At 36.6% G+C, this 500,236-nt stretch overlaps 4 protein-coding genes, 1 long non-coding RNA gene and 2 pseudogenes across 15 annotated transcripts in view; 3 read left to right on the plus strand and 4 right to left on the minus strand.

Moving 5' to 3' along the window:
* MAGI2 (membrane associated guanylate kinase, WW and PDZ domain containing 2) overlaps positions 1-110,542 on the plus strand; it is a 1,381,189-nt gene extending 1,270,647 nt beyond the window's left edge. For 2 of the 3 annotated variants that reach the window (XM_081288532.1, XM_081288533.1), the window contains 4 exons: positions 224-443; positions 1,757-1,900; positions 46,252-46,390; positions 107,661-110,542. In XM_081288532.1, the coding sequence (XP_081144658.1) occupies positions 224-443; positions 1,757-1,900; positions 46,252-46,390; positions 107,661-108,319 (1,162 nt within the window). In that variant the 3' untranslated portion in view covers positions 108,320-110,542. Of the gene's footprint in view, positions 1-223; positions 444-1,756; positions 1,901-46,251; positions 46,391-56,344; positions 56,434-107,660 lie in introns of all 3 variants that reach the window. The other variant, XM_081288534.1, reaches the window with a different exon arrangement.
* LOC308646029 lies at positions 73,303-96,896 on the minus strand. The gene is made up of 5 exons (XR_014021300.1): positions 96,321-96,896; positions 81,693-81,949; positions 77,147-77,212; positions 74,737-75,139; positions 73,303-73,474 (listed from the first exon to the last, which is right to left on the minus strand). It is a non-coding gene; the product is annotated as an uncharacterized lncRNA (long non-coding RNA).
* Positions 110,543-183,765: 73,223 nt separating the features above from the next.
* PHTF2 (putative homeodomain transcription factor 2) lies at positions 183,766-333,177 on the minus strand. Of its 5 annotated transcripts, none has more exons than XM_081283540.1 (19): positions 333,007-333,177; positions 292,409-292,488; positions 253,642-253,698; positions 253,306-253,317; positions 248,001-248,070; positions 247,294-247,452; positions 243,944-244,106; positions 242,587-242,751; positions 224,557-224,743; positions 216,933-217,088; positions 211,924-212,142; positions 200,369-200,497; positions 198,629-198,901; positions 198,288-198,419; positions 196,190-196,276; positions 190,817-190,972; positions 189,116-189,211; positions 186,819-186,944; positions 183,766-186,184 (listed from the first exon to the last, which is right to left on the minus strand). In XM_081283540.1, exons 2-19 carry the CDS (start codon positions 292,451-292,453, stop codon positions 186,164-186,166), a joined length of 2,253 nt encoding a protein of 750 aa, XP_081139666.1. In that variant the 5' UTR covers positions 292,454-292,488; positions 333,007-333,177; the 3' UTR covers positions 183,766-186,163. The 5 variants fall into 5 exon arrangements, with proteins under 5 accessions (XP_081139666.1, XP_081139667.1, XP_081139668.1 ...); XM_081283541.1 differs by lacking the exon at positions 333,007-333,177 and adding an exon at positions 332,818-332,999; XM_081283542.1 differs by lacking the exon at positions 253,306-253,317 and having other exon boundaries at positions 333,007-333,176.
* Positions 325,733-326,738, plus strand: LOC308645214 (E3 ubiquitin-protein ligase RING2-like; annotated as a pseudogene). Its single transcript has one exon. The product of its transcript is annotated as an E3 ubiquitin-protein ligase RING2-like (transcript).
* A 371-nt stretch (positions 333,178-333,548) lies between the features above and the next one.
* TMEM60 (transmembrane protein 60) lies at positions 333,549-337,875 on the plus strand. 2 transcript variants are annotated; one of them, XM_081283546.1, is made up of 3 exons: positions 333,549-333,737; positions 334,381-334,535; positions 337,186-337,875. In XM_081283546.1, the coding sequence occupies exon 3, from the start codon at positions 337,236-337,238 to the stop codon at positions 337,635-337,637; it is 402 nt and encodes a 133-aa protein (XP_081139672.1). In that variant the 5' UTR covers positions 333,549-333,737; positions 334,381-334,535; positions 337,186-337,235; the 3' UTR covers positions 337,638-337,875. The 2 variants fall into 2 exon arrangements, with proteins under 2 accessions (XP_081139672.1, XP_081139671.1); XM_081283545.1 differs by lacking the exon at positions 334,381-334,535 and having other exon boundaries at positions 333,558-333,737.
* Positions 337,876-339,088: 1,213 nt separating this feature from the next.
* Positions 339,089-427,894, minus strand: RSBN1L (round spermatid basic protein 1 like). Of its 2 annotated transcripts, XM_081282802.1 has the most exons (9): positions 426,376-427,894; positions 388,586-388,702; positions 387,418-387,453; positions 380,752-381,392; positions 370,178-370,315; positions 368,290-368,432; positions 357,869-358,036; positions 348,148-348,256; positions 339,089-348,065 (listed from the first exon to the last, which is right to left on the minus strand). In XM_081282802.1, exons 1-9 carry the CDS (start codon positions 426,938-426,940, stop codon positions 347,424-347,426), a joined length of 2,559 nt encoding a protein of 852 aa, XP_081138928.1. In that variant the 5' UTR covers positions 426,941-427,894; the 3' UTR covers positions 339,089-347,423. The 2 variants fall into 2 exon arrangements, with proteins under 2 accessions (XP_081138928.1, XP_081138929.1); XM_081282803.1 differs by lacking the exon at positions 387,418-387,453 and having other exon boundaries at positions 426,376-427,782.
* Positions 427,895-451,357: 23,463 nt separating this feature from the next.
* LOC308644821 (thioredoxin reductase-like selenoprotein T) lies at positions 451,358-452,647 on the minus strand (annotated as a pseudogene). Its single transcript has one exon. The product of its transcript is annotated as a thioredoxin reductase-like selenoprotein T (transcript).
* Positions 452,648-500,236: the final 47,589 nt, after the last annotated feature.

Below are 500,236 nucleotides of genomic sequence, written 5' to 3' on the forward strand. Positions count from 1 at the left end.
CTTCAAAACCTAAATGAAAAGTATATAATATGACACTTGTCACAAATTTTTCTACAATATTTATCATGTACTTAATCTCATAATCCTAAATGTATAAGACCACCACCATGAGGAGTGGCTCCCACAAGCTAGTGTGGCTTGGACACGCCTGGAAGTCATGTGATCGTTCTAGTCTCCTTAAAATGCTGAGATGCCAAAGCAAATCCCCTTTCCATTTATTTAGTTACAGGTCCGAAGTAAAGGCAAGGCAAGATGTGAAACCAGACATCCGACAGCCTCCATTCACAGACTACAGGCAGCCCCCGCTGGACTACAGGCAACCCCCAGGAGGGGACTACCAGCAACCCCCACCCTTGGACTACAGGCAGCCTCCCCTGCTGGACTACAGGCAGCACTCCCCCGACACCAGGCAGTACCCTCTGTCAGACTACAGGCAGCCCCAGGTACCATAGCCCAGAGATCATGGCAACCCAGACAAGACTTACTAAAGTGCAAGGAATAAAACAGAGAGGAGACAGAGAAAAGAGCACCCTCTGGGATAGAGAGTCAGAGTTCTATTCCTAATTATGACATCAGGGTTAACACCTGCACTCTAAAAATGCATTGGATCAATAAATCTATTTCAAAATAAATTAGGACAATCCATCCATCCATCAATCAATAGTGGGTGGGTAGTAATGGGATGAACTAATCCCTGCTGACGTAACTCCCAGTACATTGCCTTGTCAATGTTTTTTAAATGCTCTCAGGTCTGGTGGTGTTGCTCAGAGGCAGAATGCTTGCTTAGGGTGTGCAAAGTACTGGGTTCCATTCCCAGCACTGCCAAAAACGGGCTCTTATCTGGGCCCTCAGAGTGCTGCTAATGCAGACCGTTTCACATTTGCCAGCAGTGGAGGTATTTTAGGTGCACAGTTCTTTACATGGCCCCCTATTTCCCACTTTGTGATAAAGGGCCAAGCTCTGTGCAGAAGGTAAAACCATTCTCTCCAGCACAGTCTCTGAACACCTGTCTGTACAGCCAAGGGTGCAGTTGTAACTATTTGTTGAGGATACCTCATGGAGATTTTCTTAACCTCACTGAGCTTCAGTTTCCTAAATGGAGCATCTTCCTTACAGGTCAAAGTGAGGATTCAACATTTTTTTAAAGAAATCTAGACCAGAACTTAGTATCTAAAATATCCACTTCCTGGTAACTAGATAGCAAGGTACAAATTAAGTACAATTTCAACTCTGTCAGATTGCATTGTATTTTATTATGAATTAAAGTTAAAAGAGTTTAAGAACAGTGAAGATCAGGAAATCTTGGACATATTGCATTTTATGGAAAAGAGAAATTGATTTTGTACACTTCAACTTGATATTCAGTAGTCTGTACAACTGAAAAATGCAGTCAGAACTCATTAAATTTCACTTTTCTATTCTGCAAACTAATTTGCACACACACAATTGATATACTTATTTATGGTTCTCACAGAAGTGAATGAGAAAACTCAGAAGAGATGGTGTTAGGCAGGCCTATATGCAATAATTACATGTTTTTCAAGTAGGTTGACTATACCTGGTGGTTCTTTTTAAACAGTTCTAATCTGCTCAAACCTTTGGAATTGTGTCCTGCATTTTCATAGTTTGTGAAGTCAGATTACTTCTTCTCACATCATGTCATTAATTCTGAGAGGGAAGGAGAACGAGAAGCTAACCACAGAAGCTTCTTGAATACTAAAAATTATTTATTTCATTTTTCTGCCCAATCCCAAAGGATTTTGATTATTTCACTGTGGACATGGAGAAAGGAGCCAAAGGATTTGGATTCAGCATTCGAGGGGGAAGGGAATACAAAATGGATTTGTACGTGTTGAGATTGGCAGAAGATGGGCCAGCAATAAGGAATGGAAGGATGAGGGTAAGAAGAGTCTCTTTTTTAAAGAATTTCTTGGTTCTGAATGAAAACCTCATTGTGCTTAAGAAGAGTACTGAGCTGGGGCTGGGGCTCAGCAGTACCGAACTTGCCTAGCATGTGTGAGGCACTGGGTTCATTTCTCAGCACCACAGATATTTATTTTATAAATAAAATAAAGATATATCAACAACTAAAATATATACATATTTTTTTAAAAAGATGAGTGCTGAAGCCTGCTATCCAAAAGCAGACTCCATGCAGATTTCACCCTCTTTCCATTTCATAACTCACTTTTTTAAAGGTTTATGTAAGCACTAAGAATTGTAATTCTCATTTTTCTACTTATAACCTTCTAATTGATAAGCATCAAAATAATGTTATTTTTATAAAGAGAAAACTGAAGAAAATGGACAGAGTAAAGAACTGTAAGAAATAGCTTAAAACGGGGACATGGCTCCATAATTTTTTTCTATGGTTTGATGATTCCTTTTTCACTGAGATCAAATCCTTTAAATTTTATTTTTCATTTTATGCTCTATCTCCCTGTTTATTAATCATATGGTCCTGTGTTTCTTTGGAAATATTTCTTTTGTGCCAACTGTCTTTTGTTTTTCCATGGGCAGACAGAAGAAGTAGGAAAAAAAGGGGTTTGGGGTTGTTCTTAAAAATAGTAGCCGTCAGAAACTTTTCAATCAGAGTGTAAACTGAAGGTCGATTTTTTAATGTAATGATTGCTTTTAGGCATTAAATTGATGGAGTAATTGATTCTTCATCTGAAGGGACAAAACTTGACAATGTAGAACATTAAACAATCTCTCTCTCCATGGAAACTGGTTATGCACATAATAAAGGTTAGTTATCATTGCAAATAAAATCTAGAATTCGCTCTTGCCCTCCCTCCTTGCACTTTTTTTGCTGGGGAGGAGGGGTACTGGGGGTTAACTCAGGGTCACTCGACAACTGAGCCACATTCCTAGCCCTATTTTGCTATTTGGTATTTTATTTAGAGGCGGGTCTCACTGAGTTGCTTAGCACCTCAATCTTGCTGAGGTTGGCTTTGAATTTGTAATCCTCCTGTTTTGACCTCCTGAGCCGCTGGGATTACAGGTTTGCGCCAACATGCCTGGCCCCTCCTTGCACTTTAAGTTAATGCAGAAAAGCTGTGACTTTTGGGTTCTAGAACCTCAGATTCCTGTGCTAAGCCTCACCAGCCAATTGTTCCTGAATGATTGAACGTGTTATTTCTGCCATCGAGTCTTCCAGGTCAAGGATTCACCTACAGTACAAAAGCAGAAAGAATGCAAATCATGTCTGTTTCATTCCTTCCCCCTCCAATTCTTTGACAACTGGGGATGTGGGGTGTCAGAGTTGGAATTTGATTGCAATGCTGATTCCAGACTGCAGCTTTTGCCCTGATCCAGCAGGGGCCTCCTCTTACCCTGCCTGGATGTGGTTTCATGATAGGCCTCCACGTGGTTTGACTTCACAGCTTCCCTCTAAATCAGAAGGGCACTTTCCTAACAAGCTGCAAATCCAGCTCACAAGTGATTAAATAAAACAAAATTAATCTTTGCAGTACTGGTGAAGTCAGCATAGCACAAAGACCAGGAGTGAGAAGACCAGAGGCCTGTGAGGTCAGATAAGGACCCCCATCCTTAGTGGACCTCAGAGATGGCCTCTGTGGGTTCTAAACAGTGGCCACATCTTTTAACAAGAGGTCTAAATGGTCTGCAGCTGGATGTATACAGTACATACATACAGTATTCCCAAGGCAAAGAAGCCTAGTTAGGAAAGTGTCCTTACATAGAAAAGATTACTCTTTCCTATAGAATTTAAGCGAGAGCAGTGGTTCTTAGAATGGTCCCAGGCATAAGCATTCCCTGGGAACTTGGAAATGCAAATTCTCTAGCTCCACCAAGACCTGCTAAATCAGAAACTCTCACCAATTATACCAGGCTATGTTTTAAGAAGCCTTCCAGGTAAATTTGGTACAAACTAAAGTTGGAGGACCACTCAGCTAGAGGGAGCTGTCATAACACAGATGTGACAGGCAGGATACGTATGGCTTCGGCTTTGTTCTTCCTCCCTAGGCCCTTGTCTAAGGTTTCCATCCTGTTCCAATGGGCTATACCTGAGGACCTTAGGTCCAAGTAAACTCACTCAGATTTAGAATTCTGTAAGCAGGTGCTCAATTTTATGAGAGATGCTATTTCCTCTGGCAGGTGATAAAAATGAGTCCTCCACCTGGGTTTCAGAAAATAGATTTTCACTTCTGGTCAAAGATTATTAAAATAGCCAATATTTCATCATTTTTTGTGTCTTTCTCATAAAGCAATCTATTCTTCAAGTGTATAAGCTATCAAAAAGGAATTATTATGGCCAGTTTTAGATAATATGAGTTTACCTTGGGCCACTTTATAATTTTATATACATAAAGCTACTACACACACACACACACACACACACACACACACACACACACACAGGTATTGTATTAATCAGGAGTCACGGGTATTTTATTAATCAGATTTCACTGGCTGGTTTTTATCTCTAGTCTTTAAGCTAAGATTGGGAACTTGGCAGGGAAGGATGGGAGACTTATCTCTGCTATTTATGAAGCCTACTTGATATTCAAGTGTTTGGGGTTTTCTTACTTATGGATTTTTACGACCCCAGTGCAGAACTTGTCTAAGTCAATGGACTCCATGTGAAGGTAAGAGGCTACTTCATAATACTAATTCAACTATGCTCATATTACCTACTCTCAGAATTATACAGTATTTTGGATTTGCAAAGATTGTTCTTGATCACAACATATAATTAATTCAGATCTTATGTATATGCTTATAATCATATTTGATCATTTAAAGCTAATCTTTTCTATCCCATTAGTGCTTTTCAAAAACTAACAATAATTGACAGAATCATATAAGTATTTCAGCAAGAATAAGGATTGATCAATACTAAATGATTTAATGGTTTATTTAAACTAATGCATAAACTAAATAATATATATGTTACCAATTTAAAAAATTCACAATAAAATTAATCTGGGACCCATTTCTCCCCTTATTATAAAGTTCTACCTTGATACTACTAGTGTCCAGATACATATAGATCTGAAATACCAGTGCAAATGATGCTTTGTAAAGCAGCTGTTAACTGTATGGTTATTATGGCTTGGTTTGTAAATTTCCAAACTCCTGAGAAAACTCAGTGAACTAGAAATTCATGGAGTATCATTTAAAAATATCTCAAAAAAAAAACTAGCACAAAGTTCTTCCCAGCTTCTAAAAGATCTATGTTTCTCCTTGTTAATGTGATTCCTTTGTCTTTCGTCTCAATGCATTATTTCTTCTGTGTAAAAGCTAAACACACACATACTTCATTATCAAATATGTTTGAAGGATGCTGTATATTTTTTCTTCTTTTTATGATCAGGAACAGAAGGGAAAATTAAGGGAATGGTCTAATATTAAATCTCTAATTAATTACATCTCAAATATTAATATTAATTAATTAAATCTCCAATATTAAATCTGGCACAGTAAAATTGTGCAAATCAGAACTACTACCAAAGAGATGGGTGATTCTGAAAAATTATTTTGCGTAACAATAAATGGATTAATATGCCCTTTGGTTAGGGATACAAATAATACTACTTTTGAACACTTTGCTAATACACCAGATTTTATCCTCTGAACCTGAGACTTTTCCTGGTCTTATGTGTTAGTCTGGTTGTAGGAAAATGATGCCCCAGCACACTACTAAGAATACAGTGAAACCCAGGTACAGTGGGTGCCAGAGGAGATAGCTAATGTGGAAGTGAGGATACCCTTCTCCTTTGGTACAAAAAAAATTTTAAAGCTTGTCCTTAGCATTCAGGTGTCACTCAAGAAAAAATATCAATGGTCCTTCCACCCAGGGGCTCTTTCATGGATCAAGTGAGAGTCAGGTAGACAGACATACCCCCAAAGCAAATTCTAGCTGAATGATCTCATTTTGGTATTTCCAGGGACCTGAAGCCATGAAAATTATTCTAGCAGTGATCTTCAGCAAATTAGGCTGCTTGCCTTTCAAATTGATTAATAAATATTCCCACAGGACATAGTTGTTTTTATTTTTTCTCCTTCAAAAGCACTTTATGTTTGCTAAATTTTTTTGCAAATCAAATAAATACCATCTTTCCTCTTGATGGAAAATGTTAGAACAGGCAAGTAACCTAAGGAACAAGGTCTAATGGTTCTCTCAAAATATGAGAATGTATAAACAGCAAATCCCATGACTAAGTAGTAGGGACCACAGATAATGGCTCCTTCTGAGAGTCAGATTTACAAGCAAAATTCCAAATAGGAGGAGAATATGAAAAGCTCTTTTTCAGAAGATTGGTTAGATGCTTATTTAAGACCCTAGGACCCCCCTATATCAGAAACATAAGAACAACAAAATAAATAAATCCAAAGATTTACTAAAAATATTTTGAACCCTTCCAAACCCTTAGCTCTACCCTCAATCTCTAAAAGAGCAAACTAGATACATTTGCTTTTTTTCAGATTACAAATATCATTTCACTTTGTTGAGCCTCAGTTTCCTATAAAATTGGAAGAATAAAGTCTATTCATAGGGTTGCTGTAAGACTTTGAGAAATATATCAAGAGATATTATTGATTTTTTTCATTAAGATAAAAAAATGAGGCATTAGTTTGTGGGAGGAGAGCAAGGGACAGATAATAAGATAAATCATAGACTAGAATTAGAGTAACAAGAAAAAAACGTTACATTTAGAGAAAATAGTTACTTTGTCAAAACACAAATGGAAAGTAGCATGTTTTGAGCTTAATTACTAAATGGCTTTTCAACACTAATTAATACTGATGTGTTAAAAGTTGAGAGATGTAGCTGGGGTAGAGGGCTTGCCTACCACAACCACCAGCACCACATTCACACACACACACACACACACACACACACATACAAATTGAACAGACAAGCAAAACACAATCTAAACACAGAAAAGAAGAATGGGAAACAGAAACATAGAGTTGTCGTGTCTGATTGCTTTTCTTCAATCACCCAGGAAGGCTAATCTCAAGAAAGAAAGAGAAGTGACATTCAGTTTCTGAATTTCATTTTTAAGGGAAAGTAAAATTAATTATTAGAAAATATTACTGGATCAGTTTGTAAGAAGAAAACTGTTTTGCTAAATAGTCTATTGAAATTGAAAGGGACAAAAATTTTAATAGCTATTGAATAAATCTCTGGTTCTTAGAAATACAATCTAATTAAAACTGAGACTAAATGGAAAACACAGGCAAAGAAAAATGAACATACAAAATAACTTACTGGTAAAGCTCAGTGAAGCAGGGAATGTAAGAATTTAGAAACAAATTTCCATCTCAAATGTGAGACATTTTGGGGGGAAGGGATAGTTCTAAGTGCTTAAATAAAATCTGGGAGAAATGTCAAAAGAGAACCTGAAAGGAGAGCAGGTTTGTTCTTCAAAAGATAAAATATGTCTGGAGTTGGAGCTCAATGGTAAGGGGCATGCCTAGCATGTGAAGGGTTCTGGTTTTGACACACAACATTGAAAAAAAATAAGTTAAATATTTTTCTGTTTCCATAAAAGTATAATATAGTCCCTACCTCCATCATAAAAATGTATTTTCTAAAATTAAAAAAATATCATCTACAAGCTCATCATCTTACAGCTCTATAACTTTTGCATATGCCTCCTTAGCATTATATAATCTCATCACAAGAAGATTTACCTTCTTTCTGAAACTCCTGTGACATAAAAGCCTGCCCATAGTGGGATTCAGGGTGACTTAAAACATCTGTTAGACTGAAGAATCTGTGAAAAAGATAATATTTACCCATGTTTTGTTTTGTTTTGTTTTGTTAATAAAAAGCAAAATTCCCTGATATCAGCTTGTTTTAAAAAATTGCCACCTTTCCTTCTGTGGTCCAGCTATATCTAATTTGGGACTACAAAATAAGAATCTTAAAAACCGTTTTATTTTATGTTTTGTTTTTATTTAACATGAAACCATTTACAAGAATATTTCTAACACATGTGATAGGAACAAGTACTAACAAAGATTCTAGTACCCATGAACCATAACCCATCTTAAAAACCAGAACATGACCATGCACCTAGGATTCAGCTCCTACTCTCTAACCCTGGAAGGAAACACTATCCTAAACAAAGCAGCACTTCCCATCACTTCTAGTATTTCCAGATATGTGTGTCTCTCTCAACTAACTACATAGTTTTTCACACTTTATGAACTTTATATAAATAAATCACACTGTTCATCTTCTCTGTGATTTACTTCTTATACATTATGTTCATGAGATTCATCTAAGTTGCTACATGAAGCTTAAATTCATTTATTTTCAATACTGTAAGTTATTCCATTGGATTAATATGCTACAACTATAATAGTTATGTATTTTCCATTATTTGGATATTTGAGGTTTTTCCTGTCAATAGATATTGATATTGTTTCCAGTTTGCTTGTAATTCATACAATCCATATGTATCTTTCTGCCCCACTTTTCACAAGACTTACTCTAGACAAGACTAAACACCTAGGAGGGCACATATTTAACTATGTAACACAAAGATATTTTCCCAAGTGGTTGCTACAAAGTTGGGCCAGCAGTGTAAATTAGTTTTCCTAACATATCTTTGCAAAACTTGCATTTCAGACTTAATTTGTATTCTGGTAGGTAGAAACTGACATACCATTTAGGTTTGAGTTTGCATTTCTTGATTGCAAATGATGTTCATCATCTTTTCTTATGTTTATTGGACTTTCATGTTCCCTTTTCAACAAAAAGATATGTCTGTCTTTTCTCCATTTTCCATTGAATATTTCTTCTTTTCATATTGATTTTAGAAGTGCTTATTTATTCTCTGTGATAGTTTTTCATTGATAAATGTGATGCAAATATATCACCCCAGTTTTTGGCTTATAATTTCACCTTCTTTTTTGATACTCTTTGATAGAGAGATATTAATTATAGTGTGATAAAGAGATATTAATTGTAATGTAATGGATTTAATCTTTCCTTTATAGTTTCCATTTTCTTATCAAGCTTGAGAAATCATTTCCCAACACATAGTCTTAAACATCTCCTACATCTTCTAAAAGCTTCATAGTTTTACTTTGCAAATCTGTCTTTAATCACCCAATATTGATTTCTTGGTATAATATAAGGTAGAAATCCAATTTTCATTTTTCCATATGGATAACCCCATGTCACAGCATCATTTAATGAATGTCATCATTTCTCCCCAACTACAATGACATCTTTATAATAAATAAAATTTCTATAAATGTGCCGCAGTCTGGCTGGGCACAGAATCACGAGCCACTCAAGCAGGAACAAAACTTTATTTTTGAAAATGCCGCCAATACCACCTACACATCCGGCAAGCAAGCCGGTCCACCCACGCGGTCCAGTCTACCGGAACCGGGGCCCAGGACCTCCCCCGGAATTCCCTCCTACTATCCTTCCCCAACCAATGGGAACTCTCCAAGAGTCCCCTAGCAGGCCAAGGTGAACAGCAGGAGTCCAATTTCCATATGAATGTAAATCTTAACATAATCATATCATCTCAATGGCTAGCTGGCATCACCTTACAACCAAAAGTGCCATGCATCATATTATTTGGTTGTGGCTCCTAGCATAAATGCAGTGGTCTGTTTGGGGATTCTTTATATTATTATACTGGCCTACTTGTTCCTGCTTCAATTCCATGCCTACCTTTCAATAAGTGTTGAGTTTTCATTGGGAAACTGTCTTTCTTAATCCCAAGATACACATTCTAATTTTCAGGCGTTTTCTTGGGCTTTTGCATTTCTGTATAAATTTTAGGATTTGTTTATCAAGTTTCTCAAAAATCCTATTAGAGTATTTATTGGAATTGCTTGAGATCTATATATAAAATTTGGAAAACTTTCATTTTTATAATATTACTTTTTCTCTTTACAAACATATTGTAATCCATTTATGTAGGTTTTCTATGAAGTTCACAAATAAAATTTTACAGTTTTTTCTATACTATAAACATGGAATGCAAGTTTTTGTATGGACATAATTTTTCAACTCCTTTAGGTAAATACCAAGATGTGCAATTGCTTTGTCATATTGTAAGAGTATGTTTAATTTTGTAAGAAACTGTGAAACTCCCTTCCACAGTGACTATGCCATTTTTCATTCCCACCAGCAATAAATGAAAGTCCCTGTCACACCACAGCCTCATCAGTATTTGGTGTTTTTAGTGTTCTGGATTTTGGTCATTGTAATAGATGTATAATGGTATTTCTTTTTTTTTTAATTTCCATTTCCCTCATAACATCTGATATAAAGTATCTTTTTCTTTTCTTTTCTTTTTTAAATTCAGTACTGAAAATCAAACCCAGGACCTAATGCTTTTCTATTACTGAGCTACCTCCCTAGACTCCCATCTCTTCATATGCTAATTTCCATGTTTCTATCATCTTTGGTGAGAAGTTTGTTAAGGTCCTGGGGTTTTGTTGGTTTTTTTTAACTGAGTTGTTTTCTTATTGTTGAATTTTAAGAGTTCTTTGTATATTTTGAATAGCAGTCCTTTTTCAGATATATCTTTTACCAGTATTTTCTGCCTGTCTGTGACTTATCTGATTCTTTTGACACTGTCTTTTTGCAAAGCCAAAATTTTTAATTTTAATGAATTCTAGCTTATCCCTTCTTTCTTTCATGGATTGTACCTTTTAGTGTTATATCAAAAAAGTCACCACCAAATCCAAGAAAGACCATTGAGATTTTTTTCCCTATGTTATCTTCTAGTTTTGTCATTTTTCATTTTACATTTAAGTCTGTGATCATTTTTTGAGTTACTTTTTGTGAAGGGTATAAGGTCCTGGTCTGGATTCCTTTCTTTGCATGTGAATGTACAGCTGGTCCAGCACCATTTTGAAAAGACTATTTTTTTCTCTATTGTATTGCCTTTGTTCCTTTGTCAAAGATCAGTTGCCTATCTTTATGTAGGTCTATTTCTGAGCTATCTCTCTGTTCCATTGATCTAATTGTCTGTTCTTTCACCAGTACCACACTTCCTAATAATGTAGTATCAGTTTTCCAACTTTGTACTTCTCCTGGCAATAGTATTTTAGTGTAAAATTTTTAATTGATTTTATTATTTTTTTAAATACTCAACAGTGGAATGCATTACAATCCTCATTACACATATAGAGCACAATTTTTCGTATCTCTGTATATAAAGTATGTTATCTTAGTGTAATTTTTAAATTAATTGTTAATAAAAAGGCAGTTGCTTTTTACATATTGACTAATTGCTTCATGCAAAATTATTATTTTTTTAATTTTTTTTAATTTTTTTAGAGCAAGAGAATTTTTTTAATATTTATTTTTTAGTTTTCGGTGGACAAAACATCTTTATTTTTTTTTTAATGTGGTGCTGAGGATGAAACCAACACCCCATGCATGCCAGGCAAGCACGCTACTGCTTGAGCCACATCCCCAGCCTATGCAAAATTATTAATCTTTTTTTTAAATACTTTATATACAAACAGAGATATGAAAAATTGTGGTATATATGTGTATTAAGCATTGTAATGCAAAAAAAAGTACATGTATAAGGCATAAATTGGCATGAACATACTTTATATACAGTGATATGAAAAATTGTGCCCTATATGTGTAATAAGAATTGTAATGCTTTCTACTACTGTCATGTATTTAAAAAATAAAAAAATAAAAAATAAATAAGTATTTTTTAATGATGAACATAACATCTTTATTTAATTATTTTTATGTGGTGCTGAGGATCAAACCCAGTGCCTCACAGATGAGGCAAGCATGCCACCACTGAGCCACAACCCCAGCCCCTAAACTCTTTTATTAATTTGAATAATACATTTGTAGCTACTCTTGGATTTACTATATAATAATCACATTTTCTTTTTTTTTTTAGTTCTTTTTTTTTATTGGTTGTTCACAACATTACAAAGCTCTTGACATATCATATTTCATACATTAGATTGAAGTGGGTTATGAACCCCCAATTTTACCCCAAATGCAGATTGCAGAATCACGTCGGTTACACATCCACAATTTTACATAATGCCCTATTAGTAATTGTTGTATTCTGCTACCTTTCCTATCCCCTACTATCCCCCCTCCCCTCCCCTCCCATCTTCTCTCTCTACCCCATCTACTGTAATTCATTTCTCTCCTTGTTTATTTTCCCATTCCCCTCACAACCTCTTATATGTAATTTTGTATAGCAATGAGGGTCTCCCTTCATTTCCATGTAATTTCCCTTTTCTTTCCCTTTCCCTCCCATCTCATGTCTCTGTTTAATGTTAATCTTTTCTTCCTGCTCTTCCTCCCTGCTCTGTTCATAGTTGCTCTCATTATATCAAAGAAGACATTTGGTATTTGTTTTTTAGGGATTGGCTAGCTTCACTAAGCATAATCTGCTCTAGTGCCATCCATTTCCCTGCAAATTCTATGATTTTGTCATTTTTTATTGCTGCATAGTACTCCATTGTGTATAGATGCCACATTTTTTTTATCCATTCATCTATTGAAGGGCATCTGGGTTGGTTCCACAGTCTAGCTATTGTGAATTGTGCTGCTATGAACATCGATGTGGCAGTATCCCTGTAGCATGCTCTTTTAAGGTCTTCAGGGAATAGTCCGAGAAGGGCAATAGCAGGGTCAAATGGTGGTTCCATTCCCATCTTTCCCAGGAATCTCCAAACTGCTTTCCAAATTGGCCGCACCAATTTGCAGTCCCACCAGCAATATACAAGAGTACCCTTTTCTCCACATCCTCGCCAGCACTTGTTGTTTGACTTCATAATGGCTGCCAATCTTACTGGAGTGAGATGGTATCTTAGGGTGGTTTTGATTTGCATTTCTCTGACTGCTAGAGATGGTGAGCATTTTTTCATGTACTTGTTGATTGATTGTATATCCTCCTCTGAGAAGTGTGTGTTCAGGTCCTTGGCCCATTTGTTGATTGGGTGATTTGTTATCTTATTGTCTAATTTTTTGAGTTCTTTGTATACTCTGGATATTAGGGCTCTATCTGAAGTGTGAGGAGTAATAAAACTTTGGTTTTTTGCCTTTAAGTCCTTTTATTTCCTTTCTTTTTTTACTTCATTGGCCTGGCTTCCTGTTTGATGCTGAATGCAAGCAGTCAAAGTGGGCACTCTTATTTTATTTCTAATGTCAAGGGGAATAATTTCAACATTGTGCCATTAAGTATAAACATAATGTTTAATGGTTTTTTCTATAAAGATGATCTATATCTGATGAAGAATATTTCCTTCTATTACTAGTTTACTAGGAGAGTTTATTATAAATAGATGTTGAGTTTTATCTACCTTTTCTATATGTATAGAAAGTATCACATGATCTCTTTTCTTTAATGTTAACTAATATGATTAATCATAGTAATGGACTTTTATGTTAAATCATTCTTGATTTCCTAAGATAAACCCTGTGTATTCATGATGTTTTATTTTTATATATTAATCAATTTAACTTCCTGCTATTTCTTTAAGGAATTTTTAATGTATGCTCTTGAGTAAGATTGATCCATAATTTCATATTCTTGAGTGATTTTGATATTAACTTTTTACTAGCCTTATAAAATGAGGAATAGGATAATCCCTTCTGTTGCTGTTGTCTGGGAAAGTTTTTGTAAGTTGAGAATTATTCTTGAATTATTTAGTAGAATGCACCTGGTACCAATCCAGGTCTAATATGTTTTCTTCATGTGAAAATTTTAATCCACTAATTATGCTTCCTTAATAAGAAGGATATCTTCACATTTGGTATTTCTTCTTGATTTTATTCTGATAAATTGCCTTTGAAAAACAATTTACCTATTTTATGTAAGTTTTCAAATTTTAGGGGGTTTTGTTTTCTGGTTTGGTGGGTTTTCTTCTTGTTACTGTTTTTTTGTGGTGCTATAGATTGAACTCAGGACCTCATGCTGTCTTCCAAATGAGAACTCTAAGTTCCTGGGAACCAGCAGTTATTTTCTGGGCTAAAGCCATCTTTGGCATTTCTTTGCCTTGCAGGAGTCTTACTTTTACTTTGTTTTTGGCATTAGAGAATTCTCTACTTTCTTGCCTGTTTAGCAGTGGTGAGGTTGTTCAAAGTATCTAGTTCATCATATTGCTGGAAACAGAAATCAAAGCAGCTCTTACCTTTAGTGACCAAGTTATGACAGCTAAAACGACTTCCAGTCTTAGGGGTGGTAGTTAGCTCCTCACCACACTCCATGTGTCCATGTAGAAGGTTCAGACGATGCTTTACGTGTGCTGCTTTCAGTGATTCAAAGGCACACTTCCTTTCCTTCCTCTCCAACTCCAGTCCCACTTGTGTGGGTCCCCTGCCCACAATGCCCATCTGCAGCCCTGCCTGAGTGCTCCACAGCCCTGGGGCTGGCACTGAGTCATTCCAAGGCTTCACACATACTCCTGAGTCCTGGGGAAAGAGAAGCACAACCTTTTCCTCATCCCCTGTCACACTCAGCCACCTCAGCACCGTGGCTGAGGCCACAGTCTCACAAAGAGTAAAGGATAGTCATAATTGCACATGCCAGCAGAAGCACAGCAGGGAACATATACGTGTAAAGAGTAGAGAGCCCCTGCCCCTTCTAGCCCAGTCAACTGTTGACCTGTGGGAATGCTGGCTTCCTTCTTCTAAGGTCTGATTTTTCAAGACAAACCAAAAATTCATATATTTTTTTTTTAAATTAGCCTCCTGGCCCAGCTCATCTCACACCAGCCCCCCTTGCACTCAATAATCCCTCCACTAGTCTCTCAGTCCCTGATGCTTTAGCCCTCTCAGGGCTTTGCACACATTGCTACCATTTTCCAAAATGTTCTTTGCCCTTGTCTACACTTGTTTAACTCTTCCTTGTCCCTCTCAGCACAGCTCAAGCATTGCATCCTGGAGAAGGTTTCTCTCACCTTCCAGTCTGCTCATATCACCTGTCATGGGCTCTTGCTGCTCAAGCACAGCTCCGTGGTGGCACTGGTCACCGTGCTGACTTTATTCTTATGTGTGTGTGTGGTTATGTTGAGAAGTCTGTCTCTCCAGTACTGAAGCATCACAGGAGCAGGAGCCACGACATTGCTCTGTGTGCTCCCACTACCCCAACATCCAACATGGTGCACATAGTAGCCACTCAATAAATATTCACTACTGAACAAACATGTGAATGGAAGCTTTCAGAGTAAGATTACAGCAGGCTTGTTTCCTAGTCTGGAAATTAACTAGCTGTGCTCACTAAGCTCAAGGCCACAGAGACTCCTGATGAACCATGAGACGGGTTCCCATAGGTAACTGAGTATTTAGACTGGTGGAAATTCAACTAACTCAGAGCCATTTTTTAAAAATAAAGTGTCCTATAGTAAACATACCATCCTTTTGGGGGTACGTTAAATTATTACAGATATTTGCAGTATCGGGAGATCATGCCTGTAAAATCCTATTGCATCTTTAAAAAATAAAAATAAACTATGCAACATTTCAAGATTTGTTTTATTATTGTGTAAACTTCCTATCTCCAAACTTGGATGACAAAGTAAAAATCTTTTAAAAAGTAAGATAAGGTCAAGCTGGAAATAATGAAAAACTTCAAAAGCATAGGATATGCAGAACATGACAAGACAAAGATTACAAGACAGGTGTGCTGGAGCCATTAAGGACAGGCACAAAGGAGAACAGTGCTGCCGAAATAATGGGATAACCAGAGCTTAGCAGAATTTGCGAACTCTGCAGAGCTAAGCCCCACCAGGTCAATGCAGATAAATGAGCTGAGGAGGTTGATGAAATCGAAAGCATGAGAGAAGAGAGATAACAAGTACTTAAGAGGGGAATAAAGCAGTCTGACTGGAGAAATCAAGCAATTTATGGGCTCCGGTAGATCATTTTAGGAGCCCTACATTGCAGAGATCATCCACGCAGTGTTTCATCACCTCTGGGTGCTGCGACTCAGTCAACTAGAAGGTTCATGTCTGCATAAAGTGTGCACCTTTACATGTCATCACAGCCTGCCTCGCTCAGATGCCGTTGGCTCTCAGCCCCGGCTCTGAGTCATCCTTCACATCGTCTGCAAATGAGAGGATTTTCCTTTATTGTTTGGGCTCTCCTCCATGCCTTTTATGAAGGAAAAGAAAGACTTTGCACAAAGATCAAATCCATTACCTTTTTCTTTTCGGAATCTGACCTATGAACATTGTGTTAAATGAGTTACATGAGTTACTTTCAGGAATGAGGGAGAGCATGGTGCTGATTAGAGAAGAGTGCGGCAGGAGGCAGAGCTGGCTCGCCTGGCGTCGACTCCATTGTCAATTATTCAGGGGCTCATTATCCCATGCGGGGAGGGCTCCATTTCTCCGCTCTGTTTGTTCTTCTATTGGATGCCCAACCTTGAACCATTTCAAAGCAGCTTCCCATGAGGGCTAGTTAAAGGTTTGGGAAGGAATCAAAGGGTTAGCATTAGGATTGCATCTTGGCATGGCAAGACAGAGAAGAAATTGAATAAATTGGAAGTCAGGAGAGTCTTTGCATTTTAATTATTCACAGGGGTTTTTTTTTGCCTATGGAAAAGATTCAAAAGTTTACAAACCTCTGCTGTGATCTGAAAAATACATTCTACTTGCCTCTTCCATGAGGGGAAGTCTTAGGAGTGTAGTTTCCTCTTTTATGCTAAGCCATTCTTTGTTTGTCTTTTCCTGAGAATAATTTTAAAATGTCTTCCCTCTTCCTTTTCACAAGCAGTGTTCAACTGGCTTAGCCATCTGCTTGAGGCTCTGCCATTGCATCTCTTCCCCAGACCCAGAGCTCTTTTGCTGGTCACTCAGTTTGCCCAGTTCACCTCTGCACCTTGGTTCTAATCAGCAAATGGGTGTGAAGAGCACTTTGAACCTGATTCATCAGGATTTGGTTTGCACAATACAATAATTCACAAGATATCAAGAACTGGGTACTCTATTCTTTTTTTTAACTTTTTAATTCAAAACGACATGTACATTGTATGTATTTTTCTAGTACAGCATGATGTTCTAAAGTATATACATATTGTGGGATGGTTAAATCTAGCTAATTAACAAATACTACACATAGTTACCATTTTTATGGTGAGAACATTTGACACATTCAACAGGAATACAACATATTGTCATTAGCTATAGTGATCTTACTGTACAATTGATCTTTTTTTTTTTTTTAATGTGGTGCTGGGATTGAACCCACGGCCTTGTGCATGTGAAGCAAGCACTCTACCAACTGAGCTATATCTCCAGTCCCTATACAATAGATCTTTAGAATTTATTCCTAACTATAGTTCTGTGTCCTTCGACCAACATCTCCCCATCTTTCCTGCTCCCCCAGACTTTCCAGTCTCTGATTACCACAGTCTCCTCTCTATGAGATTGATATTTTTAGATTCTATAGGAAATCCCATCATTTGTAATCCCATGGACAAACTTAGATATTCTATTCTTTAGTCTTAGGCCATTCACGCTTTTTCTTTGGGGTACTCTAAAAGTCTTGCCCTTATTAGCAGTCACCATCTTCAGACTATGTCACTCCTCCTGTCACATGGCTGCTCTCCCCTACCTCCTGTAAGGGACACAGAAATGGCATTGTTACCTCTTTTTCCAGGGAAGTCATGACTCTGACTCTTGAACTGCTCAACTTGACAGGATACTTGTTTTTCAATATCTTCTATATATTGGGATCTTGCACCTCTGTTTGAGCCCATATAAAATGGCACAATCCCAGCAGCAGTCTAGTGTCTCGTTAATTGGTCAAGCTTGGAGGTGCATGGGCTGTGAACTGGCATTCCTCCTAAATGCCTAACGTGAATTTCCACCTGCCTGCTGATGTACAAGGCATTCATTTTCCATTTCCAATCAGCCACCAGTTCTTGTTATGCCATCTCAATGTCTTGTGTCTTTGTGTAATTATCTGCCAAAAGGATGAATAGACACCTCTAGTCTTGAGGATCACGTCAGCAATATCAGCCTCTTACAGAAGAAAAAGAGACTCTTCAACCTGTTTGTATCACTTTGTTTGTGTTTAAGGCCTTAGGAAAATGTCAGCCCAGAAAATTGTAAGCAAGCAGATATAAGTTAGCAGAAAGGCGGATTAATGAATATTGGAAAGAGGTCATTTTTAAATGTGATTTCCTAGCTCCAGAAAGAGAGGGCAAAGGAAGAACTGGCAGATGCTCCTAAAATATCAGAGGAATGGTGGGCAAGCTGCTGAATTAGTGCCCACAATTAACCAGTTAATGCAGAGTGTGCTCAGTGTTAAAGCGGAGCTGGTGTGCAGGAAGCCAGGACAGCTCGCTTCAGTCTGTGTCCCTCTGGAAAAGGACACAAGCATTTAGTAAGTGTAAGTCAAATCCCAAATTATGTATTCTCCCCTTTCATTCATTCCATTGTCACTGCCACAATACAGACCCTCATCTTTGTTATCCTGAACTATTCCTGCAGTCAAATAGATCCCATCTGCCTCTAATTTCTCCCATTCGTGCTTCATACAACCACCAAAATCATATTCCTAAATCACAGGTGTAATCAAATTACTTGTTTCCTCAAAAGTCTTCAACAACCTGCCTTTTTGCAGGTTGAGATCCAAATATATTCCCAAGTATTTTTTTTTAAAGAGAGAGAGAAGAAGATGATGATGATGATGAAGGAGGAAGAGGAGGAGGAGGAGGAGGAGGAGGAGGAGGAAGAGGACAGCCTTCCACAGTCTGGTCTAGTGCCATTCCCATCCTCATATGCTATTCTGGTCTCTCAGTGTACACTCCAGCCATTGCTGTTTTCAGGACACACAGTGCCAGTTCACATTCCCTGTATTTCCTCATCCTGTTCTTCCCAAATGAGGTTTTCTTTATCTTTTTTTTTTTTTTCAAATTTCTGCTAAAAAATCCTTAACATCTATCAAGGACCAATCCTAACTGCACCATGAAGCCTTCCCCAATTTCTGCCTTCCACCTCCAGTCCCCATGTCCCCCCATTCAGTCAAAGGGCTCCTTTATTGGCATTGCAGTAACATTATATTTTTTTGTACTGTAGATTGAACTCAGGGATGCTTAACCACGAGCCACATCCTCAGCTGTTTTTATACTTTATTTTGAGGTACAGTCTCACTAAGTTGCATAGAGCCTTGCTAAATTGCTCAGCCTGGCTTTGAACTCACAATCCTGCTGCCTCAACCTCCTGAGCCACTGGGATTACAGGTGTGCATCACCGTACCCAGTGGTAGCACATTTTGGGCTACATTAATATTATAAAATATATCAAAGTAGAAAAGAGATTATAGAATACCTATGAACAGCTTAAACAACAGTCATAAATTAACTTCCTCTGCAAATCCTTAAGAAACTGAGCAAAGCCAATATATTTGAGGCCTCTTTCACGTCCCCTCCCACCTATCCCATTACCCTCTAGAGGTAACTCCTCTTCTGAATTGTGCTTATCATTTATTTGCTTTTCTTTAAAGTTTATCACTTATAGCTATACCCTCAATAATGTTGCTTAGCTTCACTCTTTTAAATTTTATAGGCTTTTTTTTATTTTTTAGCACAACATTATAAAATTCATCACAATGTGTGTGTATTAAAGTACTCGTTTTCACTACTGCATAGTTTCCTATTACATAAATATTAATTTATCTGTTTTCTGTTAAGGGGCACTAGTGTAATTTCCAATTCTTTACTATTAAAAATGTTTCTGTCATAAACATTCTTCTAAAGATCTCCTGGTACACATGTGTAAGATTTTTTTTCTCAGGTATATTCCTAGGAGTAGATTTGATGGGTCCTAGGGTCTGAACAACTTCACATTTTACAAAATAATGCCAAAAAAGTTTTCTAAATTGTTTTTCCAATATATATATATTCCCACACACAGTAAATGAGTCCCTGTTGCTTTACATCTTGTCAACATTTGATATAAAATTGTTATTAAATTTCTATTATGATGGTAGATATGAAAAAGTATATCTTATGGTCTTAATTTTCTTCCTGATTGATAATAAACATATTTTCATGTTTAAGTCATTTTCTTCCTATCATATTTATGTTGATGCCTCTTGCCCAATTGTTATGGTAGTCTTTCCTTATTGTTGTTCTACTTGTTGAATAACAAATTTTTGTTAGTCTTATCAAAATTTTTGTTAGTTATAGTAAATATATTTTCCAAGTTTGTAACCATTCATTTTCCTTTAAGATCTCTTTCAATGAAGTGAAATTCTTAAATTTTTAGTAATCAGATATATCAATAATTCTGTGTTTGTTTTGCATTTTTGTGCTTGGTTTAAGAAATTATTTTCTATCTTAAAGTCATATTTTTTTTTCCTAGAAGTTTGAAGTTGTAATTTTTACATTTAAACCCACATTCCATGAGGAAATGGGTTTTGTGTATGGTTTAAGGTAGAGATCAATCCTAAAATGTTCAATCAAGTATAGTAAACTTTGAATGTGATATTATGTCTTAGTCATCTCTGGGTCCTCTACTCTCTAAGTATAGCACTTTCCACCTAGTAGATACTCAGAGGGGCTTTCTGAATGGACACAAACACTAGATCATCATGGCCACTGGACAATCACAATACCCCCTCCTTCACTGCACTTCTGACAGCCTGGGAATTTAGCACTGCAGCAGGTAGAAGAGTGGCCTCTTTCTGTCTTGTTGGACAGCTCCTCTCCCTCATCCTGTCCTCTGCAGACGTTCTTAGAAGGTGCTCCCCTGCTCCATTCTTCGTGAGCAGAGCCAGGGAACAGGACTCCTAGATACCAGAGAGCTCATCTAATGGCTAGTCAGTGAGGCTAATCGCCCAATACCATGGCTCTAGTGTAATAGGAAGCTAGAGATAGGCCTCCACAATGTACAACTGGTCTTATACTGTCTTCGTATAATTTAGTATGACTCAGGTGTCATAAATTATGGAAAAGTATCTCTCCAGTGGTTCTGTTATGGTTTTGGTTGCCAGTTTCTTTACCCACAGTCTGCCAGCAAACTGAAAATTTCAGTAGATTCACTTTGCTTTTCAACTACTAGTATGAGTTAAAATGGCTCTAAATCCAAGTATAAAGTTCTTTTCAGAATCATGCAAGCGTGAAAGAGAAATGTTTCAATTCACAGCCTAGATATATTCATGTACACTTTTTTTCATGCTTTCAACTCTAAGCAATTGAGCATGTATTTATTCATTATTTACCAGAGTAAACATTTCTAGAATATGCAGAGAAACACTAGAAAGCACTGTGGGTGGCAGAGTTGCAGAAGTGTTAAGAATCTGGATTTAGATACATCCTGACTTAGTTGCTTGAGTGCTGGGTGGCCACAAAAGGGAGATCAGTACATACCTATCTTGCTGAGTTTTTGTAATAATTAAATGCAATGGTTAATACTAGTACACAACACTCCCTTATGCATTCTAGGCCATCAATAAATGAAGAATAATGATGGTGAGCCAGGCACGGTGGTGCATGCCTATAATCCCAGTAGCTCAGGAGACTGAAGCAGGAGGATCATGACTTCAAAGCTAGCCTCAGCAATTTAGTGAGGTACTAAGCAACTCAGTGAGACCTTGTCTATAAATAAAATACAAAAAGAGCTAGGGATGTGGCTCAGTGGCTCAATCTCTGGGACCAAAAAAAAGAATAATGATGGTGAAAAAAAGAGAGAAGAGGAAAAATGATGATTGATTATGATAAAATCATCCAATCTTTATTCTTTGGAAATATATACTTTGTGATATTTATTATAGATCAATTTAAAAAATAAGGTCGACTGCAGTAAGAGCTATAATTATCATAAGCACATTTTCAAAGCCCATAATTGAAATGTGATATGACAAGAAAACAAGTCCTAGAGCATATTAATCTAAAGTCAAAAAGTGGGGTTGCCTTGGAGTACTGAGACACACAATCCCTATGGCTATAATAGAAGCACTAAATATCTATGATGGCAAAGATAAATGTGTACAGGGGAGATTCCTTAGAGGATGTGAGTTCTGAGTGGGGTCTTGGTGGGCCTTCAATTGGGAGATATTAGGAAAAAGAAGATGCATCTCTGATGGCAGGAGAAGTGTCATAGAATAGGGCAGAAGACATGGCCCTACTCCCCAGTTGTCTTTTTATCATATGCAAAAGATTATAGATAATTCTTAGGATTCCAGAGAATTCCAGGGTAAGAATGGAAGTAGGATCGTAAGATAGAGGTGAAGTTAGAGGGAATCTGAGTGCTACCTCACACCCCACACTCCAGTTTCAATCAAAGCAGCTCTGTGCTTATGTCTTACCTGTGGCCTTTCTCTAATAAGATTTCACTTGATAAGGACTTTGCACTGATGAGTGGGAGGTAAAAAAAAAAATCATATTGTTGGTAGTGTGCTTGACTCTTACCTTGTTTTCTGTAACCAATCGATGTGGTCCTTTTTGGTAACCCTGTAATGACTTTTGCTTTGGTTACTCATCTTGCAAGACTGTGACAGAGGTCAACAGTGTTATGGGATGTCACTTGAATCTAGAACCAAACTTTACCTCATTTATTTTAAGGGATAAGCTTAACTTAATTTTAATTTTTTAATTTCCAGCTTTATTGAGGTATGACTAGCAAATAAAACATTATATGTATGTGTATATATGTATATATGTGTGTGTGTGTGTGTATATATATATATATATATGTATATATATCAACATATATATACTTTATATGTAAGGATATATATAGATATAGATATAGATATAGATATCTATATATATATAGATATATATAGAGATATATATATATGGTTTAGCTATAAATATACCTTGTGAATGATTTCCACAGTCAGGTTATACCTGTTTCCTAATATTGTTACTTTTCGTGGGTATGTAGTAAGAACATTTAAGGTCTACTGTCTTAGCAAATTTCAAGTGTCCAATACATTATTAACTATAATCACCATGCTGTAAATTAGATCTCTAGAACTAACTCATCTTATAATGAAAGCTTGTACCCATTGACTAATAGTTTCCCATTTCTCCCACTCCTCAGCACCTGAAAATCACCATTTTACTGTCTTTCTGAGTTTTACCTTTTTGGGTTCTATATGAAACTGATACCATACAATATTTGTCAGTCTGTATCTGGCTTATTTTGCTTAGTATGATGTCTTCCAAGTTCACCCATTGTTTCACAAATGCCAGGATTTCCTTCTTTTTAAAAGATGAATAATATTCCATCATATATAATATATATGCATACATATGTAAATGTAAATTTATATATCTCTCTATCCACTCCTCTGTCAGTGCACACTTAAATTTTTTCCATATCTTCGCTATGATGAATAATGAACGATGCAGTGAAGAGATATCCAAATATCTCTTCTTAATATTTATTTCATTTCCTTCACATATATCTTTTGAATAGAAGTGAGATTGCTGAACCATATGATAATTGTATTTTAACTTTTGAGGGACCACCTTACTGTTTTCCATGATGAGTGTGCCAATTTACATTTCCACCAACAGTGTACAAGGATTTTCTTTTTTACACATCCTCACCAATACTTGTTATTTCGTGTCTTTTTGATAATATCCATCCTGACAGATGTGAGGTGACATCTTTTTGCATTTTTCTGATGATTAGTGATGTTGAGCAGCTTTTCATGTACCTTTTGACCATTTGGATGTCTTCTTCGGAGAACTACCTAATGAGGTCTTTTACCCACTTTTTAATTAGGCTATTTATTTTTTGCTATTGAGTTACATGAATTCCTTAGACATTTTGGATACTGACCCCTTATCAGATATATGCTCACAAATAGGCTCTCCCTTTCCATCAGTTAACTTTCATTTTGCTGATTGTTTTCTTTGCTGAGCAGAACCTTTACAGTTTGACATAGTCCCACTTCTCTATTTTTGCACTTGTTGCCTGTGGTTTTGATGTCATATGCAAAAAAAAAAAAAAAAAAGTATTGTCAAGACCAATGTCAGGCTTATTTCCTACATTTTCTTTGGGGTTTCATAGTTTCAGGTCTTATATTTAAGGCTTTAATGCATTTGGAGTTGATTTTTGTATATGGTATAAGAGTACAGTTTCATTCTTCTTCACAGAGATGTCCAGTTTTCTCACCTCCATTCATTGTGTAATCTGAGCACCCTTGTCAAAGATTACTTGACCATATATGTGTGGATTGGTTTCTGGGGCCTGTATTCTGTTCCATGTCCATGAGTCTATTTTTATGCTACTACGTATTGTTTCTGTTATTACAGATTTGTAATATAGTTTCAAATCAGGAAATTTGAAACCTCTAGCTTTGTTCTTTATTCTCAGTCTATTTAGGGTCTTTTATGGCTCTATGCAAATTCCAAAAGTGATGGGGTTTTTTTCTATTTTTGTGAAAAATGTCATTGGAATTATGTTAGGGATTTCACTGATTCTATAGATCTCTTTGGGTAGTATGGGCATTTTAACAGTATAATTTTTCCAATCCATGAGCCCAGGACATCTTTCCACTTTTTTGTGTCTTCTTCAACTTCTTTCATCAATGTATCATAAACTATCAAAAATCCTTCAATGTTATACCATCCACAGCCCAGTTGAACTGGAGCAGTGGTATAAGTTGCCAAGAGACCAAAGATACCTGGAGATGGGATGTGAGACATAGGGTTTAGAAAACTGCTTACAGGGAAGATCCAGTAGTGACTGGATAGACAGGTTCTTTGCAAAAAAGTCCAGTGGTGACAGGATACCCAAGGGATTTAGCCAGAAATTTCAGTGATGTTGAGCTGGGCTTGTTCACCTGATTCACATAGTGCATCCTGTGCTTTGCCAGAAAATAGCACCTCCAACCCTCATGAGGCTTTGACCAGTGGCAACAGTGCACTGTTCCACTCCAGTTACCATGGGGAGAGGGGGTTCTATAAGTTAGGCTACAGAAGCAATGATGTTACTAGCTTGGCTTGCTTTGTCCCTTTTTATGACCAGCATCCCAAAGATCTCATTGTACATGAAAGAAAGCAGATTCCTACAGATAACATTAACTTACCCTAATTCCCCAACATACATGGGAGAAAGCCAGTGTCCTTCAAGATAAGATTTATCTGGGCATTCTGGGCCAGAGTTACTCTCATTGTTCCCTTGACTTGGCTAAGTTCTTGGAAACAGAGAGGGCACTTCAGGGCCATGATGTCTTACTGTCCTCTTTTACTTCAAGGATGATAAAAGTATATAGCTCTTTAACCCCTTTGGTTAAATTTTTCCAAGTATTTTATTCTTTTTTGATGCTATTGTAAATGGGATTCTTCACTTCTTTTCTCTGATAATTCATTTTTAATGTATAAAAGCAAAGCTGACCCTTGTTGTATATCTGCACTTTACTAAATTATTAGTTCTAACCGTTTTTTGATGGGTTCTATTGTATTTGCTATTTTTAAAATTATATTATATGCTAACAGAATTTTACTTCTTCATTTCCAATTCAGATGCCTTATAGTGCTTATTCTTGCCTAATTGCTCTAGTTAGAATGTCCAGAACTCTGGTCATGAGAGAATACATCCTACTTTTGTTCCTGACCTAGAGGAAAACTTTAAGCTTTTTACCCTTTGTGAAGCTGTAAGAATACTAGTAGAATGAAAGTGAAAGGATTGAAGAAGATAATCCAGGCAAACAGAAAGAGAGTATATTCATATCAGACAAAATGGACTTTAAGTCAAAATTGTAAAAAGAGACAAAAAAAATCAATACATAGTGATATATATGGATGATTAGTAGTCAATTGTTTAAGGAGATATAACAATTGTAAACACATAGGCACCTAGCATGGCAGCACCTAAATATATATAAGGCAAATATTAAGAGAACTAAAGAAGAATAATCAATACATGTAAATCTTTCATTTATCTCCTAGGTATCTAAGTAGCAATAAATCCTAAACTGAGAACTGTTAACTAGAAAATGTTCAGGAGAACATGGCAAGAGGTAGACCAATGGGACAAAAAACATGCCATACCCATCTATGCTAACAAAGACATTGCTTCCTGATGCATTAAGCAGATTCATATAATAAGAGCTTGGGAAAGTTCATATTTTATACATATTCATATAGATCATTATAATAATATGTGGTATCATGTTCTTCTATCACAGAGGCAAAAGTCCTACCTTTTCAATGCATTATTGCTTTCAATAATATCTAAATTTGAATATCTAAATATTGTGAGAATATCTAAATTTGAAAAGGGAGAGAGTGGTTTTAAAAAGCTCGCTATATCTAATGTCTACTCCTGGATAAAACCCCCTCTTTTGAATAGGCAGAAATAGACAGTAGGGTATTAAATGGACCACTATGGCAAAATACACAATATAAGGCAAAAACAATCCTTTATAATTCATTTGTTTCCTAAATGTTCCACTAAAGAAAATGGTAGGGTAGTTAATATAACTCCACTTTAATTTATATGACTAATTTAATTCTTTGAGAAAAAAATACTTTCTAAAGATTTCTTAAGTGCCTCTGGATTAACTTCTAATAAAAACTTTGCAGATTATATTGAAATGTTTGCATTAATAATTGGTACTTAAAGCATTTTATGATTCTTCACAAATGAAGTGGAGAGGTCAAGTGTAGATATTGTTCTTAGACCTGAAATTCTGGTAATTATTCACTGCATGTACCTAAATACTTTGGAAATCATTTGTATGTGAAAATGGGGATAAAGACATGCTATCCAGAGTATATAAAGAATAAGGAACTTTTATGAATTAATAAGAAAAATGACAACCCAATGGGAATAACAATGAGCAAAGTGAATGGTGGAGAAATTTATGAAGAACCCCAAATGGCTAATAAACATCTGAAAAGATGCTTAGCATCAGGGAAATGCAAATTAAAAGAATAAGATGCATTTTACCCCCATAAGGTTGACGAAAGCTAGTAAAGTCAGGCAGTTCCAAACATTGGCAAGGATGTCAGCACTGGGAGCTCTCATTCCTATTACTAATAATAGTGTGAACTGGTGCAACCACTTTGGAGAGAACTTTGGTAATAATAAATAAATAAAAGTCACACATATACCCTACAAATCAGCTACTCCCCTACTTTGTATATACTCTGATTTTGTCCATATACACCAGGAGACATTTTCAGGAATGTTTATTGCAGCATGATTTTTAACTGCAAATACTGAGGGTAGGGGCAAGAATCTAAATGCTCCTCAATAGAATAGAAAACAAAAACTGTAGAGTATTTATATAATGGGGCATTATACACAGTTTAAATGAATGAATTATATCTTCTATTGGAGTATATTTCAACAACATGATATTGAGTGAAAAGAATGTTACAGAATCATATATAAGCCACTTATATAAAATGAAACTCTTCCTATATTTTCCAAAAATATAATAAGAAAATAAAAAACAAAAATTTAAAATTTACAGGACCAAATATTATATATGAATTTGTACATATGTAATAAAAGTCAAAAATAGGAAAAAGAAGCACACACACACACACACACACACACACACACACACACACACCCCAGCTACAGAATGTAGGTTACCTTTGTGAGGAGGGAAATAAATTCAGGAAGCATACAGGAGGTTCTAACTCTATCTTGAAGCTTTTCTTTTTTACACAAAACAGTTTAAAACAAACATCTCACAACATTAATCTTATTAAAATCTGGTTGATGAGTGCAAGGATGAGTGTCATTCTCAACTCTTCAAAAATTTTAAATATTGCATAATTTTAATAAAAAGAAATGAAATTATTGTCTTAATTTAATAATCTGAGAAGAGCTCCCAAAAAGTCAAATGTGAACTCTCCCCCACATCCTCAGATGTATTAGTGCACAAGTCATCCAAACAGCTGTCATTTCTAAATGTAAGGATCTAAGTCAGGGTTTGGCAAACTTTTTCTATAAAGGGCCAGATAATGATGTGGCCATACAGCCTCTGTCACCACTGTTCCATGCCACTGCAGCAGTCATGCAAAAGTAGCCATAAACAGCATGTAAATGAGTGAATGTGGCCGTGTTACAGTAAAACCCTTCTTAACAAATATAAGCAGTGGGCTAGATTTAGTCTATGAGCTATAGTTTACTGACCTCTACTGTGAACTCAGAGCCATAGATTCTGATAAAACAAATTAACTTTCAGTCACAAAGATGACCCCAATGATTAGTATTTCATATGGGCAAGTTTAAAGTGTGTTTAAAGTCTTCTATTAAATAAAATGTAACATAACTAACACTTATTAGTTGCTTGCCATGTGTCAGGCACTGCACTAAATTTACATGCAGATCTTACATGGTCCTCTCAACAACTTTATGGGACAGGCAACACCATTGTCCCCATTTTCAGAAATGAAAACTGAGACTTACAGAGGTTAAATGACTTGTCTCACATCTGTAAGTTAGTAAGAAATATTAGCCATAGGGCACAAACCTAGAGTTCCCAGTCACACCAAAGCCCATTGCTATATTTTATGCATGTTTTTATCAGTGACCTATTTTTTTTAAGTCTTGGTTAATAAGACTCAAGAAAGAAATGAAAATTAAGTCACTTGTTAATTATCCAGAGAGAGAATGAGTATAAGTAAAGATAACCCATAAATTTCATTCAGTTCTCTGTTTTTATTCTGTTCTTCCTCTTCATAAGTCCCCAGCCTGAGAATTTTCCAGTCATTTAGGAAATGGTAACAAGTCCCAGCTAAAGATAAAAGACCAAGTTTCTCACATTTCTTTTAGATAATCACCAGTAGTAAGGCCAGCAACTCACTTGTGGGACCTGCTGGGAGATGCCAGGTCACGGAGATGACCCCACTAATTCAACCTTCCCTATGATCTCCCAATGCAAGGTGGAAGCAAGAGTTTCTCCTTAATGGAAAATGGAGCTTGGGAAGCATTCACTACCTACCCCACTCTACTCCCCATGATAGAAGGAAATTTTATACTTGTCCTGTCCCCCCTTCAAGATTGAGGATGCCTACTCCATCCTTGCCTCCCATCCCATGGGAGACCAGTGATCATTTCTCACTAAAAGTAGCTAAGTCACTAAATCAGCAGAGACTCTGATGGGCTGGGGATTGGAGAGAAAGATTGGGAAAGTAAGAAGCAATGGAGCAATGTGTATTCTCACCACTTCCTGTAGTTGAAAGGACACTACAGAGGTGCAGGGCATAAGCCATCTTTATAACAGGATATTTGCCACAGCAGAGACCCCTACTAAAGAGGCAGAGGATGGATTGTCCATGGGAGAAAGAAGTGCTGAGTCAAAGAGGAGGAGGCAACCTCATGAGTATACCCAACTATGAAGGGCAAGTGACCCACAGCATCCTCAGGAGAGAAGCATATTTGCATGTCCACTGAATTTGAATTCCCTGAAGTGAGCAATCTTGTCTGCCTTGATTCCCACATTATCCCCTGGACCTAAAGCAATTCCTGGCACAGAGTGCTCAATTAAGAACCATCACACAGAGAATTCTAGCAAAAAGAGGAGGGCAGACTTGCCACCAACATCTCTTGGGTTCCCAAGGGGACATACCCACCATCAGAGCTCCTCTAGATGACTAGAGTAATGAGGAAGAAGAGAGAAGGGTGGGGTCAGGGGGAAAGACCCTTTATCCACGTATGTAGCTAAAGCCTATGGTATAGTCTGCAGTGAGAAGGGGAAGCCTTATTAAAGATTGCAACACTAACTGCACTGGACTTTTTAATAGCTGAAAATGTTGAAAACTAATGGGATTGGACTACTACCCAGCAGGAAAGGGGTAGGGGCTAACAGAGCACAGCTGGTGGCAGTTATTGGAAAAATAAATCAATTGCACATTTATACACCTCGGTGACTAGAGAATGTTCAATCAAATCAGTTACATTAATAATTTGAAATCTTGGAAAATAAAGGTGATTAAAAAACAAGGATTCTCCATCAAAACAAGCCTACATAATTGTTTTTCTAGAAAGGCTGATAATGAATTTGAGGATTTTCATTCACATATTTGTACCCAGTCCTTTCAGTGACAAGTGGCTCACATTTGTAAAATGACACTGCAGCATCACATCAAGAACAATGCCTGATTGTACAGAGACAATGAGAGAGGAATTGGCCTCCAAAAGTGATAATATAATGGTGAACTCGGGCAAGCTGGATAGACAGCCAAAGATCACAAGAAAGTTCAAGAGACAATGGAAGAGATGACCAAGGGAGGACCCTAGGATGGAAAATCAGACAATGCACTCAAGGAGGTGGAAAACAGGAACAGAGGAAGCACCACAAAGTAGATCAAAGTTATTCTTGAATTCTCTCCCACACAAAGTGTTAAAGGTGCCTGTCCAAACCAAATTAAGGGGCACAGCAAGTGGCAAGCAACAGTCAAGCTGCATAATCATGCAAATATTAACTTGTTATCTTGGTACCATTGGCACTCTGCATTATTCATTAATCAGCTCCCAATGGAAAGAAGTACATGAATTAGAATTTTCTTTTCTAGGGTTAATTTGATTTTTTCTTTGTTTCTTCTAGCCCATGGAGGGTTTGTTTGTTTGTTCATTTGGGAATTAAATGAGATAATGTTTCTAACATTCCTAGAAAGAATCTGGCATAAAACTATGTTCAGTAAGTGCTAATTATTGTAAAGGGTCAATATTTTCATGTGGGTAGTTCACAACTGCATAATAAGCTCTTGGGTAATTAATTGAGAACTTGGTAGAGTTAGAAATCTAGATGCATGTACCTAGTATCATAAGAATAAATCTTCAGATAGAGAACTGAAAGTAATTTTAATTTTAATCTAGTTGGGATGCATGAAAGGGTAATATCACTTTAGCTGCCATTTTCAAAATAAATAATTATGAAGCTCTTAAGTAGCAGCAAGTGGTACTCTGATACTCTGGGCTCTGAACACGGAGAGCACCTCTTGTATCAGATTCCATCTGCAATCAGCTCTCATGACTCCCATCACCTTGCCATGTCTTTTCTCCTCTCAATATTCTATGCAATTCATTAGATGCAGGAGTCGTTTCTTAAGAATTTGATAAAGGAGTAGAGGGAATGGTCACGTTACGTTGGGAGAGGCTCCTTTTGAAAACAATTGATTTGCCATGGGATGTATGTGGAATTCCAAGAGCAGCTCCTGTTATATTAATCAGGCAGTTATTAACCTAAACTGCAAAGTGGGAGAGTTCAAAAAGTTCATTGCAAGCTACAATAAACCAGAGGCTTTTTATTCTAGTGATTTAAGAAAGCTTTACATTTTTATTTCCAATTAACCTATCAATAGTGATGTCACTTAAATACTCCTAAGGAATATTATCTCCTCATTATTGCCAGAAAACATGCTGCCCAATTTCATAGCTCAGCTGTTCTCATGCATGGATGGACAATCTGAATTAACTTGAACAGAAACAAGATTTTTAGACACTCGGCTACATTCCTAGTTGTAAAATTTAAGTAATTAATGGGCAACTTTAAATAGTAAAGGAAAATAAAATGGATAATGTTTATTTTGTGCATCAAATTGATGGTGATACAATGCTACTCTAACTTATTATTTATTTAGTGTTAGCACTTCAGTAGAAAAATTATTGTAATCCACACAGTCCTTGCCAATACCATTGAATACTGTGGCGGTGAGTAAAGAGTCTCTGGAGAGCTGTCTTAAAATTAAACCATTAAAGAAAGACTTTATTTCCATTATGGCCAAACAAAGATAGCAGACGCCACTGAGCTCTATGGATGAGAGTTTTTCTGCTTTGTTGAGTGTTAAAATTTGGCATAAAGACATCCATGATCTTGTCGATCTGAAACTTCAGCACATGTAAGTTTTTGTTGTTTTGTTATGTTATTTACTCAGAATGGTCATTTTAATTGTGGCATATTTATATAGACATAATAATGTCATTTGATCCATTTCACTCCCCAATACCTCCCCCACCTTTTCCTCCTCTTGGTCTCCTGTCTCCCCTCCACTTCAAGAATCCCTTTTCTTTTCTTTTTTTGTTTGTTTTTGTTTTTGTTCTGACGCTACAAAACAAATATTTACTCGATTGATTTGAAAAGTTAAAGGGATCAGGGAAGTTCAGATTCAGCAAGTACTGACTACATAAGTATACCTCTCCTTCCACATTTAATCTGATCTTCCTTTTTCATCCTATTCATGCTCAAATGAACTGGATAGTAAAGCTACTGTGATACATGATTATGTTTATTTTTAAACAATGTCCCAAAGGCTAATAATAAGTCATAAACATCTCAAATACATCATGTTCATATAGGAAGGAAGCTCTAACTTTGAGCCAAGTAAAGAATCACTTTGCAATTCAGGTTAATAACTGATTAATGTAACTGGGGCTGCTCTAAGAATTACACACACACACCATGGCTCTCTCCCCTCCTCAGCAATGCTGATCAGCTTCATAAATAATAAGGAGCTATGAGTTATGGAATTAGAGAACCTACTTCTTGTCTTGTTACCTCCACATATAAGCCATGTAGTCTTTTCATAAATCCCCATTTTTTTCTCAAAAGCTCAGAACCCTTGCCTTAAGTAAAGGTAATAGAAACCAGAAATAAAAAGATTAATAAGATGGGGGGGTTTTGTCCTCAATGCCCTTGTGTGCAGTCTGTGAGTGTCTTATTCTGTTTGTGCTGCTATAACAGAATACCTGAGAACAGATTTATGAAGAACAGATATTTCTTGTAGTTCTGTGGTCCAGGAAGTCCAAGATCAAGGTGCCAGCATCCAGTGTGGACTTTCCTACTGTGTTCTCACTTAGCAGAAAGTAGAAGGACAAGAGAGAACCAGCCCACTCCCTCAAGCCCTTTTTCAGTGGTATTGATCCATTCGTAAGGGTGAAACCTTCATGACTTAACACTTCCCACCAGTGTGGCATTGGAAGCTGTTTCCCACACATGAACTTGCGGGGAACGTGTTTCAGACCATAGCAGCAGGTGTAGAGTGCTAATCACCAGCAACTACTTCCTTTGCTTCCTTGACCCCTAAATCAACTAGCAACTCATTTTGCTCATTCTCACTTCTCTCTCTCTCTCTCTCTCTCTCTCTCTCTCTCTCTCTCTCTCTCTCTCTCACACACACACACACACACACACACACACACACACACACCAATCAGTCAGTACTGTGATAAATGCTACAAAGGATATGGTGGAAGCACAAAAAAAATGATTGTGCTCTCAAGCTATATGCTGGAAGGTGTAATTATAAATCCTACAAGAATTTATTTCCCAGCATTTCTCACAGGATTCAGTAAATGCAAAAGAAAAGTACATCTGCCTTCAGCCAGTTCTGTGAGCAAAGACATGGTTATGGCATAAAGAAAAGAGATGCCTCCACCTTGTGGCTGCCTTCTTCAGCTCTGCACCAGCAAGGCATTGCTATTTGCAAGTTTACCTCCCACTGAGAGAACTGTGTTGTTTTTACTTTCATAACTTTCTTGCCTTCTTCGTGTGGTAGCAAGTGTTAGAGACTTTTGTTAAGACCTTGTTCTCACAAAATGCAAGTTTAGTTTTGGCCAAAATGAAGTAGGTAGTATGCATGCATGTGTTTGTTTATTTATTTATTTATTTATTATTTAAATATATTCATAGAGTTCTCATCCTGTACCAAGTGCCTTAGTCAACAGTGGGAAAAAAAATAGCAACCAAGGCAGAGTCTGCCTCAAAGTATTCTGCCCTCAAAGCCCCCTCTCCCTCCATCTCCCACATATCATCAACTCTCCCAAAGACTCCCCCATTTTCCACTAGTTATCAATGCCCTGCACAATAATAACTTTTGTCCCGGTACAAGTAAGTTTTATTATCTATTATTTTTAAGGCATTATAGTAGCTACTACTAGAAGGCACAGAGATACAGTCCCTCATTCCATATAATTTAGTAGATCGCCAAGTGGTGGTGAGCAGAATAAATACACAGATATTACCACTAGGAGGCAGTGATTCCATACATGCTCTAAGACAGACCCCTAAAATGCAATGGACCTGGAGCCAAGGGCAGATAAATCCCCCTGGCATGATGAGTAGTGGCTTCATGGAGGAGTTGAGCAGAGCCTTGAAGACTGGACATGTTCAAAAGATGAGGTTGAAGAATCCAGGGAGAATGGCAAGAATGATAAAGAGGGCTTAGGATCACAACAAAAAATGTACAAGTGGGAACACCTGAGAAGTGGTGGCATGAGAGTGGGCTGGACTAAACAGAGAAAGGGTGGGAATAAGCTAGAAGGTCAGAGGGACAAGTCCTGAAGGATTTGCACACCATGTTAAGGAGTCTGGATTCCGTTCAGGAATTTTGGGGGAGGAGGGCTGGTGTTTAGGAAGGAAAAAGCAAAATCAATGAAATTCAAAATATGACCGTGTTGGCCACGTGGACTGAAAGAAGAGAGGAAGAGGGAGAAGTGGGTGTAGAATGGTGGCCAGAGGAAAGGGAAATGAGAGGCAGCCGCTGGGGCAGGATGAGAATAGAACCAAGGAACGTGGAAAGTGACTGGATGCAAAGGCAACTCTGAAGTCTTAGGTAACTTCAAGAGACCATTTACTTTCCTGTAATGATAGCTTAATAGCTTATCCATATTAAAACAAATAAAGGTTTCTAGAACCTGTTTGTCCCCTATGATTTGGGGAAAGTAACAACCACCTCTTTTTGACGTCTTGTTCCTGAACTATTTCTTAAAGCCCTCATCTGTCACAGTATCTGCCATACTTACTCATTGTTTTAAAATCCATCCTATCCCATGCCCACCTCACCACAGTGCCAGTTCTTTTGTTAACTGTCTCCCCCAGAGCCCTTCCCTTTCTTTCACTGCTCTATTCTGTGTCCTGGGGGACTGGTCACTATGTCCGTATCACCCCAGCTCTCTTGCCCTATGGTTACCCATTGGATTTGGCCAATGAGAAACACCTGCAGGAAATGGGAGCAAAGAAACTGAGAATGTGTATTAGTTTTCTATCCTAATATAATAAATCATCTCAAACTTAGTGGTTTAAAATGACACAGATTTATTATCTTACAGTTCTAGAGGTCGGAAGTCCAAACTCAGTTTCACTGGGTTAAAATCGAGGCGTCAGGTTGGCGGGCCAATTCTTTCTGCCAGCTTTCAGGGAGTCTTTGCCTTTTTTCAGCTTTTAGAGACCCTTGCTTTCCTTGGCCTTTAGCTCCTCCTTCCATCTTCAAATCCAGCATCTTGGCATCTTCTCTCTGACCTTGGCTCTGTCCTCATGTCTTTCTCTTTCTCAGACTTTGACCCTTGGAATTATATTAGGCCCACCCCAATAATCCAGGATAATCTTCCCATTGCAAAATTGCTCAGGCAAGCACTTCTGAAAAGTCTTTTTGTGCCATGTAAGGTAACATATGCACAGATTCCAGGGATCAGGAAAGATTGCTATTTCTTACCCTGTTGCTCCGTGCCTTAGTGCTCGGGGCTTGGCAGTATTCCTTCCCTCCACAGCTCCAGCTGGGTAAGCAGCCTCTCTTTCATAATTCTAGCTCTCACATGGCCCTAGTAACTTTTTTTCCCTCCTCGGGTTCTTCCAGACTAAAGACCATAACAGCACCCACTATAGTTACCCAGCAGTGCTCAAGAACCCTTAATCCTGTCCACACTTCTAAAATAATTGCATCAGTAAATTATCTTCAAGATCCCAGCTGACTGATGTACCTGGCACCCGCCTTGATATTCCTTCTGCACTCTACTTCTATTTCTAAGTCAGGTCTAGAACTGGCTCTTACACAAAAGTCTAAATGTAAATCCGATACACAAGATAACCGGTTAGCTTCAGGAAAACAAGGAATCCTTAGCATGTAACCATACAGCAGTCATTGCACAAAGCCTAATGCTTACATCTGGAAAATAAATATATCTGATTAAATAAGTATGCAGAATAATATTCCCTTTTCTTCTCAATTACATGCAAGGAAGGGAAATGATAGTTTGCAGAGTCCACAATAAAAAGTTTTCTCTTTGATTTTCTTTTTGTTTATTTTCCAGTCAACTAGGGAAACTGACTTTATGACCTAACATAAGTGATTTCTGAGCAAGTTATAAGCTGCTAGCTGAGCTGCCAATGATAGCTTTCTATTCTTGCTCAGATGAATAGTTTTAATAAGTGGTCCCAGGCTCTGCTTCTTTCCTCCACAGTCAGACTAACATGTGAAAATGGAATGGCAGTGTTTATTTTTTCCCTTTGTAGAAACTATTTCCACTTCAGCCAGCTTGTCCTTAAAAGTCTCTTTCTCTGTATTCAGGTCTGAGTTGTGGATGTTTCTCTTGGAGAGCTGACAATATTATACAGGCAAAGGCCAGTGCTCTAAAGAAATGCACTGGAAAGGCACCCAGCTGAGATGAGTGGGGTCACAAGAGCCTCCCTGGGTGACATCATACCTAAAGTTGTTCCTAAGGGATGAGCAGGATTGAGCTGTTTGAAGGGGAGGATGAGGAGGAAGCTAGAAACATGCAAAGACACAGAAAAAGAAACACTCTAGAAACCTTAAAGTGGTAGGAAGAGATGACCTAGATAAGCTACCTAAAGCAAGAAAAAGGACTTCAAGAAGGGGGCAAAACTAAAAACTCTGGAAGATCAAGGAGATTTAGAAAGCAGCAAGTGATTTGATGAGGAAAAAGGGAAGATCTGGTGAGAAGGATACCAAATTGTCATTTAGAGTTCAACTATTTCTGCATTAGGGATGCGGCATCAACCTAAATTTCACAAATATTTCTATGTTGAAATTTAAAATTATGATGAGAGATGGAGGCTTCTGAATGGAGCCTCCAGAGCCAGTCCGTTAATCCCAATGTCCAACCAAGGCAGCAGTGGGGCAGTATACACATGTCAAAGACGGAACGATTTTTTGAGCTGTGACTAAATCTTTTTAAAAGATTTTTTGTATGTGTGTTCCACACACAAAAGCATGGAACCTTAAACTATATTACAAAGCTATAGTAACAAAAACATCATGGTATTGGCACCAAAATAGACATGTAGACCAATGGTACAGAATAGAAGACACAGAGACAAACCCACATTAATACAGTTATCTCATACTAGACAAAAGCATCAAAAACATACTTTGGAGAAAAGAAAGCCTCTTCAACAAATGGTGCTGGGAGAATTGGAAATCCATATGCAGCAAAATGAAAATAAACCCCTATCTCTCACCATGCAAAAAAACCCAACTCAAAGTGGATTAAGAACCTAGGAGTTAGACCAGAGCCCCTGCGCCTAACAGAGGAAAAAATAGGCCCAAGTCTTCATCATGTCAGATTAGGCCCTGACTTCCCTAACAAGGCTCCTAAAGCACAAGAAATAAAATCAAGAATTAATAAGTGGGATAGACTCAAACTAAAAAGCTTCTTCTCAGGAAAAGAAACAGTCAATGAAGTGAAGAAAGAACCTACATTTGGCAAGAAAATTTTTGCTACATGCACATCAGTCAAAGCACTAATCTCCAGGATATATAAAGAACTCAAAAAACTTAACACCAGAAAAACAAACAACCCAATCAATAAATAAGGAGATGAACAGAGACTTCTCAGAAGAAGCTATACATTCCACCAACAAATATATAAAAAAATGTTCAACATCTATAGTAATTAGAGAAGTGTAAATCAAAACTACTCTAAGATTTTATCTCATGCCAGTCAGAATGGCAGTCATCAAGAATACAGACAAAAATAAATGTTGGTGAGGATGTTGGGGGGAAATCACACTAATACAATGCTGGTGGGGCTGCAAATTGGTGCAACCACTCTGAAAAGCAGTATGGAGATTCCTTTAAAAACTTGGAATGGAACCACAATTTGACCCAGCTATCTTACTCCTCAGTCTATACCCAAAGGACTTAAAATCAGCATACTACAGTGACGCAGCCTCATCAATGTTTATAGCAACTCAATTCACAAAAGCTAATTCTGTGGAAGCAACCTAGATGCCCTTCAATAGATGAATGGATTAAGAAACTGTGGTCTATGTACGGAATGGAATATTACTCAGCATTAAAAGATAATAAAATTATTGCATTTGCAGGTAAATGGATGGAGTTGGAGAATATCATGCTAAGTAAAGTAAGCCACTCCCAAAAGACCAAAAGCCAAATGTTCTCTCTGATAAGTGGCTGCTGATCCAAAATGGGGGGGTAGGGGCATGGGGAAAATGGAGGAATTTTGATTGGGCAAAGGGGAGGGAGGGGAAGGTTGGGGACATGGGGGCAGCATAGATGTGGAATGTGATGGTCATTATTACCTTAGGTACATGTATGACTACACATGTGGTGCAACACTACATGTGTACAACCAAAGAAATGAAAAGTTGTGCTACAATTGTGTACAATGAATCAAAATGCATTCTGTTGTCGTATATACCTAACTATTTTTTTAAAGTGTGGAAGAAGGCACACCACCCACATTGAGGGTGATCCCTCAGATTTCTGCAACAGCCTTCACTCCCCACAGCCACCTGATGCCCTTACCTTCATGGTCCTTCTAGGCAGGCATATGCACAGACATAAACTTTATTAAGGTCTCTATACGTCCACAGGGTTATTTCATGCTTCTATTTGGATAAAGTTTGGCCATTTGAAGCTTCTATTTAGGTAAAGTTTCTTGAGATATATTGGGAAGTTGTCTAAAATAATTATTGCCTAGAACATCATATAAAGGATCTCAGATGGTTTTCATACATACAAATTAATTGAGACAAAATTCAGTTTTGGTGCTCTCAAACGTGTTTCAATTTCCAGTTGGGTTAAGAGTTTTCTCTGTGGAAAACCCCGCTGATCTGGTGAACTCCTACCCCTTGCTGCAGCAACTATGCACAATAGTTTAAGAAAGAGCCAGGCCCTATAATAGGTCATGCATCCCATCAAAGCAATTCTAACAGGAGAAATGAGAAGATTCACCAAAACACTCATTGTGGCCCCTTGGAAATTATGTTTATTATAATGATTATTAAATAATATCTAGCTGGGTTATGTTAAGGAAATCATTGAATTATGTTGAAAGATTTAGAAAGAAGCAAGTGATTTGAAAACTCTGGAGTAAGCTAAGATTTGGGGAGTGATAGCAATGGACACCAGAAAACAAACAAGCAATTAGCAAAGCCAGGCAGAACTCAGAGGGGCCCAAAACTAAACCAAATTCTGGAGTAGCCCAGGGATAAGGAGATGGTGAGGGAAGAGTAGGGGACAAAAGGAAGGTTAATTGTTGAAGTGTCAGACCAGAGTAAGGGTTAAGGGACCATGCTTTAATTAGGCTTCTTAGAGGAGAAATTATAAAGGCTATATACACAGTTAACTGGTTATCTAAGAACAAAAATAAATAAATAAATAAATTCTGAGATTATTTGCTCCTCACAGAAAAAGTTAACCATTGCTATCATGCCATCATAAGGAAACTGAAAAGGTTTCTCCAGCCAGGCTGAAGAAGGAGGATCTCAAGTTCAAGGCCAGCCTCAGCAACTTAGTGAGGCCCTAAGCAACTTAGGGAGACCCTATTTCAAGGCAAAAAAATAAATAAAAATAAAAAGGGGATGTGGCTCAATGGTAAAGTGCCTCTGAGTTCAATCCTCAGTACCAAAAATAATAATATCTAACAGGAGCTTGTGTTTGACCCACTAGTAGAACACCTGCCTAGCATGTATAAGACCCTGGGTTGAACCCTAGCACTGCAATAATAGTAACAACAATAAAATAATATCTAGAAAAGGTTAATCATGAAAACAGCCATTAAATATGAAAAGTCACTATGAAGTAAAAACTCAACCTGTCATTTGTTCCTACAAGGCCATTAGGACCTGGCATTTTGTTGTTTGAGTGCCCAGTGGCGATACCTGTAGCAATGAAGAAGCCCCTAATTCTGATTTATTTTCCCCTGGAACTTCATGATTTCAATCAGTTCAGCCTCCATTTCCTTTTTCTCTCAATTCTTTAGCATTTGTTTCTAGTACCTTTACCTACCTCTATGCAAGTCTCCACTATTGAAGCTTAATTTGTTCTGTAAGAACTATTAAATTGTTATGGTTTGGCTGGGAGTGCTTAACACAGTATTTCCAGAAAGCTTGAGGTAGGCTGAGGTGCCCTAAAGCTTAACTTTCTATGTCATGAGAATGAAGATGTTCATTGTATCTGAAAGGCAAACTGGATATTCTTTTACTCAGTTTTGGTTAAATCCTCCTTATCAGGAATTATGACAGGGATGGATAACACAAATACAGCTGTCATTTCCCTGACCATGAGGATCCAGATCAGTTGGAAAAATCAGCCTGTGAGGCATTATCATGACAATTAACCTGTGGCCTCAGAATCTATTTTGCATGTTCCACAGAAAGTCCTTCATGAAATAAGGGATAGAGATTATCCATTATTTATTAGTATAATATTCTGAAGATGTTCAATTCTTCATACCTAATTATAATCTAGGATCATTTCACTCATGTATCATCATGCAAAATAGGTTCTTATGGTACAATAGTAGTACAAGGGCAATTAACTAATAACAGCCAGCTAAGCACATTTATAAAGATGACCAAGCAACCTATTTAAGTCAGCTTTTCCTCACTGGCAAAAATACCAGCCAGGAACCATTTAGAGGAGGAAGTTTGTTTGGGACTAATGGTTTCAGAGGACTCAGTTTATTATAGATAGTCAATTCCATTGCTCTGGGCCTAATATGAGGCAGCACATCACCGGGGAAGGACCTAGCAGAGGAGAGCTACTCAGCTCATAGAAGGATCAGGAAACAGGAAGAGAGAAGGATAAAGGGACCACAGGGAAGATGAAGCCAACCAGGGCACACCCAGTGACCCACCTCCATCCACCCCATCTGCCTATAGTTACCACTCAGTCCATTCAATCTAGAATGGACTGATCAGATTACAGCTCTCACAGTCCAATTATTTCACTTCCAAACATGCCCACATTAACACAAGAGCTTTGGAGGACCACCTCATATACGAACCATAACACAACCCTTTGCCTGGGACTGCTATGCTGAAATAAATCCAGGACTTAATCAAATTCTTATAAAGTTTTCATTGAGCCAAACCAAATACTTTATCTATGACTTGGCACAAAAATGCATTCAGTGCAGAGTTAAAAAAAAATCTTTCTTACAACCTGAATTATTAATTACTAAAGAAATACTGAACATTCACTTTTACCTGTCTTGGCCTTCCAATAAGAAGAGAAAATGTTTTTTTAACTGCAGAGCCTCAAGCAAGTTCAAGGATTTGGTAATAGTTCTCTTAAAGAAAAATCCGCAGTGATGTATGAGCAGGAATTCAAGACTAGAAATGAGAACTTATTAGGCTGTGTCAAGGGATGGTAGTCATCCCCATCTGCCTTGCCCCAAGACATAACTGTACTTTCAGGTTTGTTAGCTGCCCGAGGGGGGCCATAGAAAAAAAAAAAGTATGTCTTCCACCGGGGAAAGAATCAATCAATGCATAGAATTCCTCTTAAATCCTTTGGTCAGTTTCCTAAATGTGATATCCCCTTGACGCACACAAAGCTATACACACCTGCTCCCAAACTACCTCTTTCTCATTTGAGTTTCTGTACATCTCCCTCCATCCCTCCCTCTCTCTCTCTTCCTCCCTCCTTCCCTTCCCTTCCCTTCCCTTCCCTTCTCTCTTCTCTCTCTCTCTCTCTCTCTCTCTCTCTCTCTCTCTCTCTCTCTCTCTATTCTAACTAGAATGTGGTATTTAAAATATTCTCCAAGAACAACTGGAGAACTTTAAACTTTCATATTAGCCACACAGCTCAGTGGAAGTTGGTGCTATAGTGCAAAGAGTATAGAAAGAGTGCGTCAGAGTCACAGCTGGTTGCTCTCTTCATCCTGAAAGGTCTATGGATTTTCCATTGATTTTATTAAATTAATTCCTCCAATGGTGATATGAGAAAGTGATGCTCTTAGGTCATGTACTGGCAGCTGCCGTGAAGTCAGAAGTAAAGAGAAAACTTCTTCTCCCCCTAAAAAATCCATCTCCTTGTACATCCACGTAATACAAGGATGGAATCACATCTAAAGTGTATTTTTAGAGTTTTGGTGAAAATGATTATACATAAAACTGATTTTGGAATGAAAATTAAACCTTTTTTATAATTTATACTGTCACAGGGAAAGACAGGAAATTTAAGCCTGGGCTTGAACTAAGATTGTTACCATTGAAACCAGCTCCAAACGAGTCAGCCCACTTTTTAAAAAAAATGCCCAGAACATCTTGTACGATTGAGTCTGTTAGTAGAAGTTGTTTCATCCTGTTACCTAACCACTTCCACCCCCCAACAAGAATTATTTTTTTTAGTTTGATGATATCTTGAATTATTCCCAAACTTCCATTGTTCCCAATGACATAGGAAATCAGCAGACAATCCCCCACAGGTACCCTGGCACGTGGGAGAAGGCTTAGAAGAGATTAAAAGCTCTTAGATGAAGGACTAAGGACCCTGGATTCAACTGGTATCAGAGTTGTTCTCTTCTCCTTGAGAGAAGATCCTGTATAGAAACCTAAAATTATGGAAATCTGCCAAGCAAAGAAGTCAGCCCAGGCCCTGGGGAACTCAATGAAAATAAGGGTAGGGCTCTTCTGAGAGCACCAATCCTGAGACACACAAAGGGCCGTCCACCCTACCCTTGTGCAGTTCTTGAACTCCTCTGCTGCTCCACCTCCCACACAGTCTTCCAAACCACCCCCTTCTTCCTTCCTTAATTTCCATAAGCTCTGTAGGAAAGAGGGGAACACAGAAGAGAATGAAGACATCAAATTTCTAAGTCTTGAAATGTTCAAGCATGGGATTAGAGGGCAGTTACTATTTCTGTCATAACACAAGATCCCTTCCAACCTCTTTCTTCTCAAACATGGTATTTTCTTCAAACATCAGTCTCAGGGTACAAGTGGTAGCTATCAAAGTCAATTTTGGGGTTAGGGGTGTTTATAACTTTTCTTCCCATACAACATACCTCAAACCCATTATTACACAGTTAAATGGGATGCAGCCTCTCACTCATTTGGAGTAATTTTGGAATCACATCCAAAATGTATTATGAAAGTCCTAGTGGAAATGATTATATAAAATGCAGATTTTGGAATGAAAATTAAACTTTTTATAATTTATAAATTATATACACAAAAAATTAAATTATTAAAAAACTCCCCAGAGCTTCTAATGCCTCACTTGTATAGACAGTGTGACAATCCCACCACTCATCTCTGTACTTCAGTCTCCCACCTTTCTCTCCACTCCTCTTTCCATGTTGGTATCTCAGGGAGGCTTTTAGACACCATCCTGCTTCCGTAGTTAAGTTACTCCGTATTTAAACTTCTCAATGAATTGCTGTTTCCTACAAAATAAAGCCCAAACTCCCAAGTAGCACAGTAAACTACCAAGAGTTCCCCAGATACACTGCACTCTGGAGTCTCAGGGTCTTTGCATTTGCTGCCCCCTGCCTAGAATGCTGTCTCCCACCTTCACCTGGGCAGCTCCTACTAGTATTTCAAAACTCAATTGCAGTGTTACCACTCCAAGCAACTCTCCTCGATTCTTCCCATTCTGGATTTTAGTCCCTCCATTCTGCTCCCTTAGTACTTTGTGAATTTATTTGTCATAAAAAGAGATACATTGAATATTAATTATCTTATTTATCCACTTTCTTTCCCAACTAGACTGAGAATTTATTGTAAATAGAAACTATACCATTTGCTTCTGTCCCCAGTAGGCTCTCTGGCACGTAGTAGGAGTGCATAAAGCATTTATTGAATTGAGACACTTGTGGTCTAGGAAGGAAGGCTGAGGGTAACAAATCTGTAATGAGGCATGATACTTAACAGAGTAAGGAGCAGGGACAATGAACAGAGACTGGACAACTCTACTTGGGAACAGGATAGATTTGAGGAAGGTGCTCTAGAGCAGAAGAATCTTGGGTTGGCCTTGAGAAATACCAGGAAATGAGGAGGAGAAGGCAAAGAAAACAGTGGCACTTGAGAGAGTCTGGATGCCTCAGTATGACCATTTGGGAAGACTTCCCTTAGAAGGTGATGATAAGAAGTAGAGATGGGAGCCTGGCAGGGTGGCACATGCCTGTAATCCCAGTGGTTCTGAAGACTGAGGTAGCAGGATTGCAGGTTCAAAGCCAGCCTCAGCAAGGGTGAGATGCTAAGCAACTCAGTGAAACCCTGTCTCTACATAAAATACAAAAAAGGGTCAGGGATGTGGCTCAGAACTTAGGTGCCCCTGAGCTCAATCCCCAGTACCCCGCCCCCGAAAAAAAAATAAGTAGAGATGGGGAAAGAGTGGCCACAGAATATTGGAATAATCCAAGTAAAAATCCAAATGGATCTAGTCAGTAGAGGACAGGACAGTTGCAGAGATGTTGTGGAAATAAGGAGTCCAGCATGACCCCCATGCTCTGGCTTTGATAAATGGTGGTACATTAACTAGGATTAGAACTTAGGAGGAAAAAAACTGCCTTGGGAGAAAGGCCTAAGCCCCAGTTGGTGTTGTTGAGGTTCAGTTACTGTTGGACATGCAGGAGATGTTTAGCAGTCAATTGGATGTAGTATGGGTCTGAGGCTCAGAAGAGAGCCAAGCCAGGAGGTAATACTATATGTAACCTCTTTGGAACTTTTGTTTCATTCTATAATTTAATACTGTGCCACGAAGTGTCAGTTGTAGGTGAGAATGGTGGGGAGCAGTTGGGACAGATAATTGGTCCCACTTCAGCCACTGATTTAGCTACATAGCCTTGGGCAAGCTATTCGACTCTAGGTTGTACCTGTTGTCTTGGAGGAAAGGAGAAAACTAAGGAAAGCTGAAGAAAGATCTTGGCCCTGAAACAAATTTAGTCTTGTCTTTATGGTTCTTCGGGGGAATATGGAAGTCATGCCAGGAAGGCTTTCCTCTTGCACTGCCCCAAAACTGTGCTTCCAAAGTCCACCAAGTGCACAAAGGGATGTCTTTACCTTCATTATACTGGGAAGGGTAAGGATCCCTGGTGGAGTCCTTCTGAAGTAGGTACATCACTTCCTCACTCAACAAAAATGTTTGTTTCCTCCCCAGACTTTGGGGGTCTTATCTCAATGCCTTCCTCCCTTTGTGTGGCAACTTTTTGTTCCTGTTCCTGCCCAACCTGGGTAATTGTTTTGGCAGTTCCGTCTCCATTACAGAGTTTAGGCTGAGAGCTGCTTTAAGGGCCCCAGCTAGAATAGCATTTTTGCAAAACAACTCATTGTGTTTTTCCTGGCTAATTTGTCTTGAATAACTTGCACTAGAATGAAACATATTTTCATTCAAAGGTTCCTGGCAGTAACAGTATTGTGGGAATTACATGATGTGCTCACGGTTGAACCTCTTTTATTTCAAATATTTATTCACACAGGCAAAATGGGAATTGCTTGTGGAACCCAGGCATTTTTGACAATTCAGGAGGGAATGCTACTTAACCAAACAGCTTCTGGCGACCAGGTGTGAGCGTGGCAAGGACTTAATGAGGGCATTAGTCATGTGTGAAGAATAAAGGATCTCATTTTTTAAATCAAGGGACTGTGATAGAAAACTCATCATCAAACTTGAATATCAACCAACCACTGGTTACAATGAGGGCAATATTGCAAGAACATCCAGGGAAATTTAAGTGATACATAATAAGAATCCTCAGAGAGGAACAAAAAAACATTCATTCTCTCCAAAATGCTGAATTAAATACTGCACCAAGCTGAAACCTGGCAGTATGTTCAATTATCATATTTGCTTCATTTGGGGAGAAGGGGTGGTACCAGGGATTGAACTCAGGGGCATTCAGCCACTGAGCCACATCCCCAGCCCTATTTTGTATTTTATTTAGAGACAGGGTCTCACTGAGTTGCTAAACACCTCATTTTGGCTGAGGCTGACTTTGAACTCTTGATCCTCCTGCCTCAGTCTCCCAAGATGCTGAGATTACAAATATGTGCCACAGTGCCCGGCAACATATTTACTTCTTGATTCAAAGATGCCACATTTTTTTAAATTGTATATCAGACATATTTTCTAATAAATAAGTTTAAGTACAGCATCTGCCATGTTGGCCAAGAGTAGGCGGGATAGCACCACAACCTCTGCCATCTAGTTAAGTTTAGGGAAATTCAGAATTCAGCCAGGGATTGGTCTCTTTTAAGAAGCAGCAGACGGCAACCAAACTACTCAGGGTCTCTTAGGAAACAGATTTTCTAGGGATGCTCTTTTAAACCTGTAAAATGCAACTTGAGTAAAAAAACATCTTTGACTGACTTAATGTTTCTTTAATTAACAGGTAGGAGATCAAATCATTGAAATCAATGGGGAAAGCACAAGGGACATGACGCACGCCAGAGCAATAGAACTCATCAAATCTGGAGGAAGAAGAGTGAGGCTGCTGCTAAAGAGAGGCACAGGACAGGTCCCAGAGTATGGTGCGTTTCATGTTTTCATTCACCTTTTTTCTGCTTCTGTGTACCGTAAATGCCTAAGCTTATTTACAAAATGACATCAATTCTTTATTTCTACCTAAATATATATTTGGCTTTAAATAGATATATATGCACATATGTATATTTAAGCCCAAGGTATATATGTGTGTGAGCTCTTTCTTTTGCTCCCTCAATTAGAGAATGTTTTAAATATCAAATGTATGACTTTCAGGGCATCTCTGAGCGTGCTGGGGGATCCCGAACCACTTACACATTAGAACATTTGCAATTTGGCTGATAGTCCTCTGTTCATTTGAGTCTACAGTAATTTGTGAGTCATTTCCTAAAATTGCTCATGATCAGACTGTCCCATAGGATTTTTAAGTGGGGCCAGGAGACAAGCAAGGATACATCTTCAGGTGTGAAGTTTAAAAGGTTAATTTTAGTTCATGCAAAGGTTGCGGGGCCTTTAGGGATTATCCGAAAAACTCACTCCTATGTTGTATTTCTATATGCTATTAAGAAAAAGCTTTAAAGTACATTTTAGTTCATAGATTTGTCTTTAAAGATTTTTAAATCTTTAAAGTTAAAAATTTCCAGCATCCCATGACAGATCTCACCAACAGTGTAACAGTAGTCCATCAGAAAGAACTGAGTGGTCAGGACACAAAAAGCCTTAAAACCTGAGCTGGTCCTCAAAACAATGCAGGGAGCCACAGAGAGACAGACAGACAGACCTGAGAGAAGAAGAGCAGCACAGATAATCCTATTCAGAGACAGACAGACAGACCTGAGAAAAGAGCAGCACAGATAATCCTATTCAGGGTGGGGAAACAGAATTTAACTGCTGACCTGAACAATGAGCTCAAATTGCTGATGTGCGCACAGTGACTCACTTTCACCCTTCCAACCTCTACCCAAAAGAATTTCCAAGAGTGTTTTTCCCTTTCAGTTTGTGCTTTTTTTCATACATTTTCTAAATAACTAACATCTCCATATTTAGCAGGAAAGATCATTAAGTTCAGTTGAAATAGCTGAATTCAACGGCCCTTAAGAAAGATATTGTGTTTCTGGTGAATTGTTTGTTCTCTACAAAAAGATGGCAAGCCCTCACATTGAATCAGAGAGCATTCAGGCATTTCTGTGGGGCTGGCTATAGTGCTGAGGAAATATTTTCTCCCAGGTTTCTACCTTTAATGCTTGAATCTAATGAAGTATTTTTGAATATTAATATTAGCAAAAAGCATAGGCCCAATTTCCTAAATAGCACCAGCATTAATCCCTTAGTAAAGAATCTGAACTCCTTGAATAAAATAACTTTGTGCACCCTAGAGCATTAACTAATTCAATAATATTGAAGTAACCTGTGAAATTCTATCACTTCGGAAAAATACCTCATTCTCAAGCAATGTTTCACTCCATGGCAATACTGGATAATTAACTATGCCAAGGAATTTTCAGAGGGCTACTCCCTTTCTTATTGTTCCAACAAGTTAATCTTTTAAAAATTAATCTGACTGACATAGTTTTCATTCTTTAGTTGAGCCACTATTTGGCCCATGCTTTCAGCATCCACCACACCAGATGTTTGTCTATAGTGCACTTAGGAAACTGACCACCCTGTGGCTTAACTCAAGCTGTAATGAGTAAGTATGAAGCCACTTTAAATTATCTTTAATAAAAGCACGTTTTGGAACAAGGCAAAAATCTAAGATCATATCAATATTATTTTATTAATTCCAACATCATCCAAAAATAGCTGGCTAAGTTAAGTTCTCAAATTAACCAACACAGAGAACATTTAAAATATCTGGGCATGCTTTTGAGAGGACAACTGCCAATATTATTACCTATAGCAGTATCATGAATTTTTTTCTAAATGTATTTTTCTAAAATGTAGCACTTAGTTGTACTGACTGGTAATGTCAGAGCTTATCATCTACTTTTGATGTTAAGTTGACATGGATTTTGACTATATAATTAGTTCAGAAATGATGCCACAAAACAAATTTCTTTCCACATTTTTTATTGGCACTTTATAGTAGTGCATATGGTGGGATTTATTGTTATATATTCATACAGGCACACAATATAACACACAAAAGAAAAATTTAACAGAATAGACCAATCTCCTTTAGGGCAGTAAAAGAATAGTCATAAACTAAGTAAACTTTATTTCCTCAGGAAAATCTTAAGTTGAAAGATGCATAGGATACATGAGAAAACAGAAAGATGAGGGATTACATCAGCATCTTTGAGGAAGATGCCATCAAACAATATTTCTGGAATTTCATAGCAACTAATGGGGAAAGAGGATGATCAGGAGTCCCAAGATCACCCCTTCATTCAGAGATTTGCCAGGAGGGATTCTGGGGCACAGAACACAGTTGTTCTCAAGGCTAAGATTTCTTACAGCAATGTAATAAGGATGCACAGTGGGATCTATGGGAAAAAGATTTAGGCAGGGTCCGGAAGCTTCCTTATGCTCTCTCCTCTCTTCTCTCCCTCTCTTCATTTCTAGTTCTCCCTCTCCCCTGTGAAAAATCACCCAGAGTGTACTTTGCCCCCCAGCAACAAAAATGCAGGGGTGGACCTGGGAATTCATTAGCAACTCAGCATGCCAGCTCTTTAGTGGGGCTTGTCAAGCAGGCAGCCTCTGCCTGGCACACACCAAAATTCCAGACTCCCAGAAGGAAGGCATGTGTTCGACACAAACTGCAACATTTTTACAAACAGTTGGAATACAATGAGACACCCCAATCATTTAGCGATAGGTTTACATCAGCATCGGGGACAATTTACCAGTCATGTTCCCAGACACCAGGCGTGGACCAAAGATTAAGCAGCCTTCCTAAGGAGAGCTGTCTCTGGCCTGTGATGTGAAGTCTTCTGCATCAGAAGCCAGACAAATATACATCCACATTCATGGCTCCACAAATGTCCCCCATTTACAAGGAGGGCCCACAACTAGAAACATAATTTCTCCACCTTCGGTTACATGGACTACATACTGAAACAGACTTTAATGTCCAAGATAAGCTAAAGTGTATTTTAATAAAATTCTGCAGAGGAAAGGATAACAAAACACAATAACAGAAAAATAACAACAAAAGAAAATGCTTGAGTTTGTCAATAGATAGAAACAAACACATAATCTACTTTGTCCAGACGGACCCTAATCACAGAAGAACTGAGTTTTCTGTCCAATATTAATCTAAACCTGTTTGTTTTCTTTTATTTGCCTTTTAAGTTTCTAAACTTGGCATAAAATCCATCCTTAAGAGATTGTTAAAGGGGGTTCTCAGAGTCCACAGGAAACATACTTGGCCTTCAGGCTAAGCCAGCCTGAATCGGAGTAGACACTGAGGATGAGGAGAGAACGAACAGTAGATGCCGGTTGCCAGCGCTCCCTCTGAGACCAGAATTCAGAACAGCTTGGAAGCAAGACCCTTATCTGGATTTACGAACTTGTCAAGGAAAAGCTGATCTCAGTCAAGAGAAATGCAAAACTCCAGCTCTGAGTTCTTAAGGTGATCTGTGACAGAGAGATAAGCACAGGTACAATTGAAAGGGAAAAAAAAAAAAAAAATACCAAGGGCAGTCTGTCAGATCACTGCTTAGCCAAAACCTGTGTGAAGCCAAATGAGGGAGCTGAGAACAGGAGTAAGTACACTGCTGCAAATAGGCCATCCATAATTACCATAAGACTCATCATCAGGTGACACCTTGGCCAATTCAGAGGTGTAAATCAACAAATGCAGCCACAAAGGCAGTGGCTGCACAGAGAGGCTGTCAACAGCTGAAGGGGAGTTGGAAAAGGATAAGGGCTTTGAAGGAGAAGTTGCTTTTATAGTTAAGTCCTTGAGAGAGAAGCTCAGGAGATAGGTACTTCAACTCTACTCTAGTCCTCAGGATAAGAATTTGTTGATTATAAACTCAGTGGCAAGTGTGAGTTCCTCTTCTCTGACATGCATCTCAGCAACTGGCAGGCATAATGAAACCTACCTACTGAGAAAAGAATCAAAAGAGGAGACATGAAAAGCAGTGCCCTCCTTGGCACTGGTTGTTGCTACTCAAATTAAATCTAAAAAGTTGAGAGAAAAGAAAGGGTGTATCATGGTTTTAAAACTGCAGAGGAATAAATTATACAAATTAGCTCCCGCCTTGAAATACAGGTGTCCTTCATTAGCATTCGGGGCACATGGCCACACAGCCAGGGCAAGGTAAATAGAGGTGCCACTGGATGAAAAAAAAATCCAACACAAGCAGTTCAGAACAAAGGGGAACATTTCCCTTGGTAACATTTGCTGTTAGGAGTTGATTGAAATAAAGCAAATATGCTTTTCGGTCTTGGTTGGTGCTCTGGCCTGCTTGTTCCCTTAAAAAGCAACAGAGCGGGTCTTTATGAATAGAATACTGAAGAGAGTCCAGTTGTCAGTGGGAGCCTCAGTGGTCTTTAGGAGGCCAGGCAGGGTTAAAAAGGATGAAGCCGAATTCTCACGATGTAAATGGCCCAGTGACAACGAACACCAAATGCCCACACAACGGTAAAGAAATAGCCAATCTGCAAATTATACTTCTGCCTACACTTCCATTTTCAAAGTTAATTGCATCTTTAATAGGTTTTGACTTGATTACAGGCTCTTGGTAAACGAAATTGTTTACATTTTATAAGTCTAATAAAAACGCACTAAGTAGAGAAAAGATCTATCTGAGCTAGTGACTATCACTGAAAAAATGAATTGGCCAAATACGTGAGTTAAAAGTCTTCATTTAATCAGTAAATTAAAATGACTTACAGCCATCATATCCAGGCACCAGTTTCAGCAGAACTGGTCCTTACTTAGATGGCAATAAGCAGTGCTTGTCTACATGTTCTTCTTAATAACGTATACTGACATATAGAAATAAGCATACCCTTATAATCTAATTTATAATTATTTGCTCAGCAATTCCTTTCTTCCTTCTGATCATTCAAACCTAAATTCCAGACACTATCCCCTTAACCAAATATTCTATATGGGACAAATACTGGGATGAATGTTGTTAATTAATATAATTAATATTTCCTCAACCAAACCAAGATATACTACATACCTACTGCCTGTACAACTCTTTGCAGGCACCGAAGTAAGGCACAGTCCCAGCCCTCAGTGAGCAGACAATCTAATAAAGAGGGCATGTGTAACACTTTCTAACAGAGTGACAATGGATGAGAAGGTCTCAAAGGATCTGCTGTGGTTAAAAAAAAAAATTGAAATGTTTTTTATTAATTATTCATAGAATTTAATAAGTACATCTAGAGTGTTAAGAGTTCTTGAAGAGCACTTGGCTTCTTCAGTTTGTTAAGCATTTCCTTTGTAATATTCAAACCAGTGATTCACACTGTTTCTGAGGAAGGGACTTGCTGAGTATGGATGAATCTCTGCTTAGATCTTATCTGAATTAAAAATTCCAAGTTAGTGAGCCAGAAGTCCATCCAACAAATTTGCTAATCATTCCTCTTTCCCTCGCGAGGCCATCAGCCAGGTAGGAAAGCCTGCAGCACTGTACTATCACCTAAGCCTCAGGCATGCTGATATGCCCCCTGGGAAGACAAAGGGAGATTGGCCATTGCTTCACCTCCTCCTCAGAGGCTGGTTTATGGGAGCAGTAAGTGGCTCTGTAGCCTTTGCACTAATTCACCTACATTTCCAGTAGGGCAAAAGGCGGCTTGCTTCAATAATAAATTCTGAAATTTAATTTCATCTTCTGACATTCATGGTTGAGCGTATCTTCCTTTTCCATGAGAGGTTCCACAAATCACTCAAGAACACCTTCTACTGAGTAAGAGGAAATGATAAAGCACCCAGGGAAGAGGACGGGCTGTCTGGCAGAACCCTGGGCTATATCACAGACAGCAGGGTTCCTCTTCCTGCCTAAAAGGCTCAACACTGCTCTCTGCAGCATTTAGACCACCCGAGGAATTCTCTACCTATTAAAAAACTCACAGTACGCTCTCCTGTTCCATGGAGCCTGAGGCAGGGACTTCCTTAAAGAACACATAACTTTGAAATTCTTTTCCTCAGTGCTCAGCCCAAACCTCAGGTACTATTTTATGTGTTCTTTGGGTGAAATCCAATTCCTTCACATTGTTTTATTGCAACTCACAGACTATAATGATATTCCTCCTTGTTATATATTCTTACATGTTTTCCAACGTGCATTTTTTTTCTCCTTAAGTATATATTAACTGACACACCACCAACACCTGCAAATCCTTGCTTGTTAGGCATTTAACACCCTAATAAAACGTATTTGACCACATAGTGACCAAAACTTCTCCCCAGGAGAATCCATTTCACTTTTAAGGTTCAATCAAAGTTGTGAAAGGAGATGAATGTATGAAGAGATATCTTTCCTAAATCCCACTGAGAAGAGTACCCAAGTGTATCTTGGAAAACCTAAATTCCTGCTCCCCCAGTAACCCAGGCTGGAACATCTTATTTTTAGGGTCTAATTGAGAAATTCTCTTCCTTGCCCTAACAAAAATGAAACTTTCCATAAGAGGCTACTTTCTACAAAAGTCCAGGAGGAAAGGCAGCTTTTTTTTAGCAGAAACACTGATAAATGGCAGTGATATCACTGATAATATCAGATGAACCTCGGAGAAATCACCAATTCAAGAAAATGTTTCTTAAGTGGTGGGGAAGTGAGAGGTGAGTAGCAGAGGTCAGGTAACATTATTAAATATGAAGATTCAGAAAACCCTATGAGGCTAAAAATGGGGGCGGGGACACTTCTTTGAGAAGAGTTGGAAGCATCTCTCTCTCCCTTTCATCCTGACTCCCTCCTCCTCCTCTCAGTCTTTGTCCCCACCCCACCCCCAACAAGCTTTAGAGCAATAATTCCGACTTTTAAATATACAAATACCCATACCTCCTCTCATACTCCACATACCCACAGGAGATTCTGATGGAGTCCAGTTGGGCCCAGGACTCTATTTTTTAAATGCTATCCCAGCAAATTCATAGAACTCCATGCCCTATAGGTTGCTGGATCTGTCTCTTCTCACTCTGTTGTAAAAGAGGACCTTGCCTCCTCCTTTGCCCACCTAGGGAAGCACTCTGCATTTCTATGACTTTCAGCCACAGCAACTTAGACAAAGAAAGAAGACTGAATTTTCCTCCCACTGTTATCCCATCTTCCATCTCCTGCCTTTTCCACAATCTGAGCGTGGTTTGCACTCTCCTCATTGAGGACAGTATGACCCTGTGCTTCACAGCATGATAGTGTTGATTCAAGAAGAGATTCTAACCCCTCAGCTAGACCCTTTACGTAGTTACTGCTACATGCCAGAGCTGCTTTTCCTACTGTCTGATTTTTACTTGTCTTGAAATGAAGACATTACAGAAAAGGTTTTAATCCTTCTGAAGGAGTTTGTCAACAATACCCTGGTGTCCAGCTGTTCAAAGCAAAGTCCCATACCTTAGGACCAATTTGGGGGTGGGTTCAGCCAATTGCCATACCAGCAAACATCAAGTCTCCAAAGCATCATTTCAGAGGTGCCTATGCCTACTGCCCTACCCTAGTTCTCCCAAGTCATGCAACACACCGGCCACAGCTTCTAAATTAAAGTACCCTAAACCCCTCTAGAGCCTCAATTTCTAATGCAAGAAATAGTCCCTACGCCAACTCTCTTTATTAAAGACTATTTCTCTATATTAGTTTTAGTTCACAGCAAATTTGAAAAAAAAAAAAAAGGTACAGGTATTTCCCATATATTTCCTGGCCCCACACATGCACATCATCCCCCATGATCACCATGCCCTATGACAGTAGTACAGTTGTTATGTATGCCGACCCTACATTAACATACCATTATTACCCAAGGTTCATAGATTACACTAGGGCTCACTCCCAGTGCAATACATTCTATGAATGTGAACAGATGTGTATACATGGGTCTACCGTCATAATATTTTACCTGCTCTAAAAATCCTCAGCGTTCTGTATATTCATCCCTTTGTTCCTTTTAACCTGTGGAAATCACTGATTTTTGTACTAACTCCATATTTTTGCCACTGACTAGATTTTTGTTTTTCACAAACAGCTTCCAACTCTCCTTCAATCCCCAGTGTCCTGTTCTGATAAGGACTTCCCAATAATTCTTTTTAAATGAATTCCCTCAGGACCAAAAATAAATTCATACAACGCCTTACTCTAGGCTTAAATTCTATGGTCTATTTGCAACAAAATCTCTAAACTTTGTGAATCACATATTCTTCAAGGTGGTATTTGGGCGCAAAATCATTTTAATAGAACAAAAAACACACAGTCACGACTAAACAGTTATTAGCTATAATATGGCTAATACATTTGCTTACAGAATAGCTTACCTTTACACTTCTTTATAAAGGTCTCTGGTCTTTTCAGGGTGACCTTGGCTTCATGAGGATGCTGTGTTTTAGGGCTAAACACATAACTCATAGCGTGAGCCCTGAATAGACCTTGCGCAGCGTGCAGCCCTCTGATTCTCACATTTACTAGAGTTTCTACTCCTGCCTTCACAACTATTTCTTTCCACCATGTTCTGAGCCCTTTTATTTGACCTTCTGGGTATAAGGTTTCCCAGCACTCTATCTTTCAAGCCCAGTAAATGCCATGTTTAAAACCAAATGAGAGACTTCTCTGTGTGACACTAAACAGCTTGATCATTTTCTCACAAAATTACTTGCATCTTGGCAGGGCTAAATGGTAAACTCAATTAATAAATCCTAAAATTTAATTTCCACGTGTGACATTCATTGTGAAGCATTCCCTCCCTTGCCACAGGGAGTTCTCCTCCCTTTTAACCAGAGGCATTAGGTCTCCCACTGTGTTCTTCCTTAACTCAAACATGCACCAGCACCATCAGAGGAAAAAGACCCCTGGGGAACCATCCAAAATCAGTGTGGAGTCCTAGTCCATTCTGCACCTTAAAGCCATATATACAGGACACATGTGGAACAAGTCGAGTCTAAGGGGGGGGCGGAGAGTTTCATTTGTGTACACTGGCAAAGAGGGAATCAGGCCTCCACATGTCTGAGCTGCTGGATCAAGTGTTCCTCACAATGAGCACATGCTCCCTGACCTCACACTGTGTGGCCCTGAGAGCAGGGTAGCAGGTGTAGCAGGACCAGTTATTGCCTATACTAGGGGTCTTGTCTCTTGGAGATTGTTGACCTAGATATTCCAGAATTTTTAGTGTCTATCTTTGTATAGGTAAAGGACAGTCGTCCATCAACTAAGCCAGACATAATCCAAGAGGTTTTAGTTAGTTCCAGCGATGCTAAGAGGTTGATTTCAAAGCACAGTTCAGATCAGGTAAGTACAGCAGAGTGGAACAGGCAAGACATGGCTGTCATTCTCTTTAGCTTTATTTTTTTTTCCTGGAAAGCAATTACACCCAGCTAGTCAACTGTGAACTTTGAATATAAGTAAGCAGAATGTTAGAGGTAAGGGGAACTATAAGAATTTATGAGATTATTAGACAAAACATGAATGTAAACATAGAGATACCATGTCATTATTTTAGAATTTTTTAAAATTTAGAAATGATTACTGATTCTCAAATGACAGCTGATAATGCTAAAACATCTCATTGTTACAAGAAATTCTTATAAGAATTCTGGCATTACCATTTCAAATTTTATTAATAGTTGTGCCTCCCTAAAAGCACCTCAGGATGCCCTCCGTGTTTTAAGAAAATTCTACTTTAGAAATACACATGTAGCTCAGTCTTTCACTAATTTCACTTGCTGCATGCTTGACAGGATTAGCTTTACTTAAAGTCTTTATTCTTACTACCTAGATAATTTTTATTCAACTTCTCTAAACATACTAAGCAATCTTGATTCTAACAGTAATAATATATCTTTGTCACTGGTTCTGTTAATTCTAATGATTGGTCCTAGGCTGTTCCTCCCCTTCCTTTAGGAATGGTACCTTCCAGTCTCTCCATGTGCATGAAAAGTGACAAGCATGGGTCCCCATATTTCTACTTATTGGGCCACCCTAAAGACACGGTTTGTAAAATCTGCATGAATATTATCTTTCTTCTAATGAGCTTTGGTTTTGCATATGTTTTTAACTGGTGTATGATGCTTTCTCTTTCATAGTAGCTTGTCTAATTACTGCTAGAGTTCTGGAAGATATTTATAACAGAGACCTTATAAGAGACAAGGATGGGATTTGTGAGATCATGAGAATTTGAGATGCACTGAATTCTAGAGGGACCAGCCCAGCCTGGACCCAGCAGGACCCAAGGCATGGGGAGAGAACAATGGGAGCTAAACTCTAAGTTCTTTTCCACATGGTTCAAAAAATGTCCCCTGGGCTTCAATGCAGATACCTCAGTTTAGTTCCTCTCAGCTCAAGTACAGACAGCTCCAACCTAAATCACCCTTTTTGCCCCAGACAAAAAGAACCACAGTCAGCATCCCTAAGAACACTGAACTCCAGGTGGCCTCATGGGTACTTCCCAGCCTGCTTTGTGTCAGTAATCCAGTCAGTACCGTCATCTCATCTTCCTTCCTCCATACTCAGTGATGTGCCAAGTTTAAGAGGAAAATTTTTTTTTGTTCTAAAAAGAGTCCATTTGTGACTATGTTTTCAAAGTTGTATATCCAAACAGTATTCCCCATTATTTCAAAGTAGATATTCCCAGGTATTGGCAATATTTCATTTTAATATGAGGTTAAAAAAATCTTAAGAAGAAATATCCCACATATATTAGAACAGAAGTTTGATGGTAGCCTTGAAACTATGATTCAAGCAACTTTTTACCCCAAATACATTAGCAAAGGAGCCCACTTTCCACTGCCCAGTCCTACAGTGGCATGCGGCTACTGCCATACTTTACCTGGAATGATATTCTTAAATGTCAGTTTGGCTTTTGAACAGAAACTGAAACTCATGCTCAGTCTCCACAGTTAGCCATGTAAATATGAATCAAACTGACACATTTCTCAATTCTGATTTGATTATCCCCTACTCACACTGTCACAACCACCGCTAAGCATCTCCCCACCAAATTCTTTTAAGCTAGCTCTATAAATTTTTTCTGAAACATATTTTGCAATTGTTAATGATCTTGCTAATTATCATTACCATTCAGGATTGACTTAAATTTTACACGAAAGACAATATTATTCACTCAGGGAATTATTTAATTGGTCTACTGCTAAACATTTCCTTATCGAATAGTTTTATGCTGATATAATTATCTATACACACACATACCCTGTCACAGTCATTCCTTGAAAATGTCTACAAAAACAAATTTTAATTGTATCAGTTCTCTAAAGTATCTCTCAAGGATAGCTTATTGATTGAGGTAAAGCTAACTTAGGGCCTAAAGGAAAATGTTGCAATGTGTTAGAAAAAGTATAAAGCCATGGAATGATTATTGTGAAAATCTAGTCCAGTGACAATAATTTAAAGGGGTATGTTTTTCTGCTTCTAACAAACAACAACAAAAAAAGACTGTTTTGCTGTATGATTGACTTTGTCTGTAATCCAATGAGGATGAAGAGGCCAGAATCAGCTCCCTGGAGTCTGAGAGAGAGAGAGAGAAAGAGAGAGAGAGAGAGAGAGAGAGAGAGAGAGAGAGAGAGAGAGAGAGAGAGAGAGAGAGAGAAATGACTCTTTGTGGTTTCAGTCCAGTTCTGCAAATCTATCAAGTGCCTCCTGTGTCCCCAGGCATGATCTCAGTACTAGGGATATAAAGATTAACAGGCAAGACTCTGCCATGTACACCCACAAGCTGGTAGGAGTGACAGGAAGAAAATCAGGCATTGGAACAAATATTAATAGTGTTGGCAAAAGGTGATAAGAACCCAAAGTAGGTGGTATACTAAATCTGCTTAGCAGAGTTAAAGAATGTTCTACCCAAGAGGGTAGTATGGACCTTGAGTGACAAGTCTGATTTCACCTGGCTGAACAAGACATAAGGCAGTTTCCAAGCAGAGGAAACGGCTAACACAAAGTCAGGGGAACGTGTTCAAAACAGCTGCAGCATAAGCTAGATGAGAAAGAGGAGCAGATAAAAGGAAAGAAGCTCTACTTGAAAATCCTTCTGGGGCTGGGTATTGCTCAGTGGTAGAACATGTGTTTAGCATGCACAAGGCTCTGGGTTCAATCCCCAGCCACAACAGTGGGGGTAAAAGTCTTCCTTCAATAAGCAAAGGAATTCAAAGTTTATATAATCAAATGTCATCAGAAAATGTTTTAAATGAGAAGGTACAAATATCTATATTTAGAAATCTACCTCAGTAATATTTAAGATAGGTTTATTAGGAAAATATAGTTAAAATGTTACAGCAAAAGTTGAGGCAAATGATGTGTAGGCCAGAATTAAGGAAGTGAGAGTGGAAACAACCCAGTGGGGTGGATTTGGGAACTATTTCAGACATTTCACTGATGGAAGCACTGAACTTGTAAGTAACGACAGTGAAGGAGAGAGAGAGTCAGAAAGGTAATGAGGTTAGTTTTGGACTTGTCAAGTTTCGGGTACCTGAAGGACACTTATGTGAGACAGCCCAGAAACAGGGCACTTGAGTGTAGCTCTCAGGAGGTGGAGCTAGAGCATCTGGGGATTCCAGAAAGGACAGCTGGATCTATGAGTGGGGATGAGCTCCTCCAGAGAGGTCACACAGTGTACAGAGAGCCCAGTGACAGTTACATTTAAATGGCAAGTAGGAGAAGATGGCAAAGATCAGGAGAGGGCTGTGTTCCTAAACAGTACCCATTTTTTTCCACCACACAGTATGCTGATAGCTGAGATCATGCATTTTGCAACAGAGAAAGAAAGTTTATTTTCAAGTCAGGTAGGAGGCCCAAGACTCAAATCCCCCTCCCAAGGGTAAGCTTTGGGCATATTTATGTGATAATTAATCAGGGTGATTTAAGGCATGGGAAAGGTGATCTGGGTGAGGTAGTCCATATACACATGTAATCAATCTTTATGGCTCTTCATGGGAAGCATATTCAGAAAATGGTGGAATTGGTATCATCTGAGGGTGGGGTTTTCAGCTTTTGATGTCAAAAGGTCACCAATCAGACACTTGTGGGGGACCAAGTGAAGAGTCAGTGGTTTCAATAAAAGTGCCCTTCAAGTCCCTGAAAAGTAACCTACAGAGAGCCATTATCATCACAACCCACACGTCAGAGGCGCTACCTACAGATAAAGTTAGTGAGAGGCTAATAATACATTGCTCGACTATGTGACCTCCAAAACTGACCATTTTTAAATAAGTCAATGAAAAGCAACTGAAGCTAGAGAGTTTATTCAGGTTTTTAATCAGCTTCAGCAGTCTGAGAGGTAGGAAGAGAAGGAGAATGTATGGAAGGCAGAGAGAAGGCTTCAGGGAGGCTGCAAGGAGAATTGCCCACTTACTTAATAAAATGTGGTTGTTCCACCCTGAGATGACTGGTGAAAGGGTTAGACTGGGAGAGGCTGGGAATAGAACCAAGCTTTCCTGCCTGTTTTGCCCAGTGCCAGGTATGTAGTCCTCAAGAAATGATGGCTAGGACTGTGAGTGGGAAATGGCCTTAGCTTTACCTGCCACTCCATGGACCTCACCATAGATCTTTCCCACACCATGCCTCATGTTCTGAGCCACTGAGGGAACCCAGCCCAGCGTGGATACCCACCTCAGATAACTAGGGCTCTTACTGAGCTCCTGTCATGGGAAGCCAGGCCCTGGTTTTTCTGGCTTGTTTTTTCAGAGGACTGGGGTGGTCACAGTACAAAGATGAATAAAACACCATTTCTATCCTAAAGTAACCCTCTGTGTGGAGAATGTTTAAGAAAAACAGAGTGCTCATTATTTATTTTAAAAAGTCTGCCAGGCACAGTGGCACATGCCTGTAATCTCAGTAATCTAGGAGACTGAGACAGGAGAATCACAAGTTCAAAACCAGGCTCAGCAACCTAGTGAGACCCTGTCTCAAAATAAAATATAAAATAGACTGGGAATGTGGCTCAGTGGTTAAGTGAATCCTGGGTTCAATTCCCAGATCCCAGGTAGAAAAATAAAAAGTCTTTGCTGGGTGTAATGGCACATACCTGTAATCCCAGTGATTTGGGATGGCAAGAAGGATTATAAATTCGAAGACACCTTGGCAATTTAGTGAGATCCTGTCTCAAAATTTAAAAACACAAATAAAAAGTACTAGGGATGTGACTCAGTAATTAAGCACCCCTGAGTGCAGTCCCCAGTACAAAAAAGAAACTCTAATCTGAAATCATGTCCTATGTGCTTAAAGTTTCAACATATTCTGAAAACAAGCATGCCTTGTTTTCCAATGATATATTGCATTTTAAAATCTGAATTTCATCAAGGATAAAAAAATGTGAAAATGTCCCCTTAAAGACCACCAGTCTCACCATGTAACAAAATCCAATAACTAATTCTGTTCTCCAGCCCCTTTGGACTCTCTGTGACCACCATCACTATTGGTGAGTGCATCAGCTGCATCCTCTTCCTCTCCAGTTGCTCCTGTAGGACCTCCAACTCTCTTCCCAGTGATATACCCCTTCCCATCCTCTCCTTCATGGATTCACCTGCTCTCATCATTCCACCTGTCACCACTGTGCCCATTACTCTGATATTTGTGATGTTATCTCTTCCTCCCTTCTCCAACTCCATCCCAAGATTTCCAAATCCTGCTGGACACTTTTACCCAGATAACCCCCATTTGTGTATTCAAAATTGTATCCGTGACCTTTCCTCATACAACTACCTATCAAGGGACCATTAGCCCTCATAGTTGCCTGTCTCAAAACCACCTTAACTGACTTCCCCACTCAGATATATACAATGAGTTCCCAAGTTTGAACACTATTTTCCTTTCACATCAACCCTCTCTTCCATTCCTCTGGTCATTCTACCCCAGTTCAGGTTCACTCTCCTGGAACAACTTTCTACCTGTTTTCCCTATGACAGTGGTCAGTCTTCTCTGCTTATTGAGCCACAACAATTGCACTAGAAGATTGCCCACTAAAGAAACATTTCCACAGGCTGGGGCTGTAGCTCAGTGGTAGAGCACTTGCCTCACATGTGTGAGGCACTGGGTTTGATCCTCAACACCACATTAAAAAAATAAATAAATACATAGAAAGATATTATGTCAATTTACAATTTAAAAAAAAAAACAATTTTTTTAAAATTCCACACGAAACAGAAACAAAACAAGACCTAATTAAATCCCCAAAGACATCCCTGATTTGGCCCCATTCTACTTTTCAGTTCCTTATCTCTCACATTATCCTATCAGATATCTGGGCTTCAACTACACTGGAACAACTTTCATTATTCTACATTCTGACTTTCAAGGCTGGGCATATGCTGATCTCCTGGCTTGGAAAACCCTTCCCCAAAGTTTTTCCTCTTTTATGACTGGTGTCAAAGGCTGCCTCTCCATGAATCTTTATTTCCCCAAGTCCATCAATCAGAAGTGGTCTATCTGGCATCTGAAATCTTATCACCCTTCAAAGATCTCTCCTGTTCTCTCCTCACTTCCTATTTTACAACATCCTTATCAATATTTGCATATTTCCTTTTTCTTAAGGAATTCAAACTCCTGGAGGACAAGGACTTTATGTTATTAGCCTAGGTTTGTTTGGTTTTTTAAATATTGTTTTAGCGATTGATGGACCTTTATTTTTATTCATTTATTTAATATGGTGCTGAGAATTGAACCCAATGCCTTACACATGCTAGGCAAGTGCTCTACCACTGAGTCACAAACCCCAGCCCAGCCTCTTAATACAAGGCTTTACAGGTTCAGAAAAACCAGAGTGAATAAAGAAGTGAATGAATAAACATCTTGCAGCATCACAAAGTAATCATTCTGATGGAAGTTTCAATATAGGTTTTAATTTTTTTTTTTTTTAGTTTTAGATGGACACAATACCTTTATTTTACTTAATTATTTGTATGTGGTACTGAGGATCGAACCCAGTGCTTCACACATCACACATGCTAGGCAAGCAATCTACCACTGAGCTACAACCCCCTCAATATAGGTCTTTCTTAAAATAGTTGAAGAAGATACAAGATTAATGATTCCAGTTTCTACTGACCCTCTCAACCTCAACCTAATCCAGAAGCATGTTTTTTTTTTCTTTTTCATTTTCAAATTTATTTGATCTTTTGGCTGGGGCTATAGCTCAGTTGGTACAGTGCTTGCCTCACATGCACAAAGCCCTGGGTTCAATCCACAGCACCATAAAAAAATTATTTTTGTTATAATTATTGACACATTAATTGTACAGATTAATAGAATTCACTGTGATATATTTATATGTGCATGCATGGTACACTTATCATGTCCATCCACCCTTCATTTACCCTTGTTTCTCTCCTCCTAGCATCCTTCCCAGTCCCTAGTAAATTCTTCTTCTATTTTCAGACACCATTATTTTTTATTTTCCAGTTCCCACATATGAGAGATAACAAGTGATACTTGTCTGTGTCTGGCTTATTTCATTTAACATGATATCCTCCAGGTCCATCCAATTTCCTACAAGTGTCAGGATTTTATTCTTTAGGCCTGAATAATAATCCAATGTGTATATATACCACACTTTCTTTAGCCATGCATCCATTCATTGTTGACAAGTACATAGGCTAATTTCATATCTTAGCTATTGTGAATAGTGATGCAAAAAAATGTGTATGCAAAAAATATATCATTTTTATGCTGACTTCATATACAATGTATGCCCATCGACAGGATAACTAGATCAGATGGAAGTTCTATCTTTAGATTTTTGAGGAACCTCTACATTGTTTTCATAGCTGAACTAATTTAAATTCCCAACAACATTGTATAAGGGTTCCTTTTTCTCCATATTCTCACCAGCATTTGGTTTGTTTTTTGTTTCCTTTTAGGTATTGCAATTGGGGTCAGATGAAATTTCAGCTTTAAATTGCATTTCCCTGATGGCTAATGATAGTAATCTAAATATAGTATTTCTCATGTATTTACTGGCCATTTGTATTTCTTTTGAGAAGTGTCTATTCAGATCACTTTCCTATTTTTTGATTGGAATACTTGTAATTTTTGTTAAGTTTTTTGAATACTTTATGTACTAACTCTCTGTTAGAGGAATAGTAGGCTAACATTTTCTCCTGTTTTGTGGTTGAGACAACCTATCACTCTATCAATTGTTCCCTTTACTGTGCAGAAGCTCTTGTTTGATGTAATCCCATTTGTCCATTTTGACTTTTGTTTTCTGTGCTATTGGAGTCCTATCCAGAAAATCATTGCCTGTACCAATACCTAGAAGTGTTTCACTTACATTGTCCTTCAGTAGTTTTAAAGTTTCAGATCTTACAGTAAGGTCATTGATTCATGTTGAGTTGAGTTTTGTATGGGGTTAGAGAGGTTACAAGCTTCGACTTCTGCATGTGGATATCCAGCTTTCCCAGCACCATCTGTTAAAGAGGCTGTCTTTTTTCCAATGTATATTTTGGCATCTTTGTTGGCGATCAGTTGACTACAGGTATGTGGGTTTATTTCTGGATTCTCTATTCTATTCCACTGGTCTATATGTCTTCTTATGCCAATACTATGCTGTTTTTGTCACTGTGGCTCTATAGTATATCTTGAAATCAGTATTCTGATGTCTCTGCCTTTGCTCTTTTTGCTCAAGATTGCTTTGACTATGCAAGGTCTTTGGTGCATGCTTACAAATTTTAAGATTGTTTTTTCTAATTCTGTGAAGAATGTCATTGATATTTTGCTGAGGATTACATTGAATCTAGAGATCACTTTCAGTAAGATGAACATCTTAACAATATTAATTCTTTCAATCCATGAACATGGGAGGTCTTTCCATCTTTTAGTGTCTTCTCAATTCCTTCTTCAGTGTTTGGTAATTTTTTTTGTAGACGTCTTTCACATGCTTAGTTGAGATTATTTTTAGATATTTTATATCTTTGGGGATTATCATGGATGGAACTGTTTTGATGATTTCTTTCTCAGCAAATTCATTATTAATGTGTAGAAAAGTCACTGATTTTTGTCCATTGATTTTATGTCCTGATTTTGTCCTGAATTCATTTATCAGTTCTAAAAGTTTTCAAATGGAGACTTTAGGTTTTTCCATATATAGAATCATATCATTTGTAAATAGGGATAATTTGATTTCCTCCTTTCCTACTTGTATGCTTTTTTTCTTACCTAATTGCTCCGGTTAAAATTTCTTACAGCATATTGAATAAGAATAGTGAGAGTGGACACCCTTTTCTTGTCTCCCATCTTAGAGGAAATGTTTTCAGTATTTCCCCAATCAGTACAATGCTGACTATGGGTTTGAGGTAAGATCCTTAACTTGGTTTAGAGCTTTTAACATGAAGGGATACTGAATTTTTACCAAATGTCTGTTCTGCATCTATTGAGCTAATCATGTGATGTTCATTCTTTTTGTGAGATGTATTATATTTATTGATTTGTTTATGTTGAACTGTTCTTATATTCCTGAAATAAAACCAATTGGATCATGGTGTCTGATCTTTTTGATGTGCTGCTGAATTTGATTTGCAAAGGTTTTGTTGAGTATTTTTGCATCTGTATTCACCAGGGATACTGGCCTACAGCTTCCTTTTCTGTTGTGCCCTTATCAAGTTTTGATAATAGGGTAATGCAGGTCTAATAAAATGAGTTTGGAAGGGTTGCCTCTCTTTCAAGTCTATGAAAAAATTTGAGATGAAATGAATTGGTGTTAATTCTTTAAAATTCAGCGGTGAAGCCTGGGCTTTTCTTTATTAGGTGGTTTTTTTGTTACTGATTCAATGACATTTCTTGTTCTTGGTTTAATCAGGTTTTTTACATCCTCTTGGTCTAATTTTGTAGGTCATATGTGTCAAGAAGTTTGATCATTTCTTCTAGATTTTCTAATTTAGTAGTATTATTTTCAAAATAATCCCTAACAATCCTTTGAGTTTCTACAATATACATTGTAATGTTTCCTTCTTCATCTCCCATTTTATTTATCTGGGTATATTTAATTTATTTCTGCTCTAATCTTTATTATTTCCTTGCTTTTACTAATTTCGGATATTGTTCTTTCTTGTTTTCTGAGACCTTGAGAGGCATCATTAGGTTATTTATTTTAAATCTAGTTTTTAAATGTATGCTATAAACTTTGCTCTTAATGCTGCTTTGCTGTATTCCACAGGTTTTGGTATGTTTTGTTCCCATTTTCACTTGTTTTAAGGAATTTATAAACTTCTTTCTGACTTCCTCTATGATCCACTGTTTGTTCAAAAGTGTGTTGATCAGTCTCCATCTATTTGTGTAATTAATGTAGCTTTTCTGTTTATTTCTAGTTGCATTCCCATGTGATCAGAAAAGATACAGGATATGATTTCAATTTTTTTAAATTTGTTAAGACTTGTTTTATGGACTTATATATGGTCTATTTTAGAAAAAGAATGTTGAGTTTATTTCCAGCTGGGCATGATAGTCAGAGTGGGAGAGAGACCACTGTCTCTGCAGATCATGCAAGAGTGGGGACACTGTAGCATTTAGGCAGGTGTGGTGTAGGTAGCAGAGGGTGGAATATGCAGCCTGTGTGTTACCTCCACTATGGGAATGGTGGTTCCTATCAGGTGATAGGAGTTTCCTCAGGCACTAACATTGGCTGTTACTTGAATGGCTCTCTGATATTGGCTGCTCCAGCAATGGTGAGGACTCCAAAGCATTTGTCATCTAATTAGACACAGGTCCAGGTCCAGGTATGGGTGCTTCATGGGCAAAGACAAGGGTAGGAATCATAGCACCCCACTTTGTGGCCCTCATACCCACTCTCATCAGCAGTGCATGATCAGAAAAGGTATGGGGACCACCAGTACAGGGAACCCCACCTATATGCAGATGCAGGAATAATTGTTAATTCCCTTGCTAGTACCATGGACATGTCCACCCAGAAGCAAGACGTCACCCCTCACCCCCCACACCTAGGTATGCATGCCTATGGGCAGGGACTTTTCCCCCACCCCCATTCTTCAGTTGTAGTGACCACGGGAATGGGTTGCATCTACAGCTGGGTAAAATTACTCTTGACTGAGGTATTGGCAGGAGGGAAATGAAACACAGCCATCACTAGACAAAGTTTCTCCCAGACCTTCTGAGGCTATGTGCCTCAGGTGGGCTGCAGCCAGGGCTGTAGTAATGATGTTCATGTCTGCTCCAGTACACCCTGTAGGCACCCTCTCCCAAACACAGTGCTGGGAGAAGGATTGAGAACAGGTAACCATCCTCAGTCCTGGCACCATGGGAAACCACACACAACTGGCCACACACTCAGTCTCAGAGGGCAGGCTTCCTGAACCCTCAGTTCTAGAGAGAGCGCACCCTCCACTCCCATCCTGTAGTGTGTAGCATTCTTTATGGTTTATATCAGTCACACCACTGAGGCTCAGGAGGTAGCCACCTGTCAAGCCAAAGCAGGGGATTATGCCTGGGGTCCTGGAGAGAGGAATAATGGGGGCTTCTGACCACTGAAGCAGTCTAAATTCAGACAGTAGGTCCCCTCTTTATAATGGCTCTGGGCCACAACACTGGGATTTGCTAGGAGATGAAGTGAATTCCTTTGACAAAGCCAGACACAATAGTGCAGATTTCAGGCCTCTGGTCTACTTAGGCTGTAAGCCTGTAAGGAATGCAAAACTTCCCCACAGCTAGGATTGCCAGTATCTGTACTGATCCACTTTGCTGAGACTATCTTTAACCTTTCCCCTGCAGAGAGGAGAATTCCCCTCTCCCTCCCCGCTGTGGAGCCCAGGTGGCTAGAGATGGACATTTTGTTTCTCTTGTTCTAATGCTGTCCCAGGTCTCTGTATTTCACAAGTCTTCTGTTTGTCTAGTATAGAATTCCAGTGTTCTCCCACAGTTGCTCACCTGTTGTTACACACCTGTTGCTTTGGTTCTTTGTGGAGAAGCAGTTGCCTCTATGCGGCCATCTTGCCTCTCAGCTTTATTCCTTAACAGATATCTTCCTGTCTGTCCACTTATTTCTTGTAAAGTATCTCTTTGTATTAAAAGTTAAGTGAAGGAAAACTGGCTAATTGAATGTTCCAGGTAACTGTTTCAGGATCATCTAAGTTATATTGTTTCTGTGAAGCGTTTCTCTCAAATTGTAGTTTGGGACGTATGTTGACAGCTCAGAATGTAATGCAATGTGCCAGGGCTACTTCTGGGCTACAGAAATGCTGTGTGTAGCTCAGTTTCCTGGAGACTTGGAGCAATAGGGACTTGCAAGAAGGAGCTAATGTTAGGTCTGTCTGAGCAGAATTCTGTGTCTGCCTTCCTGCTATGCCTTCTGGGTCTATAACAAGTTCAACCAAATGCACCTCTTGTCAGGACATGGTTTGTTGTTGTGGGACTTGCAGGAATAAAATGTGACAGTGTTCTTTCCCCCAAACGCGCCCCTCAGGGAGTTCTCCCTCTCACCAAAGAGTCAAAAAAAAAAAAAAAAAAAAAAAACTTGAAGCAAGACAGTACCAATCAGAATGATAAGTGATTTTGAGATTAGAGGAGGAAATCATGACTATAGTAGTCAAGGCTCCATGGAGGAAAGTGGTCTTGAGATACCCTTGAGAAACCACTGGGGTTGGGATTGTTAGAGAGAAGGGCAAAGGGTTCTGCAATTCAAAATGACTATAGAATGTTGTGAGAAATTATTTTGAACCAAGTAGTAAATGATATGGCCATAGGATTCCTACAGAAAAGCAAGGGGAAGAGAAATGCAAAAACTTGGAATGCTTAGAAGAGGCCAGTATCTGGGAAATAAGGGGTCAAGGAAGATTCTCACACATCATACCACAATGGCCAAGGAGAACCTTAGGGGTGACGGAAACATTTTTGGAAAGGGTTTTCAATCATAGCTACCCATTAGAATCACCTTACAAAATTTGAAATAGACCCATAAAGCTTCCTTCCCACACCAATTAAACTAGAATTTAGGGGTAGGAGGCTGCAGGCAGAGAAATACATCTCTTGTTGCTAATGTATCCCAGGTCAATAGAATGAGCAGACACAGTTGAGAACCATGGGACAACAATACATCAGACAAATATTACAATAACCTAGGAAATGCAGGAATGGGATATTGAGGCACTAGAAACAATAGAGTGATATTCAGGAGAATTTGCAATAGCAAGAGTCTGGAAAAAGTAAGATTTAGTGACTGGTGATATAAAGGAAATAAAAGAATTCCAAAAAATGTCCCCAGGTTGGGTCCTGAGTATTTTAGAAAGTGGCAGAACCATTGGCAGTTGGGAGGGAGGAAGAAGGAAAATTCAAAAGTGATGCTGTTAAATAACTTAGAGTTCTTTAAGAACTACTAGCTTCTTTGGGTATCAATTTTCTCAACTATATGATGCCTTAGTTCTTTTCAAATGCTAAAATTGAGATTACTATGAGTGATCTAATTTAGGAATATGAGAAAACATGGTATTTTCAGATGTCTATGGACATTCAAATGTAGTTCACTACAAGCAACTGCATCAATCTCCTATGTAAGCAGCAGGTGAAACAAAAGGTGAATGGGGTCCCCAGGAGAGAGGGCGGCTGGAAAAGGAGAGTAAGAACAGGAGTTACCTAGTTGCCTATTCCATGTTCTGTGTCACCTCCCTAATACCTGGGACAGGTCAGCAGTGATTTAGAAGGTACTTCCCATCATGCCTCGACTTTAATGTGTAGACCCAATCATTTTACTAGGAACACTTGGAGTTGCTTTCATACACTAAGTTTTTCTACTCATTCCTGAAAATCGATTTTAATGCATTTTAAGTGATATATCAAAACATAAAAGTGTACATATTAATGGAATATTATATAATATTTTAATATGTATATTATATAATGTTCATATCTGGTTACACATATCTCAAACATTTATCTTTTTTTAATTTATTTTTTATTTTTTTGTTTTGCTTACTGCTCTTTTCCATTTTTTTTCTTTTTTTTTATTGATTGTTCAAAACATTACAGAGCTCATGATATATCATCTTTCATACATTAGACTCATTTGGGTTTTGAACTCCCATTTTTACCCCAAATACAGATTGCAGAATCACAACTGTTACATACTCACATTATTACATAATGGCTTATTAGTGACTGTTGTATTCTGCTACCTTTCCTATCCCCTACTATCCCAAACATTTATCATTTTATCATGAAAACTTTGAAAATCTTTCTAGCATTTTGCCAAAGTACAGTACAGTATGTTATTAGTATCTAGAGTTAACCTATGGTTCAGTTGCACACCAGAACTTCCTGCCCCTACCTAACTGTATTCATTGATCCACCTTGCCCCATTCTTTGCCCCACCCCCAGACTCTAGTAACCACCATTCTACTCTCAGCTTTTATAAGATCAATAGTTTTTAGGTTTCATGTGAGTGACAGCATGTGATACTCTTTCTGTGCCTGGCTTATTTCACATAACATAATGACCTCCAGTTTCATCCATCTTGGCACAAGTGACAGGATTTCATATGTATCACCTTTACTTCATCACTCATCAGGTGAAAGGCCTTTAGGTTGTTCCTATTTCTTGGCTACTATGAATAGTGCTGGAGTGAACATAGGAGTGCAGATGTCTCTGAAATTCTGATTTCATTTCTTTGGATGCGCATCCAGTAGTGGGAGTGCTGAATCATATGGTAGTTCTATTTTTAATTTTTTTGAGGAACCTCTATACTGTTTTCCTTTACGGCTGTACTAATTTACATCCCCACCAAGGGTGTGCAAGGGTTCTCGTTCACTACATCCTCTCTAGCGCTTGTTATCTTTAGGCTTTTTGATAATATCCATTTTTACTGGGGTGAGGTGACACCTCATTATGATTGTGATTTGCATTCCCCTGATGATGAGGATGTTGAGCCTGTTTTCTTATATCATTGCCCATTTGTATGTCTTCTCTTGACAAATGTCTATTTAGATCTGTTACCCATTTTTTAATCAGGTCATTTGTGAGTTGGGGGGGTTGTTTTTGTTTTGTTTTATATTGTTGTTTTGCTTTATTCCTAGAGTTCCTTATATATTTTGGATATAAGCCCCTTGTCACATGTATTGTTTGCAAATATTTTCTCACATTCTTCACTCTGTTGACTGTTATCCTATGCTGTGCAGAAGCTTTTGAGTGCAATGTAATCTCAATTGTCTGTTTTTCATTTCCTGTGTTTTAAAGTTTTGTCCCAAAACATCCTTGCCCATCTCAATGTCCTGAAGCATTTCCCTGTTTTCTTATAGTAGTTTCATAGTCTGAGGTCTTATATTTAAATTCATTATTAGTTGATGTTTGTAACAGGTAAGAGATAGGCATTGAGTTTCATTCTTCTACCTGTAATATCTAATTTTCCCAGCACTGTTTATTAAAAGACGGTCCTTTTTCAGAGCATCTTTGTTGAAAATCAGTTGGTTGTAGATATGTGGCTTACTTCCAGGCTCTCTGTTGTTCTATTTGTCTGTGTGTCTGTTTTTATAACAATACTCTGCTGCTTTTACTACAGCTTTGCAGTATGTTTTTAAATTAGTAATTCTAATACCTCTCTTTCTTGGTTCTTTTTGCTCAAGATGGTTTTGACTATTTGAGGTTTTTTGTGGTTCCTACAAATTTTAGAATTATTTTTTTTCTAGTTCTGTGAGGAATGTCATGGTATTTTGATAGAGATTGCATTGAATCTGTAGATCACTTTGGTTAGGATGGACATTTTAACAATATTGATTCTTCTAACCCATGAACACAGGATATCTTTCCACTTTTTTGTGTCCTGTTCTAATTTCTTTTATCGATGTTTTATAATTTTCATTGTAGAGATCTTTCACCTTTTTTGTTAAATTTATTCTTAAGTATATTTTTTATAGTCCTTGTAAATGTGATTGCCTTCTTGAGCTCTTTTTTAGATAATTTGCTTTATATTGATTTTGTATCCTGCCACTTTGCTGAATTTATTACTTCTAAAGGTTTCTGTTGGCACCTTGGGGGATTTTCTATATAATATCGTGTCATCTGCAAACAGTAATAATTTGACTTCTTTTCCAAACAGGGTGCACTTTATTTCTCCTCTTGCCTGATTGCTCTGGCTGGTACTTCCAGTTTTACACCTTCTCATGTTTTCTCCTTAGTCATTAATGTCATTTTCTTTCAGTTTGAAAAACAGATCTGGTGGTGATAGATTCCCTTGGCTTTTGTTTGTCTGGCCATGTTTTTATCTCTTCTTCATTTCTGAAGGATAACCTTGTTGAGTACAATATTCTCAGTTGACAGTTTTTTTTCCTACAGTAATATGAAAATATCATATTATTCTCCCCTAGCCTGTAAGGTTTCTGCTGAGAAGTAAGCTGTCAGGTGAATTGGGACAATCCTGTGTTATTCTTTTTTTTCCTTGTCTTGATAGTCTTTTTCTTTGACCTTTGAAAGCTTGATTTTAAGATGTCTTGGGGTATACTTGTTGAGTTCAATTTAGTGATCTTAGACCTTCCTATACCCAGATAATTTGTATCCTTCTTTAGGTTTGATTTCTTTGAATAAGCTTTCTACCCATTTGGCATTTTCAAGCCCCTCTAAACCCCAGTAACCTGAATTTGCTCTTAGAATGCTATACCTAAGTTTCTGTACACTTTTATTCTTATTTCCCCTCTGGATATTTTCAAATTGCTGGTCTTTAAGTGCACTAATTCTTTTTTTCTGTTTGATCTGTCCTGCCACTGATCTATCACATTTTAAATTTTGCTAAGTATTCTTTTCAGCTCAAGAATTTGATTTTTTAATTGCTTCCATCTCTTTAATTTTCTCTGTTACATCATTAAAATGTTTGTCTGTATTTTCTGCAAGCTCATTGAGTAATCTCAAATTATCTGAGATTTTTTTTTTCCATTCTTACTACTACTTGTTCTGGCACCTTATTAGATCATGGTTTTGTGAAATCCCTTGATGCTTATTGGCATATGACATCATTTGTATTTTGAAGGATTCTGTATTTATTCCAGTCTTTCTGATCTGGCTTTGTTCCTAAGCTATCTTTCCAGAACTTCTAATCAGGCTGTTTAGTCCATAGTCATTTACTCTATTTCATCACTGGATGATATCCAGGTCCAGATTTGACTCCAGTCAGCTATTGGTTTGTTGTCACTATTTCAGAATTAGAGGGAAATTCAAGGCCTAATTTGTCACAAATACACTATTCGTGTCCTGTTTAGAAAGAACCAGGACAATACCTAGAAGAGTAGTCTGTCCCCTTAAGCCTGGGACTCGTAGGCCTAGATTCCTCCTCCACAGGTAACAGTCAGACACTGCGAGACCCTGCTCAACTCTAGGCAGAGTCACCATGAATGACCCTCCTAGACTGTGTCAAGCCTATGGCCACCAATGCCATCAAGCCATCAAATCTTTACCCCACCAAGACCAGCCCAGAACTGGGGTAGGATCAAGGGTTGGTATAGGTTGCCTAGTGCTGAAACAGACTCATGACTCAAGATTGCTGCAGACAGCCACAGGTGATGCTGGTTGGAATGGAAGTCCAATAGACTGGTGCCCCATGGCCTCCTCCTGGCACTGTGCAGAGCCTTCAGTTTCTGCTGGGTGCTGGGTTTCACTTACATAGCACTGGGCTCTAAGGCCACATCCTCTGCTAGCTTTCATGCCCTGCTCCCCAGCAGGTTGAGTTTGCTCTGCACCTGAGGTGGGAGGGATACTGGGGGCAGTCAGTTGCCTGTCTAGTGTAGTTCCAGAGGCTGAGCCCTTGGGTATTGGCCTTGCAGTCGTCAGACATGGCCCAGCACTGGATTTAACTGTGGCTGGCCTGGTACCAGGTTTCAAGTCAAAGGCCTGAACTTAATTCTCCCCACTGGCAAGCAGGAGGCACCTCTCTCCACATTGAGCTGGTTGGGGTCGGGGTGATATAGGCAACTCTTACCTTTCTGCCTTCTTCAGTGTGTATTTTTGTTTTGTTATGCTAAAAGCAGGCACTCTGGTCTCTCACCGGATTTCCTTAGCTCTTGTGGAAGTCATTTGGTGCATGAATAGCTCTTCAACTTGGCATGTCTGTGGGAAATCAATCACCAAGCATCTTACTCTCAGCCTCCTACACTAGGTTTTTCTGGTGAAAAATCTTCCCAAGTTAACATAATACCTTCCGAACTTGATCTGGGTTTGTCACATACTATGTTTCTCACTAGCATAGATAAAGCAAATGGCAAGAATTATTAATGTCTCTTTTGATATTCAAAATGTTCTTTTCTCATATAAAATGCCAGGAGGGAAAACAATTATAAAAGTAAGGAAAATCCGTGTGTTCAGTTGACTTTTCCTATTATAGCCATCAATAGCTTATTAAATGATCAATACCTTTAGCCTGTTTTCAAAGTGAAAACAGGCCAAAAAAAGAAAAAAGAAAAGACTTCAACGTGAAAAGTTGATTGCCTCTCAGTGGTCAAATACAGTGAAACAATGTGCTAGTGTTTCTGCATACAAAGCCCCAGGGCAACTTAAAGTTCTAGCTAGAAAACCCCCTTGTGCTGTGATTGTTCAAAAATACAAAGACACAGATGGCTAAGAAGCATAAGAAAAGATGTTCAGCAACATTAATCATTAGGAAAATAATTAAAACCACAATGTAGATGACCACCATCAAAGCAAAACAAAAAAAGTAACAAGTAACTCCTGTAACAATTATAAACGGTACCCTATAGAAACAATATCAAGGGTCCTCAAAAATTTTCAAATAGAGTTACCATGCAATATCGCAATCCTACTTCTGGGCTTATATCCAAAATACTTGAAAATAGGATCTCAAAAGCCATAGCTGCATACCTGCATTCGCTGCAGTTTTATTCACAGTAGCCAAGGGAACAACCTCAATGTCCATCAGTGGATAAACAGATTAAGAAAATGTGGCACATTCCTACCACCAAACATTATCTAGCCATAAGGAAATCCTGTCCTGCACTACAGCCTTGTGGAACCTTGAAGACATTGTGCCAAATGAAAAGAGCTAATTACAAAAAGACAAATCTTGCATGATTTCACTTCCATGAGGCATCTAAGGTAATCACACTCTTAGAAAGTATAATGTGGTTGCCAGGAGGTAGGGGTGAGGAGAAAGAGGAGTTGTTCAATGGATTAGCGTTTCCATTTTGCAAGATGAAAAAGTCATAGAGATCTGCTGCACAGAACACCGCTGTACCACATGCTTACAAAGGGGTAAGATGGTCAAATTTGTCACATGCCTTTTATCACACACACAAAAGCACTGCTACAGTGGCTCTGAGATGTTAGCAGAGGTTAATGCACAGATGATTTCCTACCTTGCAAGCTTTATTTTGAAAATTGTGCTGATGTTTGGAAGCCCTTGGGACAACTGGATGAGAGGTGATGTTCTTAAAGGAGCCATCGGTAGGAGAACGGCAGATGATGTAGGATGGGGGTCATTATCACTTTACTCTGGTTCCCAGGTTTTGTTGAGCTTCTGTTTCTACTGTTGTTTTGGTTCTTTGTTGTGATTGATTTTAGAATGAGGACTCTGCCAGGAGCAGCAAGGAAGTAGGACCACCTGTGTAGAGAAGGGGTCACTGAATCTGAAGTTCCAGTGGTTTGCTTGTCCTTGTTCCTTAATACACACCTCTTCTCACAAAGACTTCTTTGAGGCAGCAGCTCAGGTTCAGTGGGAAGAGGAGTATCAATTGTCCTGCCAGGGCTCTAAGTAGGAGCCTGCAAAATAGACAAATGCTAACAGAACACAATCCTGATTCCTACTGAGAAGCTCATAGACAAGGGAAAAGTGTTCCCATCTGTCTTCATTGGGAGCCTGGGTGGCCAACCTGGAAGCCTTCACCGCAGGGGTGGGAATGTGAATGTAAACACATCACCAGGTTATTAAGTAGTGCAAAGTGTGCCGTAGAGATGAAGGCATTCTGACTGTTTATCTGTCCTGTGAACGGGCTTAAAAAAATAGTTGTGGCATCAGAACACAGTACATACACAACCCCAAATGAAGGAGAACTCCAATTCAATTAGGTGAGCGGGGTAGGAGGGTTTGAAAGAAAGAATTCCCACCTCTCCAGTCTTCAGCCTGCTGGTATAAAAATGAAATCCCTTTATCTGCAGCATCTGTTGCTTAACAGCTACACTAAACTGCTCCACTTTTTTATATGACACATAAAGTCATTTCATTCTAAGAACTTCCGTATGTAACTGGTAGCACTGTTTTCCTCCACTTACGAAAAGCAGGTAAAAAATAAACTCAGTTCCTCAAAGAAAGTGGGGCTGGCTGCAGCTGATTCTGAGGTTGATCTCATGGGAGTGTGAGCATGCTTGAAAAAAAATCAAAAAGCTGGAACTAAGCCTTCAGTGCCTCCCAGCAAGCTACGAGTCCAGTTTGGACTGCAGAACCGAGTGTGGCACAACCCCCTTGATTGTCCGCACCTCTCTAGCCCAGCAAAGGGTAAACAGTTTTCAGCTGAAGTGTGTTCTCAGCCTTTCATCATCTTTCTCCCCCATTTGGTCTTTTCTCAATCCACCCACCTCAGAAAATAGGCACTTTGAAATAAGGAAAGAGCCACAAACTTCTGCCAGAGATTTCAGAGGAGAAAATACAAGAATGCATTTCTATTTTCTTGAATTCCTGGTTGATAGACTACTCTGGTGAGAAAAGATGTTTACAGACCTTGGCCTCACTTTTTGACCTACGAATATACACATATTCTGGTGGAAGAAACATAGTGGTCTGTCCTCACCTGCTTGGAGACTGTCAGACTAGAGCCAGAAGCAAGGCAGAGAAGGCCCCTGCACACCCCCAGTTGCCTGCACCCTTCCATGGAGGATGCCATGGTCCTGGGGCCCCTTCTGTTCAGAGTCTCTTTATCCACTGCTCTGATGGAGCTATTTGAAAACCAAACATTTTGGTTCTTTCTCTTCTCTCTCCCCTTTCTCCTCTTTCTCCATTAAAAAGAAAAGAAAAGCTAATATTCTGAAACTCCCAGGAGAGAAATTTTTAAAACATTTTTTACATATAAATTTTGAAAATGTCCCTTCTGTCATTCTGCAGTTGTATTAGTTCTCAAATGATATCATAACAGGCTTTTAAAATAACTTTTAAAATGCTATACATTAATCACAGAATGTCTCAAAAGTAGAAATAATCAAGAAGAACTCTCTTTCTACCATGTAAACATTTGTTTTGAAACCCATTTCTTTCATTTGACAATATGTTTAGACTCATCTTCTATATTATATAGCCTTCTACATGTCAGTTTTAATGGCAACTTCACATTATGTTGAATGTATTTATCATGTAGCCAATCTTCTATCAAACTATTTTTAATTTTTCTAATGTCACTATATAAAAAATTCAACCAAATAAATATGCTCTTGTGGCTATATATCTTCCCACCTGTTTTTTTATCCATTCCTTAATAACTGTGGAAGGCAAAACAGGTTAGAGAGCAGGCACATTCTCACAGGATGGGTGAGGTCAGGGAGTCAATCAAGTCCTGGTTGTTATGTGGGAGTTACTCTTGAGCGATGGAGTAAATTCTTTATTGAAGTATCTTTTCTAATAGCCAAGCCTTTGGGAGCTCTGGCAGAGGCTGTGTGCTCCAATAAAAAGTGCCGAGAATTGAGAGTAAGCACAGGGCCAAAATGTCAGGCTTCTCCACACACCTAGCACAGTAGCTAAGCCATGGCCTCCCTTCTGGGAGGCTCCTGAGCTTTACTTACAGCATGTGAGATGGACATCCAACAGGTTCACCCTCCGGCACTGACCCAAGAGGGCTGTCTTCAAAGCTGGGAAAGACAAAGGGGAGCAACCACTGTGTCATATTTATGTATATATACAGTTTACTTTATTTTTATTGTCCCTGCCATTTTCTTGAGTTTGTTTTTAAACAGCACTAACAATATTTCTCAGACAGAGGGCTATGTACAATCTCCTAACACACTTCTTTGACAGTTTAAAAAAAAATCATGGGCCTTCTCCAGTAGCTCAGAACTTGCCTGCATCTGTGTGTTTTATTTCTTAGGGGAAGGGCAATTAGTCAAAAGGAAACCTAAGCCCATGACACTTCTGACATTACTATGGCTTTCTTCTGAAGTGTTATGGGCCATAAGAGCTTTCCAGACATTTCTCTGAGAATAAATGCCAGGCAGCCTTCATTTGCCAATAGCAGAACTGACCTATGGCACACTCAACAGTGACTTATCTGCAGAATCAAAGCAGGCTGATGTTCAGGTGCGAATTCACCTTTGCCAGGAGACTGCTGGCTTCTGGTTCAGAGAAATTGCTGGGACAAGCAGAGTTTTGTGGTCTGTTCCTGTTAACTTGATGTGAAAGTGCTCCAATTTGGGAATGCAGAAAAGCCCATGTTAACTAAGCTATCACCCTAGTAACGGTGCCTGAGCCTGTAAACCTGTGCTGTTGCATTAAGGCCTTATTTTCAGGCAGAGTGAGAACTGGATGAGGCAGGTCTCTGAGAATCCTTTAAATCAGATTAAAACAGATCAGACCCATGGGAGGATGATCTCCTCCTCGAAGCTAAGAAATAACACAATACGAATTTCTGACCACCCTAACCTATAAATCTGATGAAGAACCAACTGCCTCCTTCTAATCATTCAACAATATTCCTGGCTGCACTGTATTTGCCTTTGGGAATCTTCCACTGTTGTGTGGTTGCTATCTAGAGCAGACATCCCCCAGCTGTGTCTTGTCTCTCCAAAGCACCTTGACTGAGCTGAAGGTATGCATTCATATTAACTTGCACTTAAACAGACATCCTCTCTTTTTAGTAATATTGACTTAATTTGAAGATCCTATGGTGTGGACAAAATGAGTCACATTGATGATCAGTAACATTGGTCTAAAACACATCAGGCAATTTAAGTGAGAGCCCTAAGGTTCCGAGCCCTAGTGTTTATAGCTAAGGGTAATAACTATTTGAGGGCAAAAATTGAAGATGAAAATGTGTTATACGAACACAGCTGTAGCACTTAATAAATATGTAATAGCTAGCAAAGGGAGTTGAGGAAATTTTCTTTAGTGGAGAAAAATAGAGGATTTGGACATCTTCTACCTGATGAATCCCCTCTGTTTTGAAAGATTTATGGACCTTTTACATAAGTATCATACAGCTTTCATTATCAGTCCCAATGTAGTAAATGGTATTTGAAAAGAGAAATAGTGACATACTTCATAGGCCAAGGGACCATAAGATCATAGAGTGAGCATTGTCATTGCCAAGAGCACAAATGTGTGGAAAATTACAGATATAAATTCTAAAGTACATCAGTGTTCAATGAGACCCTGAATACTTGGAGTTCTCATCTTCCCCTTCTGAACTAAATAGGAAAACATTGAGACCTCCTTGTACTATCTTAAAAGAAGCATTGCATTAATTTTTTTTTGCTCTGCCAGGTGTATTGTTAGAGGACATCATCTGGCAGACTGGCAAGTCTTATGCTTGGATATGATGGGTTTTGTTTATTAAGTTCAAATAGATCCTCCCCCCACCTACATCCACTCCCGGGGTAGAGAAAGGTTAAAAGTTGTCATGTGCTCTACCATAGCCACTAAAACATCATGGAATTGCAATTCTGTCTGTGACTATTTGTTATAGGCAGAGCAGATTACAGGAGGAAATACAGAGCCCTTGGCCATGATTTATGATAGAAGAACAGCTCAGAGAGGAATGTGGTCAAGATGGGCAGCTGAGCAGTGCAGCTGAAGTCAGCCCAGGCATGAGCACTAAGTGAAATATCTAGAAGGAAAAAAAATCTTCATTCATGGGCCTCAGCCCTCCATATCCTGAGCCAAGGAAGAATTAAGCTCCTCTCACCCCTCATCTGTGCACTTGTTTTCAATTTGCAAGGACCGTTTCCAGAGGAAGCACTTTATTGATCACACTAGTAATGGCAGTGGTAATTATGAGACTCCTTCTCTTTTTATCATGTCCTGTCCTTTAAATAAAGGCAGCACAAAAGTCTGAAGGTGAGAGGAAAGAATACATTTAAATTAAATTTGAAGTCTTTTTTTTTTAATTCCCCAGCTTTCCTTATGAATATAAGGAGTATTGGAGACTCCCCTAGAATGCCTTAGAGCCAAGATCAGAAATCAATACAACTATTTATGTTTCTGTTTCATCCACAATCGAATGGACACCCTGGGACAAACCACTCACAGCACTCAAAAACAATAGGAAGTAAAAACCCAGTTTACATAAATATGAGGTTAGAAAGGATAAATATTATAAGAAGAAAAAACTGGAGGAAATTAAGTTTTTAATAGTCTTTTTTTTCCTTCTGGGTGGTGAAAAATACTAGAAGATAATACACTTTTATATATTACCCAAATTATTAATATAATAATATATTAATATATATTACTTTATATATTATAAATATACTAATACAAGTCTCTAATAAATCACTTTAGTAAAAAATATTTTTAATGAAAACTGAGAATAAGGAAGAAGGTAAGAGAGTGACTCCAGCTGACAAGTCTCATCCTGATCATCATAGTAGAGTCGGGCATGTATGAAAATACTGAGTATGTGCACAGGGACTTTACCCCCAACCTAATATGCCCTGCCTATAGAAGATACTCAGTGAGGACCTTATAATATCCCTTTGGTTACCTGCTTCATTGCACCTGGGTGAAGTTCTCTCTTGAAGCAATTCTTTTCTCTAGTCAACAACATTTGGGTACAAGGCACGCACCTTGGCAGAGTGAAAAGAAAGACGAGCAAGCCACAGCTGTTATCTAGTAAACAAGACCAAGCCGATCCTAGATATCGGCAACTTGTGCTCAGAAGGCATGTGCAAATTTGGTCTCAGTGCAAGCTTACCAAGAAAGATTTCAGGAATGTCGAGGATTGGAGCTATGAACAACAGACAGAGTTTCAGGAGGCAGAGAGGGATGCAGCAATCCAGTCAAGTGAGGGTTTGGGGGTTAAGGCAAGAGAAATAATTTGACTTGAAGGTAAGATGTCTGCCAGAGAAACAGTGGGTGGGGTTCAATTGGGCCTGGGCCATATCATCAAGGCAGAGGTTGGAAGCAATCACAACAGCCAGATGAGAGAGGAGCATCTGGGCATGGAGGTAGCAATGACGACCATCTCAACCACTGCATGGCTGCAAGGGGGCAGAAACAAGGGCTTCCACTGGGTGGGAGTGGAAAGGCAGGCAGAGACACAAGGCACTGCCAGTTACCTGATTCAGGGGAAATGGAGGGAACAACCTTCAGGGTTAGTCCCTGAGTGAGTGACTAGAGGAGGAAAGAGATGAAGGAGTCAAGATGGCAGCAGGCATGAGGCAAATGACAAGGTCATCACCAGAAAATCCAAGAAGATGCAGCAGCCCTCAGAAAGGCAACATGCTGCTCTGCAGAATATAGACTGGTGCAATTCCAGACTGGCTGACCGGGATACAGTCCTGTTCATTTTCTCCTCCCTGGGCAGTTCCATGCCTGAGCTTCCCCAGACAGTGGAGCTAGGAAAGAAGATTACACTGTCCCTCCCATTTTAATATTATCCCCAACAGAATCTATTATATGTGGATAATTTAATCATCCTGCCCCATGTTGTTCCCAATACACACAGGACACATTACAGAGCCTGTGGCCCTCTGTAAAAAGTGCCTATTCTCTGACTGGTCAATATCAAAACCTTCCCATCCTGTTGATGTAAGTTTCTCCTGTATATTATATAGATCTTTAAACAATTGCCTAGTTACCTAGTGATGCAAAATGTCCTTAAGCTACTTTATATTGTCAATTAATATATTGAATATCATAAACCAACATGTAATATGTGACTTTTAAATTATTTACTCCACATATGTTTTCATTAAGGAAGAGCATTTTTATTAGCATATTTATGATACCATCTCAAAACTTAATATGGCTTAATTCTATTAATAAAAACTAATTTAAAAGTCATTATCTTTTTTAATTACAGCTTTTGATTTAGTTCTTTCCTGTTCTGCAAATAAGGTGGCAATAGCTGTTATTCTGTTGGTCCATAGCTAACTATATTCTTTTTACTGCTATCATAAATTACTTGGTGGGGAAGTTGTTTAAAACCAACAGCCACAGAGCTCCTGATGTGACCCCATACTTGGCCACAGCTCAGTTTGTCATCTGCTCTGTGCAGATATTTAGCTGCAGATATTTAGCCTCAAGTAAAGTAAAGCTATTAGGTAATTCTGTGTTGTGATCACAATCTTTAGCTCATGTTAAAAGCAATTCAAAGTAGAAAGTCAGCAGCCTCACCTACAGTGCCCCAGGTGATCTCAGCAGCCTCTTCCTTGGGCCTGATACTAGGCTCATTACTATTCCTGGTCCTTTTAGGTCCCAGAGAATATGAGATGCCTTCTGTTGATATGAAGTTCCTAGTTGCTCAGTTTCTCAACTGTGTGTTCATCATTCAGGTTCTGTAGATTCAAGGCTGCCAGGTCTGGAACACCAGAGGCCATCAGGTTCTTGACCTTGGCATTGATAGGAAGGCGAATATAACAGTAGAGGTTTGCCTGAAAAGAAAGCATAATAGGAAATACAGGAGGTCTGTGGCTCACCCCCAAAAGAGCATGCCCAGACCTTGGTGGTTAATCAGCATGTTGCCATAGTCACAAAATATTTTCCATTACAGGAAAAGGCAGCTTGTTTTAAGAGTTAAGCCAGAGTACGTCAATTATAGAAAAACTGAACTTTGATCCAGCTCTAGTTTCCAGCTAGGGAAGGTGTTGAGCCAGAAAAGAAAAGAAGAAACAAAACAAAATGCAGTGGCCAGAGGTGAGCCAATTATGCAGCTCCAAGGAAACAGCTGAGTATTTCCCTCACACTGTTGCATACGGAAAGTTCGAAGAAATCAGCTTGTGGCACTGCTACAGCTCCTTTCAAGAACAAACCTCAAACTGGTCTGTACCTTAAAGGAAGTTGGTCCAAGCAATGATAGAGCAGGAAGGGCGAGTGACCTTGAGCAGTCAAATCATTTCTAATTCATCATATGCTTATTCATTTTAAAATTAAGGTTCTTTTATTTGCTTCTATGCTCTTTGCTAAGAGAACTGCACATAGTTTAAATGATATTGGAGTTTGACTCTGACTTGGATGAGTGTTCAGGTAGCAGATGAAGGCAAAGAGGGCATATCACACGTACACATATAACCATAAAATTGTTGACTGGAACTGAGAAGGCTCATGAAAACACCACACTATTCAAATACATTCACTCAAAGGTACATTGCTAAAGAGCTTTTCTGTATCTTTATATCACTCACTATACAACTCCATAACGATTTGCATCATATTTATTTTCTTTGCCCTTCTCCCTTCCCTAGAATATGAGCTCTACCAGGTCAAAAAGAGAAGATTCCAAATTCATTTCCATATTCCCAATGGCTTGCACATTGCTCTGCATTGAGGATATGAATAGACCCCTCAGTGTTTGATTGAATGGAGAGATGAAAAAATGAAGAAATTAAAGAGGGAACACCAACCCAAGAGCATACAGTCGTTGCTGTCCTGTGTGCCTAGGTCTCTCGATTTAGATCTACCCTTCAGCATTTGAAAGAGACTTTCCAGGTGAAATCTCTTGAGTCCTAAATTTCCATTCACATCTGGCCTTTGTTCCTACTTTTAGCAAAAGATGACACCAAGGTCTTTTGAATGGTCACCTTGACTTTGCCATTGATTCATGATTATCTCTCAATGGGAGTCCCTGTGTGTCAACCGCTCTCCATACACAAAGTATGTTAGCTCTATAATGGCACTGACCTTGCCTTATTTACCACTGTAGCCCAAGGTCCCCCATATCATAGTCACCACCCAAAATATTTGTCAAGTGAGAAAAAGAATTAGAGATTTCCTCACCTACTGCCGTGCCATCCAGTCTTCCATACTGCTGTGATGAAAAGCTATACATTTACTGCATTAAGACTGAAAATGGTTCCCTAGTGCTCAGCAAAAGGAAACCCTGGAGTCTGAGAATATGTTAATAACATTGGGGGTGGTTCTCCCACCTCTGTCATTCTGTTCTTGGAATGCAGTGACAGCAATGGACCTGTCTTCTTCATGAGGATGTCCGAGGAAGAGAAGGCCTTTTCTCTAGTCCTGCACACACATCTGCTTGTGAACGTGCGCGAGCACACACGCACACAGACTATACCCACTTAAAGCAGCAATATTTCCACTTAGAAATAATTGATGACCAACTTACAAAGAGAAAGAATGCCCTTGGAACTCTGGATCCTGTAAAGGGAACATTAATAGTGCTGTAAATTTCGGGAAGAGAAATCACATTATTTTAATGAATGTTTCTCATAAAATAATGGAATAAAGATGTCCTCTTCATAATAGAAGTACAAGTTCTGACAAAAATTACCCCTTTTTTCCACTTACCTTTAATCAAGCTACCCTGGGAAGATGAAAGAATAAAGAGAATGAGCTTGAACTTGAAAACAGATAAGATTTATACCCAAGTAATTGGCCTGATCCATTCATCGTCGCTATTCCTTTTGCATTTGCTTTTAGTTAGGGTTTGGAAAAAGAAATTAAACTTAGTAAAACTATAATAATTATATCAAAAATGCATTCAGTCTCAGTTTTTAAGGTTTTGAGACTTAAATTTAAACCTCTTAAGATTTATAAATATTTCCTCTCGGCACAGAGTGGATTCCTGTGTCCTAGGGAAAGACATTGCCAAAAATAAAGAGCAAGGCTGATAGGTCTGCACTCATTACTAAGCAGACAACAATGTGAAAAGCTGACCGTGAAGATATTGGCCATGCAGCCGTTAAAATTCCTTTGACTTGCTTGATTCATTCAAGCTTAAATGCTAAAAAGAGGAAGACACTGACAGGCCATCCTCTGGGACACTCTGAATCCAGAATCCAGCTTTGTCAGTTATTTCAAGTGGATATAAATGCAGATTCTGACCAATCTTTTACACCCCCAGAGGTCAAGAGAGCAGCTGAACTTCTAAAAATTCATCTCTAAGTTCCCGGTGAAACTTTTTATTGACCTTTAAAGCTGATGTGAAACTCCAAAGAACAAATTTACCTCGTAGAGTTTTCCCACCCCACACTCCACCTGCCACACAGACACAATAGGACCACTTAGTTCACCTGGGATGTAATCAAAAGCCTTTGATATTCATTTCAGTTATTAAAATGTAGCTCCCAAAATAATATTTCTGAGTTAAGAATTTTCTTGTCAAGTGATATAGGTAATAAAAATAACATCTAACTCTACATTTGTATAATGCTTCTAAGTATTTCTTAAAAGAGAACTTTTTGAAGGCAAGGGCTGTAGTAAACATTAACAGTTACAAAAATTGAGTCCCAGAGAGATTAAGTGGTTTTCCCAAAGTCTCATACCTTAAGCAAGCAATAGACAATATACTTAAACCCATCTTCTGACCTCCCAGAGATGATGCTCTTTCCACAGCATTGTGCCCTGTTAGCCTGGTTGACAAGATTTATTCAGCTTGCTTAAAGGATGTCGGTACATCCCAGCACATTAAATATATTGATGTATTGGTAAATCCCTGAGTCTTGGGGATCTGGCATTTGTGTCAGATGGCTGCATTTGGCATCTCCAGATACCCTCAGTTCTGTTAATTCTGATCTGGCTAAAGCTGACTCTTCTGGACTTCAGGCAATTTCACTCAGTCCGAGGCCTTCAGAAGGCCTCCAGGGAACTGGGTCTTTTTTGGTCAACCAATAACAATAGCACTTATTTCATTTTCCATTTTATTTTGTTGACTATGTGCCAGATACTCGATCTAATTGATGCCTTAAGTTATTGGGCTCATTTATACCTCACAACTCATAGAGGTGGGCACTATAATCACTTCCATTTTACTAAGAAGAAAACCATCACTTAGGGAGTTTTGGGTGACCTGCTCCATTAGGGAACGTGATCAGGACAGGCATCTGTACAATTTGACTCCACAGCCCAAATTTTAAACCCTGTATGACAACAACCCAGGAATTCCACACCTTCCTGATCAGCCTGTAACTCCCCAGAAATGCCCCCAAATTCAACCACATTCTAAGCCATTACAGAGACTACTGTCCTACAAGCAGTAACCAACCCCCATTGGCTCAGGCCTGTAATGTTTGCCAGAATTGAAAAGAGCTGCCATTTCAGCATTTTAAAGCTACCACATTGTTTCTCTGTGGGTAATTGATTGAATATGTAAGGATAGCCAAAGAACATTCTCTTCCATCACTGGGAACTAGTACAAAGGCTTTATGATTCCGGTTCTTTGGGGTCAACAGCCAAACACTTCAAAGACCTTCTTATACTAACAGGGGAAGAAAGAAAGCAAATTACTGTCTGAGATCAGAAGAAGCAATTCAGGGCCCCTGTCTTCTATGCTCACAGATACTTTGAGTGTCCATTCTAATGAAATTATCCTTAGACCTTTGAAAATAGCTGTGTGGTAAAGGGAACAGACCCCTGCTTAGGCCTTCCTTTTCAATAGGCTTCAGTTGCAGGTGTGTGGTCTGGGAAGGCACCTCACAGCGGCTCCATTCCCTCCTCCTCTTCCCCCAGATAGCAACCTCACTTGTAGGTTAGGATTTTGTGGGTTTTGGAGTAGGGGGGGGAGCAGGAAAGCTTATTTAAATAAGACCCCTTAAATGAACTACTCAGAGGGAAAGCAAGCCATGGTAGGTTCTGACCTCCGCCATTCGCCATTTGCAGTGCTGACTTCCTAGGCAGTTAAGAGCCTTAATTAGCAAGCTGACTGGAGACTACAAAGCTCCCAGCCTCAAGAATTTCCTATTAAGTCTCTTAGTTAATGCCATCTATCTTGAAAGCATCCTTCCTATGTTGTGTGATCTAAGTCATCCTCCCCCAGGGAATCCTTCTGCTTCAGCAGAAGAAGCTTTCACCATTCTCCTGCCCTGAGACAATGTCCTGCGCCGATCTAGCGTCCCTGGGTGGATTTTTCTTTTCACGGTGGCTCACAAGGAGGCACACAGCTTCAAATGAGAAGCAGATGTGGACTATGATACTAAAATAGGAGTCAAGTTACATTTCTATTTTCCCCCACCAACACCACCTGATCATTCAAAAAGTGGCTAACAGAGCATCATGAAATGCTGCACAGGAGGACAATCATCTTTCGCCCAGAAGCTGTCCGTCCCCCACCTTGTGTACAATGGCAGCAACAGGCATACACTGACTGAGGCTCCTTGAGAACTGTCTAGTAGCCTTGGGTGGACAGGTTACTAAAAGACCTCTCAGAGGACTGACACTTCCCAAATCCACCTATCAGCAGTGGAGTCTCATTCTCTGCAAGTCACCAGTCATTCCTGAGTCTAATCATGAAGCAGAGAATAATGGAAAAGTAAGCCTAAAGAGCATTTAGACTTCTCAGGTGAGAAGGATGATTGACTCCTATTACCTGTTATTAAGTGCTGTGGCCTTCACCCTGCCTGCACATGGGAATGGCCTGCCATGCTCTATAAAGTAGGGACAAGGGCTCCACTGGATGGGTGAATGGGTCCTAGTGTAGCTCTAAGGGATTCCCCAATGCACCAGGGCTGAGACCCACAGCTCTGCGTCTACTACCAGTACAGGCTGAGAAGGATCCTCTTATTCCCACATCTAGAGCCACCTTTTTCTTTCTTCTTCTTCTTCTTCTTTTTTTTTTTTTTTTTTTTTTTGGATACCAAGGATTGAACTCAGGGACACTCAACCACTGAGCCACATTCCCAGCCCTAACAGGGGAAGAAAGAAAGCAAATTACTGTCTGAGATCAGAAGAAGCAATTCAGGGCCCCTGTCTGCTATACTCACAGATACTTTGAGTGTCCATTCTAATGAAATCCTCCATAGACCTTTGAAAATAGCGTGTGGTAAAGGGAACAGACCCCTGCTTAGGCCTTCCTTTTCAATAGGCTTCAGGTGCAGGTGTGTGGTCTGGGAAGGAGCCTCACAGGGTTTGTAAATTTTGTATTTTATTTAGAGAGAGGGAATCACTGAATTACTTACCACCTCACTTTTGCTGAGGCTGGCTTTGAACTCGCGATCCTCCTGCCTCAGCCTCCCCAGCCGCTGGGATTACAGGCATACACCACCATGCCTGGCGAGGAGCCACCCTTTGAACCCCTGTGGACTGACCTTGCTAAACCAGGAAAACGTGATGGGGGCGGGGGGGGGGGGGAGGCTGGGGGGGCTGGGGGGGGGCTGGAGGGGGGGGGCTGGAGAGCGAGAGGCTGTGATATGGCTGAAAGCCACCAGGGGCGCTCGACCTTCCTCTGGCCTCAGACTCCTCTCATTTCCTGCTCTAAGCAGATATGCCTTAAACGCCTGCTTAAGTAGTACAAGGTGATCCAAAGGACGTCCTTATCCTCTCAGCACTTTCCTTTGGAAAATACATATAAAAATAGTCCCCATCCACAAGCACCAGAGGGGTACCACAAGATGTTTCTACACTGCTCTGGCAAGAGCAGTCCATTTGCTCGAATTATTATTGCTGATAATGACTTTCCTGTTCAAGTCTAGCGGCTGTATGAGAACAGTTGCATGCGTGCTAGAAGCTGCCCTCTGAATGACTCTACCCACACATTAATGTGAGGATTAATCTCTCAACCTGCAGAATGCTATTAGCAGGTCGCTATGGGGTTCATCTCTCAAAACCACATACTTAGAAGGCGGGTTTCAGGTGGCAGCTATGCGGTCTGGCCCCACCGCTGAGGGTAAGGCAGAAGAATTAGCAGCTGCTTAATTACTCATGGGCTGGGGCCGACAGACCTCAAGACTGAGGCTGAAGGAAGGAAGTCTATTGCCCTGGAAGAACCCGCCCCATTTTTCAAGCAATTTCTCCAGTTCATTTGTTTGCAGCACCTTTAAATTCCTCTGGCATAATCACCTTACCCTTTGTCAACACAAAGTGATTGTTTAAACGACTCAGTCAGATCATGCCACAGGCTTCCATTTATTATGATTTATTGCCTGTTTAGCACCAAAGTGCCAGGCACATTCAACAGAAGACCAGAGTTGAAAATAGTTTTTCTTTCTGCTCTGGAGGCCCACAGAATAACAACCACCTGCTCAAAGTGAAGGAAAGATTATCCACACTGATGAGGATCAGTGACTAAGGACATCTTGGGAAGGAGGTTTAATTTTCCAGATGAGAAACAAGAAGACTTTTTCAATGCTATTGGTCCTCCTATTGATCTAGGGCCCTGGAAAAGTAAGTTGATTAAAGAGAGGGAATTCCTGGTTTTTTTTCACCAGGTCAGGAAGAGATTTGTCATGGATAAAGGAAAGATACCCAATCCCCTTGAAGGCAGGAATCTGGTACTATCTGTCTTTGGTCCCCTGCAGCAAGCCCACACTGGCATTTTTAAGCACTAAATGCTTATTTAATTGATAACTCAAGCTTGAGAGATCATATCTCTTACTTTTTCTATCACAAATCACATCTACAACTTATAAAATGGAGATTTTTGTTTGTTTCATTTTTTAACTCAGCTTTTCAGAAGAGACCACATCTTTCTAATCCTTCTGATTGTTGCTGCAAATGAGAGGAAGAGCTAGGGCCTTGCCCAAGTGTCAGAACCAGCTGAAAAACATCTCAGGAACATGTTCTAGACAAGGCTCCAAGTTGTTCTTTATGACAACAGTCAATTCACTAACCTACTTTTTAAAAAATTCTAAAATGAATATTAAATACCAAGTAGAATAATTTGTAAAAGTTAAGAAACACCAGACCTTCTTTCCAGTCACAACTGAGAGTCAAGAGATGGTTTCTGTCCATCCTGAGTGAGATTCTGAATGGCTTCATGGTTTTAACTCTGCCAGTTACACAGCAGGAGTTATGCTTAGTTAAATCCCACTAACTGAAGCAACAGACTCTCTTTTAAAAAATTTCGTTACAAAAATTGGCCAGTGACACACAGAATTTCTCATTCTTCGTGGAACTATCACTCACTTCATTACCCTTGACTCCCTGGCCAAAGCTATTCTGTCTTTCCTCAACTTCAGTTAAACTGCCTCCTACAGTTCACAAAAATGATTTCCAAGGCTACATTGTGAATCTTTTAAAATACAACTAGCTTCTCAAACTTTAGTAGCTATGTGAATTCCTGGGGAAGCTTGCTAAAATGGAGATTGACTCAGTGGGTCCAGATGAGGTTGGGGAGGCTGAAATTCTGCAGATCCATTGAGCTCCAGGTTAATGCCAGTCCAGGGGCGACCTTGAGAATTAAGATTTTAGAAATGCATATAAATTGTTGTTATAGCATGCATAGTAATCTTTAAATTATTTGCATTTAACAATACAGTACTATAATAAAATTTAACTAAAGAGTTTTTATAACATCAAGGTTATCTTATATGGGTAAGGATACAGATACATATCCTGAGATATACACACATATTCAGATAGGACAGGTCTTTCCGTATTTCTCTAAATTATTAAGCTTGGCTGTTGTTCCATTTTCAAGAAAGGAGAATAAGCACTCTCTGATTCATTTATTCTTGATTCAGTTAACATTTATTGAACACTTAGTAAGTGCCACCATGTTAGGGGCTGAAATTACAGCAGTGGGCAGGGACTAAAGTTCCAGCACTGAACAAGACACATTGTGGTCCCTTGAAGATAGAAATCTATATTCTAGTAAAGGGAGACACATTTACCAAAAAAAAAAAAAAAAAAAGTAAACACATAAATTATAACCAATGCTGTGAAAGAAACAAAGAGGGAAACAAAACAGGGGTGGAAATAAAGCCACTTTGGATAAAGTGGGAAGAGGGCTTCTCTGAGGAGCTGACACCAAAGGTCGAGACTCTATACTAAGAGTCCACACATGCAGTCAGGCGGTGTGTTTCCAAATGTGCACACAGCCCGGGAACCAATTCCTACTTCTTCAGAGAAGGCATTGAACACCAAAAGGGGACCTCTCCAACGGCAGGCCATCCACACAACCCCTGTGCCCTCAGCTACCATTGTCACTACCTGTCAGCTACTACTCAGCTACCTTTCCCAAGCCATCCCATGGCTGGCTCTGCCTGTCTGCAACCCTCATTTGAGGTGCTGATACATTAGGGTCTTGGTACATGTTCACACACAAATCGGTAAAAATTCAAGGCCCTTATAAATTATCGTCTGCAAAGACAGTCAGATAGTTTCTGATATTTCTTTCCAGTTCAATTTTATTGCTGAAGAAATGGCTCCATAAACAATCTTATCTTTGGCTAAAATGAGATTAAACCTGCTTGAAATAGGCCACTACATATGAGTCCTAAAATCTACAGAAAATGATGCCAGTCACTTTTTTTCTAGGAAGACCCGGGACTGTCTGCAGAAATAAAAATTCATAGGCAGGTTTTATTAGACCCTAGCCAAAAGTCTCCTTTTTAAGGTCAGGCAAACTCACCACTTCTCCCACCCCCACTGCCCTTGACCTACCTGGCTCCAGGCCATTTCTGTCTTCAGCTAGTCTCTAATGTAGTCCAACCCTGGATCCTGTCATTTCCCTCTCTTCCCACCTGTATTCATCCCGTCCCATAGACCCCAATCCCAACCTTGAGAACTGTGATCTGAACACAGATGCCGGCTCCAGATAGTGTTACCTTTTGTCCTTTGTTACCAAAGCAGGGAAGATACAGGGGCTTTCACAACCCCATGGGAAGGAGGTAAAGTTTTCCTATATCATCATCAGGAAAGGAAAGAGGCAAAAACCAGTAGCTTGCAGCTGGAATGAAGGACACAGCGGCCTCTGGGCCCTAAGTTTAGAATCCCCAGCTAGGCCATGCACAGCCAGGGCCTCCACCTGCCGAAGGGCTTGTTTGCAGCAGCCCCTGCTTTCCTTTATGATAGTACCTTGTGTGGATGCTGTGTTGGCCGTGGTTCCTGCACAGGTGGGTTATCAAGCTGGCAGATCTACCAGAATCTCCAACTGTTCATCTGTCCCTAGAGCCATTGCTGTGCTCATAGCATCTTCTGCAGGATATTGAGAAAAAAAAGTGACAGACTCACACCTCTCCTTTTGCTTTTTATGAAAACTTTAAACAAAAGTTACCCAATGACTACAGAGGGTCAAAGGGACAATCCCTGGACGAGCCACTCAACTTTTATGAGCCTCTGTTTCCTCCTCTGTGTAATGATGATAAAAAGACCTCATAGGTTTGCTGTGAAATTTAAATGACAGGATGCATGCAGAGCACTTGGCATGAAGAATAAATGCCCAGTGAATGTCAGTTGGTTTTTACCATGATCATTTGTTTTTACAAGTGCTTACTTTGTGCCAAAAATGTGTTAGATGCTCATTTAACTTTATAAAAGTGTGCATAATTTTAATTTTCATGAAAGATCTCTAAGGTAGATATTTTATCAGTCTCAGAGAAGTAATTTCCCCAAAACCACACAAGTGTTAATAATAATGCTAAGATCTAGATCTACACTGCCTCAACTCTAGATTTCAAGTCTCTTCTGTGTCTGTGGTATTCATGAATACTGATATTACAAAACAAGCTTTTAAGATGGAATCCACTCAGTAGCTGATCTACCTCAGGCTGCTATTAGCAAGAACTTGGATGACCTAACTTAAAACCCAAGCACGCACACAGCCCAATACCTGATTTTTTAAAAAATGCTTTGAGTTGTGAGACTTCATAGTCATATCTACTACAGTGAATTCTTACTGGTTTTAAAGCAAAATTTAATCAACACAGATATACTGGGCAATATTTTGGGTAGGCACTACTGACAATACAAGGAAGATTTAAAACACAGTTTCTATCTTCAATGAACTTATAATTTAATGGCAAAAGAAAGACATAAAAGGTGAATAAACACATGAATCAAGACAAAAACTGAAGTTTTAAAAAAAAAAGAACCCATGATGAGATGTCAAAAAAGAAGATGTATTTCAGGATTCAGAATGGGCTGAAGAGGGGAAGCTAGTGGCAAGACAGCGAACCAGGATGATGCCCTAATTATCTAAGGTTAAAGTAATGAGGGTCAAGGTCAGCCTTGGAACAGTGAGGTGAGTTCTTTGTATACTCTGGATATTAGGGCTCTATCTGAAGTGTGAGGAGTAAAAATTTGTTCCCATGATGTGGGCTCCCTATTTACCTCTCTTATTGTTTCTCTTGCTGAGAAAAAACTTTTCAGTTTAAGAAAGTCCCATTTGTTGATTCTTGTTATTAACTCTTGTGCTATGGGTGTCCTATTAAGGAATTTGGAGCCCGACCCCACAATCTGTAGATCGGAGCCAACTTTTTCTTCTATCAGACGGAGAGTCTCTGATTTGATATCAAGCTCCTTGATCCATTTTGAGTTAACTTTTGTGCATGGCGAGAGGAGGGGATTCAGTTTCATTTTGTTGCATATGGATTTCCAGTTTTCCCAACACCATTTGTTGAAGATGCTATCCTTTCTCCATTGCATGTTTTTAGCTCCTTTATCAAATATAAGATAGTTGTAGCTTTGTGGATTAGTCTCTGTGTCCTCTATTCTGTACCATTGGTCCACCCGCCTGTTCTGGTACCAGTACCATGCTGTTTTTATTACTATTGCTCTGTAATATAGTTTGAAATCTGGTATCGCTATACCACCTGATTCACACTTCCTGCTTAGAATTGTTTTTGTTATTCTGGGTCTTTTATTTTTCCATATGAATTTCATGATTGCTTTATCTATTTCTACAAGAAATGCCATTGGGATTTTGATTGGCATTGCATTGAACCTATAGAGAACTTTTGGTAATATCGCCATTTTGATGATGTTAGTTCTGCCTATCCATGAACAAGGTATATTTTTCCATCTTCTAAGATCCTCTTCTATTTCTTTCTTTAGGGTTCTGTAGTTTTCATTGTATAGGTCTTTCACCTCTTTTGTTAGGTTGATTCCCAAGTATTTTATTTTTTTTGAGGATATTGTGAATGGAGTGTTTTTCCTCATTTCCATTTCAGAAGTTTTGTCGCTGATATACAGAAATGCCTTTGATTTATGTGTGTTGATTTTATATCCTGCCACTTTGCTGAATTCATTTATTAGTTCTAGTAGTTTTTTTGTAGACCCTTTTGGGTCTTCTAGGTATAGAATCATGTCATCTGCAAATAGTGATAATTTAAGTTCTTCTTTTCCTATTTTTATGCCTTTAATTTCTTTCGTCTGTCTAATTGCTCTGGCCAGTGTTTCGAGAACTATATTGAATAGAAGTGGTGATAGGGGGCATCCCTGTCTTGTTCCAGATTTTAGAGGGAATGCCTTCAATTTTTCTCCATTCAGAATGACGCTAGCCTGAGGCTTAGCATAGATAGCTTTTACAATGTCGAGGTAAGTTCCTGTTATCCCTAGTTTTTCTAATGTTTTGAACATAAAGGGATGCTGTACTTTGTCAAATGCTTTTTCTGCATCTATCGAGATGATCATATGGTTCTTATCTTTAAGTCTATTAATGTGGTGAATAACATTTATTGATTTCCGTATATTGAACCATCCTTGCATCCCAGGGATGAATATACAAAGAACTCAAAAAATTAGACAATAAGAAAACAAACAACCCAATCAACAAATGGGCCAAGGACATGAACAAACACTTCACAGAGGAGGACATACAATCAATCAACAAGTACATGAAAAAATGCTCACCATCTCTAGCAGTCAAGGAAATGCAAATCAAAACCACCCTAAGATACCACCTCACCCCAGTAAGATTGGCAGCCATGACGAAGTCAAACAACAACGAGTGCTGGCGAGGATGTGGGGAAAAGGGTACTCTTGTACACTGCTGGTGGGACTGCAAACGGGTGCGGCCAATTTGGAAAGCAGTATGGAGATTCCTGGGAAAGCTGGGAATGGAACCACCATTTGACCCAGCTATTGCCCTTCTTGGACTATTTCCTGAAAACCTTAAAAGTGCACACTACAGGGATACTGCCACATCGATGTTCATAGCAGCACAATTCACAATTGCTAGACTGTGGAATCAACCCAGATGCCCTTCAATAGATGAATGGATAAAAAAAATGTGGCATTTATACACCATGGAGTATTACGCAGCACTAAAAAATGACAAAATCACGGAATTTGCAGGGAAATGGATGGCACTAGAGCAGATTATGCTTAGTGAAGCTAGCCAATCCCTAAAAAACAAATACCAAATGTCTTCTTTGATATAATGAGAGCAACTAAGAACAGAACAGGGAGGAAGAGCAGGAAGAAAAGTTTAACATTAAACAGAGACATGAGGCGGGAGGGAAAGGGAGGAAAAAAAGGAAATCACATGGAAATGGAGGGAGACCCTCATTGTTATACAAAATTATATATAAGAGGTTATGAGGGGAATGGGATAACAAACATGGAGGGAAATGAATTACAGTAGATGGGGTAGAGAGAGAAGATGGGAGGGGAGGGGAGGGGGGATAGTAGAGGATAGGTAAGGTAGCAGAATACAACAGTCACTAATATGGCAGTATGTAAAAATGTGATGTGTAACCGATGTGATTCTGCAATCTGTATTTGGGGTAAAAATGGGAGTTCATAACCCACTTGATTCTAATGTATGAAATATGATTTGTCAAGAGCTTTGTAATGTTGTGAACAACCAATAAAAAAAAAAAGAACAGTGAGGTGAAGCCCACAGACATTCTGAAATAAATGCAGAGGGAATTTAATGAAAGACTAAAGAGATTAATAGAAAGGAGGATGTTAACGAAGGTTTCAAAATGTCCTCACTGGGGAGATCTGAACCTGCTTGTCCTCCAATCTATATTCCCAGTCTCAGTCATAGATACCAACATCCTGTCACACAAGCTGAACTCCTGAGAGCCACTCGGGACCCCTCACTCACCCTCCCCCACCTTCACACATCTAGTCCTGTTGTTCTTCCTTCTGCACACCTTCTGTAACTGATCTTTCCTGCCTTGTCCCTGTTTCTTCTCATCTCTCCCCTGCACAGCAGAGCAGCCTGCAGCTGTGACTCCTGCCCCAGTGTCATATCCCCATCTTTGTCCCTCACTCTGTCCTCCATGCCAGTGACATAACACATGTCTTTGAAGACCAGGCTTCAAATCTTCCAGTGATTCTCCAACACCTGCACAATAGACCCACTAGTCCTGTGTGTGTCCTACAATCAAGAAAACTCTCTGTGGCTTCATTTCCTGTCACTCCACACCTCATCTTATCTGTCCATGACCCCCTATTCAGAGTCCCTTCATATTCTGTGCACAGAGATTGAACAAATGAATGAGTGAAGGTATGAATGTAGGCAAGTCAAGGCTGCATAGCTGTTGTGAAAAATAATAATACATTTCTTAAAATAATGAAAAGCTTAATTTGGGAATATAAAAATGAGATATTTGGTTTTATCTCTTTTGAAAGCAGGCAAGATCTGGACATGCTCCAAAATAGAAGAACCACTTGAAAGAAAGGCTAATTATTAAAGAAATAGGAGATGATTTTCCTGCTAATAATAAAATTATAATCAACCTAGTCCTCCCTTGAAGTTATTTCCTCAGTGAGACCTCCCTGAATTCCTAAATGAGATTAGCTCCCCAATAAATACTTCTGTGGCTACCTTTTTTTTATTTTATTTTTTGATAGATGAGATTTGATATCATTTGTTCTATGTCTCCCTCCTGGAGTAAGCTCCGTAAGAGCAAGGACTTCTCTTCTTTTATGCCGAATTCCCAACCCTTAATATAGTGCCTGGGACAGAGTAGATATTCAATATTAATTAACCACAAGATTAATAGTATTTCTCTACCCTAAGAGTTATTATCCTTCTGCTTGCCAACACCAATAAAGTAAAAGGAAATTCCATTTGTTGATAAAAGCATCTAAAACAAAACAAGGCTCTGATTGAAGCAACACACATTAAGTAAGTTCTAATTTAAGTATAATTTACTTGTCAATAACAGTAAATTAACTTACCTGTTTAGATAAAAAGGACGGATCACCCTTATCACTCTCCTGCTTGAAAGCCTCCTGGTGTCCCCATTGTCTTCAGAGAGAAGTTCTTACTCCTTAGTGACAACCTGCCTCCCAAGACTCCTTTGCCATCACTACCAAGTGCCCCTCCCCATTTCCACATCAACCCCCCCCCCCCAACGCCCTGGACCTCTGTACTTGCTGACTCCACTTTCTGGAATACTCTTCCCTACTCTGCATTAGTGGAACTATTAATCTCCCTCCAAACACAAACTAAAACTTTCCTGAAGTCCTATTCACAAAACAGTCTCTTCTCTTCCTGTCTACTCCGCAGGCACTCTGGCTGACCCCCATAAATCTAGAAATCCAAAGTAGCACAGTCTGATTTCCTTGAAGGCACTAATTGTGTCTTGTTCATCTTTACCTCTCTAGTGCCTTGCACAAGCCTGTGTAAAAACCAGTACACTTTCTAGTGAATGAGTATAAAAGAAATCCCTGGGCTCTCTTTCCTCGTACCCCACATGCAATCCATCAGTGGGTCAAATTCAGCCTGTCTTCAAAAACACCTCCTGCATCCAACCTCTTCTCACCACCCTGCTCCAAGTCCAAGCACTATCATTTCTTGCCCAAACTACCACAAAAGTCTCTTGACTGACTGGGCTTTGTGATTCCACCTACAGTCCATTCCATACACAGCAGCTTGTTGGTCTTTCTGCTAAGAACCATCTAGTGGTTTCTGTCACACTCAGAACACTATTCAAACTCCTTATAAAAGCCCCAGGTGGTCTCATGCTTCCCCTCTTCTGCCTTTGGTAGCCTCCCTCTGCCAACCCCTGTCTCGTTAAGGTCTTTCTGCCTAGAGTGTTCATGGTTAAAGTGACCAACCACCTGCTTCTCCTTCGGGTCCCTGCCAAGCACCCCATAGTTCATCTCCTAAATGTTATCTTTCCTCATTACACTGACTCACGTCACAGTTTCTCTTGTTACCTATTTCAGCCTCTTCCACTATGATAGTAAGGCCCATGAAGACAGAAATAGTGCTTGTTTCATAGTGCAAAGACAAAAAGTAGATGCTCAATTTGTTGAATATAAAAAAAGAAAATGAATAGAGCAGCTAGGTACTGGACCAATAGAGAGAGAGGGGGTCAGTAGAGGACAAAGAGAAGAAAGACAAAATATAAAGCAAGGTACAGAACATAATTGGGATATCACCTATTATACACCATGTGGGCTTTACCCTAGAAGTGAATTAATGTTATGTCTGAGTCCTGTCTGTGAATGATTTACAGAGGAGATGAGAGGCTCCTGAGGAAGACTGTGATTAAGTAACTCCAGAAGCTGGCGCCTAGAGCATCCTCTGAGGGCTGGAGTGTAGCTCAGTGGTGGAGTGCTTGTCCTGCATGCATGAGGTTCAATCCCAGCCCTGTGTGAATATCCTCTGAGTAACTGACTTTCATTTCTTCCATCTTTAGCAAGATGTGGCTATCATCAGTTTCCATCATTTTTCCCAGGAGATAGGTACCTCTGACTGATGATTCTCATCCCTTAGTTAGGCTCTCCGCCACATCAGACAAGGCTGTATTTCTGTGATGAAGAGCATGATTCTAGAAAAGCTTTAAGATTAAAGGTGCCCTCTATAGATTAAAGTAAAACCTCTTTAATTCAGATTATTCTAACTCTGTGAACTCAGAATTCATTATCGGTTTCATTGGGCTGAGGCTTATCTTGGTCCAATGGTGAGGGACGCAGAGGGAGGCTACCAAGCAAAGTAGTGATGGGAACATTATTTGCAAAAGGTGTAACCAATTTAAAAAGACTTCTGCGGCCATGCTTAAAAACACTTTATCAGCACCATTAATTTTCTCCCATTTTTTTAAATCAAGGTTTAATTTATATACAGTAAATTCAAAATATAGAACAGACCCTAACCTATTAGCATTCTCTCATTCTCTGTTGTGGTTAAACCCCCTCCCACACCCAGCTTCTGGAAACCACTAGTTAGTTTTCTGTTCCTTTCATTTGCCTACTTGAGACTGTCATATAGATGGAATCACTAGAACGTCACCTTTTGAATCAGGCTTCCTTCACTAGCATAATGTATCTGAGATTCATTGCCGTTGCTGAGTGCATGTCATTTGTTTCATTTCGGAGCAGAGTACTATTGTACTCAGAGTGTTTATCCACTTGGCAGTAGATTAGACATTTCAGGGGTTTCCAGTTAGGAGTGATAATAAAGTCACTATGAAACTTCACATACAGGTTTTTGTATGAGGATAAATTTTGGTCTTACTCAGGAAGGCAACTCAGAGTGGCATGGCTGGGTTGGTTGGAAACTAAATGTTTTAGCTTTTTAAGAAACTGCCAGACTGTTTTGTAAAGAAGCTGTTCGTTTCCAACAGCTACTGTGAGAGGTTTAGTTGCTCCATATTCTTGCCAGTTGTTTTCATTCGTGCTATTATTGCTGTTTAATTTAGCCATAATAGGAAGGCTGTAGTGACTTCACCCCATAGTTTTAATTTTCATTTTTCTACTAATGAAATTAATAAGAACATCTTTTTATGTGCTTATTCACCAGCAGTATATCATTTTGGTAAAGTATCCCTTCAAATCTTTTGCCCATTTAAACATTTGAACTGAAACAACTTCATAGCTGGTGCATGTATAAACGTATAAATATACACAATAAATATACCTTATTTTGTCTGACAAAGAAGTAGAGCAGGAGTTATTCCATGTTATGGATGAGAAATTGAGGCTGAAAATGTTTGTCCAACTTGCCTACATTCACACCAAGTGGGAGAATTAAATAGAAGCCTCCCAGTTCACACTCTCTCCACAAGAGACAAGTAGGACAGATCTCAACCCCATGGGGGCTGTGCACTGACAAGAAGGGGCTGCATGGAACTGAGTGGCCCCTCACCCAATGAAGCTTGTCATTGCTGGCTGTGGGAACACATTGTGTGAGCACATTTGCTACTGCCTGCACCCCCGCACCACCAGTCCAACTCCCAGCTACTAACACTTAGAAAATAATGTCTTAAGCAAATCTCCCCTGACTTCCTCCTTTTCTACCACCTAAGTAGAGATTTCTGCATTTGAACAAACTTTGAGAGATAACCCTTCTTCATGCAGTGGTTTTAAAACTGGGGCTGGCAAGGGATAGGGAGGGAGAATGAATGCAAGAAGCTTAGGTTCAAACCCCCACCACCACCACTACCACCACCAGTCAAAGCAGCATCATTTTTTATCTGATTTTACATATTGGCTTATCACTGACAAATTTATTTGAAAAAGAAGGTGTGTTGATTTCCGAAAGTTTGAAAACCACTACTTTGGAGCCTTTCTTTAATTTGAGGGTAAGAAGGCCTCCAAGCCCCCTTAAAACACTTAAATCATCCTTATAATAAATTAACCAGCAAATTTCTTATATATCCTACAATGCAAATATTTTACTAATTTGAACTGATCCCTAGACAACCCCATAACCCCAGACCAATTGAAATCACTAAGAGTTTCCTAACCTGTGCTAAGACACACCTCTGAGGTTGCTAAAACTTGCCACAGGATATTGATTCCCCTTAGCCCTGAGGGCACTGAGGAAGGGTTGTCTTCAGAACCTGCTCTTTTTAAGTGAATTCCAGTGTTTATCTATGAATTTTCCTTTCCTGTTCATGAACAGATGTTGAAAAAGTTGGAAAGCCTTGGATTAGAATCCTAGTGATCTGGGCATAGACTCTGGAATTAGATAATCAGTTATCCTGATTCACACTTACTGGTTAAATGGTCTTGTCAAATTGCCTTAGTTTCCTAATCTGTGAAATGAAGATAATAGCACCTTGGTTCTTAGAACTGTTGTGAGAAGTACAAGGTAATATTCATGATACTACACACAGCACAGTACTAGTACACTTGAAGCACTCAGGAAATAGTCCATTAATGGCCCAATCTAACTCTGAGACTGACCTCTTCAGCCACAGATGAGCTAAAACATGCCACATATTTCACAACACTCCTTAGATTATGCTTTTAGAATGAGGGTAAATGTGAAGCTTCAATAAGCAAATATGGTGACTATTTTTAAAGTTATTAATGTTTGTAACACCTCATTTACATCTCTCTGGTAATAAAGGTGAAACATTACATGTTTAAAGACCATTAACAATGTCTCCAGACTAGAAACAACACTTCAAAAAGAGCAGAAACATAGGAAAATAGTTTAATTTCCAAAATATTTTAGATGCACATTTTTCTTGTTTATATTTTATTACAAAAAGCAATCACTTTAGTGATGGTTGAACAGACCCAAAAGCCTCATTATGGTTTGGACACAATCCTTTAACAGGTTTTTCTATTGAATACCAAATGACTTCACATTACTTTCCTTTGATCTACCTTAATCATTTATGTATTTACTAATAATATTTCAAATTAGAAAAAATAGACTCCAATACATCCTTATAATTATTCACTAACCCCAGTCAACAGTAGGTTTCAGCAGGAAAAGTTTATATAGTAAGAAGTAACACCAAATTCACGGATCTCTTTGCAGAATAATTTTACTTATTTAGCAGGAAAAGTACATGTGTCTCAAACTGATTCCGTGTTTCCAATATCTAATAGGAGTATTTTCAACTCAATCCTGGTTCAAGGAGTGACTTTGAGAGAAATATTTTTAAAATATAAGGTATTATCCCTGCCCATAAAAATTTCTAATCTTAATGTTCTTTGATCCATGCTCAAATTTCCAGCTTTTTCACAAATCAGTACTTGACTATAGTGATGGTCCTTCTGTGTCTAAGGTTCAAACACAAATGGCTTTTCAGAGTCTCCATTAGAAATAACAATAGATCTGCTTCTGACCATCACCATAGATGGAAGGTTCTGTTGCATCACCCCAGAAGAAGATATGAGCCCCCATTTCTCAGTTGGAATAGCAAAAGCAAGGCTATTCTGGTGACAGTGCTCCCACTAAGTTTGCTGAGCATCATCCAATTCAGAAGGCCATTCAACGGCCCTGCCAGCTAAGTGGTCTGGAGCACATTACCGGAGCCCTGTGTCTCAGCAGTCTTCTCGGTAAAGCCTGTCAGTTTGCATGTTTTAATGTGAGTTAATACATTTCAAGGGCTTAGAAGAGTGTCAGGCCCTGGCAAGTGCCTCATTCATATTGGTATCACTATCGTAGTACTAATAGCAATGAATTATTATCTTCCTGAGCATCCCACTCCAAAATGCACGTATTTGGTTCGTCCTGGGTTCAAACCCTGTACCAAAAGGAGGAAAGCAATATAGGAATTTTTATTCAGGGATTGGAGGACAATCCAGCCAACTGGAAGCCCTGAGTCTATTGATGAAGTATAGGGCAGATAACAGGCCCTCTTTCCCCTGCCACAGTCTCTGGCTCTCTCTAAGGGTTTCTGCCTTATTCAGCACAGGATCAAAATAACTCTCCCTTGATTTGAGTTATGCTTTCCTCCTCTGTACATTTTTTTCCCCCAGAGATTACAGCCATCTGGAAAAACCAATAATATAGATACTTTTTTACTGCAACAAGCAGTATATTACTAGCAGGTCAGCTCTCTGGTTACTGTCACTTGGGTTATATTTTAAAAACTAAACAAGTTGTTGAATCATAGTTCCTGTATATCAGGATTTCTATCTCAGCATATGAAGTGAAAGGAGTACATTTTCCTTTTCAATATTTCTGGGCTCCTGCAAGATAATTTAAGAGATCATACATCTTTTAACTCAAAAATAATTGTGTGTGCATAATCTGTGTGTATTTATACCAAGAACATATACTTCTGTATTAATCAGTCTATGTTCTAGGACAGCCACAATCTTGGTAGAAATGGTATTAGGAAGGGCAAGAAGCTTGCTCCTCATTTAGGAGAAGGATTTGCTTCTCTCACAATGGAACATACAGTATTTAAGGTCCATCTTACCCATGAGGTGGTAAGAATATTCCTTAGCATTTTGGGTAAATAATCCTCAGGGATGAAGCTCCTTTAAGCAAAGCCATTACATCCTTACAGTTGATGAGACTAACAAGGGAAAAAAATCACCAGTGGAAATTCAGGGGATTCATTGGAAATAGAGGCTCTCTACATCTGGCTTCCTCCTTCCACACTTCCCCCAACATTCAGTCATCTCCCCTCCCATTTCAAATATGCATTACCATTTTACAACCATCCTCCCCTCTCAAGAATGATAAAAGTCACAGACACAACTCTGCTTTTGACACACTATAATTTAAATAAAAATTGTTTGCCCTGAAGTGTTTCCTCAAGTAGGCATTTGGTTTCAGGTCTGCCAATTCCATTTGGGGAGTAGATTTATTCACTCATCAAATATTCATCAAGCACTTATTTTTGTGTCAAGCACTATCCTGGTTATTAAGCACACCATGATAAACAAGACCAATGTGGTCATTGCCCTCAGGAAGTTTCTAACTGGCATTTGAAACTGATGTTAATCAAATAAACAAACAACTGCACAATTACGAGCTATGTTTAGGAGGAAATAAAGACAGGATGCCGTTGAGGAGGATAGCGTACCTTCCACAGATTGGAGTTCTCTAGGGTGACATTCAAGAGTCCAAAGATGAAAGGAACCCACCACACGAGTAGTTGGGAAGAGAGATTTCCATAGCAGAGGACACAACAGTGACATCCCTGAAAAGAACATAAAACAGTGTGGTGGAGAATAGGGCATGAATGGAGATGGAGGTGGGAAGGAGATACAAGCTAAATCATGTAGGTTTCTGTAGGCTATGTGAATAATTTTGGGTTTTAATCCAAGAGCAGTGGGAATCTACTGAAAGTCTTAAGCAAAGAATGTCATAATCTACCTTATGTCTCAGAGATTGTGTCAGATGCTATAGGGAAACTCACTGCAGAAGGACAAGGGTGGAAGGAAGGAAAAGAGGGGTTACTGTGGTAGCCCATGTGAGAAAGGACAGCTTGGCAGGCCAACCCCTGGAGTGGGTTAACTACACAGGTTGTCCTGTGGAGGACACGTGGTTCGTAGTACATTGCACTGCTCTTTTCTGAACAGTACTGAACTTCAGTTTTGAAATTTTTGTCTTTACCAATCTCCTCGAGGGTTTATAAAAGATATCCATAGTCTTCTTTTATGTGTGATAGTCTTGAGCATCCTACCCTCGTCTCATCCTTCCAGAGAATGCCCTGTAGCTTGAACTATAGTGGTGAAAATTTAGGCGAACATAAGTTAATAAAATCCACTATGTTTGAAGATAATACTAATAAGATTTGTAGGTATATTATACAGGTGAGGTAAAGGAGAGCAAGGAATTGAGGATAATGCCAAGTGGTGACTGTACCACTTACTGAGATGAGGAAATGAGGGAGAATGAAGAACAGGCTTGGAGAAGAAATATTTCTATTTTGGATTTGTCACAATAAAGATGTCAATCAGGTAGAGCCATCAGGAAGCTGGATGGAAACACCAGCATAGAGCTGGTAGCATAAAGCTCAACAGAAACATTTGGTAGTACCATTGTATAAAAGCTACACAAATAGATGAGAACTCTTCAGATGATCTGTGGAAGAAAAAAATTAGCCAAGATCAAATCCTAAGGAGGTCCGGGAAAAGAAGAAGAGACGGGAAAGTGAGAAAGAATTACCAGAAAGGTTGGATGAAGAGCAGGAGAATGGAGTCTCACGAAAGCAAAGGGTCTAGTTTGGTTCTAGAAGTATTGATTGTGTGAAAATGTGGCAAGTGAAAGGATGAATACAGAGAGGCATCTTTTGGGTTTGACAACAAGAAGTTTCACTGTTGTGGGTGGAAGAGGACAGGCTGAGTAGCCAGTTTGGAATGGAAAGCTTTTTCCTTCTGGTTTCAACCAGTGGACCTGAGGACATTGTTTGGATGAGGGAGCTGCAGAAATCCCAGCAGGCCAGATGTGTCAGTTGCTTTCTTTCTAGAATGCATCTCTGTGATTTCTAATTTTAATTAGGACATTTCAGACAGGAAAGACTATAGAGCACATCATGTTTGATCACTACTTTGTAAATGAGCATGATCACATGCTTTAGCCAGTTCCCAAGTTCAAGAAAGAAAGAAAAGAAGAAGGGAGCGGAGAAAGAAAGAAGGGAATAAAGAAAGCAAAAACATTGTGCAAAGGAATCAGAACTAAATGTAATTCTTCTGTCTATAGTGTGTCAAGATTTCATGAAAACTAGAATTTGAAATGTTAGAGAAGTCTCTTCCTATCCACACTTCATGTCACCTTGAGGTAGGGATAGGGCCAGTTGGGTAAAGAGGCTGCCTGCCTCTTGGTGCTTTATGGAGCTTTGCAGGTTCATGTCTGTAAGGACACCACATGTTTAGAGAGGAAATATTTAGAATTGAACTGGAGAGTTCCTTTGCACAAAAATGGAAAATATGAAACCATACATATATGTCCACTTTGAAATCATTTTTACTTTATGATAAAATGATAAAATGTTAATTTATGATTAATATTCTTAATAGGAATTTCTGATTAATATTCTTAACATTTAATGATCTATAAACAAACTCTAGGGAAATCTTTTTATAATAAGAGAAAGCCCTTTGTATTTGTAAATGGAGAATCACTTAAGGAAGGCAAGAATAGAAGGAAAGAGAAGAGAGCCTCCCTTTATCTCAGAAGTAATCTGAGGCCATCTGATGGCCATTTACATGTGTGGTTCAACATTTTTCATATTCCTGGACAACAACTCTCCAGTTCAATACCAGACACATGGTAGGTAAGATGTTCTGGAATAAAAGCTAAGTATTCTGTTCAGTGATGGTACTTAGCTACTGTTGGTTAGCAGTGGCCACTGAGCAAGTTCATTTCACAAGTTTGGATCCTATTTGCAAGGTAACAACTTGGGATAGTTTTCTCAGTAAGTGAAAAGAGTAAAGAAGCCCAAATTTTACTCCTGGGTGGCCTATTTTGTAATCTTGGTCAAGTTACTTAACCTCTCTCTCTGCTTCAATTCCTTCTTCAGGAAATGGTGTGAATAATGTCAGCCTTCTCCCTATGTCTCAGAAGTAATTTAAGGCCAGCTAATTGACTCTACCATATGTGATGTAATGGTGGGGGAAAAGAGCTATTACAATGTGAAATATCATTACTCTGGTTCAAGTCAGAGACTACCCTTGCACACACTATCCTATAGCTAGGCCTCTGAAGTCTACTTTTAACTACCCCACCCTTGGTACCAGGAATTGAACCTAGGGGTGCTTTACCATGAACCACAGCCCCATTCCATTTTATTTTTTGAGACAGGGTCTTGCTAAGTTGCTTATGTCCTCACTAAGTTGCTGAAGCTAGACTTGAATTTGTGCTGCTTCAGGCTCCTGAGCCACTTGGATTACAGGGATGTGCCACCATACCTGGCCCACTTTTAACTCTTTAAAGCAAAATCTTCCTATGTGGGTGAAGTTACCACTATCATTGATTTTGAACTCTACTGCAGCCCAAAGGACCTAGTCCCCTTTTCATTGAACATTTTTGCATTGGTTGCAGATTATTCTTTGAGATAACCAGGAATATCTGAAGTATAGCCAAACCACTTCTGGGAATCATAGCACATGGGAATAACTGACCTATTGCACTTATCCAAAACCTCACCTCCAAATCTGCTACCAAGGCAACTTCCACAGGAGCCCAAACCCTAAGTGGGCAGCCACTGTAGCACAGAGGAAAAATATGGCTCAACTATGTGAAAATAGTCATCATAACCCTCCAGTTGCAAGTATTTCTCATATCCATGAGGTTGGACATTTTAGCCCCATCTTATAAAGGAAGAAATTGAGGCTCAGAGAGATCCAGTGGTTGGCCCAAAATCACATTATTGGTAAATAAATGCCAGAGGTATGATTAGATTCCAGGTCTTCTGATGCTTTCTTAAGATTTTTTACTTAGCATGTGAAAATGATAATGGACATCAATCTATGGAAAGAAGGAAGATAACACTGTGCCTAAAATATTCAAATTGCACATCAAAAGAGAGAGGTTTTTTTAATAACTGATTTGATATTCTAAGGGTAGCCAGAATTATTGGAAAAATCAGCTCCACTGCCCTCCTCCTCTGCTCATCTCTTTATAGGTCAATATCAAAGGTACCATATAAGAAGCTTCAACTTAAACACTTGACTTTCACAGACTGTATATGCATGGAACTTGAATCATATACACTGAGACTGGTGTGTGGGGCTGAATCTTCCAGCCACCTAGAATTCAATTATGAATGTGGTTTGGTTTTTTTTTTTTTTTTTTTTTTTTTTTTGGTTCCCCACCCATGACCCTATATCAATTCCTCAGAGAAAAAATTACAGTTTAGAATGGTATTACAAAGTTTGAGGATTTCCAAAGTCAGGAGACATATTTGTCACAAATATCAAGGGTTCACTGCATTGAATTGTCCTGCTTCAATTTTGCTTTAGTGGGCAGAAATTCAAGGATAATGTTGTTGCTCATGGTAGTAACTAACTCATCTTGGATTTCTAACACATCTGTCCTTCTACTTGGCTTCTGACCAGTGGTTGCTTTAAAAAAAAAAAAGTCACTTTTCATTTTTATCATACTGCTTTATATGTGTCTTGATGTTGTAAATTGTCTTAAATCCTTTTTGGAAATGGTTTACATCCTAAATAAATGCTGAAACTAGGCTTTCTAGAAAGAACCATTTATTATTTAGTCTGGAGGCATTCCATGTTAGAACTACAAAAAGAATTAAGGACAATGGTGTTTTTTAAAGGCAAAATGACAGTGAGAGTTTTTAGGTGAATTTATTCAAATTCTGAGATTATCTGGCAGTAGCTAAGGATTATGCTTTGAGTGACACCTAATGGTTGAGAAAGTCACTCTCCCCAACCACTTCAAACTACCTAGAACATTTTTTCCTTAAACCTTGGCTGTCTTCTTCAGAACTGCCTTGGTAATAGTTAAAAATACAGAGAGATGTAGGCCTCTTACTGCTGGGATCTCCCAGCCTGGTCCCTGGGCAATCCATCCAGAGTGATTCCAATGTTTACTCGAGTTTGAGAACCATTGATTCAAGAGCTGCCAAGTCAATGTGCCCAAAGCACTGTCAGGCCTGATGGCACCTCAAGAAGTTAGAGGGCCCAGGAGAAGGGTAGACCTCCCTGGTCTACCAAAGAGCATGGGCAGAGTAAGAGAAAGCACAAAATCCCCCTGGGCGCGGGCACTGCCCTCCTGGCAGTAAGGGTGGGGGTAGCCTGGGGCCTTGAAAGCAGTCCCCCGGGGCTGCCTGCCTTTGTCCCCGGGTGGTCGCGGGAGTGTCGGACCTGCGCTGCGGACGGCCTAACGCCTGTTCTCCGTGTCCACAGACGAACCCCACTCCTGGAGTTCTCCCGCTGCCGCCTCCCCAGGTCTGCCGGAAGTAGGCGTCTCTCTCGAAGACATCCTCTCTCCATTCTCTTCATCGCATCCAGCCCCACCCTCCGACCCTTCCCACCAGATAAGCCCAGACCCGACTTGGGATATCAAAAGGGAACACGACGTTAGGAAACCAAAGGAGCTTTCAGCCGGCGGCCAGAAGAAGCAGCGCCTCGGGGAGCAGAGAGAGCGTTCGGCGAGTCCGCAGAGGGCCGCGCGGCCGAGGCTCGAGGAGGCGCCCGGCGGCCAGGGGCGGCCCGAGGCTGGCAGGCCCGCCTCGGAGGCCAGGGCGCCCGGGCTCGCGGCGGCGGACGCGGCGGACGCGGCGAGGGCCGGCGGGAAGGAGGGCCCCCGCGCCGGGCCGGGCCCCGAGCTCGGCCGGCGCGATGGCCTCGGGGCTGCGCTCACGGGCCGGGGCGGCGGGGAGCGGCCGGGCGCGCGGGAGGCTGAAGGCAGGGCGGGCGCGCGCGCGGGTCCCCGGCAAGGCCCGCGGCCCCCAGGGGGCGCCCCAGCGCGCAAGGCGGCCGTGGCGCCGGGGCCCTGGAAGGTGCCGGGCTCCGACAAGCTGCCCGGCGTGCTCAAGCCCGGCGCCTCGGCCGCCAGCAGATGAGGCCAATGCCCACCACGCGCCCTGGCACAGGCCGTTCTTCTTAGGTTCCGTTTCATGGCGTTTTAATTTATTTTCACTGTCACACGCATAGATCCGCGAGGCACCAAGGCCTGGGAGCATCGATGTGAGGTCCCACACGTCCAGCGAGCATGGGCTGCACGGCGTCCACACGCAGACCTAAACTGAACCTAAAGCCCCCGGTTCCACGGTGGGGGCTTTGGCAGCTATGGAAGAACCAAAATAAAGTGAAGAACATCATAGAGAGACGGTGCAGTGTAGCTTTAGTTTAAAAAAAAAATAAGAAAGAAAGAAAAAAAATTCCCCCCACTGCATGAAGGATTTGGATGTCATCCAAACTTTATATCAAGAAACCGGACAAGTTAAGAGCAATCACAAACTGGAATATCGCCTTAAAAATCAAACTGCACGGAGCAAGCTGAAACTGAGACAAGATTATATCTTTTAATTGATCTAAAGCGTTGTAAATAAATTGTTCTTGACATATCTAGTCAGGGGTTAAAGGGTTTCTTTTGAAACATTCGGAACTGTTCGCCCATGACATGTTTCCATGGCTCACCCTTGGCATCCATCACCAGTATTAGCGCTGTTCCCTGCATACAGCAGGATTTAGAAATATAGTGAATTCATTGGTGTGATGCCATTTTTACTGCCATTTCTGTGATCAAATCATATTTCTGTACATTTTCAATGGTAGGAAAAAAAAGGTTTAAAAATTGTATCCTAGGAAACAGTTTGCCATAAGTCAGAGTTTTGCTGTTTAGCTCATAGATCTTAATTGATTTTCCTCTAAAATATGACTTTTAGAATTGAAAGACCACAATTTGTTTAATCAAGATTGGCAACGCTGCAATTCCTTTATGAAAAGGCTTTCCTGTTGTCCCAGACTAGCAAAGATAGTTTCTTTGTCAACACAGTTGTATTTCTCTTATTTTATTGTCTTGTTTTAAACCCACTCCATTACTTCATTTTGACAGAACAAAGGCAAAGTATTTGTCCTATATTTCCCAGATTACAATGAGTCTCTAATATTAAAAAATCACTATTATAACTAATTTATTTTCATTAAAGAACACGAGTACTTTTAGCATTCACTTCGGTTTATCTTTCCTTATTCATTTTTGTTTCCATTCGGTTTGCTTTTTGCCCTATTTTTTTTTTTGCATTTTTGTTATTTCATTAGCAACCTCCAAATGTTTGTGTTTTATCTTCATGAATCTATGATTGATCCCCTAGTGAAATTCTAAGACTTGCCTTTCTTCCCTGCTGTTTTAGTATTTCTTTGTAATATGTTAGCTTCAATTAATTATCCATTGGTACTTATTGTAGCTACACATATTAAAAGGCAAAATGTTTCTGAAGGCAATTTGTCTTTAATATGCTTTATATAAATGAGGCTTCATCCTTTCCATATTCTGCCCCTTACAGGATTTGAATGCAAATAAGTCTCACCCCCCTGCACTTGTAGTCAAATAAGTAAAAGGGGAGATCAGGTCTATCACACAAGGTCACATATAATAGCCTCCCTCACTGACTCTTTCCCTCTCCATAATTGCAGTAACCTGAGCACTAGCAGTTTAATTTCCATTAGACAGAGGACTAGTTTAGTTATTTGACAAGGGAATGTGGTTGAAAGCCTCATATGAAGGGTCTTGCAGCTTGTAAAAGCAGTTTCCAAAAATGAAACCCATTCATCATAAACAAAAGCACAAACACATGTAGCAGTTATAATACTTTTGGTTTAATCTCAATTAGTCTTTCTCCCCTGGACTAGAAATCCAGTATAGTTTGCCATTAATTTATTGAATCTGGTTTTGGACAATGCTTCTGTAGTGTAGCTGCACGTCCTGGTACTGTATCCTCCAATCTTTATTTTCCATGTGTTACAAAAGGAAAAAAATGAGATTACGCTTGCATAAACTCTAATTTGCACAGTTCACAGCTACTACTTGTGCAGTAATTGCTTTATGCGGCTGTAATCCATAACATGTGAAGACAGCACATCATCTAAATCCCATTCCAAATAATATTTCTGTGTAGTGTTAGCTGTGAATTTACCCTGTACAGCTGTATCTCTATAAATATAATTCCATGTATTAATAGTCACAGAAAGACTGTAAGTGAGCAACTATTTTTATGAAACGCACCACTATGGATAAATTAACTTTTACAGAAATCTTGTTTACTGTATGATATTCTAAAACACTGTCAAATAAAATATATATCCAAGAATCTTTTCTTTTTTCAACTATATAAGTTGTGTGTTAATTTAAAGTAGAAAATTACTGGGGGTTTATTTGGTTTTTAAAAACTGCAATTTTCACATATTTACCCCAAATAGAACTTCTTTGAAACTTGATTCTTAATGTAGTGGCATTACATGGGAAAGACTGTTGACTTTTTGTCCCAAGTGAACTTAGAATTTTCTCAGAGACAGTCTAGCTGGTATTTGCCTGTCAGCTTACTACCTTATTTGCGAATTGGCAATATGTTTCCATAGCTTGCTATGTTGATTGATACTGGGCCTTTTTTTTTTCCAAAAAGGATTCAAAATATCAATCAACAATAAATTCCATCCCATCATCTCCTATTAATTCTGAAACTTTTTCATACAAATTCTCAAGGATGTAAAAGTCCAAAATGAATAGCCAAATATAGATTTTGCAACATATTGTAATACCTGGATCAGAGAGAAAAAGCATTCTACATGGCTATTAATGATAACAACTCTGTCATCAATGAGTTTATAATTCAAAGGAACTGTCCCCAGTCCTCATCCTGTCAGGACTTACTATTTAGGTTAGTAAGAGTCCTAAAATTCCCACACTGTCAATCTTTTACTCCAATACCAATTTTTAAAAATCAAATACAATAGTATCACTTTTAGAAAAGAGGTGACATAAAATATGAAATCAGACACAAAAGATAGTTGTAATAAATCCATGTAGTTCTTTATGAAATAATCTAAGAATGACCCAAGCTGAAAAACTAAAAATATCTAAAAACTAATGTAGTTAGCAAAATGGGATATAAATATTAATTATATATATATATATATATATATATATATATATATATAGTAATTACCATTAAAAAAATAAAAAGTATTAGGACATCAAAAAGATAAGAAATCAAAAGCCAAAGGACAAGGCAGAGACTAAATGAGACAAGCAAGGCCCCTGGCCTGAATAGGGTTCTTGTCATGAGTTCAAGGGTCTCCAAGGTCAGAAAGGAAAATCTGAAAAACTGAAGGGAGCCAGATGGCACTAGGCTGAAGGACAGGCATGCCTCTCTTCCAAAGCTGCTATTTTGCTAAGGCCAGTATGGAACAGTCTTCCAGTTTTTCAAGAGAAGGAAATGATTAGGTACTTGAAATTTTATGTCTTTTTAAAGTTTGACATATTTAATTTACATTTTTAAGAAACAGTGAACAAGAAGACAAAAACTCTACCATGACAAACCACCTGCAGGACAATTCTGGCTCCCAGCCAGCTGATCTGTGGCATTATCTTAGAACAATCCCCAGGCCTGCAGCCGAGAATACTTGGCTTGCATCAGTAACAGACAGTACAGACGGCAGAGAGAGGGTAAATAAACTCTGTGGCTCCAGAGGTACAGATGTGCCTGGAAAAGCTTCAGAAGTGCATGCTAAACATGAGGCTCTTGCCAGAAACCAGCCTGCTATTCAGGCAGTTGAGGTGGGTTTGCCCGATCTTATTTGGAACTTTATATTTTTAATTAATTTCCCCCAAATTGTACAAGCTTGGGTAACATCCCAAAATTGAATCTGCCCTGTCCTCTTGATATTGATCTTTTTCAAGCCAAACTCACAGCAAAATAATCAAATGACCTTACTGCTGCAAAAAAAATAAGGACTTAACAGAGATTTCTTTTTCAGACACCATAGCACCACACAGAAATCACAAGAGTAGAAATCACAAGAGTACTCTCCCAGTCTTAAAATAGTAAGGGTACTATGTCTAATGATAAGTTCTGCATCGTGTCTAGATCATGCAGAGCGCCAATTAAATGTGTAGACGTATGGTTATGATTATCAATGATAATAATAGTTGTGGTTGTAAACATTTGGGTATAAACAACAGAATAACACCCTAGAATTAAACAGAACACTTGCTGGGCATTTAGGAGTACATCACCCAGGCAACTCAGTGATCAGGGATTTACAGAAGCCTAAATCTGTCCCACCAACCTTGAGGGCAACTGGCAAGCGCAGATGGAAGCCAGTATCTGTTTTGAAGGGCTCTGGGAATTTGATGGGTTCTTTTTCCTGGGGAACTACAGTGACTTCACAAGGAAGAACCTGAGACTGTATGAAGCAACAAAATGACCTTCAACCTTGGATCATAAGTGGGAAGTAAATTTCCTAAAACCTTATAGAGATGTGTCCATCCGTGTGAAAGGATCTGAAATTTTTTTTGTGTGATTCTGTCCTAGCTAAGCTGCCTTCACACTGAGGAACAGCATCCTTGGGAATACACAGAATTTCTAGAGGGTACACAAGCAAGGAAAGATTTATAGAGTCCATTTCTAGAACTTCAGTTTTCATTTTTATTATTTTAAACTTGTGATCTGCCAATTCTCCCCTCGTACCTATACAAGGGCCCTTTACATTACAGAGAAAACCTAGATCTCCACCTATCCTGCATTTATACTTGTTCATTCATTATCTCAAGGTGGAGGAACTTCTGGGGAGTTGAACAAAGGGACAACTGGAGAAAGTGACCCACATGAGGGAGAATCAAGGGAACAGAGCAGAGAGCATCAATAAGAAATCCTTAGGTGGGCGATACCTGACTTTGTTCTTGAGCCCTGTAGGGTTTGTAACTATCTAAGAATAAGTACCCACACTTACTTAAATCTCAGACTTTTCCTAACTGAACACGTGATCTGGCTATTTGGCTATTTGTTCTCTGGTCAACAAGGACTGGCGTTGCCAATTACACTAATGGAAGAAATTTCCCATACAGGCATCAACTCTGCAATTACAAGGTGTAAGGACAAATATATTTAAAGCCTGCATGCAAGAAGGAATACTTCCTTTGCAATATTTAACTTTATGATTCTAAAATGCAGATGTCAGCCAGTACAGTGGCTACTCAGGAGGCAGAGGCAGAAAGATCACAAATTCAAAGCCAGCTTGGGCAACTTAGCAAACTCTATTTCAAGATGAAAATTTAAAAGCAGGGAGGAGCTGGCAGTTGTAGGGTGTTAGCAGGCACAATGTCCTGGAGTCCATCCCCAATACCACACACACACAAAAAAAAATCATTTAAAAAAATTGGATCTAGTGTTAGGAGCTATATGAGCTAAATAAGGGTATTCAAATAGGTCAACTGTCTTAATTTAGTATGATAAAATTTTTTAAATCATTCTTTCAAAGAGCCCCACCCAATTTTCAAGTTGCCTACAATCCAGTTAGGAGACCACAACTGAATACATGGCAGAATGTGGTCCTATAATAGTAGGAGAGCAAAATTCTATAGAATGCAGACATAACTAGAAGTGGTCCTGAATAAGTGGCATTTTAGTTGAGTTTTAGGAACTAGGATTTTTAAGAGGCAGAGGAGATGTAAGGGAGGGAACAGTTTGAGCAAAGCCGGATTAGGAAATTTGGAGAAATTTTAGGGGAATGGAAAGTAGCTCATTTTGACTGAGAGTTCATAAAAGTAATGAACAGAGAGGGAGAAAAAAGCAGATCACAGATGATATTCATGAACAGTGAAGAAACAACAAAATCAGTGCTTGGCTTTGGAAGTTATTCCTAGCAGTCTTATCCAGGAGGGGAGTAGAAGTGGGAGGAGCTCTGACAGGTGCTTATCATCAGTTCAGGTGAGCAATAAAGAGACCTGAGCACTTGAATATGCAGAGGAGAGTTGTTTGGGCTCTGAAGAGGAGGGGAAGACTTGTTGGATGCCAAGAATCAGAAACATCCACAGACTTCAAACTTGAGCGAAAAAGAGAAAAATGGAAAGAGAGCTGGACCTATGAGGGACATCACTAAGTTTTGTAACATCCAAAGTATGAGATGGAAATATTCATTAGGTCAATAATCACACACTAGCATGTGTTTCAGGCAAAATGAAGTTTGGCTGCTATGCTCAGGCTAAAGATTTAGGAATCAACTCCCCAGAGCCCTCCCAAGGCCCACTCCCAAAGAGTCTAAGGACATCAACTGGGGTAAGACCTGGGCATTATGATTTTTTTTTAAAGCCCTTCTAGAAGGCTTAAAGGTTGAGCCACCCAAGTTGACAACCACTATTCTAGAAGTAAAAACTGATAGTCTTGAAGGTAGAGACAGATCAAAAGGAAATGGAACAAGACCTACATTTGGGAGGCCAATGCGGACAGATGGGTCAAGGAAGAGGTGGTCAGTGATGGGCTGCTGTGGGCTTTGGCATCCTAGGGACGAGAGAACCTCAACAAATGTGGAGCAGCCACACCTGCAATGGTGTCCCTTAGGATCAGAAGTAAGATTGGACCGTGTATGCTGATTTTTGGAGGTTCAAGAGAACTTTTAATAGAACAGTGAGTTCAAGTTGCCCAGTGAATGGGGGATGAGGAAGGAGAGGCTGTGAGAAGAGAGAGCAACACTGTTAGCTCCAAGGAAAAGCAGGCTAGAAGCTAATGGTCCATGGTTGGTTGGCTCTTGGTCTAGAGGTGACTGCTTCCTGCTTCCAGCCCCCAAGGGAAGGAGCTGGTTAAGTAGAGAAAAACTGACTGTGGGGTACAGGCTGGGAGTGGGGAAGTAAGAAGCCCTGGAGGAAATGGAGATAAGCAAGGAATAGGGGCCACTCCCAAGGGATAAAAAGGAGATGTGGAGAGAGGACACATGGCAAAAAAAACAAAAACAAACAAACAAACAAAAAAAAACCAGAAGGTAAAGATTTGGAGAATCACCAGGGCAGCAAAGACACCAATTAGAGGAGTCCATATCATATGCCTCCCATCATTCAGATAGTAGAAATCTGTGTGAATTGGGAGGTTATAGAGGTGGCACTAGTGAAGTATAAAGAATGTAAAGATTCTCCTTGGAAACTTAAACAAGGGAGAGCAAACAAAAACAAGAGAGAAAAAACAAACAAACAAAAAAGAATGATTCCTTAATCATTATTTCTGAAGCTAATAGCCTTTCTGAAGCTAATGCATGACATATCTAGAATCCAAGCCCAGGTCTGTCTTAATGCAAATTTCACTGTTTAATAAGTGCTCGATTAATAGTCGTTGAGTAAATGAAACTCCCTGTTTATTTGTAAGGATTTTAGAAGCAAACATGTTCTTTCTATGACTCCCTGAGGCAGCTCTTCACCTGTCCCAGGGCACCTGTGTAGGACTGTTCCAGTAACAAACCCTTAACCTTATTCCAGGATCAAGAGCAAAGTACAGGGACAGAGGGGTTTACCTAGCATTGGAATGACTGAATTATTACTGGGTAATAATATATAGCAAGTGAGCACTTTCAAAAGGATATCATGAATATTTCCATTAGATCCTCATACTATGTAAAATGGGAACTATTATCTTTCCAGACATTCATGCCTTTAAGCTTACTTGCCCAAGACCACACAGCTACTCAACTCCTAAATCCCAATCCAGGGCCCTTTGCATTGCATAGCAAGAGAAGGGTGCAGAGAGAGCACGGTGCAAGGCCCAGAAACAGGAAGGGTCTGTGCAGCAGGCAAAGGCGAGGGACTGGAAGTGAGAAGAGGGGAAGGAGCAAGTGCATGTCAGGCATAGGTGAGGAGCGTAACAGGGATTGGGGGACTGAAGACCATACAGCTGGAAGGAACCTTAGAGAGAGAGAGTTGCAGGAGGTGGTGATTCCAAATGTGTGTGATTCCTTCTGAATTTATGATAGAAGTGACTCTTAGGAATAAAGAATAAAATGAACTAATGAAAGTGGACTGCTCTTACAACATCTTTAAATACTTGTCTTAAGGCTAAGGCCATAATAAAGGAAGTTCACTGAGCCATTAGGGAGGGGAAGTGGCCTATGCCTTATGAATATATCCATAGGAGTGTTAGGGTGAAGAGTGCTTTGTTACAGAAAGCAAAAGACTGGGAAAAGATTTGACTTCTTAAAACCCAAGTGCTACCAGAAAAAAACATGAGCCAATTAATTTTTCCAGTCCTTAACAAGATAGCAAAAGTAAGCAAGAAGTACTTTAACTATAATGGACATGAAATAAAGAGAAAAATTCATATAAAGAGTACTTCAGTACAGATATCCCAGAATACTACAGATATGCCTCCACCCTTTTTGAATTTTAAAGATGAGCAGGAGTCATAAAACTCAGGGACATATCTTACAACTAATTCTGTGTTATTTAAGAATACCTGGACAGGTGCGGTGGTGCGTGTCTGTAATCCCAGGGGCTGGGGAGGCTGAGGCAGAAGGATCACGAGTTCAAAGCCAGTCTCAGCAACAGTGAGGCACTAAGCGACTCAGTGAGACCCTGTCTCTAAATAAAATACAAAATAAGGCTGGAGATGTGGCTCAGTGGTTGATTGCCTCTGAGTTCAATCTTCGGTACCCACCCACCCCACTCCCCCCAAAAGAATACCTGGATTCTTGGATTCTTGCTTCTTTTTTGGGGGGTGGGGGTACTAGAGATTGATTTCAGGGGCAAAACTTGACTACTGAGCCACATCTCCAGCCCTACTTTTGTATTTTATTTAGAGACAGGGTCTCACTGAGTTTCTTAGCGCCTTACTTTTGCTGAGGCTGGTTTTGAACTCATGATCCTCCTGCTTCAGCCTCCCGGACTGTTTGGATTACAAGTGTGTGCTACTGCACCTGGCAAGGACTCTTGCTTCTTGAACTGGATTTCCTACTCCAAGATGACCCAAGCTGTGCCTCAAAGCAAGCTAAAGTGAGCAAGTAAATCAGCTACAAGATAAAGGCTGAGAATATACAAATATACAAATACACACATTCAGAGACTCACACGCAAACACATAGATTCACAGACAGGCACCACACACATCCGGGGACTCCAATTTTAATATTTTTATTGTGACAAAATAACATATACAAAATGTCTACAAAAACACATGGTTTATTCAATTTCCAAGTAGACTTATATTTAAGTACCATCCAGACTGTGAAACAGTCAGGGACTCTTATTTGAGTGTGGCACACAGAGTAAATATTTGTGTCTACTAGTAGTAAATTGTTTACTAGTAGTAAATTGATATTATTACTAATCTGAAGGTACACAAACATTCACAGCAGTGCTCTGGAACTATCATGCTACAGATATTTTTAGGTGTTAGCTATACACCAGAGTCTGAGCAAAGGCTGGGAGTTCTAGTGGTGAACTGGACAGGTGGAATGCCCGCCTCCTCCCGACACCGGGCAGCCAGTTCCACAATTAATCACAGAACTTCACCCTGGTAAGTGCTATGGGGAGGAAGTATGGGAAGCCACAGCTGGGGAGGGGTGGTCCACGAAAGCTCCTGTGAGGACATAGCAGGTGTCTCTGCTGGAAACTAAAGATGCTCAGGAGTCAGGCCAGCTCAAGGGTGGGCCAGCTAGGCAGAGTCTAGGCCTGAGGAACTCCACCACCAACTCATCCCAATTTGCCAACGACTGTCCTGGTTTGAAAACTGAATTCCACGTTCTGGGAAACCCTTCTGACCAGGCAAATTGAATGGTTTGGTCACCCTATAGGAAGTGGAGCAGGGCCTGGGCTGGCAAATCTAAGGATTCAACAGAAGCCAGTCACCTAAAGCATAAAGGACTAGAGAGAGCTCACTGGCATGAGGCAGCGAGCCACAGGGCCCAGATCATGCAGGGCCTAATGGTCCTTGTCCAGGACTTGGACTTCCATTCCAATGGCAGCAGGAGGCCACTGATGGGTTTTAATTGGGCAGAACGGCTTGATGTGATGTGAGTTTCTTGTAAATAACACTCTGGCCATGAGTGGACGCCCCTGAGGAAACAAACACCTTGTGGGAAATAACTACTTTGCTCACTACTCCCTGCCTCTCTGAGCCCCAGTCCCTCCCCTCCTTCCTCTCCAGCCTCTGCTTTGGGCTTCCTTGCCTCACTTTAGCCATCAGAGACCCCTGCTGATTTAGAATTCTTGCATGTTGGTTCCTAGAGGGGCTCTAGCCTTTCAGGGGAGGCTCCATGCCTTGCTGGGCCTCACAGTTCTGTGTTGGGTCAGTACACAGATTCACAACTCTTATTTGATAGGTTCTCAGCTCTTTTCTCCAACATCGAGTTATGGATTGAAGATTCATATGTTTCTGGAATTAACAGTGCCTAGGATTGAATAGGTGGTCAGCAAATATTTGCTGAAGATTGGATAATCTTTTTTAAAAATTTGTCTTCTCTCTAAATCCAAGGTAAGAGTTTGATTAAGAATCCAAGAATGCCTTTCAGCATGGTAAGTGGCCCTGACTAGTCAGAGTGGGTAGTTTATGATTTTTCTTAGGTTTGCAGCTGTGTCTACAAAACTTCTGGCACAGAGACTTGATATTATTTGAGTACCACTTGAAGTAAAAGCTAGCTTCTGGGATGCATCCATCTTTTTTTTTTAACTTTATCCAATAAAAGTCCCAAAAGTTATTTCCCCTGGACTTTCTCTTGCTCATGCTCAGGCCCAGCCTCCCCCTTGAAGTCAACAGAACCCTAGAAGATCTGGCACCCCAGCTCTTATTTCAGACAAACAAGATCAAGACCAGAGCAACAGTGACAAGTCAGGCCTTCTTGTTCTAGCCTCCCTTGCACAAACCACACAGACAGACTTTCCACTAATCTTGGCTGAATTCTAGCACATAGGGTCCAGCTGGTCAGAGTTCCTTAGATGAATTTGCCCCCCCCCCATTGTAAATGTTTGCTGGAAGCATGTAAAAGGTCCCTGCCAGTTTGGGGCCTTGATTGGTCCAGACTTCTGCCTCTCCGCTACAACTGCAGCTCTTCCAAATAGCTTGTGCGTGCACTCATGCACACACACGCATGCACGTACACACACACACACACACACACACACACACACACACACCACCCTATATCTCATTTGACTTCCTGCCCAGGCTCCTGTTCATGTCAAGCAAACTTTGAGTGGTAGCATATTTGGATTCCAGCCCAGTAGCGGGGCCCCTTGATGAAGACACTCCACCCAAGCCCCTGGCATTGGCCTCTCAAGACCCAAGACCCTCATGACCTCTTCTTCACTTACCTTATCACCAAAGAGGCAGATTATTCACAACCCACTCCCAAAGCATATTTTCACTCTGCTTTTAATCTGAGTCAACAAATAAAAAACATTTTTTTTCCTAACCAACCACTGCCTCATCAAGGAGCTGATTGTGTGGGATGAGGGTGTGGTGGCTGTAGAGTATAATTAGGTATAAACCTTCCAAAACATGAAGCAGGCATCTGGGACATGTGCACATACCTACTAAGGGAAGGAGGGGGTAGGGGCAGCCGGAGGTGACTTTGTCCTGAGTTGCCCTGCCAAGAGAGTTAAAATGGGAACAGTGAATTGTACTTCTTTCTGAAGACTAGCTCCTGTGATAAATACTCCCCATCCTTTATCGTCCCCCAAAGCTTTCTTCTCACCCAGGTCAGGAACTGCTGCTGTTGAAAAGGTAGCTTTTCTTTCTGTAGTAACTCAAAGCCTCATGTTTCTTATCTTTCTATGGCTCCTTCCTCCAGCCCTGCTTCTAAGAGAGTGGCCTAAGCACCAGCAGCCCTGGCTTCCCTCAGGAGTTTGTAGGAAATGCAGGATCCCAGGCCCCAGCCCACACCTGCTGTGTGAGAGCTGTACCGTGTGCAGGTGACTCCTATAGAGATCTGGGAAGCCTTGCCCTAGAAACTCAGAGCTCTCTGCCTCCAGACACCAGAGGAGAAAGACTGCAGAGCAATTGCAGCCACCTCTTTACTTCCTTCAGTCCCGATCTGTAAGTGATACCATTCATATTTCAGTAGTGAGAACAAGTCACATGACTTCACAACTGGACTCTGAGATAGCTGGGAAATACATTCCTGATGGGCAGTCGTCAGGCAGCTACCACTCCACACTACAGAATTGGGAAGACAGACTTTGTTGGACAGGTGTTTCTGATTCACGGTATTTTTTTACATTTTTCCATTAGAAGAAAGAATTGTTCCTTCTCTTCCCTAGAAACTGCTTGGGGCAGGGGAGGCATTGCAGGAATTTTTCCAGCTCCTTTGGTGAAAGTTGCGCTAAATGTCCTGACTTCTCTGACACAAGATGTTTTCCCACTAAGCATCACGTTCAAAAGAGTTCAGGATCACATGTGGTTTCCACCAGGCCTGTTTCCCACCTTGCCCCTAATGCAGAGGCCAATCCCCAGTGACCTCATGTTCTTGGAGACTAGCTACTGAGGCATCTGACTACGGCTCAGCAAATCTTTTCTACAAAACATCATATAGCAAATATGTTAGGCTTTTCAGACCATATTGCCTCTATTACAGTCACTAGTTCTGCCACTGTAGCATAAAACTCTGATAGACAAAATATCAATGAATTCACTCTATATAAATGCAGACAGAACTGTCATTTATCTTACAACTCTTTTTTCCCATATATTAATGGGTGTGTTTTAGTTGTACATAATAGTGGGATTCGTTGTTACATATTGTACGTGCACACAATAAAATGAGATAACTCATTTACAACTCTTTATTGAGCATTTGTTATGCTACTTAATGCACCTGGCCCTAGTCCAAAGGCAAATTCCATGAAGGCAGGAATTATATCTATCTTGTTCTTCACTCTAGTCCTTGAACATCATAATTGGCAAATTTATAGAATAAATGGCTAAGTGAATATTAGGCAAAGAAAAATTTATAGATTGAAAAAGGCATAGCAAACCCTGAGATTCATTCTGGTCAGGAGATTGGAAGGTCAAAGTGGCCGTGGAGCATATGATCAGAATAAGACAAGAGAAAGTCATCCACAGGATCATTAGTCTGGCCCAGGAAGGGCCCTCACTAAACAAGAAAGTCTGAGGACCTGTTCCTGATGAACAGGTGGCCCAGGGCAAAGCGTTGCCTCAAAAGTAGATGCAAGCCCCACAGCAGGACGTGCCATGCCTGAATGTGTAGAAGACAGACAAGCAGGAGCTATTCACAGGGAATTCTCAGAGCAACAGTCCCAAAACCTAACACAAAGGTCCTGGACAAGCGCAGAGACCAGTATTGCAAAGAGGAGAAAACTTGACCATGGTTAGAAGGAACAAATAATAAGGAAATTAGAATTAATTAGCATGAACTGTGTACCCAACACATTTACCTAAGTTGTCCTGTTTTGCCCTCAGAGTGACATTGTGGGCTCATAGTATTCTCCCTACATCTTTAAAACTACTTTTGTTAAGGTCACACTGTCTTTCCAAAACTTACCGTAAAACTACACAGAATTCTTAACTTCAGCACTATTGACTTTTTGGATCAGATAATTCTTCATCATAGGAAGTTATCCTGTGCTTTATAGGAGACTCAGCAGCATCGCTGAGTACTACCTACCCATTAGGACAACCAAAAAGACTGCAGATATTGCCTAATATCCTTGGGCGTGAGGATGGCAAAATTGCCGCCAGCTGAGAACCACGTCAGCTACAAGAATCAAAATAGCAATGTACTCATAAATGATAGACACACGGATCAATGACCTAGAACAGAGTCCAGAAATAGAATCATATATACATGATCAATTAATTTCCAACAAAGGCACAATGGCAATTTTCAGGGACAGAATAGTCTTTCAACAAGTGGATAGCTATATAAAAAAATGTATCTTGATGCATATCTCATACTATACACATAATTTGACACAAAATGGATAATAGATCAGCTGAGCTCAATGCACATGCCTGTAATCCCAGCAACTCTGGAAGTAGAAGTAGGAGGTTTGCAAAGTCAAGGTTGGCCTGAGTAACTTAACAAGACCCTGTCTCGAATTAAAAAATAAAAAGTGTTGTGGATATAGCTCTGTAGTAAAATTCCCCTGAGTTCAACTCTCAGTACAAAAAGAGAGAAAGAGAGAGAGAGGGAGAGAAAAGTGAGAGAGAGAGAGGAAAAGGTAGAGAGAAAGAGAGAGAATATCATAACTAAATATAAAACCTAAATATTTGATAAAGTAGACTTAAAATTTAAAACCTATGACCTTCAAAAAGCACTGTGTTAATGGTGGGGATTGTAGCTCAGTGGAAGAGCACGTGCTTAGCATGTATGAGGCACTGGGTTCAATTCTCAGCACTGCATATAGATAAATAAAATAAAGGTCCATCAACAACTAAAAAAAAATTAAATTAAAAAAGCACTGTAAAGAAAATGAAAAAAAAATAACAAATTGCTAGAAAGTATTTGCATGTAAGAGTTGTATCCCAAATATATACACGTCTCAAAATTTAATAATAAAAACATACAATTCAGTTTGTTTAAAAAGTGAGCAATTTGAAAAGGCACTTCACCAAAGAAAACACAGAGAAGGCAAATAAGGCTTAAAAAGGTACTCAACATTATTAGTCATTGGGGCGAAGCAAATTTAAACACAAGGAGATATCATTTACATATGTACTAGGATGGTTAATAGTTTTTAAACTGACATGCACTGCCAATGGGAATGCAAAATAATACAATAATCTTGGAATATTCTTTGGCAGTTTCTTAAACAGTCAAAATATAGTTATCATATGACCCAGAAATCCCTGCTCAAGTGAAACAAACACGTATGTTCACACAAAAACCTGCATGGAAATGTTTATTTTGTGTCTACTTTCACTCTCCAAAAACTGGAAACAACTCAAATGTCCTTCAATTTGTGAGTGGATAAACAACCTGTGGTACATCCACACATTGGAATACTAGTCACCAAGAAAAAGGAACCAAATACTGATACTCACATAACATGATAAATCTCAAATGCATTATACTAGGTAGATAATCCAGACCCAAAGGTACAGAATATAATTCCATTTATATGACAATATATAGGCATACTTGTGGGAAAAGAAAACCATAAGGAGAGAGAAGAGGACAGTGGTAGCCAGAGACTATCGGGGCTGGGGTGAGGTGTTGAGCACAAAGAGGTCCATGGGTACTTTTCAATTGGTGAAACTAGCCTCCAACTTGACCATGAGGATAGTCGAATGACTTTAAATATTTGTCAAAACTCACAGAACCCTGCACTTACAAAAGTGAACTGCACCTCAAACAATTGTATATAAATAGAATTCTGCTTAGAAAATCTATCATTTATAAACTTCAATCCATTCCTCTGCCTGTAATGAAGTAAAATAAGTCTGATGGCAAATCCCTGCTCACTCTTGGCATCAATCACCAGCACCTGCACACACATCCACCTGATTTTACACCTTCACTCCCCTCTCATCTCACCACAGCTACATTGTTCTTCTGGAAACAGTTTCTTTTTGCTCATGATGTTCTTCTAGATAATCTGCATGGCTTCCTCCCTCACTTTCTTCATGGCCTTTGCTCAAATGTCATTTTACCAAGAGTTTTTCTTCTTTTCTGCTTTCTCAATATTCCCTATCCCTTTCCTTTTTTCATTTTCTCATAAAAATGTGCTTCTCATGCATTTATTTTTTTTAATTTCCATGCACTAGAATGTATCTATACATTTATCTGCTGCCATCACTTTAATCTCCTCAGACACTTCTGGGAACATAGTCAGTGTTCCATAAATATTTGTTGAATGAATAAAGAGAAGGATGAATGGATATATAGATGGGTCGAGAGATGGAGAGGAAGAGGTGGGCAGATTCGATGGTGGAGTGAGTCAAATTTTCTCTCTCACAGAATGTGAGTAATCTGAATATATGTTGTTAAGAGTGAACAGAAACTGTAAAACTAAAGACAGATATTTACCAAAAAGATAAAACACTGGATTAGAAGCCACAGATACTTGCTTATTTGAACTCTTGAGTCAATAGAGTAGCTGCTACATCAGAACTGTGACAAACAAACAGACCCTCATTTTTAAATGGCAATGCCCTTCTCGCTAAAGCTGAACTGAGGTTTCGCTCTCTTCCTGGCTCCCCGCCAGGATGATGCCTACAATTATCCCCCTCTGACGAAGGCACCCCACAGCTGTCACTTCTGCTCCCTTGCAACAGGAAAGTCCAAATCACACTCATCCCCACAGCACCTCCTTCTGGGAGATTCAGTACTGACTATGCTCCCTGCTCAGAAAAGCATCATCCTCTGCAGGTCTCCGTCCACAAGAGTCAGGAGAGATGAGCACTCAGAGTGAAGCCTGAACCAGCCTCCAGCTGCAGGAACCGCCGGAATACACCTCCCTCCTTGCAGAATCAGGACAATTGAGCTGATCATATTCCTTGACCTTGCTTGCGTGAGCACCCTTCATCCCCAAACTCATCTCCATTCCACTCCAAACTCCCCTTTTCTGACCTCCTTTCCTGAAACTCTTCTGCTAAGTCCTCTGAAAATCATCAGCAAATGCCCCGCAGCCTTTGACCTCCTCCCTGAACTTTTCTGCATCTTTGTGCTGTAACTGGATCCTGGCTTTTGCTTCTGACCTTGCTTCCGTGTCAACTCTCAAGTGGGGGCCATTTCTCTGCCGCTTCCTTTGTTCCATGAGAGGAGTTGTCTTTCTTGCATCCCGTTGCCCCTTCCCCATCCTCCTGCCTAAAACCCCTAACCTCAAACTTCACACCTGACTCAACCTGCCCTTCCTGCATTGCCATAGTCTTCTATTTATATAGGAATCCCTTCTTCTTTTCTACTAAACATTCTCAGTGCCATAAATTTCACATTATGTGTTGCTTTTGCTACATCTCATTAATTCTGATAACTTATATTTGCATTTTTAGTTACTTCAAAATATTTTAACATTTCTCTTAAGACTTTGCTATGGTGTTTGCTATGGACCAAATCCATATGTTGAAACCCAATCACAAATGTGATGGCATTAGGAGGTGGAGTCATTTGAAGGTAATTAAGTCATGAATGAGGTCACAACCCCCCCTCCACCTTTGATAACTCATGAATGGAGTTGGTTTCCTTATCAACGAGACACAAGGCAGCTTGTTTGTTCCTTCTGCTCTATGAGGACACACAGACAAATTGCCATCTATGAAATGTGCCCTCACCTAACACTAAATCTGCCATTACCTACTTGCCAGCCTCTAGAACAGTGAAAAATAAGTTTCTATCATTTTTAAAGCTCCCAAAATTTTATGGCATTTTGTTACAACAACCCAAACAGACTAATTTTACCTTTGATTCATGTCATTTAGCAATGTTTAATCTCCAAATATTTTGAGATTTTCCAACTATCCTTCTGTTATAGTTGCTAGTTGAATTCTATGAGGTCTGAAAGGGTTCTTCATATGATCTCTATTCTTTTGCATTTCTTAAAGTATGTTTCATGTCCAGAATATGTTGTATCTTGGCAAATCTTTCATGTGAATATGCAAAGTCTGTGCATTGTGCCCTTGTTGGTTGAAACTGTCTATAGTTGTCCTGTTGTGTCTGATTGACTGATGGTGTTACCTGGTTCAACTATGTCCTTACTGATTTTCTGCCTGCTGGAGCTGACCTAGTTCAAAACCCATGGTCAGTCACAATACTCAGCCCCTCATGACCACCTTCAATCCCTGTTCCTCTCTGCTCCTATGCATTTACTTACATCAATCACAACCTGATCCAGCTCCGCTTGATTCATTCACATTGCCTGTCTCCAACATGATGAATGTAGTTGGAGAAAAACATCCCATATTGAGTGGTATCACTTAAGTTCATGACCACTCACCCCAGATGGGCACTTAGGCTGCCATGTAAAGAGACTGACCTTCCTTGGTCCATGCACACACATGACCCGCTCTCATGCTCCTGCTGTGGAAGACTCTTCTGGACCTTCTCATTTCAGTCCAAATCACCAACGCCTCCTCCTTAAACTTCACTCTCAGCAGAAGATTCAGTTCACCAAGAAAGCAGAAGTCTTCTTCGCGGTACCTTCTGTGGTGCCCACAGACTCTGCCTCCAGGTCTTCCACCATGAATTCCTCATCTCTGCCACTAGAAAATATCGACCTCTTCACTTCTGCGTCAGGCTCCTTCTGTTTACCGGGGACAATGATGCAGCAATTCTCTCCCTCTGTCTGACCTTTCCCAGTGGCACACAGACTCCTTTATCCCCCCTAAATGTTTAAGGGCACATGCCTCAGACTTGTGCATTTTCTTTCTTCTGTAGAGGAGTTGCTCTCCCCTCCCCATAGCCACATGACTCTCTTTCCCCAAGTCTTACCTGATTCCTCCCACGGATCCCTTCCCCGGCCACCCTGTCTAAAACTGTAACCCTCCTGTGGCTGAGGTGTCTTTAGGGGACCCAGTGAGCCTTTGCCCTTGCAGAGTCCTCCCTGCCCTTGTGTGAGAGTGACCCTATTACTTGTTTCTAACTAATAAAAGATAGCAAAGGCTACATTAGATAGCCAGGAGACAGGCTGCTGCTCTTATAATTATGTTACAGTATAGAAGACGATGCTAGTAGACTAGAGCATGAGATTTTCCTTATTGATTTGAGGAAGTAAGCAGCCATTGAGAACAAAGATGATACAAGTGTTGAAAATAAATCAGGTCCAAGTCCTCAAGTCCTCTATTCCCCAGTGTTGAAGATCGAACACCTGATAAACACCAAGCCAAGAGCAAAAAGTCTTATTTAAAGGATAGAACACACACACACACACACACACACACACACACACACACAGAGAGAGAGAGAGAGAGAGAGAGAGAGAGAGAGAGAGAGAGACTCCTCTGCAGAGGAGGGGGTCCAAAGCTGGTGACCAAAGGAGTGGGGGTATCCTGCCCCTTTTTTAAATTTCAGATTTCCTTTGTTCTCATGCCCCCTCCTTCTATCCTGCCTACATAACCCAAAAAGTGGACTGATCCAAGGGTGGGAACAAAGCCACCCAGGGGTACATGCAGGAAAGGAGCCACCCAGGGGATACTCATTCACAACTTCTTGCAGGGAGGGAAAATTCCCTGGACACAGGTAACCTTAGCAACAGGTTGGAGGAGGGGGAAGTGCTCTGGAGGTATTAGCATTTTATTTCCTTTGAATCATCTCACATCGTCCTGACCCAATCATTCATTACCTACACTGACTGTCCTTTTGTTCCAGCCTCACCATGTTGTAAGAGGATCCATGGAGCTGGAAGGCCTCCAGGATCTGCAGGTCACCTCTACTGGTCTGCCATCACAAAACCAGTGACCACAGTTATAAGAACATAAGGGAATAAATTCTGCCAATAACCTGAATGAGATGGGAAGAGGATTAGTCTCTAGTTAGGTCTCCAAATGAGAATACAGCTAGCTGACATCTTGATTGCCACCTTGGAAGACCCTAAACCCAGGGCCAAGTTAAATGCTGTTCAAACTCCTGAACTCATAGAAACTGAGAGATAATAAATATGTGTGTTGTTTTCACCTGCTAAGTTCATAGTAATTTGTTATGCAGAAAATAGAAAACTAATATACCCCAAGCCCTCTTTTTTTTAACCATAGCACACATAACTACTTAACATACTTTCTCTTTTGCTCATTTAACTTCCTTATAACCTGTGCTTCCCATAACTCCCAAATAAAATTTCCACTAAGAGGGCTTTTTATCTATTTTTTCTGCCATCAGATTCTTGGCGCCTTCAAATTTTTCAAAAATATTTTTTAGCTAATAAGTACATAATCTAAATCCTATTACCTGAACAGAGAAATTCATTAAATGTACATGATTCTTAGTGACATAAGGTATAGAAAGGAAAAGTTTGTCTTATTTTTAACTTGTTATTATGGGAACATTTAAGCATTGATTCAAACACTGGTGTGATGTATCTAAGTAAGAGCTTCTTACCAGTCTGGTTTATTCCAGACTTGAATGATAATTTCTTAGAACAGTATTCCTCAAGGACTTTTGACTTGACTCAAATTTTAAAAATATATTCCACATCATGTCTCAGTATACACAAATACCTACATACAAAATTGAGACAAGTTTCCCAAAATAACACTTGTCCTTTCTTATACCATACTCTACTTGTTTCCCATTCTGTGTAGCTCATTTCTTAAAACTGGATGGGACCCACTCATCTAGGACCAAGGTGCTGGAGACCCCTCCAGCAATTCTCCATGAAAACCAAGCCCCCCTATTGGCAAGCTTCTCTGCTTGCATTCCTGGGGATTTGAAATTGTTCTTCCTCATGAACATGGCAAGATCACAACTTCCGTGCTAACTGGAAATTCGGGCTGTCTGCCTTAGTAGCTAGGAGAGCTGGTGACGGGACCCACAGTGAGTGAGAATGAATAGAGTCACCCTCCACTGCAGCAGGGCCAGAGCAGCACCAAGGATGGACGCTCAACATCAGTGTGTGCTCCAGTATTTCAAAGATGATGTGATATCCAAACAAATGCTACCAGGAATCTTCAATCATGATCATGCCTCAGATGTTCAAATAGTTCACATCACCACCATTTGGCCTTTGAATCTCTGATTAGAAAGTATTTTTTTTAAATCACTAGAACATTAACCACCTTACGTGGTTCCAAATGGCATAACTTGTAAAGTAAAGCTAATGAATAATTATAGTAAAGCACTTTTCATGTACTGTGAACTAATCAGAGCGCCCAGAAGTGATGATGTCGATGAAGAATCATTAAGTTATGGCATGAAATGCCATACACAGGTATGTAACTGGGTCTAATTTGCCATCGTAAGGAGTTTTCTATTTATTTGGACATGAAATAAAGTCTAAGGGTAGAAGATGATAAAGAGGACGCTCCTTCAAAACTGATTTAATTTGAAAAGTATTTGTCCTTTCTTAAGTATGTAGTTCAGGAGAATTTTTTTTAATCCTCTTTGGTTTTAGCTCAGCTGTGGAGCCCAAGGAGAGAGTGCTCCTAATGCCTTACCCCTTGCTGAGATTGACCACCCCACTGTTCCAAAGTTAAGATTCCAAGGAGGAGGAGAGGATCAGGGAGACAAGGACCTCAGAAATCAGGAGTCCCTGATTCTAGTGTGCTTCTTTCTCTCTCTTTGGCTCTCCTCTCCTTTCTGGATCCCATTTTCCTCTGGATTTTGTCCCTTTTTATTGTTACTATTTTCTTTTGGTCAGATGGCTTCACCCTCACTTTCTTGTTTTTTTTAATTAATTTATTTATTTTAATTACGTTTAAATGACAGCAGAATGGATTTTCATTCATTGTACACAATTGCAGCACAACTTTTCATTTCTCTGGTTTTACATGATGTAGCGTCACATCCTACATAATGTCCATCACATTCCACCATCTTTCCTGTTTCCATACCCCCTCTTCTCCCCTCCCTCCCTCCCTCCCCTTTGCCCAAAGTTTCTCCACTTTTCCCATGTCCTCCCCCACGATAGATCAGCATCCACTTATCAGAGAGAACATTCAGCCTTTGGCTTTGGGGGATTAGCTTACCTTGCTTAGCATGATATTCTCCAACTCCATCTATTTACCTGCAACTCACTTCCTTTTTGTTTCCATCAAATCCTTCCATTTACCAGCAAGTGCCATTATTTCATTCTTCAAGTCTGAGTAATATTTCATTGTGTATATATACCATATTTTCTTTATCCATGTATCTTTTAATCATGTATTAAAGGACAGACACCTAGTTTGGTTCCATAGTTTAGCTATTGTGAGTTGAGCACTATAAACATAGATGTGGCTACATCTCTGTAATATGCTGATTTTAAGTCTTTGGGATATATACCAAGGAGTGGGATAGCTGGGTCAAATGGTGGTTCCATTCCAAGTTTTCTGAGGAATCTCATACTGTTTCCATAATGGTAGCTCCAATTTACAGTCTGACCAGCAATGTATGAGTGTAAATTTTTCCCCTCATCCTTGACAACATTTATTGTTGTTTGTGTTCTTGATAATCACTATTATCAAGAATAATTAATTAATTAGTATAATTGCAATTAACATAACTGCCACTTACTAGAGTAAAATGAAATCTTAGAGCAGTTTTGACTTGCATTTCTTTAATTGCTAGAGATGTTGAACATTTTTTTCATATACTTGTTGATCTATTATATTTCTTCTTCTGTGAAGTGTCTGTTCAGTTCCTTAGCCCATTTTTTTGACTGAGTTATTTATGTTTTGTTTGTTAGTTTGTTTGTTTTGGTGTTGAGTTTCTTGAGTTCTTTATACATCCTGGAGATTAATGCTGTGTCTGAGTGGTAAAGATTTTCTCCCATTCTGTAGGCTCTCTCTTCACATTATTGTTTCCATTGCTGAGAAGAGGCATTTGCTGGTAAGTGAATGAAGCTGGAAAATATAATGCTAAATGAAATAAGCTAATCCCCCAAAAAACAAAAAACAAATGTTTTTTTTTCTGATATGTGGATGCTAATTCACAATAAAGGTGGGGAGGGTTAGGGACAAATAGATTTACTTTGGACAGGGCAGAAGGGAGTGAGGAGAGGGAAGGAAGTTTGGGAGTAGGAAGGATAGTAGAATGAATCGGACATTATTACCCCATGTGTATACATGGCTACACAACCGGTGTGATGCTACATCACGTACATCCAGAAGAATAAGAAGTTATACTCCAAATAGGTATGATGGGTCAAAGTGCATTCTACTGTCATGTATAACTAATTTAGAACAAATTTTTAAATATTGTATAAAATTAAAAAAAAAACTTCCTGCCCCATGTCTGTAGGACCTCTACATTTAGTGGATTTCTCTGCTAAGGTAACACTCTCTTGTCATCATGTGGAAGCAACAGGAAATCCATATGTGGGGAACTCTACAGAACAAGTGACCTGGTTTCTTCACCATATAAATAGTGGTAGTGTTTGGAGAAATGTTAAAAGAGACAAGAAACACATTAATCAGATTTAGTTTTATCTCAAAGTAGAGACAAGAGTCTAATGAATCCCCAATTGCACATCACCCAGCTTCAACATTTATGAATATTTTGTTCTTGCTTTAATTATTCACTCCAACAGGTGTGTGTATCTTATAGTAGTATGATCTGAATGTGTCCCTCCAAATTCATATGTTGGAAACTTAATTTCCAATGAAACAATGTTGGGAGGTGAGGAAAGTGTTTGCAGGTCTCAGATTAAATTCAGTGATACAGCTTTATTCACCATGAACCAGGGCATGGGTTCAATTCCCAGCACTGCAAGATACAAAAAACAAACAACAAAAACCAACAACAACATGCACGCACACACACACACACACACACACACACACACACTTGCAGAAGTGGGTTCTCTCTCTTTCCCTCTCTCTTACCCTCCTTCCATGTGAGAACATGTTTGTCTTCTTTTGCCCTGTGAAGATGTGGCAAGAAGGTTCTCATTAGATACCACTAGAACCTCATTTTTTTACTTCCCAGCCTTCAGAATTATGAGAGGATTCATTTCTGTTATTTATAAATTACCTAGTCTCAGGTGCTGTTATAGCAGCATAAGACAGACAAGACAATAGCATTTTAAAGAAAATCACAAAGTTCATATTATTTCACCTGTAAATACTTTAATATGTGTCTCTTATAGAAATACCTGTTGGAGAAAAACCTTTGCACAGGGGCTCCACTGGAACCATCCCTGTGATTCTTCATGAGGAATAAAGACATTATTATGATTTATTAAAACACATTGTTCAGGCTAGAGATGTATCTCAGTGATAGAGCACTTGCCTACTATGTATAAGGCCTTGGATTCAATCCCAGCACCACAAGGAAAAAAAAAACACTGCATATTGTTCCTCTACACACTCTTGGAATAAAATTAGACTTTGCCTAAATAAACTCCATAATTTCTCATCATACAAAAAATTAAATACTTGATGAAATTTATATATATATATATATATATATATATATATAATCTACTAGGATAGAGACAAATCTGTAGCCAATCGTGGCGTATCTGAACTCTATGAGATGAAACTTGATTAATGTTATGTCTGATTCTAAGTATCATTCTCTTTGTTGTTGCTTCTTTTCTCATCTACTTCAAATTTATGTTCTCTTGCTGAATTTTTATATCCCTATAGGATGAGGCATTCAGATGAATGTTTCACAACTAGTTCTCTGGAAAAAATGCATATTTAGATAGATAGATGCACATGCACATAAATTTATCACAAATTTTGAAGTTATAAATAATGTACAACCAACAATAAGCAAACAATAGTAAAATACTTAATATTCTTTATTTGAAAATTCCCCATGCTGCCAATTGATTCTCATAGAATACGTCAGTTGATTTTTTTTATTAGAGCTTTATGGTTATACATAGCAGTTGGGTTACTTCAGTTGATTTTTTCCAAACTTTTTATCCATAGCTAACCTCTGGTTGTAATTGGCAAATAAGAATAGCTCATAAATTTTGGTTGATATTGTATTTACTTTAACAATAAGATGAAAATGAAATAACAAAGATGAATGTCACAAGTAAAACTTCACTCATTCCCCAACAATATGAGCAATTTCTCTGTTGAATTGTGTTATGGTTTGGCTGTGGGGTGTCCCCCAAATGATATCCTGGATTACATACTTTTAAAAAAAGACTATTATTTCTTTTCTTTTCTTTCTTTCTTTTTCTTTTTTTTTCTTTTTTTTTTTTTGTAGTTGTTTCGATTCCCAGCACCACATATGAATAAATAAAGGTCTATCGACAAACATACTTTTTAGAGTATTGCTTAGCTCAAAAGAAAATATGGGGACTCATGCAGATTCAAGGGGCAAAATAAGAGCTATGAGCTGAAGCCAGGTTAATAAACAGCAAGTGGGGGAAAAAAGCAAAACAAAAAAGATTTGGTTTTCCCTGTTAGGTAGATGCTTCCACTTGCACAGATAACTGTGGAGAGAGATTTGAACCTATGCAAAATATGGCATATTTTGTGAACCTAAGGCTCCTGCCTAAGCCAGGAACTGCAGGAGGGATATACCCTTTGTGGAAGAGTAGGGCAGAAAAAAAAAAAAATCACCTTCCAGCGGAAGAAGCTCACCCAGAAATTAGCCTGTCCCATAATGACTGCAGTGAAATTCTTCTATTTTTATTCTCTCCTCAGAATTTGCAACCCCAGGCTTATTCTACCCTGTTGCAGAGATTACATTTACATTATTCATGCTGTCAAACTTCAGTATAAAAGTTAAAACAAAGTGGTGGTTGGTAATACCACCTAATGCCCAAGCAGAATCAAGCACAGTTCTCTGGGGGCCAATTTTACATGTGAAATGTTTAAAGAATGATGCAATCAGAAAATGATCAAGAGACAGAACTAAGAAGAGTAGAAGATGATTCATATGAAAATTTTAGAAAGAAAAAATATTATCAAAACTAAAAACTGGAGCTGAGGATATAGCTCAGTTGGTAGAATGCTTCTCTGGCATGCATGAGGCCCTGGGTTCAATCCCTAGCACCACACACACATGACACGAAGAAAAAAAAAAAAACACTAAGCTAAAAACTGTGAATGAATGGGTTAAGTAGATTAGATATGCTGTAAAAAGTAATAAATAGATTCAAAAAAACTTATACAAAATTAAGCACATAGAGTTCATGGAAATAAAAAATATGAAAGTGAAGAGATATGAAAGATAAAGTGGAGGTTGTGGCTCAGTGGTACTTCAGAGGCACTGGGTTCAATCTCTGGCACCACATAAAAATAAACAATAACAACAACAAAAAAGCTTCCTTCAAAAAAAAAAAAAGAAAGAAAGAAAGGAAAAAGAAAGATAATGTGGAAAAGCTTAACAAATGTTAAAAGAATGGAGCAAATGTAAAATAGCAGCTGAGAGTTTCAAAAATTCATAAGAAACATTGATACATATAATGAGAAGCACATAAAAAGAAATTTCTATATAGACATGTGGTAGTTAAACCACCAAACAACAAAGATAAAGATGTTCCCACAAGCAGCCAGAGAAGAAATTGTATTTACAACTAATGACAACTAGACCTATAGCCAACTTTTCTGCAGCTGAAAAGAAAGAAAAACAATCTCCTAAGAGGAAATAACCATTGACTTAGAATTATATATCTAGCAAACTGTATTTCTAGAAGACAGGTGAGATAACCAAATTGAGAAAGTTTGCCACTGAGAGGATCTGCATAAATGGAAGAATGTACTGTAAGAAGAAAAAACAGTTCCAACATGAAAGGACTGTGAGTAACGAAACACAAAGATGGAAGTAACATATACACTAAGGATACAAAATACTAATAACTTTAGGAGAGAGAAAGTCAACAAAACTCTACAATAGCTTGGAAGTAAGGAGAGGAGATCTCAGCTAAAGTGGTCTAATGTCCTTATATTGATGGGAAAGGTATTGAAATTTTGATTGAATTCTACTTTGATAAGTTAAATATGCATGTTAAAGTATCAAAGAAAACACTAAAAAAAAAAGTGGAAATAGAGGGTAAAACTCCTCAAAAAATAAGTAAGGGAAAATGGAATAAGGAAAAAAGCAGCAAGAGAGCAAACAAACAGCTCAGGACCAGATGGCTTCGTTGGTGAATTCTATCAAACATTTAAAGAATGAATACCAATTCTTTTTAAATTATTCCAAAATATTGAAGAGGAAGGAATTCTTCCAAACACATCCTATGAGGCAAGTATTACCCTAATACCAGAACCAAACAAGGACACAATAACAACAATAAAAATGAAAGGTAAGAAGGAAGGAAAGGAAGAAGGGAGGAAGGGAGGAAGGGAAGAGGAAAGAAAGAAGAAAAGAAAGAAAGAAAGATACATATATCTTTGATTAACATAGACACACAAGTCCTCAACAAAACACTAACACACTGAAACCAACAGTACATTAAAAAGATTATTCACCATGATCAAGTGGAATTCATCCCAGGGATGCAAGGATGGTTCAATATCCACAAATCAATAAATGTAATATATCATATCAACAGAAAGAAGTACAAAAACATATGATAATCTTAATAGATGCAAAAAAGACAGTGGATAAAACTCAACATCCCCTCAGGATAAAAACTCTGAACCAATTAGGTGTAGAAGCAATGTACCTCAACATAATGAAGGCTATATACAGTAAACCAACAGCTAACATCATACTGAATAGGGGAAATATTGAATACTTTCTTTCTTAGATCTGAAACAAGACAAGGATGCCAACTTTTGCCACTTATATCCAGAATAATAATGGAAATTCCAGCCAGAGCAATCAGGCAAGAGAAAGAAAGAAAAAGCACCCAAATGTCCTTTATTTATTTTTATGTGGTGCTAAGGATCAAACCCAGGGCCTCCTCGTACATGCAAGGTGAATGCTCTACCGCTGAGCCACAACCCCAGCCCCATGTCATGGTCTTATGTAAAGAAGATCCCAAAGACTCCAGCAAGAAACTATTAGAACTAATAAATTCAGCAAAGTTGCAGGATAAAAAAAAAATCAATATACAGAAATCAGTAGCATTGCTGCATACCAATAGCAAATATCTGAGATAGAAATCAAAGAAAGCAATCTCACTTATAATAGCTACAAAAAATACAAAAGAAACACTAGGGAATAAGTTTATACAAAGATTTGTACTCTGAAAACTATAAAACACTCATGAAAGAAATTGCAGAGGACACACAAAAGATGGAGAGATATCCTGCATTCATGGATTAGAAGAAGTAACTTTGTTAATATATTTATATACTACCCAATGCATCTACAAACTCAGTGCAATTTCTACTAATGACACACTTCACAGAACTAAAAGAAATAATTCTAAAATTTGTATGGAACCACACACACACATACAAAAAAAAAATCCTAAGTATCCAAAACTATCCTAAGGGTTGAGGGGGGCACAAAACAAACATACACACACACGCACACACACACACACCAAAATGAAATATATCACCAGACTTCAAAACATACTGCAAAGCTGTAATAAACAACAACAACAACAAAGCATGCTATTGGCATACAAACAAAAACATAGTCGCATGGAACAGAATAGAGAGCCTGGAAGTAAACATCTATAGCCACTGATTTTCAACAAAAGTGCTATGGACACACACTGGAGAAAGGACAGTCTTTTCAATAACAGTGCTAAGAAAAATGGATATTCATATGCAGAGTGAAGAAATCAGACTCCTTTTACAAAAAGTCAACTCAAAATGGATTAAAAGCTTAAATGTAAGAACTGAAACTATGAAATTGTTAGAAAAAAACATAGGAGAATTGCTTCAGGTAATGGGGATGAGTGTGGATTTTTTGGACAAGACTCAAAAAATGCAGGACACAAAAGCAAGAGTAGAACAATGAGATTACATCAAACTAAAAGTCCTCTGTAGCAAAGAAACAGTCAACAAAGGACAGAAACCACCGACAGAATGGAGAAAATAGTTGCAAACTATACATCAGATAAGGGGTTAATATCCAGAATATATGAGGAAAACTCAATAGCAACAAACAAACAAACAAACAAAAACCTTATTGCCAAAATATATCCAGTGTAACAATGTTCAGAAGTGAAATTATTTGATTACGGGAGCTGTATTCTTATCAGTGAATTAAGCCATTTGATGGGTCGAGAATTCAAATGGGTTACCGGTAGTTACTATAGGCAAGTGGGGCTAGAGGAATTAGGTGGCTAGGGGCATGCCCTTGGAGATTACATTTTGTCCACACTCCTTGCTCTCTCTGCTTCCTGCCTACCATGAGCTGAGCTGCTTTCCTTGGCCATGCCCTTCCATCCTTATGCTTCTGCCTTGAGCCAATCAAGCATGGGTTGAACCTCTGAAACTGTGAGCCCAAAATATACTTTTTCTGTCCTTGTCAGGTATCTCAGTCACAGCAATGAAAAGGTGACTAATACAAAAATAGACACAAACAAACATTTCTCCAAAGAAGACATAAAAATGACCCATAGGTATACGGAACACTGCTCAACATCACTAATGATCAGGAACATGACAATTAAAATAAAAATGAGATATCACATCATTCCAGTTAGATTGGCTATCTTCAAAAGACTAATGAAACATGTTCTGACAAGGACATGGAGAAAAGGGAACTCTTGCACACACTGTGTTTAAATGGTGAGGTTAGGGATAACTTTTAGGAGGCAGGAACTTGTTTCAGTCTGTTTTCTGTTGCACCAGAAAACTTACAAAGAAAAGAGAATTATTTAGCTCATAGTTCTTGGAGTCCCAGAGCTAAACGTTGACATCTACTTGGTATCTTGTAAGGGACTTACTGCTGGGTCACAACATGGCAGAGGGCGTCTTGTGATGAGCCCAAACAAACCAAAGAGAGTTGTTTTAAAACAAAACCACTCCTTGATAACCCATTAATCCACTAATCCATTAATCCATGAATGGCTTACACCATCTATGGAGCAAAACCCCAACAACCTAATCACCTCTTAAAGGTCCCATCTGGTCCTAATACCTCACAGTGGGGATTAAACTTCAACATGAATCTTAGTGAGGATATTCAAACCATAGCAGGACTCCTTTGGGGTATATGAAAGAAGAGTATTTTTTCCTCAACTCACATCCACCCATCCCTCTGTCTCTGGCCACATGTCTAAGCTCTAGTCACTTCCTCTTAGACAAGAGAGAGACTCTGCCCTTTGGGTTCCAAATCCATAGTTCTCCTGAGCAACTCTGGCCGGGTCTGAATGCTAGCTGCCTCCCTGGAGGCTTTGATTAGTTGTATGGAAGAAACATGAAATGTGTATATATGGACAGTTAAGGCCCCTGCAGCACAACAGCTGTGAACTGGTTGGACCCAGAGTTAGCCACTGCTAATCCTGCACCATCCGATGTAAACTGTAAACTCAGGATGTATCTCTGCATTTATTTTCCTTATCTGTGCAAATGAGGAAGTTGAACCAGGCCCTCATCTAGGGACTTTGCAGCTCTAATATCCCTTGATCACACTTTTCATTAAGTATGCATCAGATACAATCATTGGCAAGCTTTATTTTCTCGTAATATTAAACTCTGCTCTGTGGACATAGCCCCTATAACTTGCCACACACATAACATGTTCATTTGCTCACAAAAACAAATCACAATATTCCCTCTAATAACCTTGTGTTCAGTTATTGTTTTTCTAAGACCTCACGTGAGGAGATCTTGAAAACAAAAACATTTTTTGTTAAAGTAAAAAAAAAAAATCTCAGCACACTCCCCTTCTGCTTTAGTGTATTTCCTTTGCCTTTCCTCGGGTATTCAGAAGCAGGAGGGCTATGGAGCTGGCTCAGATCTTAAGTCCCCCACTCCAGGGACCTAATGGACCTTTATCTGCCTGGATTTAGATGCCAAGTGCTACCAACAGCACACTATTAAGAGCTGCAAATGACCTTTTAGTAGCTAAATTAAATGGCCATTGTCCACCACAATCCTATTTGATTTAAGAGATGTTTTTGATGTGATTAATCACAGGGCAGTGCTTCACTAACTGTCCTCATTAAACTTTCAAGGTTCTGGACTCCAGGCTCCAGTGTATTTAATCCTGTCCACACCTTCTCCTCGACAGGTTTAGTGCCCATCATTCTCATGCAGAGGGCACTCCAAAGCCTATTGATTTTAGTAATGCTGGTTATTCTCTACCTATGACACCTCAGGCACAAACTCAGACACCTGTGTCACTAGAATAGCAATTGAGAAATGGAACGGGCCTCTTCCTTAACTGACTACTCCCCTCCTCACTCACTCTTCAGCCTGGATGGGGGCATTGTGGTCAGGTGGAGGGCCCAGATGACTCCAAGTACAAGCTCAAGACCAGGGTCTCTGCTGCTTTTCCCTGTTGTCCTAGGTTTCTTCTTCAAATCTGTCAGAACATTCTCCCTCCTTAAGGCCGCGGGCATCTTCATAGAGTTCTCATCTCAGGCTGACCACTGGCATCTGATGTAATCTCATTAAAACCACTCATACTCTACACACCCAAGACCATCATTGTAACCCTACCCCCCTCACAGTACTGTGCCCAGAATGTGACCTTGGTTAATTCTCGTGTAATTTAACCCCCAGCCAGCTGTTGGCCCCTGTAAGTTCTAACGAGTGATTTCCAGTGCATGGCCATTCTCACTGGCCTGTACCTGTGCTGTGCCAGCTGTAAAAAATATCAAATATGACCTGGAGGCAGATGCCATTTATGGTTTATAAACGAGGAAACTGAGGCTCTAAGTAAAATGGGTATGGCACAAGGCATCCATTTTGCTGGTGTAGACTGTGGTCTCCTCCATGCAATCAGAAAGCCCAAGCAGAGAAACGTGTCCTTTATCCTAGGGAAGAGATTAGAAAGAGTCTATAATAATGAAGCCCTGAGTGAGAACCAGAAGTTGATATAATACAGTCAGTAGACAGCAAGGAGATTGTCAGAGTGGGGAGTTCGTCTTCAAAATGTGGTCTTTGGACATCTTGTACCAAAATTAACTGGGAACTTATTACACGAACAGATTTCTGTGCTTCACGCAAGACCCTTAGTCACATTTCCTATCTTAGAGGCTCCCATGGTGGTCCTCACCCATGCTAGCTTGAGAACCTGCATACATTTGCTGGATATGCAGATGATGCTTCAGCTACAGAGATGGAAGTGCCACCTGTGTCAACCAGGAGTGGGGAGGGGACAGCCAGAATATTTTATCACTTAAATTCTAGATAGCCATCCTGTCCCTCTATATGGACATCTCTTGGTATTCAAGGAAAAACTAAAACTAGAGGTAATAGAGGAATGTCGGTTAGGTTTTTTGTCTGTTGTCTCCAAACAACAGAAAGCCCGCGTCAAACTGTCTTGTTCAACTAGCAAATGTGTAGTCTCACAAAACTAAAAGTCCCAAAGAGGATCACGTTTCAGGACTGGCTTTGCAGAGTGCTTCAGATCCTTTTTTGCTGTCATTCTCTTTGAGAGTATCAACACTAACTTGGACTGTAATATCTAAGCCAAGAGTCTTGGGGAACCTGAGCGATCTCAAGTGGCATCAGATAGGTGGCTTCCTGCATTTTTAAACTTGGACATTGTCCACTGCATCTTTACAAGTGGAGTTTCATTTTGGCTTCAAAGCAAAAGTGTATTTTCTAGTTCCATTACACATCCCTTATTGTGTTTTCAGAGTTTTAATTTGAATCTCAAACATAACTATCATGACTCCAGCCCACTTCTCCTCAAACTCTGATTTGGCTCCTGGGTTACACCCTATGTTTGAAGAAACCTACTGAAGAAATATCAGGGTGAATTAGTGTAACATTAGATCCTGAAGTGACCTTGGTACCCCCTCAAACAACATCTGCTAATTTTAAAATGACTCCACTCTTCAAGGCAAGATAATTAATGCTGAGGCCTGTTGATTTATTTATTCTAATGTTTAACAAATATGTACTGAGCTAAGTGTGGTAGCACAGGCCTATAATCCAAGTGACTTGCGAGGCTAAGGCATGAAGATCACAACTTTGAGGCCAGCCTTGGCAATCTAGTGAGATCCTGTCTTAAAAGTGAAAAGAGCCTGGGACAAAGTTCAATCTCTAGTACAAAAATAAAATAAGAGCAGTGTGGTTGGAGAAGCCTGCCTTTGTGGTTAGATGCGAGTGGAGAGCTCTGTCAAGGTCCCAGGGAATAGATTTCCAGTCAGAGGATCAGCGGGAGCAACAGCAGTCCACTTACTCTTAAACCTTACAACTCATTCTGAAGAGTATGGAGCCTACATAGAGCAAGGAGTCCCAGGTTTTTCTGCGGGTTCCAGGGCTGGAAGATCCCTGTGGAGTACACCAGGCACCCTGAAAGCCAGCAAACGGCTTCCCGCAGACAAACAGCTATGACTCGGCATTAATTCATCCGGCTGAAACAACTGGTCAGCCCTTCTCATCATACGAAGGTAAATGCCTACCGAGCCTTCATAAGTAGTGGCCACAGGTTTGAAACGGGGCTTGGGAGAGAAGGACCCACCCTTTGAATTGGTCGCCCGGCAAAGGGAAACGACGTCATCAGACTGCTGCGGAGGAGATAACTTCGTTGAAACCGGCAGCTAAAGGTGTGTGATCCCATAGCCTTCCCTCTCCACACATCGGGAAAACCTTAAGGGCCCCTCCCAGCTCTCCCGTAAGGGCCCCTCCCAGCTCTCCCGTGAGTGCTACAGCCAGCCCGAGGGAATCAGAGGTGGTGCGGACCCGTGGCGCGGAACTACCGCTCCCACCAGGGCTGACTGCTGAGGTCTCTTGCACCAGCTACGGGGAAGTGGATACCGGAGGGCAAGTAAAATCCGCTGAGGATTCTCAGCCCCAAGCTCTACAAACTTAAGGTCTGAGGGAATGGCAAACTGGAAGAGTGTGCCCAGTCGTTCATGAAAACAGGGATCCCGGGAGCAGCAGACCTGGCATGTATCCAGTATTGTGGTGAGAGGGGCCTGGCTAAAGAAAAAGTGGGAAGTGACTAGACACAAGAGGAGGCCCTAGACACTCAGGATTGGAGACTCGCCCAGTCTGGGAGGAGCTGCTGCACAGTGATTGGTTCCCGCGTATTGACAGGAGAAACTTGACCCGGTGGGCACAGCGCCATCTACTGGAAGAGAAGTTAATCAAACTCTAAGACTGCATTTATTAGGTTTTTTTTTTTTTCTTTTTTTTTTTTTTTTTGATTTGGGTTTTTCATTCATTTTCATTTTTTTCTTTCTTGTTGTTTTATTAATTTTTTTACATAATATTTTTTTAATTTTTTTTCTACTAATTTTAATTTAAATTTTTTTTAATTATTATTATTTTATTTTTTTTTGTTTTTTTTTGATAATTTTTTCTTTTTTAGTTCCTATTTTTTTCTTCTTTAGTCTTTTCATTTTTTTTATCCCCCCTTTCCTTGAATTCTACCTGCCTACTCTCATTCTCTTTAGAGACTTCTTCCCTTCCCTTCAAATACCTTTCCTCCCAAACATCAAATTAATTTACAGGAGTAAACAGTAACTCAGCAGTCAAACAGAACAAGAAGTAATATGAGCAGCTTCAAAAAACAAGGAAGAAAAGGAGTACAAACAATGCAGGACAGCCTAAATATTCAGGAGGACCTAGAGTCATCAGAAAAATGGTCATATAAAGAACTCAAGGAACACCTTAGACAGATGGAATGGAACCTTAAAGAGGATACAAGACAGCAAATCCAAGGAGTGAAAGAACACATTGAAAATGAATTTCATAAACAGATAAAAGAAGAAGTTAAGCATCTTTATCAGGAGATAGAGATTATAAAAAATAATCAAACAATAATTCTAGAAATGAAGGAAACGATAAACCAAATTAAAAACTCAATTGAGAGTATCACTAACAGAGTGGAGCAAGTAGAAGCCAGAACGTCAGATAATGAAGACAAAATATACCATCTTGAAAAGAGTCTAGCCAACTCAGAAAGGCTGGTAAAAAATCACGAGAAAAACATCCAAGAGTTATGGGACAACATGAAGAAACCAAACTTACGAGTCATCAGGATAGAAGAAGGTACAGAGATTCAAACCAAGGGAATGAGAAACCTGCTGAATGAAATAATTACAGAAAACTTTCCAGAAATAAAAAAGGAAACAGATATACAAATTGAAGATGCATACAGGACACCGAGCACACAAAATCACAGTAGACCAACGCCAAGACACATTTTTATGAAGATATCCAATATACAGAACAAAGAGAAAATATTAAAAGCTACAAGAGAAAGGAGACAGATTACATTTAGGGGTAAACCAATACGGTTAACAACGGATTTTTCATCACAGACATTGAAAGCAAGAAGGTCATGGAACAATGTATTTCAAACACTGAAAGACAATGGATGCCAACCAAGAATTCTGTATCCACCAAAATTAAGCTTCAGGTATGACAACGAAATAAAAATCTTTCATGATAAACAAAAGTTAAAAGAATTTGCAGCCAGAAAACCAGCATTGCAAAGCATTTTGAGCAAAACACTACAAGAAGAAGAAATGAAAAATAATAACCAAAACCATCAGTGGGAAGTGCCTCAGTAAAGACAGAGGGCGAGGGGAAAGACAATCATGGAGAAACAAACTAAAAAATTTTTTTAAAAAAAGGATAAACAATCAAACATGGATGGAAGTTCAAACTACTTATCAATAGTAACTCTGAATGTTAATGGCTTAAACTCTCCAATAAAGCGACATAGGCTGGTATCATGGATTAAAAAAACAAATCCAACAATATGCTGCCTCCAGGAGACACATCTGATTGGAAAAGACATACACAGGCTGAAGGTGAAAGGATGGGAAAAAATATACCACGCACACGGTCCTCGCAAGCAAGCAGGGGTGGCCATCCTCATATCGAATAAAATTGACTTCAAGACTAAGTTAATCAAAAGGGATAAAGAAGGTCATTATATACTGTTAAAAGGAACCATTCACCAACAAGACATAACAATTATCAATATTTACGCACCAAATAATGGTGCTGCGACATTCATAAAACAAATTCTCCTCAAATTAAAGAATCAAATAGACCACAACACAATAATTATGGGAGACTTCAACACACCTCTCTCACCATTGGACAGATCCTCCAAACAAAAGTTGAATAAAGAAACTATAGAACTCAATACCACAATCAATAACCTAGACTTAACTGACTTATATAGAATATATCAACCATCATCAAATGGATATACTTTTTTCTCAGCAGCACATGGATCCTTCTCAAAAATAGACCATATATTATGCCATAGGGCAACCCTCAGTAAATATAAAGGGGTGGAGATAATACCATGCATTTTATCTGATCATAATGGAATGAAACTGGAAATCAATGATAAAAGAAGGAAGGAAAAATCCTACATCACATGGAAAATGAACAATATATTACTGAATGATCAATGGGTTACAGAAGACATAAAGGAGGAAATCAAAAAATTCTTAGAGATAAACGAAAATACAGACACAACATATCGGAATCTATGGGACACAATGAAAGCAGTTTTAAGAGGAAAATTCATCGCCTGGTGGTCATTCCTCAAAAAAAGAAGAAACCAACAAATAAATGAGCTCACACTCCAACTCAAAGCCCTAGAAAAGGAAGAGCAAAACAACAGCAAATGTAGCAGAAGGCAAGAAATAATTAAAATCAGAGCGGAAATCAATGAAATTGAAACAAAAGAAACTATTGAAAAAATTAACAAAACTAAAAGTTGGTTCTTCGAAAAAATAAATAAGATCGACAGACCTTTAGCCATGCTAACGAAGAGAAGAAGAGAGAGAACTCAAATTACTAACATACGGGATGAAAAAGGCAATATCACAACAGATGCTACAGAAATACAGAAGACAATTAGAAATTATTTTGAAAACCTATATTCCAATAAAATAGAAGATAGTGAAGACATCGATAAATTTCTTAAGTCATATGATTTGCCCAGACTGAGTCAGGAGGATACACACAATCTGAACAGACCAATATCAATGGATGAAATTGAAGAAGCCATCAAAAGACTACCAACCAAGAAAAGCCCAGGACCGGATGGGTATACAGCGGAGTTTTACAAAACCTTTAAAGAAGAATTAATACCAATACTTTTCAAGTTATTTCAGGAAATAGAAAAAGAGGGAGCCCTTCCAAATTCATTCTATGAGGCCAACATCACCCTGATCCCGAAACCAGACAAAGACACCTCAAAGAAAGAAAACTACAGACCAATATCTCTAATGAACCTAGATGCAAAAATCCTCAATAAAATTCTGGCAAATCGAATACAAAAACACATCAAAAAAATAGTGCACCATGATCAAGTAGGATTCATCCCTGGGATGCAAGGATGGTTCAACATACGGAAATCAATAAATGTTATTCACCACATCAATAGACTTAAAGATAAGAACCATATGATCATCTCGATAGATGCAGAGAAAGCATTCGACAAAGTACAGCATGCCTTTATGTTCAAAACATTAGAAAAACTAGGGATAACAGGAACTTACCTTGACATTGTAAAAGCTATCTATGCTAAGCCTCAGGCTAGCATCATTCTGAATGGAAAAAAGTTGAAGGCATTCCCTCTAAAATCCGGAACAAGACAGGGATGCCCTCTATCACCACTTCTATTCAATATAGTTCTCGAAACACTGGCCAGAGCAATTAGACAGACGAAAGAAATTAAAGGCATAAAAATTGGAAAAGAAGAACTTAAATTATCACTATTTACAGATGACATGATTCTATACCTAGAAGACCCAAAAGGGTCTACAAAGAAACTACTAGAACTAATAAATGAATTCAGCAAAGTGGCAGGATATAAAATCAACACGCATAAATCAAAGGCATTTCTGTATATCAGCGACAAAACTTCTGAAACGGAAATGAGGAAAAACACTCCATTCACAATATCCTCAAAAAAAATAAAATACTTGGGAATCAACGTAACAAAAGAGGTGAAAGATTTATACAATGAAAACTACAGAACCCTAAAGAGAGAAGTAGAAGAAGATCTTAGAAGATGGAAAAATATAGCCTGTTCATGGATAGGCAGAACTAACATCATCAAAATGGAGATATTACCAAAAGTTCTCTATAGATTTAATGCAATGCCAATCAAAATCCCAACGGCATTTCTTGTAGAAATAGATAAAGCAATCATGAAATTCATATGGAAAAATAAAAGACCCAGAATAGCAAAAGCAATTCTAAGCAGAAAGTGTGAATCAGGCGGTATAGCGATACCAGATTTCAAACTATATTACAGAGCAATAGTGACAAAAACAGCATGGTACTGGTACCAAAACAGGCGGGTGGACCAATGGTATAAAATAGAGGACACAGAGACTAATCCACAAAGTTACAACTATCTTATATTTGATAAGGGGGCTATAAGCATGCAATGGAGGAAGGATAGCATCTTCAACAAATGGTGTTGGGAAAACTGGAAATCCATATGCAACAAAATGAAACTGAATCCCTTTCTCTCGCCATGCACAAAAGTTAACTCAAAATGGATCAAGGAGCTTGATATCAAATCAGAAACTCTGCGTCTGATAGAAGAAAAAGTTGGCTCCGATCTACAGATTGTGGGGTCGGGCTCCAAATTCCTTAATAGGACACCCATAGCACAAGAGTTAACAACTAGAATCAACAAATGGGACTTAATTAAACTTAAAAGTTTTTTCTCAGCAAAAGAAACAATAAGAGAGGTAAATAGGGAGCCTACATCCTGGGAACAAATTTTTACGCCTCACACTTCAGATAGAGCCCTAATATCCAGAGTATACAAAGAACTCAAAAAATTAGACAATAAGATAACAAATAACCCAATCAACAAATGGGCCAAGGACCTGAACAGACACTTCTCAGAGGAGGATATACAATCAATCAACAAGTACATGAAAAAATGCTCTCCATCTCTAGCAGTCAGAGAAATGCAAATCAAAACCACCCTAAGATACCATCTCACTCCAGTAAGATTGGCAGCCACTATGAAGTCAAACAACAACAAGTGCTGGCGAGGATGTGGAGAAAAGGGTACACTTGTACATTGCTGGTGAGACTGCAAATTGGTGCGGCCAATTTGGAAAGCAGTTTGGAGATTCCTGGGAAAGCTGGGAATGGAACCACCATTTGACCCTGCTATTGTCCTTCTCGGACTATTCCCTGAAGACCTTAAAAGAGCATGCTACAGGGATACTGCCACATTGATGTTCATAGCAGCACAATTCACAATAGCTAGACTGTGGAACCAACCCAGATGCCCTTCAATAGATGAATGGATAAAAAAAAATGTGGCATCTATACACAATGGAGTACTATGCAGCAATAAAAAATGACAAAATCATAGAATTTTCAGGGAAATGGATGGCACTAGAGCAGATTATGCTTAGTGAAGCTAGCCAATCCCTAAAAAATAAATACCAAATGTCTTCTTTGATATAATGAGAGCAACTATGAACAGAGCAGGGAGGAAGAGTAGGAAGAAAAGATTAACATTAAACAGAGACATGAGATGGGAGGGAAAGGGAGAGAAAAGGGAAATTGCATGGAAATGAAGGGAGACCCTCATTGCTAAACAAAATTACATATAAGAGGTTGTGAGGGGAATGGGAAAATAAACAAAGAGAGAAATGAATTACAGTAGATGGGGTAGAGAGAGAAGTTGGGAGGGGAGGGAAGGGGGGATAGTAGGGGATAGGAAAGGTAGCAGAATACAACAATTACTAATAGCGCATTATGTAAAATTGTGGATGTGTAACTGACGTGATTCTGCAATCTGCATTTGGGGTAAAATTGGGGGTTCATAACCCACTTCAATCTAATGTATGAAATATGATATGTCAAGAGCTTTGTAATGTTGTGAACAACCAATAAAAAAATTAAAAAAAAATAAAAAATAAAATAAAATAAAATAAAATTTACTGAGCAATGAAATTCAAGGAAAGTAGAAAGAAGAAAAAAAACAACCAAAAATTAAAGCAGAAATTAATAAAACTGAGAAAACAAACATTATAGAGAAATTAAACAAAAATAAAAATTGAGTCTTTGAAAAGATCAACACAATTAACAGAATTGTACCTAAACCAAACCAAACAAGAGAAAGAGGAGAGAGAGAGATAGAGATAGAAATAGATAGATAGAGATTGAGAGAGAGAAGAAAGAAAACTCAAGTTTTTAAAATTTTTTTTATTTTATTCTAATTTGTTATATATGACAGCAGAATGCATTACAATTCATATCACACATATAGAGCACAATTTTTCACGTCTCTGATTGTATACAAAGTATATTCAAAACTCAAGTTTCTAAAATCAAAAATGAAGGCGTAAATCCTCAAACACAAACTGCAAACTGTACATGAACAAATTAGATAAATTAGATGAAATAGACAAATGTTTAGAAAGACACGAACTACTTATACTGACTGCAAAAGAAATGGAAAAATATGAGTAGGTTGATAGCATAAAACCTGAATTAGGAAATTAAAATTATCCACAAAGAAAAAACATGGGCCAAATGATTTTGCTGATGACTTCTGCAACACACTTAAAAACTATCAATTCTTCACAAACTCTTCCAAAAAATAAAAAAGGAGAGAAAATTCTCATCTTATTCTAAGGCCAGTATTATCCTGATAGCATACCACACAAAAACATCAATATAAGAAAAAACTACAGATGAATGATTCTTGTATATGTATATGTAAAAATCCTCAACAATAAATATTAGCAAGTTAGACCCATGAAATATAGAAAAGGCATCATATATATACACATATACATAAATTAATACATAAAATATATAAAAGTATTATATAAAAAGTACTTAAGATAAGTAGGATCTATCCCAAGAGTATAATATAATATTTAACATCTAAAAAAATCAATTATATAATACACCACATCAAAAAAATAAAGGGGGGAACCACATGATTATCTCAATAGACACAGAAAAGGAATTTGACAAAATTTAATACTCTTTCTCAATCAAATAAATAAACAAATAGGAATAGGAGAGAATTTCCTCAACCTGATAAAGAGCATCTTTAAAAACTCACACTAGCATTATACTTGGTATTGAAACACTGGGTGCTCTCCCCACTTTGTATTCTGAATTGGTTTGCCTCGTCTACCATCTCTCCAGACCCTGAAAATATTGAAATAAAAGTGATTCATCGATAAATGTGTACTGTAAGAAATATGTATGCATATACACAGACCCCAATTTGGTTTGTACGTACATACCTAGAAATAAAAGAGAAGGTACACACAAAAAATTCAGTTTCTTCCTGATAGGAGATTATTATTTTTATTGTCTTATTTAAATCAGAAAAAGAAAACTCTTTAAAAGAAAATAAATTAAAGGAACTGTTTAAATTTCATGAAACACACAACACTCATAGAAAGAGTAGCTTTTCTTCTTCAGCCATCTTCTCTCACTCACAATCCTGTCCAGTTCCTTCCTTTGCTAAGAAGTGCCAGGTAAGCCTAACTTTCAGAAGGAAAACCATTTTGACAGACTTGGTTCAGGGGATATTAACCCTTGGACACAAAATAAGAAAAAAGTTTTCCCATACTTCTTCCAGGGAGGTAGGATTGTGTTAAGAGCTAACTCTTAACCTGATCAGGTTCTGCCTCTGGCCTGAGAGTGATGACCTAGGGCACAGATGTGACCTCCTTAACTTTACTCTCCTCATGGATGAAATGGGCTGGTTTTATAGGGTCCTTTGGTTGAATAAATAAGTTAATTCCTGTAGCAGGGTTAGCGTAAAACACAGTGTAAAAGTTAGCTGAGCCAGATTACAAATTTGGTTTTGAGAGATAGCAAAAACCTCTGACCGTTGGAACACCTGCACCCAGCAAAAAGTACCAGCATTAAGAGTTTTAATGGTATCTTGTTCCTGACCTCACCTGATCTACAGTAGTTAACAGAGCCCTCCTTTCAAAAGTCACTTCCAGTCGGCTCTCCCTTGACATCCATGTGCCTTTAATTATATACTGACAAAGTCATGCACAAGGCTCAGGACCTAAAATTGCAGCAAAATTGTGCCTGCTATAATGGCCTGAGAATTTAAATTTTGCTACTTAAACAACAATTCAAACTATTAATGATCAAGCAATCCAAAGAAACAACAATAACAAAAAGAAATGTAATTTTTTTTTTAATATCAGCAAGAGATCTCAGGAAACCATGGCAGGTGACCCATAAACCCCAAGTCAAATGAAAAGGGGCTGGGGACCCCATCAAAATGACAAACCTACAGTGAACTCAAGCATGCTAGAGAAGGTATCTCAGGGATGATTCAATCCAACTTCTCCCTTTTACAGGAAAGATAGGGACACCTTTAGCTCTTGTTCTGCACTCTGGCTTCACTTCCGTAGGGGACTCACATTAAAGAGCAGCACTAGGGTTTTGCTGAGGTCAGAGCAAAACCTCAGGAACTTGCCTGGCTCCCCAGGGCTTTAGGGGCAAGCATTTCTGGAACTAATCTGGCAGAGAAGAAGGTGTGGGGAGAACCCAACAGCAAACCCTCCTGTTTTTCATGAACCAGTTCCAGCAACTGAATAGCAAAGGAACAGCCCCTAAAGGAAGGTTCAAAGACAGGAGGAACTTGGGCTTCCCTGCCCCAAAGATTCCTCAGAACAAAACTCTGTTCCTACTGTGTGGATCCAACTTACTCATCTTCTTCAAGAGATTCCCTCCCTCAGTGAACACCACCACCATCTCCCAGACAAACCTGCCTTCCCAGGAGAACATCCGCATCTCTCACTGTCCTTGGAAACCTAGTGCAAATCACTGGTCTCCAGGAACTTCCCCTTCATGGCCCAATAGGAAAGCAGAGACTCACCTGGAAATCAATAGCTAAACACCTTCTATAATCATCTAATGAGGAGCACAGGACAAGAGGCTCCTGTCTTACCTGTTGAGGAGACCCTGAACACCCCCCCCCCCAGGAGTAAGGAGCTCTGTTTTAATGTTAACATCTCCCTGGGTTCCCAGTACAGGGGGTTCTTAAGGAATGAACAAACGAATGAGCAAAAGAAAAAACAGACCTTCATATTCCATCTCCTCAGCTCAAGGGAGACAATCCCTTAACAGGAGATAATTCCTCTTAATGACAGTTTTAGCCCAGGTGCAGATCAGAGAGTATACTGAGGGCCTAGAGAAGAGATCATGAAAAAGGTGAAGCACATTTATCATCAACACTAAACAAACAAACTTTATGACTTTTATTTTTTTTTCTCTTCCTTTTCAATGATGAAAAATATTCCAGACCCAGCAAATGGCAAACCTCTATTTTTAAAGCACTTAGATTTTACTAATTTACTTGGCTTATACATAATTCAAAGGAGGATTTTATTCCAGTGTTTTATTTGAGTCTTCTAGTAATTATTCCTTCTGAAAATGGCCCTTCATGCATATTAGGCCCAAAGCTCAATTAAAGGTTTTGGGGGGTCTGTGTGTTTTTAATTTCTTTTTCTTAAGTTCGAGTGACTGACTGCTCAGTGGTGGTGTTCAACTCATACCATGTGAACTCTCATGTGGAGTGGAGGTAGAATAGAGGATAAAATGTTGAAATACTAGAATAGAGGCTTATGGTTTCCGAGGGAAAAAAGAACATATCTGAGCCAGACTTTCTAATTGCAGAGGAAGTGGCTGATGCTGAATCTAACAGCACCTTACTTGGATGCCAGAAACTATATTCCACAGTGCCCAAATAAGCATGGTTTTTTTTTAAAGAAAGAAGCCCATTTTATGGGCTTGGGCTGTGGCTCAGTGATGGCACACTTGCCTGGCATGTGTGAGGCACTGGGTTTGCTCCTCAGCACCACATTGCCGCGTCCGGCGAATGGGACCGAGTCCGGCGGGAGACGTCGGGATTAAAAAAGACACAGGAGTCCGAGGTCCTTCATCCAGGGGGAATCTGACTTTATTATCTCAGCTCATACTTATATATTTCTTTCAGACAGAATGGAAAGTTACTGGTAGGCGGAAGCAAGGACGGAGGGGGGCAGGTGGTCCTTGTCGACTCATACTAAGCCTTCAACCAGGAACTTTATCAGACCCAAGCAGGTCAGGACGTTCCCACATAACCGTTATAGGCTGAATAATATGAAAACAGACACCACAAATCCTTCAAGGCCTTGTGAGCTCCTTCAAGGCCTTGTGAGCTCCTTCAAGGCCTTGTGAGCTGGCCTCTTTGACGTGCACAACAAGAAACCAGGGCTGGATCCAAGCCCTGGGGGCCGGGGGGAGTCCGTGCCAGCAGTTCCCCCTCTTTTGTTTGTTGCACGTCAAAGGGAATCAAGTAGCCCCTGTCTTAGGTCGTTCACTGCCCTTACAGTGCTTACCCGTCTCTGGGGAGGCCCCATTCCCCTGTCTTAGGTTGCAGTGTAAGCGTGAAAGTTGCCCGTCTCTGGGTACTACAAGATCAGCTCATTGTTGCCAAGGCATTAAGTGGTAGTGATCCAGCCAGTCATTATTGGGTTTTTAATTGGTTCCGGTTCAACAAGGCATAGAGTCAGAGGAGAGGAATAATAAAATAAAGAAGAAAGAGGGTGAAAGGAGGGAGGCATGAAACAGGGATTATTATAGAAAAATTATCTTCGAATTGGTCGGAGACAAACTTCAGCAAAATCATCCTTGGTTTGTAGGCGTTGATAATGGACCTGTATTGGCTTAGAAATTAGAATGTTAATTTGATCTTTAATAAATTGTGTCACTCTCTTAACTAGGCAGGGGCCTACAGCAACTATAAGAAGGAGACCGAAAAGCGGTCCCATTACAGTGGATATCAAAGGAGTTAACCATGGGGTATTTTTAAACCATTGTTCAAACCATCCTTGTTGTGTTTTAAACTCCTTTTGTCTTTTAGCCAATCTTTCTGTGACTTTTTCCATAGTTTCACGGACTACCCCAGTATGATCTGTATAAAAGCAACACTGTTCCTTTAAAGCTATACATAGTCCTCCTTCCCTTAGGAACAATAAATCTAGTCCCCTCCTATTTTGTAACACAACTTCTGAGAGGGAGGTGAGGGGTCTCCTCTCAAAAGGTCATACAGGGGTTTAAGTTAGTAGTTCAATATACTTAATATTTAATCAACAATGTGAATTTATTTACCAAAATTAATCTTTATCTTAAACAGTAAGAATTATTAGGCAATAAGGATCTTTCTTTAAAGAAATAAACTTACATTTTAATAGGTGTTTGTCATGTCAAAATATGGACAAAATTTTTGCTCACATTAGTATAGTTAAATTAGGAAAATAACCTGAAATACCCTTAAATTAATTATAGTCAGTTTAGTATATATAAATCTCTTTTTTAATTGTTCTAACTTTTTACATCATCTGTTTAGATACCAATATAAAAATCTTTCTCTCCCTTTTTTTTTTTTTTTTTAGGAAAATGAATATAAAGACCTTGTTTTACCCAAAGATGATTTCTTTCTTCTTTTTGGGATCCATGTGTGCTTTTTCTTTGTTGAAGCATCTTTTTCTTAAAAAAAAAATATACTTTGGAACAATTTCTGAAAACCTTAGAATCTATAAACAAATTATTATGCTTTGATAAGAAATATCAATGAAAATATAGTTAAAACCCTTAGATATTTTGTAGAAATAATTATAATAATTTATCATCTTATAAGTTTAAACAGTAACCTTGAGAATTAGAAACTACTTGGTTGTATTTTCACTTAAAAGCAAATTTATAGTAAACACATTTATCTCAAATATCTGTAACTGAAAAGGCAGAGTATCTGATAAATGTAGATATAAAACATAAATTATGGGTTTCCTGTTGAAGAAAAACAATTAGGCAAATATATATTAACTAATCAATTAGGCATGTGCTAATTAATTTATAGATTAACAAATATAGGTTATTTAAATATCTAAAAAATATATATATTAAGAATAAGAACTTAACTTATAATCGTATTAACTTTATGTAACCACGTGGTCTTAAAATATTTGGATCCATTTTAATTTATTTTTAACTAGGAGTGCACTCTTTTATGTGACGTCACTTGATGTAACTGAAATAAGATCCTTGAGTATACATTTTTATTTTTATAGTTAGCAATGAAAATAAGGATTTTTTGGTCATCACAGGAACTTTGCCGGCTTGTTCCTGTGGCGAGCAAATGCATCCTTATAACCTCCAAAATTAAAAGTAAAATATAAAGAAGCATATTTGATATCTCTCATCAATGGAACATTATTTAGTAACACAACTATAAAGAAAAAGTCAGGTTATTTAACTTAGAATTAGCTTAAATTTAGGACTGTAACATAGAAACCTGTAGAATTAAATTTTGTCTGAAAAAGATATCTTTCGTTAGCATTTACAGGTAGGCATCTTTTAAAAATACAGGCTCTGAGCAGCTCCGGTAGAAATCTGAAACACAGCAGTACAGGTTAGTGGCTGGAAGGCGGGACTAGAAGTCCTGTCTGAGTGACTGTGGAAGAACCAATCAGTAGCCCGCAAAAGTGTGGAAGGTGGGACCAGGAAGCCGCTCTTCCGGCCAGGCACCCCATGGTTACCATGGTGATGCAAACAACATGGAGTCTGTTGCCCATTTTGGGGGCAAAAGTTCCCCAAGTTTTCCTAACCGATTGCATTTTGTTTGATTTTGTCTGCATTTTTCCCCGCCTGGCCAAGATCTTACTGCGGTAGCAGCTTGTTCTGTCTCTGGATCGCCCCATACACTCTGCCTTCTGGGGTTGTCCTCGTCCCAATCGGGGTTATAAGGAGGGAGCACAACAGCGATTGGGGCCATAGGTGCTTTAAATCTTGACTTCTTCATTTGACCCTCCAGTTCCTCCTCCTGCCAGCTGTTACCATGGAGCCCAGTTAGTAACTCCCTTATCTTAGAAATGTACTCAGCACTGTGAAGCCCAGCTCAAGGCCAGAGGCCTTGTTTACATATTTTTGTGAAAAACTAGTAAGGGAGTGTCCAGCGCCTGGAGTGCTGATCTTTTTTTTTTTTTTTTTTTTCAGACAGTAGCCAAATAAAACAGGGCAACATGAAAATAGGAAATTTATCTACATTGAACTCTTTTGTAGAGATTCTTTTGCTGAAAATCCTAAAATAAGCCATGGTGAATATTCTGGAGAAGGTCAGTTAAGACTTTTTTGTGGGCCTATTAGGGAGGGGGAAGATGAGAAGGCAGGGTTGAGAGCAGCTAGGGTGGATCTAAGAATGAAGAAGGAGATGTGAAAGAATAATGGGAAAGGGGTAAGGACTCTGCCATTTGCTCTTCCTGGACCTGGTCAAGGACTTGTTCACATTCTGCAAGCTGTTCCTTAATCTTTATTTTATCTATTAACAAAACATCTTTAACCAGTCTCCATAAAGAGAAAGTGGCGATTGGGATACTTTCCGGACCTTGATCCCTCAACAATCTTTGTAAATCACATCTGACCTGATCCCAATCACTGTTATTAAGAAATCCCCCTGTCAGAAACCAAGGACATGCCTGGGCAATAACTTCAACGAATTCTGTTGCAGTTTTTGTTTTTATTCCTGTTCCTTGTGTGTTCAACAGCTCTCTGAGTTCGTTGGCCAGACGAACTTTAGCTGCTGAGTTACCCATGGTGCGCACCCCTTTTCCCCTTCTCTTATGAAAGGTCTCTTTTCCCCTTCTCTTATGGAAGGTCTCCAATTCTCCCCTTTCTCTTATGGAAGGTGAGTCCCGTCCGCTTACCTCCGCTTTCCGATCTCGGTGTGGACCTCCAATCTGCCGCATCCGGCGAATGGGACCAAGTCCGGCGGGAGACGTCGGGATTAAAAAAGACACAGGAGTCCGAGGTCCTTCATCCAGGGGGAATCTGACTTTATTATCTCAGCTCATACTTATATATTTCTTTCAGACAGAATGGAAAGTTACTGGTAGGCGGAAGCAAGGACAGAGGGGGGCAGGTGGTCCTTGTCGACTCATACTAAGCCTTCAACCAGGAACCTTATCAGACCCAAGCAGGTCAGGACGTTCCCACATAACCGTTATAGGCTGAATAATATGGAAACAGACACCACAAATCTTTCAAGGCCTTGTGAGCTCCTTCAAGGCCTTGTGAGCTGGCCTCTTTGACGTGCACAACAAGAAACCAGGGCTGGATCCAAGCCCTGGGGGCCGGGGGGAGTCCGTGCCAGCACCACATATAAAGAAAGAAAGAAAGAAAGAAAGAAAGAAAGAAAGAAAGAAAGAAAGAAAGAAAGAAAGATCTATCAACAATTAAAAAAAGAAAGAAAGAAATCCATTTTACCCAGCATTGTGATGTAAGACATTTTCTATGCTGGGGCAGGGTGGGGAAACTGCAAAAGAAAATGTCATTGACTTGAGGGATAAGCATTGAAACCTTAAGGGGGACAGGCTAAGAAGAGAGCTGACCCACCCTGTCTCAACTTCCTGGCTGCCTAATTATCAGTACTGAGCTGATGGAGATTCTTGCATTTCTGCGGGAGTAGAGGTAACATATAAGGAGCTTAAATAAAACTTTATTTTAAAAATAGCATTTAATGGCATACCCAGAGCATCAGGAAGGGTTCATGGATGGAGGGGAGAAAGAGTCAGAAGAAAGAAGCAAATGGATCTGATTTGGGGAGTATGGACCGTCTATCAGACAGCATGGCTCCTCTGGGAGAACCTTCTACTCTACCAGGAGACCTGACAAGGCCACTTTAGGCATCCTCCCACACCACCTTACCCAATTTTAGCACCTTTCCAGCCACCTCTGTGCTTCTGCCACCATCTTTGTCTTTTCCCAACACAGTTCAAACCTGCCCCTGATGGACATCAGGGAGTCGGGGTTCTTAGCAGCAAACAAGGAATGAGAGGAGGCAGAAGACAGCTTTAATGAGAATCCATGGGGAGGCTGGAAGCCAGAGTCAGAGAGTGGGTGGGACTAAGGGGAGATTAGAAGCAGGAACAGAGCCAGTAGGTGGCCCTGAAGCCCTATACTTGCAACACTGCCTTAGGGTGTGGGATGGTATGCTACTCTGCACTCACCTCCACTGCTGAAGCCACCTAGAAATTTCTTACTCTCCCTCTGGGTCCTTGTGTCTGTGGCTCTGCTTGAGCAAATCTTGGCACATGCCCCCGTCCTGGCTGCCAGGGATCCTCTGTAGCAGGTAGCTAGGCTCTCATTCCATCTATTGTGAGGTTGTGATCAAAAGAAAGGAGGTTTAACTACCAGACGGCCAAAACAACAATTTCAAGACCACTTTGCAAGGTCCAGGAAGTTTAAGTCTAAGGTCTTGACCTACCTGAAGCTGGAAGCTCTTGGCACCACGACACAGTTACTTAGTCTGAAATATCTTCCAGGGGAGCTGAAACAAGTCTGGCCTTACTGTTCAATAAAGACCTCTGGCTAAGCCACAGCTCAGAGTCTGAAGCGGGCGTGAAACCATCTAGTTCAACAGGACGAATGAGGAAAACTAGGCCTTCCTGAGATGAAGCCTTTACCTCCAATCCTGTGACTGCTCCAAGGGAGTCAGCTCCATGGTCTCTGAGGACACCAAACTCTGGCTTCACTTACATGGTCCTTCACAATGAATCCATCTGAATTTGAATTCATTCAATATAATAGTTTTACTGTCCTTAAAATAGAAACCCAATTTATCTCCTAACATTTTCTGTCTGCCATTCCTTTTGCTAAGTTTTTTCTTACATTCTGTTAGGGAAATCTTTTGCTAAAACAAGTCTGCCTGTTGTGGACTCCTGACAAATATGCCTTAACCGCCTAGGGTAAACTGATAAATATTAGCCTGAATCCAGAGACCTGTGATTGAAAAAAAAAAAAAAAAAAAGAAATCTGGTGTTATCCCACGGATTTGTTGAGAACAAGAGCTGAAGGAAGAAAGAGTAAGACAAGGTGACATTTCCATTTACAAATCCTTTGAACACTTTAAGACCCAGCCATTCCTCCTGGTGATTACTGTCTTGATCTCCCTAATGATTGAGGCCTTGTTTTATTTAATCACTTGAAGAAACAAACTAGTTTCATTTCATTGGTGTCTAAAATGCCATAAAGAACAGGGTATTCCGGGGTGAATGGTTGTATTTCTGTTGTTTAAAATGGAGCCTCTATTTTAATTGTGGAAGTTAACCTTGCTATAGAAGAATATGGGGAAAAAAAAGTGAGGCCCTCATATTTACTATACGATTGGCAGCTTCAGTAGATTTCTTCCTCCTCCTTTTCCTCCTGTATGAAAAACCTCTGATACTTCTAAATTTCAACACTAGTGATGATCTGCCCTATCATTAGCACTTCCCATAACCGAGTAAGCTTAAATTTCCCCAGTGATAAAAATCATCCCAAGAATCCAAAGGATGATGCCAAGGCAGCTGCAGCTTGTGTGTGTGGCTAACATATTACAAAAACAAAGAAAAAGAGATGGGCAACAGTTACTGCCTTTACCAACAGGCTCCATGGGGAACTTAACAGATTTTGAGTCTACTAGGGAATAAATTGACTATGTATCAATATGTGTCACTTGACAATGGGGACACCTTCTGAAATAGGCATCGTTAGTCTGGCCGTATTGTCATTGTACAAATATCAGAGCATGTGCTCACACGTCCCTAGGCTTTAAAATCTTATGGAAGCACCATCACATAATGGCAGGCAGAAATGTCATTATGAGGCACCCAGCTATACAACATGATTTAACATATAATTATAATAACTGTCATTTATTAAGCAATTTCTATGCCAACATTTCACCTATCCATATTTTCTGTCTTGTAACCGTTCTAATAAACTATCCATTTTTATATGTGATGAAATTGAATCTCAGCATAGGAAGGTGGCTTCCCCAAGATCTCACTGCTGCCAAGTGAGAGCCAGGACTCATCATCCTAGGTCAAACACTGAGATCCACCCATGTTCTTAAAAAAAAAAAAAATATATATATATATATATATATATATATATACACACACACACACACACACACACACACACATACATACACACACATACATATTTATTTACTTATTAGTTGTAGTTGGACACTATACCTTTATTTATTTTCATTTATTTTTGTATGGTGCTGAGGATCAAACCCAGGGCCTTGCATATGCTAGCTGAGCACTCTACCGCTGAGCCACAACCCTAGCCCCCCCACCCATGTTCTTAACTAGGATCTGATACTAGTGAGTGCAGCTCTTTGCAGATTTCTGATTGACTTAGTTCTGAAACAAGAGGACTGAGTCAGAAAGAGCAGTTCCCACAAGCCTGGTCAGAGAAGACTTCAAGTTCTGCCACACTGCCCTGTTCCAAGGAGCGCTCCATCCACAGGAACTGTGTCCTGGCTAGACCCATCCAAACCTCCCTTCTGGGCTTGTAGGCAATAATAAGAGATGAGGCAGAAGTTCTCTTGGCATGTGGCAAGTGCAGACCAGATAAATACTGAGAAGAGGGCTTGGGAGTGAAGGGTCTGCTTTCAGGGAAGGGGCCTGGTGCTACCAAGAAGAACTATGTGCCTCTGCCTCTCCCTTCTCATAGGATACACTCCTACTCTCCCCCTGCTGACTCCCAGAGGTAGGGGTGAAAGTCTCTCTTTTTGAGTCAATCTGAAATCTTGGAAACCAGAGACCTAAACCTGAATTCCACTGGGCCCTCCAATCTCTTCTTAAGAGGTGTTATGGTTCTTTTTCAGACAGACTCCCCAAGGAGCTAATAGCACAACAAAGGGTCCTGAGGTAGGTACATAAGTCAGGACCCACTGGGATTCTCCTGGCAGAGCAGGACAGAGTCAGAATATCCAGAATGGGATTCAAGCCAAGGGGTTTTCTGGGGACTAGCCAGTTTAATTCAATAGGTATATCCTGCTTAAACACAATTCGGTGCATACCAAGAATGTTTACAATTTGAAGAGATGCAATGTTTTTAAAAAGACTTTTATAGTAGGGGCTGGGGCTGGAGCTCAGTGGTAGCGCATGTGCCTGGTATGTGTGAGGCAATGGGTTCGATTCTCAGCACCATGTATTAAAAAAATAAAGATCTATCACCAACTTAAAAAAATATTTAAAAAAGACTTTTATAGTAAAAGTTATATGGGTTCATTGTAGAAAATTTGAACAGTAGATAAGACTAGGAAAAAGAAAATTAAAATCGCACATATTTTGAGAGACAACTTCTGCTAACTTTTTGGAGTGTTTCTTTCTAGCAGACCAGCCTTTTATTGGCATATTACAAATGAACTTCAGATCCTTGTCTTAATGAACTGTGACCCTTACCTGAATCTGTAGAGTATTAAGGGACTTATATTTTAATTCTAAATGCAGATTTCTTAGCTTGAGTATTCTATAACATAATAGCCACCTGGCATATTGCCTGTTCATTCTGATAGTGTCAAGTTGAGCATAACATGTAGGTGATAAGCAGCATCCTGAAATTATGACTAAAACAACAACTTAGATCTTATTTTTCTGAGTAAACAGATTCAGAATCTACATTAATATTCATTTTTTTGTAAGGCAAAAACAGAAATGGGATTCAAATGTATTAGTAGAGTGAGCTTTTTATAATAAGTTGCTACTTCAGAAAGAACAGAATATGTCTTGAATACCAACTATTTCTGGCACACTGAAAAAATTCTTCACCTCTATGTTCACTTTATTTTGCACTCCCAAGGAGGCTGAATATGTTTACATAACTAAAAATTAAATCCAATGAGGATTCTATATCAAGAGACCCTCCTTGCTTTTTATTGATTTGCATTTTTTTAAATTATCAACTCTAACTCTACATACCTGCTCTAAATCAGGGTTACCCAGAAAAGTCAGGTAGGAAAACTTAGACTTGAAAAGAAGTATGAATGTGTTGGTAGGAACTGGAAACACTGATCAGGAATGCTCTAGGTCCAGGTGACTCCATTCTTGCTGTAACAAAATTTGATAAAAGGCCTGAGAGCAAAAGTTAAATCTTAACCACACAGAAAAAATATCTGAAAAAGAAAAAGAAAAAGATTAAACTATTTCTAAGAAGGGGTTTGGGGAACTCAGAAAATTTCAAACTCCCTGTAGTGCCATACTAGTTAAATGGCTGAGTCCTTTAAAAAGAAATCCCAAAACACATGATAAGCAGAATTTGCTTTACTTTATGATACCTGGTTACAGAAGAGGGCTTGAGAGTGAAGGGTCTGCTTTCAGGGAAGGGGCTGGTGCTACCAAGAAGAACTATGTGCCTCTGCCTCTCCCTTCTCATAGGATACACTCCTACTCTCCCCTGCTCACTCCCAGAGGTAGGGGAAAAAGTCTCTCTTTTTGAGTCAATCTGAAATCTTGGAATCCAGAGACCTAAACCTGAATTCTACTGGGCCCTCCAATCTCTTCTTAAGAGGTGTTTTGTTTCTCTTTCAGACAGACTCTGGCACAGTGTCCACTAAACTGCCCTTTTCTCATTCCATGCAGTTCCGATGGGACTATCAATTCGTAATTCTCCTCCACCTGCTCCCTAAGGACCAGGCACATGACATACTCTGGCCATGTCAAAGGATATTGGTTCAAAGGATAAGCATGTGATCAAGTAAAACCAATAAAAGTCTTCAAGGGACTGGACCTGTGGATACTAAGAGAGAGCACACTTTGGATCTGTCTTTGGAACCCAAAGGTTCATATGGGCTTGGAGCCCCTGGAGTCTATTTTGCTGGTGAATGAAGAAAACTTGACTGAGATCAAAGCAAATAGAGCTAAGCAGAAGAGAGTAAGCAGAAAACGAGAACGAATAGACAAAAGGAAGAAAAGATGGTGATGCTTCTGTAATACTACTTGAATGTTTGAATCTAATAATGCCAGGGCCAGCACTGGCCTAGCTTGGCTTCTTAATTGAGTAAATAAATGTGTTTTGTGCTTAAACTAATTGGATGTAGGTTTCTGTCATTTAGGACAAAGACTTGGAAAATTTTTTTTACTTCTATTTTGTAAATGTGGAGAAACGAAATTCCAGAGAGATGTTGCCAAGACTACACATTGAGGCAAGTTGGAGGTGGGGATCCAGGTTCTCCAAAGATTGTGTGCCAAAGAAACAATCAGTGCAGTAAGAGTCACCATAGAATCATGGAGAGCCCCTCTGCAACACAGTCTTGGTTCCTCTAGTTCCACCTGAGCATCATAAACACTCTCAGCCGTTGACAGCCTTATGGCTTCTGGACCCAGATCTCTTCCTCTCAAGCCTCATTGGGCTTTAATTTTTCTCTTTAGTTTCCTTTTTATCTTTAAGGAATAAAGATGAGGGATTTGTTTTTAGGATTATCTCAAGGTAAAACTGGGCTTCACAAATACCTACACAGTGATGGGAAAATTAGGAATCTGTGACTCTCTATATCTCTTGAAGGACACATTGCTTCTTAATTTTTGTTTTTATCTGTTCTTCTTCTTCCTTTTTCTCTCTGGCTATGGGCCTTCTCATCTTCAGTACTCATGACCTCTCCAAGTTTACCCAACCCTCCAATTCAAGAATTCAAACAGAAACCAATTCATTTAGATCAGTTGTTCTCAGAATTCTTGGTCTCTGTACTACATTCTCAAAATTGAGACATCCAAAGACCTTTTCTTATTTCTTTCCTTTCCTTTTTCTTTTTTTTTTTTAATGGTGCTGGGGATTATAACCCAGGCCTTGGGCATGCAAGACAAGCACTCTACCAAATAATCTATATCCCCAGCCTCCCAGAGACCTTTTCTTTTCTTTTTTTTTTAAGTTCATAAGTATCTCTATTGGCTTTTTTTAAAATTTTCGTTTTTATTGATTTTTTATATGACAGTGGAATGCATTATGATTCATATTACACATATAGAGCACATTTTTCATGTCTCTGATTGTATATAAAGTATATCACGCCAATTGGTGTCTTCATACATGTACTTTGGATAATGATGTCCATCCATTCCACTATCATTTCTAACCCCCTGCCCCCTCTCTTCCCCTCCCACCCTCTGCCTATCTAGAGTTTGTCTATTCCTGCCATGCTCACATTCCCTGTCCCACTATGAATCATCCTCCTTATATCAAAGAAAACATTCAGCATTTGGTTTTTTAGATTGGCTAACTTCACTTAGCATTATCTTCTCTTACTCCATCCATTTATCTACAAATGCCATGATTTTTTTCTTTTATTGCTGAGTAATATTCCATTGTGTATATATGCCTCATTTTTTTTAATCCATTCATCTACTGAAGGACATCTAAGTTGGTTCCACAGTTTAGCTATTGTGAATTGTGCTGCTGTAAACATTGATGTGGCTGTGTCCCTGTAATATGCTCTTTTTAAGTCCGTTGGATATAGACTGAGGAGAGGGACATCTGGGTCAAATGATGGTTACATTCCCAATTTTCCAAGGAATCTCCATACTGCTTTCTATATTGGCTGTACCAATTTTCAGTCCTACCAGCAGTGTATGAGTATACCTTTTTCTCCACACCCTCGCCAACACTTATTGCTGTTTCTCTTCATAATAGCTGCCATTCTGACTGGAGTGAGATGAAATCTTAGAGTAGTTTTGATGTGCATTTCTATAATTGCTAGAGATGATAAGCATTTTTTTATATATTTGTTGATTGATTGTATATCCTCTTCTGAGAAGTGTCTGTTCAGGTCCTTGGCCCATTTATTGATTGGATTATTTGTGGGGTTTTTTATTTTTTTGGTGTTTAGCTACTTTTATTAACATTTTCCATGTTCAAAATTAAACCTGAGAAAAATTTTAAAGATTTATAAATTTATTTGGTGACAGTGATAATAAGCCAATTAATTACACGTTAAGCTAACTATTTTTATGAAATCTATATTTTCCAAAACAAAACCAAAAATGGTTTAGAGTTGAATTATTATATATGTTTGTCAATCTCTAAAATACTGAGCTTAATAGAAGACAACTGGGATTTCTGCTTCCAGAGAAGATGGAATAATGAGAATTATATTTACCCTCCTGCTTGAAACAATAAGAAACTGGACAAAATACATAACATAATAGCACTCAAAACATTAGGCAATGAAGGACAGTGATCTCTGAGAGATTTAAAAAAAAACAACTACAGATGAACAGATGAACTCTACAACTGCCCACACTTACTGCTTTAAGAGAGTTTCTAGGCCAGCAGTGCCAGGAGAACCCAGTAAAGCTGTCTCCTGAGTTGGAGATGAGCAGAGAGTGTAGGCAAGCTGCATTGTGTATAGGAAACAGAGCAGAATTCCAAAAAAAGGTGAGAGATGCATACAGAATTCCTGAGCACTGAGAGAGCACTTCTCAAATATTCAGCTAAGAATTGGTCAGTGAATGTGTGTGAAAAGACAACACAAAATTAGTGAATGACCTGAAAATATTACAAAATGCACAAAAGGCTGAAAATAATTTCTATTCCCACTTGTTAGAGTAGAAAACCTCATAATTCATGGAACAACAGGTAAAGTACTCAGAAGGCTATGCCTCAGTTATTAGGGAAAGCTAAGCTGCAACTCAACTAAAGATTTCTCTGGTACTGCATTAAAAAAAAACTGGGCACAGTGGCACACCCATATAACCCTAGCAACTTGGGAGGCTGGGGCAGGAATTCAAAGCCAGCCTCAGCAATTTAGTGAGAACCTATCTCAAAATAAAAAAATACAAAGGGGTGAGGATGTAGCGCAGTGGTGAAGTGTTTCTGGATTCAATCCCCAGTACCACAATAAATAAATCAACAAATAAAAAGCTTAAAAGCAAGACCAAAAAGATCAAACCATTTCCAAGTAATTTGATCACTTCCCAGAACAAAGTTCAAGGATATTTTATAGGAATACAAAATATCCAACACCCGACAAGGTAAAATTCAGTGTCTGGCATCTAATAAGTAATTACTAAACACACAAAAGAGGGAGAAAAAAGAATCTAAAAGAAGAAGCAAAATCAATTCGTTGAAACAGAACCAGAAACTATGTAGATAATAGAAGTACTCAAAAGGAAGGTTAAAAAAGTTATTTTAACTGTATTTCACCTGTTCAAGGAACAAGTAAAAAAAAACTGAACAGCTTCATTAGAGACAACAACTTACAAAGAAGACTCCACTTGAAATTCTAGAGGAAAACTACAATATCTGAAGTTGGAAACTCATTGGAGATTAACAGACACTGAAAAATTAATAGACACCTATTCTATTAATAGAATGGGAGAAAACATTTGCTAGCTATTTTTCTGACAAAGGATTAAAATCTAGAATATATACAGAACTCAAAAAACACCAAAAAATCAAATAACTTAATAAATGGGCAAATGAATTACACAGAAACTTCTCAAAAGAAATACAAATGGCCAATAAATGTATGAAAAAAAATGTTCAACATCATTAGCAATTAAGGAAATGCAAATCAAAACTACACTGAGGGCTGGGGATAGAGCTTCGTTGGTTCGTTGGTAGAGTGCTTGCCTTGCATGCACAAAGCCCTGAGTTCCAGCACCACCACCAAAAAAAAAAAAAAAAAAAAAAAAAAAAAAAAAAAAAATACAATACTGGAGAGGATATGGAGAAAAAGGAACACGTTTACACTGTTGGTGGGACTGTATAGCTCATTCTATAGATATCAGAATGGAGTTTTCTCAAAAGACTTGGCATGGAATCACCATATGACCCAGCTATACCACTCCTTGGTAGTTATCCAAAACAATTAAAGTCATTGTACTACAGTGATATAGGCATATTCAAGTTTTATAACAGCACAATTCACAATAGCCAAACTATGGAATCATGTCCATCAACAGATGAATGGATAAAAAAAATGCGGTATATATACAAAATGGAGTTTTATTGGGCCATAAAGAAAAATGAAATTATGTCATTTTCAGGAAAATATATGAAACTAGAGACCATCAAGTTAAGTGAAATAGTCAAACTCAAAATGTCAAGGGTCATGTTTTCTGCCATATTTTGAAGCTAGAGAGGAAAAAGGAAAAGAAAGTGGGGGGAAGGGATCTCATAAAATAAAAAAGAGATCAGTAGAGAAAAGGGACTAGGGAGTGAGAGGTGAGGAGGAAGGGGGAAGTGCTTGGGAGTGATATTGACCAAATTATATTGTTATATTGTGTGCATATATGAACATGTTATAAAAAATACCATAATTATATACAATTATAATGCACCAGTAAAAATGTGGAAAGAAGAAAAAAAAGAATATTTTTAAAAATTCTGAGCAGAAAAATATATATTAACTCACCACGTAATCAAATGGCTTAAAATAAGTTATAAAAAGAAGACCTTGAAAATAATGAGAAAACACCAACTATATTATATAAATGAACAAAAATCAGAATGAGCGAGAATTTCTTATAATTTACATTGAAAAACAGAAGGCAAATGGAACTAGAAAAAAATCTCTACAACCTGAAAATATTACTCTATAAAAACATACTCCAAATAAAAAAGCAAAAAAAAGATCTTTTCAGACATAAAGAAGTTGAAAGAGTTCATCACCCGAAGACCTGCCTGAAAGAAATGTTAAAGGAAATCCTTCAAGCAAAAAGAAAAGAATAATAAATAGAAATCTAGATTTACACAGCAGGATGAAGCAGAACAGAAGGATGTCAATAAATTTAAAGATTTCTTTTTTGTTAAATACCTTTAAAGCAAAAAGTTACAATGTGTTGTGAGATCTGTTACATTTATAGAAGCATACCTGGGTGTGGTGGTGCATGCCTATAATCCTAGCAGCTGGGGAAGCTGAGGTTGAATGATTACAAGCCAGCCATGGCTACTTAGTGAGTCTCTATCTAAAATAAAAATAAGAAAGGTCTGGGGGTGCAGCTCAGCGGCAAAGTGCATGTGGGTTCAATCCACAGTAGTGAAAAGAAAATTATAGAAGCAATATATATGAAAATAGCACAAATGCTCAGAGGGAAGAAACAAAAAAAAATATTTCCCCAAAGTTCTTATACTATCTATGATGTGTATAATATTAGTTGAAAGTAGACTATTGCTGCGTCCGGCGAATGGACCGAGTCCGGCGAGAGACGTCGGGGTTAAAAGAGTTCACAGGACACCAAGGTTCTTCATCCAGGAGGAGGCATGTGTGCCGCTTTATTATCCAAGTTTGTTCCCTTATATACTTTCTATAACTGCAGTGGAAATTTAGCCAAAACAGGGGAGGAATAACACCTGCTACTCTTGGGTTACCGTGACCGTCCCTTATCAGGAAGCTCCGAGAAGGCCAAGATGTTCCCAAAAAGGCACATATGTCTGAGGCAGATAAACATGAAACCGCAAGCCTGCATCACGACCCTGTGAGCTGGCCACTTTGACATGCAGAACAAGGAACTGGGGGCTGGGCCCCGGGGGCCAGGGAAGGCCTGCTACCAGCAGACTATAGTACATTTAAGATGTATGATATACCTTGTTGTCAGCAAGATGATGGAATACAGGAGGTCACTTTCCTGGCTGCTCTATGGCATGAAACCAAGAAAGTAGATAAGCAGCTTCTCAACAGGTGGGTGAAAAAAGGGGGAGGGGAGTTTACTGGGATTTAATACTGGACATCCAAAGTAGAGCAGGGACTTAGGAGGTTGGATAAAAAGGAAGAAATCCCCAGTACCATCATCACTGCCACTGCCTGAGGCATCAGCCAGAGCAGTCTCTCCATAGCAAAATGGGAAGATGAGGGAATTAAAGAAACCTGCATTTTTAGGAGGACTGAGGTGCATTTGGGTAGGGAGAAGTCAGAGATCAAAGACACTGCCCAACGAAACTAAAAGCATGCTGCACAATATTCTTGTGCAGGAAAGAAGCTGCATCTCTCCTGCCTTCCTGTGGAAGAGAGAGGAAGGAACCATTTTGGAACCACAGTGTGGGGGCCAGCAATTGGGGAAGCCAATTCTTGGGAGGTTCTGAGTTTGGCCTGAGTTACAGGGCTAGCAAACCTATGCTGCACAACATAGAGGGTGCCTAAGTGACCAGGAGAAAATCAAACATGGGGAGGTGTTTACACAAGGGACTACTGGTTGTGGAAACCCATCTAGCTCCCTCCTCTCTCTCCAGTCCAGCCATTTGCAGGACCAGCTGGGAGAGATATGCCTGGCCAGGAATTTAATTGAGAAGGAGAGGGAGAGATTGAGTTTGGAGACCAGGAGATGTGGGGTCTGCAGGTGACAGAGGAGACTAAGAGTTGGCTCCTCTACCCCATGAGTGTTTGCTTTGGTTGTTATTATTTGTCTTCCCCTAAACAGTGAGGTACTGGAAACTTTCAGGGACACTATAGGTGAATTCTCTTATTGAAGTGTCTTAGTTTGTTTGGGGGCAATTTGTTCCCTTGCTTTTTCATGTTGCTTTTGTGTCTACCCACCTAAAAGTATGTATCTGAGGCAGTAAGAGAATTCATTGACACCATAGTGGAAGAAATGTCACAGAAGGAGTTTAGAATGTTCATAGTTAAACTGACCTGTGAGGCAAAGGATGATGTAAGGAGTGAAATCAGAGATAAAATATAGAAATGAAGATCACTTAAAAAAAAAAAGATAGATCTACTGAAAAAAAAATCAAATAGAAATCCTGGAATGAAGAAATCAATAAACCAAATTGAAATCTTGATGGCAAGCATCACTAACATCTGGACTACTTGGAAGACAAAGTTTCACACAATGAAGACATATATATATATATATATATATATATATATATATATATTACACAAACACAATGGGGATTGAATCCAGAGGCACTTAACCACTGAGCAAAATCCCCAGCCCTTTTCTGTATTTTATTCAGAATTAGAGTCTCACTGAGTTACTTAAGTCCTCCCTAAGTTTCTGAGCCTGGTTTTGAACTCATAATCCTCCTGCCTCAGCCTTCTGAGCTGCTGGGATTACAGACACGTGCCATCATGCCCGACTATAATCTTTAAAGAATAAGATTGATAAGAAAATAAAGTTGACAATGAAGAAAAGATGTTAAGAGACTACGAACAGAACTTCCAAGAAATATGGGATAACATGAAAGGACCAAAATAAAGATTTATCAGGATAGATGAAGGCTTGGAGATGAAAACCAAAGGAATGCACAATTTTTTCAATGAAATAATTCAGAAAATTTCCCAAAAACTTATGAATGAAATGGAAGACCAAATACAGGATACTTACAGGATCCTGCAAAATCACATTATTATGGAACACCTAACATACAGAATGATAGAATGTTTAAGATTGCCAAAGAAAAATAACATGTCGTATTCAGAGGGAAACCAATCCAGATTTCAACTGACCCTAAAACCTAGGTGGTCTTGGAATAATATATACTAAGCTCTGAAAGAAAATGGATGCCAGCCAAAAATACTATACCCACCAAAATTAAGCCTCAGAAGGGACAATGAAATAAAAACCTCCCATGGTAAAAGTTAAAAGAATTCCCAACTAGAAAGCCTGCACTACAAAACATACTCAATAAAATATTTCATTAAGAAATGAAAAATAAAAGTTAAAACCAGCAAAGGGAGGAACTGCACTAGACAGAGAGTCAAAGGAAAAACGAATTCAAATTAAAAAACAGAAATAAGGGGCTGGGATTGTGGCTCAGCGGTAGAGTGCTCGCCTAGCACAGACGAGACCCGGGTTCGATTCTCAACACCACATAAAAAATAAAAGGTAGGGGGCTGGGGTTATGCCTACCATGTGTGAGACAAGGAGTTCAATTCTCAGCACTACATATAAACAAATAAAATAAGGTTCATTGACAACTAAAACTATATTTAAAAAAAATAAATAAAAAGCATTGTATTGTGTCCATTTACCAAAAAAAAAATATATATATATATTCTCTCTCTCTCTTTTAAAAAACAGAAATAACTAAAAATTACAAGGAATAATAATCATTTCTCAATAATAATATTGAATGTAAATGGCCTAAACTCATCAATCAAAAGGCATAGACTGGAAGATTAAAAAAAAAAGTCCCAATAATATACTGTCTCCAAGAGACTCAAATCATAGGCAAAGACACCCACAGACTGCAGGTAAAAGGATGGGAAAAAAAAACATAACATTTACCTGGATCTCATAAACAGGCAGAGGTTTCTATCTTCATATTAGATAAAGTAGAATTCAAGCCAAAGTCAATCAGAAAGGACAAAGAAGGGCATTTCATATTGCCTAAGGGAATTATACATCAACAAGACACAGCAATCAAAAATATTTATTTCACAAACAATGGAGTGTCTACATACATCAAATAAGCCTTTCTCAATTTTAAGAATCAAATAGACCACAACACAATATCAGGAGTGGCAACTGAATTATGGGTCTTGAAATGTCCTGTGACAGAGGTAATGCCTGTATTGGGAACCTTGGTGCAAGGGTTGATTTGAGACTGCCCAGTTGATATGGTGATGCCTGTTCAACAGGAAGTTCTGTGTCAGCCACAGAGGTTCAGATCTCAGCTGCTCAGGAGTAGAAAGTTATGGGCACAAACTAATCATTGTAATTGGGCTGCTCATACTCATGACCTTGGTTCCGATTACTTTGAAGAAACTTTCTCACAATAAATACTTTTGATGTTTATACCTATATAATAAGTGTACTGAGTGTGTTGTGCAGTACTACCTCTTTACCAAGGAATACTTAACCACTGAGACCTTGCTTTTTCTCTATTTGTGTGTCTGTCTGTCTTTTCTCCATCCCCTCACTGCCCCAGCAAGGAGTATTATTAATGGCCATGCAGGACACAGGAACACAATAATACTTGATGACTTTAACATGCCTCTCTCATCACTGGATAGATCCTCATGAAAATAAATAAATAAATAAATAAGCTATAGAACTAACAAGTTCAATTAATAATTTAGACTTAACAGAAATGTATAGAGTATTTTATCCATAAATGACTGAATACACCTTCTTTTCAGCAGCACATGGATCCTTCTCTAAAATAGACCATATTTTAGGCCACAAAGTAACTCTTAGCAAATATAAAAGAAAATAGAGATAATCTTGCATTTTATCAGAACATAATGGAAGGAAATTAGAACTCAATAAAATAAAAAATAGAAGCTACTCTAATACCTGGAGACTATATAATATGCTAATGAATGACCAATGAATAGTAGAAGAAATCAAGGATGAAATATAAAAATTCTTAGAGGTAAATGAGAATAGCAGTACAACCTACCAAAGTCTCTGAGACATTATGAAGGTATTCTAAGAGGAAAGTTCATTGCACCGGGCTTATTCATTAAAAGAATAGTAAGTCATCAAATAACCTAACATTGCATCTCAAAACCCTAGAATAAGAACAACAAATCAATACCAAAAGCAGTAGAAAACAGGAAATAATTAAAATCAGAGCCAAAATTAATGAAGTTGAAACAAACTAACAAAAATTCAATGAAGCAAAGAGTTTATTCTTTGAAAGATAAATATAATTGATAAACCCTTAGCCAAGAGAGAGAAAAATCTCAAATTACTAAAATTTATGATGAAAAAGGAAATATCACCAGACACTATTGAAATACTGACAACAATCAGAAACTATCTTGAAAATTTATACACTATTAAAATAGAAAATCTTGAATACATTGATAAATTTTTCTAGAGACATATGACTTACCCAACTTGAACCAGCAGGACATTCAAAATTTAAGCAGATCAATTTAAAGCAATGAAATTGAAGATGCCATTAAAAGCCTACCAAGAAAGAAAAGTCCAAGATCAGAGGGATTCTCAGCCAAGTTCTACTATACCTTCAAAGAAGGACTAATACCAATTCTATTCAAATTATTCCATGAAACAGAAAAGGAGAAAACCATGGTAATACTATGAAGATAGTATTACCCTGATACCAAAACCAGACGAAGACACATCAAGGAAAGAAAACTTTAGAATAATATCCTCATGGGCTGGGGATATAGCTCAGTTGGTAGAGTGCTTGCCTCACATGTACTTCTGGAACTCATAAATGATCTCAGGAAAAAAAGCAGAATAATATCCCTAATGAACATAGATGCAAAAATTCTTAATAAAATACTGACAAATCATATATAAAAACATATTAAAATAATAGTGCATCACAACCAAGAGCAGTTCATCTCCAGGGTGCAAGGTTGGTTCTACATATGGAAATCAATAACTGTAATTCATCACATCAATAGACTTAAAGAGAAGAATCACATGATTATATCAATAGATGCAGAAAAAGCATGACAAAATTGAGCATCCATTCATACTCAAAACACTAGAAAAACTAGGGATAGTAGGAACATACATCAACATTGTAAAAGCTATCTATGGTAAACCCAAGGCCAACATCATTCCAAATAAAGAAAAAATGAAAGCATTCCCTCTAAAAACTGGAACAAGGATGCCCTCTTTCACCACTTGTATTCAACATAGTACTTGAAACTCTAGCCAGAGCAATTAGATAGAAGAAAGAAATTAAAGGGAAAATAACAGGAAAAGAAGAGCTCAAACTATACCTCTTTGCCAACAACATGATTCTATATTTAGAAGACCCAAAATCTCCATCAGAAAACTTCTGGAACTCATAAATGAATTCAGCAAAGTAGCAGGATATAAAATCAACACTCATAAATCAATTGTATTCCGATACACCAATGATAAATCAAATGAAAGAGATATTGGGAAAACTACACAATAGCCTGAAAAAAAATACTTGGGAATCAATCTAACAAAAGAGGTGAACATTCAATGAACATACAATGAACATTCCAGAACACTAAAGAGAGAAATTGAAGAAGACCTTAGAAGATGGAAAAACTTTCCATGTTCTTTGATAGGTGAAATTAATATTGTCAAAATGGCCATATTACCAAAAGCACTATAAAGATTTAATGCAATTTCTATTAAAATGTTGTTCTTTGTAGAAATAGAAAAGGCAGTCATGACTTTCATTATAAAGTGAGAAAAATGAAAAAAGAGAAAAGAAAATCAGGAGGCATTACAATACCAGACTTTAAATTATACTACAGAGCTATAGTAACAAAAATGGCATGGTAATGGTACAAAAACAGACATGAAGACCAGTGGACAGAAGAGAAGTCACAGAGACAAACCCACATAAACACAGTTATCTCATATTAGGCAAAGGCACCATAAACATACATTGGGGAAAAGATTGCCTCTTCAACAAATGGTGCAGGGAAAACTAGAAATCCACATGTAGCAGAATGAAATTAAACTCTTATCTCTCACCCTGCATAAAACTCAACTCAAAGTGAATCAAGGACCTAGGCATTAAACCAGAGACCCTGAGCCTACTAGAAGAAAAATTAGGCACAAATCTTTATCATGTCAGCTTAGAAACTGACTTCCTTAACAAGACTCCTACAGTGCAAGAAGTAAAATCAATAATCAACAAATGGGATGAAATCAAACTAAAAATCTTCTTCACAGTAAAGAAAACGATCATGAACATGAAGAGAGAACCTACAGAATGTGAGAAAATCTTTCCCACTAGCACCTCGGATAGCACCTTACTCTCCAGGATATATAAAGAACTCAAAAAACTTAAATACGAAAAAAAAACAAAAACAAAAACAAAAACCCAGATAACCCAATCAATAAATGGGCAAAAAAACTGAACAGGCACTTTACAGAAGAAGAAATATGATTGGTTAACAAATATATTAAAAAATATTCAATATCTCTAGCAATTAGAAAAATGCAAAGGTGTATTAAGAATTGTAATGCAAAAAAAAGATAGCTCATGTATAATGGCATAATTTGGCGTGTACATACTTTATATACAGAGTTACAGAGTTACGAGAAATTGTGCTGTGAATTGATAATTATGAATGTAATGCATTCCATTATTGTCATATATGTAAGAAATAAATTTTAAAAAATCAATCAATAAATAAATATAGTTCATAAAATTAAAAAAAAAAGAAAAATGCAAACTAAAACTACTCTGAGATTTCATCTCACTCTAGTCAGAGTGGCAATTATCAAGAATACAAGTAACAGTAAATGTTGGCAAAGATGTGGGGGTAAAGGTACACTTATACATTGCCGGTCAGACTGCAAATTGGTGCAACCATTATGGAAAGCAGTATGGAGATTCCTCAAGAAACTTGAAATGGAACCACCATTTGACCCAGCTATCCCTCTCCTCTGTCTATACCCAAAGGACCTAAAATCAGCATACTACAGTGATGCAGCCACATCAATATTACAGCAGCTCAATTATGGAAACGACCTAGTGCCCTTCAACAGATGAATGGATAAAGAAAACATGGTATATATACACAATAGAATACTACTCAGCCATAACGAAGAATAAAATCATGGCATTTGCCAGTAAATGGATGGAACTGGAGACTATCATGCTAAGACAAATAAGCCAATCCCAAAAAACCAAAGGCTGAAAGTTCTTTCTGAAATGCTATCACACAATAAGTGTGTGTGGGGGTGTGTGGATACAATAGAGGAATTCATTGGATTAGACAAAGGGGAATGAAAGGAAGGAAGGGGGAATGGGAATAGGAAAGTGCTGGGGGGCCTGCCCCTCGAGCATCGACTGTGGGGGAACTTGAGGACACAGAGAAACCGCTCCAGAGACAGTTTCAGAGAACAGTGTCTGCTAATAAAGCAATAAACACAGCAAACATAGCTTTTACAGTGGGTATGTGCCAATTTACATATAACAGTCATGATAGGCCAGGGGTGATACAAATATATTATCTTACAGAAGTCAACACACCAAGAGTCCAGAAACTGCCACATAGCCCAACCCCACACCAACAGGGGGATGACTCCCTGTCAAAGAAGCAAGGAAATTGTGCTTGCCAGTGCTCTGACAGCACTTTATCCCAAAACATAGCGTTCTATGTTAGGATTTCCCTGCTGCACAAAGAGCAAAATAAGCATTCCTCCATGAAGGTCCAAAGTTAGGCCTAGCAACAGGAAAGACAGTAGAATGAATCAGACATAACTTTCCAGTGTTCATTTATGGAATACACGACCAGTGAAACTCCATATCATGTAGAACCACAAAAAAGGGAACCTGATCAGAATAAGTTATATTCCTTGTATAAATAAGTGTCTGTTCTAAATTACCACACACACACACACACACACACACACACACAAAAAAGTTTCCCTCAAATTAGGACGATTGACTAAAGCAGAGTTCTGTTTTAATAACAAAGCAGTTGCATCTCTCCACAAGAAAACCTCTTAATTTCCTCTTAGAAATTAGATGCTTTAAATTAAATATTTACATTAGGAAATTACAACCATAATGTATTTTCTGAGAATACAATAATTCTTTATTCTACTGCTCATTAGAAATAGAGAAAGAAAAATTGTAGACTAAGAGTCTCACAATGCTGAAGCTGCCTGAGAATAGATCAAATAGTCTGTCCCACATTTATTCAAATAGTGGCTAACTGGCTCTCCTGCTCATCAGGAAATCTGTCTGAAAGCAAAGATACAAAACTAATTTCCTGATATTTAGAATAGGATCTTTCTTCTACATACCTCACAACATGTTCAAGTGAGATAAAAAAAAATTAACATTTTAAGTATTACTGACTAAGTGTGCTTCCTTCCAAGCAGGTGAACTCCAAAACTGCCCGAGGCATTCCTAGAGTGAAAACATCCACAACCTCTGTTAACTCAAGGCATTGTACTTGATGCTTTTCCACTCTTCTTTCCTTTCTTTTTTTTCCTGTGTGTATGTGTGTGCATGTGTGTGTGTGTGTTTATCTAGCCAAAATCTCACAATGTAAGTCAAATTACTATGTTGCTTTAAATCCTGGGGTTAACGAGGAATAGATGATCAGACGGTTTTGCTGTAAGCTGCCATAGGTTTAAAGACAAATGTAGGTTTTCCATTTTTAAACATTTTTATATTGAGTAATCCAAGTGCTTTCTCCCAAATCCTGATTTTCATCCTTTGAACAATTTAATTTCTTTTTTTAGACAGCATTAACTTCTCCTGTTCATTTTCTAACTGGATAACTCAAGATTATTTTTGAATTCTTGCCTGATGTCCAAAAAGGATGCTAATAAAAATCCTTATAACTGATATTATTGTGGGATTACCATACACCAGACACTGAATTGAGTATGTTGTGTAAGTTACAGGATAATATGGAATATTTGCCCCTGGGAGTCTCTAAAAGGATAAATGATCTCTTTCCTTCCCCGATTCCAAGAATCACACAATTCTATTTTGAGCCCAATTTGTCTCCTCTAAAGGGTGGAGTTTTGGAGTTTTCAGTCTGAAAGCAGAAGTTTTCAAGTCCCAGAAGACAATGCTGCAGTCAAACTTTGGTTTGGGAATTTGGTGAATAGACAACGGCTAGCGGAGACTGAAAAGGTGAGAACTTCTGGTCAAGGGGCTTGTCCCAAAGATGGGTTGCACTTGTATACAAAGGGTCATGATTGTGAGGTTTGTGTGGGGAAAGATGGGCACGGAGATCAGAGGCCTTTCAAGCAGAGGTGAGGAGACAGAAGCCAAACCTAGGTCAGCAGGGAGGACCTCTGTGGAGAACATTGCTGAACTAGCAGGAGCATCTACATCCCACAGGCACAGAAGAGTTGGCCAGGCTGCAGAAGGCACCAGGGGAGGGGGACAGGTCCCACCAGACAATAAGGACCAGGCTACTTTCATATTTTCCAGACACTGGCTGAATCCCCTGAATTTTTGTACCCACCTAGGGAGGAGGGGTAATGGATTGAATTCTTGGTATTCTTTTGAATAGGTACTCAAAACCAGATTGAGGTTGATTTAGGACAAATAGACTAAAGTTCTGTTGCCCAGGAGTGCTCTGGATCAAGGCCATGTACATCACATGGACATTCTCTTATTCCATACTCATAAGAACTGCATGAGGCTCCACCTTTAGCTGCTCTCAGTCTCATTTTACAGATCAGGATCCAGGAAGTTAAGCAATGTATCCAAGGTCACACACATGCTACAAGATAATCTCAGCTCTGCCTGATTTCAGAGCTCACCTGTGATCTTTTTTTTTCCTTTTATTTTAATTGATTTTATTTTTTTAAATACATGACAGCAGAATGTATTACAATTCTTATTACACATATAGAGCACATATCTTTGTATATAAAGTATGTTCACGCCAATTCATGTCTTTATACATGTACTTTGATTTTTTTTGCATTACAATTCTTATTACACATATATACCACAATTTTTCGTATCTCTGTATATAAAGTATGTTGACACCCAATTCGTATCTTCATACATGTACTTTGGATAATGATGTCTATCACATTCCTCCATCCTTGCTAATCCCCTTTCCCCTACCTTTCCCTCCCACCCCTCTTCCCTATCTAGAATTCATCTATTCCTCCCCTGCTCTCCCTCCCTACCCTGAGTCAGCCTCCTTATATCAGAGAAAACATTCAGCATTTGTTTTTGTTTTTGTTTTTTTTTTGGCTAATTTCACTTAGCATTATCTTCTCCAACGCCATCCATTTACCTGCAAATGTCATGATTTTATTCTCTTTTATTGCTGAGTAAAATTCCATTGTGTGATATTTATCATAGTGCAGGATGACTTCAGTTAATCTGTGAGTTTTTAAAAATGATGTCACTTTGCAAATAATTATAAATTAACTCCATCATCCAAATGTGACCAAATTAACAGAGGTCAACTTAATTATATTTACCAAATTTGTGGATACAAATTTGTACCATGTTCAGTTTCTCTAAAATTGCATAAAACTTCCATCATAAAGAATAGAACTTTTAACATATTGTTAGCTTTCTACTACTTTAACAAAATACCTGAGATATACAACTTATAAGGAGGAAAAGAATCTTTTGCTCAGTTTCAGGGGTCTCAGTCAAGGATTGACTGATTCTGTTGCCTGTAACCAAGCAAGTACCTCATGGCAGGAGTGTGTAGTAGAGAAACTGCTCACCTCACATAAGCCAGGAGGTAGAGAAAGACAGGAAGGGGTAGAGTGTCAACATTCCCTTCAAGAACATGCCCCCATTGACTTACTTTCCTTCCACTATACCCACTTGCTAAAGGTTCCACCACCTTCCAATAGCACCACAGGCTGGAAACAAAGGCTTTAACAAAAGGGCTTTTGGAAGACTCTTTTCCAAGTCATGACATGCATGCTAAATTTTAAGTTAATAATACTGTCAGTATGGAGCTGTTTACTAAGTATCCTAGTGAAGAAAGTGATACTGTAATGCAGTACCAGATTTGTGGGACCCCCAATAGACCTCCAGGAGCCGAATCCGATGCAATCAACAAGAGTCTTTATTGCAAGCTCGAGCCTGGACTCACAATCGTTCCTGACACAGCAGTCCCAGGGAGTGAGTCCTGGTCCTTTGTTCAGTGAGATTTTATAGGTTTTTGGGGATACTCAATGCGTCACAACATTACACAGCAAATCATTCCATACCGTGGGAAAATCAAACAACAACTCTTAACATTGATTAGCACATTCACTGGTTGGAACAAGTTGGGTAGGGGTGATTGGTTAGTGCAAGAGGGGGATTCGTTTGAACTGATTGGTTTAAGATACGAGGGGTGTACGTGATGAACTACATGTTATCAACCACCATAAACTACTGGGGGGTCATCTGGCATCCCAGGTATTTTCCCTGTCTCATGCTGATTGGTGGTTGCTAGGGGGTTGCTATGAGTCCTCACCTAGCCTAACTGAGTCAGGGACACCTGGCGCCACAGATCTCTCCTGTTATTTGCAGACAAACAACTCAGCAGGATAGGTATGTGCCTAGGAAGGCTCTTGGGGTTTTCCAAGGACAAGGGTCATGCCCCTTTCCTTGAACAGGCTTTGCTCTGAGGTAGAGGCTGGTTTCTCAAAAATCGAGTCACATCAGTTTCTCAATACCTCAGTGTTGTACTCACCAAGCAACATGGAATTTCAAGGTCCCTGTGCTAGGCAGCCCTTATCTTAAGGATATAATTCAAATCCCTTAGCTCCACAAAGTTGTTTCCCAGCCTTATCTTCTACCCCTTGCCTATACCTCCAGCTATACTAAATTATTTGCATATGATTGTTATACTGGCCTCTCTATCACAGCATTTACCCTCCACAGCCAGCTACTAGTTTTTAAGACTGTGTAACTAGCCAAGGATGTTGGCATATATCTGTAATCTCAGCAACTCAGGAAGCTGGGGCAGTAGGATCAAAAGTTTAGGGCTAGCCTGGGCAATGTGGCACAGACCATCTCAAAATAAAGAGTCAAGTACTCCTGGGTTCAATCCCTATTTTAATTTCTATATCCCTAGCACCTTGCTCAGTGCCTAGCACATATTGAAAAACCATCCATGGAATAGATAAAAGAAAAACTATAAAATTGGCATTTTAAAAATGCTTGATCTGTTTCCATTTCCTAGGCTGACCTCTTATCCTAACATCTTTCTCTAAACAGCAGAATTCATGCTATGAGAATATTTCAGCCTCACTAAACTAACCCAGTAATTTTGGCTGATAGCAAGAGGTATAAATAGAAGTCAGAATAGCTGTCAGCTCAAAGTCTGCATTTCCAAGCAAAACAAGTAAATGCATTTGCAAACACTAAGTATATATCTCAAGGGATAAAAACTGGTCGTAGCCTTTGGCAATATGTCTGTTTTGCCTTAAAGCACACCTCTTCTTTAAGAGAAACCAGAAATTCTCATATATAAATAATTTATCAAAACTTACAGGAATATTTGACCAAGATTAAAATACAATGACAGAAATCATATATAAATATAAATAGGTATTAACCCTGTCAAAGAGGTTAATACATATTTATAGAAAGTCAATTATTGTTAGCAGTACAAGTTAGATTTGGCTTTAAAGACAAAAAGAAAACAAGCCACTAAGTTACATTCCAGATCATTTGTTGAATATACAGAATTGAATAACATTATATAAAAAGGAATAAGGAAAACACTCAGCACTGAGATTAGTAACTATTTTTCAGACAGAGGAGGCTTAAATATGTTAAAAGTGTAGGTAGCATTGAGAGGCAAATACCACATTCAAACAGGATACAAGACAGAAGGAGACAGAAGAAAAATGGTGCAAGATTGAACAGCCATTTGTGTGAGGCTTTTTCAGGTTGAGTTCACATTTGGTTACTTCCGGTATTAAATGTTTATTGTAAGGATAAATGGAGACATCTGGCAGCACAATTCAGAGAACAAGTTGAGGTTACAACATTCTGAGACCAGCTCTAATAATCCAACAAATAGCACAGCCTGTCAAGTACAGTTTTTCTGCCTCTGCCATTCTTGGGTAGTTTTTGTTATTTTTTCTCTTTCCTCAACTATCACTACCTCCTCTCTATCTTATCATTTTGTTGAGTTCATAGCTTCTTCTGGATCTCTATTTTTCTAGCATTTCTGTCTTCTAATGCTATGTCCTAAACTCAAATTTGCAGTAAGAGAGAATCTAACTAGTCTGCAAGTCTCCATCAAAGACAGTGCCTCTACTGAGCAAAGCTCTCATGCTAACTGGTTCCATAGGCTCTCTGAGGCCTACTGAAGGGTTGGCCACTATAGGGTCAGGCACCAATCATTGACCCATTCAGTGATGGCTGAGAGAAAAAAGTGACACAGTTCAGCAAAGCTTCACAAATATGCAGAAACAGTTTTCTGCTTTTATACTCTAGTCTCAAGTTTATCTTATTGAACCTAAATGATTTACAACAAAAGTCAGAAAGGAAAAGATTAAAGATAATGGCAAGAGGAAGAATGAGGTGGCCTTGTTCATATAGGCTGGGCAGGAAGAGAATGTCGAGATTGGCCTCACAGAGCAATATCTCCTCCACAGAGCTAAGGCAGGGAGAAAATGGCAAAATTAGTAATGCTTAATGATGTCCACTCTTTTTATAAAGAGAAATGTTAACATGACAATAGTTTCAGGATGAGAGAGATTAGGAGGTTAAGGATAACAAAGTTTTGAAAGAGTCATTGTATAAAATATATAAGTGGATGATATTGATTTTTAAAAATTGTCAAATATAGGACTCAGAGGTTCCAGTAATATATAAGCATGATTAATAGGAAGTCAAGTTGGATGCTCTCCCAACTCAAAGCAAGCAGACAATGTGAGATTGAGGGTTGAGAGCAGGAAGGAGGTAAAGACTCTAGGATGTTGTATCCACAACTGAGACAGAGATCCAACAAGAACTGTGAATGGAATATGCATATGAGAATTTGGTAAAAGTGTTTATAATTGGATATAGTATATATGCTTACAAAAGAATGAGAAAACTTCCCTCTCACATTTTATTCTGTCTCCTTGTGAAGAAAGAAAATTAAATGTTGGCTTTTTGAAAACAATTCTTCATGTAAGATAATTTATATGAAGCATGACTATTAGTTGGCAGAGAGGGATTTGATCTTATATAGCATCAATGCCTAGTAAAAAACTTTTTTGTTAATTATCCCAAGCCACTATTTATTTGTTTTTGTTGTTGGGAAAGGGGAGGAAAACTAATCTTTTTGCACAACCAGCACTTATCAGTTCCTATGATAGGTGCTTTACATATATTCTCATTAATCCTTCTAGTAGACCTATAAGACAGATATTACTGTCAGTAACCTACAGATGAGAAAACCAAAGCTCACACAGGTTAATTAATTTGTTCAAGATTGTAATTCAAGTCCGAAGCTAATGCACATGTTCTTTTCAATAGGTCATACTGCAGAGAGCTGAATAGGGAGATGTTGAGATGCATTCTGACTTTTTCCTATGGCCAAAGATTGGTGGTTATATAAATTATATATGACCTCTCTACAACAAATATGGGCACATAATTTATCAGTAATACATGATGAGGTATTTTGATAAGTCAAGACATGCCAAATTGTTTATATAAAGATACTATTATAAGGGCTGGGGTTGTGGCTCAGTGATAGAGTGCTTGTCTAGCATGTGTGAGGCACTGGGTTCGATTCTCAGCACCACATATAAATAAAAAAATAAAATAAAGATCCATCAACAACTAATAAAAAAGTAAAGATACTTTTATAAAATATACCTACAAGGAGTATAAGGAGAGTCTGGGTTCTATAATTGACCAGTTGTACAATATTGGCAAGCTTCTTTCTTAACCTCTTTTGTGGGCTGTTTGTTAAATGAGGAATTTGGATCAGGTAGTGTCTAATGTCTCATTAAACTCAATTCATTCATCCATTCAGTCAATACATTCAGATTCTTCCATGTATCAGGCACCATTTTAGACAGTGGTAAATACAGTTTGGAATTCATGTAACTTACATTCTATAAAATTTCTGACCTTAAGACAGTAATTCTCAGGAAAAAAAAAAGAAAGAAGGGGAAAAATGGTGGTAATTCTCAAGGTGGTGAAGGGTGGTGACAAATTTTCCAAATATTTTTTGAAAGTATATCTGTACTAACTCTGAAAGAATAAGAAATATATGCATATTGGTGGTTAGTCATCAGAAAGACTAAGCCATGATTATAAACTTGGAAATTTCAATGCTACCTTCCATTCTCCAGAGAGGGATGAGGGGCTACAAATTATAACAGATAACAACCACAGAATGAAGCCCCTATAAATATTCCTGACAATAAAGCACAAGGTATTTCCAGACTGCCAAATAGGTAGAGGTACCTGGAGGGTGGGTGCACCCCAAGATGGAAGCTCTGTGTCCCTTCCCCCATACCATCACCTAGGCATCTCCTCCATCATTTGTATCCTCTACAATATCCTTTTAATAAATTGGTAAACAAGGTATTTCCCTGAATTCTGGGAACTGCTCTAGCAAATACACTCAGGCAAAGGGTTGTTAGAACCCAATTTATGGCTGGTCATTCAGAAATACACATCACAATCTGGAGGTTTCAACTGGCATCTGAAGTTGAGGGCTTTCTTGTAGGACTGGGCTCTCAAACTGTGGAATCTGATGCTATTTCCTGGTAGTGTCAGAACTGACTTATAAACATACCTATTGGTGTCTGCTGAAAAATATGTCAGGAGTATTATGCTGACTAGTGTGTGAGAGTAAGATAAACACTTTGGTTTTTCCTGTCCCTAATAGTCTCCTATACCCCACAGGAAGTAAGTGCTATGGAGAGCCAGTGCTATTAAGCATTTGCATTTGTGGTATCCTTTATGCAGGATGGCAGAAAAAAGGTTGAGAATTAGTGTTTTATGTAATACAATGAATGAAAGAGGAGTAGTGATATTGCTCTCTTTTCGAAGTCTGAAGGGAGATTCATTAAAAGAGCCAATTCTAGCCAGGTATGGTGGCATATGCATGTAACCCCAGCAGCTAGGGAGACTGAAGTAGGAGGATGAAAAGTTCAAAGCCAGCCTCAGCAAATTAGCGAGGCCCTAAGCAACTTAGCAAGATCCTGCCTCAAAATAAAAACATAAAAAGAACTGCTCCTGGGTTTAATCCTTGATTCATATATATATGGAGTCAATTCTAAGCTTAAAGCAAGTTTGAAACGCACTTCAATAGACCCTGATTAATTTTAATACCATGAACACTTGTACCAGACATTAGAATGCATAACCATATTACTATAATCTTTCATTCTAAATTCATATGGCAGAATTATTTGTTAAAAAAAAAAACACTACTTTTGGGGCTGGGGTTGTGGCTCAGTGGTAGAACACTCGCCTCTCACGTGTGAGACCTTGGGTTCGATCCTCAGCACCACATAAAAATAAATAAACAAAATAAAGATATTGTGCCCATATATAACTAAAAAGATATAAAAACCCACTAATTTTCTTCTATGAATTTTAATATTACAGGCCATAGTCAGTTTTCTGTAATTCAAATACAAACAAATAAACAAACAAACATTCATAATATAAAAGCATTTTGGTAATGAAAAGCCTGTGTATGTATAGTTACTCTTTCATAGGTTCTGAGAATCATCAAAAAACACAAAGTATTGGGAAGTTAAAAAAAAATTAGTTTTATCCCCCCACATCTAAAGGTTGGAACTAAAGCTTATGCTATAGTAAATACAAAATTTAACACAGAAATGTATATGACTTAAAAAAAGTCAGTCATAGAATGTTTTATTTTAAACTTGCTGTTCAAACTTTCAAATACAACACATGTGGCGAAGAAACAACAGTTAACACACAACATCTGCCACAATTCTATCTTCAAACTGCCTTTTCTATAGTATATGATATGTTACAATTTCTTTCAATTTCTTACATTCATGGTATTCTTAAAGGCAGCGATGTCAATTTTCTACTTTGAAAGAGTTCTATTAATGTTCTAAAATTGCTTAAATGACAGCTTTTTCCTTTTAGTATTCTACTGCTGCCCACATTAGTGACATAATTCAGCATATTATTAATAAGTTGTTGAGAGGTATACTGTACTTAATAAATCAACCCCCAACTCTACATTAAATTGAACTTCAACCTAAAACAAGCATTTTCCTAAATCAGTATACTCAGCTACTTTTCTCAAAAATATTTTCATTCTGAAATAAGTTTTTATTTTTTTTCAGAGATACAATAGTTTCATCTTTGACTCCTAACAGAACTCATGCCGTACTTTTTTTTTTCTCAAAATATATTTGATATATTCTGTGCAAAATGTTAAGTTCTGTTTAGGTATGTACCTTATTTTGAAAAAGTTTTATAAAATATATTTCCTAAAAACAACCTCAACATTAGACAATAGAGGAAGAAGAAACATATCAGACAAAGCCTAATTTTTCACATGAGAAACTAAATATGTTCTTAAAGCTCCAGTAATACATTCCTTGAAAAAACTCAGAATGCACTTTGGTCATTATTAAACATATTAGAACATAGGCAAATAAAACAAAATGCTTTCTGTTGTTTTCTGTAGAAAGAAAACATACTACACAATGAGGCTGAATTGAGGCTGGTTAAAAGGAATGGTAAGAGCAAAGTGATATGACATGGCTCTGTTCTCCACACATTCCTGATTTTAAGATTATAATTTGGGAATTAGAACTGCACCAATCAAATAAATTATTTACAATGAATTATCTCAAATTCCTTAAAACATGATAAAAACATGAGGATATTCAATATAGTACACTTTGCACCAAGAAAATTCTAGATTGTTTCAAATAAATTCTTTGTTTTAGAAACCAGATGATCAATTTAAAAAAAAATCACAAAACATTTTACATTTCATGTAATTCCTAAAACACACTTGATTGTACAAATACAACAACTTAAAATCAAGGTCCAATGTAAGATACTATCATATTTGCCCTATTTACCTAACATGCCAACATGATAAGTTCTCATTGGACACTTGGCAAATTATTGAAGGGGGGAGCAGTTAACTTTCCAGGTTAAAAGCATCCAAAATAGCCCTTGTATAATGGAGGGTGTGGATGTGGATATGGGTGGGTAAGGGGATGCACCAGACTAAGTTTAGAGGATAGAATTTGCAAGCTGAAGCTGTCTTTTCTGAAAATTTGGATATAATTTTATAACTAGCACTCAAACGAATATTTCATTGGTTCTTACCTTATTCTTAAGTTGTTCATTTAAGTGTGGTATGAATAGCATACACTATAGTGTACCATGGGAGAAAATTATTTCACTTGAGTAAACATAATGTACTTTAATAATATCAGTAGGCACTTCACTTGTGAGATGAGTATATACCTCACTCAAAAGGATACCACATCATGCCCTAGTACACTATAACATATCCCATATAAAGATACACATTAAAAGTAACAATTTTAAAAAGTGCACATTTTGAGCATGCACAGTTGGAGCTGTGCAAACAGCCCAGTGTTTCAAATAAATACAATTATTACTAATTAATTTTTATCAAAATATTTTACAGTATGGTAACCATTTACAATTATTGCTCCATTAAGAGTTTTATCATCAAAGAGCACTTGTTGACCTGTTATGTAATACCATATATATTAATACTGAAGGGTGCTTAAACTGCAGCTTAATCAGTTTAGATCCTGGCATTGTTCCTAAATATTTCAAGAGAAAACCTGAATGGATCTTGATTTACCCAATAAAATGCTGTATGTGTCCAATATAATATTCCAAAGTTAAAGGATTTTTCCTTAAGTAAGGCAATTTCATGGCATTGATGGAAAAACAGTGCTTAGCAATGGCTTCTATTTTCATAACATCTTATTTTGTCAATTATTTATGAGCAATTACCAGGATCTCAAGTATCTGGATATCAGTTTTATCACCCTTTCAACAACTAAGAACATAAATGCTTAACAATAAAATATAAAGATTAAAATAAATGTAAAAAAAACAGTGAACAGGTAAAATAAATATAAGAATTGCACAAGATAGTCTGATGTAAACACTTCAATTTCCCAGCGGAGACTCCTGAAGCAGAGTCGGTGACTGCTTTCAAGCAGCTTAGTCAGTACTTGTATTCTGGAAAAGAGGCTACATCTTCTTTTCTCTGAATTGTCATGATTTAATCTTCCACAACTAGAGAAAAAAGTAATAGAATTAATGACATTGGAGTTAGTTTCAGTATGAAAACTTAAATTATACCATATACTATTTTTTATCTAAATTTCATTCACAAACAAGTGCAGGTTCTAGTATTTTTAACTCCTCTCTTCTCTTTTCAAGAAAAACTCACCTTAAAAACAAACAAAAGGGTTAAAAACATATTTCTCATTTTCTTTTACAGGAGAGGACCAATATATGATCATTCTATACCTTAACAGTTGTGCATATATTGGCAGATATATGCATTGCTATATAGATAAGTAATACATCTTTTGGCCAACAATAGAAATAGGATTATTCCTTCTCTTTATCAGCAAAATTAGATTCAAACTATATGAGGGGAAACAAAAACACTTCCACTTATACCACATAACAGTCCAATATACAATGAATTCTGTTTCAAATTAGGAGTTCTATGAATGTCAGAAGCCATGAATATATATCATTCTTCCAAATTAAATGTGAAACTATTTTTATTAATTGTATACAATCTTATCAAAATTACTCCATTGCTGTGCATATGAGATTTCAAAAGAATGACAAGGTAAAAAAAGGCCACAAAAATGCAACAGAGTGCTAAGAGATTCACACGCACGCCAGCTCTTACCTTTAAATTAAATCCAAGCAAGTCACTGATAACACCAGAAACAGCTGACAGGATGACAACCTGGGTGATATTATAAAGCAGTGGATTCATTGTAAGACCATATAATCTAAAGGGACTGTCCAATTCCTAGTCAAAGAGAAAAAAACATTAGCCTCAAATTCAATAAGAACTATCAGTTTAACTAATTCAGGACAAAATACAGCGAGGATTTAAAAGAACAGTGTTCCAAAAAAGTTACAAATAATGGATATTTTTTGAAAGTATAAACTTACTTAAACTTGAAATAAGTAAATTTTAATAATAGTTTTAAATTTCTTTTAAGAGAAAGTAACTTCCTTTAAAATAACTATATATAAACTAAATTTGTAACCCCAATTGGTTACTAGACCGGTGTAGTAACTATAAGGAGGGTAGAGAAATGTTTTGGTATAAGAGCTGGAATAGAAACCAAAACAGAACAATATCTTTTTGCAGAAGAATTAGAGAGGTAGCCAAACTTTCAGACAATATCAACAAATATGTCGAAATGCCTCTTTTAATCAATTTATTTTCAAATACACTGATTACCTGATTGGTTGGCTCAAAAATTTAAAGTTCTACTTATGCTAGATCCTGTACAGGTCTCTGCAAAGTTAAAAAACAATTCCTTAAGGAACTTACAGTTTAGTAAGCATGCAAATAATTTGAATGACAGTTCTACAACAAAGAAATGTATGAAAAGCAGGAGCCAGGGGAAGGTGGTTCTCAAACTTAGAGGGTGAAAGAAATTAGATATTTCAGACCACATATAGCAAGATGGTACATTTGAATTGCTACAGGTTGCTCAGTATTGTTGGAGCCTGAATACAAGAAAGTACTTTAAACTTGTAAGACTAGTAACTTAAGGATCCTTCCTTTATGGAGATTGTATAGATAGACTGACACTAAAGGAATTTAAGCATGTTAGAAAGATCACTGTGTCAGCCATGTGCAAGATCAGTTAAAGAGCAGCAACACCAGGAGCAGGAATTCCTTTAAGGAGTTCTGTGTATTAAAAACTCAAGGGAGCGACAAGGGTCTTACACAGGGGAACACTGACAGGAAGAGGGAATGAATAAGATGATTATCTGAAAAGCTGAATTGATGGACCTTTGATTTCTTGGCTGTGAAACATGAGGCAGAATGTCTAATCTATATTAGGGTCCATGTTTTAGACTAGGAGACTGTGTGTGATCAAAAAGAATCAAGAGAGCTGGAGGAAGTGGCACATGCCTGTAATCCCAGAGGCTCAGGAGCTGAGGCAGGAGGATTGCAAGTTCAAAACCAGTCTGAGGAGATAAGCAAAAAATTCAGCGAGACCTTGTCTCTAAATAAAATAGGGCTGGGGATGTAGCTCAGTGGTTGAGTGCCCCTGATTTCAATCCCTGGTATCCCCCCAAAAAATAAGGATCAGAAGTTGTGCTGTATTATAGGTATTTTTTAAAATTTTCTCTGCTCTGAAATTATAGCTGTTCATTAAGTCTCACCTTTGTAGCCTCCTTTGGTCCAATACAAGTCCTACATTCTGAAGATACCCAATATTCATGTATCAAGCAAACAAAAAACTATCAATTCTAATTATGGAGCTTTTTCCCATAGAGCATTTTGGCAAAAAACAGAATTTGCTTATCTTATCTAGTTTATTATTTAAATGTCAACATCTTCTTTAGGATTCTTAAAGGAATTTGAAAAAGAAAGCAATTTGTAATTTGTAATTACTTGTTCTCTTAGCCCCTCATCCACCTCTTCTGAACTCATACAATTATGAGTATATGGTAAGGTGTACATTCCATATCCAATTAATTGTTTTTAGCTTACAGAATTAACCATACCATTGATACACAATTAATTTCAAACCAATCTTTGAACACTTACAAGTAATGCTGATGTATATTCATTATAGTGACTACTATTACTTTTGAACTCAAACCAAGCAAAAGACGGTTCTGAGAAATATAAAGTAAAAAAATTCCCAAGTTAATATCAAATCTTCTTTTTTTGAAATCTATTTTCTAGTGATGAGGAGGCATAAATTTCCAAAGATGCCACCTATACAATACTCTAAACATTGGTAAATTTTAATATATAATTTCCAGAGAATTTATTTTGATTATTTGAGCAATGAGAAGTAAAATAAAAATTGCATGCCTGTGCTCAAATATAATTTGGAAATAGTTTGGATAATCATGAAAACCAAATACAAGTTAAGATCTACAGAGACTAAGATAAAATGTCTGAACACTGCGTTCTATATTATATTCATTTTAAATTGTTCTTACCTTTAGTAGTTTAGTAGCCAGTTTTAAAACATTATTCACTAGTGTCAGTTCCTCCTTTTTATTAGGTTTTTTCTCCATTTTCAAGTAGAGGTTTATCTTTTATAAAAAAGAGTAAACAAAAATATTTAAAATTATAACCAATACACTCTCTGTCTTAGTTTGCCAGGAATTGAACCTATGGCATCACACAGGCTAGGCAAGTGCTCTGCCACTGAGCTATATCCTCGGCCCCCAAGTATACATTTTTAAAAGGACTTGAAAGATATTCACCAAAATATTATAGTGGTTCTTTGAATATTGAGATTATATGTGATTTTAATATTTTTCTTTAGACTTTACTACACAGTCTCCTATAATAAATATTTAAGAATATAGAAAAAATAACATTTAAATGTTTTAATGTAATTAAAAGTCAAAAAGAAAAGAAAATTGGATGGCAGATAGCATTATTAAAAAGATAAGACACTTATTCCCTGAGTCAAATCAACTTAAAAAATAAATAATGAAATTTTTTTTGCTGAGGCCAGCTTTGAACTCATGATCCTCCTGCCTCAGCCTCCTGAGCCGCTAGCATTACAGGTGTGCACCACCACACCCAGCTAAATAATAATGAATTTTTTAAAAATAAAATTATATTTCTCTAATAAGCCATTAAAAAGAATAAATAATAACTAAACTAAATCAATTGGTTTGTAATTTCTTATTTTGAAAATAATTAAAAATTATTTGTGTATTTTTATTAGCCACTTTGTAATAGGCAATTTTAGGGTATCTGCCCTGTCCACATTTCCCTTCTTTGAAAATGCTAACTACAAACCTGTGGAGGAAACATCATATGGCAGCTGCACTTATCCACTTGATCCCACCTTCCCATCCCCAATATGGCAACCACAACACCAATCAAAGCTAGTCAGTGCACTGCGTTAGTGATAATACAGTATCTGCCAAATATTTTAAGTACGTGAATTGAAAAGTTAGTAAAGTTCAGGGCCAAACTCATATTGAGACAAACTCAAGACCATGTGTAAGCCAAATTTACACAGTGGCAAATCTATAGAAAAGTCATGGGTCAGAAGACACAAAGAATAGCAGAAATGAGAAACCATTCACCTCAAAGTTAAGGAGGAGATGGCTGACTACGTCCAATTCTATGAAACCCAAGTATACTTTCTTAGAGATCTTTGTTGGTTACTCTCCCTGTTCTCTTTAATTTAGCTCATTTGAGGGGGTTATTGATTCTTTAAAATCAAACTATTCCTAAAGAAAATATTCAAACAAGCTCACTGGTAATATGTTTTTTATATAATTCTTATGAAATGGCGAGAGGAAAATATTCAACAAAGTCATACAAAATAAAATTAATCAATAAAATTATGCTTTAATCTTTATATTGAACAAAAATGCATATTTATTCCAGAGGGACTCTACAAAGCCAATATATATAAATAATGCTTTAAAATCCATCATTTTCATAAAAAGTAATTCCTTCTTGACAAGTAAAAATGGGACATAAGAAAAGATTAGATTTGAAATCTGAATCAATGCAGAAATATTAAAGAAAAATTTTGCCCTTATCAAATTTTAAGTTTGCTTTACAAAGATCTTCAACAAGTATATTCCTAAAAAACAAGAAGTAAATGAAAATATTTTAACATATTATATGTAGATTATAGAGATTAATTTGTAGCATAACAAACTCACCTGTTCAGTAAGTAATATTGAGGTATTGCTATATTTTTTACTTGTTTCTGATCCAAGAGTAACAAATCTTAAGAGAAAAAGTGTTAATGAGATGCACCAGATTACAAGTTCCCAATTGTAGTGACAATCAAGGAAGATCTCATGCACGTGAAGCAGCTAAAAGGGTATGGAAAAAGGCAATATGAAGCAGCAATATTATTCAAACCATTTCATTTTAAAAGAAAAATTAAACTTTATACAGTTTAATCATAAATGCAGTACAAAATTTTCAAAATATGCCTATTAATTATGAGATCTTTTAAGTACTCAAAAGTATAAATAATAATGTAATATATAGCCCTAGGTCCTCTACCCAAGTTTTGCCAAATTTTAATATTTTGTAAATGTTTCAGATTTTTGAAAAATAAAACATTACAGATTTAACTGACACCTCTTTAAACTTGTCCTTGACTCTGATTTCTAACTGCTCCCTGAGGTAATAAATTTTGTGTTTATCTTTTCCATTGAGGTTTTTAATAGTTTAGCTACATAAATATGCTGAAACTATGTTATGTATATCTTAAATTTTATATAAATGTCATCACATATTCCCATCATGCTTTCATGTGTGTCTTTATTTTACTGACTCTTTTTTTCCAAGACTTACCATGCTGATATCTTAGCTCTAAATTTGTTCATTCTAACTCATATAAAACATTGCAGTAAGAGAATCAACCACAATTTCTTGGCCTATTCTTGTCACTTAACAATTACAGTTTTCCCTATTATAATCAATGCAGTAATAAACATTCTTGTGTTCCTTTGTCCACATATGCAAGGCTTCTTCTAGGAATTAATATCTACTTGTTCGGAGGTCACATCTTCAATTTTATTAGATACTGCAATTAGTCTTTAAAACAGTTGTACCAATTTATATTAGCCATGTATCAAATTTTATGTACCCTCATTTTTGTCTACACTTTCTTACATAACTTTTAATAAGTTTTTATCATATGTCTCCATAGGGTATTACTTATCTTGTGTTAGATTTGTTCTTGGGAACCTACTATTTTTTCCTTGTTGCTACTGAAAATGACATATTTAGTTTTTGTACATGGCAGGTTCCAACAAATGATGGTTCACTGGCAAAATCTAGCTTAAGGCTTTTTTCTGTTTGTCTTTGAGGTATGAATAACTTTTTACTTTTTTTTCCATTAAGAATTGAGAAGAGGAATAAGAAGGGGAAACAGGAATATTTCAGGGACTCTGTGTGTTAGGCAAAAGTCTAAAATATTTACTGTATGGCCCATTATAGAAGTTTATAGGTTTGCTGGGAAATTCTGATTAATTTCACTTATTGACTTAGACATAAAATTCCTTAACTAATGTGACAGAGATAAAACCAGAAATTTTATAACAATATGCCATGATCAAGATAATTTATATTCTCAACCATGGAATTTTCTCAACCATGTATCAAATTCAGTTTTGCTCATTTTTGTCTACACTGGTTACTATCCAACTTCTTAACATCTGCTAATCTTTAGGAAGGATGAATGTTTCAGATGTTTACTGGTTACTGATCACTTTTGTTTCCACAAACAAATTTAGAAACAAAATTGATTTCTATGTTGATGTTATATATCTGTTGATCTTGATCTTCTAAAAAATATACCATGTTTTATTTGGTGGGGGGCAGATACCAGGGATTAAACTCAGGGGCACTTGGCCACTGAGCTACATCCCCAGCCCAATTTTGTATTTTGTTTAGAGACACGGTCTCACTGAGTTGCTTAGTGCCTTGCTTTTGCTGAGGCTGGCTTTGAACTCATGATCCTCCTGCCTCAGCCTCCTGAGCCCCTATGATTACAGGTGTGCACCACCACGCCTGGCTATATCATGTTTTTAATCCATATCCATAAAGCTACATCCATAAATCCGTATCTATAAAGCCATCTGGATAGCCTACAGAGAAGTTCATAAAGTCTATGATTTTGTTTCTTCCAAAGTTCATATCATTTACCTCTCCCACCTTTGTTGGTTAGTATCCTCTATCAAAATGTTGACTAGAGAGGGTAACTTTGTCTTAATTTAAAGTACATAACCCTAAGGTAATACTATTCATTATGTACAATGGTTGGTCCAAATTTTGAAAGATAAAAAGTTCATCAGATTAAGGACAGTACTTCCTAACACTTGTACTATAAATCTTCATTGAAAATTTACAAATTGTTTTCTTCATTTGTTTAGATCATTGCATGTTTTTGGCTCCTTTCATCAACTAAAGGATTTAAATTATTGGATTTTCTAAAGTTGAAGATCTCTGCATTTCGGGGATAAATTATTTTGGTCATGTCATATTGTTTTTAATTTCTGGTTTTATCTCTGTAATACTGTTAAAGAATTTTACATCTAAGTCAATAAGTAAAATTAATAAAACTTCCCCATTGTCATACTGCTCTCTGGTATTGGTATTATAAAAAAAAAACAACAACAACTAAGAAACGTTTCCTTTTTCTATTCTCCAGATCTTTTGTGTAAAATTAGGATCATATGTTTCAATGTATGATTAGATTCACTTGTAAAATCACATGGGTCAGGGCTGGGGCTGTAGCTCAGTGGCAGAGCACTTGCCTAGCACTTGTGAGGAACTGGGTTTGATCTTTAGCAGCATGCAAAAATAAACAAATAAAATAAAGGCATATTGTCCATCTACTACCATCACAAAAAAAAATTAAAAAATTAAACATCTGGGTCAGAAGTAGTTTTGTTAATGGCTTTTTTTTTTTTTTTTTTTTTTTTTTTTTTTTTTTTTTTGGTGGAACTGGGCATTTAATCCAGTGGCACTCTATCACTGAGCTACATCCTCAGCTCTTTTTATTTTTATTAAAAATAATAATTGCCCAGACTGGCCTCAAACTTGCAATCTTCCTGCCCTAGTCACCCAAGTTTTTGGGATTACAATGGTATACCAGGATCCCAGCTTGTTAATGGCATATTTTTAAACTACTAAAAAAATACTGCCTATCATTTTATATCCTCAGCTTTTAAATTACTTGTTGAGTCAGTTTTAATAAAGTATGCATTTCTACAAAATTGTTCACTCATGCTTTCAATTTTAATGGCATAAGACAATTTGTATTATTTGAAATTTTCAATTGTGCCAGTAAGTTAGTTTAATACTATGCTTTTTCTTTGGAAAATTTATAAGTCTCTTTTAAACTACCTAAACGAGTAGGGCATGGTGGTGCATACCTGTAATCCCAGTGACTTAGGAGGCCAGAGCAGGAAGATCAAAAGTTGGAGGCCAGTTTCAGCAACTGAGCAAGAGCCTCAGCAATTGAGCAAGACACTGTCTCAAAATAAGAAATAAAGGTTGGGACTGTAGCCCAGTGGTAAAGCACTCCTGGATTCAATCCCCAGTACCATAAAAATAAAATGTCCAAGTATACGAGTTTCACTGTTGCTATCATTGTTTTCTAATTTGAGTGTATTATAGCTAGATCATGTGGTCTGTATGGCATCATTCTTGATTATTAGTTGAAAATTATTTTGTGGCCTAATACATGGGAAAGTTTTTATAAAGTGTTCTTGTGCCTGAAAAAAAAAAATCTCATTAATTCAGAAAAATTCAGGTACAATGGTACACGTCCATAATCCCAGTGATTCAAGGTCTGAAGCAGGAGAATCACAAGTCTGAGGCTAGCTTCAGAACTTAGTGAGATCCTGTCACAAAATAAAAAATTAACAAAGGGCTCGGGATGTAGCTCAGTGTTAAAGAACCTGTGTGTTTGATTCCTAGTAACACACATACACACACACAGAAGAGAAAAACTCATAACCATTATCTCTAAATATTCCACTTTCTGCTATTCTTTCCTCCTAGAATTCCTATTAGACATGTGTTGGATTTCCCACCTATGTCTCAATGTTGTTTTCACATTTTCTATCTCTTTGTCTTTGTCCTAGATTTGAGGTCATTTCTTTTTCTCTCTGTTCACTAAATGTATCTTTCACTGTTTTTATGTTATTAATTCGGTTCATTGTGTTTTTAACATCAATGACAGTATTTTTCATTTTTCTTAAGTATTATTTGGTTCTTTTTCAAATCTATCTCTGTTCTTTTCTCACAGTGTTATCAAACTTTTTAACCATTTTTGACAAAATTACTGTCTGATCAATCTATTAACTGAAACAGCTAGAGATCTAATCCTGCTATTGATATGCTGACTCATGTTGGATTTTTTTCTTCAAGAGGCTTTATCTGTGGAAATCCTGCAATGTCTAGGCTGAAGTCACATCCCCCAGAACAGTCTTGGTTCTGTTTCTGCTAGACATCAAGGAGCCTAGGGCCACTTTTTATATTAACTTCTTGACATAGGAATTATAAGATAAGATATATAGTGCCAACCTGAACCCTAAATCTGTAATAAAGCAGACCTACAATTATATATATATATATATATATATATATATATATATATATATATATATATATATATATTTAAATATTTACTTTTTAGTTGTATACAATACCTTTATTTTGTTTATTTATTTTTATGTGGTGCTGAGGATCGAACCCAGGGCCTTGCACATACAGAAAAGCACTCTACCACTGAGTCACAGCCCCAGTCCAAATTATATATTTTTAAGAGAAACATTTCCCCCCTCCTTGTCATACAGAGTCATACAAAGCTTCCTTGTCGTCCTGTGTGGTGGGCAGACTATTTTTCTTATCTACTTTCTCACTGAAGCTGGAGGCTTTTGAAGGTTCTGACTTCAAAGATATTCATACCAAACATATTCTGGTATGAATATGTTTAAAGTAGTACGCTAGACAAGCCCTCATTGCTATCCTCATGTGTGCATAAAATTTCAAGTTTATAGGATACTAAGATTGACAATGCACCTCACTTTCTTCACCTGCCATAGGATTAATGCAGATACATAATTGCTCTGCTTTTCAGTTTTACCTTCATTTTTAATCTTTTATCATCTTGTGTGTTTGGATATGTACATTAAAAAGCTCAAATAGCAGGCTGGGGTTGTAGCTCAGTGGTAAAGCACTTACATAGCACATGTGAGGCACTAGGTTCAATCCTCAGCACCACAGAAAAATAATGAAATAAAATAAAGGTATTGTGTCCATAAATTTTTTTTAAAAAGCTCAAATATAAAAACCAACATATGTCCATGTGTGTTTATCTGTCTACTGATCACGACACAGAGATAAATAAAACATATTTACTCATTCCACTGGAAAAAAAACGCAAAAAGTCAGTTTCGAAACTTACTGTTTAGGCTTACTTACATTATTACTTTATTATTAGAAAGCCTTCTGAAATAATGTTTAGTATCTGATATTTAATTTCTACCTAGAACAAGTCAACTCACCTGAGCACAACAGATAAATACAACTGAGATAGTCAACAAGAAAGCAGATGAAACTATTACATCAACTGATCTCTGAGGACCTCGACGCTAGGGAGGAAAAAAAAAACACTTTTAAATATATTTACTAATTAGCAGCTAATTTCCATTCTTTCAATAAATGTGTTGATCCATCACTGCAGATTGGTCATAGTTTATAATGCTGAAAATATACCTAACTTTTCAGATAAATTTTAATTACAAAGTGTTAAAATTTCCTGCCAATTTGCAATATACTAAAAATACTATCCACACAGCATAGAATTGTTAGCATACCTTTCAAATATTTTTGTCAAACACAATAATCATTTATTCAACAACTGTTTCTTGAGTGTCTGTTCAAAGTGAGGCACTGTATTATGCATAATAAATATAGCCAAGAACAAAACAGGCATGGTCTACTGTCACAGGAACTAGTAGGCGTGTAACATCAACTTGTAATTACAAATATATACGTAAGCTGTGATAAAGTGCTAGGAAGGAAAAGTAAAGATAGGTTGCTTTAAGATAACACTCAGGGAGACTTAGTTTAGATTTGGGGGCTATGAATATGGACCTGGGACCATCTCCCCGAGGAAGTGATAGTTTTACACCAAACTAAGGTGCAGGGGAAGGATGACAGATATCAGCGCTCTAGGCGAGAAAGAAGAATATGTGCAAGTGCATAAAGCAGGAAGGATCATAGTGTATTTAAAGAACTGAAGCACTCTAGAAAGTTAGGGAAGTTATTTCAAAATGAGACAAAAGAGGTGACAAAGTAGGGCCTATGTCATAAATAGCATCATAAGCCATATTAAGATTTTGATTTTTATCCTAAAATCAATGGAGATCTTCCAAAAAGTTTTAAAAATTCTATGATTATATGAATTAAAGATTTCTTTTGACAGGTTGAAGAAAGCACTGGAGGGAGTATATATGAACTCTCAGAGGCCAGTTAAGAGACAAATGCAGTAGAAGAAATTGAATGATGATTTCATTTAGGGTGGCAGAAATGAAAACAAAGAGGAAAAAAATAATAAGATATATTCCAGAAGTAGAAAGGATAGGAATTGGTAATATTGAATACTGGAAATCAAGAGAGGAAAGCTAGTATCAAGGATAATTTCTAGGGCTGGGCTTACATGATTTCCTTATAGAAACATAAGCTCCTAAGGGCAAGGACTTTGATCTAAACAATAGTAAATGGCACATGGTTAACATTTAAATAAACATTACTATTACTATATAAAATCATCCAAGTACCAAAATAAATGTAATACCTACTTAGGATTGATAATGATGGGAAATTTTGAAAGAATTCTAAGTCAAGCAACAGAGATCATATCTATCCTCTCCATACATCCCTCACAGTAAGAAAAAAAAAATCGATTCCAATTTTTAGCATTTACCAATGAAGACTAACAAACTAAACAGAAAAACAATTTAAAAAAAATATATAAAAGCAAGTAGTGCAAACTTTTTCTTTTTCTCTTTCTTTTTTTCTTTTTTTACTTCTTTCATTGTTACTTCAAAATAAAAAGCATTAAAGATCTAGGTATGTCAGAGTTTACTTGTCTTTGAGTCAATTTTAGTAACAGTGTTATTAAACATCCTTGAATTTGCATGATTATTCCACATATAATAAGATTCATTACTATTTAGTACAATAACCAAAAAATAAACCAGAAAAAAACTATTGTTTCTAAGACTAACTCAGATGTTTTCTTTTTCCTCTAGAATTTTCATATCTTAATTCCATAAATGAGAGAATTACTTGAAAGATTAAAGAAGAGAACAGCATGAAACAAATGACTTAGAACCACAAGCTAATATTTTAAAACATTAATAGGTCATATCAATAAGGAGACTCATTGGTTATGCATTTTTCAAGATTCTTTTTTAAGTGGTGGGCTCCCTCTGCTGGTTGTGATTATCATTCTAGGTGGAAACATCCTTAATTCAGTACTTGAATGAGGAATTGGAAACTATACATCAATAGACACATACATATTGACAAAGAAATTGGAATTATTAGAGGAAACCAGCATGTAAGAATATTTTTATCACTATTATTTATTTCTACCTTAAGATAGGAACGAAGAGAGAGCCACATTTTTATATTCTGTACTTTTTTCAGCCGGAAATGAGGAACCTCAGATTTTCGTGCCCTCCTTGCAGATGTTAAATGTCCAAAGAGTTTTGCAAAAAGCAATCGCTAAGAAAAATAATTAAGATGAGGATTAATTTTCAAGTAGATTACCACAGAAAGTCAAAATATTGATTATTTTTATTTTTTATGTACTATAAAAGCAAAATAAAAATAGGTCAAAATGATCTAGTGAAACACTAAAATACTTCAAGAATACTTTGGACATTATGAAAAGGATATTATGTTCTCTATTCAGAAACCTACTTTATACCCACCTGTTTATAAGTTCTTTCTGCTACACAGAGCAAGAAAAAGAAAATCCATACAAGAGACACACGAACCACAAAACTTATTATAACCATAGAAAGAACCATGACATCTTCATTAGAACCAAATGCAATCACATAAAGTTCTGAAGCAGAATGTGCTGTGAGTTGTTCCAAGTCTGTAGCTTGAGAGAGTCGGAAAACAAATGGGGTTAAACCCAGGATTAAAGAGATTACATTTCCAAAAATCTGGTATCCTATTCCTGGTATATGGCTGTTCACCTTGAGAGAGCCAGAGGGAGAGAGGAAAAAAGAAAAAAAATATAAATATATTTTATCTAAAGTAAAATGAACTCTTATTGAGCCTTTATATAACAACAGGAAATAATTTTGCTAAATTTTATTAGTTTTAATACATGAAAAATGAAATGTGAGAGTTTACTACACATAGACTATAAGTCATTTATTTCTTCAGTTTTTAAAATTTTTACATCATTAAGTATGTGCAAAAGGATTAACTATCTCATATATTAGATGTTTAAAAATCATTCACATCTCATTATTTTAAAAGCTAGAAATATTCAAATATTGCAATATTAAAAAATGAGATTTCATACACTTAAATTTGATTCTTTAAGAAAAAAACCCCCTAAAGCTATATTTATCTGACAAATTTCTACCTTGTGTTTTTCATTAGAGTTCAATATACAAATAAATGTTTCCTTAAAACCAGTTTAGAAAAAAGAGCATGACAGAAAGCATTAAATAAAAAGATGAAGAAAATCTAAGGAGATTATTAAAAATGAGAAATATTAAATAATGGAAAAATATGAGTTTCCAATATGCTAGGCTGGTAGAACTGCAAGGATCTTAAATACCATGTAGCTAACTTTTCTCATATAATTTAGGTAAATAAGATTGTTCTAAGTTATGTACCAGTTCACAGATTGTTAGGCTACAGAACACCACTATATGCAAGTCTCTAGAACCTCCCTAGTTGATTGGTTTCAATTATTCACATTGAGGTATGAAATAGGGAGCATATTAATTTCTAGATCCAGTTATTTTAATTCTTGTTCTGCAAAAAGTAAAGACTAGACTTCTAGCATTAAAATGTACCAAAGAAATTCAGAATTGAAAGTTAAATCATACCTAATTGTCTAAAGAAATCAGGAAAATTTTAATAATTATCTTATAAAGGAAATAGTTTAATAGAAACTGAAATTAAAATCCATAGTATTTGTACTATACTTCTTCAAACTTCAATATTTTGACCAATGTCTGCATTACTTCTATATATTTAAGAAAGCAAGCAAGAACAAATATAAATTTTCTACTTTAATTTTTTTTAAATTTTAGGTTCTAATAAATATATGAACCAACAAGGACAATACAGAAAAATAAGTCTTCATCAACACCTGTTGATTAAGTTTCTCAGTTTTATCCACTGAAAGCAAAAAAGACAGTAACATAAAACAGGAAAATTTTACACTGTATTCTATTCTTATTACACTGTATTCTATTCTTATTACATCTATTCTTAGAGAAATGAAAATGCTTTTTAAAAGATTAGAGTGATTTTATACCAAAATAATTGTTTAAATCATAGATGGAGCCAAAAACACACAAATAGCTATTTTTTTAGGGTGAAGGCAGGAGGCAAGCAGGTAATTATTCCAGTAATTATTTTTTATATTGACAACCAATAATTTTACCCTTGAATTAAAAGAATAAAAATTTAAAACTCACTCTGTTCATTATCATTCCACTGATTTCAAGTACAGACATGTCTGCTTTCTTACAGTCATTGCCTTCCCATACTATAGCGCTTATTTTTTCTAATCCCGGGTGGGAGCTATGAAGCCAGGGCACATGACTCTACAAAAAATAAAATAGAAATTGGTGGATCTATGTATCACATTTCATAAATTAAGAGTATGTATATAAAGTTATATATAGCTACATATACAATTTTAACTATGTTAAAAATAAAAATTGATAAAGACATTTACTATTTTTTTATTTTTTATTTTTTTATTAGTTGCTCAAAACATTACAATGATCTTGACATATCATACATTTGATTCAAAACATTTACCATTTTATAAATGGAACATAAATATCTGTGCATTAGCTCTAACTATATACACATGATTTTAGCTACAATAAATTCTAACTTAAATTTATTTTATACATTGAACAGATGGCATAATTAATTATATAGTTATAAAAATGTAGAACCTTTCTATGATAGATATTAGGCAAACTATCATTCAAAAATATATTAAAATGTGTCAGCAAAACTACTTGCCAATCAGTCTATATAGCTTCCAATATACTAATATTAAAAGACAAATGGATGTCAAATTGTCCATAATGATCAGTGTCTGATTTATTATCAATGAATACAAAATATGATAGCAGAAGTTTGAACCTCTTAGAAAGACTAAATAGTGATATAATCTCATCCTGAAAGAGATTCTTCCTCATACTTACCTTTATATTTGATTTAGTAACTTTTCTGATATTTAAATCTAGAATTTCTCCAAAGGATCAACTTAAGTTGTTTTGGTCCAGATTAGAGAAAACATTGTAAGCTGAAGCACAGATAACTAGAAGTATTATCTGAAGTAGAATAAAGTATCTCTCAATGTTTCAAAGAATAAAAGAAAAATTGAAAACTTTATGATGAAGAATAAGATACTTAAGGTTTAGATCTATAATTAAAAGAATAAAACCTCAAAATAGGATAGCTGTATTAAAAATAGCAAGATGATTAATGAAACACTAACCTCAATGTAATTAGATCTTGAGAAGAAAAGTAACACTAAAAGATATAAGACCCAAAATAAGATGAATTTATTTGTATATATCACAGAATTTGTGACTTATAATTTTTCTAACAGGTTGATATACTTCCCATATCTTATAATAAAAAGGGTAGGTTTGCCATTCATAACAAACCTCAGGGAACTAATCAATAGATCTTTTGACATTCTAATATTTAAATTTTATAACATATCTCATTAAAATAACTTCTAATGATGAACAGAAGACTATTCTAGCTATATCAACATTTGGAGAGTAAAAAATAGGATTAAAATATGGTAAAGAAATGTTTCTATAAATTTAAGGAATATAATTTTTCATCTAATGGGAGTAAAGTTGCACTGATTCATTTCAATTGAAGTTGACAAATAATAATATAATAATATATAAGAAAACAGAGATAGAAAATTTTTATCTTTTCCAAAGATGTAACTATAATATACATTTACTTTTATGCTATATATTTCACTATTTGAGAACTTTAAGAGTTGGAAGATACTAGTCATTAACTATCAACTTAATTCCAACACATCATGTTTCATAATTTATTCCTGAAATATTCTAATTTGGGAAATAATTCACACCAAAATATGTTATCAAACTTTCTCTGAAAATTTAATAATAGTGAAACATAATGGAAACAACACTAGGAAACAAAAACCTGAATGGAAAGAGAGTTAAGCTTGGGAGGTAACAGATTTTAACTAGAATTATAGACTTTTTATAAAAAAAAAACTCTTAGTCTATATATAACAGGAGTTAAAGGTCTTCCTGATTACCTTAAAGAAAGGTATAACAATAAGATTGATTGACCTGGATACAGAAATAGAATATCAAGAAGTTCTTTACTGTCCTTCCAAAAGTACTTATTTTGTATCCAATTACCTTACCAGTTACTCTAACCAACCTTTGCTCTCATTTTCTTATTCTAGAAAATCAAAATGTAAGAGAATTTTAGAAGTTAATTAAAAGAACTCTTGTTTCCCCCTCCCCATATTAAATATATAATGAAAAACAATCTTGTTGAAACATGTGAATGGAGAACAGATGAAACACACACCCCTTTTTCTTTTTCAATGATTTCCACTATAAAGCTTTTTGTGAAATACAGTTTGGAAGACTGGAAGATTGGCTCAATCTAGTGATTTCTTTCTTTTTTTAAAAAAAATTATTTATTCTAATTTGTTCCACATGACAGCAGAATGCATTTCAATTCTTGGTACACATATAGAGCACAATTTTTCATGTCTCTGGTTGCACACAAAGTAGAGACACACCATTCATTTCTTCATACTTGTACTTAGGGTAATGATGTCCATCTCATTCCACCATCTTTCCTTCCCCCATGCCCCCTCTCTTCCCCTCTGCCCTGTCTAAAGTTCCTCCACTCCTCGCTTGCTCCACTGCCCCATCCACATTATGGATCAATATCTACATATCAGAGAAAATATTGGGCCTTTGGTTTTTTGGGATTGGCTTACTTTGCTTAGCCTAATATTCTCCAATTCCATCCATTTACCTGTGAATGCTATGCTTTTATTCTCTTTTATTGCTAAGTAATATTCCATTCTGTATATATACCACAGTTACTTTATCCATTCATCTACTGAAGGGCATCTAGACTGGCTTCACAATTTAGCTATTGTGAATTGTGCTGCTATAAACTTTTATGTGGCTGCGTCCCTGTAGTATGCTGTTTTTAAGTCCTTTGGGTATAAACTGAGGAGTGGGATAGCTGGGTAAAATGGTGATTCCATTTCAGGTTTTCCAAGGAATCACCACACTGCTTTCCATATTGGCTGCACCAATTTGCAGTCCTACCAGCAATGTATGAGTGTGCTTTTTCCCCCACATCCTCAACAGTTACTGTTGTTTGTATTCTGACTGGAGTGAGATGAAATCTTAGAGTAGTTTTGATTTGCATTTCTCTAATTGCTAGAGATGATGAACATTTTTTCATATATTTGCTGATTGATTGTATATCATCTTCTGAGAAGTCTGTTCAGTTTGTTGGCCCATTTACTGATTGGGTTATTTGTTTTTTAGTGTTTAGTTTTCTGAGTTCTTTATATATCCCAGAGATTGGTGCTCTATCTGATATGTGTGTGGTAAAAATTTGCTCCCAAGATGTAGACTCTCTATTCACCTGATTGTTTCATTTGCTGAGAAGGTGGTTTTTAGTTTGAATCCATCCCATTTATTGATTCTTGATTTTATTTCTTGAGCTACATGAGTCTTATTAAGGAAGTTGGGGCCTAATCTGACATGGTGAAGATTTGGGCCTACTTTTTCTTCTATTAGGTGCAGTGTCTCTGGTTTAATTCCTAGATCCTTGATCCACTTTGAGTTTTGTTCAAGGTGAGAGGGGTTTAATTTTATTTTGTTGCATATGGATTTCCAGTTTTCTCAGCACCATTTGCTCAAGAGGCCATCTTTCTCCAATGGTTTTTGTGCCTTTGTCTAGTATAAGATAACTGTATTTATGTGGTTTTTTTTCCATGTCCTCTATTCCGTATCACTGAACTACAAGTCTATTTTGGTGCCAATATCATGCCGTTTTTTGATACTATTGCTCTGCAGTATAGTTTTTAAGGTCTGGTATAGTGATGCCACTGCTTCACTCTTCTTGCTAAGAATTGCTTTGGCTGTTATGGGTCTCTTATTTTTCCAGATGAATTTCATGATTGCTTTTTCTATTTATATGAGGAATGTCATTGGGATTTTGATTGAGATTGCATTAAATCTGTATAGTGCTTTTGGTAGTATAGTCATTTTGACAATATTAATTCTGCATATCCAAGAATAAGGAAAATCTTTCCATCTTCTAAGGTCTTCTTTTATTTCTTCAGCATTCTGTAGTTTTCATTGTAGAGGTCTTTCACCTCTTTTGCTGATTCCCCAAGTTTTTTTTGTTTGTTTGTTTTTTGTTTTGAGGCTATTGCAAATGGGGTGGTTTTCCTAGTTTCTCTTTCAGAGGATTTTTCACTGATGCACAGAAATGCCTTTGATTTATGGGAATTGATTTTATATCCTGCTACTTTGCTGAATTCATTTATTCTAGAAGTTTTCTGGTAGAATTTTAAAAAATTAATTAATTTATTTTGTTATATATGACAGCAGAATGCAGTTCAATTCATATTACACATATAGAGCACAATTTTTCATATCTCTGATTGTACAAAAAGTAGAGTCACACCATTTATTCCTTCATACATACACTTAGGGTAATGATGTCCATCTCATTCCATCATCTTTCCTACCCCCATGACCCCTCCCTTCCCCTTCCTTCCCTTTGCCCTATCTAAATATCCTCCATTTCCACATTCCCCCCCCCAAAAAAAAACAACATGGTACATTATCTTTTTAATATATTTTTAAATACAATTTGCCAGAATTTTATTGAGAATTTTTGCATCTACATTCATTAGAGATATTGGTCTGAAGTTTTCTTTCTTTGATATGTCTTTGTCTGGTTTTAGAATTAGGGTGATATGGGCCTCATAAAATGAGTTTGGAAGTGTTCCCTCTTTTTCTATTTTGTGAAATAATTTGAGGAATATTGGCATTAGTTCTTCTTTTAAGGTCTTATAGAACTCAGCTATGTATCCATCTGGTGCTGGGCTTTTCTTGGTTGGTACGCTTCTGATGGCATCTTCTACCATTGCTAGAAACTGATCTATTTAACTTGTGTATATCATCCTGATTCAGTTTGGGCAAATCATATGACTCTAGAAATTTATTGATGCCTTCAATATTTTCTATTTTATTGGAGTACAAATTTTTCAAAATAATTTCTAATTATCTACTGTTCTATAGTGTTCATCATAATATTTCCTTTTTCATCACAGATGTTAGTAATTTGAGTTTTCTCTCTCCTCTTCACTAGAATGGCTAAGGGTTTATTGAATTTATTTATTTTTTTCAAAGAACCAACTTTTTGTTTTGTCAAGTTTTTAAATTGTTTCTTTTGTTTCAATTTCATTGATTTCAGCTCTGATTTTAATTATTTCCTGCCTTCTGCTTTTGGTGTTGATTTTTTTTTCTTTTTCTAGGGCCTTGAGATGTAATTTTAGGTCATTTATTGTTGACTTTTTCTTCTTTTTAAGGAATGAACTCCATGCAATGAACCTTCCTCTTAGTACTGCCTTCATAGTGTCCCAGAGATTTTGATATGTTGTATCAGTGTTCTCATTTACCTCTAAGAATTCTTTAATCTCCTCTTTGATGTCTTCTGCAACCCATTGTTCATTCAATAGCATATTATTTAGTCTCCAGGTGTTGTAGTAGCTTCTATATTTTATTGCTAACTTCTAATTTCATTCCATTATGATCTGATAGAATGCAAGGTAGTATCTCTACTTTTTTGTATTTGCTAAGAGTTGCTTTGTGGTATAATATATGGTCTATTTTAGAGAAGGATTCATGTGCTGCAGCGAAGAAAGTGTATTCACCCACTGATACATGAAATATTCTATATGTGTCTATTAAGTCTAAGTTATTGATTGTATTATTCAGTTCTATAGTTTCTTTGTTTAGCTTTTGTTTGGAAGATCAATCCATTGGTGAAAGAGGGAAACACTCCCTTTTTTTAATGGCTCAGGGGAAACAGCAAATAATCGCATTTTAAAATTTTATCACATAGGGTCTTCTTATGTTTTCTAACTCAAATTTAGAGCTCATTCAGTGATTGTTTTTCATTTTCAAGCAAAATATAAACTGTTTTACTTCTTATCCATTCAAAACTGCCTAAAAACCTTAACTCTTAAAAGATGGTATGTATTTATTTCAAATAAAATCATCCTGACAACTGCTTCACTGGTGTTTTCAAAGGTGAGAGTGTAGCCATTAAAATCTAGCTTCATCTATTGAAAAGTGTTACTTGATCATGGCTTTATATTTTATGATGTACCCAGCCATGACTACAGGAGAAAAATATTCTCCTATGAATAAGTTGTTACTATTTACAATAAAAATAAACAATAAAACAAAACTCTACACTTGGAAATATCCTGACTAGAACATATTGTTTCTTCACAAGGAGGGATTTTACTTTTTTATGGTGGGCAGGAAAGGAGCCTGCAAACTTAACACAGACCCTGGTCAAACAAGAAAAACAAATCTGCTAACTTTTCATTAAAGAGAGCTAGTTTCTATTATCTGATTACTAGTAAAACTAAAAACACGATCCTATGGTGGGGGGTGGGCAATGAAAATAGGCAATGTGTGTGTAAAAATCAAGACTTTAACCTGAAAGCAAAACCAGTAATATGCTTAGGATACCATAATTAGACAGGCAGAATAGAATATTAACAATTTTCAATTTTACAAAGAAGAAGAAAGAAGATGATGATGATAATAATAATAATAATGCCATTTATTCTGTGTAAACATCAAGAAACACTTTTTTAATCATTTCAGGAAAGCCTAATTGCCATGCATTGAAAGAAAATTTAATTTTTTCATGCATTCAGTCTGTTAATATTCATTAAACACAAACTATATACCAAGTAATGAGTGATAAAATAATAAGGCAAAATACATATGATACCCACTTCAAATGTTCCTATGGTATCTCTGGGAAAACAACTTCCTTCATCTTAATTCCAGTTATTAATCTTGGAGACTTAGGTGAGTACTGAGATGAATCATCCAATACCCTATATTCTCATGAACTGTTCATTATTTTCACATTTTTTTTAAACCCAGAGACCCTTCAGCTATTCCCTATGGCCAAACCCTGAATCTTGGCACCATACTGAATTGCTAATACTTCTGAAATGAGTCACTGACCACAATCTCCCATCCTTTCAGGTCTCTCAAACCTTCTTTTTTTTTTTGGGGGGGGGGAATGGATGGCACTAGAGCAGACTATGCTAAGTGAAGCTAGCCAATCCCTAAAAAACAAATGCCAAATGTCATCTTTGATATAGGGAGAGCAACTAAGAACAGAATAGGGAGGAAGAGCATGAGAAGAAGATCACCATTAAACAGGGTCGAGAGGGGGGAGGGAAATTGCATGGTAAAGGAAGGAGACCCTCACTGTTATACAAAATTACATATAAGAGGAAGTGAGGGGAAAAGGGAAAAAAACAAGAGAGAAAAATGAATTATAGTAGATGGGGTAGAGAGAGAAGATGGGAGGAGAGGGGAGGGGATGGGAGGGGGGATAGTAGAGAATAGGAAGGGCAGCAGAATACAGACACTAGTATGGCAGTATGTAAAAAAGTGGATGTGGAACCGACGTGAATCTGTAATATGTATACGGGGTAAAAATGGGAGTTCATAATCTGCTTGAATCAAATGTATGAAATATGATAATGTCAAGAGCTTTGTAATGTTTTGGACAACTAATAAAAAAATGAAATACAAGTGCCAAGAAAAAAAATTCTTTTTTTAAAAAATTTTTTTTTAGTGTAAATGGACAGAATGCCTTTATTTATTTTTATGTGGTGCTGAGGATCAAACCCAGTACTTCACACATGCTAGGCAAGCGTTCTGCCACTGAGCTACAGCCCCAACCTCTCAAACCTTCATTTCTAAAACATTTGTTTCCTTCAAAACACTCATCTTTCAACTTGTAAGTTCCTTCCTGTTTCATTTGCTTCTCAATCTGACTTATCTAGACTCCCACCAGACCCATTATTTTAATTATCACCTTTCCTGTCTTTTGAATAGCAATTATTAATTGAGCACCTAATCTGTGTGACTTTAGGCACACTACCCAACTTAGGACCTCAATTTTCTCATTTATAAAATGAAAAATAAACTACACTGCCACAGACTATGAGAATTACATGAAATAATGAACAGGCCTGGCATATAGTGAATGCTTATTAAATGTTTGCTGTTATTATGATTGTTAAGATATTCTAGAGAACATCATATAACTGAATTGGGAAACTGCAAATTCATGTTTCAGATTCCAGCTAAACTCTCATAAATATGGCTGTGTGATTCTTTTAATGTGTTCATTGCCTTGAATACATACATATTATATTCTCATTCCCATATCTCCACTCACCACAAATTATTACTTCAAGCCTTAAGCTCCCTACCCAATCATTTCCCTTCTCATTGTCTCTAGGCTCCTTGGCCTTTTGTACCTAACAAAATAGGTATCATCAGACAATAACTCTCTCATGCTCTTGCCTGCTTCATGCACTTGTCTTCCTCCTTTTATCCTAGCAGAAATTATGTTCCTCTCTCAAAGTTAAGCTTTCTGATTCCCCTCCAGAATCCTAAGAAACTCTCATTCCACCAATCAAGTTTTTCTTCTGTACCTCTTTCAATTCTTCCCTATGTACATAAATATGCTCAACATCTTGCATATTAGGGGATAAAGATCAAAACATCTAACACTCATGAAAGTTTTCTCCAAACTTTCATGAGCACATTTCATAAAACCTATTTATTCACAGTCCTTGTGGTGAAGCTTCCTTTCCCTGTCACTTTTTCTACATCTAAAGCCAAACCAGTATTTGTTAATTGAATGTTTCAATTAGATAGAGAATATGTTAGCTTTACCATATTTTATCTTTTCTAACCTTCACCTGCTCCAGACATTTCAACAAATAAAATATTACAGGTAAAACTAAAAACCATTTTGTATCCTTCTCTACTAGATTCTCCTCCTTTATTCCCTAGATCTATTATCCATAATTTGGTTTTTATTATTTCCTTGCATGTTTTTATATTCCTAATGCATATGCTTTTTATTCATACACAACATATAATACAATTTTGCAATTTTAAAACTTTATATAAATAGTAAGCTGTATAGTTCTGCAAATTGCTTTTTTCATTGAATAAATAATGAAAAATCATATTCACATAATTTATTTGTGTTGATATATATAGCTAAGTACAATTTTATCATATGCTGTGGTTTATTAATTTTTCTATGGTTGGATCTTGTTTTATATTCAATATTTTACTATCAAACACAATAAACATATTTTTATATCTCCCTGTGACTGACCATCATCTAAAGTTTCACTGAAGTAGATGAAAGGATCCTAGAGTATTCAGACCTTCAATTTTACTATGTAATGACAAACTGTTCTTCACAGTAATTGAATAATTTTATACTGGCATCACCATTCACTAAGAGTTCATATTTCTTCAAATTCTTGCCAATATTAAAATTTATCAGAGTTTCAGATTTTGACAATCTGATCAATATGAAATGGTATCTCATTTGCCTGACTACTAGCAAAACTAACCATTTTTACTTACATTTCTTACTCATCCAGGTGAGTTGCTGTTCATTTTTCTATTGATTCATTTGTCTTTTACTTACTTACTCTGTAGGAGTTCTTGATGTGCTCTGTACAGTAGCACTTTACCTAAATTATTAAATTTTAAGATATTTATATTTATCAATTCCCCCATTTTTGTATGTACTTTTTATCATCTTAACTTATCTTTTAAACTGGGACAAGAAAGACTTTCACGTACATTTTCTTGTCAATGTTTTAATTTTTTGTTCCTCATACTTAGGAACTATGTTAAATAAATTTTTATGTATGGACTAATCATTTGACCTACCTTCATCTAGTCCATCTTTTCCCCACTGAATTGTAATGTCATTTATGTCATGTATTAGGGATCCATATAAGCTTGTGTCTACTTTTAGATTTTTTATTCTGTTGCATTAGCCTATTTGTTATACATCCACACCAAAATTTTTTTCTTCTGGTACTAGGGATAGAATGCAAGAACACTTTACCACTGAGATATATCACCAGTCATGTTACTTTTAAATTTGAGACAGGTTCTTTCTAGGTTGCTGAGGGCCTACCTAAATTGCTGAGGCTGGATCAAACTTGCGATCCTCCTGCTACAGCCTCCCAAGTTACTGGGATTATAGGCAGGGGCCACCACACGCTGTCCATACCATACTATCTTGAAGTTTTAAATGTAAAATAAAACTAGCAGGAAAAGTCCCCTGTTCTTCAAAATAGTTTTTGCTCTTCTTGACATTTTGCTCTTTAATGTGGACTTTAAATCAGTGTTAAATCCAATCAAAAACAGAAAAAAAAATGAAGAAACAAGCTGTTTGAACTGTGACAGAAAAAGTGGTCATAATGGGCATCTCTTCCTGGTACCTACCTTCAATAAATATTCTCCTAAAATTTTATCATTGAGAATGACAGGTTTTCAGAAGTGCTATAAACTTGCCTGCCCACCTACCTCTGGGCAAAATTCATATGGTAAAGTCTAAACCCCTAAAGTAACAGTATTTGGAGGTAGAAACTTTGGGAAATAATTAGGCTAGTGGGTAGAACCCTCTTGAAAGATATTAATGTACTTATAAAGACAGAAAGAAACCAGAGCTAGCTCACTGTTTTAGGAGAGGATACAGGAATACTACAATGAGCTATAAATCAGGAAAAGGGACTTTACCCAGACTCAAGACAATGTTGACACCCTGATCTTGAACTAGCTACCAGAACTGTAAGAAATAAATGTTGTTTAAGCCACACAGTCTGTGGTGTTCTGTGATAGCAGAAGGTTCTTTAATACTTATCTTTCATCAGATTAAGGGGATTATCTTCTACCTCTAGTTTTCTAAGATGTTACTTGTTGATTTAGTTGACAGGATTTGATGAAGTGAGAAAGAGTGAGGATTTTTAACAACCATCACATTTCTGTACTGGTGAGTGGATGAATAGAAATGACACTCATCAAGATTTTGAGTGCAATAAAAGAAAAAGATTTTCATGGGAAATTTGTTTAAATTTAAGATACTGATGGAACATTTAAATGAAGACATCCTTTAGAACTATATATACACTGTTGAGTACCCTACTCACATGTGGCTATTCAGCACTTGAAATATGGCTAATCCAAAATGAGATGTGCTTTAAGGGTTCACTTTGAACTTTGTAGATTTAGTACCAAAAATGTAAAATCTTCATTATTTTTCATACTAGTTATATGTTAAAGGGATAACACTATGAATATATCCAGTTAGATAATACATGGGCATTAATTTCACCTTTTTAATGTTTTTAATGAGACTAATAGAAAAATTTTAAATTATACATGTGATCCTTATATTTCTACTGGACAGCAAGACTATAGATACTTGATAACACAAATGTCATATTCATAAAATGAAAATTTGTGAATCATAATCTCATAGGTAGAGTTCAGGCCAATGTGTATATGAATTTGACCATGAAATGTGTTGAATGAGAAAAGGTCTAGTGTATTTAAAACACATTTTGACTTACAAAACTCCATTTACCAATAACTCCTCAGGAATATATGTGTGTGCAAGATAAGAGACCCAACCAAACAAAACTACTGAGATTCTCTATTCTAATGAAGCCAGACCAAAGCTCACACAAAAAGAAAAAGAATGTTATTTTCATTGAATGTAAGCTACTTCTTTATCTCCGTAGAATCTGTACATACATTCAAAGGAGCTCAACTGATAGCCCCCACATAATTCAACACTGTAAACCAACCTGATGAAAAGGGTCGTCTCTATATTCTTTTTTCACACATGGATTAATTTGAGGATTTTCCACATCTGTCTCACTGGTACAAGATGAACAGCATTCTGCACAATGTAACAAGTCTTCCCATAATACATCTTCTGTTTCTGATTCTGGCCTTGTGCTCTCAGAATCCTGTCTGGAACTTGAACAGCGAGAGCTGCAACTAGTACCCGATTTAGGGGCATCCTGAAATCAAGATATTCTTTGACATTAATACAATTTATGTACCCCTTCCAACTCAAAGGATTCTATCAGAACCATATATTGTTACTTTTTCTAAAACAACAAATACACTGTCAAAGGATAGTGAAAGAAAAACCTTAAAAATATATATTAATCTTTAAGGAGTAACAAAATACCCTCACATCAAAATGCATTTCATTTCATATTTCAGCTCAGGTGTTATTTCACATGCAAAAGTTGTGCTCATTTGTCTTACATCTTATTTAGTTTTAATTTTTTAAATATTTATTATATTTTTAGGTGTAGATGGACACAATACAATGCCTTTATTTTTATGTGATGCTGAGGATCGAACCCGGGTCCCGCCCATGCCAGGCAAGCGCTCTACCGCTGAGCCACAATCCCAGCCCCTATTTTTAATTTTTTAAAAAAATTTCTAAAAAAGTTCAGAATTCAGGTAGGCAGAGAATAGTCCAAGATTATAGAGTCTGCACAATGAAAAGGAACATACTTCAGTGTTTTTAATGGAGCTATTTTCCTACTCAATTTTCTTTAGCAACTGTAGATTTCATTCATATTGCCTTCACTTCTCAACAGAAGTTTAAAATTGACAAGTAATCTAAACCAAAAAGATAAACTGACAATTTGTGTTCTTGAGATAATACATGGCATAAAAGTCAAAAGCTAAACGATACATGTATTTTCTAATAAAGTTACTTGATCCCAGTTTTTATTACATAAAATAAAGATGAGTAAAATTTTGATTTAAATTTTAAATAGTTAAGAATGGTAATAGCTATCCTTATAACCAACTGTGCTCAATTTTTGGACTTGTTTTTAGCTGTCCTCTGCCACTAAGTTGTCAATCCTACTATTAAAATGTTTTATATTGATCCCTTTGTTTTTCCCATGTTATCATCAGAGTTCAGACTTTATCATTCATTCACACCTTAATCATTACAAACTCTTCCTTATGGACACCCCCCTTCTTTTCAGATTAACTTTCCTAAAGTATAGCTCTTTTACTTCTTCAAGAACCTTCCACCAAGTAGTATTCCCACTACTTTCTTTGATTTCAAATTCTTTCTACCTAGCTTACTTGTCTTTGGTGCTACTTTTTGACCACAGCCTTTTCCTCTAGTGATATTGGGCTACTCTCTAACTCTTAAACAAAGCAGTTTCTTGCCAGTTTAGCCTCTGACTATGTCCCTAACATTTACCATTAATCCTGCCTTCCTTTAAAGATATGTTAAAAATTAAATGAGCACTGTAGCTCTAATACAAAGTTGGCACAAAGCAGGAGTTCAACAAATATTAATTTTAAGCTGCCTACCTAGAATACTACCTTGTCTTCAAAGTGAGTTATATTTATATTCATATGACAGTAGACTTTTGCACTGCTTTCCAGAGTCTGTAATACTGTCCTAATTAAATGCATTTCATATTCTCCAATAGATCATAATTCTCAAATACTCCATCCTTGGAAGAAATCAACACTTTTTTCTTTGGCTATTCTCACCACAGGTAACAAAATGCCTTGAATGATTAGAATGGGACACCATGAATCTATTATATTTAGTATATTGACAGATGTTTGTGGGAGGAAAGCTATTTAGGAAAAAGTAAACATTTTTTGAAGAAATGACCAGGAAAAAGAATTTAAAAAAAAATAAGAGAAAATAAAATAAGAAAAACAGAAGAGCAAAAATCAGTCTGCTTTGTTTTACAAAAAACACTCCAAAAATATTTCAGACTCACTAATGTCAGTTAAAATACTTGAAACCAAGAAGTTTTCATTATAACAAAATAGCAAGACACAGAAAGTACTGAGCTTCCAGTTAGTGATAATTTAAAATTTTAAATACAGCTATTTTATTATCTATCATTAACTTCCGATACAGACTTACTAATCAGATAGAAATTGGTAGCAAAATTAAAGAGATGATGATTTAATGATTGATTTCAGGGATAAGGACATGTTTGTAATTCTTTAGTAAGTGTATTTTGCCAAAAACTACTCAGTGCATTATTTTACAAATGTAAAGCCTAAGAATTATTTCTATAATCACTTACATTTCAAACAGAATTTTACCTGCCATATTTAGGTAATTAAAAGCCATTTTAAATTTTATTACAAACTGCTGATTAAAGCCTAAAAATAAGACATTTTAGAATTGAAAAACAAAGTTCATGTTAGCCACATCAAATCTGATTTGTTCTGTTCATTTCAAATCTTTAGACAGAAGGTTAAAATTAAACATACAACCAAATTTAGAAGAGGCGATTATTTACTTGAAGGGAATAATCACTTATAACAGAAATTACTTGTGTGAGACAATTTATGCATAATTTTACTGAACCCTAACAATGTGTTGAAGTAAGTTTTTTTCTTCTCACTGTAAGAATGCAGAAACTGAGACAGAAGTTAAAATATCTTCCCAAAGCCACTTAAATGATCTAACCCTATGGTTTCTTCTTTATGCTTCCCATCAAATGCTACCTTCATTAGATGAAAAGCTAATCTATAATAGGGAGCAAATTTTTAAAAATACTAGTAGAGTATTTTAAAGCAGGGTAAAGTAGCAAAAAAAGAATACATGCGTAAAAGAAGCTGTCTGTTTCCCCAGGTCACCCCCTGCATCCCAGATAACCAAGAAATTCCATCACCATCTTCCCAATAGGTGAACTAGATGAAGCCAACTAGATACAATACAGAAAGGCAAAAACAGGAGTAAATAAAAGCATACACAAAGAATCACAAGATCCCCACCTCAAATCTAGCACTCTTGTGCCAAACACTATGGCAGCCTTGTATATTACCTACGACTCCCATCCTACCAGAAGATTGAATGATTCTTCCTGAAAAACAAGATGCCCCTTAAAACTATATCTATATAAATATCACCAATGGGAGGTTTACGATACATTGCTGGGTGTAAAGTCCACCAGTCCCATCCATGAACAAGAGCTTCCCCAGATGTGTTTTAAATTTCTTTTTCATTTACTAGTTGGGATATTTTTATAAAGAGAAACTGAATTCAATACTGTTCTATTTTTAGCTACCAAGTTCACCTGAAAAGAACTTAATTAATAGCCTTTGATGATTTCCTTGCTTTCTATCAACATAAAGAGTTTCCAAGGTCATTTTGTATATTTCCTACAACATATAGGAACAAGGAACTGGTCAGTTTTTCAGGGAGACCTATATTTTACCTGTCTTTGTGTGTGTGTGTCTGTGTTTAAAAAGAAAAGTGATCACAGGCTAGAGATGTTTACTGTGTTTTAGGCTTGCCCAAAGGAATTTTTGTACTTCACTCTTGAGGAAAAATAACACCAATAATTTGAAGAGATTATAAGTTTATAATATAAATAAAAATGCAAAACTACAACTCTTTTGTAGTGTACAAACAACCCTACAAATCTTTTTTCTACACTTTTTCAAGAGATTTTATTTTGCTTTTGAAAAAAATCCTTTAAAGTTAGTTTAACTTAAGAATCAAAGATTTTTAGAACTGAACACAACCAATATCTTCTAGTTTAAAATTTTTACTATTCAGAGGAATAATCTGAAGACCAGATTTTAGTTTTATGTCATCTTTTGTATCATTTGAAAAGATTTAAAACAACCAATGACTATTAACCTATACTTAATACTTAAACTAAAATCTAAAAGGTTTTAAGAAATTTATTTATTTAAAAATCAAGATAAGTAGAATGCTAGGACTGAGTCAAGAGACAGTGTATCCTTGCAGGTATTTTTAAAAAATCACAAATTTCAAAAATAAAAATTTGTAGAATAAGGTTCTGCCCTTCAAGAATCTCAATAGTTCAAAATACAGCTACAAACTAAAAAGAACAAAAAACATAAAGTGAGAAAATTAACTCCAAAACCAAATAATTTCTTCCATAGGAAAGGGGTCAAGTAGCCTTCCAGCACCAATGAACATAAGTGTGTAAAAAGACTGAATTTCACAAGTTTGACTGCTTGGTTTAGAAAAAGGAGACAGCACATCAGATGATTTGTGTGTTTGTATTATTGTCTGTCTAATGTCAGCCACAAAAAAAAACACAAAACCATAGTCACCAGAAAGATTAACCAGAGATATAAACACAAAGCACTGTGCAAAGAAGTAACTCTTCTAATCTTAACACTTTGAAAGTATTCATATTCCAATCCAGCATATCATTTGATTTTTTAATAAGTTTAACCCAAAATCTTCAAGAAAAAAATACTAATATACTTCAATAAGAGTAGAATATAATGTTGACCAAAAAGTAACATAAGGAGTAATTTGCTTTAAAGGCAGATAATGAAATTTTCTGTCCTTAAAACAGAAACTAAAAATAAAATGGAATAATATTCTTTTTCTATTTATGTTGTTTTAAGGTCAAGAAATGTGATAAAGTTGGAAAAGCATTTTAGAGAAAAAACAAAAATCAATAAGGAAAAATATAATAAAGGAAGTCAGAAAAATAACTTTACAATAATCAAGAATACATAAAGCCTTCTAAAAGAAAAGAGTGACATAGTAATTTACAGATTGTCTCCACAGGATGGTCTTCTTTAAAAATAAACAACAACCTGAATATATGAGTCTTCAGAGATATTGCACAAAATGAATACAAGTGTGTAGCTGTTAATCAATGTGTGTAATACCTAAATCTAAATTGACTATATATCAAGATTGTATAAAAATAACAAATATAGGTAACTTATTTCAACAATAATTATCAATTATAAAAATAAGTTGTAAGTTAGCAACACATAAATCTGGTAAGACCAAATTTTATACCTCATTAGGATAATGCTTCTTATAATGGTGTGACTTTCTATTTCGAAGAATATTTTCAGAAGTCCTGTCCACATGACGGCGTATTGAGTATCCTGTTTCAGGACCTTCCTCACTGGACACTTCATCAGAGACATTTGTTATTGTTCTTTGGGCATCCTAAATTGGGAGTACACAAAAAGGATTATAAGCAATTTCTGACTAACCCTTTAGCTTTAAAATGGCAATATTTCAAACTATATATACATACACACACACACACACACACACACACATATATACACACACACACAGATTTTCAAAATAGCTTCAATTATGTCAAAGTAAATAGTAAGTACTAACTTATTTTCTGCTAAAGTTTATTTTTTATTTTTCACTTTTGCATAAATGTCTTAAATCAGTAACTATACTCATTTTACTTGGACTAAGAATGTAGCTCACTTGTCTTAGCCATGTGCAAGACCTTGGCTTTGATCCCTAGCACTACAGGGAAAAATAAAATGTATATTTCACTTTTAAAAGTAATTCAACAGTAATTTGTCAAATATTGTTCCATAACATTGTATTCATAAAATGATTTGAAACAGTCTACAAAATTAAGAAATATAAAATAGGACAGAAGCAGAACAGAATAGAAGAAATTGAGAGACCTGAGAAGAACTTTTTCCAAACCAAAAAAGACCAACAGTTGTAAGATATGCTACTGACTTAATCATGGTCCACAGTGCAGCAAGAGGTATATGGTGGTATACATATCAGATACACATTATGTATCAATTGATTTTTAAGAGACATTCAGATTTTAGAAATTCTGAAATCGAAAAACTCTAGGACCAAGATGTAGCTCAGTGGAAGGTGCTTGCCAAGAAGGCACCAGACCCTTGATAAAATACCCAGCACAAGAAAGAAAAGAGAAGGATGGAAGGGTGGAAGAAAAGAAGGAAGGAAGGTTGATTCCAGAGGCATAAGTTCTATCTTCCTGCTCCTCTTAATGATAGTAGGTGACGAATACACGAGTATGTGTTTGAAAACTGTGAGTGAAAATATATTGATTGAGTGATGACAGTGATATGAAGCTCACATTACCAGACAGCTAAGTGCTTGAAAAAAGTCTAAAATCATAGTAAGTGACTAGATTAAATTATAGGCCAATGCTGTTACATAGCTATTGACTAATACTAGAAAGTAAATGTACACTCAAACAGAAACACACACTTCACCCCAAATTAGAGAATCCTCTTTATCTACTTCCCCCGAAAATGCTAATGTTCACATTCCTAAATGTAACAAAGGTAACATCTTTTAATTTGACTATACTGTTTTTTAACTAGAAGAATTTTAACCAGAAAACTTAAGCAAAAAAAATGAATCAGAAGTCATTATATTAGGCTCTGTAACAATAAACCCAGAGTTTCTTTTAGTTTTATTTTGGAAAAGTAAACAAACAATTATTACCTTCAACATATAAATATGTTCTCAATAAGATTTTGTTTTCAGAGCATTATTACTAATAGAGTCCCTTGGGCAAGATGGCTAACTAGAGGCCGCAAGCTTCCCTCCAAAACAAAGACAAGAACAACAGCTATTTCACTGGAGTGTTTGAGGCAGAATGCAGAGGAATGTGACAGAGACACCAAGAGCACAGAGCTAAAAAAGGAAACTAAGTACAGGGCACTCACCCTCCTGTCTCTTAAGATCAACCCTTAACCAAGAGGGGCTTTACTTGACAGGGAAAGAATAAGAACCCCAGGAGTCCCCAGGCATATCACAGACACCCAAGCATTTGCTGCTGGAGAAGCCTGCAGTCCTCACAGATTCTGAGCCTGTTTAGGGATTACCATACTACTGCTTGCTCCAGAGAAAGACAGAGCCTAGCCCATGTTGTGTCCTCCCACACCCAGGTTCCTACTGAACAGTTCTATCTTAAGACCTTTCTCACCTTCCCACATCTCCACAAAGCATCTGGGAAGCCCTGACCAGCTGCCCTAGCAAGCAGCTGGGTGATCTTATTAACCTACCTTCAGCACCCTGGAAGCAGACAGGCAGCCTTGCTTGCACACCAAGCAACACCAAAAGCAGCAAGGCAGTATAATATAAATAGGTTGGCTCCTACAGGCTCTGCAAAATCATACATGCACAGCCCTCAAACACTGAAGGGCACCCTCTCTGGACACTTAGAGGTACTCTACCCAGTCACCTACAGACACTACTGACATTGATTATAGCTGAAGAAGTTATACAGAAACTACACTATACTTGGATGTGAAAACAGCCTACTTAACCGACACTCTAGGATATATCATCAGAAGAAATCTATTATGAAAGCTGCCCTATAAAAGTGGTATAGGCAACTAATCTATCAGATGAACAAAGATCCATGTAGGGACACAAAAGTAATAAGGGAGCTTGATGCCGACACAAAAACCACAATAACTGTAGCAACATACCTGAGACCAGAAAAGGAAATTAATAAACTGTAAAAGAATTAAAATGTTTTAAGGAAACCCAATTGATACAAGTGAACATATCAATTCAATGAAATAAGAAAGACAATTCATAAGAAAAAATGCATCAGAGATAAAAATCAAAAACACAAAAATTGTAGATAAATAACTCAATAAAGGAAATAAAAATTCAGTTGAGAACTTCAAAGCAGAATAAAGCAAGCCAAATAAAGAATTTCTGAGTTTGAAGACAGGTCTTTTAAAATGAGAGAGAGAAGCAAAAAAGAAAAATTATGAAGAATGAAAAAAGCCTACAAGACTGATGGGGAGCATGCCAATTTTCACTCTATAAGAGATCCAGAAAGAGGTGAGAAAAGGTATAGAAAAACCAGTTCAATGAAATAAATGCTGAAAACTTTCCAAATGTTGGAAAATACACGGATATGCAAGTTCAAGAAGCTCAAAGGACCCCTAATAGATTGAACCAAAAAAAAAAAAATCCACTTCAAAGCATATTTTAGTTAAGCTATTACAAGTATAAGAGAATTTTTAAAAATCATAGAGAAAGGCTCAATTCCCATAATGGAATCTCCACTCCACTAACATCAGACTTCTCAGAAGAAGCCAGAAGAGAATGGTATGACATATTTCAAGTTCTGAAAGGAAAAAAAACTGCTGATCATGAATACTGTATCTAAAAAAGCTATTCTTCAGAAATGAATGAGAAAGAAAATCTTCCAAGACAAACAAAAACTAAGGAACTAGTTCTACAAGAAATTCTTAAGGGAGTTCTACACAGAAGTTAAAGGATGATAACTATCATCATAATAAAAACACATGAAAATACAAAATTCACTAGTAGAACAGAGGAAAAAAAAGACAAAGAAAATCAAATGATCAACACACACACACACACACACACACACACACAACAAAACAACTAAACCACAAAGAATGAATACAAAAAAGGAACAAAGGATAAAAAAACCACCAGAAAAAAATAAAATTACAGTATGTCTTTACTTGCCAATATTAACTGTGAATGTAAGTGGATTAAATTTCTCAATTAAACAAAAAAGTCTGGCTGAATGGATTTTTAAAAATGACCAAAAGATATAAAGATATGCTTCCTATATGAAACTCACTTCACCATTACCAATGAAGACACAACGATGGAAAGAGAAAGATAGAAAAAGACATACCATGCAAATGAACACCCAAAATGAACAGGAATAACTATACTGTTATCAGATAAAATAGACTGTCAAAAAGTATAAAAAGAGAAAAATAAATTCACCATATAATGATAAAGGGATCAGCTCAACAAAAAGAAAATAACAATCGTAAATACATATGTGCCCAACACTGGAGTACCTAATTATATAAAGCAAATAACTATTAGATCTAAAAGGAAGATAGATTCTATTACAATAATAATTGGGGTAAACACTAGTTAGTATCTAGGAAAGCTTGTTGTCTTGGATAGTGAGATAAGAAAGACTCTATAAAGAACTTATTTAACCACATAATTGTAGCCACCACATAATCGTTGCACCCTGTTTCTTCAGTTCTAAAATTTGTTTATAATCTTTTGTTGCATACTTGTTATATGGTATAATTCTGTTCATCATGCTCCTTCAAAGGTAAACAAAGAAGTAAAATATCCGCCAGTGGTATGGGGATGCACTTTTGTCTTCTCATGCACTGATACCAAAACCAGAGAAGGACACAATAAGAAAACCACAGATTAATCTCCATAATGAACACAGATGTAGAAGTCCTCAATAAATTATTAACAAGTCAAATCCTAGAGTACTTCCAAATGTTATACAATATGATCAAGTGGGTCTTCTCCTAAGGATGCAAGCATGGATTAACAATTGTAAATCAATAAATGTAATACAGTATATCAACAATGAAGGACAAAACAGATGATCATCAATAGTGCAGAACAAGCATTTGGTAGAATTCCACATAACTTCATAATAAAAACCCTCAAAATATTAGGCACAGCAGGAACATACTTCAACACAATACAGGAGATTTATACACACACACATACACACACACACACACACACACACACACAAACGCACACACACTCTCACAGCCAACACCCTAGTGAATGGGAAAAGCTGAAATTGTTTCCTCTAAGATCAGAACAACAAGACAAGAATATTTATATTTACCATTCTTATCAAATGCAGCACTGCAAATCTTATTCAATATAATACTGAAAGTACTTAATCAGAGCAATAAGGTGTTAAGGTCTGTAAACAAGTCAAGATGGCGCCTGGCATTTTGCCAGAGGGAGTGGGGTTTGTGAAGTAACGCCAGCGAGCCATTAAGTGTGGAGATTCCTTATTGGTTGACTGCTGTATCTAGTTTATGTTAATTAAGATAAGCTGTGTGGAATGTATATATACCCCTCCTGTCCTACAATAAACGGCTCCCACTCCTGCTGTATCAATCTACACAAGTTCCTCGTCACCCTCTGGTTATTTTGCTGCAGCCAGACTGCAGCAATAAGGCAAGAGAAAGAAATAAAAGGCATCCATATGAAAAAGGAGGAAGTCAAATTATCCCAATTGCAAACAACATAATTTTATATAGAAAAATAACTGAAGATTCCACAAAAAAAAAAAAAAAACTGCTAGAACTGATACATTCAGTAAGGTAACAGGATATTAAAAAAAAAACATACAAAATTCAGTAGTATTTTAATATACCAATAGTATAATTACTGAGAAAGAAATCAAGAAAGTAATCCCAATCACAACAATTACAAAAAATAAAAAGTAAAAGCCCAAGAAATTAAACCAATAAAGCAAATTATATTTAAATGAAAATTACAAATCATTGATGAAAGAAATTAAAAACAGAAGGCATACCATGTTCATCACCAAAGTGATCTACAGATTGAAGGCAATTCCCTATAGCAATCACATTCTGCACAAAACTACGAAAAAACACTACTTAAATTTGTATGGAATCACAAAAGACCCTGAAGAGTCAAAGCAATCCTGAGCAAAAAGAACAAGACTAGATATATCACAATTCCTGGCTTCAAAACACACTACAAAGCTATAGTAACCAAAACCATTATGGTACTGGCCTAAAACACAGACAAACAGACCAAATGAACATAATAAAGAACATAGAAATAAATCCAAATATTTATACGCAACTGATTTTTTGACAAAGATACTGAATATACTGAAGAAAGGAAAGTCTCTTCAGTAAATGATGGTGAGAAAACTGGATATCCATACACAGAAGAATTAAATTAGACCCCTATTTCTCATCATGAACCAAAATGAACTCAAAATGGAAGAAAGACTGAAATGTCAGACCCCAAACCATGAAATTACTGTTAGAAAATCCTGGAAAACCAGGGGTGATGCTTTAGGATATTTGTCTAGGCAGAGATTTTTGGATATAACCCCAAAAGCAAAGGCAAAAAAAAAAAAAAAAGTTGACAAAGAGGATTATATCAAACTAAATTATTTCTGTACATCAAAGGAAATAATTAACAGAGTTTAAGATACAACTTACATAATGGGAGAAAATATTTGTAAACTATTCATGCAACAAGGGTCTAATATACAGAATATATAAGGAATAACAACCAAAAAAAAAAAAACTCAACAGCAATAAAACCAAATAATACAATTAAGAAGTGGGCAAAGGACATAAACTTTCAGAAGAAAATATACAAAGGGCCAATAAATATATAAAAAAATGTTCAACATCACTAAATGTCATAGAAATACAAATCAAAACCACAATGAGGGCTGGTGTTGCATCTCAGTGGTAGAGCACTTGCCTAGCATGTATGAAGCACTGGGTTTGATCCTCAGCACCACATAAAAATAAACAAATAAAAGAGAAGTATAGTGTCCACATCTAGACTACAATGAGATTCTACCACACCCCACTTAAAATCCCTACATATAAAACATTACAAATGCTGATATGGATATGAAAAAAGGAGAACTCTCATACACTATTGGTGGGAATATAAATTAAGACATCTATTATGGAGAACCTTATTGAAGTTTCTTAAAAAAAATAGAACTGCTTTATGATCCAGCAATCATACTATTGATGAAATGAAGTGAGTATGGTAAGGAAATAACTGCACTCACATATTTACTGCAACACTATTCACAACAGCCAAGACATGGAATCAACTGAGGTGTTAACAGATGAAAGAAAATATATACACAATAAAATATTATTCTGCCATAAGAAAAATTCTTTCATTTGCTTCAACATGAATGGAACTGGAGGACATTATATGTTAAGTGAAGTAAATCAAGCACAGAAAAGATAAATATCGTACACTTTTACTTAACTAAAAAAGTTTATCTTGTAGAAGTAGAGAAGTAGAAGTAGAAAATAGTGGTTACCAGAGCCTGGTAATAGGGAAAGAGGGAAAAGTGGGGATGTAGAGAGGATGGTTGAGGGGCACAGGGATACAGTTAGATAGGAGGAATAACTTCTTATTTTCTACAGCACAGTAGAATAATTATGGTTGACAAAAGTTAATTGAATATTTCAAAACAGAGAGTGGAAAGCACTTTGAATGTTCCCAACAAAAGAAATGGTAAATGTTTGAGGTGATATACATGACAATGACCCTGATGTGATGATTACAAATTGTATACATGTACTAAAAATCACCCTATACCCCATAAATATGTATACTCATTATGTGCCAATATTAAATGAAAAGGTATTTTTTTCCGATTAAATACAAAACAGATATGACATCAAAAGTAATAAATGTAGGATAAACAAGATATTTTTATAGAAAATATGAAAGAAACTGTTGTAGTTCAGCTTTCAGAATAATTCAGATATTCAGCTTAATGCAAATTCTTATACATATATGGAAATAAAGAAAGAGAAAGTAAGGTTCAACAGACACCAACTATAAAGTGCTTTACCATTTTGGAAAAATTCAAGCCATCAAAAATCAGTTCAGAAGGTATAAGTTATATTGGCAATTAAGTTTAATCCTAGCACTTATCTAATTTTAGCTTCATCAGTACTATTTATACAGCCTCATAATATAAATTCTGGAGAAAACGTTTAGTTCAAAGGCAACTACCATATCTAAATCATTTCATATTGGCTAATATAAAATCACACAAGGGTATTTTAAAAATTACACTTACTTTGCTGGGAACATTCCTCACAGTTCCTGTGATCCAGGCTGCTTCTTCTGGTTTAATAGTTTCACACTGAGGTTCATGGTTTTGCATTCCATCTTCACTGCTTTTAACAGTCTTTTTTCCATCAAGAGATACATAGCCATTGTCGGTCTCAGTTGATTTATCAATTGAATTCTTTGCTTTCTTTGATCTAAAAATAAAAAATATGTAGAAGAATGTTATATGAATTTAGCTTATTTTTTAAATTTTTTTTGAGTTGTATATGGACTCAATGCCTTTATTTGTTCTTATGTGGTGATAGGGTCAAACCCAGTGTCTCCACTTGCTCCACCAATGAGCTACAACTTCAGCCTGAACTTAAGATTATTTTAAATGTTACTGAGAGAGTAACCTATCATAGATATACGATGTTGATAACTACATTGAGTAGTTATTTCTCAGAATTTCAATGGCTATCTTTATTTTTGTAAGAAATAACTTAGAAACATAATGTCAGATAAAATAAACAAGTATATTAAAATCGTAGTTCAACTATTTATTGATTTTGAGGTCTTTTTTTTTAAAATTTTTTTATTGGTGTGATTTTGAGGTCTTACAAATAGCAATTCTAAGCAATTTATGTGGCCTAATTTATCAAACAATTCTTAGTCAAAATCACCTGGTCTTTAGGCATAAGATCAAAATTTTGCCCATTTATTATATATTTTTATAATACTATTATAAAATTATAAACAATAATATTTTGACACCTTTTATTTCAAAAACTGAGTAATTACCACATAAAGTTGCAATTAGTGGTTTAACTTAGTTTTTTCCCTTTTGCTTCTGGGGATTAAACCCAGGATACTTTACCACTGATCTACATTCCCAGTCCTTTTTATTTTTTATTTTGAGATATGGTCTTACTAAGTTGCTAAAGGTCTCACTAAGTTGCTCAAACTTGCAATCTTCCTGCCTTGCACCTGGCTTCACTTAGTTTTAATATTTTAGTTTAGCTAAATACTTACTTTAGTATACATACATGAATATCTCTGATAAACTAAATATACATTGGAAACAAGACATTTTGTAACACAAAAACATATGAAAAAGAAGAAAACTTTCAATAAGATCCTAAATAATGAAAGAAGTAAAAATGAGTAACAAAGAAAATGAATAAGTAATCTCTTTCACTCACTGAAATACTCTCTGGAAAAAAAATATTAGTACCCATGCAGCTAATAAATACTTAAAAAGCTAGAATGGAGGATATTAATTTACGGAAATAATTTTTTTCTATATAAAAAATATAACATGGGAAATAATAAACAAGCCATTTTTTATTAATAGGCAAACGCATGACTAGTTCTCTTCAGAGATTATTGTGGGTGAAAGAATGGCTATCAAAGTTAGTAAATGGTTAGTAGAAATATGTGAGTCCCATACAAAATTAAAATGTGCTCGTTACAGATTAAGTCTATCATAAAACATTATTTAAAAGCAATTATATTTAAATAAATCCCCTTGAATTTTCCAAAAATTATTGGTTTTCAAGAAAGGAAAAATAAAACCAGTAGTTTGTCTTCACATAGATTTTAAAAATTAGGCTTTTAAAAAAATGCATACTAGTTAGTTATATTGGAATCCATATTTTAGAACCAAGGAAGGCCTTATAATTTTCACCTATTATAACTGCTCATTTTGCAAATAAGCAATCAGTAGAACAAAGAGGTCGGAGTGACTTATTTAAGGTCAGTCACCCAGAGGCAAAGCTAGCATTAAAATATACACCTTCTGACCATGAGGTTAATTACATTCTCCATACTACCTCCAACTGTTCACTTTTTGGGAAACTGCCTGTTAAGATTTATTCTTACACATTTATCAAAACACAGACAGTTTCTGTCTTATGCAAACAGGCCCCTCTCCTTCTGCCCTTCTCCTCCGGAACTCCTAAAGGAGACACAGATGTAGGTTCTCTACAGAGCTTAATGCTTCTTAGTCATTCAGAACACAGCTTCAGAGTTACAATACTCAGCAGCCCCATCCCCTTACCCTTTCCTTTCCATATGATCCTCGGAGGACTAAAGAAATTAAGGGAACAATGAGTCACAGAATAAAGACCATGTATGAGTAGTAGAAAAACAGAAGAAAATGGATGATATTAAAGAAAAATAATGGGTGAAAATATAGAATAAAAGTTACAGAAGAAATCTGGCCTTCTCTGGGGAAAAAAGTAATGGAAATACCAATGATTAACTGTTCACCTCTTCCTTGAATAATACATAACAAACAAATATGAAATGAAAAAAAGGTTAAATTACTCATCAGAAACTCAAAGAAGTGTGCTGAATTCTCATTTCATACCCCATTTGAATCAAATGTATGATATGTAAAGATCATTGTATTGTCTTGAGCAACTAATAAAAAAAAAAGAAGTGTGCTGAAAGGTAATAAAGTTCATGGAAATGTGCTTAGGCTAGGAAGGGGGGAAGAAAGAATAAATAAGGTAAAAGAATGACTGAAAATGTTGGTAGAACTATTAATCATATAGAATGTGTAAGAAGAGATATTTATTTGAGAAGAAAGATGGAACATCCTGAAAAAGGTCAGTAGGCAGTTGGAAATGGGCCTGGAAGCCAGTAGTCATAAGTAGAAATAGTGACTGAAAACTCAGGAAAACATATAGAAGTGAAAACATACAGGACAAAAAAGAAAAAGAATATATTCTTGACCGGAGGAGGAAGCAGCCCGGGGCGAGCCAAGCCAGACCTGAGGAGGAAGCCTGGCCCCGCCCCGTGTGCTAGTCCAGAGGAAGCCCATCAACCCTTAAAACCCATCAAAGGGGGTGTGGCTACCAGCACAGTTCTGCGGCTGATCCAGGTACCCAGTTTCCAACTCCCCCACCCTTAGCTGTGATAACTCAAAATATTTCCTACAAGCTCTTGGGGGTTGTAGCTATCAACGCAAAAAACAACTGTACAGGCATCTGGTTTCTACCTCAGAGACTAGAGGAGGGAAGATACAGGTGGAAGCTCATTTCCTTTCACACTGGCTATACCCACCACCCTGAATACAGAGGCTCAAGCTAGGAATAGACAACGCCACCTACTGGAAGCAAGGAAAACAGTGTTCTGAGAGACTTTCTTTTTCTCGTTCTTTCTCTCTTTTCTTCTCTCTCTTCCACAACTTCAACATATGTGAACCCAAGAATTGTGCATGAACAACCGAATCACCAAAGTAATATAATATAGAGGAATTGCATATACCCCACCTTCCCACCATTTTTTTTCTTTATTTCTATCTTACTTCCCTTTTCCTTCTCTCTTATTTCTCTTTGCTTCCTTGTTATTTTTTTCTTTTTTTTTAATTCATTTTTTCTATCCCACTTTCAATCTCCTAACTTTTGCTATCTATACATAGGGTAACTACCTAAATACAGATAGGAGGTTGAGTCTATACATTCTTCCATAAATTACCAGTCTATTGGTTAGAGTTCTCCAAAGGTGCTAAGTTAGTTTAACCTCATACCCTCAATCCTTTCCCTCTAAGTATACCTTCCTTTGTCTGAAATTAAGTTTTCAATATGCCACCAGATATGGTATGCCTTTTATGAAACTAATGAATATATTCTTAAGTAATAATTAAAACCAATATCTATAGACTTAGAATCTAACTATAAATGTATTAATAATGAAAATTTGTGCTTAGATGATGTACTGTTGATATTGGGAACTGTTAACATTGTCTTTCTCCACAAAAGAGGGATTTGGGAGCTATACAAGAACAATACAAATATATAAGGGGAAAAACATTAACACAACAGTTTCACAAAGCTGGAAAGAATCATGAGCAGTATGAAAAGACAAGGAAAGAAAGGACCACAAACAATACAGGTCAATTCAATATTAGATGAGGTAATATCTGCAGCTGATGAAATGTCAGACAAAGAGTTAAGGATATACATGCTTCAGATGATCTGGAGTCTCAAAGAAGACATTATACAGCAAATTCAGACAATGAAAGATCACTTTGACAATGAATTACATAAACAAATCCAAGAAGCAAAAGATCAACTCTATAGGGAGATAGAAGATATAAAAAACAAACAAACAGAAATCCTGGAAATGCAGGAAACAATAAACCAAATTAAAAACTCAAATGAGCATATTACCAGCAGAGTAGAACACTTAGAAGATAGAACTTCAGACAACGAAGACAAAGTTTTTCAACTTGAAAAGAACATAGACAGCTCAGCGACAATGTTAAGAAATCCTGAGCAGAACATCCAAGAATTATGGGATAACATCAAGAAACCAAACCTAAGAGTTATTGGGATACAAGAGGGTATAGAGGTCCAAACCAAGGGAATCAGCAATCTATTCAATGAAATAATACTAGAAAACTTCCCAGACTTAAAGAATGAAAAAGAAATCCAAATACTAGAAGCCTACAGGACACCGAATGTACAAAATCATAAGAGATCCACACCAAGACACATAATAATGAAGATGCCCAACATACAAGATAAGGAGAGAATCTTAAAAGCAACAAGAGAGAGGAAGCAGATTACATTTAGGGGTAAATCAATCAGGACAACTGCTGATCTTTCAATACAGACTCTGAAAGCTAGAAGATCCTGGAACAACATATTTCAAATGCTGAAAGAAAAAGGGTTCCAACCAAGAATCATGTATCCAGTGAAATTAAGCTTCAGGATTGAAGATGAAATAAAAATCTTCCATGATAAACAAAAGTTAAAAGAATTTACAGCTAGAAAACCAGCTCTTCAAAACATCCTTGGCAAAACATTACAGAAAGAGGAAATGAAAAATAACAATGAAAACCAACAGCGGGAGGTAGTACAGTAAAGGAAAAACTAATCATAGAGGAAAAACAAATCATGTTAAGTAACATACATAATCAAATATGGCTGGAAATACAAATGATATCTCAATAGTAACCCTAAATGTTAATGGCTTAAATGCACCAATCAAAAGACATAGGCTAGTAGAATGGATTAAAAAAAAAGATCCAACAATATGCTGCCTACAGGAGACTCATAGAAAAAGACATACACAGACTGAAGGTGAAAGGTTGGGAAAAATCATATCACTCATATGGACCCCGGAAGCAAGCAGGGGTGTCCATACTTGTATCAAATAAAATAGAGTTCAAGCCAAAGTTAATCAAAAGGGATAAACAAGGACACTACATACTGCTCAAGGGAACCATACACCAACAAGACTTGACGATCATTAATATATATGCCCCAAACAATGGTACAGCTACGTTCATCAAACAAACTCTTCTCAAGTTCAAGAGTCAAATAGACCACAACACAATAATCATGGGAGATTTTAACACACCTCTCTCACCACTGGACAGATCTTCCAAACAAAAGTTGAATAAAGAAACCATAGAGCTCAATAATATAATTAATAATTTAGACTTAATTGATATATACAGAATATACCACCCAACATCAATCGGATACACTTTCTTCTCAGCAGCACATGGATCCTTCTCAAAAATAGACCATATATTATGTCACAGGGCACATCTTAGCAATTACAAAAGAGTAGAGATACTACCATGCATTTTATCTGATCATAATGGAATGAAATTGGAAATCAATAATAAAATGAGAAAGGAAAAATCCTACATCACATGGAGATTAAACAATATGCTACTGAATGAACAAAGGGTTACAGAAGACATCAAAGAGGAAATTAAAAAATTCTTAGAGGTAAATGAAAACTCAGACACAACATATCGAAATCTCTGGGACACTATGAAAGCAGTACTGAGAGGAAAATTCATTTCATGGAGTTCATTCCTTAAAAGAAGGAAAAGCCAACAAATAAATAACCTCACACTACACATCGAAGACTTAGAAAAAGAAGAACAAATCAGCAGCAAATACAGTAGAAGGCAAGAAATAATTAAAATTAGAGCTGAAATCAATGAAATCGAAACAAAAGAAACAATCGAAAAAATTGACAAAACTAAAAGTTGGTTCTTTGAAAAAATAAATAAGATTGATAGACCACTAGCCACGCTAACAAAGACAAGAAGAGAGAGAACCCAAATTACTAGCTTACGGGATGAAAAAGGCAACATCACAACAGACAATTCAGAAATACAGAAGATAATTAGAAATTATTTTGAAACCCTATACTCTAATAAAATAGATAAATTCCTAAAGACATATGAACTACCCAGATTGAGTCAGGATGATATAAACAACCTAAACAGACCAATATCAAGTGAGGAAATAGAAGAAGCCATCAAAAGACTACCAACCAAGAAAAGCCCAGGACCGGATGCATATACAGCAGAGTTTTACAAGAACTTTAAAAAAGAACTAATACCAATACTCTACAATCTATTTCAGGAGACAGAAAAAGAGGGAGAACTTCCAAATTCATTCTATGAGGCCAATATCACCCTGATTCCCAAACCAGATAAAGACACCTCAAAGAAAGAAAACTACAGACCAATATCCCTAATGAATTTAGATGCAAAAATCCTCAATAAAATTCTGGCAAATCGGATACAAAGACATATCAAAAAGATCGTGCACCATGATCAAGTAGGATTCATCCCTGGGATGCAAGGCTGGTTCAATATACAGAAATCAATAAACGTTATTTACCACATCAATAGACTTAAAGATAAGAACCATATGATCATCTCGATAGATGCAGAAAAAGCATTTGACAAAGTACAGCATCCCTTTATGTTGAAAACACTAGAAAAACTAGGGATAACAGGAACTTACCTCAACATTGTAAAAGCTATATATGCTAAGCCTCAGGCTAGCATCATTCTAAATGGAGAAAAACTGAAGGCATTCCCTCTAAAATCTGGAACAAGACAGGGACGCCCTCTCTCAACACTTCTATTCAATATAGTTCTTGAAATACTGGCCAGAGCAATTAGACAGACAAAAGAAATTAAAGGCATTAAGATAGGAAAAGAAGAATTTAAATTATCACTATTTGCGGATGATATGATCCTATACCTAGAAGACACAAAAGGGTCTACAAAGAAACTACTAGAGCTAATAAATGAATTCAGCAAAGTGGCAGAATATAAAATCAACACGCATAAATCAAAGGCATTCCTGTATATCAGCGACAAATCTTCTGAACTGGAAATGAGGAAAACCACCCCATTCACAATATCCTCAAAAAAAAATAAAATAAAATACTTGGGAATCAACCTAAAAAAAGAGGTGAAAGATTTATTTTTTCTTAGTTCTCGGCGGACACAACATCTTCGTTTGTATGTGGTGCTGAGGATCGAACCCGGGCCACACGTACGCTAGGCGAGCGTGCTACCACTTGAGCTACATCCCCAGCCCCAAGGTGAAAGATTTATACAATGAAAACTACAGAACCCTTAAGAGAGAAATAGAAGATGATCTTAGAAGATGGAAAAATATACCCTGTTCATGGATAGGCAGAACTAACATCATCAAAAAGGCAATATTACCAAAAGTTCTCTACAGGTTCAATGCAATGCCAATCAAAATCCCAATAGCATTTCTTATAGAAATAGATAAAGCAATCATGAAATTCATATGGAAAAATAAAAGACCCAGAATAGCAAAAGCAATTCTAAGCAGGAAGTGTGAATCAGGCGGTATAGCGATACCAGATTTCAAACTGTACTACAGAGCAATAGTAACAAAACCAGCATGGTACAGTACCAATCAGGCGGGTGAACCAATGGTACAGAATAGAGGACACAGAAACCAATCCACAAAATTACAACTATCTTATATTCGATAAAGGGGCTAAAAGCATGCAATGGAGGAAGGATAGCATCTTCAACAAAGGGTGCTGGGAAAACTGGAGATCCATATGCAACAAAATGAAACTGAATCCCTTTCTCTCACCATGCACAAACGTTAACTCAAAATGGATCAAGGAGCTAGATATCAAATCAGAGACTCTGCGTCTGATAGAAGAAAAAGTTGGCTCCAATCTACATGTTGTGGGGTCGGGCTCCAAATTCCTTAATAGGACTCCCATAGCACAAGAGTTAAAAACAAGAATCAACAAATGGGACTTACTCAAACTAAAAAGTTTTTTCTCAGCAAGAGAAACAATAAGAGAGGTAAACAGGAAGCCTACATCCTGGGAACAAATCTTTACTCCTCACACTTCAGACAGAGCCCTAATATCTGAGTATACAAAGAACTCAAAAAATTAAGCAATAAGAACACAAATAACCCAATCAACAAATGGGCCAAGGACCTGAACAGACACTTCTCAGAGGAGGATATACAATCAATCATCAAGTACATGAAAAAATGCTCACCATCTCTAGCAGTCAGAGAAATGCAAATCGAAACCACCCTAAGATACCATCTCACTCCAGTAAGATTGGAAGCCATTATGAAGTCAAACAACAACAAGTGCTGGAAAGGATGTGGGGAAAAGGGTACACTTGTACATTGCTGGTGAGACTGCAAATTGGTGTGGCCAATTTGGAAAGCAGTATGGAGATTCCTGGGAAAGCTGGGAATGGAACCACCATTTGACCCAGCTATTGCCCTTCTCGGACTATTCCCTGAAGACCTTAAAAGAGCGTACTATAGGGATACTGCTACATCGATGTTCATAGCAGCACAATTCACAATAGCTAGACTGTGGAACCAACTTAGATGCCCTTCAATAGATGAATGGATTAAAAAATGTGGCATTTATACCCAATGAAGTATTACTCAGCACTAAAAAATGGCAAAATCATGGAAGTTGCAGGGAAATGGATGGCATTAGAGCAGATTATGCTAAGTGAAGCTAGCCAATCCCTAAAAAACAAATGCCAAATGTCTTCTTTGATATAAGGAGAGCAACTAAAAACAGAGCAGGGAGGAAGAGCATGAGAAAAAGATTAACATTAAACAGGAATGAGAGGTGGGAGGGAAAGGGAGAGAGAAGGGAAATTGCATGGAAATGGAAGGAGACCCTCATTGTTATACAAAATTACATATAAGAGGACATGAGGGGAAAGGGAAAAAAAAATCAAGGGAGAGAAATGAATTACAGTAGATGGGGTAGAGAGAGAAGATGGGAGGGGAGGCAAGGGGGGATAGTAGAGGATAGGAAAGATAGCAGAATACAACAGTCACTAGTATGGCAATATGTAAAAATGTGGATGTGTAACCGATGTGATTCTGCAATCTGTATACGGGGTAAAAATGGGAGTTCATATCCCACTTGAATCAAATGTATGAAATATGATATGTCATGAGCTTTGTAATGTTTTGAACAACCAATAAAAAAAAAGAATATATTCTTTCTCTATCAGGACAGGTTAGACACTGTCAAAGCAGAGGGGAACATAACAGCAACACTCATTCCATACAATACTTTTCAGCTCTCTTGCTCACTACCTCCCTTCCTTACTTCTGCTCCCTTCTTTTGATTTGTTTCTCCTCACAGTACACAAAATAATTAAGTTACAACACTATGGTAACTACACGATGCTTTTTAAGAACCAAATGCAGATAAATTACAAAATAAACAGCAATGGCAAAAGAAAATACAAAATGTAAATACAACCCTCAGCTTACAAAGCAGCTCAAAATACAAATGCAATCTGGCACTTCAAAGAATATCACTAGAGTGAAACAGCAGGGGCAGCCCAGTAACAGTCAATGACAGCTAGCCAGTAAGAGAACAATGTGAATGAAGGGTACAAGATGCAGCCTGGCAAGGTCAGATAGGCTACATATGGAAGATTCATTGAATAAGTAACCATACTGAGAATGATGGCAATCAGATTTTCCACTAACAGAAAATAAATATAGAAAAAAAGAATAAACCCTTTGGGATTGTAAATTAAATTGAAAGCGACACTGTATATGTATTTGTAATGAAGCTATCATTACAAATGCACAGTTTGAGATTAAATAGATAGATGTGTTTGGAACTATACAGAATAAAAATGTAAAGGAATAAACACACACACACACACACACACACACACACACACACACACGCTTTGTTAGCTCTGCTCACTGAAAAGGCCTGGGTATAGCAACATCTCAATAGCAGTGAGCACATCTTGCACTCAGATTTTGGTTTCCATACATGGTTCTTCTTGAAGAAATGGCTGACTCCAGGGCTGCGACAGAGAAGTACAAATTGAACCTGAAATGATGTGCTGTGCTAGAGAATGCTCAAAGAATGATAAGAACATATCAAAAAGAAAAAGAACCTGCTCAAGGGGATTCTACTTAAAAAATTTAGGTCAATCTAATATAATTTAATCTAATGGGTTACTTTCATAGCTTTAAGGCATCACAGGATATTTTTTATTATAAAAGGAAAAATAAAATAAAATTGTATTTGGAGAAATCTAATAGGTATCCTAATCAAGTGATTAATGCAAATATTACTAATAGAACAAATCCACATTGTTTGCCACCTGATAGAATGCAATGAGTCAAACCAGAATCATTTCTGTGATATTACTATAAAAAATGTGTAACTTGGGTTTAACAATGAAGAATATGTTTTTAAATGTTTAAAACCAGCTCATCAGGGGTAAAAAGCCCTAGCCTGTGTACTTCCTCATTTCTATGGTATAAATATTCCATCACAGCTAATTACAGGTATCAACTGATATTGCTGATCAAAGAATTGGGAAGAGATATGTCCATTCAGCTCTCAAAAGTCAACTTGGAGCCAGATTCAGCATACTACTGGCATAAAACCCAAACTTAGGGATATTTTACAAAGTGGCTGCCCTAATGTCTTCAACAAATATAGAGCATAAAACTCAAGGAAAGGCTGAGGATCTGCTTCAGACTGCAGGAGAGTAGAGGCACATGACCACTAAGTAAGGTATATAATTTCAGATTACAGTCTTTTGTTATAATAAACATTAATAAAGAAAATCAGCAGAATTTTAACCAGTTATTTGGATGAAAGACATAGGGGAATTCTTTGTGTTTTTCTTGCAATGCTTCTCTAAGTTTGAAACTCTTTCAAAATAAAACTGTATTTTTTTAAAAAGTACAAAATAATTTGTCCCCTGATTACAGCATTCTATGGATTTGAACATAGAAGAAATGCTGAAAGAAAAGAGAAATGGTAAAAGAGGTAAACTCCAATTATTGCAGGTAAAGAATAAAAAACTGTAGCTGCTCCAAGCCAGGTTTAATTTTAACACTGACTACTGACTCATAGTTCCATTAATAAATGAAAGTTAAAAAGTGTCAAAGAATAATACTAATATTTCAAAAGGAACACAGGTTACCAAGGCTCAGATGTTTAAATAATCCTCTTGTCCCCTTGTTTGAAGGAGCAAAAATACTAGGGAAGAGAAAAAAAATTATTTTTTTTCCAAAACTCTACTTACAGCATATTTTTAAAGAGAATCTACTTCTATTTAAGTCAACTTTAAAAACATAAAAAAATAAAGCAAGACAGTCTTTTGATTTTAAAATAAACATATACATCTAAATTACCATTCCTCACCAAAAAATGAAAGCAAAGTAGGAAGAAACTGGTATTGATTAAAGTATTGCACTATAGAAAGAAATGATACTTTTTAGTATTATACACACACACACACACACACACACAAATGTAACCTGATATTTACATTTAATGCATATAAATACAATAATTTAATAAAACCAGAGTTAATAGTATTTTCTTAGACCAGAAACCCAAACATCGAGTCACAGGAATCTGGGAAGTGACATTAGTATCTTGAGAACAGGAGATACAGCTCTATACTGGTTTTACTTATTCCATGATAGATGCAGTTCTTCCCTGGCAACTACAGGGGCCTAGCAAAGAAAGAATCCCTTGTCAATGGCTGTTTTTGTTAGTGATGTTCTGGAAGGCAAAGTGTGAAAGGGAATAGAGTACAATAAATGGTAGCAGTGGTGGTGGGGCGTGAGCAGGGGGGCACCACAGAGCTCAAAAGGTGATGGCTCTCCTTGTCCTGAGGGCAAACTCTCAGGAGTTACTCAAGTATCCACTCCAGGTAAAAGGTGGTGTGAACTCAGTGTGTCATGCACATGTGCTAGCAAGCTGTTCCTGAATGAAAAAAAGGAAGCCATCACTGTCACCTGAAAAGCAGGCAGTGTGACCCAAAAGTTAGGGGACGACAAGTGCTTCTAAATGGAAGGATTTTGGCATAAAGGTTGGCACATACAGAAAGAATGCAAAACCTCAGAGTAATTAAAAAGACATCTGGTTCAAGAACTCTTGGTTCTGCTGTTTTAAGTGTTTCTACATTGTTATGCAGAACAAATTATGAAGTAAGTGGAAAGTGTTTTAGAAATTGCGAACATGGCAGCAAATTTTACTAATTTTTATTGTTTAACCCATACCTCCCTCCTGAATTTTGAAAAAAAAAATGCTTAGCATAAAAATAATGAGAAAACAGTTTATACTTAATCAGAAGACAGCAGTCTTCATGTCGACCTCCCATAATTCTGGCACAAATCAAGAAAACCGGGCATTTGTACTTTGTCAAATGCTTTTTGTCAAATGCTTTTTCTGCATCCATCGAGATGATCATGTGGTTCTTGTCTTTAAGTCTATTGATGTGGTGAATAGCATTTATTGATTTCCGTATATTGAACCATCCTTGCATCCCAGGAATGAATTTATGTTCAAAACATTAGAAAAACTAGGGATAACAGGAACTTACCTCAACATTGTAAAAGCTATTTATGCTAAACCTCAGGCTAGCATCATCCTGAACGGAGAAAAACTGAAGGCATTTCCTCTAAAATCTGGAACAAGACAGGGATGCCCTCTATCACCACTTCTATTCAATTTAGTTCTCGAAGTACTAGCCAGAGCAATTAGACAGACGAAAGAAATTAAAGGCATAAAAATAGGAAAAGAAGAAATTAAACTATCACTATTTGCGGATGACATGATAATATACTTAACAGACCCAAAAGAGTCTACAAAGAAGCTGCTAGAGTTAATAAATGAATTCAGCAAAGTGGCAGGTTATAAAATCAACACGCATAAATCAAAGGCATTCCTGTATATCAGCAACAAAACCTCTGAAATGGAAATAAGGAAAACCACTCCATTCACAATATCCTCAAAGAAAATAAGATACTTGGGAATCAACCTAACAAAAGAGGTGAAAGATTTATACAATGAAAACTACAGAACCCTAAAGAGAGAGAGAGAAGAAGATCTCAGAAGATGGAAAAATGTACCCTGTTCATGGATAGGCAGAACTAACATCATCAAAATGGCGATATTACCCAAAGTTCTCTACAGGTTTAATGCGATGCCAATCAAAATTCCAATGGCATATCTTGAAGAAATAGACAAAGCAATCATGAAATTCATATGGAAAAACAAAAGACCCAGAATAGCAAAAGCAATTCTAAGCAGGAAGTGTGAATCTGGAGGTATAGCGATACCGGAGGTCAAACTGTACTACAAAGCAATAGTAACAAAAACAGCATGGTACTGGTACCAAAACAGGCAGGTGGACCAATGGTACAGAATAGAAGACACAGAGACTAATCCACAAAGTTACAACTATCTTATATTTGATAAAGGGGCTAAAAGCATGCAATGGAGGAAGGACAGCATCTTCAACAAATGGTGCTGGGAAAATTGGAAATCCATATGCAACAAAATGAAATTGAATCCCTTTCTCTCGCCATCCACAAAAATTAACTCAAAATGGATCAGGGAGCTAGATATCAAATCAGAGACACTGCGTCTGATAGAAGAAAAAGTTGGCTACGATTTACATATTGTGGGGTCGGGCTCCAAATTCCTTAATAGGACACCCATAGCCCAAGAGTTAACAACAAGAATAAACAAATGGGACTTACTTAAACTAAAAAGTTTTTTCTCAGCAAGAGAAACAATAAAAGAGGTAAATAGAGAGCCTACATCCTGGGAACAAATTTTTACCCCCCACACCTCCGATAGAGCCCTAATATCCAGAATGTACAAAGAACTCAAAAAATTAAACAATAAGATAACAAATAACCCAATTAACAAATGGGCCAAGGACCTGAACAGACACTTCTCAGAGGAGGACATACAATCAATCAACAAGTACATGAAAAAATGCTCACCATCTCTAGCAATCAGAGAAATGCAAATCAAAACCACCCTAAGATACCATCTCACTCCAGTAAGATTGGCAGCCATTATGAAGTCAAACAACAATAAGTGTTGGCGGGGATGTGGGGAAAAGGGCACACTTGTACACTGCTGGTGGGGCTGCAAAATGGTGAGGCCAATTTGGAAAGCAGTATGGAGATTCCTGGGAAAGCTGGGAATGGATCCACCATTTGACCCAGCTATCGCCCTTCTCGGACTATTCCCTGAGGACCTTAAAAGAGCGCTCTATAGGGATACGGCTGCATCAATGATTATAGCGGCACAATTCACAATAGCTAGACTGTGGAACCAACCTAGATGCCCCTCAATAGATGAATGGATAAAAAAAATGTGGCATATATACACAATGGAGTATTATGCAGCACTAAGAAATGACAAAATCATAGAATTTGCAGGGAAATGGATGGCATTAGAACAGATTATGCTAAGTGAAGCTAGCCAAGCCCTAAAAAACAAATGCCAAATGTCTGCTTTGATATAATGAGAACAACTAAGAACAGAACAGGAAGGAAGAGCATGAGGAAAAGACTACAGTAAACAAAGACCAATGGGGGGAGAGAAATGGGGAGAGAAGGGAAAGCACATGGAAATAGTAGGAGACCTTCAATGATACATAAAATTATAAGAGGTTATGAGGGGCAAGGGGGAAGGAAAAAGAGGGAGAGAATTGAACAACAGCAGGGGAGGTAGAGAGGGAAGATGGGAGGGGAGGGGAGGGGAGGGGGGATAGTAGGGGATAGGAAAGGTAGCAGAATACAACAGTCACTAATATGGCATTATGTAAAAATGTGAATATGTAACAGATGTGATTCTGCAATCTGTATTTGGGGTGAAAATGGGAGTTCAAAACACAATTTGAGTCAAATGTATGAAAGATGATATATCATGAACTATGTAATGCTTTAAATAATCAATAAAAAAAAAAAAGAAAAAGAAAACCGGGCATTTAATACCACCAGAAAATATGCAATCTCTGGTAGGCTTTTTAAAATATTGAAAATTGATTATAGATTTACATTTGCCATTTTGAAAATATCTAACATTCTGGAGATATAAAGAAATAACTGAATTTTGTCATTTTCTGTATTCTTTCCAACTCTTATACAAATATTTTTAATTCTATGATTCTTAAAGGAAAAGATCTCATATTTAATTCTATCCTAAATGTTAAAGAAGCTTATAGGGGAAACTAGGAACTTATCCTAGGACCACAGATCCATCCTGATGGAGAAGGGCTTAGATGAAGGCTCAGTCACCCAAATCTAGTTATTCATCAGGGCAGTCGACCATCATAATGTTGCTACTCTCTTCCACCTTCACTGTTCACCTTCCTGACCTCTTGGATTTAGCTTACATTTCCATTCAGAATGAATGAATGAATGATCTTACCAAATTTCCAGGAACCTCCCTTCTTGTAAGAACATTACATTATCCAATTCTTTGATTAAATTCACTTTCCAGACTCACCTAAAATATGAAGGTGTGCTGATTTTCCTTGGCAGAGACAGTTGTACCTTTTTGCTCCTAGGATGTTCTGTTTACATTTACAACATTATATTTTAGTCCATCAGTTTTAGTTTTGTATTCCTAGCATGTAACATAATGCCTGGCTCATGAAAAATGATTATTTTTTTATCAATAAGAAAATAAAAAGCCAGAAATAATTTGTGAATTGGATTTTGAATAGAAAATATTTGCTGAGAAACAGTGTGCAATTGTCACTGTCAAGACTTAAAGTTTTATAACTAGCCTACCACTTTAATTTTTGGATGATAGAACCTTTGTAGAGTTTTCCTTTGAGTATTATGCTTGACATTCAAGGAAGAGAAGCTCCGTCAAAAGATGATGGGAGAGAATGACATTTTGAAATACATGAGGTATAATCACCTTAACTCATTTGTGAAAAAATAAAAGATTTTATTCTTTTCTGAAAAAATGTAAATAAATATACAATCTACAACATAAATAAACCATAAAACTGCATGTTTTCATGTTGGAAACTTAAAAAGTTAACACAACTTTCAAAGGACTTGCTAGCTCACAAATCTCAAATTTATGAAAACTAGTGTGTTTCCATAAAACACTGGTTGGGTAATCAGACACTCATAGTGTTCTTTTCCACCATGAAAAAATAAATGTTAGAAATATTTTCTAGTATTCTGAAAAATATTCTGAAGTATATAAATAAATACAAGACTGAAGAGAATCCTTTCAGTATAAAAAGACATTAGGGAGTTGTATGGGGAAGTTTAACAGTAGCAGGTAACTCTTGTCCTAGAACATGATATGAAATTTCTAGTCCTGCTCTCACTTTCACAAGGTTAGGAAACAAAGGGGAAAAGGAGACAGTAGAGAGGCATAACATGTAAAATCTCAGATACCAGACAACATAAGAGCCTACATATAACCATCATTGTTATCTGGAACTATGCTTAGACCTTGATTAAAATAATTTAGCTTAGGACTTAAAAAATAACATTTCTCTTAAGATCTTTTTGTACCTAATACTTAGCATAGCCTTATTCATATACTGGCAAACAAGCCCCAATGAGATGGGTAAAAGCAGTTCACTTTTAAAATATTTAGATGTACAGTTGACATGATAAAAGGGAATAAATCCATTGATGACTGGTAGTCATGGTCATGGTCAGGGTATAGCCCAACGAGAGAAAAATTGAAGTCTGGATCTCATTTGAGTAGAGAAACATGGTAAATTTTCAAAGGCACCAACCTACTAGTTTTAGAGGATTCTAAATACCCACATAATATATTATCCATTGTAGAAACCAAAAAACTAAATGACTCTCTGAAAGCAAAACACATCCACTGTGTTATTTATAACTGCTTATCTGAAGGTCTTGAGAAATGTTTAAAAATCTGACTTTGCAATGACTAAACACTTTCATCCTAATGTTAGAAAAGAGAGCGATAAAAAAAGACTGAAGGAGAGAGAGAGAGAGAGAGAGAGAGAGAATCCAAGCCAAGTTAAAACACTAAAACATCATCACTGGAGGAAGAATAGGTAATTGCAACACGGGGTTTCAACTTAATCAATGCCATGTAACTGTAACTTATTAAATTTTGGAAAACTTTCCTGAAAATTGCAAACAGTAAAAACTTATCCAGGATATAATTGCTTAGTTTTATAATGCATGATAAACTTTATCATAAGAGCACAATTACAAATTGATGAAACAATATTACTAGTGAAATAGTAACAAATGACAGAAAATAGTTATTTGCATTATCCCTTTTCTTACTAAATTAGCACCTTTCATCAATCACACTCATTATTTCAATAATAGCTTTCTAACTTTTTTATAACATGTACATATTTAAACTATGTAGGTTATTCAAATAATAATATAATTAAATAATGGCAAATTATATAATGGTATATTATATAATAATATATAAGATTGAGTTAAGTTTTATATGGTTTTGAAGTTTGCTATAATTTATTTTCCTATTTGTTCAATCTTCACTGATGGTACAAACTATACTAAAAGCCCAGTGTACAAAAGTAGGATTTTATACTACAGTACACATTTTATTTGACACAACTCTTACAACTTATTAAAACCATTTTAATGGTGATAAAAACAAATTAGTTAACAGAAGTATAATACTACTTGAGAAATACAAAAGAAGCCAAAATCAAAAACTCCTAAATAAATATACTTTGCTAGTATATATTCATTCTCAGATAGATATATTTATACATAATCCAAAGTAAACTTTATGATCTTCATTTTCCCATTACTATAGTATTATAATTTATCAAAACAGAAGCCATTATGAGGCTGTCATATTTAAAGTCATTAATATTCATTATCTGAGACTTAAGTACCAGAAAAGGGATAGTGCAGCTCTATGCCATAGAAAGCCTTGAATAAATACAAACCCTGATAAAAAGAAAGCAGCATGCCAGAGATCTCTGAAGACAGCGCCAACACTGTAAGTGGTGCTTGTACCGTGGCTCTGAACTGCTCCTTCCTGTGTGTTATCTGTGGTACTAGAACCATCTCCTTCCCTATGTACTTCCAAATGGGCTGCTTTTCTTAATTTCCTTCAGCAGAAGAAATTAAAGAGCAGAAGGTAGCTTTAAAATTTTAACAACCACTTTCTCGATAGTACATTCAAAATTTTAGAAAACATAAAACATAGAAAATTTGATAAATAATAAAATTCAAATTTACTAAATAAAATGTAATCCAAATATCATAGTGCATATTCAAGACCAATTTCTATAAATAGTAAGATATTTTTCCTTGCTCATCCTGACAGGTCAGTGGCAAAAGGTTGTAAGGATCACACTGGACAGGTATTTACAAAAGTTATTTCTTCCCTATTTGAATGTCACTTATCTGCAGGTAAAGAAAGAAGAAAATTTAGATTGGAGAGAATTATAATCTAACTAATCAACAAAGCTATTTATCTGACATAGGCATTATCTTTTAAAAATGAGATGAGCTTAAATCTCGATACCCCAAAACTGCAAACGTCACAATCTCTAATCAACAATATTCAAAAGAAGATTCTCCAAAAGACCATTAAAACAGAATTCCATTGTGCTTTGTGAAACTAGCTATGTTTAATTTCCCCCCACCCCCAGTTCCCAGCACTTGGTATTGAACCCAGGGTAAAGAACCCAGGGGTAATTTACCAGTAAGCTACATCCCTGACCCTTTTATATTTCTTATTTTGAGACAGGGTTTAACTAAGTTGCTGACTTTGGTCTTGAACTTGTGATTCTCTAGCCTCAGATTCCCAAATTGCTGGGATTACAGGCATGTGACACCACACTGGGCTTCTATGTATACTTAATTAAGGACAATATCATACAGCTTTAAACATCATTTAGAGAATAGAGCCTAGCTGAAATTTCTTTTTCTTTCTTTTTTTTTTTTTTGGCAGTTATTTTTGCCAAGCCATCTTAGAAATACAAAATTTTCTAATTAGTAGGAACTTTTAGCAATTCCAGCTAACACATTCCCAATATTGTTCTTAGGTGACTGGAAATGAATTTTAAGAAAACAATAATTAAGAAAAACACAGGTATGTGGTGGTTTCAAAATAACCTTGAATAAAGAAAAGAAACTGTTTGTTAATTGATCTGAGAACTCAGTACTTTATTTGAAAGAACAATTTTATAAGACAACATTTTATTCTATGAAGGTAATGAGAATAGTTAAGAATAATTCTGGATTCAAATTACAGAAATTTACCCCCCAAAAAGATCACTTTTCAATAGACAGTACCTTCTTCTTTTACCGCCTGTACTTATAGGTTTAGGTGTTCTTGTTGAAACAATCTGGCAATGCACAGTTCCCAAGAGCAGCATCAGCCATATTGGCCCAATCACTTCTGTCAGAGGTATACTATGTGGGCTAGAAGTGGAACAGAATAATACTATTGCAGCAACTAGAAAAAGGGAGAGAAAATACATTTAATTATAGATCTGACAGTCACTTCTTCAAAACTTTTTAAACTGCTCTTACATTACTTCTTGCCAGATTCTTTTTCCACATTTAAATAAATTTAAAATGTTACTCTACACAGCTCTTTAGACTATTTTCTTGTTTGCCATAGCCTAATCATGGTATTTAGTAATACACTCTTAGACTAAGATAACACTCAATATTATCTCTAAAGTATACACCTCAACACCACAAAGAAAATTAGATGCATACAAATTTATGGGCATTCCAGGTTAGATAAGTGACAGAAAATAAAAAGAATCATACTAACTTTTAGTACAATTATTTCTTTATTTTACAAATAAGGAAGTCTAATGATAATAAGTGTGTTATATGGCTATAAAAAGCATGTAAATAAAGGTCTATGTATACAAAATTAATAGCATAAATTTACTTGGGCATATTTTCCAGAGCAAATAATAAACATAAATGTAACAATTACCACATGAAGGAGAAATCTTGTTTTTGCCTGCCCTGCATCCCTTAGACTTTCTGAATATAAACTCTACCTTTTGGGGGTCTCCTTCCTTTATCTGTCACTGAAACAGTCTTATTTCTCCCACCTCAGGCATGGGCAAAAAAACCTAGGCTTGCCACAAATTAATAACTCTGGGCATAGGAGTAATAATAATAAAAATAAATAAATAATTTTTAAAGGCTTGTGGCCTAAGCAGGGGTGATCAGAATCTTCTTCAGGTATTAATATAGATTCTTTAAAAAGGCTATTCTCCTAGATCACAAATACTAAGGATTACGGAAATGTGAAATTGTCAGTGGCCACTTTAGCCATCACCTAGAAAGGGCCAACCTAAGAGTATAACCAGCAAGGAAAGCAGAGTCAACAAAAAAAAAGTAGACATCATCTGAGCCTTCATATCCAGCCATGCCTGAAACCAGTGTCTATGAGTATCTAATTCTGAACAAGCAGAAAATTTTAATATTAGGACATTTTTGTTCATTTTGTTAAGTGTGATCATTGTAATGTACACATTACAATGAAATGCCTATCATATTCATGGGTAAATATGATGATGTATATAAGTCAACATTTAGTTTAACAAAATATCAGATAACAATACCCAGAAAATGTTTGATCAGAAAAATTTAAAAGAACTGTCATGGAAAGCATTAACAAAAATATCACCATTTTAAAAACAATTAGAATTTCATACACTCTAAGAATCTACAATAAGAAAATAAAATAAGAAAAGCTTCATAAATGTTTACTTCAGTATTAATTATAATAACAAAAGAGAGCAAACAGTTTAAATGCCAAATACTGATGCACAATGAGATGCTTTCTAGTAATTTAAAATCATACACATAGACTGATACTTTGACATTAGACCAAAAAAAAAAAATATATATATATATATATATAAACTGTTTTTGTAAAGTACTCTCACAATATAAAAATGTTATAAGGTAAACTGAAAGGCAAGATTATGAATAGGTTTTTTTTCTTTAGCTTTTTCTATATTTCCAAATTTTCTGCCATGAACACAAATATCTTTAATCAGAAAAAACAGGGCTGGTGTTTACCTTAGTGGCAGAGTACTTGCCTAGAATGTGGGAGGGATAGGTTCATTCCCTCACAATGCAAAACAAAACAAAAATTCTAGTAACAATCACAAAATCCTCATAGTCTACACACACACACACACACACACACACACACACACACACACGCCCCTTGGGCTAGAAGAAACAACTTTTAAGTCTAATTTTTATTTTCATTTACTTACAATGTATCAAGAATCTTACATAGAGTCCATTGATAAACATATAGAAATAATCATTCAGGACTGAAATAATTTTTTTAAGGTAACATTAAAGAGACAAGATTTTCTTATTTTATTTATCAACCAAATTTTATATTATTTTATATCATCAACCAAATTAAAATAATTGCTTTGTTAATGGGATGAAATGTGAGTTGTTTCTTCGTTAGTCTCCAAATAGTCTGTAATACTATATATGTTATGTTGTATAATGATGCTATGATTGTGCACTAGAATGCTGCTGTGTTGGGAGGCAGTGTAACTGAGTTGTTAGTGTCTGGCTCTGAGTCAGAAGACTTAGAGTTGTAGTTGTACACTATTACACACCTGGTGATTGTGTGGCTTTGAATTTGCAGATCTTTCAGGTCCCATATCTATAAGCTAGAAATACATTTCATTGGGCTATTGTGAGAATTAAGTAGCAATCTGACAAAGTACTCAGTGCACGGTATATAAAATTTCAATACAGAATGAGGCTAGTTCAGATCACCATAGTAAAAGGTACAGAAAAATGAACCATGCTTTAGGCAGGAAAAATGAACTTGTATAGGTTGTATTAAAAAAAAAAAAAGACGTGTGTGTGTGTGTGTGTGTGTGTGTGTACACACATATGGCGGCAGATGCATTTTAAAGATTTTTTTTTAACTTTAGAAAATCCTCTCATAGCTAGATGCAGTGGTGTACCTCTATAATCACAGCAACTCCAGAGCTGAGGCAGGAGGACTGCAAGACCAGTCTGAGTGACTTAGTAAGAATCTGCCTCAAAATAAAAAATAAAAAAGGTTGGGGGTTGGGATATAGCTCAGTTGGAGAGTACTTGCCTCACATGCACAAGGCTGTGGGTTCTAATGCAAAGCACCAAAAAAGTTTTTGGTAGAATGAGATGAACATCATTACCCTAGGTACACATATGATTGCACGGATAGTGCATCTCTATACTGTATACAACCAAAGAAGGGAAATGTTGCAATCCATTTGTGTATAAATTGAAATGTATTCAGCTGTGATGTACAACTAAGTAGAATAAAATAATAATAATAAAATAATAATAATAATAATAGACTGTAAAGTTATAAAGTGTCCCTAGGTTCAATCCCCAGTATAAAAGAAAGAAAAAGAAAATTCTTTAGCCATACACAGATTCAAATTTTTGTATAATCATATTGGAAAATACTGCCTTATTTTCTCAAACATTTTTAATACTAAACTAGCTTTCTCTTATTAACATATTCATACTCACTTCATTCTAGGTAGCAGTTAGTATATGTTTAGAACAAAGCCTTAGTAAATCTAAAAATACAACATCCCTGAAAGCTAAAAGCAAATTGCATTTCCATCACTTAATTATACCTTGAAGAAGATAAAGGACAAGAAGCCAGAAAAAGATGACCTTTGATGTTACTTGTAACCACCAGCGAAAGAAAAAGGGAAAAAATACAACTCGAACAATTCCCTTTCTGGTCAGAGAAGTCCAAGGACTTTCAGGCTTTGCCTTAGCAAATGCAGACCCTGAAAAAAACGTAAAATACAATGACAGACTATATTTATTTCCCTACAGAAAAAAATGTCACTGTTTGAAAAACCACACATGTGTAATTTTATCCTGTACTACAAGTAAGAAACATCCAATTTAGGGAGTAGTCACTTTAAAAAACATTCATCATGGTATCTTAATATGATAACTCAAATACTCTGAAAAAGATTATTAGTTGAAATAATAGAATTTTTCCCACATATTTTATAAATATAATATAGTATTCAAATGTCAATTTCAGTTAGGAATTACAAATTGCCATTTTAATTTTTATAACAAAGTGCTATGCTTTGCTAAGCAAACATGAACTGCTATCTTTTATACTTATTTCAGTGATATTTAGTGGGAGGAAAAGCTACTCAAAGGTATTTATCTTTCATTCTCTCTTTTTTATGCTATTCCTGTTCTCATGTCAGCTCAAACTGCTTTTACTTCTAAAAGTGTATATATCTAACGTATTTTAAAATTACTTCTTCAAAGTCAATGTCTCCTTATATAAAGCATTTATTTATTGAAGACTCACCTCTTACAAGATCAACATCTATGAGGTCTGGTTTCACATGTGCTGTTTTCTTTGGTTTATTTCTTAACCCCTGCAATATATAAATAGTAGTACTGAAATTTGTACATGTTATTCTTTTAGTCTAGAACAGCATAAAAGAATTAACTTCTAAGGATTTCAATTTAATATAAAATCTTTAAGTAATACACCAAACAAAAAGATATGTTTTGCATTTGTTACAAGTGGAATATAATTATAGTACTGTAATAAATTTGTTTTTCTAAAAGGATATGTTTAGGGATTTGTGTAACATACAAAGACAGTTCATTACTAATAGTAAAATTTTAATACAAAGATTATGACTACACCAAGCAAATTTGGGTGTATAGTCTAGATGGTTCAAGAGACTACATTGGCCCCAGATTGTCATCAGGAGAGGGTTCAGGGTGGGGTGAGCAGTAGCCCTGAAGGCCGTCAAGATGTGATGTTGAGGTGTTGCTGCAGGAAGCAGTAAATCATAGAGCTAAGAACTAGACAGAGATGTAAACTTCTCAGCAAATGCTAGCATGTTATGGGGGTATCAGCTGAGCCCCAGAGAGGATTATGTACATCTTAGGGTTGCACTATGTCCATATGCCAACGGAAGAAGAGGCAGTTTTTGTGAATTGAATTAATTTAAACTTGAAATTACTGACCACTGGCTAAAATTAAATTTCTGCTTTCAGTGTAAAGAGTGCAGGGGTGGGGTGGGGATGGTCAAAATTAGTGGGGAAAAATTAATGATGTTATTACTTAAGACCTAATATGTTAAGAATTGTAAGCTTAGGTTAAATTCCTCAGAAGACATTCAAATTCATTAAACAACCAACTTTGCAGTAAATATTTTCTTTGGTCCTAATCCAAGTAACAACGAACAATAAAGTTAAAATCAGATTTAAGAACTGTTTATATCTAAAACCAGAGGCAGTATATAAGGTCAGAACTTATACGTCTAAACCAATAATGTACCCTGACTTCAAGATGTAATTAACCTTTGAACTTTTTCATATGCTCCGTACAGCTAAAGTTGCAAACTACCCAAAGATACAAAACAAAAAGGGGGGGAGGATCAGGTTTGAAGATAAAGCAATATATAGATAGTTGATCCTTACATTCTCAGATTCTGTATTTTCAAATACACTTATTGTTACTCGTATCCCTAAATCCATATGCTTAGTCCTTTTGCCCTTATTTGCAGAGTGGAAAAAATTTTTGAGGTTCCCAACATGCACATTCTCAGCTGAGGCTATACAAGGCAACATTCTGCCTTTTTGTTTGAGCTCTCATTACTGTAAACAAGTTCTCTTTCCAGTCTATTTTAGTTTTTTGTTCTTCCCATATTTGTGCTTTTTATTGGCAGTTTTTTTAAAATGACCCCATACACAGTGCAGTGCTGTCTAGTGTTCCTAAATGCAAGAAAGCTGTGATGTGCCTTCCAGAGAAAATGTGTGTCAGATAAGCTCCATTTATTTATTTATTTATTTTTTCTTTCACTTACAGTGCCAGGCTTTAACCAAGGGGTGCTTAATCATTGAGCCATATTCCCATCCCTTTTTATTTTTCATTTTGAGACAGGGTCCCGTTAAATTGCATAGGGCCTCACTAAGTTGCTGAGGCTAGCTTTGAACTTGTGACCCTCCTGCCTCAACCTCCCAAGTTGTTAGGATTATGAGCATGTACCACCATGCCAGCATAACCTCCATTTTAAACCTGACTTATAGCATTACTGGTCATAAGTTTATTGTTAATAAAAATCAACAATGTATATTAAATAAGGGATCTTAACACAGAAACATATATAAAACAAAGTTATATACTGATCAGTTGACAAAAGTGTTATTACCTAAGACTTAGAGAAACCTATTTCCCTTAGGAGCAATGGTTCAGTATTCACCACCAATTCAGTGTTTGTGGTGACTTTCAAGAATATAACTACCATGAATAATGAGAATCCATTGCTTCTGTACTTTACTTTCATTTTAATGTAACTATAGGGTAGCTAACAGATTATAAATCATTTCCAAGATTTTGCAAACTGGAAAGACAATTCTAATACATACATTTAAACAAAATTTCATTAATAAAGCACTGTTTTGATTTGGTATAAAGTTTATTATTATGGTATTTTACCTTTATTGTGCCAAGAATTAAAAAAAAGTAATATGTTTACATTTACTTCTATCATAAGTCTTTCTCTAACTTCAGAATAACCATTATTGCCAGTGTTTTCTGACTAATCTGAGACATAGTTTATTGTTGTAAACCTAAAATTTTTATCAAAAATCTTTTAATAACTAACCAGAAAAACAGTAAATGGTCTTGATTTACACAACTATGCTGGTTTTCAACATGCTCATTCTACTTGACCTTGTATATACATGGTTCATTTCCTATTTTACATTCTATTAAAACATTTATTTTGAGCTATATTATAGAGCCACACCATAAGGGCCAGTTTCAGTAAAACTTCCTTTTCAAGGGAGTCTATCAGAATATTTAAAGGGTTTTTAAAAAGTAAAAATTTACATTGATAAATTGAAAATTAATAATTTTAGTCACAAAAATGAAAAATATTGGAGTTGAGGATATAGCTCTGTGGTAGAGTTTTGCCTAGCATGCCCCAGGCCCAGGGTTCAATCCTTAGTGTTGGGGGCAACAATGATGCGAGTATTCATAAAACATGATTTTAATTAAGTAGACATTTTAAGTTGGAAAATTTTAAATTGATTCGGGGTAAACTGCATTCAGACGAAGTATTCCTAGCTATAATCATAACCTGCACAAAGTTAAGCAAACAAACAAAAAATGAAATTTAAAAAAAAAGAATGAAATTTTTGAAACTACTCATTTATGCACAAAGTAGAAAACAGAAACAAACAGTATAAATGTAATTAACATGCTAGAGTCAAAATGAAATATTCTTTTTTGAATGTACATTTAAACTCATAGTATGTTTGTTTTCCATAGTGCAGTGACTCAAATACTATGAAGTTTTGTATTTTTTAAAAATCCCCAAATACATAGATAATATTAACCATCAAAATTAACGAAGGCTGCTTAAGTTTATAAAGTTCTTTTATTAGTAAGTAAACTTCCTAGGCATGGAATTACTGTAATACTTAGAATCCATCAAGGACAGAAATATCAGTTTCACTTTCTAGAAATCCTTTTCTCCCCTCCATCTCCTTTTTCCTCTGTCAATAAATAAAGATTTCATAAGCTTTTTGTTAAAGCTTTTAAAATCTAAGAGCTATGAGGGAAATTCTGCATTTAAGTTTCTTTTTTTTCAATTGACACATAAAAATTGCACAGATTTATGGATACTGTGTGATGTTCTGATACATGCACAGACTGCACAACGTTTAAATCGGGGTAAATATATCTATTTCCCCAAACATGTGTGGGGAAACATTTATGGTGAAAACCTTCAAAATCCTTTCATCTAGCTTTTTAAAATATACAGTACATTACTGTTATCTATAATCATGCAACTGTGAAATAGCACACCAGAATTTCTTTTTAGATATTTACTTTTAAATTTGGGCCAAAGTGATCAGAGAATAAAATGAAATTTTAGTTATAATTTCTAAAATGCTTAAGAAAAATAGTTGGTGGAATGTAATGGTCATCGTTATACAAAGTACATTATACAAAATACATGTATGAAGATGTGAATTTGGAGTCAACATACCTTATATACAATCAGAGATATGATAAATTGTATTATAAAGGTATATTAAGAATTGTAATGCAAAAAAAAGAGAGCTCGTGTATAATGGCATAATTTGGCGTGAACATACTTTATATATAGAGTTACAAAAATTGTGCTGTGAATGGATAATTATGAATATAATGCATTCCACTATTGTCAGGTAATAAATAAATAAATAAATAGACTTGAATTTCATGTCAACACAATTTTTAAAAACACACACCTTATATACAAACAGAGATATGAAAAATTGTGGTATATATGTGAATTAAGAATTGTAATGTAAAAAAAAAGTACATGTATAATGGCATAAATTGATGTGAACATACTTTATATACAGAGATACAAAAAACTGTGCTCTATTTGTGTAATAAGGATTGTAATGCATTCCACTGTTGTCGTGTATTTATAAAAATATAATAAAATCAATTAAAAAAATTCTTTCAGTGTCAACCCCACTTTTTTCCAGATTATGTCTAAATTCTTGGGTTAGGCATTCAAGACCCTTCATAATTTAACTTCCATTTTCTTTTCTAGTTTTATGCATAATCATCCTTAAATCCTTCCTCAATCCAATCTATTACCAAGTCAAACTCTTTGAGTGTTCCTGATTCAGTCATGTTTCTTCTTTTCTTTATATTTTCATGTGTTCTTCATCAGTCTGTAATGTCTTCATTTGTCTCCCCAAAGTCTGTCAAACTCTGTTCAAGAACTACTTCCTCTATTAAATTTCTCCTGACCTCCCCAGAGCTGCCTCCCTCTGCATTCCCTATAGAGACTTACACAAGTGTCTCTGAATTTATTTCATTTTCAATTACATATCTTACCTACAAAACTGTAACTGACCTCATCTTTCTATGCTCCTGACTTAAATCCTATATTTAACACGTAACAACTTTATTAAGTGTATTCATTCTTTTAATTTTGTTGTGCTGGGAATAGAACCTAGTGCTTTTCACATGCCAAACAGGTGCTCTTCCACTGAGCTACATGCCCCACCCTTAAATGTATCAATTCTTCATTTAAAACAAAAGTGTAAAGATTAAAATTAACAAATGTCAAAGAATCTTGCTCTTTATTATAGTTAAATATTGGCAGATTTTTAAAAAACAGATTGTGAAATAACTATAGACCTAGTTTTCACTGTAACATAAACCTTTCTATAAAATAGAATGTCAAGTAAACTAAACAGACTCTGGTAGGGCCCAAATTAAATTCAGCTCGTGCAGGAACACACTGATTAGTATCTTTGCAAATGAAAAAAATATATAAATCTTATTATTAAAAAAAAATGCTGAGAAACAAATTTAGTTTAAAAATAGTTTTCATGCCAGCAAGGTAGCCTAGGAGAATATCATATCAACATATGAGGTAGTTGCATGTTCAAGAAGAAAATGCCTACTATAAAGACATTTAATTAATGTTTTATTTTTCTAAATTCTTTTCAAAAATGACCAACTTTTCAGCGACTCTTTTTGCGTCCAAGTCATTCTGTTAGTAGCACCAAAAGCAGATCTCAAGCAGAGCAGCATTTACACAGGATCATTCAGGCGGGAAAAATCCTAAAACACTTACCAGTTTAATAAACTGTACAGAGCAATGACAGCATCATAAGGGAGGAAAAGTAAACTAGAAGTATAAGGTGAAAAGTGAAAGGGGAAAAAAGCTAACAAAAAATAACCATTAGAAATTAAATTTTAAAAGAATGGAAAGATGCTAAAAAGCTCAAAAAATAATTAGCAGTAAAGTCATGATTATGCTGTTTTTAAAAAAGAGTTTACTTCTTATTTAAAGAATAATAATATTAATTTATACCTTAAAAGTATATGAAAAGATATTAAATAAAATTTGACACATAATCAATTCATAGAATTATATTTCAAAACAAACAAAACGAAATAAACTTGTTACCTTGATTTCTCTTTGTTCAACAGATTTTTCCCATATTTGTTGATCATATGCTCCAATCTATGAAGAAATGAAGACATTGAACAATCATTGCTCATACCCAATTTTGAAGTACAAGCTACTCAGTGTTAATTCAGCACAAATTAAATCTAGTTCTGTCTCAAACTTCTGGAATAAATCCTGTATAACTGTGGTTCTTTTTTTTATGTGCAATTATTCTTTTTGTTTTTCTTTTTTAATGCTTTTTTATTTATTTATTTTGCATTACAATTCTTAATATACCATTATACAATAATTTATCATATCTCTGATTATATATAAGGTATGTTGACACCAAATTCACATCTTCATACATGTATTATGTATAATGATAAGAGTAACTGTGCTTCTTATAGTATCACTTAAGGCCTAACAATATTACCATCACCTTGGAACTTATTAGAAATACGAATTCTTAGACTTTACCCCAGAGTTACTAAGTCAGAAATTTGTGAGTGAATGGAGCTCAAAAATCTGTTTTAAAAATCCCTCTGATTTTCTGATATTTGAAAACCCCTGCCCTAGGGAATCCTTTACTTATTTATTTATTTATCCTTTGTTTTATTTACTTACTTACTTTGGTACTGGGGATTTAACCTAAAAGTACTTTACCACTGAGCTGTACCACCAGCCCTTTTTATTTTTTTATTTTGAGATAGGGTCTCATTAAATTGCTAAGAATGGCCTTGAACTTGGAATCCTCTGTGTCATTTCACCAGTTGCTGAGATTACAGGTGTTCTCAGCAGGAATCCTTTATTTTAAAATAAACACAATTGGTATGGCACTAGCACATTTGAGAAAAAAAAAATCTCCTAAGTGGTAAGTCCTTTATGGAATTATTTTCTAAAAAAATAATACTAATATTCCACAGAATTGCAAGTCCATAAACATGCAGACCACAATTATCACTTAAAGTTTAAATTGAGGTCAGGCACAGTGGCACAAGTCAGTAATACTAATAACTTAGGAAGCTGAGACAGGAGGATTTCAAGTTCAAGGCCAGACTCAGAAATTTAGTGAGGCCCTAAATAACTTGGACCCTGTCTCAAAAAAAAAAAAAAAAGAAAAGAAATTGACTGAGGATGTAGCTCAGTTAGAGTGACCCTGGGTTCCATCTCTAGTACAAATACACAAAAGTGTAAATTAGAACATAAAGTTGTGAAGTAAATGAAGACACAGGGAAAGAATAAAAAGTAAAATTTTAAAAAAGAAGTAAACTTCCTATAGCTTCCATGTCCATTACTCTTAGATTCTTAATTCTCTGAACTACAGGATGAACAAGCCATTTTTACTGCTCCTACTCATGGTTCTTTGCTTGGATCCTATTGTATATAGATTCTATTAATTCTGTAACCCAATAAGAAACTGAAATGGGCCAATAATCTATAATTATGATGGACTTTTCATTATTTTATTAATTGAAAATTAGAATTCTAAGAAATTTAAAATATTTGAGATAATTACACTTACAGGACTAAATACAAAGATAGGCAAAGTTATTATAAAGAAATTCAGGAGGGAATTTTCTGACTTAAATCATTTTACCGCAAGTTCCTTTTATCTACACATTATTTTTGTAATCTCATTTTAAGAAATGAGAATTTGAAAATTCCAATGTAGATATAAAGAAGGTCAAATAATTTACTAAGTAACTCCAAAAGAGCCCTTCATCTCTATTATTTTCTCTTGTATATAATCTTATTCATACTAATCATTTTAGTTCTACAAATCCCGTCCTCGTATGACTTTCCTATTTTTAAAAATCACATGATGATACAACATAACATGAAAATAAAAACTTTAAAACAACTAGACCAAGCTATCTAGACTGGCCAACTCACTTATATGTAACTAAAATTTCTGTTCATCTCTATAAACAGGGGAAAGCAGCCCTAAAAAAAGTAACAAGCAACTTTTTAGGTCTAATGGTAGAGCTGACCTGCAATAACCAATTCTAACTCTTTTAAATTCTGAATTTAATCAAATAAGCATCTTTGTTAAAACCAGAAAAGGTAAGTATGGGAATACAGATTCCACATAAATATTTCTGCTCTAAGTTGATAATTCAGAATAACTGGGTTTAATGTAATCATTATTAATTTTTAAAATGTGTAACCATTTCAACATCTTGCATACTTTTTGGTGAAACCATAACCAAGACTAAGTACTGATATGTTCTTTTTAGAAATATATTTATTTTTTAGTTGTAGTTGGACACAATACCTTTATTTTATTTATTTATATGTGGTGCTGAGGATCAAACCCAGGGCCTCACACATGCTAGACACTCTAAAACTAAGCCACAATCCCAGCCCCCTAATATGTTTTTAATGGTTATTTGACAGTAGTTTATTTTCCTACACAAAAGAATGCTTAAATTCTCTTTAAAAGAACATTGGTTTTATTTCAAGATGATCCAAAAGATGGACATAAAGATACATGTTCCATAATCATAAAATCAGAGAAAATAAAATAATGCATATGCAATAGACCAAATAAAAAATGCATGTCAGTGAGTCATGGTGGCATATATCTGAATCCCAGCAATTTGGGAGGCTAGGCAGGAGGTTCACAAGTTCAAAGTCAGCCTCAGCAACTTAGCAAGGCCTAAACAACTTAGCAAGACCCTGTGCTATAGTTTAGATAAGAGGTATCCCCCAAAAGTTCGTGTATGAGTCAATGCAAAAAGGTTTACAGGTGAAATGATTGGTTATGAGAGCCTTAACCCAATCAGTGAATTAATCCCCCGACAGTGATTAACTGAGTGGTCACTATAGACAGGTATGGTGTGGTTGCAAGAGGTGGGTCATTGGGGGTATGCCTTTGGGGTTTATATTTTGTCCTTGTTCAACAAAGTTCTGTTTCCTGGTGTGATGTCTTTAGTCACCATCCTCCATCAAACTCTTCTGCCATGATGTGCTACTGCATCTCCTCTATGTGTTCTTGTTAGGTCTTTTGGCCAAGGCAGTGAAAAAGCTACTAAAACATCCTGTTTCAAAGTAAAACATTTTAAAAAGAGGGGAGCGAGCTGGGCATGTGGCTCAGTGGTAAAGCACTCCATGGTTCAATCCCTGGCACCAAAAAAAAAAAAAAAGAGAAGGAAATAAAGAAAAAGAAAAAAAGCAATGCCAGTACAATTCTAGCATGATACTGAAAGCGCCAAGGTTTAAAAAGGTACCGAAAGTCTAAGAAACCTTGTAATGAAGTAGTGGGGGAAAAGTGGAAAAGCTTTTGGAAAGTTCAGATACTTTACTTGTAAATAGCAGAATGCAACCTTTAAAAAAAAAAAAGGTGGGTAGATACTCCTATAAAAATTCATAGGATAAAATGGGTTGTTTCAGAGAAACACTTTTTTTTCAAAGATTGAATGGGTGAGAGTAAGACAACTTACATTGTAATAGAATGCCTATGGGTCTTAATTTTTTTAACTAGGAATGAGTGTGTGTGTGTGTGTGCGCGCGCGCGCATTTATGTTGTAGATAGACACAACACTTTTATTTTAACGTGGTGCTGAGGATGGAACCCAGTGCCTCACACACGCCAGGCAAGCACTCTACCACTGAACTACAACCCATGACCCCTTTTTTCTGTTTTTTAACTGGGGATTGAACCTAGGGAAGCTTTACCACAGAGTTACACTCCCAGTTTTTTTGTTTGTTTGTTTTTGATTTTTACTTTGTGATTCAGGGTTTTGCTTTGCTGCTGAAGCTAGCCTCAAATTTTGATCCTCCTGCCTGAGCCTCCTTATGTCACTGGGATTCTAGGCATGTGCCACCACACCTGGCTCTGAGTGTCATTTTCAATTACAAGTGAAAGTATCTAAGTGGAGGCATCAATTCCCCTTTGCAGCATACTTCTTTTGTTTTAAACATACCACCAAAATTAACCTTCTATTTATAGAAACAAACAGACTGCTTTCTTGGAGAAAACTGAGGGTGCTATTAACCTAAATGCATGGAATTCAGAAGGAGATTGTTCATGGCTCTGCTTAGTAATACAAATGCCTTAACAAATCACACTTACGTATGAATCCAGACTGAACTACCAGAAATTGTTTCTTCAGATATGTGTGTATGTAGTAGATCAGAGGCATCATAAAATCAGGGTGACAGAAGAATCCTAGAAAGGAAGTTCAAGAATTCTAAAGACCCCTTCTAGCCTAAGGCCTCACTTTATTTCAGGCTGAAATCTGGCAAGACAGATGACTACAACACCTGTGGCATAGGTTCAGGTTTTTTTTTTTTTTCCTCTCTTTATAAAAGATAATCCTGTTGTCAATCACCACAGAGTAAGAAAAGACAACATGCTTAGACTGGGTAAAAGAAGAACCATCTTTTCAAGTCATGTAACGGATCAAAACAACTTGAAGAGCTATACTACCAAAATCAAAAAGAAACAATGAGGTTTCCAGTTTCTATTTTACCTTTGGCATGCAAATACTTGGCAGACTTGACTAAGTCACAATAAACTAGATAGCTATTTTGTTTTTGTATTTCTACTAACTAGAATTAAATCACAAAGCCAAATTCAATTACAGTTCTTTGTAAAAAGTCAAGAAGGAATAATGGTATAACTACATCATTTTCTTAATGCAATATAAAAAAAACTAAAAAAAAGCTCAATAGTAACATTTATCTAATAAAACAAAATTTAATCAGATGACATCAAATTGAAAAAAAAATAACATAATATTTTGATTACTCCCAAATTTCATCTAATTCCCAACTGCTCTCCTTTGCTTTATTCCAAATGTCTCCAATGTTTGGGTTTAAAAAAGTGTCTACATTTTGGGGGAACAAAAGGGTGTATACTCAAATAATGCTTTGTTAGTAGCTACTTTGAAATACCAGGGTAATCATGAATGGGTAGTTCAATAGATGTTCAACCATATTCTTCATAAGTGACTATCTGTTTAAAGGAGGAAGAAAAACATTGTTTCCATGTTGTAAAAGGAGATTCTGAAATTCTAATTCACATTTTGTAGCTAATAGTTTCATACATGTTAAGAATGTGAAGTTCATTCTCTGGTGCCTGCTATAGTGAAGAATTTTGTCAGTGCACCTGTTATTAGTCTCAGAGATGTATGAATATAGTAAGCCTGTGTTACACTCATAACCAACTAAAGTTGATCTATAGTCAGTTTTTTCTATTACAGATCCCAGATAACTAAATATTTGCCCTTAACAAATTCATCCTGTGTCTTCAACAACCATCTGGCAATCCTATACTGATCTCTTATAATATTCCTTATAATGAAAGCAAGGATAATTCTACATTTTCTTCCTACAAGTTTTAATTCCTAATAACTATGAACATTATCACTCTGGCAGAACATGTACCAACTGCTTCCCCACAAAAGACTGAATCCATAAAACACAAATATCATTTTTTGTCTTCTTCATTTCTTTTATCTTTTCTCAGCTAGTTTATTTTCCCTTTCCTCTTATCTTTATTAGCAAACTTTGAGCCATTGCAGAGGTCAAACTTGACAAAAACAAACCAAAAAACAAGGAAGCAGCATTCTGAAAGCAGTAAGAAAAACATTAAAAAAGAAACAAGAAATTGAGATACTAGAATTTATTAATATGAAGCAGAATAAAATTGAAATTACTAATCTTTAGATGCTTCCAGACAAACTGAAGAGCGTTATAAAAGGAAAATGAATACATTACAAATATAAATTAATGTAGCTAATGCTACATTATATAGTATATGTAAATGTATGTAGCAGATATTTAGAAGGATACATAAAAACCATTAGTAGTGATTCTCACTGATAAATATGGAAGAAACTAGCACTTTTCCTTTCTGCTTTATATTCATTGATACTGTATTTTTTTTCAAAATCTATACATATTGTTTTTATGAACCAGGATTCTCAACCAAGGTAATTTGAATTATTTGTCTAAGAAATGAAATGTGTTCCATAGTCCTATTACTGAATAATAACTTTATAAAGAATCATTTACCTCCCCTTACAATCATTCTAAATTTTTATCTTCCTATAAACTGAGATGAAATGCAGAAAAGGAAGGAGAGAGGAAGACAGCAGAGAGGTATCTGAAGAGAGGAAGAATGGGAAGTGAAGGGACAAGAAAAGAAGAGGACTGGTACGTAGAAAAAAAAATGATTGCATCTGTCCAGGAATCAGCCAAGGTTAGCTCTGGGTCCTAAGAAAATAATTTTGTAATGAATATGATGGTATCGAAAATACAAATGTTAAACTAGATAATTAGGTTATGAAATGGCAACCAGTACCACTTAGGAATTCTAGAAAAGTCATGCCTTTGAAAAGCAATTTGAAAGTTACTCTTAGGTGATTGGATTACCCCTTAGGGCATCACATTAAGAGAAGCAGTAGCTCAGGTATCAAGAGGCTAAGGAGAAGGTGTCTAGCTTCAAATGTTGTTATCAATAGTTTAATTAGATTAAGTGCTTAGATAAAAGATTAAGAATTCACAAATAAACATAAGCATGATGAGGAGAGGCCATGATTTGCCTGTTTTAAAGCATCTACTTTCCTCAGCTAATGGACAGACATAATATAATACTATATGTCAAAGACATCATTTTTTGCTGCCATTTTTCCTACTACTTCCATGCTTAGTTTTAGTTTTCTGTATCTCATGTAAAAAATTCCGAGGAGCAAACTTTTGATTCTCATAAACATCAAGTGTTATTCAAAATGTAGTATACGCTTGCAAGAGTGTATTTGTTAAAAGCACGACAAGAGAATCTCCAAGGCAAGAGGTTAAAGAACCTCTTTAGCTGGGCATGGTGGCACACGTCTATAATCTCAGTGGCTCAGGAGGCTAAGACTGGAGAATCGAAAGTTCAAAGCCAGCCTCAGCAAGGGTGAGGTGCTAAGCAATTCAGTGAGACCCTGTCTTTAAATAAAATATAAAATAGGGGATGTGGCTCAGTGGCAAAGTGCCCCTGAGCCACATAACCCCCCCCACACCTGCCCTGCTCCCACAAAAAAGAACAGCTTTAGATAGTTCTCTCATTATCTTATCTCTCCCTGTATCTTATCTCTTTCATTTATTTATTTGGCACTGGGGATTGAACCCAGGGACACTTAACCACTGGATCTACATTCCAACCTCTTTTTATTTTTTATTTTGTGACAGGGTCTGGTTAAATTGCTTAAGGCTCCTGAGTTGCTGGGATTATAGGCATGTATCACTTTAAAAAGAATAAAACAGTAAGAAAAGCAAGAAGATGCACCTATTCTTGGTGGCAACTTCCATCTCTGAATTGATAATAACAATTTTTCTATTACTTTTTTTTGGATAATGTATCACCCACCATAAATTCCTAATAAGCAATGGTTATGCTGTTAATGTACCTAAAATGAACATTTCATATTGTACTAAATTTAAAAGCTGTAAAACCAAAGGTAATTATCTTTTATTTTTGAATACTTTTATTAACATAAAAGTCACTGCTCAGAACACACCTTTTGTATATTCATAGTGCTATTTTTTAACCCTTTGTTTTCCCACTACCTTGGTCAATCAGCCTTTAATGTTTGCTGACACTGGAAAAGGCCCTGGACTATGTAAAAACTCTGGAGTTTTGTCCCATCCTTTCCACTACTAGCCTTCCAGATTTGGGCCACACTTTTCTCTGAGACTCTGTAAAATGGGGACAAAAAAAAAAAAAACATATCTCACAAGCAACAATAAGTGTTCAGTAAGGATGTGGAGGGAAAGTACACTCATCTATTGCTGGTGGCACTGCAAATTGGTGCAACCACTCTGGAAAGCAGTGTGGAGATTCTTTAAAAATCTTGGAATGGAACCACTGTTTGACCCAGCTATCCCACTCCTCAGTCTATAGCCAAAGAACTTAAAATCAGCATATAATAGTGACACAGCCACATCAATATCACAGCAGCTCAATTTACAATAGCTAAACAGTGTAACCAACCTAGATGCCCTTCAATGTGGTTTATAGATACACAACGGAATTGTATTCAGTCTTAAAAGAGAATAAAATTACGGCATTTACTAGTAAATTGATGGAGTTGGAGAAGATCATGCTAGGCAAAATAAGCCAATCCCAAAAAACCAAAGGCTGAATGTTCTCTCTGATAAGTAGATGCTGATCCATACTGGGAGGGAGGAGAGCACATGGGAAGAATGGAGGAATTTGATTGGGGGGAGGGGACATGGGGGTAGGAAAAACAGTGGAATGAGATGGACATCATTACCCTAGGTACATATATGACTGCACATATGATGCAACTCTACACCGTATACTACCAGAGAAGTGAACAGCTGTGCTCCATTTGTGTACAATGAACCAAAATGCATTCTGCTGTCATGTATAACTAATTAGAACAAATTAAAAAAAAAAAAACATACCTCGCAGAAATGGGAAGAGACAGTTTCTGTGTACCACGAAAATATTAGTTCTTTCCTTTCTTGATAGGTTTTAATCTCTTCAGGTCTCAGTTACCTCATTTTTAAACTGACAAAGCTGAACTATATTTAAATATTTTTTTTTTAAGAGAGAGTGAGAGAGGAGAGAGAGAGAATTTTTAATATTTATTTTTTAGTTCTCAGCAGACACAACATCTTTGTTGGTATGTGGTGCTGAGGATCGAACCCGGGCCGCACGCATGCCAGGCGAGCGCGCTACCGCTTGAGCCACATCCCCAGCCCACTATATTTAAATATTAATCATGCTTTGGATAGCCAGAGTTTTTTGGACATCAGAATAGACAGAGAAGATTTAATGCTAGGTGAGAGCAAGTAGAAGCAACAAAATAGTAGGGCAAACGGTACAAAGCAGAAAGTAAAATGGGTTTGTAGATAAATGTCCTTTTCCTAATTAATAACCAACATAATATTTTTGGTAATTGCCATAGTTTATGAATAAAAACAGAGCTGTTGATATCTAAAATATCATTTGCCCAGATAACTAAAATACATGCCTTGTACTGCCATAATCATCTACCTACAAGTATATTAAAAAAGAGAAAACTGGGGCTGGGGTTGTGGCTCAGTGATAGAGCACTTGCCTAGCATGTGTGAGACACTGGATTCGATCCCCAGCACCACATAAACAACTAAATAAATAAAATAAAGGTATTGTGTCCATTTACAACTAAAAACAATATTGAAAAAAAAAAGAAAATTAATGGGGTAAATAATACAATAAAATTAAAGTTACAAAACAAATTAGTGGAAGTGAGAATACTAATCATCAATGATAGAAACTTTTTTTTTTTTAAAGAGAGAGTGAGAGGAGAGAGAGAGAGAGAGAATTTTTAATATTTATTTTTTAGTTCTCGGCGAACACAACATCTTTGTTGGTATGTGGTGCTGAGGATCGAACCCGGGCCGCACGCATGCCAGGCGAGCGCGCTACCGCTTGAGCCACATCCCCAGCCCCAATGATAGAAACTTATACCCATAATTCTCAAAACTGTGTTGTACAAGTGGACATTCCAGTTATTCCTAGCACTTCTGCTCATAATGCTAAAACATACAGAAGAAACATTTAGAGGCCACTTCAAATCACTAAAATTAATAACCTTCAGATCAATCTTTACCCAGAATTAGTAGAAAATAATTATTTTAACTATTAAAAAAACTTATAATTCCAAGTAAGTATCAGTACTTTGAATATCAAATAGGTCTTCACTGTTTCTTGATCATAACTACTGCCTCTCAAACAAATTTGTCTATTAAACATTTAGGAGTGTCTTGAGTCCTACAGTTTCTCCTACAAAGGCTCATTTCTAATCTACTAGTAGTATTGAGATAGCAATTCCCAATACTACTCCATTTATATGCTACCCTATTCCACTCTTTTGTTCCTTATAAATATTTTATTGTAATTAACATATTGTTCAATGTTCCTATTGAATGTCTATTACATATATCCATACACAGCTCTCCTAATTTAAAAGTATGTAGAATTAAGAAACTCAGGTGACTTTAATGATGAGGCTCAAATGAGGAAACAGACTCATATAATTACAATATAAATATGAATGATGATGATGTCAAACAAAAATATCACAAGCTTGTAACTCTTTCAAAGGCATTAACTACCAAAGCATTTTATCAAATCTTTAACTCTTCTGAGTCAATCTTTTCTTAAAAATTAAAAAAATATGAGACAAAACACAAGTCTTTTGACCCCATCATTAAAAAACATACCAATATAATGTTAGTGCTATTTGAGGGTACCATAAACATATAATAATCAAATATAAGATATCTTTAATTAGGGAAAGAAATTGAAATCATGAAATAAGTATTATTATTTTTTATACTGGTGATTGAGCCCATGGAAGCTTTACCACTGAGCTGTATCCCCAGTCCTTTGTATTTTGAGGCCTAGTCTTGCTGAGGGTCTCACTAAATTCTGAGAATGGTGTCGACCTTGCAATCCTCCTTTCTCAGCCTCCTGAGAGCTGAGATGACAGGTGTATGTCACGGCTCCTGACAATATTATTAATTATAAGCAAAGAGTCTTCTTTGCAACCTCTTGTAAACCTCTTTACTTCAACTGCCATTTATTTCTTTTGTTATGAATTATTTTTAGGATTATATAATAACTAAAATGTATTTTTAAAATTCTACTGCTTGAGTAGAATTTTAAAAATACATTTTAAAAAGTCTTGGGCAGGGAGAATATATAACTTTTCAAGGAAAAAAATATATTTCTAGAATGCAATGAATTTTAAAATATGTATCAAGCTAGCCTTTGAACCAAAACGTCAAAGTCTAAAAACAAATTCTTATCTATAGATATTAAAATCTAGCTAACTGTCTGAAGTACTGAAGTCCTGGATATACTCTGAGAGGGATTCCCCCCACAATATCTGAGTTATTTAATACTGCATACTCCCTTCCCCACAACAATCTAAAGCCAGACATCTGACTCACACTGGGTCACTCAGATTCCCTCACCATTCCAAATATCAGAAAAACAGAAGAAACATGGAAACACATGGCTAATAGAATAAATTAAACACTAACAACAGAACTCAAAAGAAATGTTTCTAGAAATTCTGCCATTAAGGAACCCATAATAGCCTTGGTTTGCCTTTCATTCTCAAGTCTTGGCTGTCTGCTGCTGGCAGAGTTTACATGTGTAGTGAAAAGTAGAAACAGAATACAGTAGTGTTTTTTCCTGGCCCAACTTTAATGAAAACATTGCTGTTAATGCAAACTAATACCATTCTGCATAATTTACGAGGACTGTTTATTTTCCAACTTGCTGGTACATGGCAACACGTTCTCAGTGGATTTGCTAATCAAGATACTACTGAATTAATATCCTTTCCCAAGAAGTCATCTGAGCAAAGTTAATTTAACATCTGATTTTCTACTTAACCTAACCTAGGATGATGGATTGTAAAGACCCTACTAGTAAGAAAAGAAAAGTTCATTAGTTATTTCCATTAATCACAGGAAAATAATTTAAACATGTCTTACTTTATCAATCAAAAAAGATGATCAAAAGAGATTTATACGAGGTAAATATTAGTGTTCTATTTAACCTATCACATTAATTACCAATTGATAAAGCTTTCAGAGCCAAATCCATAAAATTTAACATTACTCAATTAAAATTATTTGGATGTTTTTATAAATTTTATTTTGATTATTATAGAGTGAAAATTATTTAAAATAGCTTTGGAAAGCTATTGATTATTTAAAAATAAACTTTGGTTTAAAAAATTAAGGGTTGGCTTTTTAGCTTGTAAGTCAGAAAAATAGTGAAAGGGCAAATATAAACTTTGTCTTTATTTTACCACTAACAGTGTTGCTTATATTCTATATATCAAACTCTATGGAAAAAAAATGAATTCTATCATGACACAAAGCCCAAGAAAAGACATTCATCAACATTAGTCATAATTCTCTTAGCTGAATACATATTTATAAAAATTATATTTAGTCCGTTAAGAACACTGACCAAAGTCAATAAAGATTTCTAATAAGACTAAACAACCACAATCATGAATTAAGGACATTCTGGTCCACAAGGGACCACATTAATGACCACATTTATGTCATATATATGACCCACAAGATTATAATGGAGCAAATAAAATTACTATAGCCTAGTGAACTTATAGCCATCTTAGTGTAATGCTGGTATAAACAAACCTACTACATTGCCAGGTATATAAAAGCATATCTATGTACAGTACATAATATTTGGTAATGATAACACACAAATGTTAGTGGTTTATATATTCACTATACTATACTATTCATTATTTTACAGCATATTGCTACTTACTAAAAAAAAGTTTATTGAAGAATTGGCAGCAGCCTTATACATCTTGTGTTTACCACATCTCCTCATTGCTTCAAGATGCCACATGGAGTGACTGAGCTGTAACATCTACATTTATGCAAGTATATTCTATAGTGTTCACCCAATATTCTCGGAAAGTATTCTTGTTGTTAAGCAAAATGTAACTATTTAACATACATATATATATATATATATATATATATATATATATATATGTTTAATTTAATATATTTATATATATATATGTTTAATTTAAATAACAGCTGTATTAATGAGAGATTCAAGATGGCAGATGAAGAAAAGACTGCTTTTCTAGTTGCTCTGTGCCTTGGGATTCAAGCAGAGGGAATACTGCTTCTCAGTGAGGTAGGTGAAATATGGAATTCACTGAAAATCAAACTCAGGTAGTAAGAGACTATTAGAGACATACAAATCCAGGTGCACCTAAAAAATGACAAGAAAAAGAACACTGGAGCCAAGCCTATGGCAGTACTGGTGCCAGATCACCACAGAAGGGAGGGGTAACAGAGAGAAAACCAATGGACAAATTCGCTATGCAAAAACCTATATAACAGAAAATCAGTCTAAATTTAGTTGAACCAGAGACTACACAGAGAGCTGATGTTTTGAAAATTCTTCTGTGTTTCTTAACTGGCTAGTGGAAAGCTGAGATGGGGAGCCATCTTAAGGAGGCCATACTGCAGCTTGCTAATGCAGGAGCCCAGGAGATCACAGCAACCATTGCCATACCACTCTGGCAAACATTTACTGTGTAGTCTACGGTGTACCTACAAGAATGTGACTGAAACAGTACAACAGAGAAGACTGTAGCTAGGAGATTCAAGTCAGAGATACAGAGGAAAAGAACAACACACTTTCCCTTTGACTCTGGAGATGCACATGACCAGCTAAAAAGGGTTAGGAAACTGAACAGGCAGGTGTGATTTCACAAGAAGACTGTAGTGGAGTATGTGAGATCTACAGGGGGTTGGTTCCCCTCCACAACCCTGCAGAATTTTTGAGAGGCCTGAGATCCAAATACCCAGCAGAGATCCACATCTGCCTAGCCTTGGGACGTGTTGATCTAATCTCTCCAGAGCAGAAACCACTCTGCAAAGCCCTAAAGGCCTGATTAGAGCAAAACCCCAGAGGCCAGAACTTTCCATTTCAAACTCTGTAGCAGTTCCACCCTGAGAGGGCGTCTATGTAAGATGTGTGAACAAAACTCAAATTGATAGTACTTCCCATTCTATCCTACTTTATCCTGGTGAGAAGGGAAGCTGAGAGTTATTTCAATCAGCTCCAGTTCCAGGCTACTCCAACTGGCATTTCAGTAAGCAACACAAAAAGAGGAAGCATTTATCAACACAGAGCCCTTGCTCTCTCTAATGGGTACAGTTATGGTTTGGATATGAGATGTCCCACTAAAAGCTCCTGTACTGGGGCTGGGGCTGTAGTTCAATGGTAGAGTGCTTGCCTTGCATGCCCAAGACACTGGGTTCGATCCTCAGCACCACACAAAAAAAATGAATTAATAAAATAAAGATATTATGTCCATCTACAACTAAAAAAAAAAAAAAACCAAACTCCTGTACTAAAACAGGAATACCCCAGAAGTGAAAAAATTACCAGAAGTAAAATGATTAGATTTTAAGAGGAGAAACCAGTCCATCCTAGTTTGAATGGACTAACTGGATGGTAACTATAGGCAGGTAAGGTGTGTGACTAGAAAAGGTGGGTCACTGAGGAGCCCTGGAAGGGTTCAAATTCCCTGCAGCCCATTCCCCCTTCCTTTTTTCTGCCTCCTGGCTGCCCGCCTTTCTACCATGATGATGTTCTACCTCACTTTGGGTCCAGAGCAATAGACTCTGCCAACCATGGACTAAATCTATGGAACCATGAGCCAAAATAAACTTTTCATTCTCTAAGTTGTTCTTGTTGGGTATTTTGGTCACAGACACAAAAATCCAACAAACAAAGGTACACAGCTCAAGAAAAAACAGAAAGAAAGGTAGTCTAGCATAGGAAGTGAACATCCATCACTGTCAACAGTTCTGACCACTCACCAGTCACAATTCTTTCATTTTCATTAAAAATTTCTCCTGTTTTTTTTTTTTTTCTTAAAAATGTTTCCCTTTTTAAAAACAATTCTTTTTTGTTCTTGCTATGCTGATTGGTCCATGAAAGTACATATATTTTTTCTTTTTTTCCTCATTTTCCTTATTCTTATTTATCTTTTAAGGGTTAGCAATTGTTTATTTAGGGTGTTTTGTTGCTGTTTGTTTCTCTTATCTTTCTCACTTCTCCCTCTAATAGCCAAACTTTTCTTGTTCTTTCTAACCTCTTTTTTTTTTAATTTGTTCTCTTCCTTTATAGCTACCACTTGCTTTTATCTCTTCTGCTTTCCCTCTGTTCGTATTTTGAATTCTAAAATTTTTAAAAATCTTCCTACCAGATTTTATTTTCCTTCAATGAACTGTATTATTGTATCACCATGACCAAAATACCTGACCACATCTTAGAAAAGGAAAAGTTTATTTGGGGGATTACAATTTCAAAGGTTCAAGTCCTTGAGAGACCAAGTCCATTGTTTTGGGATCAAAGTGAGGCAGAGCATCAGGGCTGAAGGGCCCAGCAAAGGAAAGTTGTTTGGCTCATAGTGACATCAGGAAGCATGGGACCACAGGTAAAAACAACCTTCTCAGTGTATACCCCCAGGAATGCACCTGCCCAAGCCATGAACTACATGCCTTAAGTAAACACCCACTCCATCCAAAGCAGGATGACTTGATTACGTTACAGGTCTTCTGATCCAATCATTTTACCTCTGAATACTCCTGCATTATTAACACAGGAGCTTTGGAGGGAGAAGAGGGTCCACCTCATATCCAAACAATAAATTCTATCCCTGGTACCAAAAAGCTCATGTCCTTCTATGATGCAAAATGTACTTGATCATCTCCAAGAGTCTCACAGTCTTAACAGTTCTAGCATCACTCAAAAGCCCAAGTCCAAAGTCTTATCTGAGATTCTAGGCAAACTCTTGGATATGGATTTCTGTAAAAACCAAAAACAAGTCAGATATATCAATATACAGTAGCCCAGAATAAATATTACCATTGCAAAAGGGAGGAATAGGGGAACAGAAATAAAGGTTGAGGGCAAAGCAAGACCAAAACCCAGCAGGGCAAACAGGTCCCATAACTCCACACACACCATCTACAATATATGGCTGTGTGATGTTGTTTCCAAAGAACTTAGGCAGCCCCACCCCTCTAACCTTGCCTGATAAAGTGTACATGGGCTCTCTCTTAGCTTGGCTCTCTCCAGAGCCAGCAGCTTTTCTTGGCAGACAATTCACATTACTGGCATCTCTTAATTTCTGAGATATCCATTTCAGTTTGGGTTTCACCTTCATGACTTTTAAGCATCACCCTCTGAGGAACAGCCTGAAGGGACCCTGATACTGGTACACTTTGCCTGGCCTTCTGAAATCTTGGTGGAAGCCTCTGTGACCACAAAATCATCCCACATTCCTGCAGAAACAGCACCAATTGGTCGACACCACAGTCTGCTGCCAGTTGCACAATAGATCCACTCCATGGGATCACAGCAGCAGCATCCTCTGAATGCATAGCTGGTTGAATATGGTAAAACAACTTCCCAGGTGGCCCCTGTGGGGGCAGGGCATCTATAGGGTTTCTTCTCAAAGGAATTCTCCCTTCTGGACCCTTGAAACTACAGTGGGTGTGGTCATACAAATTCCTGAGATCCCCTCAAGGCATCTTTCTATTATCTCTCTATAAATAAGTACTTAGCATCACTTCAGGGGTTATAATCATTTTAGCAAGCATGCCTTCCTGGGTGCCAGCTTGACATGCATTTCTCTGACCAACTAAAAGTTTTTATTGTTTTTATTTATTTATTTTTTAAAGTGTCATGGTCTGGCACTTCTTTTTTTTTTTTTTTTTTTAAAGAGTGAGAGAGAGAGGGGAGAGAGAGAGAGAATTTTTAATATTTATTTTTCAGTTCTCGGCGGACACAACATCTTTGTTGGTATGTGGTGCTGAGGATCGAACCCGGGCCGCACGCATGCCAGGCGAGCGCACTACCGCTTGAGCCACATCCCCAGCCCCTAAAAGTTTTTAAAATCCTTCAGGTCTTTTCTCCTCTTGATTTTTACAGTAAACCTGTAGAAAAGCTGCCAGCAACAGCCATGCCACTGACTGAATGTCGTGCTGCCCTGAAATTTCCTCTGCCAGATTAATTAGTCCATCATTCATAAATTCAGTCTCACTTAAAGTCTCAGGACATGAGTGAAATGTAGCCAGGGTCTTTGCAAGAACATAATATAAATGGTCTGTAGTCCAATTTCCAATAGAATCCTCTCCTCCCTCTGAAACTTCATGAGCACTGTCTATATTCCTGAGTTTCTTGAGTTCATGCTAGAATCATTTATTAAGCTCTGCTGCAACATTCTAAAGCATCTCGTGCTTGCTGGCTTTCCCACAATCCAGTTCAAAAGGCTTCTGAACCATATGGTCAGGTTAGTCACAACAACAATCCAACTTCTTGGTACCAATTTGTTTTAATCAGCTTTGCATTGCTATAACCAAGATACCAGACCAAACACTGTAGAAGAAACCTTTATTTGAGGACCCAATATGTTGTTTGCAAGAGACTTATCTTACAGGCAGATATCCACAGGCTGAAAGTAAAACAATGCAAATTGATATAACAAGCAAATGGAGCCCCAAAACATGCAGAAGTTGCTACTCTAATATCCAACAAAGCAGATTTCAAGTCAAAATTAACCAGAAGAGAGAAAATTAACCGGAAGGTCGCATCATTCTGGTAAACAGAAGAATTCAACAAGAAGATATAATAATGCTAAATATTTATGCACCAAACATCAGTGCGACTAATTACATATAATAGACATCAGTTAAATAGACAGACCACAGCAAAATGATACTGGGTGATTTCAACATGCCTCTCTCATCACTAGGCTATTCAGATATAAACTTAGTAAAGACTCTTCAAACAAAAGACATATTTTTTTTTAAAAAAAAAAAGGGGGGGAAAAAGAATTAACAGACATCTGCAGAATATTTCAGCCAGGTATGATGGTGCATGTCTGTGATCCCAATGGCTTGAGAGGCTGAGGCAGGAGGATCACTGCAAGTTCAAAGCCAGTATTAGCAAATTAGAGAGGCTCTAAGTAACTTAGTAAGATCCTGTTCCTAAGTAAAATATAAAAAGGGTAGGGGATGTGGCTCAGTGGTTAAATATTCCTGGGTTTAATCCCAGTACCAAAAAAAAAAAAAAAAAAAAAAAAAAGAGAGAGAGAGAGAGAGAGAGCCAATTTCATTTTCTTCTCAGTTTACATGAAGGCTTTCACTAAAACAGACCACAAAGAAATTCTTAGCCAAAAAAAAAAAAAAAAAAAAAGGATAGAATTCCTTGCATCTTATCAGATAATAATGGAATGAAATCAACACAAAGGTCAGGCATGGTGGTGCATGTCTATAATCCTAGAAGCTCAGGAGGCTCAGCCAGGAGGATTGCAAGTTCAAAGCCAGCCTCAGCAACTTAGCAAGGCCCTAAGAAGCTCAGGGAGACCCTGTCTCAAAATAAAAAATAAAAAGGGCTGGGGTGTGGCTCAGTGGTTAAACATCTCTGGGTTCAATCCCTAGTACCAAAAGAAAGAAATCAACACTAAAAAAATAAAACACCTCAGAAATGATATAAACACATGGAGATTAAATACTACATTTTTGAATGATGATGGATGATAGAACAAATCAGGGGAGAAATTTTAAAATTCTTAAAATCAAATGAGAATAGTGATACAATATACCAGAACTTCTGGAACACTATGAAGGCAATTCTTTCAGGAAATTTTATAGTTATGAGTGCTTACGTAAGAAAATCAGAAAGATTCCAAATAAACAACTAATTAATGATGGATTTCAAGGCCCTAGAAAAACACAAATTAATCAATTCCAAAAGAAGTAAGAAAAGAAATAATTAGTATGACAGCCCAAATCATGAAATAAGAGAATTAAAAAAGAAAACAAAAGGGGCTGGAGTTATAGCTCAGCAGTAGAGCACTTGCCTTGTACATGTGAGGCACTGCATTTGGTTCCCAGCAATAAAGGACCATCAACAACTAAAAATAATTTTAAATAAATAAATAAAACAAAGGATCAGTGAAACAAAGACTAATACACTAGCCAAACTGACACACACACACACACACACACACACACACACTCAGAGAGAGAGAGAGAGAGAGAGAGAGAGAGAGAGAGAGAGAGAAAAGACCCAAATTAATTAAAATAGAGATAGTCGACATCATGGAAATCCAGAGTTTCATTAGGAATCATTTAAAAAAAATTTTTCCAATTTGTGCTCCAATAAACTGGAAGATTTACATGAAATAGATATATTTCTAGATACATATGACCTACCAAAATTGAACCAAGAGCATATAGAAAACCTAAACAGACCATAAACAAAGTATTATACAACAGTAATAAAAAGCCTTCCAATAAAGATAAGCCCAGAACCAGATGAATTCTATGCTGAATTTACCAGACCTTGAAAGAACTAAAGTCAAAGCTCCTCAAGTTATTTCAGGAAATTCATTCTGTAAAGCCAGTATCCCACCCTCATACCTAAAACATATAAAGAACCTATTAAGGAAACTACAGATCAATATCCCTTATGAAATTTGTCTTAAGCATTTTTGAAAATTGTATATTAGCAAATCATATTCAATAATGTATTATTAGAAATATGGTACAACATCACCAAGTTGGTTTCATTCCAAAGATGCAGGAATGGTTTGTTTGTTTGTTTTTATATGACAGCAGAATGCATTAGAATTCTTATTACACATATAGAGCACAATTTTTCATGTTGTATATTTTCTGGTTGTATACAAAGTATATTCACACCAATTCATGTCTTTATACCTGTACTTTGAATAATAATGATCATCATATTCCACCATCATTTATAACCTGATGTCCTCTCCCTTCCCCTACCAACAACTTTGCCCTATCTAGAGTTCGTCTATTCTTGCCATGCTCCCTCTCCCTGTCCCATATGAATCAGCCTCCTTATATCAAAGAAAACATTCAGCATTTAGTTTTTTAGGATTGGCTAACTTCACTTAGCATTATCTTCTCTAACTCCATCCATTTACTGGCAAATGCCATGATTTTATTTTCTTTTATTGCTGATTAATATTCCATTGTGTATTTTTGCCACATTTTTTTATCCATTCATCTATTGAAGCACATCTAGGTTGGTTCCACAGTTTAGCTATTGTGAATTGTGCTGCTATAAACATTGATGTGGCTGTGTCCCTGTAGTATGCTCTTTTTAAGTCCTTTGGGTATAGACTGAGGAGAGGAATAGCTGAGCCAAATGGTGGTTCCATTCCCAGTTTTCCAAGAAATCTCCACACTGCTTTCAATACTGGCTGCACCAAGTTGCAATTCTACTAGCAGTGTATGAGTGTACCTTTTCCCCCACATCCTCACCAACACATATTGTTGTTTGCATGCATAATAGCTGCCATTCTGACTGGAGTGAGATGAAATCTTAGAGCGGTTTTGATTTGCATTTCTCTAATTGCTAGTGATGATGAACATTTTTTCATGTATTTGTTGACTGATTATATATCATCTTCTGAGAAGTGTCTGTTCAAGTCCTTGGCCCATTTATTGATTGGGTTATTTGTTTTTTTGGTGTTTAACTTTTTGAGTTCTTTATATACCCTAAAGATTAGTGTTCTACCTGATGTGTGGGGGTAAAGATTTGCTTCCAAGATGTAGGCTCTCTATTCACCTCACAGATTGTTTCTTTTGCTGAGAAGAAACTTTTTAGTTTGAGTCCATCCCATTTATTGATTCTTGATTTTAATTCTTGCGTCACAGGAGTCCTATTAAGGAAGCTGGGGCCTTATCCTACATGATGGAGATGATTATTTATTCCTAAATCCTTGATCCATTTTGAGTTGAATTTTGTGCATGGTGAGAGATAGGGGTTTAATTTCATTTTGTTGCATATGGTTTTCCAAGCACCATTTGTTGAAGAGGCTATCTTTTCTCCAATGCATCTTTTTGGTGCCTTTGTCTAATATAAGATAATTATAAGTTTGTGGGTTAGTCTCTGTGTCCTCTATTCTGTACCATTTGTCTACCAGTCTATTTGGTGTTTTTGTTATTATTGCTCTGTAATACAGTTTAAGGGTTTGGTATAGCAATGCCACCTGCTTTACTCTTCCTGCTAAGGATTGCTTTACCTATTCTGGATCTCTTATTTTTTCAGATGAATTTCGTAATTACTTTTTCTATTTCTATAAGGAATGTCATTGGGATTTTGATCAGAATTGCATTAAATCTGTATAGTACTTTTGGAAGTATGGTCGTTTTGATAATATTAATTATGCCTATCCAAGAGCAAGGTAGATCTTTCTATCTTCTAAGGTCTTCTTTGACTTCTTTCTTTAGGGTTCTGTAATTTTCATTATATAGATTTTTCACCTCTTTCATTAAGTTGATTCCCAACTATTTTATTTTTTTTTTGAGTCTATTGTAAATGGGGCAGTTTTCCTCATTTCCCTTTCTAAGGATTTGTCACTGATATATAGAAATGCCTTTGATTTATGGGTGTTGATTTTATATCCTGCTACTTTGCTGAATTCATGTAGTTCTAGAAGTTTTCTGATGGAACTTTTGGGGTCTTCTAGATATAGGATCATATCATCAGCAAATAGTGCCAATTTGAGTTCTTCTTCAGGAATGGTTTAGCATATGAAAATCAACAGATGTAACTCTTCATTTAAATAAAATTAAGGACACAAATCACTGTCATCTAAAAAGACATACAGAAAGCCTTTGACAAACTTCAGTAACCACTCATGATAAAAACACTGAAGAAACTAGGGAAACTTAGGCAATACAATTCCTATAACAGCAAAGAGACTACCAGGAGAGAAATAGAAAGGCTGGCTACCAAAATTTTCCTAAATAAACTCCTTGAGTTTTTGAGGGAACTAGAGTTATGGTGCCTACTACATTTAATTTTCTCTCTGCTTTTCCCCTACTATTTCCATTGTAACTTGTTGACTAATTAATAACTGATGACATTTTTTGCACTGTCTTAAGTACTTTACATACATTTAATCATCACAAGAACCTTATTTAAATAGGGATTACCACCATTGTACTTATTTTATAACTAAGGAAACTAAGGTTCAGAGAGGTCTGGTAGTTTCTTCAGTCACAGTGAATGCATGGTTGAGCCAGAATTCAAAACCCAGTTACACTCTAGGATATAGCATCTACACTCCTTATTCAAAGTGATTTCATTCCCCACTTTACAACCAAACTTGTCATATTTCTTTCATTTTTCCCTCATTTGGCTGTGAGTGCTTAGGACAAGTGGCATTATACTTGTCCTCTGTGGCTATCCTTACAGGACTGCTATCAAAGGAATAGCAAATATTCCATAAATAGTAGCAAGAGTTATTGTTTATTAATAAAATATTTTTTCAAGTTTGCATTTAAAAATATTTTCCATATTTTCATTATAATTATACATAATAGTGGGATTCATTGTTACATATTCATATGTACGCATGATAGAAAAATATAATTTGGTCAATATCACTGCCCAGTATTTTCCTTTTCATTCTTCTCCTCCTTCTCTCTGATTCCTTTCCTTTACTCTACTGGTCTCCCTTTGATTTTCATGAGATTGTCCCCCACACCTTTTCCTTTTTCCTCTCTAGCTTCCACAAATGAGAGGAAAACATTATGACCCTGAGTTGCACTTATTTTGCTTAACATAAATGCTTTCAAATTCCATCTATTTTCCTGCAAATGACATAATTTCATTTTTCTTTATGACTGAATAAAACTCCATGGTGTAAAATATACAATATTTTAAACATCCATTCATCTTTTGATGTACACCTAGGCTGGTTCCATAATTTGTCTATTGTAAATTGTGGTGTTGTAAACACAGATGTGCATGTCTATTGTATGCTGACTTTAATTCTTTCTAAATACAAAGATGTGAGATAGTTGTGTGATATGGTGTTTCTATTTCTAGTCTTTTGAGGAATTTCCATACTGATTTCCATAGTGGTTTTACTAATGTATACTCCCACCATGTCAAAGTGTTCCTCCCCTTCACCATCCTCTGCAGCATTTATTGGTATACAGTATTCATTCTGTTGTTGTTGCTGTTGTTGTTTAGTTGTAGATTAATGCAATATCTTTATTTTATTTTTGTGACAAGTAGGCCCTTTTGATTTTACCTGAAAAGATCTAAATCTTAAATCACAATTCAAAGGCTTTATTTCTCAGACTAAAAGATAAGAGTAAAAATCTTCAGGGAAAATATTACACGGTGCAACAAAGAAGACTGGCCCAATTTAAAAGCCTTTCAGAGCTATAGAAATTTCAAACTAAACTTATAATACCCAAGATAATCAATTTTAAAAATGGTCCTGCAAATTAAAACCACAGATAACATTTCTTTGGTGTCTAGAATGGCTAAAATCTAAAAGATAATAACAAGTGTTGTCAAGGATGTGAAAAAACTAAAATACACACACACACACAACTGCTCCTAGGAATATAAAATGGAGCTGCCAATTTTGGAAAATAGTTTGGCAGTTATGACCTACTAATTCCACTCCTTTTTATCTACCCAAGAAAAATGAAATAAGTCTTTGAAAATATTTGTACATAAATGTGTCTTATCCATAATAGAAAGTTAAAACTATCTAAATGTCCTTCAATTGTGAATAAATAAACAAAATAGGGTACCTTCTAAAAAATAGGAGCCTACTCAGCAATAAATAGTACTCACACATGCTACAACATGGATGAACCTAAAAACACCTGCTAAGAAATCAAATACAAAAGACCACAACTTATACAGTATATATCATTTCACATCTCTCTTATATCAACTATACAAAAGAGGCAAATTTATACAGACAAAAAGTAGATTAGTGGGTGCCTGTTGCTGGAGCTAAAAAAGAGAAGGAGCTATAAATGAGTATGAGCTTTTGGGTATTTTTTTTAGGGTAATGCAAATAATCTGAAATTAAATTGTTATGGTTACACCCTATTATGTATAAATTTACTAAAAATTAACGCACTATACATTTAAAACAAATAAATCTTATGTGTCTGTTTTCTGTTGCTACAACAAAATACCTGAGACAGAAACAGATAAAGAAAAGAGGCTTATTTAGTTCTGGAGACTGAAGAGCACAGTGCCAGCATTCTGTCTCTGGTAACAACCTCTGGCTACATCACAACAAGATGACACATACCATGGGAGTATGTGTAAGTGCTAAAGATCATATAGTAAGAGAAAATACCAGAGAGATTCGGGAGCCAGGTTTGCTCTTTTTATAACAGTTTACACTCCTGGGAACCACCTAGGAGACATTAATCCTTATATTAATCCTTTCTGAGTGCAGTGCCCCCAATGGCCTAATCACCTCCCACTAGACCCTATATATTAAAGGTTCTACCAGCTCAAAAATGCTATGCTAGGAACCAGCTTTCCAGTATATGAACCTTTAGGGGACACGTTCAAAACTTATTCAAACCATAGTAACATGCAAATTACATCTCAATAAAGCTGTTTCTTTAAAAAGGAAAGTGCTATATTTTTATAAGATTTCTTTAAATAAAACAAATACAACAAGCATTTAAGGAATGCTATACATATTCAGAAGCCCTAAGATCCAAAAGGACTTGGAATAAAAAACTTTTCAAAAGTTTTGCCTCCTAATAGGCTATCCCTGTCTACATCTATCAGACTGCTTCTGGTAATTCTGTGTGTATCGTGTGTGTAGTAGGTTATTAGGTATTATTAGTTGTTTTCAATACTGGCCTGATATTAACTTGGATATCTACAGGGTATACTTCCCAAATGATTGGAGATATTTAGATATAAAACAGTTTAAACTACAATTTGTTCTACGCAAATAAATGTAACATAAAGAAATAGTCTATGCTATATAAATAGTTGCTGTATATGTATTACTTGAAAGATTATGATTTACTAAAAAATGTATATGAAACTTATTTGAAATTAACCTTTAAAGATAGAAGACCAGGGCAGGCCAAACTGACAATTTATTCAGTGATCTGGAACACTTTAAACAAAACAAGTTAAAAAAAACCCTCAGAGCCAGTTTTCTCAGGGATGTTCTGAAAACTGGACAGTGATTATAAATAACTTATCATAGTACTTAGGATATAGTAAGCACTTCAGTTTTGCTTTAATTTCAGCTATGTCTAGCATGACAATAAAATGCCATCAAATATAAGTGCAAAAAATATGTGTAACTAGATTTCATTAAGATGACATCCCTGCTTTTTGGGATCTACACTAAAATAAAACTATGTTCTTATTTTAATATAGCTTTATTTTTTATTTTTTTATTTATATATAACAGCAGAATGCATTACAATTCTTATTACATATATAGAGCTCATTTTTTCATATATCTGGTTGTATACATAGTATACTCACATCAATTTGTGTCCTCAATCATATACTTTGGATAATAATGATTATCACATTTCACCATCATTGATTACCCCATGCCCCCTCCGTTCCCCTCCCACCCCTCTGCCCTATCTAGAGTTTGTCTATTCCTCCAAAGCTCCCCCTCCCTACCCACCATGAATCAGCTTTCTTATATAAATAAGAAAACATTTGGCATTTGGTTTTTTGGGATTGGCTAACTTCACTTAGCATTATCTTCTCTAATTCCATCCATTTACCTACAAATGCCATGATTTTATTCTCTTTTATTGCTGAGTAATATTCCATTTTGTATATATGCCACAAAAACTCAAAAAGCTAGACACCAAAAAAACCAGATAACCCAAGCAATAAATTGGCCAAGGACCTGAAAAGACACTTCTCAGAAGATGATGTATAATCAATCAACAAACACATGAAAAAATGTTCATCATCACTAGCAATTAGAGAAATACAAATAAAAATCACTCTGATTCCATCTCACTCCAGTCAGGATGGCAGCTATTATAAAGACAAACAATAATAAGTGTTGGCGAAGATGTGGGGAAAAAGGTCTACTCATAAACTGCAGGTATGAATGCAAATTGGTGCAGCCAATATGGAAAGCAGTATGGAGATTTCTTAGAAACTTGGAATTGAAACCACCATTTGACCCAGCTATCCTTCTCCTCTGTCTATACCCAAAGGACTTTAAAAAAAGCATATTACAGGGACACAGCCACATCAATGTTTATAGCAGCACAATTCACAATAGCTAAATTGTGGAACCAACCTAGATGCCCTTCAGTAGATGAATGGATAAAAAAAAAAAAAAAACTATGTGTTCTTGATAGCCTTACATAATATTTCAAATACAATGGAAAGGTGAGCCTATTTCTGATTTTTAGATAAACTGAAGTACGGTATTAGTTTGTATATACAATCATATTATAGTAGGCTAAATAGGAATTTAATGTTGATATTAAATTATGTGGAAAAAACTCATTCTTACTTTAATGTATTTATTATTCCGCATCCTACCACTTAAAAACTCTGATTCCAGTCAATTTACTTTGACCTCCCTGGGTTTTCTCATTTATTATAGTAGAATTTCTAAAGAAATTTCTGATATTTTAGAGATCTTTCCTCTAATTTTAACACTCGAGAAATCATGTAATAACAATGTCTATATCTGAAGTTTTTTTGAGAAATAGTATGTATAAAAATTAGAAGGAACTTGAAAGTAAATAAAAAGTATATTGGTACTAGGGAATACTTATTTAAATAAAACAAAACAAAATTTCTAAGCCACTCAAGAGGAGAACAGAAAAGGTTATCTATCTCTAAAGTAATTACTTGACACTATAGCACAAACTGACTGGGCCTCCATCTTAGATGAAAGACCTAACACTGGTTATTAAAGAATACCAGGGTCTCTGGTTTCTACTCCTTTGCCAACTAAGGAAGTTAATAAGAATAATAACAGCAACAATAATGATGAATAGTAAGCATTTTTATTTATCAAATTCCAGATACTTTCAACATATTAACTCATTTAATCCTCTATACTATGAAGTAGATATTATTGCTATCTCTATTTTATAGTACAAAAACTTAGGTAGTCCATGGTTAAACAGTAAGTGGCAGAACACAGGAATTCAAATTCAGATTGACTGTCTCTACAATTGAACCTGTATCCATCACTAATTTAATTTATATCCTTACACAAAAATGAGTCTATATATTCTTGTCACCAGTAGGTGTATAAAAGAGTGGTGTTCAATCCCTAAACATTGTCAGATACTCCTACTGACCCTCTATTTGTTCTCTTACTAGCAGGGAAGCAGTCTGAGCCTGTTAAGAAAGCAAGTAAGAATATACAAAACCTTCATAAAGTCCAACTTACTTAGTTCTAAAAGTATGTAAAGTAATTAATATTATTATACTTAAAAGGTAATTACAAGGATTAAATGTGCTAATACACATGAAACAAACAATAGTTAACAAATAGCTTTATAAATGTTAGCTATTATGTCATCTCAATTAATTATGAATGCTTCCTTTTCCTTCATATTATAGCATAAGGAAAGAATGTATCTTCCTATTTGCATTCTTTCAATATTCATCATAGGATATATTCTGGTTTATTATTCTAAAACATGATCTTGACTAAATCATGTGTACATAATATGAATCAAGACTACAGCAGCTTCCTTGTTTACATATTTCAAAGTTTACTATAAATAGCAGGAATAGTTTTAAAGCAATTTAAATGCCAAGAATACCAACCTATCTTAGTTATCTAAACATCTTTGTATTTAAAAAAAAATCTAACACATTATTGCTGCTCATTCACTAGAAATAAAAAAAAATGAGACTATAAAACAGATTTGACTTTTCCAAAACTTTCTGGCTTCCTTCCAATTACGTACAGAGGGTAAAATAAAATGGTGAAAAAGTTAAGATAAACTGTGCTGGGTGCTTAGTTCAGGTCTTCCAGAATAAAAATCTAAGGAACCTCAACCACTGTCATCACTGGTCAAGAAATATTTCGCTTAAAACTTCTTAAATTGTACATTTTGAACAGATGCAGTTTCTTATACACCAAACATGTCTCAATAAAGCTGGTTAAAAAGAAAAAGAAAAGGAGGAGGAGGAGGAGGAGGAGGAGAAACAGGTTGCTGTAACTACAAGAGTCCAGGTAGCTCCAGAATTTCTACTAAGGATGACTTTAGGTAGGCCTTTGGAAGTTAGACCTTTTATCTTCACTATGGAGAATTAGATTAGAGAAAACTGAGAAGAGGAAGAAATCAAATATTCACTTATAGCATTAAATTGAGAATGAACTACTTATCTACATAAAACTATGCCAACATATAATCTCTGTCAAACACACTATAAAGAATTTGCGATCTTAAACTGTATGGACTAGTACTTCTTTTATTACTGAGACAACTGAGGTTTGAAGAGACATCAGAAGGTTTTCAACTTAGTATTTATGGGCAGAAATCCAAGTTCTGACTTTCAATTATATGTCCATCCACTGTTCTACACTCTATGCAACATTTTATCCACAGATCAGCATTTTCCTATGTCCATAAGGATGATACTCAGAAAAAAATTAAGTAAAAAATAAAAAATAGAAATGTTTTCTCTTAGTCACACTGCACATTATTTGCATTGTGAATTTCTATAATCATAAAACTTGTTTACCTTTTCTTCACTCAATATTTCCCAAACTGATTTGACCACAAAATTCTTTTATTCTACTAATGCTTACTAACATTATGCAGAATACATTTTGAGAAATGTACAGGGTAAAGTATGATATTTAATACCTAATATAATCATGGTACTCAATTTAAGAATGAAGAACTATACAAACTAAAAGTTCAATATGAATATTGTCTTCTGATAGTGCGGTTATCAAAGTAGCAAACATTTACCAAGAACCAACTATGAGGTAAGACACTAAAATAATGGAGATAATGATTCTTACCCTCATGTATTAGCCAAGAAGATTAATTATATTTCAAGTCAGGCTGTGATAAGTGCTATGATAAAACAATACCATTGAAACATAGAGGAAGAAGACTAATTGATATTATAAAAAGAGATTCCCACAGAACTGTTGTTAAGTGAAGCAGAATACATTTAGTTTAGCATGAACACAGCATGTACATCTCAGGATGTTTATATCTAGGATGGTGGAAAGGATAAAGATCTCTCTGTAGTTTTTTCTGTCTCTGCCCCTATGCAGGCAAGATCATTTCCATTGAAATTCATTTCCTCAAGGAGTACAGTCAAATATTACTACAGTCACATCAAAGAGACTCAGAAGCCAAAATATAACAATCATTAAGGACAATAACTCCAACAGGATGAAAACACGCATCAAATACCTTTAAAACCAAGAGTCCATAATAATAATTATAAACAAAAATACAGTGTTATCCTTTGTAGGATGTTAGGCAACTACTACATTACTTTGTAAATACTTTTTTAAAAAGAACTCTAGGGCACACACCTATAATCAGAACAATTTGGGAGGCTGAGGCAGGATCCCAAATTCAAGGCCAGCCTCAGTAACTCAGCTGGTTCAGCTTTCCAAATTGCTGGGATTACAAGGGTGCGCCACCACACCAGGCCCACTTTTGAGTTTCAAATACCAATTTGCAAAGAGTGCAGGAAGAAAAAATAAAAAACAGAAATGGGCACAAACACCAAGATGAAAAACAGCACAGGGAGACTTCAAATAATTGTATTTGTTGGAGGAATGGCATTAGAAGAAAAATTATCCCAGGCATGACAACACATATCTGTAATCCCAGAGACTCTGGAAGCTGAGGGAGGAGGTTCATAAGTTCTAGGTTTCCTTCAGCAACTTAGTGAGGCCCTATGTCAAAATAAATTTTTAAAAGGGCTGGAGATATAAGTCAGTGGTAAAGTGCCCCTGGGTTTGATCCCTAATACCATCAAAAAAAAAAGGTAAGAATAGTTAAAGGCTGAAAGGGATAAGCAATGAGACTACAAAGTAATTGGAACTAAATCATAAAGATCTTTAAAGGCTTTGAGAACAAGCTTGAAATTTATATCATATGTGAAAGGAAGCCTTAAAGTGTTAAATAGGTTAAGGGACAAGATGAAATTTTTGTTAAGATAAATCACTCTTGTGGGTATGAAGAGAAAATAACTGGAATAAGAATGAAGGAAGATCACAGAAGATTTGATAAATATGTAGAAAATGAAAGCAGTAACAGAATGGTGAATGGAAGAACAAATTTAGAAAAAAACTTTTTTGAGTTCCCATAGCACTTTAAAGTTATAGCTTTGTTGTAAATACTTAACCATAAAGTACAACATTTATTTACATTACTTTTTCTATGAATCAAGAGTTCTTGTACATGTGGACCCATCATAAGAAATCAGTGCCTGAGGGCTGGGGTTATGGCTCAGTGGTAGAGCGCTTGTCTTGCACATGTGAGACAATGGGTTCGATTCTCGGCACCACATATAATTAAATTAATAAAATAAAGGTCCATCAACAACTTAAAAAAAAAAAAGAAAGAAAGAAATCAGTGCCTGAGACATATAGGCCCATCATAAATATTATTCAAATATACATGGGTACAAATACCACCAAGACATTAGTTTTTTTGGAGGGGGGAGGGGAGAAAAAGAGAAAATGTATGTCTTGATAATAAAAGTCTTTTATTCTAAAAAGAAAACTACTATTAAAATTAAATATATTGAATTTTCCCTATATTCAGTTAATATAATGAACCTCTACTTAATGATTGCTCTGCCTCCCAGTTTTCTACTAGTAGATAAAAAGAAACCATAAAACAAAGTGTCAGAATAGACTTCCCCGCCCCCCCCCAAAAGGCAATAATTAAAAATATATTCTCCTGCCTAGCATTTGGAAGGTTGGAAAAATAAGACCTCATCTGGATTCTTCAAAAGTCTAAAAAATTAAATTGTAATAATATTAATAATTTAATATACTTCTTTTACCTATTTATAGAGATTGCAATAACCTCCTTCTCCATAAACCAGGTAAACTAGTACTCTTTATTCTTCTAATGCCATTACAGACAGGGAGGGAAAAGGAGAAGGGGAGTAAAGACATCAAAAACAGAAAGCAAAATGAAGCAATTTTTTACTTAAAAATTGTCAGGAAAATATATAAAAGAATTTTAATCTGTGTCAAAGTTCAAATGGGAAACTTTTAGGTTATATATCTTCCAGCATTTCATTCTCTGAATCAAACAGATTGTATTTTAATAAACTCTATGGGGTATTTGGCAGAGAACAATTTAGTTTCTAAGTTACCCTGCTAAACAGCATTTGTAAATGTCATTCTTTGTAGAACTATAAATACATGGCAGGCTAACAACAGTGTTTTAGTCTCTTTCAAGCCTTTCAAAGCTGGCATTTGCCTAATTGGTAATGTACCAACTTATTTTACCACTATGTCTACTCCATGGTTAAAGTAATGCAAGATATTTAGAATTTGACTGCCAAATATATCCTTGACTAATACCTCTATTTTGAATTTACTCAGCAGAGTATAAAAAAGGTTAGAAACTAGTTTTCCAGTATGTCATAATTTTCCTTCTGATACCTAACAGGTGTAAGAAGCATTATTCATTAAATAACTTTATTCAAATATGGTTTCTTGGATCTCCTTATACCTTTGTAAAAATGACTAATATTTAGGCACGGTTTCTGACAACTGCTGTAGGCAAACAGTGCTTTCATTTAATGGAATAACTAATTTATTTAAAAACGAAAAACATAAGCAAATGACTGAAGCATTTCCAAAAAAATATGTATTATGTAGAAATTCCTATTTCTGATATTCCAAGATATTTGCAAAACAAAAATCTTCTATTACCAAATATTCAACTAATAAGAGATTAAGTACTTGGATGTTTATGTATTCATAATGCCTGAAAGTGATGAAAAGCTATCTTAAAAAAAACTTAAATACAGATAAAGAATTTTCTACTAATATTATTTTAGTGAACCCAGTACCTTTATACGCAGAAGTAAAGAATTCAAATATGTAAATATTACCTTTTAATATTTCAAAAGTTATGGCTAGAGAACAGTGTAAGGCTTTTTTCTATTTTTCCATTTTCTTTACTCATGGGAATTGATTCTGCTATCTATACTGTGTTCAGGTACTAGTAGCTCAAAAAGAAATTCTGTAACTCATGGTAAAGTTGACAAAATCTCTAGATGAGATTAAAAGGGGAGAGCAAGACAATAATACACTTTGAGCTCCCTTCTTTCTCAGTATCTATTTCTCGTCTGTAAAATAAAGATACTTGAAAGGTTCACTTCTAAGTTACCTTTAAAGCCACTCTATATTTTCTGATTCTTTAGTAAAAAGTTAGTTTCTAGCACAAAGTAAACTCAGTGATACCTTCAGGAGGGAAATTAGAAATGAGTGCTTCTGAATCATTAAAAGAGCTGAATTATAGCAAAATCATTTCATTGGAGACCCAAATATTTGCCAAAGAGAAGCTTTTTCTCAGGTTTTGCATTAGAGAAATATAATTCTTTTACCAACAATTCTACTAATCAATTAAACAACAAAATCAAAATAAGGTTGTATAAGTAACAATTCAAATTAAAGGAGGACAGATAGATCAAAGTCATAAATAATAGACAATGATAATCACATAGGGATAACATTAGAAAATGATCATTTCTGTTCCATTTGCAGTGTTAAAGACCTTTTGGAAACAGTCAAACTTAAAAGAAGTCTGGTCATTTAAAAAACGATATCTTGGGCTGGGGATATAACTCAGTTGGAAGAGTGCTTGCCTTGAATACACAAGGCCATGGGTTCAATCCCTAGCAACACATACACACACACAAAAATAAATAAATAAATAAATAAATAAACAAACACCGGTAAATTCACTAAACAGTATAGTGCTTCTCTAAAATTACCATGTAAAGTAAACTTAAACTATATCTGCCCTTCTATGTATCTACACTATTCACTTTCCAATGAATTATTTGTTTTGTTCCTTCCCAAAATACTGCTTTTTACAATGAAAACAAAGTACTCCAGATACAGAATGACACATAGCAAGGAAAATCTGTTTTGTGCTAAAAAATAAAGCAAAGAATGAGAGAGAGAGAGAGAGAGAGAGAGAGAGAGAGAGAGAGAGAGAGAGAGAGGGGGAGGGAGGGAGGGAGGGAGGGAGGGAGAGAGAAATAAGATACAGGTACAGGATTCTCAAAAAATACAAAAGAAAATTGACCACTTTCTCTAATGCTGTTTTTTTTCTTTTTTAGCAGACACAGAAATGTTCAATTTTTAAAAATTAACTACAACTGGGGCTGGGGCTGTAACTCAGTGGTAAAGCGCTTCAATCCTCAGCACCACATAAAAATAAAAATACTATGTGTTCATCTACAACTAAAAAAAAAATTAACCACAACCTTTAAGGAACTAAATATACTATCAATAACAGTCCATATTCAGCAAAAGTGAAGAGAAGGGAAGGGAACTGCTATAGTAATATTAATGGAATAACTGCTATACACCAAGCACTGTGCTTAGTGTTTATAAGTCTGATTTTATCAACATAGCAATCTTAAAAGATTCTTTTTTAACTATTAACACAAAAATATAAAAGTTGCACACAGGTAATGAAGCAGCATGTAATGTTCAATATATGTATACACTATATATGTTTAAATCAGGTTACACAAAGTTATCCCCCCAAATATTTATTTTGTTTTTTAAATGATGGAAACTTTCAAAATCCTTTTAGCTTTTTAAAATGTTCAGTACATAACTGTTATCTACAGTCACCATATTATGCAATAGTACCCCAAAGCTTCTTGATCTAAAAGGATTCTCTTCTCAGACTTTCTTTTTTTTTTTTTTTTTTTTGAGCCAGTAGTACCTGTACACAGTACTACTGAAGAAAATAAGCTTAGGTAAATTAAGAAATTCCCCCTAGTTTAGTAAATAAAGTACTTAACCTAGGATTATTCAGAAAAGTTATATATGTTTTCCAACACATAATCAATCTAAACTGTTGTATAAAATTAGTCTCAATACAAAAAGAGAGGGATGGCTTTTCAATAGTCTGAATTACAGAAAAAAAAATATTTTTTTCCACACATTTGTTTTCAATGAATTTGAATTTTTAAAACTTCACACTTAGCTGCTACAACTTTTTTTAGGGGATGGGAGATACTGGGGATTGAATACAGGGGCACTCAACCATTGAGCCACATCCCCAGCCCTATTTTGTAGTTTATTTAGAGACAGGGTCTGAGTTGCTTTGCACCTTGCTGTTGCTGAGGCTGACTTTGAACTAACTCGTTATCTTCTTGCCTCAGCCTCCCAAACCACTGCGATTACAGGTATGCGCCACTGTGCCCAGCTACAACTTTATGCTACGATTTTATGAATGAAACAATGGATTAATATTTTATAGACGCTTAAATGCATATTTTCTATTCAATATTTTTGGACCTCACAGAAACTATCAATCAGCATTAAGAGTTAGCCAATAATTTATCACTAAGTAGTTCTGACAACCCTCCAAGATAAAACACCGAGAAAAGTAAACTCTGGTTTAACTTGCATGTACTTTTTAAAGAAGTGAAATGTTATTTTTATTTATAATAAGTAAGACATACATCATAATAGTTTTGTTTGTGTGTGTGTGGAGCTGGGGATTGAACCCAGGACCTTGTACATGTGAAGAAGACATTTTACCAAATGAGCTATATTCCCAGCCCCCTAACAGATTTTAGATAATGATTCCAAATATTCATGTAGTTAATAACTAAAAGCACAAAACAGTTCAGCACAAACATCCCTTAACACTTTAGAGGGGATAAATGACTGACAATCTTCTAAGAAGATGAAGAAAATATTTAGTATACTCATCTTCTCTCATTCAGTTTGATGCTGGTTGTATGGGATACAGCTACACAGAAGAAATAAAGCTAAACATTTCCACTTGGAATTCACTGAAGACAATATATGCTTTAGCTATATGCTTCTGCAGCATGTTAAATGGTATCTGCTACAACTTTAGAACATTATCTTATTTGGAAATAGGCTCTCTGCAGATGTAATTAAGGATTTCAAATGAGCTCTTATCTTGGATGGACCCTAAATCCAATGAGTGCTGTCCTTACAAGAAGCAGACGGGTCACAGAAACAGAGTAAATAAGACCATGTGAAGATGGAAGCAGAGATTAGAAGAACGCACCTACAATGATGAAATACCAAAGCTCAGCTCACCAGATGCCAGGAGAAGATTTGGGATAGTTTATCCCTCAGATTATCTTGCCTGTAATCCCAGTGGCTAGGGAGCCTAAAACAGGTGGATCTCAAATTCAAAGCCCCCCTCAGCAACTTAGCAAGGTTCTAAGCAACTTATCGAGGCCCTGTCTCAAAATAAAAAACAAAAGTAGGAGTGTAGCTTATGATTAAGCATCCCTGGATTTAATTCTAGTACCCATTCCCCAAAAAAGAAAAAAAGAAATGATAAACTAGAAATACAAAAGCAGAGTATTTTGTTATAAAAAACACTCAACAGCCTGTAATTAACCAAAAACAATCCTAATTTCTCCTGTTACCATTCCTATCACATGACTACTCCTCCAAGATAATAAATGAAAATTACTTTGTAACAATAGGAACTTCCAAGTTATTCATGATTATGTTGGCTATAATAGTAGACAATTAAGTTTAAAATTAGTTAAGAGCCTTTAAAAATCTCAAACCATGCATAAAATAATTTATTAAAAATACCTTATATTTAAATTGAACTTTTATATACTATATACATTTTATTTTTATGATTATTTTTCTTTATACACATGTGTGTGTGTGCACACATGATACAGGGTCTTGCTAAATTCTTTAGGGCCTCACTAAGTTGCTGAGAATGGCCTCAAACTTGTGATCCTCCTATCTCAGCCTTCTGAGCCATTGGGATTAACACATGTGTGCCACCACGACAGCTAATACATATGTACAATTTAAAATAATTTATTTTTATTTTCTCCAGAAATTTCATATCTAATATCAAGAGTTCATTGTTCAAAAGAGTCTACAAGTAAAGGCTTTTGGGACTAACTAGTAATCAGTACTCAAAAGAAAAATATGAAAATGTCACCATTCTCTAGTAGAGAAAGGTAATTCCAAAGTGAGTTAAACAAATATTCAAGAAAATGAAGGTGAATGTTTCTTCATTTTTATTTATAATGATACTATCCAGTCTAGGATAGGTACTACTGAATGGTGATAGTCACAAAAATAAAAAAACACTAAAACTTTTTTTTAATTACTAAAACTTTTTAAATATTGTAATCCAGGACATCTTAACCTAAGTTCCAAATCACAGGTGACAATCTGTGTATGTGAACATCATACACATTTTTTTCAAAATGAGGTCCTCAGCTTTCATCACAAAAGGACCCATGATTGAAAAGAGGTTAAGGCCATTATCTAGTAAATGGACAGAAATAGAAATTGAAGTTCAGAGAAATGCAATTATTTGCCTAAGGTTAAAAAGTCAGCAAATATCATTTTCCGGACTTAAGCCTTCTTTTCACTGACACATAAATACATTTTAAAAGAATTTTTAATAAGTTTGAGAGAAAAGCAAATCTATATAACCTAAGAACAATAAGAGGAACTCTCAAGCTAATGACAAAAGAAAACAACAAGATAGAAAACCTTAGGCAAAACGTGAGAACAATCCATCCAGTAGAACACAGGAGGAAAAACAGTTCTAGGAGGACTGTTCACAAGAAGGGGAAAAAAGAACTGAGAGAATACCTGAATGTGACTGACTACAACAAAAGAAGTTTGACAGTTTTATCAGAGATTTGAAGAATTCAAAAAACCAAGCCAAAAAAAAGGTAGCAGACTGAATTTATTATCACAATACACTACAGGATACAGTTCTAAATGATACACACACAAACATAATAATGTAAACAGTGAACACTGATTTAACCAAACTTTTTAGTTATTGAGAGGATGGAGGAGATGGCAGCTTTTGGGGAAGTTTATTTTAAAAAGCTAAATCCTTATCATAAGATCAGAAATCAACAACTAACACCTACTATGAAATGACCAAGAAAAGAAAAGGTAGGGATGTTTAAAATTATAACTACAATAAAAAAAAAATCAATGTTATTCAACAGGACACTATTGCATTTTGCACAATTCTTTGTTACATGTGGCTGTCATAGAGCAGAAGTTAGCAACTTAGGAAATATAACTCTTTTGTCTGTTTCTGTAAATTAAGTTTTATGAGAATACAGCCATGTGATTCATTTTACACATTGTCTATGGCCGATTTTGTACTAAAAAGTAGAGTTGATTATTTGTAAACAGAGTGTTTACAAACTTCAAAACCTAAAACAGTTACTAGGTAGGCCTTCACAGAAAAAAGGTTACAGACCTTAATTCCAGGAACTGCATGACATTTAGTATCTGACTACTAGCCACAAATGGTAATATTACCCTCAAAGTAACTATGAAAACCAAAATTCCATGCCCCACATTTGCAATCCCTCTCTTCTCAATCCCCTACTAGGAATGAGAAATGACAGGATTTTGGTTTGAGAAATACTGAGCTATCAGGAATTTCAAATGATTGCCATGGGGAACAGAAATCAGAGACCCGCAAGGATAGGGAAAGGTACTATAGTATTGGGGCTTGTTATTTCTTTTTTTCCAATAAGCCTTGAAACAATAATCTTTCAAAGCATTCATGTGCATTTCTTCATGTAAACCAAATTTAAAAGCAAAAGAAAAAAAATAGAACAGATGAAATCTAGCTACTAGTTCTGGTAACTACCTACATATGTGAGGATATGAGGCCGGGGTTTTGGCTCAGTGGTAGAGCTCTTGACTAGCATGTGTGAGGCACTGGGTTAGATTCTCAGCACCGCATATAAATAAATAAAATAAAGGTCCACTGATAACTAAAAAATATTTTTTTTTAAATGTGAAGATATTTGCTGGTATATTTTGTGATATTTGTTATGATTGCTCTAGAAAATATGCTGCTAGGTAAATGACTCGAATAGGAGAGGCATTACTGTGCTAACGTATGTGAGTATAATGTTTCAAACTCTCCAAACCCAAGAAACGTCAGCCAGATAAGTATGTTCTATAAATGGCCTTCAATAAAGTTTTAAATATTTAACATAAAAATCCAGATAGATAAAATGTTTTTAAAAACATTATTTCTGTAGGTAGAAATTAGGAAAGAGAAAAACTCAAAGATAAATAAAAGAAAAAAATTAAAAATTTCACATTTATCTCTTTAGCAAACTGACTGACTGGAAATTTAAAAGCTGACATGACATTAATACAGAACCACAAGGGCTGGATTAATCATACGTCAAAATCAATACTTTCAATTTATTGCTTATTTAAGTGAAAGCACTGATAACATATCCAAAGACAGACTATATTCTTAGGTTTGTCTAATCTTTAAAATATTTTCATTACCACTTACTTTCAATTCAACTAAATTTAAAAATTGTCTAATTTCCCATACAGGGAAAAAGCTTTAAATGTATAATTATATTTTGCTAACAAAACTCTGAAATAATGCATTAAAAAGATTTTAAGATGTGAAAACAAACATAATTCAAAAAACAGCATACATTTTAAGGAATATAAACACTCTAAGGGTAAAGAATCTACTGTTTCTACTACTGTATTTTCAAAAGAGCTCCATTTTTCTTTGGGACTTTATAAACAAAACATTACATTGATAAACTTATTTTGAAATATATAGAATGACACAGTATATTAAGTAATTATGAAAACTAATTCTGAAACATCAAAATAAACATTTCAATGCTTCAGTTTGGAAAATACAACCCTCAATAGCTTTTTTTACTGAAAAAAATCAGCTGTTGAACTATAATTTACAGTGAACACATACTGAAAACTAAACTCTTGACATAAAATAGTAATAAAATTATAATAGTTGTGCTATCCTAGCTTTCACCTGAAAAATATAAAAACAAGAGATATTTTAATATAATTCTAATTATATGCATAATCCTGGAGATTTGGTTTATATTGAATTCATAATAATTAGTTCTAGCTACTTTGATAATGTGGAGTAAAATGTGGAGAAAAATATTTTTAGGCATCATCTAATTTATTTAGAAGTAAAATAAGCACAAGGACAACCAAAATAATCTTCCCCTACCATTCAAAATCCTAACATCTATTTGGTCATTATTTTAGATAATATCTGACATGAAATCTATATCATAAAATAAACATATAAATTTTTGGAATTAAAAGGTTAAAAGATTTGACTATCAACTTACCTTCTTTTGATACCAGACTATAGCATCTGTGACTTTGGACGCCATTTATTCCACTGAAATTACACATTCGTCATTTTAAGCTGTATAAGAGAGAAAAATATGCAAATGATTTTACTTCCACATTTCAAAAGAAGCCTGAACAACTTGCATATGTAGCACTCTGGTTACTAGAGCAAGGGGTGTATGACTATACTTATATTACACCCTTCCTCATTACTATTTTAGCAACAGCTTCTCTTAAGTAAACAAAAATCAGTTGTCATAATAAAAGGTTCTTTTGCATGAATACAGTCTTCAATGTCCTTTAATAATAGGTTGAACTGGTTTTTAAGAACAATAAACCTTTGAAATAAATTTCAGAATTTCCCAGTTTTACTGGAAATTCTTCATTCACAAATTCACCTATAATAGAAATCAATTCATTCACTCAGTAATAGGTAAGTTTTACTATAGTTTCTGTCAAGGAACTAGCAATTATTGTTGTTGAAGGATGGATTTATAAAGATGCCAATATTTATAATCATATTTAATTTTCCTTGATAATCAGTAATCACAAAATTGAACTAAAATTAAATTTTAAACCAAAAAAGTTTAAAATTTATGTTAAATACTATGCCAATATAGAGTTATTTATAAAGGAATAACAAACATTAAAGTTTTCCCAGATAACATGGTTTGCTATATTTAGAAATTTACCACAGAACATCTCAAAAGTATCTTTCTTATATTTTTCTAAAATAGTATTATGTAGTAAATGCAATAATTTCTTAACCTTTGAGGGAATTTCAAACTGATTCTAGTTATCTAGAATACTACTCTAGTCATAAGATGACACTGGAATGTACAGCACCTCTTTTTATGATGTTAAGGATAAGCTAAAAACAGGTTCAAAAGAAACAGATACTGGCCTAGCACTTATTGCAAAAGCTAAATCATCCAAAACCACACAAGCTCTCAGGGAAATCTAGGGAGTGAGGGACCCTGTTGAGCCAGTACAGATCTGCAACTATAGAAATGCTACTGTATAGTTTGCCACAGTATACCAAAATATCACAGATTTTATATACCATTCTTGGGACCATGTATGCTTCTTTAACATATTAGGATTCAAACATAATGAAAAGTATTATCAAATTCAGATGTCAGGCCAGGTTCTGTGCTACTTGCCAGTAATCCAGCTACTCCAGAGGAGGAGGTAGGAGGGTCTCATATTCAAGGCCAGCCTCAACAACTTTGGCAAGACCCTGTCTCAAAATAAAAAGGGCTGAGTCTAGCTCAGTTGTAGAGCACCCTCAATCCTCAGTACTTCCTACACACAGAAAAAAAGTTCAAATGTCAGATGATCAACACCTAAAATTTAAAGCAGAATTTACTTAATTCTTATATTTTTCTTATAAGTGTTATAGACCACATTATTTTATTACCTTTCCTAAGATATTGATTCTATCTTTAACAAATCAAATCTAAGCAAACTTAGAAAAAAAAAAAAATCCAAGCCAAGCAAACAGTTTTGAAATTCCTGCCAAATACCCTGATATAATGGAAAGAAAAGGATCACAGAATCAAAAGACCACGATTCAAGTATCAGGTCCATTATTCATTATCTAATACTGAAGAAGTCATTGAATCTCTCTGAACCTCAGTTTCTTTCACTTTCAAAATAGAAAAACATGTTCTTTACTTCTTATAAAGTTTTGTGAGCAATAAACAATACACATAAAATGCCTACCACAATCCAGAACATACAGATTACCCAATTGTAAGTATTTTTATAATTAGCTTTTGTATTTAAAAAATTCCCCAATCCATATAAATACTGGGAAGTATTTATATTTCTTTTTTAAAACATGGAAAATAACTGAGAGCAGGAATACACTGAATAATAAGTTTTTGTTGACACTGAAAATAAAAATAGCTCCCTTATTATCATAAGATCACAATGTCAATTCTCAACGACATACACATGAATTATTTAGATTTCAAAGTTCACCTGTCTGAAGTTTCTTGGTTAGGTGTAGCTACCTTCATTTCTCTCACCAGGATTTTTTAGGGAAGCTTTCCTTTACCGACTTAAAATCTCCCATTTTGTTTTTTCTCTTCTATAAGGTTTTGAGATAACTCATTTAACCAATTTGATTCTGTTAAAGGATGGTTCATTACAATATTATTCATATCCTCATTACATTTGTCAAGACAATGGTGACCTCCTCCCCTGTGAGGATGGCCTTAGGCCTGAGCCTAAGCAACTCCAGGCACACCTAACAGAGCCTCCAGTATGGCCCTCAGGCACAAACTAGGAAAAAGCAGGTATGAGAGAAAAGTGAAAAGATCCTGGTGGGGACCACCAGACCAGATGTTTTAACCCCAGGGTAGATGATGTCACTGAGAGCTCAGGTGGCAGCTGATAAAGTTTGAAAGGGGGAGTCAAAAGCCCCAAAATTTAGTATAAATAATAAAGCAAATGAACAGTCAGCCAGCCAGCTGACAATGATGCCTTCACACTGAGAGCCTAATGAGGACCTGGACTGAAATCCCAATACTTTTCATCAGTGCTGATCCTCTGCATTTTCCTCAATGCTCTCAAACTCTACAGCAATGTTGACCCTGGTGAAAGCCCCAACTTCTCCCTATAACCCTCTCCTCAACCAGCCTTCCAATCCACATCAGAAGAAGCCTGCCTTGGTTCTGGACCGGATCACTTGGGTCTGAGTGAGTGTGCAGCTGCTGGACTTAAAGCCTAAGGCTTGAGGCTTTTGATCTGACACTTGAACTTAGCACACAGAGAGAATGTCTGTCATTAGCCTGTCATGATTAAGTGTGTTTGTAGTGCTTAGAATTAATCTAGAATTGTTTGCTGTGAATTAATTAATCTAGAATTGTTTGTTGTGAATTGATTATGTCTATTGCAGTGCCTAGCATTAAGGATTGTCGTTTTCTTGATTAAGAACCTATAGAGTGAAATTGTATTGAGTGATTTGAGTGAATAAAACATTGACTAGGGCAGAAGCTCATGAATATTTTTTATCTCTCCCCTTACCTGCAGATGTTGCACCTTTTGCCCATTGTGACATCCCCCCAAACTATAATAGTGGTACAAAAATATGAGAATATTTATTTATTTCCTTTCACTTTAGCCAATCTTTATTGAAAACAAATTTCCAGATTATCTACAAGGATAAAAATCCCCTCTCCTAATTCCCCAAGAATATAGAATACATTTCATGTAAAAAATGTAAAAGGGTTTTTAATCACCCAATCTATTAAGTTTATGAGATATTATATATAGGGAATATTTAAAAGTTTCCATATGAACAATAGTATTAAAACAAAAAGGAAAATCTTCAATAAAAATGAAAAAAAAAATGCCTGCCTCAAAACAAGACAATTTTAAAGCCAATTTTTTAAAAATACATTTTGGTTTACACCAACTTATACTCAGAAATAAATTTCAAAGATCTAACAATATTTAGATATATAAAGTGTCCTGTATATTTTTAATTATATTTATGTGGATCTACAGAAACAAAAATTCAATTGTCCAATTTAAAAACCCCTTTCTTCAGTAATGAGGTGCTCTGCAAACTCATTTAATAGTTTTTCCATTGTGTCAACAACCTTTCAGTGACACCAAGTGGCTCATACCTATTTTTAAAACAGGTTTTACAGCATGCTAAGATAGGTTTCTGAATCAGACATCTGACAAAACACACGCAGACACCTAAATTTCACAAGTAAACATTAAACAAAAATAAAAATAAATCATTTTACACAAGTATAAATAAGATTGATATACCAACAAATGCTTTTGTGGATATAAAGACTATTACTAAAGCCTTTCCAGTTTCTTTGATTCAATAACAGCACAGGAATATATAGTTTTATAGTCTCTATTGTCAGGATATGTTATGTTATACAATTTTTTTCATGTTAAATTATGACATTAAAGTTAATATACAGAGGGAAATGCAGCACAAAAAAGTTTTACTGGGGGCTGGGAATATAGTTAAGTTAGTAGAATCCTTGCCTTTCATGCACAAGGCCCTGGGTTCAATCCCCAGCACCATAAAAAAAAAAAAAAAGAAAGAAAGAAAGAAAAGAAAAGAAAGAAAAAAGTTGTACTGGGTAGCTTGATACAGAATGTAATTTTTTTTTTTTTTTAGAACTCATCTGATCTAAGAATGTGTGTTACAATATGGAAATAATCCAACTCTAAAACTAAAGGGCTAACTGTACGTATGATACTTAAATCTTGCTATAGGGAGTTACTTTGTGCAATTCTCTCCTTTATACTAATTTAATCATCATACCTATCAAAATATCTGGATTTACTCCTTACTATATAAATTTCCACAAAGAATGCACTTATGATGCCAAAGACCACATTGGAGGAAAAAAATGATTATTAAAAAATAATATATGAAGTCTACCTTTCTAGACTCTATCAAATATAATAATGTCCAAGAGTGTTCTCTGTACAGATGTAGTAAAAAAAATTGTCAGGTTTTTAATTATCCCTGATGTTATCAAAACTTACTCTCTCATATACTATATAATCTTACAATGTACCTCCCTCATTCTGAAACAAATTTATTTGTTCCATGATGACTACCACTATCCTTACAAAACACTTTATTCCCACTCACTCCCATTATTCTCATTGTTCTTTTCTCTACTCATCCCACCTTACTTCTTCCAATATAAAGCTTCCTTAACAAGTACACAATGGAATAAAAACTGCTGCAGCCTGATGTCTCTCTTTTGGTATTTATCTAAACTAAAAAAAATTTTCATTTAACTAAAAATGCAAAACAACAACAACAACAACAAAAACCCAGCCACACAGGTCACTTGATCATATGTAAATACTTTTTTTTTTTTTTTTTTTGCAGTGCTGAGGCTCAAACCAGGGTCCTTAGACATGCTAAGTAATATGTAAATACCCTTGAAGAAAACAGGGGGAATCATTCTTCCTCTGTGTCTCACTATGTAGTACTCTATAATATGCAATAGAGAAAGTAGAGGAGAGGAAAAAGCAATAACTAAGAATAAGGAGAATTGAGTTCTAGATCCAAGTTCTGATACTAAGAACTGTATGCTCCTGAATAAGTTAGGAAGTTCACTGGGCCTCAGTTTCTCACCAGTACATCTAGCCAAGTATTAAACAAGCAACAACTCCAATAATGTACAAGTGTTCCTCTCTATACTTTTACTGACACACTCAAGAATATTAATATTAGATAAATTCATGTTACATGTAAGGAATTTAAAATAGTAGAAACTTAGACCAAATGGAACAAATCTTTTTTAAAGGTAATTTATGTAAATCTCCTCAGGCCCTGGGATGTCAGTATTATCCTTTTCTAACAACTGTTTCATTCCCTACTGCTTACAAAATAAAATCCATAACCCCTTTAGAATTGTTACTTCAATCTTACAGTCTGATCCTAACCTACTTACCCAACATTGCCGCATACCATCTTCTCATTTAGTTTCAATCATGCCATACTTTCTACATTTTTCTACCTCTGTGCTAAAATTATTATTTCTTCTTTGCAAAACAAGGTGGTTTTTGATAAGGCTTCATAAATTCCACTTTCTCTACAAGTTTCTCCCAAACTCTTCCAATCAAGATTTTTCAATCTTACTCTGTATTCAAATTACACTTAAAATATTCTGGTTTGTATAGACTTTGGTGTACTTACCTATATGTGCCTCCATTTCCATTTATAAGTTGAGAGCACCCCAATATTTTTAATCTCCAAATTATCTATAGGATTTTTTGTTTATATTAAACACAAATATTTACAAACCAAATAAAAGGTTGCTGACCAAAGCACCATCAAAGATGAGTTAAAACTTAAGGACTCAAATTGAAAACTGCCGCAGTCTGGCTGGGCACAAGATCACGAGCCACTCACAGCTTTGTAGATTCAAACAGCAATTCTTTATTCCCGAACTCACACCGGCCCTCTACAAACACGTTCTGGGGAAATCCAAGTTCTGGGCAAAATTCATGTACTCCACCAGGCTTTGAATCCCAAAAACTTTCTGAATTCCACAGTTCTACGGGAACTCAGGCAGCAGGATACGCCCTATTCCCAGCAGGAATAACCTTAAACCTGGAACTGCCCTAAACCCAGATTGTCCTAAACCGGAATGCCCTAAAGCCAAGGAGCGGGATACTTCCTAAAACCTGCAGGATACACCCTAAACCTGGATCCACCCTGGTCCTTGAGCAGGGTCACCTTTCTCAAACATACATGCAATGTCACAGCGAATGTCCAAGGCAAGTCCATTTCCACGAGTCCTTCCTCTAACCAACATGGGGTACGCTGGCAAGGAAATTTTCGATGCGTCATTCCTACTTGGCAATGCCCCTCAGCAGAAAACTCTACCTGTTCAACTCCTATGACCACCCCAAACATGCACATAAACGTACAAATGTACTCTTTCTTAACATTAAAAGGTGCAAAGATACTGTGAAAAAGAGTAAATATGGTTGGTGTATTTAATGACATATCAATCAATATATAACAATTTGTAGACCTAAAAGTTTCAATAAAAATGACTCAAGCTGGAATTGTGGCTCAGTGGTAGAATGCTCACCTAGAATGTTGTGAGGCACTTGGTTTGATCCTCAGCACCACATAAAAATAAATAAATAAAATAAAGGTATTGTCCATCTACAACTTAAAAAAAAAAAAAAAAAAAAAAAACAGAAAATGACGTAGAGTCAAACCTGCCAAGTCTAGTCTAACTCCATTCCCAAATGCTAAAGTTAAATATAACTCAGTTGCCTCCTCCACTGCTAAAACAAGCAATTTTTAGACTTTGAAAACTGGGAATGAAACTGCTCTGCCCTTAAAAGGATAGTAAATGCTGAGGTTCAAGTCAAATTTTTCAAAATTATAATGAAGCTTGAGAAGAAGGTGAAATTTATCTTGATACAGGGAACATAGATAGTATGAGTTAGAATGAAATCCTCTAGTTTCTGCTCCACGCCCCCACCCAGGGAAGAGGGATATATAAGTTTTTTTTCTCTTTGTTGTTTTTAGATATATATGACAGTAGGGTGTATAAATCTTACTACTTTCTGAACTGCTATGTTGTAATCATGTTAGCCGTAAATTACCACAATTTCATGGAAAGTTTTTTTTTTTTTAATTTTTAATATTTATTTTTTAGTTCTCGGCGGACACAACATCTTTGTTGGTATGTGGTGCTGAGGATCAAACCCGGGCCGCACGCATGCCAGGCGGGCGGCCACCGCTTGAGCCACATCCCCAGCCCCTCATGGAAAGTTTTTAATTCTTCATCTGGAAGGATAAAGAATTAACTAAATAGCATATTTAGTAAGAAAACAAGGGCTGAAGTTGTGGCTCAGGGATAGAGCGCTCGCCTAGCACATGCAAGGCCCTGGGTTCGATCCTCAGCACCACATAAAAATAAATAAAGATATTGAGTCCAACTACAACTAAAAAATAAATATTAAAAAAAGAAAACAAATAAGTATATTTCATGGAAATGTGCTGAAGACAAACATTACATTTTATGTTAAAAGTTATTTCAATCTTGGAATAGAAAAATTAAATGCAAAATAAGAACTAATAAGCAGAACTATCCATTTACCGTAACAATTCATAAAAGAAATATTTTTTTAATTTTTTTATTCCTTAGCAGAACCAATACAAAGTCTATGTATTTCAAACATATTACATAACTTAAGAAGAAAAATCACAGGCAATTAACATCTCTCTAAACTTGTATAAACAAAAACATTATATTATTGTAAAATCTAAGAAAACACCTAGTTTAGTTAACTATACCTCATCATAAAGAATACTGCTGAATATGTGCTGGGGTTGTGGCTCAGTGGCAGAGCGCTTGCCTAGCATGTGTGAGGCCCTGGGTTCAATCCTCAGCACCACATAAAAATAAATAAATAAAATAAAAATATTGTGTCCAATAACAACTAAAAAATAAATATTAAAAAAAGAATACTACTGAATAAAATCTGAACATTACTTTAATGATATTTCAGCCAATATCTGATAATTTAATATAAATATTTATTTGCTGAATATTCACTAATATCATACAATAATAGGAACAGATTAAAACAATGAGCAAGAAACAAGGTCCCTGCCTTGATGAAACCTACACTTCATAGAGAAATAGAAACAATTAAAAAGATAATTTTGTGTTGAGGAGGTACCATGAAGGAAATAAATACGGTGATATGGGTGATATGATTAATATAGTGGGACACTTTAGGAAAGGATGACTGTTATGGTTTAAATATTAGGTATCCCCCAAAAGCTCATGTGAGGCAATGCAAGGTGGTTTAAAGGTGAAATGATTGAATTATGAGAGCCTTAACCCAATCAGTGAAGTGATCCCCTAACAGGAATTAACTGGGTATTAGCAGCAGGCAGATAGGGTGTGGCTGGAGAAGAGAGGTCACTGGGGGCATGGCTTTGAGGTATACATTTTATCCCTGGAAAGTGGAGTGTCTCTGCTTCCTGAGGCCATGCCATGGGCCACTTTACTCTGCCATACTCTTCCGTCTTCCGCCGGGATGTTCTGCCTCACTTTGGGCTCAGAGCAATGAAGCCAGCTGTGCATGGACCTCTGAAACTGTGAGTACCAAAGTAAACTTTTCTTCTTTTAAAATTGTTCTTGTCGGGTCTTTCGATCACAACAGCAAAAAAGCTAACTAAAACAATAATCAAAGCACTCCCCTCTGGGATGATATATAATTTGAGAGCTGAAGGATGAGAACAGCCAGCTACATTAAGAATTGAGGATAGCATTTTTAAGTGAGAAAGAACAAAAAGAGAGAAGTGTGAAGAATGAGAATAGGACTTTCAAATGAGAGAGAAGGGCAAAGACAAAGACCCTGAAATACAGAGGAAGGTGGTTCAAGACAAAGTCTGAGAGGAAAGCCAGAGCCACAAATATCATGGCAAGTAATTTGTCTCGAGGGGACAAAATTGCAACATATGCAGTCAAGCGGGAGAAATAATGTCCATGCGCTTCTGCCCTTTTCAATGCTTTATTCACTCAAATCAATCGATACAATTTCACTACATAGGTTCTTAATCAAGAAAACGACAATCCTTAATGCTAGGCACTGCAATAGACATAATCAATTCACAGCAAATAATTCTAGATTAATTAATTCACAACAAACAATTCTAAGCACTACAAACACACTTAATCATGTCAGGCTAATGACAGACATTCCCTCTGTGAGCTAAGTTCAAGTGTCAGATCAAAAGTCTTAAGCCGTAGGCTTTAAGTCCAGCAGATTCACACTCAGACCGAGGTGATCAGGTCCAGAACCAAGGCAGGCTTTTCCTGGTGTAGAGTGAAGGACCGTTAAAGTGATTTTAATTTTAAATATCGTTAAAGTAATGTTCAGATTTTATTCAGTAGTATTCTTTTTTTAATATTTATTTTTTAGTTATTGGACACAATATCTTTATTTTATTTATTTATTTTTATGTGGTACTGAGGATCAAACCCAGGGCCTCACACATGCTAGGTAAGCGCTCTGCCACTGAGCCACAACCCCAGCCGGCATTCAGTAGTATTCTTTATGATGAGGTCTAGTCTCCTGGTTGGTCATTGTTTTAGTTAGCTTTTTTTTGCTGCGGGGAGGGGGGGGGGGTCCTATGGAGAAGTTACAGCTCTCACCAGGTCCAGATGAGTAGGTAGAGTTTGAGAGTGGTGAGGATCACGCAGAGGATCAGGAAAACGATGACAAGTGATGGGATGTCAGTCCAGATCCTCATCAGGCTCTCCAGCTCGAGTGCATCCTTGTATCTACTGGCTGAATCCCTGTTCATCAGCTCTATTATTTGCTGAGGGCCATTGCCAAGTAGGAATGACGCATCGATATTTCCTTGCCAGCGTACCCCATGTTAAATGGACTTGCCTTGGAAATTTGCTGTGACCTTGCATGTGTGTTTGAGAAAGGTGACCCTGCTGAATGACCAGGGTGGATCCAGGATTAGGGTGTATCCTGCAGTTTGAGGAAGTATCCCTGCTCCTTGGGTTAAGGGTGTTCCCAGTTTAAGACCTTGGGTTTTAGGGAAGTTCGATGTTGAGGATTATTGCTGCTGGAAATAGGGCGTTCCTGCTACCTGAGCTCCCTTTGAGTTCTCGTGAGATTCAGAGAGCATTTTGGGAAGAAAGCCTCGTGGAGTAGGTGAATTGGGCGGCAGCAGAACTGGGATTGCCCCAGAGCGCGTGTGGAGGCCGGTGTGAGTTCGGGAATAAAGAATTGCTGTTTGAATCTACAAAGCTGTGGTGGCTCGTGATTCTGTGCCCGGCCAAGACTGCGGCAATTATTTATACTAAATTTTGGGGCTTTTGACTCCCCTTTCAATCCTTATCAGCTACCACCAGATTTCTCCATGACATTATTTGCCCTGGGGTCAGAAACATATGGATGGTGGTCTCCACCCAGATCTTTTAGCCTTTCCCTCTTATCAGGAGAAGGTAGCCTGCCAAAGGCTTCACTCTGCTTATCAGGGTGAAGGGAAGTAACTTATCTGAGGCCATACTGGAGGGCTCTGTTAGGTGTGCCTAATGAGACTGGAGTTTTAAAAATGGAGTTGCTTAAGCTCAGGTCTAAGGCCATCCTCAAATAATTACAAACACAACTATAAGTAATTAAAGTGATCCAAGCAGAGAAGTGATGATCTAACTTCTAAAAGACTACTGCTATGTAGAGCAGATCAGACTATCATAATCTCATGCAGAAGGTGAGTATATGTTGGTTCTGGGGGCAAGCAAAAGACATGGTTTTAGGGTCTGTAAACAAGTCAAGATGGCGCCTGGCATTTTGCTAGAGGGAGTGGTTTGTGAAGTAACGCCAGCGAGCCATTAAGTGTGGAGATTCCTTATTGGTTGACAGCTGTATCTAGTTTATGTTAATTAAGATAAGCTGTGTGGAATGTATATATACCCCTCTTGTCCTACAATAAACGGCTCCCACTCCTGCTGTATCAATCTACACAAGTACCTTGTCACACCCCACACCCCCCGCTTAGTTTGCTGCAGCCGGACTGAGGCAACATGGAAACAAGTGCATATTTTTAAGTTTCATTTATGGGTGAAATCAACAAGATCTGAGAATAGAATGGGATGGGGCAGGTTGGGGGAGGGATTAGGAAGAGAAGAATCTAGGTTTGGGGCCTGAGCCATTTTCTCAGATGAAGGCCCAAAAATAACAAAGTAAAACAAACAACAACAGCAAGGAAAAAAAATTATGAAGATTTTAGTTTTAGACATGTTAAGCTAATGATACCTATGAAACATAAAAAATTAGAAGTCAGGGGCTGGGGATGTGGCTCAAGCGGTAGCGCACTCGCCTAGCGTGCGTGCGGCCCGGGTTCGATCCTCAGCACCACATACAAACGAAGATGTTGTGTCCGCCGAGAACTAAGAAAAAATAAATAAATGTTAAAAAAAAAAATTAGAAGTCAAAGAGGTAATAGAAAAGAGGGATAGAGATAAGAATTTGGGAGCCATGTACACAATGACAATATTTAATCAGAGATGGTTACCTAGATATATATATATATATATATACATTTTTCAAAATGATCAAGTTGGATACTTAATTAAGATCTGTGCACTTAAAGAGCTCTTCAGTAAAAGCACAGGATTGAATTATATCACTTAAGAAAAGTATTATTGAAAGAAAGTCCACAACTATTCAAAGGAAGGGTAGGTAATGTAAGGGAAGCCAAGAACAGAAAACAAGCAGGTGAACTCACCTGATATTACACAACCCCAGAGAAGAGTCTTTCACCAAGGACCGAAAAGGCAGTTAACAGATCACTGAATTTAACAAAACAGAGTTTAGAATTTCAGCGGAATGAAGGAAATCCAAGAAGACAAATAAAAGTTAACACATTTTTAAAAACTGACAGCATCAAAATGTTGTACTTCTTTCAAAAATATCATAAACAATGTTGAAAGACAAATCAAATGAGCAAAAGGCCTGCAACTGAAAACAAAGGATTGCTATCCAAATTATTTTTAAAAACTCCTACAAATAAATAAGAAAATTATAAGCTTAACAGAAAACTAGCAAAGGGATATAAAACAGACAATTCACAAAGGAAGACATTAAAAGCCTAAAAAATGGAAGGGGGGGCGGGGGCGTTGACAGCTCAGCTTCACTAGTATTCAAAGACATATATAATAAAAATAATTAGGTCTTTATCATAAGGTTGGCAAAATTTTAAATCCAGTGCTATTAAGTATGGAAGAAATGTGGGGTTTGGTGTTTTGGGGTTTTTTTTGTTTTTTTGGATACCAGGGATTGAACATTCAATCACTGAGCCACATCCCCAGCCCTCTTTTATAGTTTATTTAGAGACACGGTCTCACTAAGCTGCCTAACACCTCACTTTTGCTGAGGCTGGCTTTGAACTCACTATCCTCCTGCTACAGCCTCCCAATCCACTGGGATTATAGGCATGCACCACTATGATCAGCCAAAATGTGCACTTTTATTTAAAAGTAATAGTAGTGTAACAGTAGTAGTAGTAGTAGTAGTAGTATTTATGAGCTAGTTTTTCTTTATGCCAAGAACTATTTCTACTAGTATAGCTTTTTATTATTATTATTATTTTTATATTGATGGATCTTTATTTTACTCATTTATTAGTATGTGGTGCTGAGGATTGAACCCAGTGCCTCACACATGCTAGGCAAGTGCTCTGCCACTGAGCCACAATGCCAGGCCCTAGAACAGCTTTTTAAAAGGGAACCTTAACATTAACTATCAGAATTTTAAATGATTATATCTTTCAACCTTAACACTAGTGAAATGCATTTAACTCTTGGTATACCTGTACAAAGCTGCTTATTGCAGAACTGCCAGTAAATGGAAGAAATAACTAATAGGGGTATAAGAGATGTTTTTTAAAGGTACAGAACAATGAAGAATATGATATTTTTATAAAATAAACACACAAATCCTTATTAACTTCTTTAAGCAGAGAACAGACTGGATGGATATTCCTCTACAAATCTTTAAAGGGGTAAGGGAGGAATGAGGGGTGAGAATGGAAAATGGAGAGAAAAACAATCAGGTTTTCTACATTTGTTCAAATAGCTTTAATTTATTAAAATAAGCACGTATACTTTTTATTAAATTAAAAAAAATTTCCATGAACTCTACAGAAAAGAAAAGAAAAACTGAAAGAACTCAGGAACTTTTAGATATTTTACCACAAGAGGTATTTAACTCTTCAAAGATCTTTCTAGCATTAAAAAATAGAGTGACAAAACTCATCCTTTAAAGTTGGGTGGGGAGGGACAAGCCTGTAGTCCCAGCTACCTAGGAAGCTTGAATTAAGGAGTTCAGGGCCAGAATGGGCAAATCAGTGAGACCCCTAACTAATTAAAAATAAATAAAGGTTTTAAAAATCATTCTTTAATAAATCCACAATGATTTCAACTTTTTGCTATATTTCAACATTTTATTATGCCTAATGATTCCCTGCTATGAAAATGACATAATAAACAAGTTTATACTTCCTCCAAAGACCTAATTATTGCTTATAAATCTTGAGCACTTAGTAGTATTAAGATTTAATTCTCAGGGTGGGGATGTGGTTCATGGGTAGAGTATTTGCCTGGCATGCATGAAGCCCTGGGTTCGATCCGCAGCACCAAAAAAAGAGAGAGATTTAATTCTACAATCAACATTCTCAAAGTTGTTCAGTTTTCTTCCACATTTAAATGGGACTCAGTGCTGATTTTTTTTAATATAAATTTTTTTAGTTGTAGATGGACACAATACCTTTATTTTATTTATTTATTTTTATATGGTACTAAGGATCAAATCCAGTGCCTCATACATTCTAGGCAAGCATTCTACCGCTGAGCTACAAGCTCAGACCTTCACCACTGATTTTTTTTACAATGGCTTCACTAAGCCTGAAATTATTACTGTTTATTCTTTATTTATTTGAGGTTGACTTGATTTAATCATTAAACATCATTCTTTTTTAATTTTTTTAATTGACAAAGTATACATATTTGTGGGATTTCATGTGATATTTCAATACATGTACCCATGTGTCATGTTCAAATCATGTTAAGCATATCTATCTCCTCAAACATTTACCATTTCTTTTTGGTAAAAACTTTCCAAATCTTGTCTTTTAGCTTCTTTGATGTATAGTACATTACTACTACTTATGGTAAGTAATATTTGTCAAAAAAGGCTCAGGAGTGCTACATTCCCTGAGCTCTTACATGTTACAAACATCACTTGTTTTGTGTTTTTTTCCCCTTTTTTTCTGTCTTTCTTTTCTTTCTGTGTGGGTAAGAGAGATGCTGGGGATCGAACCCAGGGCCTCATACATGTGAGGCAAACTTTCTACCACTGAGCCATACTCCAGCTTTCTTCCTGTGTATCTGATTAGCAACTTGGTTGGCGTGGCAGGCTGCTAATTAACTCACACTATTCCACCTTCCTCTTTTTTAGTCAAAAATGTTGGCACATCAGCTATTTGAGAGGTTAGGGCAAGAGAATTGCAAGTTCAAGGCCAATCTGAGCAATTTGGAGATAATCTGTCTCAAAATTAAAAAGGGTCAGGATATAACTCAGTGGTAGTGACCCTGGGTTCAATAACCAGCATCCACCCACACCTACACACATAGCACATTATTGCCCCAAATAAAAATCTTTTCTAACATTTCTAACAGGTAGGTATAGTCACGACTTTGTTGACTTTGTTCTGGTTCCAAAACAAGGACAAGTGTTAAACAAAACTTTCAGTTGGAGAAAGCTCTTTTGTTCTCTTGCCTCATTCTGTTTCCTGCTTTCAGCTAGAACTGATAAACCAATTCAGTGAAGATGGAGGATATAAAATTGATATAAAAAAAGGAGTAATTCTGATATACCAAATGAACTAGCAGAAAAAGATCAAGAAAGGAGTCCCATTTACAATAGCTACTAAAAAAAAAATAATAGTAATTAGGAATAAATTTAACTACAGAAGCAAAAGAACACTACAATTAAAACTATAAGGTCGGGCATGGTGGTGCACACCTGTAATGCCAGAAGCTTAGGAGGCTGAGGAAGGAGGACGGCAATTTCAAAGCCAGTCTCAGCAACTTAGCAAGGCACTTAGCAACTCAGCAAGACCCTGTCTTTAAATAAAATACAGGGGAGTTGGAATATGGCTCAGTGGTTAAGCACTACTGGGTTCAATCCTCAATACCCCATCCCCCCAAAAAACTATAAAACCCTGATGAAAGAAATTGAAAAAGGAGAGAAAGAGAAAGAAAGAAACAAACAAACAAACAGACAGACGGATGACCCATGGACTACTAGAATTAATACGGTTAAAATGTCCACACTGCTCAAAGTGATCTTACATTCAATGCAACTCCTATCAAAACAGAAATGACATAATTCACAGAATAGAAAAAAAAAAAACACTCCTAAAATTTGTTTGAAACCACAAAAGAACCCAAAGCAATACTGACTACCTTGGGGGGGGGGGGGGACTATAGGCATCATAATACTTGATTTCAAAACATACTACAAAGCTATAGTAATCAAAATAGCATGGTGCTAGCATAAAAATTGACACTAAAGCAAAAATCGATAAATGGGGCTCCATCAAACAAACAAAAAAAAAACTTCTTTAGAGTAAATAATAAAAAATGAAGACACAACGTACAGAATGGGAGAAAATATTTGTGAATTATACATCTAACAAGGAATATCAAGAATATATAGGGAATTCAAACAGTTAAAAAACGCATCAAATTTTAAAATGGACAAATGATCTGAACAGACATTTCTCAAAAGAAGATAATACAAATGATCAACAAGTCATGTGAAAAAAATGTTCAACATCATCATCAGGGAAAAGCAAATCAAAGTGACAATGAGGTATCATCTCACCTTAGTTAAAATGGTTATTTTCAAACACACACACACACACACACACACACACACACACACACAAATGATGTCAAGAAAATGGAGAAAAGGGAACTCATGCAGGTTGCTCAAAAACCTAGAACTGGGGGGCTAGGGCTGTGGCTCAGTGGTAGAATGCTTGCCTAGCATGCATGAGGCACTGGGTTCGATCCTCAGCACCACATAAATATAAACAAATAAAATAAAGGCATTCTGTCCATCTAAACAACAACAACAACAGCAACAAACAAACAAACAACAACAACAAAAAAAAAACCTAGAACTAGGGCTGGGGTTGTGGGTCAGTGGTTGCGGGCTTACCTCACATGCATGACGCACTGGGTTTGATCCTCAGCACCACATTAAAAAATAAATAAAGATATTGTGTCCATCTACAACTAAAAAAAATATTTAAGAAAAAAAAAACCTAGAACTGCAAGGCTGAAGTTGTGGCTCAGTGGGAAAGCACTTGCCTGGCATGTATGAGACCCTGGGTTTGATCCTCAGCACCACATATAAATAAATAAATAAAATAAAAGATCAATTGAGCCGGGCACGGTGGTGCACGTCTGTAATCCCAGCAGCTCAAAAGGCTGAGATAGGAGGATCTCGAGTTCAAAGCCAGCCTCAGCAACTGCAAGGCACTAAGCAACTCAGCGAGACCCTGTCTCTAATAAAATACAAAACTGGGCTGGGGATGTGGCTCAGTGGTTGAGTGACTCTGAGTTCAATATCTTTGGTACCCCCCCAAAAAATCCATTAACAACTAAAAAATACATATTAAAAAAGAATCTAGAACTAGAAGTGCCATAGGATTCAGCAATTCAATACAAAGTATATAATAAAAGGAAAGGAAATCAGTATGCTGAAAAGATGTCTATGTTCCTGTTCACTACAGCACTATTCACAATAGTCAGAATCAACCCAGGTATCCATGAATGGATAAATGGATAAAGAAAATGTGGTGTATATATACAAAATTAAATATTATTCAGCTGCAAATAAGAATTAAATCCTTTCATTTTCAGCAATGCTCACAGAACTGGAGATCTATATGTTAAGTGAAAGAAATAAGGCCAGCACAGAAAAACAATTACTGCAAATTCTCATATATGTAAAAACTAAAAAAGTCATTCTCATAGAAAAGTAGAAAATAGAACAGTGTTCAGCAGAACCTGGGAAGATTGGAGGAAACAGGTATATAGAAAGGATGGTTAACAAGTACAGGAATGTAGCCGGATACAAGGAAAAACTTCTAGTGTTCTATAGCCCAATAGAATAACTATGATTGATAATGATTAAATGTATATTTCAAAATAGCTAGGAGAGAGGATGATTTTGAATGCTTCCAACATAAAGAATATAAGAGATGTTTAACATAATGTGTGTGTGTGTGTGTATCAATGACCCTGCTCTAATTATGATACGCTGTAAACACGTACTGAAATATAACACTATGCCCCATAAATATGTACGATTATTGTGTGTTAATTAAAAATCAATAGTTTAGGGGACTGGGGTTATGGCTCAGTGGTAGAGCACTTGCCTAGCATGTGTGAGGCACTAGATTTGATTCTCATCACACATATAAATAAATAAATAAAATAAAAGTCCATCAATGACTAAAAAATATATTTTTAAAAAAATCAATTAAATATTAAAAACAATCCAATTTTTAAAAACTTCTGTTTCAATAGCTATTGCTCCAGTAGCCACCATGGACAAGTGGTCTTGCTTTAGAAGTCAAATGTATTCATAGAGAGGGAAGACCTGAATTGCCTTTGTTAAAATCATTCCAGTCCTGGACTGTTTCCATACGTTTTTATACCACAACATCAAAAATTCTTATATTTTTAGTCACTATAAGTAGCAAGACAAACCAAATCTAATTCTGTTGTGCACAATACTTCAGTCCATACCTTCTTTCCACCAAAACTTTGAAAACATTGCTCCGATGACTTCTAGAATTGCCCATAACTGAGAAGTTCACAGCAACTCAAATTTTTTTTTTCCATGTTCTCTTCTTTCTCTGTCTCTCTCTGGCCAAGACAACATATTAATTCTCTCCTTATTTCTGAAGTTATTAACTATTAGGGTATGCCACTTTTAATCATTTACATCATTTAATCATTAAATCATTTCATAATTTTTTCCTAAAATTTGGTATGCCTTTCAATCTGCAAGTACATATTTCATTTCAGAAATTCTTGGTATTATATTTCTGAATATTTTTTCTATTTCATTTGCTGGAGTATTTATTTCATATATAGCAATTATTCTACAAAGGATAATCTTTTCATGGTTACATCTTTCCTTTATTCTTTCCCTGTAGCATAGCTATAGAGTTGGTGTGGCATTTTTTAAAAATCATGTTTAATGTGGGCAGTGCTATCCTAAGATCCTATTTACTCTGATATCCAATAAGTTCTCCTGAACAACCCTTGACATCTTTATCACCTTAGCTAGGACCATTTTTATTTTTGTGCATCTGTATGCAAACACATACACACACACACACACACACACACACACACACACACACACTTCATTTTGAGAGCAGATTCATGAAGATAGTTAAAACTGATCTAAGTATAGACACTACTATGTGTTCTGTAACAGGAACCATCCCCCCATTCAGAGAGCTAGTCGACCATCATGATGTTGGGCTCTTAACCTTAACTAAGAATACCATTCAAAATGGCAATGTTCTCTTCATCTACTGAGGTTCAGTATTCGTATGTAGGGTCTTCCTAAGGACTTTTCCTTAACAGTTTTGCTCTTTCTCACCTTTTTAGGTAGATCTACTTCTTTAAAGAGTATCACTAAGAATTCTTAATATTTTGTAGGCTTCTTCTTAGTCTTGCTTCTTGGATATGGGGCTAGAATTAGAAGTCTTATGTTCTCACTTTTCTTGCCCATCATTTTTTGCTATTATATACTTCTTTCATGTTTTTGCTCCCCCATTCACTTTTCCTACTTTCATTTGGTTTGACTGAAAGAAAATTTTGTAATTAAATTCATTGTTACTCAGAGATCCCTACATTTCTCTAGCATCCATTTTTTTAGTAATAAACTCAATCTTTTATATTACTGACTCAACTAAAAAGTAAAATTTAAATATTCTAAGATAGGATTTTAAACTAACAACAGCTGAACTTTTACTTCTTCTATTTCTAACAGAAGGAAGTAAAGGGAAGATACCCAGTTTCAATTCTTTTTATAAATTCAAGATACTAAACAGAAACAATAGGGTCAAAAATTAAGCTCTTATGTGAAACCAATTATTACAACAATCTCTAAGAAAACAAAAATTAGGATGCATTTTCCCTCCTTAAATCTACTCTTATTTTACTACTTGCTCAATTTTTGAAGCAAGAAATCACAACATTTTTCTTTTCTTTGATTCTTGTTTTTCCAGTGGCACATATTTGTTTGCAAGAGTAGAAACATATTTAAGGAAGAATGCAGGAGATCTCAAGAGAGAGACATTTGGGGGATAAAGAAATATGCACTCAAGAGAGGACGTGGCCATTTTCAGTGATAAGCTTTGAGGGTAAAGCAAGAAATACACATTCAAGGGGAAATGCACATCATCCCCAAAGGTAGAATAAGTCTAGAATCTTTCTTATATCCTCTCCCTTCACATCTTCCACACCACCAATTCTGTACCTGACACATAGGAGCTACTCAATATACATGAAGAAATGAATTAGTACAGACTATTCATCACAAATTCATAAAGCTCTCATATGATCCCTTCCTGGCCCCACAACTGAAGACAGAAGACATGGTACAAGTCTCTATCATTTAATGCTAAGACTACTCTAATATTTACTTTCTTATTGTTTCTTCAATTTAAACATTGTTTTTAAAAGTACTTGTAGGGCATGGCTGCCGGCTTCCTGGTCTCAAGACGGCACATGTGGCTGGGATGGCTCCTGGCAATCAGCCAGGAGGCGATGCTATGGGCGGTGACAGAGGAGGCAGACCACCTCCAGGATAGGTCCAGGACTCTTCCACCCTGGTGGACAGCTAGTGCCTTCCCTTACAGACTATGGGGTGGGTGTACATGTGAACTTGCTCCACCCCCCTGACCTTTATTCTGATTGGCTCCTGTGCAGTATATAAGCTGTGTGTACTTCCTGCTTTGACTGTTCTCCCTGGCACATCTGATTGTCCTCCCAGGAGGGAGGGCTGGGTGTGGGCAGCCAGTCGACCTTTAACCTTTCTTGGCTCCTCTTGGTCAGGGTGTGCTTTTCCCGCTTCTCCTGCTGGTCAGGAGGAGATGGGGGCTAAAAACCCGGACAAGTACTGACTTCATCAATTTAAAAATCTCTCACGTTTCCCATTGTCTAAGAAAAGAGTTAAACTGGCACCATATACAAGACCCTTCTTTTACAACCTAATTTTAGGTTTATTGCCAGTAGAGCCACCAGCACCCATCATCTCAACCTTCTTCCAGGACTTCCTACCTACATACCCTTACCTCCCATCCATATACATATTCTACATACTAGCTACATGTATTCACAAATACACCATGCATTTTCATGCTTGCCTTCTATTCCTGATAATATTTCCTCTTTCTAGAATAACTTTCTCCTTGTACTGATTTGTCAAGTTACTACAGATTCATCTAGGCCTAGATCACTGTTGAAAATTAAATTGTGAAAACATAGAGAGAACCACCAAAATGAAACTTGAAAGAAGATATTATTTACTTCTTTTATCTTTTTGCTCCCCCATTCATTCTTCCCTCCTTTTATCTGGTTTTATTGAAGGAAAATGCTCTAATTCTATTCATTTGAGAAGCTGAAGGCAACAGCAGAGAAAGTAGAATATCAACCCTACTTATACCATAAAAATCAATAAAAGTTTCATGTAATATTTACATGGGAGTAAAAGTACTGAGTCCCATCTTTAGGAAGACTAGTTGAAAGCTGTTAAAGTTGTGGGGGGTTTTGTTTATTTGTTTTTTGGGTACTGGGTACTCAACTGAGCCACATCACAAGCCTTCTGTTTTATTTTTCTGTTGTTTGTTTTGAAACAGGGTCTTGCTAACTTGCCAGGGCCTTGCTAAAATGCTGAAGCTGGCTTTGATCTTGCAATCCTCCTGCCTCAGCCTCACAAACTGCTGGGATTACCGGCATGCGCCACCACACCCAGCCAGTGTCTATATGACCCTGAAGATACCGAAAGTCACACATGTATCTCTATGAATGGAGATAAATGAAATATTAGTTGAAAGTAATCACCCCTGGGAAAGGGTTCTAAGGTTGCCAGAGCCTTAACCAACTAAGTTACCTTCCTCACCAGGTAAGATCTAAATAATTCCTAGAATCTAGTTAGTCAACAAAATAATCTCTTTGTCTAAGGAATGTAAAACAGAGTGGAGGTATAACTGTGTGTGTGTGTGTGTTTGTGTGTGTGTGTGTGTGTGGTACTGAGAGTTAAACCCAAGGGCACTTCTACCACTCAACCCCTGCTTTTTTTTGAAACAGGCTCACTAAATTGCAGAGACTGGCCTCAAGATTGCAATGCTTCTGCCTCAGTTTCCTGAGCTGCTAGGATTCCAGGTGTATGCCACTGAGCACAACCAGAACTATAACTTCTTTTAATAAAGACATGACTAGTTGGTCATATAGCCAAAGACTATATTCACTTTATTTTTGGTAGCCATGATGCCAGTTAAATAAATATCCCTTTCTGAAAATTAAGATATGTTACATATATCCCCCACATATATACTTAAACATACACATTTAGCTGGCCACAAGGGCATATGCCTATAATCCCAGAAGCTCTGAATGCTGAGGCAGGAGGATCTTGAGTTCAAAGCCAGCCTCATCAACTTAGCAAGGCCCTAAGCAACTTAGCAAGATCCCGTCTCAAAATAAAATATAAAAAGGGCTGGGAATGTGATTCAGTGAATGAGTGCCCCTGGGTTCAATCCCCAGTACCAAAACACACACACACACACACACACACACACACACTCTTAACTATGTTCACTGAGAGGGCCTAGAAGCAATGACTCTTCACTAGCAATAAACACACCTAGAAACCAGATCTCTAGAACTATTCTATAGTAAAAGAAATCCACACTCCATAAAGAAATGTCTGATTACAGGGCTAGAGAAGAGACAGTACAGGTTTTAGGTCATAAAGTAAGAAAATGCTCAAAGAATTATAGGAACATTGGCAAAAGTTCAAAATATTAATCTATCACTGCATACTGATATGAATAAATGAATATATACATACTAAAGGGAAGGTTTTCTTCATTACAAGAAGCCATCTAATAAATAGAAAAAATTAAGAGAATTGAAAAAAAAAACATCATTTAGTAACCATCTCAAGATAACCAATTCACACAATACACAACCATCAATGGATATTAAAACTAATGGGTAAATTTGAGAGTAACAGGATATTTACATAAACTCAAAGTACCTCTCCACTAAATACTTAGTAATCACAAGGAGTAAAATAGTGAAGTTATCACAAGGAAATATCTACCAGGTTTCTCTATCATTACCAGTAAAAGGAAAAATTACAGCATTTGCTTCCTAATATAAGGCAGTATAAAGTAACATATCTGAGGTGTTTCTGCCAAAAGTACACAACCTGAATCTAATCATGAGGGAGGAAAAAAAATCAAACTCATTTTGAAGGATGTTACACAAAAAAAAACTGGCCTTAGCACTTAAAAAAAAATGTCAATATTATGAAATATAAATATAGGTTCAAGAACTGTTACAAAAGGAAAATAGACATAACTAAATGCAGTATGCGATCCTGGATTTTCTTCTGCTATGAAGGATGGTGAAATGTGAATATCTATAGATTCGAAATAGTATTATATTAGTGTTAATTTCCTGATTTTGATCTTTCTACTGCATTTATGTAGGAGAATGATCTTAGATATAAAACTCATTGTTAAGAATAATTATATAAACAAATTCAGAATGCTCAATAAGCATGGTACATGAACCATTCCTATTTTAGCATGAAGACTAACAAAACAATTGAGAATAATTACATTAATATGCTAAAAATGGACAATATAGAAAAATACAAAATGGGATCTATGAAATTCAAAGTGTAGTATATATGTGCATACATACATATTAAGGGAAAGATTTTATTACAAGAAAACAAAAATTTAGAGTACAAGTGTAGACTTTTCTTATAGTATAATTTCTCTTGTTCTTCTATTTGTTCTTAACTTTATGATAATATTAACTTGCTATCATTTCAAAATAGCTTGTATCAATACATACTACTAGAGCAAATCATGTAAATACAAAGGAGACTGCAAAAGAAGAAGAAAGGAAGGCACTACAACAAACTAGAAAACAAGTTCCATATGGCTGTAGTAAGACCTGACCTATCAATAACTACCTTGAATTAAATGCATTAAATTCTCCAATTAAAAGACATAAAAGTGTGGAGTGGAGTTGTAGTTTAGTGGTATAGCACTTGCCTAGTATGTGTCATGTCCTGAGTTCAATCCACAGCACCATAAAATAAAGAAATAAATGACACAGATTAAAAAACAAGACTCAAATATATGTTACTTACAAGAAATTCACCTCTAAAGACCCACATAGACTGAAAGTGAAGAAATGGAATAGGATATTTCATGCAAATGGAATCCAAATGAAAGCCCTAAAGACAGACAAAAAAGGTCATTATATAATGATAATGGGGTCAATTCAGCAAGAAATAATTCTAAATATATATGTACCCAATATATGAGCACCCAAATAAATTTTAAAATATATATTAAAAGACCTAAAGAGAAAAACTCCAATACAATAACAGTTGGGAACCTTAACACTACACTTTCAGCAATGGACAGATCATCCACGCAGAAAAATCAACAAAGAAACAGCTGAGTTAAATTGTACCCTAAACCAAACTAAACTAACAAATATCTACAGAACATTCCACCCAACCACTGCCAAATACACATTTTTCTCAAAAGCATAAAGAACATTCTCCAGAATAGATTAAATGATAGACCACAAAACAAGTCTCAAAAGATTTTTAAAAACTGAAATCATATCAATTATCTTTTATAATTCCAATGCAATAAAACTAGAAATTAGTAACGACAATGATCCTGTTTTATGGAAATAAAAACTTAAGCTATTAAAGGTAAGGGAATATTATAACTCAAATGACAGAGAGAGGGAGAGGGGGAAGGCGGGAGAGAGACAGAGAGGGAGGTGTGTAAAGAGAGACAGAAGGATAAAGTAAATATGGTTAAATGTTAATATTTAAGTAATCTGGGCAAAGGGTTTACAGAAATTCTTTGTATTATTCTTGCAACTTGATTTTTAGTCTAAAATCACATTCAAAGAAAAAATAATTATGATAAACTTTGATTCAGTTTTAAAATACCTCCTTTTTCATGTTAATTGTCTAAATGCAAACTGTCAAAATAATATACACAAAGCCTTCCTCTTATAATTAAGTTAATTTTTTCATTTAGTGTTTGCAGTAGAAGTATAGGACTGGCACAAGAAAATTAGCCTTGGGCTTTAATTTTACCATTTCACATAATCCATCCGTCTCCATCAGAAAAAAAGCTAAAGGTCATTTCAGTTACCTATAATGAGAATATAGATTAAGCCCATTTTGCTCACAAAGACTTTTAACAGTCCTTAATATCTATTATTCCCAAGGCTAAGTTAAATTGAACAACCAAAACATGAAAGATTATTTTCCAATCAAGTAGTATTTTCAGGCAGTGTTACAAATATTTTCTAATGACAATAAGTGAATTATTATACCCTTAGGGAAATAAACATTATTCATTAGTCTTCCTTGGAAATTATCTAGACATATTTTATACACATACTGTCAGTAAGAACTGGGTTTATAAAACAAGAAAAAGAAATTAGCTGCTTACATTTTAACTCATCGTATTTGCCTACATTTGTTTCAAGTGAAACAGGAATGGTGAAGATAAACAAAAACATATTCAATCAATCAAAGCTCTGATTCCAGGCATGCCATGCTAAAGCACTCTAAAACCAAGGGATTTACCAAGGCATAGTGGCACATGCCAGTAATCCCAGAGACTCAGGAGACTGAGGCAAGAGAATTACAAGTTCGAAGCGAGCCTCAACAATTTAGGGAGGCTGTAAACAACTTGGTGAGAACCCGTCTCAAAATAAAAAAATAAAAAGGGCTGGAGACTTAGCTCAATGGTAAAGCGTCCCTGGGTTCAATCCTAGTACCAAAAAAAAAAAAAAAGGCGGGGGGAATTTAATTGTAATTATGGTAAAAATTATGTTTCTAATATTTTTAATTTAGATTATTGCTTTAAAATTCAATAAAAGAATTCTACTATTTAGGCATGACAGAATAATTGAAACCAAATTAATATTCCTACCTTACAAAACTAAAAAAAAATGGACAATATATGTGAAACATTTTTCAGGCAGAACAATAGCCAGAACAGTGATTCCTACAAGAGTGGAAACAAAAAAGTCAGCCCTATGATTGTCCAAGGATGCTGTCTAAAAGCTTTTCTAGGATCAGTGCTAGGAGGAGGAAGCATGCAAGTCTTCCCAAACTGAGAAGACAGATTTGAGAATTCAAGGCACTAAAGTAGCTGAAATTCCGGGGCAAAGTACCAGAAAGAGAGCTGCAAAAAAAAGTCCAGAATTCTGCAAAGTATTCCCCCTTCTTCAGCTGAGTCCTGACCAGCAAGTATGGGTAGGAAAACTAGCGTGAAGTCAGGGGTAAAAAATCACCAGGAAGAAGTAGGCAGAACAAAATTACAAAAGCTCACATAGGGGTGGTGAGAATTCACAGTTAAAACACAGAAACTATAATAACGCATAACATCTAGATATTTAAAAGGATATTGTTCAGTAGTAGGGCCAAGTTAGCCTTATACTAAAGGATGCTCAGATCTCGCCTAACAATGTTTATCAAGCAAACCTTGAAGATTAAACTGTTTCAAATTATTTAACTGTGTCCCTGAACACAGCTCAAAAATATTTAAAAGAATACAAAGAAAATCCAGCTCCAATTTAAAACATACAATTTCTGGCATCTAAGCAAAAATTATCCAGGCATGTAAAGAAATAGGAAAATACAACCTATAAGGAGAAAACAGTAATGACCCAGAAATAACAAAGATGATAAAATTTGTAAATAAAGACATTAAAACACCTGTTATACACAAAACATTGTTAGAAGAAATTCAAAGTCTCAAATAAATGGCAAGAAATCCCATGTTCATGAATTAGAAGACTTACTATTGTTAAGATATCCATATAGTCCCCAAAGTAATCCACAGATTCAATGCAATGTCTATCAAAATCCCAATGGCATTTTTTGCAGAAATAGAAAAAGCCATATTAAAATTCATAAGGACTCTTAAGAGGCCCAAAATAAAACCAAAATGATTCTGAAAAGATATAAATGCAGAGGACTCAAACTTCCTGATTTCAAAAGATATTTATAAAGCTACAGCAATCAAAACAGTGTGGTACTGACATAAAAGAAAACAGACAAATGAAATAGAATATAAATCCTAGAAATATACCCTGTGTATATGTCAAATGATCCTCAACAAGGGTACCAAGACTACTCAATGGAGAAAGAACATTCTCTGCCACAAATGGGTGCTGGGAAACTGGATATTCACATGCAAAAGAATGAAGGAGGACCTTTATTTTACACCATACACAAAAATTAGCTCAAAATAGATTAAAGACATAAACATAAGATCTAACATTACAAAATTCCTAGAAGAAAATACAAAGGCAAAGTTTTATTACACTGGACTTGGCAATGATTTATTCATTTTTGTACAAGGCAACAAAAGTACAAACTGACAAATGGATTACATCAAATTTTAACTGTCGTGCCTCAATGGATCCAACAGAATAGAATAAAAAGGACCTACAGAATGGGAGAAAATATTTGCCAAAAACATGTTTGGTAAGGGGTTATGTTTGGTAAGCCAAAACATATAATAGATTCTGTGGGGAGCCATTCTGACACGTGATTGGGTGACTCCTGTTAAGTGCCTGAGGCGCTTTGGCTCTGTCTAAGCTTTCCCGACCCTTTCCTGATGAGAGAGCCCATCTGTGTGGGGGTGTGCCTGACCACTGACCCCGGGGACCCAATCACTGACCCTGACCTTGGAGTGCAGCCCCCCCTCAACCTTCATTGGATGGAATTCTCCCCTGAATCTCTTGTTCCCCAAATAAAAGGCTACTCCCCGGCGTGTTCACTCTCTCTCTCTCCTGCTAGCCCTGAGTAATCCTCGCTGCCCTGCTGGGCGGCTAGAGGTGGGAACCAGAGAGGTGAGCCATCTGGGACCTAGCAATATAAATAAGGTAACTGGTTTGTGTGTTTTATTTCGATCTCTTCTAACTAACTTTATGCCTAGAACCTCATTAATGAAACCACTGCGCAGGCCGCGTGGTAGAAGATTCCTACAATTCAACAAGAAAAAAAATCAAATACCCTTATTTTCTTAAAGATTTTTTTAAGAAAGACACAATATCTTTATTTATTTATTTTTATGTGGTGCTAAGGATCGAACCCAGTGCATCCCATGTATGAGGCAAGCGCTCTTCCGCTGAGCTATAACCCCAGCCCCAAATAACCTTATTTTTAAAGGGGCAAGGATTTGAACAGACTTTTCTCCAAAGATAATATACAAATGGCCAATAAGCATATGAAAAGATGTTCAACATCACTAATTACCAAGAATACTAATTAAAATCACAATGAACTATCAGTTTAAAAATAAAAACAGAAAATAAGAAATAATGGTGAGGAAATTGAAACCTTTATGCATTATTGCTAGAACTATAAAACAGAATAGCCAGTTTGGAAAACAGTATGGAAGTTTCTCAAAAAACTAAAAATGGAACTACCATTTGATCTAACGATTACATTTCTAAAAGTATATCCAAGAGAATTAAAAGCAAAGTCTCAAAGAGATATCTTCACACCCACATTCAAAGCAGCACTACTTATAATAATTAAGGGATAGAAGCAACTCAAATGTTTATCAGTGAACAAATAGAAAAATCATATGTAATTTGAACATACAACAAAATAGTATTTGGCCTTTAAAAAAGGGGAAATACTGTCAGATAGTACAATATGGATGAATCTTGAGAACATGATGCCAAATTAAATAAGTCAGTCATAAAAAGACAAATACGGTATGATTCCTACATCATGTGCCTAGAACAGAAAAAGTCACAGAGACATAAAGTTGAAATGTGGTTGCCTGGGAAGAAGTTATCATTTAATGGATACAGAATCCCATATTTGCAAGATGAAAAAGCCATGGAGAGCTGTTTCATAACAATTGTGAATATACTTACCACCATTGAACTGTATACTTAAATAGTAAATTCCAAGTTATATGTTTTTACCAAAATTTTTTAAACTATTATGTTCTAAAGAGAACAAAAAAAAATTTAGGAAATATTTGAGAAAGTATACAAAAGCATAAGAATGTTAAAAAGAGGCATGGAAGATAAAAAGATGCAAACTGGGGACTGGGGTTGTGGCTCAGCAGTAGAGCGCTTGCCTAGCACATTCGAGGCCCTGGGATCGATCCTCAGCACCACATAAAAGTAAATAAACAAAATAAATGAAAAAAAAATATGCAAACTGCACTTGGACAGATGAAAAATTCAATATCTGATAAAATATAGTAGATAAGATTAACAGCACATTAAGAAACTGGCAAAAGAAAAGGTTAGTCAACTTGAAGACAGCAATAAATATTATCCAAAATGAAAACAGGAAAGAGAAAAAAAGACTTAAAAAAAAAAAAAGGCAACAACAGAGCATTGGTTAGCTATGGGCTATGGGTTATCACTGGTTAGCTGTTGGTTATCATGTGGCCTAATATAAGTGTAACTGGAATACCGGAATAAGAGGAGAAAGACAGAAAAACTATTTGAATAAACAATGGCCACAAATTTCCTAGAACTGATGTAAAGGTAAATCCAGAGACCTAAGACACTTAATAAACCTCAAGCATAATAAACCCCTCTAAAGCACAATATAATAAAAGTGCTTAAGATCAGTGGTAAAAGATAAAATTGTCATCCTATGATTCTATCCCAGCAAAAATATATTTCAAAAATAAAATTTTAAAATTTTTTTTCACATATATGAAAGCTGATGAAATTTATCAGAAGCAGATAAGCACCATAATACGTTAAAATGTTTCCTTCACACAGAAGAAAAATGACACAAGAAGTAAATCTATATCTACACCTATACTCAAAGGAATGAAGATCTTTGAAAATGGTATATTGTTTTTAAATCTCTTCAAAAGAGAAATATTTAAAGCTTTAAAAATTGACATTATACTGGGAGGTTTATAACATGTATAGAACTAAAACATATGACCAAAGCACAAAGTTTGGGAGAGAAGAAATAATAGTGTTATATTTCTTATATAAAGCCTTTTTTATACAAAAATAGACTGTGATAAGGGGCTGGGGTTATAGCTCGGTGGTAGAGTGCTTGCCTCACACATGTGAGGCACTGGATCAATCCTTAGTACCACATAAAAATAAATAAAGATATTGTGTCCATCTTTAAAAAAATCTTAAAAAAATAGAATGTGATAAGTTAAAAACGTATACTAGCTATTGCAAACAAAAAAAAAGCTAAAGATAATAAGACAAAAAAATTAAACATAAAGATATGATTAAAACATACTCAATTCAAAAGAAGGCAAAATGTACAGATGGGCCAAAAGCAAGATGATAGTTTTAAGCACAACAATATGAATAATCACATTAAATGTAAATGGCCTAAATTAAAAGGCAGAGATTGGGAAACTGGATTTAATAAAGTAAGATCCAACAATATGCTGTCCTTAAATATAAACAAAAATACAGGTAAAAAGTAAAATAATATACTGTGCTAATACTAATTATAAAAAAGAAAAGTGAATGACTATATCAAGTAGATCACAAAGCAAATTAAGAGGGATAAAGAGAGCAATTTATAATGATAAATCTAACTCATTAAGAGATCATAAAATCCTAAATATGCATATGTGTAGAAGATTTCAAAATATATGAAGTAAAAACTAGTAGAACTTCAAGGAGAAATCGGCAAGTCCACAATTACAGAGATTTCAACACACTTCTCACAAAAATTGACAGAACAAGTAGACAGAAAATCAGTAAGGACATAAAAGACTTGCACAATGTTATTAACCAACCTGACTTCACTGACATTTATAGAACACCCACCAAACATTCTTTTCAAGTGCACATGAAACATTAAAAACAACAGATCATATTCTGGGTAATAAAACAATACTCAATAAATTAAAAAGGATTCAAGTTATACAATGTATATTTTTGGCCACAATGAAATCCATTAGAAATTGATAACTGAAAAAAATCCCCAAATATTTCAAAACTCATATACATAATTTAAATAACTGAAGGGGTCAAGGAAATCAGTGAAGACTTTAAACTTCAATAAAAATGAAAATATAATCAAATTTGTGGGATGCAGTGAAAACACTATTTAGAGGAAATTTTATAGCATTGAATACCTATTTTAGAGGATAATGAATCTTCCAAACTAATTAGCTAAGTTTCCACTTTAAGATACTAGTAAATCAAGGGCAAATAAAGTGGAAAGTAAACAGCAGAAGGGAAATAAGAAACCAGAGAAATTAAGAACTGAAAAATTAAGAGAAGACTAAAATCTGGTTTTTGAGAAGAACAATAAAACAGATAAACCTCGAGCCAGACCAAACAGGTAAAAAAAATAAAAAGAGCAAGAGAGAGAGAGAAATAGAAAAGTCACAAATTAAAGTCAGACATGAGAGCAGGGATATCACTACAGATTTTAGACACTAAAAAGATAGTAAGAGGGGCTGAGGATGTGGCTCAAGCAGTAGCGCACTGGCCTGGCATGCGTGCTGCCGGGGTTCAATCCTCAGCACCACATACAAACAAAGATGTTGTGTCTGCCGAAAACTGAAAAATAAATATTAAAAAAAATTCTTTTAAAAAAATATATAGTAAGAGAATATTATGAACAATTTTATGTCAATAAATCTAACAATTTACATTAAATGAACAAATGTCATCAAAGATAAAAATCTATCGATACTCAAGAACAAATAAATTGAATAGTGCTTTGTCTAGTTAAAAAAATGAATTTGTAGTTAATATCCTTGCTACAAAGAAAACTCCAGGCCTAAATATGTAAATCACTTAGCACTGTCCAAAGCCTAAAATTCACGGAGGGAAGAATACTTACCTGTCATGTGAAAGCACTACAGATATAATTTTTATATGGTTATGTTAGTATTTCAGCAACATCATTCCGAAAGGAAGCTATGTGAAGAATTAAATAATATGAGGCAAATTCAAAGGAAATTAAGAATAATTTGGGGAGAATGATGAGGACCTAAACTTGCTGAGGGCCATTGCCAAGTAGGAATGACGCATTAAAACTTTCTTGCCAGCGTACCCCATGTTGCTTAGAGGAAGGACTCCTGGAAATGGACTTGCCTTGGACATTCGCTGTGACATTGCATGTATGTTTGAGAAAGGTGACCCTGCTCAAGGACCAGGGTGGATCCTACTGGATTAGGGCGGATCCAGGTTTAGGGTGTATCCTGCAGGTTTTAGGGAGTATCCCGCTCCTTGGGTTTAGGACTATCTGGGTTTAGGGCGGTTCCAGGTTTAAGGTTATTCCTGCTGGGAATAGGGCGTATCCTGCTGCCTGAGTTCCCATTGAGTTCTCATGGGATTGAGAAAGTATTTGGGGTTCTAAGCCTGGTGGAATACGTGAATTTTGCAGCAGAACGTGGATTTTCCGAGAACGTGTTTGTGAGGGCCGGTGTGAGTTCGGGAATAAAGAATTGCTGTTTGAATCTACAAAGCTGTGAGTGGCTCGTGATTCTGTGCCCAGCCAGACTGGGGCATAAACTAAGTAAAGGGGTTTTGCTTTGGTTTAATTGTGGGTATTGGGATAGGGCACGATTGAAAGATAGATAATTAGAAAAATGATCAAATGCAGTGATTAATTAGTCATGAGGAGAAAATCGGACATCCATGATTCTTGGTTTGGACACTGTAAGAATCACTCAGTAGGACAGGGAATAGAAAGGGAAAAAAAAAAAAGATGTCTGTTTTTCAACAAATGATACGTTCATAGATTCAGCATCCAAAAAATAGAGATGGCAACAGGAGACATAGAATGAACACTTAGAAACTGTGTGCAGTTATATTAGCTTGCTCTATCTTTCAAAGATTTCTTGCAAGTTTTATAAAATTAATGTCTTGCCTCTTGTAAAGAATTTTAGGACTAAATAAGAAGTTGGTTAAGAGGTTTGAGAAAACAAGTCCTTTTCCCCTATATACTTTAATTCATAGCACTAAGACCAAATTTTAATGATTTTTAATTGTCATTTAGAATAACAAACTCTATTTACTCTACCAGTTTAATAAGTTTCACATACTTTCTTCAAAAAAAGTATGAGACAGTAAAACTATTTTCCATATATATATATATATGTGTATATATATATACACACACACATATTTATATATATTATGTATTTATATTTTATATATTATATATGTATTATATATAATATATAGATATATAGTATTATATATAAAATATATATTATATGAATTTGTAGTTAAAATATAATATTATATATAATTCATATATTATAATATATTTAATATATAATATGAATTTGTTGATATATATTATATGTGTATACATTTATATATATTTTAGTTGTAGATGGACACAATATCTTTATTTTTATTTATTTATTTTTATGCAGTGCTGAGGATCAAACCCAGGACCTCATGCATGTGAGGCAAGCGCTCTACCATTGAGCTACAACACCAGCCCCTATTTTCCCTTCTTTTGTATGGAGTTGCAATGATTCTTTATTCAACTCTACCTGATAACTACTTAACATCCAATTGTTTCAAGGTTCAGTTTCACTGTTTGCCATTTTCTGGTTTTCCTTACCTCTATTTGGAAACTGTCTTAAAAAAAAATAAAAATAAAAAACTGTTTGACAGTACCAAATAATTACAAGGGCTTTTTTTTTTTAGCAAGTCTTATAAACTACGCACTGTTTCAAGAACTTTAAATACAGTATCTCATTTAATTCTTAAAATCTGGCAAAGCAGTATTTTATAAATAAATAAGACTGAACTTCAATATTGTGCGCAGCAGCTAATACCTGAGTCTCGCTCCGGCCCCAACCAGCGGCGCCCCAGCCAGGGTAGGAGCCATGAAATTTTAACCACCAAGTGAAAAAACGTGGACTCTCCTGCAAAGCAATGTCTCAGGCTGTGCACACAAATGGAACTCAACCATTAAACAAAACAAGGGAACTCAGTTTATATGAATTACAACAAACACCTCAGGAGGCAATAACAGATGGCTTAAAAATTGTTGTTTCACCTAGAAGTCTACACAGTGAATTATGTGCCCAATTTGTTTGGATATGTTGAAGAATGCCATGACTACAAAGGAGTGTTTGCATCGTTTTTTGTACAGATTGTATTATCACTGCCCTTAGAAGTGGCAAAAAATAATCTCCTACTTGTTGGAAAAAGCTAGTTTCCAAAAGATCACTAAGGCCAGACCAAACTTTGATGCACTCATCAGCAAAATTTATCCAAGTCGTGATAAGTACGGAGCTCATCAAGAGAGAGTATTAGCCAGAATCAACAAGCACAATAATCAACAGGTACTCAGTCACAGCACTGAGGAAGGACTAAAGATACCGGCCATGAACAGATTACAGTGAGGCAAGAAACAACAGATTGAAAATGGCAGTGGAGCAGAAGATAATGGTGACAGTGACAGTTCACATTGTAGTAATGCATTCACACATAGCAATCAGGAAGCAGGCCCTAGTAACAAATGGACCAAAACATATGATGATTCTGGGCTTGAACTTGATAATAACAATGCAACAGAGGCAACTGATCCAGTAATGGATGGTGCTAGTGAAACTGAATTAGTATTCAGGCCTCATCCCACACTTATGGAAAAAGATGACAGTGCACAGACAAGATATATAAAGATTTCAGGTAATGCTACTGTTGATCACTTATCCAAGTATCTGGCTGTGAGATTAGCTTTACAAGAACTTCGAAGCAAGGGAGAATCAACCTTGATACAGCCAGTGAGAAGCAGTATACCATTTATATAGCAACAGCAAGTGGCCAGTTCACTATATTAAATGGTTCTTTTTCTTTGGAATTGGTCAGTGAGAAGTACTGTAAAGTGAATAAACCCAGGGAACTTTATTACGCACCCACCAAGGAGCACAAATGAGCTTTTAAAGCCAATTCTGAGACTGAACTTTTTTATAGCCTGTTTCTTTAACATTAAAGATGTACCATCATTACTTTTATGAACAGATCTTGGATATGCTGTTCAATTTTTCTTTCTGAGCCAGACTTGTTTACACTTTTAGAATCATTTCCCCTTAATATAAGATTTACTTTTTGGAAGGGATTATAGTTATTCATTACTTTTGTTTTCCTTTGAGGAATATATCTAAGTTGTGTGCTTTCACAGAGTAGTTCCATTGGAAGCATCTTTGACCTAGGAATTTTTCATAGTTCTGTATTCTTAAGTGAAGATTCAGTTGGCCATCCTTTTCCCCTCTCCCCTCAAAGTTTTTTAGGCCTATAGATTGTTAATATGTATTCTGACTTTTTTTTGTTAGAGTCTTGTATATTTATAGTTTTCTATATAAACTGTAGTATCTTCATGAAGACTGAGGCTCAAACTTACTGTGCTTAAAAACAATTCTCATAGGATTATTATTTTCATGGTATTTTCTTTCATAACATTTCATTTTTAAAAGAGGTTCTTTATGAACTTGATTTCTATTGTCATGCAATGTTATTTTTTTGCCTTTTTTTTTTTGTTACTTCCTGTAAGTTTAGATATTCTGGTCATGGGGAAGAGAATCAAAATCTTAAGTTCTATGAGCATATGGGGCATTAATAGTAATTCGTAGTCCTCAACTTAAGCTTTTTGTATTAGTTCCTACTAACACTTTAGTTCCTTATTGTATGTTTTATGGTTTTTCCCTATTAAAATATCAAAAATATGGAGAGATTTTGTACTTTAGCCTTGATGAAAAGTACAAGATATTTTCAAAGCTTCCCTAATTCTTTTCTTATTGGTAGCCATGTAAGTTTTGAGAACAATGTGGTACATGGAAAAAAAAAAATAGGTTTGCTTCTGTTTGAAAAGTGTGCTTAGCATTTTGAGTTGCTATACCAGTGTATAAAATTGGTGCTCTGCTAATTATACTCTGTAGAAGCAGATTAATGGAGCTCAAGTCCTGCTTTAATAAATAGTGAAATGTAATTCTGTAGAAGAATGTCAGCCACTACAGGATAAAGTCATTCTACTCTTACTAGTTTTATATTAAGGGACAGTGTTGACTGGGAGCCAGAAAGCTTTATGTTAACAGGTCAGAAAAAAAGACTGACTTACGGGTTATTTTTCATCCTTGTCCTGATTGTAAGTATGTTTTAAATTTTATACTATCCACAGTATTTACAAAGACATGTTTGCATTGAGAAACTAACCTCAAAGGGTTTTGAAAGGAGGGAGTAGACCTCCAATACTGCTGTAACTAAAGTCTGTCTAGTCGTTGTAAATATTCATCTGTCAATTTTGATAGATTGGGGCCAGCTTGATGTTTTAAATCTTGAGCATAAAAATTTAAAGGCTTATTCAATTTTTTACCATTTTAGTGAATATATTTGAAATCTGTTTTTACAGTTTATTTTGGTAAATTGTGCCATGAAATTTGAAAACCACCAAAAATTATAAATTCCTTTTCCAGTGTAATGTTAAGTTGTATAGATTATTAATGCATGTCCAATGAATATTACCCTGGTTTTGAGATAAATCTGCTTAGATTTTATTGGTGACATGTTAGATTAGTGGTTGCATTAAATAACTAAATTCCTATTGTGGTTATTAATTGAAATTGTCTTTAAGCAGAAAGTTATTTGTGATATAAGCATTGTGCTTAGAGAATGTATTTGTTTTTATCTGTCAGTATGGGAGGACATAAACTGTTTGCATCATTAAAAAAAAAAAAAAAAAACTGAACCTCAAAAAGATTACATAATGAGCCCAAAGTCACAGAACTGGTGGATGTTAAAATTGAGACTAGAACCCAGTTTTTTAGACTATAAAGAACTAAAACTTGTACCATATACTTTTCATATATTTTTTGCTACCTGTAACTTCTAATACTGAATATATTATTAAAGTAGTATCATTCACACAACAAACCTGAGTGCTTACTACATGTCTTTGACATAGCTGATAGCTGTTTGTTTGAGGGCTTATTTGTTTGTGTTTGTTTTCTTTATTTCTTTCTTTCTTTTTTTTTTTTTTTTTTTTGGTATCAGGGATTGAACCCAGGGCACTTAAACACTGAGCCACATCCCCAGCCCTTTGTATTTTTTATTTTGAGACAGGGTCTCACTAAGTGTCTTAGGGCCTCACTAAATTGCTGAAGCTGGCTTTGAACTTTTTGAACTTTCAATCAATCCTCCTGCCTCAGTCTTCAGAGCCCTAGGATTATAGGCTTGTGCCATCACACCCGGATAGATAAACTTTTAACAGTCACTTCCTCTACTATTTCTACAACTGGAAAGCTGCATAGTATGCATTTTTTTCTTTACTTCCTCTCATTAAATGTCAAATTTAATTACATTACGATTATTATCAGGTAGTTCTTCAGCCACAGCCATTTCCTGCCTCAGTTCCTGTTCATTACTCAGAATGAAGTCCAATAAATTTTTTTTTCTTATTGCTTTAAAGCTACCTGTTTTAGGATATAGTGAGTTATTCTCAACTGAAAAAACTCACTTCTATTCTGTCATTTTCACTATTTATATAAGATTTTAACAAGCTGGACAAAAAATGCAGAAGGCTAAATGTCATTTAATAGTTTCGAATTTGGTCATATGATTCCTGACATCAAGTGATGTTTCACATCTACAAATTCAATGCAAGTATGCACAGTTTTGTGCTAACCTAATATAGGACAATATAGGCATGAGTGAGTTTGTTTGTTTTTCCCTCAAATTATCATCTCCTCCTCCTCCTCCTCCTCCTCCCTCCTCCTCCTTCTTCCTCCTCCTTCTTCCTCCTCCTCCTCCTTCCTCCTCCTCCTCCTCCTTCTTCTTCTTCTTCCTCCTCCTCCTTCTGGTACTAGGGATGGAACCCAGGGGCACTTTAACAGTCAGCTACACCCTCAGCCCTTTTTATTTTTAGAGACAGGGTCTTGCTAAGTTGCCTAGGGCCTCACTAAAGTGCTGAGGCTGGCCTCAAACTTGTGATCCTCCTGTCTCAACCTCCTGAGTTACTGGGATTACAAGTATGTGCCACGGTGCCCAGCTTTTCTCAAATTTTCAAGAGCAGGCCCAATTGAAAACATTCTATCCCACAAGCAGGTCTCAAACTAGGCTTAAGAAGATAAGTCAACATATATGCAAAAGAGAGTTTGCAATATCACCTCTATTTGGCTACAAAATAGGTAAAGAGGTGAATGGATGACAACAGTCACTTTGAGATTCCTCTTATATCAACCATCACAAAATATGTCCCACAAATTAAGTGCAAATGCCTCTAGTAGCCAGGCATTGTGGTGCACATCTGTAATCCCAACTACTCAGAAGACTGAGGCAGAAGGATTATAAATCTGAGGCCAGCCTGGGTAACTTAGACCTTTTTCAAAATTAAAAAAAATAAATAAAAAAGGCTAGGCACGTAGCTCAGAGAAGGCTCTTGAGTTCATTCCTTAGTCCTGGGGGAGAGGGGAGCCTCTGGTAGTGTTTTGTTAGTCATCTTTTACAGATCGAATAGAATATCTCAATGAATAATAAAACAATTGCTCTGCTGGACATGTTTGGAAATAAGAGATTTAATTGGCTTTTGGAAAATAAGCATTGAAAGACAGATAGTAAACAAAAATGTAGAAAAACTTTCTATAGTTTTAGTATTTAAATATGCAATTTGCAACTACCAAAATTGGGTAATATTAACTTTGCCCAGTCACATTTACATATAATTACTATTTAAAGTTGGTCTTCTCAACTCTTTTTTATATGAAGCCACAATTACTTACCATTCCTTCAATAATCTATATCCCTATTCTGAGACTCTACCTCCTCTTGTTCTATCTGTATTGAACAATTTCTTTCCCCATTTATGAAAACAACCTTTAAACCAAGCTCCAATGGTAGCTCCTCCCTGAACCTCCCAACCCAATCTTTCTTAAAATTATATTTTTTCTTTATTCAGTGTTTATTATGTGTACTTCTATCTTCCCACTAAATGATGCTCCTCAAAGACAGGGAAGGTGACTAGATCCTGTTATCTTAAGCAACACTCAACAGTGCCTATTATAAAATGATTTCAAAGTGTTATAAAATTGGTCCAATACTGGGTTCAGTTCATGGTTTTGCAGCATGGTTTTCCACTGATTAGTCTCCTTCTAACAGGTCTCTAAGAAGCCACTGTACTGTGCTGGTAAAGCATAACCACTTGGAATCAGATTGGTTAGATGTGAATCCACTGACCAATTGGCACCAAAATCTTTAAAAAAAAAAAAAATGAGTTAACCTAAATCTTGGCTAACTAATCTAAAAACAGAAAGGAAATCATGGTAATCATGGTACCTATCTCATAGGATAGGGATTAAATGAGATAATAATTAGGTAGTCCCAACTATTTTCTGATCCTCATTTTTTCAACATGCCACCATAAATTCTCTTTGGCTCAGTCTAACCATACTTTTGTCATTACAAATTCCTTGCTTTTTTGTTGGGGGAAGCCTGGGTGGGGTGCTGGGGTATCAAATCAGGACCACATGCCAAATCACATCCCCAGCCCAAGTTCATTGCAAGTATGCATTTAATGGACTAACCAAAAAGGTTTGTGGTTTGAAACTTAGTCAGGATACCTTTTTTTATTTTTAGAGCCAACCATCCAGTGCCAACTTGGGACTGACTCCTGAGGCCTAAGTATTCAAGAGTGCCCCCATTGTACACTATATTTGCTTTGCTTACCACATTTTCATGCTCTGCCAGAAAGCCGTAAAAATCAGAAGACAAAAACACTCCTAACATCTAAATTAATACTATCTGAAGCATAAAGACAACTTCCCTACGTAGGAGGTAGGCTTTTCCAGAGCAAAACATTTTCCAGGAACCACCTTGTTTCTACTCCCAGACCTCTAGATTCTTTTCCTCTGGAATCGGCAGGCTGAGCCACTATCGACAAGTCATACCAATTTCCTTCTCTTAAAATTAGTAGTCTGTACCCCAAATCCAAGTAAGGATTTCAAACTGTTGTTTTATGGCTCTTTAGGCTAAAAGTCCATAGTCTTCAAATTCTCAGAATTTCTCTTCCCAACATTAAAAACGTTGTGGAAAAAGTCCGGTTTTGGAAAAAACTAATTTTACAAAAATGTCTAAGATCAAGTACTAAGAATATTGCTAAAGCAGGGGCGGGGGGGGGGGCATTTAAAAATGTTTGGTAAAAGCAAATCAAAAACAATAAAAGTATCTCACCTAATCTCAAGGTAAGCAGAATATACCATTAACAAGGAAAGCAAATGTAATATCTCTAATACATTTACCATGAATTTTAAGATTACTTGGCATGTTAATTACATATTGAGATTACTAAACTGTTCCACACTCTTCTTCCCGGGTTAGTGTATGCTCATATAAAGCAGCTCCTTGGTTTTGCCAGGCTAAAAATAAAATGGGTAACAGAATGATCCCTGAAGTTCTACAAGATGTGCTGAGTTAGAAAGCCATGACTCAAGAACAATACTAGAACTCCAGCTGTCAACATTAGGCAAATAAAAACAGTACAAGGTGAAGCATGCTGATGGACCACGGTATTGTTTCCAGAAGAGAAATATCCCTCAAGGCCTTTGCATAGGATTTCAGTACCCGCTCCGCAGTCAATGTTGGGATCAGAAAACTTAACTGTCGCCTGCTCAGCTGGTACTCTGCAGCAACCCTCCTTCTCCGCCAGCAGTCAGCGCGCTGAGCCGCCCTCTCGCCCGAACCCGCCCCCCATTCCCGGCCGCTAGCTGACCTATCCAGCCCGCTCGGTCTGGGTCTGGGCAGCCCGAAACCCCTGCACACACTCCTAGGACACGACGACACCCCGCCACCCCCTGCACAGCGCCAAAGGAAGGAAGTGAAGGAGGGGATCCTGAGGAGGGAGGCGAGGGGCGGGAGGCGGCGCTGAGCTTCGGCCCGACACCTTCAAGCCTTGAGAACCGCACGGGCTCGGGAAGAGGAAACCTGAGCTTCTGCCACCCGCCAAATGATGCGAGGGGGCCGCGGCTGACCCGGGCCCGCAGGTGCAGGAGACTGCCGAGGAAGACACCGGCGGCGAAGGGCGACGCGTTGACCCCGGAGCCCCCACATCCATCCCGCGGGCCGCTCTCCTCCCTAGTCCAGATCCATCTTCGGGATTCTGTCAGAAGCCGACTACCTCCACACGGCCCGCCCAAGCGTGGAGGTGGTGTGGCTCTTACCGTAGGAGCGGGCGTCGCGCCGCTAGGAGGCGGCTGGGGTGCGCTGGGGAGACACCGAGGCGAGCGCTGCCGCTGCCGCCGCCGCCGCCGCCGGAGCCCGAGGAGCCACAGCTAGGCTGCTGGCGGGCGCGCTGCCTCCAGAGCGTCGCCCCACCCCCTCTCCCGCAGGATTTTGCGCCGGAGCCTGCAGTGTCCCCGCGCCGAGACTGGGAGGGCCTAGGAGGCGGGGCCCCAGCCGGGGCGGGGCCGAGTGCTGCTGGCTTGATTGGCATGTTTGCGCCCAATGAGACCACGAAGAAAACTCCAGGCTGAGCTATGACTGACTTTCCTCCCAACCCGTAGCAGTAAGAGGCGGGCCCAGTGGGTTCTTTCCTTACCGCCTCTTTGTCGAACTCGAAAGTAAGGAAAGGTCGGTTGGTTTACACTGACGGCTAAATGGTCCAATTACCGCAGAGAAACGGGTCTCTGCATCAGATTGGCGTCCCCTCTACCTATAGGGTAGGTCCAGGGGCGGTGAGAACCAGCTCCGGATGTGGGCGCGGCCTGAGGTAGAACTGAGAAAACCTCTACCGCGGCGGTTTAGAGAGGCGGAACTGGACCTCTTTCTGAATTATCATGTGACGGGTTCTGAGTTTAATGGGGGGGAAAGTGTGGAAAAGGACAAGAATCCAAACTGGCGAACTTACTGATCTTCGCGGCCGTCTCCGCTCTCCGGCCAGCGGCGCTGCCAGGTGAGTCGGAGCATGGCCCCCGCCCCCACCGTGCTGCGGTTCTGGACGCCCAATGTTCTGGGCTGCGCCGCCGACCTCCATCCCGTCACACTGGCGGACCCAAAACCGCACACACCTGCTTGGCATCAGGGCTTCGTAGTGCATCATGCAAAAACTAAGTTAAATTTCAAAATGTGCTGGGCCCAAAGCCTAGAATGGGGGAGTTCAGATACGGCTGCACAAACCTATGGTCGGTGTCCACAGAGGAAGGACCAGGAGGGCTTAGTTCCTGAAGTTCTAGGGCGAAGTGAATCCGAAAATCAACTAAATTGTAAGCAGAATGCTGTTCCTCTGAAAAGATGGCCAGGTTGGCCAAGAATGTTACAACACGAGCCTTTCGAAAGCAACTTAATATGATAGAAATTTGTGGGTTCATTAAGCCAAACTGTCTTTGAGATGAGGCAGGTTCATTTGAAAAAGTATTAGGAGTAGCAAGAGAACGGAAATGAGCGTGGTGTAGAAAACACCATAGAAGATTCCGCGCACAGCTGGTAGAGAAGCAGGTAATGTAGTCGTGGCCCTTTAGATTAACCATATGTGGTCTAGTCTGAAGGTTTCAACAGTGGATAAGGAATCATTTGAGAAATATTTAACTATCTTACAGATACTAGAAATAACCACATTAAGTGGAAACTATGTTAAACAAATTTTGGAGTGCACAGTTGTCCATTGAGAAGAAAGGAAAATAGGAAGCAAATATGGCTGATTAGATTAATGAAGATGTAAATGTCAAGCTGGGGTCCTGTGTCACTGATGTAGGTGAGCATACACAATCTTTTTTTTTTTTAATTTCTTTTTTAGTTGCAGATGGACACAATACCTTTATTTTTATGTGGTGCTGAGGATTGAACCCAGTGCCTCATACATGCTAGCAAGCACTCCTCCCCTGAGCCACAACCCCAGCCCAAGCATACACAATATTTCGAGCATCATTTATCAATAGGTGCATCCCCTATTGAGAATGCATATGAACTTTGTTGTATCTCAGATTATAAAGCTTTGTAGCCACAGTAAGATTTTGCCCTTGATGTCCTTTCACTTCCAGTTATTAAGTTTATTGGGTGAGTACAGTGCTCTTCCAATGATCAATAGCTACTCAGTCCTTTATGGGGAGGGAGGGGGACATTATGGCAAATGGGAAAGTTACATTTAAACGAGTATATTATCATAAACCTATTCTTAGGTTCACAGAAATGGCCAGATAGATTGGAGATCAAGATTAAGCAAACAGTTTACACAATGAAATCTATCCATAGTTATTAATCAGTCTACAGATTTCCACCTTCCAAATTCAGTCTCACTTTCCATTATATAGCAGCTTCTGGGAAGGGAGACCAGCATAGAAAATGCCTTCCTGGAAACAAGCACACTGCAGTAGGAAGCATTTGCAAACTAAATAAACAAGTGCAAGTAGATGAGTATATCTGGGGAAAGGTGAGTTAGGACACTCCTACCTATTGAAGTAAAAGAGTTGTTGCTACAGCGCATACTTGTAATCCCAGCAGTTTGGGAGGCTGAAGCAGGAGGACAGCAACATCAAATGCCAGCCTCAGCAACTTAGCAAGTCCCTAAGCAATTCTGGGAGACCCTGTCTCCAATAAAATACAAAAAGAGGCTGGGGATGTTAAGTACCCCTGGGTTCAATTCCTGGTGCAAAAAAAAAAAAAAAAAAAATGTTGTATACTCTCTTGCTCCATTATTGCCACCCTATTTAAAGTTCTGTTAAAAGTAGAGATGTTGCATGGTACATCAAAGTTTGCTCTAAAATATAATTGTACACACTAATCTAGGGTATTGGGTCCATCTAGCCAATTTCTTTACTTGTTTCTTCCTGCACCTTTATTCCTACTCCCATCACCCATGCTTTTGTTACATTCCCTACTACTTTCTGATGTTTCCATCAGGTCTTCTCATATTTAAGCTATCATTTCCCAGTGGCTTATATCCCCCAGTTTAGTCATACTTAGAATTCTCCTTTCCTAAAACTTTTTCCTGTCCCTTTCTCAGTCTCATGTCTTATTTTTCATTTTCTCTTTTCCAAATAGCTCAAGGGAATAAAATCTTCTCAACTGTTGCCATTTCTTTATCTTCTGTTAACTCCTCACCCAACTGCATACAGTCTGTCTTCTGATTTCTCATTCATTACTTACCCCTAGTCCAAATATTTGCAAGGTTGATATATAAAAACTTGAACAAATACAGAATCACACTTTAAACCTATTTGTGAAGATGAAATATAATGTTTATATGTAGGGTGTAAGTTAATGAATTCCCAATCAAAATTCCAGGTTATTAAGCATTAGTGATTTTAGTATTGAAAAATGAAAGGGAAATAGAAAATATTCTGGAAGCTGGGCATGGTGGCACACACATGTAGTCCCAGCTAAAAAAAATAAAAATTAAAAAAACAGGTACTGGGTCTTCCACGTACTAGAGTATATCCCAGAGCAATAGTAAGTCATGTAGTTTTAGTGTAAAATAAAAAAAAAAAAATGGATCAGATACAAGCAGCAACTCTAATTATAATTCCCCATCAAGTAATTACAAAACATCTAAGGTTTTTAAGTTGCCCCTTTTAATAAGAAAATACCTAAGGGTTTAAAAATATAAAATTCATAGATTAAACTACATAAAAAATCCAATGATATACCTTTCATATTGTTTAATCTAGTGACCTCTTTACAATCTTAATTCTACTTGATGTTCTTAAAATACTTACTAACCATTTTGTCTTTTATAAACTCAGCTGGCCAGTTGGTGGTGCATGTCTGTAATCCCAAGAGCTTGGGAGGCGGAGACAGGAGGATCATGAGTTCAAAGCCAGCCTCAGCAATGGCAAGGTGCTAAGCAACTCAGCGTGACCCCCTCTAAATAAAATATAAAATAGGGCTGAGGATGTGGCTCGGTGGTCGAGTCCCCTGAATTCAGTCCCCGGTACCCATAAAAACAAAACAAAACAAAATCTTACCTCCCTTTTCATCACTTTGGTTTTAAATGTTTTATTTTAGTACCCCTTGAAATTGAATGAAAAACTGTAGGTTTTCAAATTTTAGTAATGAGATATAAGAAATGATGGATGTTTCAATGATTACTCCAAGAAGTTTTGAAATGAAAAATAGAACATTTTCAAAATTAGGAAGTCTTTGAGTAGCAAAAAATCAACCTTATTTATTAAGAATGAAAGTAAGCCTGAGGCTGTATCTCAATGGCAGAAAGCTTACCTAGCATGCCTGAGGCACTAGGTTCAATCCTCTGCACCACATAAAAATAAACAAATAAAGACATTCTGTCTATCTACAACTACAAAAAAATAAAAATTTAAATATTAAAAAAAAAAAAAGAATGGAAGTAGTTGGGTTTTTTTCCTGGCATCAAAACCTTGACTTTTTTTTTTCTCCTCTCCTCTCAGGGCATATTTTCCTTTTTTCAACCCTGCTACAGCCTCTTTAAACTGTTTAAATGAGAATGTCCTTGGCTCAGAGAGTACTACTTACCTGGCTCTTCACCTTACTCTTCTTGATCATGTTGGTGTTGAAACTGGATGAGAAGGCACCTTGGAACTGGTTCCTCATATTTATTCCTGTCTGGATATTTGACACTATCCTCCTTGTCATGTTGATTGTGAAAATGGCTGGGCGCTGTAAGTCTGGCTTTGACCCTCGACATGGATCACACAATATTAAAAAAAAAGCCTGGTACCTCATTGCGATGTTACTTAAATTAGCCTTCTGCCTGGCACTCTGTGCTAAACTGGAACAGTTTACTACCATGAATCTGTCTTATGTCTTTATTCCCTTATGGGCCTTACTGGCTGGGGCTTTAACAGAACTTGGATATAATGTCTTTTTTGTGAGAGACTGACTTCTAAGTACATCATCTCATTTCTATTGCTGTTCAACAACCTTTAAAGTGTTCTGAACCTTTGCAAGCTTCAATACCAGAGAACTGAGGGAAAATACCAAATGTAATTTTGTACTGCTTCTATAAAACAGGATTGATGAATCATGGACTTCTACTTAACCCAAAACTGAATTATTCAATATTTGAGTTGTTGATATCCTTATTATCCCTATGTAAATAAAGTTTGTTTTTGACCTCATTTTTCCAAATGACTCTTGAATAAATTGTAAATACAGAGCTGGGGCTTATAGCTCAGTGATAGAGCATTTGCCTAGCACATGTAAGGCACTGGGTTCAATCCTTAGCGCCACATAAAAATAAAGGTATTGTGTCCATCTACAACTAAAAAAAAAAAAAAAAAGTAAATACAGACCTTTTAATCTGTATCTTTGGATAGAAATTTGTCATGGCTCTGATATGACCAAAGTAAATGGTATTTATGCCTTTAAATTATGGAAGAAAAAGTTACTAAAGTGAATAGGGGTGACACTTCATGTTTATATTCAAAAAGAATCTTGAGAGTTTGACAGATTTTTATCTAGGCTAAGTTTACTGTTAACTATACCTTCTATTTGAGACAAATGAATAGAGATGGCATGTTAGAACAAAAGTTTGTGTATTCCTAAATTTAGGGAGATCTTACATCCTGGTTCTGTTAGGACAGATCCAGTTTATGCCTATCATCTTGGGGTCTCAGGGAGTTCCTGCCCTGTTCACTTCTAGAAGTGTCCTGGTTTGAGAAATTATATGATCACAGGATACTTAACCAATTCCAATAAAGCAGAAATTGCAGTACTTTAAAATAAATTCCCAAGACACCAAAGCATTTCATAACCCTAAAGCAGGATTACTGTTTCAGTTGAGAGATCCAAATTAAGTAAATTAAAAATAAAGCTTTCATCGCTGTAAGAAACCAGTAAAAAAAAAAAAACAATCCATGCAAGTATTATCTAATTATAAGCTCTCACAGGGGAAAGAAAAGGCAGCACCACTTAAAATCAGAACAGGAGTCAGCAAAATTTTTCTGTAAAGGGCCATATAATTTGTTAGTACCCAACTCAGCCCTTGTGGCAGAGAAAGCAGCCATGGCTGTGTTCCAATAGAACTTCATGGACATGAAATTTAAGTTTCATTTAATTGTCATATATCACAAAATACTATCCTTTTGATTTTTGTTTCAATCACTTAAAATTAGAAAAACTATTCTTGCCCTACAAGCCATATAAAAACATACTGGGCGTGTAGGTTGTAGTTTGCTGACCCCTAAGCTAAGACAGAAAAGCAGAACTTCTGTATAAAAGGTAGAAAAGGTCTTTTCCTTCTGCAAACAGTTCTAAAAGGAAGGAAGACATTAATAGGGATTATACATAAAAGGCAACACAATAACCAATCTGTGTACACATGAGGATCAATCAATTTTAATGGCATCGAAGGGCTCCCCGAAAATAGAACCCTTCTCTTATTTAATTTGGTATACTGCCACACTAAATGACTTGAAGAAGCACAATAAGTTATCATTGGTGTGTGCCTCAGTAACAATACATTTAAACGTTAATGAAAGATACTAAAGATAGAAATTATGCATACAGGTGACAAATGAGATAATAAACAATATTACAGAGAAAAATGCCTTTTTAGGTTTCAGAGGATACTTCCTTTATGATACAGTTATTTGCTAATGGCATCTCTAAGATAAATACATTCTGCTTGAAAGAAATTAAAGGCTCTTGCTGAGGCCATTTTTTTCCAGGTTAGCAAGGATATATAACTTATGGACATACAACTTCTCTGGTTTGGGCAAAAGACTTGTTATAATTTCTGAGTAAAAGTAACTTATGAACAAAATAACTTTTTAGAAGACTTGAAAATATGAAAAAAGAGATTGGTTCAAAGGATCCACAACTTATTCAGTAACATTTCATGAACATAAGGCCCAATATGGCAGGCTCAGCCAGCTGTATGAAACATGAACTGAAATCCATCAATGGAGAATTTTCAGGCATCAAGAAACACACTTGTACAAAGCTTTAAGAAGTAGAGATCTATCCTTGGGTTACAGCAAAAATTATTAAGCTTACAAATTTGATCTGTTTTCCACTTTGCTTTTTCACAGTGCAGCAATACAAGGAACTGATTGATGTTGACTAATGAACGAACATAAGTGATAGCCAAAGTAGAGGAAATCTTACATTTCATACTAGGGCAGGCAGGCATTATCACTAAGCACCTGAGTCATCAAGAAAAGCAGCTTTTTCTCTTTATTGAAAGAAAAATTATTTTATCAATCTATTAAGAAGCAAGTCAAAAATGTCAGTTTCTTTTAATGTTGACTGATCATGTTTGCAGATAAAATATCACCTGAGCATGAATTATCATTGGTGTCCTTATACTTCATGACTTAAATATTTAAGATGCATAGAAGTTACACTGTGTTATAACTAGGGGGTTGGTTGGGAAACACCTACTCATTATAATAATGTAGACATAAAGCCCAGGAATGAGTTTTAACTCCAAGTCTGTTTCTACAAATAGGTGTTTTATTGAAGGAAGAAAACAAGAGAAGATGCTCATTATCAAATACTAGGTAAAGATAATACAAGGTTAAGAGTTTTATGAGGGAACTTCCTCATGTTTTAATGTTTTACTCATTTCACTTAGTCAACCATACTATACTATACCATAAGGCAGTTTACTACCACTATCATCTATGTACTACAATCATAAACTAGTGTTTCACCTATTATCAGTATAGGTAATCTGTGACATGATTTTGTTTTGTTTTTGTGGTGCTGGGGATTGAACCCAGGGCCTTATACATGTGAGGCAAGCAACCAGCTAAGTTATATCCGCAGCCCTATGACGTAATTTTGAATTGCCAACCCTGAGCAAAATAGTGACCAGTAAGTTATTTTTTAATGTCAACCTGCCTCCAACATATCTTGTTTTGACCCACTCATGCAATTTTTTTCTTCCCATATGCCTATCCTCTGCTCAAAATTAGAGGAAGACATAGAGAATTTGAAAAGTATGAAAGGATTAGGGTAGCCCTGCACATGGTTCTTCTAACTATTCTTTCAGCTATTTTCAATACAAGAAGTTAACATTATATTATAGAGTGTCTATAATCAGTCATGCAATGTGCTGTTTTGGGCACATTTGTTTTTTTGTTATTTAGCATGTTTTGTCATTTAATTTTCATCACTAGTTAATAGAAAAGATATTATATTCCCATTTAGAGATGAGGAACACAAACTAAGTAATTTTCTCAAGGTTATACAAGTGCATTATTCCTTTCTAATAAACATGTATTGAACCACACCTATAGTGCTACAAATGAGTTCAGCCTAGAAACCCAATGAAGTGGCTTTACAGGATTTTCTATGAAAATGTGCCACCTTTATGTCCTTGTCCCATTCCTACAACACAATGGATATAGGCTAAATATTGTAGTGTAGGTTACCTTTATGCTTATCCAATTTTTAAATTTTTTTATAATAGCAGTAAGGAGAACCACACAGCTTAAACAGAATGCCTTTGATAAACAGATTTTATTGTACCAATTAAGACTTATAATCTGCCTCAGCCCTGAGATAGTGAAGTACTACTTATATGACATTTGCCATTTTAATCATTTTGGGCATCGTTAAGATTTATTTTTAATGTGTGATAACTTTCAATAGATCTTCAGAAAAGCTAGTTGAAGGGAAAATTTGATAAGTTTCACAATGTTTAATTCTCCTACACATATCTCCTCTCTTCAAACTGCCCACTGAGCTTGAACATGTAATAGCTAACTTCTCAAATTTTTCCATAAGACTGAGGTACAAAGTAAACATTTGGTTTCTTTCTAGAGACTGCTTATCTAATTTTTGTGTTCCTTTAAAATCCTAGAATTACATTATAAAGTTAGGTACTGACTTGAAATTCTAGAAACCTACATAATGTATACTCTCTAAGGTTCTTTTGTTCCTTCAAATCATTGCAGAATATCAAGTATAATATACATCAGATATTAGAGATAAAAATAAAGAAAATTCCTGATGTCTAGCTCATGATTTAGCCAAAGTCCAACTTGTACCCAGTATGCATGTTAAATGGTGTGTGCAAAGGGGATCAAAAAGCCAAGAGAATTGGTTCTCTATCACCTACTGGGAATTAACAGTTGGGATAAAAGCAATAAAAACAATATACAGACGATGTTTAAGTGGAATTTAAAAAAAAAAATTCACTATGTTGTTTTCCTGACATTTCCCCAGCAAAGGCAAAGAATTTTTAAAGTACATGGAGGAAAACGGCAAGTAGAGTCAGCCCTCCATATCACAGGTTCCTCATCCACAGACTGAACCCACTGCAAACTGAAAATATTTGGAAAAGTACTGAAAATGTACATCCTTATTATCATTATTCCCTAAACAATACAGTGTGACAACTATTTACACAGGAAAATGTATATACCTTTTATACAAATAATATGACCTTTATAGAAGAAAGCATCCAGAAGTTTTAGTATCCAAAGGAAGTACCAGAACTATCCCTCATAGATACTGTGGGATGACTATACTGACAATCTGGTAAAGCTGAAAACTGGGCACATCAAATATAAGACATTGTGGTACACGAGACTAGAAAGGAAGGATTATATCATATCAGTACTATACTATGCATTTGCCCTTTATAAGAAAGAAGCCATCATGGAAACAGAAAAGTAACATACATACCTTAGAAAGATTGTATGAAAGGAAAAGCAGATGATGACAGGTAACCTAGAACATTTTAAGCTTTTGTAGTAGTCCAAGTGAAATGAGCATCCACTATGACTGTAATTAACAATAGGAGATGAATTTGAAATAAATTCAAATTCAAAATCTCATGATAAATTTGACACAGGGGAAAAAGATTACTCAGATTACTCAGGAAAACTCAGATTACTATGAGATGACTTATGTAGAGAGAAAGTGATGCCAACAACCAAATTAGAAAAGCACTAGCTAATACTTGGCAAGGTAGAAGACAAGAATTTATATTTGATCATGGATCATTAAAACTTAAGTGACAAACCGAGCTAACTGAAAGTCATGGGTATCTTGAAGATAACTTCAGGGATAGAATCTGGGGGGAGGGAGGAATGTATCATAAAGAGTTTTAAGGAATAAATGACTGATGACAAGTGCTGCAAAGGTTAAACAGAAGTGCTAAGAAGTGCTACCAGTGAACTTGGCAGCCTTAATTACCTTTGAAAAAAAACCATTTCAGCTGAGTGATTAAATGTGAGGACTGAAATGAAATTGCAGTGAGATGAAGAATGAATGGGAATATGGGGAAGTAAAAGCAGAGATTTCTAAGAACTTAGGAAATGAGCATTAAGAAAGCCAGACTCAAACAAAAGTTGCTGTTGTTTCAGCACCAGAGACTTGAGATGTTTCATGTAAAAATATGGTTAAATAAAAATTTCAAGAGAAAAGACCTTTGTAAGGCATGGGGATAAAACTGTTGGTCCAAATAAATTTTCAACACTGTATTACACAAAGTATTTGTGATTTGCTTCTGAGTCTGCACACTTAACAGTCTTAATACAATACTAGTGAACTACAGACTGTAGATTTAACATTTTTAAAACATAGATGCATAAATCCTAAGTTTCAAAACGTATAGAGGGATCCAGAGTTTAATATTTTAACACTGCAATTTTGGTAGGCAGATCACAGTAAAGAAACATTAGTAATATGTTTTACTTTTAATTTTAATTAACATAAATTCTATTTGCCCATATTATGTTCTTAGCACATTCACATTCCTTGATTGGGTATGAAGTCCAGGAAGAGCTGAAACAAGGAAAATAACTTGATAAGCAAGATGCTTTTCCTTACTTCCCTTGTTCTCTCAGTAGAGAAAATACGTAAGTCTCTTAACTTACATGACTTTTTCATGAAATAAGCAATGCATTCTAAAACCAGTAAAATTCTGTTTACATATCAAAGCAGTTGCAATTCAGGTGGGAGAAAATACAAACTATTTTACTATTCCAAAGATCTAAAATTGATCAAATCATTTTTTAGCAGCCTAAATGTATTTTTAAAAGAATGGCACTTTTGTCCTTCCTTCCTGAGACAGAAATAGCCCCTCTGTAGGGGTAACAGCAGGGGTATTTACCATGGCATTCCAACCATTTATACCTAACTAAAGACCTTAATCTTTAACTTTCTTTTTCCTATTGGCATAAGTCAATTTTTGACCATTAAAGGAGGGGAAAGGGTTCTGAGATTGAAATCACTTTCAAGATTTTATGGTCTGTTGAAGACAGAAAAATGAGAACTTCTTGAGATGTTAAAATTGAATAAAATGTAAAATATAATAATTACAAAATAAAGGTAAAAAGATGATGGTTATCAAATATTTATTTAAAGGTGGAAGACAAGAAAAATTCCTCTCAAACTCCAAAAACAAATTTTGCACCTTTGCTAAATGTAAAATGTTTGTATGTTTGTTTGTTAGTTACAGGGAATTTTTAATCACTGAGTCACATCCCCAGCCCTTTTTTGTATTTTAGAGACAGGGTCTCACTGAGTTGCTTGGGGCCCTGCTGAGTTGCTAAGGCTGGCTTTGAACACATGATCCTCCTGCCTCAGCCTCCTGAGCCACTGGGATTATAGGCGTGCACCACCACACCTGGCTGCTAAATGTAAAATGAATTTTGAGATATGACTGAAGGCAGATTTACCAAAACAGTGCTAATTTATAACTTACAAAATCTCATCTGCCCTAAGTATTTGGGGGGGGGGGGGACAATTTTACACTTAGAAACACTAATGAAATACCTTAAGACTTAACCTAAGAAACAAATCCTTCCTAACCTCAATGACAGCCCCTCTTCATGGAAACAAACATTTCCAACAGAGAAACACACACATACACGTGCACGCTCACAAGTGTTGAGCTAAATCAACCTAATCTTTATTTAAGATCAACAGTCTTTGAGACAAGGAAGATAATGAATATATGGCTTTAGGAAAGTTTGCAACTAAATATCACAAATGTTTCTTTTGCTAGCTAACCAGCTAATTTGAGTGTGGAATATATATTACTTAGATACCTAAAAGGGTATAAACAAAATTGGGGGAGGGAGCACTATAGCAGATACCACTGAGGTAATTAAGTTTTTATGTAAAGGGCTGTGTATCCATTTGATAATTTACACAATTATTTATTCTATATAGCATATGACCATTTAGAAACTATATCTTAAGAGCTTTATTGTTCTGGTCCAAGAAGTTGGAAATAAAAGCAAAAATCTTATATTCACATAGAGACCTGGAATGTACTAACTAGAAAGCCATTAATATAATGCAACATTAAAACAGAAATTTGTATGGAACAAAGGTGGTCAAAAAGTTCCCAGACTGCATCTGAAAAGGATACTGAAATTATAACTCCTAAGTTATGGTACATAAGCATTATTCAAGGTGATAACAAGGCTGTATCATTTGATATCTTGAACTCACTTATTTACATATTCTTCACTTCCACAAAGATAAAAGCATTAGCAACTCAATTTTCAAATTGTGGGTGAGTTTGTATGCTGCATTAAGAAACTATATATATAAACCAATAACTATAGTTATTTTGGATGTCTTCCTCTAAAAGTTTAAGACTCATTTATTTGGGGAAGATACCCCAATGATATTTTCTTACAGTATGACCTCAGTATATCTAGGTATATGCTACTAGAAAACTGGAAATAAACCATAGTTAAATAAATCACCCTTCAATTAAAAAACAAAGTTTAACCATATCCCTTCTTATTTTTCAATACTAGTTTGTTAAGAACTTTTGTCTCCCAAAAAGGTAGGTGCAAATCCCTAAATTTTGCTTAAAACAGATTAAATAGGTAGAGAAGATGAGACAGTGACATATAAAACAAACCTCTATTTACATTATCATGATTTATACCATCCTATCCCATGAAACTTCCCATGTTGCAAACACTGATTTCCTATAAGTCATCAAGATTGCCTGTGATATTGCCCACCTTTTTATTAAACTGGAGGCCAGAACTAATATCATTGTTGCAGTTAATCTTTATTTGTTCTAGTGAAATACCTTTTTCTATATGGCTTCTCCCTAACTAGACATATGAGAAGTTTTGATGGGTACCACAAATGAGGCCAGGACAGAAACCACTAAAGTAAAAATAGCAACATCTCCCAAAAGGCAGCACAAAGAATCCTAACTGAAAGTCATCAATAAAGAATGGGCCCAGAATAACATAAGAGATAGGCAATGAGCAGAGTTCCTTACACAATGAACACATGAAAGACTTCTGTTTGACTTTTAATTACAAAAGTGGAAGCAGTCTGAAATAGTGCTAAAGTCCATCTTGAAAGATACTTGTCTTACTCATCTTTAGTTAGGCACTGGCAATCCTGTTTCCTACCACAATTTACTTTCTAGATCTTCTTCAGAAAAGGAAGTACACCAGGTTGTTTGCCTTGCTAGGGTAGGGAGGGGATCCTGAGAAAGATGAGGTAACACAGTATTTTGTTATTGGATCTCTATTTATGGCAGTTGAGTCATTGTCATTGCCCTTATTTTACGATTTTATTTTTGCCATATTTTTCTCCCATTCTGCAAGAAAAATGCAAAAAAGGACTTTAATTATTCACAACTAAATATTCTGTAAAAAATGTTTTACTTAGTTACCATTAGTATTATAGCACAAGTGCTTACTAATAAGAAAATTTTCTAAACTTCTTATTCTGTACACAAAGAAAATTTATGTTAGGGTAAATATTCTGGCCACATATCTCATTAGTTAGAAGGATTAGACATCATTAACATATTGTTTCTCCTAACTTTCTAAATTGTTTCTATAACTTAAAACTGCTTTCTTAATGTTGAATATAAATATTTTAAAATGTATTCCAGGAAATAGGGATAAGAAGTTTCACATATTCATCTTATTCAGCAACTTAAGAAATTGTGCAAAATATGATATACATATATACATTCCCATATATAACATACACATATATAGGATTTTATAATTGAATCTTGGTTTTTTGAAATGTTTGCACAGTGTGGGGAGTTTAAATATTTACTAGATTTGAATACATATATTTGTACTCCTTTACCATTCTAAATAGTTATATCAGCAGAGAGGAACATAATATATAAACAAATGACTTAACTGAATTATCAGTTTGTCTTCGCAGACCCAACAGAAAACATTTATTATTATGAACCTTTATTAATTGGCTCACATTTCAGTATAAATCACACTAAAAAGATTTTTAAAAAGCTAATTACACTACAGTGCTGACACACCCAAAATGGGGGGGGGGGGGAGTTGGTATAAATAAGCTGTATGGAAAAACTTTAAATTGTCAAAAAAGAATTCTGGCTCATATTACTAAATAAATAAATAAATATGTAGCTATGTATGTATGTTTATATACATAGCTACATATTTATTTATTTTAATGTCAGCTCCATTCTAAAATCTACAACTCCAACTCAAATGGATTTTTTTTATAGACTCCTTTATGTTTAAACCTGCAATGTTTACAGTGCATCTGGCCCTAAGTGCTTTATACTTCACAGTTATGGACAGGCACTGAGGAATGTTACAAAGCTACATAAACTATATTTTGTAACAGACTTGAGAGCAAGTCCTTGGCTTGCTTTCAGAATTCATGAATATTTATTACATTATTATTTTGTTTAAAAAAAAATTAAATGCTATGTACAAATTTAGCACAAAATGTCATCATCTTTTCTATCTTGATTTGAGTGTGCTGAACTAAGTTGCCTTGTATCAACTAGACTTATGAGACTTCCAGGACACAGTTCTTCCTTTAATTCTTTGCTGCTATTTTCAAATTTAGATTCCATGTCAATCTTAAATTCTGTAAACCGAACATGATCCAATTTTGCTTTAACATTCTTGCCATCCATATTATTCGATGCTTTAGTCTTTTCAGAAATATTAACATTCACAGGTTCTTCTTTGATTCTTACAGATGAAACAGGTTCATGTTTGATCTGCGATAATTCATGTTTAGAATGAAGTTTTTCTGAAAAAACAGAATCCAAGGAAGTTTTGCTTACAGCACAAATCATGTTGTCCATGTGAGGTCCAAGAACTGATGATATAGAATCTGGTGATGTGGCTGTTTCATGAGTAGCTGTATTCTGAGATGTGTCCTCCTCTGAGTGATATAATTTGAGCCGAACATGCCATGCTAAACTGCATACTGCTGAAACTGTCTTGAACTGATGAACGACATTCCTTGGAATAAAATAAATGTCATTATCATAGAGCTGAATCCTGGCATAGCGAATGCCTTCTCTCCTCAGTTGATTAAGTTTTGCATCATCAACCCACTGGACGCACTAAAAAAAAGAAACAAGGAATGCATATAAGCATTTTCCACAATAAAACCTAATCTAAAGATAATAATTATTTAAAATATACCTGAGACAGTGGAGGTTCATGTAAATCTAACTGCATTCGTTGAACTACTTCTAAGAAATCTTCAGCATGAAAACAAATTACATCTTTGGTTATTCGGGGTTGATCAGGCCTAAGAAAATAATGATAATTCTGTTTTAAGGCCTTAATAAACTCAAAGCAAAAATAACTGTGGTCAATATCAAAATATTCCCTTATATTTCTCTTTTCAATTGTAATTGAAAAAACAATCTATATATCTAAACAAAGAGTTGACAAACAGATGAAAAGCAACTCACTTCATTTTATCATAGCTGTCACGAGATTTTTAAAAATTAAAATGATTTGCATTGGTAAATTATGCAAAACAACTCTTTCATATTAATGTTATGATCAATACTCTATAAAAGTTGTGCTAAATTTGCTAATAATAAAAACTTGATGTTGGGGACATTATAGTAAGTGAAATAAGGCATGCACAGAAAGACATATATTGTATGTTCTCAATTATATGGGGAAACTAAAAAAAGAACAGTGGTACAGCTGGGAAGTGGGAGGATGGAAAATGGTAAGAAGACTGTTAATGGGTACAAGGATGCAGATAGACACAAGGAATAATTTCTTATGTCTAGAGCACAGTAGGAACTATGGTTGACTTTAAATTTAATAGTATATCACAAAACATCTTTTAGAAAGAAACTGAATGTTCCCAATACAGAAATGATAAATGTTTGAGGTGATTACCCTGTTCTATCACTGCATATTATATACATGTACTCAAATATCACATTGTACCCCATAAATATATACATTTATTAAGGGTCACTAATTTTTTAAAAAATTAGAACTATGGGAGAAAAGGGATATTGTATTTCCAAAGAAGATATAAACTGCATTAATGCATAAAAACTTTAAGTAATGCTTAATAAATTGATAAGATTTTCATTAGAAAAATACTCATAGTTCACTGGCATCATCACTGTCTTAAAATATAATTTTTAAAAATCCCCAAATTCTTCAATTATCTAGGAATATACAAATATAGTTTTACATAAGGTGCTCAAAAATGGATTTTGAATTAAACTCCAAGCAACATAAATACAAAAAAAAGTTACACCAAAGTAAATCATAAACAAATTTCTAAAGAACTATGGCCAGAATATCTAGAAGAAATGCACTGGATTATACATAGGGAAAGAGGATAATCTGTCACTGTATTATATAGACTTCCCATCAATGATAATACAAGCCAAAAGAGAGTGAATTAAAGTATTGGAGGGAAAAGTCCATCTAGAATTCTGTACCCACCAAAAATAATATTCAAAAATAAACATTTTCAAACAGACAAAAGTTAAGAAAAATCTGTCACCAGAAGACCAGCATAACAATGAATATTAAAGAAATTTCTACAGGCTGAAAAAAATGACACTAAGATGAAAATGCAGATCTATGCAAAAGAATGTAAAGCACACATAATAGTAAATATGAAAGATATTTTATTCTCATTTTTTAAATCTATAGAAAATAATTCCTTAAAGCAAAAGTAATAACATAATGTGGGGTTTACAGCATATGGAAAGTAAAATATTTGACAACAATTAGCATACAAGAAATGGGTAAAGGGGAAATAAATGGGAATATACTGTTGAAAGTCTCTTACACATTAAATAAAGAGATATGACATCATCTGAAGGTAGAGTGTGATAAATTTAGAGCAAATAAATAAAACAGAGCTATAGCTAGTAAGCAAACAACAGAAGTAAAATAGAACACTAAAAAAGATAAAAGGAGCCAGGCACCATGGAACATGCCTATAATCCAGCGGGTTGGGAGGCTGAGGCAAGAGGGCTCCAAGTTCAAAACCAGCCTCAGCACCTCTGTGAGGTCCTAAGCAACTCAGTGAGACCCTCTCTAAATAAAATACAAAAAAGGGCTGGGGTTGGGGCTCAGTAGTTAGGTGCCCCTAGATTCAATCCCTGGTACCAAAAAAAAAAGTCAAAAGAAAAAGGAACAAAGAAGAGAAGCCACAAATGGGAAAACCAAGATGATAAATTTAAATCCAAATTTTAATATTAGATATAAAAAGTTCTAAATATTCATATTAAAAAACAGATTGCCAGGCTAGGGTTATAGTTCAGTGGTAGAGCACTTGCCTATCATGCATAAGGCACTAGGTTCAATACTCAGCACCACATTAAAAATAAATAAATAAATAAAGGTATTGTGTCCATCTACAACTAAAATTATAAAAATTTTTAAAAAGACAGATTGCCACTGGATTTGGAAGGGGAAAAAACACCCAATTTTATGATATCTACATGAAATAACAATATAGACTTATCAACTAAATTTTAAAGAAAAAGCACAGGAAAAGATATGCGAATACAAATCACAGGAAAACTGGAGTGACTATATTAACATCAGACAAAGAGGACTTTAGGTTTAGAAGGATTACCAAGATTAAAAAGAGCATCTTATAATGATAAAATGGTCAATTTATCAAGAAGGAACTCTAAATGTACAGTTATTTAATAATAAAGCTTCAAAATACATGAACAACCTTCAAAACATGATACTAAGTGAAAAGCTAATCATAAAAGACCAAATTGCATATAATTCCATTTATATGGAACATTCAGAATACATGCATATAGATTAAAAGTAGAATAGTGATTACCCAGGCTAGGGAAGATGGAGAAACTGGAGAGGTATGGTATTAAAGGGTACAGAGCATCTTTCTGTACCCTTTAATGTCCTGCAATTAATCATTAATAATTATAATTAATGTTCTATATAATTGTGATAGTTGCAAAATTTTGTGAATATACTAATAACCATTGCCTTGTACATTTTAAATAGATGATTCATAGCATATGTAAATTGTGTCTCAATTAAGCTGTTGCAAAAGAAAAATATCTGGAGCAAAACCAAGAAAAACTGGAAGGAGGAATAGACAAATCCAGTGTTATAGAGTTGGAGATTAACAAGTTGACAAAAATCAATAAAGATATACAAGACTTTAACCATATAATCAACAAACCTGACTTAACATTTCTAGAGCACTACACCTCAAAAATCAGCCAAACATATATTCTTTTAAGTGGACATCAAACATTAAGATAGTTCATAAAACAAACTCTAAGAAATTAGGAAAGACCAAAATCATACACAATATATTTTATCACCAAAGGGGGAATTAAATTAAAAATCACACAAAAAAGTTATGCTAATACAAATTATAGGAAAGCTGGAGTGACTATATTAACGTAAAACAAAGAGGACTTCAGGACAAGAAGGATTACCAAGAATAAAAAGGGCATCTTATAATGATAAAATGGTCAATTCATCAAAAAGGAACTCTAAATGTACAGTCGCCTAGTAATAAAGCTTCAATATACATGGAACAACTTTCAAAACACACACACACACTCACACACAGCTAGGGTATAGCTCAGTGATAGAATGTTGCCTAGCATACATGAGACCCTGTTCCAACTCCAATGGTGAACACACACACACACACACACACACACAAAAAAAAAAAAAAAAAAAAAAAAAAAAAAAAAAAAACAAACACCACTACACACTCTGGGGAAAAAAAAAATCAGACATTAGAAATTAAACAAAACTCTTCTCAACAACCCATAAGTTAAAAAAGACATCAAACAAAAAGTCAGAAATATCCCAAACTGAGTAAAAATGAAAATGTCAAAATGTGTGAAATGTAGCTAAAGCAGTGCTTAAAATTTTAAATACTTACATTAAAAAAGAAAAGTCTCAAATTAATCATGAAAGTTTCCAACTTAAGCTACAAAAACAAATTATTTTTAACTTTAAAGAATAGACAGCAGAAACAATGAAATGGAAAACAAAAAAAGTGAAATAAACCACTGTATGAAAAGATCAATAAAATTAATAAATTCAAGAATGACTTATAAACACAAATCACTAATATTAGCAAACTGAATCCAGCACTAAAAATTATTTTATATATTATACATATTATGCTGTATTTACCACAAATACCATGTGTATCTTAATATAGGCATATAAATATAGGTATGTACGGTTACTGTATATATGTATTGGTTACTCTGTATTTTGTTATTTTTCATTATATGTGAATATCAACATTCACAATGTAAAACTGTCACCAATTCCCTTGACAACTGCCCTGCTCCAGCACTAGGTATTTAATCCAGGGGAGCTTTACTACTGAACTACATCTTGGGTCCTTTTTTTTTTTTTTATACATGCTCTATGACATATACAATATTATGTTCTCTATATATACATATATACCATATATTTTATCTAATACATAACATGATATAAATGATATTATGGTAATGCAGAATAACTAAGAGGTTTTTAAGTCTAGAAAACAATAACAGAATTATAGAATTACAGGGTCTTTAGAAAACCATCATCATCATCATCACTTATTCTAAGTTTATATTTACCCCCCACCCCCCAAGTACCAGGGATTGAACCCAGGGGTGCTTAATCACTGAGCCACATCCCTAACCCTTTTTATTTTTTTATTTTGTGACAGTCTCACTAAGTTACCTAGTGCCTCACTAAATTGGTGAGGCTGGCTTTCAACTAATGCTCCTCTTGCTCTGCCTCCTGAGTAACTGTGATTACAGGCATGTGCCAGTGTGCCCGCCTATATTTGCTTTGATAAGACACATCAAACAGTTCCCACAGCAACATAATGAAAGTTCTGGTTAATCTCCATCCTTGTCAGCTTTGGCTACTATTGGTTTTTATCACCCTAAGCTGTTTTAATGGATGTATTGTGTTACCTCATTGTAGTTTTAATTTGCATTGAACATTTTTTAAATGTTTACTAGCCCTTTGTTATCTTCTTTTATAAAATGTCTATTAAAACCTTTTGCCCAGTCTTGCCAGGCATAGTGATGCATGCCTGTAATCCCAGCAGCTCAGGAGGCTGAGACAGGAGGATTGTGAGTTCAAAGCCAGCCTCAGTAAAAGCGAGGCACTAAGCAACTCAGTGAGACCCTGTCTCTAAATAAAATACAAAAAAATAGGACTGGGGGATGTGGCTCAGTGGTTAAGTGTCCCTGAGCACAATCCCCAGTACCAAAAAAATTTAAAAAAAAATAAAACTTTTTGCCCAGTTTTAACTGAGTTCACTATTTATTTTAAATTTTAAGAGTTCTTTATATATATGGATATAAGTCATATAGATAGATGACTGGCCTGTAATTTGCTTTTTCATTTTCCCAAAAGTATCATTTGAAGGACAGTTTTAATTTTGATAAAATCCACATTTATGGGTTAGGGATACAGCTCAGTTGGTAGAGTGCTTCCCTCGCATGCACAAGGCCTGGGTTCAATCTCCAGCACCAGCACCACCCATATCATTTACCTGATAATGATGATTTGAGTTGTTCGCAATTTTTAGTTTTATGAATAAAGTTGTTTTTTTACATTTTTAATATTTATTTAATAAAATATTTCATTCATACAAGAGTATACAGAGTCTAATTGCCCATTAAAATACAAAGATGTATAGCCACCACTCAAGAAATGCCCCTCCTAAAATGACATCTCACCACTATCAAGGTAATCTCTATTCTGAAATAATAAAGTTGTTTTTAACATTTACTTAAAAGTCTTTACATGGATATATGCTTTCATTTCTTTTCAGTAAATACATATTAATATAATTGCAGAGTGTTAGGGTAAGGCAAAATAACTGTACATGGAGAAAACTGAAAGTTTTTTTTAAAAAAAGCGGGCTTGGGTTGTGGCTCAGCAGTAAAACGCTCACCTAGCATGTGCCAGGTGAGGGGTTTAATCCTCAGCACCACATTAAAAATAAATAAATAAAATAAAGGTATTGTGTCCAATTACAACTAAAAAAAAATAAGCACCAGAATTAATGATCAAGTTTATCAGAGTCACAGGTGAACTGTATTTCTGTGTTTAGCAGCAAATATCTGGTAAAATTAATTTTAGGCATATTTATAATTCTGTTAACAAAATCCTAGACTAGGCAAAACTAATCTATAATAACAAAAAGTAGACGAATAAATGTTTGGATGTCTGGAGCTGGGAAAGGATTGAGATGATTAACTGGCAAAAGATATGATAAAAGCCAAAGATTCTGTACATTAGATGGGGTAATGACAACATGAGTCTACACATTCATCAAAACACATCAAAATGTATATTTTTTTATGGAATGTAAACTATACTTCAATAATGATGATGATTTTCTAAAGACAATTTCAAAGAAACAACCTCCAAATATATAAGTCTATAAAGTCGTATCTTAATAAGGCCTAAACACTTATATAATTTGAGTAATGATTCACAAGGCTTGACCCTATATAGTTGGAGATTTCTTTGTAGTCTTTATCAATACCAATCTTTTACTTCAAGTTGATCTTAAGCCTAGCTCTTAGGTAGTCAAGAATTTAACATCCTAAACCAGGCACAGTGACGCATGCCTATAATCCTAGCAATGTAGGCAGCTGAGGCAGAAAGATTGCAAGTTCAAGGTTAACCACAGGACTTAGTGAGACCCTGTCCCAAAATAAAAATAAATAAATAAAAAGGGGTAGTGATGTAGCTCAGTAGTAGAGTATCCCTGGGTTTAATCCCCAATACTAAAAGGAAAAGGAAAAAAGAAAAAAAAATCCAATACCTTAATAGTTAAGGTCTTTTCAAGAAATGTAAAAATTTCCTTTGTTTAATAACTTGCTTTAACATCAAAGAAACAATAAAAAAGAATATGCACCCATCTGCATCACAGCCACTACTATAGTTTGGACTATTAGAAGGTAGTAGAACCTTTGGTAGGTGGGGCTCAGTGAAAGGTACCCCAGTCGTCTTCTCTGTTCCCCAGTTCATGGGGTAATCAATTTTGTTCTGCCACATGCTAGTACCATCATGTACTACTTTACTATAGTACTAAAGCAATGGACTGGAAACTAAATCCATAAACCATATTTCCTTGTATATTAATTATCCCAGATATTTACAGTGATGGAAAGCTGATTAACACAGCCATAAAGCCCTCAATAGTATTAACAAAATTACTTTCTCTTTAGTATTAAGAGATTAAAAAGCACTATTAATGTGAGAAGCGAATTATATTTTTCCAAAGTGAGAAACTTCATAGCTAGCAATATCTCACTCATTCCAAATCTGTCTCAAATCTGGTCATGTGACATGTTAGTAATTTGACAGTAGTCCTTTTTTACTATGAAATTTGTAACCACAAATGTAGTTTCTTATTCAATAAATGTTTATTGGGATCTGTGGTAGGCCTTTGAAACATAGGATTTAATCTGTAACTTTAATTTCCATATAAAGGGAAAGAAAGAACACATACCAACAATAATTTAAAACAGACTTGAGAGATTTTTAAAAGGTGCTGAGGGCTTTAGAAGCGAGAATATTTATCTCCAAAAGGAAATATATGTGGCTGACTTTATGGAACACTATTTACAAATCAGATTTTACCCTAAGAAAATATTAATGCCAATGTTAAATTCTTTATCTGAAACATTTGAGGAAGACATCAATAATTTGAAACAGAAAGAATTTTAAGGATTTCCAGAGATAAATTTGTCTTTACTCTTTGATAAAATTAACATTTTAAACTATGATAACAGAAAGAGCATAGAAACTATAAAAACAACCACAGTTATTTGAAAATTAGCATTTAAGCATAACTCAATGAGGGGCTGAGACTGTAGCTCAGTGGCAGAGCACTTGCCTAGCATGTGTGAGGCACTGGGTTCAAGCCTTAGCACCACATAAAAATGAAACAAAATAAAATAAAGGCATGCTGTCCATCTATAACTACAAAAAAAAAAAATTAAAAAACACAACTCAGTGAGAATTATGAAATACTTAATATTTTAAAATATTAAGTAAAAAATACTTAATATTTTTTTCCTAAGGATCTTAGAATCAGTTCTAGATCCTAGTACAATTCAATATCAGATACTTTGTATACCTGAGATTGATAAACCATCATTCCTTTTATGATCAGTTTACATTGGCTAGCTTCTCTATTTAGTATTAATTTATAAAATATTACTACAAATTTCTCTTTTTAATTAAGTGTCAATCTGGCATAAGTAATCCTTGAAAATAATATTGCCCTATGTGGAGAATACAGGTTATAATTTTAGTAAGACCTCAGAAAACTACACAACGAATATTTTATGTTTTCAGAATGAAAAATGGTTTCTTTACTTAGAAAAGTCCCCTGTTTATTTGCCATCTAATTCCACTGCTTTAATAAGAAAGCATATTCTAATTCATGTTTCATACCCAAACAATACTCAACTTGACAAATATCTAGGGCTGAGGGTGTAGCTCAGTGGTACAGCAATTGCCTAGCACATGTGAGGCACTGGGTTATACTCTCAGCACTGCATAAAAATAAATAAAATAAAGGTATTGTGTCCATCTACAAAAACAAAAAAAAATTAAAACTCAAATATAAACAAACTTATGTATAAATATAGCTATAGTATAAATATAGCTTTGCTATTTTTGCTATTTACTAAATGAAAAGTTACATAACATATGTATAGGCACCTTAAACATATTAAATAGAATAATCTACATTTAATCTATCCAAATATTTCTTTTTTTTTAAAGATAGAGGAGAGAGAGAGAGAGAATTTTTAATATTTTATTTTTTAGTTCTCAGCGGACACAACATCTTTGTTTGAATGTGGTGCTGAGGATCGAACCCGGGCCGCACGCATGCCAGGCGAGCGCGCTACCGCTTGAGCCACATCCCCAGCCCTATCCAAATATTTCTTATTTTTTATTCACCAGAGGCTGGGAAGAGCAGAGGGGAAGGAGGAGATGGAGAGGTCCATGATCAAGTACAAAGTTATAGTGAAGTTGGAGAAAAAAGTTCTGGTGTTCTATTGCACAGGAGGGTGACTATGGTTAACAATAATGCACTGTATATCTTGAAATAGCTAGCAGAAAGGATTTTTCAAAGTACTCACCATTAATGATAAGTTTAAGGTGATAAATAAGCTAATTTCCTGATTTGATCATTAAACAGTACATGAAATCAAATATCACATTTGTACCCCATAAATATATACAATTACTATGTATCAATCAAAAATAATAAAAATAATAAAGACCAAAAATATTTTAAAGAAAAAGAAATTCAAAGTGAAGCTTGTAAGCAAAGCTGAAAAAAAAATCAGAGACAAATAATAAACAGATATTAACTTAATAAAGGAAGCAATAAAGCAGAATAGTAGAAAGAAAACACAAAATCCATCTCAGCTCTACTACTTATAAACTAGAAGACTATAAAAGAAGCTGTTTGACAGCCCTGAGCTTCAGTTTTCTTTTGTCATAAAAATGGGCCAAAAAGTAGTTGAGAAACTTAAGTAAGACTACATTTACTTAAAAAAAAAAAAAAGACTACATTTATAAATGGCCATATAGTAATACAAAGTAAATCTAATTTTCCTTTTACCCTAGTGTTTTTACCTTCTACCCATATAGAAAATGAAATTATTTAACTCAACCAAATGACTACAGCTAGAATCTAACAATTTAAAACCTTCTTTAAAGCAATGTGAAATTAGGATACCCAAACACAGGGAGAGTAACTAAAATTCTTCTCTTCCCCAGTATGGAAAAATTATTAAGAAAGTTTCCAAGAAAAATTTTAGAAGCCACAAAAGTCTTTCATTAGAATAGCAGTAGTTATATATACCACTCTCCACAGTGCACAGCCTTCAGTACTCCAACAGCAGCTGTTGTCTGTCGTTCAAAACCTTGTCCTATATGATCTGCATGGGCCCTTGTCCTGTCTTCAAAGAGCATCTCACGAGGCTCACTGGTTCGAGGTAGGTACTGAAGGTTTTTTATTTCATTGGTAGTTCTGTTTTTAAAAAAGATTTATATTTATATACTGAAGCTTACTTGCCATCAAACATTCAATAATCACATAATTCAGATAAAAGGAACTTTAAATTACCTGTTCCCAAATTAATTTCTAATTTTTAAATGGATGAAAACACATATACAATACAATCCCCTCCTTGTAATATACCTTCACAAAAGTCACAGCTATAAAAAAAAAAAAATTACTTGGATAATAAACTGAATTACAGATGGTATAATTTACTGAGTTTCCTTATATATTAGTCCCCTCTTGACAGTGGTTTCACATTGTCTCAGTTAACCTACAGTCAACTGTGGTTTGAAATATTGTGAAATTTTTCATAAATAAATATTTCCTTTCATAAGCAATGAGGAAGCAGTAGAGATACAGAGTAATGGCAATGATAAAATAGCAGCTGATACTTTTCCTAATATTTGGAACAAGATGGATATTCAAATACTAGAGGTATTTAGAACCCCAAATAGACAGGATCAAAAAAAAAAAGAACCCTCCACAACACAATGGAATTAAAATGCAAAAAATACAGATCAAAGAAAAATTTTAAAGCTACAAGAATGAGATGCCAGCCACATTTAAAGGAAAACCAATCCAAATAATATCGGATTTCTCAATGTAAACCCTAAAGTCCAGGAAGACTTGGAAAGATGTATTATGAACCCTGAAAATAACTGCCAACCAAGACGGCTATATCCAGCAAAGCTTATCTTTCATAATCAAGGAACAAAAACTTTCCAAGATAAACATAAACTAAAGGAACTTATGACTACTAAGCAAGTATTGCAAAATATAGGATCCTTAAGAGAATCCTATAGACAAAAAAGAGAGAAAGAAATAACCAAATAACCAAGAGAGAATGAATCTCATTAGAAATAAACATGCAATGAGAATCAGGATTAAAGAAAACATTAGAAATAAATCAAAGTGACAGGAATCCTCCAATTAAAAGACATAGGCTGGCAGAATGAATTAAAAAAACAAGATCCAACAAGAAACAAACCTCACAGGCTAAGACATCCACAGGCTGAAAGTAAATATGGAAAATTATTATCCCAGGTGAATGGAATCCAAACTGCTAAGTGTGGTGGCATATGCTTATTATCCCAGCAACTCAGGTGGCTGAGATAGGAGGATCACAAGTTCAAGGCCAGCTTCAGTTACTTATCAAGGCCCTCAGCAACTTAGTGAGACTCTGTCTCAAAATTTTAAAAAAATAAAGTAAAAAGAACTGGGAATATAGCTCAGTGGTAAAGAACTCTTGGATTCAATCCCCAGGACAAAAAAAAAAGAAAAAGAAAAGAAAACCTGAAAGCAAATAGGAAAAGCTATTCTCATATAAGACAAAGCATACTTCAAGATAACAAAAATCACTACATATTATATTTGACATAAAGGCTCACTTAGGTCCCAATATAATAATAGTGAGTTCAATATACCTGTCTCATTACTAGATAAGTCCTGAAAACATAAAATCAAGATACTACATAGCCAATCCCCCCAAACCAAATGCTGAATGTTCTCTCTGATTTAAGGAGGCTGATTCATAATCGGGTTGGAGTCGGGGGGAGCACAGGAGGATTATACAAACTCTAGATATGGCAAAGGGGGAGAGGGGAAAGAAGGGGTATGGAGGTAGAAAAGATGGTGAGATGAGAGGAACATCATTACCCTAAGTATAAGTATAAAGACACTAAAGGTGTGGCTATACCTTGTATACAACCAGATATGTGAAAAATTGTGCTCTGTGTGTAATATGAATTGTAATGCACTATGCTATCATATATAACAAATTCAAATAAAAGTAAATAAAAATTTAAAAAATCAAGATACTACAGAGTTAAATCATACTATATATCAAGTGGATTTAACATATCTATAGAATATTTCATCTAATATACTTTCTTCTCAGCTGCTCATGGAATTTTCTCCAAAAATGAATATTTAGACCTCAAAGCCAAGTATTAGAAAATACAAAAAAAAAAACTCAAATAATTCCTTATATCTTATCAGATCATAATGGAATGGAATGAAATTAGAAATCAACAACCAAGAAAAACTATAGAAACTATATAAACACATGGAGATTGAACAATATGTTTTTTGAATGATGACTGGGACATTGAAGAAATCATACTAAAAATATTAATATTCTTAAAATAAAATGAGAATATAAATACAATACACCAAAATCTCTGGGACACAGCAAAGACAGTTCTTATAAGAGGAAAGCTTTTAGTGATAAGTGCCTACATTAAAAAGTCAGAACAGGGCTGGGAGTATAGCTCAGTCGTAGGATGCTCGCCTCGCATGTGGAAGGCACTGGGTTCAATCCTCAACACCACATAAAAATAAAATAAAGGTACTGTGTCCACCTACAACTAAAAGATGATTAAGAAAAAAAATCAGAACATTCCCAAACAACCAACCTAGTGATAAATCTCCAAGTCTTAGAAAAACAAGGGAAAAAAATCATTCTCAAAACTCTAGAATAAAGAAAAAAAATAATAAATATCCAAGCCAAAATTAATGAAATACAGGACAACAAAAATCTCAAAGGATCAATGAAACAAAGAGTTGATTCTTTGAGAAGATAAACAAGATTGATAAACACTTCACCAAAATAACCAAAAGAAAGAGAAAAAAAGACACAAATTAATAAAATTAGAAAAATTAAAAAAAACAAGAGCTATTTACATTAGATGCCACTGGAATTCAGAGGATCATTTGAGACTATTTTGAAACTTGCTTTCCAATAAATTAGAAAATCTGGAAAAAACAGATAAATTATTCTAGATATATATGACCTACCAAAATTGAATAAAGAGAACACAGAAAACCTAAACAGACTAATAACAAACAATGAGACAGAAGCAGTAATAAAATAAAGACAGGACCAGATGGATTCACAGCCAATTCTACCAGACCTTGAAGGAAAAAAAAAAAAAAAAACTAATGTCAATGCTCCTCACATTATTCCAGGAAACAGAAAGAAACACTTCCAAACCTGTGGGAAGCCATTCTAACACGTGATTGGGTGACTCCCGTTAAGGGCCTGAGGCGCTTTGGCTCTGTCTAAGCTTTCCCGACCCTTTCCTGATGAGAGAGCCCATCCGTGTGGGGGTGTGCCTGACCACTGACCCCGGGGACCCAATCACTGACCCTGACCTTGGAGTGCAGCCCCCCCTCAACCTTCATTGGATGGAATTCTCCCCTGAATCTCTTGTTCCCCAAATAAAAGGCTACTCCCCGGCGTGTTCACTCTCTCTCTCTCCTGCTAGCCCTGAGTAATCCTTGCTGCCCTGCTGGGCCGGCTAGAGGTGGGAACCAGAGAGGTGAGCCGTCTGGGACCTAGCAATATAAATAAGGTAACTGGTCTGTGTGTTTTATTTCGATCTCTTCTAACTAACTTTATGCCTAGAACCTCATTAATGAAACCACTGCGCAGGCCGCGTGGTAGACAAACCTACTCTCCAAAGCCAGCATGACCCTGATACTAAAACCAGATAAGGATCCTCAAGGAAAGAAAACTACACACCAATATCCTTGGTGAACAGATATAATAATAAAATATTAGCAAACTGTATTCAACATCACGTTAAAAGATTATATATCATTATCAAGTTGGTTTCATTGCAGGAATGCTAAGATGACTCAACATATGTGAATCAATAAATATACCACTTAAATAGAATCAAAGACAAAAATCATATAATCATCCCAACAGATACAGAAAAAGTCAGACAAAATTCAGCACCCATTCATGACAAAAAAAAAAAATTTGAAGAAACTAGGAATAGAAGGAAATTACCTTGACATAAAAACTATATACAACAAACCCAAAGCCAGTATCATACTGAATAGAGAAAATCTGAAAGCATTTCCTCTAAATGAAACAAGACAAGGATGCCCAACTCACTACTCCTATTCAATACAGTACTAATTCTAACCAGAGAAATTAGGCAAAAGAAGTATTACAATTTACATATGAGTTGTCCCCCAAAAGCTCATGTGGGAAATAAAAGAATAATGTTCAGAGATAAAATGATTAGATTATGAGAGCTATAACCGAATCAATAGATTAATTCACTGATATGGATTAAGTGGGTGGTAGCTTTAGGCAGGTAGAACGTGGCTGGAGGAAGAAGGTTACTAGAGGTATATCTTTGAGGTTTATATTTTGACCTGATAAGCAGATATCTTCCTCTGCTTTCTGGCTGCCATGTCCTGAGCTGCTTTCCTCTGTCATACTGTTCTGTCTCATTTCAGTCCCAGAGCTATGGAGCCAGCCAACCATAGGCTGAATCTCTGAAACTGTCAGCCAAAATAAAACTTTTCCTCCTCTAAGTTGTTCTTTGTGGAGCAAAGCTAACTAATACAGGAAATAAAAGGAATACAAATAAAAAAGGGAAGAAGTAAAATTGTCCCTCTTTGCAGATGACCTGGATCCAATACTTAGAAGAGAAAAAATCCTCCACCAGAACACTTCTAAACCTTATAAGCAAATTCAGCTAAGTAGCAGGACACAAAATCAACCTATGAAAAGCAATAGCTTTTCTACATACTAGTAATAAATACACTGAGAAAGAATTCAGGACAAAATTACAACAGATTAAAAAACATACTTAGGAATAAATCCAACCAAGGAGGTGAAAGATACCTATGAGGAAATTTACAGAACATGAAGAAGAAATAGAAAATGACACCAAAGGATGGAAAGCCCACCTGTGTTCATAAAGACAGAATTATTATTGTTAAAATGGCCATACTGCCAAAAGCAATCTGCAGATTCAATACAATCCTCATCAAAAATACCAATAACATTCTTTACAGAACCAGAAAAAACAATCCTAAAATTTATATAGAAGAACAACAACAACAAAACAGAATAACCAAAGCAACTCTAAGGAAAAAGAGTAAAACTGGAGACATCACAATACCCATCTTCAAATTATACTACAGAACCATAGCAACAAAAATAGCATGGTACTGGCATAAAAGCAGACACCAAGACCAATGGATCAGAACAGAAGGCACAAACTCACAGAGGTACTACAATTATCTGATTCTTGACAAAGGTGCGAAAACTTATGTTGGGAGAAAAGACAGGCTGTTTAACAAATGGTATGGTGCTAGAAAACTGAATATCCATTATGTAGAAAAATTAAAAATAGACCCCTCTCTCTCACTCACACACAAGTCAACTTAAAATGCATCAAAGACCTAGGAATTTAGTCCAGAAACTTTGCAACTTTGCAACTGCTATAAGAAAACATAGGATCAACATTCCAACATACAGGCACAGGCAATGATTTCCTCCACAGTACTCCTAAAAAGCTCAGTAAAAACAAGGATTAATAAACGGATGCTATCAAACTAAAAAACTTCTGCAAAACAAAGGAAACAACAATGTGAGGAAAGAACCTACAGAATGGGAGAAAATCTCTGACAGCTTTTTTCCTGATAGAGGATTAATATCTAGAATTTATTAAGAGTCAAAAAACTACACACCAAAAAAATAAATAACCCACTCAATAAATGAACAAATGAACTAAACAACACTTTTCACAAGAAGATGGCCAAAAATATATGAAAAAATGTTCAATATCTTTAGTCAGCAGGGAAATGGAAATCAAACTACACTGAGATTTCATTTTGCTCTAGTTAGAATGTCAGTCATCAAGAATACAAATAACAATGCTAACAAGAATACAGAGGAAATGAACATTTTTACACAGTTGATGTAAGTATATATTAGTACGACCACTATGGAAAATCAATGTGGAGATTCCTCAAAAGACTAGGAGTGAACCACAATATGATCTAGCTATACCACTCCTCAGTATTTACCCAAAAGAACTAAAGTCAACATACTGTAGAGATACAAGCATACCCATGTTTGAAGCAGTACAATTCACAACAGCCAAAGTATGGAACCAGCCTAGGTGTTCATCAATGCATGAATAGATAAAGAAAAATGTGATATATAAACACAATGGAGTCTTACTTAGCCATAAAAACTAAATTATATCATTTGTAAAAAAAAAATAAAATAAAATAAAATGGATGAAACTAAGAGGATCATGTTAAACAAAACAAGCCAGACTCAGAAAGATAAGGTCATATGTATGTTTTCTGGTCAGAAGGGATCTCGTAAAAATAGAAGGGACACAGTAAAGTAGAGGAAAGGGGTAGGGCAAGGGGAAATAGTGAAAAGTGAAATCATTCAAAGTACTTTATATGCATGTATGAATATACCACAATGAAACCCACATCAACAAAAAATAAAATTATAAACAAAACAATTCCTAAGTTTTCAATTGCTTACTATTCAGAGACATATTATGAAATCTCATGCCATTCCATTCTGTCCTGCCCAGGATGCAAATCATCCCTTTGTTCAGAGTACTCACCTACCTGTCTATTAGTCACTCAGTAGCTATCTCCACTACCAAATTGAGTTGTCTCAATATTCTAGTAATTCTTATTTTATCTTTACAATGACCCTAAAGGACAAGAGTAGTGATGCTGCGCCAGACATATCTGTAATCAATGCGCCATAATCAACTCAGGAGGCTGAGGCAGGAAGATTGCAAGTTTGAGGACAGCCTCAGTAATTTCACAAGACTCTTGTCTAAAAATTAATATACGTATAAAGGACTGGGAATGTAGCACACTGGGTTCAATCCCCCACACCCACCCCCGAAAAAAGAGTAGTGATGCTAGCGATTCAGGTAGGCCAAGGAGAAGCCTTTAAGTGAAAGATGAAAATACAATAAGATATTTTGAGAGAAAGAGAGCATCAGGCCACATTCGTATACCTTTTATTTGAGTTTATTGTTTTTGTTGTGTCATCTTATTAGTTATTGCTACTAATTTCTTACTATGCTTAATTTATAAAGTTTTATAAGTACAAATATATAGGGGAAACATAGTACATATAAGATTTGGTACTATCTGTGGTTTCAGACATCATTGGGAATCTCAGAATGTATCTCCCAAGGAAGGGAAGACTCCTGTACCTAGAATCTTTATCTGAGATTTGGGTCTAATCTGAATAGGATCATGTACCCATGTGTACAGGATAGAAACCCTATTTAGATCACTTGGTTAACACAAAATATACTTTTAGAACAAAAAGTAACTTTTAAAATTACATTAAGTCAGTATTTATAGGACCCAGGCTATATGGCAGGAATCTTCTAGGCACTGAGGCTAGTATTAATGAGACATTAATGACAGATGGGGTTCCTACAGTCATGGAACTTTATATTCTAGTGAGAAGAGATCAAAAAATAAGAAAATTAGCAAGGAGAAAAAGTCAGCAAGTGCTTCCATAAAACATGCCTGGTTTACTGGAAGCAGAAAGGAAACCCTTAGCTCTGTCTTAGAAGACAGTCACCTCCCACTGTCCCTCTCCTCCACTTTCATCCTCTAGAATCCATAAAGCACACAAAATGCACTACCTACTTAGCCTTACATATTGCAGAAATCTCTTTAATTCTACTGTAGAATGGGGGAAAGTATGAGAACAACTCTGGCCAGAAGTAATCATTTATCTTCCTCTCGGGTTTTTACGTTGCTTTCAGAGACAATTTTAGATTGCCCTTATGCTTTTCTCCTCTTATCATCATTTATCCTCCTGGAGGTTACTTATTAGTTCTCTAAGTTCCCACCCTTTATCCTACTACCTACTGCTCTTTGGGTACCCTTGCATTACAGTCTCATACATACATACACCCATACATGTGTACATAAACATACTCATATACTCTTTTGTTCTTTGTGACTAACGTCTTACATGTGTCAGAAAGTTAGATAATGCCTGTAATTATCTAATGGGAAGTTGAAGCAGAGGATAAGTTTGAGGCCAGTCTCAGTGATTTATGCCAGGCCCTAAGCAAGTTAGTGAGAGCCCATCTCAAAACTAAAACTTAAGAAGGGATGAGGAGCTGGGCATAGGGGTACAAGCCTGATCCCAGCAACTTGGAGTTTAAGCCAGTCTCAGCAATTTAGTGAGATCCTGTCTCAAAATAAAAAATAAAAAAAAGCTTAGGATGTGGCTCAGTGGTAAAGTGCCCCTGGGGTTCAATCCCCAATACCCCACCCCCCAAAAATTGGTAATGTTGCTTCCTGTGGAAAACTAAGAGGCTTTCAACCTCACAAGCTTGGTCTCATTAATGAATTAAGGCTCGGCACAATGCTGTTATTAGTCATCACACATACCATGGGCTGTAAACCCTTAAGTGAATGGAAATTCCTCAGGGAGCTGATGTTATATACAAATCTAAACTTTGTATATATCTGCATTATTCTGGGAAAAGACTTTTCAGATTCAATGATTGCTAAATTCTAAAACAAAATTAAGAACACTTGAGAAGCATATCAATTTTATCATTTGCTACCAACTTAGAAATTAACTTGTAAAATTTAATTCAACCCAAAGTTATTAAGCACAACACTGTGTCTAAACACATATGCTAGAAACACATTAGTAATAAGCCCAACATGGTCCTTGCCATCAAGCAACCTACTACTAATGACTTTGCTCTTCTCTGTTTTTTGTTTTAATTAATAATCACTGTAACCAATAAAACTATTTTAGGTATCTAAAGAAAAAGAGATTATCTCCTTTAGGATGATCACTTCCAATCCCAAATGTTAACATAGTGTACTCTATTCCAAACCTTTTCCTGTGCTCACATAAATATACATTTATTCATGGGGTTTTAGTTTACATTTATTTTTGTTTTTCATAAAAATCATAAGAATCATACAAGATACATTATCCTATATTTTGCTCTTTTCAAGTGTCATGAATACCCTTCCAGATCAAAAGAAATAAAAATCCTATTTTAACTGTTTTATCATATTCTTTAATAAGAATGTAGAAATGTATTCAACCATTCCCCTGGTTGGTGGACATTCAGGCATTAAATTATTTTCTTATTGCAAACAAGACTACTATTAGCATTCTTACATCTTAATCTTTAATGCTTTTATTTATTGGGGTAGATCCCCAAAAGTAGGGGAGCAGATCATGGTTAGATACAAAGTGTATGAGCTACTTCCAGACTGCTTTCAAAGCAACTCACTCTTCTACCAACAATATACATAAAAGACTTTCTTCACAACGCTTGATTATTGCTACATTATTATTGCTATGTTGATAAATTTATCAGTACAAAGGGCAAAAATATATTGTAGCTTTTTAAAAATAAACTTACCTGCCTAAGGTAAAGTTTATATTTCTACTGGGTGGTTTTATATTTTTCTTGTTGATTTGGGAATTTTATTTTTCTTTCTCAAGATAGGATGTCACTATGTTGCTTAGACTGGTTAAGATCCTCCAGCCTCGGCTTCCTAAGTAACTGGGATTATATGTGCATGCCCTGCCACATCAGGCATGTTTTAGTCCAATCTATTATAGTTTTGAACTCTGTTGTTGTCTTTTCTCTCCCAACCAATATTATCACTATATCTTTTAGTCTTTCTTAGGAAGATCACTTCCAAACTTAACATTTTTGTGCTCATACTTGTATTTGTTTTACCTGTGATGCTTAAAATCTCTTTTTGTATGAGGTAGAAGCTCTGTGTTTTCTTTCAGAATGCCAATTATGCCAGCATTATTCATTAAATAAGTATTTCCTCATCCATCTCATCCTATGTACTCATATCTATTTCTGGATTCTATCCTACACCAATGATCTATTTGAGTTTTGTAGAAATTTTCAGTATCTAGTAACAAGCTCCCTCTTCACTTATCTTTTCTTTCACAGTTTTCTTCCTTATGAACTTTAAACACATTTTATCCAGTTATAGGGAGTATGAATACAGACGAATATTTAAACAAATATCATTCTTGACTCAGAACATAGTAGGGCTTTCCATTTGTTTTAGTATAATTTTATATCCTCCATAAGATGTTTCCATTTTCTTAATACAGCCTCTGAATATTTTATTAAATTCATTCTAAAATAGTTTTATAATGTCTCACTATATGATATTTTTTCCATTCCCATTTATAATTTGTCATTTACCTATATTTCTCATGTCTTATAAATGGCAGATGTAATATCACAAACTCTACCAGCATGTATAGCTATCTTTTAATTTCCATTCCAAATATACTCTATAAATTTTCCCTTCCTTCTTCTTCCAATTTTCTACTAATACTCATACACATCAATGTATGAACACACATTTTCAGAAATAAAAATTTGTATCCAACATACCTTTTCCTTTTGAAAGGTGACTTTGGCATATCAGCCACAGGGATCATTTGTTCTCCTGGACGTACCCACATAATGGGACCATCATCACTGTCTTTTCGACTCTCTAATTTTAGACTAGATAATGTCCCCCATGGCAGTGTACACTAAAGACAATTATACAGAAATTATTTTTAAAATGTATCTTCAAATATGTATTTAAAAAATAGTTCTCCCTTCACAAAAACACATTCATATACAATTTAAACATCTGAAATACATATCCCTATATATTCATAATTTAACTTCAAAAGTTCAATTTCAAACATACCAAAAGAATAATTATGCTTGGATGGCTCCCTCCCCCTACCATGCCAGGGGTATGATTCAGTATATTCATAATTTGTTATTATTCTTTCGATGAACATATGGGTCATATAATTTTAAGTTGGAAAAATGAGCAAGTGCTCATTAGTCACCACGTAGACTAAATATCTGCTTTTATAGATGAAGAGACCAAAGCCCTGAAAGTTTATGTGGTTTGCTCAACCCAGGTAGGTCTAGTCAAGGCTAAAACAAAGGTATACAATTTCCCTGGTCATTTTTTCACAATGTCAAACTTCCTACTATGGTTTAGATGTAAGGTGTCCCCCAAAAGCTCATGTGTGAGACAATGAGCTTAGAAAGTTTAGAGGTGAAATGACTGAGTTCTGACAGCTGTAACTAAATCAGTGCATTAATGCTCTGATAGGGATTAACTGGATGGTAACTGTAAGCAGATAGGGTGTGACTAGAGGAGGTTGGTAACTGGGGGCATGCCCTTGGGATTTATATTTTGTCCAAAATGAGGGTCAATCTCAATATCTATCTATCTATCTATCTCTATCTATCTCTCTCTCTCTATATATATATAGAGAGAGAGAGAGAGATATAGATAGATATATAAATTTAGAAAAACACAGGTATACCAACTTTTGAATATAATTTCAGTGCTATTATAGATTGAATAATGAACTCTTATGTCCTAAGGAGATATTGTAGTCAGTTCTCTAGAATTATTTTGTTTATCTGAACTGTTCCATAAGCTATGTATGGTAATATACTAAAACACTGTCATTCCTTTATCCTAGACATTTTAATTTAGTAATCATCCTTCCTGCATGTTTTAGTCAGCTTTTTCACTGCTATGACCAAAAGTCCTGACAAGAACAATTAGAGGAGGAAAAGCTTATTCAGGGGTGCTAACAGTTTCAGAAGTCTCAGTCCACAGACAGCCAACTCATTCTTTGGGGACATAGCTGAGGCAGCAAATGAAGGAGTTAGAGGTGACACAGGAAAGCGGCTGGAACATGGACACCAAGAAGCAGAGAGAGAGCTCTGCTCAACAAGAACAAAATGTATATTCCAAAGGCATGCCCTTAGGGACCCACGTCTTCCAGCCACAACCCACTTACCTACAGTTACCACCCAGTTAATCCCTAAGAGGGGATGAATGCACTAATTAAATTAAAACTCTCATAACCAAATCATTTCACCTCTAAACTTTCTTGCATTGTTTCATACATGAACTTTTGGGGGACACCAAATATCTAAACCATAACACTATACTTCTTAAATTCTTGGTACGTATTCTATAAAGTGGTAATAAACAGATGGAAACTAATTTTCTAAAGTGATTGTAACAGATAGTTATTTTCTGGTTCAACACTCAGCTTTGCCATTACAATTAGGACCTGAGAAGTAAGTTACATATATACACTATACAAGATCACTATTTTTCATTTCTTCCTTTCCTTCCCTCCAATTTAAATAAAACCAAATTTATATAAGCCTGAAATAGCCATTAATTTGTATCACCTGTAGTATAAAATTAACAACCACAATTTAAATTGATTAGATTATTTTCCCTTACTTTTAAAAATGGTGAGTCTTCCAACATGTCAAGAAATTCAGGGAAGTAATCTCCCACTTCTTCATCAACTGCTCCCACCAAGCTTATTTGTCGCATTGGGCCAGCTCTGTAAGTACCATGAGAATATGTTCTTTTTACCTGAAGAATATGAATTTAATAACAAGTTACACATAAGATAATGCTTGCTATCAATGTGTAATAATAAATTATACTGTCTCAATGTTAAGAATATATGAAGCAAGAAAAGCAAAACAAAAAGCATTATTAACTAAAACAAATAGTTTATTTAATGTAAACCCTACATTAAACCTAGCTATTTCGTTCTCCAACTATTATTATACATAGCTTATGGAAACAGTTCAGATAAACAAAACTATAACATCTCTTTAGGACATAAGAGTTCATTATTCAATCTACAATAGCACTGAAATTATATTCAAAAGTTGATATACCTGCATTTTTCTAAATTTATTGCTCATATGTTATCAGATTTTAAGTTACCATCTGAAAAAGTTACAAAAACCATTACTAGTGGTTTCTATGTCTAAAAAGTCACAAGGGATGATCTTCTTATCTAGATCACAACATACTACTTTGCAGCCAGTTTGCATAATGTTAATTCCAATGAAAAACTGCTAGAAATTGAAAATCAAGAATCTCAAGCCCCAAACCTGCCTTTGCCACCTACCAGTTATGTTACCTTCAGACAAATAATTATTTAAGTTCCCTGAGATTTAGTTTACTTAACTGGAATGTTTTGCCTCAGATTTACCCTAACCCTAACCCTACTGAAGAAAAATGTAATAATTATATAAAGCCACCTGTCACGGTGCTAGCAAACTGCTGGCATTCAAACAGGCAAAATAAGGAAGGCTAAACCTCCAGAATCACCGGTATGTGAATTTTCACAAGCATATTTGAATCCTGACAAACCCATGTGTTTTCATATATTAACACTAGTAAATAAGAGTAAAATTAATAATTAGAAAACCAATACTTATTAACAAATTTAACATTTCTGCCCTTATAAGAGTAAAAGTTCTGTGTTTTAAGTGAAACTTTTTTTCATAAAACAAACATTTGAGGGCAGGGGTGGAATATTGGCAATTAAACCCAGGAGTCTTTACCAGAGCCACATCCCTAGCCTTTTTATTTATTTTGAAGCAACGTCTCCCTAAGTTGCTTAGGGCCTTACTAAGAAGCTGAGGCTAGCCTCAAACCTGAGATCCTTCTGCTTCATTCAGCCTCTTGAGACACCTGAATTATAGGCATGCACCACTGTGCCCAGCTCAAAAACAAATTTGATGTGAAACCCTAATTATCTTCTTCTCCAAATTAATCTTTGTGGCCACTAAATTTAAGAGATCAACATGTTCCAGTTTACCAAAGACTAAGCCTATTTTAAAAGTCAAAGTCTTGTATCCCCAGCAAACTGGGATGGTCTACCTTTGTCACATTATGGACACACTGAAAAATCCTCACAATCACAGCTATTACAGTAACAATGCCCCAACATTCCTATCTCCAGAAACGTGGCAATAAAAAATTAATTTTAATAGAAAATTTTGACAATGATATTAGAGTATTTTATTTTTATCACAGTTGACAATGCAGTATAATAATATTAATGTCTCAAAAAGTTTACTAATAAGGAGGAGAGAGGCGAGGAGGGAAGGGAAAAGAAAACAAAAATGAAATCAAACAACTTATATTTTAAAACACAAAATTTCCAAGGTTTTGAAATGTAACACTTGACTTTTAAAAGGCAACTTAAGAAGGTAATAGTTCCACTTCACACAAATAAACTGTTTATCAACTTCCTTATCTTCTTATTTAAATCAAATATCTCATCTAAGTCACTAATTCAAAGAAAGCCAGAATCAAATAAACCACTGTCACTCAAGTAGCTCTTGATACTCATCACAGTTATCAACAATGATCAATTAAATTATGTGAACACTTTATCATGGGTGGGAGTGGGTAGCCTTGAGAATTTTTAGTGAGTGAATTCTTCTAAAATGCTAAACACAATTCAATTTACAAGCTCTCTAAAAAAAATAGCTTTAAACACACCTTTAAAGTAAAACCAAATGGACTGTTATCAACTGGTCCTCTCTTCCAAGGGAGTATATATAGCAATTCAATACATGCAAACAACATGTATTGAACAACAAAGAAAGAATGCTCTCTGATGTGAATGTTAGAAGAAATTTAGAAACAAGTCTGAAATCAGAACAGTCAATGTATCTAGTATGTATAATGAGGTTATACATGAAATAATTCATTTCTCAAATAACTGACACAGTTGCATTCTACCCTAGGTATTGTCATGCAATTAAGATAACTATTTCTATTCTACCAAAAAAATGCCATTATGAAACCATAGAAAAATAGGGGAGAAGCAAAATTAATAATCAGAAAACCAAAACTACTTATCAACAAATTTAATAGTCAGCCCTATTTTTTTTTTTAAAAGAGAGAGTGAGAGAGAGAGAGAATTTTTAATATTTATTTTTTTTAGTTCTCTGCGGACACAACATCTTTGTTGGTATGTGGTGCTGAGGATCGAACCCGGGTCGCACGCATGCCTGGCGAGCACGCTACCGCTTGAGCCACATCCCCAGCCCTAGTCAGCCCTATTAAAAGTAAAATTTCTGTGTTTTAAATACAAGAATATGTATCATTGAGTAACAGAAAAAAATTGGTAAAACACCTTGGGTGATAACAATATAAATGCAGGTGGAATGAAATGGACATCATAACCCTAAGTACATGTATGAAGACACAAGTGGTGTGACTCTACTTTGTGAACAACCAGAGACTTGAAAAATTGTGCTCTATATATGTACTATGAGTTGAAATGCATTCTGCTGTCGTGTAAAACAAATTAAAATAAATAAATTTAAATATATATAAATGATATGTTCTGTCATAACTCAAGTGCTTTTACTAACTTTGATTTAATCAGATGTTCCTATTTGAAGTTAGAAGAGTTGTTTCATTACTCAGGAGACAGGGCAGAAGGGGGTCCCAAGTTTGAGGCCAGCCTTATCATTTGACAAGACCCTGTCTCAAAATAAAAAATTAAAAAGGAGCTAAGAATGTGGCTCAGCAGTAGAGTGCCCCTAGGTTCAATCCCTAGTACCACAAAAAATAAAAAGAATGATTGTTTCATTGATCAAAGGTACATAATGGACCTAGCCATCTCATTTCATTCAAATTATACACTTACATTAATATCCTCTCAAATTTACAAAGGTTCCTTAAAAAAATACAATGAGTGCTGAGGTTGTGGCTCAATGGTAGAGCACTTGCCTAGCATGCGTGAGGCACTAGATTCAATCCTCAGCACCACATATAAATAAATGAGTAAAATAAAGGTCCATCAACAATTTTTAAAAATATCTTTAAAAATACAATGAGGGGGGCTGTGGATGTGGTTCAAGCGGTAGCGCGCTTGCCTATCATGCATGTGGCCCGGGTTCGATCCTCAGCACCACATACAAACAAAGATGTTGTGTCCACCAAAAACTAAAAAATAAATATTAAAATTCTCTCTCTCTCTTTCTCTTAAAAAAAAAAAAAATACAATGAGGGGCTGGGGATATAGCTCAGTTGGCACAGTGCTTGCCTCACATGCATAAGGTCCTGGGTTCAATCCCCACCACCCAAAAAAAAAAAAAAAAAAATACATATCTAAATTAGTATAGACCTAAACATTAAAAACTTTAACAGACTGAATAAAGTAGAACTTATTTTCCCCCTATCCTATGTTCAGTTTGGGACCACTTAAAAAGAAACTTTTTTTTTTTTTAAGAGAGAGAGAGAGATTTTTAATATTTATTTATTTATTTATTTATTTATTTATTTATTTTAGTTTTCAGCAGACACAACATCTTTGTTTGTATGTGGTGCTGAGGATCGAACTCGGGCCGCACACATGCCAGGCGAGCGCGCTACCACTTGAGCCACATCCCCAGCCCAAGAAACTAATTTTTGAGGCTTTTAAAATATGGTCTTCTTCAAATTCATAAATATTCCAAAGGATTTGGGGGGAAGCCTAAATTTTAAAAATAAAATAATGCAGATTTTATGAGAATTATATTCAGAAATATCCTAATAGAATTTTGGGGGTTAATTTTTTCCTAACTCATGGCAAATACATACATATTTATATACAAAGTTCACATGTACACTTAATGGTAGGTCTCTCTCCATCTTAACCAAATGTGTTAAAACTGTAAAGTAGATCCTTGTTACCCACGATTGAAACCCAAGGTAAAATCTTCTTAGAAAATTCCAAGGAAAAAAACTGCATTCTTAGCTATCATGTTTAAAACAAAATAGTAATTTTCTTTCAAGACATTTATTCTTCAAGTATTATACTCTAATAAACCAACTAGATAGGTACAAATATATTTAAATTTTAAACTAAATTTGAGGCTGAGGCAGAAGATTACAGTTCGAGGTCAGTCTGGGCAACTTAGCAAAGACCATGTCTCAAAATAAACATTTTTAAAAGGGCTGGAAGTATAGCTCAGAGGTAGAACATTCCTGAGTTCAACAACTAGTGCAAAAATTCTAAATTTAAAAATTATATTAAAAAAGAAACACACCAGACTATAACAACTATACATATGGATCCTCTTATTAATTTAAGTATACATCTCTCAAAAAGAAACAGAAGACAGGCATGATACACTTGATGTATTTTTGCAAAAGCTTATATTTAAACAGTGCCTTTTAGAAAAGATGTAACATTTTTATAGGGGCTACCAGGGATTGAACCCAGGGTACTTAACCACCAGCCACATCCCCAGCTCTTTTTTTAATGTTTTATTTTGAGATAAGGCCTCACTAAATTGCTAAGGCTGGCCTTGAATTTAAAATCCTCCAGCCTCAGCCTTCTGAACTGCTGGGATTTCAGACATGTGCCAACAAACCCAGAAAGATATAACATTTTTAATTTAAATCTTCCTATAGTCTATCCCACACCACCCAAAAATAAAAACTGCTACAATCACAGCTGCATTTTCAATTTTCTTTTCTATAATCTCTACAAATGTTACAAAAGATAGAAAAAGCAAGTAGGAGGCTTCTTGTATCCATTGCCAGTAAGTATCAATAACAAAATCTCATGAACTTAGTTAACAAAAAATGAATTAAATTATATTTAAACTAAAATTCTATTCATCATTCCTCACATAAAGTAATCTTTAAATTAAAAAGCAATCTTTACCTGGGCATGGTGGCACACGCCTGCAATTCAAGCTACTCAGGAGGCTGAGGCAGGATTGCAAATTCAAGGCCAGCCTGGGCAACTTAGCAAGACCCCTATCTCAAAATAAAATTTCAAAAGGATTGGGGCTATGACTAAAAAGTAGGGTATTTGTCTAGCATTTTGCAAAACCCTGGGTTTAACCCTAATACTGCCAATAGGGGTGTGTGTGTGTGTGTGTGTGTGTGTGTGTGTGTGTGTGTTAGTTATTCGGAGATCTGCTTGCTACAAAAAGAAAAAAGCAGCCTTGGGGCTGGGATTTAGGCTCAGTGGTAGAGTGCTTGCCTCACACATGTGAGGCACTGGGTTAGATCTTCAACACCACAGAAAAATAAATAAACAAAATAAAGATATTGTGTCCATCTACAACTAAAAAGAAAATAAATTAAAAGAAAAAGGCAGCCTTTCTACCAGGAAATAACTTCACCAAAACTAAATCTACAAGACTTAATAGTGTTTTATTAACCTGTAAAGATTGCAGCAATAAAGAAGTAAATACAGTTAATAAGAAGGAATTTTTTTAAAAACATGAAGAATGAATTTTGTTAAACAATTTGCTATTTCTCAAAAATGTATTCCCCCAAAAGGGAATTCTGTAACAAAATAAGTTTGGAAAATCCTTTTCACTGCAGAGGTTTGCCACAGTAGGTCAACATACACATTGACTATTAAAATCTCTGATAAGTCTCATAGCAAATAAACATAACTTACTTGGTATAGTATTATACAAACTATTTTGACTTCAAAACCTGTGTCTTATAGTTGTTTTAGTGTACTTCTCAATATTCTAAGATTAAAAAGAAGTTCCTCAGGATAATGATCCATAAAAAATACAAATGATAGACACATTTTTAACATTTATCAGCATCAATTTGAAGAAAATTAAAAATTGGATAATTATTCGATTCAAAAATCAAAGTAAGGTAGAAGGTGGTTCAACTCTCCTGTGTTTGGTTGGTTGGTTTTTATGGGGGGTAGGGGAGTAAGAGGAGTCCCTTATTTTTAAAAAAGAGACCTGCTCATTAAGTTCTTTATGTTACAATCTAAACATCAGACATAAAAGAATGTGCCAGAAGAGGGAGCCATTTCTCCACAACATCTGGCACATATTTTCAAATCAAACTACAAATAAGTGATGACATTTAATCAATGTCATTTCAAAAATATTCAAAAAACTTCAACTGAAATACAAATTAAATTATTAGTGAAAATACTTGGGAATGATATTGGGCCAAATTACACTATTATATCATGCATATAATTATAATGCACCAATAAAATATGGAAAAAATAAGAATAAAATTATTGTTATCTACCTTTTTAAATTAATACAATAATAGAAGAAAAAAGCTTTCTCAGTTATAGCATCTGGTGCTACCATGATAACATTCTGTAGACCAGTTCCTAAGTAGTTGAGGAAGATACAGCAGGCACAACTGGTCAAAATGAAAATTTTCTAACAAGGCAGGCAATGTTTCAAAGATGGCACAAACTGTTTTACTGACCTAACACTGTGAATGGCCCCAATGTAAATTCAATAAATGTTACTTTCTTCTCAGCAGTTCTGCACACAAGCAGGTCTAACCGATCAGATCAGATTTAGTAACAGCCATTATTAAAATAGTTAACGTTCTAACATTAGTTACCTGAGAACCTAGACAAAATAAAAATAAGATTTAGGGCAATGAATTGGGGGAAGGATGGAAGAAACTAGCTACAGTTTTCATATTTTCACAGTTCTTATATAGTAAGTGTTACTTTAGGGTACAGTGAAAGAACAGAAATCTCATTTATTTCTTGACAAAAAACTCCTGTTCTAATAAACTTTTAAAAATATTCCTTATCATCTAGGACACAGGAACACAATAAATGTCTGAATGAATATCCGAATGAAATAGAGATGGAAGAAAAACTAGGACATACGTATAATAAATTACAAATAACCACAAATCTTTCCCAATGCTTATACCTGTGAAATTGACTATGTCACTCCTATCATCAAGAAGTAAAGCATAAGAATTATGCCCCATCTAATTCAAATGTAAAAAAATAAATAAATAAAGGCCAAAAAAAAAAAAAAGTAAAGCATAGGGACTGGGGTTGTGGCTCAGCGGTAGAGTGCTCGCCTAGCATGTGAGAGGCCCTGGGTTCGATTCTCAGCACCACATAAACACAAATAAACAAAATAAAGGTATTGGGTCCAACTACAACTAAAATAGATTTCAAGTCCAAAGCAAGGTCATGAGTTCAAGCTTCAGTACAGAAAGTAAAAAGAAAAGGAATTTTAAAAAAAGGAGAAAGAGAAAAGAAGGAAGGAAGGAATGGAGAGGAGAATAAGGAGAAGAAAAAAGAAATGGAGTGTATTTCCCTACTAATTTCTACAAATCTGGCTGCCACGACTTCCTTTGAATAAATCCAACTCAAGAGAAAGATTGTACACTGGGAATCACACTCTGTGATACCCAACACCATGTGAATGAGCCCAGAAGAACCTCATTTAACCTGGATAATGAGATAAAAATAGCCATAACCCAGCTAACAAATACTTTCAGGCAACCTTCAAGATTACAGATTAAGATGGAAAATAGGATTACACAAGTAAAAAGAATTCTAAAACCAAGGACTAAAAACAGAAATATCTTGATCCTTTGTTAGGGTTGTATGTGAGTGTATGTACATTTATATTTTATATAAGTATCTCACATTAACATGAATTCAAGGAAAGGCAGGTATGGTGGTGCACACCTGTAATCCTAGCAACTCAGGTGGCTGAAGCGGGACAATTCTAAGTTTGAGGCCAGCCCCAACAACTCTGTGAATTCTGTCTCAAAATTTAAAAATTAAAATAAAAAACAAGATCTGAGAAGAGAATCATGAGTTCAAAGCCAGTCTTAACAACTTAACAAGGCCCTAAACAATTCAGAAAGACCATGTCTCCAAAAAGGGATGGGGATGTGGCTCAGTGGTTAGACGCCCTGGGTTCAATCCCTCATATTTCCCTGCCCACCCACCCCCCCAAAAAAAAAACACACAAAAACAGAAGGGCTGGGGATGCAGCTCAGGTGTAAAGCACTCCTGAGTTCAATCCCCCATACCAAAAAAATAAAAATAAAAATAAAAAACCATGTATTTAAGAACAAAAGTGAGTATTTGTGAAAACAACTAAAGTAATATAGAGATAAATATTATTGCTATAAAGATCATAGATATGAATAATTTATCAGCTTTTTGTTGCCATAGAATTTAGGGCAAACCATTTTGGTTGCCCTGATTTTAATTAAAAAAAAACAAAAAAAAAAAAACAGAAAACTGAAAAGTAGGCTTATGACAATACACATTTAGCATGAACTTGGTTTGGGTTCCACAAGCCATTAGTAGCCAGGGCCTTCGCTGCACAATCTTGGAGATGTCATTCATATCATTGTGAATGATTGCAGTACCTAACTTCTAACATTATAAACAGCAGTCTTGTTGGTAGTAGTGATTCTCTGTGAGTCTGATTCAAACTTAACCACACGAAAAACTGTCTTGAAAATTCAACTGTTATTTATAACATTCCAAGCTTCACTACTTATATGTTAAAAAATTAAAATGAGAAGACACAAAATATATATTGTAACATTATTACAGGTACTTTCATTCATTTTTAAAGTGCTAATTACAAATATCCTCATTACCATTATCATGAATTTCTCTAATGCTACTAAATGTATTTTTCAGACTAACATTAAATAAGAATAAAGATCAGATTCACAACTTTCTTTTTAAAAAATTTTTTAAATTTTTTTATAGTTGTCAATGGACCTTTATTTTATTTATTTATATGTGGTGCTGAAATTTGAACCCAGTATCTCATACATGCTAGGCAAGGTTCTACCACTGAGCTACAACCCTAGCCTCCACAACCTTCCTAACAACTCCACTCACACATTCTTTGAGAAGAAACAACTGGCTCAAAATCACTTAGTGCTACATTATCTGTCATTTACTTTATTTGTTTCTTCATTGCTAAAACTATAATAAACATTAAATGAGTTATTACATATAGAATGCTTAGAACAGTCATTGGCACAGTCAGGATTTAATAAATGGCAGAAAGTATTACTATAAGGTAGGCCTGATTCTGTCACCCAACCCAGGTGAAATTTCATACAAGCTACTAAACATTCTGAAATTCTACAAAATGACCTGCCTAATATTTAAAAATACTTAAATTCCAGTTCTCAAATATGTTATACTAGTAAATAATTTCCCCATACACACATTAAAATTTTAAATACTGCTATATTTTCTAGGCTACTTGGTAACTATGGAATATACACCAAGCATACAATTAGGAGTAGGGATCCTGATATGTGTGGATGTGACTGAACATCCAAAGTATCATTTAAAGTGGAGACTACATCTTGAACATCAATCAACAAAAAGAATATACTGAAAATAAGGAAAAGAGCCATGAGTGAAATTTTGTTCTGCTGGCACTTCTGACAAATGGGAAAAGAATGAAGTAATTTCTCTCTGTTAGCTCATCTGTGAGTAGAGAGAGACAGTACTAAATACTGAGTAAGACCCCTGAGATTTTCTTTACATTTTTTCCTTCTTCCAAACTAGAATGTTGTCCACAATTGCTGTTTTTAAATACCATGGACTGCAGTACCAATAAATGTAAGAATTGGCCAATCTCCTAGCATAAACAAGCTCTAACCTGAGGATGGGTGACAATGGCAATGGCTTTTAGATGGGCCCACATTCACTTTCAAGAACCAATAAACTCAATTGTCTCTGCTTTCTAGAATAATGTTACACACTATAGAGAAGGGCAGGAAATGGAAATTAGTTCAATACATGCACAATTTTCTCACATAATTACAATAAGTAGTGGTTCCTTTGTACACAATATATTTAATAGCCAACATTTATTTAGCACCCAATAATAGATCCAGTACTAAGCAGTTGAAAGATATTATAAAGAAAAAGACAATTTTAGGTAGGAAAACTATTTTAAGGACTAGGAAAATACATCATTAAATTCATTTCACTAAGTCCAAGATAAATTCTTGCAAGAAAAAAAAGAGGACAATAGAATTATTTCATTAGTTATCTTTAAAACACATGAGCAGAATCTGAAATTTAAAATGTTTCACATCAAGAAAATATTCTTAATACTATCAAAAGCTTTCATTATATTTTTATCTTTTTATTTCAAACCTACAGTAAAATTAAGAACAAAGACCAGAAGTTGGCCCCCCTAAAAAATTAAAAATTATCAAACAGAAATGAAACTAAAACCTCTTACCTGAGCATGAAAATTGGACATAGTTGTTGTCTCTATATCTTTCTTTCCCAATATCTCCATTTTCACTGGTGAATTGGGAAAATTAAATGAAAAGTAGTCTAAAAAGTCAGGTAAATAAGTAGCTGCCCCATGAACAATACCCATTACATAAAAAGCTGCAGAGTTTTCATTTTCACTGAACACTAGACCCACAAACTCTTCTGCAAACCTTTCCATCTCCACAGAAGACAGGTGGGAGAGTTCACTGCTGTAAGCATGGATAACTGATGCACCTCCATTAGGCTGGTGCTCAATATGAATGAGCTGTTTGAACTCCAAAGTGTCCAATCTTTTGAGGATATTCTGAACTCGTGGCTCTTTTAATGAGACAAATGGAAACTCACTGTTCTCTGGAATTTTGGAGTCATAATTCTTGGTATCCAAATTCTTTCCAATGTAATCCTTTAAGTTATCATTTAAGATACCTTTGGCTTCTTGATCTTCAACATCAGATAGCAATCCTGAGCAAATAGTCTGAATAGATTTGCTATACATTTTTGGACGCTTCCGTTTTTCATTCTCTTTGTGTTTCTTTTTCTTTTTCTTCTTTACCTTTTTAATTTGTAAGTCTTCTACATTTGTTTTTTGTTTCTCCTTCCCACCTGTAGGGAAAAAATATTTTTGAAATTCCATGTTTTACTTATTTAAAGAAACATGCTTTAGAAACTGTTTTGTAATAAATAAGAAGTTTACATCTGAAAATTTACTCAGAATTAGTTTTCTATTTAGGACTTATTTTAAACAGTGTTGACAATCGAAATTTAGTTGATTTTTCTCATTCTCTCTTTCTCTACATACACACACATAACCCATACATACACTATACAGAGGAAGGGTTAGGACCAAATTACAACTAATGATATGGGCCATCCTTTGGAAACACAACAGATGCTCAATCAGTATTTACTGCAATAATGAAGTGAATAAATGTTTCAGAAAGTATAATCTTCAAATCTTAAGGACAAAATTCAAAAATGAAAAGTTAAACAATGCTAAAACTAATAATACCATCCAGATATTTCCTGTTATATACATTACTAATTTTACTTTATCTCCACTCTTAAAAATTGTATCCAGATGCCAAGGAAATTTATAAATCAACAAAGTGGAAAATAACAGCGTTAAGTATAATGGCAATTCCTTAACTTTTTATTTACTCTTTAGTAAACCACTCTTTGTCTAAAATGGGTTATTTTAAATCTACCAAATTTTACAAAGTTCCAAGTGAAGATCCAACAAAGTGCCACAAAGGAGATGACAAAATGATCTCTCATATCCTAAGCTCAAGGGCCATCCACGTGCTAGTAAAGAGATAAATAAAAAGGTGAATGAGAAAGACTGGTACCTTACAAACTGCATAGAAAGGAGTTTCTATAAACAAAAGCAAGTGGTCTCTGGGCTCAGAAATTCAAAGGAAAAAAAGTAATTCACACAGTTACAGAATCTAAGTATACATAAAAAGCATTTAACATTATCACAGTATATCCATTTCTGTATAAGAAGAAGAAAAACAAACAAAAAAAAATAAAACAAACTTACAAGAAAATATTGTTTCCCAACATGGGGAAAAAAACATTAAGCTAACAGTTGGGAAATGACATTATTTCCATCTATTAACTTTGTTTTGTTTTGTGTGTGTGTGGTGCTGGGAATCAAACCCAGGGCCTTATGCGTGTGAGGCAAGCACTCTACCAACTGAGATATATCCCCAGCCCTATTAACTTTGTTTTTACAGATAAGCTGCCATGCATAAAATTCTCCCCACTTGCCTCTTCACATAAATTTTTCCACCTTCACATCTCTTATTTCTTCTTCTTTTCAGTGAGATGTTCTATTTTCATAAGTAACTCTCTCCTACCAACTCCAAAAAACCTTGCTTAGTAAATTTCTCTCTTCTTTTGACCACCAAACTTCTCATAAAGAACCATCTATGTCCAGTGTCTTTCCTTTATTACCTTACCATTCTTATTGCTTAACTTCTGCTTATTTCTGGTTCTACTTTAGTCTACCCAAACTTGCTTTTCCAAAATTTCCAAAGAGCAAATCCAGCATTTTCTCATATCATCTTCCTGATCTTTGTGTGATCTGACAGAATTATCCAGTATGTCCTTGATTACTTTGGTCTTTCTTGATACCACTGTCCTAATTTACAGTCTAGCAGTCATCTGACTGTCTCTCATCCTGAATCTAGTGAAAGATTCTTACATTAAGCACAAAGGAGTTAAATTTCCATGGCAAATTACTTTGCAATTAAACATTACAGTGAGGAGTTTGAAGAAAAGAGAATATACCTGAGATTGTGTGCTTGTAAAGTTGGCCCTTGGCTGGTATTTAGAAACTTGTATTTTTAAAGGATTCTCACCATTCCTGGTAACAGCAGTTTACTGTCCCTAAAATATTTGTACAAACAATATGGGGTATGTTGAACACTCGTTTTCCTTCTGGAAGTCTAGAATTTTGTCTATGCTAGGCAGATGGTGCCTCTATGACCAACTCCCAATAAAACCCTGGGCACTGACTCTTTAATGATCTTTCCTGGTAGACAACATTTCACATGTGTTATTATAATTCACTGCTCAATGAATTAAATGCATCCTGTATGACTTCTTTGAGCATACTCTTAGAAACCTGCATAAGTTTCCTGCAGGCATTGTCCCATATGCTGTTTTTCTTTACTGATTTTACTTTGTATCCTTTCACTATAATAAATCATAGCCATGAGTACAGTTATATGCTGAGTTCTGTGAGTCCTCCCAGCAAATAGAATCTACAGGTAAGTTTGGGGAATCCCCAATGGACATAGGTATTCTTTGCATTAAACAAAACTGGGGCTTTATCGTTTACTATTATATAATCTCTTTTTTTTTTTAGTTGCTGATAGACTTTTATTTATTTATTTATTTATTTATTTTTAATTGGTTGTTCAAAACATTACAAAGCTCTTGACATATCATATTTCATACATTAGATTCAAGTGGGTTATGAACTCCCATTTTTACCCCAAATACTTACTCATTTTTTTGTCTCTACATATGAAAGGCATCAGATACATATGTAGAAAATTCTAAAATACTTTGAGAAAATAGGATCACCTTAAATATCAATGTTCTCTTGTACTAAAAAGTATTTCAAGTACACATTATAAATCTATAATTCTTCAAACAATAACAACAAATCAGACCCAATAAAGGTCACTGGTATATACTTAGAGCAGAAAGAATGAAACTGTTCTCTAAGTAAACTTAACTCTAAAAAAATATGAGATTAAAAGTATAAGGTTTATGGAAACACACACATGCACCACAGCCACAGGCACATGCACATCGTAGACCACAAATATACACACAGAGAACCACAAACACACATTCATAACGTACCATAAGCATACATGCACACACAGAGAACCACAGAAACAGCTAGAAAAGAGAGAGCAGACTAAGCAAAACAATCAAAAACAGAAATGCAGACACACAGCCAGTGAAAAAATGAAACTCATACATAGATAGAAAGAACGACACACAAACAGTACAAATACAGCATGTATTTTTAATGAACAGTTATGAAAAATTACTTTAAAGATCAAAATCACTTTAAAAATAAAATTCACTAATATTAATTCCTACTACCAACTTTGCATAGTTTTACATTTAAAACAGTGAAAAATACACATTACCCAGAAAACTGAATCATATTTCAACTGTGATGTAGGAAATAACATATACAACTCCACTGTATATAGAAAACAAAGTAGTAATTAGCTTAGCAATTTTCAACCTTTGGTCTTTGAAAAACAACTTTGATTTTTCACACTACAATGCTGTTACTCCTTCTGCCGTGGCTAACCTACCTGTAATTTTTTTTTTTCCTTATACTAGGGATTGAACTCAGGGATACTCAACCACTGAGCCATATACCCAGCCCTATCTTGTATTTTATTTAGAGACAGGGTCTCACTGACTTGCTAGCACCTCGCCGTTTTTGAGGCTGGTTTTGAACTCATGATTCTCCTGTCTCAGCCTCCCAAGCTGCTGGGATTATAGGTGTGCGCCAAGGCCCCAGCTACCTATGAGCTTGAATACACTACCATTATACTTGAACACTGACTTTTTTTAACCCCCATTCTTCCTTCTCAGAGAACCTCATAGAGCTTCTCTGATACACTACAATAATAAAATTTATTCCCCAAAATGCTATAATCATAATATGTATGTTCTCACAATTCAGCCTTAACAAACAAGATAAAAGGCCAGGGTTGTGGCTCCGTGGTGGAGCGCTTGCCTAGCATGCGTAAGGCCCTGAGTTCGATCTCGGGAATCACATAAAAATAAACAAATAAAATGAAGATATTGTGTCCATCTACAACTATAGAAATATTTTAAAAAGTAAAGAAAAAACAGATAAAAATGACTGGAACACATACATATACTAAAATACAATAGTTGGTAAACTTCAATATAAAAAATGAGACCCACTACATATTTTTTTTATTTGTTCTTTTTAGATATACATGACAGTAGAGTGTATTTTGACATACTTACATGGAGTATAACTTATTCTAATTAGGATTTCATTCTTATGGTTGTACATCACATGGGCCCACTAAATAAGCTTTTTTTTCAAATTCATTTGTTCTTTTAAGCTATTTCTATTAACAGCAAATAATTCCATTTATCAATAAAAAGGATTTATTAAGATTTTTGCATTGAAAACATTTTAGCATGTATATAATTATATATTTTTAAACACATGCATTTATTTACTTTCATATAAAACACAATTTTTAACAAAAACCTTCAGGAAATGAGATTAATATGAGATAGTTATCATTTATATTTTCAACCACTACCATCAAACAATGCCTGTGTGTGTTACAGCTTGCATCATTAAAGTTACCAGAAGAACATTTTAAGAAAAGAGCAAAAGCTGGAGACCAAAAAGGAAATAGGGTACATGGTATAAAATGATAGCACATTGCCCCATAAAACTGATTCTGTTGTTACTCCAGAATACCAAAGACAAAAAAATGTCCTTTCCAGACCAGAGGCTCACTTGGGAAATGGCCACACATGCTGAGCAAATTGTTTTTGCTGGAAAATAACAATAGCTAACATTTACTCAGTACTTACAATAGGATAGTCACTATTTTCCAAATGAATCGTGTTTTTATTCATTTAATTATCTATGTACTTCACATTGAGGAGAGGACATAGTTTTAGTTTTGTTGTTTCTTTTAAATATACTTATAAGATTCATATTCACTTACTGAATATCTGGGGCCAGATATTATACTCAGCATTTATCTCACAGTTTCTTTCATATAAATCTTCACAATCCTAGAAAAAAGTAACTAAATTATTATTCACCTCCAATTGTACAGTGTTACAGTTTGGATGTGAGGTGTCCCCCAACAGCTCACATGTGAGACAATACAAGAAGGAGAAATGATGAAGATATAGCCTTGGCCTAATCAGTGAATTAATCTCTGATTGGATTAACTGAAGTGGTAGGGTGTGGCTGGGGGAGATGGGAATTGAGGCATGACTTTGGGGTATTTATTTGTATCTGGCGAGTGGAGACTCTCTCTGCTTCTTGATCACCATGACGTGAACTGCTTCCCTCTGCCATACACTCTGTCATAATGTCAAGCCTTATCTCAAGCCCCAAGAAATGCAGCCAGCCTTCTATAGACTAAGACCTCTGAATCTGTGAGCCCTCAAATAAACTTTTCCTCCTCTACAGTTGTTCTGGACAGATCCTCTACTCACAGCAGCGAAAAAGCTGACTAAAACATACAGTAGATAGAGTAAATTTCTCTAAATTTTTCCATGGTCATCCTAGAAGTCACAAATTTATTTCTAAATCTTTCTCATTCTTTCTTTTTTAACATCACTAGTTCCACTTTAATTCATAAAAATACCTCCTAAATGTGTTATCCATTTCAAAGTTAAAGTTAATATTGCATGTTCCTAGAAAAATCTCCATTTTTAGGCCGTTTTTAATTTTATTTGCATACATAAACTCTAGACTCACATATTCACATTAACAGTGTATTAGAAATCTATTATTCAACCAAGAACATAAGAACCTTTATAAATCATTTCTAAGACATAGATTCTTTCAAGTGACAGAAATTTACATCCCTGTACTTTCAAATAGATAAGAAATGAGTATTGACCATATCTGTAAAAATGACTAATTGACTAAACCAACAAAGTTATGAAAACATTTCAAGAATTAATCATTAGTTGCTATATAGTACTAGTTTGGTTAGAATCAATTCCTGACTTTAAGGCTTATAATCTAATTAGGTAACATAGATAAAACATAATGGCAGGGCTGGGGATATAGCTCAATTGGTAGAGTGCTTGCCTCAAATGCACAATTCCCTGAATTCAATCCCCAGCACCACAAAACACACACACACACACACACACAGGCAAAAGAAACAGAACAAAAGGATAAAGAATATTAACTAAATAGCAATCAACTTAAGTCTGACATCTTTCTTCAGGAGTAAAAGAATATTATAGAAAATAAAATCCTGACATATACGAAACAGACCTTACATAAAGTACTATCAAAGAACATCTGGGGGCCAGGGTTGTGGCTCAGTGATAGAGCACTTACCTGGCATGTGTGAAGCCCTGGGTTTGATTCTCAGCACTGCATATAAATTAATTAATTAATTAATTAAAGGCCCACTGACAATTAAAAAAAAAAACATAAAAAAAAGAACATCTGGAAACATGACAGAAGGAAATGAAAATAAAGTCTAACTATATTTATCTTAAATATTACAAATTAACCAGTTATTTTGTGTACACGCAATGCAGTAGGCTTTTTTCCTTATATAGATATAAAGGCTTGCCAACACATAAATTCAAAATGAAATTAATCATGGTCAATATGTTCTGATCAGCAACTTGATCTATTAACTTGATAAAGGCCAATGACTTTCCTAGCTGTCTAACAAATGAATGCCACTGATTCTTCATATATTGCTATCTGTGTGAATTTAAGATTCTCTGTACATGTATTTCAGCATAAATTCTCTACGAAAAAGTTCAGATTAAATGAAAAGACATATTACCCAACTATCTATCTATCCTTAAAATTATTCTCCCCAAGCTACCCCACATAAAACCAGTACCTGAATGCAATTGTACCAAAAAAGAAAACAAGAAACAAAAAAGATATTCTTTTTTTTTTTTTAATATTTATTTTTTAGTTCTCGGCGGACACAACATCTTTGTTGGTATGTGGTGCTGAGGATCGAACCCGGGCCGCACGCATGCCAGGCGAGCGCACTACCGCTTGAGCCACATCCCCAGCCCCAAAAAAGATATTCTTAAGTATGTAATAAATAAACGTACAGTCACAGTATCCCTTCTGATTATCTTCCCTCTCAATTCCAGACTATGATATGGTAATTAAAGTCAAATATTTGTAAGATCACTTCTTTTCACCATCCTTATCAGACTAAAACTTGCTTTACACTTTTATTTTAGATTATCTAAATATGGATACACACTAATAATACAAATACTGGTCAGATAACTTATTTTAAAATTATTTAAGGAATCTAATAGTTTAGTGAAGTTTAACCTTGAAACCTTAATGATTCACTAAACAAATACCAAATACATGTTACATGCAGATCTGAACTCCCAATATTTTTTTATTTCCTCTCCATTAATGTTCATTCTTATCAAATATCAGTACAACATAGCATTTCCTTATTCTAATCACAATATGTACAATATAGTGAAACAAAATTCACTGAATATAAACTTACTTTTCAGTAAAATCTTTACTTCTCCATTCTCTTTCTTGATCTCACTCATTACTTTATGCTTCTTTTTTTCTCTCTCTTTTTCTTTGTCTCTCTCTTTAATTTTGTCTCTGATTTTATCTGAAAGACAAAATAAACAAACTATTAAAACTTAATTTTTTCCTCCATGAAATATGGTTCAATTTCTGGAATTGTAATACACAATATAATTAGGAAAAAAAAGTGTCTTTTTCTTCCCATTAGGCTTTGGGAACTATTTCTCAATTTACTTTCTTATTGAATATGTAATATATAATGTCAAAATTTATCATTTTACATTTCCATTAATTTCATGTCAGCCAAAATACATGAATTTCAAATCACTTTAAATAACTGGCTATCTTTAATTGAACAGAAAGCTACAGTACAGAAGTGCTAGCTCTGAAATTGGGCTTGTTTTGGTTAACATAACATTGGAAAAATTACTCAACATAAGTTTCATAATCCATAAGATGGTGGTAGATTCTTTCCTCATAGGGTTATAATAAGGATTAAACAAAAAAAAAGATATCAAATGACTACAGAAAGCTTGGCATTTATATGAATAGATGTTAGTTCATTTATTCTATTACCTTTCAAGAATACAACTGATAGGGATCACTAGAAAAATTATGATATTGAAAGATACGGCATAAGAATCACTCAATGATCAACATTCTAAAACTTAAGCTTATAAAATATGATATCCTATTAATCTTGTTTGTTCAAATCAATTTTCTTTTTTTTTTTTAAAGAGAGAGTGAAAGGAGAGAGAGAGAGAGAGAGAGAGAGAGAATTTTTAATATTTATTTTTTAGTTCTCGGCGGACACAACATCTTTGTTGGTATGTGGTGCTGAGGATTGAACCCGGGCCGCACGCATGCAAGGCGAGCGCGCTACCGCTTGAGCCACATCCCCAGCCCTCAAATCAATTTTCTATGAACCTAGCAGAAGATACAGAGAAGAATGTAAAAATAATAGTGACATAGTTCTTGCCTTCAAAAAGTGTTTTTATTGATTACAAAGCCATGATGGAAAGACACACAAATGTAAAATATGCTCTATTTTAATAGAGTTTATGTAAGATACATGCATAATTCATAATCTCTTAAAAAATACTCCCTACTTTCCTTTCTATAAATATTACACTAATCTAGGTCGTAATCACTAATGATTAGATTACTATCTCAACCAGCACTGTCCAACAGTAATATAACACCCACCATATGTACATTTACAATTCCTAGTAGCCACATTCGAAATGTAAAAAGAAAATGGTAAAAATAATTTTAATATATCCAAGCATACCATAATTTCAAATGCAACTGACATTCAAAAATTATTGAGGTATTTTAGATTTTTTCTTCATAAATTTCAAAATCCAGTATGTATCAGTTTACACGTATGATACATCCCAATTTGAATTAGCTCCACATGAAATGTTCAATAGCCACAAAAGACTAATGCGTACCAACCACACGAACAACCCACATCTAAACTACTTGTTGAGAGCCACAGCCAAAGGGGCCCCAGCAAACTTCCAGCTGCCAGCAAACTTCCAGCTGCCGGCTGATGATTGGCTCACAGCAGCCCCAGCAACATCTAGCTGATTGGCTCCTCTGCGGTGATGTTCATTGGGCTGTTTCCCTGCCCTTCAGACTGCCAGCTGATGATTGGCTCACAGCGGCCCCAGCAACATCTAGCTGATTGGCTCCTCTGCGGTGATGTTCATTGGGCTGTTTCCCTGCCCTTCAGACTGCCAGCTGATGATTGGTTCACAGCGGCCCCAGCAACATCTAGCTGATTGGCTCCTCCACGGAGCTGCTCATTGGGGGACTTCTTTGGCTCCGCCCACGCAACCCAGCCAATCGGCCTCAAGAACAGGAGGATTGTGGGAGGTGGTGAGGGTTGTGTGGGGGTGAGAGGCTTGTGGGAAGCCGGTGGTGGCAGTTGGGCTCTGAGGGTTTTTCCCTGAGGAGCTGTTTTGTTTGGCGTTTGTAGTTCTAAAAATAAAGTTAGTTTCTTTTGACAAGTGGCTCCTGAATTGTGCCCAGCCAGACTGCTGCATTTGGTGGCTCACACGGGGAGTGACTGAGGGCAGGGCGAGAGGATGGGTAGCCATTCTAAGTTTCCTCTTTTGTTTTGCTTCATTTTTGTTTTAAGTTGCCTGTCCCTGGAGATGAGTGAGACGGAAGAAAAACCGCTCACATCTGAGGAAAAACTATTTGCGTCTGAGGAACAGATAGGGAGAAAGGACGGATACACATTTCAGGAGGATAGAAAGGCTGATATAATGATTTTGTGTGGTTCTAATTTTATTTCATTCTGTCTCGGTTTTGTTTGGTGTTATCTTGTTGGGTTGTATTATAGTAGAAATACGGGATCAGCAATTAGTAAAAAACAAACCGAAAGACTGTTAAGTAAATTGTTAGAGGAAGGAGCCATCTCAGTAAAATCAAGAACAGTTAGGGCATACGTTGATACAATACAACAATGTAGCCCATGGATTTTTAAGGAGGAGTTGTTAGCTATATCACAATGGGATCATCATAGTGAAGATTTAAAAAGAATAGAAAAGAACAACCCAGGGACTCTGCCAGTTGGCATATTGCCATTGTGGACACTCATATCTGGTTTGCTTAGTCCAAAGCCTTCAATTCAGACAAAGGTAGAGGAAGGAGAAGACATATTGATTCAAGTAAAAGAGAAGGTCATTCAAATTAGTCAGAAAGAGGAAAAGATTCAAGTAAAAGAGAAGGTCTTTCGAGCTAGTGAGACAGAGGAAGGAAGTTTAGAGCAGAAAAAGCCATCAGGGTAAAAGTTACAACAGGAGACTGCTAATAACACCTTTCTATCAGAGAGCGTAAGTGTCCAACCATCAGTACCACCTCTACAGGAGACTGCTACTAACAGCATTCTATCACCAGAGGACATAAGTGTCCAATCAACAGCACCACCTCCATATGCTAGGAGGCTCCCAACCCCCGCAGTTGATAGTTGGGATCCTGAGACAGGATCTCAAGTATGCCCTGTATTTGAGGTAGGAGGGCAGCGAATTTACCAGGGTTTAAATTTCAAAACAGTGAAGGAGCTAAAAGAGGCTGTAACAACCTATGGTCCTCAAGCACCCTTCACTGTAAGCTTGGTCGAATCCATTACCAACTTAAACATGACGCCAGCAGATTGGGCTAATATTTGTAAAGCTGTGCTACATGGAGGACAATACCTGTTATGGAAGGTTGCCAATGAGGAATTTTGCAAGGAGACGGCTAGGCGAAATGCAGCAGCTGGTTATTCTCAGAGAAATCTAGATATGTTGTTAGGAAAGGGACCTTATGAGGATCGGCAGCAACAAATTGCATATGATCCTGGCGTATACTCACAAATTGCTGTAGATGCAGTTAAAGCATGGAAGACTTTACAAGGACATGGAGGTTTACAAGGTCAATTATCTAAGATAATACAAGGAGCTAATGAACCTTACGCTGAATTTGTAGATAGGCTTATTCAAACAGCTACCAGAGTTTTTGGGAATACAGAACAAGCAATGCCATTAATAAAACAACTGGCTTATGACCAAGCGAATCGTTGGTGCAGAGATATCATTAGACCATGGAAACAGGAAGATTTAAACACATATATTAAATTATGTAGAGACATTAATGAACAAGAGCAAGTCATGGCAGCTGCAGTAAAACAGGCTTTAGATGCCAGAGACATTAATGAACAAGGGCAAATTGTGGCAGCTGCAGTAAAACAGGCTTTATATACCAGGCCAAGAACATGCTACAATTGTCAACAAACAGGACATTTTAAAAGGAATTGCCCCATAGGAGGAGGGTTTAACAAAACTAGGTATCAAAGGAGTAGAATACCGGGTATTTGCCCACGATGCCGTAGAGGGAGACATTGGGCTAATGAATGCCGTTCTCAAACCACCATAGAGGGTACTCCATTACATTGGGCTAATGAATGCCGTTCTCAAACCACCATAGAGGGTACTCCATTATCAAAAAACGAACAAGGACAAGGTGTTTATCCACAATATCGTGGACAAAGGCATCGGGTTCCGTTGCCAAAAAATGGACAGGGGGCCCCAATGCTCCGGGGCCCCAAACCACAAATATACGGAGCACTGGAGGAACCCAGCAACCCCATCAGGGTAGTGACCAGGACACATTGTCTATCAGATCCCTCATCAGACAAACCAGAGGGAGCGCAGGGTTGGACATCTGCGCCTCCGCCAGATCAGTACTAACCCCAGAGATGGGAGTTCAAATCATTCCCACAGGGGTAAAACGACCTCTTCCCAAAGGAACAGTAGGCTTATTATTGGGACGCAGCTCTTCTACTCTAAAAGGACTTTTGATAAGTCCTGGGGTAATTGATCCCGATTATGAAGGTGAAATAAAAATTATAGCCAGTTCTCCAAAGGGTATATCAGTAATTTCACCAGGAGATAGAATAGCACAGTTACTAATAATACCAAGCCTACATGATAAATTTTCCAGTCATGCTGTAGAAAGAGGTTCCAAGGGATTAGGCTCCACAGGTGTAGATTGGGCTATGCTTTCTTTAAGTTTAGATTCTCGCCCCATGCTAAAACTAAATATTCAAGGACATGAATTTAATGGGCTACTGGATACAGGTGCAGACCTTAGCATCATCTCTCGTCAAGAATGGCCAAAACATTGGCCATTACAACAAGCCACTCCAACGCTTCGAGGCCTAGGAGTGGCGACTAATCCCGATAGAAGCGCAATGGTATTAGATTGGAAGGATCCTGAAGGATGTGAAGGAACTATACAACCATATGTATTGGATCATCTTCCCATAAATTTATGGGGACGAGATGTCTTAGATCAATTAGGTTTGACATTAACAAATAACACCAATCAAAATGCACCCACTATTATGGCTAGACAAGGTTTTAGGAAAGGAAAAAGATTAGAAAAACAAGAACAAGGTATAGCAGCACCAATACAAATAGATCAAGGAACAGACAGACATGGGTTGGATTTTCACAAAGGGCCACTGAGACAATAAAAATTACATGGAAATCAGAAAGACCAGTATGGGTTCCTCAGTGGCCCTTGACTAAAGAAAAGATACAAGTAGCCCATGATCTGGTCAAACAACAATTAGCGGAAGGACATATACAACCTTCTGTATCTCCCCATAATACTCCCATTTTTGTCATCAAAAAGAAATCTGGTAAATGGTGATTATTGCAAGACTTAAGAGCCATTAATAATGAAATGGTCATTATGGGACCTGCTCAATCGGGGATTCCTCAATTGTCTGCTTTGCCAAAAACTTGGTATGTTTTAGTTATAGATATTAAAGATTTTTTTTTTCAATTCCAATTCATCCTGAGGATAGTCCACATTTTGCATTTACTATGCCTGCACTAAATCATGAAGGTCCTGATCAGAGATATGAATGGAAAGTACTCCCTCAAGGGATGGCTAACAGCCCAACTATGTGTCAAATTTATGTTAACAAAGTAATCCAGCCACTTAGAAATCAAAATCCTGAACTACAAATATTTCACTATATGGATGATGTATTATTAGCACACAAAGCTAAAAATACATTGCTAGAATGTTATGCCACACTTACAAACTTATTAAAAAATTATAATCTAGAGATAGCAATAGATAAAGTACAATTAAATTTTCCAATTAATTATTTAGGAGTTCTATTATCCTCAACCATGGTCTGTCCACCGAAAATTCAAATACGAGTAGATCAACTCAAATCACTCAACGATTTTCAAAAGTTATTGGGAGACATAAATTGGATAAGGCCTTATCTAGGTATTCCAACAGGAGAATTGGGACCTTTATTTGATATCCTAAAAGGTCCATCAGATCCAAATTCACCCCGAATGTTAACGCCTGAAGCAAGAAAGGCATTAAAAATCATTGAAACATATATGGAAAATATGCATTTGGATAGAATTGATATAAGTTTGCCTTTATTATTTATTGTACTACCAACAAAAAATATTCCTACAGGAGTATTTTGGCAAGAAGGCCCATTATTATGGATACATTTATCTTATTCTCCTAACACTATTCTTACTAGGTATCCTGAGGCTGTAGGACAGTTAATACTCAAAGGAATAAAAACAGCAAAGGGAGTATTTGGAATTTCTCCCAATAAAATTATTACTCCATATACTATGAATCAAATTGATGAATTAGCTAATGAGTTAAATACTTGGGCAATAATCATGTGCAAATCTAATGTTTCATTTGATAACCACTTACCATCTAATCCTTTATTGTCTTTTTGGTCATTGCATCCTGTAATTTTTCCAAAAATGACAAGAAAAACACCTATCATGAATGCTCCAAATATATTCACTGATGGGTCAAATAATGGTACAGCAGCAATAGTTACACCTGATCAAACTTTTACATTTTTAGTACCCAAACAATCAGCTCAAAAGGTAGAGCTTAATGCAGTATTACAAGCTTTTGTGATGTTTAAAGATTCTGTATTTAATTTATTTTCTGATAGTCAGTATATAGTTAATGCTATAATATCCCTTGAAGATGCTGGTAGGATTTCCCCTTCTTCTACTGTTTTCTCTTTGTTTTCCACTATACAAAGTTTAATCTGGGACAGAAAAGATCCATTCTTTATAGGACATATCAGGGCACATACAGGATTGCCTGGAGCCCTTAGTTTGGGCAATGATTTAGCAGATAAAACTAAACATGACATACATATTTTCTCTACACTAGAAGAAGCTATAAATTTTCATAAAAGGTTCCATGTCAATGCTAATACTTTACAAAAGCGTTTTAAAATAACAACCGATTTGGATTCCAGAGAGATTAACTAAAGCGATTTCTACAGACCAAAAAGATGATGATTTGGCTCAAATCCATAACAGCTGATATCCAAAACTCCAATTTGGCTATCCTTACATCTGCGACAGAACCAGGATGCTTTATTCAATATCTATTTTATTATTGCCCTTTCCCATATCATGAAGTTCTATTTTGTTTTTTGAGCTCATACAGACCTAGGTTAATGTTTTGCTGATCAGTTCTATTTTTTTTTTTTTTTTGACTATAGAGTTTTAAACATTGCAATGGAGATTTCACCTGTAAAAAGTTATAAGGCCTTTACTATTATGTTATGTGTTGTATGTATTATATTATGTGTGCACACTTGTGTTTTGTATTATATGTTTGAATGTACGTATGTCCATATATCATATATGATGAGCGCTCATGAAAAAATGGATCCAAATTTTTTTTTATTCACGTGATTTAAATGGTTTTATTTAAATTGGGTAAATAACTATTAAGAATTGTTTTAATATGTAAACAAAAAAGAAGGTTAACAGATCTGTTTGTTTACTTTCACCTTTCCTTTTCATTATATTTAATAATTCTCTTCAAGATAATGTAAATTGTTAAGAAAATTGTTTTCTTTTAGTGCCTTCTGGAATGTTACATAATTTTTTCTTTAGCCATTATTGCCAGAATTCCTATCTTCATCCCAGTGCCGGTGAAGACAAAGATAAAACTAATCTACAGCTTCTGCAATAGCCATCACTGAACTGCTTGCAGAACTTGCCTAAACTATGTGCAGAACTTGCAAAACTTGCCTAGACTTGCCTAGACTATGCATTGTGAACTATCTGTTGGTGCAGTGACTTGTGGTAGTGTTGGGGTATTTTTGCTGATGATGTCATTGGTGGTACAATTTTTCCAACAAGAGCCATCAGTTGGCTTGGTGTATCTTCCTCCCTTCTGCTTGTCATGACAAAGACCTCTCCACAGGTGTGGCTGTATACTGGACCGGTAGTCAATGACGGGTAAGATCCAATTACAATGGTACCAACCTAAGACAGGAGGCTGACGCCCTGAGGTCAGCTCATCCGAAGTCGGGTAAGGACCATATGTAGTATTGGACAACCTAAGGCAGGCACAGTCCCCAAGCCACATGCTTGTTGTTTAAACAAAGAGGGGGAGATGTTGAGAGCCACACCCAAAGGGGCCCCAGCAAACTTCCAGCTGCCAGCAAACTTCCAGCTGCCGGCTGATGATTGGCTCACAGCAGCCCCCGCAACATCTAGCTGATTGGCTCCTCTGCGGTGATGTTCATTGGGCTGTTTCCCTGCCCTTCAGACTGCCAGCTGATGATTGGCTCACAGCGGCCCCAGCAACATCTAGCTGATTGGCTCCTCCACGGAGCTGCTCATTGGGGGACTTCTTTGGCTCCGCCCACGCAACCCAGCCAATCGGCCTCAAGAACAGGAGGATTGTGGGAGGTGGTGAGGGTTGTGTGGGGGTGAGAGGCTTGTGGGAAGCCAGTGGTGGCAGTTGGGCTCTGAGGGTTTTTCCCTGAGGAGCTGTTTTGTTTGGTGTTTGTAGTTCTAAAAATAAAGTTAGTTTCTTTTGACAAGTGGCTCCTGAATTGTGCCCAGCCAGACTGCGGCATATGCACTGGAGTGCTAGTTAGTCATAAGAAAGGATCAAATCCTGTTATTTATGACAACTTGGATGGAAATGAAAGATAGTATGTTATGTGAAATAAGCTGGGTGAAGAAAGACAAATATTGCATGATCTTGTGGAATCTAAAAACACTCGTTTCATACAAGTTGAGAGTAGAATATTGGTAATCAGAGACTGGAAGGATGGGAAAAAGTTGGTCAGTGGGGATTAAGTTAGGAGAAATAAATTCTAGTGTTCTATTAAAGTACAGTGGGTAACAATAATGACAGTGTAATACTGTATATTACAGAAAAATCAAGAAAGGATTTTAAGTATTTACATCACAGAGGTAGATATCCTTACCTTGATTTGAACATTATATAATGTACATGTTTTGAAACATCACATAGTATACTAATAAATCTGTACAATTTTTATGTGTCAATTAAAAAATGCCAGTATCTCTAGGGGGGAAATACAAGAATAGACTAATCTGTTTAGAATATAACTTAAAAGTGAACAGACAAGGAGCCTATCTATCTAGCTTATTTACTCTGCATCTCTAACCCTTTTCTTTACATTCATCATTGTCTGTTTGTTGAGTCTACACACCTGTGTTGGTTGATTCACAGGTGTTACCACTTTAAAAAAAAAGTTTTGTCAGTATGATAGGTAAAAATATTGTTGTTGGGCTGGGAATGTGGCTCAAGTGGTAGTGCGATCGCCTAGCATGCGTGAGGCACTGGGTTTGATTCTCAGCACCACATAAGTATAAAATAAAGATATTGTGTCCACCTAAAAAAAAAAACTAAAAAATAAATACTAAAAAAATAAAAATATTGTTGTCTTTTAATTTGTATTTTAGTTATTGAAGATTACAAGTATTTTTATCAAGGCACATGGATTTAATTTTTTGAGAATTTAGCCATTTAAGTAGTTTAGATGTGGGTTGTTCGTGTGGTTGGTAGGCATTAGTCTTTTGTGGCTATTGAACATTTCATGTGGAGCTAATTCTACTCTCAACTTGTATGAAACGAGTGTTTTTAGATTCCACAAGATCATGCAATATTTGTCTTTCTTCACCCAGCTTATTTCACATAACATACTATCTTTCATTTCCATCCAAGTTGTCATAAATAACAGGATTTGATCCTTTCTTATGACTAACTAGCACTCCAGTGCATATGCATCACATTTTCTTTATCCATTCATCAACTGATAGACACTTAACTGAGTTCCTTATATATACTAGATATTAATCCCTTGCCATATGTATAGTTTACAAATACTTTCTCCCATTATGTAGGCTGTTCCTCCACTTGATTGTTTCCTTCATTCTTTCATTTCTAATTAGTTTGCTACTATTACTTTCAGAGATTTAAAGTCCTTGAATTCCTGTCACTGGTTGCCATAAAGGAATAAAATATTAGTCCAAATGGCTGGAGGTCAGACACAGATATAAATTAACATTTATCAACAAACATTTTTAAAATAAGCTATTTATATCATTGAAAAGAACTGAGGAAAACAGTTCTCTAAATTACTTCCACATTTCTCTGTCCAATCATCCAGGTTATTAATCTGTGTTATTTCAATAACTATTAAACCTTTTAAAATTTATTCAAGTATAATATACAAATATAAAAAATGTATGAATATTACAGCTCAATATTCACAAAAATAAACACACTTGTGAAACAGCACCACAGAATCCCTTCGTTCTCTTTCTACTCTTCAAGTAACACTCCTGCAGATAACAACAATCATGACTCTTAACCACATACATTAAAATAACCAATCTTTTAATGTCATATATTCATTCATATGTTCATATTCGTAGAGTCTATCACAATCACAAAAAAAATAAATATTTTTCAGAAAAAAAACTAAGTTCTCGGGAAATAAAACTGCAATACAGTGTGACTCCATTATTTTTAAAATTTACAAATTAATACATATATACTCAGAAAACAGAATGAAAGATAATAGCCCAAATTATTCAAAGTCGTCATCTTTAGCTGGTAGACAATTTCTAAGTTTCTGATTGAGCATATATTAGTTTTTGTTTTTTCTAATTAGGTATATATGACAGCAGAATGTATATCGACTCATTATACACAACTTTTCATTTCTGATTGTACACGATGCAGTGTCGTACCATATGTGCAGTCATACATGTACCTAGAGTAATGATGTCCATCCTATTCCACCATCTTTCCTGCCCCCATACCCCCTCTTCTCCCCTCCCTCCCGCTTGCCCAATTAAAGTTCCTCCATTTTTCCCAGCCCACATCTGTGCATCATGGATCAGCATCCACTTATCAGAGAGAACATTTGGCCTTTGGTTTTTTGGAACTGGCTTACTTTGCTTAGCATGATATTCTCCAACTCCATCCATTTATCTGCAAATGCAATAATTTTATTCTCTTTTAATGCTGAGTAATAGTCCATTCTGTACATATACCATAGTTTCTTTATCCATTCATTTATTGAAGGGCATCTAGATTGGTTCCACAGTTTAGCTACTGTGAATTGAGCTGCTATAAACACTGATGTGGCTGCGTTACTATAGTATGCTAATTTTAAGTCCTTTGGGTATAGACCAAGGAGTGGGATAGTTAGGTCAAATGGTGGTTCCATTCCAAGTTTTCTAAGGAATCTCCATACTGCTTCCAGATTGGTTACACCCATTTGCATTCCTACCAGCAATGTATCAATGTGCCTTTCCCCCACATCCTCCTTGTATTCTTGATAACTGCATTCTGACTGGCATGAGACAAAAATCTTAGAATAGTTTTGATTTGCGTTTCTCTAATTACTAGAGATGTTGAACATTTTCTCATATTATTTGTTGATCAACTGTATATCTTATTGTGAGAAGTGTCTGTTCAGCTTCTTAGCCCATCTATTGATTGGGTTGTTTGGTTTATTCTGGTATTAAGTTTTTTGAGTTCTTTATATAGTCTGGAGCTTAGTGCTCTGACAGTACATATCAGTTTTACAACACAAGAAAAAGAGTTTTAGAATATGCATTTGAGTATGACATTAAAAAGTTCAAGCAAAGATAAGTGGAAGATATGATATCATTATATGAAAAATTTATATAGAAAAAAAAACAATGGCATAGCCAAGACAAGAGGGTTACCAATGACATAAGTGCAGTTGGTGATTCCCCACACCCCAAACCTTTTCAGCAAATATAAATTATCTACATATACATAAAAGCATTTTTGTAGCATTATTGCTGCCCAAACCATATAATTTATTGTGTTCCCACCTCTCAAGCCATTCAACCTACCTCTCATTCTCCAGAATTTTTTACTCTTGTCAGAACACATCCTTTTTTTTAATTATTATTTGTTTTTTTTAGTTGTTGACAGAACTTTATTTATAGATGTGGTACTGAGAATCAAACCCAGTGCCTCACACATGCCAGGCAAGTGCGCTACTGCTAAGCCCCAGCCCCAGCCCCAGCCCCAGCCCCAGGCCCAGGCCCACCCCAGCCCCAGCCCCAGTCCCCAGAACATTTCCTTTTTGAAAATCCAACCTTAAATGCTTTCATTAAATTTCCTGTAATTATGTTACATGGTACAACTATGATCAAGTGGGAAGCCTATGTGCTTAAAAGACTGAGGTCCAAGTTTAAAGTCTGCAACCTTGATAACTGACACACTTCATATCTCCAGTTTTGGCTAAAATTATGTTTACATAGATTAAAAAGAAAATCTCAAGTCTGCCTCTACTACACTATAATGTATTCATATTTATGAAAGTCACTTCTAGATCTTTTCAGAGAAAGGGACTATGATGAAAAACACCACCCTGGCATCAGTGTCGATACTGTTCCTAAAAATATGATTCTTCATCAATTTTTATTTATTTCTTTTTAAGACCAAGAACTTGTATAGTTTTAACCTTCATGGTCTAATTTTCAGGCTTACAAAAATTACCTAACTCACCTCCTTATCATAATTCTTAGAATAAAAGAATTATTCTACCTTAAAAATTATCTGTTTGAAATGTTTAACTTAAGGACTGCAAGTTTTATTTAGAAATATATAATGGAATCAAGTCAATGTGGTAGAGGCAAAAGAGAAGATGAACAGATCAGTGGTACAAAACAGAGCTCAAAAATAAAGCCATTTAAATACAGTCTTCTTCTTCTTCTTTTTTTTTTTTTTTTTTTTTTTTTTTTTGTACTAGGTATTTAAGCCAGGGCCCTTCAGTCCCAGAGCCACATCCCCAGCCATTTTTATTTTTTTATTTTGAGACAGGGTCTCCTTAAACTGCTTAGAGCCTCACTGGAATTACAGGCATGTGCCACCACACTCAGTTTAGTCAACTTATCTTTGACAAAGAAGTAAATACAATGGAGGGAAAAAAGTCTTTACAACAAACAGTGCTAGAACAACTGGACATCTACATGCAAAAAAAAAGAAAAAGGAATTAGACACAGACACCTTATACCCTTCAAAAAGTTAAACCAAATAAGTCAGATACATAATCATAAAACGCAAAGCTATGGAAATCCTAGATAACACCAGAGAAAACCTAGATGAGGCTGGGTTTGATGATAAATAACTTGTTACATCCAGCAGCACAAGCATAATCCATGGAAGAATGAATAAACTGGACTTTACTAAAATTCTACAAAACACTGTCAAGAGAATAATGAGCATCCACAAAAGTGATAAAATATTTGCAAAAGGAATATCTGATAAAGGATCCAAAACAGACCACTCTTAAAAATCAATAAGAAGAAAAAAAAATAGGCCCAGCTGAGAGTAGTGCTGCACACCTGTAACACCAGCTACCAGGGAAGATGAGAAAGGAGGAATGAGAATTCAAGCCCAGCCTGGGCAATTTAGCAAGACTCTGTCCCAAAATAAAATATAAAGGGTGGGAGGTGTGTAGCTCAGCAGTAGAACATTAACCTAGTATGCCCAAGGTCCTTGGTTCAATCCCAGGAAAAAAGGGTGGGGGGGGGGGGAAGACCTCACCATAAGATACACAGATGACAAATAAGCATATGAAACAATGCTCCATATCATATGTCATCAGAGATGCCACCATGTACTTACTAAAATGCCCAAAATCCAGAAAATTGGCAATATCAAATGCTGGTGAGTAGCCAGACGCATTGGCACACAGTAGAATTCCAGTGACTCAAAGAGACTGAGGCAGGGGGATCAATAACCAGCCTTGGCAACTTAGCAAGATCCTATCTCAAAATTTAAAAATAATAGTTAAAAGGTGGGTGGGGCTGGAGATGTAACTCTGTGGTAGAGCACCCTAGTTCAATCCCCACTACTGACAAAAAAAAAAAAAAAGAAAAAGAAAGAAAAAAGCTGGAATTGTCTTTATATAAATCATTGTATATAAAGTATATAATCATTGTTTTGAACTTGAGGCACTGCTTCTGGAAACCCTGTGGTGCAGAAGTACCAGGGGGAATGCCCATTTGCAGCATGGCCCCTGGGATATTCAGGGCTTGCTATGGAATTCTTTATTTCAAAAAGCCTTGATTTCAAATCCCAGCTGCCTGGAGATAGAAGAGATGGGCCTAACCTGCTAAACCCCAACCATGTTGTTTTTCCCAAACTTCATCCTGTTTACCCCAAGAAGTTTTTCACACTGAAACCCTTTGGTGTTCCTACTTACAAAAATAAAATGCGGACTCTTGTTCCTTGTTAGGTCCAGTCTCCATCAGAGCTGGATCTTCCCACCATGCCTCCCCTTTTCACTTATTTCCATGTCTTTGTCTTTATTTCTTAATATTTCTTTAGACTTTTATTTTCTCAGCCAGCTCACAGCCTGCGTTCCATAAGTTGTTCATTCACTGTGTAGGACACAGCAAGATGGACTCATGTGAAAAAATAGGAATTCACATTCACTGCTGGTGGAAATAAAAAACACTACTATGGAAGACGACTGGTTGGTTTCTTACAATCTCAAATATACTCCAATATGATCCAATAATCACATTGTTTGGTATTCATCCAAAGGAGCTAAAAACTTATGTCCACAAAAAAAAGTATGTACACAGATGTTTATAAAAGGTTTTTCATATTACCAAAACTTGGAAGCAGCTAAGATATCCTTCAGTAAATGAATGGATCAACTATACTACATCCAAAAAATGGAATGTTCTTCAATGATACAAAGACATGAGATATCAAGCCATGTTAAAACAAGAAGGAAATGTAAATGCATTTTACTATGTGAAAGAAGTCAGTCTAAAAAGACTATAGGGGGCTGGGTTTGTACGTGTGAGACCCTGGGTTCAATCCTCAGCACCACATAAAAATAAATAAACAAAATAAAGATATTGTGCCCATAATAGGATTTCAGCTACATGACATTCTGGAAAAGGGAAAACGATGGAGATAGTGAAAAGATCAGTGGATGCCAGGGGCTGGGGGAATGAAAGGATGAAGAAGTAGAGCACAGAAGATTTTTACTACTCTGTATAATACTATCATGGCAGATACACAATATTATATATTTGTTCAAACCCATATAATGCACAACAAAAAAAGTGAACCCTATGTTAATTATAGTCTTTGGATGCTAATGATGTGCCAATCATCAGTAATAAATGTAACATTCTGGAAGGAGAGGCTGATAATGAGGAAGGCTATAATGCATGTGTGGGGACAGAGAGTATATGCACCTTCTTCTCTATTATACTATGAATCTAAAACTGCTCATAAAAGTAGTATTTTCAAAATTAATCTAAATAAAGAGGGGTTAAATATGTAATTCAGGCTATGGTTTCAATCTCCAGCACTGCAAAAAAATTAAAATAAAATATAAATAAATAGGGAGATAGGAAACCAGGGCAGTGAGAGGAAAAGATGCAAATCGATCCATGATATATACAGTTTGAACCTAAACAGGCAAAAGGAATATAACAATCAACAAAAAAAGAACAGATGAATAAGTCATTATAAACCCAGAAGAAACAGTGAATCATTTATGTTGAAAAATAAACATAGGATAATTCATATGAAAAAGTTAATAATTTTAAATAAAATATAAAAGGCCTTTTCAAACAATTGATGAACTTATGATATAGTAGTATCATATGTGCCTCTACATAATTTTTATTTCACTGAACAAATACACTTCTACTAAGCATTATGTGCAAGAGAGAAAAATAAAAATAATAATACTGCACTAAGGAATACTGCAATCAAGAAGATATCAATTGATTCTTACTCTAAGTACCACTTTGGAAAACCAGTTCATAGTAATAAAATCATGTTTCATCTGGTTATATAATAAGATTCACTAGTCAGTATTAAAGTTGTGATAATGTTAGAAATGAAAATAGATGTATGTATGAGATGAAGTACTCCAATAATAAGAAAATAAAAATCTTCCAGGCATGGCAGCCCATGCCTGTAATCCCAGAAACTTGAAAGGCTGAGGTAGAAAGATCAGAAGTTCGTGCAACTTTGCAAGGCCCTGTCTCACAATAAAAAATAAAAAGGACTGGGGATGTAGCTCTGTGGTAGAGCACTCCTGGATTAAATACCCAGTACACCAAAGGAAAAAAGAAGGAAAGAAAAGAAAACTTTAGAGGCTGGGAATATGGCTCAGTGATAGAGTACTTGCCTAGCATGCATTAGGCCCTGGGTTGGACACCCAGTACCCACAAAAAGAAAAGAAAAAGAAAAAAGCTTCAAAAAAAAAAAAAAAAAAGAGAATCCTTTAAAAGAGAGTTATTAAATAACAGATGTTTAAATAACCCATTCATTTTTATGGAATCTTTAGAATTATTTCAGTTATTGAAAAGACTGCCACTTTATATTTTACCCATTCTTGTGAATTTCTCAAAGTATTCCATATTTTCTGCTTTCTAAAATAAGAAATATAGTCTTTTGTTATCACAAAAATTTTAACTCATTATCATTCTCTTATTAATACATTACCTCCCACAGCTATCATTTCTTGTGGTGAAAACAAAGTACACTCTCTTAGCACTTTTCAAATGTGTAATATATTTTTCTTAACTATAGTCACATGGTGCACAATAGATCTCTTGATTATTCCTCCTAACTGAAATTGTATATCCTCTGACCAACATCTCCCAAATTCCTCCAATATCCAAACCTCTGTTGCTGTGAGTTTTACCCTTCACATGTAAATAAATGAGATTATGTAGCATTTGTCTTTTTGTGCTTGGCTTATTTATCTAATATAGCACCCTCCAGGTTCATCTAAGTTGTTGGAAGTGACATAATTTCATTTTTCTTTAATGCTAAATGGTATTCCATTGTGTACTACATTTTCTTTATCCATTCATCCACCGATAAACATTTGGTTGATCTCCATATCTTGTTTATTGTGAACAGCAATGCAATATTAATTGCTGGATCATATGGCATATGGTAATTTTTTTTTTTAAAGGGAGGCAGGGTCTTGCTATGTTTCCTAGGCTGGCCTCAAACTCCTGAGCTTAAGCAATCTTTCTGCCTCAACTTCTCAAGTAGCTGGGACTACAGGCACATACCTCTGTGCAGAACTGGTAGTTTTAGTTCTAGTTCTAGTTCTAACTTTTTAAATAAACTTCATACTACTTTCCCTAATGGCTGATCTAATTTACATTCCCATAAATAGTATACAAAAGCTCCCTTATGTCTATATCCACACCATATTTTTTTTAAAAAAAAAAGGTACAAAAAACACAAAACAACAAATTACGTGGAATGTAAATATCAAACAAACATGGAAAGAAGTCCAACCCCCCACTGAGTTGTGAGTGGGATGGGATGGTGTTTTCTCATGCATTCCTGATAGCCCCAGAATGCCCTACCCCTTTATTGGGAAGGGACTCACTTTCAAAACTTCAGACTTCCATTACAATGAATTAGGGACCATGAGGACCATTATGTTTACCTTTATTAGAAGTGATATAAACCCTGAAAGTGTGGGCCACTGAGAGCAAAATCAGATGGCAAAAAGTGCAGTCCCAATCAAAATAGTCTTAAAAGATCCCTCTGTCTTTCCACATCAGAGACAATACCCCCTAAGCCCAGAAGCAAAAAAAAGGGGGGGAGGCTTATTAAAGATCATTCAGAACCTCAAAAGGCAAAAACTTTTAGTGCCCTGCAATAGTCCATGCAACACACCCATTTTAGGAATTCAAAAACCTAATGGGGAATGGCACCTAGTCAAGGACCTCAGAATAATTAATGAAGCAGTTGTTCCCTTCCACCCTATAGTTCCTAATCCACATACTCTATTATCCAAGATTCCAGCAGCTGCTGCTTGGTTTACTGTGTTAGATTTAAAAGATGCCTTTTTCTGTTACCCTTAGACTAGAATCGCAGTATCTATCTTTGCCTTTGAGGAACCAGATAGCTAATCTCAATTAACCTGAACAGTACCCCAAGGATTTAGAGATATCCCTCAACTGTTTGGCCAAACCCTAGCTAAGGACTTAACAGAACTCAGAGATAAAACATCTGTTGACTGTCCTCTAATATGTAGATGACATACTTTTATGTGCCTCCACTCAAAAAGAATATCATGAGGCCACTATAAAACTTTTAAACTTCTTAGCTGATAAGGGTTATAAAGTCTCAAAGAAGAAAGCTGAATTATGCCAAAAACAATTCAATATTTAGGATTACAGCTGTCTCAAGGAACCCGAAAACTAGGACAGGAAAGAATAACTCCCATAGGGCAATATCCTCTACAGCAGACCATAAGGTAACTTAGAGGCTTCCTAGGTATAACCGGATACTACAGGCTTTGGATTCCTGGATGTGGAGAATTAGCTAAGCCTCTTTGCAGCCTCCTCAAAGAAACACTACGCTAAAGCCTTTAAGGCACTGAAAGGTGCCTTACTCCAAGCTCCCGCCCTCAGCTTACCTACTAAATAAAACTTTAACCTTTTTGTCACTGACAGAGGAGGAACAGCCCTGGGAGTGGTCACACAAAAGAAGGGACCTGCTCAACAGCCAGTAGCTTATCTCAGTAAGGACCTTGATTTAGTATCTTGAGGATGGCCACACAGTTTGAGAGTAGTAGCAGCAGTAGCCCTACTAGTCCCTGAGGCAATCAAAATCAACCTGGGAAGAGACCTTATTGTCTACGCCTCCCATGATCTCTCAGAGATTTTAAATACGAAAAGAGGACGATGGCTCTCAGACAGGCTCCTTCTAAAATAGCAAACCTTGCTTCTAGATGGACCCATAACTCAAATAAACTCTTTTTTTTTTTTAAAGAGAGAGAGAGAAAATTTTTTTAATATTTATTTTTTAGTTTTCGGCACACAACATCTTTGTTTGTATGTGATGCTGAGGAACAAACCCGGGCCGCACGCATGCCAGGCGAGCGCGCTACCGCTTGAGCCACATCCCCAGCCCTCAAATAAACTCTTGCTCTAATCTAAACCCAGCCACCTTCCTCCCAAAGAAATTAGAAGGAAATCCTGAACATGACTGCCAACAGGTCCTAGCTATAAATTACTCAGCCTGGAAGGACCTTTAAAACCTTCCCCTGCCTATTCTGATGTATGAAATATGATATGTCAAGAGCTTTGTAATGTTGTGAACAACCAATAAAAAAAATTTTAAAAAAATAAAAATTAAAAAAAAATAAATAAAAATAAATAAAACCTTCCCCTGTCCAATCCAGACCTCACCATGTTCACAGATGGGAGTTCCTTTACGGAACAAGAAGAAGGCAAGCTGGATATGCTGTGGTGACTTTATGTGATACCATAAAGGCACAATTTTTGCCCCCAGGCACAAGCTCAGAGCTAGCTAAATTGACAGTCCTAACAAGAGCACTTGAACTAGCGAAGCAACAAAGAATTAATATTTACACTGACTCTGAATACACCTATCTAATCCTACATGCACATGCAGCAATTTGGAAGGAAAGAGGATTTCAAACAACTGGGGGAACATCCATAAAGAAATACTACTATGAGGAGCTCTTGAAACTGTTAGAAGCTGTTCATTTATCCAAAGAGGTAGCAGTAATTCACTGTCAAGGACATCAATAAGGATAGATGAAATAGCACAAGGCAACAAAGCAGATCAGCAAGCCAAAGAAGCTGCTAAGGGAACTTTACAGGTGATAACCTTAGCCCCTTTGATATGAACAGGAGGAAACAGCCAGGCATTATCTAAAGGAGTACTCTCTTACCCTCTGGGTGGATTCAAAAGGAAGATAACAAACTATTTACCTGCTAATTCCCAGTGGATGATTTTACACACCCTACACCAATCTTTCCACCTGGGAAAAAAAAATACTCCCAAATTAACCTGAGAAATATTTGAAGAAAAAAATATTTCAAAGACCATCCACCAAATAGTAAAGCCTGTGAAACATGCCAAAGAAATAACCCACTTAATTCTGCCAAGAATCCCCCAGGATTACAAAGGACAGGACAGTTCCCTGGGAAAGACTGGCAACTTGATTTTACTCACATGCCCAAGAGCAATGGATTCCAATATTTATTGGTTATGATAGATACTTTTACTGGGTGGACTGAAGCCTACCCCTCCCAAACTGAACAGACAAGAGAAGTAGTAAAAGCCTTATTACAGGAAATAATTCCACAATTTGGACTGCCCTGCAGCCTACAAGAGTAACAATGGAGCAGCTTTCAAGGCAACTGTCACCCAGGGGATATCCAAAGGCCTCTGCATCAAATGCCATCTCTACTGTGCATGAAGACCTCAATCCTCAGGAAGGGTAGAGAAAACTAATGACATCTTTAAAAGACATCTAAGAAAACTCACTCAGGAAACCCACTACCCATGGCCTAAGGTGCTTCCTTTGGCACTACTCAGAATTAGGAACACCCAAAAAAACATTAGGGCTCAGCCCATTTAAGCTCTTACATGGGAGACCATTCCTAAGGAATGATATCCTTAAAGATCAGGAAACTGCAGATCTAGTGACTCATCACAAAGTTGGCCAAATTTCAACCTGAAATTTGTCAATATCCCATATCTGAGCCAGTTTTCCACCTCTATATGAGCCTGGAGATCTAGTTATGATCAAGACCATACTTTCAAATTCCCCAAATTTAAACGCTATTTAGAAAGAAACTTTTTCTGTAATCTTATCCACCCCCTCTGCAGTAAAAGTGCTGAGATAGGAGAACTGGATCCATCACTCTTGGATTTAAGCCTGCCATTCTGAGTGGATAGCCAAAGAGACCTCTTCTCCTTCCCAGGGAACTGAGGAACAACAATATCCCTGCACTCTAATAGATGACCTAAAATATCTCTTTCACTGAGACAATGACCACCCATCACTCAAATGGCCCTCCAGCCTATTGCTTCTCAATCAGCCTTCTATCACAGACCACTAGATAGACCCGATTTTTAAAGAGGGGAACTCCAAACTGCTTGCCCCATACTGCCTCCTTCCAGCTCGAAGAAGTCAAAGCTGTCATCCAGAGTGGTTGTCATCCTGTTTCCTTACAGCAGTAAGGAGTTCCTAAAATTAGAGGGGTGAATGAAGCCAGATTCAAAGATAGGTAGTTAGTGTAGTTAAGTAAACTGGGTCCCCTTTTCCTTGGGGGGGGGGGGGGTCTTTTCTGCTATCCTTTAATAAAGTCTTTCACTTTCCACTCCACACTTGCCTCAGAGTGCTTCTTTGGTGCTATACTTCGGCATTTGGGGAAATAAGGACTTGTCACGGTAACCGGTGGTATCACCAGGCTACCAGCTATGGCCCCCTTCTCGCTCCAGGGAGAAGTCTATGTTACCCCTTTTTAAATAAACTCTGCTTTGTATGCCTGCCTCAGCATACTTCTCTAATGTTCAAATTTCAACATGTGAGGAAGCAGGACTCATCATAGATAACCAGTGGTACCACTGGTAGGACTGCAAAATGATACCACCACTATGGAAAGCAGTATAGAGATTCCTCAGAAAACTTGGAATGGATTTTGACCCAGCTATCCCACTCCTAGGTTTATACCCAAAGGACTTATAATCAGCATACTACAGTGACACAGCCACATCAAAGTTCACAGCAGTTCAATTCACAATAGCTAAACTATGGAACAACCTAGGTGCCCTTTAACAGATGAATGGATAAAGAACTGTGGTATATGTACACAATGGAATATTACTCAGCCTTAAAGAAGAATAAAATTGTGACATCTGCAGGTAAACACATGGAACTGGAGAATATTATGCTAAAAGAAATAAGCTAATCCTAAAGAACCAAAGGCCACATGTTTTCTCTAATTCACAATAGGAGTGGGAGAACAGAGGTATTTTGGACTAGATAGAGAGGAGTGAAGGGAGAGGAGGGGGAATAAATACAACATTATTACCCTGTGTACATATATGATTACATGAACTGAATAACTCTACATCATGTACAACCAGATGAATGAGAAGTTATACTCCATTTATGCATGATGTGTCAAAATGCATTTTACTGACATGTATAACTAATTAGAACAAATTTTAAAAATTAAATTAAATTAAAAGTACTAGGGATGGGCTGGGGCTGTAGCTCAATGGTAGAGCACTTGTCTAGCATGTGTGAGGCACTGGGTTCAATCCTCAGCACCACATAAAGATATTTTTTAAGTACTGGGGATGTAGTGCAGTGTAAAGTGCCTCTAGGTTCAACCCCCAGCACCACCACCACCACCCCCCCCACACACACACACACAAAAAAAAAAGTTACAGCTGAATGGAGACAGGATAAGACAGGGCCATTCCATATTATAAAACTTTGAATACTGTTTGACTTTTATATCAAATTTTATTTTTAAAATTTATAGTTAAATCTTCCTCCCCCAAAACCCATTACCCCAGTCTAATCATGAGAAAAATGTCAGAGAAATACCAATTGAGGACCATTCCACAAAATGTATTTTTCCACAAAATGTATTCTTCCCAAGGTTATTAAAAGTGAGGAAAGTCTGAGGTTCGGTTGTAGCAATGAAAAGCCCAAGGAAACATGATTTTTTTTTCCATTGATGCACTATAGTTGTACATAATGATGGGATTTGTTGTAACATTCATACAAGCATACAAAATAACAATATAATTTGGCCAATATCATTTCTCAGCATTTCCCCCCGACCATCTCCCAACCCTGATCCCTTTCCTCTACTGATCTCCCTTTCATTTTCATGAGATCTCCACATCCCACACCCCTACCGTTCTTTTTTCCCTTGTAGCTTCCACATATGAGAGAAAACATACAACCCCTGACCTTCTGAGTTGGCTTATTTCGCTTAACATAATAGTCTCAAGTTCCATGCATTTTCCTGGAAATGACATAATTTCATTTCTCTTTATGCTGAATAAAATTCCACTGTGTATATATACCATATTTTATTTATCCACTCATCCATTAATGGATACCTAGGCTGTTTCCATAGTTTGGCTACTGTGAATTGTGTTGCTATAAACATGCCTGTTATCATTATGGTATGATTAATTATTTTGGATAAATACTGAAGAGTGGTATTACTGAGTCATATGGTAGTTCCATGCCTAGTCTTTTGAGAAAGTTCCATGATCTGCATAGTGATTGTACTAATATACAACCCCAAGAACAATGCAAAAGTGTTCCTCTCTCCACATCCTTTCCAGCATTTATTACTGTTTGTATTCTTGATGACTACCATTCTGAACTAATGTGAGATAAAATCTGTGTAGTTTTGATTTGCATTTCCCTAATTGCTAAAAATGCTGAACATTATTTTATTTTTGTTGGCCATTTGTATTTCTTCTTTTGAGGAGTGTATGTTTAATTCACTTGCCTCTTTTTTTTAAGACATTAACCTTTTTTATTAATTTTTTATTTATATGAGGCAGTGGAATGCATTATAATTCATATTACACATATAGAGCACAATTTTTCATCTCCTGGTTGTAAACAAAGTATAGTCACACCAATTTGTGTCTTCATACATGTACTTTGGATAATAATGTCCATCACATTCCACCATTATTTCTAACCCCATGTCCCTTCCCTTCCCCTCCCACCCTTCTGCCCTATCTAGAGTTTGTCTATTCCTCCCATGCTCCCTCCTCTCTACCTCACTATGAATCAGCCTCCTTATATCAGAGAAAACATTCAGAATTTGGTTTTTTGGAACTAGCTAACTTCACTTACCTTTATCTTCTCTAATTCTATCCATTTAACTGCAAATGCCATGATTTTATTCTCTTTTATTGCTGAGTAATATTCCATTGTGTATATATGCCACATTTATCATCTATTGAAGGGCATCTAGATAGGTTCAACAGTTTAGCTATTGTGAATTGTATTGCTATAAACATTGATGTGACATTAACCTTTTTAAAAGAAATTTACATCTATAGGGCTGGGATTGTGGCTCAGTGGTAAAGTGCTTGCCTAGCACATGTGAGGCACTGAGTTTAATCCTTAGCACCACATAAAATACATAAATAAATAAAGGTACTGTGGTCATCCACAACTAAAAAAAAATATTTTAAAAAAATAAATTTACATCTATAAATTAAATCTCATTTGGGTTTTTTGGGGGAGGGAAGAACAACAGTTCCATTTTTTTATTTCTTTTTTTTAGTTTATTATTTTTAGATATACATGATAGTAGAGTGTATTTTGACAAACTAGACATACATGGAGTATAACTTTCCTAATTAGGATACCATTCTTATGGTTGTACATGATGTGGAGTTTCACTGATCGCGTACTCACATATGAATATAGAAAAGTTATGTCCAATTCATTCTACCATCTTTCCTAATCCAATTCTCCCTTCATTCCCATTGGTCTAAACCAATGAAATTCTATTCGCCCTTCCCCACCTCTTAGTGTGTTAGCATCCACATATCAGAGAGAACATTCAGCCTTTGGTTTTGGGGGATTGGCTTCTTTCACTTAGCATGATGGTCTCTAGTTCTATCCATTTACCTGAAAATGCCACAATTTCATTCTTCTTTATGGCTGAGTATTATCCCACTGTGTACATATATACCACATTTTCTTTACCCATTCACCTGTTGAAGAGCATCTAGGTTGGTTTCATAGCTTTGCTATGGTGAACTGAGCTGCTGAAAACATTGATGTGTCTCCATCACTGTAGTATACTGATTTTAAATCCTTTGGGTATATGCCAAGGAGTGGGATAATTGGGTCAAATTGTGTTTCCATTCCAAGTCAATATATGAAAAAAATGTTCAACACCTCTAGTAATTAGAGAAATGCAAATTAAAACTATACCAAAATTCCATCTCAATCCAGTCACAATGGCAATTATCAAGAATACAAGTAACAACAAATCCAAATCCTGGCAAGGATAGCGGGGAAAAGATACACTCATACATTGCTAGTGGGACTGAAAATTGGTGCAAAGACTCTAGAAAGTAATTTGCCTATTTATTTATTGGGTTATATTTGTTTTTATGATGTTAGATTTTTTGAGTTCTTTATTTGTTCTAGATACTAATCGTCTGTCAGAAGAGTAGCTAGCCAAATTTTCTCCCATTCTATATGGAGAAAATTCTCTTCATACTCACAATTGTTTCCTTTGCTGTGCAGTAGATTTAAATTTGATATCATCCCATTAAGTAACTCTTGGCATCATTTCCTGAGCTTTAGGGGCCCTACTGAGAAAGTTGTTGCCTTTGCCTATATGCTGGAGGGCTGACTCTACATTTTCTACTGGGAGTTGCATAGATTCTGGTCTCTAATTCCTTTTGAGTTGATTTTTGTGTAGAGTGAGAGATAAGGGTGCAAAGCCAGAATCAGTAATTTCACAAGGTGCTAAGTAACTTAGTAAGACCTTCTATTGTCTCAAAATAAAAAATAAAAAGGACTGGGAATGTGGCTGGTGGTTAAGTGCCCCTAGGTTCAATCCCTGGTACTAATTAATTAATTAATTAAAATTAAAAGGGTTAAGAATGTGGTAAGTACCCCTGGGTTCAATCCCAGGTATCCAAAAAAACCCTCTTATTACTATGATTTGATGGATGCACACCATATTCATGTGCTAAAATACCACAGTAAATTCCATTAAAATGTACAATATGTGTTAATTGAAACATAAATGTAGGGCCAGGGTTCTGGAAGTAGATCAGTGATAGAGCCTGTAACTAGCATGTGAAACACTCAGCATACAAAAGACCATGTGTTCAATGCCTAGTACTATCTAAAAATTATATGCTTTATACACACACACACACACACACACACACACACTTACTTTCTTTTATTTTATATATCTAAATAACATCTAAAAATGTATACCCTTTTTATAAAAAAAAAAAAAGAATATGGTTATTTAGGTTTGCAATGCCTAAAGAGTAAATTAATTTCATAATGAAAAATTCTTGTATATTTTTTCTTCAGATCAATCATTGGGTGTAAGGTAAAGGTCATAAAATGAATATTAAATACCTGCTCTGATATTATATTATATAGTTTAATGGAAATCTATGAGTATACAGTTAATTTACAGTAGCCAACAGAAGATATTATGGAATAGAGATTATAATTTGAATTACATGTAATATTTAATGCACTATTTTCTATATAAAAACTGACAGAATGGCTAGGCATGGTGGCACATACCTATAATTCCAGCTCCTCAGGAGGCTGAGGCAGAGGCAGGAGGATTTCAAGTTCAAGACCAGTCTAGGTAATTTAGCAAGAGTCTATCTCAAAAATTTTACTGAATGTAGTTCAGTGGTAGAGCATCTGCAAATCATGTGCAAAGTCCTGGTTCAATAACCAGTACCTCAAAAAGAAAACTGGTAGGGGCTTCTTATTCTGGGCCCACTACCAATATGGTAGTAGACTACTAATTATAACTAGAATACTACACCCAATCTTTAACTATAAGTACTATGCAAGTAGATTTCCATACTCAACTATGGGGAATTAAAAATTCAAGAAAAGTCTTTTCTGCACTTGGGCAAATCCATTTAATACCAATGGTTAGGTAGAGGTTACTGGGTGTAACTTAAGTTCTTAAGAAAAACAGTATATTTTTTAATCAGCACAGACATTTTTACTCTAAAAACAAATGAAAAATTTTATTTTGGTATTCTCCCTTTAAGTGTTCAGGGTATGTTATAAATATTTAAAAGCTGTGATTTATAGCTATAAGATCTAGAAGCTATGGACTGAAGTAATCTGCACCATATAATATATTTAGCACAATAATGTTCAACACAAAGATGCATATGGGGGGACGTTTTAGGGGAAGGTGAAAAATGTACTTTCTGGAGAGCTGAAGAATATGAAGGCATTAAAATACCAAGATTTCTGAACACACACACAAAAAAAAAAAAAAGAGAGAGAGAGAGAGAGAGAGAGAGATGGGGGGAGTCGGGGGAGGAGAGAAAGAAAAATCCTTCCTATAAGATTGTGGTCACACCCATAAACTCACAATGTTTACTTTGGTACCTGAACCAAAACAGATTGCCAAATTTTAATCTAGATACAGGAGTAGCAATTTATTCTAAATTTCTTACCCCAAAAAAACTAATTCTGTATATACTTAGAAATAATTTGAAATCATTCTTTAACCCCTGATGAAATGGGTGACTCGAACTGGGATCTTTAACTGATAATAATGTCAATAAGTAGAAGACAGTTGGGAAACGGGATTTCGCAAAGCTTCACCCCACATATTACTAGCCAAATGCAAATAGAATAATGAGCCATTACAATGGAGTCATCTAGTAACCACCTCAACCAAATAATCACTAACAATAGGATAACCTGAATATAGTAACAGCATCATTAATAATAAAACAATCTATCATATGACTCCTGATGAGATGCAATATAAAATACACTTATGAAGTATGTTTACCAAACTGCTTAATCTGAATTTACTCACGTCTTTAAGCCTAACTTCCAGTTTACAAAAAAAAGGATAAATATCACAATTAAATAATTATTTTAAAATTATGAATATAAGAACATATACAAGATAAAACAGGTATGCTAGACTGTTACCTTCAAAAAGTCAATGTCATATAAAGAAAAGTAACTGAGATAGTTCCAGATTAAAATACAGTGTGATTGGGGTAAAAACAGGGAATTGGGAGGAACTGAAAGAATCTGTATGTATGGACTAGCTACATAATTAATTTCTTAAGTGCTTTAATATCACTCTGGTTATGTCAGAAAATGTTCTTACTTTTGGGAAAAGAAAGCTGAAAAGTTAAAGAATGAGGTGTCATAAAGCCTGAAATTCAAATCATTCAAATGATTCAGCACATAAATACAATATTAACAGTCATTGAATCTAGGAAGGAACTCTACACATGATCATTGTATTATTCTTTCAACTTTTCTATATGCTTAAAATTTTTATAATAAAAATTTTTATGCAAAATAAAGAAGTAACTTGAAATCTTTTTAAAACTTCATCTTTCCTTTCACCCTCCTGTATTTTGCAGTCTAAAAGGGAAAAAATTAAGTTAACTTTAGCATTGTGTAGTTAGGCTGGGACCCTGACAGTGATGAGGTTGATTCAAATTCTTTACTCATTAGTTATGCAACTAGGAAAAACTTAGCATCTTTTAATCTGAAAACATTGAGGCAATAGCATGGCGCATGGCAAGCACTCAATAACTACTTTTCATTCTTCTACCAAACCCAATATTTTATTCCTATGATGATATGGATGAACATACACTGACTTAACAAGCATCTGCCTCAAACCGTTAAAGGTTGGGTGGTTTGCTTACTTACAGTAATTAATTTTCCAATATTAAAGATTTAACCTAAACACGGGCCTCTCTGGTGAGAATATAAAATGGCGCAGCCACCATGGAAAAATAGCTATGGGAAATAGTATGGCAGTTCCCCAAAATATTAAAATAGAATTACCATACAATCCAACAATTCCACTTCTGATTATACATCAAAAAGAATAAAGACAAGAATTCAAACAGATTATTTGTACACCCATGTTTATAGGAACACTCACTATTCACAGTAGCTAAAAGGTAGAAGCAATCCAAGAATCCACCAAGGAAGCCAGGCACAGTGACACACACCTGTAATCCCAGCAACTGAGGAGGCTGAGGCAGGAGGATCACAAATTTGAGGTAAGCCTCAGCAATTTCCAGATCCTATCTCAAAATTAAAATTTTTAAAAAGGCCTAGGGGTGTAGCCCAGTTGTAGAGCACTCCTGGGTTAAATCCCCAGTACATTATTATTCTTTCAACTTTTCTATATGCTTAAAATTTTTATAGTAAAAAACATATACAAAAAAAAAGTCTACTAAGGAATGAATGAATAAACAAAATGTAATATATACATAAAACAGAACATTATTCAGTTTTAAAAAAGAAATTCTGTTCGGGTGCAGCAGTGCAAGCCGGTAATCCCAGCTACCCAGAAGGCTAAGGGAGGATGGCAAGTTCAAGGACAGCCTCTGCAACTTAATAAGACCCTGTCTCAAAATGAAGAATAAGAAGGGCTGGGAGTATGGCTCAATGGTAAAGCACTCCTGGGTTCAACCCCCAGTAAGGAAAAGTTAAGAATTCTAAGGAGTAAGGGTGGTAGCTCAGTGGAACAGCATCTACTGGGTATACATGAGGCTCTGGGTTCAATCCCCAGTACCATCCCCCCAAAAAAGGAAATTCTGACACATGATACAAACATAAATAAACCCCCTTTTGGGGGGAGTGGAGGGGCACTGGAGATTGAACCCAGAGACAGTTAACCACTGAGCTACATCCCCAGCTATTTTTATTTTTTTATTCTGAAACAGGGTCTTGCTAAGTTGCAGAGTCTGGTCTTCCTGCCTCATTCTCCCCAGTTGCTGAGATTACAGGCAGATTCCACCACTCCAGCCTTAAATCTTATATTAAGCTAAGGAAAATATGCAAGTCACAAAAGGACAAATGCTTCATGATTCCACTCCTATAAGATACCTAGAATAATCAAATTTACAGAGAAAGTAAGTAGAATAGAGATGGCCATGGAGAGTTATTCTTTAATGAGTTTGGAGCTTCTGAGTTGCTAGAATTACATGCGTGCATGTACTACCGTGCCCAGCTTGTATATATGTTTTGTGTGAGACCAGGTCTCATTGTGTTGGCCAGGCTGGTCTCAATTGAAGAGTCAAGTGATCTTCCTGGCTCAGCCTCCCGCCAAGTAGCTGGGACTACAGGAATACACTATTACACCTGGCTCTCTCTCACTTTTTGATATAAATATATGCTGTTGAGATTTTTTAAGCATTACTTATGTGAGAGAAAAAAAATTCAGTTCTGGTTATTTTTTAAGTGAAATAATGGTTAAGAATATGCCTTAAAATACCAGAGCAAATAAATGAAAATAAGTAGAGGTGATGAAACATGAATAGTAAAATGCTGGTCAACTATTGAAACAGTATGATAAACATACCTAGAATTCACTACACTGTTCTGACTTCTTCTGCAGTAAAATTTTTCATGATAAAATATTAAATATTTTTCAATCTATAATTCAAGAAAAATACAACAGAAAGCTTAAAATACCTTAAGTTTTAACACACTTCACTGTGTTAGGTAGAAAGAAAGATTGAAAACCAACATTCCTCATGAATGCCTACAATATGCAAGGTTCATAAAATTCTATCAACCATCCTGCAAAAAAGACATCATCCCATATAACAAATATATATGGGCTCAAAAACTGTTAAGTGGCCGGGCTTAGTGGCACATGCCTGTAATTCCAGTGGCTCGGGAGGCTGAGGCAGGAGTACCTCTAATTCAAAGCCAGCCTCAGCAAAAGCGAGGCACTAAGCAACTCAGTGAGACCTTTTCTCTAAATAAAATAGAAAAAAGGGCTGGGAATGTGGTTCAGTGGTTGAGTGCCCCTGAATTCAACCCCCAGTACCAAAAAAAAAAAAAAAAGAGAGAGAGAGAGAGAGTTAAGGGATATTGGGCATGTATGCCTGTAATCCCAGCTACTTGGGCGGCTAAACCAGGAGGGTCACAAGCTCAAGATTAGCATGAGCAATTTAGTGAAACCCTCTGGCAAAAAACATAAGACCTGAGGATATAGCTCAGTAGTAGAGCATTTGTCTAGCATTCACAAGGCTCTGGGTTCAATCCTCAATACCATAACTTTTTTTGTTTGTTTGTTTAGTTAAATGACCTGACCAATATAACACAAATGGGAGCAAGCCAAAATATGGCTAAAATTCAAGATCTCCTTTTAGAAAACATACCCAAACAGGGACGGGGCTGTGGCTCGGTGGTACAGCACTTGCCTAGCATGCCTAAGGCACTGGGTTGGATCCCGTGCACCACATAAAAATAAACAAATAAAATAAAGGTATTGTGTCCATCTACAACTAAAAAAAAAATTTAAAAAGAAAACATACCCAAAAAATGGGGAGAAAAAAAAAGAAAGAAACTAAGTCTTAGAGGTAACTAGGAGATGATGCAACTATAACCTGAAATATAATGTATAAAGACAGAAAATTGATGATGAAATGGTAAATGCCTGGGTATAATGGAAGAGAGAGAAAGAATCTAATTTATCCTGCCATAAGCCAGAAGGGTCCAGTAGAAGCACTGGGAAAATAGAGGGCAGAATACCTACATGCAAACACTATTCCTAAGGAAACAAGAGAAGTATGGTCTCCTGCAAAATCGAATCATAGTTGTTCCAGGCTCCCAGGCATTCCACAGAGAAAGACAAGAGAGATGATATGTTAGGATGATAAGAGGGAGACTTGAATGAAAATTCATGAACTGAATAGAGAGACCTGTAGTTTTCTTTACCCACCAAGCACTAGAATCCTGCCATCAAAATTCATTACCTCAGCCAACCCCCCTGCTATGGACAAAAGTATATCTTCCCAAAATTCATAAGTTGAAGCCTTAATGCCAGATATGACTGTGTCTGAAGACAGTGCTTTTAGGAGGTAAGATTAAGAGAGGTAATAAGGATGAGATTCTATTCTAATCCAATAGGACTGACAACCTTCTAAAAGGACAAGAAAGCAATCTCTCTCCACAAGCAAGCACCAAGGAAGTCCACAAAGGCAAGAAAGCAAGACATCTACAGGCCAGGAAAAGAGCCCTTTCTAGAACCCATCCACAGGAGCACGCTGATATCAGGCTCCCAGGCTCCAGAAATTTGAGAAAATATATTTATGTTGTTCCACCTACCCAGTCTATGGTATTTTGTTATGGTAGCCTTAGTGACTGGGACACTCCTCCTCTCCCCATCATTCCACCCACACAAGGACAGAAAAAGGGAAGGATCTTTATCTGAAGAAACTGAAAATTTTCTTACCTACCACCCAAAGGATAAACATAAAAACTTGGGGTCATTCATCACTAAGCCTTGCTCATGAATGCCTATGAGCTTTCAATCAATTTTGATAGCTTTCTCTTAAATATGAAAAATTAAGGATAACACAGATCTAAAGAAAGCCTCTAAAAGAAAGAAGCCAAAATAAATAAGAAAAAAAAAAAGTTAAAAGAACCAAAAACTATGCAGGAAACAGAACATTTCAAAGAAACTATAATTAACATCATTGAAGAGATAAAAGATTCTGAACTTATGAAAAATGAACAAAATGCTATAGTACTGGAACAAAAACACAAGAGCTCATTTAAAAAAAAAAAAATTGTTAAGCTAAAATCTTAAAATCCAGTGAAAGCATTGAAATTTCCCAGATAGAATAGACAACTTTCTAAAGATCAGACTTTTCAACATCAACATTAGAAGCCAGGCAATAATGAAACACCATCTTTAAACTTCAGAGAGAAAATGATTTCCAATATAAAAATCTCTCAACAACCAGTCAGGTATGAGGGTAAAAATATAATTCCCAAAAGGGTACTTCTTATACACCCTTTCACATTCCTCCTAGTAGAAAAATACAGAATTACAATATGAACCAAAAGACAGGCAAGAGATCCAGAAAGGGCATTCAACAAAACTGAAAGAAATTCCCAGAATGTCACTCAGCTAAGGAAAGTCCCAAGGTGACAGTTATGCAGCAGGCCTTAAGAGTAAACAATCCAGACAGAAGCAGGAAGGACATCTACAGAAGGGATGTCTACAGGAACAAATGGAACTGATAAGTTTATCTAACAGCTTTGCCCATGTGGAAAATTGTACTGAGAAGCATTTTATGGAGCTGTTGGAAGATACAGAAAGAATTTGTCAGAGAAAACTAAACAAGTGAAAAAAAAAAAATTGGACATGAAATACAAAAGATTACACATACATATACACAAAGGAATCATCCAACTATTCTCTCAACAGTAACAAATATCTGGTTATTAAATATATGTATATATATATGTGTGTGTGTGTGTGTGTGTATGTATGTGTATGTATATATATATATGTGTGTGTGTGTGTGTGTGTGTGTGTGTGTATATATATATATATATATATATATATATTGAAAACTCTAAATATGGATTTAACCCAAAATTGTGAAATAATATTAGAAAGATGGGGGAGAATATAGCTGAAAATGTTCAAATATTCATTGTTTTTAAAATCATTAACATTCACATACCCCAAATCATTCAATACTACAAAAAGCCTCTGTTTTCATTAGAATTAAATTCTGGAACTATATTTTCAAGGAAAAACTTCAGTGAAATGGTCTGATTTTTGTCTTGGAATATTTCACAAGTCATTCGAAGGGGGAAAAAATGCAAAGCAAAAGCTATAAAAGTCACAAGATCCATACAAATTATATTGGTTTTCAGAATCATTGAAGCCACATAATATCTAATGATATGTTGTTTATCTTAATTCTTTTTTTTTTTTTTTTTTTTTTTTTTTTGATGCAGTGGGTACCAGGGATTGAACTCAGGGGCACTGGACCACTGAGCCACATCCCCAGACCTATTTTGTATTTACCTGGAGACAAGGTCTCACTGAGCTGCTTAGCACCTTGCTTTTCCTGAGGCTGGCTTTGAACTTGTGATCCTCCTGCTGAGGCCTCCAGAGCCACTGGGATTACCGGTGTGTACCAGCATGCCCAGCTACTATAATGAGATTCTCAATGGTGGATACCTTAAAAACATGTCCATTTTTACTTTCCAAGTGTTTGAACAATTAAGTCTTAGAGAAAAATGGGGTAACTCCAGTAGCTTATCTCTATAAGCACCAAATCTAGTTATTTTCCAGGTTTATTTTGTTTTTGGTTTTGTTTGCCATAATGAGGACTGAACCTAGAGGCAGTTTACCACTGAACTACATCCCCAGCCCTTTCTTCTTGTTATTATTTTTTTATTTTGAAACAGAGTCTTAAGTTGCCAAGGCTGCCTTGAACTTGCCATCCTCCTGTATCAGCTCACAAATCACTGGGATTACAGACATGAGCCACCAGGCCCAGCTATTTCTAGTTTTAAGAATCTAAACTGTTGCAGTCTTGGCTGGGCACAGAATCACGAGCCACTCAAGCAGGAACAAAACTTTATTTCGAAAAAACCGCCACCGGCAAGCCAAACCCGGTCCTCCCGCGCGGGCGTCCACCGGAACCGCGGGCGTCTCCCGGAACCCGGGGTCCCCCGGACCTCCCCCGGAATTTCCTCTTATTATCCTTCCCCAACCAATGGGAACTCTCCAAGAGTCTGGTAACATGAGTCCGTAACATGAGTCCGGTAGCAGGCCAAGGTGAACAGCGGGAGTCCAATTTCCATATGAATGTAAATCTTAACATAATCATCTCAGTGGCTAGCTGGCGTCACTTTACAACCAAAGGTGCCATACATCGTATATTTGCTTGTGGCTCCTAGCACTAAACTATTCTGCACTTTTTAAAAGAAAAAAATTTAACCTTTATTTGATGAATTAGACTATCATGTAAGTCAGCTATAGCACTATCACCACATGGCCTGAAGAGATGTTAGGTGCATAAGGTATTGGTCATTATATTCAACGAACCTACACTAGTAAGCCTAGCTTTCAAATTTGCGGTCAGTGATCCTTTATTCTCTCAGGACTGACCCATCTTTTAGTTTATTGATGAGATTAAAAAATTAAAAACCATGCTTCAGACTGAACATTTACTAAATGGCTTGCCAGGTCCATTCATATATGCACTTTCATTCAATCCGAACACTTTGTTAGAATATAACCAACATAAAAATAAAGCTGTTCTAATGACTTTTAAAAACTCTAAATAAATAAGTACAGGAGCTTAATAGTTTAGTAAAGTTGGGAGTGGCCAGTTCTTCTGGGAACTACATACATCAATTTTGTCTTTTGTTGAGGGAAAATCTATTTTCCTTCTTTAAATATCGTTAGAGCTTACTTTAGTTCTGACTCAAGATTATTGAATCGAGCTGGAGATGTAGCTTGGTGGTAGAGCACTTGCACCACACACACACAAAAAAATTATCATTGAGATACTAAAAAGCAAGCTGGGCGTGGTGGCACACACCTGTAATTCCAACAGGTCAGGGATCTGAGGCAAGAGAATTGTGAGTTCAAAGCCAGACTCAGTAACTTGACGAGGCCCTAAGCAACACAGCAAAACCCTACATCTACATAAAATATTTTTAAAAGGCTGAGGATGTGGCTTAGTAGTTAAGTACCCCTGGGTTCTATCCCCAGTACCAAAAACAAACAAAAAATACTAAAAAGCAATATTTTTCTTTGATTTTTAGTTTTTTCTCAAAACAACAGCATTTTTAAATAAATAAATAGATAAAATAGCATTTTTGTACAAAAAAGATTACAAAAGTTAATATCTAGTCATTCCTTAAAAAATCCATTTAGGTTGTGGGAAAAGCCTAATATAAAAGCTATCATTGTTGGGGCTGCAGTAGTGGCTCAGTGGTGGAACGCTTGCCCAGCATGTGTGAGGCCCTGGGTTCAATCCTCAGCACCACATATAAATAAATAAATAAATAAAAGACCCATTGACAACTAAAAAATATTTTTTAAAAAGCTATCCTTGTTTATATTTAGGCTTAAAAATGTAAGCAGTAGCACTCAAGAGAATTCTGGGCCTAGCATGGTAGCTCAGGTTTTTAATCCTAGGGATTTGGGAGGCTGAGGCAGGAGTATCTCAAATTTAAAGCCAACCTGGACAACTTAGTGAGCCCCTGTCTCAAAATAAAAAACAAAAAGGACTGAGAATGTAGCTCAATGGTAGTGTACCCCTGGGTTCAATCCCCAATACCAAAAAAATAAATAAATAAATAAATAAGAAGAAGAAGAAGAAAGAGGGAAAAAAAAACGATTCTAAATGTAATTTAAAGCATTATAAAAATTTTGCTTTCACAGTCATTTCACTTTTTTTTTTTCCTGGTAATTGAGATTGAACCAAGGGCCTCACACATGCCAAGCAAGCACTATACCCTTGAACTGAGCCACATCTCCAGCCCTTTTTTGTATTTTATTTAGAGACAGGGTCTCACTGATTTGCTTAGCACCTTGTTTTTTGCTGAGGCTGGCTTTGAACTTGCAATCCTCCTTCCTCAGCCTCCTAAGTGTACACCACTGCACCTGGCCAGTGCTTTCATTTTTGATACAGGGTCTCACTAAATTGCCCAGGCTGGCCTCAAACTTGCAATTCTCCTGCCTCAGCCTCCAAGTAGCCAAGATTACAATCATAGCACTACAGAGCCACTGAATTTAAAGGACATCTGTTTACATCATATGTTAAGTCAGAATTGTTTTTTTAAAATGCATGCTTGGGCTGGGGATGTGGCTCAAGCGGTAGCACGCTCGCCTGGCATGCATGCGGCCCGGGTTCGATCCTCAGCACCACATACCAACAAAGATGTTGTGTCCGCCGAGAACTAAAAAATAAATATTAAAAAAAAAAAAAAATTCTCTCTCTCTCTCCCTCTCTCCTCTCTCACTTAAAAAAAAATTCATTCATTCATTTATTTAAAAAATAAAATAAAATGCATGCTTATTTATTTTCAGCCATTCCAATATCCATATGCACTTCCTCAGAGAATTTATGAAGCAAATGCACAGTTTACACACCACAAGTAAGACTGATACCAAGCCACATTTGGATAGACTCCCAGGCACTTATATTTTATACTCAGGGATTAAAACAAATAGCTTTAAAATATTGACCACTTAAAATTCCTAAGTAAACTCCATCTTCAAAACTGCTTTTGTAGAAGCAACAATCTCCAGAAGTGAGAGATCTTTACTTTGCATCAGAATACCCGATGGCAGGTTTGACTTGGATGTCAAAGCTTTGCTATGGACAAAAAAAAAAAGAAAAAAGAAAAATGGAAAGTAACACTGTTACTACATACTCATGTATAGCTTTTTAAAAAATTACTGTGAAAAATAAGCCATTCTACTTAAAACAGCATTTTTCATGATCCAAGCGACATCAGATCAGCTATGCTAAAACTGCTTGCATTTCATTTTTTGCTAAAAAAAAAAAGATTTTATTTCATAACACTGTAGCAACATATATTTATAATAAATATCATTTCAAACTTTGAGTTTGTAATCACAGATTTACTTCCCAACCAATCTGCATGTTGTACTACTCTGTCAAATCATTATATATCCACCGCTAAAAGGACCACCTATTTTAAAGAAATAATATCTTGAAAAACTATGAAAAGTCAACATTCAAAAGCAAAAGTGTGCCTCAAAAGGACGCCTAAGAATCTGCCTTTTTCTTATGCTAAAACATTTTGTAACCACTTGATGTGGCCAAAACACGTCAAAGCTCCCGATTTTTATTATTTGCTGCAGAAAAAGAGAATATGGCTGAAAATTCTTCTGAAGGGTGATATTTCAAATAGGACCACTCAAAACACTTAAGAATACGGAGTGGAGAGGAGGGTGGAGGCTGGGTACCTTATGAAACAGCACACTTGGGGCCCTGCACACTACCTCACTTCCCTAATAGGGATGAAATGCTCAGGCCTCTGGTAGCTTCCAGCTGACGCCAATGCTCTCCACACCCCTTTTTTTGACAGGATTTTCTGGTGTCGGAGGTTGGGTCCCAAATACAAATCCCTGTGATCACATCTAAACAGTTTATTTACTTATTAAGCATCTTTTAAAGACCGAGCCCTTCTCGTTTGTTCCTATCTCCCTCCCTAACTAAGCATACCTAGAAGGGTCCTCCAGACCGATTTCTACAAATGCTGCAGCTCGTTAACTGGGAGGAAAAACCATATAGAGTTTAGGCCATTCCCCTCTCTGCCACCAAAATTACAGGCTCCATTTCCTGTCCCCTTGAGGACTGCAAAATCGCCCGAGAACCTGACGCCTCCCGCCTGTCCAGACTGGCGCACGCCGCGGCCGCGCTCCCCCTTCCCGGGCCCCCAGCGCTTAAGGGTGGCGGGGACCTGGGCGTCCCCTCCCCTCCCCCGCGTGAGCCAGCACCCACCTCGCGGCAGCGGCTTCACCTCCCCGTTCTCCTCCCGGGCGGCCCCGCCAAGGCCGTGCCTCCTCTTCTCCTTCTCCCGCTTTTCCTTAGGTCTGCGTGGCTTGGCGTTAGCCGAGGAAGCGGCGGCTGGCAGCAGGAGATGGTGAGGCTGGGCGTGCAGCAGCGTAGGAGGGACCAGCAGTTTGCGCGGCACCGGCTGAGACAAGGAAGCGGAGGCTGAAGAGGGGACCGCCGAACCCGCGGAGAAAGAGAAACAGCTCCGAGAAGAAGACGGAGATGGGGTAGCAGAAAGAGCAGAGAAGCTCCAAGACGCGGGGCTGCCATAGCTCTGAGGCGAAGGTGCCACGGGCGGCTGCAGCTGCCTGCTGTTCCCGCCGCTACCCCCTTCTCCGTTCACTCTCCGCGGCGCCTTCTTCTCCTCAGTCCGGACCTTCTTTGCGGACAGAGAACCCGGTGGATCCCGAGAGGAAGATTGAAGCTTGCCAAATGGTTCTTTCTCGGAAACGACGGAGGCGGAGGCAGAGGCGGCGGCGGCGCCGTGCACTGGGCTCGGCGGTTCCGCCATCTTGCGCTCCTGTTGTATTTACTCTCCTCCGCTCCCTGGCGCGAGGCACGGGGCGGGTCCTCTGCCAGGGGCGGGGCGGGGCGGGGCGGGGGCGGGGCTGCCGGGCCACCGGCCGGGTCTTTCATAGGGTGAGACATACTGAGGGATCCATCTAGAATCCAATCAAAGGTGCGGGCATAAAGCGAAGGGTTGGAATTGCCAACCCGACTTGCTTTGGAGGTCAGAGCTCCGCGGGGTGCAGCTAGTAGCAGGGGGGACTGCCGGAGGGAAGGGTCTCCGACTGTCGCCAGCGTGAACTCAGGTGCCCTGTGAGGGTGTCTGGGACACTCTGGACCCCAAATCTGCCCCGACCGAGGGCGCGTTTGTTCCCGCCTCGAAGACTTTGTTGCAGTTGTACTACTTTCTCTTCCTTCCCCCCCCCCCCCCCCCCCCCCCCGGCGTGCCTTTCCCTTCCTGCCTCTGCGCGTTCGGAAAGCTGTTTTTCGGGGATGCTTAGCTCAGAGAAGTGTTGCGGAGAAGTAGATCCTTTCTTTTGTTAGTCGGTAGTCAATTGATGGGAGGGGCTAAAAAAATCACTTATTGTGGTGACAAGATGTATTATTATTGCTAAGATCGTGAACGCTCGTGCTTTGAGGGAAGATAAAGTCCTATAAACAGGATACTTCCTTTTGGATTACTTCCGAGCTTGAAGGTAAGATATCCCCTGGGCTTGAAGAGTTTTAAAATTGTGAGTGGTCCCTTAAAGGTTTTAATTTTTGTTTTTTGTAATTATAACTTAAACTCGTCAAGAAAATGCGATATTACTAAGTGTTTGAAAACAAAAAAAATTAAACTTCTGTATTTTATTGTGTAGTAGCGCCGAGTGTCCCATACTTTGAAAGCGGGTGCTTTGATTTTTGGATTAACAAGTAAGGAAGTTGGGGAAGTTGGAGGTTGCAATACAGTTGTAACCATAGCAAAGAGCATGCTTTTAACTCTTAGATGTCATAGGACGTCAGAAAGTCAAAAGGAATGAATGTGAAAATAGAAGTAGTCAACTCAGTGGGCCAGTGAAAAGAAATTTTATGATTCTAAGAGGAGTCCTAAATTGCATAGGCTTTCTGGAAACGCTTAAAAGTAACTTTTAAGGAATATCCATTCTTGCGACCTCAGAAAGTTGGAATTCTTTATTTCCGTTTTCTTTCTTTTCCCCCTTGAGATTTGGGAAGGAGTAGTCAAATTTTAACATTGATTTATAGGTATATTTAATTTTAAGTACCTAAAATTTTTACAGTAATGAAATATTTAATTCCTTTTATACATAACAGTAAAAACTTTGTAATTGGAATTGACTGGCATCAATATCTTCATCAATAGTAGCATTGATGGGAGAATGAACAGAGAGGATAGGTAGGACTGGAAATCATCTGCCAACTCAATGCAGTTGTGACCTTAGGCTGGCTTCACCTGTCACGACCTGTTTTTTTATCTGTTGAATGAGTAAATTTCATCCCATGATCACTAATTTCCTTCCACACTCTAAACTTAACGCAGTTTTGAAGAGGGTTTTCAAAATCACACTGAAATCATTATAATTAAAATAATTTCTTAGCCAGGTGCATTGGTGCATATCTGTAATCCCAGCTTGGGAGTCTTAGGCAGAAGGATCACAAATTCAAGGCCAGCCTGGGCATTTAGCAAGACCCTGTCTCAAAATATAAAATAAAATATGGCTGGAGTGGGGCTCATTGGTGCACACCTGTAATCCCAGCAGCTCTGGAGGCCAAGGCAGAAGGATCAAAAGTTCAAAGCCAGCCTCAGCAATTTAGCAAGACCCTGTCTCAAAATAGAGATTAAAATGAGCTGGGGATGTGCTCAGTGGTTAAGTATCCCTGGGTTCAATCCTTGGTCCAAAAAAAAAAAAAGTGCCTGGGAATGTTGCTAGATGGTAGACTGACCCATGAGTTCAATCCCTAGTACTGTACTACAAGTAATAATAAAAGTAATTTATTAATTGTTGGCCCTCCTTATCTAGAGAAGTATCTCATAAACATTAAGGTATGCCTTGAATCTTGTACACTCATTTATCTTCCACACTTGAAGTCTTAAAAATCTAACTTCTTAAAGGTGCAACTAAATGATACTCTTATCTGTGTGAATTTGTTACTCCTTGCACAATAGTACACTATACTACCCTGTTATCAGGCCTGGCCTTAAACTAGCAGAGCCTGGACAAGACCCATGTACCACCTGTCTAAATATTTGAAGTTATAAATCAAGATAACAAACTATAACATAAAATATATTGTATTAAACCTTGACAAATCCACTTTTGTAATGATCTGGAAGGCTAGCTTTAAATTTAGAATTCTCAAGACTCCTCAAACTGATTCTGACCTCTTTCTTCCCCCAACTTCTTCACCTGCCACACTAACTAAGGCCATGTGTGGACCCAGCATGTTGAAGCATGTGTCCACATCCCATACTCCCTGAAAATAAGTACAGTCAGCAGCTCAGTCTACCTTCAGACTTAGGCAGTCTTAAAGAGATGGGGAGTCTCCTAATAGGCATGGCTACTTGACCTCAGGGATTCCTTGTTCTTTGCAGCAGAAAGAGACAGATTAGATAGGGGCCCCTTACCTTTGCCTAAGGGCAGCACTGTCTGCTATAAAACAGTTTGATTGTAATTAAGTAAGGAAGTGACCAGTAAGAGGAAATGTTTTTCTCTCCTATACAATCTCCCTTTCCATTTTCATTCCTAACATTGTTTAGAAGAGAATATCTACCACTTTCACCAGTTCCTTTTATCATCTCACTAGCCCTAAAAACCATCCACTTACATCCACGTTCACTGTTCGCACCTGTGCCAAGCACCCCCACTTCTCAACTATATGACTACATTAGCCTTTTTTCTCATCTCCTTGTATTTAAGGTTTCTCACATCTGTTCTCCATTCTACCAACAGAATGCTCTTTTCAAAATCTAAATCTGATCACATCTATTCCTTTGTTCCAGACTTGTCAATGTCTCTTACTGCTCTTAGGATAAGAACAAAATCCTTAGTATGGCCTATAAGACCTTCAGGATCTAGCCCCTTCTTCAGTGTAAAAGTAATGTCTTTAGCTTCAGAAGATACCATGTCTTTCAACATAGGAACATTGCATATGTTCCCTCTGCTTGGAATGCTTCCTTTATCTGATGCTTGTATAATGGTTTAGATAATGAACATAAGGGAGGCAGATAGATATCATGAATGTCTCTTATATTTCTAACCTGCATAACAGTAGGTCCGTTCACTGAGCTAGAAATCACTGAAGAGTGACAAGTGTCAGGTAATTCTTTGGCATTGGACTGATTGAATATGAGGTACCTGTAAGATATCACGTTCTTCAGATCTCAACTCAAACCTCACTTTCTTAGAATAGTCTTCCCTTCTCCTTTCAGTCAAGATTAAGTTATTTTTCTGTTTGTTCCTTTTTTGCTTTTTTTAATTGTTGGTATTTGGTGTTCGTTCTCTCATCATCTCTCCCACCCCTTTTCATTCCATCCTCTGTAACCCCTCTACTGAAAACACTACCCTGTGCCCTACTTTTCCATCTTGTCTGAAACTTGACTGCTCTCTGAGAACACACTACATTTTTAAAAGTAGCTTATTCTTTCTGAGCTATGGATTATCTCCCCAGTTCCACATTACAGAATTTCAGGTTATTATTACCCTTTTAATATATGCAAAAAGCCCTTCCCTTTACAAGACCTTTAGGATATCCTGATATCATCCTTCAGTGACTTCCTGGTCATTTTACCACACTTTTTGAAGATTTTGATACTTGGCTTATTATACTCCTTTCCTCCATCCTACAACCATCATTTTAGCTGACTTCAATGTTCATGCTAATGATCCATCTAATTGCTCTAGGCTCAGTGTTTCTTCTCAGCCCTATACTTCCATTTGGTTTCAGCCACAAACTCCAATGGGCCCTCCCTGGTTTTTTTCATTACCCCCAAGTCTTCCATGTCTGAAATTCTAAACAATAGTGTTTAATATTCAGTTTGCAAGGGCTAAGGGTGTAGCTCAGTGGTAGAACATTTGCCTAGCATGCATTAGTTCCTGGGTTCCATCCCCAGCACCAAAAAAAGAAAGAAAGAAATCAGCTTTCTGACTCTTTTTACACCATGCTCTAGCCCTTTGACCTCATGATTCCATCTTTTTTCACCTACAATAATTGTCAAATAAAATGCAGGCTATATACAATGTTGGAGCATATTTATTCTTAAAAATATTCTGTTTATCTGAAATTCAAATTTTTCTGGGCCTTTTTTTCCCCAACAAATTTGACAGCCTTGCATTGATTCATCCCATCTATATTTTTTTCCCTATCTAGCTGGAACATGTATTATATTATTTGCTTTGGTTTTTGGGTGTGTTTTTGTTTTTGTTGCAGTACTGGGGATTGAACCCAAGGGTGCTCTACTGTTGAGCTGCACCTCTCACTCTTTTTTATTTTTTATTTTGAAACATTGCTCAATTGCCTAGGCTGGCCTTGAACTTGTAATACTCCTGCCTTAGCATCCCAAGTAGCTTGATTTACAGGGGTGCCCCACCATACCCAGATATGTTATATTATTTGTACTGAACATTTGCCAGCATCTCGATTCCTTGCTCCCTAATTCTCTTCATCTCTGAACTAACCCCAGCCTCAGGACATTAACATCTACCTACTTTTCTGTATCCAGGCTGCCAATCTTTGCCCCCCACCCTTTTGTTTGTTTGTTTGTTTGACAGTGTTGGGGATTCTTAGGAATGTGCATTCCTTTTTTTGTTTGTTTGTTTTTGTTTTTGTACCAGAGATTGAACTCAGGGGTACTCACATCCTCAACCCTATTTTGTATTTTATTTACAGAGGGTCTCACTGAGTTGCTCGGTGCTTCACTATTGCTGAGGCTAGCTTTGAACTTGAGATTCTCCTGCCTCAGCCCCCAGAGCTGCTGGGATTACAGGCATGCACCACCAAGCCCGGCTATGCTTTCTTTTTTAATCATTCTGTATACTTTCATGTAATATTATTCATCACAGTGTCTTCCAGTATCTCATAAGTGCTCTTTTTCTCCTGCCTTGACCTTCTTCCTGATTCTTGACTCATAGCCAGGTGCTTAGTGGACATTATCATCTGTGTAACTACAGACACCTCCAGCTTTATACCACCCATTCTCATCCTCCTAAATATCATGCTCTTGCATTCTTTATCCACCTTGTCTTTCTGGCCACAAACCTGGAGACCTTCTCAATACCTTTTATTTTCTCACCCTCCACATTCAGTCACCATCCCATCCCTAGTCAATTTGTCTTCTCAATTCTCACTCTTGCTTCATGCCTTCCAGCCTCAAATCAACTTGTATTTTGCCAACAATTTCATTAACTGTTTTTTCTGTCTCTAGTCTTATATTTTACAAATTATTCTGTGTGCTACTACCAATGATATACAAACCTGGTTATGCTTCACTCCTTTCAGTAATGCCCTATTACATGTAGAGTAGAAGTCACACTTTTTAATGTAGCCATACAAGCCATTCTTGAAACAATCCCAGCACTCCTAACTCACCTACAGCTTCTCTCTATTGCATCTTTTTGGAACTGTGTATACATTGTTTCTTCAGCAAGTTCCCTTTCTCCTTCAAGATCTGGCTGAAATAATATGCTTCCTAGCCTTCCAAATCAGAGTTGATCATTCTTTTGAACCATCATCATTCTGCCTAGGATCAAGGGTAGGAATGTGTTATTTATATTTGTATGCATAATATCTGGGGCATAGTCACTGCTCAATAAATGTATGTTGAAAAGAAGTTAATAGGATACAGGTTTGTGATCTTTATGAGAACCACAGGTTATGTGCAGACTTAAATGCTAACTGTCTTGGTAGGCATTTTAGTCCGTTTTGTACTACTGTAACAAAACTTCTGGGACTGGGTAATTTTTAGAGACCAGAAATTTATTCCCTCATAGTTCTGGAAGCTAGGCTAGCCAAGGTTAAGACCACTAGGGGTTCTGTTGTCTGATGAAAGCTGCAGAACCTCGAGAAGAGAAACTCCATGTGATGGAAGGTGGAAAGACAAGCAGGACTAATTGCTGTGAGAAGCCTCTTTTATAAGGGCCTTAATCCCAGTCACTAAGAAGGACTCTTCATGGCCTAATTACCTCTTAAAGGCTCCATCCCTTAATGTCATCACACTGGCCATTAAGTTTCAATACCTGGATTCTGATGGTGACACAAACTGTAGCAGGTTGGGGGACAGTTGGAATGTTAGGTAATAGTGGTGAGAACTGTGGCAAACTGGGAATACAGATAGTTCCTTAGTTTACCATGGGGTGACATCCCAATAAATGTATCCTAATTGAAAATATGTCAGAAATACATTTAACACAGCCAACCTACCAAACACCATAACTTGGCAACATTCCACAGTACATTGTAGAGTATTGTTTGTTACCCCTTGTGATCTTGTGGCTGACTGGAAGCTGTGTTCCACTGCCCAGCATCACCTGAGTATCAGATTGCCTATCACTAGCCTTAAAAAATCAAAATTCAAGTTTTGAAGTATGGTTTCTACTGAATGCATATCACTTTCACACCATCGTAAAGTCAAAAAATTAGAAGTTGAAACAGAATTAAGTCAGGTCCATCTTACCTGCCTTATCTATAAATTTCACTTGCTTCTCAGCTTTAGCTGATTGTTCCCATATGGAAGGAAAATGGTCCTACTTGCTAAATGTGTAAGTTTTTTTTTCTTTTTTTTTTTTTTAAAGAGAGAGTGAGAGAGGAGAGAGTGTGAGAGAATTTTTAATATTTATTTTTTAGTTCTCGGCGGACACAACATCTTTGTTGGTATGTGGTGCTGAGGATCGAACCCGGGCCGCACGCATGCCAGGCGAGCGCGCTACCGCTTGAGCCACATCCCCAGCCCCAGTTTTTTTTTTTTTTTATCATGCAGTTTCCTAAGAAACTATGCAAGCCAAACAAAACAACTATGAGTCAGATATAACTCAGTCTACCAGGCTGAGTCTTCTAGAGAAGAGTGGTTTAATTTTGTTAGAGTGGTTGAGGTAGCTTGTGAAAGCTTTGTTTGTATGTTTTAATAGCCCTACCCTTGCTAATTACTGGAATAGATGCTAAGCAAATATACTCAAAACTCCGATCAGAGTAAATGGGTATTAGCAGTGCTTAGAGCTGTCCTCTGTACCACCTAAAAGCTGGTTTCTCTGTACGTGCTGTTCTCCTGTGTCCTTGAGCATTTTCACTCTGTAGATAAACTATTCTCTGTCTTTGGCTAAGATTCCTGACCCCCTTGGATGAAGAAAGCAATTCTTTTATATCTTGGTTCCTTGTAGCTTATGCAACTGTATACTGACCTTAGAGACATTTCTACTTCCTTTATGACATGAACGTCTCAAAATTCTACCTTTACCACATTGATCTTCTTATCATTATTTGTCTTTCTCATTTGAAGCAATTACTACCCCTCTGTAATTACTAGGTCTATGCTTTAGGAAAGCCTAACCTGTTCAACTTCTGTGCTTTCAGTTCTAGAATATTTAGTCCATATTCTAGAACAGGGGCCCATAACTTGTTTTGTTGCTGAGACTGGCCTCAAACTTGCAATCCTCCTGTCTCAGTTCATGAGTTGCCTGGATTACAGGCATGTGCCACCACACTTGGCAACAGTCAGCAACTTGTTTTGTAAACAGCCAAATAGTAAATATTTTCAGTCTTGCAAACCATGTAGTCTCCAGCAATTACTGCTTGTAGCACAAAAGCAGTCATAGATGATGTATAAATGAATGGGCATACCTGTGTTTCAATAAAACTTTATCAAAATAGGAGGCATGATGGATTTACCTGACATAGTTTTCTGACTCTTGCTCTAGGAATTTTTTATTTATTATACCTGACAATAGAATATATTTTGACATATTATATATACATGGAGTATAACTTCCCATTCTTTCAGTTGTACGTGATGTGGAGTTATCACTGATCGTGTATTAATACATGAACATAGAAAAGTTATGTCTAATTCATTCTACTGTCTCTCTATGCCCACCCCCTTCCTTCCCTTCATTCCCTTTTGTCTAATCCAAAGTACTTCTATTCTTCCCTCCATGCCCCCTTATTGTGTGTTAGCATCTGCATATCAGAGAAAACATTCAGCCTCTGGTTTTTTTGTGTTTTTTTTTTTTTGAATTAGCTTTTTTCACTTAGCATGATAGTCTCTAGTTCCATCCATTTACCACCAAATGCAAAAATTTGATTCTTATTTATGGCTGAGTAATATTCCATTGTTTGTGTATACCACATTTTCTTTATTCACTTATCTGTTAAAGGGCACCTAGGTTAGTTCCATTTGCTCTAGGATTTTGATTTTTACCTTTATGTCATGTGAAAAAATAGCTGAAAATCTCATGTGACACTGCCCATTGTTCACCCTGCTACAGCCACACTCATTTTCTCTCTCTTTCTTGAACATGCTCCTTCATTCCTCAGAACCTTTGCCCAGGCTGTTTCTCTGGCCTGGAATAGTTCCTCCCTTGTACCTTTCCTCTTTTTAAATGTCTTCCTTGACCATTTGGTTTAAAGTAGTCTCTTTTATATTCTTCTCTACCACAGCATTCTTTTTCTTTTAGAACTTACATCACAGTTTATAATCATTTTATAGTTACTTAATTTTTATTACCCATCTCCCTCAGTAAACAGTAAAGCTCCATGAGAGTAAAGGCCATATCTTATTCACCCTGATTAACCAATGTATCCCTGGAATCTAGTACAATGCCTTGTACACATCAAACATTCATTAAATGTTTGTGGAATGGATAAATCAGTAACTCATCCTAAAATCTAATTAACCAATTTGTTTTTTCAAGAACTTTGAAGGAATCATTTTATAATAGTTCAAAGTTACAACCACAGGGAAAAAAGTCAAAATTTTAGCTTTCTGATGAATCATGTTATACCAATATGTGCATTTCAGTCAATATTGTTGTTTCTTAATATATTAGTACACCAATACTTTGGGGTTTTTTGTTTGTTCAGTTGGTTGGTTGGTTGGGTTTTGGTACCAGGAATTTAACACAGAGGCTCTTAAACACTGAATCACATCCCCATCCCTTTTTAAAATTTATTTATTTATGTTTTTTAGTTGTAGATGGACTCAATGACTTTATTTTATTTATTTATTTTCATGTGGTACTGAGGATTGAACCCAGTCCCTTACATATGCTAGGCGAGTGCTCTACCATTGAGTCACAACCCCAGTTTCCTAAATTTATTTTTTGAGATGGTCTCACTAAGTTGCTTAGGGCCTCACTAAGCTGCTCACTCTGGCTTTGAACTTGAAATCCTTCTGCCTCAACTTCCCAAACTGCTGGGATTATACGCATATATTATAAGCACCCAGCTGAATACCTGTACTTTGAACACAACTCAGAATGCCTCTCTATCACTGTTTTGCCAAAGGTGAAGAGTAGCTTTAAGTACAAAAAAATCCACAGACCAACATTGCAAACACTCTCTATCCACACCTCACCTTTTAAAAGGACTATTGGAATTAATTATGGAAAAAGGAAACTTTAAGCAACATAAGATCACACTATAACCCTTTATATTTGACAAAAAAGACTTCTAGTGAAATATATATTTTTTAAGAGAACATATCAAACCATAGATTTATTATTAAATTTTCCAGTATCCACCAACATTGAGCTCTGAAACTAATTATGTCCCTTCCCTCACAGAAATTACAATTATTATTAAATTTAGGAAGTAAAAAAAAAAACCTTTTTTATTACAGGTCCAAGAATTGAGAAAAATTACTATTTTATAAATTGGTCATTATTTAAACACATGAAGTGTTTGTTTTTTGTTTGTTTGTTTAAGTAATTATTACCCAGGCACAGCTGTACAGACCTATAATTCCAGTGATTTGGGAGTCTGAGGCAGGAAGATTGCAATTCAAGGTCAGCCTGTGCAACTTAGTAAGATACTCCCTCAAAATTTTTAAAAAAGGACTGGGAAAGCTAAGCTGTAGAGCACCCCTGGGTTCAATCCCCAGCACTAGTGGGGGGAAATAATTACTAGGAGATTGGGCTATAGGGAAAAAGTCAAAACAGCCAGAAAAGACAGCCTTTGTTTAGTAATATAGTATCCAAAAATAATTTTCTTATATAAGTAAAGGGCAAATGTGGGGACAATGGGAGAGAATCGCCTGTTTCATTTGACTGCCACAGTCAGTTTACCTGTATATCAGTTTTTTACAGGCTTCTCCTTTTCTCTGACATTATTAAATGGTAGAGGCCTCAAGTATCAACTCAACAGCCTTTTTGCCCCCTCATTATTTTTCCTGGCCAATCTCAAAAAATGTTCATAACTTAAATAAATTGTTTTTATTTATTTAGATTCTAGGGATTGAACCGAAGGCCATTCTACCACTACCACTGAGCTAAATCCCCAGCCCAGCACCCCCCATTTTTTGAGATAAGGTCTTGCTAAGGTGCCAAGGCTGACCTCAAATTTCTGATCCTTCTATCTGCCTCCTGAGTTGCTGGGAGTACAGGCACTTACCACTACACCCAGCTAAATTATGTTAATGGCACCCCGATTTATATCTCTAAATCTGACTGTTGCTCTTGTGTTTTGACCTAACTGCCCAGCAGCTTCCACAAATAATGTCAACACTTCAAACTCCACACATGTCAGTGGCTGAGATTGCTAGTTTCCTTCTAAGTATCTGTTTTCCTCCCCCTTTTCTACTATCTATATTAAGGGACAGACAGATGAGGATGATGAGAACACAAGGTTAAGAGAATAATTCTATAAAATGGGCCCACAGTGCTGACCCCCACATGCTTTCTTTTTCAAGAAACAATTTACCTGCAACCCTGCCTGGCCTCAGTGGACAGGATGTGTTACATTCCTCAGCAAACTACCTGTTCACTACAGGAGAAATGCAGGCTCAACATAACCTTGATAAGAGGAGCCCAAGTTACTCTGAAGGAAGAGACTTTTATGACCAGATCCTGAAACTCTGGGAGATAAGGATACTTCCTCCTAACCATAAAATCTTGAAGAATATATGGTTAAGAATCCAATTAGAACTGGTCAGCATGGACCTAGGTGACCTAGAGTTGTCATGACAGTGGGGACTTGACTTGGATGGGACTCACTGGAAACTTCTCTGGAATCTCCAATAAAACTGGAGTGCAGGAGAGGCACGTGATCCATTTCCTCTACGAGAGGACTCATTTGTCCCTCGAGTGTGTCCCCTTTCCCTTTTCCTATCCTTCAATAAACTCATGCCTATTGTTCTGAGTGACAAGTCTGAAATCTTTCTGACTTGGTGGCAAGAATTGGGATTTGAAGAGGGGACTTTCCAGTGCCTCAGTTTCTCAGAAGGCCCTAGCTCTGTACACCTGAACCCTCATTTCATTGAGATTGCAAAGTAAGGGAGAGGCAGGTTGCCCAATCTCCTTTATTCCTAGGCATGGCAGTGAGATATCAGAGGAAGTCTTTGGGAGAGGCTTTCAGGAAAGCTCCCCATAGGTGGGGGGATTAGCCTCTTTTCCCTGCTTCCTTCCTTAATCTCCAAGAAGTGGGGGGAATAGGCAGGAACTGTCAAGACTGTAAAATTTCAGGCTGTATTTTTCTTATTCAACATTTCAACTGGCACAGGCCTCTAATCCCATCAACTTGGGAAACTGAGGCAGGATCATAAGCTAAGGCCAACCTCAGCTACCTGGCAACACACTGTCTCAAAATTTATAAAAGAGCTGGGAATGTAGTTCAGTGATAAAGCACCCCTGAGTTCAATCCCCAGAAACACATACAAACACACACACACAATTTTTTTTCCCAGTAGTTCAGGTAAATTGAATTCTTTCCTTTTAGTCAGTAATATCATTTTACAACAAATGTGGCCTAACTACTTGTTCAACCACAGTCTTCCTTCTAGTTTGAATATGTGCTTTGCTCTGGAAAGGAGGGACAATTTAGTTCAAAGTTATAAGTAATCAGCCACTGCTTGAAGACTTTACTAGAGAGCCAGTAGCAACCACAAAACAGGAAGCAGAAAGTAGAAAGAGTAAAAGAAGCCAAACAGTAAGTAGAAACCATCAGTAAATATCTCTTAGGTTACTTTTGCTGCTAGAATTTTTATATGGAAGGAAATCAGATCATCTTTTTTTTTTTAAAGAGAGAGTGAGAGAGGAGAGAGAGTGAGAGAGAGAATTTTTTTTAATATATATATATTTTTTTTAGTTCTCGGCGGACACAACATTTTTGTTGGTATGTGGTGCTGAGGATCGAACCCGGGGCGCACGCATGCCAGGCGAGTGCGCTACCGCTTGAGCCACATCCCCAGCCCAAAATCAGATCATCTTGATACCTATTTTAAGAAAGAGATGGGAGCCTATTAAAGGTAAGAGAGGCCAGGTGTGGTGGCACACGCCTGTCATCCAGTAGCACATAGGCATAGGCAGTAGGATCCCAAATTTGAGGCCAGCTTGGGCAACTTAATGAGACTCTGTCTCAAAACAAAAAGTAACATCAGTGGTAGAGTACCCCAAGGTTCAGTCCACAGCACCATAAAAAAATAAATAAGTAAATAAAGGTATGATGGCAGCCCTATTCAGCAGTATAAATCTCTAAAAAGAAAAGCATCTGTTTATAGTCCTAGGAAAAGGGAACTATTTTAGTGAAGAACTAATGAGTAGAAAGCAAAGTGTATCATGACCTCGAAGCCTAGGTATGGTAAAGAAGTATAAAGAAAAATGATAAACTTATAAAACTCATTTCTTGAAAAAACAATCCTGTATTTAAGTTGTGAATTTCCTTTACCATATACCCTTTACTTTCTTTTTGAGCATACCTCCAGAATAACCATTCTCACCTTCACAGTTTCAGCCACTCTTCAGACTATTACTGTGAGTAGGAGGATAGTGTTTACTGAGTGCCTCGTGTATGTTGTTAGACCAGGACGCAAGAAAAGACCACTGACTCCAATTAAAATCAAATTAAAGCAAGCTTATTATTTCGACCAGCCAGGCTGCCTCTCCCCCACAAAAACCACGGGAACAAGACAGCCCTGCAGCTTTCCTGCAGCCCAGTTTTATAGCCCAGAAAATTACACAAAGGGGGGGTTACAGATAACAAAACTCTGAGGAGCATTACATAAATGGTAGTTTACATTTTTGCTGGCCCCGACATCAGAATTTACGAAGGTCATTAGAGCCTCAGAGAGGGTCGTTATCTGGCCAGGGAAGGCCAAGATTGATGAGGCATCACTGAAGTTTCAGTGAGGGCTGCTGTCTGGCCAGAGAGCCAGTCATGGGTGAGTTCAAGGCAAGGGCAGGCATTCCAAGCAGGTTCAGAATTTGCAGTAATTTATAGTAAAGCCGAAATTATCTTTTCACGGCTTTGTGGCGAGATGGCTCCCAATTTTGAGAGAAAATCAGGTTGGGTCTATCATGTGTCATATTCATGAATGTTTTGCGTCATCCCACCTTTAGAAAGTTTTCCGAAGGAATTTTTCAAAATTGAGCTAGAGTCCCTTGTTTTATCTGGCTCTGACTAATTTTTTTTTTCTAATCTGTCCTACCTTGCATGAAGAAACCGAAATCTGAAGCACCAAAATTTTAAATCCAAATTGTATATACCTTGTAGTTCTTTCTGTCTTTCTGTGTACACCCAATCTCTTCAACTTCTTTATAGTGAATTGTCAGTTCACAGGCATGAATATTATTAGAAGCACACAGTTCCTCTTAAATGTTGTTTGATGTTGATGCCAGGTGCTTCAATGATAATCATAGGAAAAGAAGCCTAAAATTATGCAGCATTAATACAAACTACAGTCATACTGTGGGATGCTTATAAAGAAGAAATAACTGAGTTCAGAGATGAAATGCCTCTTCTGCTCCAGGTAGTGGCATTAAACACAAAAACATAAATACATTAGTAGTATCTGATCATTATTATTTGCAAACATGAAAGACATCATTATTTTTAATTCTCTTAACAGACATTTAATGTCTGGCAAATTGTGACAACTGAAAGCACAAGTCATATTTACATCAATTTATATTGTCTCTTTCCCCCCATAATCTGTTATATTTATAAATGACAGGTTTAGTAGTTTTGTTTTTACTAATCAATGATGTTATTATTTCTGAATGTTTCTTTATTCCTGAGTTTATTACTACTGTAGAGATACTTTTCTTTTTTCTTTCTTTCTTTTTTTTTTTTTTTTTTTTGGCATTACTGGATGCACCACACCCAGCAAAATGGACTCTTCTTGCTATTTATTTGTGCATTCCCTTCTTCAGCTTGTCTTCAAGTGGTTATTAGATAGTCTGTTCTTTCTTATTTGGCTCAGACATTAAGTATTTAGTCAGTAATACTTATTAATCACCCACATGTTGCCAGGAACCTCAGCAGGTTCTAAGAATACAGCAAGAGAAGAGGCAGACATCGTCCTTTTCCTTGTGGAGCTAACTTTAATCACATCTTGTTTCCAAGTAATCTTTCGATTGGTGCTTTTTTGTTCAAGACTATGACATCATTTCTTATTGATTTATTCATAAAAACAAATAGTACTGAACATCTGTATTGTACCTAGCAATGTGTGACAATATAGTCAACGATATAATTGAGACATCAACAGAAAAATTGAGTATTCTAGGTTAAAATAAGGCAATAGTGGTATGAGCTATGTTCAGTACAAATACATAAGACACATCAACAACTCTAACAGAAGAAGGTAAGAAAGTATTGAAAACAGATATGTGAGACAAATTTTTTAAATATTAATAGGCAAAAATGATTGGGAGGACTTTCTAGGAAAAAGCACATTTGGAAAGAGATATAAAATAATGGCATGTTCAATATGCTATTTGCTATAAGAGGTTCATTGTGGTTCTAATATAAAGGTCATAAAGTACCCCCCAAAAGGAGAAGAATCTCTGAAATGGGTGAGAGCCAATTTGGGAAAGATATTGGGTGCCTTACATGCTGAGGAGTCAATAAGCACATTTTATTAACACAAGGGCTTTACTGAAGAAGAGTAAAAAATGTTCACATAACCATGTTTCACCTCCTGCTAATCATTTACAGGATTCACCAGGTGGAGCCGAACAGTTGTACATGTGGAACAGCACCAATTTGGTTTTAAACTATCTACATAATTCTTCAACACTATTTCAGTTATCACAGCATTTCTTCAAAAAAAAACTAATATTGAGAAAACTTGAAATTCTGAAATTAGACTTTCCTTTACTGTTACTAAATAATTATCAAAATTTTATGGTCTGAGGCTGTAGTTCAGTGGTAGAGCCCTTGCTTCGCATGTGTGAGGCACTGGGTTCAATCCTCAGCACCACATAAAAATAAATAAGGATACTGTGTTTTCATCTACAACTAAATAAATATTTTAAAATTCAAATGTCATAGTCACTATACACAGCTAATCTATTTAGCTCTGTTACTTATATACTTTGTAGTTCTTTCTGTCTTTCTGTGTGTGTGTGTGTGTATATATATATATATACACACACAAATTCCACATGTTAAACCCTGGGATGCTTTACCACTAAGCTACATCTTCAGCCCTTTTTATTTTTATTTTATTTATTTTTTGAGACAGAATCTCACTAATTTGCCCAGTTTGCACTCAACTTGTTATCCTCCTGCCTTAGGCTCTGGAATAGTTGGGATTATAGGTGTACACCACTGTGTCTAGTTAATATCTCATTCTTAGAAAAGAAAATGTCAAAGTGGAATCTGTTATGGTATTAGAGTAAGCCTTCCTTAAATCCAAAAAGTATATTATTTTATCAAACTATTTTAATCACTGAAAATATAAAATGAAGAAGACATGGTCCTTGCTCTCAATGAACTTTTTGTCTTGGGAAATGTGAAATTGAACCACATGAAATTGCCCTGTTTTTGCTGGTCAAAAATGATAAACATCAGTTCAACTTAATGTGTATACATAAACAAATTTGCAACACTAAAGACGTGAACAAGGTGCGGCAGGCACTGATAGAGTGGCATTGATAGAGTGGCTCTTGCTTCCTAAAGCAGTCAATGAATACTTCCCTGAGGAGATGGCATTTGAGAGGAGTTTCAGAAATGACTGGGAGTTCACCATGTGTTCACAGGAAGCAAAAAGAATGAGGGCATTGCAGAAATAGGAAACAGCATGTGCAGAGTTGTTGACCAAGAAAGAACCTAGCTAGCACAGGTGGGAAACTACAAATGTTTAGATTCCAAACATTTAAATTTTCAGATAAGTTAGGGGTGAAAGAAGATGAGGCAGGGGGCTGGGATTGTGGCTCAGTGGTAGAGGGCTCCCCTAACATGGGGGGGATCCGGGTTCGATCCTCAGCCCCACATAAAAAATAATAAAGGCATTGTGTTGTGTCCATCTACACCAAAAAATAAATAAATAAAAGATGAGGCAGACAAAGAAAGTTGAGGGCAGAGTGTGGAAGGTTGGATGTGTCAAATCAAAGAGTTGATTTTATTCTTGAGATCCGTGAAATGTATGTAACCTAGAGTGTATGCAAGGCAATCTGTCAGAGTTCAAAAAGAAAAGATTACTATTCCCAAGATTATTTATTTTTGTCTTAACTTTTACATTTTTCTAACTGTGAGAAGTTACAATATATGTAATTCTTATTGCAGTACTATAATAAAATAGTTTATAAAAATAGATGTTTTGGGCTAAACTGTGTACCCTCAAAATGTTATGTTTAAGTCCTGACCTTCAGTATCTCAGCACGCTACTTTATTTGGAAATAAATTGCAAGTATAATTAGTTAAGATGAAATAGGGTGGGCTTCTAAACTAATACGACTAGTGTCTTTATAAAAAGGGGAAATTTTGAACAGGCACACAAATGGGGAAAATTCCACATGAAAATGAAGGCAGAGATTAGGACGATCTGTTTACAAGCCAAGGAACTCCAAAGTTGCCAGCAAACCATTAGGAGCAGGGGGAGCAGGAGGGAATGCATTCTTCCTTACAGACCTCGAAAAGAACCAACCAGGCCAATACCTTGATCTCAGTTAAAGCCACCAAAACTGTGAGACAGTTAAATGGTTGTTTAAGCCATACAGAGTGTAACTCACTGGTGGAGTAATTGCCTACTGTGAGCAAGAACCTGGATTCAATCCCCAACACCATTAAAAAAAAAAAAAAAAGACATTCAGTTTATGGTATTTTATAATAGCAGCCCTATCAAACTATGTCAGGAAGCTGAGTACAGTGGTGCACACCTGTAACCCTAGCAGTGTAGAAGGCTGAGGCAGGATGGTTGTAAGTTCAAAGCCAAACTCCACAATTTAGCAAGACCCTGGACTCAAAAATAATTTTTTAAAAAACTAGGAGTGTAGCTCAATGATAAACTGTCCCTTGTTTCAATCCCCAGTATCACACACACACACAAACACAAACACACACATACACACACGGCTTGGATACTCATTAGATGATGGAGAATCATTGCAGAGCTAGTTAAAGGATCCAAACCATTAGTGATCTATCTTGATTTAGTCTCTGCGTTCAATAATTTGAATAATTCATTTAATTTGAAGTGATTTCTTGATTCTATGGTATTTATTGTACTTTAGAAAAGTATATTGGAAAAACAATTTGTTCCAGCCTAGGGGTGTAGCTTCACTGTAGAGTTTTGTGCTTAGCATACACAAGGCCCCAGGTTCAATCCCAGCACCAAAAACCAAAAACAAATTGTTTTTGTTCATATTTGTGGTATAATTTAAGAAAGAAGAGATTAGGAAATATTTGACCCTTGGCTCAAAGCAGACAGAAGGATGGTGATATAAAACAGTTTTAGGGGGAGAATAAATTAATATTTAATAAAAAAGTGTCATTTAACCCCATTAGGAAAAAAACAGGGCCAAAATCAGAAATAGGGTCTATTATCGGATGTTTGTGTTCTCCCATGAAGATTTATATGTGGAAATCTCATCCCCACTGCAATGGTATTTGGGAGGTAATTAGGTTAAGAAGTTGGTGGCTTTGTGAATTGAATTAGTGCCTGTATAAAGAGAGGCAGAGAGGTAGTTCTCTCTCTTTCCACCATGTGAAGATAAAAAAAAGTCAGCAGTCTAGGGCTGGGCTTGTGGCTCAGCGGTAGAGCGCTTGCCTAGCATGTATGAGGCACTGGGTTTGATTCTCAGCACCACATAAACATAAAAAATAAAGGTTATTGTGTCCACCTACAACTAAAACAAATTTTTTAAAAAAGTCAGCAGTCTTCAACTCTGCAGAGAATCCTCACCGTAATCATATCATGCTGGTACTCTGATCTCAGAATTCAGGCCCTAGAACTATGACAGATAAATTGTTTATGAACCATCCAATCTGTGGTACTTTAGTATAGGAGCCAAACTGACTTAAGATGGGATCCTAACAAGAGAACTCATAGCTGTGAACAGTAAAATGGTACTATATATCATCAATGTGGGGAGGACTATAGGCAAAGTATACACTGTTCTACCTACATAATCTTTAAGCATTAAGGACACCAGTCCTTTTTATATAAGTCATACATTAATCACATCTTGGGATTCCTAGACAGAGCAATTAAGAGTTTTCAGATAGAAATAACACCCTAGCCTCAAATGTACCTCTTTGAAGCCTATTTGTAAGCCAGTAAAATTCAGAAGTTAGCAATATGTTAATTAGTACATTAATACAAAACATACTTTTGTCCAGCAACTCAGGAAGCTAAGGCCAGAGGATTACAAGTTCAAGGTTAGCCTGGGCAACTTAGTGAGACCTGTATCAAAATTAATTTTTTTTATACTTTTAAAGGGTTGGGAGTATAGCTCAGTAGTAGAGTACCCCAGGGTTAAATCCCTAGTATCACAAAAAATACTTCTGAATATTATATTTTCTGCATTTTAGATTTTGGTGCACCATGAAATGTTTGATAATTTGTAGCTCATTTATCCAGGTCAACCAAAGTATTTTTAAATACTATCACTTTTTAAATTCACATTTATTTGCTGCCATCCTTTAGACAAGTAGTTTTAGACTTTTCAAAGTAAGAGAACCTTTTCCTCAAATTAAATCTTATGTGTTGCAGGGCGTGACAGCTCACACCTGTAATCCCTGCAACTGGGGAGACTGTAGTAGGAGGATCACAAGTTTGAGGCTAGCCTCAGCAAATTAGCAAGGCCCTAAGCAACTTGGAGAGACCCTGTCTCAAAAATTAACAACAACAACAACAACAACAACAATAATAATTCTTATGTGTTAAGTCCAATAAGAAGTAACTATGTTAGGTAGTTTACCCCATCATAGAAGACTAGCCATTTGTAAAAATATACCCTTGATCTTTGTTTCTTAATCTGTGTAGAAATTCTATATTTTGTGAATATATATATTCTGTGTTCATTGTGTATAACTCGTTAGCAGAAAGAACAGGAATTTACATGGATGAGGCTAGAGCTTATGCTTAGACTTGCGCTCTAGTAGTGGGAATGGATTTATAAAAATTTATACATCCTCTTTAATTTGATCCCCTTTGTTGTCAACACAGCAGTCTGTGACCTACAGCCACTTGTTCAAGAATATAATATCTGATTTTTTTAAATCTTTTTGTAGGCTTCTGTCCTGGATCCAGAGCCCAGGTGTCTGTGCTATGCAGAATCTGAAAACAAACCACAGGGAGAACGCTGAGAACCCTGAGGGCCAGGAAATGGAACTGTTAACATTTATGGATATAGCCATTGATTTTACTGCAGAGGAGTGGGAATGCCTTCAGCCTGCTCAGAAAAGTTTATATAGAGAGGTGATGCTAGAGAACTATAGAAACTTGGCCTTCCTGGCCTTGACTCCTAATCATATCCAAGAATATTCACCAGAAAAATGGCCTAAAACATATATTACATGAAGTGATAAGTGCAAAATATGGAAGTTGTGATCTTTCCTATTTACCACAAAAGAAAATATGGAAAACTACAAGTGAGAGTGAACACCAGAAATCATATAAAAAATCAGGCCTTGTTCATCACCAGAAAATGTATACTGGAGAGAAGCCCTACGAATATAAAGAATGTTGCAAAGCTTTTAGTAAAAAAAAAAAAAAAAAAAAAAAACGGTCTTATTTACCACAGAGGAACCCACAATGGAGAGAAGCCCTACAAATGTAAAGAATGTGGAAAAGCTGTTGGTCAAAAATCAAACCTTATTCGCCACAGGAGAACTCAAACTGGAGAGAAGCCCTACAAATGTAAAGATTGTGGCAAAGCTTTTGGTCAAAAATCACACCTTATTTGGCACAGCAGAACTCACACTGGAGAGAAGCCCTACAAATGTAAAGAATGTGGCAAAACTTTTGGTCAAAAATCACACCTTATTCGCCACAGGAGAACTCAAACTGGAGAGAAGCCCTACAAATGTAAAGATTGTGGCAAAGCTTTTGGTCAAAAATCACACCTTATTTGGCACAGCAGAACTCACACTGGAGAGAAGCCCTACAAATGTAAAGATTGTGGCAAAGCTTTTGGCCACAAATCAGTCCTTATTTACCACAGCAGAACTCACACTGGAGAGAAGCCCTACAAATATAAAGATTGTGGCAAAGCTTTTGGTCACAAATCAAACCTTATTTGCCACAGCAGAACACACACTGGAGAGAAACCCTACAAATGTAAAGATTGTGTCAAAGCTTTTGGTCAAAAATCACACCTTATTCACCACAGCAGAACACACACTGGAGAGAAGCCCTACAAATGTAAAGAATGTGGAAAAGCTTTTGGTCAAAAATCTAACCTTATTCGCCACAGGAGAACTCAAACTGGAGAGAAGCCCTACAAATTTAAAGAATGTGGCAAAGCTTTTTGTTGAAAATCATACTTTACTTGCCACATCAGAACTCACACTGGAGAGAAGCCTTACAAATGTAAAGAATGTGGCAAAGCTTTTGGTCAAAAATCACTCCTAATTTGCCACAGGAGAACTCACACTGGAGAGAAGCCCTATAAATGTAAAGATTGTGGCAAAGCTTTTGGTCAAAAATCATACCGTATTTGCCACAGCAGAACTCACACTGGAGAGAAGCCCTACAAATGTAAAGAATGTGGCAAAGCTTTTGGTCAAAAGTCACACCTTATTTGGCACAGTAGAACTCACACTGGAGAGAAGCCCTACAAATGTAAAGACTGTGGCAAAGCTTTTGGTCGAAAATCAGACCTTATTTACCACAGGAGAACTCACATTGGAGAGAAGCCCTACAAATGTACAGAATGTGGCAAAGCTTTTGGTGACACATCAAACCTTATTCGCCAGAGCAGAAATCACAGTGGAGAGATGCCCTACAAATGTAAAGAATGTGGCAAAGCTTTTGGTCAAAAATAGACCTTCTTCACCACAGAAGAACTCACTGGAGAGAAGCCCTACAAATGTACAGAATGTGGCAAAGCTTTTACTAAAAAATCAGGCTTTATTTGCCACAGGAGAACTCACACTAGAGAGAAGCCTTACAAATGTAAAGAATGTGGCAATGCGTTCAGTCAAATATCACACCTTATTTGCCACAACAGAACTCACACTGGAGAGAAGCCTCACAAATGCAAAGTATGTGACAAAGTTTTTACTCAAATATTACACCTTATTTGCCACAGAAGAATTTACACTGGAGAGAAACCTTACAAATATAAGGAATGTGGCAAACTTTTAGCAATAAAACAGGCCTTATTTGCCACAACAGAACTCACACTGGAGATTAGCCCTACAAAAGTGAATAATGTGGAAAAGCTTTTAATAAAAAATAAAACTTTTTTCACCACAGCAGAAGACATCCTGGTGAATTTGAAATGTGAATAAAGTAATAATACTTTTAAAGAAAGACTAAACCTTGGGGCTGGGGTTGTGGTTCCATGGTAGAGTGCTAGCCTTGCATATTTGAGATCCTGGGTTCGATCCTCACCACCACATAAAAATAAATAAGTGAAATTAAGGTATTGTGTCCAACTACAACTAAAAAATAAGCATTAAAAAAGAAAGACTAAACCTTATTAACAACAGAATTTATACAGAAAAGAACCCTTACAAATTGAAACAATGCAGCAAAGCTTTTAATAAGAATCAATTCTTTTCACCAGTAGGCTACTTATTCTGGAAAGAAGACATATAATGTAGAGAATGTAGAAACATGTTAAATTATATATCATATATTACTAGAAATCAGAGAAAACACACTGGAGAGAAGCTCTACAAATGAGACCATTGTACCATTACTCTAAGAAAGGGACAACATTTAATCCTCACCACAATAACCATAGCGTAGAGAAAATTTTGAAATGTGAAAATTGACAATGTGACAATGCCTCCAAAATTTATTCAGCAATACTCAGCACCTGTGGATACATACTGGTGAGAGAAAATACAAATGGAAAAAAAATGTAGCTACATGTTTCTTAAACACTGCTTATTTTTGGAGAATTCATTGTGCCCAGAAACTCTAAAAAGTTAAATAATATTTCCAAAAGGTATTTAAATTTTAAATTCATTGAACATCTGAAAACTCATACTAGTAGTGAACATTGAACAGATTTTGTCCAAAATGTATGTCTTATATAACAATGAAACATTTATAATAAATGTGAGAGTAAAGTTATTATCTATACATTACACCTTGATGTATATGAGGATGAGTAAAATACAGAACTCATTTAAGTTTAGAAAACAAGTAGTTGTCTTTAAATATTGCTTAAATTTATTAAGCATTATCAAGTTATTTTGTAGAAATATCAGTCATAAATATCATATATGCATAGTGAAGAAACCTCATCTTTGAAAGAATATAATTGATTTCTAAATCAAAAATTACTATTTTCACTTTTGAATACTGAGAAAAGAATTATATGAAATCTATTTTTGATGTTTAACACGTAAGTATAATATTTTAAACTTTAATTTTTTTGTATTTCAGTTTAATTTTAGGTATTTTTATACACTGAGCCACATTCCTAAGCCCTCTCTCCACTTTTTCAAATTTTGAGACTGTCTTGCTAAGTTACTGTAACCACACTAAGTTGCTGAGGCTGAATTTAAATTTCTGAAATTACTCAGCTTCCCAATTTGCTTGGATTACAAGCATGGACCATCATTCCAGGTTTACAGTGCATTTTTTAACCTATATTTAACTTATGTAGGCAATATGTCTTTATAACTGAATATTTGTTTATGTGTTAACACTCATGTATTGCATCCTGTTGTTAAATGAAGATATCATAGTGTTCCACTTGACTAAATGTCCTATGTAACAGTAAAACATACTGTTGAGTGAATAATACTCTAGCATCTGTTAATACTTTTACACGTTTTAATTAAACTTAATGTGGAATACAAAAAAAAGAATATAATATCTGTCTCCACAAAAATACACTTCTCAGTAAGGGACTTTCCTTTCTCTGCTTTCATCACTGTTCTTGTAGCACTTTTTTGTTTTTGTTCTACTCCTTTAACTATACCTTTGCTACCATTGGACTGTAATACACTCAAAAACCTGCTTGTCTGGTTTAGTACATTTGTTTTTTCCCTCACCCATGAATTATATTACTTTAGGCTGAAAAATATTTGGAACTACATATTCTTCTTATATGTTTAGAGTATTATAAAAACTAGTACCAGCTGGGTGTGGAAGCACTGACCTGTAATCTCAACTACTCAGGAAGCTGAGGCAGGAGGATTGCAAGTTCAAGACCAGCCTGGACAACTCAGCAAGACTGTGTTTCAAAATATAAACAAGGCTGAGGATTTAGCTAGTGTTGTCGCACTTGCCTAGCATGTATGAGGCCATGGGTTCAATCTCCAATGAAGTAGGGAAGTTTTTACCATATGCTTGGGATAGCAATGGAGTCTTTCAGAATTATGGTTTTTGTCTCCATGGTATTATATGGTTCATTTGTCCAAGATCAAAATAACTCAGGTAGCCAATCTGATAGCCCTAAAATCAAAATTTAGAGACTTTTCTTCTGTTTTCTAAAAGGGTACATATAAAATGATTACTTTTAAATGGCAAGATTGATATTGTTTGGGCCTTAAATGTCCCGCAAGACTCATTTGTTGAAGGCTTATTCCCCAATGCAGCAGTGTTCAGAGGTGGGTTTAGAGAACTGATTGGAGTAAGAGGGACCTCATCTGTGGATTCATAACTTAATGGACTACTAGGAGGTGGAGTATATTTGGAGGAATTAGATCTTTGGGGGACTCTCACAGGTTATATTTTGTCCCTGGCCCCTTCTTCTGTCTGTCTCTTCTTCTGCCCCTTCTTCTGTCTGTCTTGGACACCATAAGATAAGCAGCTTTCTTCCATTACATGTTTCTTTTTTTTTTTTAACTGACATCTGCTAGTTTTTTATTAAGTATAAAGGCCAGTTAATCAATTCATTAGATTGGTCAAGGCAAGACACCTGAACTACACAACAGAATTTAAAAAGCAGTTGGTTTTGTAGTAGTTCTCTGGTAATCACACACGCACACACACCTACAAACAAATTGGTAGAGTACTCTGGATATTAGATTCCCCCATAATCTTGTATAATGCACTGTTCACAATCTGCAGTTTTTTGATAACGATATAAATTGGACATGACCAAATTAGAGATGACTGATAAACTCTTTTGGGAATTTTAGCTGTATTTCCCCAAAGATTGACTTTAAACAAACAAAAAAAAATCATATAAAAACACAAGATTTAACAGATACTTTGAAAAAAATCACATTGTAACTCAATTTTCTACTTTTTAAATATGACTAAGAAAAAAGTTTTAAGTAGTAATGTCTACATTTAAAAGAATGACAAACTATTAACTGGGTGAATCTGGGTTGGGGGAAAGCTATACAGTACTATTGCACTCCACCAATGTGCAGAATTCCCAAACGTGCCAGCACAGAAAAACTATTTTGCATTGAGGTTTTCCAAGAGGTACAAGGAGACTGCCAAAAAAGCATCTGGTCTGTACTAACAGCTGGCTGTCTTCAGCACAGGCCTTCATAGTGTCAGTCACGCTGCTCTTGCAAAGATCCCTTAATGTAAAAGAGTTTTCAGTGCTGATAGGTGGGGCTATGATCGATGATGCGGAATTGAATCCATGTGCACGTTGAGTTTCATTTCATTGTCAAGAATTTGAACAAGTTGTTGCATGGATGGAAGATGATCAGATTCCAGCTTAGACCATACAGGCACGTCATTTAAAGTTATCTCAAATGCACCTGTTGACATACACTGGTTCTCAATCATGTTGCTTAAGAAGAAAACTATCATACATGCATAGACCTTATTCTCCTGGCCCCACTGCCAGATGCTAGGAGCTTGCATGCCAAAGAAAGCAAAAGGGTCCTTGCCAACAATGATCAAGCCTATTAATACGAGTTTGAAGATTGACAGGAAAGAGGCTATGTGTCTATAAATTGGTTGAGGGAGGTAATTCTCTCCTTCGATTGGGATGTCTGGGTACCGCTGACTAATAACCCACATGTACTCCTCAAACACCCGCCTGTAACCTCAGGAAACACAAATCTGGAACTTGAGCAGCGGCCCCCAAGCGTACTGCATCTTTAACCTCTTGCTGGGCACGCTGCCCAGGTTGGCCGAGGCCTCGCTCAGGGCCACCGCCAACGCCGCCACTAGGAGAAGCAGCAGAAGCCTCATCTTACTGGAGACTACCGCCGCAGCCGCCTTCAGATCGAGACTCTCCATTACATGTTTCCATCATGATGTTTTGCCTCACCTCAGGCCTAAAAGTTACTGGGCCATCGGACCATGAACTGAAAACTCTGAAACCATGAGCCAAAATAAGTCTTTTCTTCTTTAAGTTGATTTCTCTAGGGTATTTTGTCAGAACAGAAAGCTGACTAACACAAAGCCTGTTCAGATAATTTGATCATCAGTGAATCATTTCAATAAAAATATATCCAACACATAAAAAAAATAACTTCAGACTACTATCTCTAATGAACATAGATGAAAAAATTCTCAATAAAATTCTGGCAAATTGAATATAAATGCATATCAAAAAGATATACACCACGATCAAGTGGGGTTCATTCCAGGGATGCAAGGTTGGTTCATCATACAGAAATCAATAAATGTAATTCATCACATCAGTAGACTTAAAGATAAGAACCATATGTTTGGGGCTGGGGATATAGCTCAGTTGGTAGAGGACTTGCCTCACATGCATAAGGCCCTGAGTTCAATCCCCAGCACCACCATCAAAAAAAAAAAAAAAAAAAAAAAAAGAACTATATGATCATCTCAATAGATGATAGATGCAGAAAAAGAAAAAGCATTCGACAAAATACAGCACCCATTCATGTTCAACACTAGAAAAACTAGGGATAACAGGAACATATCTCAACATTGTAAAAGCTATCTATGCTAAGCCCTAAGCCAGGCCAACATACCGGAACATAATCAACACCCATAAATCAAAAGCATTTCTGTATATCAGTGACAAATCCTCTGAAAGAAAAATGAGGAAAACTACCCCATTTACAATAGCTTCAACAAAAAGAAAATACTTGAGAATCAACTTAATGAAAGAGGTGAAAAAGACCTCTACAGTGAAAACTACAGAATGGTAAAGAAAAAAATTAAGGAAGATCTTAGGAGATGGAAAGATCTACCTTGTTCTTGGACAGGAAGAATTAATATTGTAAAAATAACCATACTACCAAAAGCACTATACAGATTTCATGCAATTACAATCAAAATCCCAATGATATTTCTCATAGAAATAGAAAAAGCAAGCATGAAATTCATCTGGAAAAATAGGAGACCCAGAATAGGTAAAGCAATCCTTAGCAGGAAGAGTGAAGCAGGTAGCATCACTACACCAGACCTTAAACTATACTACAGAGCAATAGTAACAAAAACAGCATGGTATTGGCACCAAATTAGACTTGTAGACCAATGGTACAGAATAGAAGACATAGAGACTAACCCACATAATTACAGTTATCTTATATTTCACAAAAGTGCCAAAAACGTACATTGGATAAAAGATAGTCTCTTCAACAAATGGTGCTGGAAAAACTGGAAATCCATATGTAACAAAATGAAATTAAGCCCCTATCTCTCACCATGCACAAAACTCAGCTCAAAGTGGATCAAGGACCTAGGAATTAAACAAGAGACACTGAGTCTAATAGAAGAAAAAGTAGGCACAAATCTCCATCATGTCAGATTAGGCCCCAACTTCCTTAATAAGACTCCTATAGCTCAAGAATTACTATCAAGAATCAGTAAATGGGGGCGGGGATGTGGCTCAAGCGGTAGCGCGGTCGCCTGGCATGCGTGCGGCCCGGGTTTGATCCTCAGCACAACATACAAACAAAGATGTGTCCACCGAAAACTAAAAAATAAATATTAAAAATTCTCTCTCTCTCTCTCTCTCTCTCTCTCTCTCTCTCTCTCTCTCAAAAAAAAAAAAAAAAGAATCAGTAAATGGGATGGATGCAAACTAAAAAGCTTCTCAGCAAACAAAACAGTCAGTGAGGTGAATAGAGAGCCTACTAATTGGGAACAAATTCTTACCACATGCATGTCAGATAGAACACTAATCTCTAGAATATATATAGAACTCAAAAAACTTAACACCAAAAAAAAACAAAAATCCAATCAATAAATGGGCCAAGGAACTGAACAGACACTTCTCAGAAGAAGATACACAATAAATCAACAAACATATGAAAAAATGTTCAACATCTCTAGCAATTAGAGAAATGTAAATCAAAACTACTCTAAGATTTTATCTCCAATCAGAATGGCAGCTATTAAGAATACAAACAACAATAAGTGTTGGCGAGGATGTAGGGGAAAAGGCACACTCATACACTGCTGGTGGGACTGCAAATTGGTGCAGCCAATAAAGAAAGCAGTATGGAGAATCCTTGGAAAACTGGGAATAGAACCACTGTTTGACCCAGCTATCCCACTCCTCAGTCTATACTCAAAGGACTTAAAAGCAGCATACTGCAAGGACACAGCCACATCAATGTTTATAGCAGCACAATTCACAATAGCTAAACTGTGGAACCAACCTAGATACCCTTCAGTAGATGAGTGGATAAAGAAAATGTGGTATATATACACAATGGAATATTATTCAGCACTAAAAGAAAATAAAATCATTGCATTTGCAGGTAAATGGATGGAGCTGGAGAATATAATGCTAAGTGAAATTAGCCAATCCCAACAAACCAAATGCTGAATGATCTCTCTGATTTAAGGATGCTGATTCATAATATGCTGCAGGGGTGGGGGAGAGGATTAAATGAACTCTAAATAGAGCAAAGGGGAAAAGGGAAGGAAGGGGATGGGAGGGGGCATAGGAGTAGGAAAGATGGTGGAATGCAATGGTCATCATCACCCTAAGTACATGTATGAAGACACAAAGGATGTGACTCTACTTTGTGTATAACCAGAATTATTAAAAATTGTGCTCTATATGTGTAATATGAGTTGCAATGCACTCTGTTGTTATATATAACAAATTAAAATTTTAAAAAATTAAGAAAAAAAATATATCCAATGGAGGCTGGGGATATAGCTCAGTTGGTTGAGGGTTTGCCTTGCATGCATGAGATCCTGGATTCAATCCCCAGAACCACCAAAAAAAAAAAGTTAAAAAAAATATTATATATATATATATATATATATATATATATATATATATATATATCCAGAATCTTTTTTAAATACTTTTTTAGTTGTTGACGGACCTTTATTTCATTTATTTACTTATATATCTGTTGCTGAGAATTGAACCCAGTGCCTCACACATGCTAGGCAAGTGCTCTACCACTGAGCCACAACCCCAGCCCATATCCAGAGTCTTGGTTTATTTTAGCAAATATTTATTGAGCCCCTACCATGTTCTAGCACTTATTATGCTAAGTGGTGAGCTAAACGAACAGGAGATTATTTCAAATAATGAAGGAAATAAACAGGATTCCACAGGGGGCATAGTATTTTTTTTAATAGGAAAAAATGAAAACAAAACCAAAAAAGTCCAAGCAGAAAATTTAGTTTGTGCAAAGACCCTGTGATAGAAAAGAGCTGGAACCATTTGAGTATAAGATCTTAAGTTCCATGAGGAAAGTGTTTTTCTTTCTTTTGTTTAGAGCAATATGTGTTACATAATAGGCATACAGAAATATGGATGAGTATCTGTATACCTAGGATTTAGGAAGTATAGTTATATGGAGAGGCAGGCAAGGTTCAGACCATGCTGAGCCCTGTTAAAAATGGGTGGACCACATCTAAGTGTCCTGAGAAACCAATGAGAGGTTTAATGAGAAGACAGGTAATTAGATCTAATTTATATTTTATAAAAATCACAACTGCTGAGGAATTGTTAGGAAGGGAGCAAAAACTGAAGAAGGGAAACCCGATTAGGTGGTATAAGTGAATTAAAGGAAATCACTAACTATAACAATATTAGAGCCAAGGTCATTTACTTTAAATTCCTACTCATTTCACCACTTCAGCAGCTGAGCAAAGTAATAATATTATTAGGTGCTATTCTCAACTTGATTGTAGATTCAATACAATTCCAGTCAAAATCCCAGTAAGATTTTTTGTGGATATTAAAATAGTTCTAAAGTTTACATAAAGAAAAGAAATACCTATAATAGTTCACATAATATTGAAGAACAGCAAAGTTGAAGGACTGACACTACCTGACTTCTTACTGTATAGCTACAGTAATCATGAAGGTGGAGAAAGGATAAACAGGTTATTTTTGTTCTGCAAAAGATACTATCAAAAGAATAAAAGGAGAAGCCACAGATAGGGAGAAAACATTTGAAAAAGATTTATGACAAAGGACTATTACCCAAAATATACAAAGAACTCTTAAAATTCAGCAATATGGACTAGGGATGAACCTCAGTGGTAAAGTGCTTGTCTAGCATTCTTGAGGCCTTGAGTTTCAACTCCTAGTGCTGGAAAAAATTCAACAATAAGAAAACATATCACCTGATTGAAAAATGGGCCAAAGACCTTGACAAAGACCTCACCAAAGAAGATACATAGATGACAAATAAGCATGTGGAAAAAAGGCTCCATACCATGTCATCGGGGAATGCAAACTAAATAATGAGGCACCAATAAACACCTATTAGAATGTCCAAAATTTAAAACACTGACAACACCAAATGCCAATGAAGATGTGGAGCACCAAGTACTCTCATTCATTGCTAGTGGGAATGCAAGATGATACAGGCACTTTGGAAGACAAATTGTTTGTTACAAAACTAAACATATTCTTCCTTCATGATCTAGCAACCACAGTCCTTGGAATTTACCCAAAGGAGCTGAAAATTTAGGTCCACAAAAATTCCCACACAGGGATGTTTATAGCAGCTTTACTCATAATTGTCAAAAGTTGGAGCAACCAAGATGTCCTCATATAAACAAACTATGATGCATCTAGACAATGGAATGTTTTTAAGTGCTAAAAACAAATGAGCTATCAAGCCATGCAATGGCATGTAGAGCCCTTACATGTATATTAGTAAAAGAAGGCCATCTGAAAAGGCTAGTACATTCTGTGTGATTTCAGCTATATGACATTCTGGAAAAGACAAAACTATCGAGATAGTATAAAATCAGTGGTTGTCAGGAATTGAGGGGTAAGAGGGATGACTATGTGGGACACTGAGGACTAAAATACAGGACAACTAAAATACTCTGTGGTACTGCTATGGTGGATACACATCATTATGCTTTTGTCCAGACCCATAGAATGTAGAACACCAAAGTGACCCCTAATATACTAGAGACTTTAGGTGACTTAGGTTTATCAGTGCAACACACGTACCATTCAGGTGGGGAGTGCTGGTACTGGAGAAACCTATGCCAGAGTGGGGTCAGGTAGTGTATGGGAAATCTCTATGCCTTCTACTTTCTGATCAGTTTTGCTGTGAACTTAAAACTGCTGTTAAAAATAAATAAAGTCTGGGGGCTGGGGTTGTGGTTCAGTGATAGAGTGCTTGCCTAGCAAGTGTGAGGCACTGGGTTCAAGCCTCAGCACCACGTGAAAAGAAAGAAAGAAAGAAAGAAAGAAAGAAAGAAAGAAAGAAAGAAAGAAAGAAAGAAAGAAAGAAAGAAAGATAGATATTGTGTCCATCTACAGCTAAAAATATTTAAAATAAAAAGTCTATTAAAAACAACATGTTACTTTAAAAAAATGTTAAGCTAAATAAAGCCCATGAAACTAAAACTAATGGTTATTTTTCTAGAAAACTTGCCCCTCTCATAGCTTGGGCTCTATTTTGAAGGGATAGCAGCATCTTTTTTTTTTTTTTTTTTTTTTTACAAAGACTATCTGTAGTTATAAGCAGTGATCAGTGAAATTGAGTTTAGGGATTGTCACAGAAGTATCTGAAGCTAAGAAGCAATTACATGGTGGATAACTCTGAAAGACAACTGTGACAATAATTTTCCTGGGTGTTAGAGGAACCCCAGCTTCCAGGTGGGAAGGTTCAGCTAGAATAATAAAAACCAAAGTAATTAAAAATCAGGTCATGCCAGGTACAATGGCACACACCTGTAATTCTCAGCAACCCAGAAGGCTGAGGCAGGAGGACCACAAGTTTAAGGCCAGCCTCAGCAATTTAGCAACTTAATGAGACCCTGTCACAAAATAAAAAATAAAAAGGGTCTGGGATGTACTCAGTGGTAGAGTGCCCCTGGGTTTAATCCTGAATACCAAAAGGAAAAAAGAGAGAGAAAGAAAAAAAATCAGGTAACTATCCTACTTGTCCCTCCTTTAGTCCTTCCTCCACATTCCACAATCATTTTCTTTTCTATTCTTTTCTTTCTTTTTTTTTTTTTAGGTTAATATATGGATTCTTGGGCTGGGGATGTGGCTCAAGTGGTAGCACACTCGCCTAGCATGCGTGAGGCACTGGGTTCGATCCTCAGCACCATGTAAAAATAAAATAAAGATATTGTGTCTACCTAAAACTAAAAAATAAATATTAAATTTTTAAAAAATATATGGATTCTTTATATTGAAATAATTTACAATATAAAATTGAGAAGAAAGTTAGTAAATGATTTTTTAAAATAAAAGGTCCTTTGTTCTTTGCTTCACATTTCTTATTTCTGTTCCCCAGAAGGAAATTAATTGAAATGCTTTTGATATTTATGGCCATATTTTTAAATACTATGGTTTCGTTATTTTTTATTAATTTTTTATTTATATATGACAGCAGAATGCATTACAATTCATGTTACACATACAGAGCACAATTTTTCATATCTCTGGTTATATACAAAGTATATTCACACCAATTCGTGTCTCCATACATGTACTTTGGTTAATAATGCCCATCATATTCCACCATCATTTATTTATAACCCCATGCCCACTCCCTTCCCCTCTCACCCCTCTGCCCTATCTAGAGCTCTCCCTCTCCTCTGTCTATACCTAAAGGACTTAAAAACAGCATACTACAGGAACACAGCCACATCAATGTTTATAGCAGCACAATTCATAATAGGAAAACTGTGGAACCAACCTAGATGCCCGTCAGTAGATGAATGGATAAAAAAAAAGTGGCATATATACACAATGGAATATTACCCAGCAATAAAAGAGAATAAAATCATGGCATTTGCAGGTAAATGGATGGCGTTAGAGAAGATAATGCTGCATGAAGTTAGCCAATCCCCAAAACCCAAATGCCAAATGTTTTCTCTGATATAAGGAGGTGAGGGGGAGCATGGGAGGAATAGACAAATTCCATGATCATTTTCATAACTGATAGAACAGTGATAGGATTATCTCTAAGTGTTCTATGGAAACCTCTCAGCACTTAGCTCTGATGCTGTCCTGTCCTGAGGTTCTGCAGAATGGACAGGCTACTCTTGGCTACTACACTGTCCCTCACCCTCTTTTTTCCAGAGCATACTCCACTCATTTTTCTTTCTTCCAGAAATAGTCTCACTGAGTGACTCAGGCTGGCCTCAAACTTGTGATCCTCCAGCCTCACGCTCTTGAGTCCCTGAGATTACAGGTATGAGCCACCATGCCTGGCTTCTTATCATTTTAATGGTGTCTCAAGGAGAAGATATAAATAAGCATGGTCAGTCAGCCAACTTGAACCAGAAACATTAATTACACAAACATGTAGTCAATTATACAATCATGTGAAAGACATTTGGAAAAGATAGAAATTTTTAAAAATCTGTAATTATATCATATTAACACAAATCTATATATTCCTTTGTACTTTTATTCATTCATTCATTTTATCACATATTTACAAGATGTCTATTGTGGTCTGAGCTTTCCAGAGAAATAAAGGACTGGGGATGTCATTCATGTGGTAGAGTTGCCTGCCTAACATGTGCGAGGCCCTGAGTTTGATCTCTAGCACCACAAAAAAAAAAAAAAAAAAAAAAAAAAAAGAACAGGAAGTTTTATAAGGGAGTTATAGTTAGACAGAAATAACCACTAATGGGCTGGGGTTGTGGCTCAGCAGTAGAGCGCTAGCCTAGCATGTGCAAGGCACTGGGTTCAATCCTCAGCACCACATAAAAATAAATAAATAAAGGTATAAAAAAAGAAATTACAACTAATAATACTCTGGTATTTTTATGGAGTCCTAATGTTTTCATGGTTTAAAAAATATAGCCAGGTGCAGGGACACATGCCTGTAATCTCATTGACTACGGTGGTTGAGGCAAGAGGATTGCAAGTGTGAAACCAGCCTCAGTGACTTAGCAAGGCCCTAAGGATTTAACAAGACCCTGTCTCAAAATAAAATATATATTTAAAAAAAGGGCCGGGCATGTGGCTCAGTGGTTAAGTGACTCTGAGTTCAATCCCTGCTACCAAATAATAATAATAATAATAGTAATAATGATAAAATATGTATGTTGTGATTGTACTATGTAGCCAGTCCTATGTCTTTTTTTTTCTTTTAACTTATAGCAGAGTGGGAATGATGAGGAGGCAAAGTTTATTATAGATTATTGCCCATTGAATACTCCTCACCTGCCAACAAGTCTTCGACCAGGATGCTGATAGAGCCTACTCTTACCAAAATAGGGGGGGGAGGTGCAGAATAAGCATTACTCTAGGGAGGGAATCAGGCCTTGTGCCATGGTCTCACTACTTCAGTTCCAATACTGCTCAGCCTGCATAGAAGATGACAGAAGAGAGTGACACTATGCATGTTTTCTCCTCTCCTAATTCAACTCTTCCTCCCTTATTTTCCAAAGTCCTCTTCTTTTGTCTCTTCCCCTCCCAGAATTCTGATCTCCACAAGATTGCTTGGATTTCTCCCAATGCCAGCTACCTCTCCCTGAGGAAAAAGTGAAAGCCTGGTCCATTCAATCTTTTCTTATGTCTTGCAAATTTTATAGCTTCAGGCATCCATTCTAGGTCTCTTTTATTCCTTTATCTGATTTCTGCTTTCGTTGTAGAAATCACATTTTAACATAACTAAACCATACTCCAGTAATTTTTTAAATTCAGAGTTTTTTGTACATTCACAAAATTGTGCAACCATCATCACGATCTAATTTTGGAACATTTTAATCACTCCAGAAAGAAATCACACCTCCATTAGCAGCCACTCCCTATTTTCCCTATGCTCCTGTCGGTCCTCCTTATGGACAATCACTCATCTACTTTCTATTTCTATAGATCTGCCATTCTTGCTGTTTGTATGAGGTATGAGGGGTACGGATAGGGAGAAAGATGAGCTCTGCCTGAGAGGCTTCTACTTCTAACCTCTGCTTATCTGCCATCCCTAAAATTAGAAGTTCAAACTCCTGGTCCCTTTGAAGATTAATTTGTTTCCAAAGATTCCCATCTCATCTCCAAGAGATTATTCACATATAATATCAATAAACACACATGTGCCTAAATTTGATCTTATTTCATGACTTGGATCTTGTAAAGTAAGACTCTCATCCACATGCACACACATGCCTTGCCCCCAGATTATACTTCAAAACTATCTTGTCTGAATTGACAATGAATAGCACTATGCTTTGGATACTTTCTTCTAATTCCCTAATTCCTAGTTTTTCCAGATCAGGTTGTCTTACCTATATCTTACTGATGTTAGGGAAACTATCCAAGTTACTAGGTAATGGTGAAAGGTAGGAGGCAATAGAATGAACCATAGGGAATGACCTGAACAAATACCTATCACTATCGTGTACATTAGAAGTGAACCTGGGAAGATGAGGAGAGAGGCCCTTTAGTGGATGCTTTTTCCAACCAGAGCATTTTGGCCTCTCCAATGTCCCAACCCCTCAGGAGCGGTGCTTTGTGAGGTCTAAGCATCCCATAGCCATCATTGGCTGTGGGGAGAGACATACCAACCAAACACAGCTGAAGAATGAGTTCTCATTGTCCTGGGGAGAGCCATTACAGAGAGGACATGATTTCTGGTGTGTCCTCTACCCCCAATCTCAAATTTCCCACCTCTACTTAGTACAAACTTATTTCTTAGCTTCCCTCCACCACCTCTCACTTCCCTTGATTGTTGCCCTACCAGGGTTAAAAACACAGAAGAGAGCTGGGGTTATGGCTCAGTGGTAGAGCTCTTGCCTAGCATGTATGAGGCACTGGGTTCAAACCTCAGCACCACATAAAAATAAATAAACAAAAACCACAGAAGAATGTAAGAAAAAAAACACTTCACATGAATTTAAGAAAAAAAAATCTATAGCTGTTAAGTACCCATGAACACAGAAAGAGTGAAAAGGGATAATATAATCCAGACATCACCACAAACTAAGCCAAGCAGCCAGGCAGGCCCAAAGAATGGCATACAACCACACAATTCCAAGAAAAGATCTGTGCAGACACTACATGAGCAGCAAGACCCAGAGAATTGAGAACAATATGCTTCATCTCTAGAGTTCTGGCTACTAAGAAATGACCTACTACTGTATGGAGATTGACTGACATAGTAACATAGAACATGGAATGCTATGGTGATTATTAAAATATAATCCAAGGTACAAGAAGCTTCTCAAAAAGTAATATTAGACACCCAGCACAGAAATGGAATTGTGTTGCATTAGCATTTGAAACTGTCCCTCAAAATGAGGGAGTGAAATCACAGAGAGTGTTTCAGTATGTTTGTAGCAAAGCAAGCCCTAGGTCCCCCCACATCTTCCTCAGGAGAGAATATACATACAGTTTACCAAGGGTGGAAAAATATCCTTTCTAGAACAACTTCCCCAACTGAGGGAGACCAATTTAACAATTTCTTTATCTGGTAATCTACATCCATGTTATTTTAATTTTATTTATATATTTTTTTGTATTGAACTCTATGAATGCAAAGCTTACACTCTACCACTGAGTTCCTTCCAGACAGACCCATTTTAAATATGAATAAAATCAGTATGATACTGATGCCTGTGTGCACTCTGGGTGGCTTAAAGGTAATGGAGAAGGAAATGGGGGGAGAAAGAAAAAAGAAAAAGGAGAAAGCAAAAGTATCTTTAAGAGTCTGTGACATCATGGTGCAGGACTGAGTTGCTCTAGTCACTTGGGAGTAATTAAAGTTGAAAATTGAAAGCTTCATTGCCTCCCTCTGCCTCTATTGACCTTGCAGAGCCTTGTTAAAAAAAAGAAAGAAAGAAAAAAGAAAAGAAAAGAAAGAAAAAGAAAAAGGTCAAGGCAAAATCCACCAGAGTAGTAGTACCAGGCCCAGCCACCAGGAGAAGATGGATAATCATGTCGCCATGTCAAGCAGAGGCCTCACCAAATACTCACCTCAAGCCTGATAATGTTCAGCTTCCTGTCTCTTTCCATCAACCATTTGAAAGAACCTGTACCCTCTAAGCACGGTTTTAAGTTGACATTCAAAAATTTTTATCATGAGTTTAAATACTTACTACAGATTTTTAAGCTTTCTGTGAATATTGGTATTTAAAATAAAACTTCAATCAGCCTCGTTTATTTTTTTTTATTATTTTTTTTATTGTTGGTCGTTCAAAACATTACATAGTTCTTAATATATCATATTTCACAATTTGATTCAAGTGGGTTATGAACTCCCATTTTTACCCCTATACAAATTGCTGTATCACATCAGTTACACTTCCATTGATTTACATATTGACATTCTAGTGTCTGATGTATTCTGCTGTCTATCCTATTCTCTACTATCACCCCTCCCCTTCCCTCCCCTCCCCTCCCCTCTTCTCTCTCTACCCCCTCTACTGTAAATCATTTCGTCCACTTGTATTATTCTTCTCTTACCCCTCATTTCCTCTTATATGTAATTTTGTATAACTCTGAGGATCACCTTCCATTTCCATGCAATTTCCCTTCTCTCTCCCTTTCCCTCCCACCTCTCATCCCTATTTAATGTTAATCTTCTTCTCAAGCTCTTCATCCCTACCCTGTCCTTGGTTACTCCCCTTATATCAAAGAATTCATTTGGCATTTGTTTTTTAAGGATTGGCTAGCTTCGCTTAGCATAATCTGCTCTATTGCCATCCATTTCCCTCCAAATTCTATGATTTTGTCATTTCTTAATGCAGAGTAATACTCCATTGTGTATAAAAGCCACATTTTTGTTATCCATTCATCTATTGAAGGGCATCTAGGTTGGTTCCACAATCTTGCTATCGTGAATTGTGCTGCTATGAACATCGATGTAGCAGTGTCCCTGTAGCATGCTTTTATTAGGTCTTTAGGGAATAGACCAAGAAGGGGAATAGCTGGGTCAAATGGTGGTTCCATTCCCAGCTTTCCAAGAAATCTCCATACTGCTTTCCAAATTGGCTGCACCAATTTGCAGTCCCACCAACAATGAACAAGTGTACCCTTTTCCCTGCATCCTCTCCAGCACTTGTTGTTGTTGGACTTTATAATGGCTGCCAATCTTACTGGAGTGAGATGGTATCTTAGGGTGGTTTTGATTTGCATTTCTCTGACTGCTAGCGATGGTGAGCATTTTTTCATGTACTTATTGATTGATTGTATGTACTCCTCTGAGAAGTGTCTGTTCAGGTCCTTGGCCCATTTGTTGATTGGGTTATTTGTTATCTTATTGTCTAATTTTTTGAGTTCTTTGTATACTCTGGATATTAGGGCTCTATCTGAAGTGTGTGGAGTAAAGATTTGTTCCGAGGATGTAGGCTCCCTGTTTACCTCTCTTATTGTTTCTTTTGCTGAGAAAAAACTTTTTAGTTTAAGTAAGTCCCATTTGTTGATTCTAGTTGTTAACTCTTGTGCTATTGGTGTCCTATTGAGGAATTTGGAGCCCGACCCCACAGTATGTAGATCATAGCCAACTTTTTCTTCTATCAGACGCTGTGTCTCTGATTTAATATCAAGCTCCTTGATCCATTTTGAGTTAACTTTTGTGCATGGCGAGAGAAAGGGATTCAGTTTCATTTTGATGCAAATGGATTTCCAATTTTCCCAGCACCATTTGTTGAAGATGCTATCCTTCCTCCATTGCATGCTTTTAGCCCCTTTATCAAATATAAGATAGTTGTAGTTTTGTGGATTGGTTACTGTGTCCTCTATTCTGTACCATTGGTCCACCTGCCTGTTTTGGTACCAGTACCATGCTGTTTTTGTTACTATTGCTCTGTAGTATAGTTTGAAGTCTGGTATCGCTATACCACCTGATTCACACTTCCTGCTTAGCATTGTTTTTGCTATTCTGGGTCTTTTATTATTCCATATAAATTTCATGATTGTTTTATCTATTTCTACAAGAAATGCTGCTGGGATTTTGATTGGCATTGCATTGAACTTATAGAGGACTTTTGGTAATATCGCCATTTTGATGATGTTAGTTCTTCCTATCCATGAACAGGGTATATTTTTCCATCTTCTAAGGTCTTCTTCTATATCTCTCTTTAGGGTTCTGTAGTTTTCATTGTATAAGTCTTTCACCTCTTTTGTTAGGTTGATTCCCAAGTATTTTATTTTTTGGGGGGATATTGTGAATGGAGTAGTTGTCCTCATTTCCGTTTCAGAGGATTTGTCGATGATATACAGGAATGCATTTGATTTATGCGTGTTGATTTTATATCCTGCCACTTTGCTGAATTCATTTATTAGCTCTAATAGTTTCTTTGTAGACCCTTTTGGGTCTGCTAGGTATAGAATCATGTCATCTGCAAATAGTGATAATTTAAGTTCTTCTTTTCCTATTTTTATGCCTTTAATTTCTTTCGTCTGTCTAATTGCTCTGGCCAGTGTTTCGAGGACTATGTTGAACAGAAGTGGTGAGAGAGGGCATCCCTGTCTTGTTCCAGATTTTAGAGGGAATGCCTTCAATTTTTCTCCATTCAGAATGATGCTGGCCTGAGGCTTATCATAGATTGCTTTTACAATGTTGAGGTATGATCCTGTTATCCCTAATTTTTCTAGAGTTTTGAACATAAAGGGATGCTGTACTTTGTCGAATGCTTTTTCTGCATCTATCGAGATGATCATATGGTTCTTATTTTTAAGTCTATTGATGTGGTGAATAACATTTATTGATTTCCATATATTGAACCAGCCTTGCATCCCAGGGATGAATCCTACTTGATCATGGTGTATAATTTTTTTGATATGTTTTTGAATCCGATTCGCCAGAATTTTATTGAGGATTTTTGCATCTAGGTTCATTAGAGATATTGGTCTGTAGTTTTCTTTCTTTGAAGTGTCTTTGTCTGGTTTAGGCATCAGGGGGATGTTGGCCTCATAGAATGTATTTGGAAGTTCTCCCTCTTTTTCTATTTCCTGAAATAGCTTGAAAAGTATTGGTATTAGTTCCTCTTTAAAGATTTTGTAAAACTCTGCTGTATACCCGTCCGGTCCTGGGCTTTTCTTAGATGGTAATCTTTTGATGGTTTCTTCTATTTCCTCAATTGATATTGGTCTGTTTAGGTTGTCTATATCCTCCTGACTCAATCTGGGCAGATCATATGACTTAAGAAATTTATCGATGCCTTCACTATCTTCTATTTTATTGGAGTATAAGGATTCAAAATAATTTCTGATTATCTTCTGTATTTCTGAAGTGTCTATTGTGATATTGCCTTTTTCATCCCGTATGCTGGTAATTTGAGTTCTCTCTCTTCTTCTCTTCGCTAGCATGGCTAAGGGTCTGTCTATTTTATTTATTTTTTCAAAGAACCAACTTTTAGTTTTGTCAATTTTTTCAATTGTTTCTTTTGTTTCAATTTCATTAATTTCAGCTCTGATTTTAATTATTTCTTGCCTTCTACTTCTTTTGCTGTTGTTTTGCTCTTCTTTTTCTAGGATTTTGAGATGAAGTATGAGATCATTTATTTGTTGGTTTTTTCTTTTTTTAAGGAATGAACTCCAAGCAATGAATTTTCCTCTTAGAACTGCTTTCAATGTGTCCCATAGATTCCGATATGTTGTGTCTGTGTTTTCATTTAACTCTAAGAAGTTTTTAATTTCCTCCTTGATGTCTTCTAAAACCCATTGATCATTCAGTAACCTATTGTTCATTTTCCAAGTGATGCATGATTTTTCCTTCCTTCTTTTATCATTGATTTTCAGTTTCATTCCATTATGATCAGATAGGATGCATGGTATTATCTTACTCCTTTATATTGTCTAAGAGTTGCCCTGTGACATAATATATGATCTATTTTTGAGAAGGATCCATGTGCTGCTGAGAAAAAAGTGTAACTGCTTAATGTTGGGTGGTATATTCTATATATGTCAATTAAGTCTAGGTTATTAATTGTGTTATTGAGTTCTATAGTTTCCTTATTTAACTTTTGTTTGGAAGATCTGTCCAGTGGTGAGAGAGGTGTGTTGAAGTCTCCCATGATTATTGTATGGTGGTCTATTAGACTCTTGAACTTGAGAAGAGTTTGCTTGATGAACATAGCTGCACCATTGTTTGGGGCATATATATTTATGATTGTTATATCTTGTTGGTATATGGTTCCCTTGAGCAGTATGTAGTGTCCCTCTTTATCCCTTTTGATTAACTTTGGCTTGAAATCTATTTTATTAGATATGAGTATGGACACTCCTGCTTGTTTCCGCAGTCCATATGAGTGATATGATTTTTCCCAACCTTTCACCTTCAGTCTATGTATATCTTTTCCTATCAAATGTGTCTCCTGTAGGCAGCATATTGTTCGGTCTTGTTTTGTGATCCATTCAACTAGCCTGTGTCTCTTAATTGGTGAGTTTAAGCCATTAACATTTAGGGTTATTATTGAGATATGGTTTGTTCTTCCAGCCATATTTGTTTATTAATGTTACTAAACCTGATTTGTTTTCCTCTTTGATTACTTTCCCCCCTTTACTGTCCTACCTCCCACTGTTGGTTTTCATTGTTATTTTCCATTTCCTCCTCCTGTAATGTTTTGCCAAGGATTTTTTGAAGAGATGGTTTTCTAGCTGCAAATTCTTTTAACTTTTGTTTATCGTGGATGGTTTTAATTTCATCTTCCATCCTGAAGCTTAATTTCGCCGGATACACGATTCTTGGTTGGAACCCATTTTCTTTCAGTGTTTGAAATATGTTATTCCAGGATCTTCTAGCTTTCAGAGTCTGTGTTGAGAGATCAGCTGTTATCCTGATTGGTTTACCCCTAAATGTAATCTGCTTCCTTTCTCTTGTAGCTTTTAAAATTCTCTCCTTATTCTGTATGTTGGGCATCTTCATTATAATGTGTCTAAGTGTGGATCTCTTACGATTTTGCACATTCGGCGTCCTGTAGGCTTCTAGGATTTGGGATTCTTTCTCATTCTTCAAGTCTGGGAAGTTTTCTCGTATTATTTCATTGAATAGATTGTTTATTCCTTTGGTTTGGAGCTCTGTGCCTTCCTGTATCCTAGTGACTCTTAAGTTTGGTCTTTTAATGTTATCCCATATTTCTTGGATGTTCTGCTCATGGTTTCTTAGCAGTCTTGCTGAGCTGTCTATGTTCTTTGCAAGTTGAAATACTTTGTCTTCATTGTCTGATGTTCTATCTTCTAAGTGATCTACTCTGCTGATAGTATTCTCAATTTAGTTTTTAAGTTGGTTTATTGCTTCCTGCATTTCTAGGATTTCTATTTGTTTGTTTTTTATTACCTCTATCTCCCTGTGTAATTGATCTTTTGCTTCCTAGATTTGTTTATGTAGTTCCTTGTCAAAGTGATCTTTCATTGTCTGATTTTGCTGTCTCATGTCTTCCTTGAGACTCCAGATCATCTGAAGCATGTATATCCTGAACTCTTTATCTGACATTCCATCTGTTGCAGCTATTACCTCTTCTAAAGTTGAGTTGACCTGCATTGCTTTTGGTCCTTTCTTTCCTTGTCTTTTCATACTGCTCGCGTTTCTTTCTGCTTGGTGAAACTATTGTGTTTTTGAAATTTTCCCTCTATTTATTTATATTGCTCTTCTATAGTTGAAAAATCTCCCTTGCAGGGCAGGTAGTGGCTGTGATCCTCCTCCAATTGGGGTGATCTGTCTACCACGCTGGCGGACCGCTAGGTCTGCTCTGCCGGTCGGTCGCAGGTCCGCCTACACTGCAGGCGCGTGGGGCAGCTCTATCACTCTGCAGGTTGCTGGGCCTGACCTGCTGGTGGGTCGCAGGTCCGCCTACCTTGCAGGTGCGAGGGGAGGGGGCGGCTCCGCCCCTCAGCAAGCCGCTGGGCCTGATCTGCCGGTGGTCACAGATTCGCCTACCTTGCAGGCACTGGGGGAGGGGGCGGGCCTGCCCCTCAGCAGGCCGCTGGTCCTGTTCTGCTGGTGGGTCGCAGGTCTGCCTACCCTGCAGGCGCGTGGGGCGGCTCTGCCCCTCAGCAGGCCGCTGGGCCTGATCTGCCAGGGGTCACAGTTCCGCCTACCTTGCAGGCACTGGGGGAGGGGGCGGGCCTGCCGCTCAGCAGGCTGCTGGACCTGTTCTGCTGGTGGGTGGCAGGTCCGCCTACCTTGCAGGTGCGGGGGGAGGGGGCGGCTCCGCCCCTCAGCAGGCCGCTAGGCCTGATCTGCCTGTGGTCACAGATCCGCCTACCTTGCAGGCACTGGGGGAGGGGGCGGGCCTGCCCCTCAGCAGGCCGTTGGACCTGTTCTGCTGGTGGGTCGCAGGTCCGCCTACCCTGCAGGCGCGTGGGGCAGCTCTGTCACTCCGCAGGTTGCTGGGCTTGACCTGCTGGTGGGTCGCAGGTCCGCCTACCTTGCAGGTGCAGGGGGAGGGGGAGGCTCCCCAATCAGCCTCTTTTAATTTTTTTTTTTTTTTTTTTTACAGTCTGATGCATATTTTTGTCCCGATCAATCCTACCCCACTTTCCTATGGAAATAGTTTAGCCAAGTACCCCCAGACAGCATTATTATTTGGCCTGTATTTTTCTCATAAAGTTTCAAATCCCCTCAAATATTTGAACAAACACATAATTGAGACTCAATTCTTTACCATGCCATGAGACTGAGGTGATTTTTTTTCTGTATATTTTTAAAGACTAATATTACCAATTATCATCCTGAACCATCAACACAAGTGCCTGTGTGGCTCCTTGTACACCATGTGTATCTGCAGGATACAGGAGCTGCAAAATGCACCCCCAAGGTGTTGAGTGAATGAGTCAATTACATGCAGTTATTTAGCATCATCATTTAAAAACTAGATGGCCAGTGTTGTGTAGCATCCTTTGTGAACAGAAATATCTTGAGCATATATTTTGCAAATGAAAAACATAACACAGCTGTGTATATACATATACTTTTTCTTATAGGGTTGAGGACATAACTCAGTGGTGGTGCAAGACCCTGGGTTGGGTCCCAAGCCCTGAAAAAAGAAAAAAAAGCTTATAGTGTAACATTGAAACCAGAAACTACCACTGTTGGCTCTTTTCATACCTTTTTACTAACTTTGGCTTATTTTTGTGGTACTGGGGACTGAACCCAGAGAAGTTCTATCACTAAGCTACATCTACAGTCCTTCTTCTTATGTTTCATTTTTCAGACAGGTCTCACTAAATTGCCCAGGCTGGCCTTGGACTTAAGATCCTCCTGACTCAGCTTTCTGAGTAGCTGGGATTACAGGCATGTGCTACTGCAGCCTGGATTTTTTTTACTAAATTTGGAACAAATTCTTTGTCATTGGAAAGATCACAGGAAACCACTAGCAGTAGTTGCTTCTAGGAAGGAAAATTGGATGTCTGGGGATAAGGGAGGGAGGTAAACTTCTATCAGATATCCTCTTGTAGTTGTTAAATGTTAAGCCTGTGAAGGCACTGCATTTCAAATTTAACATATGATTTAAAAATTTGTATTCAAAGAGAGAGTGGGTTGGTGGCACATGCCTATAAGTTCAGCTACTCAGGAGGCTGGAGCAGAAGGATAGAAAGTTTGAGGCCAGCCTAGATAATTTTCTGAGAACTTATCCCTTTATTTTATACAAAATAAAAAAGAGATGGGGATGTAGCTCAGTGATAAAGCACCCAGGGATTCAATCTCCAAATACCAAAAAAAAAAAGAAAAGAAAGAAACAAAGATTCAGAGAATCTCAACTTTTATATTAAAAATTTGAAAAATTAATACAATGAGCACACATAACAATTAGATTTCACCAATTGTTATATTTTATAAATATACCATTTGTTTTATCACTATAATTTTATCTGAATTGTCTACAGTCCTGACAGCCCCAGTGCTTTCTGAGGTTTTGATCTTGCTTCCCTGTAAATTATTATTATAAAATTATTTCTATTAAATATGAAAGTGAATTTACTTATTTCAGTGATAGTATATATGGAATTCTGAATCATAATTCCTTTTATCAGCTCCATAGAGCTTTTTAGTTTGAGGTTTTCACAATATTTAGTCTTTACTCCCACGGCTAAGTTTTGTGGGTTCTCTCTCCCCTACCCCTTAATCCCATGATTTCATTTTCTTTTAAACCTAAACCTTGGACTTGGAAACCATTCCTTCACATACTTATAATTAATCATTCATCATGCCTGAATGTCTTGGATTTGACTGAACACGCCCAGTTCTTTTAACAATTTCTCATAGGTCTAATTTCACAAGCCTTTAATCAGTTGCTATTCTCTGAACATTCTCCAATTTTTTTTCCTCTTTACATAGCATGGCATGTAAAATGAAATAGTTTGTTCCAACTGAAACCTGCCCAAAGCCAAATAAAGCAAAAATAATTGCTTTCCTCCTTTTTCACACATATGCCTTAATACAATCCTATAAATATTGTCTCTTATTTCAACATAGAGAAGACTCATCCAACTTAAAACCAAGCATCATCGTTGGATCTCGTTTGGCTTTGTTTCATGGAGGGATGTCTTAGCCGGTATTTCCACATATTTGTTGCAATTCAGTAGTGTGTTAAATTCATCAAAGAGTTTCATCCACACACTTTTTCTTAAAGATTGTCCCATGAACAATTGGCATAAATGTGAATTTAGTGCTTGGGGTCTTGAGAACTAAGGCTTGAATGATTTAGAGTACATTCATAGTGAAAACTAGAAAGAAGGATTCAGATGGGGAGATTAGAAGATTGCCCAAGACTGTAGAAGAAGCAGGCTGCTTTTGTTTTCTTCTGTCAGAATTCCTTGGTTATAAGTAATGGAAACCAGTTTGGGCTAACCTAAACAAGGGGAGAATTTGTTGGAAAAATATGAGAGGATTTCTAGTTGGCTGGAGAACCATGCTTAGAAACTATTAAATAGCAAGAACACTCCAGAAAGTAGGAATCTCAGCCATGATCTATCATCTACTTGTTGGGACTATTCTTGGGTTCCTCTCCAGTCATTCAGAGTTCTAAACTCTGGATGTTGGATATGAGGCAATGTGGAGGATTCTAAGAGTGAAAAGGTATCATCAGTACCCTGCAGAACATTAAAATCTAGGAAGGAAAGAGATACGCAAATAATGAAATATAAACCCAAGTGTTAAACATGTAAGAAAAGTAAAACATGCTAAAAGCTGAATTCCCAGCTGGTCTCCTGATTATAGAGAAATCATTCCAGTAACTCTCGTTGTAACTATGGTTGCTGATATAGTGCATTTAGCCTGCCTTTAACAATTTCCCATTTATCTTCTCGTTCATATTCTTCCTTCAGATTACATGATATTTTCAGTCTGGGAAATGACAAAATGAAAATCATCAATCCTTAAAGATGCAATAAATGGGCTAGACAAAGTGGTGCACGCCTATGATCCCAGCAACTCAGGAGGTTGAGGCAGGAGGATTGGAAGTTCGAGGTCAGTCTCAGCAACTTAGCAAGTCCCTGTCTCAAAAAAAAAAAAAAAAAAATATATATATATATATATATATATATATATATATATATATAAAGGGCTGGGGATGTAGTTCAGTGAAAAATGTCGTCCCTGGGCTTTACCCAATCCCCAGCACGCACGCGCACATGCACACACACACACACACAAAAAAAAAAAAAGAAAGAAAGAAAAAGAAAAGAAAAGAAAGAAAAAGAAAAAAGCAATACATGGCTTTAAAAAACACCTTGGGCTGTATAAATGTGCCTTCAGTACTTAAGTTCTAATTTTCTCTTGAAAATTCTTTCAGGCATTTACTCATTTACAGAGGGCTGGGAATGTAGCTCAGTGGTGGAGCACATGCCTAATATGCATGAATCCCTGGGTTCCATCCCCAGCATAAGGAAAAAAAAATTGAACACCTACCACATTTACAGCATTTTCTTGGATGTCCCCTTGCCCAGAGCTTACAACATCAGTAAAATAGCATTTTGATATGTCACAGTCTGATATGAAGTGATCTCAAATAATTTAACTATCATAAAGTACTACTGTTTTGGATTACTTATCTATGTACATGTAAAGATTCACACAGAGATATTTATGAGGGAAGGGCTAGTCAGGTTTGCCTCATGGCTATAATTACTGATGTGTTCCATCAGGCCTGGCAAAGTAATTTTAGTAAGAGTAAAAAAATATAATGTGGCAGTAATCAAAAGGTAAAAATGACACAACTGTCCATTGATGAACAAACAGAATATTGTGTACCCATACAATGGAATATTATTTACCCTTAAAAAGAAATACAATTCTGATACATGCTGGATGAATCTGGAAAAATTTATGCTAACTGAAATACAAGCCAGGCACAAAAGGACAAAACTGTGACTTATATGATATACTTAGATTTGTCAGATTCATAGAAACAGAAAATAGAATGATAGTTACCAAGGGCTGTGTGGAGGGAGACACAGAGAGTTATGGTTTCATGAGTAATGAACAAGTTCTGGAGATGAATGATGGTTGATGGTTGTACAGCAAGGTGAATGCACTTGATGCCACTGAATCGCACACATAAAGATGTCTACAGTGGTAAATTTTATGTTATGTACATTTTACCACAATAAAAAAAAGAATATATAATATATCAGAGACTATCCTCCCTGAGTACCCATTCTTCCTTTCTCTCTTACTAGTGGCTAAGGATCTTGCTAAGTTGCCCAGGTTGACCTTGCTAAGTTGCCATCCTCCTACCTCAGCCACCCTAGTCTCTGGGATTACTGGCATGTGCCACTGCACATGAATAAAATAAAAGGTGATTTTATAGTTTTAAAAATCTCTATTTCCCTTGTCCCAAGATCTCTGCCTAGATAGGCTGCCACTGGGAAATTTGACAAAAAAAATGGAGAGATTTAAAATTACTGTTGTTACTCTCTACACAAGAACAATAAAATAGTTTTTCATTCTCTCATAAAGGTAAAAATATTTTTGAAAGTTCTCCTAATAGCTGTTTAAGAAGTATATTAGCATAGTGAACTTGTGCTGACTATGGAAATGTTCTTCCAATCCAGGAAAGCATCAAAGAAGATTATTACCTTAAAAAGGTAATTTGTGGTTGTGGGTTTAGTTGTGGGTAAAGTGCTTGCCTAACTTGTGAAAACCCCTGGGTTCAATTCCTTGCGTGGCAAGAAAAGGAAAGTAATTTGAGATTTGCAACATACTTGAATTTCCCCAGGCATTACTAATAGTTTGCAGGTACAAAAAGGGAATAAATGAATAGTAATAATTTAAATTTAATGACTCTTGCCCCATCTGATTCAAAGAAGATGTCCAACCTCATTTCAAAACTTCACATTGGCTGGGCTCAGTGGTGTACACCTGTAATTCCAGCTGTTCAGGAAACTGAAGCAGGAGGATCGGAAGGTTGAAGCCAGTCTCAGAAATTTTGTGAGACCCTCTTTCAGTGTAAAAATAAAAAGGGTTGGGATGTAGCTCAGGGGAAGAGCATCCCTGGGCTGATCCCCAGTACTGTAAACAAACAAAGCAAAACTTTATTTACATTTGTTTCTGGGAAGTCTTGTGTTTAAAAAGGGCCCAAACAATTCTGGAAAATTCTTCCACGGCCCCCACCAGAAGACAGTACTGCTTCTGCCCAACAACAGGTTTGCAGGGCCTGCCCCACCAGTATCACCTGAGCCCTATGGGGAGAGGCAAAGTAGGCTTAAGCTGGCCTCCCTCTGCACGTATAGAAAAATGGTCATTTCTATATAGTTGTGGCCCCAGCTCTAGGATAGCCAATATACTGCTCTTATTTTAAAGGTAAGACATAAAAAAAATAGAAAAAGAAAAGAAAAGAAAGGAAGGAAAGAAGGGAGAGAGAAAGGGAACAGAAGGAGGAGGAGGAAGAAGGGAGAGGGGAGAGAGAAAATAAGAAGGGGAAAAAGAAAAAGTAACTTCTCAGTGGAATCTTCAAGATTTCTCAATGTGTTTGTTTAAAAAAAATTAAATTACAATTAATTTAATTTACTTATTTATGATACTAGGGATTGAAACCAGGGGCACTTAACCACTGAATCACATCGCAAGTTCTTTTTATTTTTTATTTGTTAAGTTGCTTAGAGTCTCACTAAGTTGCTGAGGCTGACTTTGAACTTGGGATCCTACTGCCTCAGCCTCCTGAGCTGCTGGGATTACAAGCATGCACCACATGCCTAGCTAAGAGTTACATTTTAGATAACATTTTCCTGTTTGAAATTTAACAGTATTCATTATATTTCATAGCTATTTTGGGTTTTATTATGTTGGAAGGCAGGTCAATTGTCTCAATTTTGACATTAAATGTGTGAAGATTTTATTTGGGGTGAAGCATTAGAATTCACTCTGGGCTAGGGTTGTGGTTCAGCGGTTGAACCCTCGCCTAGCACGTGCCAGGACCTGGGTTCCATCCTCAGCACCACATAAAAGTAAATAAATAAAGTAAAGGTATTGTGTCCAACTACAACTAAAAAATAAATATTAAAAAAAAAAAGAATTCACCCATTCCTTTGGTAACTACTTATTGAGCACTAGTGTGGGCTGGGCAGTGTTCTATGTACTTGCTATGAACAAGTGATAAAGGAAGTTCCTGTGTTCATGAAGAGTAACAATCAACAAAGCCATGAACATTGGACTGGACCCATAGCTCAGTGCTACAGTGCCTGCTTAGTAGGCCCACAGCCCCGGATGTAAACCTCAGTGCCACACGCACACACACGCACCAAATAAAAGTAAATTAATGAACATTTAATTCATGTTCTCAGTTCATTTTCACAGACCTTTCATCCTTGGTTCATCAAGTTTTTTGAGTTTCTGATCTAAACAATTAACTGTCTTCAAATCATTTGAGGGGAAGAAGTACCAGTGATATATTTTCTCTTTTATAATTAAAATAGCTGTAAAAAGAAGGGAAGTTCTGAGGGAAAGGATAAAAAGTGTTGCCATCTTATTGCAGAATTTCTAATCTGTTTCTCGCTCTACTTGATGCCTCTTGTATTCCCTACAACTCCTTTTCTAGACCCTTCCTCACTGTTAAACACTATATACAAATTTACTTTCTAATGCATTTTATGGCCTTTGGAAGTCCTCCAGTGGCCAAATATTAAATCTGAAAAAAAAATCCATTTGCTCTCTTGAAGTGTTTAGGTGTGCAGTATATGCACGTTTTGCAACTTACTTTGAAATGTACCAAAAACTAAGATGGATTAAAGGATGAATAAAAGTCATCAATTGTAGAATTCAGGTGATGACATCATTGTACAATTAATTTTTGTGCATTTGAACATTTATGTAATACTGAATAAAAATCATTTGCTAGGACTCTGAAGATGTATACTTGATAGCTCACATTATTGAAAATTTTGTTAATACAATATTTAAATTACCTCTCAAATAAAATTGTCTTCAATAATGAACATGGATTAATTTTTAAATGTTTGGAAGAAAACACTTGTATCATTTTAGAAAGTTTTAGACAATAAAATGTGAAATGGCTGTATTAATTCTGTTTAAGTCCACCTTTTCGTCACTGTGACCAAATGACCTGACAAGAACAATGTAGAGAACAAAAGGTTTATTTCGGCTCACCATTTCAGAGGTGTCAGTCCATAGACAGCTGACTATTGCACTGGACCCAGGGTGAGGCAGAATACCATGCGTGGTGGAAGAAAGCAGCTCAGGACACGGAAACCAGGAAGCCGAGAGCATGAGCTCTGTTTACCAAGGACAAAACATAAATCCCAAAGGCATGCCCCCAGTGACCTGCTTCTTCCAGTCACACCCTATCTATGTACAATTACCACTTAGTTAACCCAAATCAGTAGATTAATCCACTGATTAAGTTAAGCATCTCATAAAACAGTCATTTCATCTCTGACCTTTCTTGAATTGTCTGACATAAACTTTTGGGGACACCTCATATCTAAACCATAACAATTTATTTATTTAAAAAGGGTTTATCTTTCCAGAGTATTTTATGAATTCAGGAAAATGTTAACAAGTTAACTAAATTTACTTTTTAAAACTTATCAGACAGGCAGTTATTAGAGGATATACATTGATCAGGATTGAAAAACAAAACCCACTCTTAACTAGTTTAAGCCATAAAAAATAATAAATTGGCTGGGCACTATGGCACTCGCCTGTAATCCCGGTGGTTTGGGAGGTTGGATCACAAGTTCAAAGCCAGTCTCAGGAATTTAGCAAGGCCCTAAGCAACTTAGTAAGACCTTGCCTCAAAAGAAAATATGAAAAGGGCTGGGGATGTAGTTCAGTGGTTAAGTGTTTCTGGGTTCAACCCCTGGTAGTATATGTGTGTGTGTGTGTGTATGTGTGTGTGTGTGTGTGTGTATGTATGTGTATGTGTATGTATGTGATATATATATATATATATATATATATATATATATATATATATATATATCACAAAAAGTTGGCAGGGTTAAAGAAAAGTCTATAGGCTGAGCTCCAGGAGTGACTCAAATTCATGCTATTAGCCTGGGCTGTCAGATGACTGTGGCTCATGACATCCCAGCTGAACCAGGAAGCTACTGCTACGGCACTGACTGGTTCCAGAGCCCCATCACCTTCACCATAATATACCCCATCAAGAAGTATGTCTCATAACCAAGGTCTCCCCCGCTCAGTTCTGAATCCTTTACACAAGTGCCCTCATGAGGTGGAATGTAATCATATCTATGGAGCTAGGGGATGTACCTCAGGGGTCCCGAACATGCTTAACATTATGCGACGCCCTGGATTCAATCTCCAGCAGTGAAAACAACAGCAGCAAAACCACATCCAGGTTAGAAATGTAGTTCAGTGGTAGAGTGCTTGCCTAGCATGCATTAAATCCCTGGATTTGATCCCCAGTACTACAAGGTAAAAAAATAAAACAAGAGAAATCCATAACTCTAGCCGCAATGAAATCTGAGAAATAACATTTTTAACCTTCCTAATGTCCAAGAGGGTATGTTTAGAGGAAAGTGGCATTAAATTAAAAGTTGTTGGGAACTTTTTTTTTAAGTTGGACACAATACCTTTATTTATTTATTTTCATGTGGTGCTGAGGATCGAAGCCAGGTCCTCACACATGCTAGGGAAGTGCTCTACCGCTGAACCACAACCCCAGACCCTTGTTGGAAACTTTTTAATGAACAAATCAGGCTGATGCAACCTATCCACACTGGTCAATATTACCACTGAGATTATTAGATGTAGTGAACCTTCTGATGGGTGCTATATATAGGAAATAGATCACAGTATCTATGAAGCAAGCTTGCCCAAAATATCAAATCTGAATGTGAGAAACCCTCTAGATCTAACTATGAAGTCCACCAGAAATAGAGACACATGTTAATATTACTACACAGAGTTGTAATCAGCAAAATCCAGAGTGTGGGAAACTCGATTGGACAAATGGCACATTTTCTTCAACAAATAAATGACAAGAACAATAAAAGGGAGGGGACATAAACTGAAAATGATCTAAGAGGCATATCAAGTAAATGCAGTGTGCGAACCTTAAGTGGTTCTTGATTAAAAAAAAAACTATCTGAGGAGCCACAAAGTACTATAATATCAAAGTTCTTTTCCTATCCACAAGAACAATATTTTGGTTTTTTAATTATTTTTTTGAGAGAGAGAGAGAGAGAGAATTTTTAAAAAAATATTTATTTTTTTTAGTTTTCGGCAGATATAACATCTTTGTTTTGGGGTTTTCCTCATTATTATAATGAGACAACAGTTACCCTCTCATAGTTTCATGGACAAAGGAACATTTTGAAAATGTTTGAACGTCTAATCAAATATCTACTCTATGGAACCTGACAAATGCTTTCTTGAAAGGATATGTTGTATGGTAATTTACCTATTAATTATTTTTTTCCTTCTGGGGTACTTGTGAAAAAAATAGTTTCACAAACACTAGCTTAGGTCAAAAGATGTCTTATTTAGAATACTATGATTTTATAATCATGTAAAATAAAATGGATATTGACACAGGGGATTAAACCCAGGGGTGCTTAACCACTGAGCAACATCACTAGCCCTTTTTTATATTTTAGAGACAGAGTCTTGCTGAGTTCCTTAGAGCCTCACTAAATTTCCAAGGTTGGCTTTGAACTCAAGATCCTCCTGCTTCAGCCTCCAGAGCTGCTGGTATTAAGGCGTGCACCACGTGCCTGGCTGACTGTTAACTTTTTTCCTTTTTTAAAAATATTTTTTAGTTGTTGATGGACCTTTATTTTATCATTTACATGCAGTGTTGAGAATTGAACCCAGCTCCTCACACATGTGAGGCAGTACTCTACCACTGAGCCACAAGCCCAGCCCTGTAAACTTTTTTTAAAAATTAATTTTAAAAACTAATGTTTTCTCAAGTACATACAGATCCTTTCTTTTCAGATTTCAATTAAACTATGAAATGAAAATACTGCCTTGCTTTCCAAAAATGATCCACTCACATTGTTTTCAAGGAAAATGCAGCATCTCTGCCTAATGGAGAAGTGGTGATTTGTTGGCTAAAGGGATGAGTGCACAGCCTTCCTGGGGAACTCTAGCCCAGGTGGCTCATACTGTCTACTTTCAGTGAACTAATGAACTGGACATTGCTAATCTTCACTAAACTTCATGCTTTGTAAACAACCTAAAATGTCTTCATGAACTGTTTATAGTTGGTGTTTCATACATGTAGGTTTTTCCTCCCCTTCTTTTGCTTATATGGGATTGCTGTGTAGTTTTCTAGCTTGAATTTAAGATATGAGATTGCTATTCTTTACCCTGAAACCAACACCGCCTTGAGGCAATACCAGAAATAAATGCTATCTCTGCATGTCTCTAAATTTTCTATAAAAGGAATCAAGTCTGAAAAAGGTGTCCTCTTCAGCCTGACTGAATGTTACATCCATTCAGATGATTTAATTGCAAATAATATGCACACCTAAGGACTACTTGGAAGCAGAAAATTGGGTTAGGCACTCAAGGAGCTTGCAAATACACTTAAAAATATATATTAATATATATGTATATATACATACATACATACGTATACACACACAAACATAGATTCAAACAAACTAATTTATATAAGGGACTTGAGCATCACAAATTTTGGTATCTTACTGTACTTGATTTCCTCATCTATAAAATAGAGATTGAAGAGGATGCCTTTCTGGTTAGTTAAAAAAGTTATAATAGTATGTGAATACAACACCATATGAGTGCTTATTACTCCAGATAAGTTGTGAACAGTAGATATAGCACTACCTATCAGAAATTCCCCAACAATTGTTTTGAGGCATACTGGCAGAGGAAGGAAGGATTTAAATTTTTTTGTCTCTGTTAATTCCTAATCATGAATTTAAGACTTTTCACAATAAAAATCATTATGTATATTACTACAGCCATAAAAAGCATAATTGGTAAAAGGACTAGTATGCCCTTTTAGAGACTAGGTATACACTTTTCCAGACCTACAAGCTTCTTATAGTTTTTATTAAACAAGTGTATGCATTTCTTTCTTTCTTTTTTTAGTTGTAGATGGACACAGTACCTTTATTTTATTTATTTATTTTTATGTGGTGCTGAGGTTCAAACCCAGTGCCTCACACATGATAGGCAAGCACTCTACCACAGAGCTACAACCCCAGTCCAAGTGAACACATTTCTAATTATTTAGGTATTGATGTAAGACTTTGGAAATTCCTCGGCTTTTAACTATAGCCTTTTGACATTTTCACTATTCATTACCAACTCTATGCTGTGAAAAGAGAAAGGGTGTAGAGCCATTTTATACATGTATGAACAGTAGAAAAGTGAGAGTTGATAGGAAAAAAGGTAGGATTTCATTATATATTTGTAGACTTATGATATCTTCAATTCTCCATTATTATAATGGTATACGTTGCTGCATTAGAAACTGCCACAAAATATAACTGCTTCAAAACAACACTATGATTTCTTATAGTTCTGCAATTTAGGAGAGCTCATCTGGATGACTTTCCCCTACGTATTACTGGCTTGTAATAGCTGAGTATCTTCCTACACGGTCTCATCATTTCATGGCTCAGGCTCAGCCATGGGAGGAGCTGCAAAATATAGTGGTCATGATTTCAAACATCACAGTAGTTGACCAAGTTGAATGTAAAATCAAAGTTGACCAAGTTGACAGAAATTCCAGATTTTGCCTTCTACCATCACAAAGTCTACACCCTCAAAATTACCTTACTAAAGGGTATGAAGTACACAGAGATAAGGAAAAACATACAGATGGGGTCCATCAATTTTCAAGCTGTGTGACAACTGATTTCACTAGCTCATTTCTAGTCAGATAACTAGCATGCAAGTTTCTTGCCCATTCAAGTTTACCCTCCGATAGATTTCTCTGAAATCTAGAGGCATACAACAGGGTCGGTGGTTGAAGAGTGAGGATTTTGGAATGAGCTGGTTCTAAATTCTTGCTTTGTGACTTTGTGTGACTTTAGATACTTCTCAGATTCATCCATAAAACAAGGATAATAGCTGCCTCACAAGATTTTTGTGAAGATTTTGTATACAGAGATTAGCAGAGTGTCTGGCAAATTCTAAGCATTCAACAAGGTTAATCATATTTATTAGACAGGTCTGAGGCTGCATGAAGATAAATTGATGCTTTAAGTTTACTTAAGCCTCCTACAAAGTGATCTCTGGGGTACTTGGCAAAAGGGCCTCCAAAAACACTCCAAACACCACTAAGGCAACAAGCGGTCACCATCTTGGAGAGCTGAAGTATCCACCGCCACTCTCCGACAGATTGCAACAACAAAACAGGTGTGTGTCACTCAGTTCAGCCCCCATACATAGGGGGATTTCGCATAAAATCTCTCCTAGACTTTCAGGGGGAGGGAGTATCACAGTGAGCTTGCATAAAGACTAAAGGAGAACTAGAGGCACCTGACCTTCAACCCCCCCTCCCATCAGCAGCCAAAACAAAACCTGTCTAGCCAGCGCTGGGGGAGGGGCAAGCAGAAAAAATCAAAACCATAGAGTGCCGGGGATCCCAAAAGCCAACTGACCCTGGAGATCCAGGCTGTCTGATTCGCGCGACCTGCCCCGCGGCTACAGAAGGCGTGGCGCTGCAGAGAAGGGATTAACTGGTAAGCAGGGAGATAAGTGGCTGCGACACGGTGGTATCCCACCAGCCAAGCCCGCACTGACCCCCGGGCTGAGTTCGGGATTGCAGACGGGGAAGGAAGCAGTACAGCCCCATCCCCCACAAGGGACACTCCACTAAGGCAACCAGCGGCCACCATCTTGGAGAGCTGAAGTATCCACCGCCACTCTCCGACAGATTGCAACAACAAAACAGGAGAAACCAAGACTAGCAGGAGAAACCAGGAGACTAGAGGCAAGGCCCTCGCAACTGGGCAGCTGTAAACTGCAGGCCTGCCGGCGACAGTTCACCCACTGCCCGCGTAACTGGGCGGTAGGAGAACGCCCACCTGCTGGTGACTGATCACCTGCCCGCGGCCTGTGATACTGGGTGGCTGGAGACTGCCCTCCTGCCGCGACCGGGAGCTGAAACCAAACAGAGACAGTCCAGTCACACACCCCCATTAGGGCACCCCGGCAAGGAGACTGGGGCCCGTCATAGCAGAGTAGTGTCGTCACTGGAGCTCGGACGTCGGAATTCCTTCCCAGCGGAATCCACGTTAGCAGGCATAGTTTAACAACACAAAGGAGAGACATCAGAGTAATACAGAAACAAAACAAATCTATAGAAGAGAGCAGAAACACGACAATCAAAAAGAGCTGGAAAGTAACGTGGACAACATGAGAAAACAAGGGAAAAAAGGATTACAAACAATGCAAGACAACTCAATTCTACAGGAGGACATAGAAACATCAGAAACAGGGATAGGGAAAGAACTCAAGGCATACCTAACTCGAATGAAAAGGAATATTAGAGAAGACATGAGACAACAAGTCCAAGAAATAAAAGTATATTTTGAAAATGAATTAAAAAAAACAAATTCAAATGGCAAAGAACGAGCTCTACCAGGAGATAGAGATCTTAAAAAAAAATCAAACAATAATCCTAGAATTGCAGGAAACTATAAACCAAATTAAAAACTCAAACGAGAATATTACAAATAGACTTGATCAAGTAGAAGTCAGAACATCAGATAATGAAGACAAGGTTTATCAACTTGAAAAGAATATAGTCAACACAGAAAAGATGCTTAAATCCCACGAGCAATCTATTCAAGAGATATGGGATGTCATAAAAAAACCAAATCTGAGAGTCATAGGGATAGAAGAAGGCACAGAGATTCAAACCAAAGGAATGGACAGCATATTAAATGAAATAATTCTAGAAAACTTCCCAGAGATGAAAGATGGAATGGATTGCCAAATCCTGGAAGCCTACAGGACCCCAAATATTCAAAACCATAATAGACCAACTCCAAGACATATAATTATGAAGATAGCCAATGTACAGAACAAGGAGAGAATACTAAAAGCTACGAGAGAAAAGAGGCAGATTACATTCAGGAGTAAACCAATTAGGTTAACGACCGATTTCTCATCACAAACTTTGAAAGCGAGAAGATCCTGAAATAATGTATTTCAAACGCTGAAAAATAATGGATTCCAACCAAGAATACTATATCCAGCAAAATTGAGCTTCAAATTTGACAATGAAATTAAAATCTTTCACGATAAACAAAAGCTAAAAGAATTTGCAGAAAGAAAACCAGCTCTACAAAGCATTTTGAACAAAACACTACAAGAAGAGGAATTGAAAAATAGTGCCCAAAACTAACAGCAGGAGGTATCTCAGTAAAGGGGGAGGAAAATAACCAAAAAGCAAAACTAGCCAAACTAAAATAAATAAATAAAGAAGCATGACTGGAAGTACAAATCATATCTCAATTATAACCTTAAATGTTAATGGCCTAAACTCACCAATCAAGAGACATAGGCTAGTAACCTGGATCAAAAAAACAAATCCAACAATATGCTGCCTTCAGGAGACTCATGTGATAGGAAAAGACATACACAGGCTGAAGGTAAAAGGTTGGGAAGAATCATACCACTCACATGGCCCTCGGAAGCAAGCAGGAGTGGCCATACTCATATCGAATAAAATCAACTTCAAACCTAAGTTAATCAAGAAGGATAAAGAAGGTCACTATATACTGTTAAAAGGAACCATCCACCAACAAGACATAACAATCATCAATTTGTATGCACCAAACAATGGAGCTGCTACATTCATAAAACAATCTCTCCTCAAGTTCAAGAGTCAAATAGACCACAACACAATAATTATGGGTGACTTCAACACACCGCTCTCGCCATTAGACAGATCCTCTAGACAAAAGCTGAATAAAGAAACTATAGAATTCAACAGCACAATCAATAACCTAGACTTAACCGACATATATAGAATATATCAACCATCATCAAGTGGATACACGTTCTTCTCAGCAGCACATGGATCCTACTCAAAGATAGACCATATATTATGCCATAAGGCAACTCTTAGTAAATATAAAGGCGTGGAGATAATACCATGCACCATATCTGATCATAATGGAATGAAATTGGAAATCAATGATAAAAGAAGGAAGGAAAAATCCTACATCACATGGAAAATGAACAATATGTTATTGAATGATCAATGGGTTATAGAAGACATAAAGGAGGAGATGAAAAAATTCTTAGAATCAAATGATAACACAGACACAACATACCGGAATCTATGGGACACAATGAAAGCAGTTTTAAGAGGGAAATTCATTTCTTGGAGTTCTTACCTCAAAAAAAGAAAAAACCAACAAATAAATGAACTCACGCAACACCTCAAAAACCTAGAAAAGGAAGAGCAAAACAACAGCAAATGTAGTAGAAGACAAGAAATAATTAAAATTAGAGCAGAAATCAACGAAATTGAAACAAAAGAAACCATTGAAAAAATTGATAAAACTAAAAGTTGGTTCTTTGAAAAAATAAATAAGATAGACAAGCCCTTAGCCATGCTAACGAAAAGAAGAAGAGAGAGAACTCAAATTACTAACATACGGGATGAAAAAGGCAATATCACAACAGACACTACAGAAATACAGAAGATAATTAGAAAGTATTTTGAAATCCTATATTCCAATAAAATAGAAGATAATGAAGATATCGATACATTTCTTAAGGCATATGATTTGCCCAGATTGAGACAGGAAGACACACACAATTTAAACAGACCAATAACAAAAGAAGAAATAGAAGAAGCCATCGAAAGACTACCAACCAAGAAAAGCCCAGGACCGGATGGGTATACAGCGGAGTTCTACAAAACCTTCAAAGAAGAATTAATACCAATACTTTTCAAGCTATTTCAAGAAATAGAAAAAGAAGGAGCTCTTCCAAATTCATTCTATGAGGCCAACATCACTTTGATCCCAAAACCAGACAAAGATACTTCAAAGAAAGAAAACTACAGACCAATATCTCTAATGAACTTGGATGCAAAAATTCTCAATAAGGGGTTAGAGAAGAAAATGGCGGCGGGAAGTGAGTAAGCCGCTCCGTGCTCCGCGCCGCCGCGTCTGAAAAGATGAGGTAAAGATCATTAAAGGAGATCTGTCGACAAAAACCCAGCACCGTGTCAAGAAAGGGGCCTAGGTGGAGTGAATCCGCCACGAATCCAGCCAAGGTGGAGGGAGTCCATCACGACTTCAGCGTGAGCAGTAAGGCTGCAGCCCCAGCTGCACGGCTCTATCGGCCCCATCTCCTTCTCCTCTCTGCCTCTCTGCTTTGCTTCTCCCCAGCTGTCTCTCCTCCCAAGCTCAGTCTCTAAATCTAGATCTCAATTTCTTTCCCCCACCCCGCCCGCTCTCCCGCGTGTCCGGTACCCGGCCCGCGCGGCCCGAGGCGCCGCCTCCCCTCCCCCAACCCGCACCCCCTCCCCGGGGGTCCCGAAGGCCGCGCCGCCGCCTCCCGCGGAGCACCATAGAGCAGACTCTTCACTGCGCGAGTGACCTGCCGAGTTAAATGAAACAGCTGATAAGATGAGTGACAATTTAAAATCCAAGTGATCCGAGAACACACACTGAGTGCTGATCGGCTGAATTCAAACTCCCGGTCACCTGCTTCCCGCAGACAAACAGCTATGACTCAGCATTAATCCATCCGGCTGAAACAACTGGTCAGCCCTTCTCATCCTACGAAGGTAAATGCCTATCGAGCCTTCATAAGTAGTGGCCACAGGTTTGAAACGGGGCTTGGGAGACACAGTAAGGACCCACTCGTTGCATTGGTTGCCCGGCAAAGGGAAACGAACTGTCGCCATTTGCAAGAGACACCACTATGGCAGAGAACTGACGTCATCAGACTGCTGCGGAGGAGATAACTTCACTGAAACCTGCAGCTACAGGTGTGTGATCCCCTAGCCTTCCCTCTCCACACACCGGGGAAACCTTAAGGGCCCCTCCCAGCTCTCCTGTAAGGGCCCCTCCCAGCTCTCCCGTGAGTGCTACAGCCAGCCCGAGGGAATCAGAGGTGGTACAGGAGCCGCGGCGCGGAACTACCACTCCCACCAGGGCTGACTGCTGAGGTCTCTTGCACCAGCTATGCGGAAGTGGATACTGGAGGGCAAGTAAAATCCGCTGAGGATTCTCAGTCCCAAGCTCTACAAACTTAGGGTTTGAGGGAATGGCAAACTGGAAGAGTGTGCCCAGTCGTTCATGAAAACAGGGCTCCCAGGAGCAGCAGACCTGGCGTGTAGCCAGTATTGTGGTGAGAGGGGCCTGGCTAGAGAAAAAGTGGGAAGTGACCAGACACAAGAGGAGGCCCTAGACACTCAGGATTGGAGACTCGCCCAGTCTGGGAGGAGCTGCTGCACAGTGATTGGTTCCCGCGTATTGACAGGAGAAACTTGACCTGGTTGGCACAGCGCCACCTACTGGAAGAGAAGTTAATCAAACTCTAAGACGGCATTTATTAGGTTTTTTTTTTTTCTTTTCTCTTTTTTTTTGATTTGGGTTTTTCTTTCATTTTCATTTTTCTTTCTTGTTGTTTTATTAATTTTTTTTACAAAATATTTTTTTTAATTTTTTTTCTACTAATTTTAATTTTAATTATTATTGTTATTTTTTTAAATTTTTTTCTTTTTTTACTTCCTATTTTTTTCTTCTTTAGTCTTTTCATTTTTCTTATCCCCCTTTCCTTGAATTCTACCTGCCTACTCTCATTCTCTTTAGTGACTTCTTCCCTTCCCTTCAAATACCTTTCCTACCAAGCATCAAATTAATTTATAGGAGTAAACAGTAATTCAGCAGTCAAACAGAACAAGGAGTAACATGAGCAGCTTCAAAAAACAAGGAAGAAAAGGAGTACAAACAATGCAGGACAGCCTAAATATTCAGGAGGACCTAGAGTCATCAGAAAAATGGTCATATAAAGAACTCAAGGAACACCTTAGACAGATGGAATGGAACCTTAAAGAGGATACAAGACAGCAAATTCAAGCAGCGAAAGAACACATTGAGAATGAATTTCATAAACAGATAAAAGAAGAAGTTAAGCATCTTTATCAGGAGATAGAGATTATAAAAAATAATCAAACAATAATTCTAGAAATGAAGGAAACGATAAACCAAATTAAAAACTCAATTGAGAGTATCACTAACAGAGTGGAGCAAGTAGAAGCCAGAACGTCAGATAATGAAGACAAAATATATCATCTTGAAAAGAGTCTAGCCAACTCAGAAAGGCTGGTAAAAAATCATGAGAAAAACATCCAAGAGTTATGGGATAACATAAAAAAACCAAACTTACGAGTCATCGGGATAGAAGAAGGTACAGAGATTCAAACCAAGGGAATGAGTAACCTGCTGAATGAAATAATTACAGAAAACTTTCCAGAAATAAAAAAGGAAACAGATATACAAATTGAAGATGCATACAGGACACCGAGCACACAAAATCACAGTAGACCAACACCAAGACACATTGTTATGAAGATATCCAATATACAGAACAAAGAGAAAATATTAAAAGCTACAAGAGAAAGGAGACAGATTACATTCAGGGGGAAACCAATAAGGTTAACAACGGATTTTTCATCACAGACACTGAAAGCAAGAAGGTCATGGAGCAATGTATTTCAAACACTGAAAGACAATGGATGCCAACCAAGAATTCTGTATCCACCAAAATGAAGCTTCAGGTATGACAACGAAATAAAAATCTTTCATGATAAACAAAAGTTAAAAGAATTTGCAGCCAGAAAACCAGCATTGCAAAGCATTTTGAGCAAAACACTACACAAGGAAGAAATGAAAAACAATAACCAAAACCATCAGTGGGAAGTGCCCCAGTAAAGACAGAGGGCGAGGGGAAAGACAATCACTGAGAAACAAACTAAAATTTTTTAAAAAAAGGATAAACAATCAAACATGGATGGAAGTTCAAACCATATATCAATAGTAACTCTGAATGTTAATGGCTTAAACTCTCCAATAAAGCGACATAGGCTGGTATCATGGATTAAAAAAACAAATCCAACAATATGCTGCCTCCAGGAGACACATCTGATTGGAAAAGACATATACAGGCTGAAGGTGAAAGGATGGGAAAAAATATACCACGCACACGGTCCTCGTAAGCAAGCAGGGGTGGCCATCCTCATATCGAATAAAATCGACTTCAAGACTAAGTTAATAAAAAGGGATAAAGAAGGTCATTATATACTGTTAAAAGGAACCATTCACCAACAAGACATAACAATTATCAATATTTATGCACCAAACAATGGTGCTGCGACATTCATAAAACAAATTCTCCTCACGTTCAAGAATCAAATAGACCATAACACAATAATTATGGGAGACTTCAACACACCTCTCTCACCATTGGACAGATCCTCTAAACAAAAGTTGAATAAAGAAACTATAGAACTCAATACCACAATCAATAACCTAGACTTAACTGACTTATATAGAATATATCAACCATCATCAAATGGCTATACTTTTTTCTCAGCAGCACATGGATCCTTCTCAAAAATAGACCATATATTATGCCATAGGGCAACCCTCAGTAAATATAAAGTGGTGGAGATAATACCATGCATTTTATCTGATCATAATGGAATGAAACTGGAAATCAATGATAAAAGAAGGAAGGAAAAATCCTACAGCACATGGAAAATGAACAATATGTTACTGAATGATCAATCGGTTACAGAAGACATAAAGGAGGAAATCAAAAAATTCTTAGAGATAAACGAAAATACAGACACAACATATCGGAATTTTTGGGACACAATGAAAGCAGTTTTAAGAGGAAAATTCATTGCCTGGTGGTCATTCCTCAAAAAAAGAAAAAACCAACAAATAAATGAGCTCACACTTCATCTCAAAGCCCTAGAAAAGGAAGAGCAAAACAACAGCAAATGTAGCAGAAGGCAAGAAATAATTAAAATCAGAGCAGAAATCAATTAAATTGAAACAAAAGAAACTATTGAAAAAACTAACAAAACTAAAAGTTGGTTCTTCGAAAAAATAAATAAGATCGACAGACCTTTAGCCATGCTAACGAAGAGAAGAAGAGAGAGAACTCAAATTACTAACATACGGGATGAAAAAGGCAATATCACAACAGATGCTACAGAAATACAGAAGACAATTAGAAATTATTTTGAAAACCTATATTCCAATAAAATAGAGGATAGTGAAGACATCGATAAATTTCTTAAGTCATATGATTTGCCCAGACTGAGTCAGGAGGATACACACAATCTGAACAGACCAATATCAATGGATGAAATTGAAGAAGCCATCAAAAGACTACCAACCAAGAAAAGCCCAGGACTGGATGGGTATACAGTGGAGTTTTACAAAACCTTTAAAGAAGAATTAATACCAATACTTTTCAAGTTATTTCAGGAAATAGAAAAAGAGGGAGCTCTTCCAAATTCATTCTATGAGGCCAACATCACCCTGATTCCGAAACCAGACAAAGACACCTCAAAGAAAGAAAACTACAGACCAATATCTCTAATGAACCTAGATGCAAAAATCCTCAATAAAATTCTGGCGAATCGAATACAAAAACACATCAAAAAAATTGTGCACCATTATCAAGTAGGATTCATCCCTGGGATGCAAGGATGGTTCAACATACGGAAATCAATAAATGTTATTCACCACATCAATAGACTTAAAGATAAGAACCATATGATCATCTCGATAGATGCAGAGAAAGCATTCGACAAAGTACAGCATCCCTTTATGTTCAAAACATTAGAAAAACTAGGGATAACAGGAATTTACCTTGACATTGTAAAAGCTATCTATGCTAAGCCTCAGGCTAGCATCATTCTGAATGGACAAAAGTTGAAGGCATTCCCTCTAAAATCCGGAACAAGACAGGGATGCCCTCTATCTCCACTTCTATTCAATATAATTCTCGAAACACTGGCCAGAGCAATTAGACAGACGAAAGAAATTAAAGGCATAAAAATTGGAAAAGAAGAACTTAAATTATCACTATTTGCAGATGACATGATTCTATACCTAGAAGACCCAAAAGGGTCTACAAAAAAACTACTAGAACTAATAAATGAATTCAGCAAAGTGGCAGGATATAAAATCAACATGCATAAATCAAAGGCATTTCTGTATATCAGCGACAAAACTTCTGAAATGGAAATGAGGAAAAACACTCCATTCACAATATCCTCAAAAAAAATAAAATACTTGGGAATCAACCTAACAAAAGAGGTGAAAGACCTATACAATGAAAACTACAGAACCCTAAAGAGAGAAGTAGAAGAAGATCTTAGAAGATGGAAAAATATACCCTGTTCATGGATAGGCAGAACTAACATCATCAAAATGGCGATATTACCAAAAGTTCTCTATAGATTTAATGCAATGCCAATCAAAATCCCAACGGCATTTCTTGTAGAAATAGATAAAGCAATCATGAAATTCATATGGAAAAATAAAAGACCCAGAATAGCAAAAGCAATTCTAAGCAGGAAGTGTGAATCAGGCGGTATAGCGATACCAGATTTCAAACTATATTACAGAGCAATAGTGACAAAAACTGCATGGTACTGGTACCAAAACAGGCGGGTGGACCAATGGTATAGAATAGAGGACACAGAGACTAATCCACAAAGTTACAACTATCTTATATTTGATAAAGGGGCTAAAAGCATGCAATGGAGGAAGGATAGCATCTTCAACAAATGGTGTTGGGAAAACTGGAAATCCATATGCAACAAAATGAAACTGAATCCCTTTCTCTCGCCATGCACAAAAGTTAACTCAAAATGGATCAAGGAGCTTGATATCAAATCAGAAACTCTGCGTCTGATAGAAGAAAAAGTTGGCTCCATACTACAGATTGTGGGGTTGGGCTCCAAATTCCTTAATAGGACACCCATAGCACAAGAGTTAACAACTAGAATCAACAAATGGGACTGAATTAAACTTAAAAGTTTTTTCTCAGCAAAAGAAACAATAAGAGAGGTAAATAGAGAGCCTACATCCTGGGAACAAATTTTTACTCCTCACACTTCAGATAGAGCCCTAATATCCAGAGTATACAAAGAACTCAAAAAATTAGACAATAAGATAACAAATAACCCAATCAACAAATGGGCCAAGGACCTGAACAGACACTTCTCAGAGGAGGATATACAATCAATCAACAAGTACATGAAAAAATGCTCTCCATCTCTAGCAGTCAGAGAAATGCAAATCAAAACCACCCTAAGATACCATCTCACTCCAGTAAGATTGGCAACCACTATGAAGTAAAACAACAACAAGTGCTGGCGAGGATGTGGAGAAAAGGGTACACTTGTACACTGCTGGTGGGACTGCAAATTGGTGCGGCCAATTTGGAAAGCAGTTTGGAGATTCCTGGGAAAGCTGGGAATGGAACCACCATTTGACCCTGCTATTGCCCTTCTCGGACTATTCCCTGAAGACCTTAAAAGAGCATGCTACAGGGATACTGCCACATCGATGTTCATAGCAGCACAATTCACAATAGCTAGACTGTGGAACCAACCCATATGCCCTTCAATAGATGAATGGATAAAAAAATGTGGCATCTATACACAATGGAGTACTATGCAGCAATAAAAAATGACAAAATCATAGAATTTGCAGGGAAATGGATGGCACTAGAGCAGATTATGCTTAGTGAAGCTAGCCAATCCCTAAAAAACAAATACCAAATGTCTTCTTTGATATAATGAGAGCAACTATGAACAGAGCAGGGAGGAAGAGTAGGAAGAAAAGATTAACATTAAACAGAGACATGAGATGGGAGGGAAAGGGAGAGAAAAGGGAAATTACATGGAAATGAAGGGAGACCCTCATTGCTATACAAAATTACATATAAGAGGTTGTGAGGGGAATGGGAAAATAAACAAGGAGAGAAATGAATTACAGTAGATGGGGTAGAGAGAGAAGTTAGGAGGGGAGGGGAAGGGGGATAGTAGGGGATAGGAAAGGTAGCAGAATACAACAATTACTAATAGGGCATTATGTAAAATTGTGGATGTGTAACCGACGTGATTCTGCAATCTGCATTTGGGGTAAAATTGGGGGTTCATAACCCACTTCAATCTAATGTATGAAATATGATATGTCAAGAGCTTTGTAATGTTGTGAACAACCAATAAAAAAAAGAAAGAAAAAAAAATTCTCAATAAAATCCTGGCGAATCGAATACAAAAACATATCAGAAAACTTGTGCACCATGATCAAGTAGGATTCATTCCTGGAATGCAAGGATGTTTCAATATACGGAAATCAATAAATGCTATTCACCACATAAATAGACTTAAAGACAAGAACTACATGATCATCTCGATGGATGCAGAAAAAGCATTTGACAAAGTACAGCATTCCTTTATGTTCAAAACACTAGAAAAACTAGGGATAACAGGAACTTACCTCAACATTGTAAAAGCTATATATGCTAAACCTCAGGCTAGCATCATCCTAAATGGAGAAAAACTGAAGGCATTTCCTCTAAAATCTGGAACAAGACAGGGATGCCCTCTATCACCACTTCTATTCAATTTAGTTCTCGAAGTACTAGCCAGAGCAATTAGACAGACAAAAAAAATTAAAGGCATAAAAATAGGAAAAGAAGAAATTAAACTATCGCTTATTTGCGGATGACATGATAATATACTTAACAGACCCAAAAGAGTCTACAAAGAAGCTGCTAGAGTTAATAAATGAATTCAGCAAAGTGGCAGGTTATAAAATCAACACGCATAAATCAAAGGCATTCCTGTATATCAGCAACAAAACCTCTGAAATGGAAATAAGGAAAACCACTCCATTCACAATATCCTCAAAGAAAATAAGATACTTGGGAATCAACCTAACAAAAGAGGTGAAAGACCTATACAATGAAAACTACAGAACCCTAAAGAGAGAGATAGAAGAAGATCTCAGAAGATGGAAAAATGTACCCTGTTCATGGATAGGCAGAACTAACATCATCAAAATGGCGATATTACCCAAAGTTCTCTACAGGTTTAATGCGATGCCAATCAAAATCCCAACGGCATTTCTTGTAGAAATAGACAAAGCAATCATGAAATTCATATGGAAAAACAAAAGACCCAGAATAGCAAAAGCAATTCTAAGCAGGAAGTGTGAATCTGGAGGTATAGCGATACCAGAGGTCAAACTGTACTACAAAGCAATAGTAACAAAAACAGCATGGTACTGGTACCAAAACAGGCAGGTGGACCAATGGTACAGCATAGAAGACACAGAGACTAATCCACAAAGTTACAACTATCTTATATTTGATAAAGGGGCTAAAAGCATGCAATGGAGGAAGGATAGCATCTTCAACAAATGGTGCTGGGAAAATTGGAAATCCATATGCAACAAAATGAAATTGAATCCCTTTCTCTCGCCATCCACAAAAATTAACTCAAAATGGATCAGGGAGCTAGATATCAAATCAGAGACACTGCGTCTGATAGAAGAAAAAGTTGGCTACGATCTACATATTGTGGGGTCGGGCTCCAAATTCCTTAATAGGACACCCATAGCCCAAGAGTTAACAACAAGAATAAACAAATGGGACTTACTTAAACTAAAAAGTTTTTTCTCAGCAAGAGAAACAATAAAAGAGGTAAATAGAGAGCCTACATCCTGGGAACAAATTTTTACCCCCCACACCTCCGATAGAGCCCTAATATCCAGAATGTACAAAGAACTCAAAAAATTAAACAATAAGATAACAAATAACCCAATCAACAAATGGGCCAAGGACCTGAACAGACACTTCTCAGAGGAGGACATACAATCAATCAACAAGTACATGAAAAAATGCTCACCATCTCTAGCAATCAGAGAAATGCAAATCAAAACCACCCTAAGATACCATCTCACTCCAGTAAGATTGGTAGCCATTATGAAGTCAAACAACAATAAGTGTTGGCGGGGATGTGGGGAAAAGGGTACACTTGTACACTGCTGGTGGGGCTGCAAAATGGTGAGGCCAATTTGGAAAGCAGTATGGAGATTCCTGGGAAAGCTGGGAATGGATCCACCATTTGACCCAGCTATCGCACTTCTCGGACTATTCCCTGAGGACCTTAAAAAAGCGCTCTATAGGGATACGGCTGCATCAATGATTATAGTGGCACAATTCACAATAGCTAGACTGTGGAACCAATCTAGATGCCCCTCAATAGATGAATGGATAAAAAAAATGTGGCATCTATACACATTGGAGTATTATGCAGCACTAAGAAATGACAAAATCATAGACTTTGCAGGGAAATGGATGGCATTAGAGCACATTATGCTAAGCGAAGCTAGCCAAGCCCTAAAAAACAAATGCCAAATGTCTGCTTTGATACAAAGAGAACAACTAAGAACAGAACAGGAAGGAAGAGCATGAGGAAAAGACTACAGTAAACAAAGACGAATGGGGGGAGAGAAACGGAGAGAGAAGGGAAAGCACATGGAAATAGTAGGAGACCTTCAATGATACATAAAATTATAAGAGGTTATGAGGGGCAAGGGGGAGGGAAAAAAAGGGAGAGAATTGAGCAACATCAGGGGAGGTAGAGAGGGAAGATGGGAGGGGAGGGGAGGGGAGGGGGGATAGTAGGGGATAGGAAAGGTAGCAGAATACAACAGTCACTAATATGGCATTATGTAAAAATGTGAATATGTAACAGATGTGATTCTGCAATTTGTATTTGGGGTAAAAATGGGAGTTCAAAACACAATTTGAGTCAAATGTATGAAAGATGATATATCATGAGCTATGTAATGCTTTAAATAATCAATAAAAAAAACACTCCAAACAGCCCCACCCCCATCCCCTTCCTTTGGATATCAGCTTTTTGAATTTTGAGAGTCTTTACAGATTTTTTTTTTTTTTTTTGGACCCATAACTTTACTCCTGGTTTACTTTGCTGCCCCCATCTGGTAAAATGAGGGAAGAATTAGGTGACCTTCCATCTCTACAGCTGCTCAAACTGCTAAAAAGCTATCAATTATTTTAAACTCTGAGTCAAAAAAATCCAGAATTCACAATTCTTTGGTCTGAAGTTCAATTGATTACAAATGAAACTAAATGTAAAAGATCTACCTATGAGGCCAGACATGGTGGCACAAACATAAAATCCCATCACCTTAAGAGGCTGAGGCAAGAGGATCGTGAAGTGAGTTCAAAGGCAGCCTCAGCAACAAAGCAAGACCCTTACTCTAAATTAAAAAAAATATAAAAAAGGGTGGGGATGTGGCTCAGAGGTTAAGCACCCCTAGGTTCAATCCCCAGTACTAAAAAAAAAAAGATCTACTTATAAACTTTCAATTTAAATCATATTGGTAGATGGAATAATTAATGTGAAAAAGAATAACTCATTTTAGGTTGAAAAGATATAAGAATATTTGGTCATTCTGAATGTCAATAAAAAATTCCCTAAAAAGTGCATTTCACTTTTCTGAAAGAGTGAAATATGTATAAATAGAATTTTAGTTAAAACAACAACAACAATAACAAACTTTTTCCTGGGGCTGGGGTTGTAGCTCAATGGTAGAGAATTTGCCTAGCATGTGTGAGGCCCTGGACTCAATCCTCAGCACCATATAAAAATAAATAAGTAAATAAAAAGTATTGTGTCCATGTATAACTAAAATACTAACTCCCCCCCTCAAAAAAAAAAAAACCTTTTCCCTAATGTTAGCTATATGTATCCGTAAATTGGTATTTAAAAAATTTTGCCTAAATGCTGCATTAAGAATGTTATTGTGGGCTGGGGCTGTAGCTCAGTGGTAGAGCACCTGCCATGCACATGTAAGGCACTGGGTTCCATTCTCAGCACTACATAAATGGACAATAAAGGTACTGTGTCCATTTACAACTAAAAAATTAAAAAAAGAATGTTATTGTGTATTACTTCAAATAGAATGAGAAAAGCTAAACATAGATTTTTTGTTTTTTAATTATTTATTTAGTTGTAGATGAACACACAGTATCTTTATTTATTTTTATGTGGTGCAGAGGATCAAACCCAATGCCTAATACATGTGAGGCAAGCACTTTACTACTGAGCTACAGCCCCAGCCCCAGAACACAGATGTTAATATGGTAGATTATCTAAATGCTTTTTCACATTCTTATTTCTAGAAGATAATGGAAATATTCTATTAGATTATATCTGTACACTCAAATTTAGAAGATACTTTAACATATCACGGTTGTAAAGATAAATTTGCTTCTTTAATTTTGATACTAGGAATTGAATCCAGAGGTGCTTTACCACTCAGCCACATCCCCACTCCTTTTTAATTTTGAGACAGGGTCTCACTAAATTGCTCAGGCTGGCCTTGAACTTCTGCTCATCCTGCCTCAGCCTCTCAAATTGCTGGGATTACAGGTATGTGCTACCAATCTTGGCTTTATTTATTTGTATATTTAAAAAGCTGTTAATCCTATTGTAAAAATTTTCAATCAGAAGAACTCTTTTTTGATTCTTGGTTTTCAGAAAAACATTTTTAAGGAAATATTTAAGTTAAAATTTTCTGTTTACTTTATATTTGGCTATTTGAGTAGAAATCTGTAGTAGCTGAAGAATATGTTCTTTCTGAAAATTGGCATGAGTTCTCAAGTCACAAATGCTATTACAGTAAATCGTAACAGTACATATGCAACATTATCTGTAAAAAATGTAAAATGACTGGAATCTTTGGAATTCCCTTCCCCCACTAATTCAACAAAGCCCAGATTTGTTGTAGTTAGAACACAAGAGACCTAGCTACCCAAGCATTGCTGCTTTTCCCTGGTTATATTTTCAATATAAACAAGTAATTGCATATTTTATAAGATTTATGCACCTTGAAGACTAATAGCAGAGGAAACAGGTTGCAGCAAATCTGTTACAAAAATATAGTTCATATTCAAAACTAGATTTACTCTACAATTTAACCTAAAATGCAAGGGCTGATTATTGAGTGGATATAGGCCAACGTTTTTGACAAAGGCTTTGAAATTCTCCATCTGTCAGAATGAAACACGCGCTTCTGGCCTTTATGAGCTACAAAGATCTAAAATTGTAGAAAGAAGTTAAAAAAAATTGAAGTCAAGTCACCTTTATAGATTGGGCACAGTAGCACACACCTATAATCCCAGTGACTGGGGAGACTGAGGCAGGAGGATCCTAAATTCAAGGCTAATCTCAGCAATTTAGTGAGACCCTGTCTTAGAATAAAAAATAAAAAAGAGCTGGGGATATAGCTCAGAAGTAAGAGCCCCTCAGCTTAATCCCTAGTACCAACCCCCCTTCAAAAACAAACAAAAACCAAAAAATTCACATTATGGTACTGGAGATCAAATCCAGGAACACTCTACCACCAGGCACCATCAGGCCAGTGCATCTCATTATTTAGAAAGCTATGAATAGAATCTCAATTTTTAATATCTGAAATATCCACCCAAAGCAGACAATTAGGAGTTGCCTGTTAAAATCAAAAGCAGCAAGAACTCTCCCAATACCATCAAAGCAATGACCTAATTCAATTTAATCTTGCATTTTAGTATTAGAAAGATTTCACAGATTGCAATTAAGAGTGCCAAATCCCACCTTAGGAGGCTGAGGCAAGAAGACCACAAGTGTAAGGCCAAGACAATTTAGCAAGAAAATTAATAAGATTCTATCTCAAAATAAAAAATAAAATGTCTGGGGAGGTTGCTCAGTGATAAAGCACTCCTGGGTTTGATCCCCAATACGAAAAAAATGCCAAATATGTATTCCAACAAAAATATTATAATCATAAAATATCTTAAGGCTAAATATAATTAAGGTTATTTGTCACTGAAATTCCTTTCAACTTCAGAACGCAAACTTCGATTTAAAGCAGTTTTATGCTTCCCTTTTATGCTTTTTATGCTTCCCTTCATGTTAAGCACAAGGTTGTCTTTGTAGCTTTAACTATGAAAAACATTCTTAATACATGGATACATACTTTTGGAACAAAGTCAAATATGAAGTTTGGAAATCATGGATATATTCTTAGCAAAGTACTCACAGTAAGTAGATGAGATTTTTAACCATTTTACTTAAGAGCTGGCTGCAAGAGCAGAAACAAATATGAAAACAACCTATGAGTATATTGAGTTTCACTCAATGAGTATATTTATCTAGATGCTTTAAATCATGTCAAGTATTAAATTTGAAAACACAGATTTAATAGTGGATGTGAATATAAATAAAAGGCAGGAATGGACTAGCTACCTTAACATGTGCTATAGTCTTGGATTCAATTTGTCTATTAAACATCTTTTTTTAAAATTTATATGTATTTTTAGTTGTTGATGGGCCTTTATTTTATTCATTTATTTATATGTGGTGCTGAGAATCAAACCCAGTGCCTCACACATGCTAGGCAAACGCTCTACCAATGAGCCACAACCCCAGCCCCTAAACACTTATTTTCTACGCTGTCAGGATAATATTTAATACTTATATTCAATATTATTTCTACTTTGCACACTTAGCTGCTCGATGAAAAAAAAAATATATATATATATATGTCAACATTTTCACCAAATTTCATGGTCATTTCTGCCCAAGGGCATAAACTCTAAGTGCAATGATAAATGAATAGGTTTAAGAATAGACACAAAGAGAGAATGGTTGATTTGGTTGGAAACAGGATGAGTGGGTTTAAAGAGGAAATGACACTTGAAACAAGTCTTGAGAGAGGAATAGGGCTCATCAGAGAAAGAACAAAGAAGGGTTTTCAAGACAGAAGTCATGAGATGATTAAGGTGGAGGAGAGCTTCAGGAAATTTCTAATTCATTATGACTACAGCACAGGTATAAACAGAAAAAAGGCCAGAGGGGTCAGCAGCATAGATCTTGAACAGGGCCCTGATGATCCAACTTCATTATGCAACAAAATCACCTATGGAGCTTATCTAAAATACACATTCCTTAGCCCCA

This window comes from Spermophilus citellus (genome assembly GCF_964194105.1).
Source record: "Spermophilus citellus genome assembly, chromosome: 3".
NCBI lineage: Eukaryota > Metazoa > Chordata > Mammalia > Rodentia > Sciuridae > Spermophilus > Spermophilus citellus.

Bases quoted from the DNA above. Each gene is read 5' to 3' on its own strand.
- PHTF2 (XM_081283540.1), bottom strand. From the start codon at position 292,453: ATGGCGTCCAAAGTCACAGATGCTATAGTCTGGTATCAAAAGAAG. The intron at 198,902-200,368 runs GTGAGTTTTAAA...GGCTCTCTCAAG, and splicing joins GTGGAATGATAATGAACAGA to GTGAACAGCCATATACCAGG. The intron at 198,420-198,628 runs GTGGGTATAAAG...TATTTTTCTTAG, and splicing joins CAGAAAGAACTTATAAACAG to CGATTGCTTTTTGCAAAACT.
- TMEM60 (XM_081283546.1), top strand. From the start codon at position 337,236: ATGAGAATGTCCTTGGCTCAGAGAGTACTACTTACCTGGCTCTTCACC.
- RSBN1L (XM_081282802.1), bottom strand. From the start codon at position 426,940: ATGGCGGAACCGCCGAGCCCAGTGCACGGCGCCGCCGCCGCCTCTGCC. The intron at 368,433-370,177 runs GTAAGGGAAAAT...AATTGTCTTTAG, and splicing joins AAGACTCACCATTTTTAAAA to TGTACACTGCCATGGGGGAC. The intron at 348,257-357,868 runs GTATATATAACT...TTATTTTCTTAG, and splicing joins GCTGTGCACTGTGGAGAGTG to GCCTGATCAACCCCGAATAA.